At 41.4% G+C, this 576,716-nt stretch overlaps 6 protein-coding genes across 14 annotated transcripts; 2 read left to right on the top strand and 4 right to left on the bottom strand.

The window, feature by feature from the left end:
- Window positions 1–38,896: 38,896 nt before the first annotated feature.
- Window positions 38,897–149,709, bottom strand: BTAF1 (B-TFIID TATA-box binding protein associated factor 1). Of its 2 annotated transcripts, none has more exons than XM_054034838.1 (38): window positions 149,412–149,709; window positions 134,470–134,593; window positions 133,381–133,495; window positions 129,479–129,625; window positions 121,503–121,666; window positions 121,048–121,184; window positions 119,830–119,941; window positions 117,290–117,358; window positions 113,235–113,324; window positions 110,486–110,581; window positions 110,216–110,392; window positions 109,482–109,622; window positions 109,179–109,303; window positions 103,486–103,606; window positions 103,151–103,255; window positions 102,751–102,900; window positions 101,214–101,356; window positions 100,861–101,035; window positions 100,029–100,232; window positions 93,458–93,884; window positions 91,829–92,019; window positions 88,485–88,638; window positions 88,289–88,398; window positions 86,853–87,054; window positions 81,199–81,347; window positions 68,618–68,770; window positions 60,022–60,143; window positions 59,767–59,934; window positions 59,472–59,549; window positions 59,260–59,389; window positions 58,361–58,502; window positions 58,052–58,182; window positions 57,456–57,581; window positions 56,297–56,449; window positions 54,661–54,872; window positions 51,491–51,650; window positions 41,743–41,913; window positions 38,897–41,387 (listed from the first exon to the last, which is right to left on the bottom strand). In XM_054034838.1, exons 1-38 carry the CDS (start codon window positions 149,423–149,425, stop codon window positions 41,247–41,249), a joined length of 5,529 nt encoding a protein of 1,842 aa, XP_053890813.1. In that variant the 5' UTR covers window positions 149,426–149,709; the 3' UTR covers window positions 38,897–41,246. The 2 variants fall into 2 exon arrangements, with proteins under 2 accessions (XP_053890813.1, XP_053890812.1); XM_054034837.1 differs by having other exon boundaries at window positions 121,461–121,666.
- A 16,998-nt stretch (window positions 149,710–166,707) lies between these two features.
- On the bottom strand, window positions 166,708–197,188 carry LOC128840587 (uncharacterized). The gene is made up of 12 exons (XM_054034779.1): window positions 197,103–197,188; window positions 196,165–196,241; window positions 180,321–180,396; window positions 178,550–178,681; window positions 177,494–177,617; window positions 175,387–175,447; window positions 175,236–175,282; window positions 174,696–174,771; window positions 173,370–173,471; window positions 170,857–171,777; window positions 169,781–169,891; window positions 166,708–167,462 (listed from the first exon to the last, which is right to left on the bottom strand). Exons 2-12 carry the CDS (start codon window positions 196,191–196,193, stop codon window positions 167,147–167,149), a joined length of 1,995 nt encoding a protein of 664 aa, XP_053890754.1. The 5' UTR covers window positions 196,194–196,241; window positions 197,103–197,188; the 3' UTR covers window positions 166,708–167,146.
- Window positions 197,189–197,662: 474 nt separating this feature from the next.
- CC2D2B (coiled-coil and C2 domain containing 2B) lies at window positions 197,663–304,507 on the top strand. Its single transcript, XM_054033473.1, has 37 exons — window positions 197,663–197,707; window positions 199,147–199,217; window positions 202,739–202,787; window positions 205,310–205,379; window positions 210,845–210,914; window positions 213,606–213,685; window positions 213,958–214,035; window positions 215,933–216,025; window positions 219,104–219,290; window positions 221,641–221,777; window positions 221,907–222,032; window positions 230,625–230,834; window positions 233,030–233,127; window positions 239,685–239,825; window positions 241,423–241,558; window positions 241,898–242,019; window positions 242,554–242,731; window positions 244,471–244,621; window positions 250,772–250,919; window positions 251,252–251,390; window positions 254,099–254,302; window positions 256,221–256,313; window positions 257,686–257,780; window positions 263,496–263,666; window positions 269,087–269,189; window positions 274,413–274,522; window positions 278,042–278,138; window positions 283,488–283,586; window positions 285,735–285,917; window positions 286,070–286,273; window positions 286,550–286,639; window positions 287,131–287,244; window positions 288,158–288,292; window positions 292,998–293,120; window positions 293,991–294,049; window positions 296,047–296,224; window positions 303,505–304,507. Exons 3-37 carry the CDS (start codon window positions 202,744–202,746, stop codon window positions 303,691–303,693), a joined length of 4,455 nt encoding a protein of 1,484 aa, XP_053889448.1. The 5' UTR covers window positions 197,663–197,707; window positions 199,147–199,217; window positions 202,739–202,743; the 3' UTR covers window positions 303,694–304,507.
- Window positions 304,508–317,324: 12,817 nt separating this feature from the next.
- CCNJ (cyclin J) lies at window positions 317,325–327,058 on the bottom strand. The gene is made up of 6 exons (XM_054034814.1): window positions 326,942–327,058; window positions 326,198–326,336; window positions 323,795–324,005; window positions 321,796–322,095; window positions 321,549–321,708; window positions 317,325–320,396 (listed from the first exon to the last, which is right to left on the bottom strand). Exons 2-6 carry the CDS (start codon window positions 326,264–326,266, stop codon window positions 319,985–319,987), a joined length of 1,152 nt encoding a protein of 383 aa, XP_053890789.1. The 5' UTR covers window positions 326,267–326,336; window positions 326,942–327,058; the 3' UTR covers window positions 317,325–319,984.
- Window positions 327,059–399,788: 72,730 nt separating this feature from the next.
- Window positions 399,789–410,567, top strand: ZNF518A (zinc finger protein 518A). The gene is made up of 3 exons (XM_054036073.1): window positions 399,789–399,866; window positions 402,333–402,461; window positions 404,907–410,567. Exon 3 carries the CDS (start codon window positions 405,032–405,034, stop codon window positions 409,700–409,702), a length of 4,671 nt encoding a protein of 1,556 aa, XP_053892048.1. The 5' UTR covers window positions 399,789–399,866; window positions 402,333–402,461; window positions 404,907–405,031; the 3' UTR covers window positions 409,703–410,567.
- A 2,443-nt stretch (window positions 410,568–413,010) lies between these two features.
- BLNK (B cell linker) lies at window positions 413,011–552,030 on the bottom strand. Of its 8 annotated transcripts, XM_054035450.1 has the most exons (27): window positions 550,274–550,289; window positions 541,578–541,640; window positions 533,850–534,006; window positions 506,253–506,299; window positions 480,311–480,480; window positions 457,630–457,695; window positions 451,724–451,780; window positions 449,455–449,504; window positions 448,184–448,224; window positions 446,564–446,720; window positions 444,750–444,901; window positions 444,139–444,217; window positions 441,709–441,798; window positions 438,662–438,687; window positions 438,003–438,028; window positions 437,604–437,702; window positions 436,465–436,507; window positions 433,772–433,805; window positions 432,676–432,748; window positions 432,022–432,052; window positions 430,396–430,438; window positions 429,718–429,796; window positions 429,389–429,420; window positions 428,493–428,572; window positions 422,271–422,354; window positions 421,071–421,226; window positions 413,011–417,389 (listed from the first exon to the last, which is right to left on the bottom strand). In XM_054035450.1, exons 5-27 carry the CDS (start codon window positions 480,355–480,357, stop codon window positions 417,270–417,272), a joined length of 1,665 nt encoding a protein of 554 aa, XP_053891425.1. In that variant the 5' UTR covers window positions 480,358–480,480; window positions 506,253–506,299; window positions 533,850–534,006; window positions 541,578–541,640; window positions 550,274–550,289; the 3' UTR covers window positions 413,011–417,269. The 8 variants fall into 8 exon arrangements, with proteins under 8 accessions (XP_053891425.1, XP_053891423.1, XP_053891422.1 ...); XM_054035448.1 differs by lacking the exons at window positions 480,311–480,480; window positions 533,850–534,006 and adding an exon at window positions 551,912–552,030 and having other exon boundaries at window positions 550,274–550,421; XM_054035447.1 differs by lacking the exons at window positions 480,311–480,480; window positions 533,850–534,006 and adding an exon at window positions 551,912–552,030 and having other exon boundaries at window positions 550,274–550,424.
- Between the last annotated feature and the right edge of the window lie 24,686 nt (window positions 552,031–576,716).

The following is a 576,716-nucleotide window of genomic DNA, read 5'->3' on the forward strand; positions in this document are numbered from 1 at the left end:
TTTAAATTTTTGTTTGTTCTCTGCTTCTGTGTTGATATTATAGGTCTTCTGGCTGTTGGCCTGAGAACAAGCATAGACATTTTAGGTGTAACCGCCCTATTCCCATTTCTTTGTGCAAACAAAAGCCTCTAGTCATTGCCTTTTCAGTTTCTGCTCTGCTTACTTTATGTCCATAGTAAACAGCCAGCTGGCAGGGACTGGGCAGGTAGGCACAAGGAGGGACTACTGTTATCTTTTTGTATCTTGTTTAGGTTTTAAATGGAAATGCCACTCATGTCGCACGTTGAAACTAAGCACATAGCCAGTCTGAAACCATCCCTTCCTGCCACGGACTGTTCTGCTTGTCACCCATGAACAGCTTGCATCTTTTCTCAAATGACTGTCTCTTACCCAGCATTGCCGACACTAAAAGTTCAAAAATCGGCAGACTAGTCCCAAAAAGTCATGAGATTTTTGAAGAGTATAGTGTTTGTCTTTGAAATCTGAACTTTTCCTGCCCCTCCTCCACAGTGTGAAAGACAATTAATGTTGCCAACTCTCCCAATTTAATAAAGAAATGGGATTCTAGCCCCTAGCTGCAGAAGCTCTTGCTGACTGCCAGATGGTACAAAGCTTCCAGCTTTTGCCAAAAATTCTAATTCACTCTTCCCATCACTCCCACATTTGCCCTTCAGCACACCACTGCTCCCTCTGCAGTCCCAGGGATTCTTTACAATCCCAAGTGTGGGGACAGCTTCAGGGGGGGTTCTCTTCTTCCCTTTCCCAAGTGTTGGAGTCAGCTCTAGGGGTTCACCTCTTCTTCTCTCCACCCGCCACCTACTGCCTCCCATTTTTCCCCAGCCTGCTACCAACAGTCCCAGGCACATGCCCATCTTCTTGTCCTGATCTACTCCACTTGCCCTGCTTCTGTCCTCTCTGTATTTGTATCAGGCAGCTTCCTCCTCCAGACTGCCTGGGCCCAGCAGGAGTGGGTCACAGAGAGCACAAGAGAGAGCGCCTCCCTCCTCTGTTCTGGTGCCAGGACCTCAGATGGCCTGGGGCTGTCCAGAGCTACAACTGCAGGTAAAGTCCTGCTCAACCCTGGGCTGCAGCATGCACAGTGTGGACAAGAGCTTCAGAGATTTTAGCTTGTAAAGGTTTAGCAAGTCACTGGAAAACTGCAATTTGCGATTGCCCAGTAAGGTAATTCAGCCAAATACAGCCAAGAACTCATAGCTAAGGTACAAACCCATAATCTCACCTTTCCTCCAGGATCTTTGTTTTACGGTTTTATGAAGTTATGGGAAGTCCTTTATTTAATTCTATCAAATAACAGAAAGGTATATGAATGATCTGACTCCAAGCAAAAACATTTAGGAAATTCTAAGGCGGCTAAAACTGGGTTTAGAAACTAACTAATCCTTCCTATTGTGCAGTACATATTGCAGCAAACAGGGTGTATACCTAAAAGAAAATAGTTACCTAAATTTCAGGCTAAAAATAGGGTTGAATTTGGGGTATTAGTGAGCAAACAATGACACTGTGTGCTAGGGAGTCTTCTACAGCAATTATTTGAAATGGAAAATCTGAAGTTAATTCGAGATGCAATTTACTCCTGAAGATGACTTAATGGGCAATGTTTTGACAATTTAATCTTCGTTGTATTTTTAAAGACACTATCAAAATGGTGTGTCTTAATTTTAGAATTTTTTTTAAATCTCTACTACTCAATCCTTTGGTAGCTCAAAACTGAACAATTTTACTGTCAAACTTGTCTGTTTGTACCACTTAATTTTGTTGCTTGCTGTGCTAAATTTTCTTCTGAGGTTATGTGCACAAACAAAGGAAATCCAAAGTATTTAATCCCTTATGAAATAAGACTGTAGAGCAGCTATAGATTATTAATATATGGCCAAAGATGCAAGTAAGTTCCTCTGGACAACATACAGTAGAAATATCCATATGTAAAATCCCCATATACATGGTACACATGTAGGGCGGCCAGGTGCCTGGTTTTTGACTGGAAAGTCTGGTCAAAAAGGGTACCAGTGTCCAGTCAGATCTACTGACCGGACACTCAATGTCCAGTTACTGAGGGTGGGGGAGGTGGGGAGGCACCGGGTCATCACCCATGCCAGCCCCTACTCAGCTGGGGCTGCCTCCTACCTGTGTCAGGTGGCTACAGTTCCCATCTCTGGCTCTGCTGGCAAGTCCCTCCTGACCCAGGGCATGGGGGTGAGGGGAAAAGAAGCAAGCAACAGAGGGGAGGAGGGAAGAGGAGTGGACAGGGGCTGGGGAAGAGGGAAGAGCAGTGGACAGGGGCGGGGCTTTGGGGGAAGAGGTGGAGCAGAGATTGGGGCCTCAGGGTAAAGAGGCAGGGCAAGAGAGGCTCCTGGTGGAGTGTCCAGTTTTTAAATATTACCAAGTTGACAACCTATACACATGGCATGTAAGATCACTTACTAGTTAGAAATATGTGTAATACTTAAGCACAAAACAATGACTAAAGGATGGAGATACTCCATTTAAATCAATGACAAAATTCCAATTGACTACAACAGGGCCAGCATTTCACCTGGAACGTCAGCCCAGCTTTTCACTCTAGTAACTGACTTCCCTGTTGCTTTAGATTTAGTCAGACTTTTAAGCCTACTTTGGTTACTTTTATTTACACAGCCATAAAACAGTTTATCTAAATTCATTCTATTTAGGAGCTGCCTAACCCACTGCTCTCTGATCAATGACCTACTTTGTTTAACTGTGTTTAAGACTTTCACAAATTAACAATTACAGTACCGAAGGGAAAAGTGTGCGCAACTGCTTGGACGCTAGGGACTTCACAACATGATTCAGTTACTTGTGGGACTCCTCCTGCCTCACTAACCTCCCCAGATAAGAGAATTAAGAGCACTTTATACATATTGTAAAAGAAACAAACAAGGTGGTTTAAAAATAAAAAGATTGGGAGGGGAGCAATAAAAGTTGGAGGGAATTTTTGTGTGTGGGAGAGAGCGAGAATTGTACAGAGGGTCCATTCTTACATTTTTTTTCTGTCCTCTGTAAATCCTGGCTGGAGCCGGAACAAGCTAGGAATCAGAGAATCCCGGATGTCTTAAAGGGCCAAAAGCAAATTAAGATCTTTGCTTTTTCTAGATTTTTGCTGTGCAGAAGGGAACTATATGCCTTGGAACCTATTTAAACCCTTTGGAATTAATGGGATTAATGTGGCCTATTGTCTTTTTCATAGCTTTTATAATTAGCTGCTTATGCTGCTGCAGTAAGCAAATGCAGTGATACTTGACTACATTAGAAGTAGGAATACATACTAGTGATTTGCTGGAGAAAGCCCTGTCGGAGACCGGAAACCACAGCAGGGACTTGAAGTGCAGAAGAAAGTATGCACTGTATGAGGTAATGTATTTAGGAAATAATAATACAAACAAACTGCAGAAAATCTATAAAAAGGAGAAAAATACATCAGTGCATAGCTGAGGTGTTCTAGAACATTTAGAGCCAGGAATGAGCATTGAGGAAGGAATTTTCCAGACCTCTCTGCTGAATAATGAAAGCACTGCACCACCACTCATAAGTAAGGCTGCATGTCTGTCACGGAAGTCACAGATTCTGTAACTTTCTGTGACCTCCATGACTTTTGCAGTGGCTACTGCAGCTGGCTCGGGGGCTGCCTGAACACTCGGGCAGCCCCTGGGCCAGCAGCAGCAGTTTGGGTATGGGAGGGGTCTCAGGGCTGGGTCAGGGAGTGGGGGTTTGAGGCGATGCTTAACTCGGGGAGGGGGATTCCCTGGAAGCAGCCGGCATGTCCCTGCATCTCCTAAGCAGAGGAGTCAGGGGGCTCTGTGTGCTGCACCCGCTTGCAGGCACCGCCCCTGCAGCTCCTACTGGCTGCAGTTCCCGGCCAAATAAACCACTTTTTGCTAGTTAAAGTGAGGCGCTATAAACTGATTTTGCTGAATAGGTAAATCTATATGCACATTATATAACTCAGTAAATGTGTGTCTAATTCATTGTCGCATTAAAGGTTGCAGAAAACTAATCCCTAGTGAAGTTAAACTGTCTTGAAAAACCAGAAGGAAAAGGAAATGCTTGGATATGTTGAATCCTATAAATCTGTCAGACCACTTGTCTGTGATGTGACAAAAATGCCTCACACCCTATCCCCATCCTATTAGGCTGGGATCCAAGGTATAGTGTATAGCATGATGGACTGTGTCAAAAGTGGGGGGAAATCGCTCCTGTAGTTAAGCCTTTTGCTAATAGTTTTCTGAGCCATCATAAAGGACTGGTTTCACCTTTTTAAATGATGCATGAGATTAGATGGGTCACCATGGTCTTTCCACTGAGAACAAAAGGAACAATTGGAGCAGGACAAGACTGTAACACTTTTTCTTTGATCTTTTAAATGCTCCTATTCAATCCCCAAGCTCTTGTATCCTCATTTTGGCTAGAATTTAGAGGTGTAGTTACAGTAGCTTTCCATCTAGCTCCTGAAACTGCCTTTGCTTGCATAAGTGAGCTCTAATAATTAAGTTGCATATTATAAGCTGTAGCTACTGCCGTTGAGCAATCCTGAGAAGCCTACCTCCTTCTTTAAGCAGATGCAGCTGTGTATTCCACTTACATATAGGTGCGCCAGCTCACCAGGGCCAAAGTTTTTTGCCTAGCAGTACCCATAGAGGGCAGTCCCCTGGCTATGAGGCAGCGCCAATCTCCTCTCAGTTCCTTCTTACTGCCCATGGCTGGAGTTGGAGCTCTGTGTGGTTCTTAACCTCACAATTCCTCTCATTCTTCGAGTTAGTGTTAATTAGCTTAGTTAATTTTTTCTCTGGTGAGGGCATCACCAGGGTTCAAACATTGTCCATCATGACAGGGATCCCCAACAATGCTCCCCACATGAGGTACTTGCTTTGGTTGGGTGAGGCTCATGTCAAAGAACAGTGTTCAATTTGTAAATTGTTCACAAAATGGACTAAGATCGCTAGAGACACTCACCTGGAGCAGGCCAGGAGGTCTGTTTCGGCACCAAGGCCTGTGTCAGATTTGAAGTCACCCTCAGGCTCCGTGAGTGGTACCATCTCATGCTCTCCCGAAAAGCCGCTCTCCATTGAGTGCACCAAAATAAGGTCTCAAGTCCAATCAAGACCACTCCAGGCCTTGTGGAGACTTCTTCCTCCACTAGGAAGGATGGATCGGCAGAGCACTACTGCTGGCACATGGGATGGGGAAGGTCCTTCCAATCGCTCTCTGGTACCGTGTAGGGATACGAGACCCTGTAGTGCTGACTCCAGTTCCGGCCCTGAGGTGTCTGTTGAGGCCAGAATAGACAACAATGATGCCAGCACCAACTGTTTCCACACCAGTAGCATATTGAGCGGTGGTGAGCATCCTCCATCTTTCTGTCCTGAGCGCTCGCTTGCTCCAAGACTTTGCCAGGACTATGGCAGCCACAACTTGCTGGCACTGTCTGCTGAACCTTTGGGTCTGTTGGCACTGTATCTCGATATTCCCCTGCCACACACTGCAGGAGTGAAGCTGGTGCCTGGCTCAGCACAGGGGACCTCCTCGGCACTAGTGAACTTCACGCAACTGATATTGCCTTGGAGACATTCCCCACCCTCTACTTTGGCTGCATTGGCACTGTTGCTGACTTCAGTACCGTTTTCACCTTCGGCATCTCCTCCCCCCGGACAACAGATGAGTTGGACTGGTTGCTTGCATCCTGGGTCTGGCACCTCCTTTATCCCCAGAGACCCAAGACTCCATAGCATCCAGATCGGGATCCTCCTGCTCTCCATCAACTGGCCCACATCAGGTGCTGTTCATGGAGCAGCACGGGTACTGAGATTGGCACTCTTCACACAGGTCAGATGGGCCCCTAGCCTGACACCCACTGGCCAACAATGTCCTACCCTTATGCTCAGTGGCCCCCATGTAATCCGTCAATGCTCCTCCATGGCGGAGGTCATTTCTCCTTATCTTACTCCAACCAAGGTGAGATCATCAGGCATGTTGGTGGGTGAGGCTGTCAATGCACGGCAAATTCTGCAACCAGTTGACCTTCCCCTTGCGGAGCGTCTGGAATTGAACAGTCCAGGTGCCACCAGTATGGTTGCGGTGACTGCATACCCTGCACGATTCAGCGGTGCCTGGCTCTTCCTCCCCCTCAGTGCCTGAGGACTTCAAGGGCTAGCAGGACCTTTTGCAGCACGTGGCTGCTTCCCTGGGCATCCAAATGGAGTTCCTGCAGGAAAATACCCACCAGTTGCTAGACGTTCTGTAGCTGTCTGCGCCAGGGAGAGTGGCCCTCCCCATTAATGATGCACTCCTGCAGCCTGCAAAGATTCTTTGGAGAATGCCAGCTTTGGTGTTGCCTACTGCGAAGCATTTAGAGAAACGCTACTTGTATCAATGTAGGGATTTGAGGATTTTTACTCCCTCCTTGCTCCTAATTCCCTTGTTGTAACTGCAGTGAACAAGAGAGCTCAGCAGGGCAGATTTAAGTCCACTCCTAAGGACAAATCTCTAAGAGGAAGACTTGCAAATGTGGATTGCAAACCAGCAGGTGCTGCTGTCCAAATATGATTTGTGACTTGGATGGCTATGAAAACCAGGTGCCTGAAACCTCCAGGGAGGAATTCCAGGCATTTACTACTGAAGGCTTCTTGGTGGCCAAGACATTGCTACAGTCTGTGCTAGACATGACAGACACGTTGGCCAGAGTGATGGCATCAGCGGTGACTATGAGAAGGGTATCCTGGCTGCATTCAGGCATTGCTCCCGACATGCAGCAGGGAGCAGGCTATAGAGGAAATGCCCTTTGATGATAAAGTGCTCTTTTCAGACAAAACTTTGCACTCCTTTAAGGATTCTAGGGCTACCTTAGAATCCTTGGGGAGGTATATGCTGGTAGTGCAAAGGCACCATTATGGCAGTCAGCATGTGCAGCAGTAGTAGTAGCTCCCACACCACCTCTTTGGGTAGTATTTCCCTCTCCTGAAGTAGCGGGACAACCCCAGAAAGGGGCATGGGTCCCAAAGGCAGAGGTGATCAGGTTCTGGGTTCAGCCACTGCCCCCGAAGTGCCCATTTTGACTTGTTTGTTCAGAGCAGCATTCCACTTGTGACGTCTATCACCCCGTCTCCTCTGTTCGGGGACAGGTTGGCTCCCTTTCACAATGTTTGGGGCTCCCCTACAGCCGGTTCGTAAGCACTGTCAAAGTGGGCTATGCTATCCAGTTCCGCTCCACCCACCCTCATCCCTCTTCAGGGACCCCTCTCACGAGATATTGCTCATGTCTGTCTGTACAAGCTTTGGGAGCAGTGGAAGAGGTTCCTCCAGAGCACTGAAAGTCAAGGTTTTTATTCCTGGTACTTTCTGATTCCCAAATCCAAAGGGGGGTGAGACCTATTCTTGATCTCCACAGGTTTTCTGGCTCCGGTGCGCTGGGCCTGCACACACCTAAGTGGAATGCACATCCTCATCACATCTCAAAGAACCACAGTTACAGTAAATAACCATTTCTTTTGACCCAATTTCCTAATTATGTATTGACCTCGCCACTTGTCTTCCCTATGAACTCTTCACACTTGACAGGATCAGTTGTGTTAGTCCTTTTCAAAGGGGAATTAAGCTGCAATTAAAATGCTGCAGGAGCTGATGTGGAGCTAGTAAACGGTTGCTGGTCTCCTGTCAGTACAGCACAACTAAAGAGGGAAGCACCAGATATAGCATTAGCAATGAGTGAATAGTTCATATCAAATACACAGGCTGAATCTTTGCCCAAATCCTGACCCAAGCCCAAATGACTTCTCAGGTTAAATTTCTGTTTTGCTATGTTTTTTGTTCTTGTATTATGGTCCTTACAAAAACTAAGAATGTATTAACATTTGCCCCGGAGATTTTACAGGATTCCGTGGCTGCGGGAAGGAAAGGATAATCGTGAGCTATACTTCCTGGACTTCAAAAAATCACTGAGCTAAATGTTCCCTTTTATTCTATGCTGTAGAGGAGGGCAAAGGAGACACTTGAGAGAAATTGAAGACACAAAGGGGATCTCCTGTGATGCTCTCCCCTTCCTCCTGCCAGCCCCTCTATGGAGATTTTTTTGGCAGGAAAGCCACCTGCTACTACTGACAGCACCATTAATGTCTGGGCTATGGCTTCTGCTGCTTCCTGAAGGGGGAACAGGAGCTAGTGGTGTGGAGCCCTGGAGAAGAGGTTCAACTTCAGTATCACAATAGAACTGGCCGTGGAAGTAGCAGGAAGGGTACCTTGGGCAATGAGCAGAGGGGTAAGTATTGCTGGAAGCCTGAGATTGACCACATTTGAGCTAAAATTGCCTTTAGCTTCTTTGGCTCCATGAGAATGCAAGGCCCTGCCGATTCTGGATGAGCACAGGAACTGCCTTACTGGATTAGAGCCATGGTGCATCTAGTCCACTGTCCTGTCTCAGACAGGCACCATCTGCTTCAGAAGAAGGTGGAAGAAATTCCATAGCTGACAATTATGCAATAACCTGCCATAGGGGAAGTTTCCTTCTAAGTCCCGAAGATGAGTGCTGCTCCATGTGATTGCTTCTCCCTCCACACAAGGGAAGTATGTGTCAGGAACTTCAATGAAGGGGACACTAAGGGTTTGATGTAGTTTTTCTTTTCCAGTGAGTTAATACTAAGTGACAGATTTAGCCCATAGTTTGGAAAAGCCTCTCTGCATCTGTGTGAATTAGGCATCTCAGGGAATCCTGGTAAAGGGCAGCCTTGTGTCCTAACACTCGAACAGGCAGAGCCAACTGTGAAAACAGGAAGGAGTTAATGTATTTTAACAAACAGGAGCTGGCTATGATTTGATCCACTTCCCTTGTAAATAATGCAAATCATGGCCTTGCATTACTGCCCTGAGCACTTTTGCTCCTTGGTCTGGCAAAAGCTGGGAGCTGTGGCTGCAGTAACCTTTAATTTTCAAGGGTGGATGGCAGGTGGTTATCAGCACAGAGTGGATGAGAAAGGGGAATACTGCAGGCTTGGTCCCCCTCATATCTATAAGTTAGTTCAGCTACTGTGAGGGAGGAGGAGGAGGCCTATGCAGGGACATATCCCAACATAGTGATAGGTGAGTAATAAAGTCCAACAATCTCTGCTTGGAAAATGTGAGAGACTCCCTTATTCAGCTAATCTGGGGTGCAGAAAAGGGGAAATCCATTTTTAGAAGGCCGGGGCCTTCTAAAAGAAAGACAGAAATAATAGTGAATAGATTTAAGTTAACACTCCAGTATTCAATATAATTAATGACAATCAACATTGGTTTATGTAAAATCCTGTCAAACTAACTGGATTTGTTTTTTATGAAATTACAAGTTTGGTTGATAAAGGTAATACTGTTGAGGTAATATACTTAGAGTTCTATAGAGTGTTTGAGTTGGTACTGCACAACATTTTGATACAAAAACTAGAATGATACAAAATTAACATATGTTGTATGCAGTGTTGTGGTAGCTGTGTCGTTCCTTGGATATTCGAGAGAGAAGGTGAGTGAGGTAAAATTAACATGGCACACATTCATTGGATTAAAAACTGGCTAATTTATAGGTCTCAAAATATAATTGTAAATGGGGAATAATCATCTTGGGTGTTTTCTAGTTAGAGCAAACAAGGATCAGTTCTAAGCCTTACACTATTTAATATTTTTATCAGTGAGGGGAAAGAAAACATAAAATCAACTCTTCTAAAGTTTGCACATGACACACAAATTGGGGGAGTGGTAAATAATGAAGAGGACAGGTCACTGATGCAGAGTGATCCGGACTGCTTAGTAACCTGGCACAAGGAGACAATATGAATTTGAATAGGGCTAAACGTAAATGTAGGAAGAAAGAATGTAGGACTCTATACTGGGAAGCATTAACTCTGAAAAAGATGTGGGGGTCATGATGGATAATCAGCTGAACATTAGCTGTCACTGCGATGCTATGGCCAAAAGGGTTAATAAGATCTTTGGATGCACAAATGGGGGAGTCCAGAGAAGAGAAGAGCCATAAAAATGATTAAAGGGTTTGAAAACATATCTTATAGTGATCTATTTAGCTTACCAAAGAGAAAGTTTAGGGGTGACTTAGAATCATAGGACTGGAAGGGACTTTGAGAGGTCATCTAGCCCAGTCCCCTGCACTCATGGCAAGACTAAGTATTATCTAGACCATCCCTGATAGGTGTTTGTCTAACCTGCACTTAAAAATCTCCAACGATGGAGATTCCACAACCTCCCTAGGCAGTTTATTCCAGTACTTAACCACTCTGACAGTTAGGAAGTTTTTCCTAATGTCCAACCTAAACCTCCCTTGCTGCAATCAGGGGCAGCTCTATGTACTTTGCCACCCCAAGCACGGCAGTCAGGCGACTTTCGGCGGTGCGCCTGCAGGAGGTCCGTTGGTAACGCGGATTCGGCGGCATGCCTGTGGGAGGTCTGCCAGTCCTGTGGCTTCGGCGTACCTGCTGCTGAATTGCCGCCAAAACCGCGGGACCAGTGGACCTCCCGCAGGCATGCTGCCGAAGGCTGCCTGACTGCCGCCCTCACAGCGACCGGCAGGCCGCCCCTGGCGACTTGCTGCCCCAGGCATGCGCTTGGTGCGCTGGAACCTGGAGCTGCCCCTGGCTGCAATTTAAGCCCATTGCTTCTTGTCCTATCCTCAGAGGTTAAGAACAATTTTTCTCCCTCCTCCTTGTAACAACCTTTTATGTCCTTGAAAACTGTTATGTCCCACCCCAGTCTTCTCTTTTCCAGACTAAACAACCCCTTTTTTTTTTTTTCTTCAATCTTCCCTCATAGGTCATGTTTTCTAGACCTTTAATACTTTTTGTTGCTCTTCTCTGGACTTTCTCTAATTTGTCCATATCATTCCTGAAATGTGGCGCCCAGAACTGGACACGATACTCCAGTTGAGGCCTAATCAGCGCAGAGTAGAGCAGAAGAATTACTTTTTGTGTCTTGCTCACAGCACTCCTGCTAATATGTCCCAGAATGATGTTTGCTTTTTTTGCAACAGTGTTACATTGTTGACTCGTATTTAGCTTGTGGACCACTATGACCCCCAGATCCCTTTCCACAGTACTCCTTCCTAGGCAGTCATTTCCCATTTTGTATGTGTGCAACTGAATGTTCCTTCCTAAATGGAGTACTTTGCATTTGTCCTTATTGAATTTCATGCTATTTACTTCAGACCATTTCTCCAGTTTGTCCAGCTCATTTTGAATTATAATCCTATCCTATCCTCCAAAGCACTTGCAACTCCTTCCAGCTTGGTATCGTCCACAAACTTTATAAGTGTACTCTCTATGCCATTATCTAAATCATTGATGAAGATCTTGAACAGAGCCAGACCCAGAACTGATTCCTGTGGGACCCCACTCGTTATGCCTGTCCAGCATGACTGTGAACCACTGATAACTACTCTCTGGGAATGGTTTTCCAACCAGTTATGCACCCACCTTATAGTAGCTCCAACTAGGTTGCATTTCCCTAGTTTGTTTATGAGAAGGTCATGCGAGACAATATCAAAAGATTTACTAAAGTCAAAATCACAGACTATAAATACGTACATTGGGAACAAATATTGACAATGGGCTCTCCAATATATCAGACAAAGCTATAACAAGATTCAATGTCTGGAAGTTAAAGCTAGACAATAAGGCATAATTAAGGAAATAAAGTGTCAATTTTTAAAAGTGAGGGTGGTTAACCAATGAAACAATTTACCATGGGTTGTGGTAGATTCTCCATCACTGGCAATTTTAAAATCAAGTTTGGATTGTTTTTAAAACATATGCTCTGGTTCAAAAGGAATTATTTTGGGGAAGTTCTATGGCTAGTGTTACACTGAAGGTCAGACTAGATGATCAGAGTGGTCCTTTCTGCCCTTGGAATATATTAACCTCCCTTTATTGTTCACCCTTTATTACTGCACACATGTCTGCAATCAATTGCACATAGTTGTTTAAATGATCTAAGATCTTTTTTCCTGTCCTTCATTATATACTCCCCCCACCTTATGCTCTGCAAACTATTTGAGATGACTCTTCAATTTAGCAGACACCTTTTAATAAACTTGGCCTTTGTTGTTTTACTAGACTCATTTATTTGCTGTATGTGACATTTTGTCATAGACACCATTTTTCTACGTCTGTTCATTTCTGATCTCCTCTTTTATGGAAAAATGGTAATATAAGGATTCAAAAAATTGTTATTCAGTTTCTGAATATAGCAGTATGGAACTTGTTCACTTCCCTTTTCTGTTCAGAAGGGGGGGTGCAAATCCACCCAATAAGTGCTGCAAGTGTATTTGCTGTATTGCTCTGGTAGAGTGAAGCAATCTGAAGTTGTTTTAGGTTTCATCAATATTATAAAAGTGTGATGCAGTTACACTGTACTCTAGTGTATGGCACACTGGTAAAACTGTCAAGAACTCTCCCAGCATAGGTGATGGACATTACTGAGCTTCCACTTTGTGACAGGCTTTTTCGGGTAAATAGAGGGGACAGAACACCCGCATGGCAAAGACAATCCAACAGCTAATCTCAAGGCACCGTGCTTGCACCCACTCTGTTCAATCTGTTCAAATGACCTGCCACTGACTCAGTCATGCAAGTTTATCTATGCTGATTATATCTGCTGTGGTATCCAGTCATGTTCTTTCACTGAATTGGAGAACATCTGGAACGCTGATCTAGCCAAGATGGCAGCCAACTGTAGCAGTTGGTGCCTCCAACCAAGTATGACTAAGACAGTTTTGAGCATTGTTCACCTTCACAATGCAAGTGCTTAAACGTGAGTTAGATGTCTTCCTCAATGGAAAACTGAAACATGAGGCAAAACCGGTCTACCTTGGTGTCACACTGGACTGCTCGTTGATTTTCCACGACTATCTAAAAAAGACTGCTGCCAAAGTTAGGACCAGGAATAATCTAATCAGCAAATTAGCCTGTTCGACATGGGGCACAGGTGCACAGACACTTTGCACATCAGATCTGGTGCTTTGCTATTCCACAGCAGAATAGTGTGCCCCTGCATAGTGTCATTCGCCTCGCACTAAATTGGTTGTCATTGAATTGAACTTCACTCTGTGTATCATCACAGGCATCTTGTGTCCCACTCCTAGCCCATGGCAACCAGTTCTGAGCAAAATAGCCCCTACATACATTCGTCACAGACAGTCTACAGACAGACTGGTGGAAAAACTACATGCCAGTCCAGGTGTCCCTCTGTACATGGAGATTTTCAGTCCCCCCAGAGCAGGACTTACATTGAAGTGTCCACTGTGGTTTCAACTGCCAGATTGGAATCTTTCAGCACCAATCCTATAGTGCAATGAGTGGTCGGCTAAAGATGTTTGAAATGGTTTTCTTGTCGCTGATCCGACCATTTGACAACCTAGATTTGACCTGCCATGTCACCTTTGTACTCTGCTGAACAGGTTCCGAACTGGCCAAGCAATATGCACAGCCAACCTCTACACATGGGGTCTGTGCAAAGACCCACTTTGTCATTGCAGCCTCCATCAGTCAATGACGCATGTTGTTGATGAGTGTCAACTGACTAGATTTCATGGTGGCCTTAGGACCCTTTGTTGTGCTGATAAAACTGCTGTTGGGTGGCTCCACAAGTGCTGCAAATGCTAGAAGAAGAAACTGTACTGTTTATTGACTATGGAGAGAAAAAACATTCAGAACCTAAACCCTGAACAATTAAAGGAGCTGAAACCAATTAAGACCCAATTCAGCAAAGTACTTAAATCCAGGCCTATCCAGATGGGATTATTCCCAGGTTTAAAGGTAGGGATGAACTTAAGTAACATGTTGAATTGGGGCTTTACTGTTCATTTGTGGCAATATGAACAGATGATGGTGTTTTGTTGTATTTAAAAATTTGTTCAGTGATCAATTATAAACTCATGAGATGCACCTTTCATTTTCCGTAGTTAGAGAGAGCAGCATTTAAAACAATCTTACTCCAATTCATTATACTACAAATAGTGTAAAATAGGGCACTCACTCTAATCATGTAATGACAATCCACAGTATCTATTTAAATTCAATTTCAAATTGCAGGGCCACCTGGGGGGAGGGAGGGGGACAATTTGCCCCGGGCCCCACAGGGGCCCCCACGAGAATATAGTATTCTATAGTATTGCAACTTTTTTTTATGGAAGGGACCCCCTAAATTGCTTTGCCCTAGGCCCCCTGAATCCTCTGGGTGGCCCTGTCAAATTGTGATATTCTGCTAACACACAGCAGTCAGTGTCTTCAAATAAAACGGTTACCTACCTTTCTGTAACTGTTGTTCTTCGAGATGTGTTGCACATGTCCATTCCGATTTAGGTGTGCGAGTGCCCAGAGCACAGCTGTTGAAGATTTTTCCCCGAGTGGGCATCTGTTGGCTCGGCTCTGGCGCTCCCTGGTGCCGCGCTCTCATAGTGTTGATATAAAGGGCCTCCGCCGAGCCCGCGCTCCTCAGTTTCTTCTTACCAACCTCTCAGAGAGAAGGGCCAGTGGGCGGGTCTTGGAATGGACTTGTGCAATACATCTCAATGAACAACAGTTACAGAAAGTTAGGTAACTGCTTTTTCTTCTTTGAGTGCTTGCACATGTCTATTCCAGTTTAGGTGACTAGCAAGCAGATTTGGAGGTCGACTCGAAGATTAAGGATAAGCCAACTGTAGAACTGCTCACCCAAAGTGGGCGTTGGCTCTAGCCTGTTGCGTGATAGCATAGTGTGTCGAAAAAGTGTGTACCCCAAGGACCAGGTCGCTGATCTGCATATATCCTGGCTTGGGACCAGCGCTAGGAAGGCCGCCGAGGAGGCTTGAGACCTCGTGGAGTGGACCGTTAAGGTTGATGGAGGGGGAATGCCCGCGAGGTCATAGCACATCTGTATGGAGGATGTGAGCCAAGACGAGATCTCCTGGGCAGAGACCAAAAGCCCTTTCCTCCTGTCAGCAATCGCCATGAAGTTTTGTGGTGACCTACGAAACAGTTTGGTCCTTTCAATATAAAAAGCCAGAGCACGTCTGACATCCAAGGAATGCAGGCATTGTTCCTCCCTATTTGCATGAGGCTTAGGTTAAAAGACTAGCAGACAGATAGGTTAGTTGTAATGGAATTGGGACACAACCTTCGGAAGGTACTTTGGGTGCGGCTGAAGCTGTAGTTTGTACTTAAAGAAAACTGTATAGATGGGGCTCTGCCGTGAATCTCCGAAACCCTCCTGGCCGAAGTAATTGCCACCAAGAAGGCTGTCTTACACAAAGGGTGCAGCAGAGAGCACGTCATCAGCGGCTCAAAGGGTGCCCCTGTCAGTTTCAAGAGGACAAGGTTCAAGTCCCATGGCGTGAGGGGTTCTCTTATCTGTGGAAATGCTCTCTCCAGACCTTTGAGAAAATGAATTACCATTTCATGTGAAAATACCTACTTAGTGTCAACCTTTGGGTGGAATGCTGAAATGGCCCCTAGGTGGACCTTTAGAGAGGAAAGGGCTAGGCCTTGCTCTTTCAGTGATAAGAGATAGTCCAAAATAAGTTGGATCAGAGCTTGCATCGGCAGAACTCCCTGAGCTGAAGACTTGGGCAATGACAGTCAGTTGCATAGGGCACATGATTGGTCCTGAGTTCACATGAGTATCATAGAATCATAGAAGATTAGGGTTGGAAGAGACCTCAGGAGGTCATCTAGTCCAACCCCCTGCTCACAGATAGTTTTGTTATGCTGGACGGTTGGGTGAAACTTCATTGAAGCTGGTGAGCCTAACTGTCTTCCTTCATTTAGGATCATTGTGAGAAACAGTTAAGCTCCTTTATGGAACCAGACAGCTGAAATAATAGGAACACCACCCAAAACAAAGTCACATGGCATGGCTTTAGTAGAAGCTGAGCCAATGGGCTCCCGTTGAGACTGACATAGCAAAGGCAGGGGTTGAGGCATCCACTGGTGGAGCTGCGTGCCTCAGTGTGTGTGAGAGAGAACAAAGCAGCAGAAACACACAGAAGGACATGGAGAAGGAGCAAAAAAGCCAGAGAAGCCTTGGTAGAGGAACACTTAGGAAAAAGAAGCTCGACAGACCTTTAGGGTAAAGTGCAGGCTGAAAAAAACTTGGGAGGGTGAGCAAAAAACCCGGTCTCTTGCTGTTTGATTCCTACTGTGTTCATTTTGTGAACAAACAGGATTGCATCAAAGAAACGTCTGATTCCATCCTCAGTTCCCAACCTCCCACCCCCACCTCCCAATGTAAACAACCCACTAGACCCCTGAAATTGGTTAACACTATTTACAGTCCATGACTCAGTTATATAAACAGAGAGTAGCCTTGGTGTTTGACCCTCTGGCTTTGGCATACTGCTTTAGATGGACCCGTGGTAGGATGCAGATTACATCCTTTTTTACTCCAGAGAAAAAAGCTGGACTTCTAAGACCTGGCAAAGTTTTATTATGTCTCCCCCTGACCAGCTGTTTTTTGTTTTATTTGAAAATTATAACTTTGTTTCAGGCTTCCAAAAAAGACTTTCAAATAGTCATGAATTGACCAAAACTCTCCCCAAAAGATATCCACTGATCTGAGCTCTTCTCTTTTGGGTTATATGTCACAGAATCCCTCAGTGCATTTATTTTCTTGTAAATGTTCTCATTCTCTCGTTAGCCCCTGTGGATAGCCAGAGCTTTACCTAGCCAGCACGCACATAGTAGTGCTATACAGAATGTACAGAACTGGTCATATTACCAGAATTATTCTCACTGCTCACGTGAGGTTGAAGGCCATAATTTACAACAGCATATGCCTCAAACTAGTTACCGCTCCTCCCCTTTCTATTTCTCTAGAAGTTTGAGTCAATTTTCAATTCAGTCAATGCTGTAATTGTTGCTGGCATTTGCAGGCTGTGCTAGTGAAGCATTGTGCTGAATTAATGTCTCACAGGTAGCTTGTCCTTGAAAAGAAATTGAAAATAGGATTGGGCAATGAGAAGACAGGCATCATACAAGGGTTGCTGGTGGTATTTTCAAAAGATAAAGTGGTGCTAGTGTGTTTAATGCCCTATGAATAGTAGATGCCCATTCACTGAAGTGCCACTGGCATAGTCTTACGGCCACATGGTGGACATCTGCACTTTACACTCAGGTTACACATGGCACAACTTTTACAGTGGAAAACCTTGTCGCTTTGTGTTAATTATGTATCTAAGTTATTTAATAACTGTATTTCATATGGATGGATGATACAGGTAAGTGAACAGTAAAGCAATATGGAGCAGTAGGGATCCCACTGAACTGGTACAAAAACTTAATTTGCTGATTCGTTTTAATCACTGGGGCACATGCAAATGAACTTGAAGGGGAGAATGATTAGTGGTGTTAGCAGTATTCCACTCTACCAAGAGCTGTCACTAGCATAGCAGGACACAGTGCTACAAAGGAGGGGGATGGGTGAGAAAAGTACTGAAAGGGAGGAATGGGGAAAAGGTAGAGCAGCAACAAAGATCAAAATGGGAAAGGATGACTCCAAACTCCAGTAGTAAGTGGAATTTGGAAGGGGAGCAGGGGAGTTGGAACCAGAAAGAAGAGCAGGATGGATTGTGCATGTCATGGGACAAGCTGCCAGCTCCATGGGTATGGTATACTTAATACTTTAAATGGGCAAAGCACTGTGAAAACATTAATTAATTCTCTATTTCAATCACCTGATAAAGAATTTGGCAATATTACCCAAAAAATGAATTGAGGAGACTGATTCCATAAACCAAGAAAAAATATGAAAAACCATTGATGCAGGCCTCTCTGCTCCACAGGGAATTTCACTGACAACAGAATGATCCATGCATGACTGAAACATAAACTTACAGAAAAATGTCTAAGTGAAGCCAGCAAATTAGTTAGAAATAAACACCCAGGACTTGATCCTAAGCCCACTGAAGTAAATGTAAATGTTCTGTTTGACTTCAACAAGCTTTGGAACTGCTCCCTGAAAATCAGTAAAAACAGAAACCAGAGTCTGGACTTCCTCTACATAGTGTAGATGGTCCCCCATTTAAGTGGAGGGGATACTGGGCTCCCACACCAATCCTGGCTGGGATATTTGGGCAGATCCATAATGCAAATATTTACTCCTGCAACTAGCGAGGTGATGATTCTTTGGGACAGCCACAATCAAGTAGCATGGAAGATGGCTATTCAGAACCTTAGATTTACCTCTGTAGATGACCTAGGCATGGATCCTAAAAGGTATTTAAGCACCTAATTCCCACTGAAACTCCCATAGTACAAAGAATATAGATGAAGCAAACTGTAGCCTTCCATCCTGTCTCTAAACACCTCTCTACAGCAAACAATGGGCACATCAGTCACAAGAGTTAGTTAAACCAATTTTGCTGTTGGTTCCTTTAACTTTCTCCAGAAACTGAAAGGCCAAATTGGTCTCCCAAAATAAATGTGCCCTTGTAGGTATCCTCAATCATAGACTGGTACTGAACTATTGGGAAGGAAATTCTGCTTGTACTCAGGTTTCTCCCTTTTGCCAAAGGAGGCAGGGCTGACATTAAAGCAGGGAAGGGGAAATTTTTATTACCCTTTAAAGTAAAGCCTATTTTGATTTGATCTTTACAATCTGAGCATGATCATACCATCTCTTCCAGGACAGTTGTCTTATATTCTATCACTCTGGAGATAGTTTTACCTAGTACTAAACCGAACGCTATTCAGTGCAGCCATTGTTTCTTTCTCTGATTTCAGAAAGTGCCTAAGATGTAAATAAGTATTAATAAAGCTAATATTTTGGGTTAAATGCAGATATAAGACTCTCAACCAAGCTACTTCAAGGTCAGCAGGGGTCCCCCTATGCAAAATATTTCAAGCCTTCATACTATTTACCTCAATCTCCAGTATTTTCTCTCTGACTTAATATTTTGCAGCAGATATGGGAAAATGCCTTTAAAGAAACTCTCTCAGGCCTTGTCCTGGCTTCCATTTCAGAGTCAGTATCACCACATTTTTGCTGCTCAATATTATTATTTGTGTTACAGGAGTGTCTAGAGGCCCCATTATGCCAGACACTGCATGTATATAAGACCGTCACTGCCCTGAAGAGCTTACAATCCAAACAGACCAGACAGAGTTTTTTAAGGGAAGCAAATGGACAGAGCGGTGAAGTGATTTGCCCAGGATCATACAGGATATCAGGGTAGAGGCAGGAATAGAACCGCAGGTCTCCACAGGAGCACAGTACCTCTGACCTACTTATCAGCAAAGCCATCTCATTTTTTTTAAATGGCCAGTATGGTCTTTGTCTCTGCCTTCGCTGCAGGTAAGATTTATTTGTTTTGACACACCCCAATTCGGTCACTACTTGGACACGTTTCATGAATGGTGCTTCCTGTGAGTGAGACAAACTGATAGACTGTGATATAGTCCCTCTGTTTTGAGGGTAGAGGGGAAATAATGACTAGATTTGTTATTTGTGCATTTTTGGGATTGTGGCTTAACTTTTGTTACTAGATTAAATTCCAAGATGCCTCGCTTGCAGATCATCATCACAACTTCCTCCATCTAAATAAGCTCGTCATACCAACGTCTGTATTAGGAGAACTTTCCACTGGAGAAAAATTAGACATGATCTGTGGTGCAGTACTTTACTCTTACCTTGCTCTCTCTTTACACAATCAGCACTGGGATTTTATAAGGTCAATTCTTCCAAAGCCTTCACTACAATGTTTGCTACACATTAAATAGCAACATTTAAACAAAACCCCATACGCTTAGGCCCCTGCTTAGACACAGCCAAACACTTGCCATCTATAACATAATTGTTTTCAAATGAGAGTAAGATTTGGGTTGGACCATATCTATTCAATATATATGTGCTACGTAAACCCTCTTAGATTGCAAATTGTATAGGTTTAGACAGAAGGAATGATTCAGAGAGTTGGGCTAACTCAGACAAGAGGAACCATTCACGCGTCCAAGCTCACAATAATTCTCAATGCATTACTCGGTCTGGTACAATTTCCAGAGGTGAGATTACTCAGAAGAAATGTTTAATTTTTAAAGTATGAAAAATACAATCCCTTTTGTCTTCCTCGTGTACAACATGTCACTCAGAACTGTACTAACTGATCTGGATTACTGGTGAGATACAGAAAGAGAACTTTTGGCCTCTTGCCTGAAAGGCATGGTGGGGAGAACCTTGATCCAAAAATGCATTATGATGTTGCAGCAGGCTCTCCAACTAGTTATCACTCATTATTATCTTGCCAAATTCTGGGGTCAATATGATGCAGTCATAGCTCGACTGTTCTCACACACAAAATTTCTCTGGTCCAAGCACTCTATTTAAAGGGTGAGTGATAACAAAATGTTCCATTGTTATGAGCATGTTCTGATGAATTACGTTCTAAAGGGTGCCACTATGACCCCCGGACTGCTTTTTTTGTGTGTGCTTTATTCTTATAAGAACAGCTGCCAAGCCTGGTTTGCTTCAGTCTTACTGAAGGCTAAGCAACTCTAATGAAGTCTTCTGTCATTTCTTTGGCCCACTAGACAGAGCGCTGTCATCTTTTTGAAACAATAGGGGTAGTCATGACTTATCCTGAAAAAAAAGCTTGATAGAAATTCAAATGATGTAATTTTGGGGAACAATTTCACTGTGTTGATCTTGTTTCAACTCCCATAGGAGAGCCATGAAGAGGAGATTTTCAAAGGCACTATGGGCAGTTAGGTGCCCAATTCCTATTGTCTTTCAATGGGAGTTAGCTGACTAAGTACTCTCTGTGCATCTCCGTCATAGTCTTCTGAGCCAAATGATCCTGGACTGCCTGAAGAGTAAGGCGTGACTACCTTGGACCAATTCTTCTGCTCTTTAGCCATAGTGTAGAATTTTTGTTATGCTCCCTCTTTCCTGCTGTTGAATATAATCATTCCTGACTTTAGCTGTCCCTTCTTGATCTTACTTTGAGCCTTGCTGGAGTTTGGAATTAGAAATAGAGCATCACTGTTCAAATATTAATTCCCTATTACCAGGGAAGTCCCACTAAAAAAAAGAATGTTGTTAAATATAATGTTGTGACCAGCAAACAGCAATGGGTGCTGAGGTATTGTGGAATGTGCCGGGCCTGCCTGTGTAATCAGCTGCCTGAGTTGATACTTTAGTTCACTGGGAAGAGGCCTACATTTTTGGAACTGCAGGTTAAGCATTCTGCTCTCCATGTTGTTTGAATGCAGTTTTAGATGATGGCTGTGGTGTCTGTGTTTGCAAATGGCCAAATCTCATCATTACACCTCTTTCTGGAAGATTGTGGTTTGGACTTTCTGGCTTCCAAAGTTTTACTCTAGCAGCATCAGCATTTAGTCCAACTTATTTTTGTTTCTGTTCCAGAAACTCAGATTCCCAGAAAAATGCAGAATGCCACCAGCTGCATCACAGCAAACACCGACTACTTTAGAAAATGTAATTATTGGTTGGAGTTTTCAATATGTCTTTCAAAAACAATTTCTTTCAGTTTGTGCCAGTCTTTACTGACATCTACCAATGCATAGAAAAAGTCACTGAAATGACTCTTTAAGTTCCTGTTGATTAACACCTGCCATACAAGATGTAAATTCCCTAGTAGCTGTGTCATTAGTGTAAATCTTTCCAAGTTTCAAACCATCAGCTTTTTGCAGTTTGATGAGGAAAGTAAAATTAGGAAAAGGTGGGGGAGTTTTCTTACACTTTTCCCATTTCACAGACATGACTTTTTTGTGTGTGTTGGTTTTTAGAATCAGGCTTTTTAGCTTTCACTGTTGATAGGACAAATCTCTTCCAGAGTCTCTTTAGAGAACTCTCCTTTCTTGCATTACCATGTACTGTATCAAAGTTATACACCAGTAACTGCAAACTCTGTACCACACACTACAGCATGGGTCCTAAACTGTAATCCATGGAACATTTGCTTGTGCTCTGCAGAGAGCTGACTGATCACATAGTACTGATATTGCCCCCTAATTTCCAATTATTAAACTACCTTAAAAAAAACAAAAACTAAAAATACTTTAAATCATTTCTCAATATTACTTCTCTATGGAAGCAATTGCTGTAGTTGCCACAAGGATATTATACAAACATCCTTTTCATGATTAGTTTTTAATAGTAAACTCAATACTAAAAGCCACTAGCCTATTGGACTCACCTTCCTAGTTAAATACATATAATCCAAATTGGGTGTTAGCTGCCAACTAGTTTTCTCTGGATGAGAGATTTCTATTCATGCTCCAGGTTTTTTCAGATATGGATGATTGATGATGGAGTTTGTTACACCCCATGCTACTGAATAGCTGCTACCTGTCCTATCCATTGAGTTTGTACCAGCTGATAACTGTCTGAAAAACAAAATGAAGGGAGAAAAAAAAAAAAAAAAAAAAACCCTTCTTTGTGTGGTGCTAAAACCAGACTACATCTAGAGCCTTAATCATTTTTAGAGATTAATTAAGATATAATGTTTGCTGCCGAGAAGTATATGACGCAATAAACAGCTTCTGCAGATGATTAAATGCCAAAGCGAAGCTGATCAAGGCATCTGATAACTGCAAAAGCTATTTATTGCCTTGAATATCCCTCTGCCATTAACATTAATCTTGTACAATAGGACAAATCACAAGCTACAGAAATAAAAAGTTTTGCCTCTGGAGAATCTAAGAGTTGAGATAAGCTTCATCCAAATAAATGAATGCAAATACTTCCACGGTTTGGGGAAAATTCCACTCTGGATCCAATCCGAGCCTTACAGCTCCAGTTTATCTCTGTGTGAATGTATAATGTTGCTGCTGTTTACTAGAACTGGCCAAGGATGCTCCTTTGTGTTTGAGACTTTGGTGAATAACTGGGGGAAGCAATGCTTAAGGTGGGGCATGGCCAGTGTAGAAATGGAGAGAGATATCTGGATATGTATATACATAGCACTTAGGCCTAGCTTCACCAAAGCACCTAGGGCTCAGAGTCGCAAAGTTATTTAGGTGCCTAAGTGCTGGGTTTAGGTACTTAAGTCCCAGTTTTGTTTCCACTGTGCTCTACAAATAGGGTGACCAGACAGCAAGTGTGAAAAATCGGGACGGGTGGGTAATAGGAATATATATAAAACAATGCCCCAAAAAATAGGGACTGTCACTATAAAATCGGGACATCTGGTCACCCTATCTATACAACTTCCGCTGAACCGTGTAAGTGTCTAAACTCATTTGACGTCTAAATTTTCAGGGTAAAAGTTCCCTAGGTGCCTACGTTTCTGCCTATGGGCATTCACACTGCTGCCTCTCTGTAGGCGTCTATCTTCTGGCTAAGCCCCAGAGTGATTCACAAACTGGTGGAAGATAGGAGTTTGTCCACCTAAGTCACATACGGGGCCCAATTGAGTAGGCACACTCAGAGATCACTTACTAGACCATGTCTCAGCCAGAGGAGGAGGAGGAATTAGTGGTAGCGGGTTTTGTCACAATGCTTAACTCCTTTTGTGCATCCAAGCCTCATGCCATCAGCAGCGTAAGTATAGAATGTATCCTACTGGATCCATAATGATTTCATTGCCTTTAGTGGGAGCACCCTCCACCCCCGGAAATCTTGTTAGTGTGTGTTTCCTCTCCCTTCCTGGCACTGAATAATGGTGAGTGTAGAGCAGCTATTGCTGCTATGTAATGAGGTGGGATGTGTCTGTGGAGACTGAAAGTCATCCTTTTTGGAAGGCAGGGGTCTGGACTGCAGGGCATAGCATATAGACTATGGCTGGCTGAAGTTTACAGCAAGTTCTCATTGATGTTTAAATTAAAATCTTTTAAGTGTTAAATACAAGCTCTTTAAGCCTTACAGAGAAAAACATCACAGCACCAGAAGTGGGTGATTAGAGAGCAAGCTGAAAGAATAGATGGCTTGGAACCACCACCAGAATGAAGGTTTGGAGTAATGTGGAGGAAGCATAGAAGTGTTTCAAACAGTGGTTGTGATGCTAACTCTTTCATTTGGTGCTGGCACAAGCGATTGCCACATTGGGCATCTGAGTTTGGGACATAAGCTCAGACCCAGAACTACTGAGCTAGAAGGGATGCAAGGCAGCACGTTCTGTTCCTGAAGACAGGAGGCTCACATCTCTCCAGACAGGGAAAGGGGCAAGAGTGGAAAAAAAGAACAATGGGATGATTCCAGAGTGCATTTCCTCATCCCCACCCTCCAAAAAATCTTGAAGAAACACAAACTGTAATAGGTTAATTTACTTTTCTTTCAGGCATGTTCAGAGCCCTTCTTCAGGCTATAAATAAAAGTAGTCATAGCCAACCAGTGATGTAGTCACAAGAACACAGAGTACAGTATAATTTTATATACAATTAATTACTGCTGAATCTGAGCCAGCCATGAGAAGCCTGAAATCCTGAGTCTCACAGCTTTTACAAGGGCAACAAAGGTAGCAGAGGTATCAACTTTGAGTTCCATCTCTTTTTCTTCTCCCTCTTGCTACTACACAAAGTTTTATTTAATTTGTACTGTGCCCAAACTAGTGAGCCTTAAATTAAGCCTGAGACGAGAGCAGCTTTGGGGGACAGGCAGGCTTACTTTGGTTGGTGTGTATAATGCTAATCCATACATCATTTTGTAAAGGTAGCTATTCTTAAAGGACTCTGAAATAGGGCACAGGCTGAGTTTTGCTAGGCAGGAGTGAATTTCACCCACTTCATGGTTATACTTTGAAAAATAACTGAAATATGGGCATTGTGAGGCTATAAGTTTAGGGTGTCACAATGTTTTCTGCTCAGTTTACAAGTTTCAACATCACCCATGATGGTTCTCCTTGATAACTGCGTAACACTTGTTCAATGCCACTGAAGACAGCAGGATTACACAGATGTAACGGAAGCAGAATATTACCACAATTTGAAGTTAGTCATTTTGTTAACAATGTGGGAGTATGTGCTAGAATATAATCCAGCTCTTTCTCATACCTCTGTTGCTCTGCAGCGCTAGTAAGTAGCAAAAAGTTACTTTTGTCCCTAAATTAAGCAGCTATGACTCTAAATATGACATGGATCAGAATCTTTAAGTAGGTGCTATTTTTGAACAGACCAGTTACATTTCACCTGGTTTTCATGCCACATTTACTAATTAGCAAAGTTTAAATAGAACCATTGTTTCTTCTCCCAGGCGGTCATAATGCTCGATTTGATATTTCATTAATTTCTAGGCCACCAGGTTGTGATGCCTAAACCACCACAAATTTAGGCTGAGTAACTTGCCATAGGATCAAACAGAAGTAAATGATTTATCAGGAAGGGAAATTCTCATAGAGAAATAAAATAGCTGAAACAACAGTAATGAGTACATCATGACCGACAAGCCACTTTACCTGCATTTAATATATTTAGTCTTTCCTCAGACTTGCTCTGTTGCATGGAACTGTCTAACCCTGAGCAGTCAGGTTTACAAAAGCCATAAGATCGAATTTCCCCAACATGTGGGAAATCCCTGGGAGGCACGGATTTGGCATAACTAGCACAGCAGCCCCTGGAACAAAGAATGTAGTAGGGGCTTTGCTGGGGTGTTCCTACAACCCACTGTTATAGGCTGGCCGTAATGTCCCACAGTCTAACATGCCCTGTAGGCTGAACCAGACACTTGTCAGGACCTAGCATATGGTAAGTGCAAAGGCTCCAAGAACACACAGTCCCTGCATTGAACTCAGCTCTGGTGCAGAGGATAAAAATCAACCTATAGACTTGCGATTAATATTTTTCTTTTTCTTTTTATTGATTCCAGGGGGAAAACAACCTTAACAATGTTAATTTTAGCAGCTTACTTACTAAAGAATCCTACCATCAAAAATGACACAACTCAACAGCATAAAAAAGCATGTGGCTGCTGATTACTAGTTAAATAAGTGGAATGTGTTTAAGCATTAGATGTTTAGCTCCCAGGATATTACTGCCCTATGGAACTAGCACACAGTCCAAGCTTTGTTTTGCTGGTTTCTCTTATTTTAATGTGGAGAAATATGATGGTATGTAAACTCAAAACACTGTGGGAGCTGTTAGAAAATTTGGACTCTTTAATGGCAATGGATTTGCATTTAGACAAATGAAGTAGTATTAAGGATTGTTTTTGAGATTTTTAGGAAACCAAGACAGTTAATACGCTTTTTGCAACAAAGACAGTAATAAATTGGCTTTTCCCTCCCATCATATATTTAACACTACTTCTAATTTATTATAGATTTTATTCACCTAGACAAATTCACATATGCACTGAAGGTTAGAGCTTGATAGCAGGTAGAAAACAACTGTTGTTCGAGCTAGCTGGCTGTCTTCTATTCCCTTATACGTTAGAGAGTGATCCTATTGTACCTTTTAAGCATAAAAAAAGTATTTAACTGTAGAGAATGACTGTGTCTTGATAATGTTGCCATAGTCTATAATTTAATGTCCTAGTGCTGAATCCCATTTCCTCTAATTGAATTAAAGCTGCGATAGCTGCTGATGATGCCAATATACTAGTTTTTCCTGGCCTCTTTTCCTGTCAGATATAACTTTCAGGCCATTTTCCCGATGCTGGTCTTCTAATTAACACCCTTCCCCAAGTCCATAAGTGATATGCTACCTTGACCAGGTTCTGTCTGTACAAAAAATTATCATATACACAAGCTGTTGCTCATAATGAACTTGAGGGGGCTGATGATTCACAGCATTAGTCAAGGGGCTCATGCTCTTGCATGCTTTATGGCATATAGTATTTGGCCTTCAATAAAGCACATATATGGCCCCATGAAATATGATTTGTGAACAGAGGTCTTCTAAACGGGCATCTATTTGACAGATTGATGAGGGGAGAAGGGCACTGAGAGAAGGATCAGCCTGGGGTATCTCCAGAAGGGCCCTCTAAATTAGTGGTTCTCAACCAGGGGTACATGTACCCCTGGGGGGGGGGTATGCAGAGATCTTCCAGGGGTACATCAACTCATCTAGATATTGGCCTAGTTTTACAACAGACTACATTAAAAAGCACTAGCAAAGTCAGTAAAAACATTCCTACAGACAATGACTTGTTTATACTGCGCTATATACTATACGCTGAAATGTAAGTACAGTAAAAGTTTTATTATCCGTCATATTGGGGGAATGGTGGTTAATCAAAAATGGGAGGTGGTGGTTAATCAAAAATTCTGGTTAACTAAGCATTATATGGAGGGAGGAAGTTTGGGTGCAGAAGGTGGCTCAGGGCTGGGACGTGGGAGGGGGTGCGGGCTCTGGGAGGGAGTTTGAGTGCAGGAGGGGACTCGGGGTGCCGGATCCGGGTAGCATTCACCTCTGGCGCTCCCCACAAGCGGCGACATGTCCCTGCTGCTCCTAAGCGGAGGCGTGGCAAGGTGGCTCTGTGCACTGTCTCTGCCTGCAGGTGGCGCCCCCACAGCTCCCATTGGCTGAGAACTGCGGCCAATGGGAGCTGAGGAGACAGCAATCAGGGCAGGGCGGAGGCAGCGCACAGAGCCCCCATGGCCGTTCCTCCGCCTAGGAGCAGTAGGGATATGTCTCCACTTCCAGGGAGCCCTGCAGAGCTAGGTAGGGAGCCTGCCAGCCCACACCAACCGGAATTTTAATGGATATCAAAAATGTTGGTATTGAGAGCTTTCTGGTTGGTAAAGTGCCAGATAACACAGCCTTTACTGTACAATATTTATATTCCAATTGATTTATTTTATAATTATATGGGGTAAAAATGAGAATAGTGTTCTGCGACACTCTTGTATTTTTAGGTCTCATTTTGTAAGCAATTTGTTTTTAAGTGAGGTGAAACATGGGAGTACACAAGACTACTGTACCCCTTTCAGGAGTCTGATTTGTCTGGAAAGGTTGAGAGCCACTGCTCTAAATTATTTGTTGCTGAGCAAGAGTGCTATTATTGAGGAGCAAAAGTTTGAGTAGAAATACCCCAAAATGTTTGCCCATGATAATCTCCCCAAATTTGGGATTCTTTCTCCAGGGCGACAGGCTCTAATCATTGCTATTTTAAATAATTTAGACCTAGGAATGGGAGAGGAAGGATTAGTGCAACATGTAAGTCTTCCTAAACTACTGCTGAGCACCTGAGGGTTTTATTTATTTGCAGAAGCTGATTTATCTTAACTGTTGGTAATATTGCTGTATGTTCTCTAATCAAGCTAAATGAAATGTACTAGGACTGATTTCCCCACTTCCTAACTTGATGATACTATCAATGTGTTCGTTTTGCCTGTCCCTCCTTCCCCATGAGTAAGCCCTAGGCCCACACTAATCAACTCTGATTTTGTGATTCAGCTGTGCAATAATAGCCCAAAATATACCATTCCATTTCATCTAGCAAGTGGCACACTCAGTATTTTCTCTTCTTACGCTCTTAGCTCTGGTCTACACTTAGTCCGGACTTCGGACTAAGGTACGCAAATTCAGCTACGTTAATAACATAGCTGAATTCGAAGTACCTTACTCCGGACTTACCGCGGTCCAGACGCGGCCGGAAGTCTCCCCCCGTCGACGCCGCGTACTCCTCTCGGCGAGCTGGAGTACCGGCGTCAATTGTGAGCACTTCCGGGATCGATCCGGGATCGATTTATTGTGTCTTAACCAGACGCGATAAATCGATCCCAGAACATCAATGGCATGCCTCCGGACCAGCCGGTAAGTGAAGACTAGGCCTTAGACTATGACTTCATGGCACCTTTAACCTTGGTTTGAGCCCAAACCTGCTACCATCCACACAGACAAATCTTTGAGCTGGGTATGGAAACCCTTTAAGCCTACTTGGCCTAGCCTACGTGGATGGGGAACCTGCCCACTTTACACTGAAGATGCAGGCTTAATCACTCAAGTGCTGATAGTCCTCCAGTGTCTTCCCACAATTTCCCCAGAAATACAGATGTTCTTCTACAACTTACAGGGAAAGAACTGGACGGTGATTCAGGATATCTCGGTTTAGCCCTGGCTCCACCACTTGCCTAATGGGTGACACTGGCTAAGTAATTTCAACTCTCTGTGCATCAGGTCCCTTCCAGGTCCTTGTCCAATCTGTTTCTCTCTCCCACCCCTAGCTTTCAGTCACTCCACTCCTAACAATGTTTCCCCTCCCCACTGGCTCCCAGGCTCATTTTGCCAACCTACTCCTCTCTCCCCAACCCCCTCTCCTGGTATGGCTCGTGCCCCCTGGCTGTGTGAATCAGGTAGATTCCTTCTCTAGGATGTCTATGCCCATTGGGGGAAGGATGGGACATTGAATGCACAGGAGAGATAGTCTCCATGCTTTCTGTTCTGGAGCCCAGAGCTACAACTGAAGGAAAAGTCCTGTTCAGCCCTGAACTAGAGTATGCCCAGTGTAGGTGGAATGTTTGAGGGATTCAGTTGCTAAAATCTAAGGAGTCTTTACTCAGCATGTGAGAACTGCAATTTTTCAAAGGCTCATAACTTGGCCAAATTTGGGCAGATTCTCATGGGGATGACAAAAGGTTCATCCCTGACCCAAAGGCCAAATTTCAAAGCATGATGGCACTAAAGCTCCTCAAAAAAAAAAAAAATGTTACCATAATTTTTTAACATGGGCAAAACAATGTATTTTTCACAAGTTTTGATATCAGAAATGGGTAGACTTTTGGCTGAAAAAAAATTTTTTTTTTTTTTAAATACCAGCTTCACCTCTAATATCATGCTCTCCTGAAATGAAGTCCTGCACCAATGGGGAGGGTACTGGGTCTGTCACCCCCAAACAATTTTACTAGAGGCAGAAAATCCATTTTTACTCCTGCTCAAAGTGTGCATAGTTTCCGGGGTGCATAGCAGATGCTGTAACTCTAAACCTGTATTTCCCCTGCTCCAAGAAAGCATTGATTGTAGCCATGTTTAAAGCTTGTATGTGAGCAAAATAAGCTTAGACGCAAGCTGCGGCTTTGGCAGAAGTCAGTGAAGTTCTTAACCCCGTGGCCATGATTCCCATGACATCAAAGCCCACAAATAAAATGTATAATCTTACTAAGAGTGTTCTCCTCTACTCCCACAATTTCATCCCAGCTACAAAATTTCTCTATCCCTTCAGCCACAGGGAGTATCTAGCTGAAAAGATATTCCTGAGAGTAGTCACATCACTGAAACCACTACTGCAACAGTTTTAATGGGTTATGCATTCTGAGCGTAGAGAAATCCTGTTGAAGCCTGGGGAAACACACACACAGTTGGAATGAAAATAATATCCTGCCAACAGGAAACACACATAAAAATAGCAATATGGGAACCTGAAAAGGTTTAGAGTTCTGTTCAAACAGGGAACCAGGCCACTAATGTCCTGGCAGCCTTCATTTCCTCCCAATCACCTTCTCAAGTATTGTCTTGGTTGGAGGTCTGGTGGATGACAGGTTGTCTTCTACTGTTCTGCCTATTGGGGGCATCGCTCTTCCATCCCTCCTACTAAGGCCTGAGCACACATGTCAAAATGCCTTGTGCTGGCCCTCCTGAATTCATAGAATAGGTTCAGCTGATCAGAAATCCTGAAGAAATATATGTCAACCCCTAATCGACCAGGTTAAAAAATAAAAGTGCACCATAAACAGCTGCTCCATGACAAAAAGCTGCACTTACACTGTCATACAGATACTGTAAAATCATCATCTCAATTTTGCCAATACTTTTGCTGACATGAAAAATTTCATGGGGCCCTGGCATATTCCTGAAAGCTCCTCAAACTGTGATTAAAAATATTTTGTGCAGCTCTACAGGTAAGTGAAGGAATCGATTTTAGCAGGGTTTCAAAATGGATTTGTAATTTGTAAGTTTGTGTATAATGAACTCTCATGTCTAATTGTTTTGTACAGATGCACCATCACATTCATGCATAACACAATTTTAGGATAGCTTGTAGTATAAGACACAAATTTTCAACTTCACTATAAAAGAAAAAAAGTGTAATGTGTCTACAAGATGGGGCCAGAAACTGGCTTGAATTTAAATGAAGTCAAGTTTTTGTATTTGTTTCAAAATAGATTAAAAACCAAGATTGTAGTGGTTTTAGCAGCTTTAATAGGAAAGGCAATAGGAAACAGCCAGCAAGAATACAGCTGAGTTTAAGCAGAAATAATAAAAAAAACAGATGGAAAAGAGACATATCATCCATTTCCCCCTCCTGCTAATGTAGAATTCTCCCCTACAGTTCGCAAAAAGAACAGGAGTACTTGTGGCACCTTAGAGACTAACAAATTTATTAGAGCATAAGCTTTCATGGACTACAGCCCACTTCTTCGGATGCATAGTCTTCTAGTGTTTTGCCCAATCAATTTTAAAAACTCAAGATTCAATCACTTCTCTTAAGAAACTATTTCAAAACCCAGTACACATCCCAACAGCAGGGAGTTTTCCCTAACGTTCAGTTTATAATTTTCCTCTGTTAATTTGACTCCAGAACTTCTAGTTTTATCCATTTATACTACGCCAAATAATCCATCTCCCACCTAAGGCTGATGTAAGTCAATTATCTGTAGATACTCATTGCTTAGCCAAATTATACCTATTTAGCTCTTTAATCTTTCCACAAAAGTCACTCTTTTCCTCCTCGATTGCTTTTGTTCCTCTTTGAATGCCCTGCAATTTGGGGGTCACTCTCTGTACATCTAACACAAAAAACCATAATACATGGACAATCCATTTTGAGGTTTTGGTGGTCTTGGTTTATTTCCCCCACAATTATGCCTATAGGCAATTTCAGCGTATGCAGTTATGGCCTTCAAACTACAATGAGCTCAACGTGGATGGATTCCGTGCCGCTCCAGAGGTCATTTCAAGATCAGGAGCTACAGCTTTTTGACATGTAACCACTTGATTTGCAGTTGCAACCAGACAGAAATGCTGTCACTCCTATGTCTGTATTGATCGTGCAGAGAAAAGTAAGATAAAGATTAAAAATTTGGCCCTATGTGCAACATACAGAAACCCTCATGTTTGTGATACACTGTGCTTTAAATGTAAAATAACGAAAACTGTGTAAAGCAACTTTGACTGTGCTAAAGTTTTTCATAGTGGTCACAAAAATCTCTGAAGCATTTATCCATTTCCACTTCATTCCTTGTTGTACACCATCAACAAGCATAAGCAAACCAGGGACGGAGCTGCTAACAGGTTAGTTCAAATTACAAATACACAGGCTTCAATAACTCACCTAATTAGGCATTTCAGCAGTTTACTCAAATCAAGTAATTAGTGGGGAAAAAAGTGATATGTTTCACTCCAGATTACAAAAGTTCTGTTAGGTATGTGAAAAGATAGTGCTACAGCAAGAGTGGGTATTGGGATCCTCAAACCATACACTCTTTACTTTCTAAATATCCTATGATGGTATTTCATAATCCTAGACATTGTGTTTTCTTAATGAGTATAGTGCTGGGGAAAGGTAATGAACTGCCAGCAGACTAAAGTCCTCTATCTACAGGAAAAATAAGGCATTAGCAGTGGCAGGGCCAAGTTTCCCTATACTGCCCCATCACTTTACTTGACTCCTGACATGCAGCAACAATCTCTAAAAGTGAGAAAATAAGGCAGAGATCCAGCCAATTCAGACACTGGCCTCAGAAACTGCCAACAAGGGTGGCTGTTTTCTGATGTGCACTCCTGGGACCCTGTTCAGCAAAGAACTTAAGAAGGTGCTGAACTGAGGTTGTTAGTTTGGTCTCACTCCCATTCCTATACATTTTATACTGTAATAGCCATCAGACGTTAACTAACTATGGAGCTGGCCAAGATTTAAACTGATTTGGTTGTACCAGATGCTGCCCTGCCCAAAAAATCCAAGTCAACCAAGGCCCAGATTCTCCTATGTGTCTGAGCTCTAATGGTCATATGGGGATGGGGAAAAGGGAGTGAAAGAAAGTGTGTTTATTTTTATTGATTTCCCAGTCTGCATCAGCCCCAGCATCACTAAGTTAGAGCACTGTAGGGGTTGCTCTAATAATTTGCTCCTAATCTTTATTGGTTTATATATCACTGACTTAAAAAAACATGGTTGCAGTACCACATGCAAATTCCTCCTGTTTGTGCATCTATTTCAGGCCTCTAATGGGCTTAAAATAAGTATTTCTGGACTACCATACAATAAATGCTTAAGGAAGCCTAATATACATCTTTTTAAACATCTCAGGTGTTTAAACAGTGCATCAAAAAGAAACACAATGAAGCAGCCATTATTACTACTTACATGTTTTGTTACTCAAATTACAACAAGCAACTAAATGATGCCTTGATATATTTTGGTGTGTGCCTCTGACCTGCATTCAGTGTCTTCACCTTTTAATTTATCTAATTTAAATTGAAATCTCTGAATTGTTGCACGAGTCAAAGTTCACTTTGCTTCCTTTTTACAAAATTTAAATGAAGAAAAAACAAAACAATTTGAATAACTCTTGGAGAAAACAAAAAAAAGTGCATCAGTGAAAAGTCGTGTACATCAAAAGGCGGGGGAAGGGTCAGAGGGTGAGGGGCTCTGATGGGGTGGGGGTGAGAGCAGGTGGCTCTGGTGTCAGAGGGGCTCTGGTGGGGGGATATCAGAGAGTGGGGTGCTGGTTTGTTGGGGGGTGTCAGGGCAGGGAATGCTTTAAGGATGTGGGGGAGCTCTGGCTTGTTGAGGGTGTCAGAGCAAGCGAGGCTCTAGTGAGCAGGTGTGGAAGGACTGCTTTGTTGCAGTGTCAGGGTGGGGGGGGGGGGCCTCTGGTGAGAGGCCCAGGACAGGGAAGGCTCTGGTAAAGGAATGGGGGGGGGGCTCTGGTTTGTTTGGGGTGTTGGGGCAGGGGAGCTCTGATGAGAGAGTGTGGGGGGGCTCCGGTGAAGGGGTGTCAGGGCAGGGGTGCTCTGGTGACGGAGGGCTCTGGTTTGGAGGGGTCAGGACGGGGAGGCTTTGATAAACCAGAGCCCCACACCTCCTTGTTGGGGTGTCAGGGCGAGGGAGGCTCTGGTTGGTTAGGAGTGTCAGGGCGAGGGAGGCTCTGGTAAGCGGGGGTTGGGGGCTCTGGTTTCTTGGAGGTGTCGGGGCAGGGCACTTGGCTGGAAGTGGGGCTTTACCTGGGCATCAGTCCACTCCTGCTCCAGGGGGCCTCCCTTGCGCCTCAGGAATTCTGGAATCTGGCCCCTCCCAAGAAGGGCAGAGCCTGTGATGCTGCTCGGGCGCCTCCTGCTGGGAGGAGGCTCAGGTTGCCGGGGGCGGGTGGCTCTCCATACCCCGGACCAAGATCCCAACTGCCGTCCTTTGACTGCGTCTGGTGAATCTGTTTGCAAAGCCCAGACCCAGCCCTTAGAGGGGCAGGAGAATCCCGCTCTCGTGTTGTTTAGAAGCAGCACGCGGCCAGCAGGGTTGCAGGAAACTTGGGCTTAGCAATACCTGTCCCTCAGCAACTTTCCTGCAGAGACAGGTGGGAATTCCCCATGTGGCCCAGCCTCCCAGCATTCCCCAGCCGGAGGGAAACCTCTGCAGGGTAGGGAGCACATAAGCTGTGCAGTCTTGCAGAACTGGCCCTACACACCTGCCTCTTGTCTGTGGATGAGAGCAGCTGTGAACTTCACTAGTTGGCTTCCATCTCTTGAGCTGTGCGGCCTATTGCAAGCTGACGGCTAAGCCCAGCAGAAATGCAGCTGCCTGTGACCAGCTGATAGTACAGCATCCCTCTGCACAGCCCGGCCAGCACACCCCACTACATAAAACTACGATGCTCACAGCACTGGTGAGCATTATTTACCCTGATGACTAAAGGCGGCTAGAAGGGAGTATTTTGCTTCTCCAGCATTTTGTAGCACGCTGTTGGCTCCATCTGAAAAACTGCTTTTGGTACTCTACTTCCAGCAACCATACTGAGCACCAGGGGTGCACATACCAGTTTGGGAACTATTGCTTTAGTTTATGCCACTGGTGTATAATCCTTAAGGGACCAGTTGCCAACAGTGGACTGGCGTAGTTTAGCCACCTTCACTCCCCATCTCTCATCTAGGTGTTGGAGGGGACAGGTAGCAGCTGGCCCAGAAGCCAGCTCTACACCAATAGAAAGATTGCCTTTGCCAGCTACAACCGTTAGTGGCACCTGAACAGTAACCTAAGTCTAGCCCCAATTATTGAATAGGCTTAACACATATTGGTCAGCTAGCTAAGAATTTATTGCTGGTGCTGCTAGAGCATCAGAGTGGCAACTGGGAGTGCGGTTAAGTAAATGCGTTCATCTGCCTCTGGTTCCACTGCAGAGGGAGAGAACTTTGATTTAAAGGAGATGGGGAGCTATTACCAGGTAAGGAGCTAAACAAGAGTTTCCAGTTAATTAAGTTTCAGAAATCAGAAGCTCAAAAGTCATTTATCAATAAAGACATTTTACAGGAGCAGAATTCAGATGAGTCATCTATGTGACTATCATTCAGAGAAGTTTCCTTGGTTGAACTGATCTAAAATTAAATCAACTTTAAATCACATTTAACTATTTCATGCTCTGTTTGTGGTATTTAAAAAACAAACAAGTATCTTGAACTGACAGTTACAAAATGGAGCCTGCCACTACCCATAATCGCTAAACCCAAGATCCTAAAAGAAGGCAGTATATGTTCCTTGCAGTAAGAGTATGTTTGACAGACAGAAACTTCCAGAATGTAAATATTTTTATAAATAGTTACACAGTCTTAATCCAGGGCAACAAGGTAGGTGAGGCAATATCTTTTATTGGATCAACTTCTGTTGGTGAAAGAGACAAGCTTTTGAGTTACACAGAGCTCTTCTTCAGGTAGTTATATTTAATCAAGAAAAATGTATAGTTCAAAGATGTGTACAGTTAAACACAGACCTCTCAGCATTCAATGTTGAGGTTTTTCAAGTAATTTGCTTAAACAGGAAGTCATACTTCCCAACAAATAGAATTTGTCATTTTAATTCTTTGATTGCACCATGGCTAATATAATTGGTTCCTAAGTTTTGAACTTTGACTAGTAGATGGCAATAAAAACAAAATCATCAGACACTGCTGATCCCCAGTCTGGGAGTAGAACTACTAATCCATCCTCGGCAGAAGATTTATTCTAATTATAGAAAGATTACTCTGGCCCATTTCAAGAGAATAATACAGTGTAAAATTATATGTGAATGGCTCTCCAAGTGGCAGCTTCACACACATAATATCATGGAAAATTGCAATGCGCAATGACTATGCATTTTGTAATGGACATTATGCAAGTATACCCTGCAAGACACTTTGGACCTCAGTGAGTTCTCAGTTCCTTATGGTCATGACTCTCACCTAGCTTAACAAAACTGGATACATAGTCTAATAAATTTAGAGAGATTCTGGATGGAGACAGACACCCAGGGTGTATTAAAAACCACAAATAGCTTAGAGCGGTTATGAAAATAATTTGTCCCATCTAAGTAATTTAAATCTAGTATAAAGGTAAATTATGACACTCTGGAAATATTTTAAATGGAAGATCAGCCATCAGTGCCTGAAGTTTTAGCTATGAGAAACTCTTCAGAGACATTGGCTCACAGGGAGACTATCAGTCTTGTCAGGACTTTACTCAGATCCAAGGTCTGTGGTGGTTCCCAAACTAGAGAAAATGCAAGTCATTTAAGAAAACTTGTTACGCTCAGACACTAAGTCCACATTTGTACTCACTTTCCTGAACTCTGCTCAGCAGTCTTTGGTTGCAGCCAAGGATTTGGGTGTCTATGTCCAAATCCTAAAAGTATTTCACACACTAAGATGCCAAATGGAGTGACCTCAGGTCTAGATGGAAGACCTGGCAATGGTTTGAGGTAACAGATCTGAAACTGATGGCAACAGGTTTTGATGTTCAGTGACAGGGCTAGAAGAATGTCAAAATTGACAAGATTAAGTTAGAACTGTAAGAATAACTTGGGCTCTGTCTTCCTGATTTCATGGTGGGAGAAATGGAAGAATAAGACCCAAACTAATCCTGAGAAAGTAAAAAAGAGCACAGAAAGAAACAAGATACTTGAAACAAGTATCTCAGAAGATCTGGATTTGCAAAAGTCAAACAGGTGTGAGAATACTGTTTTTGTTGTTTTTTTGAACTGAGAAAGCAAGAGCCATTCTCTTCAATACTCTTGAGGTACAATTTGTGTTACCCCCAAATTGCAGAACTGGCAAATTCCTGTTAAAGCAGAGGCCCCAGGAGACGGATCCATGAAAAGGGATAGAGAGGAGGAGAGAGAGTGGAGGAGTAGAAAGAAGTGTTGGGAGATGGCATGGAAATGCATCATTAAACTTTCCTGGAAGATTTCTAAAACAGAGCAAAGTGAACTAATTACACTTCATGTGGCATGGGAAAATGATTGTCCCCAATACAACAAGAGAAGGCATCTCTCCTTATCAGCTGTGGATACTGGCTGTGGACTCTTTGGGTAGTTGTCATATTTGCTGCCTGAGGTTGCAAATGGAGAAACTAAACTTTTCAATAAGATATTTAGCATGCAGATGTAGTGTACATGCACAGAAACTTCACTAATACTAGACTGGAAATATTCATTTGGAAAAATTATGTTATTTCAAAAACTAGTTTAAAAGCACCATACACATCCATATAGTTTGCTTCTAAAATGGTACTTTCTGCCCTAAAGTGTTTTATAGTCTATGTTTTTTAATACTATGTACTTTAAAGGATCTCATATATACATTGGCTCAGATTAGAATGTCAGTCTGAGCAGTTACCTTAATAAAAATTGTAATCCCAGATCAGTATCTTTTCGGACCTTGGTTCCCCTCAAACTTGAAGTCTGTTCCCTTTTCTATTTAATTCCAGTAATTCAGAATACTTTAGACAGCTACCATCTGCATCTGTTTCTGAACAGATTAATATTCATTGCACATCTTTTTATTCACTAAAATGTATAGGGTCTTTTTTCTTTGATTCCATTCATTGTTTTCTTAGTCCTGAAACTTGACTGAGTTTAACGTCATTCAATCTCAAAATTTAGTCAGATTGTTTAGTTTGACCTTATATAAAAATGTTTTGAACCAGTCCCTACTGGTGTTTCATGTCTTCTTCCTGCTCTGAACATTTTCATTTAAGGATTATAATTTGTACATGCAATCCTCATAGTTACACTAACATTAAATTATTCCAGACTCCCCAGCTCTTGGCCAGAGGCAAGATCCATCTTGATGTCACATCCAAAAAAGGCCACTGCCATAAGGAGGATTAGGGTTTCATAGCAACAAAAATGTGACACTGAGCAGCCAATTTAAAGCCATCGCATGGGAGTGTTGCTAGGGAGTATCTTTCCCTCCTTATGGTGGTAATCAATGTAATGCAGTGCGCAGGTGACCATATGGCAATGAGCAGGAGTAGAGCTTTGCAGTGCTCAAGCAAATTCCCAGCATCATAAGTAGAATGGAATGCTTGTTCCTCCAGAGTTCCCCAAATTAGTTTTAAATTAATGCAATGTTCTATGGTTAGATAAAAACACTTCTTTACTGAAAATAAAGAAAAAAACATTTATCTTTTTCATCACTGATGTCTTGGAGCCACTGCAAGATTAATGCATAAAAGAGTTGTCAATATTATCTCCGAATGCCTACAAAATTCATGCATGGTAATTCTTTGGCTACAACAATAGGAAATCGAATTTTAGCACAGAAGGACACCAAAGCTTATTGTTTTGAGATATTAGTCACACACTGTTCATATTCTCTTGAACATGCAGTAGAAAAAACCTAGGCAACGTACATGAAAATACTTTAATTTTTGCAGTGAATATTAACCAAATCAGGATCATCCCTGCACCAAAATATTCACCACTAATGACCCAAGTGTACTTCTCCAAAGGATTGTTCACTATGCATAAAACTGGTCTTTCTTTTACACACACACACACACACACACACACACACACACACACACACACACTATACAACATACATAGAGTTACGTATTCCCAATTTTGTTTTTATTATTCTTTTCATGGAATGCTAGTTTAATATTACAATATGGCAGTTCGTAATTATTGAAATATGACAAGTTCATTTCCAAATGCAGCAGAACGGTCTTACTTTATAGGATAAGCAGGAGTTGTTTTTGGGGGGGGGGAGAAGGGGGTTGTTTTAACAAAGCAATCTGTTATTTTACATAGTTGAGGTCTCTGATGGTTTTTAGTCTCTGATGCTTAAGTGCACAACAAGCTACAAACTGTAGATTTTGATATCTATACATATATCCTATATATGTATTCATTCAGACACCTTTGTAAATTTATCTATAATTTAATATATTTATAAAATTGTGTACATACTGGTACATACATGCACATCTATAAACATACATATCACCTTTACTATAGACTCCCTTTTATAAAAAGCTGCTTAATATACAGCTACTGTATACTCACTCCCAGCTATTTAAAGCCCTTTAGAACAGGGGTGGGCAAACTTTTTGGCTCAAGGGCCACATCTGGGTATGGAAATTGTATGGTGGGCCATGAATGCTCATGAATTTGGGGGTTGGGGTGTGGGAGGGGTGAGGGCTCCGGCTGGGTGTGCGGGCTCTGAGTGGGACCAGAAACAGGGAGTTCAGGGTGTGGGAGGGAACTCCAGGCCGGGGGGGCTCAGGCTGGGGGTGCAAGCTCTGGGGTGGGGCTCGGGATGACAGATTGGGGGAGCAGGAGGGTGCTCTGGGCTGCGACGGAGGGGTTTGGAGATTGGACGGGGGTCAAGGATGCAGGCTCCGAGTAGCGCTTACTTCAAGCGGCTACTGGAAGCAGCGACATGGCCCCCTCCGGCTCCTATGTGGCGGAACGACCAGGTACTTCTACGCGCTACCCATTCTGCAAGCACCGCCCCTGCAGCTCCCATTGGCCAGGTTCCTGGCCACTGGGAGCTGCGGGGGCGTGCTTGGGACGGGGGCAGCATGTGGAACCCCCTGGCTCTCCTACGTGTAGGAACTGGAGGGGGGACATGCCTCTGCTTCTGGGAGCCATGCGGAGGCACGGCACGCGTGGAGTGGGGCAAGCCCCCGACCCCACTCCCTGGCAGAAGTGCCAGAGTGGGGCAAGCCCCGGATCCCGCTCTCCAGCAAGAGCTCAAGGCTGGATTAAAACATCTGAAGGGCCGGATGCGGCCCCCGGGCTGTAGTTTGCCCACCCCTGCTTTAGAATCTTTGTTACATGATTAACTCAAATACTCCATTCCCTCAGATTGAGTGGAGGTATTTCTATGATGATATGTATGTATATCTATATCCCTAAAGAAAATATTTTCCCGTCTTCTGTTTAAGAGGTTTTAATTCATGCACTAGTACAGTAAACAGTCTCTTCAGCATGGATTTTAGAATTCTAAACAGTGCAAAATCTACTTCTGGAAAAGTTCTATTTGTATATTTGTTCTTTTAGTTACAAAAAATATATAGGATTGAAACCTATTGAATACATAGGTCTCTGAATGGGGCTATATTCTAGCCTGATAGATAAATTAAAAAAGCACACCCTCTTAATGGGATGCATAGATGGCCTTAAACAGACCATTTACCTGTATTTAGTATAACATTAGATTAAAAAGTTGAAATCAACTGCTCTCAAAGTGATGTCAAAAGATTGAAGAGCATTATATATTTATATTCAATATACAGAGGTGGGCACACACAAACCTAGTTCCATTTAGTTTCCCAACACTCTTTCTAGCTTCTAGGGTTTGCCATTGGTGATGTACAGCTTGAAATGATCTGAATGAAAGATCATTATAACTTGTTAAGTTGAAAAAAAAAAAATCTTACTTTTTAATAAATCATAAAAGCAAGTTATGTTTAAAATAAAAAAAAATGTACACAAACAAACAACCTGAAGTACTCACTGAAACAGATCTGTACAAAACTATAGATACAGCAAGGAACAATGGTGGACTTATTTCAAAAGGAAGTAACACTTGTTAGCATATGTAAAACCTCGCTGCATTTTATTCCCTCTACCAAATAAGAATTTGCATCTGTTTAGCAAGTAAAATTCAAACCACCTCACGATATGTTTACATTTAAATTTTTATACAGTGCAAATACTTAAGACAGAATAACTCCCCCAGTGAAACATATGACACTATTCAGTGTCAGTCTTTTGCTGATTCTTCTTTCAAGAAGTCTATTTACATATTGAGCTATCGGTTCACTATATATGCTTTGAAATTTGCTGAATATCAGCAGAAAAATACGTGAACTAGCAGCAATTGAATCAAGAATATAAGATGGTTACTTGAGTGAATGCATAAAGCTTTCTAGACTGTATTCAGAATCATACTGTTCTGGATCCCAAAGTTCTCCCAGATTTTCAAGAACTGATTTCATAGAGGCTTTCCCAGATGAAGTATCTGCTTTTTCACTTTTCCCATCCTTAAAAGAAAAAAAAAAAAAAAAAAAATGGACACATTTAAACGAAGTTAAAAAAAACAAAAAAGTGTTCTATAATATTTATTTAATTACAAGCATCTTATTTATTCCTAGTTTCCCTTTACACATATCAACACAGGAACATCTCTGAAGGATTGATATTGGTGCTTTTGGGAGCATTGTGGAATCCATTCCAAGAGGATGAGGGTAACAGCTACTTGGGGAACATCTTGGTGTTCATTATTCTATTTCAAATGCTTGTCTGACCAGTAATCATAGGATTCACATCACAGCATTTTTTATGTTTGCAGCTCTAAATGCTTATTTTTAGTAGATAATTTTGCAAATGATTCTTTACCTTGTCAAGAGTGAATAGGTCAAGAAGTTGATCTGTTCCCATGCTTTGTAGGCTAGCATTCTCTTGGCTAATCACTGTATTTGCAATATTCATTTTGAACTTCTGCAGACCCATAATTTTCTCTTCCAAAGTTCCTCTCGTTATCAAGCGATACACATTGACAACACGTTTCTGAAAGGAAAAATTCTCATTATACAAATATTAAAACATGTCTAGACATGGTTTTAAAATGTTAATTACGAACCAGGGCATGGGATAGAGAGGATTTGGGAAGGAGGCAGCCTTCAGTGAGTGGAGCCATACAGGTAAAGGCAAAAAAACAGTCCCAAAAACGAAGTCCCAACCTGCTCACATAGTGCTCTCTACTGCCTTATAGTGACTGGAGTTAGATTTCCTAGTCTCTTGTTCTCCCCAGCTCACAAGACATGGGCCAGGCACATAATGTCCTTGAGGGGAAAGGGAGAGTCTTGTTTTCAGCAGCAATATTTCTACTCATTCAGGGCATGACCCTGAACACACAACTCCCACTGAAGTCAATAGGTATTGTGGATGCTTGATATCTCTCAGAATAAGGCCTTTACGCCCCACTTCAGCAAAACACTTAAGGACATGCTTAAATGCTTTTCTGAATTAGTGTCTTTACAAGCAGTACTTCTAGAGATAGTCAATTTCAGGCGTTTGTTGATAGTGGATGCACCAAGAGATGTTAAGTCAAGATGAGAACAGTATATCCCAACAAGAATGCAGACCAGGGGAAAAATAATTTCACCGGAGGCTCTCAAAAGTGCTTTACAAGACGAATTAAACCTCAAACTCTGTGAGATACTTTACAAATGGAGACCTAAAGCACAGGACGTTTAAGTAACTTGACTAAGATCACAGTTAGTCACTGGCAGAGCCGAAAGGAAAATCTAGAGCTATCTCCTAATCCTACATGCTAGCCAATGTAAAATGTTCCTTTCCTCATTCAGGTGTTTGATCAAACCTAATTGTACTTGAAAAAATAATATGAAAACCATGTATTAAAAAGAGCAAGCTCCAGTGTTTTCTGTTATGCAGACTTATACCAATTCATCAAGTGACAGAATGGAAAATTTCTTACGGATAATTTTCCTTTCTGCTAGCAGCATCTCCCACAATTCTTGACTTTTGGGCTGCTCTCCTCTCTCTGCAGTTAATAGAGGCAGAGCAGAGTTTTCAACCACATGGTATGGCCATGCCCCCCCCCCCAGTTCCTGCCTCCTTTCAGAGCAGTTATTCCAAAGCTGTAAAACTTGCATATCACCATGAATAAATATTACAGAGGTAAATAAATAACTATACACATTAGACCAAGGAAGACAGTCATATGGTAACGATTCCACTGATCTGTGACTTATGAGACATCTCGGGTGAATCATCAGTAAGAATTTTTTCATTCTACAGCCCAGCATCTTCCACAATTCTTGATGTCTGGGAAGCAGCAAGCAGTAAATAGATGTAGGGAGGGTTATAGAAAAGGTCAGAAATGGTCTCCCAATCTAGAATATTTTTTAAAAAGGCAAAATCATTTTCAGGCCACCACCTGCAGAACCTCCCTGCCAAAGGATGCCTTTGCAGAGGACAAGAAGTCTCTTTGTACTGGATAAAGAAGTGGTAGCATTTGACTAGGTGGCAGTCAAATTCTGGATTAGATAGCGTTTCACAGGGTCATTTGAGATGGAGGACTAGATGAAAAACAGATGGGATGGAGCCCATAACTCAAGGGAGTATCCCTGACTCACTAGTTTGTGGTTAAAGCAACTTGTTCATCCAGGAAGTGGGACAACCTGCCCCTAAGCTTCAGCTCCTGGCAAAGACCTATGCGGTCTTTGTCATAAAGAGGTTTCGGGAATGGCAGGGTTCCCTCAAGGCTTTCCTCCTGTATCATAGTTCTATGGCTTTTCTCAGGAGAACATGCGCTCTCTTTGCTGGTGTTCTGTGAGGACAAAGACCAAAAGGAACACCTCTGTCTGAAAGTCGGTCTGTATTCTTTTAAAGGCACCATGTGGCATTGGGACTGTTAAGATTTTACTGTATCTGCTTTGAGTGGCTATGCACCTTCAAGGGATGGAGCCATAGGTGGTGGGTGCTTGGTCACTGGTGTCATGGCTTTGGCTGAGAATCTTATTGCATCCACTGAGGTGTCAGCAACTATTTACACAGTCTCCAGGGAAACTTTCTTTAAAATACACAAAGTCAGGGTGGCTCTGTATCCTTGAGAGCTCTGAGATCTTCCAGCCAGGACACAGATGCCCTCGCAAAAGGAAGCAGCTGCTAGGAACAGGAAGGCTGAAGAGGCCTCTATGTTTGTTTGTTTTGGAGAGTGGTCTCCATTTTTCTATCTATGGGGTTCTTAGGGTAGAACTCACCTTCTGAGAGGGTAATAGAATATCTTTAGTCGGGAACACTACAGCATCAACCTTAAGTTCTGTACGATCCAGAGATCAAAAATCCCAATTACTAAGATACCAAAGAATTTCTGTTAATGTGGTTCTCCTTGTCTGGCTTATCCCATTCATCCCTGATTACTTCCTTGACGGAAGAATGTAGAGTAACTGTGGTCACAGAGAAGGATTTTGAGAGGAGAAACTTGCTCAGAGGCTTACTCTCAGGGTTTTGTTCAGGCTGAATCTAAATAATCCATTTCTTGGGGGAGGGAGGGTAACCTTTGCTGAAGTCTTTCCCCAGATCTGATCTGAGTCAGAGCCCAACAATTTATCAATCTCTATGGAGGAGGAAGAGGAATCAGAAGATTCACACCACCTAGTTCTTTTATGCTTTTTCTTCCCTGTTTTTGCTTTCTTTGATTTTTTTTTAAAAGCTTTTTTAGCTTGCTTAGAATGTGTACAAGCTCTGTTGCTGCTTTGGTGAAGCTTTTTGTGGCTAAGTCTTGCTGAGAGCCTGAAGTCCTCTCTTGATTTGAGTTCAGTAACCCAGCCAGAGATTATGGGTCTGCCAGAGGTTACAGGAGTGGGTGAGCAAGGGGCTGCACCGTGGCTTGCACTTGCAGGAGGTCAGACTAGATGGTTATGATGGTCCCTTCTGTCCTTGAAGTCTGCAGAGGACAGCAAACTTGACCAGCTGACTGCATTACCCATTTCTGCTGTGGGTTCATTAGCTTTTTCAGCCCATGAGGTCACCAGGGATCATGTAGTGTGCGCTCTGATCCCTTCTGGAACCAGAATCTCCAATGCCTTGTACGCTGCCACAATGCATCATCTAATCCACTGAGCAATAGAGGACATGGAAGCTCTGAGTCCTTGGCTGGAAGGCTACAAATATGGCACCTGCTCTCCTGGGGGGACTCTATACTTGGAGGTAAATTTTCAGAGACATGTAAAGCAGAGGTTCCCAAACTTGGTTCACTGCTTGTTCAGGGTAAGCCCCTGGCGGGCCGTGAGACGCTTTGTTTACCTGAGCGTCTGCATGTATGGCTGCTCGCAGCTTCCAGTGGCTGCGGTTCGCCATTCCCAGCCAATGGAAGCTGCGGGAAGTGGCACAGGCTGGGCTACCGCTTCCCACAGCTCCCACTGGCCAGAAACGGCAAACCTAAGCCACTGGGAGCTGCGAGTGGCCGTACCTGTGGACACTCAGGTAAACAAAGTGTCTCGTGGCCCGCCAGGGGCTTACCCTGAACAAGCCGCGAACCAAGTTTAGGAACCCCTGATCTAAAGTGTGCCCTCTCTCCTCAGGAGGCTATGGCCTTGGACAGAATGAATGTAGAACCACCTCTTGGGAATCATGGAAAGAGTTCACCTTTGGGATAAACGATTCTGGAGTTCTGAGCACCATCCTGTCCTGATGAAATATGCAGTAAAGTTCCTGCATTGAGAGCACCACCAACTCAGCCATCATGTCCACCAGGCAAGTGTCAATCAGAAGCCAAGTTTTGATGGACAAATAAAAACAGACATCAATGCTTTGAAAGGATGTTTGTCAGGGCTCTCAGTACAAGTGGTGTGCCACTTGGGAAAAAGAGGTCTACTATCTGGCTTGACTAACTGAACTGCCATAAGGAATCTGGCTACCCGGAGGTTCTTTGTCAGAGAACCCACGGATCCTGCGAATATCATGCTACTAAAAGGCAGACACCTGATGTGTAATGGTGCTGAGTTAGAGACCTTTGTTGAAGCCTTCTTGAGGAAAATCCAAGATAGCTGGAATTCCTGGATTTCTAGGATTGGCTTCATGTTCCCGTCACCAACCACAAAACATAGTCCAAATACAAGAGTATGCTTCCAAGGACAATCTTCTTCCAAAAGAAAAGTGTTCTGATGACTTTGGAGGGCAGACTCAATGATAACAGTGCTTCCCTTTCAATAGTCAGGCTGTTTGTTAGAGCCATTTCAGGTCTGGATAAAGCAGAGGACCTTGTGAGAAGAACTGATGTCCTGTCTCTTTGGGAGCTGTACCGGTGGTCTCCATTTCCATTATCAGGTCCAAAAAGTAGGATCTCGTTGGTCAATGTGGGGTTACCAATATTACTGTCACGCGTTCTCATTTTATTTTCTGAACCACCTTCCCATAATAATGAGAAGGGTGGAAACGCATACAGGAGGCCCTGCAGCCATTTGTACGATAGGACATCTCTCCCAATGAATCTGGGGTCCACTTCTCTGGTGAAGTACTTTGGTCTCTTCACATTCATGTGGTTCATTAATATTTCAGTTAATGGAAGGCAGGGGGGCATGGCTCAGCATTCACATCATGCTCCTTGTCAGTACCCAGCCCAAGCTGGGAAATTAATGATCCAACCAGCAGACCAAATTTGGTGTTGAATCCTGGAAGTGTGCCACCTGAGGCACATTGCACATACATGAAGAAGAATGGCAGGCTGAACAATTGGATGATTAACTTGAAGACTTCTGGATACATACACTACCAGGAGTTATTCACTTTGTGCTTGCTGAGCCAGTCTGCCTTCTGGTTCAAGTCTCCCTTTATGTGAGCTGCCTTAAGAGAAGAGAGAATGCTCCACTCACTGCACAATTTCTGTTGCTTTGACATGTAGTGCTGGGCTTGGTTCCCCCTTGGTTGTTCACATATACAACCATGGTCATGTTGTCTAACTGAGCAGGATGTGGTTCCTCTCTAGGCTGGACTGGAACCTTCATAGCACCAGCTTGACCATCCTTAGCTCTAGGAGGTTTCTGCTTTGGGTCCTTTCCTTCAGGTTCCATATGCCTTGAGCTATTTGGAACCCAGGTGTGGTCTCCAGCCCTTCAGGTTGGTGGAAGCTGTGAGGATCAAGACAGCTGGAAGTGCATGGGCATGCCCTTGCAAACATTTAAAGGACTTAATTACCTGTTCCAAAACCCTGACGTGATCTTCCATGCATTCTGGGGAGTAGACACACACACACACACACACACACACACACACACACACAAGATAGAGAGAGAGAGAGAGAGAGAGATACCTATCTCATAGAACTGGAAGGGACCCTAAAAGGTCATCGAGTCCAGCCCCCTGTCTTCACTAGCAGGACCAAGTACTGATTTTTGCCCCAGATCCCTAAGCGGCCCCCTCAAGGATTGAACTTGAGGTTTAGCAGGCCAATGCTTAAACCACTGAGCTATCCCTCCCCCATTTTAAGATGAAGCCTTAAAAGGGGTCTGATGTATGATGCAGTAATCTCTATGCATGATACTAAGACACCTAGCAGTTGAAGGCTCAATGCAAAAGTGGGTCTCTTGCAGTTCCAAAGCAATGGGAGGACGTCTTGAATCTTCTGGAACATCTCTATAGATGATATTACCCTTGCTACTGAGGTGTCCATGTCTGCTCTCAAGTGAGTTATTTGGGTGAACAGAATGGTTTATTATCATCAAGAAAAACTCCTTCAATGTGCCTGTAGGAAATTCAAGGTCAGGGACATAGTTCTGCATGTTGTTGGTGGGGATGGAGCTATGATTAAAATGTCATCTCTAGGAAGGGGTACAGGTGGATCCCTTGTGACCTGAGTCTGGCTATGATTACCACCACCATCTTTGTAAAGACTCAGGTGGGCTGAGGACAAGCCGAATGGAGCATCATATTGAGCATGCCTTCTATCATAAGTAAACCTTAGGAACCTGTGATGGCACAGTCTGATTGGGTTGTCAAGGTATGCATTTTCCAGATCCACTAAGTCAGAAAGTCTCCCTGTGACAGGGATGACATTGTAGCGGTTAATATCTCCTTCCAGAACTTTATTGTCTTCATCCACTTGTTGAGCCTTTTGAAATCTAGAACGGCTTGGTTTCCTCCTGTATGCTTCTCAGTGATAAAGAAGATTGAGTAGAACCCTAAGCATCTTTCTTCTGAGGGATCACTATTACTCCCATATTCAGGAGGTCAGAATCACAGAAGAGTAGGACCAGAAGGGATCTCAATAGGTCATCTAGTCTAGTCCCCTGCACTCAAGGCAGGATTAGAGTAATAACTAGACCATTCCTGACAGATATTTGTCTAACCTGTTCTTAAAAAAATCTCTAATATGACTTAGATTCCACAACTTTCGTGAGCAATTTGTTCCAATCCTTAACTACAAACAGTTAGGAAGTTTTTCCTAATGTCCAACCTAAACCTCCTTTGCTGTAATTTAAGCCCATTGCTTCTTGTACTATCCTCGGAGGTTAAGGAAAACAATTTTTAAGAAGTCTGAGATCTTAAGACTCCTCACCTGCTGGATCCTACTCCGCCAGGGAGTGGGGGAAGGGAAACACTTCCAGAGCCCCCCTGGCCAAATTGGGAAGGAGGAGGGTGCTTATGAGCCCTGCTTTTATCAAGGTGCTCAGGACCCATTTTAGGACTTTGAGGGAGCATTTGTAACCCCACAATTCTGTTCCCTCTATTCTCCAGGGGCCCCTTGAGTCAGCTGATTGCGGTCCTCCTCATCCTTGGAGCTTCTTTCTGCTCTGCCCATAGACTCCTAGTCCTTCCCCTCCCCCTCCCCCACATGTTGGAGTCACAGCTGCTCCAGTGGGTAGAATCATAGACTTTAAGGTTAGAAGGGACCATTATGATCATCTAGTCTGACCTCCCGCACAACGCAGACCACAGAATCTCACCCACCCCTCCTGTATCAAACCCTTGACCTATGTCTGAGCTACTGAAGTCTTCAAATTGTGGTTTAAAGACTTCAAGGTGCAGAGAATCCTCCAGCAAGTGACCCATGCCCCACACTGCCAAGGAAGGCAAAAAATCCCCAGGGCCTCTGCCAATCTGCCCTGGAGGAAAATTCCTTCCCAACCCCAAATATGGCAATCAGCTAAACCCTGAGCATGTGGGCAAGACTCACCAGCCAGACACCCAGGAAAGAATTCTCTGTAGTAACTCAAATCCCACCCCATCTAACATCCCATCACAGGCCATTGGGCATATTTACCGCTAATAGTCAAAGATCAATTAATAGCCTAATTTTGGCAATCCTATTATACCATCCCCTCCATAAACTTATCAAGCCTAGTCTTGAAGCTAGATACGTCTTTTATCCCCACTGCTCCCCTTGGAAGGCTGTTCCAGAACTTCACTCCTCTGATGGTTAGAGACCTTAGTCTAATTTCAAGTCTAAACTTCCTGATGGCCAGTTTATATCCATTTGTTCTTGTGTCCACATTGGTACTGAGCTTAAATCATTCCTCTCTCTCCCTGGTATTTATTCCTCCGATATATTTATAGAGAGCAATCATATCTCCCCTCAGCCTTCTTTTGGTTAGGCTAAACAAGCTGAGCTCTGAGTCTCTTTTCATAAGACAGGTTTTCCATTCCTCAGATCATCTTAGTAGCCCTTCTCTTTACCTGTTCCAGTTTGAATTCATCCTTCTTAAACACGGGAGACCCAGAACTGCACACAGTATTCCAGATGAGGTTTCACCAGTGCCTTGTATAACGGTACTAACACCTCCTTATCTCTACTGGAAATACCTCGCCAAGACCACATCAGCTTTTTTCACGGCCATATCACATTGGCGGTTCATAGTTATCCTGTGATCAACCAATACTCCAAGGTCCTTCTCCTCCTTTGTTACTTTCAACTGATGCGTTCCCAGCTTATAACAAAAATTCTTGTTATTAATCTCTAAATGCATGACCCTGCACTTTTCACTATTAAATTGCATCCTATTACTATTACTCCAGTTTACAAGGTCATCCAGATCTTCCTGTATGACATCCCGGTCCTTCTCGGTAATGGCAATACCTCCCAGCTTTATGTCATCCGCAAACTTTATTAGCACATTCCCACTGTTTGTGCCAAGGTCCGTAATAAAAAGATTAAATAAGATTGGTCCCAAAACTGATCCCTGAGGAACTCCACTAGTAACCTGCCTCCAGCCTGACAGTTCACCTTTCAGTATGATCCGTTGTAGTCTCCCCTTTAACCAGTTCCTTATCCATCTTTCAATTTTCATATTGATCCCCATTTTTTCCAATTTAGCTAATAATTCTCCATGTGGAACCATATCAAATGCCTTATTGAAATTGAGGTAAATTTGATCAACCGCGTTTCCTTTGTCTAAAAAAATCTGTTACCTTCTCAAAGAAGGAGATCAGGCTGGTTTGGCACGATCTATCTTTTGTAAAACCATGTTGTATTTTGTCCCAATTACCATTGACCTCAATGTCTTTAACTACTTTCTCCTTCAAATTTTTTCCCAAAACCTTGCATACCACAGATGTCAAACTAACAGGCCTGTAGTTACCTGGATCACCTTTTTTCCCTTTCTTAAATAGGAACTATATTAACAATTCTCCAATCATACGGTACAACCCTCGAGTTTACAGATTCATTAAAAATTCTTGCTAATGGGCTTGCAATTTCATGTGCCAGTTCCTTTAATATTCTTGGATGAAGATCATCTGGGCCCCCTGATTTAGTCCCATTAAACTGTTCGAGTTTCACGTCTACCTCGGATGTGGTAATATCTACTTTCATATCCTCATTCCCATTTGTCATTTTACCATTATCCCTAAGCTTCTCATTAAAGACTGAGGCAAAAGTATTTGTTTAGATATTGGGCCATGCCTAGATTATCCTTAACCTCCACTCTATCCTCAGTGTTTAGTGGTCCCACTTTTCTTTGTTTTCTTCTTATTGTGTGATCATGGGAGACTTTAACTTCCCAGATATAGACTGGAGGACAAGTGCTAGTAATAACAATAAGGTTCAGATTTTCCTGGATGCGATAGCTGATGGATTCCTTCACCAAGTAGTTGCTGAACCCATGATCTTCATGCCGGATTTTAACATTGAGAGGGAAGAAAATGAAATAAGAAAGGATACAGCCGTGGGTAGATGGAGCACCGTTTGGTGCTTTTCAGGCTGCTCTGCTGTACTTCTGCACCTTCCAGGTACAGCAGAGCAGTCAGCAGGGAGGCACTGTACCTAAGGCTCTGTGGGTTTCCAACACCTGGCTAAAAACTGGCCTGGGGAGAGGAGGGAGATCATTGCTCACCACTGCCCCAAATTTTGAAGGGGGGAAAAAAAAAAAGCCCCCCATGCCATATGTGAAGGCAGGAATTGTAAAAACCACTATCCACATGCTGCCACGAAAGCAGAGAAACTGAAATCAAGCAGGAGCTGAGAAGGTGTGGCCAGACTATGCAACTCCAAAACTCTTGTCTGTCCATGAGCTGCAGAGAGAGGACAGCAACACAAACACCAAAAATTGTGGGAGACCCTGGGCTGCGGGAACAAAAAAGGTGTTTCTGATAACTCATGAAAGATTAACAATTGGTATTTTACCTGCCCAATACGATGCGCTCGATCCATTGCTTGCAGATCTCTCATTGGGTTCCAGTCATGTTCCACAAACACTACTGTGTCAGCTCCTGTTAAGTTAAGTCCCAGTCCGCCAACATGAGTGGTAAGCAAAAGAACATCTATGGATGGGTCATTATTAAACCTATATATACACAAAAAAATTAAAATCAAGTATTTAGCAATTCATAAGAGTGACTGCAGAAATGAAACAAAATGACAAGTAATTAAATTAATAATTAATATTGTATATAATCACTTTTGACATCATATTTTTCACTGCTTGTTGTAAAGCTTTTTTTTTTTTGGTCACCTGAAAGAGGTTAATTTACACAGGCAGAGATTGTAGCTCACCAGAAGAGGAAATAATTCAGTAAAAACTACTTTATATTATTTACAAAATAACTCACATCCCAAAACAAAAACTAGTTAAGGTAAAAGCTAATGTGAATTAAGATATTTGTTTCCTTAAAATGATTCTCAAATCTAAAAATCAGAACACTGCTACAATGCCAATAAGGCTGCACCAATTCACTTTTGTTAATGTAGAAAAAGTTGCCAGTAGTTGGGGCACAATGGTATAAACCACCTGCAACCTCCATTCTGCTTGGGAATTCAGAACCAACTGGTACAAGCTCTTAATGCAGGTGGGGTTGGCCAGGGCATGTTGATTCAGTACATTGACTAGGCATAGCTCCTTAGGGATCACTGGCTGGAACTTAAAGCTGCCTTGCCTGGTTGAATTCCCAGGGGGATGGTAGCAGTACTGCTGCCTGCCCTCTCCATGGGAACTCTTTGTCTTTGGATACAGCTGTCGCCATGGATTGACAAATTGCTTCTGTCTATCTGGCCTATAGTCACCAGAGACAGCAGTACTGTAGGTGAATAGTGGAGAGTACACTAGTCTAAACAGGCTTTACAGAGCCTTACAATAGGGTCACACTGCTAGAATACTGAAAAGAAAAAAAGAAAAAGAAAAAGAGAAAGAGAAAGAGAAAAAAGAACTATGCCATTGACATGGACTGGTGTCAGGCTATTTAGAATTCTAATGGGTCTAAAAAAGGAAGTCTATATAATATTGCCATGTATTATTTTTTGAAGTACAAATATGGGAACTAGTATACTATTCTAGTGACATTTTGTTACAGGTAAGAGAATGTTCTTTTCACCAATCCTCCTGCTTGAACCTCCTGATTGTTGGGATCAGAAGTCCAAAGAGGAACAAAGGTGGGAAAATTGGTCACTGTCACTTCACTGTTCTCTAAGCCTCCTGGGCTGCTAGTAATGCTGCTCACGCTTGTGTATGATTTACTCTATTCCACCTCCCACAGGAACGACTATGCATAGTTTCCCAAAAGCAGCAGCAGATTGAAAGTTAGTTTCATTGCTGTCCTCAGTGTTCTGATAAACAGCAATGAAACTAACAATAGCAGTCTTGATTCCCATGTTCAGATTCTATGAAAGCTATGAGCAGCAGCACAGTCTTGAGGCAAACAGCTCCACACCCTCAAGTTTAGCCACTGCAGTGCTGGCTTCCTTAGTTCAGAGCCATAAGAGCCAGAAAACTTAATAAAAATAAAATAAAAGTTAAATCTGCAGACACTCTACTCATTAGGGAAAACACTTTCCTAATTGTCATTGGCAAGTGGGCTACTGAATTTACAAGCCTCTGTTTAAATCTAGGATGAACTGGGTTTTGAGTATTATCTTGTGAAGTTATTGGCTGGTGCTTTCAAAGGCCATGTTAATTGTAACATGCTGATGGGAATACCCAGAGCTGGGGGCCACTGTGTTACTTCTCTGCCTCTGCAAACGTGAGCGTTACTAGATATAAGACTGTCAGCTCCCTGCCACATCAATTGGTCTTCCTCACCTGCAAACTTTTCTAGGCTCCCCCAGCCCAAATCATGCCTAGCAAGTAACAATAAGTAATGAACTCCAGGTTCTCAGAGATGTTTCTTTGCACTGTATAGCACCCATCACTATATAGTCACAGTCAATATTGAAGTTAGAGAAGGCACATGACAATTTATTAAAATAATGGGTAAAAACACCCTTCCCTTCGAAACACAATACTGTATAATAAAAGCAAAACAAGTTTTTAAAGAAAAAAAAGCATGGATTAAGTTATAGTAAGTAAAAGAGATAAAGGTAGAGATGTTTACAAACAAAAGTGAAAATATGCATCTAAAAGTCAAACAATCTAGGAAGATGCAGTCTTTGTTCAAGATGGTTTCTCTCACAGCGTGAGGGAGGGGGAATGTCAAGAGTATATGGAAGGCTCCAGTCCTTTTCTTGAGGAGCACCATACAATTTTGAACAGAAAGCCAAATGACCTGTGGATATAAGGCTCTGCCAGAGTGACAAAGTACAATAGTAATATTGTAAGTGTTCAAAATAATCATGAAAGTTTGGTTATTTTTATTTGCTTTCTGGTTGAGTATTGCATTTGTTTCACGTTTTCAAGATTTTCTTTGCAACGAGGAATAGAAATTTCATTTTTTATTTTACAGGAAACCTGAGATTCTCCCCTATTCAAGAAAAAACACTCATCACTGCAAGAGTTGGAAACATTGCAATAGATCAAGATTTAGGAATTAGGATTGTATCCAGGTCTCTGCATGATGAACAGTGGACAAGAGGTAACCAAGCCAGCTCACAAGTAAATGTTTTAGGCTTTACAATAAAGACCTGTTTCCATAGTTCAATTGTTGTTATAAGTATATTCACTATATTCTGAGTACATTTGAAATTTTGGAATCTCTTTTGTAGTAATAGCAAACCGAAGAAAGCCTATCATGTGAAGATTTCCTAACAATGTAAGCCTAGTGTCATTCAGAATTTAATTTAATGATTTTTTTTTTAAAGTGTGATGCTTATTTTATGACACATGGTTCCTTGCTAATCAGTTAATATTTGTGAACACATGTTTACACTGGTTCACTTAATCTGATTCAAATTGCAAGATCAGTTATGCAATGATGGTCTGCCAGTATAATCTGATCACACGAGTAGAAATTATAGTACCCTATCTTATTAAAAACTGCAAGAGCTCCCATGAGACAAGAGCCACTTCAATTTTGTATTCAAGTAAGTAATGCCATTCATTGTAGTCTGTCTTAAAACACAAGAGGAAAAAAAAGAGAGGAACTTACCGTGAGACAATGGAATGCCTTTGACCAGCAGGTATGCTGCCATCTAATCGCAAATATGTAACAGAGGGCAAGTGAGGTTTGAGAAGGTCATGTTCTACTATATCCAGCATGCTCTTGAGCTGACAGAAGATAAGTATCCTGTGCTGAGCCACAACAGCTTCTGTGCCACTCTCTGAAGAGCCACCATTTCCCAAACCACAGTCTAGTAGTAGCTTCAAGTAAATTTTAAAATAAAAATTACCACAATGGATTATGTCTCTCTTGTAAATAGTTATATTTACACTGCTGGCAGAAGTGAATAAAATAATTTACACAGACACACTCTTTCTCTCTCTAAATTAACAAATTCCTGCAGGGTATGTAATGAGCTATGAGTCAAATTCTGTAGGAAACAAGGAATATTGACTGTAGATCCTTTCACACTATGAAGGACCTGCAAAATCTGGCAGAAAACATTAAATCTCTTATCTTGTTTCCACAAAAACTGGTTTTAAACAAATAGTTTTCTATCAATATTAGATTAGTAAGAGGATATAGCTTACTTAAAAATACATAAACATGTGTGATTATATAGAAAATTGAGTCAATGTCTTCAATCACCAGAGGTCTCTTCTATAATAAACAAGTCAAACAATATTCTGCTAAGAGTAAAAGGAAGCAGTAAAGCAACAAAGAACAGATAAGCAACTTTCATACTTCAGATACCCTAAAGCACTTGAAAAAAAACAATGACTAAGGCCTGATCCTGTATTGTGATTCATGTGTGCAGACTGCTGTGCCCACACAGATTACAATGCAGGATTGGAGAGATAATTAGATCTCCATGCAATAACTACATAACTTCTGTATTTGTACAAAATCAACACTTCATACATATCCCATCTTTTTAATTATGTATGCCTATTTTCTTAAGAAATATAGTACTATTTTCTAAAAAATTAAATTTTAGCAAATATTTCTAGTGATCATTTCCAAATATATACAGAAAGAGCAGAAATGCCTTGGATTAAAATTTGTACAGACAAGTTATAGCTACTTGCCTGAAAATGGTGGTCCCATGCTAAGAGTGAACACTTGGTTAAAAAATAGTGCAGTACAGTCAATTTTACATGGAAATTGCATTAAAAAACCCCCATCAATTTAAAAATCACTTCTACCTGAAGCTTTTAAACTTGCTATTACTTGTAACATCTTTGCTTAATATAACAAAGATTAGAGGGACAAAATATCTCCCCCTTTTTCCAGATTGTTTGCTGGCACTTTGTTTATGATCAGCTTCACTGTAAAATCAAATAGTCCAGCTCAAATTCAGCATCACACATTGACTGCAAGGGGTCTCAGTTTCTTCTGTTTGTGTGGATTCTTTTGCAAAGCAATGACTGAGAGAAATTATTTAACAGCTTCCTCCTTCCCCACCCACTCCCAAAATAACCAAACACAAAAAACAGGAAAGTGCGACTGTAAAACCAGAAATATGGCAGACACTCAAGGACAGGTTAACTAATTTTTTAAATAAACTAAATTTCTAATTGATATTTTTTTCGAAAACACAAGTTATACAATAATCACAGTAACTCCAGAACAATACATACGTTTATGAACTTTGGGATACATAATAGGTTTTAAGTATACTTACTTGTTTTAAAGCAGACAGTTTAGGCGCATGCTGGATATCCCGAAGGGATGAGTTATGAGCTGCAAGCTGCTCTGTGGTTCTCTTGTATTCTGGATGCTGGGTTGTTAACACTAATGCTGGATGGTTACACAGTTTTCGTAAATATTGCAATGCCTTTTAAATTTTGAGAGAAAAGTGGTGAGATTAGCAGCAACTAAAGATTATGGAAAATAGGGTGAACAAAATTGATATTTAATGTTGTAGCCCACTTGGCCATAATTTCACAAGTTTGACGACAACATAGATTTTTAAAGATGTTTGTATCATACACTTATTTAAATAAAAGTTAATTCCAGCTGAAAACTTGCAGCTGGCTAGTATTAAAACAATCTTAGTTCCTGCTCTGGGGACAGTGCATGAAGCCCTCTCTCATCAGAGCATCATATGACTCTGAAACAACAAGATTGGGACTTGGAAGCTGCGTGAGGCCCTTCAGAGAAGTATTGCCGTACCAATTTATCTTAAGTTATTTTTGGATCCAAATTTATGAAGGATTGTGGTCATGCACCATTTCAGTATGGTGGGGGAAATTCCCTCTCCCCAACCCAAACAAAACATTGCCTGCCTTTCCATTAGAGTGGAAAAATAGATACAATGGGATAATTTATATTTATATATAAAAATTTCACTATTCGAGACTGTTGTAGTGAAACTAACACTGATACAACTAAAATTATTCTTACCTGCACAGTTTTTGATATTTAAATAAATTCACTGATAAAAATAAGAACTTTTAATAATCCATTTCCAATTTAGAATAAAAACTCTAGCAGATGGACATACTTCAATATAGATTAATTCAGCAAAATATATAAAAGAAAACCTATTCTAGTTTAAATATTTTAAACAGGAAGTTTCACTCTAAAATAAGACAGCAACATGTAATTTAATCATCATAGCTCTTCACACTATAATCCAGACAAGTTGATCACAGCTATGGAAATTGCTTCATTTAAACAGTAGGTTCAGGATTTAACCGAATTTATTTTGAACTATATTTCAACATCCAGTGTACAAAATTACTCTTTTCAGTAGGGTAGGATTTAAGTAGGATTTACTAGAATATAATCTACTAGAAATACATTAACAAGAGAGCACAAATTATTGAAGAAATCTGTACCTGAAACACATGTCCTGTAGCTTTAAGCTTTGGCCTTTCAGTCTCCTCATTCAGTGAAGCAGATGAAACAGTTTCATCAACATCACATTTGGCACGAGACTTGGCAAAATCTTCATAAAGCTGAACCTGTAGGGCCCCCCCAGGTGAAAGAAAGGAGTGTGTGTTTAATATAAAACAAGAATGAGAAAATTTAAATTCCAGACTGCCTAATAATGCAACAAATGGAGAAGAAAACTTTTAAAGTTATAATTATCTTATTCAACATAATCTTGATACCACAGTTTGTGTGTAAACTTATTACTTGAAAATTTTACTTTTCAAGTTAATATGCATAAATTTGCAAATTTATTTAAGTAATACATGCTAGGAAATTATTTACTACAATGACCCACATTAGTGATGCCAGAAACACACTCCTTTTAATTTTAAGCCTTAAAAGAAAACATTTTCAAATCTGGGTGGTCTAAAATAGGTCAAGGCTCACACTGAACTGACCCCGGGATCATGGACCTACAACTGGTTCCTTTGTAGTCCCAACTAGTGCAGAGCAGATGCCGAGTACCAGAGAGATTCTACATCTTGCTTTTTAAACTTACCTGTAGAGAACTGAGAGTACAGTAATAATCTTGAATAATTTTGGGTGGAAGATCCTGTAGTACATCCTCTTTCATTCTTCTCAATAGAAATGGCAATACTTGACGGTGCAGTGCTTCCATTGCAAGAACTCCTAGGTGTCAACAGCAGACATAGCAAATAGTTTAAAAACCACAACAAAGAAGCAAATTACTTCAAACATCACAAACAGAAAGACTTTATACTGGGATATTGCAGCATTGGATGTTTTCACTAGCAATTCTGAGCTACAAAGAAACAAGCAAGAAAATAGATTGGAGCTTGTGCCTTACCCGCCTCTTGTTCTCGACTGGAACTCCGAGCATCTCTACTTGCTAATATTGGTTTGCCATAACGAGCTGCAAACTGGCGTTCAGTACCCAAAAATCCTGGCATAAGGAAGTCAAACAGTGACCACAACTCTAAAACGTTATTCTGAAGATAAGAGAAAGATTCGTTAAAACATTTCCAAAACTGAAAACAGTTTCCAATATTATGGAGTATTTCCTTATTTTTTAATTTTTACCCTATAATACAGTGCAATGAAGCTCTCGACACCATTTATGATCCTTTAGCTGTTTTGGGTGTCTGGGAGACTGACAGCTGGGTGAGGATGAAATCGAGGATTAGGTAAGGTGAAGGCCCCAATGGTACCTTCATAGGCCAGAACCAAAGTGACTTCAGAATGTGTACTCCATAATTGATGACTGGATTTCTCCAACACCTCCAGGCATCAATCAAACCATGCCCTCTAGATAGCTACAGAGAGAGAGTGGCAGTACCATAAGGGCATTGGTGACCTCAACTCAATGCGAGGCAGGCATCCCAAGGAGAGAGGTCTTATATAGCACAAGAGGACTCAAAATGTGAGGAACTTCGAGTTGATATGATGATCATGTGCCATGAGTTTTTGGAATGGAACCCCCTAGGTTCCATAAAGATGGAAGACCAACCCACTTTGAAACAGTTTGCAAAAAAATGGAGAGGGAGTACTTCAGAGTCCCCTTTCCATATGTGAAATGGTGAGCACGAGCCTCAGATGTTCAGGAGAGCAATAATGGCTATTTCACAATAATAAGCTATATACTGAACAGGACAGCTAAGATCATGAGGACAGTGAAGTAACAGCAAAAATAATTTTCCTTTGCCTCTTCCACTCCCACCCTCTTGAAATAGTGCGTGTAGCAATTACCTGGATTGGTGTCCCAGAAAGAATTATCCTATAATTGGCAGTCAGCTGCTTTACTGCTTTTGACAATTTTGTTTTTCCATTTTTGATTACATGGCCTTCATCAAGAATACAGTAGTTAAACTTAATATTTCTAGGAAATAAAGGAAGTCTTGTTTAATATTTTAAACATATTAATAAAGCAAGAAAGCAAGAAAGCAAACATTAGTTCTTACCTGAAGAAATCAATATCATTTCGCACAACATCATATGAAGCTACTATGAGATTGTGCCTTTTCACCTGGTGTTGTAATCTTAAAACAGATATGGAAAAACAGTGTTCAGGGGAAATATAAATAAATAGGTCTTCATTTCTACCCACAAAAGTACTTTAAACATTCTACGATTTACTGTCCACATAAAAAGCTAAGTTATTTTTTCAGCAGAATACAAAGAATTTTGAAATTAATCTTAATCAAATAGAGAATATATTTTCAAGTCAAAGTATTTTTTCTGCAATGTAGTGCTTACCTTGCTCTTTCAGTGGGAGGTCCCGTATAGTGCAAAGGATTGAGATACTCTTTGGAGCAAAATTTACTCACTTCATCCACCCAATGACCTGTAAGCGTTGGAGGACAAACCACCAAGGATGGAAGAGGAACACTGTCTACCAATTTAGTTCTTGCATATTCTTGAGCCCTTTAGAGTATCAAACATTAAGAACGTAATGTTACTTTTAGTATCTTAAAGAAAATCCTCAAAGTGCGTGATAGAACAGCAGCTTACCTGAGGCAATGATCTCCTGCAAGAATACAAATGGACTGCAATGTTTTTCCTAAACCCATATCATCACAAAGAATTCCATGAAGTTTGTATTTATTAAGAAATGCCAGCCAATTCACACCATCCTTTAAAAAGGAGAAAGTGCAGGAGACAAAAAGGTGTAAAGAGTCAGGTGTTTTGATTAGAGCAATCAATTCATCTTTCCTTCAAAACGCTTGTGTGATGGATATGCCATGCACTGTCAAACTCCAGCCTGATTTCATCAAACTTTTAAACTACTACTATAGATGTCCATGCATTGCTCTGGGTGCCTATCCCATAATTAACCCCCACACACAGCCCCAAAGGACTGCCCATAGAAGTATCCACTTCAGCCCACCATTTCCTTAACAGCCTTACAAAAAAGAGAAAAAAAATGCTCCTCAGATGCTGGAATATGGATTAGCAGAAACACTTGCAAAGACAAACTCACAAATATCCTAGTCAGTTTCCCTTTGCAGTCTTCATCACTGTGTAATGTACAACTACTTGGTTATTAAAACATGCAGAGGGCAGAAAACTGGAATATGTTATGCTTGAAGGAAAATTATCAAGTAATATCTCCCCAAATCCATGATTGATGCCGCCACCCTTTGTTTGCTTTGATATTCATTATTACCAAGCCCAAGATTAAAAAATCATGAGTCAGAACCCCCCCAAATCGCAGGATTCTTAAGGGGAAAAAAATGAATATATCTTCAGGTTTCTAAACCTCCCCCATCCCATGCATGCCACAGATTGAAAATTCAGCCTTAAATGCTTATAAGTATATGGCACCACAGACATAAACCCCAACTCACTGACTCAGCCTGTCCCCTTTCTTCTCCCCACCACTGGATAAAAGTGTCCCTTGGACAACCGCTATCTGACTCCCTCCTGGACTTTGCAGTCGCTCCACCCTTGCCCCCTTTCTTCAGTCTGCAACTGGGGAGAAGGGGAGCCAGAAAGCTGGCCTGGGCTCTCACTACCATTAACTACCCTTCCTGGATTTGTTGGGGTGGGAGATTTGAGGGTGATACTGCTGCTGCTGCCGCCATCAAGCTTATGGGGATGAGAGAGTCTTTACATATTCATTATAATGTAGTTAACAGCACAATATTAAGGACAAACGGTAAGTTTCAGCATCTCTCTAAACTTTACAGTAAACACCAGACTCTATATAGGATAAACACACTACTAAAAAGTGTCAATTTAAGCAAAATTATATTATACTCATTTATAGCTGGCTAAACAGTTTAGTTACCAATATCTTAATGATGCTAGAATAGTTTAAGATTTTGCTTGTGACTTCTCTAATCAGAATCGGTCTGAAAGATTCACAACTTCTGGTCTGAACTTTTGTTATGATCTTCATGTACTTTTAAAATTGAAGATCTGCACTAACTGAAACATGCTTCTCAACGTCTTTCACATGTTAGCCTGTTTCTTGATTTTGCATGTTTATTTCCAAATATCAACCAGTCTCTTTTCACATGCTGCAGAAGATGGAGGAATCTGAAAGCAGATGAGAAGCAAGAGGAATCCGAGGTTGTGTTGTATAAAGGCCTTGCCACCACACTGTAGGAGTAATATACTTGGTATATTACATATACTCCTGGACCACATATATGAAAAGGTTCTGTAATATGCAACCTTTGAAAGTACTTTCCCAACATCTAGTCCCAAATGTGATGCTTGTTTAGTAATGCAGTCAAATGCGATCATCACTAACATAGAACATTGGATTCAAGAGGTTTGCAGCAGCATGTACTAGTTTGCAGCTAAAATTCTTCCCATCTATGAATACAGTTTTTCACTTCTTCCTGACTTGTGAGTGGAGATTAACTCATAAACAAACAGTTGATTTTTATCTTGGCCATAAGCTGACGGAAGTCTGAAAAAGGGGCTTTGTGAGAGTTAATTACAGTGACTGCAGAAGCAACTGGCAATAAAATCTTCAGAGTTCTGGAGGTGAACCCCAAAGACATCCTCATTAAAGTACAGCACCATACACTTTTAGATCTTCAATTATCACCGTTTCTTGAAGATTTTTTTTTTAAACTGAACTTTCCAAATGACATCACCACACTTCCCAGTCTTATTTTGCTAGAAAGCTTTAGAGCTACCATTATATTCCTACCATGCTTTTCTCCCTGCGTTTTCATGTTTTATATCTTTTTACTCTTTTAAAGATCTCTTCCAGTGTGCCCAACTTCATGTAGTCATTAAGAAGCAGGTTTAGGCCATGGGAAGCACATCCTATTGCAGTAATATGTAGATATTTGTCCATTATGATGTCTCATGCTGCTTTCTTATTACTGGCATTATCACTCAGCAGAGGAGCAAATACTTTCCCTCTTCCAGTCTTCTCTGGTACTTCACATATTTCACTAATATATGCTCTGCTGTATGTCTGTTCTCCTGTTTCAGTGCTCTTGTAAACAAAAACAAACAAACAAACTGGTTGAGATGTTATCATACAGTTGAGGATTTCTTCCCCCCACGTATCCATCCACACATCTGTAAGTACTGCCAGACGAAGTGCTTCCTTGATTCTTTTTCTTGCAGTTTGCATTAAATGTTCATATTCTGACTGTAGAAGAGGCTTGCTCAAAGAATGTCTGCTGGGTGACTGGCATGATGGTCTTAATAGTTTAAAAGGTTCCTGCCAATCACTCTTTTCTGTGACTTATAGTGAGGAACCAGAAACATGTATCACCCTTGAGAGAGTTTGGTCAATTTTTTGTTGCCATTCAAGCATCACCTTGTCTGTAAATGAAGTCATTGTTGAGAGTCTTTTGGATATATCTGGCTGAAATGCTGGTTTTCCTGATAACTGAAGAGCTGAACTTGAGTGTACAACAATTCCAGATGGTGGTGTGTCAGAAGCAGAAGGACTTCTGGATCGAGGATGATTGTTGCGAGTGCAACTACTGTCAGTGTCACCTCTTCTTCTTGACCTTCATTGCCACTCATGAAGGATTTTTTTTTAATGTCTGCAGGACATTTTACATGCAAGGATGTGTTTGGCCATCCTCATAGCATTTGAAAAATGCATATTTCACTTGGCAGTATTTGCAAGATACAGTTCCCTTTTTGTCTGAATGACTTTCAATGTGGAAATGCTTCCATGGTCATATCATTTTTGCTGAGGGAGAAGAAAAAGAGCTCCTCCATGCCAGGTGCATTTGGTTCCTCCTGCAGATCTCTGGGGCAGGAATTGGAGGCAGAATCCATTCCAGGCCCCCAAGATTTTCCTCCAAGGCCCTGGATGCACAGGCCTCTTGCTCTCTAGCCCAGTGACTACGCAGGCAGGCTACAGACTGTTAGGTTCCCTGCACGACAGAGGGTGTCAACCTCCTAGTCCACTGAGGAGATGTCTCTGGGATGAGTGGGCTGCTCATCAGGGCCAGTCAGGAGGACAGCAGCTTCATGGTAGCAGCTGCTGCCCCCTCATGCCCACATTGTTTCCACACCAAACTCCACTTCCAAGACAGAAGTCAGAGACAGGCAGGCAGTAAGCCACAAGGAAGGGCCCCTGTACTCAGTTATTCTTTAGTACAAATGGCAGCTATTTGGGGGGCTATAAGAATATGCCCCAGGGGGTTACAGATATATATTGTATATAGACCTACAGTATACAGTAATTGTAATTACTTAATACTGTAAGTTTTGAAATAAAGCAACTTCATTTGAAATATTTAATTAGAAGAATTCTGAAGGATGGAAGTGCAGCAGTAATAAGACTACTCTAAACACTAACTGTTCATTCTGAAAAAATATTTCGCACAGAATTTTCAATTTTCCCCAGCATTTCCAATTTTTTTTTCGTGCCAGGCGTCAGGAAAAGAAAACGGGGGCGTGGGCAATAAAAAACAAACAGTTCTTTTTTCCCCTGAAAGTTTCAAATTTTTCCAGACCCTCGCATCTCTAGCCATGCCCCTTGTTCCACTCACTAGAAGGGCCTGTCTTCACCTACAGTGGAGGGATAGCTCAGTGGTTTGAGCATTGGCCTGCTAAACCCAGGGTTGTGAGTTCAATCCTTGAGGGGGCCACTTAGGGATCTGGGGCAAAATCAGTACTTGGTCCTGCTAGTGAAGGCAGGGGGCTAGAGTCACCTTTCAATGTCCCTTCCAGTTCTAGGAGATAAGATATCTCCATTAATTAATTAATTTTTACAGTGCTGTAGTACCCATAGCGCTTTCATGAAGATGTTACTACACCAACAGGAGAGCTTTTCCTGTCGGCATAGTTAATCCATCTCCCGAGAAGCAATAAGCTATGTCGAAGGGAAAAGCTCTCCCATTGATATAGCACCATCTACATGAGGTGTTAGGTCAACAGACCTGCGTCGCTCATGGGTGTGGATTTTTCAACCCTCTGAGAAACGTAGTCATATAGTCTGTAGTGTAGACCTGGTTGAAGAGTTTTTCTTAAAATTTTAGAAGACTTTGATGATTTAGTAATAAGTTCTAATACTAAATCAACTTTATAACTATGCACGTATTTCCCTCATACAAAATAAAATCAGATTACCGGATTTCAGAATTATTTGAGTTATGAATCAAATGTCTAATCAGGTAATCTGCTTTCTTCTTTATGTGGGCTGTAGTGATCAATGCAAGGATTCTTCATCCAGAATAGTATCTGTACTACTCTGGAGTGGAATTTTGGGCTTCTTCTATTTCTTCCTCAGTTGTTATAAATCCACCATGAAGGCTTTTCTGATTGTACTAGAAGGAAGTCTCTTTGCAGTGGAAGCCAGGACCTGAGAAGTGCCAGATTCATTACCCTTAAATCCAGCAAATTTATTTCCACTTACTTTCAGAGTTCCTATAACCATAATCATTGGTGGAGGGGAGAGCATTTGTAAAGCATAAGACATTTTGAAGATTTGTCCATTTGAGAGAAAGAGTATTTCTTTGAATGCTTGTCTGCTATCCAGAGTTGTAGCCACTGCTGTGTTCTAAATTCAAGGTCATGACCCTAGCAACAAACCCTATGGAATCCTTAGATAAAAGTCATCTATGAAAGAAACAGAATGCAAGTTTTTCTTTAACACCAACAGGAATTCCTTGGGTTTGCTGGAGTCTACAGCTATCAGATCAGTTAAACATAACAGGAGAGCCCAGGCAAACAGGTGGTAGCAAAGGACTTTGTACGAATGTGGAAGATTTGTAGTCTCTCTTAGGGAAACCTAAATTTTTATCATTTGAATTTGGGGGGGGGGGGGGGGGGAAATCCCCTTCAGACAGGCTCATGTTTGGTAACGTAGGGGCTACTGCCATTGTGACTTTAAGCGAGACTTCTGGTTTTCCTTAGGCTCCTAAAAACTATAAAACATTTTGTGGTCTCTTTTCCACAGGACATTTGCCTTTTTCATGATTTTCCCATGGATAAAAATGGTAAAAGAGTAGGGGGTTCTTTTCAACTTCTATTTTGAACACAGATATTTACCCATGAGGTTTTTTGCGGTCTCCTTTTTTTGGCTGGATTTCAAATGAGAGCCACCATGGTCTTGTGCAGTATGTCTTATATTGTCTAGGGATGGGGCATTCTGTAACAGTTTTATATAGTGGATACACGGACTTATTCCTCAGTTTTGAATGGATGTATCCCAGTTTGAAAAGATTAATTTTATGCTTGCTGAATTCGCGGGACACAGATGCAACTGCATCTTAAGTTCAATGAAGTCAAATGGAATGTCAGCATTCTTCAGATTTTTTTTCATGATGTTAGAGGGGAAACTTTTCCCTTGATAGTGGATGAAAACTGACTTTAGACATGGCATTTCTTCTACTTTAATTGTAAGTAAATATGGGAGAAAGTCAGGATTTTTGCTGAACAACCACTGCCTTGCAATTCCTTCTTGCTCAGCTGACAGTTTCTTTAGTTGGCCAACATGTGCAAAGGACTAATTGTACCTTTTGCTTTGTTTAGTACAAGATCTTCATTTATCAGTAGATCAAATCATATATAGCATGCAACAGCAACTGGTTTAGACTGACTTATTGAGTTCTTTGCTTCTTGGTAAATCCCTTGATTATTAGTTATACTGATCATTTTATCTTCAAGTTCTGCCTGATGATTAGGGCCCTACCAAATACATGACCGTGAAAAACACGTCCTGGACTGTGAAATCTGGTCTCCACCATGAAATCTGTATTTTTGTGTACTTTTACCCTATACTCAAAACTGGGGCGATAGGGGTGGTCAAGACCCAAATGGAGGTTTGCAAGGGGGGCCACCCTTATTTCTGTGCTTCCTTCAGAGCTGGGCAGCAGAAGAGCAGCAGCTGCTAGCCAGGTGCCAAGCGCTGAAGGCTGTGCTGCTGCCAGCAGCAGCGCAGAAGTAAAGGTGGCACGGTATGATATTGCCACCTTTACTTCTGTGCTACTGCTGGTGGTGGCACTGCCTTTAGAGCAGTGTGCCCAGCCAGCAACCGCCGCTCTCCAGCTGTCCAACTCTGAAGGCAGCGCAGAAGTAAGGGTGGCAATACTGCCTACAATAGCCTTGCAACTCCCTTTTGGGTCAGGACCCTTGAGTTTGAGAAATGCTGACTTAAGGGCTTTATATGTTTAGGTTTTTAAATACATATTCATGCCTTGTTACAATACCATGAAATTTACCAAAATGGACTGTGAATTTGGTAGGTCCCTACTCATGATCTCTCACAATCTTGAGATAGTGCAGCAAATTTTTAAACATGTGTTTCCAGGCATGTCATTTGACTGTTTCTTTGAGTGTCACCAGGAATTTGGGTGTTTACATGCCCTTGGCATTCTTTTAACAAGGCTTTAGGCTGATTGTGATTAGGAAAATACTTCTGTAAATCCACAAAATGTTTAATCAACATACTTGGTGCAAGATCTTGTCCAAGTAGATTTAGCCAATGTGACGTACATCCATACGTAACCAAAGTGTCATCATCATCTTGTTCCAAATCACTTCTCACGTATTGCATCTTTTTCTCATTGTCTGCCAGGTAGCTCTTAGCACATAGCCATACAGTTCATTTGCTAATGCCTTGGCTTTTCTTGCTAGTGTAGCACAGTATGTTCCAGGTCTTTTTATTACTTCCAATATCAACCACTGACACACAACCCTCAGGTTTTCCTTATCTGCACACAGTTATCTGTGGGTCATTGTGCACATTACTACAGCCATCCTATATTAATGTGACTGCTTTTCATGTAATTCGTTGCATGCTTCTACCCTGAAGTCAGCAGTAACTATGTCCAACAGCTCACCTGCTTTCAATTGAGTGCTTTGTAGTCTGGCCTTATGCAGCTGATCATTGCTTGAAAAGCTGGATACTCAACAGATAAGGGAATATTACAGCCATAGACTTGAAAATTGCAAAAAAAAAAAAATTATCTTTTGCTTCAGTTCTGGAGTTGTTTTTGTTAAAAACTTCTTTGTTATATCTGGCAAATCTGGAGCTGACTTTCTTTTGATGCACTTAGCAATGGCAATGCAGTACTGTCAGTACCTTCATCCTCAGAGTCGGAGTCTAATACTCGCATCTGTGTAGCCAAAGCCAGTCGTTCTGGTGTTTTTGTTCTTTCCACTGCATTTTGCAAAATATTTCTCATACAATCTGCCTTCCAACTCACTTTGTCCTTGCAATTTCTGAATGCAAGACTCTTTGCCATCTTCATGAACTTTCTCAAAATTAGCCATGAATTGGGGCAAGTGTTTTTCCACCTTTCCTCATGCTGAAATATTTTACTTGAGTCATTGTATTCACTGAGTTCAGTTGCACTCCAACCAGCCAGTTCAAGAGAAAGTACTGGACTGGACAGTTCATTTGGGAGTTTTCCTCAAACAGAAACTGCAGCTTCTGAATCCGGGAATCCCTCTGTTTGCTAAACATATTTTCATTGCTAAACAAAGAAGGGAAATTCCCAGATTCAGAAGTTTCAGTTTTTGTTTCAAGTATCCAAGGCAATAGCATACAGCTTTAAGTTGAGGCTCTTTTTTGTTTTATCGCCTTTAATTAAAAATTAGATCATATTATTGCAAAGCTATCCTCAAGTTGCTATATATTTTTCAGTAATTGTCATTAATTTATTCTAATAGTTATATTCTTCCCAGTTTCCGATTAAAATAGTTTAAAACAGTATTTCCTAATGCCTTGTCCTAAACTAGTTTTTTTCCAGGAAATTACCAACCCTGGAAGTCTGTCAGTTTACTGTCTGAGTTTTAGGCCTGGTCTACAGTAGGGGCGGTTGTCAATGTAAGATACGCAACTTCAGCTACGGGAATACCGTAGCTGAAGCCGACATCTCTTATTCCAATTTACCTCCCGTCCTCACGGCGCGGGATTGATGGCCGCGGCTCCCCCGTCGACTCCGCTACCGCTGCTTGCTCCGGTGGCATTCCGGAGTTGATGGGGAGCGCGTTCGGAGATCGATATATCGCGTCTTAACGAGACATGATCTATCGATCCCCGATAAATTGATCGCTACCCACTGATATGGCAGGTAGTCTGGATGTACCTTTAGTGTACAAAATTTGTTACAATTATGCACTATAGGTCATCATGCTTTTCTTGTAAAGTAAAGGCAGAAGTTTTTACCTGCTGATATTTTCTGAGCTCTGCTTTGATTGGGACAGGAATTTTATAGTTTTCCAATTTTTTTCCATCCAATAGTTGCTCCAGAAAATGGCGCTCTTTGGCTTTCAGTAGGATTAATTCTTCAGACATGTTCGGTGGATCTGGAATGCCAGCCTGAAATGACGATTAAAAAATACAGTAACCTTGTACAAAACCTTATATAGAAAGTGAGCAAATGCAAACTAGAGTCTCACATTCGCCAGAAGAATTTTTAATAAGCATATAGCATTTTCACAAAGTATTTTTTAAATTGCATATTACCAAAGGGTTCTTTTATCACACACTTGAAAAAAAGGTCACTTGCTTGATCCCCTATAGGCTAGCTCATTCAAAGTTGGAGAATTGACAAAAACAGAACATATCCTGAACATTTACCAAAGGAAAACTATAAACTTTTGTACACAAAAGAGGAACATTGGTCCTACCTGTAAAATTACGTGGAAGTTGGATTATTCTGCCTTTACTTAATAAGGTAGCTTCACCAGTCGGCTGATAAAAATCTGACACCTTTTCTTCCTAAGCTACAACCTACCCCCAAAAACTAGTAGATAACTTTCCCAAGAGTACTCAAATTACAAACTATAGCCTAAAACGAGAACTAAGTAGAAAGGTAAGATTTCAATTGTTGGAGGGGTGTGAGAGAGAGTACAACAACAAACCATTATCAGGACCTTTGATAAGACTCAGTTGCTGTTCTTAGGCCAAAAGGCAAAAGCAGAGAATTTAAATAATTGAGAACCTATGGCGAATCAGAGAAATACGTTGAGAGGAGGTTTTAGATTGAAGGTATGAATTCAATGAAGGGATGAAAGCCTCCTGGCTTCATGACAGCTGTGATGGACCAATTGCTTGCAAATTGCAGGCTCTAGATGAGCAGTCCACAATGAATCAAAAGGACTTTGTCAGCCTATGAAATTTACACATAGTCTTAGGAAAGGCAGGTTTTACATCAGATTTCACCTGGATTCGGAGATTAATGCCCTAATAGCTTAGTGAACTGGGAAGCAAACATCAATCTCTGCCTGTGCTTATATGGAGGGGGGAGAGAGAGAGAGACTGACTTTGTTTCTTTGCCTCAGAGAGGATTAGGGTAGATGTCACTGCCTCCACTAAGTGTCTCAGTCTTCTGAAGGAAACAGTCTGGCATACTACTGAGCAGAAGGCTCTGAGTATTGGTTAAACTTCACCCCAGGATAAGGGTCCAAGTCCAGACAACAATTCCCTTCTTCTGAGCTTCCAAGGATGGTGGGTCTACAAAAAGTGATGGTTGGGGCCTCTGCACAAGCTTCAGTGTCACTCACTGATGAGTAACAGGACTAGTAGTGGATAGGGAAAATGTTGAATCAAAGAATATGAATGAAGCCAGTCTCAGACCATAGCTTGGCAGTTTCCTGTCTGCTCCCTCATTTTGTTTTGTATAGGGAAAAAGAGAAGGCAGTGATGACTGCAGCTGCAATGGACAGAATGGAACCCCTCTCTTACTGAGGAGTATGCCAAGCCTACTCATGAAGCCTGACTGCCTGAAGTAGGGAGGAAGACAAGAGATTCCCTTCTGCCTTGGTCTCTTGGAAGTCAGAATGTAAAAGCCACTCAATTTTCAGACTGAGGTGAGGGGGTGCATACTTCCTTCCACGGTTGTCAGTCACCACTTCCCGGATTGATTCAGTGCTGGGTGGGCAGCCCCATAGCACCAAACCTGAGGGCAGAGTGAACTCAGTGGACCTCCCTACTGCCTAGAGGGAGAGTGGTTGTAGATGGCAGGAGAGTCAGGCACCTTAAATATCTTTAAAAATCTGGCCCATAGGGCCTACTCTTGTCAGTGCCATGTCTGTGTAACCTATAAAGTGCTTTGAGATTCCTCTTCTGACTAGCTGCCCCCATCTTTACTTAGCTGATCGGTTGACTCAAGTGTCTGATCTCTGTCAAGGAACAGAAGTGACTGATTAGTGGGAGTGGGGCTGCTAGCTGAAGTGAAAAAGGCTCTGAAGTCTTGTATCAGCCATATGGTAGCATTATCTAATAAAGGAAAGGCACAAGCAACCCAGTTTTCAGATTGTAGTGCTCCAATTAGAAAAGCATGCAACTTCATTTTGATATTTTAAATACATTACCTGTTCAACCACCTTTTCTATTTTAGATTAAAAAAAGAAAAACAAAAACAAATGGAAGTCCTGTGTCAACTTATAGCAAAACCATTTATCATGAATATGTACAAGAGACAGTAACGATAAATTGAATTGTTTACTCTCTATTATCTCTTCCAAGCATAGTTTTCTAGTCTTGTACTTTGATGGCTCTCTGGAATGAATATTTGAAATTAAGTGATCAAGAACTGTGCACACTGAATTATCAACTTCCAAATACAATCTCACAACCACTTTAAAATATAAGTTTCACTGTTCTGGTTGATTCGGAACCAATATACATCAGAAATCCCACGTTTGTTCATAGCTCTTTTACTCATTCAGCAACCGAATAAAGAGCCTCACATTTTGAAATGTTCTAAAAGTCTGAAGACAATGCACAAGAGTCTGTACAATGGATACATTCTCTTATATTATAAAAACCTTAAGTTGTCTGCCAGAGACAAACAAATCTAAACTGAAACCAAACGGTCGTGATAAAACAAGGAGTCCGGTGACACCTTAAAGACTAACAGATGTATTTGGGCATAAGCTTTCGTGGGTAAAAAACACCTCACTTCAGATGCATCAAGTGAGGTTAGTCTTTAAGGTGCCATTGGACTACTTGATGGTTTTGTGGCTACAAACTAACATGGCTACCTCCTGATACGTGATAAAACAAACTCAAATAATTCATTTCCAGCACGAACTCCTGAAAACAAGGGATTTTTCATCTTTGAAACAAAGACTGTTCTAATACCCCATTCACAAACATATACAAACACACAGAAAAAATCACAACACCCCTTGCTAATCACGGTGATGTCCCCTTAATTCCTCCTAAAAAATAAGCTGACAGGTTAGCATTACAGCTGCCTGAAACAGAAGAGGCCTAGAAGCTAGATAGAAGGCACTGCCAATATTTCTGTGCAGTCAGGACAAGTCTGAACTCCAGAAGTGGATTATTTCACAGGCGGAAGGGGCGGGGGGGAGAGAGGAGAAGAGTAGACAGACATCCTACTTTATTTTTAACTTTTGTTTATAATACAAAATGAAAAAGTCTATTACCCAATTTCCCTTTCTACAACCTCACCTCCTAATTGGAGATATTTGGGTTGACCTCATATCCAGAAAAACACTGGAGGCTAGGTTTACACTTGCCCAAGACTTTGATATGCCCCTTTGTCCCTCACGCAAAAGGAGTACTTCCAAAGCTATATTGAAACACTGAAGTGCTATTCATAGATCAATTCAAATGCTTACTCAGCTCAAAGCCTTATTCAATAGCAGTAACTGTATAACTAGAGCTGAGACTAGGCCATCACAGAATCCAAGAATTTAACTCCGATTGGATGCATCGGGAGGAAAAGAAAAGTTGAAGAAAGAAAATAGGTAGCAATCCTGACATTTCCTCCAAACAAACATTTGGGATACTATTTTTTCCTTTCTGCTCACTGGTACTAATGCCTGGACCACTGTCCTGATAAAAGAATACTGCTGCTGAGGATTAAAGGTCCATCTTGTAAGGCATTTACAAAATGTGCTGATGGATTACTAAGTAGCACCTTTGCTTATTTCTTCTGTGGTGGCTGCTGACCCTTCTACCCAACAGGCCACCAGGGAATAAATCTACTGGGCCCTGATCCATTCCGTAATCAGTCGGTCTGCAGCTGCATATGCTTCAATGAGGCAGTAACTGATCCACCTAGTTATGTAGGATTTAGATGCTTTTAAGTACAGACATTTAGAATGGAAGGGGAAAAAAAAAAAAAAAAAAAAAAAGATGTAACCCTGAATTCATCAGTTCTAAGTTAAGATTTAACAGCTTTTTTCCACTTCTGGTATATGTAGCAACTTTTATTTCAGCTGAGGCCCAAACAAAGGAAGAGTAATCTCCTGTAACATATGAAAGAAATGACTAGAGTATGAAGAACAACCTTGCCCTTGTGTGGAAGGCACATTAAGGTGCATCTTCTAAGAGAGATTTCAGAGTCATCTTCTCCAGTGGTTCTCAACCTTTCCAGACTATTGTACCTCTTTCAGGAGTCTGATTTGTCTTACGTACCCCAAGTTTCACCTCACATAAAGACTACTTACTTACAAAATCAGACATAAAAATACAAGAGTGTCACAGCCACTATTATTGAAAATTGCTTACTTTCTCGTATTTACCATATAATTATAAAATAAATCAATTGAAATATAAATCTTGTACTTTATACTTCTCTATATATTGTACACTGAAATGTAAACAAGTCGTCTGAAATTTTAGTTTGTACGGACTTCGCTAGTGCTTTTTATGTAGCCTGTTGTAAAACTAGACACATATCTAAATGTGTTGATGTCCCCCTGGAAGACCATTGTGTACCCATGGGGGTAAATGTACTCCTGGTAAAGAATCACTTTTCTTGCAAATGTAATTGTGAATAGGATGCATGTATTTATTCGGAGGAAATATGGGGAATTACATATCACCAGCATGAGCATATTGGCTGTTACAATGTATAGCCCTGTAGAGGGGTACTAGGTTGAAGAGACAGGCAAAACTGTTCTGTTTGGACAAGCATGCTTGTCCAGACTTCCCCCACCCCAGCTGGATTTCAAATTGACAAGGTAAAGGTCCACAGAGGTGCCAGAGCTCTATTTCTTCAGCTTCTGTGATGGTCTCCTCCCAGATAGATTAAATCATTCCAAAACCCAAGAGGGCTTCTATTTGGTCTGCTCCACCATTACAAGTAAGGAGCGATGCTTTTTTTTTTTAGTTCCTGCTAGAATAAAATTTTCCGTTTGTTCAATTATTTCATGCTGCACCAGTAAGTGTTCACAGATGTTATAATAAATTCAAACTCTTACAATATTTTAGTTAATATTTATTTGAAAAAGGGAATCAAGAAGGATTAAGTGCCGAGATGGGAGTTGCTGGGTTCAAGAATCTATGCCAGCACACTGTCCTTAGTCTCCTTCCTCCACCCCCCCAGTTTATGCATTCTCTTGTCCTACATAAATGATGGCTTGCCATCCAGCCATTAACACAGATATCAGACAAAGCCATCTCAGTTTCCTGGGTTTTATTATATTTAAAACAAATTAAAAATAGAAGTCTTTAAATTCTTTCAGTGGAAAAGATTCAATTCTAGTCTGAATGCATATACCATTCAAAAAAGCTTGTCTTGAATCAAGTTTTAATATAAAAATTTGAAGTGCCTTATAGAAGGGCTAGCTTTTAATTCTAGTTCCACCGCTGAGCACAGTGGTGCTGTGCTAATACCAAGGAATTCGAAACAAACTTGAGCAAAAATAACTAAATAACATAGGCCCAAACTATTTATTAGTTATTAAAACAGCTACCGAGGGTGCTCAAGTTCCTCTATTTTTTAGAATGAAAATGTTGTAGCTTTAGTTTCTTATTACAAGATCTTCCTTTAATTTTTTGGATATTGGCAAATCTCATTCTAAAATATGTTTAATGTTTACATTTAGTCAAATTCAACAGGACACATCTGTAGAATTAAAGCAGTTCAGATAGTTTCTTCAAAAGATTTTTCTAATTGGAATTGATAATTGTCCAAAGGCTCAGATATAATTCCTCATGAATTATCGAGACATTTAATTTATTAATGAAGAATTCTATTTTACTTATTTATAACCTTTACACTGAATATTTAATATGAATACATGCAATTGATACGATTGTCTAACCTTACATCCTTGTACTGTATATTCATTAAATTTCATCCAATGAACAGTTCCCCCAATACCTTTTCTAAGTCAGAGTGGATTATTCCACTAGTGCGAGAGTCCTACTTCAAGGTGAGAGCGGAATGAATTTTGCTCATTTGTATCAATTTGTGACTACTCAATTTCTGTACCTCCTTTCAAAGCTCCAGATAGGCAAATTTTAAAATGAAAAGAAAAAATTAAAAAATAAAAGGTAGTTGATACATCAGCATTAAGGTAACAGTGAATTCTTCTTAGAAGTTCACAGACAAATGGTTCAGAGGAAGAGAAGAAGAGTACCAAGTATAGGGCCCTGGGGAACATTGAAGGGTGGCTGAACCCTAAAGGAAATGCAAATGAATGGATAGGGATACAGAACCACCAAGAAAATACAGTACTCCAGAAGAACAAGGAAGAGGAGATGTGGAGCAAAAAAGAGTGATGGACAGTGTAGTGAAGGGGTTCTCAAACTGGGGGTCAGGACCCCTCAGGGGGTCATGAAGTTATTACATGTTAGCCTCCCCCCAAACCCCGCTTTGCCTCCAGCATTTAGAATGGTGTTAAATATATAAAAAAGTGTTTTTCCATGTATAAAGGGGGAGGGGGTGTCACACTCAGAAGCTTGCTATGTGAAAGGGGTCACCAGTACAAAAGTCTGAGAACCCCTGGTTTATGTCAAAGACAATAAGATAGGAACAGCGGCTGGTGGGGTGGAAGGGGGGGAAGAGGCTGCCAAGAGAAGGTCACTACAAAACTTTAGTGAAGACAGCCTTTGTGGAACAGAAAGCCTAAAAGCCAAGTAGCAAAGGGTTAAAGAATTTTAAAAGGGCAGGACCAGACTACCTCCTGCTCAGGGAATTTAGAGGTGAAGGAAGGGACAGTAGTTAAAGAGAAGTCAAGTGAGAGTTCTCTCAGGGCAGGGGAAACCACATTTGTTGTTTCGATCGACTCCCTCAAGTGATCACACCACTGCTTTCCAACCTCTTTCATAAGCTTTTCCCCAAGCCCAACAGTTTCTTCACCAAAGGGATCCAAATCAAACAAACAGTTTTGAATCTCTCTTATATTGTTGGCTTATTTGTTCTGAAAGCCTACGTACATTTGGTGTCCAACATTCCCTAGGGATGTGCTTTTGGGCAGTCTTCCACATCAGGAGACAAATTCTCTATGGTGCTCATGTGTTGCATTAATATTACAGAGTGATTCATCTAATTCAGAGGGAAAGCCTTCCCAAATCAGAAAAAGTTAAGATATTAAGTATACAAAATCTTGTTGACAATTCTCAAAAGGCTGCAATTCAGTGATTCATACATCACTGGTGAAAATCCAATGTAAGTGAATTTTGAAAACTGGGTTTTATTACCATCTACTGGTAAAAAAATAAGTTTCACACAAACAGCATTTTCTAGACTGCAACACTGGGGAAAACCCTAAAATATACAGAAATTAAAAGTACAAGAGATTTAACGGTGTTAATAATAATTAAAATCAAGATCAGATAAAATGGTTACCTACCTTTTGTAACTTGTCCTTCGAGATGTGTTGCTCATGTCCATTCCATTCTAGGTGTGTGCGCACCCACGTGCACAGCTGTCAGAGACTTTTGCCTTTGCAGTATCTGTAGGGTCGACTACAGCGCCCCCTTGAGTGCTGCACTCATGTGTCAGTATATTAGGCACCGCCGACCCTACATGCTCTCAGTTCCTACTTGCTGGTAACTCCGACAGAGGGGTAGGAGGGCGGGTAATGGAATGGACATGAGCAACACATCTCGAAGAACAACAATTACGAAAGATAGGTAACAGTTTTTTTCTTCGAGTGCTTGCTCATGTCAATTCCATTCTAGGTGACTCACAAGCAGTATCCTCGGACGTGGGCTTGGTGTTCACACTTTAGCGGCTTGTAAAGCTGCTCTACCAAAGCCAGCATCGTCCCAGGCTGCTGGGTAAGTGCACAGTGGGATGATCAGGGGGCTGCCCTATAGATGTCCTGGATAGGCACTTGGGCCAGAAAAGCTGCCGAAGAGGCCTACACACTGGTCGAGTGGGCGACTATGATTGCTGGGGGTGGCACTTTTGCCTGATTGTAGAAGTGGTGAATGCAGGCGGTGATCCAACAAGAAATTCTTTGAGCAGACACTGGGTGACCTTTCATCCAGTTGGCCACTGAGATGAATTGTGTCAACTTACAGAATGGCTTGGTGCTTTCAATGTAGGACAATACCCTCCTGATGTCTAGGGAATGCAGCCTACGCTCCTCCTCCGACTTATGGGGCTTTGGAAAAAAAGGTAAGTAAGTGGCCTGGCCCGTATGAAACAGAGACCACCCTGGCCAGGAAAGCCGGTTGTGGCCTCAGCTGGACCTTGTCTTTGTAAAAGACAGTTTAGAGCAGTTCTGAGGTGAGCGCTCTAATCTCAGAGACCTGAATGGCAGATGTCACTGTAACCAAGAAAGGAGGAGGAGACAGCATGAAGCCAGAGGTTCAAAATGGGGTCTTGTGAGCCGTTACAGCACCAGATTCAGGTGCTGAATGGCAGAATGGAGTCCCTGACTTGCGGGTAGAGGCACTCAAGGCCCTTGAGGAACCTGGCAGTCATGTCCTGGGCAAAAACAGACTCTCCCTCGAGTGGCAGATGGAAGGCCAAGGTAGCCGCCAAGTGGTCCTTGACAGATGAAAGGGACAGGCCTTGAAGACTGAGATGCAGAAGGTAGTCTAGGATTAAGATGCAGTGAGGCTCACTTAGGCTGAACACCTTTGTCCGAGGTCCAGCAGGCGAACCACTTTCATTTGGCCAGTAGGTTGATCTGGTGGAGGGCTTTCTACTGTCCAACAGGTCAGTAGACATCGGCTGAGCTCTGCTGTTCCTGCGCTTCGTTCTGGGATAGCAGGCCCCGCCAGAGTGGTAGCTGCAACGGAATGGCCAGCGAGAGGTTCAGGAATGTGCCGAACCAGTGCGGGTGTGGCCAAGCTGGCACTATGAGGACTACCTTGCCTTGTCCTGCTTGATCTTCAGGAGGACTCTGTGAATTAACGGTACTGGGGAAGAAGGCGTAAAACAGAGCCCCCGACCACGGGAGCAGAAAAACATCTGACAGGGAGCCTCTGTCGATCCCCCGAATTGAACAGAAAAACATGGCATTTCCTGTTCTGTCTGGACGCAAACAGATCCACCTGGGGGAGTTCTCCACTTGTGGAAGATGAAGCTGACGACTTCCAGATGGAGGGACCACTTGTGGCAAGATGAGAAGGTCCTGCTAAGGCCATCTACCAAAGCAATCCTGGGCCTGGGGAAGTGAGTGGCTATGAGATGGAGGTCGTGCTGCAGTCCTGGCAAAGGGCAGATGATCTGGCTCTACCTTGCTTGCTTGCACTGCAGGGTGTAACCTGAGGATATTACTTCTAGCACCCAATGGTCCAAAGTTAGCTAAGACCAAGCCAATTGAAAGGGGCGGAGAGTGTATCCAGTGAAGTAATTAGGGCTTCGTCCTCTGGCGCACCCTCAAAATGACTGCTTCTGGCCCTTGGTTCCTGGGAGAGTCAGACTGAGAAGACTAGTGAGAAGACCATGGGTGTCGCTGCTTAGACCCCTTGTCTCTGTCCTTCCTCCTGCAGGAACCCAACTGGGGACTTCCCCAAGGCCTAGACTGCAGGGGTGGAGGAGGCAGAGGGCGGAACGGCTTCCTGGCCTGCTGAGGAGTGTGAAGGCCCAAGGAGCAGAGGGTAGCCCGGGAGTCTTTAAGGCCGTGGAGCCTTGTGTCTGTGAGCTCGGAGAAGAGCCCTGCCCCCTCAAATAGGAGGCCCTGAATAGTGGCCTGCATCTCCTGGGACAACCTGGATGACTGCAACCAGGAACTGCACCTCATGGTCACCACAGAGGTGACCACCCTGGCCACTGAGTCAGTAGCATTCCAGGCCATTTAGAGGGGCCCCCTTGCCACCGCTGTGCTCTTGTCCACCAAAGCAGCAAACTCCTGGGCTCGATCTTGTGGGAGGGCCTCTTTGAATTTAAGGGAATCTCACAGGTTAAAATTGTATCTGCCTAATAGGGCCTGGTGGTTAGACACCTGAAATTGCAGGCTTGCCGTTGAATAAATCTTTCTGCCAAATAAGTCCAGTCTCTTGGTATCTGTTTTTTGGCATGCCACTGACATGGCCCTGCCTGTCCCTTTCATTAACAGCAGACACAACTAGTGACGCTGCTGGAAAGTATGTATACAGATATTCAAACCCTTCTGCAGGGATGTAATACTTCCGCCAACTTCTAAGGCAGCAGAATGGAAGAGGGAGTTTGCCACAGCGATTTTGCAATTTTAAGGACCCCTGGGTGGATGGGCAGCGCAACCCAGGCCACAGTGGAGGAGGATATAATGTTAAAGAGGTCGCCTGACTCCTCTGAGACCACCTCAATTTATAGGTTTAAATTAGCAGCTACCCTTTTAAGGAGGGCCTGGTGCTCCTTGAAGTTGTCGGGGAGACTGTCCATTTCGGAGGGACCCACCCTCACTTTGTTCGGTGATGAAGACTGCACCGCCTATGGAGGAGCAGGTTCCCCCCTCCCTCTCTGGGTATGGCTCCTTCGGTGCTGGGGTTCAGTGTGCTTTCTCTGCATTGGATTCGGTACCACGTTCCAACGCCGGTGCTGGTGGCGCCGGGGCTGGTTTGTCCGAGGTGGCCCAGGAGGACTGGTGGGAAAATGGGACCGGCATTACTAGCATGCCCCCGTGGGTTCCAGTACAGCCATTGAGTGGGCCACTGTCCCTGTTGCCATGTCGCTGCAGGTCCATGCCAGTCTCATGCATCTGTGATGAATCACCCCTCCTTGGCGAGGGGCTGCTCCCAGTTCGACTTGGACCAATCCTCTTCTGGTGACCAGGGTGGAGCTGTCAAGGCCTGAGTCTGCCAACTGATTCTGGTTGGCGCCCAGCGAGGCGAGGGCGAGGAACGGCACCTGCCCAACAAATGATACCAGGGAGAAAGGGACTGGTGCCATGACAAGGAGCGGCCCCGGCCTGGCGGGGACCAACGTCTGGGAGACCATCTGGGAGAAGGTGACCTGGGCTGCGGCGATCTTTGACAGGAAGCTCGCTGGTACTGGTGGTATGGGAACAGGCACTGCAACTCTGGTATCTCATGTCTTGTAGAGGAAGAGCGCGTTGAGGACTTGGGCCTTCTGGTCAGAGAGCTAGGATACGGTGCCAAGGTCTGAGGCCAAGGAGATGGAGATCTGAGCCTGCGGTCTAGTGACAGAGGGTATTCTACTACCCTATGAGGCGGTACCATGATCAGCTTGCCCTTAGATGTCGGGGTCTTAGACGAGTCTGTCACCTGGTGTGGCATCTGCGGTGCCAGTTGGCCTACTTGTTCTTTAGTCACCGGAGCTGCTTCAGGCAATGAGGGCTCTGGGAGAGACCGAGGTCCCCAGCTGCTCCCTGGAGTCAAATCCCAGGCCTGGCTGGGGGTCCGACCTCTGCGGTATACCCATGAAGCCCCGTGGAGGGCACATGGCCTGCCACTGGTCATTTGCCCAAAGCCCCTTTCCCTTCCAGTGCTGTGGTGTCCAAGTGGGAGGGCTCCAATGCAGGAGGAAGCGCAGCCTCCATGAGGAGGGCCCTCAAGTGGATACCCCACTCCTTTTGGGTTCTAGATTGAAAGCTTTTACAGATTCAACATTTGTCCTTTCTATGGGATTCCAAAACATTTAGAACAGCTGTCCTGGGGATCATCGATAGGCATCAGCCTACTGCATCACAGTTTGAAGCCGAGAGAGCAGGGATGCCCTGTTCCAAGGCGAAGTCCCAGATGGGACTAATTACCAAACTAACCTATCACTTAACGGTTAAGTACCTACAAACTATATACAAAAAAAAGATAAACCAGTGGTTCTCAAACTGTGGGTCAGGACCCCAATGTGGGTTGCGACCCCGGTTTAATGGGGTTGCCAGGGCTGGTGTTAGACTTGCTGGGGCCCAAGGCCAAAGCCCGAGCCCCATCATGCAGGGCCAAAGCCGAAGCCTGAAGGGCTTCAGCTCTGGGCGGCGAGGCTCAGATTACAGGCCCTTTGCCTGGGTGGAAGGGCTCAGGCTTCAGTCCTTCCTCCTGGGGTTGTGCAGTAATTTTTGTCAGAAGGGGATCGCGGTGCAATGAAATTTGAGAACCCCGAGATAAACAAAGGCTGTAAAGAACCGCTAATGCTCTCGCGATTTGCAAGACAAGGTGTTCCAACCAACTGTCACGGGAGGTAAGAAGGAACTGAGGATGTAGGGTCACAGCAGCACCTAATATACATGAACGCGGCACTCAAGGGGACGCTGCAGCCGACCCTATAGATACCATGAAGGCAAAAGTCTCTGACAATTGTTCACGTGAGCACACGAACATCTAGAATGGAATCAACATGAGCATGCACTTGAAGAAAAACTGGTTACTTCTTAAGGTGTATTAAATATATTGCAGATTGTACTTGATCTTCATTTAGATTTTCGGAGAGGTCAGCTATGGATAAAGGACAATGTATACCATTCACCAGAGTTTTGTTTATTTTCATTACTAGTATCTCATTTTTGCCCTTATATACACAGGTGCCCCTCCTAGTGACTTCTATATGAACTGAACCTATGTGAGGGCTGAGTTGGTTCCTTGTGGGCTAGTGAACAATAAGAGGACAAAGAACACAAATGTATTCAAACATAACTCCAACTTACCTCAAGGGGCATTAGTCTAATTAGAGTTGCAAAGCACTGAGTAGCCATGAAACGTACACTGTCCGTCTGATCGCTCATTCGACCCAAAACTGGGACCACTAGAAGGACAATATATGGAACAATACCAACATCAAGTTGTTCCATTACAGCTGTATGTGTTATTAAGGAAATATTTTAACCAGTTCAGTACCTGCTTTATATTAACACCACAAATTGTTTATTTTGTACTTGTGATTAGTAGTCAAGACTTCAATCAGATCCTGTACATCAGCAAAAAATTTGCATCATCATCATCAAGTCAACAGGAGTAGAATTTTATACAAATACATCGGGGAGACAATTTCAGAAATGCGTATATCAACTAGTCATTTAAGGATGACCCTCCTAGAAATGCTGCAATTCTTTGAAAGAGACATTGAAAACAAAACAGAGGCTTCATTTCACCAAAGGAGTTCCAAAATTAAATTAAACCTAAACAGAAATCATGTTGACATTTTAAGAAGTCAAATGTAGATTACATCTCTCCTGGAGGTCTGGGGATGGACTAAAAAAAGTGCTCATACCGCCAACACAATTGTTAGAGCCAGGAAATCGCTTAAGTCCTTGGCCAATCTTTGTAACCCACAACCACAGTTGTGCCTTCCCCTCTTCAACTCTCCTGCATTCACAATTCAAAAAATATGTTTCCACTTCCACACAAAATGTGCAACCTTTGACTCTGACCGCATAGAGGGTTAGAAATTGGATCTTTACTAATTATCTGAAATATTCTGTAGAGTGTTAGCGTGTATGATGTAGATTTTTAGCTGATAATTTTCCTAGATCGTTAATGGACAAAATGTTTTGCTTTTGAAAGTAGAACTAGTATTCATCTTGTGACATAATGGTTTGTAGCATTAATAGTTATTTAGGTGACACTTTATTTTTGCAATATTTGCGTGGTTGGAATGAAGGTTGCACATTTTGTTTTGAGAAGGCATATGAACTATGACTAATGGATTTGAGAGAGGTACGGCGGGGAAAGCTAAATGATAATTGTGAATTGCAAGGTTTAGATGAGGTATAAACCATAAGAGTCAGAAAGTTTCTAGCTGTGTCCATCTATATCCCCAGTTACTACCACGAGCCTGGTCTCCCTCCCATCACTCTGCTTCCCTACATATAGAGATTTTATCAAATTATTATATTTATATATATAAAAATAAAACAATGTTTATATAGGAGGGAGGCATGGCGGGGAATATGGATAGTGGAGTGGAGCAAGTGATGTATGGGAAAAATATGTGGGAGCAAACTGTGGGAAGCAGGGTGGTGTGAGGGCATGGATGCAATGCAAGAAAGAAAAGGGGATGCAGATCAGCAGGGGGCTAGGTCATGTGTGGGCTGTGCAAGAAGGAGATGGGAAAGAAGTGGGGCAGAAGAGAGCTCCAACAAACAGTTACTACATTCTGATGAACCATAACCAATCAGCTCCTCCCGTATCAGCTTAGTCCCCACATACTTTCTCAACCCCCTCAGCTCTCCATGGTATAGCTGCATGGTGCACCAGAAGAGCTGAGGGGGAAAGGTGGTATCAAGTGAGAACTTAAGCTGATGTGAGGGACTGAATGGGGGTCTGCAGCTGTACAGATGTAGCCTAGGTACTTTTGATCAAGGCATCAGCATTTAAAAGCATTCCACCATGCTGCTTTATATCACCAGCACATCAGGCAGCAGCATCCAGGAATCAGAATTTCTACACAGAGGCACTGGTGCATTGGAGGCTCCCCTGGATAGGTGACATGGCTGTTTAGCTAGAGAAATGCAAAGAAATCTGAGGACAATGACAAACTTTCAAAAGTCAGTAAACCTTTCCCTAAAAAAAAACCCGAAGCAGAAAATTCAATTTTGCAACAAGATAGATAATTGGAGACCAAACAAAAATAAGGGATTTTAGCCATCTGAAAATGCAAATTTCAACTTATCCTACACTATAGAGTTGCTTGTGATACCCCCATAATATTTTTTAAAAGTTTAACTGAAGTAACACAAAAAAAATTCTAGGCTGGGCACACAATAGAACTAAATAGGACTAAAACACCAAAAACTACATAATCCAAAGATTTAATGTACCATTACAGTGATAAGCACCAGCCTACTGCTATTGCCAGAAATCTGCCTTGTAGCAGATGCTGCAGACTGTGGGACAGTACATATCATTACTCAGTTTAAGAGCAGAATAACTCAAAATAAGGAAATTACTGCAACCATAAAAGGAGAAAAATTACAAGCAGAAAAATAGGGTGGGTGGGCACAATAACATACTAATTTTGTAAGATTTTGCATTCTGATTGAAACTAGTGAAGTAATAGCTCATTCTACTGGCAACAGGCTAAAGGTTTCCCTTCTGCTTCAGATCCAGAAATCACTGTTGGCTCATTTGCTCTGCTACCTCACATGCAAATAAATCAAGATAATTTGTTTATTTTCAGTCATTTGAAAGTGAAGCTTTCTTTGGTTATGAGAAGTTTCTACCAGTCTTCAAGTTTGTTCATACAAGAATTTCACTCTTTAAAATGAGGACAAAAATAGTTACCTGCCAAAGATGCAGATATTCTCTCTGCTCAGTTAGGAGATCAAGTGCTTTGGTTAGATTAGAATTATTTTCTTAAAAAAGGCTCAGAATAGTTTGGGGTTTTTTTTTTAAACTCTGGTATTACCAACGAAAGAAGAGATTACTTACCTAAACAGTAACTGGAGTTCTTGGAGATGTTTTGTCCCTATGGATGCTCAAATTCATACATGCATGCATGCCCACATGCCTTTGATCAGAGATTTTTAACAGCAGAATCCACGGGTTTGCACCTGCACCCTACATCTCCTTGTGCTCTGGTCTGAAGATATGTAGGGAAGGGCAGACCCGCTGCTGCTCCAGTTCATTCTCTACCATGAAACTTGGAGAGAGACCAGGACTCAAAAGCAGAGAGGAAGGAGAGTAGCGAGTGGAGCACTTATAGGGACAAAGCACCTCAAAGAACTCCAGTTTCTGTATAGGTGAGTAACCTCTCCTTCTTTGAATAGTGGTCCCTATGTGTGAGCCACTTCAGGTGACTCCCTAGCAGTGCCCAGACTACTGAGTTGGGAACTGAGGGGCAGGGTCTAGTACCGATTGGAAGACAGCCATCCCAAAGGCTGCATTTGCTTAGTGCTTGGAAAAAAATCAGGGAGTGGCCTTACAGATATCTAAAACAGGAGCAGTTTTTAAGCAGAGCCATTGAAGGGGACTGTTCCCTAGTACAGTGGGCACTCACCCTAGAAGAAGGGTGCCATCCAGAAGCTTCAAGCATGACAGAGTACAGCCCAAAACCCATTTAGACAGTCTGAGTGGATATATAGAAACAAAGGGCCTAGCGGAGGCTTTGGTACTATGGAGGTAGAAGCCTACAGCTCTTCTAACACCCAGGATGTGAAGATCAGTTTCTTTCCTAGAACTATGAAGCTCAGGGTAGAATAGCAACTAAATATTCTGATTAAATATGGTTGTAGGAAGAGATCTTGGGTAGGAAACGAGGGTATTGATGAAGGCTCACTTTGTCCCAGCAGAAAACTGAGTAAGGTGGATCAGCCATAAAGGCACCCAATTCCTCAACTCTCCTAGCCAAGGTGATTGCTACTAAGCAGGAGGTCTTGAAAGATAAATGAAGGCGAGAGCAGCTCACCATGGGCTTGAAGAACGGTTTCATCAGAGCATCTGGGACAAGGTTGAATCCCAAGATGGTGCAGGTTCTCTGACTAAGAGAAAAGACACCTAAATGGGGTCCCAGACACATTTTGCAGGGATCTTTCCACCAACTGAGGGAAGTGAGAATCTTCTGCAGAATAGACACCATCTTGGCCAAGCTGTGTTTGTTGGGTTTGTAGACTGTCCTGAGCTAGGCTTGGAGATATCTCAAATGCAACCCCAGCCTTTGTGGGACATAATAAATGTAACTTAACAGCTACAGGCAGGTCCGACCTATAGTTTGAGGACTTCTCTGAAGGTCCAAGTTTAGGTTGCTGAATCTATCAGATGACAAGAAAGCTCTGGTGGTTGTGGAATCCAGAGTAACCTCTATAAACTTGATGCACTGGACTGGCATCAAGACAGAAAATTCTGAATTCAGCATTCAGCCTCAGAGAGCAGAACAGGAACAGAGCCTTAAAGCCTGTAGATTGAACCTCTACAAGGGACCAACCCCTGAGAAGCAAGTTGTCAAAGTAGATGGCTGCTGGCAAAACAAAAATGCAGAATCATGTATATTGCCAACCTTACTTCTGCGCTGCTGCTAGTGGTGGCTTTGCCACTTCTCTCCAGCTATCCAGCTCTGAAGGCAGCGCTGCCGCCAGCAGTAGCGCAGAAGTAAGGATAGCAGTACTGCAACTCCCACCCCCTACAATAACCTTGTGACCACCTTCCTTTTTGAATCAGGATCCTTACAATTACAACACCGTTAAATTTCACATTTAAATGGCTGAAATCATGAAATTAATGAGTTTTTAAATCCTATGGCCGTGAAATTGACCAAAATGGACCGTGAATTTGGTAGGGCCCTACCCATGATAGACCCCTGCTGGATCCCCACTAGATATGGCCTCCCCGTTGAACAATGAACCATTGATAACTATGCTTTGAGTATGGTCATTTAACCAGTTCTGGACCCACTTTACAGTAATTTCATCTAACTAAGAAATACCACAAGACTCTGTCTTAGGCTACAGGTCGTTGAAAAGGAACTGAAGCAGCAGCGAGTTTGCCCTTCCCTATAAACTCTCAGATTGAAGCTTGAGGATGTGTAGGGCGCAGGCTTGGACCTGCAAACACTGCCATAAAAAATTTCCAATCAAAGGTGCACGGGCATGCATGCATATGAAGTGAAGCACCCACAGGGAAAAACACTTGAAGAAGAACGCTGCATTTGTTGTTCCAACTTCTGTTATCACTACAAATCCTGCATTTTAGGACAAATAATTTAACACACATTAACTAGATTTCAAAAAGGACAAAAAACACTGAAAGTATCATAACTGTTCATATGTAAGACAGCTCTCGATCCTAAATATCTAAAGATAAACATGAAATAAAAGGGGCATATGAACAACCCTTTGTACATATTCTTTGCAACATGGGAATTGCCACATTGGATCACATCAGTAAGTCAGAGTCTGGAATCCTGCCTCTAACAGGGACAGATGCTTCAGAAGAACCGTAGGCAGTTAGTGGTTGGCTTACGTCCTAAGCAAGAATGTTTCTCACCGTAAGAACTTGCAGAGTTATTATCCACTTAATATGTTTAATTTTTTTGATAGTCCTAATTTAGCTATGGGCCTTGATGGTATTTTGTGGTAGTTTGCCACAGATTCATTACATGATATGCATACAATTTTATCATTTTAAAAAACTTGTTGCCTTTCAGTTCCATTGGAAAGATAATCCTGCAATTCTCTTTCACACTATCTCCACTAAAACCTCAACAGGAGCAAAAAAACTCATCTGATGGGCGATTGAAGTGATCCAAGAGGAAGCCCATCATCCTACACTAGGATGATGAAATTTTAATTTCATTTTCTACTTTTCACAATACAGAAATTGTATTTTTTGCTAATCACATGATTTTAGATAATGCAAGCAAGGATACAAGCAAGTGCTTCAATTGCACCCTCTTGTTTGGTATTGTCATCTATTGCTCCCAGCCATGGAATAACCTTCTCTAACAAAATATTCATTGTTTCCATGGTAGCTATTTTGCTCATGACACCTACACAACGAGCAACCATGTGTCTCACTGCAGTGCTCGGATGTTGAAGGCACATATAAAGATGAGGCAAATGCTGTATCAACTGAAAAGAGAGAAAAAAAAAGTCAGATCTCTATATTGCCTATAAGTATATTTTCTATTTTATCAATTATTGTATCCTAGTCAATATCATAAAGATACCCAGATGAAGTCTTCTGAATGCAGAAATGTCTGAGAAAAAACACTATACTGCCCATACGAACATAATGCAAGACTAGTTTACTTGCACCTGGAACAAGGGATATTCTCCAGCACAGCAAGAAGTCAATTAGCAAAACAGATGTACGAAGTTTTTAAACCAGAATTTAAAAATCTAAGTACTCAACAGATAGGAAAGAAGTTTCAAGCTGCAAAAGCATCATCTGAATCTGTGAGAATTAAGTTCTCAGCACTTTTAGAAGAAAAAAAAAAAAAAAAAAAAAAAAAAAAAAAAAGAACCCCACGTTATTTAAGTGCTTGCATATGGAATTAGGAACCTAACTTGAGGCTCTTTTTTAAAATCTTGGCATTCAAGTTCAGAAGAGTCTTTTCAGTTAATCATTTTCTTCCTTGCTGACTAGACAGGGAAATATTAGACCACCTCCTATCCCAATCATAATTGTATTGGCCACCCTTCTTTCCACTTTAAATTATTTCACATTCCTGAGTCAACTACAGCAACTCCTTATTCAGAAAAGTAGAATTAGGAAAATATTTAATTATATTTGTATCTATACTTTAATGCAGTTTAACAGCAAAGAAGAGACAGGCCCATATGACCAGTCAGCTCCCCACAGACAGTTTGGAAACCTCTGAACCAGAACAAAATACCTTTAAATTCAAGGAGCTTGCTGTTGTCTTTTGACATAACACAATGCAAACTGCACTGCAGCTTGAATTTCAGATATTACCAACAACTACATTTCCAAATGGCTTTTCTCCCTCTTTAGAGAGGATATATGAACAGAGAAGATAATTTAATTTTCTTGACCTATCCTGCACCTTGTAGATAAAAAAATATGGAATTGAACTATATTTAAAAAAAGGCGCATAGAGAAGGGATAGAACAAGCAGCTTTCACATCTAGAAGCTAAAAAAAATAAATGCAGGAAGCGGTCTCTCTTCTTAAGGAGACAAGTATAAGTGATCTGAAAAGAGTACACAAGCAAACTAATAGCAATACAACTATATAAAGAACTGAAATATTGTAAAAAAAAAAAAAAAAGTATATTAAACAATGGCAATGAACGTAAATTGTTTTGTCAGGAAATCGCTTTGAAGTATAACATGCTAATTACCAAAGGGTGAAGCTGAATGTCCATTGAAGCTGCTGTTGTTTCAAACACCTGTAGAGAATTGACCAACTCCTGAGCAGACACATCTCCCTTTTCCAATAAGGACTTCCGATCTGTTAAAACAAACAGATGTCCAGTTTCAGATAACATGTATGCTATAACGAAACAAAAACAAGAATAGAATAAGAAGTGTACATACCAAAACTGTTTAGGTTAGTATTATTTCTTAGTGGACCAACCATAGCATCCCAGAGATGTGGCAATCCTAGTACCATTTCAGCACCGAAATGTTTAGCTATAGTAGATAAGGCAAATTCAGCTCCTCTCCTCTGTACAATATATGGCTTCTGAGCCTAGAATTAAAATATGGTTAAGGGAATAAGTAGATTAAAGGAATTTAAAAATGAAGCAAAGCTTGTTACATTCAAGCAAGGTTTAAATGTTAAACAAATCTGCAAACTGAACAAAACATAAAACAAGAATTTCCTCCCCCTGCTCATACTTAAACAAATTTGATTGTATAGCCAATATTATACACTACTGTTCATCAAGGGGAAGACTCAGGGCTTGTCTACATGGGGAAATGCATGAAGCTACTCTGCATGAACTCCTCATGAGGAGACACTTATTGTGCACTAAGAGTGCCCTTTCCAATTATAAGCTTAATACTCTTTAGAAATGTATTAAGTTAAACCACACAAAGCCATTGTTAATGCACAGAAAGTGTGTTCACACAGGGAGTTCATGAAGAATAGCTGTTGGCTTTAAATTCATACCCTAACTTGATGCTCATTAACTTCCCCACGTAGACAAGCTATCAGAGTCCAATCTGAGCTTGCTGCACCATTGGTGGTAGAACATACTGAAGGACAGTTGGGCAATGCTCCCACTTTTATACCTTTGGAACCCTGTACCAAGAGAAAGGGGAGAGGGAAGGGTGAGTAACTTCTGTGATTACTGCTCTCTGGAAATTCACAGTACAGACACTTACATTCTCTACAAGTGATATTATGCAGGAGACCAAATTGAACTATTTATAATTACTATGCAGCATCCAGTTAGTAGTTTGTGTTTTAGGTCCCAATTTAACAAGGTAGTTAAGCATATGCATAACTCTAAGCAGGCGAGTAGTCCTACTGAAGTCAAGGGGACTACTTACATGCTTAAAGTTATGCATGTGTTTAACTACCTTGCTGAATCAGGGCCATACCTGCTTATGAATTTTGATTTACAATAGAATAGATTCTGTCAGACTTACTCACATTGAGTACTTAATTGTGTGAGTAGTCCTAGTGGAGCAAATGGGGCTCTTTGAAGCATAAGCATGGCAGAAAATATGTCCTACTTTTGCAAATATCCAGTTAAAGTTCATACTTTGGATTTGTCTACAACAGGGGTCTCAAACTCCTGGCCCGCAAGCCATCTGCAGCCCACGAGCCTCCCCACCACGGCCCGTGGGGCTCCAGCAGTTTTGGGGCCGGATCTCTCCCTTGACCCCACCTGCCACCCCCGGGTGCTCCCCCAGGCAACTTACAATGGCCCAGGGTCCCGGCAGCACAGTGGAGCTGAGCGGTGTCTGTCAGCTCGCTCCAGTGGCTGTCGGCCCCTCCCTGCGGTCTGGGGCGGGGCTGTGCCTCTGCCTCCACACTGCCCCCACCCTGAGTGCCCCTGCGGCCAATGGTACGCTGTGGGGGCCGTGTCTGGGGGCAGAAGCAAGTGGAGGCCCCCCAGCCCACCCCGCCTGGGAGTCCCAGGTAAGCGTAGGGTGACCAGATGTCCCGATTTTATAGGGACAGTCCCGATTTTTGGGTCTCTCTCTTATATAGCCTCCTATTACCCCCCACTCCCTGTCCCGATTTTTCATACTTGCTGTCTGGTCATCCTAGGTAAGCGCCACACCCCTGACCCCCTCCCAGGGAGAGTCTGGGAATTCCCTATATCTAAGTTGTCCTGTGCCCAGCCAGAAATAGCCAGACATTCCACTGCTTGCCAGCATGCGAGTCTAAGAGCCTGCACCTCCTTCTGCTCCCCACACCCCCTCCCAGAGCCTGCACCCCCTCCCTACCCAAACTCCCTCCCAGAGCCTTAGGCAGGTGGGGGGGCGGGTTCTGGGTGGCATGAGTGACATGGCCCACTGGGAGGATTTGAGGACTGGCACTGGCCCTAATGTAAATAGAGTAGGAGACCCCTGGTCTACACTAAAGAGTTTTAGAAGAAAAATCTGCACTGATGGGAGCCAAAGTATAGACAAGGCTCTGCCAACATCTGCCATGTATACCTGTAGAACAGGTTTAAAATAAGATTCCCTAGTGTAAATGCATCCCTTGAGTTTCAGAGCCACACAATAAGTTATCTGGCATTATAGAAACTTTGTTTTTTCCTCAGAAAAAACACAGCAAGCATCTCTTCCCCACAAAATACCGTAGAGAACAGTTACCTCTTTTTATTGAGCATACAGAACTAATTTCATGCCATTTCCAGTTTACTGGTTGGAGTTACTTATAAAATATGAATAGATTTTCATGGTTTGTGAACTTTTTCAAGATTATAAGCTTCTGCAGAAGATATCCAGTTCAACTTTTAAAATAGCAAAAAGGAAGCACATTGTAAATTAATTCATTTAATTATTTACACAAAGGCATGAATGTAGAATGTTTGAAAGGAAACAAAGTAATGTGTAATGACAAAGCCATGTTATCATATCTTCCAGATTCAAACTAAAAGTTAGCGATGAGTGAGTAAGATTTTTGTCTTTTAACTGTGATGACCTTACCTTAGAAATGATATTTTTCAAATGAATTTACACTAGTTAGTCTATTGTATGAAACAGATTAGCTCTAAATTTTTTCTTTAATTTGCTAGGTGACCAGTTGTTTGAAGACTAGCTATTATTTCTATAATTACATTTATCAGTCTAACGCTACTTTCTACTGGGTCCCCCAAAGCAATACGAAATACAGATTTACAGAGTAAATTATAATGGCTTAAAATAAAATTGTTTAGAAATAGATTTTAATGAATAATGTATTAATGGGATGCTTTCAGATTCTTTAATTCAACTACCGGTAGTAAATACAACACTTGCAAAAAGTATTTTGACACATTACAAGTGTGAAATTCACAGGTTCTTAAAAAAAAAATCTGGTTCTGTCTCAAATTTCTGTAATACATATTGAGCAGTCTTCTGTCCCTCTCCTCCAACATAGACACCAGGGAAAGGGCACACTTTGAATGTAGTACTTGAGAATTTAACTCTGCATGTCCCATTTACATGAATAGCTGTTTTACTCAGGACTAAATATTTCCCTTTAGAATTAATTTATTTTAAGTTTAATACTACTATAGATATTTAATTCTTCCTATATTTGAACAAATTCTTCATGCTGCTTACAATATAAAAAAGTAAACATGGACTCAGTTTTTAATTAAGAAAAACTATTGCTCCATCATTTGTGTAACTCCATTGACTAAAATACAGCTACATTTAGAAAGAACATGTCTCCTTAAGTATAATGAAAATCAAGATCTAACAAACTTATTTACCTCATCAAGTTCTGTGGCGATGTTTCCACTACTGCCTGTGGGCAGGTCTGCAATTTGGGCTTTTGGAGCCTTTGGTGTAGGACCTCGCCTACTTGTGATGGCAAAAGCAGCTTTCTGATGTCTGTACAGTGTAATTATTCCTCTGTGCTTGGTGACAGTATGGTGCATCCCATCTCTCTCAGAGTTGGGTCCTATTATAGAATAAAGTTGACAATTACTTTAAAATACAGTACCAGAAATAGGTGGCAGTGTTAACAATCACCTACTCTTTGTGCACCTCAACTCGCTTTACAAAGAAGGGTAAATATCATTATGTATCAAGTATGAGAGGGGTAGCCGTGTTAGTCTGGATCTGTAAAAAGCAACAAAGTCCTGTGGCACCTTATAGACTAACAGATGTACTGGAGCATAAGCTTTCATGGGTGAATACCCACTTCATCAGACACGTGGGACATTATGTGGACAATGAAAGAGGTGATTTGACTTGCACTAGATCACACTGTGGGTCAGTGAGAGCCAGGAATAGAAGCCACACCTCCCTAATTAGTGCGTGTCTAGTCCACTGGGTCACTATGTGGGGGGACACCACACATTAATAATGAGCAAGTACTTCATAGTAAAATTGAATGTATACTTACAAAAATTTTAAGGAAAGCAGCATGTCAGACCAAAATTATTGTGATGCACACTCACTCCCCAAACTCTACTTCTGAGTCTCTACAAACGTTTTACCTTGAAATTTAAGATGGGAAATATACTTTGGGCACCCACATATCTAAAGGAAGGATTAATACAGATGTGGTTAACTAGCCTTATTTTTCAGCTACCTTTCAAGTAGTAGGAGTGGTATTAAAAAGGTCAGTTAATTGCATTTTTAGGTTTCATCAGATGTGGGTACCATATGTATAATGTGTTACCTAGAATTTACTTCAGAAGCATTTTACTTCCAATTCTAAACACACACAAAGGACATAAAATGTTAGTCAAGCCTCACAATAGATTTAATATTTCAAAAATTTTGTCTCAAAGTTTAGAATTCAGATTGTTCATCTGAGAGATAGAGATTTACTTTTCAGGCACAAGAATGGAAAAGCATTAATTTTCAAGACTATTTTTGCAGGGTCTGATTTCTTCCATTAACAACCTCATTACATGTATTTGTGAACATTTCATTGTCAGTTGTCCTATGATTAGGCTGCAGAACATGCAACCACATTAGGTTTATTCTACGTAAAATTGTACCAGCAATATTATTCTTCTAACAGAATAGTAACACATCCCTCATTTCCACATAGCATCACACTTCTGCTCCATGAAATATTCCAATTTAAAAACCATCCCAGGAGTCAGTTATTTTGTTGTGTTTTAAGAAGTCTTTCACACAATAACTTCCAGAAAAATCACTAAAACCAATTCTTAAGCTACACTGCTATGTTCAAAGGCATAAATGTACATAGCTACTAATTTTTCAGACATCTCGTACAGTCCTAACAAGAAGTTAAAACAGCTGATTGATTTTAAATACATAACAAGTAGAACACTCATGTAGAGATATCTACTACGTAAAATTACAAATATTGCATGTACACAATTTTTTTTTTTCAAAACGGACAGACTTAGGCAATATACCTTTAGAATTTTCATGGCTGCTTTGAGGTTGCGCAGGACATGCTGCTAAGGGAGTAAGATGTGGGTCCACACAGAGAGAGTTGCAGAGATTTTTTATGATCTTCGAGTTGGGGCATGGAGCTCTTGATATACACTGTTGAAGTAACTTAGCTACACATAAAGCTGCATAGTTTTGTACCAGTGTATTCTCTTCTTTTTTGACAGTTTCCATTAAAGGTTTTATGACCGGATTTAGTTTTTCTGGAAGTCGTTGCAAGCTCACAACAGCACATGCAGCAAAAGTATGGACTCGCAGCTGTAACACTTGCCATTCCTGGTTTGTTTCTGTAACCGTCATTTGGACTTGTTGTCGTTTACTGTCCAATTGTTGTAAAATATTAGGATTTAAATTAAAAACTGATGTAACTTCATTGAAAACAGTAGTAACCTAATGAAAAGAAAACCAGAGTTAAAACAAAATTTGTGCTTATAGCACAACCAGATTTCCTATAAAAAGAGGAGGTGGGGTTTGGGCATGATGAAAGAAATACTGGGTTAAAGACACACAGGAGATCACACTTTCACTTCAACTTTAACACTCAGTGAAATTCTGGCCCCAAGGAAGCCAATGGAAGCTTTGCTTAAAATGTCTGTTTCTTCCCCATTTTTTTCTTGCCCTTTTCTTTTTATTCCCCATTAAAAAAAATAAAAAAGAAGTACTAGCTGGTACCTATAAATTGGGATTCCCACTACACGTATACCATATCAAAATAAATTTTATATCCTGATTGAAGCTCTTTGTAGAATAAATATTTAATGTCAGCCAGGTTTGTGATTTTTTTTTTTTTTTTTTTTTTTTTTTAAAAACCTACACTCAACTTCTATTTTCTTCTGTTTGACAGATTCGCCTCCCCCCACCAGTGTTTTACCTTACATCCCTCCAGTAGATTTTATCTTTCCTTCTCCCTTTCTAAATATCTCCCATCATTAATTTCTTTGTTTCTCCTCACTTTTGTTCGTCATTCTATTTCTCTCCATTCATGCTCACAGCTCCCTTCTCTCCCCCAGCTTACTTGCAGGACCCCTCTCCCATTATTCCTCATCTGGGACACAGATAAATGGTTAGAAGGATACCACATAAGTCCTGACTCCAAAGAATGCTCTTCAGTATCTGCCTAACTCCCACCAGTCAATTTTGCAGCAAGACCCAGATGACTGGCAAAGTGGCAAGTCACTGAATCTTGGGGGAGAGTCTTGGAATTCCCTATATCTCAGTTGTCCTGTGCCCAGCCAGAAATAGCCAGACATTCCACTGCTTGCCAGCATGGGAGTCTAAGAAAAAGACAGGCAAGAGGAGTTGTGCTGTCCAGCATACTAGGGGCAAGACGTGCAATGCTGCAGTCACGTGAAAGTTGAGCGGCTCCTCAGCTGACTTGGTAATAAAAGGATTGCAATGCTCCTGGAACACTCAAGATCTTTGATTTGACATGGGCCTTATGTCTGCTATTTAATCAGAATTTGCTGATCTTACTACCCTGAAACTTGCTCCAGGCACACAGGTGGGTAGAGAGCAAGAGGAAATCTGGTAGGGACAGTGCTGCACCTACTCTGTGGTACAGAGCTCATTACTAGATGAAAATAGTAACATTGTTAATAATGAGAGCACACACAAGTGTTCACTAAATATTTGTGTTGCATTTATAAAGAAGCAGAATGATCTATTCATATAGAGCGGGGTGGCCAGCCTGAGCCTGAGAAGGAGCCAGAATTTACCAATGTACATTGCCAAAGAGCCACAGTAATACGTCAGCAGCCCCCCGCCCCCTCAGCATCTCCCGCCCACCCTGCCGATCAGCGCCTCCCCCTCCCTTCCCACACCTCCCGATGAGCTGTTTCGTGGTGTGCAGGTGGGGTGGATGGGGAGGGAAAAAGAGGAGCAAGGACATGGCAGGCTCAGGGGAGGGGGCAGGAAGGGGTGGAGTGGGGGCAGGGCCTGGGCCAGAGCCAGGGATTGAGTACTGAGATCCTCCCACCCCCCGGGCACATTGGAAAGTTGGCGCCTGTAGCTCCAGCCCTGGAGTCGGTGCCTATACAAGGAGACGCATATTAACTTCTGAAGAGCCGCATGTGGCTCCGGAGGCACAGGTTGGCCACTCCTGTCAGAGAATGATGCAGTACTTTCCTGTCCATTAGTAACCAAGGAGGGTTAGACAACCTCTGCTAGGGATAAGTGTTTTTAAATCATCAGGCCTAGATAACTTGCACCCAAGAGTCCTATAAAAGAGTTGGCTGAGGAAATCTGATTGCTGATGTTAATTTTTAATACATCTTGGAATACCAGAAAAATTTCAGAAGCCTGGAAGAGTGCCAATGTAGTGCCAATATTAAAAAAGGGCAAACAAAAAACAAAAGACTTGGGTAGGTATAGGCCAGTTACCTGGACTTTATCCAGGGCAAAATCATGAAAAAAGTTGATATCAATTGAAAAATTGAAGGATAGAAATATAATTAATACCATTCAACTTTGTTTTATGGAAAAAAGGTCTTGTCAAATGCACCTGATTTCATCCTTTGAGATTACAAGTTTGGTTGATAAAGGTAACAGTGTAGATGTAATATACCTTGATTTAGTATTATACAACATTCTGAATAAGAAGTTAGCACAACGGAATATCACTAAAGACACAGGTTAAATGGATTAAGAACTGGCTGGTAGATCTCAAAAAGTAGTTGTCAATGGGGAATCAATCATTATATAGGCATGTTTCTAATGAGGTTCTTCAGGTATCCGTTTGAGCCTAACATACTTTTAACATTTTTGTTGGTGATCTGGAAGCAAATATAAAATCACTGCTGATAAAATTTGTGGATAATACAATGATTCGTTCAGTGATAAATAATGAGGACAGGTTAATCACACAGAGCAAGCTGGATCACTTGGTAATCTGCATTCTTTCACAGAGAATGCATTTTAATACAGCCAAATGTCAAGTTCTGCATTTCCTTGTTCCTGGATGCATGCCACACCTACAGACTGGCAGACTATCCTGGAAAGCAATAATTCTGAAGAGGACTTAGGAGTCATAGTGGACAAGCAACAATATGAGCTCCCAGCATGACACTGTGGCAAAAAGGGCAAACTTGCTTCTTAGCAATATTAACAGAGGAGCAGTGAGTATGGAGTAAGGAGGTAATTTTACCTCTGTTTATGGCACTGACGAGACTGATACTGGAATACATGTACAATTCAGTTTGAAAAAAAGGAGACAGTTCAGAAAAGAACCAGAGGCCTGGAGAAAATTCCTTAGAGTGAGATTATTAAAGAGCTCAATCTGTTTAATATATCAAAAAGAAGAGAGGTGACTTTATTAGTGTCTAAGCACCTGCATGGGGAAAGAGTACTGCGTACTAAAGGGCTCTAATTTACCACAGAAAGACATAAGAACCTATGGCTGGAAGCTGAAGCCAGAGAGAAATTAAAATTAGAATTAGGCATGATTTTTTGACAATGATTAAGCATTAGAACAATCAAGGGAAGTGGTAGATTCTCCATCTCTTGGAATCTCCAGATCAAGACTGGATGATTTTCTGGAAGACATGCTTTAGTCAAAACACAAGTTATTGGGCTCGACCCAGGAGTAACTGAGTGAAATTTAATTGTCTGTAATATACAGGAGGTCAGACTAGATGATCTAATGGTCTCTTCTGGCCTTATACTCTTTGAAAAAAAAAAATCTTTATATGCAAATCAATAAACATCCATATCTGAGATCAGCTACTAATCGGGCTGTCAAAAAACATACAGTAGCAATCTTAAGGTCATATTGTAAGTGCTAAGGGGAGAAATTTTATGAGGCTTTTAAATTGTGTTACTGCCCAAATATGTAGGATGTTCGCCACAAATGCTTTATGAAAAACCCCTTTCAAGTGAAGTTTCCTTTATCCATGATCATAAAGTCTACCACCGTGTACTGATGTACTAAATTATTGGGGAGAAAGGGGAGGCGCGGAAGGAGAGAGAGAGGAGAATGCAGCCTGGTCTGAGGTTTTTTAATGAAATCCTCAACACAGTAATACGCGAACATCTAACCAAAGCCCTGCATGTTCTTACTGTCCTTGTCCTCTCTTTACCAACCCACTAACAAACCAAAAAACAAGTTACTAGCCTGTTCTGTAACTGTTATACTTCGAGATGCGCTGCATTCTGCTTCAGGTGTATACACGCCCACTGCACCAGAGTCAGATTCCCCCCGCCTGAAATGGTACCTTTTGGGACAGCGCATGAGCCCTCAGCTGCTGAGCAATGGTATAAAGGGCAGAGCCACCACACAGCCCACTCAGTTTCTTCCTACCTGACAGACTGATATAAAGGGGAAAGAGGGTGGGCTGTGGAATGGATATATGAAATCTCAAAACAACAGTTACAAAATAGGTTAGTAACTATTATTCTTCGAATGATTGCACATGTCCCACTTTAGATGACTCACAAGCCGTTCAAATGGGAGGTGGGTTTCAGAGAGGGTTTTGAATAAGGACTGAAGAACTACTCATCCAACCTCTGCATCTTCTCTGGAATGCTGAAATATAGTGTAATGAGTAGTAAAACTAGGCACTGATGGCCAAGTTGCAGCTCTATAAAGGACTGCTATTAGGCATCTAAGCCAAAAATGGTGTGGAAACTTCATGAGATCTTTTACAGTATGCTACCACCCTTCCAGATGGGGGTACGTTGCAATCTCATATCACAGGAGTATGCAGAACAAAAATCCTCTGGCCAGGATGAAAGGCCTTTCATCCTGTCTATAACTAAGATGATGACCTAAAAAAAAAGATCTAGTCCTCTGCAAATACAAAGCCAATACCCTTTTCACATAAAAAAAAATATGGAGTTTCTCTTCATCCTTATGACAATGGGGCTTAGGAAAGAATGTCGCTAAGTATATGGTTTGATTGAGGTGGAATTCCAAAACTACTTTCATCAGGAATTTCAGATGCGGATGTATGTATACTTTTGTCCTCAAACTGTGTAAGAAGGGTCAGCCACCAATACTTTTAATTGTCAGCCTTGTTGTGGAAGTCATAGCTACCAAAAGTGCTATTTTCAAAGAGATGCAGAAAAGAACAGGATGCCACTGGTTCAAAGAGTGGATCCATCAACCTTGTTCGCACCAGATTTTAGTCCGAGGGAGGAATGGTATTCATGATTTAGGGATACGTCCAGAGCTTTTATCAATCTAACTGACATTGGATTAGAATACACTGTGGCCTGCAACCGCAGTATGTAAAGTGGAGACAACTATGAGGGGAACCCTGATTGAACTAATCAATAGACCTTGTTGATTCAGAGGGAACAAGTAGTCCAAAACATGATCGATAGCAGCCAGGACTGACCGATCACCCCTTCTGCTTTGACTATAAGGAGAACTGTTTCCACTTCAACAGGTAAACATATGTAGTAGATAACATTCCTTGAACACTCCACCTCTTAAGTGTTAACCATGGAGCAACCAGGCCATAAGATGGAGAGCAGCCAGGTTGCGATGTACAGACAATGGTACTGGGAGATCAAGTGTGGTTCTGAAGATCGTGTCAAAAGACCTCTATCCAGTAAGCTCAGCAGAATGGATAACCAATGCTGGTGAGGGCACACCAGTGCTAGGAGGATCACATGAGCATAATCCTGCTTGAGCAAAACTCTTGGAAGGAGTGGAATGGGAGGGTAGGCATACAACAGTGTCTTTCCAAGACAGTAGGAAAGTGTGGGTCAGAGATATCCTGGACTGTGATCATGGTATCAAGGGGTGAACAATCTTTGTAAGTTTATAGATGAAGCCTGAAATCAAGCAGTACACCAGCTAGTTTGTCTACTGCACTACTGGATAATCCAGCTCGGAGATACAGAACAGGTCCCATGTGCTGGACAGCCCTCTAGTGTCATCAGTACCAAGATATTTTTTGCATTGAAGGGGTCGGTACTGAAGTGAGAGGCTTGCCTCAATGATCGTTAATGAAAAGAAGAGGTCTGTATTGGGGAGCATCTCTTCCCAGAGGAAGCTTTACTTTGTCCCATCCTCCACCTCATCCTTCCTTTATACCATCATGGACAGGGCACATGTAACACTCTGACAGGTTCTGCTAAGGAAAAAATATCTCTGGCTCTGGGGCCCTGGGTGTGCACACATCTAAGATGGAATGAACATATTCAATCATGAAGAAAAATTACCATTCCTAGGAAACCTTGATTTGCATATTTCCTATCAGCCTCAATTACATTTGACTGCATAAGTGTTTTTAAATGTGTTGACCTAAAAGGATTTTGATAGTGAATCCAGTAGGTGAGCTTAAAATGGTGCCTCTATAATTCTGTAAGATACATATGTTTCAATGGGAAAAATATCATGCTGCTAATCTTTTGATTCATCTTCTGTGCACATATAATGAACATCCATTTCTTATCTTATACCTGAGAAAGCGCCCAATCAAGTCACAATATATGTCTGGACTTCTAAAAACTATTGCAATTCTTCAGCATTATTACACAGCACATTGAAAATTATGACTAGAAGCTACCTCTTCATTCAGATTTACTCACCAGTTCATTAGCTTGATCTATTGTAAACACACTGTAGTTTACTCTGTTCCCAATGTCAATGTGTGCATCAGCTAGTGATGAAATGAGCTGTTTACATTCATTCTGCATTCGTGTAAAAGGAACAGCAATTTCATCATAATAGAGGTGCTCAGAAAGGACTCCAAGTAAGCGTGGCTGCACAGAAAGGGCCACAGCTTTACATTCCTAAAACAGAACAAGGCAATCAATTCAGTTCTTCAAGGTGTTCATACTGGTTATTTTGTTCAATTAAGATTAAGGAACACAATTGAACTCTGCTAATAAATTAGATGTTCCTGAACAAACTTTAAAGCTTTTAACATAGCAAGACGTAAAGCAACAAAAATGAAGATGTGCATACAAACTTCAGTATACCATGAAAACAGTTAATGATCCCAACATTTTACGAAAATTCAGCATCAGTACTGTATTAATGGAAAAGTTTTTCCAAGTAGGTTTTACACCCAATCTTACATGAATGAGGATAACTTACTAAACAAGAATAAAATCACAATAAAAGGAAAAATAGTATGTATTTATGCAGAAAATATGGATACTCAACTGTCTTAATATCAGAGTCCATATTTGTAGAACTCTTAAACACATTCATTGAACCACACAGTTGCCTTTTAGCCAACTTCAAAATAATTCAGAATCATTCTATACCATGGTTTCTCCTCTCAGATTTCATCATTTAACAGTATAAAAATACAGTATTAGCCTTTTCGTTGTACTTCTATTTCAGACAATAACAGGAACTGTTTTGATTAATTTAGTAAACCATATTTCATTTTTGCTGTAAAAAGCATCCTACCTTTTGCAAGGCAGCCCACTCACAGATTACTAACGCGACACTAATCCTCTGCAAGGCAGATTTCGAATTCAAATGGAAAAGCAGTAGCTGAGCTAGTGATTCAGCTGGCTTTATTTCTTGAGGAACGGTATTTACACTTGGATCACAAATACAGCAGCAAAGTGCTCCTAACAACCTTGACCAAAGAGGGAAAAAAGTGTTACAGTAACATTATTCTCATTCCTTGGTTCATACTTTAAAGACAAAGTTAAATGTCTCAGATACAGTTAGATTTTAGCAAAAATTTTACAAATATAACAACTTTTTTAGATTATGTATTGTTTTTCTTTTTTTCATATTTTCTACAAACTGACTTTGCTGCCATCACCCGGGCTCGCATAACAACATAATCCCTGGTTGCCAGATCTTCTGTAACGCTGTCTGCACCAGCAATATACTCCTGTATCACTTCTTTGTTCTGGGTTTGACCTTGACGCAGCTTGCCACCTGCTTTTTCCTATGGAATAAATACAGAAGATGTTTATTAAGTAATAAGAAATCTTGTCTGTTTTGCTTTCCAAAGTTTTCTGTATTTCAGATAAAACAAAAATCATTCACATTTCCATATTAAATTAGAATTGTTCTATGCAACGATGTGACAAATAGCCACACCAGATTTGATTGTACATTAATACAGGATCTCTGAATCACCTTGACAATGACTTCTGAAGGTGCTTCAATCATGGATAGAGGACTATGGGCTTATTGCTGAGGCTCTGCACTGCTAAATGTGTGGCCTGGTTTGAATATTAACTCACTTATCTAAGCCAATATGGTGCTAGACCTCCAGTTTGAATCTGAGGCCAAAACAAGTGGAAAAGAAAAAACACCATATGACAGTTTCTCATGAGTAAAGTAATCCTGAGAAAGCTGACTCAGTTCTGCAAACAGAAGTTGGAGAAATGATACACGTAGGTACTACAGATCAGATATGAAAATATGTTGAAATAATAAGTATCTAGAACCTTATAAAATGGTAGAGGGTTTAACAAGGAGCACAGAGCATAGTTTGATCCATCCACAGATGGGTAAGGGTACACTACAGCAGTGCAGGAGCATAGACACTTCCTACATCGATGTAAGCAACATCAACACAAACACCCCTTTCATCAACTTACAACTCCTGTAACATCAATTCTTCGAGAGGTGGTAGCTAGGTCAACTGAAGACTCCTTCCATCAACCTAACCGCATCTACACCAGGGGTTAGGTTGACTAACTACAGTGCACTGGGTGCAAAATTTTTCACAGCCCTGAGTGACAAGTTTTAGATATAGACCAGGTCTAAGGTGTATTTATTACATGGAGAATTAGAGTATCTGCTAGACAGGCTCCAAGGCATTTTTGAGTGAACTAATGTTTAAATTACTTTTAGTTAAACAGCTTCTATTAATTGCACAATAGGCTTTATTACATACTTTTGTATTTGGCCTTGAAAAATTATTTATATAAAGAAGAAAAATCGTGCCATATCTGTAATAACAGCATCAAAACTTTATAAGAACTTTAAAATGACAAGTTTTTTTGTTATTTTAAAGTTCTTATACAGGGCCAAGTTGTGCCATTTAGGTACTGGCTTGTGTCAGGGTGATGCAAAACTGTATTGGTGCAAGTGGAACTCCAGTTGGGACTGTATTTCCTTGAATGGCCACATACACAAATAGTGGAACTGCCCTGCAGGCTGCTGTGGGGATTCATAGTTCCACCTATATGGTAACAATGCCCACAGAGTCTTGGAGGCAATAGCACTGTCCTTCCTTTCTACACAGGCCAGTCACAGTCTTGCTACAGCACCTCAGTAATCACTGGTTTCCTTGATTTCCCACAAAGGTTTTAAAAATTGTTTTTTTACCTTTGATCTGGCTTTTACTTCTAGCAACATATTTAAATCAATAGGCAAGTGAGAAGGCTGCATCATTAAGCAGAGCCAGGCTCCCATCCATGGGCAAGCCGCTGCTACCACGTATTGTACTGATGCTTTGTTTAACAGTTCCAGCCACACCTTGAGGGAGGGGGGAAAAAAAAGTTGTGTACATTAGAAATACGTATCATGGTATCTATGCAAACGTTTGATCAACATGACATCCAAGATCTAGGAACAGTTTCACAGTGATCATAGTGAAATCAACGTACAGCAGTAGAACACCATGCAATTAGGTAGACTGAAGGTCATGCATCTGACAAAGGGTGGCACATAAAAGAGAGTCAGACTTATGAACAAGAGAAAGCATAGTCATAAGTTAAATAAATACCTTGTGAATAAGGTCCAGAATATCTTGGCTGCTTTCTAAAATACAAAACTGAAAAATGTGCCTCAACATATCTTGCAGAATCGGAGTTAGCCAGGCTGAAGAACTCTGAAGACAGGGATATGATGAGTGAGAATTTTCTCAAACATACAATGTAATTTAAACATATATTATTTTAGGTTCTTGCTATTAAAGTGGCATCTACCTCTACCCAGAGAGGAAGTAGACCACAAATGTTTTCCACATAACTTGTAAGAGTTATCAAGTGACTCAAAGACCATGCACAAACCACTTCTGAATTGTAATTGGTAAGTGATATTATAATTATTAGTTCTTACCTGGTCTTGGGTAGATAACAGCGTAAATAAAGTTTCCAATGCTGCTTTTCGAACAGATGATATAGTATGATGCAAGAATGGCCATACGCGTGGGACCAAAATGGTGAGGGATTGCTGGATACTGGTACATTTTGGAGGGGGGGGGGGGGGAAGGGGTTTAAAAGGAAAGGAAATTAAAAAAAAAAAGTAAGTTCATTCTATTTATATCCAGTTATAATATTTAGTTAAAAAGTAACACTGTGTATTCCCCAGGCCATGTTAAGTGCAGGATCAAGTTATAGGTCAACTACAATGGTCAAAATAAATGGTTTGAGTTGTGTGTGTGTTTTTTTTTTTTTTTTTTTTTTTTATATAAAGTGTGTTTACTTGTTAATGGCAAAATTCAGAAGCTTGTCCAAATTAGTAAGGCCTACTGTAACTATATCCTTAATTACTATGGTTTCTTCCACACTTAAAATAAAGTACGTCCCCCTTTCCTACCTCCACCCCAACCAAGCACATAGAAAATAAGCACATTTCATTTTAAAGGTCAGTCAATTTCTTCACTGTCATGCAGTTAGGCATTAAGGATGAAACTTTTCCTTAGCTAACTCCTCCTTGTGCCTGAGAATTAAAATAGTTATTACATATGAACTCATTGGAGATACCATCTTCCATGCAATGGGGCGAATTACAAAGTTTCTGCCTTAACTAATTTTTCCTGCTTGAGATTTTAACATTGGCACAAACATTATGAGAATATACTGAAATAGTTTTCATAATTTATATAAGAACCTTTGACCAAGGCATCTCATTGATGATTCCTGAAAGATTTAATATCATAATTCTATCTAAAGAAAAGAACTTAAGTGATTTATTGTCTTCACCAAAGCCCCCAGGTGAAATATTTCTTCACTTTATTGTTGTGGAAAAGTTAACTGCTGTAATCCTGACTATTGGATAAGCATAACTAACCTTTTTAAAAGGAAACAAAAATTAGTTACTACAATAAATCTAAACGAATCAAAAGCCTGTACACTCAAAACAAAGAGGCAAATATTTATTAATAAAACCACTGATTAATTCAAAACAAACGTTTTACCAATGCTTTGTCTTTAAAGGGCAGTTATTTACAGCTATTAAAGGGTTATTATTGTCCTACGAATAAACAGCACGTACACATGATTGTGAGATGGTAAGAGAGACAGAAGCAGAAGACAATGGAGGAATTGGGAGAAAAAATTATAAGGAAAGGAAAACAAAACAGGTGGAGGAAGAGGAGATGGAGAAGGGGATTTTATTTTTAGATATTCAATTTACCTCCCAAGATTAAGGATATAGAGTTAAACCCTCCAATAGGAAAAATCTTTTTTCCACAGAAAAGCTCCATTCAAAACAGAGATTCACAATGGGTCTGCATCCTTTGTCAATGTAAAAGCCCCCACTGACTTTTAGTGGTGTGGAGCAACCACTAAATTGCAATATGCACACTACACTACAGTGATTTAAAAAACACTTTGATTGAAGCGGTTTGTTACTGTTGTAAAATCAAACTACTAGAGTTCATCATATGGGTCTTCCCCATAAATTCCACTGAGTTACTGCATACCATGAAAAGCAGATTATACACCCAAGAAGTGGTACAAATTCCAGATTCACACCCTGGTGTAGCCAATCTCCGACTAAAAAGGTATCAAAGGATAGATGGGTCTCCACTTTTAATTCTGGCATTAATGAACTCACTGTTTAAGTGAGGGAGAGGTTGAGTGAAAACATTAGTTTTCTTGGTATTGATTTACACTTTTTCATTTCCTGTTTCTGGCAAAAAACAAACAAACAACAAAAAACCAAAACACACACACACACACACACACACACACACACACACACACACCTCAAACAAAATTGGCCCTCTACTAAAGTTGCCTCCCACACATCAGCAATAATAAAATAATAATAATTAGTGGAGATATCCCATCTCCCAGAACTGGAAGGGACCTTGAAAGGTCATTGAGTCCAGCCCCCTGCCTTCACTAGCAGGACCAAGTACTGATTTTGCCCCAAATCCCCAAGTGGCCCCTCAAGGATTGAACTCACAACCCTGGGTTTAACAGACCAATGCTCAAACCACTGAGCTATCCCTCCCCCCCAGGTGAAAGGGGAATCAGCAGCAGCACATGCTACTTGAAAACAGAAGACTGAGAATGCCACTTAGTTTTATGTTTAGAATATTCCCGAAAGTCTCTTTATGAAGTTATGTAAACTAGATTATACCTATAGAGTCACATATAATACATACAAAATGGAAAAGTAGGTGAACCCAAACCAATACAGAAGAAGTGTTATAATACATGGCAGTAAAGTCACATGTTATGCATTAAATTAATGTTAGTTTAATTTTAACTTGTACAATAAACTGGTTCGTTGTGACTTTTAAAATAGCAAAACTATATTTTTTACCCTTCATGCCGCATCCCAGCTCCCAAAATAGCTAAAATGATTTACTCTTCTAATGGTAATTCAAGTTTCTATATCACAGTGAAATTTCAAAACTTAGGGTTGCTGAAAAGAAAGGAGTTGCAGAATAGCTTGAAAGTCAAATGAAAGATGGATTTTTATTTATTTAATTTTTTAAAGGGGGAGGGACACAAGGATAAGAGCCATATATACACAACAACAAAAACCTCAGACCATCAGCTGGAGGAAAAAAAGGAAAAATCCAAAAGGCTTAGTATTACTTTCAAAGGTCATTATGATGTAACTTGAACCCTTAGATTTAATTCACAGTAGCTTCTCACAGAATCTCTCTACTTTGATTTCCTAAAGTACTTAATTTGTTTCTGCACTGCAAATAATAAACTATAGGCCTCAATGTGAGACTACTGTAAGTAAAAGCAGCAGTGGTCAGAGCACATCAGCTGTCTAGCCATTATCAAGTGTTTTGTAGCCATCACAGCAAAGGAAAATTAAGGAGAGAGATGAATGAGGATACTAAATTGTTACAGGAAACTCCTTTATGCATAAAGGATGGCATAGAAAAAACACATGAAGGTGCTTATGAGAAAAATCTGAACAGCCGCCAAAGAAGATTGGCATTTTTGGTGAAATAGAGGTGAGCCTCAATAGCGGACAAGTAGTGATAGCTAGGGCAGGACTAGGAGATAAAGGAACATAAAGGTGAACCTGAGTAGTGTATTTGATGCAGTGAAAATGGGCCAGTTAGGAGAGGGGTGCTAAGGGTGGATGGTGACATGGCCAGAGCTACAAGTCAAGATAATCTTTGCAGCAGTGTTTTGAATGTATTTTAAAGGGTGCAAGATAACGTTTGGGAAGAACAGAGAGGCAGTGACAAGCCACAATTGGGTATCTGCCCCACACTGGCCCCTAATAAAGCCATAAGGAGGCTGCACAGAAGGCAGTCAATCACAGAAGGGCTTATAGGAGCAGCCAATCAGGGCCGGGCAGGCCCATATAAGAAAAGCTGCAGTACAGAGCAGCTTTAGTCACTCCCTGGAGCTTGAGGAGGGAGGAGGACTGGCTGCCTTGCAGGTGGAGGGCAGCAAGCACCCTGCACATAGTAGTGCTGCAGGCAGTAGGGTGACCAGATGTCCCAATTTTATAGGAACAGTCCAGATTTTTGGGTCTTTTTCTCATATAGGCTCCTATTATCCCCCACCCCCTGTCCCGATTTTTCACACTTGCTGTCTGGTTGCCCTAGCAGGTGGAGACCCAGGGAGCTAAAGGCAGCGCCTGGCAGGCTTCAGGGATTTGCAGGCTAAGGCTGTGAGGCAAGGGAGAAAAAAAAAAAAAAAAAAAAAAAAGAGGGTGCTGGGGTCACAAGGAATATTTGGAGATCTACAGAGAAGTTGGAGGGGATGCAGCAAGTGGCAGCCACCCGGAGTAGTAGGCAGGCCTGGGTCCCCCCGACCTCCACTTGCCACTGAGGAAGTGGCTGGACTGAGGGACACTGATACTGTTGCCCAGAAGGGGGGGGAAACACCAAGTATGGCACAGCTATGTGGTTGTATCATGAAGAGGACACCACAGTCCTGGGAGTGACGTGGGTCCCTGGAGCAGAAGTGACGATGGCAAGACATCACCAAAAGAGGGTGCACTGGTTTACAGCACTAGTGCCCAGGACAGCCTGCAGGAGGCGCCACACAGTGATGGACCGAACCCCATCACACAAGCCCAGACACTAGATGAGAGCCACGTCAAGAGTTTTACTTGTATGAATTGATCATAAAGGCTGGCTCTGAAGGCCTTGTCTACATGAAGGACATTGATCAGCACAGCTATTCCAGAATAATTCCCATGTCCAGACATTATTCTGGAATAAGGTCACTTATTTCAGAATAGTGTGCAGAGAGCAATTCCAAAAATAACTAAATTATGCCTGAAGAGCTACTGCAGAATGGCTATTCCAGAATAGCCGTGCTACTCAATTCCCCAATGTAAACAAGCCCTAAGACTTAGGGCAGGAAGAGACAATATTTAGACATGGTCTAAAGGCAGCAGCCTAGAAATGACCCAGTCAAAGACAACACCCAGATTGAGTGACAGTGAGAATGGTGGTGGTGTTCACAGTGACCAAGAAAGCGATGAGAAGGAAGATTTTGGGGACAAAAACCAAGAGCTTGAAATCACTTTAAATTTTCTTTTTTTTCCTGCTGACAGCATTTTAAAGCCCTCTTTCTCTCCCCCCTCACCCCGCCTGTTAAAAAGGGCCATGACAGTACAACTAAATAAATTTGAGATAGTGGAGACCAAAAAAAAAAACCCAACTATTAAATAATGGATTAGAGTCTTAAAAAATGAATCTCCCTGATGTATGAGTAGGGATGATAAAAATATAGTGAGATGTTCTCATCCTTTACAAAGATACACACTGGTAATATTTAATCAGGTAGACAAGACAATTAGAGGAGACAGATAAAAGAGGGAAAAAAAATATGGAGAAAGAAGAGGAACAAGGGTAAGTTTACTAATGTCTGCCTACGCTTTAAGTGAAAGTTTCAGTATGCATAGTCAGGTGTTTTTTTGTTTTGGTTTGGTGTTTTGGGGGGGGGGGGCGGGGGGGGGGAGAGAAGAGACACAGGAATTCTGTTTACTGAACAGAAGCCAACATGGATTTGTCCAGTTTGTTCTATTTACTTGTTTCCTTGCATCAATGATACAGCCAGTGGTTCTGTGAATAAGATGGACTTATTCCTTTGCCTTTTGCTTGGGGTCTGACCCCAAAGACCTTGGATGTGTGTTGCATCTGTGTAACTCTCCCGTTATAGTCAACAGGGTTTGTGTATATGAAGTCTGCAGGATGGGGCAGTTTAGTGCAGGCTAACAGCTCCCACTTAGCACAACAGAAATAATTAAGGGTCATGCATAAGTAGTGGCTATTGCTTTTTAACTTTTAATTTCTTAACAAAGAGTGGTGTTAAATCTAGTGACCAAGTGTGTTAAATTTTGGTACTAGATTATTAGTGTGTCCTAAAAAAGAAAGTGCACTGCCCTTTAATAGCCTTTGACCAACTTACAAAATTTGTCCTCAAATTTATACCAGCATCCATTTGCTGCAGAAAGATACCTTCCCAACATTATACATTATCTCCTCCATATACAGTGTAATTTGCTATGAATTTAGATTATTCCAATATGAACTGCTTCGGTAACAAATGCTTGGATCGGTCTCTTAAGTAGTAGCTGGAAAGAGGTACCTGCATTTTTGGACCTGAGGATAAGTTAGAAGGGAGGAAAGAAGGATCATGATGCTGTTTGTAGAAGCTGTCAGATCATCCAATTCCAGAAGAGCATCCCACAGTGTATTAAGAATAAAGGGTACCTCGAGGAATAAGCACAAGGGGAGAAGTTATTTATTTTTTCCCTCTCTTTTTGTAAGATAAGTGAGTCTTCTATATAACAGGAATTAAAAATTTGTGTACTGCACTATAAACATTGCTTTCTTGTTCAGACCCAAGATGAACTTTTCGAAGTCAAAATGTAGAAAATAAGCCATTCACCTTTTGTGATTGAAGGTGAACAAGGCTTTCCACTACTGGTACTAAAGATGCTGCAGCAACAGCTCGGACATCGTCATCCAGGTCTTGGAGACCTTCAATTATTGCAGGCAAGACTTTAGGCAATAAAGTATTAATCATATCCTAAAAAACAAGTTTAATTCATAAATTGAATAAGGAAGCATTTATTAAACTGAATATCTTTCCAAAATCTCAGAGTCCTCTTCTTTCTCTTTTGAAAAACCAACAAGTAAAAACAAACAAACAAAAAAAACTACCACCCCTTCCGTCCCCCCCCCAATTTGGTCAGATAAACAGAAATAGCAACCATTCTGAATAGTTAAAAAGTTACCACTCATGAAGGAAAGCTAATCTAGCTTATAAATTAGAGTGACTTTGTCCTAGAAATATGCCTCAATCAGAACCTGCAGTACACTTTTGTTATTCCACTATTAGAACCTCTAATTGAGGGACTTCAGTTGTACCAAGCCACAGTGTTTTACCACGGGGGGGGGGGGGGGGAGTCACCACTGGATATGGTTTAATTTAATATGCCATATATTTTAAACATGTGTTTCTTGAAAACAAATGACAGCATCAAATTCATATACCACCTTCTACTCTCTTCACTCCTGTTTCTGGATTTTTACAATAAGTCTCTGTGAAAACAAAATTTTTCTAGTGTTAGTGACTTTGAATAGAAAAAAAAAAACAAAACAACCACAGAAGGTGATTACCTGACGAACTGCCAAAGCATACTTGATTCCTAGCAGACCGCCATGTCTCACTTCCCATTGATCTTGTGTGAGCAACTTCAGGAGAATATCCACAGTTTTATGAACTCCAGTCTCATTCATATGTTTCAATACTACTCCCAAAGTCTGAGCACAAGTCTCACGTACTGGTGCTACAACCTAGGACATAGTGAATAATGGACACAAATCAAAGCATTTCTACATAAAGTCTGACATGGAAATAGATTAGCAAGTCTAAGAGTCGACACTTACTTCATCTGAAACAAAGTCTCCAAATCTGTCTAATGCAAAGACACAAAGGAGTCTAATAACTAAGTCTTCCAGCCATTCCTGATGCTGCTGAGCCATCTGTTAAAAAAATAAAGGAAATTAAATACTGTTTGCTAAATTCGTTCATAGAAAAATTCTCAAGATTCCTTTGCTTTATCTAAATTCATACTGAGAAGATTGTATCACAGTAATTAAACCTGTGACTAATCGTATATCTGTATTACAAGCAGATCTTCTCCCCCTAGCCCCCCAATCACTTAAGTCTCCAACAGTGACATTAATCCACTGTATGGAGGGGCAGCACAAGGTCACAAGCACCACTTAAGTCTTTTAGGCCTTGGCTACACTTGAGAATTCACAGCACTGCCACGAGTGTAGTCGCGCCGCCAGCGCTGCAAGAGAGCTCTCGCAGCGCTGCAAGTACTCCACCTCACGCTCGCTCGCAGCGCTGATTACACTGGCGCTTTACAGCGCTGTGCTCGGGGGGGGGGGGGGCGTTTTCACACCTCTGAGCGCAAGTTGCAGCGCTGTACAGCGCCAGTGTAGCCAAGGCCACACAGAAGTTGAGCAGCAGGACTACAAGTGGAGCAACTGTGCAAGGGTGCATGTGCACCACTCTGTGCTGAGGAAAGGGTCTCCACATGGGCCCCATATGGGTCACAAAGGCCTCCCAAAGGATAAATGATGAATCACTATGGTTCCGATATCAACAACTGGGCATAGGGCACAGTCTTGGACTCTAGCCCTGGGTTTGGAAAGAGGTTGACTTCATTTCATCAGTACCTCTGTGCTCTACCCATGTGACAGAACACTCAAGCTCTTATGGGGCTGAACCATATATGAAGGGTTAAGTGGTCACATCAAAAAATTATTTTTGGTGGTGGGAGGAGAGCCAAACCAGCATTTAGGAACTTTTTCCTTATCCAAATAAGAAGTGAACTACTTGGAAATTTCTGCCTCATTTTTAGAACTGGAAACATCAGCCAAGATTCATTGATTTTAATCTGAAGAAACAAACTACTTGGGTAATACAAGAACACTGCAAATAATAAACAATCTTTTCCTTCTCTGCATTGGTCAAGGTGAGCAAATTGTGACACTATGCAGATGTTAAAAAAGAACAGCTGTAACAGTTGATATTTTATGTGCTCATCTAGTTACTAGATCCAGTTTTGTTACTATATACCCATCTCTGTATATTCATACTTCTAAATATTATTAAATTTTAGAAAATCTTAAGACTCGCAAACACTAAGTAATGCCCATTCCCTACAACACAAGTCAACTACTGAATCTTGTAATAGTTGTTTGAACACATTTACAAATAAGTCTAAAATAAACCATCAAGTATTGTTTTATTCTAGGAAAAGAGATAGAATGAAAGCAATCAATTTCTGCTAAGCCCTGCGCTAGTTAAGGTTTCCTCCATCTCTATTTAAACAGTAAGTCAAGTTCACTAGACTCTAGAGACTGAACACTATACAAATGCTAAAAGACATTACCAAAACCACCTTCACCCCCCAAGACCCCTCAAATATATCAGCTCTCCACCAATCCCTCCCAAAAGCTATCATTTTAATATTCATGAAATTTATGTAGTTTTATTGCTATACTTGTTATTTACTTTATTCTTCCCAGTTCTGACAATGAATTGCAATCTCCATCGGACAAGTACATTTTCAAACAAGAAAAGAACTAAAGACTATACAATTTAGAATTCCGTCAATGGCTAAATATTTAGGTTCATATTCTCCCATCCTTACTCACAAGAAGTATTCTGCAAAAAGTTCCAATGGGGCAAATTCATCCTTGCATGGATGCAAAAAGGAGAGATGGCAGCTTGTACCTCTCTGTCCACCTCATTCCCCCCTCCCAGAGTAATGGGCTCCCAGCACTGGGTAGGGCAGTCCAACTTGCATTTCCATGGTAATGGCCTCTCTGGGCCACCGCAAAGGTGCAGAATTGCTGGGCTGTAAAAGTATGTCTCTCACATGTGCCCTTACCCCAAGGAAAAAAATAAAAACAAATAAACCCTGAACATCCTCTACAGCACGGGCTCTTATAGACCTGACTACTTTCCAATTGCTCTGCAATTGGGGTGAGGCATTGATGCCTTTCTTACAGTCCCTTTTGCAACAGCCAGCTCAGAGGATTATAGGGCAACTATGTGAAGAAGGGTGGCAGAAGTTAGCAGGTATTTCTAAAAACTTACTAAGGGCTACTAGATCAATAGCCCACTCAAGTGCTTTTTTTAAATAAATGGGGACTGCCTTCTCAATACTTCTTCCTGGTTTAGTAATCCAAAGCAAGCCAATGGAATCAGCTTTCCTATTAAAAAGCATTATACAACTTGCTTTATAATCTAAAAGCCATTTTAGCTAAATTAGGTTTATTAAATTAGCCAAACTATTTTAAACTGTAGAATTTGCCTTGTCACAACTTTGGAACATATTGATTCCAATACTTTCTAATGGCAAAGCTGATTCTTGAAATTCAAGTTTGCACTCAATTGTCAAGGTTGTTGTTTTTTTTTTTTTTTTTTTTTTTTAAAAAGGTGATTTACATTGTCATTAGATTACACCTTTTACAGCCACTCCTAGATTGCCTCTATCATCGGTGTATCCCAATTTTAGTATTTGAAGAGAAAAGTTCTGCAGGTTGCAAAAGAAGCTACACTTAAATATTGATTGGCCTGTATTCCAATAAACTGGTTATCGACTTCTAATTTTACCTCTTCTACAGTACTGTCTCCCATTTTGCCACCACTTTTCCCATGTGCTTTAAGTATTTCCCTCAGCGCAGTGCCTGCACCATGCCGAACCTAAGACATGCAAAAGAGGGGAATAAAAACAGACCAATTATTTATGTATTTATTTATTTTTTACCATCTATAAATGCTCAGTATTAATTGAAGAAGTTGGAAAACATTCAAATATAAATTGCTTTTCATTCCAGTAACATGTTCTGAATGCTACAGATTTGGTGACATTTTATAACATTTACACATACGTATCATAGAATATCAGAGTTGGAAGGGACCTCAAGAGGTCACAGGTCACGTAGGAAGTTACTGGGCAAAGGTGATGGAAATCAGTAATGAGATTTCCCTGATCTTCCCCAGAAGTCTTCAGTGTTTCTCTAAAGTCTGATTATGGAGAAGGATGTCATTTTTATTAGGATTTATTTCTCTGTGTTATGAGTGCCAGATACTTCTCAGAAGAGGTTCGTTCATTCAGAGACATGAAGAGTTATTATACCAAATTATACTCCTTTACTAATGCTGGATGAAGTTTTAGGGCAATCGCACAAAATCTTCCTAACCATATCAAGGGATTGCAATATTTCTTTGTAGATTAAGAGCAGCAAGCATTTCAAGGCAGGTAAAGGGGGGTTACTTATAAGTAATTCTGCTTATCCTAAAATAGCATTATATAGGACTCAGGCTCTTGGATGCCTGCATAATCGTCAAGACAGATCTTCAAAGAAACAGAATTTGAGGTAAACAGTTTTTCCTTCTAAAGAGATATTCCTGCACTTTGAGTGTAAACATTTGAGGGATGTTTCTCAGAGCCAGAAGTCAACAGTCAGAAGGGGACATTCTAAAAGTTTTTTCTGTTAAACAATGAGGCAGAATACAGAGCCACACAAATCATCCCTTACAATAGCAAATTATAGGTGAGAGTTACCAACAATCTGAAATATAGGCACTAGAGATCAAAATCCAGAACCAAAGGATCTTTCATTAAACACTAAACCCAAGTATTAGCACCAATACAGTAGGCTATGTGAGCTTGAAGTGTGATTAGTGGTAGAGACAGAGGCATGAATCTAAAATAAAATAGTAATAATAAATAAATAAATAATAATAGTCCTGATCCCCAGGAAATCAATTCACTGGTGGTGGCTTGCAACAATCAGTCTTCTAGGCTCTGATGGTCTTCATGGTTCTATTAACCAAACCAAGAACCAATGGAGAGGCAAATCCCTCAAAAATGCTCTGGGAACTCAGTATGTGACAATATAAATGATTCACTATGACTCCATCTGTACATGCATATCAGCTTCCATAGCAAAGTTAAGGAGCTATGTCAAACAGCTGTATTAAGGAGCAGAGGTATTAAGATTTACCTTTCAGGTAAATAAGAATAAAATATTCCCTCAGTGGTCTGGGAAGCCATTCAGCCCTAAATTCTCTGAGGTTACATGAAAGGCAGGGGGGAAGATTCACAAAGCTTTCCGTTTCAATCCTAATGTATAGATGCTGAATGCACTAGAGTGCGTAGTCCTATATAGAGCCAAAAGACAAGGTACTGAGGTACAGACTACACTCGCCATTTTTAAATCTGTAGTTTCATTACTGAAAATATTTTGAAAGTTATAACCAAGTAACTATTAGGATGTTTTTGTCTCAAATGCAAGTTATTCTCTCCAGATTGTTATATATATTCTCATGGAGTCAACCTCTGGAAAGATCTGCCCACCTTCAAGAAGATATGGAAGTATCTGACAGCCGGCCGCTTATCTGCTCAGAGACAAATCAACCATTACTGTGGAATGCTATGTGTGCACTCTCCGAAGACTGGTTTACCTCAAAGCGTTCTACATCTGCAAGTGTAGCCATGCCCTAAGTGAAACACCCTGTTTTGAGTTGCTCACTTAAGTACATGCAAGCTTGTTTCTTCTAGTGCAGTCTACCTCAATGGCTATCTTGAACTGAGGGGACAGTAGACACGGAGGGGTTTTTTTATTATTATTACTCTATAGAACAAGAAGAATGTTTGACTTGTAGGAAGTGCTGTCTTTGGTAAGTGCATTTTACCACTTTAATCAATACTTTCTCACTAAAACAAAATATAACAAGATATAGTGATTTTGACTCCAAAAAGGGAGATGCACTCTACTTGAGAGCCCATTAAATGACAAATTTGCAGGCGGGGGGTGTATGTGTGTGTGATAGTCACTGACCTGTTTAGGTGACTACATAAAGAACTGTGACTTCATTCTTATGACAAATTAGAGGATTGGGCCAAAAGAAATCTCCTTGTTGAATCTCATCAGAAGTGCAGAGTCCTGCACTTAGGATGGAAGAATCCCATGCATGCTACAGACTAGGGACCAAATGGGTAGGCAGCAGTTCTGCAGAAAAGGACCTAGGGGTTACAGTGGATGAGAAGCTAGATATGAGTCAACAGTGTGCCTTTGTTGCCAAGAAGGCTAATGGCATTTTTGGCTGTACAAGTAGAGGCATTGCCAGCAGATCGAGGGACGTGATCATTCCCCTGTATTCGACATTGATGAGGCCTCATCTGGAGTAGTGTGTCCAGTTTTGGGCCCAACACTACAAGAAGGATGTGGAAAAATTGGAAAGAGTCATAAGAACATAAGAACGGCCGTACTGGGTCAGACCAAAGGTCCATCTAGCCCAGTATCCGGTCTATCAATAGTGGCCAATGCCAGATGCCCCAGAGGGAATGAACCCAACAGGTAATGATCAAGTGATCTCTCTCTTGCCATCCATCTCCACCCTCTGACAAACAGAGGCTAGGGACACCATTCCTTAGATCTTTTTCCTGATTCGTTGTAGCTAAATTAGCCCCCCCATCATATTGTATGTATAGTTGGGGTTATTTTTCCTCAATGTGCATTACTTTACATTTATCCACATTAAATTTCATTTCCCATTTTGTTGCCCAATCACTTAGTTTTGTGAGATCTTTTTGAAGTTCTTCACAGTCTGCTTTGATCTTAACTATCTTGAACAGTTTAGTATCATCTGCAAACTTTGACACCTCACTTTTTACCCCTTTCTCCAGATCATTTATGAATAAGTTGAAAAGAATTGGTCCTAGGACTGACTCTAGGGGAACACCACTAGTTACTGAGAATTTACCATCTATTCCCTGTCTTTTAACCAGTTCTCAATCCATGAAAGGACCTTCCCTTTTATCCCATGACAACTTACATAAATTAAGTCCAGTGGAGGGCAACAAAAATGGTTGGGGGCTGGAGCACATGACTTATGAGGAGAGGCTGAGGGAACTGGGATTTTTTAGTTTGCAGAAGAGAAGAATATGGGGAGATTTGATAGCTGCTTTCAACTACTGTACCTGAAAGGGGGTTCCAAAGAGGATGGATCTAGACTGTTCTCAGTGGTAGCAGATGACAGAACAAGGAGTAATGGTCTCAAATTGCAGTGGGGGAGGCTTAGGTTGGATATTAGGAAAAAAACTTTCACTAGGAGGGTGGTGAAGCACTGGAATGGGTTACCTAGGGAGGTGGTGGAATCTCCTTCCTTAGAGGTTTTTCAGGTCAGACTTGACAAAGCCCTGGCTGGGATGATTTAGTTGGGGATTGGTCCTGCTTTCAGCAGGGGGTTGGACTAGGATTCTATGAATTAAGACATTACCAAATGCCTCTCTAGAATGCTACCTTGGAGTCTACATTTAGTTATTCTGAATAAAAACAGATGTTATTTAAAGAAACAAATCCTACCTAAAAGATATTTAGGCCATCCCACATCAGGGAAAACTAGTACAGACATCTACACTTGTGCCAAGTCCCATTCACTTCAATGGGACTCCAGGGTCCACTATCAGACCTCTGGGCATCTGTGTTGAGTCCTAGTGGAGTAAATGGAATGCAGCACAAGTGCAGAGAACTGCACTTGCAGTCCCTGATGTAGGATCATGGCATAAACATGAAATGTAAATACAAGTCCCAATTTCTAATGGCATCAATTCCTTATTTGTACAAATTAGATACAAGAAGGCTATGCATAATTCTTACCTCCCAGGATGGGTTAAAAAGATCATTGCATACTTCTTCACAAAAGCTTTCTAAAGGCCATTCATTTGCCTAAAAACAAACAAAAATACCCAATCAACAATAGAGAGACTATCTGAAGTTAACGATTAGGGAAATTTAGAGTTCCATGTTAAACAGACATACAAACACAAGATGCACCACCACCAGTTTATCCAATAAATAAAAAAAAGTTAATTACTTTGACTTTAGTGTTTTCTCCCACTATCGTTTGTCTACACAGCAAGTTAGTTGCACAGCAAGCCAGGCTGTGACCATATAGCACACCAGCTTGCCAGACTTGAACTTGCCACGTAGAAAAGCCTGTAGGAAAAAACACAGTCTTCCCACCAGTAAGCTGTTTTTAATGGAAAGATACATTGAAGGAAATTGTGTCGAGGAATTTAATATACTTTGCCACACCATACTGAATAGAAAAATTCCAGAGAATTGACAGGAATTTCCAAGTTTCTGACAGAATGCCATCTATTATTTTAAATTTCCAGTCTTATTTAATAATAGAGCATAAGCTTTCCCCAACACAAATGCAACATTTAACAGCTTCTAATTTCTTAGGACTCTAGACAACAGAATACAGAACACTAAAAAGTGTTTATGAGGCTGTTTAAATCGGGGGGGGGGGGGGGGAAGACGACTTTCTTTCTGGCACCCTCTTTATGTGGTCTTTTAGAGTTCTTACTCACACACCCACACTTTCATACCATAAAATTAAAGAATAAAAGGCTGGGAAATCTCCCGTTAATAAAAGCAAAATCCAAAAGGAAAAATAAGATACTGGGAGGGGGAGGGGGGAGTTGTGAATTCATCAGCTCTAAATCTTTTGGCCTCTTCTGGCATAGAAGTCAGAACTGTGATGAGAGAACCAGATGGTGGTGTTGATAACACAGCACTTCTCACCTTGGGTACAAGGAGACTGGTTAAAGGCTGGCATAACCTGTTTATTATGCTGGGACTTCCTCCTCCAGAGGTAATCAATCTCAGAGTTCTGGAACATCAGTCTTCTGTCAAGTGTCTCACTGACACAAAAGGTAAGGAAGGGTTCTTGGCCTTACTCTTGATTCTTATGGTATGCAAGCTTGGTCCTAAGACAAAGCAGGTGAGAGTCCTACCTTGGAGCCATGCAACTTAAATCTACACTATGAAGTAGGGATGTGATTCCCAGCTCACATATGCATATTCGCACTACCTCAGTGACAGCTTGCACAAATATAAATAGTAGTGTAGCTGCACAGGCGCTGTAAGGTTCAGACCAGTTAGTACTTGGCAGAATACCACTGCCTATGCCGTACTTGCAGAATACTACTGCCCGTGCTTCCGCAGCTACACTACTGTTTAGCTGGATGATAGCTAGGCAGGTATGAACAGTAGTGGCTGAGAATCATACCGTAGTTTGTAGCGTAAACATAGCAACAGCCCTGTCAGGTTTGAGTTGGGTCATCTTTAGCTAATGCTTAAGCCAGCAATTTTTAGAAGGTATTGGATGTTTTTACACCACGGAGGCAGCATTGTGTGTGACCCCCAAAAATATCAAAGATACAGAACAGAAACCAATTTTGAACCAACTCTGACTTTGTATGGATGAAGAGGTTTTGAGATATCAGTTTACAGTTCAACCCAAAGTCAGATAAAAATAACCAATTTAGAAGACCTTAGCAATCAGCCACTCAACATTCGTCTGTCAGAAAAAGTAAAAATACGATGAACAAATTATGACAATGTCATCACAGTCTTGCAAACAAGACTGTTAGTAAACTTTGTATTGAGGAACTAGACTGTATGTCAAACACCTTATCTTTGAAAGTCATTTTGCTGGAGAAGATATTTCAAATCTTATAATGATAAAGCCCACTTTTTTTTTTTTTTTTTTAAATAATGTGGAGGGTACACAAGGTGTTTTCCCATATGCTACCTCTCACATCTAAATACAGCTGCTCTACAATTTTCCAAGCTTCAGTCTCTTTCCATAATTGTGAATTTCTTCAAAGTGTCTTTGTGATACTATTTAATTCTTCAGTTATAAACTAGAAATTTTAGTCTAAATTAGGCCTGATTAAAAAGGTTCCCTTAATCTTTGTCTCTTATCAGCATTTTCAGAACAAATTATTTATGGGTCACAGTGATCTTTTATTACCTTTTACCTGCTCTAGCCTAGCTTTACAATTTAGCACCCTAAAGGCACCTACATTTAAGACTACAGCCACCAGCAGTGTTAATCTGCCTATTGGATAAGAAGCCAAATGGTTCACAAGTGAAGTTCACTGAAATCACAGATTACCACTCGTCAATTAACAGTGATCGCTCAACCTCACATGCAGTGTCAGAAAAAACACTCTGCTCTTGTAGTTGTAGATGAGTTGCAAGTGAAATTCCCGCCTCTTCTGGTTTTGGTAAATTAATGGTAAAATGAACTGAAGAATTTGGGAGCACAAAGCAGTTTAAAAATAAACAACATTGGCCCACATCACCAAGTTATCAATCCCTTAATAAAAGGGGACATACTGTACCTCTTCTGGTGCATTGTCTACCAAAACTTTTGAGTCAGTGGCAGGCTGGTTGATGACAACATTTGCTACTTTTCTGCGCTTTTCTTCTGGTTCCCCATCAGTGCTATCATTGCTAAAAAGGAAGTTAAAATAGGTCATGTTTGTGAATAGAAACATTATGCATTGTAGCAGGAGTAATCACTTCCCCTCCCGAGAGCATCTTGAAAACATTCCTATCAAATTTTTATTTATGTTCTTTCTTTAGATGACTTCAGTAGAAAATGGAAGTGTCTCTTCTTAACTAACCAATATAAGATGTTAGCTATCAAGTTACATTTAGGTGCTAAATATGTTGGAATGTATTCCTTGTATGTAACAGTTACCATGAGCTTTATTATTCAGTAATCTACCCAATGAAGGACAGGAGACAAGAATACTCAATGCCATCCCACTTTCCAACCTCTCCCAGCTATTTGAACAGGGAAATGCAAGATGAGGAATTTTCAAACAATGTCTACAAGAAACTCATTTTATTTGTTTTTTTTTTTTTAAAAACATAACAGTAGTGGACAATTCATTAGTACAAATCACTGAGAAGAAAACATACTATAAGTATGTTGGAGAAATAAACACAGATTGAGAAAAATTTAGCCATACTGATCTTCATAAATCCATGATTTTAATTCTCAGTACCATCAGGTCCTTAATAACCACCACGGATGTCAAATGTAATATATTACATTATATTGGGAAAGGTTCCCAGCTAAAGGGTTAACTAGAGACCTGGATTCACTGTGGTTTTTAAAGTAAAGCACAAAATAACAAAATTCTTATAACTAATGTTTTACTGTTAGGGCTATTGGCAGAGACCGCTTGAAAGACTGAGTTATGTTTCACTGGAGAAATTCATCACAATTCTAGGATGGTTAGAAAGGAACCTGATGTCTAGCCTGTTTCTCTAAACGACAACTGAATTTGTGATTAAGGTTGCTGTTTATCCTATCCCTGTTGCTATTGTATTCTCACTGAAACTGCCTTCTGAGGACAACAGTACAGCTATATTATGCGGCAATAAAAAAATGGTGTATTAATAGTTTATATATTTACTGGAATTATTGAAAGGTGGAACCAAGCTTCACTGAAGAGTTCTCAGAACCAAGCCAGAATGGGAATTTCTGAGCTGGCCTGATCACTTACTACGTTACCAGAAAACAAACAAGAAAGCAATTGCTACAGTACCTCTTCTCATTAGTCTCATTTGCATCCCTGGATCTTTGCTTTGCAAATAGCTTAGCCATTCTTTTAGCTTTATTCTTTTGTCTACTGCTCATACCAGCTCGAAATTCTGAATCAATCAACTCAGCAGCCTGAAGAGTCTGAAAAATAAGAATCCACTCAATGTCAATCCTGCCTGTACCTAAATTTCACCCCACCCCCCAAGCACAAAAACAAAAACACCCTCTTGTTCTCACTTCCCCATAGCACCCATGTTACTTGAAACCCAGAGCAGTAGTTTGGCACTGTACTAAATGTGACTAATGTGCAACTTATGAAATTGAAGTGTTTGAAAGACAGAGCAAAATTACAAGTCAAGCTTAGTATTTAAAACTTAATGATTTACAATGGCAGAAGCACAAATGAAGCAAACCCACTGTATTATTCCTTGCAGTCAAACAGCCCGAGGTTTTACCTACAGGTTGTTTGTTTACAAGTGAAGCTGAAGTAGGAGTATAGTCCAAATCCTCATCATTGAACAGGTCTTCAGTGTTCATTCCAATTGCAGCTCCCATATCAAGGCCAAGTTTCTTTTGTAACAGTTTCCTTTGTCGTGCTATCCTCTCTTTAGGATCAACTTCACCTAAAAAAAGGTCAGCTTTTATATTTAATTTCAAAACACAAATGTCCAATAGATTTACTGCTGAAGCCTTGATAAAAGTTACAGTAAAACTAAAATATTCTAATTTATGAGAACAAAACAATCAGAGGTCAACTGTACTTTGATTAGATATATTAAATGCCACAGAAGCTTTAAAGCTTTGTAAAATTTCTTTTAACCTAAAATATATTGACCCTTATAAAGATCTGTTTTTATAACCATATAGCTACCCAATTAAAGTGGCATTAGCTTTCACTAGAAAAGTTCTAGAATACTTTTAAACAGCTTCCATGAGACTCACTGAAATGCATTATATGCATGAGATTTTAAAATAACATTTTTCCAGATTTTGTGGAAAAGCACTTTGGAGGAAGGGAACAAGCAGTTACCATATTGCACAGAGGACTCTTCTATCAATAACTGGAGCCTTGCTAAATAAAAATTAAATATTGTTATTTTGCACATGCATCATATTTTTATGGAAAGAGTTTTCCCCAAGAGAAACAAAAAGCCCTGACAAAAATGCAGAGAATGAGACATTTCTAATATCACTCAGAATTTTTTTTATGTTAAGATGACTCAGAGACCCATACATGGTATGTGAACATCTTTACTTCCCTGTTGGAAGCCTGAAAGCCAAGTTTCTCTGAATAGGTCTTTTAAAAAACCAAAAACAAAAAAACCCACGCACAAAAACAAACAAAAGAACCCCCCCCAAACACTGTATCCAAGCCTCTTCTATACTAGTTCCCCCCAAACTAATGTCTCCTGATGAAGAGCTGGATTTGGTAGGAGGGGAAGTATGGTTTTATGGTTGGGTTTAGAACTGGGGTCTGCTCAAAGTCTAGTCCCAGTTTTGCCACAAACTTCATGTGTTAAGTTGTGCAAATCTCATCTGTAAAGTGAAGATTATGGTACTTGCCTACCTCTCAAGAAACTTGCAAAGCTTAATTAAAGCTTGTGAAGGGCTTAGCAACTAGATACCATGACAGTTAGGCACTTCAAGATAACCTACAAATGAAAGGATTTCAATTAATTGAATAAGGCCACTAGCTACATATAAGCCTAGAAATCTAGCTGGTAAACTTTGCACATTCTATTAATTTCTAGATATAGAATAGAGAAACCAATTTGAAGTGGTGTCATCCTTTGGTTTTTGCCACTGCTACCTTCACAACTAGGGATGGACAAGTACTAGCTGAAGATAGCAAGCAGAAAGGAAGCGACTTATCAAGCGGTGAGATCAGACTCTACACACCCTTTCAATGTTCATTTTAACACGGAGTCAAGTGGCTCATATTGCCAGGACCTTTGGGGGGAAACTCAGATGTATGGATTTAGTTATATCCATGCCCATAATCCTGTAAATTCATACATTTAATGTGTGATTACAAAAGCCAACAAAATAAAAAGAGAAAGTCAAACAGCTGCCACTACCTAAAATAGTCCATTTTCCTTGTCCTGGACCATCTTGAAGTCATCTAGTGACTTTGCCAAGACTACAGGGCCATTATTTATGTTTGTCCAACAAGAGCATAATGTTTGATGTACTTTACATACCAATTCACAGAATATTTTCTTTAACGTAGAATCAGAAGCGTAGGACTGGAAGGGGCCGTGAAAATTCATCTAGTCCAGTCCCTTGCACTCAAGGCACGACTATGTATTAGCTAGACCATTTCTGACAGGTGTTTGTCTAACCTGTTCTTAAAAATCTCCAATGATGGAGATTCCACAACCTCCCAAGGAAATTTGTTCCTGTGCTTAACTACCTTCAGTTAGGAAGTTTTTCCCTAATGTCCAACCTAAACCTCCCTTGCTGAAATTTAAGCCCATTGTTTCTGGTCCTATCCTCAGAGGTTAACAAAACAATTTGCCATCCTCCTCCTTGTAACAATCTTTTATATACTTGAAAACGGTCTTCTCTTTTCCTAGACTAAACAGACCCAATTTTTTCAATCTTTCCACATAGGTGATGTTTTCTAGACCTTTAATCTTTTTTGTTGCTCCCCTCCAGGCTCTCTCCAATTTGGTCACATCTTTCCTGAAATGTGGTGCCCAGAAATGGACACAATACTCCAGCTGAGGCCTTATCAGCATGGATCAGAGTGGAAGAATTACTTTTCATGTCTTGCTTACAACACTCCTGCTAGTACATCCAGGAATGAGGTCTGCTTTTTTTTGCAACAGTATTATACTGTTGACTCATTTTGTCTGTGATCCAATCCACTATAACCCCCAGATCTCCTTCTGCAGTACTCCCCCCCGCCCCCCAGGCAGTCGTTTCCTATTTTGCATGTGTGCAACTGATTGTTCCTTTCTAAGTGGAGTACTTTGCATTTGTCCTTATTGAATTTCATCCTATTTACTTCAGACCATTTCTTCAGTTTGTCCAGATCATTTTGAATTGTAATCATATCCTCCAAAGCACTTGCAGCCCCTCCCAACTTGGTATTGGCTGCAAACTTTATAAGTGTACTCTATATGCCATTATCTAAATCATGTATGAAGATATTGAACAGAACCGGACCCAGGACCAATCCTTGGTTTATGTTGTAGATAAGCATAGTAGATAGCGGAGAACCCTATGTAAATTAATCCACTAAATTAAAACAAACAAAAAAACCTTAAGAATCACAGCTACAATTCACTTTTATTTGCAAGAATATTAACATTCACCATATACTGTACATAATTGTCTCATTAGAATGGGTGCTCAATTACTTTAAAACAACTCATTCAGACACCTATATTTTTCTAAATATGGGTACTCTGTAAATACCCACCATCTATTTTTTAGAAATCAGTGTTTAATAGAGGGAATAAAGAAGCATGATATTTTATTAGAAATCCAGATGCTCTATAAATTTCTTACTAGCCTAAGATCAATGAAGATCAGACACACAGAAACAATGAGGAGGCAGCAAAGCTGATGGATAGGGTATTGGCCTAGAAGTGAGGAGTCCTGGGTTCTATTCCCAGCTCAACCACGGTGACCTGCTGTGAGACCAGGACAGGATAGATTTGCACTGTAGGGATGAATCAGGGTTGTATAGTGAATTAGGGTGTTGCCTGTAGGACCCACTCCACCCCATCTCACTTGGAGAAGCTGAAAGGTGTGAAGAGAATGAGGCAAGGGACTGCAAGAAGAGAAGGGATGTTCTTATGCTTGAAGCAGCTGAATGCTACCCTAGAGAACTGGATGTTATGTTTGTCTCTGCCGCAGAGTTTCTATAAAATGCTGGACAAGTCATTGCAGCCAAATGTTTCACAAGTGGATACTAATTGTTTCTTCCTTATTTTGTGAAAGTCCAACCTGAGGCCTGGAGTCTGACTTGCAAAGTATTGAGCACTTGCAACATCAATGAAAGCTATGCTTTAAAGTGCTGTAAAGATGCTCCGTTTTCTGAAAAATTAGGTCCTTGGCATCTCAAGTTGGGCACCCAAAATTACTGGATACTTGACAATTTTGGCCTTAATCTCTGGCCAGCTGTAAAAAGCAGATAATTACTCAGCTGCTAAAGTGATAGGCACCATAAAAGCTATCATGTTAATAATCCTTTATTCAGTGTAGGGTTTGGATGGCACACAGTAAAACAAGGCTGGGGTCACACACTGAAGGAGTATAAAAAGAAACATTGGACAGCTGCTCATTCAGTGAGTACTCTCTCTCCTGTACACTGAATGAAGGCAAGGTCCTGGGGAAAAAGTAGTAAGTGATCATGTAGATAAAAACTTTATAATATTGCATATGCACAAGGGGGTCAAATTAAGTGTGCATAGGCAACTTTAATTCTGGTATTTCATAACTTCTTAGTGCTTGTCTTCTCAGGCTTAATAATGTTCTTTTAACATAGTATTTTATATGTAATGTTCATATAGCTTGAAAAGAAAGAATGCACTTATCATAAAATTGGTTTGTCATTTCAATTTAATATAGCACATGCTGCAAAAAAATGACTTTGAACATAATCTTACCAAGATGAAAGTAGCTATATGTTCTGGCATAACATGCCCTGAATAGCTGAAGAATGGTATTTACACAGGAAAGGAAAGAAACTGTCATCACCCTGCAACTAGGAGAAAGCAGGAGATTTTAAATTTTGAAGAATTCTGTAAAAACCTGCCATGACAAGTTAGGGTGGTCAGATTTCCTTTTCTTATTTTTATATAGAGCTAGCAGTTCACTTTTCAGAAGTAATATTTCCTCTGACACAATCTAATCCGATACTGCCTGCTTAGATATTTAGGGCCCGAATTTCTAAACTCGGAACAATTTTGCAGAAAGTTAGTGCACACATTTACTACTACTGTGCATGCAAATAAGTTTGTGTACACAAATATATACACTTCATTTGTTCATCCAACTGTGGTAACTCTGCATATTTATTGGGCATGCAGGTGCACACACCTGTGTCTCTACAGTTTTGAAACAGTTATACATCCTTACTTACCAAATTAGAAGACTTTATTTCATAAAGGGTATTTTGTTTACTAACAGGAACTCAAGGAGACTAAAAGGTCATTTGCTACTCCAGATAGCAAATTGCAAAAGCAGCAAAAATATTGATTTCACATTCTAATTGATTTCTGGAAGTAAACAAAAGTGCCTTTTGTATAAAGATTTAAGCTTAAGATAGAAGCAATTACTCTGTTGAGTACTACGCTTAATGTATTTAATGTTAATGTAACAAGGACCAACAACATTACGTGACACCCATCATGCAGCACCCATAAAGGAAACTTGACTCTGAGAAAATAAATTGTGTGATTTCTGGTTCTGAGGAACATTAGTATGCAGAATAACTTTTTTTGCAATTTAAATGTATTAGCTAAAGCAGTAAAAGTTTTACAACATACACACTTAAAACCAAAAATATAGATGCTATGTAACTGATAAATTCTGAGAATCTACCTGTTAAGTAGAGACAGGAAGCAATTTACCAGAAGTTTCCAAACTTTGGTGACTAAAGTTAGGCATCTACAATCTACTATGTCATCTAACTTTAGACACCCAAAAGTTTGGAAAGTTTTACCACAATTCCTTTTGCTGGTACTAAATATTACAAGAAAGAATGTTAATAAATAAATAAATGAATCCTTTATAAATCGCCTGCACCCTATTTTCTAATACTTATGTGAAACTGTAGTTAATGTAGAAGGGTCACTGTTACCTTATTGATCAGCATTGGGCATGAACTTCAAAGCCTAATTAATACCACTTAACTAACATCACAAACTATAAAAATTCATTTTTCCTATAGATCTCACCCACATAAGTGCACAGGTTCATTGCCTTTCTACCAATGAGCACTCCACCCTCCTTCCATCTAATCCAGTATCTTTGCCTATCTTCCTAACACCTATTTGTGGATATCCAGTTCTCTCAAATTCACAAAGGCCAAAGCTGAGCTCTTCATGTCCTCTAACATAGTAGTTCTCAATGCCAGCCCACCGCTTGTTCAGGGAAAACCCCTGGCAGGCCAGGCTGGTTTGTTTACCTGCCGCATCTGCAGGTTTGGCCAATCGCGGCTCCCACTGGCTGCAGTTCGCCACTCCAGGCCAATGGGGGCTGCGAGAAGCGGTGCAGGCCGAGGGATGTGCTGGCCGCCCTTCCTGCAGCCCCCATTGGCCTGGAGCGGCGAACCGCGGCCAATGAGAGCCGCGATCGGCCAAACCTGCGGACACGGCAGGTAAACAAATCAGCCTGGCCTGCCAGGGGTTTTCCCTGAACAAGCAGCGGACCAGCTTTGAGAACCACTGCTCTAACACACCCCAACTGTTTCTTTCTTTCACTGTGGACAACACCATGCTCCCAGACATCCAGTGCGATAACCTGCATAAAAATCTTTGACTCAGCCACATCTATAGACCCGAATATTCAGGCCATGTCTAAATGTCATCCCTTCTTCCTATACAATCTCTCTGAAGTCTGACTTTTCCTCTTGTTCCACATAGCTAGTACTCTGTTTAAGCCCTCAACATTTGCATCTTTATTATCTTCTATTCTGTCATTGATTACTAAAACCTTGCTCCTCTCAAGTCAATTCAAAATGCTGCTGCCGCCAATATCACCTTCCTGGCTCATTGCTCTGATGACATTAGTCCTCTTAGGGCATGTCTACACAGCAACTAGACACTTGCAGCTGGCTCATGCCAGCCAATTTGGGCTCATGTGGCTTGGGCTGCAGGGCTGTTTCATTGTTGTGTAGACTTCCGGGCTCAGGTTGGAGCCCAGCCTCTAGGACCCTGCAAGGTCGGAAAGCCTAGGAGTTTACACAGCAATTAAGCAGTCCTGCAAGCCCAACTTTGCTGGCACAGTGCTAACGGTGGGTTTTTCTTTGCTGTGTAGAAATACCCTTAGAGTCCCTCCATTAGTTCTGTCCTTTGTTTTCAAAGGTAAAGAAAAAAGTCTGTTTTAATGGAGAAAGTATTCACAACATTGCCTTTCCCTGCCTAGCTGATCTAGTAATGTATCATGACACCAACTCCCAGCTTCACTCTGTCAACTCCCAGCTTTTTTTGTGCACCAGTCAGCTTCCTTCCTTAAGCATCATGTATGCTTATGCCATCCCTAATACTCAAGAAAAACTCGCTAATATGTGCAGCCACTACCCTATCCTCCTTCAAATCCCTCCTCAAGACTCACTTCTTTTATGATGCCTACCAAACCCAAGATGCAGACCATGGTCAGGCAAGGAATGAGTAGTAACTGGCCTCTTTCCCCTTACTCTTATTAACTTCCCCATTCCTCATCCTACTACTACCTCCAATTTAAAGAAGAACCCCCCAAAAAAGTCACATGAACCTAGCAAAGCAGAACTGTTTCTTCAATGTATTCATTTTCTCAGACGTTAAATCCCTATCTCCTAATTTGTCTGTTTTGTGCCATTTAGACTGAAGCTGTCTGGGGCAAGGATTGTCTCTTATCTGCATAACAACTAGCACAATAGGGCCTCAATCCCAATTGGTGCCTTTGGATACTACCATAACATGTTTACTACCACCACCAGTCTCTGGATCATGAAAGTCCACGGAGAACTTGCTGGACAGCTGGCTAGTCATATGGTGCTGGCTCCTCTCAGTTATTTCCTGCTCCTATTCTTCACTAACAAAACTAAAACAGAGCTTTCCTGATATTGTTTTTCCATGCAATCAAATGCTGTGGTTGTCATAGGAATATTACATGAGAGGTCTGCAAGACCTCATTCACAAGTTCTGTTAAAATGCAGTCAACCCTATGAAAACATTTGAGAACCCCCAAACTATGCTAGCCAACATTAAGGCTGAGCTGTCCAAATCATGATTTTATAAAAAGGCAGGAAAAGCAAGTACTTACAACACATACAGGAAATGCAAAGATATTACAATAGACTTAGGCTAAAAATAGAAAGCCTGTACATGCACAATGTGGCTGAATTATTGTTGCTGTAGAAACCTTAGTTTTTTCTTCTCCTGTCAGTCATCTTCCCTTTGAACTCAACTGCAAAACCTTATTTCATTTTTTCCCCTGCATTTATCATAGCTCTGCTGGGACAATGACTAAAATCAATCCCACTACTTTAGTGCAAAAACTATTTTTCCAAGCAGAGCCGTGTAGTAATAATTCATTCCTCTACCCTACAGAGAGAATTCAAACCGAAAGACAGTTATGATTTAGCAAGTTTCCCACACCTACTTCCTAGCAGTATGGAAGATCCTCAATTGTCACAACCTACAATATGGTGTACACACACACACACGATAACTGGGAAATCCATCTATATACAGATATAAATCAAACAGAACACATACCTGATTTGTCATCTTGGACCTCAAACTCTGCACCAGCAGATCCAAGAAGAGATGCTCCATGTTTTAACAGTCGACAGATATCAAATCTATCAAAACGCAGCCGATCACTGGCACATGAATCGTCCATAGGATTTTCTGAATCAGATTCTAGATAGAAATTAAAAATACAACTTACAGAAACAGTCAATACCAATGCTCTTTCACTTGAGAAGCAGGGGGAAAGAAGGAAGAGTTTCTCAGAAAACTAAGAAATGCATGCATTTTAATTTGCGAGTTTAAAGGCCTCATGGAGGGAAGAATCTACATACCACAATCCATCTGAGTCAATAAAAATATCTGTCTAGATATGTTGCCTTGATGAAGATGCTTATGCTTGATTTTCAGATCTTAGGTAGCTGTGCATTTACATGCCTACTTTGTACACAAACTGATTTGCAGGCTTACGGGACTGATAACACTGCTCTACAGCCAAAATACTTCTGAAATAAATGTAGTCAAACTTTACTAATTCTGGGTCACTGAGAATGAAAATGATGCTTAAAATTGTTGATTGGCTCTAGTTTTCAAGATATGCTATTGGGTCAGTATATACGACCCTTGACTTGGGAACGGTGGAGGATGAGTGAGTTATAAAAGGGAAGGGATCTCAATTTAAACCTAAAGACTAAAGTACATTAAAGACTAAAATACATCTTTGACTGGATCTATGAATAAATCTATGACTGGGTTTGGACAGTACTTGCTTTTTAAGCAAAAAACAATGAATGATGCAATCTGAAGCTGGTATTGCGTCATACATGATATTAATTGCATCATGTTATTCCTAGAAGTCATGGATGATGCAATCATAACGAAGCTTACATCACTCTGCTGAAAAAATTGCCCTATATCAGCTCTAGAAATCATACAGTGTTGTGCTCTCTTATTTGTCAGTGTTTGATTTTGCAAAGGGACACATTTCTGTTTAGCCAAAGTAAGCAGAGATGCCTTGTACTTGTGTGAACAGTGCAGATAACTTCTGCTATGTTTGTGGTGAAGTGACTTTTGCATCACAAAAGCGCAGTATAGGCTCTCTTAACCACAGTGGTTATCACCTTTATTTTGGCTGCAAAATTGGAGATCAGGACAAGAGGTGGGCCCCACACATATGCTGCAACACTTGTGCAACAAATCTTCGCCAGTGGTTGAACAGGAAAAGGAAATCTATGCCTTTTGCAGTGCCAATGATTTGGAGAGAGCCAACAGATCATACCAGCAATTGTTACTTCTGCATGGTGCCTCCAGTTGGGAAAGGTGTGTCAAAGAAGAAAAAGTGGACTGTGCATTATCCAAACATTCCATCAGCTATACGCCCGGTACCCCACAGAGAAGGGCTGCCGGTTCCTGATGCACCAGAATCATTCTCACTTGAGTCAGACGAGGAAGAGGAAGAGGATGAAACTTCTGGTCCTGAACCATCAATGTCACAGGACCCACATTTTCTCCCATCCTCCTCCTCTGAACCACACCTCATAACACAAGGTGAACTGAATGACCTTGTCAGGGATTTGGAACTACCCAAGAGTAAGGCAGAGCTGTTGGGCTCCAGACTACAGCAGTGGAATCTCCTGGCAGGTGATGTTAGGGTTTCCATGTTCCGTGACCGTCAAAAGGATCTTGTCCCATTCTTCTTCATGGAAGGTGATCTTGTAGCCTGCAACAACATCCATGGTGTGATGGCAGCCCTCAACATCGTTCACGATCCAGATGAGTGGAGACTATTCATTGATTCATCGAAGACGAGTCCTAAAGCTGTTTTACTGCATAATGGCAATGTTTTGCCATCAATTCCAGTTGGTCATGCAGTCCATATGAAGGAAACCTATGACAACATGAAACAACTTTTGAGGTGCATTAACTAGGACCAACATCAGTGGCAGCTTTGTGGCGATTTGAAGGTTGTTGCTCTCTTGCTTGGTCTGCACACTGGATACACAAAGTACTGCTGTTTTCTCTGTGAATGGGATAGTTGTGCAAGAGATTTCCACTACATCAAGAAAGATTGGCCACTCCGACAGTCATTGGAGCCTGGGAGGAAAAGTGTTCAGCATCCACCACTTGTTGAATCAAGGAAGATTTTGTTACCACCCTTACACATCAAGCTGGGTCGGATGAAGAACTTTGTCAAGGCCATTGACAAAACACAAGCAGCTTTCAAGTACCTCCGTGGAAAATTTCCAAGGTTAAGTGAAGCTAAGATAAAGGAAGATGTCTTTGTTGGTCCTCAGATTCGTGAACTTCTTCGAGATGATGCATTTGACCATGCACTGCGTGGCAAGGAAAAGATGACATGGAAAGCCTTCCAGTTAGTGGCAATAAATTTTCTCGGAAACAAGGCAGACAACTACAGGTTGTTGGTGGAAAACCTCCTCAAGGCATACAAAAGCCTTGGTTGCAACATGTCACTAAAGAGACATTTTTTGTACTCTCATCTAGATTTTTTTCCACCGAACTGCGGAGCAGTGAGCGACGAGCACGGTGCGCGATTTCACCAGGACATTGCAACAATGGAGAAACGCTATCAGGGCAAATGGAGCCCATCAATGCTTGCAGACTATTGCTGGACAGTGACAAGAGATGCTCCATTTAATGAATACGAGAGACAAGCCAAGAAGCGCCAAGTAGACACTGAATAGGACTAAACTATGTACATAATAGTTTTTTGCCTTTTGTTTCATAATAAATTTTATTTATAACCCCCTTTCGCTGATTTTTAAAGTGTTACATAAACAGGACAGGTGAAATATTATTATGTAAAGCACCCATAAACACATGAAAAGACCTAGGTTTACAATTTATGATTAAAACTCTACTATTTACACAATATACATAGACATAAAATGCAAAAACTTAAAGATCTTAGAAACAGTAGCCAGTTGTTTTAATTGTCATATTTGAATTCAGCACATCAAAATACATAATAAATAGCACATTTTAGCTCTGAAGTAGACGACTTCTCAAAAATTGTAGACCAGTGTAATCTGTGAGCATATCAGGATTTATGTACTTCAAACATAAATGTGGACCTACCCAAGGTCTAAAAAGGTAGACCAATTATTTGCTTCCCTAATTGAAATATACAAAATCTTGCTCTTTACAGCCTAATGTGCTTTATTAGGAAGTTGATGTACCCAAATCAAAATTAGTACAGCCTATTTTCTTCACTTTTACAAAAGCACAAGCGTTTTGTGTGTACATACCTAAAAGACAGAAGGGAGAACTGACTTGTCCAATAATTTTATTTAGCATTCAGGTAACAGAACCAGGATAATACAGCAACATACACTGGGCCACCAAACATCAGTAGGATCAAATGGCTTCACTAACTCCAAAATTAGAGACACAGTACATACAGACCTTGTTCTTAGTAGTTTTAGCCTTACAGGGCTTTTATAGAAAAATAACTGGAGATGTTCAGGAAATATCTGGGCAAAGCAACACAATAATATCACATGACTCCATCTTCTAGTAGGCAGACATGTTCAGTGGTGTAAGAGGGCAAAGTGGGGAGGCAGAGGGGGAAGTGTTTGCAATAGGCTTCAAAACACCCAACTCTGACAGTAAAGCTTTCAGAATTCCATTAATCCTTCTTTTTCACTAAGGTAGGCGCTTTATTATCCCACCTGTTTTATAAAAGAGAAGGGAGGGTGTTTTCTGGGGGTCTAGAAGATTTGGTGGAACCTTATGTTGTATGCTTTGTTAATAAAGCCAAACCCCATTAAGAGGTTGAGTATGGATTCTACCTATGCAGAGTGCGGATTGGGCTTGTAAAGCAGATTGGGAAAGATTGTCTGACAAGTTTTATACTAGATTAAGCGTACATTAGAGTGATTATCAACTGTACATAGTTCACTTAAAAGCACCTTGTTTTGGTCTTGGAGTTGGCTTCCACTCGGGTACATTTTTCACTATTGCTTCAACAGCCTGGCCAGCAGCAATGCGAGTATCCCAATTCGTACTTCTTAAGTATATTAACACCTTTAAAAAAAGATTTGAAAATGAATTGTTATCTAAACCTTTAAATAAATTTTAATTTCATGAGTACAGCAGCCATCCAGTGCTCTGGGTGCTGTACAAGAACATTTTAAATGCAATAGGTCAAAAAGCTCCACTTAAAAGACAGCTGGGACATGGAAGAACCAGTGAGAATACACATTGCTTTATTATCAATAGCATTCATGCTGCTCAACAAGAAACACCATTAATAATCTGATACAACAAACTCAAACACAAAGTTTTGTGTCCTATCATTCTAATTCAACTTACTTCTTTTTAAAATCTAGACTATTTTCTCAGAGCACTCTCTTTTGGTAAAAGTGGCATCATATTCATGACTCTGCCCACTCGGATGATAGCATCAATTGTGGTATAAATACCTATTCAATAAGAACAGAGATGAGATCATTCTGTCGCCACTGCTGTCTGTCAAATATTACTTTTGGTGGTTCTGTTTTGTTTTTAAACTGGATTTGGCCAGATTAAAATCTAGAAGTAATGAAAATCTCAATTTCATTTCCAGTCCTTTAAAATCATCTAGTCACCACCCTGCTACTAATCACTTTTAACCCTGCAACACATAGCTCAACGAAGTTTTGAACTAATGAGGCAACAGCGGGAAACTGAAAAGAGTTAAATTTCTCTTTCCAGATTACAGCGCATGTTGAACAAATTAGGAATTAATCATATCTAGAATACATAGTGAAACCAGTCTTAAGTGACCATCCCAAAGGCTGATAAATTAGCTGCTTAAAGGAAGTGGTCTTCTAATTAAAAGTGAAGCAGAATAGTATTCAATATATTTAGGGGATTCTTTTAGGTGGTCTCCTAAAAATAGGAGACTGCCAAATAAGGCTTCCTTGTAGTATCAAAAAAAAAAAAAAATCTAGTTTTATTCTCATTTCAATTCTCTATTTGCCAAGGCTTTGATGTTACATTAAGAAACAAATGCTTACTTTAGATAAGAGATTATTCAGTTCATGGGGATGGAGTTTCACCACCTCCCCAAGTTGCTGTGCAGCTGCTTTTCTTGTTACAGGTGTGGTACCAGTGTCCAGTAAAATGAAGAGACGATCAAGCCTACACAGATGAAAAAAATGCTGAATGATTATACTTGCAGAATTTGATTGGCTAACACCATTAACATAATCCCATCAAACCTTCCTCCATACCTGACAATTTGTGGGGAGTTGGTTGCTTGGGGACTGACAAGATATAGATCAATAGATCTGCAATTATGGTTTTTAGTAATAAAAGTTTACTCATTCTGAAAGAATTTCTAATTGAGAATAAACCAGAACATTGATCAAATCCAAAATGGAGTAAAAAAATCTTTCATTATAAAAGTTACAGTTTATCCACTTCTTTTTATAAACCTGCAGAGAATTAAAAGGGAATTCACAAAGTTATAATCATGATCAACTAGTTGCTCATCTCAGAACAGAATGGAAATTCTCTGTTTCAGGATAGAAATATCTTTGAACTTCAGTAACACTTTATATCCCAACAGTGATATGGAGAAGTGCTATTACACAAGTGCATTTGGACAAGACTCCAATAGAAATAACCCTAATATTCGACATTAAAATTTTTGCTTGATATGCAGATTTATAATCCATTATGTCAAGTTCTGCCTTTCTTTTGGATGCCAGTTTTGTCATCAATTCTCATTCTTCCCCTAGCTGAGTAGCCAGATGTGTAAGCACCAAACCAATAGAATCTTTGAGGTACTTTTGTCAAACAAAGGACTAACAGCACAACAAGTACTGTAAAACATGAGGTCTTCTGTATAATACTTTACCTCACTATTAGCTGAGGCATCATGATGGCAACATTTAAGGCAAAAAGATTGGACTTTATAAGAATAAGTAGTTTCATAAAGAAACTTTCCTACAGTATTTTTTAAAGAATGGAAGTGTTTGTGATTTACGAATAAAAATTCTTTCTAATTGTGGAGCACATCAATGGCTCTCTTTGCCAAGGGATGTGATAAACACTCCATCACCACTTAGAGTCTTTAAATCAAGATTAGAAGCCTTTCTAAAAAGATATACTTTAGTTCATCTAGACATTGAGTATAATTCAGGAATTACTGGGTGAAAATCAATGGTCTGTACTACAGAGGTGATATGCAGACTAGATAATAAATGGTGTTTTTTGGGGCAGAAGGAACTACTATGAGTAAATCACTAAAAATACTCATCATACGTTACAATAAAATATGAAGCTCGCCTACATTAGCTTGTCAAGATGAGGATCCAAAACAACTCCAATCTTCCACATACTCAAAAAGTCTGTCATTTAACTCAATCTGTCCCTCCAGCTACCAGCCTTTCTCCAAAAACTCAAAGAATGTTTAGCCTGGTCACACTACTTCCTCTTCCAGGAAAAAAAAAACAAGAATGTGTCATATCACCACACAAGAAACCACTATCATGGCCCATCCCCCAAAATTCTAAAGCCCAATTCCAATCCTGACTAGGGAGAGTCTACTGCCTCTATGCAACACCTATACCTATACATCCAGAACTAAACCCCTGAAATCTCACAGCTTCAAAAACACAAGTCTTTCACCGGGAAGATCTAGGACAGGGGTAGGCAACCTGCGGCACACGTGCCAAAGGCGGCCCGCGAGCTGATTTTCAGTGGCACTCACGCTGCCTGGGTCCTGGTCACCAGTCCGGGGGGCTCTGCATTTTAACTTAATTTTAAATGAAGCTTCTAAAACATTTTTAAAACCTTATTTATTTTACATACAACAATAGTTTAGTTATATATTGTAAACTTATAGAAAGAGACCTTCTAAAAACATTAAAATATATTACTGGCATGCGAAACCTTAAATTAGAGTGAATAAATGAAGACTCGGCACACCACTTCTGAAAGGTTGCCGACCCCTGGTCTAAGAGAAAAAGTTTTGCAGCTTGGAGAAAAAAAAAGGGGGAACATTCTCTCTCTTCCTCCTCCAACCCCATTATCCTCCTCCCAATTAAGTCAATGGCAAACCTCTCTCCCCCGCCCCCATCACCCCAATCAATTGACATCAATGGGAGGAAGATTTCAGCTCACCACTCCCGCTGAAATCAGTGGGTATAGGACTGATCCTGAAGCTAGACACCACACTTGTTAATAACTTATTCTGATTACATCTGGCTTTCTACTTTGATAGCACTGAGGCATTACTGAGCTAATGGGCAGACAAAAACTGAGGCCTGGTCTACACTACGACTTTAATTCGGATTTATCAGCTTTAATTCGAATTAACCCTGTAACCGTCCACACTACGACGCCATTTAATTCGATGTAAAGGGCCCTTTAAATAGATTTCTGTACTCCACCCCAACGAGCGGAGTAGCGCCAAAATCGATTTTAGCAATTCGAATTAGGGTTAGTGTGGCCGCAATTCGATGGTATTGGCCTCCGGGAGCTATCCCACAGTGCATCATTGTGACCGCTCTGGACAGCAATCCGAACTCGGATGCACTGGCCAGGTAGACAGGAAAAGCCCCGCGAACATTTGAACTTCATTTCCTGTTTGCCCAGCGTGGAGAGCACAGGTGACCACAGATACCTCATCAGCACAGGTAACCATGCAGGCTGATAATCGAAAAAGAGCACCAGCATGGACCGTGAGGGAGGTACTGGATCTGATCGCTGTATGGGGAGAGGATTCAGTGCTTGCAGAACTTCGTTCTAAAAGACGAAATGCAAAAACTTTTGAAAAAATTTCCAAGGGCATGATGGAGAGAGGCCACAATAGGGACTCTGAGCAGTGCCGCGTGAAGGTCAAGGAGCTCAGACAAGCCTATCAAAAAACAAAGGAGGCAAACGGTCGCTCCGGGTCAGAGCCGCGGACATGCCGCTACTACGCCGAGCTGCATGCAATTCTAGGGGGGGCTGCCACCACTACCCCACCTTTGTTCGTGGATTCTGGGTCGGGGATAGTCTCGACGCCTGAGGATTCTGCCGATGGGGTAGAGGAGGAGGAGGAGGATGAGCTTGCAGAGAGCACACAGCACTCCATTCTCCCCAACAGCCAGGATCTTTTTATCACCCTGACTGAAGTACCCTCCCAAGCCTCCCAAGCCAGTACCCAAGACTCTGACCCCATGGAAGGGACCTCAGGTGAGTTTACCTTTTAAAATATAAAACTTGTTTTAAAAGCAAACGGTTTTTAATGATTACTTTGCCTGACTTTGCATTCGCGGTCAGTTCAGCTACTGGAAAAGTCTGTAGCTACTGGAAAAGTCTGTTAACGTGTATGGGGATGGAGCGGAAATCCTCCAGGGACATCTCCATGAAGCTCTCCTGGAGGTACTCCGAAAGCCTTGCCAGAAGGTTTCTGGGCAGTGCATCCTTATTCCCTCCTCCATGGTAGGACACTTGACCACGCCATGCTTGCAGCAAGTAATCTGGTATCATTGCCTGACAAAGCCTGGCAGCGTATGGTCCCGGTGTTTGCTGGCATTCAAGCAACATCCGTTCTTTATCTTGTTGTGTAATCCTCAGGAGAGTGATATCACTCCTGGTAACCTGGTTGAAATACGGGAACTTAATTAAGGGGACAGAGGTGGCCGTTCCTACTGGGCTGTTTGCCTGTGGCGGAAAATAAATCCTTCCCTGCAGTTAGCCAAGCGCAGATGGGAAATTGGCCCTGAGTTTTTCGCGTTTGGCTAGCAGGGATCTTCCCTGTTACCAGCCACGCGGTGGGGGGAGGGTACCGTGATCATCCCAGAGAATTCATGGCGAGGGGGGGGGGGGGTCGGCGGCGGGGGGGGGGGGGGTAGTTTGGTGCCTGCAGGGATCTTCCCTGATACCAGCCACGCGGTGGGGGGAGGGGTACCGTGATCATCCCAGAGAATTCATGGCGGGGGGGGGGGGGGGTTAGTTTGTTTTCTGGTGCTGCTGAATGTTAACAGAAAAAACGCAGCACTCTACTTGCCTGAAGGGGCCCAGACAAGCCCCCCCCACTGCCCCCCCCCCCCCCAACTGGCTGAGATTGGCCAGGCTTCTGCAGCACTCTACAGGCTATGCTTGGTATGTGGGAAAGGAGGGGGCAGAAGCTGTAAAACAATGGCTTACCATGGCCGCATGCAAGCCGAATTCTGTTGCCCAGACCTGTGATCTCTAGCAGCAAAGCCACAGGCACTCAGCATTAAGAGGCAAAATGCGACCTTGCACAGAAATCACATGTGCTATGTAATGTGAACAGTGTTGGTCACCGTGAAAGAGTATAAGCATTGTTCTGCAAAATGTAGCTTTTAAAACAATTCTCTCTTTTTTCCCCTCCCTACAGCAGCTGCAAATTCCTCAAGCCTCCCTCCTCCATCCCGAAGGTTATCACAGATAAGGCGTCGTAAGAAGACGACGCGGGAGGACATGTTTTCTGAAATTATGCAATCCAGCAGGAGTGACAGAGCTCATCTGAATGAGTGGAAGGAAACAGTTTCAAAGTATAGGAAAGAAGTCAGTGAACGTGAGGAGAGGAGGGACCAACGTGAGGAGAGGAGGGACCAACGTGAGGAGAGATGGCGGCAGGAAGACCAGAGGATGAAGGATGCAACGCTGGGGCTGCTCCGGCGTCTGGTGGAGGTTCAGGAACGGCTGCTGGAAAACAGACTGCCGCTTCAGCCCCTGTTCCACCCTCCCCCCTCCCCATGTTCCGTATCCTCCTCACCCAGACGTGTAAGAACGCGGGGGGGGAGGCTCCGTACACCTTCCCATTCCACCCCAGTAGACAGCCCAAGCAAAAGGCTGTCATTTTTTTAACCTTTTCTTTGTGGCTTTTTCCTTCCCAGCAATCCTCCTCCCAAATACCACCCGGGTTCCCTCCCTCTTTTTCTAATCTATTAATAAAGAATAAATGATTTTTAAATGATAGTGACTTTATTTGGTTTGAAAGAAAGATGGGGGAAGGGGCAGAGTGGGTTCCTTACAGAAAATCAGTCAGTAAAGGGGGAGGGTTTTCATGAAGGAGAAACAAACAGATATTTCACACGGTAGCCTGGCCAGCCATGAAACTGGTTTTCAAAGCTTCTCTGATGCACAGCGCTTCATGGTGTGATCTTCTAATCGCCCTGGTGTCTGGCTGCGCGTAATCAGCAGCCAGGCGATTTGCCTCAGCCTCCCACCCCGCCATAAAGGTCTCCCCCTTACTTTCACAGAGATTGTGGAGCACACAGCAAGCAGAAATAACAATGGGGAGATTTCTTTGGCTGAGGTCAGAGCGAGTCAATAATGATCTCCAGCGACCTTTTAAACGGCCAAATGCACATTCTACCACCATTCTGCACTTGCTTAGCCTGTAGTTAAACAGTTCCTGACTCCTGTCCAGGCTGCCTGTGTATGGCTTCATAAGCCATGGCATTAAGGGGTAGGCTGGGTCCCCAAGAATAACTATGGGCATTTCAACATCCCCAACGGTTATTTTCTGGTCTGGAAAGTAAGTCCCTTGCTGCAGCCCTTTAAACAGAGTAGTGTTCCTGAAGACGCGAGCGTCATGAACCCTTCCCGCCCAGCCCGCGTTGATGTTGGTGAAACGTCCCTTGTGATCCACAAGTGCTTGCAGCACCATTGAAAAGTACCCCTTGCGGTTTATGTACTCGGTGGCTTGGTGCTCCGGTGCCAAGATAGGGATATGGGTTCCGTCTATTGCCCCACCACAGTTAGGGAATCCCATTGCAGCAAAACCATCCACTATAGCCTGCACATTTCCCAGAGTCACTAACTTTCGTAGCAGCACCTGAGTGATTGCTTTGGCTACTTGCATCACAGCAGCCCCCACAGTAGATTTGCCCACTCCAAATTGATTCCCGACTGACCGGTAGCTGTCTGGCGTTGCAAGCTTCCACAGGGCTATCGCCACGCGCTTCTCAACTGTGAGGGCTGCTCTCATCTTGGTATTCTGGCATTTCAGGGCAGGAGACAGCAAGTCACAAAGTTCCATGAAAGTGCCCTTACGCATGCGAAAGTTCCGCAGCCACTGGGAATCGTCCCAGACCTGCAACACTATGCGGTCCCACCAGTCTGTGCTTGTTTCCCTTGCCCAGAATCGGCGTTCCATGGATAGAATCTGCCCCATTAACAACATGATCTCCAAAGCACCGGGGCCTGTGGTTTCACTGAATTCTGTGTCCGTGTCCATGTCCTCATCATGCTTGTCGCTGCGCTGCCGCCGCCGCTGCCTCCTCGCCTCGTTTTTCTGGTCCTGGCTGAGCATAAACTCCACGAGAACGTGCGAGGTGTTTGCAATATTCATGAGTGCTGTCTTGACCTCAGCGGGCTCCATGCTTGCCGTGGTATGGAGTCTGCAGTGTTCACCCACCCAGGAAAAAAGGCGCGAAAATGGCTGTCTGCCGTCCGTTGCTTTCATGCAGGGAGGGAGGGAGTGAGGAAGTGAGGCTGTACCCAGAACCACCTGCGACGATGTTTTTTGTCCCATCAGGCACTGGGATCTTAACCCACAATCCCAATGGGCGCGGGAGACTGCGGGAACTATGGGATAGCTATGGAATTGCTACCCACAGTGCAACGGTGCAGAAATCGACGCTAGCCCCGGTACTTGGACGCACACCACCGAATTACTGTGCTAGTGTGGCCGCACTCATTTCGACTTTATACAACCTGTTTCTCAAATCCGAATTATATAAATTCGGATTAATCCCGTAGTGTAGACATACCCTTAGATGCTACTAAAAATTTAAAATCAGAGTAATCAATGATTTACAATGCAAACCGAAATTTGAAAAGTTCTTTTGAAACTGCAGACATTTTTTTTGCCTTCAGAATAAAGCAGGCAATGGTAAAGCCAAACCAATTTTCCAAGCCAACACTGTAGTGGAACTAGAAATACAGCTTTCTAATGGAATCTGGTTGTAACCTCAGCTACAGAGAGGCAACCTCCTATCTATAACAGCACCATAAATGTACAATAGGACTCTCCCCCAAAACAGCTCACAGTTTAAATGCACAGATACAATGCAGAAACAAGATCACCACTTGTGATTATAGCTGAAATTCTCAACCGAACAGGAGGATATTGTGTTTTTCTCAGAAAAGAAGCCTTGAGTATGTGCAGGCAATAGAGATAAAGGGAGTGCTTGGGAACTAAACTTAAGTGTCACACAGATAGAAATAATAGCAAAGATATTTCTGAACTGCTTTGAAAAAATAGAATATTACATGCTAAAGTGAATTTTATATATATATATATATATATATATATATATATATATATATATATATATATATATATATATATATATATATATATATATATATATATAAAAAAAATAATGGAACTGACCTCCCTCTACAGATATCTTAATTTTAATGTAATCACAGTCCATCTGCCTAATTCACCCACAATTTAATCATTTCCTTCATTTGACATCCCTAAGCAATTGTTTGTGCAACAGTAGTGGCTGCTACCTTCTTCCCCAAAGACATCTGCATTTCAATGGTAGAGTAACAGTCATGATCCCTTTATGTGTTTGCACTTACATTGGTTATATCACAGTAAAGCATTTAACTTTATAAGTCAAGTCCTTGTTCACTTCCCTGAACTTGTCAGGTATCTCCATTTGTTCTGCAACCGCTGATTTAAGGCTTATTTAAAAGTATCAATAAGAAAGGAGGATGTTCAAGTGTTAATAAAATAAAGGTTCCGCACATTCTGCTTTTTTTTTTTTTTTTTTTCCTCCTCCCTATAAATACATTCTGAGGAAAGAAGCCCACAATCTTTAAATCCTTTGTTTTTGGAACTGTATGCGTCCCCTTCTGTGCTTCTTTGTTGCTTTTTGGAGTAGATGGCAACTTAAGAAGCTCCTAAAATGGTATAATTTTAGAGAAATGTGTAGTCACACAAGGGTATCAAGCAAAAACCAAAGGAATCCACAGGCCTCCCGCAAAAAATAAAAAGCAGGATATGTGGCTGAGCACATGTGGCAAGTAATAAATATATTTTAGAGTAAGTGTTTAGCAGTTGCCTTTTAAAAACTTAAAATATTGAGGGACAAATACATCCACTATGCATGCTGCCTAGAAATAACCGATTACAGTGCCTATATTTAATGTTACACGGCTGTTATTCATGTCTTAAAAACACTGCTGAAATTTAGTATGCTTTTTTTCTTCCTCTAAGTTTCACCCAAATAAATTGAGCCATTTTCAAGTATAGAAGGAGTGGGGAGAAAGCATTTTTTTTTTTTTTTTTTTTTTTTTTTAAACGGACTAAAAAGCAGGAAGGGGATAGAAACTTAAGTTTGGCAGGAATACAGTCCTGAGGCCATAAATGTGCCTTTCATGTCCTGGTGAAAATTTGATATGGCCAAGTTAAAGAGTTTTAAGAAGTCCTATTTAACATATGTACATCAGATTATATTAGATGATAAAAACAAATGACGGTCCAATATACCAGTGTCAGCAAAAGAAAGTTCACACAAAATTGATGTCTGCACATTCAATGTAATCCTGAGACATGGACATGAAACTGCTTGGAATTTCATTTTTCATAGGTTGGGAGATTGTGGAATATAAATGACTATTTGTACAGAGAAATAGAAATGTATGGAATAAGGCAAGCCTCCTCACTTCATTGCTTGCACATTGTGTCATAACAGAACATATTCTGTTGCTGTCTATCAAACAGTTTAACACAACTATGTCAGGCACAAAGTCATCAATTTTATGTAATGAAACAGGGATCATGTGTTAAAAAAAGGATAACAATTAAAGACTGCTGTAATGCATAAGCACAGGCAGCCTTACTTTTTACTATTCCGCTGTACAACCTTAACTTTATTTAAAATATTTGTATAACTATAACTTGTATATTGCAGACACGTATATACAAAGTGTATCCCCAAGCTAGCATGATGCTTTGCAATCAAATAAGCAGGCAAGGTCCCTGCCTCAAGAAACTTATTTTAGGACCTGAGCCAGCTCCCATTTAAGTGACTATAATTTGTCCCCTTGCCTGAATGAGAGATGAAACAGGCCCTTACGGTCAAGTCCTGCAAAGACATACTCACAAGAAGTTTTACTGGCCTCTAAAAAGAAGTTATTGTATGGGTAAGAGCTGCAGAATTAAGCCCTAAATTTGAAAGGAAAGAAAGAGACAGACATGAAGAGAGGGACTTTTGGAGGGTGAGAAGAAGTCAAAAGTAAACAGGAAGGAAGTATTACTTCAGATACACATCTCACAATGGAAAGCAGAAGGTATAAAGAGTTTAGTGTATTTCTTGTCCAACACACAAAACCTCTACTGAAGAGAAATGTAAGTTACTTGTTTTAAGGCTTTGTAGTAGTGTTTTGAGGGATATATAAGAAGAGTAGTTGCCTGGCTCATAACTCTGGCAATCTGAAACCTCTTCAGTGTTAATAAGCAATGTCCAGTTCTAAAACAAATAAAGCGATTCCTTTACATGCAAAACACACTCACACACCCCAAAAATGCTACCATCTATTACAATACACAATGTAGCTGACAAAGAAAAACTGATCCTTCTTAGAACTATAAATGCAATGCAAATTTCATCATTTACATACACTTTCTATCTCAGAACACATCTTCAGAACTGAAGCATATATATGACCAATTAAGTTGCAAAAATTACACAGAAAAGCAACAAAATGGCACAATAGTGATTAGACCAGGGCTTCAAAAATGTATTAACACCTAGTAGCCAGATACCGATACAAAAGATATACCAGCAACATCTATGGGCAACACCCTGGTGAGAATCCCAGCTCCAGCTGCTGGAATTCCTACCAGGGTTCTAGCCTTGGATCCTGTTCAAGAGTTTCATCTTTCATATCAGTCTTTGACTATGAGGTGTCTGAGAAGTTTCACATCTCCTTGCTGCTACATTGGGGAAGGGGGGTACTTCCACTGCTCTATCCTTTTACCAACTGCCTGAGGCTAGTGCCATGCAGTAGTGTTCTTCCACAACTTTAGCAGTCTCAGTTAGTAAGATTTTAGTACTAGAGTGCCTGCCTACACTGCTGTTTAACTTTCCCAAGCAGTAGAAGAGTGGAACTGACAAGACTCAGGTCAGTTTCATTGTTATTTTAAAGCTTGGGGTATTGATGAAACTAATAAGAATCACATCAATATAACTTTCACCAATACTCACAGGCTCTTAAATGGCAATCAACCTGACCCTAGTCTGTCAATTCCACTCTACTACTGTTGCTGCTTGGGAAAGTGAAGAGCAGCAGCAATGAAACTACATGCAGACTTGGAAAGTCAGCAGTGCATACATTCACTGTTTGGAAGGTTCTCTGCAACCACATAGGCTAGAATTTTTTTTTTTTTTTAAAGTAAATTTATGTTCTGCCAGAACTGATAATCCCATCAACACAGTGTTTCTACAAGCATATGGATTTTTCAGGCCTTTACTGGAGGTTTTGGGTTACCTTGAGAGGGACAGATAGAGATAGATTGTTAATGATATATTAAGTTTGAAATTTTAGATGTTTATGAGCTCACAACAAGGTTACCTATTCTTAGGAACTCTTATATGACACAGCCTCACACCTCATAAAGGCTTGCCAGGACCAGCATATGAACCATTCTCAGGGACTTTACTATCAGGATCCTTCGTAACTATACAGAATATGGGTCCTGTATTATGGTCCCAATTTGGGGGGGTGCAACTGAAGGAAGCTATACTGAAAACCCAGAAACTGGTGTCTTATTTACTGACCAGGTATAGCACAGACAGCGGCAGCTTATGCTTCTCCACGCTTGCTTATTAAACTGCTTCATATTCTCCCCAGTGAGGTAAGAAAGTATTTCAAATGAACACAACTAGAAATCTAATCAATTTCATGAAGTGAGTTAAAGGTAGGGGCAGGTATTATACCTGTAACAAAGTCATTCTGCTACTTTCTTTGATTTTACTATCACATTTTCCTATTTTAAAAATGTTTCTTCTCCCCTCCCAGTGTAGTGCAGATTTCCCCATTATTCTGGGGGGTAATTGACTGACTAAGCAGAAGAAACAATGATATATAAAGTGTTTTTGAATATACAAAGGAAAATGAAAAATAGGTTCCCTCTAAACTCTTAGTTATAGTGGCTCTTTTGTGGGATTTTTTGTAAAAATAGCTTAATTTAACTTTTTAGTTAAATACCTTAATTAACTTTTTAGCTGGCAGTGTCCCCTTTCAATCTTGATGCCAACACATACTTTAGACATTGCTGAAATCCAGCAACAACTCTGAATAGTGTCCTTTTTGCAGCGATAGTGGTTTGTGACGTGAAAATGTTCACTAGGCAACCTATAATCACGAAGAGCACCAAAACCATCATCACGTCATAATGAGTGTCACTATAACGGGGCCAGATTTGAGTAAATGACTTTAAGGTAAAAGGGTTTGCTGTATCCCATTACTAGTCCCTGTCTTGAGCCACCTAATTCCACAAGTTCATAATTCCTTTCTCAAGCAGGGGTTCCTACCATGCTCACATTTGTGTACAAGCCTAATGAGAGAGAAGAGGAAGAACAAATTTCTTGCTATCGCACTGGTTGTTTCTACCAAGAAACAATTCTATTACCCAGATACATTGCCCTGTACAGCTAATAGGGAAGGAGAAGTTGGGGAGAGAAGAGAATTCCCATCAAATTATCCCTGTTCAAGGCTTATTCTTGGAGATTGGAGAAGGGGGCACTGTAGCAATATGTGTTTGTCTCCTGAGAGGAAGGCTACCCTGCCTAAACACCCATTTGTATTTTTTCTTGGGATGACATCCATTGGGTAGCCCCTACTTGTCTGTGTATTACTGCAGGAGATATGGCACAATCTGTGTTCTACTATCTAGCAAGGCCTTTTGTTATGGGGCTTCTGCTACTTTGTTTTAAATAAATAAATAAACCAAGACAATGAAATAACCAGCAGACTCTAAAAATAAGATTCTGCCACAAGCAAAATTTTTAGAAGACAGTAGAGAGTCTGGTGACACACACCACCCCTCATCCACTAGCATGGACTAATATCCCCAAAGCCGTTTCCTTTATTCCATAAGTGCTAGCCATATTTTAATTTTTAATTTTTTTTTTTTTAAACAAAGCAAATGCATCTTAGCTATAGCAGCATTATAAGACCCTATTCTGGTTTTGACAAAAAATGTTTACAGATTCTCAGATTTTCACCATCTGTCCAGAGTTTAGTTCTGACAAGCCAAGATTTTAGGAAGGTTTTTCCATTCAACCACCATTCAAAGCTAATCTTCTCATATATGGCAAGGTACTTGACAATCTTTTGTTTTTGAGGTATAGGAAAATATAAAAGCAAATCAGCTGCAAACACAGGAATAGGATTTCATTTGTGAAATAAGGTTCTCAGACTAAGTTAGCCAGAAACTTCCCTAAGGCTAATATCGTGTATTATCCTAGTCAGCTAGACTTGTTTCTCCCGCCCCCTCCATTTATAGTTAAAATTGAATATTAATCTTGATTCTTTAATACATATGTTAAAAGTATGTTTTTAACCACAACTATCCACAGGGAGAGTTCAGATCTCCAAGATAAATGAAGCTTGTAAAGACCATAACACTAAGCAACCAAACCTAATTTAATCAACACCAACGATTTATATATTCATGCAAGTTTGAAAGGAAAGCATGCTGAAACTTCTGCGTTCAAAAGTGAGAACTCTTAGAAACATGGTTTTCTATGGTCAGGTTTAATACAGACTGCTACGATGCTCCTGTTCTTATATTTAACTTCAAGGAAAGGTCACTTGTCAGAACAAGAGTTACTGTATATGATCTGTGTTGTGTGATGTTTCTGCTGTATCTATTGTAAGAATGTGCTGAGGCCAAACTTATACAGTATCACTTTTGCATGTAGACTGAAACATTGGAGACAACAGGGACAGCCAAACCGTTACAAGTGTTTCAAAATATGCAGTTCTTTTACACTACTTGGCTCTTGAAGTGATTCCTTACTAACTTTCCTGGGACTATCTCTCACAAATATTCCACTAATTTCTGTGCAATTAATGTCTTTTTACAGCATACACTGGATAAAACTTTGTATGGTATTGTTCAACTAGTCTCAGAGTTTTGGAAATACACCTCTATCCCAATATAACATGACCCGATATACACCGAATTTGGATATAACACAGTTAGTCTTTAAGGTGCCACCAGACTCCTTGTTGTTTTTGTAGATACAGACTAACACGGCTACCCCCTGATACTTAACACAGTAAAGCAGCGCTCAGGGGAGGGGGGCAGTGCTGCGCACTCTGGCGGATCAAAGCAAGTTCGATATAACGCGGTTTCACCTATAACGCAGTAAGATTTTTTGGCTCCCGAGGACAGCATTATATTGGGGTAGAGGTGTAACTGCCTAGCTTTCCATTGGAACAAGTGTGTCTCACAAATGAAACTACATATATACATATATAATCTGTTCTAAGTTAACACTGAAATTACAAAATATGCCTTGTCTACACAGGGAACACATTCGACTAGAAGCATTTGAAGTTTGGAACAGAAGCAAATCTTCATTGTAGAAAAGGCTTTAAAATATGTATCAACTGTTCAGCTAATTCTTAATATTCCAGTGATCTGCAACATTGCAAATAAAGTAATTAGAGAATTTTTGTATAACAGAAGAATTTACAGTGACTGCCCCAAAAATAAAGGGATTATAACATTACTGTGTTGGAAATGGCATGTAGCATCTAATAGCAGAATTTAACTGCAGAAAGGTTGGTTGTTAAAATAATCTCCTAGTGCTTTAAATTCATATGGCCAATTTAGGGCAAAATCCCAATACAAAACCATTGTTTTGAAGGGAACAGTAGAGAACAATCAAAAAAATTGTTATGAGACATTGTCAACCTCAAAGCTTCTCATGTCAAATCAATTGGCCTCACTGCTGTTAGGGGATTTAAAAAACACATCCATATTACAGGCTTGAATTCATGTTTCACAACAGCTTTCAGTGATGAATGAAATTCACATTCTAATAGATCAGATGATGTATTGACAAAGATATGAACCTTGCTACCTACTTAATGTACATCTTTGGATTAGGATCCACTTTTGTTACAGAAGTTTTAAAATGTAGAGGGGTACCACCTATGCAGATTATCCCCAAATCTCATCACCACTGTCACAACATCTAGGTAATGGTTAGATGGGGCAGGGGGGAGCACCCCATTGTGAAGTTTTTCCTGTGTTCAAAGGATGATTGAGATTTATAGTCAATTTCATAATATACAAATATTTTATTAAAAGTTGTATCCTTAAACACTAGCACACCCTGATTCACATATGTTTAAATTGATACCACCTAGAAGCTAGAGAGCCAGGATTCCCTAATCCTTCTATGTGTGGAAGTCTATGATTTTATTATTAGCATACCAGGAGGCAAACAAAGCAAAGTGGTTCCTGTCACCTCCGGAGGCCAGCATCATCGCTGCCAGTACACTGGTGGGCTACTTTGATGTGGCAGGATTCCACCAACCTTCGGCATGAACATTTAAGGGTGGCCTGTACATCGTTTGACAGGGTGTATAAGATGTTGGATGGGGAAAAAACCCTTATCGCAGGAAGGAGAGATCGGGGTTCACACACTCTTTAATGAGCTACGGGCTTCTGTCTGCCCCTGGGGCTGCAGTTACCCCAGCCGATGGGCATGCAGTGGACTGAGCCCACGCTCAGGGCCATGCAGCAGCACCAGGAGCACACACGGGAGGCCGCAAGTGGCGCATGCTGCTGGGCAGGGATAATACCCCGGTGGGGCCTCAAGAGGTTAATGAGGCTATTAGGAAGCGGGAGCGAGTCACCTCTTCAGCCCCACACAGCAGAGGCTGCCTTGGGGGCTCTGGCCCATGGGCTGCCGCCCTCTTCCCCCACCCCCTCCGGGCTTATACCGACCTGGAGACCGCCATAGCCAGAGGGAGCCTGGGCCCGGCTGGATGAGAGCAGCGGGGTGGCAGGTGGGGGCCGCCGTTGCTCTCCCAGGAAGGAGGATGTAGGGGCCTAGCCTAGGCCTCTCAGGCTCCACACTCCGACCTCGGCCCCAGCGGGTAAAGATAGGGAGCGGCTGAGCGCCTTGATGGCCGGCGGAGTCCCACTAGCCCCCGGGGATGGCGGCAGTACGGGTGGTAGCAATGGAGCGGCCTCAAAGCACCGGTTAAAGCTTCTATTCGCCCATCGCTGGGGAGAAGCCCAACGCCTGGTTTTATAGGAGCAGCCATCTTGTATTTATTCCCTTCCTCCATGATAGCCGCTTCCTCATTGGCAAAAGCGCCGAGCCGCAGCCAATGGGAACAGTGCTTCTAAGAGTGGAGAGGGAGGGAGCGTAGAGTTGGGGGATGGGGCTGAGCAGACTATCCTGGAACTTGCCGCGCCTGCCGGGGGGGCAGGGAGGGGGGTCAGGCCGTACCATTTACACAGCTGTAGAGGGAAGCCTCCTCAACGGATCGTACCCGCTGTCGGGGGGGGGGGGGGGAAGAGGAAATCCCCAAAATGTGTCAGGCAGTTTACATCTACCCCATAACTTCAACTGCAGCGTTCTCCGTGGGGCTAGAGGCGGGAGAGAGCACTCCCCCCCCCCTCGCCTGCAGTGGCATCAGCCTTCGTCCCCACAACTTCTGCTTGCAAACCGCTGCCTATAGCGCACGCGGAGCGGCAGGAGCGTGGTAGTTCCACCGGGACTACAGCTCCTAGCATGCACTGCGCCCGCCTGAGCTGGTGGGCTGCGTGCGCACGGCGCCGTCACGGCCCCCTGCTGAGGGAGAGTGGGTGCGTGGCGCCCCTGCTAGGCAGGAGTGTGTGGCCCGGGGTCTCTGGGGTGCGAGCGGGTTCGCTTCTGCCTGCCTGCCCGCCCGCCCTGTAAGGGCGGTTGCTGAGCTAGTGGGCCCTAGCGCTGGGGCATATTTCAGCAACCGCCTCCCACTCGTGTCCTGGCACGAGGACCCCTCCTGTCACTAGCACACTACCTACTGCCCGCCCTTCAGTGGCTGAGTGGGGTCAAGGGAGGTAAAACCTTCCCACCTTCGACATTTAGAGGGTGACTCCAGGAAAATCAAACAGTTTATAGAAATACATCCAGCTAGTAGTAAGACACTGATGTACACTCATCCCACCTCCCACATACAGGTGGGTATTACACTGAAAAATAGAGGCTGGGATACAATAACAAGACCCGGTGGATTTACTTACAATTATTTATTAACCTGCAATAGTTCCCAAAATAGCCAGGCCGCGACTGAGTTTCCATATCTGTAGAGGAATTACCTTCTAAATGCCAGAGATGAAATCAGAGCTGTATTTGATATTCAGCTGAACTAAATTGCATTTTTCTTCTGTGTAACACAGCCTCACACTCTTTCCCCCTTCCCCCCCCCCCAACTTTCTTTTAGCAAATTAAGTAAGGTGTGAAGCAGAACCAGTTTTAAAGGCTACTATGACTCCACCCAACAATCTGTTCCACCAATCATATCTCTTTTTTTTTGCCTGTTATAATTTATTTGTCTTAATATCTGTGGTAGATTACTAAACCTTTCCTCAGGTGCCCACTATCAGCCTCACATAAGGTTTGCTAATTTCCAAGATCACCACCCACAACCTCTTTTCTAAAGAGAGATACAACATTTACTACCTTCAATCCTTTGGTATAGGATATGATTTAAATTAATAGAGTGCATATTCTTCTAGCAGCTCAGTCACTTTGGCCCAGGTCCTCAAAGGTATTTAAGCACCTAACTACAATTGAACTCAATGGGAATTAGGCACATGAATAGCATTGTGGATCATCTGGGCCTTTATTCCTGGATTCCATCAGGACAAGACTGTCAGAATACCATCCAGTCCTGGTGACTTTGTGCTCTCAATTTATCAGTTGTTCTGGCACCTTCTCTATTGATATCACAATTTCTGCTGATACTTTATTAACTGAAAAGACTTGGTCTGAGATAGGTATCTGCAGTGTAGACTGATACAAATAAATCATGTAGCATTTCTGCCATGTCCTGATCCTCCTTAATTGCTCCCTTTACTCTCTTATAGTCCAGCAGGCCAACCCATTTTCTCACAGGCTTTCTATTCTGACATACATAAAGAAATCTTGTTATTCATGTTTATTGTCAGATTGTAAGTTCTTCAATTACCACATAGCATTCCTAATTTTTATTTTATATTTTATTTGCTGTAGGTTATGCTCCCATCTATTACTTCACTAAAGATGGATTTCCATTTTCTGAAGAATATCTGTTTAGTTTAACCTCTAGTTATGGCTATTTAACCAAATGTTTTTCTAGTCTTTTTGCTTTTTGTTTAGAGGTACATTTATCTTCTATCACTCAGCTGGGCTACATGCTGAATCTATAGCCAAGACTACACCAAAAAGTTAAGATGACCCAGCTGTGTTGCTCAGGGGGTGTGAAAGCTGACCTAACCTCCAGTTTAGGTAGTGCTAGGTTGATGGAAGAATTCTGTCGACCTAGCTAGTCCCTCTCAGGGAGATGGAATAACTACAACAACAGGAGAACCCTGGTACTGCTGTAGCATTGTAAGTGTACACATAGCCTAAGAATTTTAATTGCCTCATTTTTTACTTAAGGGACTTTTTGAATAGTTTCATAATTTTTTTGAAATGCCCTTTTAAAAAGTACAGTGTCAAAGTGCTAGTTTCTGGTGCATTCCATCCCTTGAGGATATGGAACTCATATTGTGGTCACTGTCATTTAGTAGCTTATCTATGGTTACTTCTAGAACAGACTTCAATGTGTCTTCTCAGTTACATAGAGGAGTATCTGAGTGGGAGTTAGAGGTGTCACTATATCCAAATATTAAGCCTGGAGTTGAATAACTGAGTGTCTAATGGGCAACCTCTTACAGGGTTAGTGTGATATGGCTTTTGAGTCATTTGTTATTAAAATTCAAGTAAATTGCACATTTTTGTAATATAAAATGGTTACAAATTCATTTCTACAAAATAAATATGTTCTAAACTATTTTCTAACAGTACAGAACAATTTGCAGGCATAGGAATTTATAGTGGAGATTTGTTTTTCCAATATTTTTCTCTACAAATAATAGGTCTCTTTTTATAATTCAAGAGATTCTGTAGGCTGAGCTCATTGCACACACTGGGGATTCCTTGCATCACCCTATGCCCCTCCCACCCCACAAAAGCTCCGAGTGGGCCACCTTCCCATCCACCTCTATTTCAGGAACTCCTTGCAATCTCCTTTACCCCCCTCCCTCATGCCAAGGGCTCTGTGTGTGTCCCATTTCCCCCTCTGGCTCATACCAGGGACTCTGTTTCCCTACTTCCCCCATAGCCTGGTCCCCCCTTCATTCTCCCCTCCTTGCTAGGGACTGCATGCACCCAGTTCCCCTTGTGAGGAACTGTACGTTCCCCACAAGAGGCTCCAGCAATAGAACCCCATTCCTTTCCTCTGCTCCATGCCAGGGCTCTGTGTATCCCCACCATTCCTCCCTCCCCCATACCAGGCTCCCTCCATTCTCCACCCCTGTGTGCCATCCCACCTACCTTTCTCCCTTCAGTCTTATTTATTTTTTTCTGTCTGAGAGATAAGTTATGTAAACTGTATTGGGACCATTGGCAGAGCTGAGATGGGTGATATTGTTATGCTGGAAGATGTTAATGGCTGCCATCAATAGTTTCTTTGATCGAGAGTCAATTATGGAGCAGGTTGAAGCTGCTAGGTCTGCTAACCAGACGCAAGGAGCTCCATGTGTCCCCCATTTTCCCCTTCTGGTTTTTCAATTTTCACCCAAACCCCAAGCTTGTTAGGATTCTGCCTGGAACATTCCCTGAAATGTTGGAATTGATCACATGTAGCATTCAAAAGTTATAATATTACATCCAAACAGACAGAGAATTGCCATCAAATTGAGTATAGGACCTTGTTTCACTCAGCCAATAATTTACATTCCCTATAAACATTAACAGATGAATTAATCTTAGATTAGTTAATTCACTATCATTATATATATATATTTTTTCCAAAGCTAATACTTAAAAAGTATGTGAAAGGGGATCATTACCTATTTCATTTACAAATCGTAGAAAAGTAGGGCTGGAAGGGACCTAGAGAGCTCATCGAGTCTAGCCTCCTGCACATATCTAGACCATCCCTGACAGGTGTTTCTCTAACCTGTTATTAAAAAGCTCCAATGATATGGATCAATTTATTATCAATACCAATATATTAATGTTAGTATTAACATACTTAATAATAATTTATATTTTCCTCTTGCTTTTCCACACTGATGTTGGGCAACTTATTTGAAATAATTCAAATGAATATAGAGATACTAACTAGAAATAACTTTAAAAATTATATGGATGCCTCTGAGAGAATATTGTCTTATCAGCCAGAAACACAACATCATATTTTGTAAGTGTGATCATCATGTCTTCTTCTGTAACACATACAACACAGTTAATTCTAGACAGATCAAGCTGTGATATGTTTTGCCATATGTATCTTGATTTATCTGATTTGAGACTAATAACAAGAACCAAGATTTTCTTGTGATTATTTTGTTCCCTGATACCAGTTATATCTCTTAAAATATTAAAAAACAACAATGACAACTCCCAACTATGTAATCTATGCCTAGTGAGTGGAGTCTGTCCAGACTGGCACATGATAATGTGGCAGAGAAAGTGAAAAAACTGGGGGTGAAATCCTGACCCTACTGAAGTCAGTGGCAAAACTTCTATTGACTATGGTAGGTCCATACTTTCACCCCTAATCCTGATGTCTATACCCAAGTGAAACACCCATTGAAATCACTGGGAGCATGACCACATATATGAGTACAGGATTGACCTCAACCCAGAAGTGCTGAAACTTCATGTTGTGTCCCAAGGTATTAGGGATTCTTAAATCAAAACACAGACTTCATAGTGAGATAAACTGAGGCTATATCTACACTACAGCAGCGACAGTGGCGCAGCTGCACCAATTCAGCTGTGCTGCTATATCACTTCTGGTGAAGATGCTCTAATACCTCCTGCCTCCTCTAGTGGCGGTAGCTATGTCAGCGGGAGAAGCTCTCCCATTGACAGCGCTGTCCACATCAGCGCTTAGGTCGATATAATTTACGTTGCTCAGGGGTATGGATTATTCACATAAATTGTACTGAAGTAATTTGTAGTGTAGACATAGCCTAATCTGCAGTGCACAGGAATTCACTAGAACTGATTGAAACTTTGAACAAAGAGGTATTTTTATTGAAAATTTATCTTTTTTTCAAAATTGGAAATTGTCTTGAAAAACATTTTGGTTTTTTTTGTATTTTTTTAAACTAACCTGGAAAATGAAAGTTGATTTTTTGCTTTATAATTCCCACCTCCCTCTTTTCAGTTGGAACAGGAAAGGGGAAGGAAAAGACAACAAAAAACTGAAACATGAAACATTTCAAAATAAACATTTTTTACTTTTGAAAAATGTTGGTACACATTTTCACAAAAAAAATTTGAGTAATGAAAAAAATCATTCTTGTTTTAAACTTGCAAAAAGAAAATTACTTCACAACATTTCTCACTTTTGACCAGTTGTGGTATTCACACAGCACTAATTTCAGTGGGCTTTGGATCAGGCCCATAAATCCTAAAATCTGGTCCGAACATGCATTAGGTTCAAGGTAAATTATGAGGTGGATTCTCTGGAGTCCTGTTTGGTTTTTGAAATTTGGATCAAGAATCTGGAGGGAATATCTTCAGGATATTGCACTACATGTAGACTAAATTTAAAGATTAAACGGAGGCTATTCTTATTTTTAATCTCCACATGACTTTGTTGTTGTTGGAGGGGTAGAAGTCAGAATTGCTCCTGTATTCTTTTGATAACCATTGTTTGCATCAATATGGTATTTAAATACAAAGCCACAGTCAGGGATTTATGAGGCCCATGACATATTATATTGAGTCTCTGCCTCCAGCCTGTAACCTCTTCTCTCCTTCTACTGTCTTACACATTAACACTCCTTACACACACACACAGCTTTTTCACGCTCTTTGTCTCCTTTCACACATTCTCTCTTTCTACTTTAATTCCCCCCCTCCCTTTTTCTTTATCACTTTCTGTTCATGTTACTTCCTTCCCTTTGTCCCTCCATTTCTGTTTCTCACTTCAGAAGAAAGGGGAAGAGCAAATGTTAAGAACATAAGAACGGCCATACTGGGTCAGACCAAAGGTCCATCTAGCTCAGTATCCTGTCTTCTGACAGTGGCCAGTGCCAGGTGCCCTAGAGGGAATGAACGGAACAGGGAATCATCAAGTGATCCATTCCCTGTCACCCATTCCCAGCTTCTGGAAAACAGGCTAGGGACATTAGCCCATCCTGGCTAATAGCCATTTTTTGAACCCCATTATAGTCTTGGCCTTCACAACATCCTCTGGCAAAGAGGTCCACAGGTTGACTCTGCCTTTGTGTGAAGAAATACTTCCTTTTGTTTATTTTAAACCTGCTGCCTATTAATTTCATTTGACCCCTAGTTCTTGTATTATGAGGAGTAAATAACACTTCCTTATTTACTTTCTCCGCAACAGTCATGATTTTGTAGACCTCTATCATAGCCCCCCTTGGTTGTCTCTTTTCCAATCTGAAAAGTACCTACGTGTATCATAACCAACAGCTCCTCCCCAGCACTACACATAAGTCTCTCTAGATATCTCGAGAGATCTGCAACCTTCGCACCAGGTAGGCACGTCACCATGCGGTTCTCCCAGTCATCGCAAATCTAGCTATTTATGTTTCTAATTCATAGATTCATAGATTCATAGATTATAGGACTGGAAGGGACCTCGAGAGGTCATCGAGTCCAGTCCCCTGCCCGCATGGCAGGACCAAATACTGTCTAGACCATCCCTGATAGACATTTATCTAACCTACTCTTAAATATCTCCAGAGACGGAGATTCCACAACCTCCCTAGGCAATTTGTTCCAGTGTTTAACCACCCTGACAGTTAGGAACTTTTTCCTAATGTCCAACCTAGACCTCCCTTGCTGCAGTTTAAACCCATTGTTTCTGGTTCTATCCTTAGAGGCTAAGGTGAACAAGTTCTCTCCCTCCTCCTTATGACACCCTTTTAGATACCTGAAAACTGCTATCATGTCCCTTCTCAGTCTTCTCTTTTCCAAACTAAACAAACCCAGTTCTTTCAGCCTTCCTTCATAGGTCATGTTCTCAAGACCTTTAATCATTCTTGTTGCTCTTCTTTGGACCCTTTCCAATTTCTCCACATCTTTTTTAAAATGCGGTGCCCAGAACTGGACACAATACTCCAGCTGAGGCCTAACCAGAGCAGAGTAGAGCGGAAGAATGACTTCTCGTGTCTTGCTCACAACACACCTGTTAATGCATCCCAGAATCATGTTTGCTTTTTTTGCAACAGCATCACACTGTTGACTCATATTTAGCTTGTGGTCCACTATAACCCCTAGATCCCTTTCTGCCGTACTCCTTCCTAGACAGTCTTTTCCCATTCTGTATGTGTGAAATTGATTTTTCCTTCCTAAGTGGAGCACTTTGCATTTGTCTTTGTTAAACTTCATCCTGTTTACCTCAGCCCATTTCTCCAATTTGTCCAGATCATTTTGAATTATGACCCTGTCCTCCAAAGTAGTTGCAATCCCTCCCAGTTTGGTATCATCCGCAAACTTAATAAGCGTACTTTCTATGCCAATATCTAAGTCGTTGATGAAGATATTGAACAGAGCCGGTCCCAAAACAGACCCCTGCGGAACCCCACTCGTTACGCCTTTCCAGCAGGATTGGGAACCATTAATAACAACTCTCTGAGTACGGTTATCCAGCCAGTTATGCACCCACCTTATAGTAGCCCCATCTAATTTGTATTTGCCTAGTTTATCGATAAGAATATCATGCGAGACCGTATCAAATGCCTTACTAAAGTCTAGGTATACCACATCCACCGCTTCACCCTTATCCACAAGGCTCGTTATCCTATCAAAGAAAGCTATCAGATTGGTTTGACATGATTTGTTCTTCACAAATCCATGCTGGCTGTTCCCTATCACCTTACCACCTTCCAAGTGTTTGCAGATGATTTCCTTAATTACTTGCTCCATTATCTTCCCTGGCACAGAAGTTAAACTAACTGGTCTGTAGTTACCTGGGTTAGTTTAATGATGGATCACTCCTCTGTTCACTTAGAAGCAGGCTCTTTAAAGCCCTGGTCTTCCTGAGTAGCCCCACCCTTTGGTTAAGGGTTGATGGGTGCTAAAGAACTTAGGGATCAAAGCCTGGTTAAGAAGCTCTCAGCCTTGCCTACCAGGCCACTAGGCTCAGCACAGGGTCCCCCAAACAAACAGACCAGCCGGTATATTTCAGTCAAGCAGCAAGCACACCACACACAATAAACTTACACCAAGGGTCATGTAATCGCTCCTCCTTCACCTGAAGAACTCCCTTGCAAAACTTGGAGCTTGTATCAAGGTGTCCTTCTCCCAAGGTTCTCTTTGTGTCTTGTGGGTCTTCTCTAACAGTCCAGAGGAAGGAGAGGTGGCCTGTAGGTTTGCCTCAGGCTGCCTTGTGCCAGGGTGTCCATGTATTAGCCCTCAGAGCAAGTAGCAGTCTATTTGGACAGGAACCTCTGAGAAGAGGCACACAGTGGGGGCTGGTGCTGCATACAAGAGCTTGTCTGTTAGCCACTGCCTCTGTCTGTATGTACTGCAGGCATCTTAAACAAACTGCTGTTCACTCTGGTGAGAAGTGGTAGGTCCCCCTGATGAACCCAGGCCTGGGACAACATTCCTAGCTGCCCCTATCCCCTTTCCCAGTGATAAAATGACCAATAAAAAATAAAGTCTTAATTTTTAGAAGTGGCTAGTGATTTTTGGTGCTTCAATTTTTTCTTGTCCAACTTGAGACATCTTAAAGGGGCCTGATTTTTCAGAGGCTGGGTGTTCAGCACTTCTGAAAATCAGGCCCCTTTGGGGTGCCTCAAATCACTAATTAGTTTTGAAAATGTATGTTGAATCTTCAATTTGCTAGTAAATTTGTTCTAGTTGCTAATAGGGACAAAAAGGATCCTAATTGGGACTGGGGCTTTTGGGTACAAATCATAAAAAATAATAGAAAGGAAAAGTGCTATGTAACTGCACAGTTTAATAGTTACTGTATTATTTTGGTTGCAAATAAGTTGCCTTAAATAAGAACAGTAAACAGGTCTGCGACTCGTGAAGTTGTAATTCATTTGTATTTTCCTATGAATGTTACATAACTTCTAAAGCAATTAATTGGGCAGGGGGAGAATCTGGTGGTTTTTAATAGAAGTTCAGTTAAAATTATATCGTGTACTCTTGGGAAGATGTATGATCTAGTGGTTGCAGCTGGGACCTGGGAGTCAGGAACGCTGTCACTAATTTGCTGTGAGATCTTGAGGAAATACATTTAATTTCTCATTCTCTATTTGCAAAATGGGTATAAATATTACTTTTCTACCTCCCAGAGATGCTGCAAGGCTTAATTAAATAATGTTAGTAAAGCAGTGTGAGGCCTGTGACGCTGTATGGAATCTGGGGGATGCTTTAGGATATTATGAATACCAATATTGTAAAATGGCAATGAGTTATGCCAGATATGCCATGTAAGGTATCTGCAAAAATGTTATAATTTTCCAGGTATGATAATCTCGTTTAAGTGTTTGTATCACCTTTTTACTACAGTAATTCCTCGCTTAATATTGTAGCTATGTTCCTGAAAAATGCTACTTTAAGCAAAACAATGTTGAGCAAATCCAATTTCCCACAAGAATTAATGTAAATAGGGGGAGTTGGTGGAGCCAGAGGGTGGGATATTTCCCAGGGAATGTCTTACTGCTAAATGATGAACTAGCACTTGGCTGAGCCCTCAAGGGTTAACACATTGTTGTTAATGTAGCCTCACACTCTATAAGGTAGCACGAATGGAGGGAGGAGACGCAGCATGGCAGAGCGAGACAGAGACACACACCCGGTGCATGAGAGAGAGACATGGGCATTGCCCTTTTAAGTACACTGATCCCACTCTAAGTACATTGCCTTTTTAAGTAGATCAGCAAGTTGAGACAGCAGCTGCTGCCAGCAAGCTCCCTCCATCCTGAGCCTTGTCTTGTCCCCCGCCACCCCCTGCTCTGTGGAGATGGGGTACAGGAGTTGGGGGGGCAGGAGCGGGGGGAGGGGGACACCCTGACATTAGCACCCCTTTTCCCCGCCCCCCCTCTGCACAGCAAGCAGGAGGCTCCAGGGAGCAACTCCAAGGCAGAGGGCAGGAGCAGCACAAGGCAGTGGGGGGAGGGACAGCTGAACTGCCCGGCAGTTGATAGCCTGCTGGGAGGCTGCCGCACAGGGAACTTAGGGGAGCTGATGGGGGGGCTGCCAGTCCACCCTGGTTCCAAGCCCCCACCAGCTAGCTCCAATGGCCTGCTCTTTCTGCAAGCAGTGGACAAAGCAGGTGGCTGCCAAACAATTTTATAAGGGAGCAATGCGCAACTTTAAAGGAGCACGTTCTCTAATTGATCAGCAACTAAACAATGTTAACTGGGACGACATTAAGTGAGGAGTAACTGAATAAGTTATGTATGGTATGTCTGTAGTTCCAAACTTGTGCTGTGCATCTGGGTGACGCCTCCAGACAGATTGGTATTAGCACTGCCTAGCCTGCTTGACGGCCCATCCAGGGACATCAGCTATACAATTGACCCACTGAGAGAAGGCCAGGGATACCCTTATGATTCATCAAGGCGGAAGTTTCTATTTAATTTCAGAATATTAAAAATGATGCAGAAGAAGTTTATCATAAACTAATCAAAATCTTTGTCATGTTTCTATCATGCAGAAAGGGTCAATAAGATGTTTTTATCAAACTTCACCATGAGAGTAATGGTGACGTATTGAATACACATGAGGAAAAAGAGAACATTCAATATTTTAAAAAATGAACTGAGTCATGAATTAAGTCTCTTTTCTCTTGTGTTAGGTGAAAACAATCCATTCTTACAATAGCAATGCAGGCTATAGCTGTAATCTGTTTTGTAGGATATCCAGCAGGCCTAACATTACAAGGCTACAAAGCAATTTGTGGAAAGCATTTGTTATTAGGAAGTTACATTGTATACTACCAGTGTGATTGTTGAGCAATTATCAAAAATAAATAATCACAATTTAACAGGTTTCCTTTGGAGTAAGACATTTAGGTAGTTTTAAAAAAATCCTTTAAACAAATTTAAATTTTATTTTTACTTAGAGACATTATCTTTCCAGTTAAAAGGGGGTCTTACAGCCAACAGATTGCCCTTGAGTAGAGGAAACCCCAGTTGGTGCAGACCCATCCCTCCTGCACCCGGTGTAGGGAGACTTGCCAGGAGGAATGTCAGCACAATACAAGAGAATTGTGTATGTATGCTCAAAAATATGCACTGGAACAGCCCAGTTGAAGATCAAAGGTCGCAAAGATAGCCAAAAGGAACCTTTGTTTCCCTCCCCTTCCTATCTTGTGCTGAGCACAGTTCAGCCAGTCTGGAGAATCTGGCCCATAGTTAAATATCCAAGGAGAAAACCTGGCCCCACTGAATCAATAGCAAAATTCCTATTGACTTAAATGAGGACAAGATTTCTAGAGCCCTGAATGGATATAAAATTTGGCTCCACATCCATCTGCGATCCACAAAAATCATCTGTGGATATAAAGTAGATCTCCATGGATTTGCAGGGATCTAAAGATTTCACCCTGTTTTGTCCCTTTTGCAAATATTTGCTGCATTTAAATTACTCATAATATTGTTTTTTCACAGCTCCAGCAATTTGTCAGTGTTTGCAACAGCACTGTGAATGACAACAAAGTCAAGCCAGAAAAGTTTGAAGTCATACTTTTATGTGACATATTATACCCCATTAGCAACCTCCAGGATGTCTGCATCACTACATCGTTCCAGGAAATTTCATACTCAGCATACTCAGATTTCAAACCAGTGGTTTTCCCCAAGATGTGTTGCAGTATAATGCAGATATTTCTAGTAGTGTTGAGAATTTGCATGAAATAGGCCAGGACCATGTAACATTTTCAAAAGTTATGGAGGAAATAGGAGAGAACCTGACATTTATTTTGACAGATGCATTGATCTACAGTATGAAGATAAGTATTTTAATTAATTTGATTTCATATGCTACCATCTGGCTAACTTAGAATACTACAGATGCTAATGTGCAGTGATGATTCAGCTGCAGAAACATTTCAAGACAAGTCAATAACTGTTTTAATGAATTGTGTGGGCTTAAGTTTGCATAATTCTATTCTGAATAGGAAATTTTTTAAAGAAACTAAATTCTGGGGAAAAAAATATGAGAACACCCAAGCACATTTCAAAGCCAGTGTGTGGTAAATGCCTTATCTAGTAATTTTGCTTCAACCATAACTGCAAAAGCAAAATATGTTTTGTCAAATTGAAAACAACTGGCTCTTGGAAAACTGTACCTAGAGGACAGTATTGATCTCTAGAGTACTCTACCTTTGAATCTGGGCATAGGGGCTGTATTTCCCTATTCAAATTATGATCTTATTTTGTATCTAATGGTGTACTCCAAAGCACTTCCTCCTCTATGTCCCACAATGTTGCTCTTTACTCCTTTTTTACATATAGCAAGTATCTAAACATTGCAATAACAAAGCTAAGACATTTATATTTGCAATACTAATGCTAGGGCCAGCTCTAGGTTTTTTGCAGCCCCAAGCGAAAAACTTTTTGGTGCCCCCCCACTTTTTTTTGGCTTTTACACATGTTTTTGTTTTGTTTTGACTTATTAAAATAAAAAATAAAATGAAAACAGAGAGTTTGTAGTTAGTGAAATAAAACAATTTCCTTCTAGTGTACTCATTTAATTTTAACAAAATCACAATTAGAAACAATTTGGGTTCAACTATACACTTTACTGAAAAACGTTAGTGTCTTCCATTGCCCCCAGTTTCTCATAAATTAAAAGAATTTATATGAACTGAATTTTTCTGGTTTTTATACTTGCGTGGTCTTTTAATAATTCAGTGAAATCTAAATTTTTTTGCAATGGTACTTTCAATTGAAATTAATGCGAGTCCTGACAAACGATTTTGAGACATGGTGCACCTCAAATAATTTTTTAGTCATTTCAGTTTTGAGAAATTGCACTCACCAGAAGCCACTGATACTGGTAATGTCGACTTTTTAAAAAGTTTTTCTAATTCTTTTTGTCGTTTCTCTCTTTGTTGCCGGTAGGCAGCACCGGAAAGTCGTTTTTGTTTTTGTCCCGGCATTTTAGTGCTATAACCACTCGCACCGACGCGACACGGAAATTGGCGTGAATGGTGCCGATAGGGCAGCACAATACACACAAGTAATTGTGATTCCTGATTTAATTAATCAATAACCATTAATGTTTACACATTTACGCATGTTCATATTATGAGTGACCATGTCACGATGTGACATGATATTTTTCACGTCATGCTCCTATCGCACTACTGGAGATTTTTTTTGATCTTCATGTTTTTTTTTTTAATTTTTTTATATACATTGGTGGATTTTTCCAGGAAAAAAAGGATGGCCAGAATGCCGCCCCTGGAAATGTGCCACCCCTAACGTGTGCTTGCTTTGCTGGTGCCTAGAGCTGGTCCTGACTAATGCCTCTCTCTTCCCTCTCTCTGCTGGAGGATATCAGTAAGTTCTTTAGAAAACTTGAATGTAAGAAACCTGTAGCCTGAGTTGCACCTCTCCCTCATCCCTGATAAAGGGATGTGAATGCTGATGCTTAGACTAAGCCCTTGTTAAAATGATTTAATAGAAAAGAGCACCCAACTGAAGGAAAATTTGCTTCATTAATATGCACACCCTTTCTCAAAATTACTTCATCTTTGAGATACTTGTTACTGAATAAGGCTGTATTATTCTCATTATCACAGATTTAATGGAAAACAAGTTAACTGTTGTAAAATATGAGACATTTCAGCTTTGTACAATAAGCAAAAATTGGCAAATTGAGAGATAATCCTGACAGAGGGGAATGTTATTGACCAATCACTATCATTGAGGTGGAGAGTGCAGGAGAAAAGTGGAATTAGGGATGATTTGAAGCCAGCTGCCCTGCTGTTGGGCTCTCTCAGGTAAGTCTGTAAGGGACCTGGGAAGAAGCAGGGAAAAAAACAAGAGGATCTTAGGAAAAAGAAGATATAACTCTTCACCCTTCACTTACTCATGAAGTGTCAGGACCTCTTTCTCCCGAACTTGGTCATTTTCTTTGCATCTCTCTGCTTTCAGTGGTCTAGTGCTTGATTTTCAAAAGAGCTCAACACCCATAATTGGGCCCAGATTTTGAAAAGCAGCTCCCATTCAGAATTTAGATTCTGTGTTGTGCTTTTCCTGGGATATTGTTCTACAAGGCTAGAAACCTGGAAGAAGTCCAGTCCATCTTGAAAGTGATCTTTTACCAACACAGACACATGGAGGATCAGGGCTATTCCAGATTTTCAACATTGGAGAACAATATCCCAACAAAACCACAATTTAGAATCAGTTGGACTGACTGAAAAAAACCCATCATTTGATGTGACAGGCATGTGCAGAACATTTCCCAGATTTGACAGATAATCCAGTTAGTTGTCAGTGTAGAAGTGTTAAAAGTAGAGCTGGTAGGGAATTTTTTCAATTAAACTTTTTTTGGGGGTCAAAAACTGACTGTCAAAATTGAAACAGTTTTGACAAATCTCCGGATTTGAAAAAGCATTGAAAAAAGATGTTGAACAAAAACATTGACATTTTCTCAATGATCATTTTAAACTGCAGAATTGAAATGTACTTTTTGTTTAGAAATATAAGCTAATTAGACTGAAAAAAGTTTAAAAATATTGAAATTGAAACGTTTCAAAATTAATCAAAACTAAATGTTTTGATTGACCCAAAGTGAAATTTTGTTAGGTTTTCCATTTGAGATTTTGACTTTTTGTCCCGATTCAGAATGGGACAAATTTTCAACTCTCAAAAATATTTGAGGGATGGGAAAACCATTTCCCACCCAGCTCTAGTTAAAAAGTCATCGTCAAGCTATGCTACACTGCTACGTCAGAAACACAGGAGCATAAAACCAGAGAATGTTCATCTGCAGCAGAATAATCTCAAGTGCTAAACCATTTTTCTACAGTAGTTCCAGGATGTTTGAGCAGATTTTGCAGAAATCTGTAATGGTTTTGAATTTATACAAAAGTTAGCCTTAGATCAGAGGTGGGCCAACTACAGCCCCCAGGCCACATCTGGCCCATGAGCTCCTGCCTCGGGAGGCTAGCCCCCGTCCCCTCCCCTGCTGTTCCCCCTCCCCCACAGCCTCAGCTCACCCCGCTGCCAGTGCAATGCTCTGGGCGGTGAGGCTGCAAGCTCGTGGGGCAGAGCAGCTGCAGAGCAGGGGCCTGACCTGGTGCTTTGTGCTGTGTGGTGGTGTGGCAGGCTCCAGGCGAGTGGCGCGGCTGTCAGTCCTGGTGCTCTGGGTGGCGCCGCCAGCCACCGATGCTCAAGGCAGGATAAGGGGGAAGGGAGTGGTGGGGTTGGATAAAGGGCAGGGGAGTTCAGGGTGGTGGTCAGGGGGTGGGCGTGTGGATAGAGGTCAGGGCTGTCAGAGGGCGGGGAACAGGGGGGTTGAATGGAGGTAGGGTTCCCTGGGGGCAGTCAGGAAGGAGAGGGGGGTTGGATGGGGCAGCAGGCACGGGTTCCGGGGGCAATCAGGAGACAGGGAGGAAGGGGTCCCGGAGGGGCAGTAAGGAATGAGAGGAGGGGTTGGATGGGGTGGCAGGAGGCAGTCGGGGGGCAAGAAGCAGGAGGGGTCGGATAGGGGGTGGGGGCCAGGCCACGCCTGACTGTTTGGGGAGGCACAGCCTCTCCTAACCGGCCCTCCATACAATTTCAGAAACCCAATGGGGCCCAAAAAGTTTGCCCGTCCCTGCCTTAGATTCTTGGAATTTTCATAATAAAGTTCCAGGTCAGTGGGAGCTGCTAGATGCTTTGCACTTTTGAAAATCTGAACACTTGTTTAGGTACCTCACTATGGATTTAGGAAGCTCTTATTTTTAAAAAATGTTGACCTGGAAGTGCTGGGCAAGAGCACTGCCATTTGAGAACCTTCCTTTGCACTAAACTGCATGGTGTGTATATAAGTGCTGTAGCCGAGGGTTTACAGCTATTCCACCTTTAAAGCACTTTTCTCCCTTAATACTGGCTTTTAATGGCAGGATTATAAGCACTGAATATTTTCTAGAACTGGAAGGGTGATGACAGGAGTTAATCAGTCACTCTCTGCTGCATTACTCTCTGGAGAGCTGCCAGCAGACCAAATAAGATGGTGATCCAGAGTAGGCGGCTCTGGCACACACACATGGATGAACTTAGGATTACATTTACCTGCAGATTCTAGCTACTGCTCTCCTGTGTTGCTGAGGAAAGCCAGTGGAAAGTGTAGTAGAATTGGAGATTGGAGATAGATTGGACTGACATGTAAAAGTGTGCACACACACCTCCACCCCAAGGGACCTGGTCAGCTAGAACAGGGATGCTGGTGATATGCGTGAGATCACTTTGCTACATTGCTGGCAGAAGCTAGTGGAAGATAATGATAATATGCACCTGGCACTGGACTGACAAATGCATCACCTGTGGGAGCAGGAAGGAATGCAGATTAGTACAGGATCCTCAGGCTGCCTAAGAGCAAGTTCAACAAGTTCTTATTACTGAAAATCCAATTAATTTGAAGTTCTCAGCAGTTCGTGAGCGAAAATTCTTTCACGGAAAGCTTTGTGGTGTGCAGAAGAGTGATCCTAGGCCTGCTCTCTTGGATGGACGTACAGAACACTGGAGCTAGAATGCAGAGCTGCAGCAGTACAGCAGAGTAGACTGAATTCAACAGTGGAAGAAAGAGGGGAGGAAAAAGCCCAAACTGCTTTCACTGTGGCCAAATGAACCCATCAGATACAATGATCTGGGCATGATTTATGTATGCCTATGCATGAGAAATGCCTACTAAAATTAATAGGAGATACATGCCACTACTAAAAAAATAGGTTTCTAAAATTATAATTAAAATAATTTGCAAAAGTTTTCATTATGACATTGAGACTCTGTTTTTTGTTAGCAGTTAGCAATAAGAAATCCAAGGTACCACCAAACAATTCAATCAAGTTGACATTACTTTCTGCTTTATTAATTTTCATAGTAGGTTTTCTATAATTTCAAATGCTAGTCTAGTTTATGGTGCAGTTTTTTAGCTTTTATTACAAGTTTTGCATCCTGAAATTATTTGCATTTAAAGAAAGTTAAACAAAAACACAACCACTATCAGTCAGCTGTTTGCTTTAGGATATAGGGTTCCAATTTCACTAGAAACAAGGACTATTTTAATTTCACCTGTGTTGAGGATTTGTCTCCAAATATACTTAACACACACTATTTCATAAATGTAAAGAACCACACATCAGTAGAAACTAGTCTTACAGTAGAGACAAGTTCTCTTAACATTGAAACTTGAATTTTCTAATTCGTAAAAAAAAATTGGTCCACATACAAAGTAAAATGGGTAAATACAGGTTTAATCAGAGCAAATGCTTTCTTTTTATTCAGTTCCAGTTGTAGCGTTCTCTTGGAGGTAAATCATAATGTGTTCTCTCTTCCTCTTCAGGTCTGTAATCTAGTGGCAAACCATAATTGTAATCAACTGTTACAATGGGTAATCTTTTGCCTTGCTCCATATCTCTTGTAAATTCACCTTGAAAAGGTTTCCTTTCATAATCAGTTGAATCATCTTCCTGGTGTATGGATGAGGACAGATGCATTGTGCGTGAAGAATATGGTGCAAATCTGTTTTTTCCCCCTCTGTTAAATTCATCTGAAGGACGTGTTCTCCTATTATCTTCAGGACAGCTGGGCCGATTACTATAATAAAACCAAATATTAACTATACAATTCTTAGATATACAATATTTCATTAATGATAATTGGCTCGCATTAAACTCTAAAATGGTGTACCTTCAAAAAGAAATTATAGGTAAGTAATTTACCCTTTAGTATACTGGAAATGGAAAAGGTCATCCAGCTCCAAATTCTTTCCTTTTTAGCTTCATCTTAATACTACATTGCAACTTCATTACTCTCCTCAATACCCTTCTTCGTTCTTAGAGACAAATTTACCTAGATATTGCTAATTTATTTGTATTTGTAATATTTCCCTTCTTTTGAATTAAGTTGACTACCCTTTCTGTAAGGTAGTTCTACCAGAAGTTCCCTATTTATTAATAATTTCTTCACTTTTGGATCATGTTTCTAGTTTTAAGACCCTAAATAATGTGAAAAAAAAATCAACATCAACGTTATCTTTCCTTTGGAATACATAATAGTAGCACTCTACTGCATGTTCTCTATTGCAATAATATTGTTCCTATGATATGGTGACTTAGAATGTAATAAGTACCATATATGCCATATGGTAAAGGGTGTACACACACACACCCACACCCTTACCATATATACACACAATTGTTTTGTATTCCATCTCTCTGGTCACAAAAAATTTGTAATGGTGAGAATGATTAACCACTGGAACAATTTACCAACGGGTGTGATGGATTTTCTATCACTGACAACTTTTAAATCAAGATTGGATGTTTTTCTAATAGATATGGTCTAGGAATTATTTTGGGGGAGTTCTATTGCCTGTAAGGGCATCAGACTAGATGATCACAATGCTTCCTTTTGGCTTTAAAATCAATGAATTTAGCATATATACCATATCTTGGCTCTTTGCTCCCAGCGTAAGTTATAGTATTTCATATTTACCTTCTTTGTACTGCATTTGTCACCTGCTGATCCAATTACCTACATCAGAGGTTCTCAAACTGTGTCATAGCATGGACTACATTTTTAAACAGAGAAACTGCCTTGTGAAACACCTCCCTCATATTCACATAGAACACAGCCCTCTCCGTCCTATTTATGATTACATCATCCCAAGTGTTCACATACAAAAGCAATAGCCAAAATGAATTCAGTGTAACTTTTGCAGTATTTAATGCAATGTAGCAGCTAGAAACAAAGAGGATGACCAGCACGCCAACAACCACATTTAGGAACCACTGATCTAACGAATCCAAGTATTTTTGTATCTGGTTTCACTGTCCCTCATGATTTGCTCATTTTCAGGATCAATATCACCTGCAGATTTTGAGAATTCTGGTTCTAATCCTGTAAAATACTTATGCAAGTGAGTAATTCCATCAACTGGTGTTAACGTTAGTTAGAGGATTAGAACTCAGCAAAATATGAGGGAATATGAAACCAGATTCACAAGATTTGGATTATTTAGGTCAGTCATGTCCTAACTGTGGTCCTTGGAATGCAGGTGTTCTCTGATTCTAACTAGCTAGTTTGCAGGTTTGGGACTTTGGTGTCAATATTACACATTTAAATCACGTACACAAATTAAAAAGGGTCTTCTATCAGAATCTAAATAACTTTCATGGTCTGATCCAACTCCCAGAATGTCAATGGAAAGACTCCTACTGATTTTTCTGGTGTTTGGATTGGACCCTCAGTGCCGATGATTTGAGCTGTGCGCTACATGACAGCAGGATGGAAGAACTTCAAAGAAGAATATATCCCAAGTTTTTATTTTGCTTTAAGAATGAGTTCACCATGTAGGGACTGTTAAATAATTTCTAGTTAAAAATATGATTGCATTAATGAGCATCAGTGTTATGAAACAAATATAATTTGCTGCACATTAAACTCAGGATTTTGTTTTTTGCCAATTAATTTGATGCCTGTAATAAAAAAAACAAACCAGACATCTGGCATAAGACATATATATATATATATATATATATTTTGTTCCTTTACAATGGAATGATTTGTGAAAACCATGCTACCAGGAATAAGGATTTTCCAGTGATAGTCAGAATACGTACTTCAAAATCCTGATTTTCAGACCCATGTGCAACTTTATTGTCTCTGGTATCTAAAATTCTGCTAACAAATACCACGTATTATAATGTCTCATCCATTATCAGATATAATTATACACATGCATGAATTTCATAATACATTTCCATTATAAATTGCTTATATTGCAGTATAGCGAGAACAAATATCTAGTTTGACAACTGCACATCCAATTTAAATTTCTATGGTCATAGTGGCAGAGGGATGGTAATGTGTAGAGGGGTACGTAGATTGATATATGAACGCTGGATATTTACCTGTAATTTCTACTGAAATCATCATTATCAGATCCGTAATCTCTGTGACGTGAAGGAGAAGAAGAAAAGTGAGGTTCTGGTAAATTTTCATGGGAGGAAAATGACCGATTTCTGAAAGAAACAAAAGAATTACACACTAGTCTTTCTTAACATGTAAAATAATTCACTAATTCTAGTGAAAGTTCTTTTAGATTTTTTTAAAAAAAGTAACCAAAACTAGTTAGCATGGAAGGAATGTCTTAGTTATATAAGTGAGTATAATTATTATTTTAGTAATATCAAAATTATAAAGTCTCAGAAGAATGATCTAATATCCCTAATTGTTTAAATTGTGTAAATCAAAAGTGAAGGATAGAAATAAGTCTTTAAAATTTATTTAAGTATTTGGGAGTGCTATAATTTAATAGTGTAAAGAATATTACTGCAAATTTTATGTCAAAGGTGTTACTTTTGAACCCAGTGGTCCGGAAGGGGGCCCAGGGCCCAGCTTCCCCCTCCCTCTCGTCGGCCCTGTTTAGCCGGTCCGCCCTTGCTGGGGGGCCCGAAAATTTTTTTTCACCGGGGCCCGAACCCGCTCTCGCGGCCCTATTAACAAGGTATTTGTTTTAGAGAGTCATCAAGGATTTACAGTTCTTAAATGAGACGTTTGCTAGCAGACATTACTTATGAAATAAGCAACTGAAATCCAACACTTCCTCACTGCTTTGCTGATTACCTCAACTTGGTTAAAGGGATTAACATAATATCATATTACCTTCAATCCTGAGGACTGATTTTCAGATGCAAACCTCTTCACTATAAAATGAAGTGAGATGAAGCATTTTGTCTCAAGTTGATTCTGAGCAGTTACTGGAAATGTGCTTTAATTCAGCTCTCTAATTTAAGAAAGTACAGAAATACTCTGGAGATGACAGTTTCCCAACCTTAGGGCCTGATTCTGCAAACCCTTACATGAGTAAAAGGAGGGAAAAAATCTAACTAATTGCTCATTATCCTAAAAATGTCATATAATAATATGCTGAGGAACAACACTTGCTACTCCCTAAATCTGCTGTAACAGCAAAACAATACTTCACCTGTCTGAACACCATTCACGTGGCAAGTCGTCATGGTCATGAAAAGGTTGCAGTCTTTGTCCATGCCCCTTATTAACAAAATCAAAATCTTTCAACTGTGTCTGTTCCTGTAAGTCATCATAAGCTTGATTGTCATGAAAAGGTCTACGCCTTTGTCCAGGACCCCTATTATCAAAATCTTTCAATTGCATCTCTGTTTGTAAATCATTGTGAGGCTGATGGTCATGAAAAGGTCTCAGCCTATGCCCACGGCCCCTATTAACAAATTCAAAATCTCCCAACTGCATCTGGGGTTGTAAGTCATCATGCGTTTGGTAGTCGTGAAAAGGTCTCAGCCTTTGCCCGGGCCCCTTGTTAATGAAATCTAAATCCTTTAACTGCATCTGTGCCTGAAATTCATCATGAGACTGGTGGTCATGGAAAAGCCTTCGCCTCTGCCCACGGCCTCTGTTAACAAAGTCAAAATCTTCCAGCTGCATGTCATCCTGTAAGTCACTGTGAGATGGGTGATCAGGAAAGGGTCTCTGCCTTTGTCCACGGCCTCTATTAACATACTCAAAGTCTCTTGACTGCATGTCTCCCTGTAAGTCATCATGAAACTGGTGGCCATGAAAAGGTCTCAGTCTTTGTCCAGGCCCTTTGTTACTGAAATCTAGATCTTTCAGCTGCATGTCTTCTTGATAGTCATCATAAAACTGGTGGTCAGGAAAAGGTCTTCGCCTTTGTCCGGGTCCCCTGTTGTAGTCCCAATCTCTCATTTGCATTGGCGCTTGTAAATCATCCTGAGATTGGTGGTCATGAAATGGTCTTCGTCTTTGTCCAGGTCCCTTGTTAATGAAATCAAAATCTCTCAACTGTATCTGTCCTTGTAAATCATTGTGAGAGTGGTCATCATCATAAATTCTTAATCTTTTCCCCGGCCTGTGAAGAAAATTAATATTTTTAAACTGCTTATTGGCTTTTATGTTATAAATATTTCAAGTTAGCCATCCAAACAAAGTAGCATTTTTTAAACTACTCAGGATTGAGAATGAAGGACATTATCATTCAAATATATAAAGGTACTAATATATTAACAGTCTAAACTGTCTAACTATAGTACATATTATATGTATTCTATAACCGTGTCCAGTGGCGTAGCCAGGTTCTAAGTGCAGGGGGAGCAAACATAAAAAAGGCGCCCCCCCTTGGCTCCTCCTCTGGCCACACCACCCCTTGGCTCCTCCTCCGGCCACTCCGCACCCCCCACCTTGGCTTGCTCCTCTGGCCACTCCGCGCCCCCACCCCCCTTTGCTGGCTCCTCCAGCCGTGCCGCTCCCCCCGCCCCCGGCTCCTCTGGCCACGCTACGCCCCCCCTTGGAGGGGCTCGGTCAGGGGGGGGGGTGGGCACGGGGAAGGGGTGGTGGGCAGGCGCTGCTTGCTTCTCCTGGGGGCTGGGGGGAGCGGAGCAGTGGGGCGGGCAGCAGCTGGCGAGATCCCCTCTCCCTGGCAGCTTCCTGCTTCCCTCGGCCCGGGCAGCCCAGCATTTTTTTCAAAAGCGGCGCCTGCCCGCCAGCTGCGGAGCGCCCGGCCGCCAAGTCCTGATGTTGGGGCCACGCTGAGCATGGGGCACGATGGCCGAGGAGCCGGCCCCTTCACTCCTCCAGCCGCGCCCACCGCCCCCCCGATGGCTCCTCCGGAGTCTGGCCATGCTGCCCGCCTCCGTCTTGCTTGCAGGAGCCCAGCGCCGGCCCGGCAGGTGCCGCTTTTGAAAAATGTGTTGAGGGGAAGCAGCTGCTTCCCCTGAACCCCCCTAGCTACGCTCCCGACCGTGTCTCTTTCACCAACAGAAGTTGATCCAATAAAAGATATTACTTCACCTCAACCACCTTGTCTTTCTCATAATAGTATAAAACATATTATATTGTCAAGACCAGGGGTTCTCAAACTAGGGGTCATGACCGTGAGGTTATTACATGGGAGGTCACAAGCTGCCAGCCTCCACCCCCCCAAACCCTGTTTCACCTCCAGCATTTATAATAGTGTTAAATGTAAAAAAGTGTTTTTAATTTATAAGGGGGGGTCGCACTCAGAGGCTTGCTGTGTGAAAGGGGTCACCAATACAAAAGTTTGAGAACTACTGGTCAAGACTGTGAAAACCACTATAATTCCATATCACCTTTTTAAGAGACAAGCAAACCCAAAATAACCCCACAGAAAACTAACACCACAAACTACTGTACTAAAATGTTATCAAGGAACGGGAGATACAATACATGTCTCTTCCAAAACCAAAGGATAAAAACTTTTACCGCATAAAAATTGCCCCAGTGAATCCAAAGTACTTGTAACGGAAGACATCCTGTCCTAATATTCCCTTGCTTCATCTTTTTATCACAACCTTAATTTAATTTAATTTAAAATAGGTATACTGAATTATTAGTACTGAAAATAGAACAGAATACCAATGTAACTATTCCAATAGTTATCTTTCACATTACATTTTTTAAAAATGTCATATTTTTGCCAATTACCCAGGAAAATCTTCATTTGGGAACCTATCTACAGGTCCTTCCATCACATTTGGTGGGGGTATAATATCTTCATCAGGATCCCATACATCCATTCCAAGATTACTAGGGAAAATAAAAGCATTTAATACAAAATTTCCTTTATTAAAAATACTGTTGAAAGAAAGTATGTACATTTTTTTCCAGTTGTGGAAATAAATTGGCATTATGGGAGTGCTGGAAAGCTAGGGAATCATAGAAGTGTAGGACTGGAAGGGACCTCAGGACAGGACCTCAAGTCTAGTCCCCTGTGCTCAAGACAGGACTATGTGTACATTTGGGAGAATTTCAGTTTATTTTTTTCTGAAGAGGCTGATAGAAAAAGGCAAAGAAAATACTTCACTGACATATGACTCGTTGACAGTTGGGGTGAAGCCCCATGGTTATTTGCAAAATTGTCCCTCAACTACTTCACCCCTTCCCATATGAAAGTATACATGATAGTGATTAGTACAGAAAAGTTTCCCTATTTACATTCTCATAATACAGGAACAAGGGACATTTAGTGAAACTGAAAGGCCAAAAAATTTTAATTAAAAAAACAACAGAGCTTACAACTTCACTGCTACAATGATATCATAAAGGCAAAAGAGTTTTGTAGAATAGATGGATTAGAATGACATCTACAGTTACATTAGATTGGATTTTTTTTAAAAATAAGGAATATAAACCCTCATGCTTCAAGACATAAGTCTGCTACTGACAGACAGGGGCTAGGAAGAATCTTCCCTTCTGGGCCCAGTCTGCTACAGGGTCTGTTGCATCTTCCTCTGAAATATCTGGTAGTGGCCACTGATAGAAACAAGACAACAGGCTAGATAGACCACAGGTCTGATCTGGAATGGCAATCCCCTATGCAGCATATCTGGAAAGGTTAATAGATCCAGACTCTGGCAGGCTAAGAGGAGAGAGCGAATTCCAGAGTTAAGGGGCCCTCACTAATAATTTTTTGCCAGCTGCTCCCTACCATTCATAACTCTGCTGAACGCACCTAAGGAAGTAGGACACAACAACAGAAGAATTTAATTAAAAAAATCAACTTTAAAAGAAAACCCTTTCCATGATGTACATTTATAAAGACTTTATAATATAAAACCTAAGGGGAAAATTACACTTCATACCATTCATAACAGAAGTCTTCAAAGATAAGCACTCTTTGTGTAAAGTGTAATAAGAGAGGTCAATATGTGCTTAACAGTACAAGAGACATTTTAAATATGACTCAAGCATTGAAAATGCAAAGAACTGCACTTGACAACTTCAATTATGTAATTAAAAGCCTTTGCCTACCTTCTCATTGGTTGAGTTCTGAGATCTGTTAGATATACAAGACCATCCATACGATGACCTCTAGCATCACCAAAAGCTGAAGAAAATTGTAAAAAGATTAGTGTGTGCAGTTAAACATGCTTGGAACACAGCTGCATATAATGTGGTCAATCGGGGCGCCATGTAAACCGTGGCATAATAAAACCGTGGCATGTAAAACTTGAAATAAGTTCACTATTGATTCCTGTGATTCAATTTTAAATTGCAGCAGACTGCACAAACATTTTTGCAGCAAACTGTTTTCCAACTGTAACTATTGCAGTTGCTACTTATGATTGCACCAATACACAGAAATCTTCAAAACCAATAATGGGGTTGGAGGGAGGGAACTGTCCTCTTGATGTGGTTCTGATCTGATGGTGCCCAAATACTGCTAGGCATGGAAGCAGCAGCAGGAAGGATTTATCTGTGGGAACCTGTGCAGGAGTTAAGTATGAGGTAGCTGTCACAGAACCACTGTAGACACAGAGCCCCATGTTTTGTTCAAGTTCTAGGAAATACCTTGAATTGCTGTCTCTGGATCCCAACCTTCAACATCAATAAGGTATCTGACAAAAAACGTGGCTGAATTATTATAAAGGTATAGATTATGACTGATATAAACATACTATTCTAATGAAAAAAATTATCTGAATTTTCATGTAATACTTGCCTACATATAAGGTAGCCAGTTCTATTAATTCCATTGGTACAATGAACGCCAATGAGTTTATCTATTACAAAGGAAAAAAATGTGAAAAAACAAAAATACCATAAAATAATTAGTGCAAAACAAAAAGAAGCCATTTATTGTTTACACTAAAGCAGTTTCAGTGAGCACGTTTGCTGTTTGCAAAATTATTATTATTAAGCCTGTACACACCAGGATATACGTCCAGAATTTATGTTCTTCCTGCTGGATTTGTAGCAGCAGTTAACTCAATGCTTCCCACTTCCCAACCTCTTGGAACCTAAACTAGTCCAGGCAGGGCACAGAAAAAAGGAGGGGGAAACTGGTGATAAGAAAAGCTGCCTGACTAGATAACCATCAACCACACTGTGATAAGGAAACTGAATCAAGTAACTGGAACAAAACATGACTGACTTTGAGGGCAAATTCAAACCAAACTTACTTTCACAAGTTCACTTACAGATTCTTCTGAACCCTTCCACAAGCAAAAACACTGAAGTCAGCCTGGCAGCCTACTGGTAATGAAATGCACTACTAGAGGGATCCAAGCACAGGCATCTAAATTTGGTCCATTACTCCTGGGATGGCAGATGCCTGAGGCATTGTGGAGGCAGTGCATTTAGCTTCTTGCTTTGTATTGCCATCTCCAGTCAACTCAGGAGTGGCACTTACAGACTTTGGAGACAGCTGTGTCTCTTCATCCAGTTGCAAACTAGGAAGTTGGGGTTCTGACCAACATTCAGAACAAAACATTCCGACCCAAAGGGTCCCTGAAGGAATGCCTTTGTCACATCCAAATCATTAGATTATGCAGGAAGGAAACTCCCTACACTTCAGCTCATAAGCCAAAAACAGCAACCAAGGAGCCAGAACATTAACTACTGGGATAAGAAAGAACCATCTCATAATACCGTTCTTCTTTTCCAACACTTCAAATTTGGGCCCTGGTTTCTGAGATTTACGTCCACCTGCAAACTGGCTATCCACAACAGAACCATACATCTTATCTGAGGTAGAGCAGTGCAACTTTGGCAATGGAAATTTTCTGACACAAACCATTACAGAGCTATCACAGTAAGAAACCAGGACTTCGTCAACAGAGCAGTCTCCTGAATCAGGCACACAGCTGAATGACTCTCAGCTGCCAGTAAAGATTTGTTCCAGAAGATGCTGAACTGAGATGTGCAAGAGCCTCCAATACTAAGGGAAAGATAAAAAGAGATACACATGTAGGTTGTAGCAGGATGTGTGCAACGAGTTCTTCCGTGCATAGAGCTGTCACACCAGCCTGGGGAGAACTGTGTAACAGCTCTACACAAACACTATGTAAACTCCCAACCACCTCTATAACTGTATCATTCTCTTAAAGAATTAGTATCTTCATGAGAGCAAAGGAGTATCCAGCTGCCATCAAAATATCTTGACATGATGCCCCTGTAGCTATTGAACTTTATAACCGATTAACTAAATGACATCTTCATGCTCTTGAGCTATCTCCTTGACTTCTAATTCAGAGAACTGAAGGTCACACTAGTAAGTGGTTCTGCTATGAAGTAGAGGGTGGAGATCAGACAGGAGGCTATCACATTACATGCCTTCAACAGGGTAAGGCTACCTCACGGATCACAATGAAAGAAGAAAAAGTATGATCAGAAAATCCCTGATTGTGTCCAATTACAAAAACACAGAAAGCGTTATGAAAAGTATTACTTATTATACACAGAACTATGCCAGTGGCTCCCAAGCTGTGGTCTGTGAACCAGCAGTGATCCATGAAGTGTCTGCTGGTCACATGGGCTAGCTCTCCTTGTTCTCAGCTGGCACATCACATTAAATACAGCTAAAAATATGACACTATTAGGAAGGCAGTCCATGTAATAAATGCTGTAGCTGACATGAGCATTTTGGAGTGGCAAAAGGGATAGGAGATGGTCCACGAGATTATGAAGTTACAAAACTGGATCACACTATGAAAAAGTTTGAGAAACCTGACCTGTAGAAGTGAACATCTATTGTGATTAATAAATCATACATTTAAGATTTAAGTAACATTTTGGTCTTTTATAGCATTAAAGATGCTGTTAATTACCATTTCCTGCATTTTCCCAAAGGAACTTTCTGACCCATTTTTTGAATTGTAGAATAGTAGCATTATCGGGGACTTCAAGTCCAACAGTATACAGTTTCTTATACTGCACACTTTTAGGTAAATCCTAGCAACAAGGAGAAAAAAATAGCAACAATCATTAGTCACTAAAATCTTGTACCACCATAAAACTTACAAACAATATATAAAAAACCCCAGATGTAAGTCACTGATTCAAATCTGTATCGGTAGTGATTGAAAATGATCATTTTGTAGTTATATTAGAAAAGCTATACTCACAAAAACTGCCATAGCAAATAGCCCTTTTGTTGGGAAGAGTCAATCTCAAGCAAAGAGATCTAGGTTTGCAATGGAGACGGAACTACCCCTTTCAATACCTCCTGGTCACAGTAGATGCACACTGGTTGGACTGATGAGGGAAGCTTGTACTGCCATTCAAATCCTCTTCATGAAGAGTATCAAGCTTCACCTCCTCTCCCTTACTTATTTTATCCCATTATAGTGTATATTCAAGGGTCTACATTTAGTAACACATGCTTCTATTTACTCTTGCACAGAGCACATTAAATGGATACTCCCAATTACAATGTAATGAATTTTTTTTTTTTAATCGGTGTAGAGTTAACCTGTGGAATCTATTCATACAGCATAATAGTGAAAGAAATATTATATTTTAAAAAAGATTTAGATATAGCATCTGTCTTCAGGGCAGGGGCCATGTCTGCCTGTGTGTTTGTGCAATGCCTAGCATAGTAGTCTTGATCAGAGAATCTGGGAACTACAGTACTATATATAAATATAATGATCAAATGCTAGTAAAGTTCCTGAATCAAGCCATAAGTGAATGCTAGCTGAGATTAAGATGATATTTCCTTCATGATACAGTTCTGCATAAATTTCTGCTGGAAACAGGATACCAGATTAGATGGTTCACTTGTCTGTTCCAACATGACAATTTCTAGACTGGGATTAAGTAACACAAGATAAAAGGTAGCAGTAATTGTGCATTTAATTCTGCTATTACTTATTTACTATTACCTTAACTTCATAATACCGTGTGGTGTATGTTAAATCAATAATTAATCCAAGTTCCACATTTACGGCTTTCATTGCAGCAATCAGGTCTTTGGGTGTAAATTTCTGGGTTGGAGTAAGTCTCTGGTTAATTGCCTGTGATGAAAAAGGAAAATGAAGATTGCGTTTTACAAATTCCAATAAAAATAGAAACATCTGCCTCATAAAATGAATCAGGAACAAGAGGAAACATAGGCATTCAATGTATTGTGTGGATTCAAAAACTACATTGAGATGGAACTGATGACCTAAAATAAGTTCATGATTTTATTGTATGATATTATGACAAGAGATGAGACTGTGGCAGAAGCTCCAGCGCAATAAGCACCAATTTCATATCAAGAAAAAAGTCCTGCACAATGAAGAATGAATATAACAATTTAAAGTAATTCCTTGAACACAGACAAATCTAACATTGATGTCAATAAGCAAAACAAAATATAAAAATCTTACCCACTGCAAAAAATCCCAAACAACCAGTCTATTCTACATAAAAACTAGGGAGCTCTGATAGAACAGCTTACTGACTCACCTCTCTTCCCACAAATGATGGGGATACTTATTTTTCCCTGCCAGTTTGTTTTCTTCTCTGTCACTCATGCTACTGGATGCTACATACATTTATAATTTAGCATTAAGATAATTTTTTCCCTGTATATTTGAAACAAAGTCTTATCAGGATTGAAGTGAGTGTAAGAAGAATGTAGACAGCAGCAAAAAATTCTCTAATGAGCATCAGCGCCAGGCAAAGTATCAGGGAGCCTAAACAGCTCCATGACGGCTTCCAGTCTCTGCTTTGACCAACATAAACTCAGCAAAACAGAGAATCTGGCCAACCATGTGAAACAGATTAAGATGGAACTTCCATATAAGATGGTGCCTACATACCATTAAAGAGCATTTGAGCAAAACATTTCTTTAAAATACACTTCTTTTGTCCATTTCTATGCAATTTACAGGAACAGGATACGGAGACATACATTTATAGCCACCATTTCAAAAGTGGTCCAGTGACCACTACCCTTTAATGGGTGATCATCATGTATGTGAAATTAATTTCTGGTTTATGTCAAGTGGACAGTTATCCACATCACAAAAATCACCACCACAAGCAGGACTCTTGTTACAGCAGTTTCAGAAGATGCAAAAGCCAGGGCTCAAACCTGAACCAACACACTCCAGAAGCACTAAATTCTGTAATTTTAAACGAATGGTGCAGATTAGCTGGTGAGAAAGTCATGATGTGTAAGAGCGGGGCCGGCTTCAGGCACCAGCTGAGCAAGCAGGTGCTTGGGGCGGCCAAGGGGAAGGGGCGGCACGTCAGGCTCTTCGGCGGCAGGTCCCTCGGTCCCTCTCGGAGGGAAGGACCTGCCGCCGAAGTGCTGCCGAAGAAGAAAGCGGCGCGATGGAGCTACAGCCGATCGCGGCTCTCCCGCCCCCCGCTCCCCATCGCTTGGGGCGGCAAAAAACCTGGAGCTGGCCCTGTATAAGAGATAAGTAAACATACTCAGTAACACCAAGTACCAGTCTATACTTAGAAAAGCGAACATCTTTAGTTTATGGAAAGCTCATTGGAAAAGGACTGAATGTGCTAAATACTAATTTTAATAGAAAAATAATTTGTAATTTTTCACATTGAATCTGTTCTGCAGTTTGCATGAATGTGAATGCTATTTTCCATAAGTCTTCACACAGCAATTAGTACAGACTGACTGTAACAGCATTTTATACATACCCCTTTTAAAGGCACTTTGAAAGCAATGAATCTCGTTCCTGGTATAGGCTGTCCAACTGGTGTCAAAGTCCGCCATCTTTTATAAAAAAAAAATATTTGTATATTTTTCTGAATACTTAAAGGATAAAATACTTTTCAAACTATACTAATTTGATACAAGATACCTGAAGTTTCATATAAAACAGCTACTTCTGTAATAAAGTTTCTTCTTCTTCGGAGTAAGCTTTCCTCAACAAATGCACAAAAAAATACTGCTCTTTTTGGTCTCGAGATAAATTTCAAGCTACATTAAATGTCTTATAAAGATCAGACTCTGCTGCTCCCATATCATTCCAAACAGAAAGATGTAAATAGCATCCTGGTCTCCCTGATGGATCATACAGCTTGACATGTCAAGGGCCAGATTTCCAAAAAAAAAAATTCAGAACCTAGTCCTAGTTGGGCATCTAAGTGAAGTGGTCACGTTTTCTAAGTGCTTAGCTGGCTACTTTATTAAGGTGCCGAAACAGAAACTGAACTCTTTGAAAATCTGCCTTATTTCACCAGAAGGAGATATTTCGATTTAAATAAATCCAAAATAAATACTATTGTCTAGCCTGAGTACTGAAACATTTCTTTTGTTTTGTTTCAATATTACACATTTGAAATAACATTAATAAATTACTATTGGGAGTGGATGGGGGGAATTCATAGATTCCACAGCCAGAGGGGACCACTGTCATCATCTAGTCCAGCAGTTCTCAAACTGTGGGTTATGACCCAAAGTGGGTCGTGACCCAATTTTAATGGGGTCACCAGGGCCAGCATTAGACTTACTGGGATCCAGGGCTGAGGCTGAAGACTGAGCTCCACCCCCACCTGGGGCAATGGGGCTTGAGCTGCAGCCCCCTCTCCGCCCACCTGGGGTGGCAGGGCGTGGCCTGAGGCCCTTTCCCTCCACCCCTCCCCCAAACAGGGCGGCAGGGCTTGGGCTCCGACACCCCCCGTTTCCCCCTCATTCATGTAGTAATTTTATTGTCAGAAGGAGGGTCCCGGTGCAATGAACTTTGAGAACCCCCTGGTCTAGTCTGATCTCCTGTATAACACAGGACACACAACTTCCCCAATTTAATTCCTAGACTATATCTTTTAGAAAAACATCCAATCTTGATGTAAAAGTTGCCGATGACAAAGAATCCACCATGACCCTTCGTAATAGGGAAAGGTGCCTACGATGCTGGAAGAACATAAGTAGAGTATTATTTAGGTGAGTCAGAATATAGAATTAGCATTTTTCAGAGCACAAAGATTCTTCCATTATTGAGCACAGCTACACAAATTATATGGAGAGACTGCTGGCCCTCCATAACTAAGTCTGCAGGTTTCCATTATAAGACCAATCTTCACCTATCTTCTAACAAAGCACAAGAAAAATATTTTCTAGTGATAGTTTTTGTGATCACTGTTTAGTATAGAATGGGGTTTTGTCCATAAATTTCAAGTAATTAAATGAAATGGTTCTGAAGTTACAAGTTAAAAATTAGTCCTTTGCACATTAAAAAAAAAATCTTCAAAATGGAATGGTTACAGTTAAAAATTTGTATATAGCTGTAAAACCACACTTGTACTGAGATGAGCTGATTTAGGACGATGAAATTTGGGAGGGAAAGAGCCTGTAGGTGGAAGGGATATCTAATAGTGTTTTGGTGAAAATAGTTTAATTTGGGTGAGTTATAAGCCTTTGAAAATCAACCATTGTGCATGCACTGTTAGCATGTTGCCAAAATGCTAACTGTGTGCTGCATATGCACCTGGGTCTCAGTGATTTATAAATTTAACTGTATCCCCTGAACCCATCAAGGAGTAATTCTAAATGATTCTAATATGGAAGCTCATGATAGGTTACATGTTTGTTAAAACTTACACAGGAAGTTTGGGGCAGGAAACAGAATATATTTATCTAAGGTAGCAAATCTAGTAAACCACAGATCTCTGTATCTGATGCTTACTGATCTGTAGAATAGGGCCACTCACATTTATCTAGCTTTGTCAAGTGTTTTAAAATCTACAGAGGAAAAGTCAGATATAAGTGTAGTCTGTTTTACAGAAAGGTAAATAGGCACAAAATTCTGTGGGATGGAATTTGGGCCAGCAGAGGAAAGAAAAAGCTTGTCCTCTTTAAGGATTGTTGCACTGTGCCCCCCGGGCTTGAGGACAGGAGATAGAGGGGCTCTGTGGCTAACTGTTTGGGCAGCAGCATATAAGTTTACTGGCTCCCATATACTCAAGGGAAGATTTATAAGCCCTTCCCCATGCCCAAAGGTGACATTATACACTAGGAAAAAAAACTGAGTGATTTGCCTGAATGGCACTGTAGTGGGATTGGCTAGGCCGTTGCCTGTAAGCCTGGATCTATTGTGTGAAATCAGGCAAGTGAGTTATTTTTCTCTCACAATCTGTAACATGATATGCTCTCTGCAAGGAGCTTTGTGAGCTACAGATGAAAATACACTATATAACTGCAAAGCATTTTTATTAGACATTTTTCATGTTCAGGGCATAGGGAAGTTCAAGGACCGGGCTGGAAGGCAAGGTTCATCTAATGCAATATACATGGGCCTAGCAATTAGACACAGATGACAAACCTGGTTCTAATATTAATTTTCCATGTGACCTTGATCAATGGAGAGCTTGTCTCAATTAAGGAAACTTGCTAATTATACTGGTGTAAACTTCCCTTATCTAGACAAATCCTTAATCTTTCTGAGCAATAATTTTACAATCTGTAAAATGGGTGTAGTAATAGTTACCTACTTCCTAAAAGTGTTACAAAGCTCACTTAAATGTGTGTAAAGTACTAAGAGTAAAGTATTAAAGATATACTGTCACTTTATTCTTATTATTTAACATTTACATTGCAGTAGCACTTAAAAGAGGTTGGGGCTCCATTGTGCTACTTAAAAATGTGGTCAGTCTAAAATGCAATCAGTTTCAAAATGAGTTAAGTTTCAGTTACAAAACATGACCCTGGGTATTCCCTGCTAATTTTTACTGGTCTAATATTATTTTCCTATTTCAAAAAATGTTTTTCTCCCCCTGTTGCTGTACTGAATATCCACACAAACAAAAGAAGAAAAACTATCCACAATGTGCATTTGACAGCACTATCTCAAAGCCCAAAATAAGTCGTTACTTTTTATTGTAGTTTTTAAGTTGATGGTGTCTGCTAAAGTTTTGTAGTGGCAGAGCTGAGAACAGAACGAAGGAGATCAGCCTTGCAACACTGTATTCATTACTTTAATTCATGCGATCTCCAGGGCGTCACAACCACCCTGGAAACTTCGGAAAGAAATTGTAAGGTTTAAACTTTTAAAGTCCAGGAAATTACTCTAAAGTGCTTCACAGTGCTTCCAATATTCAAAGCCAGTAGAGATGGAGCAGAAAAAAGGCCAAACTCTACTGTTCACGTACACCCTAATGTCCTAGATAACAGATCGAGCACAGAAACTTAAAACATAGTTTTTGTGTGTGAAAATGCTTTCAATTATCACGATTTCAAAACTACTGAACCAATTTCCTTCAAACTCAGTTTGTTCCTTATATCTCATTAACAGCCACAAAACAAAGCAATCTTGAAGGAAATTGATCCAGGCTCTAAGTATGTGCAAAACCTCTGCTCAGAACATACAGGGAAAGTATATAATTTACACATAAAGAACTAATAAATATCTCAATGAATTCTACTGAAACTTTTCAAAACACGCCCTTCTTGGTAAAGATCAAGTACAGAAAAATTTCCAGTCCCCAATTAATTGGTTTGAGTAAGTTATAAGCAACTTAAGTAGGGGGTTTAAAGAAAGTTGCATTTCAACCTTAAATATAGTCATTGCTACCATAATAAAATGCCCCCTCCCCCCAAAAAAATCACCTAGATTCCACCTAACAGTTCTAATAAATGTGCCTTATATGATGCAATAAAAAGTTGGTAAGTATCTGGCTAGTATAATTTATTTTGGAAAAGGAGGAGAAAAAAAGACAGACACCAAAATTCAAATTATGCCAAGTAAGTGCTCACAGAAGTCACAAAAATCTGGTTGTCATCATAAATTTGGAAACAAGAGACAATATCCTTTGTAGGCAGTCACAGGAGTAGTGCTTTTTTTTTTTTTAAACTTTGAGTACAGTAAGCATTTCAGAGGTAAAGACTAGTAAACAACAAAACATTTGTAGGGAGTTAAAATGTGATTTGTATTTCTTTTCACATTTTAACGTAACCAACACTGACCTCAGCATTAGAAAAATTGGATTTCTTCGTCTACGAATTTTCATTTTGTTTATAAAGGCCATTGTTTATCTGAACAACAGGAATGAGCTGGCTAAAGCTATTTATATAGTGCAAATAAGGATGCTGAAAAAAAGAGGGGACTTGTACGTTAAAAGAGTATATTGATTAGTGTTCTGAAAGGCCAAAATATATTTTTAAATAGTTTGAAGATTGGAGAGTTTGTTTGTGGAACTGGACACACAAAAGTTGTTAGATGCGCAACAGTATTTATTTTTAACTGGACTAATTGCCTAACCTACAGCAATTATTTTCATAGAAGCATTCTACTACATGCTCACCTATGCACTTATTGAAAATTTTAACCTCAGCTTTCTGCTGCACTGAATTTACCAGTTAGTTACAGAAATCTGTTTATGGACAATTAGGGTGACCAGATAGAAAGTGTGAAAAATTGGGACAGGAGATGGGGGGGCAGTAACAGGAACCTACATAAGAAAAAACCCCAAATATCGGGACTGTCCCTATAAAATCGGGACATCTGGTCACCTTATTGACAACAGTAGATTTAATCTGTATTTTTAATTAATCAAGAGCAAATATTGGACTGTTGCATCACTAAATGGATCAGACAGGAACTGCTGTCTGACTACAAGGGAGAATGTTATTTACACATAAATATATTAAGTAAATTTAAAAAGGTAGTTTAATGAAATTTTGGTCACTGATGTTCAAAAACTTGCTGCTGGACTCCCCTGTACATGATAGTGTCCTATTTATTGCTACCTCTGCACACATTTCTGAAGCACCCAAAGTAATAACCAAGAAGGGCTGAATATGAGCACTTCTGTGGTCACCTATGTGAAAAAGGGGACAACGAGGTAGTTCATTAAACTACCTTTTTAAATTTACTTAATATATTTATACTTTACCCTACCTATTCATGCTGAGATGGCATTAGAGTGGAAAAATTAAAAACAAACAATAAAATCCCCAGATCCCTCTGTCTACTGAAAATGGGGTGAACATGGGAAAGAAAAACTATGAAAACCCCAGATTCAGGCTCCTAGACACTACAGTAATATAAACAGTACTAATAAATAGAATGACAAGGCAATTTCTCTGAGACACCCAGTACTGACATATAGTTCATATACAGCAGTTTATTATAAGGTTCAAAACAGCTTCAGCTTCCTCCAAGTCCACATTTGTCAAGTAATCCTTCTTTCAATTATTTTGGAAAACCAAACTATACTAAACAAGTTACATATGTAATATATAACTATTATATAAGTTCACTGGCACAATAGGTCAGTTGTGGTCTATCAACCTAACAACCATCCCTTAAGCATTTTCATCATTAAAAACTGTTGTTGCAGTATAAGCAGTGGGCTCTAACCTGAAATGGTCCAAACCCACATTTTGTATTTTTGAAGTTATTTATATAGATATACATAAGGGCTTACACCTTCAACATTAGATGTGTGTGTGTGTGCAGATTCACTGAAATCCAGTTTTGCTAGATAACAGCACCTAAACCATGCCGTGAAAGTAATCCAGTTGCATTTACTATTTCCACAGCATTCCAAAGAGCTTAAGTAGTGCATGACATGCAACATGATTCCATACCAGAACAGATGCAGAGTGGTAACCTTTTTAGTGTGTTTGTGAAAAATGTGTTTAGAATAAAAATAAAGTTATCTTACAGTCCAAGCTTTTAGAAGGTAATACACTGTTTATCCTTATAGTTCAATATATTCTCATAAGGGATTCAAATGCATTTTAAAAGCTTTAACTTTTAAATCTCTGTGTAACGGGGCACACATTTTTAAGGGTAGGACGAAAAGAAAATACCATTGCCAAACAGCCATTGTTTCCATTCTTCTTACCCAGCTTGCAAAACTGTGGCAAAATTCAACAACAAAGGTAGAAAAATCTATTCAGCTGCTCTATTGCAATATGACTGATGAAAATGAAAAGTTTGATATTTTACTTCCAAGTTAAAAAAATGTAAAAAATTACTTGCTTTGGGCAAACGGAATTTTGGAAAATTGTTTAGTTTGCAGTTAAATTATTCTTACTCAAAGCATTCTTTACTGAATCTACTTCTGGCACCTTCAAAACAGTAAGGGGTTAATCTACAAAAATATGTTTTAGCCTTGTGCAGATGTGTTACAATATTGAAAAGTTTTGCAAAACAGGCACAGAAAAGGTGTGCGCCAATTTAATACAGGTACTGTGGAAAAGCTCAGTGTCTCTGAATCCAGATTTTCCCATTAAAAAAAACTGTAAAAGCTATGTTGGTAAAGCAAATTGCATAGAATTCTGGGGATTTAAAATTGAAAAATGTCAAGTGTTTATTTGGAGGGGTGAACAAGTCAATTAACAGCACTGAATCTGACCCCAGGGTGGTACCAAAAAGGTAATATATTGAAGGTAAGGCTTCTAGTTCTTAAGCCACCTGCGGACAGAGTATCTTCCACACCACAAGATGTAGCTCTATGACATGACAGCTAGTTGGATTCTTTGAGGCTTTCAGTCAGTATCTCAACTGTTTAGATTCTTTAAGCCCATGATTTTCTGAGTTAAAGTTTAAATGAATCTTCCTCCTTGAAGGGAAAAACCTACTGCTAGCAGAGGATTTTTCCTGCTTTGCACAGAAGAATGGTTTAAATAAATACATCGGAACAGATTTGGTGTGCCCTGTTTTAAAAACAGGTTGTCCACTATTTCCTAATTCACCCTCTCATGAATGAAGCAATGGAGTGTGAGTAGGGGCATTTCTCAATGAAAACCACTTAACTTCACCCTCATTTTATCATTTATTTTACAATGTATGACTGACACTTCACAAGAAGTAGAACACATTAGCTGGCCTCAGGAGCTCATCTTCTAAGTTAGAGGTAACATAACAAGAGTTATTACAACAGATGATGGGGACAGGAAGGACAATAATTCAAAACAGGCATGTTATGTAGGTCTCATTAGCGCCAAGGATTTTCTCCTTAGATTTGTTATTTTATCATCATTTGGGAGAATAAGATCAAGAGTACATGGAAGTAGAGCAAGGGTAGTCCTAACAGGAAAAAGTTTTGAGATAGAAATTCAAGGAGGTTAAAAATACTGGGACTGATCAGCTTAGAAAAGAGAAAACTAAGGGGGGATATGAAAAAGGTCAGTAAAATCATGATTGGTGTGCAGAAAGTGAATAGGGAAGTATTATTTTCCCCTTCACATAACACAGAAACTACAGTAGAACTTCAAAGATACAAACACCAGAGTTACTGGTCAACTGGACACCACCTGAAACCGGAAGTAATCAGGCAGCAGTGGAGACCAAAACCAAACAAACCAGGAAATACTGTACTGTGCCTGTATTGCATCTTAAAGGTAGGCACATCTGGGCTGCCTGTCCCCACCCCCAAATCGCCACACAGGACGCAGCTGACAGGAGCAGCTCTGGGGTTTGCGCTGCTTTCCTGTAAGCCATGGACGAAGCCATCCCCTGCCCTCCCAGAGGGACAAGCTTGCATGCTCAGTCTGAGCCTAGGAAAGAAACTTACTGAGCTCCTGCTGGAACCTGCCTGGGAGTGTTTGTTGCTGGAGCCCAAGCTCAAGCTCCCGCTTGCACACTGTGCTCTGGAGGAGCAGCTCATTTTTAAAAGGCCACAGCCTGCACCCCGTACCCACAGTTCCACAGTGTGCCTCACTCATCACCCTTGCAGCCAGGGGGCTAGAACCAGCTGCCTGTCCCCACCCCATTGCACGGGCTAGCCCCTTTAAAGGTAGGAAGTGAAGAACCTGAAGTTTGCAGGCTCAGATGTGAACCCCCGCTCTGAGCAGTCCGCCCTGAGGAGCATCCATAATGTTTTGTTCAGAGTTACGATCAACCTCCATTTCCGAGGTGTCCATTACTCGGAGGTTCTACTGTATGAAATTAATAGGCAGCGGGTTTAAAACAAATGTAAAAAAAAAAAAATCTTTACACAACGCATGGTCAACCTGTGGAACTCGTCGCCATGGGATATCATGAATACCATGGGATAAAAAACGAACTAGATATGTTCACGGAGAATAGGTCCATCAATGGCTATTAGCCAAGATGGTCAGAGATGTAACCAGATGCATCGGTAAAATCTCTGACTGCCAGAAGCTGTGACTGGATGGCAGAGGATGGATTACTAGATAATTGCCCTTTTCTGTTCTTTCCCTCTGAAGCATCTGGCATTGGCGACTGTTCGAAGACAGGACACTGGGCTAGATGGACCATGGCAAGTTTTCTACACCCCCTTCTCTCAATTAAGCATGTGAAAAACTCTCCATTCTAGTTCTCAGGTCTCCCAAGAAAACTCACCAAAACCAATGTTTCAATATTCTGAAATTTCTAAAAAGGTATAAAATAAGCAGAAGGAAGACAACAAACTTTCAGATACTCTTTATCTATCAGAAGAAACAAAGGGTACAATTCTCCCTTTACAGGTTACCTTTACGAGTAGTGTATAGGGCACACTGAAGAAGGAAAAGATAAAAGATCCGTAGAGACCAACAGAGGGTTAGGATGAAATAAAGCATAGGATGGTGCAAAGCTATGAAGGAAAGAAATCTAAACTTGTTCTGGAATACAAGAAGAATCCAGTGAAGCAACAGGGGATGGAGGAGGAGGAAAAGAAGATGTGGTTAGAGCTATCAAAGAGGAAGCTTTTAATAGTAGAGTTTTGGATAAATGGGCAGAGTTACACAGAGAAATGGTAGTTACAATAGTGGAGAATAAATATTTTAATAATAGGGTGGAGGGAAAATTGCCTCAGCAGAAGTCTGTGAGCCTAGATGTAGGGCAGAAAGTGTTAGAAGTCAAAGATGACATCAAGACTAGAGACAGGGTGACAGGAAAATGGTGGTTTTGTCAACAATAATGGAAACAAAGGCTTGAGTGAAAAAGCTAATTTTTGGAGAAACTGAGCTGGAAACAGCTGACAATCCAAGAGGAGTTATCAGAAAAATGCAGCAATGCTTGACTGGAGAAATAATGAAAGGTTAGGGGCACAGAAGTATATCTAGAAATCATCAGCATAGAAGTGACAGCTGAATCTATGTGATTGATTGAGAACATGCAGAAAGAAGCTATGGAGGCAGATGATAAAAGAATCAAGGAATGGAACCACAGGGCGTCAAAGGAATACTGGAGAAGTCCCGAAGTAATACTCAGGAGATAAGAGGAAGAATCAAAAGTGTTAAGGAAATTCAGGAACAAGTGTGAAAGGAGCAGCTGACTATCGAATAGGAGATAGTCCATGTACAATTAATTAAAATACAGTCTCAAAGCACATGTAATTTTCCAATCTCTGGAAGGAAGAGCATATATACTGATCTGCTGTCAGCATCTTAAAAAGATGTGTGTGTGAGGAGTACAAGTCAAATCTCACCTTTAAATTTGCATCAGAATGGCTACACAGCTTTGAAAGCCTCTCATGGCCCCACTGTCTAAATTCAAATTTCCTGGGTTTTATAGTGCCCACAAGTTTATTGTTCTAACAAGAAAGCATTTAAGATTATACACTTGTGCACACCTAAATCAATAAGTGACATATTGCGCATACACAGTACTTTTTCAGTCATTATCTTTATTTCTCTAATTTTTCAGACTTGCAAACATTCCATATGACTATATACATAAAGATTTGAGGTCTTAAAAATAAAGCCATTTGAGTTATGCAAATATTTAAATAGAAGTCAAACCTTTTTCTACGCGTGGAAATGTTTTGTGCCCATCCCCTCCCCCAAATGCACTACCACCTCAAAGCACATAGAATTTTACCTGCTTTTCTAAACAAAAGGGAAGCGTCTCACTTTTGAGATGAGAAAAAGCATAAAAACGTCAAGCTCAGACTAATTTTTTCCAAAAAAGTTATTTGGGCCTGAAAACAGGGGCTTCAAATAAAAATAGCTTCTTAACTACATTATTGTTATAATAGTACTCTAACTAGCTACTTTAGAAAAGGTATATGAATAGTATTCTTGTCTGGTTTATGTGAAAACCTATCCCCCTTTCATTCTTTTAAAATTAATGTTTGTATATTTAAAGAGTTTCAGAGATCTGCCACAACAGATGGAAACTCTCTTAAAAACGAAGTAAGAAAGCTCCCATCACATTTAGTTATGTATATCCTGGTAACAAGTATAAGGAAACAAGGCTGACCTGGGGTCAAATGACTATGTATTTAATAGTGAACCAATGGCAGTGGTCCCTTGTACCAGGATGGCGAAAAGGAAACTTAGGGAAGAACTCTTGTTTGAGCAATCACATGTCACTGATCTTCAATCAGTCAGAAGTTCTAAATGTAAGAGTCTAATCTAATGTGGGTACCTGAGGGAGCAATTCTAGAAAGAGATGGATACAGAAAGATGAGTTTACCCTATGTTAATAAGGTGACGATGAATAAATTATGTTACTGATCCTGAACATTTTCAGTTAGGCTCTGAGACAGATGTTTGACAGCAAGGAAATTACTTCAACAAACCATGTTACGAATGTTGTTTTGGACAGAAGACTTGCAGACCACTCTTATAAATACAAGTTATATTTGACAAGAATGGCTTACTGCTTTGATTTTTAACAGACTGGATATTTTTATATTAAGAGACTAGATATCCTTAAAGTAGAACCACTAACTATCATCCACCTGAATGGTCATAAAATAGAGGTCAAACAGAGGTGCAAATATTAGCAATATTTGTAGTTATGTCTGTTCAATGCAACATTGGTAACACCAAAACAGTAAATCATTTTAATAATAAAGGTAGCAGTTGTTTTCACCTATGTGAAGAGTCAATCTAAATGATAACATAAAAAATACATGTTGGGAATCACTGTTATCCAGTGAATGAATTCAGTTTTTTGGCTGCTGCAGTAGATCCCACTATCAGTTCTTGGGAAAACCTTAGTTGTATCTTCTCAAGAAGAAAGATAAATTATATTAGAACAAGTTGCAGATAAAATATGCAATTAGTTATCTTCATTGTACTTATTTTGTATATTTCACACTCGATTTAGACATACACTTCTGTTTTTATTTTCAAGCACAAGATTTACTTGCCCACCTTTTCCATAGGTAACTGGGGAAGTAGAATGTTAGGTGACTAATTTACAGGAGTAAAATGACAGAACTGTTGAATTGTACAATTGGATTTCTCAGTATCAGAAGCAATTTGAAAGCATAAAGCCTTTGGTCTTTGGCTTGGCAGTCTTCACTGGCATTATTAAGCAATAACACATAGGATAATTGATAGCTCAATGGGCTATTTCCAAGATTGTTTGTGATACAGCAGTGACAACAGATTTAGAGCACAGCAGGAATGAACTATGGTATGCCTGCACTGCCTCTATCTGTTCTATACATAAATAGAACATTCCCATTTCCAATACTATTATTCTGGTATCTTTAATGGACACTAGACTTATTTCTTAAATTAAAAAAGCAACAAATTTCTCTACTACAGTACTTTCCAGAATATAATAGCTCAGAAAACTCCAGTGTTGAAGTACATCAGGAATCCAGATTCAGCAAAGAAATTAAAATATTGTCTGTTGGGAAAGGTTTTTGACTAACAGCGGAAACCTGGTAAAGACAGACGTACATCTTTTAAAAGTTACACTGGAGAGAAAAGTAACTTGAAAGATGACTATCTGAAGCTAAATGTAACAATTCAGAGGTTTCCAAAACTTGCAGTCCTTTATGAATATGCATGATTAGAGGGTGATTTCCAGAGTTTAGTACTTACCTTAGACCCCCCTTCCCCCCCAAAAAACAGAATTCCAAACCAGATACTATACACATGCCAAATAACTAAATGTATAGAAACAGAGACTGAAATACTGCAAATTGCATAAGTTAATCTCCAGAACAGTATACTTGAGCTATGTGCTGCAGCTCAGGATCTGGGCCTAAGTGCTTTACAGAAATGTACAATTCTCACACAGATACCATAGATTTCTAACAGAGATCTCATGCGACTTGGTTTGCCCTATTTCCCCCTGTGTTTGAAGTGTGATTCTGCTCTGAGGGCAGACTTCAAAAGGCTTTCTGGGGTCACACATTTTCTCACTGACTTCCAGAGCAAATTTGTAACTTGAACTCCCTCTGCTGGTTGGTTCAGCAAAACACTGCATACACGCCTTACATAAGGGGATTTTAAAAAATGTATCTGCAAGTCTTTAAAAAAAAAAAAAAAGTTCAACCACCAAGTTTTAAATAATTAAGGTTGATCAAACATGGTTATATGTGGCAGTATTCTTTTAAACAGCCACCAATAAGAGAAGAATTTTATTCCCTAATAAAATAATAATACCAAAGACGTGGTCCTCTAATTTTGTCACCGCATTTCTAATACATCACTGAATTACAAAGCTTTATAAACAACTTTTTACTTTTTAAAATGTCTAATTAAACAATACTGTTTCATTTATTGAAATCAGGTACTGATGGATTAATAATAATATAAATACCTCTTAAAGCAATCAGCCATTCAGGTTAAATGTAATTTCAGAAAAATCTAAAAATAAGGGCTTGTTTACACTTACAACGCTGCACCAGTGCAGCTGCGCCATTGAAGCACTTAGTGAAGACACTACCTACGCCAAGTACTACACCTCCCTGAGAGGCTATAGCTATGCTGATGGGATAAGCCCTCCTGTCAACATACAGCTGTCTACATTGGGAGTTACGTCAGTATAACTACATCGCTCAAGGGTGTTGATCGCTCTGGGGTGCGGAATTTCCACACCCCTGAGCGACATAGTTATACCAACATAAATTAGTAATGTAGACCAAGCCTAAGATGCTGCTACCCCTCAATATAGTAGGTTCTTCAGGTGACTTTGTATAAGAAATAAAATACAATTAGTTAAGTTACAGATATGTTGACAGAACACTCTAGAATCTGATCTTAAAGGGACAGTATCAAATTAAAAATATATAACAAACTTCTATCTAAATTTTTTTAAAGCTATTATTGTTGCAATTAAAACTGAATATTAAAAATGAAAAATTACGAGGGAAAAACTGGGAGAAAAAGTGGTGCTCTTGACAGCACTATGTATGCAAGGCCTGGACTACCCAGTTTTTGTGCCGGTATAATTATTTCAGTTTAAGGGTACGATTTTTTAAATCAAAATAGTTATACAAGTACAACCCCATATTTGCATCTGAAGAAATGAGGTTCTTACCCACGAAAGCTTATGCTCCCAATACTTCTGTTAATCTTAAAGGTGCCACAGGACCCTCTGTTGCTTTTTACAGATTCAGACTAACATGGCTTCCCCTCTGATACTTAACCCCATATTGTGAATGTAGTTTTACCAGTATAAAGGTGCCTTATATCCATATAGATGGTATTGCTTTGAGTTGCATAGTTCCTAACCTGCTTGAACTTGTCCTGTTTCAAATTTTCTGGTCATAAACTGAGTAAAGAAACTGAATGCTGAATGGTTCAGAGCAATTTGCCCAGAAAGTTTTCAGCGATTTAGTTAACATATTTTATTTTCACACAAGCAATTTCTTACCAGAAAAAAAATAACCAGAAAATTCATATTAAGAATGCGCACAAAAAGAAATAGAAATCATCAACATATTATGTAGACCAGACACATTTTTAAACAATTAGATAAGTGAAAAAGGAACTGATTTTTATCTGCAGGAGAAACTGTTAGCAATGCCACTAAAACCCAAATGTACCAGGGAACTGCATTCCTTACACTTCTTTATATTACCGATTCTATCAACCATACCAAGAAAATAAGTACCTCAATTTTGATTTTGGCAGGTCAAAAGCCTTTTGGGCCATGTTTCAAATATTACTTCTAATTTTAAGTAAACATATATATACTGTTAAAGGCTGTTTCACTAGAAATATATTTAAATGTTTACATAAGATTAAAAATAAGGTTAAGAACTTGTAATGTCTTCATCATTGACAAAAACCATGAAATTGAAAGAGAAAATCTTTAAAAACACAGCTGCATAGTTTAGAAAAGTACAAAAATTGAGGAATTAGATTAAATTTTTAAACTTAATCTCCTAAATTTTATTAGCTGATGACTCTCCTACAGGATAGAGTTTATTTCTCAATTTGGGAATGTACACAGGTGTTAGTTTCTACTTATAAGTAGAAACTAGGATAACTTTCATAATTAAAAAAGGAATGCCTGTAGCCTGTGTGTCTAGGTCAGAGCTGCTTCACTTCCTTCAAATTCAGGGGATGAAGGAAGGAACAATTCGTTACTGAACACGTTTTCAGTTCTGTAATATTAATAACCTAAGCCATGAAGAAAACGAACAAGACACTAATTCTTTTAACGGCACCTTAAAGACTAACAGATTTATTTGGGCATAAGCTTTCGTGGGTAAAAAACCCACTTCTTCCGATGCATTCTTTTAAGTTTCCTTCCTTTCTGTTTGATAAAACCTAAGACCTTTTAAATAAAAATAAGTAAAACTTTTAATCTAACTTCATTTAAAACTTTGGTTATAGTATGAAGGGAAGTGGAAGAACGAATTAAGTTAAAACTATTAAATACTTTATAAATAATAAAAAGCTACTGATATTTTAACAAGTTTTAATTCCTGACCACAGCCTGCTATGACCAAACTCACCTAAAATTCTTTGAAGTTACTTAAAAAAAATTATATTTATTTTTGTCGCCCTGGATTGGTTTTATAATATCAACATAGATCTTTTTAGCAGGGAACGGAAATCAGGACTCCTATGTACTGTTTTTGACTTTTTCATTCATTCAAAGGCTTTGGTAAAGCTACTTAACCCTCAATGTAAAATGGGGATAATAATACCCACCTTTCTAAAACACTCTGAGATCTTCTGATGAAAAGCATAAGTCTCACTGACCATCCATATTACTAGCCCTTAAGTTTGTGTGCACCCAGCTAAGTCTGTTGGTGAACTGCCAGTAGCACAAAGGCTACATTTGTTATAAAAAAATGGAGCAGATCGCAGCCACTGTCATTTTTAATATGAAGCACAGCCAGTGGTCCCAGCATGCCAGATCACTAGGATGCAGATAGAATGCTGCATCCTGGGACTTATTGTCTGAGACATCACCAGTAAACATTCTGATCGTTCACTTGAAAAGTACAAGTAGGAAAAAAAAATGGGCTTTTGCACTTGCATCTGAGAATGTCCCTTGTGCACATGCATGCAAGCATCTGCCCGCCCCTCCCCCCGCCCCATCTCCTCCCCAGCTCTTGGTGGTACTGTAAACATCTGAGAAGTTGAAAGGATGGACTACTGTCCCTTCCCTCCCCCCCAGTTGTGAGGACGCAATTCAGGGGGAAGGAGGCTAGGAAGAGGAGCTTGATGAAGGAGAAGCTTCACAGACAGGCTGGGGTATTATACTCACCTGGGGGATGGTGGGCTGTGTCTTCCCTGTCTTGGAGCAGATACCTACCTTAACTGGCTGTAGGTGGCAGAGAGGAGATGCTGTAGCGAGAGAGTGCATGGGGCAGTCAGAGCCCCCTCCCTGCAGGCGGGGCTGGGCCCGCTCCTGCCTCTCTCAGTGTGAGGGATACTTACCCATCGGGGATAGTATTCTTCTTTACCATGCTGAAAGCGGGAGCAGGCAGAGCAGGAGGCAACGGTGAAAGTGGGCACTGCAGCAAAGGAGAGAGAACCGCGCAGTTAACACGGTGCCAATCTCTTTCTCCATTACGATGGTCCATCTCACAGGGCTGACCCTAAATGCAAGCACAGCAAGCAGCCACTTCGGCTCCACATTTGATGCCATCAAGTTCTGCAGCTTGCAGGCTGGCCCATTTTCCTCTGCTGCAGTAGGACAGAAGGGAGAAGACAGCAGGTCACCCTCCGCCCCCCATATCCCCCAAAATCTGAACCAGAGAGAAGAGGCAACAGATTTCTCCCTCAATTCGGCTCTAGCAGCAGGGCTGAAGGGGTCAGAAAGATCTTACTGGCAGATCTTTCCTCCTCCTGTAGCAGATCTGCCCTCTCCTCGCACTCTCTGGGCCTCATTTCTGCTCCCAACGAGGGAAGGGAAGATCAGCCCCGCAGCAAGGGAAGAAGATTCACCTGCCCAGCGCTAACCAAGCTGGGCCCGATCCTGCCAGGTGCTCAGCACGCCTCAGCTCCCGCTGACCTAGCGACCCCAAAGACAGCCCGGGGCCGCCGCTCCAAAGAAGACGCTTTTAGCTGGCGCGAGGCCCCAACCCCAAAGACGGCGCCCATTATCCCCTCTGGCCCCGGGAGCCCCAGCCCCGCGGCCGGCTCCCAGAGAAGGGAGAAGACGAGGCGAGCTGCGCCCAGATTCCGGGGGCTGCCGGATGCCGGCGAGGCAGAAGGAACAGGGATGGGGCCGGAGCTCGGAGGGAAGCGCGGGGACAGGCCGGGCCTGCGGTCAGGTCTCCTTAGCGAGAGCGGCAGGGCTGGGACCGTGAAGGGGGTGCGGTTGGGTCCCGGCGAGGCAGGGTGGGGGGGCTGGGGCTGCAGGTCGCCCGTACCCTGAACGGATTTTCCTTGAAGAGAAAAGCTGTAGTAGCGAAACAGACGACACAGAACCTTCCCGAAAGGCTCCGCACTACGCAGGCTCAGCAACCGGCCAGCTACTGTTTCACACTGCGCGTGCTCATCAGTTGCCGATCGGGTCACGAATAGCCTAGTGCGCATGCTCAACAACTCAAGGGCTAGTGAGGCACAGAGTTATCAGAGCGCATGGCCAGCAAATAACTGGGGAAGCGGAAAGGTGTCAGTGCGCATGCTTAGAACCAGGATTGTCGGGAGGGCAATGTATGTATCAATGCGCATGCTCAGTATCAGCTGGCCTAATTAACTTCATTTGGTGTAAGCCGGGATCCTCTGTCTTGGGGGCGCAGCTCCCTCAGACGGTCCTTATCTTCCCCATGGCCCGCCCCTTATCTTTCCCTCAGGAGGACTACAGTTCCCGGCATGCAGTGCGGCATCTGCGTCTGATAGGCCTCGTCCCTCTCTGGCCGCGGGCGGGGCAGGGTGCAGCGGACCTTTAGGTCTGGGGCAGGAGCTTAGTTGTGCTCCCCCGCGCCGAGGCGTGGGTACCGGGGGTGGAGGACTGCAGTTGCTGCGCCATGAGGTGGGGGGTTGTGCAAGGCCACAGTGTGCTCTGTGTGTACTAGGGGATGCCCTTAGTCTCACCGCTGGGAGCCTTTTACCCCCGCGTTTCTCTAACTTCATTGCACCACGATCCTCCTCTGACAACAAAAATTACTACATGACCCCAGGAGGAGGGACTGAGCTCGCCCAAGGCCTGCTGCCTCAGGCTGGAAAGCCTGAGTCCGAGCCTGAGCCCCAGGCAGTTGGGAGGGGCAAAGCTGAAACCAAAGGGCTTCATCCCCAGATAGGGGGCCTGTAACCTGAGCCGTGCTGCCCAGGACTGAAGCCCTTGGTCTTGGGCAGTTGGGCTCAGGCTTCAGCTTTGGCCCTTGGCAGTGGGGCTTAGGCCCCAGCAAGTCTAAGCCAGCCCTATTGACCCCAATAAAACTGGATCGTGACCCACTTTGTGGTCCTGATCCACAGTTTGAGAACTGAGGTTGCACATGGAAGTGTGAAGGTGCTTGCAGTTTTCCCACAGCCTGGTGCTAAGTTGCTGACAAGGGTCCCTCAGTGTTGGTGGTGTTTGTTTAAAAACATTGCAGTTACCATTATATGAGCAAAGTTGCCAGTATCAGAAGAAAGTGGTCAGGGATAGTTTTCCGAAGAAATTAGCGTCTGACGGTGATAAGAAAGCGGTGTGAATTCTAGGGGACTTTCTTAATGTGCTGAGAGAGAAAAGGGAGAAAAATAATCTAAAATCTGCATAAGGCACATAACTCCTTTAGCAGCCCTTACGTTCTCTGCATATGTGAAAAAGTGTGGCGCCTTCTATTCCCCACCCCCCCACTGACACTTTTGTACAATTTCTGCCTTTCAAAGCTTCCCTCTTCTCTCCTGCCTTCTTCTCCATGTATCTCAACTCCTATCACATGCAGGCTCCTCTTCTGCTCCCTGTCAGCTGTGTCTCCTCTTTCAGGAGCACTTGGTTCCAGCTCCTTCCCTTGTTGTAGATAGCTGAAAGTGGGTGAGGATTGGGTCTTCCTGCTGATGAGAAAGGAGACGCAGGCATGAGGTGGCAGGGACAGGACAGCTTAGCTATAGGAGAAAAGTAGCTCAGAGAAAAATGGCTGCCTAATGCGATCACATATTCCTGGCTGGTGTGATTAGTGGCTGGGATACCAGTATTCCTTGATGATGTTTGAAAACCCTGATCTATTGACAGCTAGGGCCTGGACGAATCAAGGGTGTTGGCCACAAATGCTGAAGTCTGTGTAAAGTGCCACTTTTGTTCAATTTTGACATTATACTTCGCATTAATCAGCTTGTTTTAATTTTACATGTTTTTTGTTTGAGAATCATCTCTTTTAACTCTTTAAGAATTAGTTTTTCATCGCATAAATATAGACGCAGCATACTTAGTCCTATCCCTCTTTCTCTGCACAAGCCACATTACACTTTTAATTATGTTCCTTTCACCAGGGCTACAAATTAAGAGCCATATGCTACAGGGGATCTTCCAATGGTAACAAAAGAAGGTTTGCACAAAAATTGTGAGTAGTATATGGCCACTAAACTTTAAATTAGTAAAATTATTCTTACAGTAAGTGTCATTTGGCTGAGAAAAATGATGCAGGATGCTTTTAGGATCATTACTATTTCTGTCCTTTGATTATTTGTTTATGCAATTAGCCAGTTTGTGTGTACAGTTGCAGTACTTGTACATGCATATTAGGCAGACACTTGTACATCTGTATTTGAAAATTATTAGCCTTCATTAGGCTAAAAAATAAGCATTTCATGGGGGCAGTTCACACCTCTTTTACACCTGCTCTCTCAGCATTCTATTGCTTCAGATTTTATTTATCTATGCAATCGTAAAGACTAGAAGCATCAGTGCTGTCTTCTTTCTTTGTTTCCATTCTGCAGGATCTGGATGTGTATTGAAGTAAGGGGTGTGCATAGCTGCACTTAGCTAATGATATTTGACTCTTATTGTAGTAACACCCAGTTGGGAGAGGATTGAACCAACAATATAATAGTAGTAGAAGTACCTGGAACTCTTGCTTCCTGATCATGTTGTCTGGTGAACTAAAAATACATAGATTTCTGCTTCTCCTGGTCTCAGAGCTCAGTTTTGTTGACTTTTGTACACCAAGCCAATTTCCAGATTATGGTTATATGTCTCGAATGGCATATGTGCAAGTGTTTGGTGTAGAAGAAAGAACATAAGAATGGCCATACTGGGTCAGACCAATGGTCCATCTAGCCCAGTGTCCTGTCTTCCGGCAGTGGCCAATGTTAGGTGCTTCAGAAGGAATGAACAGAACAGGCAATCATCAACTGATCATCTGCTGTCGTCCACTCCCAACTTCTGGCAGAAAAAACAAAACAAAAAAGTTGTGATAGGGTAAAATAAATGTCAAAACATACCATTCAGATAGTTTCCCATTCTTTGACTAGTATAATAATTTTGCTTCTGAAAAATCTATTTTTCCATAGTATACATTTTGATTGCAAATTCTACGTAATAGAAGTTGCTGTTCTCCCCAGTGTGTCTCACTGTAGTCTAAGAGAAATTAATTAGAAATTAAAAGATTATGTTCTAAGCTTATTTTGGTTGATTGGGTCCATGGGGAGGAGAGAGGGTTTGTTTATATAGGATAGATGCAGTTAAAACAACAAGAGAGTGGAGAAATAACAATAAGAAGAAGAATGGGAAAAATAAACAAGTTATCAAAAACTATAACAATAGACTCTGGATGGGACATGTAAGATTATTTATATTATATTAATTCAGAAGTGAACTAAATAACTTTATTTAAATGATAAAATGCATTTTTATGCTGTTGAAAGAGAGGAATTGTTCGATACTGTATAAAATAATAAAACCATATATGGGTCTCATGTCTAAAACACTACATTACCATTACAGCCATATTAGGGGATCCAGTTATTATGCAGCTCCATTTTGTGGTATAAATAGGACTTAACAAGCCATATTCTTAGATCTTGGTTTCTTTTGATCTGTCAATGAAGATGAGAGCACAAGTACTGATATATGTATGTTTTATACTTATGTAAATAGCTACGCAAATTAGATACATCTCTCAGGCTCTTGGCAAGTTGCCAAACATGACTGTTGGGAAGTGTGGAGGGAGAGAGGGGGTCCTGAAGTTTTGTATCCATTTGGTTTAGCACATATTCTGGCATGTTAATTTGTTATAATTTTCAGGTTAGTAACCTGATTATTTGGAAACTCATGTCATAGAGTTTAAGACTAAAAGAGACTACTAGATCATCTAGTCTGACCTCCTGTATAGCGACCTGTATATCACAAGCCATGTAAACCAGTTGTTGCAAAATCCACACAGTGATGAAATACTGGATATGCAGCCTCGTTGACTGATGTGGAAATGCGGCCATCTGCACAACAATCAGATTGTTATTCCATATTGTTCACTGTTGACTACAGTAACTCCTCACTTAAAGTCATCCCTGTTAACGTTGTTTCATTGTTACATTGCTGATCAATTAGGGAACATGCTCGTTTAAAGTTGTGCACTGCTCCCTTCTAACATCATTTGGCAGCCACCTGCTTTGTCCACTGCTTGCAGGAAGAGCAGCCCATTGCAGCTAGCTGGTGGGGGTTTGTAACAAGGGTGGACCGGCAGCCTTCTATCAGCTCCCCGCTTCCCTAAGTTCTGTGTTCTGCAGCCGCCCATCAGGCTATCAATTGCTGGGCAGTTCAGCCGTCCCTCCCCCCACTGCCATGTGCTGCTCCTGCCCTCTGCCTTGGAACTGCTCCCGGAGATTCCTGCTTGCTCTGCAGGGGGACAAAGGGGGGGGGCTAATGTCAGGGTGTCCCCCTCCCCCCTGCTCCTGCACCTTGCTTACCCCTTCTCCATATAGAGCAGGGAGGGGGCACGGATGGAGAGAGACAGAGATGGCTTGGGGCAGCAGCTGCTGTCTCAACTTCCTGATCCACTTAAAAAGACAATGCACTTAAGAGTGGGTCAGCTCACTTAAAGGGGCAGTGTGTATCTCCCACACACAAGGTGTGTGTCTGTCTCTCTCTGCTATGCTGTCTCCCCTCCCTCATGTTCGTGCTGCCTTGTGTGAGAGGCTACATTAACAATGTGTTAACCCTTGAGGGCTCAGGCGAGTGCTAGTTCATCATTTAGCAGCAAGGCATTCCCTGGGAAATATCCCTCCCTCTTCCACCCTCTAACTTCACCACCTCAACCACGCTTCACAATCATCATAGTTGTGAACAGTATTAAATTGTTTGTTTAAAACGTATACTGTGTGTATATCTATATAATCTATAGTTTTTTTGTCTGGTGAAAAAAATTTCCCTGGAATCTAAACCCCCCCCCCCCATTTACATTAATTTTTATGGGGAAATTGGATTTGCTTAACATCATTTCGCTTAAAGTCGCATTTTTCAGGAACATAACTACAACGTTAAGTGAGGAGTTACTGAATTTTAACTCAGGCTTTAAACATAGATTTTAGTTGTTCATTTATATATTATAGTAGGATATAATACAAATGTTAAATATCAAAATAGAAGTACTCTATATTATTTCAATAAAATGCTTGCTACAAAATTATGGAACCAGAATTTTATCTGAATTTATTGTGGTGTCTAGCACTAGAAAAACACGAAATACAATGTACTGTGATTGTAAAGTAGAGGATAGCTAACTTTAAAATATGTAAGAATTTGGTGCATCATGTCTGTCGATGAACGTTCTTTAAAAAAAAATTAATCATTGGAAAGTATAGTCGGTTTTTTTCTTTCTGTATTTCTGTCTCTGCATTTTAAAGAATTTAAAATGTTTTCTCTTGGTTTCATCTTATTCCTTCATGTTATATAATTAAACTGATTTTAAATAGCTGTATAAACATTGCTTTCCTGGACCCACTGGATTGAAGAGAAGTTAAATATTTTTATTTTGGGCAATGAAACTTGTAATTGTCTGATAGTTGATAGTATTAGTATCAAACACTGATATGACAGTTTGTGTTTTTCAGTTTACTTACTATCTTGTTTGTTTAAACACTTCAGAATAAATGGACCCTGTTCAAAAAGAAGAAGAAGAAATGTCATCAGATAAAACAACTAAGGGAAGTTGTGTTAGTTGAAAAGTAAATGTTTTATATTCCTTTCCAGACAAAATACAGATGACTGGATTCAGCATTCTTAATTCATGCTGGTATAAGCTAACTACTGATGTTAATCATAATAATCAATAGTAGAAATCTGTGTATAGAAGACCCAGAGGATACGTGGATTTTCTGTTTTGCACAGAGTCCTATTATTTTTTTGTGGGGGAAGAGGGGAATATGTACAAGACATTGTGTTGAGAACCAGTAACAACAGGAGTGGGAGTTAAATAAATAGTAGTCATTAATAGTGGGTGTCATTAAATAGTAAAGCTCTGTAGTTTAGAGTTGATATTTTTAGCTGCTAACAAAGGAAGTCTTCGATGTAAAGAACCAATAATGTCTAGAGGCTATCAAAAATAATTTAGTTAGAGGCTTGATCAGCTTAACCAATAACAAGCAATTCAGTCTATGTTCACACAGCAGATTTTCTCCTTTCACAACCATGTTTGTGAATCTGCTCCTATGTGGTATCTAACCATGTTTATACAGAACATTCTGAGAAAATCTGGGCAATTTATTCCATAGTGTTTCATCAGGGGATATGGTGCCCACGAGATGTGCATAAAAGGAAACATCAACATCATATGATCCAATGTGCTATGGGATGCCCTTTGCAATAAGGAGTTGGGAGAAAGGAGGACTGATCAAACAAGTACAGTTAGGGGGTCATATCTATACTGTATGCACACAAACAAACATGCAGTGCTGAACTGGCTGTTAGATGAGCCTCTGGTAAAGGTGAAATGCTATTATTGTTATTAATAGACTTTTAACCATGTGATGTGTGAACACAAATCATGTTTGAGCTAGCCATGCCAGTAACTGGCTACTAATCTACTTAATTTTTTTTCCTTTTTGTCCTTTTTCTCCCATTCTGTTTGATATTTATTGCCCACTGTTTGTTGCTTCTGTCTTCTCCCCAATAGTTGCCTCTCACTTCTTGCCTCCTTGATGGTTGCCTCTCCCTGGTTATCTTACTTTCCTTACGTTGATTGCTTTTCTTCCTTGCCCTGCTTTCTCTTCCCTCTCCTAGTTGCTTCTGTTATGTGTTCCCATTGGCTTCCTCTCCTCAGCAATTTAATCCCCACTTTCTTCCCCATATTCTGCCTCTTTCTTCTTATTATTATCAGGATCATGCCCCATTATGTAGGTGCAGTACAAACAGAGAGAGACATAGCCCATCACAAAGAATTTACAATAGGACTTAAAACAAAATGCATCAAGTGGATGTAACAAATGGAGGTAATGGGGAATGGAGGTTAAGGCCTGATACCTGATAATGTGTGGTTTCATAGGTTGGCTATGTGTAGACTGATGGTTTCAAGTGTCTAAAAATTGAAGGATAGAAACAAAAATGATAAATGTCAGCGGTTCCTATTGGATACTTCGCTCAGTTTCCCTCTCTGCTTATTTTTGTTGCTGTGCTGTCTTTGCCAGCAGTATATGGTACAAGGAGTGGTGGCAGCAGAAGACCTCTGGCTGTTACCCCTTGAGTATCCGACCCTTAAGGTAACATAAGAAGGCTCTCTTTGTGGTATCCTTGTGCTGTGTATAACTATTTTAAGGCTGCAGAATGGTAGAACCCAGATTAGAACTTGGATTCTTTACAGGTTTGTAAAAGTGAGCATTAGGAAAGGTAATGCTGAGTCTGCGGGGTATATTATGGGCCTTGTCACTTCAGAGCAATACATGCAATAAAGAACTTGGCTGCAGTAATTTTTTTTAAGTGATATTCTATCCTCTTCAGTTACAGAGGATAGAGAGAAAAAATCCAAGGGGATTTCAGGAAAAAAATAATAATTAAAATTTAATCCTAAATTCTTCTACTAGATGGAACTTTAGGGACCAGGGGCATTGTACCTTTCAACTGGTCAGAGAGATTGCTGTAGAGTCATGTGAGATATTTTTATTTCCCAAGGATGATCAGTTTTTTTGCAGATCTCCTAGCACCTTGACTGTGAGGAAGAAGAGAATTTGGATTTCCTACATGGTAGTATAAAGCACTGATACTAGGCCTGTCTTTGGACCAGACCTTGAGAGAGTCTTGAATTATGGAAATTCTAACTCTCTATTCTCCATTGTCCTTATATTGCAGATCAAGACCAGCTGAGACATAGATTAGGTACCAAGGGAAAAAATGTGAGATTGACAGACCAGGTGCAGGAGCTGCATATCAAATTCAACATCCAGATGCTGCCACATCAAATTAGAGAAACCAGTACTGGCAGTCAAAACAAAAACCTGTCACTACTACAGAAAAGCCCCCCTACTGTCAAAGCAATGTGCCAAAGCAATTAACTGATTTTTGGGTCTTTTGAGGTATGCTCTTGTGCACAGTGACAGCTTGACAAATTGTTTGGAGCATTGGCCTTTAGTGTTCTTTTAGTACTGAGATGTATTTTACTCCAAAGACATGTATCCTATAGATGATGATAATAATGTAAGCTTTAAGATTCTGTTTTCTAATTCTCCAGAAAAAGGATGCTCAAGAAACAATTCTAAAGAAGAACGCTCTGAGAAGAGAAAGTGCTAGAAAAAAGGTGAATTTGTTAATGCTACTTTTAATCGTCTATCTCTTTATTAGAACAGATGTTAGAAAATACTTTAGCTTGTAGAATCCAAGTATTTTGATGCCTTGAGCTCTGTATGTAATGGTACATATATAATTAATTGTGACCACTAGCTGTTGAATAGTAGTACTGAAAAATATCTGTACTTTAGATAAAAATCAGAGGGGTAGCCATGTTAGTCTGAATCTGTAAAAAGCAACAGAGAGTAGTGGGCATTCACCCACGAAAGCTTATGCTCCAATACATCTGTTAGTCTTAAAGGTGCCACAGGAGTCTCTGTTGCTCTTTAGATAAGAGTATCTTATACTAACAATATCTTGTTTTATTTAGCCCAAATACATTCTTTAGCACTAAAATGCCCACTTTAAAATTGGCTGTGAACGTAATTTTCTCACAAGCATTTGACTTAATTTATCTACATGGCAATGTATTTAACTTCCCAACAGAGCTTATGTGCACAGGTATTCCAAAGTCCAGACTTCATACTGATAGCAGAGTTGTCCTCTCAAGAGATAGGTTATGTCATATTTAAAAAGAAATCCCTGCATGTGTTAATAAAACCTTAGATTGTTAAAAGTGAAAATGGTGAAAATCTAAATTTCTTTTCACCAGTTATGCTGCTTCTAGACAGGTCAGCTTAATTTTCCAGTTCTCATGGATTTGTGTGATGCTGTTGTGCCTGGTTTGCAAAGTTTGTAGGGGGAATGTTTAAATCAAAACTAAACACAAGGTGTTTGAAATTATTTAGAAATATAACTTTATAAACAAAATACTAATTTTGGCCTACATTTTTGGACAGTGCCTCTTTAACTCTGCTATCCCTTTGGCTAGGAGGAATAGATACGAAACAGTTAAATTGTTTGTGATTCTCTGTTTCATAGATTGTTAGTGTTTAAGGCCAGAAGGGATCATTAGATTTTTTAATCTGATCTCCAGTATATCTCAAACTATTAAATTTCACCCAGTTACCCCTGTACTGGGCACAATAGGTTGTTTTGCTAAAGCATATCTTCCAGAAAAGCATCCGGTCTTGGCTTGAAGACATCGAGATGGACATTTTACCACATCCGTAGGTAGTTTGTTCCAGTGGTTGATCATCCTTGCTGTTAAAAATTTATGTCCAATTTCTCAGTTGATTTTGTCTGGCTTCAGCTTCCAGCCATTAGTTGTTGTTACGCCTTTCTCTGCTAGATTAAGGAGCCCATTAGTACCCACTATTTTTTCACCATTATCAAGTCACTTTTGAATCTTTTGATAAGCTAAACAGATTGAGCTTTTTAAGTCCCACTGTACGGCACTCGCCAGACCTTGAATCGTTTGTGATTCTTTTCCTGAACCCTCTCCAATTTTTCCACATTCTTTTAAAAATGTGTCCTCCAGAACAGGAGATGGTATTCTAATAGTCTCGCCAATGTTGTATGTAGAGGTAAAGTCACCTCCCTTCTCTCTGCTCTCCTGTTTAGCTCTTTTTGGCACAGCATCGCACTGGGAGCTCTTGTGTTGCTTGTCTACTTTGAGCCTAAATGCTTTAGAATCACTGCTTACCAGGATACTGTCCCCCATTCTGTAGGTATTGCCTTCATTCCATGTTCCTAGATGCATAACTTTACATTTGGTAGTATTAAAATGAGTTTTGTTTGAATGGGCCCACATTACCAAGCAATCCAGATTGCTCTGTATGGCTACTCTGTCCTCATTATTTATCAGTCCTTTTAGATTTATCAATCTTCTGAGGCTTTTCTCCCTAATTAGCTATATTGCCTTTCAAAAGGACATGGTGATTCAGATCAACCCACATTTTTTTTCTAAATATAGACTTAAGACTGTACTATAACCAATCAATTTCATTTTCCATTTTTGAATCTAGAATCTTTTCTTAGACATCAGTAGTGTCTTAAATTACACTCGTAATTAAACTAATGTTTTCCTGAAATCTTTTGTGCTATTTGTTCTTTACAGACCCAGGTCTATAGGTGCTCCAGTTTTTAAGCAGAGGAGAGCCTCAGATATAAATGGGAGTTTAAAAGTGTGAAATGCGCTTCGTAAGCCAGATTTTGCTCAGTTATGATGGTGTAAATCTGTAATAATTCAACTTTCTTCAGATGAGCTATTCTGGATTTACACCAGTGTAACTGAAAACAGAACCAAGTCATTTTCTGTAAAAAGAAGTACAATTTGCATCCAGAGGTCTGAAGGAAGGTAGTACAGTTTTCAGCCTTACTTGGATTTTCCAGAAAGGAGGTGTTTCAGCTTGTGGATGGTTTTAAAGAGTTCTTTGTATATAGCTAACTAATGGGTTGCTAGATATATTGTTAGATTAAAGCAAGTTAAAATATTAATTGTTGGGACATGCTGTTAAACCAATGAAGTTTAATAGGCAACTGGAGAACATTTGGAACAAGAACAAGTTGAAAGCAGCCTTCAGAGGAACAGCTGTGTTATCTTTTATTTATGGTACAGTGTGATACTGTCTAACATTCCTGCCTGCTTTTAACATTGGGAAAAAAGAAGTTGATATGAATATGGTATTCTTTTACAGCAGCTTATTGGTTATTAATCTTTTTCCTTTCCTGTATTTCAATGTTATTTCTATAAACTTAGAAGTTTAAATTTTGACACATGAATGTATTCATGATTTTACTGATTTATAGTATGTCTATTATTATGAAATCTGGAACCATTAAAGATTAGCACAATCATCAGTTTATAAATGCAACTTTAAAGTAGCAGCAGCAGCAAAGATGGTGCTTTAGTATAGAACTATTTGGAAATAAACTTAACTCAAAAGATGGACTTTGCACCATTCTCTGACAGTTTAAGTGGGGCTTTGACAAACCACCAGAGGGAGCATATTCTATAATCAGGAACTCTGCACCAAGAATTATTCTGCCTCTAGTCCTCAAGAGTGCACAGCTATGGACTGTCAACAAAGCCAACCCAGTTAAAATTAACCAACTTGCTGTTGCTTGGGGAGAATCAGTCCCAAAGTAGCCAGGTGCAAAATATATAGGGCTTTATAGATTAAATCCCTCACCTATAAATTACATTCGGAAGCAGGTAGAAAGGTAGTTCGGGACACAGAGTACAAATGCAATGTGCCAATTAGGTCCCACTGCACTAATAATAATATTTGGTGCTTTGGCAGCATTTCTTACTGAGTGAAGGCACTTTACAAAGGTTAGTAAATTCTATCATCATTTTATATATAGGGAAAAAAACACTGAGAGGTTCTTTCCTCTTAACCTCTGAGAGGACACTGATTCTAACCAAGCCAGAGGACTGCTGCATGTTTCATTAGCCCACTCCAGGCCCTCCACACAAATAGACTTATGTCATCAAACTTTAGAGGAGGGAAATGGAATAGTGTTTGTTAGAATGTTGGAAAGGTAGCTGGTACCCATCCTGTTAAGAGCTTTAAATGTTAAAACCAAAACCTTGAATTCAATGCGCATACCAATAAGCACCCAATGGAGACAGTACATTCTCTTGCATACTCCAAATGACTGCCCTCCTGCATCAGCTTTAGACAGCGTGTCAGTTATTTAGGTGAAGTTGCTCAATATAATATTCATTGCAATGCTTAACTTCATGGTTACAATGGCATGCACTACCTGATGAACGTACAAAAGGAAGGGATGCAGGCTGGCAACATTTGTGGAGGCTCTAATAACAGCTGATTTTAAAAAAAAAATATTTTAATTGTTTAAGTATTTCATAAAAATAAAAGAAATCTACTAACAGTAAAGTACGTTTAAATATAGTTTGATAAAAACTAATTACAAAACTAATCAGATTTAGCTCCAGTATTTCTTGTGCTAAATTTTACTCTGTCAGTAGTATTATAATGGATTTTTAGCCGTGTAAGTAAGAGCAGAATTTGGCCCAATATCTTTTTAATTTACCGTATCCTTTAAGGACAGATACATTGTATTTGTGAAATTAAATATTTAATCGATTAGACCAGTGGTTTTCAACCTTTTTTCATTTGTGGACCCCTAAAAAAATTCAAATTCAAATGGCAGACCTTTTTGGAAATCTTAGACATACTCTGCAGACCGCCAGGGATCTGCAGTTCACAGGTTGAAAACCACTGTTCTATGCTAACAACAACCTTTTGCAGACCCCTTAGACATATTCTGCTGACCCCCAGGGGTCCATGTACCACAGGTTGAAAACCACTATGTGGCATACTCCCGGAGCACAACCTGGAACTGTGGGACTTCTGAGTCCCCTTAAACTCTCCTCCCTGAGCTGTCTATCACAATGCTATCCTAGTGACAAGGAGCCAACCCGTCCAGGTGCTGTGATCACTCCATCAACATGTGGAGTTGCTGAGTTGCATGAATGCTTTCTAAGGCACTCATGAATTATACACAGGGAAACTCCAGCCAATCACCATAGCCCTCAGCCTTGCATCCCAGAAATGTACCGTCTTACACTGTCCAAGACTACTTGAATAGTGCAAGCTCATTAATTAGTTTACCACTTTGTCAAAGGAAAGTGAATATGCACCAGCCTTTGTAATTTGAGCAGATTCCCCAAGCACTTTAGACAAACTGACTGGTAAGGACAAAACATTAAAATAAGTTTAGTAACTACAGAAAGATAGATTTTAAGTGATTATAAGTGTTAGGCACAGAGTACATAGTTGGTTGCATAAGAAATAAAAATAGAATCGCGGCCTTAATTCCAACTTTAACAGACTAACACTGGATGTTCCATGCATTTTACAGTTCTTAATACACAGGCTGACGTCCCTTCTCATCCTGGGGCAAGTCTCCACAGTTCGTTGTCTTCTAAACAATCTTCTCGGTGTTGAGATTGGGGAGAAGAAAAGTCCAGTGATGATGTCATCAACCCTCATTTATAGTTTCTTTCCACATCCTAGAAAGATCTTTGCTGTGAGGTGGGGGTCAGGTAGCTCCAATTGTATATGTGCCATCTCTGAGGAGTCTCTGGGAGAGTGGATGCTTGATTAAACATCAACACCTGTCTGGCTAATCTAGATGTAAATCTGTCTTGTCAGTGTTAGTTTCTCCTTTGTGGCCACTGAAAGGCTAGCTGTGGGCATTTCCCTTTTACCATATATTACAGCAACAAATACATAGCATTATTTCATAACTTCACATACAATGATAGTACATACAATTCAACAGGATATTAATGTTCAAAAAATCAAGACTTCTTAAATGATACCTCCACAAGCCATGCATTGTATAAAACATATAATCATATCACAGCAGTGAATATGGGGGTTCCAGAGTGCTTGAGGTACAGTGTCATATACTGTATTAGACACTTACTGATAGCAAGTACTATAAAATATTACACAATCAATGCAATATGCAATTTTAGAAAATATTAACTGTGGGATCTGCAGTTTAATTTTAAAACGTTTACTTTAAATCTTTCCTCTGGTAATTTGTTTTTCATAGTTGACTGAAGACAGCGAACATGTTATTAGGCATCAAACAGAAGAATTTGTAGATCAGAATTTCCAGGAAGGTAGCTCAATAAAAATACTTGTCTTTGCTCTTGATTGATATTGTTTGATGAAGATGCACTTATTGCCTGAGCTGGAACTATAGTACACGTTTATTGGTCCAGATTGATACCCACACTCACATTGAATAATACCATATTCAATCGGACTTCTCATGGTGTAAGGAAGCAGTTCTCAAACTGTGGGTTGGGACCCCAAAGTGGTTTGCGACCTAAGTTCCCTCTAAGGTCCTCGGCCACATGGCCGCACAGCAGTCTATTAAGCGCTGAGCAGGCACTCTGCGCTGCAGCACAGAGAGATGCCTCTTCCCCAGCCCTGGACCTGCTGCGGCCAGGGGAGAGGCACTAGCCCAGCCCCGGACCTGCCGTGGCTGAGGGAGAGGCACCTATTCCACGGCCCCAACCCCGGAACTGCTGCGGTGGGGAGAGTCCCCTCTCCCCCCAGCCCAGGTGCTGCTGAGGGGAGAAAGAGCTGGTGGGGAGTTCTCTCTTCCTGCTGTATCCCCACTGAGCCCCAAATCCCTCATTCCTGCCCCCATCCCAGAGCCTGCACCCCAGCCAGAGCCCTCATCCCCCTGCATCCAAACTCTCTGACCCAGCCCTGAGCCCTTCATCCCTAGCCCCATCCCAGAGCCCGCACCCCAGCCAGAGCCCTCACGCCCCTGCACCCCAGCCAGAGCCCTCACGCCCCTGCACCCCAACCCTCTGGCCCAGCTCTGAACCCCGCATCCCCAGCCCCTCCACAGAGCCTGCACCCCCAGCTGGAGCCCTCACCCTCCCACACTCTGAACCACTCCGCCACATGAATTTCAAGGGACACGATCATAGGACCTAACCACATCAGCCACACCATCAGAGGCTCGTTCACCTGCACATCTACCAATGTGATATATGTCATCATGTGCCAGCAATGCCCCTCTGCCATGTACATTGGCCAAACTGGACAGTCTCTACGCAAAAGAATAAATGGACACAAATCTGACATCAATAATTATAACATTCAAAAAACCAGTAGGAGAACACTTCAATCTCCTACTTTGGTCACTCAATAATAGACTTAAAAGTGGCAGTTCTTCAACAAAAAACCTTCAAAAACAGACTCCAATGAGAAACTGCAGAACTGGAATTAATTTGCAAACTGGACACCATCAAATTAGGCCTGAATAGAGACTGGGAGTAGATGAGTTAGTCTTGAAGGTGCCACAAGTACTCATTGTTTTTTACAAAAACAAATTTCCCCTGCTAAATACTCATACCTTGTCAACTGTTTCAAATGGGCCACCTTGTTTACATTGGCCTCATTAACACTACAAAAGTGATTTGTGCTCCTTCTTGTCAACTGTTGAGAATTGCCTACTTCCAACTTAAATTGAATTGGCTCATTAGCACTGACCCCCACTTGGCAAGGCAACTCCCATCTTTTCATATGCTGTGTATTTATACCTCCCTACTGTATGTTCCACTCCATGCATCTGATGGAAGTGGGTTTTAGCCCACAAAAGCTTACGCCCAAATAAATTTGTTAGTCTCTAAAGTGTCGCAAGGACTCCTCGTTGAATTTTGTTATGTATCACCTCCAATTCATTCCATACATGCGTGGGAAAAATTAGAGTGTACACTGGTCACGACCCAATTTTAATGGGGTTGCCAGGGCCAGCATTAGTCTTGCTGGGACCCAGAGTTGAAACTGAAGCTCTACTTTCACCTGGGGCAGTAGGGCTAAGGCTCCGGGCCCCTCTCCTCCCACCCGGAGCAGTGGGGCTTGGGCTCCACCTCCGTGTAGTAATTTTGTTGTTAGATGGGTTGCAGTGCAATGAAATTTGAGAACCCCTGGAAGGTATTATTCACCATGAGTAAGGGTATAACAATTGGGCCCTTTGTGAATACATACTTTTCTATATTTTCAGGGTTGTCAAACTAACAGTTAATGAAGGTGATTGCAAAATGTTGAGTTTGATGTTTGATCACTTGATGATTACCTGTTCTGTTCATTCCCTCTGGGGCACCTGGCACTGGCCACTGTTGGAAGACAGGGCTATAAGGACCTTTGGTCTGACCCAGTATGGCCATTCTTATGAGTGAGATTTTTAACAAAATGTGAAATACATTGCAAATATTTTCATAATAAGAGATACAGCCTCCCCTCCACAACTGACTTAAATTTAATTCAAAATTAAGATGGGGCTACATTTTTAAAATTAGCATAGCATTCAAATAGTGAATGCTACAAAATGGTTTCAATTATTTACTTTTATTACATATTTATTTTGATTAATAAAATAAATCTGAGAGTCTGTCTCAGACTCCAGGCCAAATTATTAAAACAATTATATTTTATTAGAAATTAACCCTTTTGTGTTCACATACAACTTTTAAAAAAAATCACATTTAAGATGAAACTTTTCTTTCCAAAGTTGAATTTATTTAGAAAGTTTGATCCCAGTTTCTCTAATTGTTTGATGTTGGCAAGGATAAAAAATACGCTTGACCCATAACAATATTAACCACATTTTGTTTGACAAGTCGGTGTCAAAAAAGCTGAATTTCAAAACTTAAAACTATGTAAATAATTGTCACCTCTCGGAGGAGTAGGGCCTTTGTTAGGTTTGAAAAAGGTTAGTTTTGCTATATCGAAGTGTTGCCTATTTGAAAATGGTGTGTTAAAAATGTTGTGCTATGCTGGCTTTACACTAGATGTGGCTGATGTAGAAAAACGAAGGAGTGTAACTGAAGCATTACGAGGTAGAGTAAGAGAGAAACTGAAAACATACAAGGTAACTTATTTTTCTTGTACTTGTAATTTATTGTTCAAGTGAAACATGCAACAAGCTACCTTTTTTTGTGTGTGTGAAAGGCTGAAAGTTCAGTCAATTTAGAAAACTTTTCTGCTGTGCCACACTGTTTGGAATACCTCCAAAAGTCAAGTATAAGATCTGTAAAAGTTGTAAGTGAATTAAGTTTTTGACTTTCTGCGTGCTTTTCAGAACAATGGTTGTGTTGGTTGTTTCTGTAGAAAATAAGTATAATACTATACCTCTTGTTTTAGGTTGTACAAGAAAAGTCCACAGACAAAAGCCTCTCTGATACTAAAATATACCAGAAAAACCTTGAAGTGAGGACTGAGGTAATAAATTTTACAAATATTGCAGATAGTAAACAAAATAAGTAAGCTATATACATTATATTCAGTTCAGTGCAAAAAATGCATGAGTTAAATTTCCAATAGTATCTTTAACTATGATGCATGACATGCATCTACTCACATTTTGTTACTCATTTGTTGGTTAATATATTGCTGTTTGTTATTGAATGTATATATAAATATTCCAGATATCCATTGCAGCCAAATTAACATTACTGTTGAAATGTTAACTGTTGAATTTTTGAATTTTTATGAGCTTAACTATATAACCTGAATGCTGCATTTGCATTTTCTGACTTTTTTGTGATTCATAAGGTTTGATCCTGCACAAGAGAGGTGCAGAATGTTGTGCATAATGGCCAGACTTGGCAGAATTTTATTTTATTTTATTTTTTATAAATGTGATAGATAATAGCGTTTATTTTTAAGCATTTGCCCCATTTTTATTGACTTACATTTTCACAATTGCAGGAAATTATGGGGGTCAGACAACAGGGGGTGAGCAATAATTATTTAATTACAGTAGGTGTTGACATTCAAAAAGTCAAAGCTTTATAACTGTTAAAACGCAAATTTTCAATATCATATGTCAAAACTTAGAAAGTAAATACCCTTAAGTCAAACTCATAAGTTCTCAAGCAGCATTTTTCTTACTTTGTCTATCTGTAAATTTTGATAATTGTTGATGGAATTATTTTTGGTCAGTTTGTGTGTGTATAATGGTATCAATGTCTCTCAACATTCCTGATTGCCATCACCTCGGCAAGAAGGATAGGGGAGATAGCGGCTCTGGCGAATCCCTCCTTCACAGTGTTCTTCCCTCACAAAGTCACGTTTAGACCACATCCGAAGTTCACTCCCAAGGTGACCTTTGCATTTCATGTGAACCAACTGATTCACCTTCCAACCTTTTATCCCAAGCCTCATCAGGAGGATAGGGAAACCATGCTCCATATGCCCAACGTTAGGAGAGCCTTAGCCTATTTGGCAGGAGAAGAGTTTTTAGAAAATCTCCAATAATCTTCCTCTCCATTGCGGATAGGTTGAAAGGCCCAGCGATTTCAGCTCAAAGACTCTCCAAATGGGTCTTGAACTATATCAAACTCTGTTACCAGATTCACAGTTTAGCACCCCCATCCACAGTACACTCTATGAGATCAGTCTCTTGTCTGTTGCCTTTGCCTGGGGTATCCCTATATCAGAAATCTGCAAAGCCGCTACCTGAGCATCTGCACACACTTATGTCATATTGGGGGACTCTCCTGCAGATGCCTGAGTCGGCACCACAGTTCTGTCATCCATGACAGACTCGACTCTGAAGCCCCATCCTTCAGTGGGAGGTCCTGCTTGGGACTCACCCACAGTGGAGCACCCATAGGGACACTACTTGAAGAAGAAGAAGTTACTCACCTTGTGCAGTAACAATGGTTCTTTGAGATGTGTGTCCCTATGTGTGCTCCACGACCCACCCACCTCCCCTCTGCCTCAGAGTTCTTGGCAATAACTCTTCAGTAGAGAAGGAATTGAGGAGGATTTGCCTTTGGCAGAGCATGAGGTAGAGGGCAGCACATGCATGGGCTGAATGGACACTGCTACAAAAGTTCTCCAATCAGCAGTGCAGCAACGCAGATATACCTAGAATGAAGCACCCATAGGGACACACATCTCAAAGAACGATCATTACTGCACAAGGTAAGTAACTTCTTCTTGTGACCATCTCTGATAAGTTACTGAAAATCAAAACAATTTTAGACTCCTAAATCTGAAAAAGATTTTTTTTCTGGTTACATACAAGATTTTTACATTGCTACATAATAATAATGATTGCTGAAGATTAGTGTTTTTGCTTGGGGTTTGTTTGTTTGTTTTTCATCCTTAGACAGAAATCTTATCAGATGACGGCTTTACATTTTTTATTATGACTGGTGAAGAAGGCTCAGAATTAAAAGATTTGGACAAAAATACATACCAGGTATAGTATTTTTTTCTTCATGAAAGTCATCTAAATTCCTTAAAAAAATCTCATATTTATCTAATCGTCCTTGTGTATTCTTAATTTAACTAATGCCACTCTCCTTCAAGCATCTATCAACTATTGTAAAGCACCCATCACTGTAGATCTAGGCACATTTTCTCTTTCCCCAGGTAATTCTGTGCCTCCTTTCATGTCTCCCCAAAAAACTTCCTCTCCTATGAATCCCGCCTCAAAACTTGTTTCAGTTAGCTGGCTTTCAATCATTGATCGCTGTTAAAGTGCTTCTATTGCCAGTCTTGCTCCTGAGCACAAAAGAGTTATTTATATAAAAGAAAAAAAAGGTTCACTTTACAACTCAAATATTTGCTACCCATAATTTATGCCTATAAAATAAAACACAATCAAAATGCCCTTCTGAGAACTGTGTCCTCTCTTGTTTTGTTTCATTAATTCTCCTAAAACATTGTTGATCATGTCTTTACTCTTCAACACTTGGTTATAAGCTTATCAAGATAGGGACCTTGTCTTACTTTTTGTATAAATTATAATGCACATCACTGGTATTATTAAATAATATGCAACATTTGGATTGTATAAAGGATAAACAACTATGCATCATAGGATTATAAAAACATTGGAGATTTAAAGTGACATCATAAACTATTGGTAAGGCAGAACAAAATAATAGTAAGATAAATCCATCAGTAGTCTATCTTTTTCTACAACTAGAGCTCAATATCTTTTGTGTGTGTAGTGTGTAGAGTTTAAAATAAACTAAGGCCCCAATACTGCAAATACTTTTTATGTTGCCACAGTCCTGGTGAAGCTTCCCATGTTAGACATTCACCAGACTGCTGCATTTGAATCGCCAAATGCTAGACCAGGGTGGGCAAACTATGGCCCACGGGCCGAATCCAGCCTCTCAGGGCTTTGGATCCGGCCTGCGGGATTGTCCCCCGTGGCTCCGCGGGCCCCGCGCCGCTCTGCAGAAGCGGCTGGTACCACTTCCCTGCGGCCCCCAGGCGGGGGAGCAGAGGACTCCGTGTGTTGCCCTTCCCTCCAGGCACCGCCTCCCACAGTTCCCATTGGCTGGAAACCGCTGGAGGTTCTGGAGGCGCGGCAAGGGCAGCGCATGCGGAGCCCTCCGCCCCTCCCTTCCCCAGGGGCTGCAGTGCTTCCTGGAGCGGCGTGGGGACAGGGCAGGCATGCATGGAGCCTGCCTTGGCCCTGGTGCGCGCTGCTGCCACCCCGGAGCCGCTTTAGGTAAGTGGTGCCGTGCCGGAGCCCTAACCCCTCCTGCACCCTGCCCCCCAACTCCCTGCCCTAAGCCCCCTGCCTGCACCTCGCACCCCTCCTGCACCCCAACCCCTTGCCCCGGCTCTGCATACAATTTCCCCACCCAGATGTGGCCCTCGGCCCAAAAAGTTTGCCCACCCCTGTGCTAGACCCATGTGCTTTAAGCTTCCCTGGGTTTGAGTAGACTCCAGCACTGTATTTTTCTTTAGCCTCTTTGGCACACTTATGGGAAGAGACTTTGTTACTCGTTCATGGAAGTGAGACCTCATGGTTCAGCTGCTGTAAGCCTCAAGGACCAGTGCTGACTCCTCCAAGACACCAGTTGCTTAAGCAGAGCTCCAGCCTTGTGGGTACATTTACCTCTCCATGGATATGTGATAGTTGAAGCACATAACCACCAGGCTTTGCAAAGGTTTCTAACAAAATTACTCTTTACTTTAGATAGTACAAGAAATGGAGGGATCTGGATAGAATAATAAAAATCCTGTACACATTTCTCTGCTTCAGTTTCCTCACCACATTTGAGTATTCTTTGGGGTCAGGTCAGAGTTTTTTAAGGAGTCTAGGATCCATCCATCCTTCCTCTCCTCCTTCCCTCTTGCACATGGCTTCTCTTTCAGAACATGGAGTCCCTCTCATTCCCGCAGCCTACTTCTGGTCTTTTTTCCCTCTTTCTCCAAAATGGCTGGTGAGAGACCCTTTCTTTTATAACCTCCTTTGTAGTACGCTGATCAGTCTCATCAGGTATTCAGTCTTCCACCAGTGATCCATTGCTTAGTTATCTCCCTCTACCCTCATACCAAATTCAAACTTGAAAAACTGGTTTGTCCAGGGTGGTAGCCAGTTCCTTGTCCAAGGGGTATACATGTATATAAAGGACCATAAAAAGTGTAACGACCCTCCATTGTTGGCCCTATGTCACTACTTCTTGGAATTTCAGTCCAGCAAAGACAGCAGAGAAATCAGATGAGCCCCCCTGCTCCAAAAAAGTGCAGTTTGCAGTCTGACATACATACATATAGAAAGTTACCAATTTCAAACAGAATTCATAAGCTGTACATAGATTCCCCAAACTGTCACTTGTGGTTAAATTAGAAACGAGAATAGCCCCATTGAACGTAGATTCCTTAGACTGTGAGCTTCTTAGAACACAGAATGTGTTTCATGAATGTTTGGAAAGACCTAATGCACAGTAGGTGCTACTGTAGTTAAATAATAAATGTTGTTTGTTTTTCAGAATAAAATGGTCATACATTAGTTTGAATCTGTTTCCTTTCTGAAATATAAAAAATGTCACACAAAATAGTAAAATATATAAACTTTCAAGTATTACAGGTCTATATTTTATTCTGGTTTCTCTAGGATATGAAGGAAGCTCATTTTCTCCTAATCAGAGAGCCAGCTTTTTTTTTTAACTTTCTGTGCAAAATGTTTTGCTCTCTTGGAGATAAGAAAAAAAAAGAATTCTGGATGATGGGTTACTCTGAGTTATGTCACTCAAAGTTCAGGGATTTTCTGTCTCTTCTATCATGGAAGGTACAACTAGGTTTGAAGGCTATTTCATTGTTCAGCACTTAGATACTATAGTGATATGCATTATAGAAATAATATAGATAGGCAAGGGAAACAAAACAGAAAATTTGCTTTTCCTGAGGATTACTGTGTCCATTTAGATTAATTTATCGAGCAATCCTTTTATGCTAATGTGGATATTTATCATATATATCACATCATTCTGTTAATTTGTGTGTATATGGAATTGATTTTTTTGATGAACAGCAGAAATTAATACATGACAGTCATCGAGATCTTGATGTCTTGAATGATGAAAGTAGTCCTCTGCTTGACAGTGTGGAAGAAGTTTTATTGCCAGATGTGCTTGAAGTGAAAGCTGCTGAATATGAATGCAATGAACTGCAGATTAACAAGCAATGGGAACATCTTTTTGTGCCAAGCAGTTCTCCAGGTATTGTGCCTTTCATATAAAATTAGGAAAATTATTAAGTGTATGATGAATGGCATTACTATTGTTAGCATTATGGCATGTGCAGTTCTCAGGGTGAATTAAGTGAAGATAAAGAATAAAGTAAACTTTCAGAGCCAATATTGAATCCAGTCTGCAGATACAAATGCAGATAGATCTGTATCTGTGCTCTAGTCTAGTAGCTCTAGCATTTGAACTAAGCTCAATTTTACAAAAAGCAAAAATTACATGACAAAAATGTGTAATTATTTCATAAATTGTGCAAATAAAGGAGGGTATGTGATTCAGATCCTTAATTGCAACCATCTACCGTCTTATCTCTCAGCTCATATCATCTAATCATCTTAACCATCTGCCACTAGCCACATACCTTTTTATCTACATTAACCCATACCAACTTATCTATTGCCTTAACTTAACTGCAGCTTCAGTACATATCTCATGGCTGGACAGAAATTGCCACCATAGCAGTTGACAAAATGGACTAGAAGAAGATGGGGAGAATTTTAGGAAATTGTAGTGATCAGCTAAAACGTTAAATCAGTGTTCTTGCCAGAAAAAAAAGTAATTATTATTTATACACTACCAAATGTGTCATATTTTAGGTATTTTAAAGACAAATAAGAGTTAAAAAAACAGTCCCCAAAATGTTACAAATTATACAATACTAATCTAAATTACTAAATTTACTAATCTAAACTACATATATTTAATAATGAGAATTTTTTTTAACTTTGAGGGATTTTTTTTAGGGCTGTCAAGCCGTTAAAAAAATGAATCGCAGATAAAAGAAACGTAGGGGGGAAATCTTAATTTGATTTTTTTTTTTAAATATTTTTATTGGAAGTATAGAGTACAATAAAATTAAGGAGCCTAACCTTGCTCCCTATGAAGTCAATAACAAAGCTTCCATTAACTCCAGAGGGAGACGGCGTACTGATATGTCCAAGATTGTATAGAATTTAAGAATAATACACAGAGCCAGATGATGATAAAGATTTTAGAGTGGTAGCTGTGTTAGTCTGTATCAGCAAAAAGAATGTGGCACCTTAGAGACTAACGAATTTATTTGAGCATAAGCTTTCATGGGCTAAAACCCACTTCATCAGATGCATGCCCACGAAAGCTTATGCTCAAATAAATTCATTAGTCTCTAAGGTGCCACAAGTACTCCTTGTTCTTTTTAATGATAAAGGTTTCTTTTAATAAATCATCTGATCTCACTTAGGGCCTAGATAACCAATTAATCTTTACTTGCTAGAGGAGGAGAGTAGTCGTGGACATAGTGAGGAACTGTGAGGTGTGTGCTCTGTCAAGAATAGGGTTATGGTCATCTTGCAGCTGATTTAACAAGGGAACTACAGTACAGAGGAAATAAGGCAATTTTAATGTAAGTCAATGAAAGCTCTAAGTGTTCCCACCTGGAACAGTTGTAACAAGTTTCTAGTTGTTTTGATTCCAGTTTTGAGAGTCATTGGTTACTACGTTCTTGTATTTTTATGTTGTTCCACTTAGAAGCCTGGGAGGTGATGTTAGGAGATAATTGGAATAAATTAGGTGTTCAAAACCAGATCCTCATATTTTAGGTCAGATTTAGGTTGGAGAGATACCCTGATTCTGGAAAGATCATCCTGTATATGGGCCATCTCCTCCTCCAAAAGCATCCAAGCATCTACTCCTAATACTGCCACCAACTCATCATCCAAAGCCTATCAACATCAGTAGAAAAACTTCCATTGACATCAGTTCAGAACCTTTGTGGTCTTGGGCTAGTCACTAAACTTGTCTGTGCCTCAGTTTCCTCATCTGTAAAATAAGGATAATAATGCTCATCCTTGTGTATTTTTTATATGCTCAGATGAAATGTGCTATATAAATGCAAAGTATTTATATATTAGTAGTAATAGTAGTAATATTAATTCATAGATGTGGTTCAGCACAGGTAACAACAGCAGTCCTCACACCGCACTGCCAAATCTTTCTTAACCCTCACCTGAAGGAGTCACCCCTTAGGTTAAGAGGGTTGTTCAGTCACTGTGCCACCTGACTCCTTGGTAGCCTTCTTTTCCAGCAGTAAGAAAGCTGACAGGATTGGGAACAGTCTGATTTTATCAGAATTACTTATATGACTTATGTTCTTGTGTTAGAAATAGTTATGGAATATTACTTACAGTAGCATCAAGAACAATCCTTTTGATCACTCTTTCGCTTTATGCTTGCAAGTAAAAATAATTAGACCAGTACAAATACTTTTTTTTTTTAATTTTAGTTTAACATTTTATTTGCATCACTTTTAGCTGAAAATTTACATGCAGTAATTGTTGTTCTCAAGTGGTTCATAGCTTTAAACTACCAAGAGGCATGATGCCACGCATCCTAGAAGATGAAGGATTGTATATTCCAAGAAAACCAGAAATTTGTAGGAGAAGTTATAACAAAATGGAAAATCGTCTTCTGAAGCAAGAAGGGGTAAATATATTGTTCTATTAAAAGCTAAAAATGTTGTAAGTAAAATTTAAAATAAAATCAGTAAATGAAATGTATAGAATTTTTTAACATGTCATACATATATTGAACTTCTGAAATATTTCTAACAAGGGCAAAAACTGGTTTGAAGAAAGTGGGGAAATAATTTCATTACCTTCTCCAATCAAACAATCACGGAACTTCAGAAAAAGTTTTCCTCTTAAGACTGGTCCAGGATTAAAGACAATATACAAGAAGGTCAGCTATTACTACTTTTTACAGCTATAGTTATTCAGGGGACTTTATCTAGACAATGTAACAAAAATTAATAGCTTGTATTTTTTTCATGGCAAAATATTTCATTAGGCAGTATTCAAAGTCCCTTTCGTGGAGTGTCAGTCCCAAGAATGGGTCGGGAAGGGGTGATAATATTGTTTAGATGGAACCATTTGGTATTGCACAGACTGTTCATCACTTAATTAAAAAAATCAGAAAAGTCTGTGCACTGAGGATTCTACTGCATTGTTACCTTTTGACCTGAGCAGGTAGCCAAAATCTGGTTGTAGCAGGTTGTTTCCATTAAGAGGAGAAGTTGATGATAGAGTGAGGTATTTCTTCGATGCAATCCTATTTATTTACCAAATATGTACATAAAGATCTGTTTCCGTGAACACAGATGGAATCAAGCAGCAGGAGGCAGTAGTTTCTTTGCTCACTCTTCCAAGCCCCTTTCCAGCTAACACATAGCCTGAAAGTGCTCTCTCAGCTTTTCCTCGAGCTCGCACACTACCAGTTCTTGCGTGGCAATGTCCTCAGCTTTCAGCTGCCTTCTTTCTCAGCTTCTCTGGTGTTGCTGCTGCTGCTTCTCACTCACACACAGGCATATACAGTTCCACCAGTTAATGCCTTAGCCCTTGCATTTGCTTTATCAGTCGCCAGGGAAACCTCTTGGGTCACATGGTTACTCAAGCCTTGTTATGTATCCATATTCTGAGTGATACTTCTATTGTTTCAGCTATCTGGTTGCATAAAGTAGCTCAATTGTATTTTATACTTAACCTGAATGAAAGATGGTTGTTATACTAATCAATTTCAGTGAGGCTTAATGCAACCCATAAGAGTATATAGTTTAGTCTGAAATGAATGTATTTTAATATCTTCCATTTTTTCTTGAATATTTATAAATCCAATTCTTTTAAGAGTAATTTAATCCAGGCATACAAAACCGACCTGCCACTCTAGTTAAGGCACACATTTGGCCTCTTTGAGCCTGTGGCATTCCCATCCAGCATCAGATAAAGTGTAAATACTTTGTATTAGGTCAGATTTACCCTTTTTCTTGGATTTGGCTTTTGGTAACACAAATAACAGAACATAAACCTCATTTTAAGCTTTCTCCCCAAGCCTGACTGTTTCTAGAGTTCTTCTTCGAGTGCTTGCTCATATCCATTCCATTAGGTGTGTGCGCGCTGCGTGCACGATCGTCGGAAGATTTTCTACCCTAGCAACACCGGCGGGTCGGCTGTGGAGCCCCCTAGAGTGGCGCCTTCATGGCGCTGAATATATACCCCAGCCGACCCGGCGCCCCCTCAGTTCCTTCTTACCGCCCCTGACGGTCGTTGGAACTGTGGAGCGCGGCATAGCTGTTCTCCACTCTCCCTAGCTTAGTTAGTTATTCGCAGTTGTAGTTATAGTTATAGTTCTAGTGTTTGTAGTTTAATAGTTAAATAGTTTTTAAAGTTGTTAGATTTGTTATAATAGTCCAGGGGACTAAGGGGGTCGTCGCCCCCTTTCTCCCCCGGCCACGGGCCTGGGCTCATGCCCAGAGCTCCCGGCTTCAAGCAGTGCGCCTCCTGCGCTAAACCTATGCCCACGAGCGACCCGCACGACTCCTGTCTGAAGTGCCTGGGAGAGTCCCACCAAACAGATAAGTGCAAGATCTGTAAGGCCTTCAGACCAAGGACCAAGAAAGAGCGGGACTTTCGGCTCCGGCAACTCCTGATGGAGCCGGCACTTAGCCCGGACACTCCTTCTACGAGCCAGGCCCCGGCACCTAGCGCCTCGGTGCGCAGTGCCCCAGCAGCACCGGCAATGCCGACAACGCGGGCGGTGTCGGACAAACCTCCCCGGCACCGGACCTCGTCGGCACCGCAGCAGGCACCTCAACGCCGGTCATTATCCCCGGGGCATAAAAAAGCCCATAAGACGGGGACCTCTGTGCCGAAGACGCCGGCTCCCCCAGTGCCGGGGGTAGAGCCGAGTGCGCCGGTGGAGCACCGGAAACAGGTGCCTCCAGCACTGTCGACTCCGGCACCGAGGCCGTTGAGTCCGGTGCAGATAGCGTCTCCACCGAGACCGGCGGTAATACAACTCCCGTCGACTCCGGAGACCTTCGTGGCGGCGAGAGACTTGATAGCTCTCACGGAGCCGGCACCGCCTCAACCACTGGCACCGACGGCACCGTTGACCCGCCCGGTCCAGTCAAGGGGGAAACCTGCCTTGATGCGCCCTCCATCACAAGGGCTGGAACCTCGGCACCGGTCCAGGTCCAGAAGCAGGTCCCCACGCCGCTCGCAGTCCCGGCACCGAATATCACCTCGGCACCGGTCGTACTCGCGGCCAAGATCTTCGTCGCGGCACCGTTCTACGTCTCGGCACCGCTATGATCGTCGGCACCGATCAACGTCGAGACGTAGTTCTCGGCACCGCTACGGTCGACGCTCGACGTCGAGAGGCCGCCCCCGGCACCGGGCATACTCCAGGTCCTCGTCGAGGTCCAGATCCGGCTCCCGGCACCGACGAGGTCATCGGCACCGATCGCGGTCCCGGCACCGTTCGCCGGCACCGCGCAGAGATAGATCATCTCCGGACCGGTACCGTGCGGCACCGCAGCCCACGGGGATCGTTTCATCTCTCTCGGCACCGCCATGGCTGTCAAGATCGGTGTCTCGCTCCTCGGAGGACCTGTCGAGATCGGCATACCCCCCTCAAGGGCAAGCCGAGGAACGGAACTTGGGCCATTGGCAGGAGATGGCAGAGGACCACTCTCATGGACCATCTCACTGGTCATTTTGGACCCCGTGGGCGTACCACCAGGAGCAAGGGGCTCCAATACCATCGACCTCTTGCTCGGGTCACTCGGTTAGAAGGGCCCCAGAATCCACCATCTCTCGGCCTCCGCCAGGGGGCATGGAGGCTTCCGTGTCCACGCCACCTGACACCATAGACCCAAGTACAGGTGATGCTCCGGCCCAAGAGCAGGGGGATCAGGACCCCCCCTTGGATCCAGTACCACCGGAGGCATCTTCCTCCTCCTCTCCGGATGAGGCAGTGGCGGGCACTTCATGTACGGGTCCCCCTCCGATAGATCTTCGGGCTCACCAGGATCTCCTGCGTAGGATGGCCCGTAATATGGACCTGCAGGCGGAGGAGATAGTGGAAGTACAGGACCCTATCGTGAACATCCTCGGAGCGGATGCCCCATCGAGGGTGGCGCTACCCCTGATCCGCACGATACAAACCAATGCGGATACGATATGGCAAACTCCTGCCTCTATCCCACCCACAGCGAGAGGGGTGGAAAGGAAGTACTTTGTCCCGTCTAAGGACTACGGGTACTTGTATACCCACCCCCAACCGTGTTCACTGGTGGTGGCATCAGTGAACGCATGAGAGCGCCACGGCCAGCAGGCTGCAGCGCCTAAATCAAAAGAGGCTAAGCGGCTCGATTTGTTTGGCCGTAAGGTTTACTCAGCCGGAGGGCTGCAACTAAGAGCGGCGAACCAACAGGCGCTACTGAGCCGTTACAATTTTAACTCCTGGAACTCTATGGGGAAGTTTAAGGAGTTGATTCCCCAAGAGTCCAGGGAAGAGTTTGGAGCCATGGTAGAGGAGGGTAAGAAGGTGGCTCGGACCTCCTTGCAGGCCTCCTTGGACATAGCAGACTCAGCTGCGAGGACCCTGGCTTCGGGTATCGCTATGCGGAGGATCTCCTGGCTTCAAGTTTCGGGTTTGCCTCCGGAGCTGCAGCAAACCCTACAGGATCTGCCCTTTGAGGGACATGGATTGTTCTCGGACAAGACGGACTCTCGCCTGCAGAGCCTCAAGGACTCGAGAACAATCATGCGCTCCCTGGGGATGCATGTTGTGGGCCCTCAGCGCAGACCATTTAGGCCGCAGCCTCAGCGCTTCTACCCCCCCCCGCCTCGTCAGAGACAGGACTCGACCCGGAGGCGAGGGCGAGGTGGTAGAAGAAGGTGGGCCGGCCCTCAACCCGGCCAGAACCAGGGGCCACCTAGACCACCTTCAGGCCCCAGGCAGAACTTTTGAAGGTGCAGTCGAGGACGGCGCCCCAGTCATCCCCCAGGATCCAGCCCCCTCCTTTCGGGATCGTCTCTCCCACTTCCACCGTGCTTGGTCCCTTATAACTTCAGACCGTTGGGTCCTCCGCACGGTGGAGAGGGGATACACTATCCAGTTTTCTTCTATCCCCCCCTCCCACCCCGCTTCCCCGTCCCTCTTCAGGGACCCTTCTCACGAGCAACTTCTTATACAGGAGGTTTCCACGCTCCTTGCTATGGGGGCCATAGAGGAGGTTCCAGTAGAGTTAAGGGGCAGGGGATTTTATTCCCGTTACTTCCTGATCCCCAAGTCCAAAGGAGGGCTGTGGCCCATCTTGGACTTGCGCGGACTCAACAAATTCGTAGTAAAGTTGAAGTTCCGCATGGTCTCTTTGGGGGCCATTATCCCTTCCCTCGATCCTGGAGACTGGTTCGCCGCCCTCGACATGAAAGACGCATACTTTCACATCTCAATTTACCCACCTCACAGACGCTTCCTGCGATTCGTGGTAAACACGGTGCACTACCAATTTGCAGTCCTTCCCTTCGGCCTATCCTCGGCCCCAAGGGTGTTCACGAAATGTATGGCTGTCGTGGCAGCGTACCTTCGTCGGCAAGGGATACAGGTGTTCCCGTACCTAGACGACTGGCTGGTGCGCGGTCGCTCCAAGGAGCAAGTTCAAGCTCACGTCCACATAATAGTGCACACATTCAACGAGTTGGGCATCCTACTCAACAAGGACAAATCCACTCTAGAACCTACCCAGAGAATAGATTTCATAGGCGCAGTTCTAGATTCCAGACGTGCACAAGCCATCCTGCCAGACAACCGATTTGGCACCATCACGAGCCTCATCCAAGGGCTACAGGTCTTCCCAACTACCACGGTGAGGTCGTGCCTTACCCTGCTGGGTCACATGGCTTCCTGCACGTACGTAACCAGGCATGCCAGACTTCGGCTTCGCCCACTTCAAACCTGGGTGTCATCAATATACCGCCCACATCGGGACAGCCTGAACATGGTGGTCACGGTCCCGAACTCGGTCCTGGCCTCCCTCACCTGGTGGCTAGATCACAGTGTGGTCTGCGAGGGGATGCCATTTCACACCCCACAACCGTCTCTGCACCTGGTCACAGACGCTTCATCTCTGGGTTGGGGCGCCCATCTCAACGAACACCATACCCCGGGTCTGTGGACCGCACCCCAGTTAGCCCTGCATATCAATGTTCGGGAACTGATGGCGGTACGCCTGGCGTGCCAAGCATTCCTCAATCTCCTACATGGCCGTTGTGTGTTAGTTTTCATCGACAACACCACGGCCATGTTTTACATCAACAAGCAAGGAGGAGCACGTTCGTCAATTCTATGCCAAGAGGCCATTCGCCTGTGGGACTTCTGCATCGCCCACTCAATCCACCTCACGGCATCGTTCCTCCCTGGAGTCCAGAACACTCTAGCGGACCGACTCAGCAGGTCCTTCCAGACGCACGAGTGGTCTATCCGTCCGGACATCATACATTCCATCTTCAAGAAGTGGGGGTTTCCCCAGATAGACCTGTTTGCATCTCGAGACAACAGGAAGTGCCACGTGTTCTGCTCCCTACAAGGTCGAGCTCCGGGCTCCCTCTCGGATGCGTTTCTCCTTCCCTGGAAAGACCACCTGTTTTATGCCTTCCCTCCGTTTCCTCTGGTCCACAAGGTACTGCTAAAATTGCGCAGAGACCAGGCACAGGTAATTCTGATCGCTCCAGCGTGGCCGAGACAACATTGGTACACCACACTGTTGGAACTCTCGGTTCAAACACCAATCCCGCTTCCATTATGTCCGGATCTCATTTCTCAGGACCACGGTCGGCTGCGTCACCCCGACCTGCAATCACTCCACCTCACAGCGTGGCTGCTCCATGGTTCACCCAGGCAGAGCGGCAATGCTCGCACTCTGTCCAACAGATTCTGCTGAGCAGTAGGAAGCCCTCAACACGGACCACGTACCTGGCCAAGTGGAAACGGTTCTCATGTTGGTGCGAACAACGAGCCACGCCCCCGTTGCAGGCACCTATTCCTCTCATTTTGGAATATCTCCTCTCCCTAAAACAGCAAGGGTTGGCGATATCTTCAGTCAAAGTTCACCTGGCTGCTATATCAGCCTTTCACCCAGGGGAATTCGCGTCCTCGGTATTCTCTAACCCGATGGTCGTTAGATTCCTCAAGGGCTTAGACCGGACGTACCCACAACAGCGTCAGCCCGTCCCGACGTGGGACCTTAATCTGGTTCTCTCCAGACTCACAGGTCCTCCATTTGAACCACTAGCCACCTGTTCACTTTTGTATCTATCCTGGAAGACAGCCTTCCTCGTAGCCATTACCTCAGCAAGGCGCGTTTCTGAACTCAGGGCGCTTACATCCGAGCCCCCTTATACAGTTTTCCATAAGGATAAAGTGCAGCTTCGTCCACATCCTGCCTTTCTCCCTAAGGTGGTTTCTCCATTTCATATCAACCAGGACATATTTCTCCCGGTCTTTTATCCCAAACCACATGCCACTCGCCAGGATCAACGTTTGCATTCCCTGGACGTACGAAGGGCCCTGGCCTTCTATATTGACCGCACAAAGCACTTTAGAAAGACGACGCAACTCTTCGTTGCAGTGGCCGACCGAATGAAAGGCTCACCGGTCTCCTCACAACGCCTATCCTCCTGGATTACGTCTTGCATCCGGACTTGCTATGACCTGGCAGGCGTCTCAGCACCGCACCTCACCGCTCACTCCACGAGGGCCCAAGCCTCCTCGACTGCTTTCCTGGCACATGTTCCGATACAGGACATTTGTAGAGCGGCGGTTTGGTCATCAGTCCACACGTTTACAGCTCACTATGCACTAGTGCAGCAGTCCAGAGACGATGCTGCATTCGGGTCAGCGGTTTTGCACACAGCAATGTCTCACTCCGACCCCACCACCTAAGTTGGGCTTGGGAGTCACCTAATGGAATGGATATGAGCAAGCACTCGAAGAAGAAAAGACGGTTACTCACCGTTGTAACTGTTGTTCTTCGAGATGTGTTGCTCATATCCATTCCAAACCCGTCCCCCGTCCCCACTGTCGGAGTAGCCGGCAAGAAGGAACTGAGGGGGCGCCGGGTCGGCTGGGGTATATATTCAGCGCCATGAAGGCGCCACTCTAGGGGGCTCCACAGCCGACCCGCTGGTGTTGCTAGGGTAGAAAATCTTCCGACGATCGTGCACGCGGCGCGCACACACCTAATGGAATGGATATGAGCAACACATCTCGAAGAACAACAGTTACAACGGTGAGTAACCGTCTTTTCCTTGCAAGACATCCCTATCTTTGCCGCTCATTGTTTCTGACCACATCGTCATGCCCACTTCATATCTCGCCACGAGTCAATAGAATTTACTTAGCTGCTTTAAGCGTGGTTCTGATCACTTGCTAACAAAAAGTTCTGTGTTCCTCTTTGGGACTGTAGATCTTGCTATCTGTTATACCTTGAGTGGTGGGTGGAGCAGGTTATCGAGTAGAGCAGCCATTCAGGGAAATCTTGAACATCTTTGAGTGGGGGATTGGGAGTGGGCTCTTCAACAGCCCAAAAAGGATGGCATAGAAGGTGGTGCTGGGCATGGCCCATGTTGTGGGCTACTGACTACAATTATGCAGATCCAGTGGTCCTAATATACCACTCAGTTACTGCAAGGAGAGGGGCAGGAGTTATTCCAACTCATAAACTAGACTGATAGCTGTAGAGTTGCTGCAGTGTACCCTGACCTGCTGGTACAAAGGAGATTTAAATTTTGCCCCATAACCTCTGTGTACTTCACTGGCATAAAGTCCAATTAGTTGGGCTTTTTTTTAGGTGAAGTGAATAGCACTATGGAACTTCCTGCTTCTTCGGCTGAGGCACTGCCTATAAATATATTCAGGGCTTGTAAATCATCTGGCTCAAATAGCACAGTTGGCAGATTATAAAGTGCTTAATTTTAGGATAATTGGTTTTAGCATATTATCATGGATACAGAACATAGAACTAAGTTTTATTCCTGGCTCTGTCACTGACTTACTATGTGATCTTGAACAAGTCACTTAACTGCCCTGTGGCTCCACCTTTTTAAAAAAAATGGGATCAGTGAATTGCTTACCCATTTTTTATAAAGTGCTTTGATACTTGGGGGATAGTGTCATATTAGTGCAAATTCTATTATTACATCAGTACATGATTGTCTCCTTTCACATTTATTGTCTGTATAAGGGGGAATCTGTTGTTTGTCTGAGGCTGGCTTTAGTCAGAAAGTACTGCAGTTTAAGGTTACTACCATTTTGTTGAGTACCACAGACTGAAATCACTCTGTATTTTGAAACAAGAGTTTTGGATTTTGAAAGAAGAAAACTCTTACAGATACAGTTACTGGTAAGTAACACTGCCTTTCAACGTGATATTTATAAAGATATGTGAAATAAAGACATTATTTTATTTTATTTTATTTTATTTTAAAACAGGCAATGCAACCTGAATTGGAAAGCTGCATCATAACTAAATCAGGGGGTCAAGGAGAACTTTATCAGCTAGATCTCAATATATCAAGTTTATTGTTCAGCCACCATCCTCTTTTCAGCCAAGAACATGTGTTGGCTGCTAGGTTGCTCCAACTTTATGAATGCTTTCAGAACAGACAACAGCATAATATAGCTCTCTTGCTATCTGAAAAGGTAAGAAAATGCTTCATGTTTTTAATGTGGACAATTTCAAAATTAAAAGATGCACAGTTCAGGAGGGGATGGAAATGTGTATGTATATGTACGTATGAATTGTAGGTGGAGCTGTCAGCAAAGGCTATTCTTAAATTTGCCTAAAATTTTCCATTATAAGACCCCGTTTTCAGTTCCTTAGAACTTTGCCAAATTTAAACTCTTTGAGCTAAAATATTCTATGCTGGGTGTCTACCTCAGGTCAATTTTTTTTGTGGGGGTAGGGATAAAATTTCAGAAAAATGGATCAACCATTTCTGAGAACAAAACTAGTGAAAAATATTTTTTCTAATGTTAAAATGTTCTTATAACTGTTTCAATGAGAAACTAGCATGCCCAAACTTTGGAGAAGGGTAGCGGTCACCCTGGTTTCAGAAAGGTGCCTTTTGCTGTCCATGTGAAAATCCACCTCAATTTAGCCAAATGTATAAGTCTCTGTAAATCACTGTGTGTATATGTTCAGTAGAGTTTCGTTGGAGGCTGGCCCCTAAATTCTCAGATTATATCTGCACGGAATGTACTCTGGCCCAGGGATACAGGGGCTGACCAGGATTCTTCCTGCAATTGCTTTTCCCAGGCTAGGTCTACACTACCCGCCTGAATTGGCGGGTAGAAATCGACCTCTCGGGGATCGATTTATCGCGTCCCGACAATCGATCCCCGAATCGGCGCTCTTACTCCACCAGCGGAGGTGGGAGTAAGCGCCGCCGACAGAAAGCCGCAGAAGTCGATTTTGCCGCCGTCCTCACAGCAGGGTAAGTCGGCTGCGATACGTCGAATTCAGCTACGCTATTCACGTAGCTGAATTTGCGTATCTTAAATCGACTCCCCCCTGTAGTGTAGATGTACCCCCAGTCACTGGGGACCACTGTGATGTAGAGCTTGAGAGCTGGAAGATTGTCTCTTCTGTGCTCTCAGTTCTCCCCTTGCTGGCACCCAGGCAGTACAAAAGAGAAGGGAAGAATCAGAAGGGTGAGGTATGATGTGGTGACAGAGCAGGCTAAGGGGTAAAGGCTGGGAGGTATAAGAGAAGACAGGGGAGAGTTACAGTCTATGGAAGACATGCATAATTGGCTGGCAACATTTTTGTGTTCATGGGAATAACTGAGACACTCCCCAATGTGGCTATACCTGTAGTTAGCAGCTCATTTTGCCAGCTGGTGAAACTAAATCTTTGCACTATAAAACATTTTTTCAAACTAATTCAGATGTGTTGGGTTATTGGCTTATGTGACACTGAACATTTCATAATTAAATAAGAAAAGATAATATAGATCTTTGCCCTAAAAGTTCATTTAAGAAAAATAGGGGTATATTCTCTGTTTGACTCACAAGGATTTATTAATGCGGTTAATATTTAATTACTATTAATAGAAGCCTTGTATGAAAATGTTCACTGATCAAGATGATGAAAAAATACCTCTTAATTTGGTTGCAAAGGTTCAGTCTCCCAATATGCTAGAAAGTCAAGTCTCTCTAAGTAAATATCCTCTGATTCAGATGCATATTTGATGTTGTTTACTTCGAGCCAGATTGTGAGCCCCTTAATATTGACTTCCGTAAAACTATACTGCTCAACAATGTGGCTAAGGGACTGACAATCTGGCCCTTTACCTTTACTAACAAAAGTACCAGGCTGTAACCACACTACACTCATGTGGAAAACCTTCAAAGTGCTAGAAATTCAAATTTCCACTCATGTAGTTGCTTCTCAATCATACCAGGATAAGAATGGTGTTTACTACTCCTAAACCTTTTGATCTCCCTGTTAATATTTTTTTTTAAAACAAAGTTGCCAAAATACACATCTTTGAGAAAGACCTGAATATGACATTTTGGGTTCTCTGATAAATAATCTACATTTTATAGTTTTCGGTAGCACTGAAAATCGAATACAAAAACTGATCAAAAGGGTCTGAATTAACAGTACAAAAATCAGAAAAAGTAAAGGTAAAGCTGCCATTTCATCTGTAATGGATTTCTTTGTACCTTTTAGGTATGATTATGTTTGGTATTTCATCAGCATAATACATTAATATTTTTATTAGTTTTGCCGAATGCAGTAGGAACTTTTGCCGAATGCAGTAGGAACTTATCACTAATCAGCAGAAAAGTTTTTAACTTTTTCAAAACAATGTATGGGATTTTTATTACAGCTTAAAGCATTAATAAATGCTACCAAAATAATAGAAAGTAGTTTGGAAGCAAGCCAACTGAGCAGGAAAACTTTAGATGACTACCAATGGCAAATAAGGTAATGTAATTGAAAAGAACCAAGCATATTACAACTACACTATGCAACTGTCAGTTCTGAGTTTTCTTTTGACAACTTATATCTCTATTCAATCTACTCCTTAGAATTCCTTAATAAACATCCATTTTATAATGCATAACTATTGTAATACTGCACTATTTTCTAAACATACAACTACTACATTTGTTATGAGAACTGTACATAAGCTTCTGGATTTGTTTTTAAATATTAATGATAAAAGGCTGCTGAAATAGATTTTGGAGTTGCTTATATTTGGTTTAATTTTAAATTTAAAAAAATAAAATTCTTCATACAGTTCCTGACCTTAACTTGAAACGTCCACATTTCCAGTATTTTCCATTATTCCCATTCCCAGCATCTATCATGACCAATTTAACTTCTTTTCCCACAGAGAGACAGAATTAAAACTACATTATGTGACTTTTCTGCAGGAGCTGATGCACAGTAGCAGTTATAGTGGTGAAAGTCTCATGGCATAGTATATTTAATTTTTTTTTATTATTTGGTGATAACAGCATGCTCAGCACTGTACAAAGCCTAGAGAAATACACAGTCCTTATTTCAAGAATCTTATATTTTAGACAAACAGTACATTTCAAACACAGACCATAAAGCACCAGATGACTTGTCTTTGGAACGACGTTGTGCTGTAGAACAGCCTCTTTCAAGTAACTGGAAAGTGTTCACTTATTGGAAACAAGAAAGTTGTATGATATGCAAATTATAATATAAAATTTTTGTTATGGTGAATGTGGAAATTGGATATAACAGAGTTGTTTGATATATTTAACAATATATTTAGCTATATCATGCTACAGAAATTCTATTTATATATTAGATATTCTCTTTCCTTATGCAAGTAATCCTATTGAAGTCTGTGGAACTACTTGCATGGGTAAGGGCAACAGGTGTCACTGTTCAAGGCTTAACTGTACCTGTGATGCTTCTCTGGGCTGTCTAAGGGTATGTCTACACTACGGGATTAATCCGAATTTAGATAATTCGGATTTGAGAAACAGGTTGTATAAAGTCGAAATGAGTGCGGCCACACTAGCACAGTAATTCGGTGGTGTGCGTCCAAGTACCGGGGCTAGCGTCGATTTCTGCACCGTTGCACTGTGGGTAGCAATTCCATAGCTATCCCATAGTTCCCGCAGTCTCCTGCGCCCATTGGGATTGTGGGTTAAGATCCCAGTGCCTGATGGGACAAAAAACATCGTCGCAGGTGGTTCTGGGTACAGCCTCACTTCCTCCCTCCCTCCCTCCCTGCATGAAAGCAACGGACGGCAGACAACCATTTTCGCGCCTTTTTTCCTGGGTGGGTGAACACTGCAGACTCCATACCACGGCAAGCATGGAGCCCGCTGAGGTCAAGACAGCACTCATGAATATTGCAAACACCTCGCGCGTTCTCGTGGAGTTTATGCTCAGCCAGGACCAGAAAAACGAGGCGAGGAGGCAGCGGCGGCGGCAGCGCAGCGACAAGCATGATGAGGACATGGACACGGACACGGACACAGAATTCAGTGAAACCACAGGCCCCGGTGCTTTGGAGATCATGTTGTTAATGGGGCAGATTCTATCCATGGAACGCCGATTCTGGGCAAGGGAAACAAGCACAGACTGGTGGGACCGCATAGTGTTGCAGGTCTGGGACGATTCCCAGTGGCTGCGGAACTTTCGCATGCGTAAGGGCACTTTCATGGAACTTTGTGACTTGCTGTCTCCTGCCCTGAAACGCCAGAATACCAAGATGAGAGCAGCCCTCACAGTTGAGAAGCGCGTGGCGATAGCCCTGTGGAAGCTTGCAACGCCAGACAGCTACCGGTCAGTCGGGAATCAATTTGGAGTGGGCAAATCTACGGTGGGGGCTGCTGTGATGCAAGTAGCCAAAGCAATCACTCAGGTGCTGCTACGAAAGTTAGTGACTCTGGGAAATGTGCAGGCTATAGTGGATGGTTTTGCTGCAATGGGATTCCCTAACTGTGGTGGGGCAATAGACGGAACCCATATCCCTATCTTGGCACCGGAGCACCAAGCCACCGAGTACATAAACCGCAAGGGGTACTTTTCAATGGTGCTGCAAGCACTTGTGGATCACAAGGGACGTTTCACCAACATCAACGCGGGCTGGGCGAGAAGGGTTCATGACGCTCGCGTCTTCAGGAACACTACTCTGTTTAAAGGGCTGCAGCAAGGGACTTACTTTCCGGACCAGAAAATAACCGTTGGGGATGTTGAAATGCCCATAGTTATTCTTGGGGACCCAGCCTACCCCTTAATGCCATGGCTTATGAAGCCATACACAGGCAGCCTGGACAGGAGTCAGGAGCTGTTTAACTACAGGCTAAGCAAGTGCAGAATGGTGGTAGAATGTGCATTTGGCCGTTTAAAAGGTCGCTGGCGTTCATTATTGACTCGCTCTGACCTCAGCCAAAGAAATCTCCCCATTGTTATTTCTGCTTGCTGTGTGCTCCACAATCTCTGTGAAAGTAAGGGGGAGACCTTTATGGCGGGGTGGGAGGCTGAGGCAAATCGCCTGGCTGCTGATTACGCGCAGCCAGACACCAGGGCGATTAGAAGATCACACCATGAAGCGCTGTGCATCAGAGAAGCTTTGAAAACCAGTTTCATGGCTGGCCAGGCTACCGTGTGAAATATCTGTTTGTTTCTCCTTCATGAAAACCCTCCCCCTTTACTGACTGATTTTCTGTAAGGAACCCACCCTGCCCCTTCCCCCAGCTTTCTTTCAAACCAAATAAAGTCACTATCATTTAAAAATCATTTATTCTTTATTAATAGATTAGAAAAAGAGGGAGGGAACCCGGGTGGTATTTGGGAGGAGGATTGCTGGGAAGGAAAAAGCCACAAAGAAAAGGTTAAAAAAATGACAGCCTTTTGCTTGGGCTGTCTACTGGGGTGGAATGGGAAGGTGTACGGAGCCTCCCCCCCCCCCCGCGTTCTTACACGTCTGGGTGAGGAGGATACGGAACATGGGGAGGGGGGAGGGTGGAACAGGGGCTGAAGCGGCAGTCTGTTTTCCAGCAGCCGTTCCTGAACCTCCACCAGACGCCGGAGCAGCCCCAGCGTTGCATCCTTCATCCTCTGGTCTTCCTGCCGCCATCTCTCATCTCGATCGTCTCTCCTCTCCTCACGTTGGTCCCTCCTCTCCTCACGTTGGTCCCTCCTCTCCTCACGTTCACTGACTTCTTTCCTATACTTTGAAACTGTTTCCTTCCACTCATTCAGATGAGCTCTGTCACTCCTGCTGGATTGCATAATTTCAGAAAACATGTCCTCCCGCGTCTTCTTCTTACGACGCCTTATCTGTGATAACCTTCGGGATGGAGGAGGGAGGCTTGAGGAATTTGCAGCTGCTGTAGGGAGGGGAAAAAAGAGAGAATTGTTTTAAAAGCTACATTTTGCAGAACAATGCTTATACTCTTTCACGGTGACCAACACTGTTCACATTACATAGCACATGTGATTTCTGTGCAAGGTCGCATTTTGCCTCTTAATGCTGAGTGCTTGTGGCTTTGCTGCTAGAGATCACAGGTCTGGGCAACAGAATTCGGCTTGCATGCGGCCATGGTAAGCCATTGTTTTACAGCTTCTGCACCCTCCTTTCCCACATACCAAGCATAGCCTGTAGAGTGCTGCAGAAGCCTGGCCAATCTCAGCCAGTTGGGGGGGAGGCAGTGTGGGGGGGCTTGTCTGGGCCCCTTCAGGCAAGTAGAGTGCTGCGTTTTTTCTGTTAACATTCAGCAGCACCAGAAAACAAACTAACCCCCCCCCGCCATGAATTCTCTGGGATGATCACGGTACCCCTCCCCCCACCGCATGGCTGGTATCAGGGAAGATCCCTGCAGGCACCAAACTACCCCCCCCCCGCCGCCGACCCCCCCCCTCGCCATGAATTCTCTGGGATGATCACGGTACCCTCCCCCCACCGCGTGGCTGGTAACAGGGAAGATCCCTGCTAGCCAAACGCGGAAAACTTCAGGGCCAATTTCCCATCTGCGCTTGGCTAACTGCAGGGAAGGATTTATTTTCCGCCACAGGCAAACAGCCCAGTAGGAACGGCCACCTCTGTCCCCTTAATTAAGTTCCCGTATTTCAACCAGGTTACCAGGAGTGATATCACTCTCCTGAGGATTACACAACAAGATAAAGAACGGATGTTGCTTGAATGCCAGCAAACACCGGGACCATACGCTGCCAGGCTTTGTCAGGCAATGATACCAGATTACTTGCTGCAAGCATGGCGTGGTCAAGTGTCCTACCATGGAGGAGGGAATAAGGATGCACTGCCCAGAAACCTTCTGGCAAGGCTTTCGGAGTACCCCCAGGAGAGCTTCATGGAGATGTCCCTGGAGGATTTCCGCTCCATCCCCAGACACGTTAACAGACTTTTCCAGTAGCTGAACTGACCGCGAATGCAAAGTCAGGCAAAGTAATCATTAAAAACCGTTTGCTTTTAAAACAAGTTTTATATTTTAAAAGGTAAACTCACCTGAGGTCCCTTCCATGGGGTCAGAGTCTTGGGTACTGGCTTGGGAGGCTTGGGAGGGTACTTCAGTCAGGGTGATAAAAAGATCCTGGCTGTTGGGGAGAATGGAGTGCTGTGTGCTCTCTGCAAGCTCATCCTCCTCCTCCTCCTCCTCTACCCCATCGGCAGAATCCTCAGGCGTCGAGACTATCCCCGACCCAGAATCCACGAACAAAGGTGGGGTAGTGGTGGCAGCCCCCCCTAGAATTGCATGCAGCTCGGCGTAGTAGCGGCATGTCCGCGGCTCTGACCCGGGGCGACCGTTTGCCTCCTTTGTTTTTTGATAGGCTTGTCTGAGCTCCTTGACCTTCACGCGGCACTGCTCAGAGTCCCTATTGTGGCTTCTCTCCATCATGCCCTTGGAAATTTTTTCAAAAGTTTTTGCATTTCGTCTTTTAGAACGAAGTTCTGCAAGCACTGAATCCTCTCCCCATACAGCGATCAGATCCAGTACCTCCCTCACGGTCCATGCTGGTGCTCTTTTTCGATTATCAGCCTGCATGGTTACCTGTGCTGATGAGGTATCTGTGGTCACCTGTGCTCTCCACGCTGGGCAAACAGGAAATGAAGTTCAAATGTTCGCGGGGCTTTTCCTGTCTACCTGGCCAGTGCATCCGAGTTCGGATTGCTGTCCAGAGCGGTCACAATGATGCACTGTGGGATAGCTCCCGGAGGCCAATACCATCGAATTGCGGCCACACTAACCCTAATTCGAATTGCTAAAATCGATTTTGGCGCTACTCCGCTCGTTGGGGTGGAGTACAGAAATCGATTTAAAGGGCCCTTTACATCGAATTAAATGGCGTCGTTGTGTGGACGGTTACAGGGTTAATTCGAATTAAAGCTGATAAATCCGAATTAAAGTTGTAGTGTAGACCAGGGCTAAGTGTACCCACAGAGGTGCCAGGCCTGGTGCTTCACTTCTCTTGGTGGAATTCTACAATTCTCCTACTCTTAGAGCAGGCCCAGGGCTGTATACCAACTTGGGTATGTCTACACTGCAATTAGACACCCGCAGCTGGCCTGTGCCAGCTGATTCAGGCTCATAGGTGTTTGGGCTGAGGCTCTAGTCTGAGCTCTGGGATCCTCCCACCTTATAGGGTCCTAGAGTCTGGGCTCCAGTCTAAGTAACAAGACTCCAGAGGAGTCTTTATTGTTTGCATCTAATAATACAGGAATTTAGTTTCTTTTTAGATATTTTTCTACAGTTTGTGTAGTGAAAAGAGGCTTACATGCCCACCAAATCATGAGAAGTAGAAAGAAGTATGGGCCTGACCTGCAAAGTACTTGGATCCATATCAGAACCTCCCCAGAATTTATGGGCCATTTGGTTCTAGAGTTTTGGTTTGAGGCCATCTCTAAACAAAAATAGTTGATATTTATACAGAGGCTATTAGGCAGAAAGTAATACCACAACAAAGCAATATTATTCTTTTAATCTCCTATGTAACACCCAAGATACTAAGCAGGGAAGTCTGACAGTTTAACAAATTTCTGCCTGAATATCTACAAACCAGAATCTCAGGTTACCTTTGTTCAGTCCTCACCTCAGTAATTATGGCTCACTGACAGAATTTTAAGGAACAAATGTAGAGAATAAGATATGGTTTCTCATTTTATTCCCATATTAATTAGTCACCATGCCAGACTTTTTTTTCCCCAGATTTGTACAGTAAATCTTTTTGTATTCCAGAAACCTGCATACTGTTCTTGCATATTTTTCTTCCCTTTCCCACTTAATGCAGGCAAAGGACCAAATTCACATTGCTGTGTGCTGTATCTGAAAAAAATCTGCTAGTGTATGTGGAAAGAATCGATGGAAAATGAATATGCAGATTTTAATAAACTAAGTCTGTGCCTGTGAAATAAAGTATTTTAAATATAAGTGTTCTATTTAAAACTTGAAGTTTGGCAGTATAATTATAGAGTCTCTGATTTTTGTTATCAGAGAATTAGATTATCTTTTTGTTATATATTTTTATTGCAGAGATACCAAGAAATTGTATGACCTAGAACAGCAAAAAGATATTTCTTTAATACATAGTATGTTAAAAGTCTGGAAACAAATAAAATCTGTACGTAGACAGCAAGAATATACAAGTACACCTGTAAAATTACAGTTTCAAAAGTAAGTTGATATGATATCCTTTCAGAGTGTCTTTGAAATGTCTTTAACTCTGTGTAAAGGAGTTATATTGAAATTGCCAATTAAAGATAACCTACATCTGTAGCACATATTACAGAGAGTATATTTTGTATACTGTAAGAATACAAATAATTTTTCAAAAATATATACTTATAAGTATTAACATTGGTGATAATGAAAAGAAAGGAAAAGTTTAGATATTAAGTACCAAATTTGGGTAATGGAATAAGCTATTCAGTCAACTGATACTCTCTCTGCTTTCTGGGTGCTGGTCTGATCTGTTCCAGATATAAGAGGAGAGTCTCCTCCCAGTCAAGATGTAAAATTAGGAACTGTAAATTCTCAATACAGTTTTTCAAAGATACTTTATAAAAATGTAGCTGGATGCAATATCTCAAACACCATTAGAGGTGCTATATACACCATTCCAGTTCTTAGGCTGGAATAGCTGTTGCAGATAGCTGTGTTGGAGCCTATTGACTTTTCTGTGTTGGTTTGATATTAGGCTAGTTCTCATGCTGTCATTTGTACAGCACAAAGGCCTCCAAATTTATCACGGGCCTCCATGATATTCTGTTCTGAGCCAAATCTGGCATATGAAGGGGTAGGACGCTTGTGGAGGACAGATATCAGTTGTCACTGTCCAGTGATTGTGTTTTAGGACTTCCGGGGGATGGGGGGAGGTGTCTTTTCCTGCTTTCATTGGGTCAAAGTCAAAAATGATTCTCATAGTGAAGTTGATAGGCATTCGGAGCAGATGGTCTATCACCTTAGAGAGGGTTGCGTGCATTGGAGAGAGTGGGACCTATTTAGTTAGAATCCAGATTTCTTGGGTCTGAGGGGAAGACTCTAACCCTAAGTTCCGGTTCCCTAGGAGGGAATTCCCACACAGTCTGATTGTACTGCTGTTGTGCTGGGTAGATGGCCCTTCACTCTAGATGCCCTTATCTAGTGCAACTAATACTATATTTTCTGTGTTCTGACATTTCATTATTTGAAATGGACTTTCTATTAGTATATTTAGAAAGCTGCAGTCAATCAAAACTGCATGTGTTTCATAACCAGTTTTATATGGAATACAGTTTTGGAAAAGGACATTTATTTGGTGAATGTAGTGTACTTATAGTGTTGTTGTTAGATCCATATTTTCCTAGCTCTCTTATAAATTAGGGTTGTGGTTAGTTAAGGTATTGCCTGAAATTTTGATTGATAATTCTCTATCAGTCCTTATAAATTTCCTATTGTAAATTTTGTAATTCTATAATTATTTTATGGTAATGAAAAGTATTGAGCATCAGTATCTTGAAAGGAGATAAACAAAACAAAAAGCATGGGTTTTGCCCTTGATGTAGACATCTCCCTTCCCCAAACATTCTAACTAAAGCAAATAATTACAAAAAGTGGCTGTTTTTAATTTATAATCCTGTTGATATCTTCCACGAGTTTCAAACTCTGGTGTACTGTGAGGTAACACTTTGAAGTATTTGTTCTACATTGGAAGATTATAGTGTGTGATCTAACAACTATAGCTACATTTTTCTAATTATAATATTTAAATGTTTTGTATCCATGTTTGAAGAAGGCTGACAAAGAAAAATAATGAGGATGAATATAAGGCAGGATTAGCACAAGATGCTGAAAAAGACAGATGGCTGGAGGGAGAAGATAATATTGATAACCCTGACAATATTTCAGAGACCTGGGGAAAACAGAAGGTACTTAAATTATGAGACAGGTTTTAAAATAATAAATATTGTGTGCCTGATCCGTCTCACATTGTAGCTAATGAGAGTTTTGTCACTCGCTTTTATGACAGCAGTATAGTGCTCCTTGATTTGCTAGAGAAAGCAACTGCTTTAGAATTGTGGAAATCATGGTGATGCTGTTAATGTCCCAGGTCCAGTGAAAATTTAGGCGGAGGTTTTCAAAGGGGCCAAAGGATCTTAATTGTATTTTATAGATATCTTATGATAACCAGTTTGAATGTAGGAAATTAATGCTTGTGCTAAAAAAGGTATGTTACAAACAGTTAAAATACTGATACTGATTTCTAGGGATGTTTGGATTCAGCTCCTCCATTGGTGAGTTCAACACAACTTTCAGAGATAAAGGAATCCTTTTTCATACCACTTCTCACTTTGACTGCAGAAATAACAGCAGTGTCCAAGTGTCCCATGTAAGTTGTAATTAGTAAATTGCAACATATTTATTTCTCTGCTAAGGTAGAATAATGATGATATGTATGTTTTAATTTCACATATCCTTAGAAATTAGTGTATTATCATTTGAAAGTAAATAGCTTCAAAATAATTCATTTAAATTAAAAATTTAGATGTTCGATTGTTTTTTTAAAAAAGTAAATCTTATATTAAAATAAAATTTAACATATTAATGCCATCATCCTTTAAGGAATTATGCACATGCTTAATCTTATGCAATGTGAAGTCAATGGGACTGCTCACAGTGTGTAAAGTTGAGCAGAGGCATGGGTCTTTTTATAAATGTAGGCTAAATATCTCTTTATTATGTACTCAGTATTAATCTTTGATAGCAAACATGCATGATTTGTATTCCCTTTAAATTAACCAATTTGCTAAGCTTTTGTGTTTTTGTGATGCTACGGTAACTGTTGCACTTAGTCACCAGTTTGTTACTCTGAGTTTGATTATCTAGAATTAATTAAATCTGTATTCTATTTGGTAATTTATAGGTATGAACAGAAGAGAAGAGCCAAAGTTCAGAGGCAACAGTATTTTATTAAAATATTTTACAATGAAAAACAAGTCTCTTGCACTTCAGTAGCTCCCCTACAGCTGGATTTTAGAGTAATGTTTCAGCAAATTTTTAGTATTCAGTTATTAAATTGGCCTGAATCTCTTCGATTGGAGGTATAGTAATGTAATTACTTTTGTACTTCATTTCTGTGCAATGTTTTAGGTCTGATCCCCAACTTGCATTAAAATCCACGGGAAGACTCATATTGATGGGTAGCTATAAGTCAGTTAGCCTGATACCAGTCCTAGGCAAAATAATGGCAAAGCTGATAGCAGGATTCAGTCACTAAAGAATTAAAGGATGGGAATATAATTAATGTCAGTCATAGTTTTATGGGAAATAGGTCTTGACAAACAAACCTAATATTTTTTGATGAGATTGCAACTTTGATTGATTAAAAGTAGCAGTGTAGATGTATAATGCTTTGCAAAAGTCTGAGAGCATTCCGCAATATCAATAAGGCTCATGTTAAATAGATTCAGAACTGGCTAACTGACAGATTTCAGAAAGGGCTAATATGATTCTTGGTGATATAAACAGAGGAGTAGTGAGTAGGAGGAACGAGATGATGTTACCTCTGTATACTGCATTAGTGAGACTTATCCTGGAATATTGCATCCAGTTCTGGTGTCTACTTTTTTGAAAGAATGTTGAAAAATTGGAAACGGTTCAGAAAAGAGCCACAAAAATGATTTTAGGGCTGGAAAAAATGCCTTACAGAGAGATTCTTGAAGAGCTCATGTCTAAGTACCTTCACAGGGAGAAAATACTGTATACTGAAGAACTCTAATCTAAGCTGAGAAAGGCATGACAAGAACCAATAGCTGGAAGCTGAAGCCAAATGGAAATTCAAAATAGATATAAGCCACACATTTTTAACAGATATTGATTAACCACTGGAACAAATTATCAAGGGAATTGGGAGATATTCCATGTCTTGATGTCTTCATATCAAGACTGGATGCCTTTCTGGAGCATATGCTTTAGTCAAACACAAGTTATTGGATCAATGCAGAGGTAGCTATATGAAATCATATGGCATGTGATATACAGGAGAGGGGACTAAATGATCTAATGGTCCTTTCTGGCATTAAAAATCCATGACTGTAATGGAAATTGGATTGGCCCCTTAATGTTTGTGTTTTCTGTCATGTTATAGTTTATCTTTATAAAATTAGCATACAAAATATTGAACCAAATTTTCAAAAACAGCTGTACAAGTTACAATTGCAGAATATATGCAGTGGTGAGCTGGAGCCGGTTCCCACCGGTTCGCAGGAACTGGATGTTAAATTTAGAAGCCCTTTTAGAACCGGTTGTCCCGGGGGGAGAGGGAGGGGCACAACCCCCTCGTGGGGTGAAGAGGAGGGAACCGTTGTTAATATTTTGGCAGTTCATCACTCAATATATGTATGCCTATACAAACAGGCTATTGTTTGACAGGCACATTGGCTCAGTGGTTAGGATGCTAGGGATTTGTGAGATTCAGGTTCAGTTCGCTCTATTGCCATAGACTTACTGTGTGACTTTAGGCACGAGACACTTAGTCTCTCTGTGCCTGAGTTCTTACAAATGGGTATAATAGTACCTCATGGGATGTTAAGAGAATTTTTTTTAAAGACTGAGGTGCTCAGATACTATGGAAATTAGGACCATATAAGTAGTTAAGAAAGATTGTGCAAACAGAACCACTTTTCCATTACAAGTACATATTCTGTCTGTCTAAAATTATATTAATCCTCCTTTTGGGGGTTTCTTCCCCCTCCCCCAGCTTCTTTCAGAATCTCTTTGCTGGAATTTGTTCTTTTTTGACACATCATCTTAACTACAGCACAAATTGTTTTATTTTTAGATTTGTGAATCATCTAAAAGGACAAATATGTTGGCCAAAATATATTTACCTATTCCTGACAATACTGTACTGCAAAGCAAAGGTGTATTGGAACAGGCGGAATTTAGCTGTGACCAGCAAGTTAAACCCACAAATGGAGAAGTGGGAAGCAGTAAGTTACTTATATGTGAAAAAGATTTGAGCCTGGCTTAGTGGTTTGTTGGCAGAATAGTGCACTGCGAGACCGAGTCTTAAATCTAAATTCTTTGACTGATGCTTGAAGAAGAGTTGATAGTCTCCTCGGGGAGTAGTGTTTGGCCTCCTTCCTCCTGACCTCTTACACCAAACCTATGGTAGTATTTAGTATTTTTCAGAGCTATGTCAGAGTGAAAGCACTTTGCATTACTCTAACACTGAGACCTTCCTTTGAAATGCCTTTCCTGTAGCTCACTCTGTGATGACACAGACACTTGGTAGTTCCTCCTCATTGGCAAAATGATGACCATTCACCATCCAGGATTTTCCTGCTGTTCGGAGCTTCCTTCTCTGCTTATCCAGTTCGATTAATACCTCACTGAGAGAAACACATAAGAAGTTTGACTTCTTTGAGTAGTGTCTCTATGATTGCTTCACTTCAGGTGCACATGCATCTCTCGAGTCCTTGATCGGAGATTTTCTGTTAGCAGCATCTGTTCAACCTGCACATGCATTCTATGAATCCTTGTGCCATTCACCGAGGTGAAATAGGGCTGCCCGGTGAACCATTCTAAGTTCCTAATCAACCATCTCAGCCTGAGGCGGAGCTTTAGTATGTCTGTCTTGAGCATGCCTCGTCTATCTCATTCAGTTTCTTATGGTTGGTTGTTCAGGATTAGCTTAGTGTAGTTAATTGTTAGTAGATAGTTTATAGTTAGTTAGTTAGATATAAGTAGTGAGAAGATTTATTTGTTTCCTTTCCCTCCCTTTGGAGAGTCTTATTCTCCTGATATGGCCCCAGTCCTCAGCTAGATCCACAGTCTTGGAAGCCTCAACCTCTCGGCTCAGTACCATAGAGGCAAAAGACTCCTCCTGTACTAGCGGGGCTGGAAAGTCCTGGAGAAACACATCTCTGATAGGGTCCTGGTACCGTCTACGAGGGACAAGGTGGTCATGAATAATCCCTCCAGACAGTTACCTTCTGGCACAACCCCACCATCAGTACCTACCCACTCAGCACCCTTGGTACCAGGCAAACCACAGTGTCGGTATATTCTCAGTCAGTGATACCGCCTTCTTCAGCTACCAAGTTGGTACCAAGCCCCTACTTAGTACCACAAGAATTAAGGACTTGTTTGTGACGGATGAACCAGAGTTCCCATTGCTCATGTGTACCAAATGCCTCTGGGTACTGAGACACTGATCTCCAGATTACCATTGTTTTCCGGTTCCACGGGACTCTCAACCCTTTTTCATTGGTGTCTCCCAGTTAGAGGATACTGAGGAGGATGAAGATGACTTCCAGTTAGTCTTTTCTATTTCTGTACATGGTGCTTCTACATATCCCAGAGCTGCTTATCATTAGCGATTCACTAGATCACCAGCACTATTACATAGGGAGGCTGGAGTTGGACAGTCCTCTGCCCCATTCAAAACTGAGTGATAGGCATGTATTGGCCAGAGAGGGGGTGCTTGCCAGAGTCGGGTACGAACTCTATTATATTATGGTATTGGGGTGAGGATCTTCAGACCGACCCTGATCCACAAGGGCCGTGAAGAGGCAGTAAAACAACTGAGGCTGAGGCAGCCACGGAAACAACAGGCAAGATTTTAAGTGTTTTATTGTGTAAAGCCAGAGGCAGAGGCCGAAAGAGAGCCACAGGCAAAGGCAGTAGCACAACAAAACCAGTGTCAGAGGCAGAGGCAAAGGAGAGCCAGAGGCAGAGGTGTACTGAAAGGCCTCTTGAATGCTCTATGGGTAAGAGAGACCTGGGAGAAAAGACCCTGACTGACAGGGGCAAGGAAAAGAATATGCCCTGACTGAAGCGGGGGCAGAAAAGGACTGAGGGAAGAACCACTGCCCCAATCCTGTCTGAGAGGGGAGGTGTATGATGGGCTGGACTAGGTCCTGAGGCCCCCTGCTGGAGGCCTCATAGCCCTGCCTCACCCCGCCCCAGAAAAGAACAGAGAAGTCCTCCTGGCAGCCTAGAGTGAATGCAGAGGAAGCAGCCAACCAGAGGGGCTGCTGGAGCAACCAATCAGGGGCCAGAAGTGCCATGTAAAAGGAAGCAGCAGAGGCAGAGCAGTCCGTTGTTGCCTGGAGCTTGAAGAGGGACGACTGGGTGCCTGGCTGGCTGGAAGAGCAGCTGGACTGGGGACAGGTCAATGCAAGGAGGCTGAGCCCAGGGGACTGAGTCCAGAACCTAGCCAGACCAGGTGAGGGGCTGAGGGGCTGAGGGGCCTGAGGGGCATGAGGGGCCCTGCTGGTCTGGTTGAAGACTGAGCCCAGGCGAGGGCTGCCAAAAGGACACCAACCTAGGGTACCAAGATGGGCCCTTGTTGGGCTGTTAAAGAAGGCAGTGCCTCCGGGAAGGAAGCCTTGGTGCTATCTCCCTATACCAGGGCCGTGAGCAAGAACTATAGACTATATACCCTGGAAGGGGCGATAGTGGTCTGCTGAGTCACTGAAGACCGGCCAAAAGAACCATCAGCCAGGGGTGGGGGCACTCGCGAGAGGCAGGTGCCACCCCATCATAAGAACAGGAAGAAGCAGGCTCACATCTGACCAGAAGGGGGTTCCCGCAAGAGGAGGGTGCCGCCCCATTCAAAACAGAGTGATTGCAGGCATATATCGGCCAGAAAGGGACACTCGCAAGAGGCAGGTGCTAATGCCATTACAGCCTCATAGAGGTTATAACATCAAGCTATACCATCCACTTTATGTCCCTCCCTCCCTTTCACGCCTTTCCCTGTCCCTCTTCAGGGACCTCTCTCACAAGCTTTTATTGAAACAAGAAGTGGACTCTCTCCTTCAGCGAGGAGCAATAGAGCTAGTCTCACCTCCTCACAAAGGGAAAGGGTGTTACTCAAAGTATTTCCTTGTGCCAAAGGAGGATGGAGAACAATTTTGGATCTAAAACTACTAAACAAATTTTTAAAGCCTCCAAAGTTCAAGATGGTGACTCTGGCAACTATAATTCCTTCACTAGAGGAAGTAAATTTTGTTTTTGACCCTTGACCTACAGGATGCCTATTTTGATATAGTGTTACACCCATCACACATTAAATACCTATGTTTTACTATAGGCCAGAATCATTTTCAATAGTGAATTCTTCCATCCAGCTTTTCTTTGGCCCCAAGGGTATTTTCAAAGGTCCTGGCAATAGTGGCTGCTTACCTCTGATGAAAAGCAATTCTAGTCTTCGTGTACCTCAATGTCTAGCTACTCAAAACCAGTCCTACAAGGCAGTGCTGTCTTCACGCAGACAGCTCTTTTTCCATGGTGGTTCATCCATGCAGCCCTATATAGCATCAGTGTGTGGCATGAGGATGCATAAGACGCACGCATGGGCCAATGAACGATGCTAACAGAAAATCTCTGATCAAGGACTCAAGAGGTGCGTGGGCACCTGAAGTGGAGAACCCATGGGGGGACACATCTTGAAGAACCACAGTTACTACACAAAATGAGTAACCTCTTCTTACAAGGTTGCATCTGGACATCATTTGCCTCTCTAGGGAAAGAGAGAAAATAAGATCCATCCCAACTGTGTCTTTCTTACATAGGCTTTAAGTATATTTTGGTTTTTCTGTTCACAGAGAGAGAAACGTCCACTATTTCAGTGCAGTGAAGCAGCAGCTGAAGTGATTTCTGGAGCTGTGACAGGAAAAAATAGCCTGCTCAATTTTTCTAATTGAGGAGGGAAACTCACCTGTGAAGCCAGAGGCTCTCCTTGAAGCAGCAGCAAAATGAGGCAGCTTCTGAGGTGGTCTCTGGAGCAGGAAAAGAAAAACCTAGCACTCCCATTTCACATGTGGGGAAGAGACAGTTCCGGAACTAGCTTCAGTCTCTGAGAGCTTATCTACATGGATACTTAGTTCATGGAAAACCAGGAGATGAATCTAGAGCTCACTATCTTGCCACACCCTAACTGATAGTGTGGACCTGCTACCAGGCACTAAAAGTTCCATAATCGCTTTGATATACTGATGTTTGCAGTACATCAGAGTGTACTACAAAACTTTTGGTGCACAAGTAGCAGGGTCCACACAGACAGTTAGTGTGCTGCAAGCTAGTGGGCGGTAGAGTCACATTTTAGTTTGCTGCATGCTAAATTTCTGTGTAAACAAGCCCTGAGGAAGAGGTGCCTCAAGACTTCCACAGAGTGAGGATCTCAATGAGCCTTCTTCATGCTATTTTCTCTGGCATATAGTATCTGAGTGGACCAGTGAGTGCTTCCTGTTTTGCTAAATTTTGCCAGTAGATTTTAACCTCTCCTCTAAGAAGTTTCCTACAAAGCCTTTTTAAGGATTGCTGGGAGTTTTACTGTGTTTCTGAAGAGTTATTTGAAATCTGTAAGTCAGTGTGTGACACAGAGGCCCAATGGTGGTTCAGTAACCTGTGAGCAACTCTTGTAAGGCTTGACAAACTCACTACACCTAACACATTGCTGCCACAGTATTTATCTGTACAGAGCATCTTGTAAGATATTGACTGACAGCCAGTGGCACATTAGTCATTAATATAATTATGAATGTGTGTGTGTATATATATATATATATATGTATGTATATGTATATATATATGAGTACTTACCGATATTATGCTTTAAAATCTGTAACCAAACAAAGGGAAAAACAGGTTTTCTTCCAGACAGGAATGAGGATAGTTATTTCCTTGTCTCTAATGTAATGAGCATTGTGGAGCTGAATACAATGGGAGTTGCATTTGTATGTCAACAGGAAAAGGCAGGGGGATGGCAGGATGTGAAATCAGTATGGGAAGACACCAGATACTAGAGCCATGGGCCGGGGTGGTGGTGGGGAGAGGGTTGTCTTGTCTTTGGGGTCAAAACAGTGAGTTGGGGGGCGGGGAGGAATATAAAGAAAAGCAAAAGGGACATTTTTGATTTATTTCACTGAAGAACACTCCTGGTGGAGGTGAGTAATTAATGAAAAATTTGGATCTTGATTTGACTGAAAATCAGCAAACTCTGCAAAAGGACTTTGAGGGTGAGAAAACTATTTTAGCCAAAGGATTGTAGCTTGCTAAAGTTAGGTTTAGTCTCTTAGAAATGTGTTATACTTTTGTTTCAGTTGTAACCATATCTGTTTCTACTACCCTTACTCAGTATCACTTGAATATCTATCTTTGTTAATAGCTTCTCTTTGTTTTATCATAAGTAGATCTCAGTGCTGTAATATTAAGTAAAGTGTGAATTCTTGGTTGAATCAAATAAGTTGGTGTGTATACTGTCTCTTTGGAGATAGTGGACTTGTTAATTACTGAGAGTGCCTAGTGACTGGTGCTGGATATCACAGGGGAATGCTCTTAAAGGGGCTCATGGACTTGTGTGCTGCAAGTGTTAACTTCAAAGCAAAGAAGGGACTGGCAGAGTCCTGAGAAGTTTGACTGGGATGGCTAACAGACTGGGGTGACAGGAATCTGTGACTCAGTTTAGCACCAACAAATCTCTCTCTTGCTGAGGCAGGGGGTGGTAACAAGGTAAACCACAGTCCTGGGCACACCGAGAAAGTATAACACAATGGTTCTGCCATTTTCATATCAAGTTTTTGTGACTGGCCTAGTGAGCCAGTGGTTCTGAGGAAGGAGATATCCTCTAATTCAGAATCTGGATGCCAAGTCCAAGAACCAATAAAGAAGGTCTCAAAAGGATTGGGAATAGACATGTTTTTTCAGAATTCCCTCCCAGTCAATTCCTCACTCCAGCAGATCACAAACTGCCTATTGATGCCTGTCGGAAATTTTTGCTAGATCTGCTAAGGAACTGTACATATTCCCGAAGATCTGGGGTTTGAATGGCTCTCCTCCTTTAGGCCCCAGATCAAGAAAGCATCCTGATTCAGGAAAGCACTTAAGTACGTGCTTATATCCTAAAGAAGTCTTGGGATGTGGGTGTGAAAGACTAGTCACTGGGGTGTGGAAGATGTATAAATTAAGATGGGTAGACCTTTAACAACAAATGGCAGGGTTGAAGGATCAGTGTACTTGGGTTCATTTTTCTGAAGATATCAGCTTTCAAAAGCTGGGGGAAAGCTGAACGAGAGAGAACTTTAAATTTAATTATACTGATTTATTTTCTTCCAACAACTTTTAATTTACAGATGTACCTTTTCTTCTGGATGAAAATGAAACTGAAAAGGTGTGTCTTTTGACATCAGGAAAACTAATGTATTCCTTATCCTGGGCGGTCGATGAGGAAGGAATTCCGTTAGCCCCTGTATCTCAGAAAATAATCTCTGCTTGTTACAGGTAATAATAAATCTTATATTTCTATAAGATTGTCACAGGTTTCACTAAATAGCATCTCATGTTTAATACTATGGGAAAAGTTATGCTAAATTATCATTTGCTTTATGGCAAGGTGTTCTGTATAATGCTAATTTACTGTAGACCACAGTTAACCTATTTTCTACAGATTTCTTGGGTGTTTCCATCTTTATTTTTCTTGTAGTCATGACTTAGAATAAGACTGAACCTGATGATGTCTGTGAGAATTGGAAATGTTTGCTAAACCATTCTGTATAAAGTATATAGGAGCTAATGTATGACAAAATAAGTGAAAGTCTTGCATTTCTTTTTAGTGTGCCAAGAAACATAAATGCAGAAATAGCTACTGGACTCTTGTGGTTCACTGACAGACAGAAGCTTACTGAATGGGCCAAAGAAGTCAAGATTGATCCTAATGACCCTGAGTATTCAGATTTGATAGAATTCATTATGGTAATGTTTAGCAGAGTTCAGTATTAGGAATTTGTAATAATAATTTATAATTGATTCTAGAAGAAACTATGTATTGAGTCTAACATGACAGGAGTTAGGGAATTTCTAGATATTGACTACTAAAGCATTTTTTACAGGAGATCTTTGGCTCCAAGGTTATAAATAATATGGGCCTGAACTGTGAGACTACTTCTGTTCAAGATTTCTGGAGATGCCAAAAGAAGTAGGAGCAAAGCTAAATAATTTATGTATATACTTGGAGCAACAAGATGAAAGTGTTGCTCCCTAATTATAAGTGTGCCTATTTTTATTTTAGATTCTACTTGAATCAGATAGTTACCCTGTCAAGGCTGCTTCCCCACTCTGAATTTTAGGGTACAAATGCGGGGGCCTGCATGAAACTTCTAAGCTTAACTACCAGCTTAGGTCTGGTCCGCTGCCACCATTCCCAAGTGAATTCCCTTCCCTGGGAAGCCTTGAGAAACCTTTCACCAATTCCCTGGTGAATACAGATCCAAACCTCTTGGATCTTAAGACAAGGAGAAATTAACCATCCCCCCTCCTTTCTCCCTCCAACTCCTGGTGAATACAGTTCCAACCCCCCTGGGATCTTAAAACAAGGAGAAATTAACCATCCCCCCTCCTTCCTTTCACCAACTCCTGGTGAATACAGATCCAACCCCCTTGGATCTAAAAACAAGGAAAAATCAATCAGGTTCTTAAAAAGAAGGCTTTTAATTAAAGAAAAAGGTAAAAATCATCTCTGTAAAATCAGGATGGAAACTAACTTTACAGGGTAATCAAACTTAAAGAGCTCAGAGGACCTCCCTCTAGCCTCAGGTTCAAAGTATAGCAAACAAAGATAAACACTCTAGTAAAAGGTACATTTACAAGTTGAGAAAACAAAGTAAAACTAACACGCCTTGCCTGGCTATTTACTTACAAGTTTGAAATAGGAGAGACTTGTTTAGAAAGATGTGGAGAACCTGGATTGATGTCTGGTCCCTCTCAGTCCCAAGAGCAAACAACAACCAAAACAAAGAGCACAAACAAAAGCCTTTCCCCCCCACCCCCAGATTTGAAAGTATCTTGTCCCCTTATTGGTCCTTTGGGTCAGGTGTCAGCCAGGTTACCCGAGCTTCTTAACCCTTTGCAGGTAAAAGGATTTTGGAGTCTCTGGCCAGGAGGGATTTTATGGCACTGTACACAGGAGAGCTGTTACCCTTCCCTTTATAGTTATGACATACCCCCTCTCCTATTCTACCTCTCATATCCTTTTCCCTTTCCCTAACTTTGGTCATTTGCTCTGAACTCTTTCTGGTCATTCTTCCTTCTGGTGTCATACTCCACTATGACTCTTACCCCATTGTTTAGATGAACCATAGCAGACTTAGATCATCAATCTATGGATTCTATTAAAACAAATGATGGTGAAGCTCGGGAGAGCAAATGAATAGAACAATTTGCAGCCATCTTGTGTGATGAATTTTATTCTTTGTTTCTGTTTCAAGTCTTGTCATTTCAGTACATCATTTAGAGATAGGAAGCACAAAATCTGTGGGAAGGATCAGGGGTGAGGAAAACACACTGATGGGGAGCCTCATAGGGTTTTCCCTACTTCATTCACTCTGTGGATCTCAGGGATTCAGAAGGAAGTTAACTTTATGCATGGAAACAGGAGCCATCCTACCAGAGACACAGTGCTGTCAGTTAGGTGATCCTATAGCTGCTCAGTAGTAGCTGCAGAGATTAACCAGGTGGTGGTCAAATGTGATGCAATGGTAATAATTGAAAATTTCTGGGGCTCTGTGGACTTATTCGAGAGTCCATGTAATGACTTCTGATCACTGCCTGAACAGCTGACTTCACTATGCAATTTGGGGAATTTTTCAAAAGCGAGAAGAGGCTTCACTGCTACAAAATCTAGTTTAATTTTCATTTTGAAGTTTTTGAAAGACTAAGGGTTGTCTCCTTTGATCCCTTTGTAGATACTGAGTAAGCTGCTTCAAAGGTAGTAGTTTTAGACTCTGTTTCTCTTTGTAATATTTTACACCTGGATCACCTGGATCGATCTGTCTTCAGCTGTCATTAAGACTGCGCCAGTCACAACACGTCCACCATTCTTCTCTCATTCTTGCCTTTCTTCTCCACATTCGTCTGAAATTTTTAACAATGTCATCTTCCCATCTTCTTGGAGGCCAACCAGGTTGTCTTTTTTGTTCTCGCGGGTACCACTCAGTAATGATTGTGGTCCACCTATTGTCCGTGAACCGTGCTATTTTAAGAAACATCTTCATTAGAATTTCCTAGGCCAATGGATGTATACAGAGATAGTACGGATTAGTCAGTCATTTAATTTCTGTGACATAGAAAAATACTAGGTGGATTTTAAAAAAAAAAGAACAAATAAAAATGCCATACAAACTCAAATGTCTGTTTCTCCTTAAAGTTAATACCAATAGAAAAAATGTGGGCCTTTGTTCACATAATAAAATCTATGTTGAAGAGAAGCCCCAAATAATAGCAATGGTATTGCAGGTCATATTGAGATGTATTGTTAGAAGTATGAGACGTTTACTTAGAACCTGTTGGTTCTTTGCTTGGCTCAAGCCAGTAGTTTCACTTTATAAAAACAAATAGCAAAATTTATTAATCATCACCCAAAAAGTTTTAAGATATTTGAACCTTGCTTTTACTTTCTCTAACAGTATGCAAGATCCAAGGAACAAACTGTGTCAAAATATTTTCGTCTTGAACAGCTGCAAGAAGAATTTAACTTTGTTACTGAAGAAGAGATTAAAAAGTGTAAACGTTTCCAGCTGTTGCAGCTTAGGAATTCAGAGCAATTAGATTTCTGCCATTTTCGGCAAATACCACTGTATGATAGAGAGATACCAGATGCAGTCATTCAGGTATTTGTTTCATGTTATATATGACAATCTGAGTTTAATATTAATCTTTCATTTTTCACAGTAGTTGAATTCAACTTTCCTCTTCCTATTTGATTTCTATATGCAGCAAGGACATGTGTAATCTTTTACAGTATCATGATATAATGCTTAAGAGCCAGATTCCAATGTCCTTATTCATGTTGACTAGCACTTCATTACTCAAGTAGTCCTTGTTGAGTTCAATGATGTAAAGTGCTAGTCAGAGTAACATGATCCTGAAATTTTAACACAATAAATTGGACAACATTGCTTTCAGTATCTAGGAAATAATTGCTTTTTGTGACCTTAACCCAAGCATAGATTCTTCTAGTGCTGCTAAGAAAAAATTAGGGCAAACATAGACAGTTCTTGGGATCCTGTTATATTAGCTATTTCTGAATGCTCCTGATGACATTTTTTTAAATAAAAATATTCAGGGATGTCTTTTGCTTAGTCTTTTGTCCCCTCTAGCTCTTTCTGATACCAAACGAGTTCTAGGCAGTGTTGGTAATTCTCCTTTAATACAACTGCCCTGGCTGGGATGATTTAGGTGGGGTTGGTCCTGCTTTGAGCAGGGGTTTGGACCTCCCGAGGTCTCTTCCAACCATAATCTTCTATGATTCTATGAACTGCCTGTTTTGTCCTGTGGTCCTTCTTTGATCATCAGTATTCTCTCTAGGATGCATGGGTAAGTATGCATAACATAGATAGAATGCAACATGTAGTAAAGACAGTGGCCACAGAATGGGAACTTTGGAATAGCATTTCCAGTGCTCCCACAAGTATGGTTAATATCAGGAAGTGCTGGCATTGTTTGCTGATGATATTCAGCTGTTTATATGTTTTGACATCTTTAACGACTTCTCTGTGTTTAGCCTCTCTGCATGCTTTCACAAAGTAATCTTGTGGCTTCATCTTCCTTTTCTTCAGCTAAATATCTCAGGAAATACAGCCAGAGGAAAATCCTGCAGCACCACTCCATCTCCTCTGTCTTCCTTCTTGACTCAGACATTCCATTTGCCTCCTTTTCTCTTATTCTGTCATCATCCCTGACTCTAAACTCTTCTCCTTCTCCTAGGGTGGCAGTTTTATCCAGCACACACTCTACAACATGGACTATGTGTGCCACCATCACTATTGCAGATTCACCTTGGCTGAAACTCCTCCATGCTTTCATCTTCTCTCATCTTGATTGGCTATGGCCTCCCCAAGTTCCAGTTCTCCAAACTGCAAAATACTTTGGCTCATTTTCTCACACATACAGAGAATCATGTTTTCCTCTCAAATTTCCCCACTGGCTCCCTAGTTCATTGCAGTATTCATTTCAGAAATGCTCTACTTATTTTTGAAACCTTCCATAGACTGTCTCCAACTACCACCAGCTTTTTCTTTGTCTTTTCACACAACCTCACAACTGGTGGTTCAATCACTTTTTCTTTTCCTACTTCTCTTCCTTTGCCCTCTGCTCAGTTGGCATCAGTTTTTTGCTTGGTGTTGTCACACAGTCTCACTACTTTCAGTTCCAACACATTTTCCCCTGTCGTTTCTGTTTTCATAAAACTGCTTTTCTGTATTTCTGCACTTCTTTGACTCTCCTTTTGTTTTCAGCTCATGTATGGGGAAACACATATTTCTCCTCTTGCCTATATATTTTAAGTTCCCTTTCCCACTGTTGTTATTAGTTACAGTTTTGTAAATGTTTAACTTTGTGAAGTGTTTAGGGATACACTTTGAGAGAATCCAGCAAAGATGTCATATTCTGGAACTTCTGTTAATTTCATCATAGTTTTTAAAAAGTGGAACATAATATAGGTTGTTTAAATGCCTCTCTTCGTTTTCTTTAAAAAGTTTTGTAAAGATCAGTGTATGATCCAGGAAAATTACCTAATTCTATATTCAGGAATATGAAAGCCAGTTAGAGAAGGATATATCAATGACAGATATGGATCCTATTACTGCTCAAAGGATTAGGTCTGCCAACTTTATAAGGAAGGTATGACAAATATTGACATGACTGTATTGGCTATGAGAAAAATGACTTTTTCTTTTCAGAATCTGTAATGTGAAAGTAATACTTATTACAATGTTGGATTGAAATGTACTAGAAAATGAATAGCAGTAGAATGTGCAGCAGCAGTCCAAACTTCTTCACTAATGAACCTAAAACCTTTTCTGAAGAGATGACTTCTGGAGCTGAGTCTCTGTACCCAGACAATCCTTGGCTTCCAGACTTTAAATAAGGGAGTCATTTGTGATTGTGTTTTTGGTGAGCTGGACACCTGTCCTCAATTGGACTGAGATCACCAATTAATTTTGTATAGAATACTGAATAGCTATCAGATGGTGATGGCTTCTGGTTCCTACCAGCCAGCACTGGAATTCAGCTGATGATCTAGAGGTGAGGGGCACCATGTTCCATTACCAATGTCTGTCACTGCACTGTATGCATTAGCAGAGTGACAATGACTAGGGCCCAGACCAAGGGCTCACATCTGTAAGATGCTGAGTAATTCCTGTGGCGTGTTGAGTCCTCTTAACTCTTATTGAAGTAATAGCACCTCAGCATCTTCAGAAGCAGAATTTAAGAAATTGATATTTTAGTAAATTACTCCGTTGCTGCCATACACAAAGTCCAGTAGTGGTGAACAAATGTAAGTAATGGAGGCAGGGATACACTAGAGAAGGTGGAGGGGGCTTTGAATCTTTTTTCTTCTGAGCTGGTTGTAACGGGAGTTTGTTTCATGACACTCTTGACTAAGAAGATTAGGGTCAAGGATTTCTCCTCGGTTGCCCCCAGGGGACTTTATCAGTGTGCAGCCAAATTACTCAACCTGAGTGTGGGGAGAAGTTTTCTGCCCATTAGAATCATCATGTACGTTAATTCGGTGGGTGAAATTTTGTGCTGCAGATCTAAGAGGTACAGCACAAATCTCTCAACACAGGTTGTGGGAGGAAAGTGGCTTAATGCCATCTTTGCAGATTCCAGTCTGCTGCAGGGGCCAAAATGATCGCCAGCATAACTAAGGCAGCCTGGGGAAGTTGTCTAAGTTGTCGTGACCTCTTCAGGCTGCCACATGGTTTGCAGCATAAGGCAGAACAGTAATAGAGGTATCTGTGATGTCTACACTACCTCACTTTCCCTTCCATCTAATCTGCGACCTATTTGCTGTGGCTTGCAGTAGTGGACTTGCAAAGCAGTGTAAGCTGCTTTGAAGAATTCTGAACTCGGGGATCCTCCCCTGGCCAGATCCAGGGCACTGTAGCATGAAAGTGCCATAGTGGAGAATTCCTGCCTATATATTTACAAATGTGAATTTTCATTTTAGAGATGTTAAATTCATTAAAAACTCAATTATTTTTTGCAGATGAGAAAACTAATTTTAAAGCGACTTGTCAAAGTTAAGCACAAATTTAATTTAATGGATATTGTGAGCGATTATGAAGAAATTATATCTATGAGGTATAATTAAAAACTAAACTTTGAATTAATGAATGTATCAAAAGATTATGAATGTATGCAAATGCATTACTTTATTAATGTAATATTTTACTTGGCACCTTTGTAATACTATATATTTTCAAATTGGTATATGAGAATTTAGCCACATGACTCTCACTGAGTTTAATGGATGTGAGTTGGCTAAAAGCTAAAAAGAACATTTTAGGTGATAGTCATTTTAAAAGTGATTCTTTAACACTTCGCAGTATGAACTTTTGGAGGGAATAGGTAGAAAAATAGAAAGAATGTTTTAATTGATAATTTTTTAAATGTATGGTTCTATTCTGAAAATGTTCTAGTTTTAGTATTGCATAAACTTGCTAATCTTGCTTCTGTGCAGGACTTGCTTGGGGAATATCAGGTTACCAGGTTTCATTTTTGGTCTCTATATCCTTTTTGGTATATATCCTCAGGAGTTACTGTGTTAGGAATCAGAGTAACAGCCGTGTTAGTCTGTATCCACAAAAAGAAGAACAGGAGTACTTGTGGCACCTTAGAGACTAACAAATTTATTAGAGCATAAGCTTTCGTGGACTACAGCCCACTTCTTCGGATGCATATAGAATGGAACATATAATGAGGAGATATATATACACACATACAGAGAGCATAAACAGGTGGGAGTTGTCTTACCAACTCTGAGAGGCCAATTAATTAAGAGAAAAAAAAAAACTTTTGAAGTGATAATCAAGCTAGCCGAGTACAGACAGTGTGATAAGAAGTGTGAGAGTACTTACAAGGGGAGATAGAGTCAACGTTTGTAATGGCTCAGCCATTCCCAGTCCTTATTCAAACCGGAGTTGATTGTGTCTAGTTTGCATATCAATTCTAGCTCTGCAGTCTCTCTTTGGAGTCTGTTTTTGAAGTTTTTCTGTTGTAATATAGCCACCCGCAGGTCTGTCACTGAATGACCAGACAGGTTAAAGTGTTCTCCCACTGGTTTTTGAGTATTTTGATTCCTGATGTCAGATTTGTGTCCATTAATTCTTTTGCGTAGAGACTGTCTGGTTTGGCCAATGTACATGGCAGAGGGGCATTGCTGGCACATGATGGCATATATCACATTGGTAGATGTGCAGGTGAACGAGCCCCTGATGGTATGGCTGATGTGATTAGGTCCTATGATGATGTCACTTGAATAGATATGTGGACAGAGTTGGCATCGGGGTTTGTTACAAGGATAGGTTCCTGGGTTAGTGGTTTTGTTCAGGGATGTGTGGTTGCTGGTGAGTATTTGCTTTAGGTTGGGGGGTTGTCTGTAAGCGAGGACAGGTCTGTCTCCCAAGATCTGTGAGAGTAAAGGATCATCTTTCAGGATAGGTTGTAGATCTCTGATGATGCGCTGGAGAGGTTTTAGTTGGGGGCTGAAGGTGACAGCTAGTGGTGTTCTGTTATTTTCTTTGTTGGGCCTGTCTTGTAGGAGGTGACTTCTGGGTACTCGTCTGGCTCTGTCAATCTGTTTTTTCACTTCAGCAGGTGGATATTGTAGTTTTAAGAATGCTTGATAGAGATCTTGTAGGTGCTTGTCTCTATCCGAGGGATTGGAGCAAATGCGGTTATATCTTAGAGCTTGGCTGTAGACAATGGATCGTGTGGTGTGTCCTGGATGGAAGCTGGAGGCATGTAGGTAAGTGTAGCGGTCAGTAGGTTTCCGGTATAGGGTGGTATTGATGTGACCATCGCTTATTAGCACAGTAGTGTCCAGGAAATGGACCGCTTGTGTGGATTGATCTAGGCTGAGGTTGATGGTGGGATGGAAATTATTGAAATCATGGTGAAATTCCTCAAGGGCTTCTTTTCCATGGGTCCAGATGATGAAGATGTCATCAATGTAGCGCAAGTAGAGTAGGGGCGTTAGGGGACGAGAGCTAAGGAAGCGTTGTTCTAAGTCAGCCATAAAAATGTTGGCATATTGTGGGGCCATGCGGGTACCCATAGCAGTGCCGCTGACTTGAAGGTATATATTGTCCCCAAATGTGAAATAGTTGTGGGTGAGGACAAAATCACAAAGTTCAGCCACCAGGTTAGCTGTGACATTATCAGGGATACTGTTCCTGATAGCTTGTAGTCCATCTTTGTGTGGAATATTGGTGTAGAGGGCTTCTACGTCCATAGTGGCCAGGATGGTGTTTTCTGGAAGATCACCGATGGATTGTAGTTTCCTCAGGAAGTCAGTGGTGTCTCGAAGATAGCTGGGAGTGCTGGTAGCGTAGGGTCTTAAGACAGAGTCTACATAACCAGACAAGCCTGATGTTAGGGTGCCAATGCCAGAGATGATGGGGCGTCCAGGATATCCAGGTTTATGGATCTTGGGTAGCAAATAGAATACCCCTGGTCGGGGTTCTAGGCATGTGTCTGTACGGATTTGTTCCTGTGCTTTGTCAGGGAGTTTTTTTAGCAGATGGTGTAGTTTCTTTAGGTAATCCTCAGTGGGATCAGAGGATAATGGCCTGTAGAATGTGGTGTTAGAGAGCTGTCTAGCAGCCTCCTGGTCATATTCCAATTTATTCATGATGACGACAGCACCTCCTTTGTCAGCCTTTTTGATTATGATGTCAGGGTTGTTTCTGAGGCTGTAGATGGCGTTGTGTTCAGCATGGCTGAGGTTATGTGGCAAGTGATGTTGCTTTTCCACAATTTCAGCCTTTGCACGTCGACGGAAGCAATCTATGTAGAAATCCAGTCTGTTGTTTTGACCGTCCGGAGGAGTCCATGCAGAATCCTTTTTTTTGTAGTGCTGGTAGGGAGGATTCTGTGGGTTAGTATGCTGTTCAGAGGTATGTTGGAAATATTCTTTGAGTCGGAGACGTCGAAAGTAGGATTCTAGGTCACCGCAGAACTGTATCATATTCATGGATCTGGAGGGACAAAAGGAGAGGCCCCGAGATAGGACAGACTCTTCTGCTGGGCTAAGAGTATAGCTGGAAAGATTAACAATATTGCTGGGTGGGTTAAGGGAACTACTGTTGTGGCTGCTTGTGGCATGTAGCAGTTTAGATAGTTTAGTGTCCTTTTTCCTTTGTAGAGAGGCAAAGTTTGTCTATATGCATCCGAAGAAGTGGGCTGTAGTCCACGAAAGCTTATGCTCTAATAAATTTGTTAGTCTCTAAGGTGCCACAAGTACTCCTGTTCTTCTTTTTGTGTTAGGAATGCAGAATTGGTTCTCAAATGGAACCTAAACTTCAGAAAGTTTGCTTCTTTTGGAAAAAACAGGAATCCGTAACCAGGAATCCATCATATTTTTCAGGAATAGTTCCTATCATCTTTATCTTCTAAATTACATTTACATGAAAAGTGTCAAAAAGAATACTATATAAATTGTAAATATTAAAAGTGGAAATCAAATTTAAAAAGCAAAACAAAACTTGATGAGATTAAATGAATTCTCTTTGCAGTTCCTTATTCATGAATCTATCAAGCAACATTTCAGAAGGGAGTCAGAATTATCAGCATGGGAAATTATCTTGATTCTGACCTCTTCTCTCAGTCTAAGACATTTTAGCTGCTGCTCTCTTCCTGAAAATACCAGAGGCAGTTCAGACTTGTGCTCAAGACCCTGGGACTTGGCATACCCCTTCTACTCTTTTGTTAGATTCTCTGCCTGTGGCGGTACAAACAGCAGCTGTTCAGTGCTCCCACATTATCCACTGCAATCTTAGCATTTAAAGTAGATTTTGCAGCAACAGTGAGTCAGGCCCTCCCCATTTTCTCCATTTCTTTAGGCTGAAATTTTAGAGGCTTTATTCTCCAAATGAGACCACCTGCTGAGCTCTTCTCAGTTTCTCACTCCTTGCATAATGACAGTGTGGGCCAAACAAGGAAAACCAGAGGCCAAGAGATGCTCTGTCTGTTATGAGACCCGTCAGGAGCAATAGAAGCAGGACTCTAGTATGATTGTTCACAACTAGCAGGTCTCGCTCTGCCAAGAAAAGAGCTCAGAGTTTGCATCATTAGTTGGGGCCTTTGCTTCCCACCATACCTAGGGGCAATGGGAAGGGAAGGTCAGTACTTTTCAGCTCCGAAGGTTCAGCAAACTGGATCATTCTCATCAATCAAGGACTCTTGGTGTGAAAAACTAGAACACTCCCAAGCCCAGTCCATCTCTGAGGGGGGAGAGCTCCAGGGTCCTGTTCTAGGTTATTCTATAGTGGATCCTAGAACACAAAACTCAAGTCTAAATGCAGAAGTAATGCAGATTATTTTCTATGCAAGGAAGATCACCTAAACTGTATCAGGGTTACCCATGCAACAGTGAAAACGAACAGATAAGTGGACTGGCTAAGCTGTCCGTGGATAGAATTTGGAACACTTCCCTGAACTAGGAATTGTTTGGGTGATATCAAGAGAGGTGTACCTAACTGCATTAAGATTAAACCAAAGGCAAGACTCTTCTAGACTTGGGAAGCGGATCAAAGATCACTGGAAATACACCTGGCTCACAGATATCAAAACTTGCTTCTCTATGCTTTCCTTTCTCTGCTGGCATGAAGTTAGAGTAATTCAGAAGATAATGGAAGGAAAACTTGTTATTTTTTATAACCAAAGACCATAGTATTTTGACTTAATGGAGATATTTCAGAAGTCTCCACTCCATTTTCCCAGGTGGCATAATCTCCTATGACAAAGCCTACCCTTGCATCCCAATCCAGACTACCTAAGCATGACAGTTTGGCTGTTGAGTAACAAGTCTTAAATAAGATGGGGATACTTCTCCAAAGTTAATCTCCCATAGCTATTCTATCCCCTTGACTTATGCAAGGTTTTGGACAGAATTCTTATATTACTTTCAATATAGAAATGTGAGCACTAGGAAATCAGATGGTGCAGCTCTTCTGGATTTCTTACAGAATGACCTACGGATAGGCCTGACATCCACTGTGACATACCAGGTCTTTCAGTGTTAAGCAGTGTCGTGAACATAAGTGTATCCAAATCTCTGGTAGATCATCCAATGGTATCCAGGTTCTTTAACACAGCATTTCTACACAAACCAACACTGGCACCTATCTTCCTTATCTGGGATATGCTTATAGCGGTAGAAGCTTTCATAAATGATTCATTCATACTGATAGGTTCTAACTCTGGAAAACATAATCTTAATTCATTTTCTTCCACCCTATGCATCAGAATTTGAAAGCTTGCAAATCTCTGTAGTTAGGTGGATTGAGTTTTGTATCACTGAAACATACTTAGCCTTGATTGCAAAAGAGAACAGAATCTACTCAACACTTTCCACTGTAGCATTCTGGGTAGAAAGGGCATCAGGTACTTTAAAGGAAATCTGTAAAGCTGTCAGCTGCTCATCAATCAACACTTTTTTTAAAGCACTACAAGCTTTACCTTCATTCTGTTGCAGAAATCTCCTTTTGGCAGGAGGATGTTCCAAACAGTGGTCCCAAAATGGATCAATATTACTGATTTTAGGGAAGGGTGAAAATTCTTCCTTTGTCCTACATATCTGACTATAGGGGGCTTGTATTGCACATTTCACTGTAGTTTCTAAATGTTTCCCAGGTGAATTAGATTTGCATGGTAAGGTCTGTAGTGGACTTTGTGGAGCCTTCGGGTTGAGGACAATCATAGAAAGGTAACAAATTTTCCATTTTCTTAAATCATGTATAATAAAGGAAGATGTTTACATATAAAGCTGATTAAAACATTTTCAACTCTATCTAGCCATTTGAGGAATGCAGTTTTTAAGATAGGTGAACGTAGAAGACATTTAAAGCCGCAAAGAAAAGAAAGAAAAAAAGTTCCAGCGCAGACAGTTTCTGATGGAGATGTTAAGATTCTTATCAGAGTATTGAGAGCTTATAACATTCCTACAAGAAATCCATCAGTTACTAGGTAGGAAACCATAGAAACAGAAGTTAGGGATGGTAAAAACCTATTAGGTAATTTGGTACATCCTCCACGTAGTTCAGGATTGTTCCCTAATTAATCTTTTCTAGAGTTTTGTCTAATTTAGTTTCTACCATTTCCCTTCTAAGAGTATTCGCATAGTTTTATAGATCTCACTTAAAAGAATAAAAAGTGTAACTGACCAAAAGTGCAGATTATAGGAGTTTGTTAGTTATTCAACTCCAATGAAATCTGTATTTTATCTGTAAGGAACAGTATGCTGTAGATAGTTCTGTTATGTGTTAAATGCTGCTTATATTGACATGGAATTGTTTCAGCTAACCAGAATACAGCGCTACTGTATAGTTATTGCTGCATAAATTTACAGATTTTTTCCCCAGAAATGCAATTTTCTGCACTATGATCAGGAACATAGGAATTGACATAGCAGGTCAGACCATATGCTTTGGTAGATGTGTAAAACCACCTTAGGATCAGCAATAACTTGCCCAGAAAAGTTCTCCAGGATTGGGTCAGAATACTGTGGCATTTGCATGGCAGTCTCCCAAGTCCTGCTCCCAACCCATGTATAGATGTCCAATCCGGCAGAGGACTTTATGCAAGGAAGAATTCCACAAAGCAGCACTCTTTCCTTTTGCACTCCCAGATGGTGATCTGGTGGAGTGCTCTACCTTCTACTCACAGGATGGAAAGTATGATGAGACTTCTTGTAACTGATTGATTGGTATTTGATATGTTCAGCTCTTTTCTGGATACTGCTTAGCTGGGATTGAACTAACCGTCTGCATCAAAGTATGATCTATCAGATATAGTACAGAAAGGAAAAAAAGGAAGTTAACTAGGCTGGGACATCGTATGGTATCTGACAGAAAATGTTATTAATTAGAGACTATAATTTGTTAGCCAGTTTTACTGATTAAGTTGCTCATAATGTAACTTTTGACCCATATGCACTTTCTGGTAGTAATAGTTTGTTTAATATTTTGCCTCTAAAATGAAGATCAATTTGTAAGTCTCATAGAATTTAGTATTTTTTCATGACTGCAACTGAATGACTGCATCAGCTATTTTTTTTACAAGTATAGACTATGTTGTCTTCCCCCACTTAATATTTTCCTTTACTGTTTTATGTAATTACTCATTTAAGTTTTAGAAATATTCTTCTAGTAAGACTGGAAAATTAAGTGAAGCTTGCACTGAAAAGGATAGTATTTGCAAGTTGGAACTAAATTTAAAAACATCATATACGTTTTATAATACAGCAAACAAAAACAGTTGCTATTTACATTGGATGAGCACAATTTTCTTTCTAGCTACCACAAATATTAATCTAAATAGACATATTTTAACACACCAAGCCTGGTTTAAGAGCTACTGCATCATGAGAAACATTTTCATTAAGGCTAACATACTGTGAAGGCATAAAGTAGGAAATGAAAGTATTTACAGAAAAATGTATTCAAAGTGATACATTACATGTCATTGGCATAGTTTTGACAAACATTCTATCATTTAAAAACTTGTTTAAAATATTAGTACTTTATTATTTGGATAAAGTAGGAGAAGCTCATGACTTTCAATACTTGTACTGTAGACTCAATTCATGAAGACATTGACTCTTTATTATACTTTATGGCTGAGCAAAGCAAGGTCTAACATTCCATGTGATGGCATTTCTGTTTGTATCTCTAAGGCATAAAGAAAAGAAATTAGAAGGTGGATGGAATGTGGGGGATACAAAGCCCTGGGCCTGAGGGGGGAAATGGGGGACAATGGTATGGGGGCCATCGGAGCCAGACAGGTTGCTGGCATGAGGGGGGACACAAAGCCCCTGCCATGGTAAAGAAGGGGAAAATATGGGGAAGGAGAAATGAAGCAGTAGAGTGAAACCCTGGCATTTTGGAGATGGGGAGAATGGGGTCATACAGAACACCTGGCAGGGGGAAGAATGGGGACCCTGAAGGGGAGAATGGTGTTGAGAGGAAAGATGAGGGAGCACACAGACCCCCTGGCATGGGGAGAGAACAAGGGGCAAAGGTGGGAGGGGGGAAATGGGATGCTGGGAGCATACAGAGACCCTTGAATGTGGGGAAAATGGGGGCACACAGAATGTCTGGCAGGGGGAAGAATGGGAACCCTGATTTGGGGGGAAGGCAAGAATTGGGTGGAGAGGGGAAAATGAAGGGAGCACACAGCCCCTGGCATGGGGAGAGAATGAGGGACAATGGGGGACAGTGGGGCCACATACAGGCCCTAGAATGTGGCAGAGAGAGGGAGAGGAGGACACACTGAGCCCCTGGCAGAGAAGGAAGAACAGGGGACCCTTGTATGGGAACATGGGCACACTGAGCCTTTGGTATGTGGGGGAGGAGGGAATTGGGGGGCACAATGAGCCCCTAGCATGTAGCAGTGAGGGGATATGTAGAGACTGGGGCATGAGGAAGGAGAGTGTTGGAGGCAGGTTGCATGGAGTCCTTGAAATAGGGATGGGAAGGTGGCTCACAGGGAACTTGTTGGAGCTGCGAGGGAAATGGAGGAATGAAAGGAGGCCCTGGTGTGTGCAATGTGCTCGGCCTACAAAAGTAACAAAGTGTGCAATCCTTTCATTTATTTGGAGTTCAGCTGCATAGTGAAAGACTAATTCAGTGTATAAACATGTAGGAACGGTTTGTGAGAGTACAGATGTCTAGCATAATGGTTGCCAAATCCAATCAAATTCTTGTGCAGTTCTGAGCTCTTGTTTATCTGAAACAAAGAAAAAGTAAATGCCTCGAGAGAGTATGCATCTAAGAATGTGTGCCTCATTCCAAACTTGCTATGCAAATAATTAGCATTACAAAACAACAGTCTATAACTTTCATGCAATTGGACATTGTTTGCAATAATGGATAGGCTGATTCCTTCACAGAATGCAAATCATATTTAGCAACAATAATTAACTTAGAGATGGTTTATTCATTATTGCATCCATGATATATTACAATACCCCAAATGTAAAGAAAAAATTCACTGTGGTTCTGAGATTGGTGTGAAAATAAAACAAAACTACAACATGAAAGAGACTCAGCAATAGTTTAACGCGCCCAAATATAATTTATGAAAATTTCAGTCAAAGAGAAGTGAGAGTCCATCTAGGAGCTAAAATGTGGAAATTGTGTCCCTGAGAGAGACAGCCTCACCAGGTGCTCATAAATGCAGAATCAAAAGCTGGCAAGTGTTGGGAGGGGACATTCAGATTGGGCCTTTGGGCTGAAGTTTATTTTGCCTAAAAACTGCATGAAGTTTAACATGTTATCAAAGGACTTTATAATTAATAGAAATGGAATATCATAGTCTTAGGGATAACTATGTTTCTGTGGAAGCTGAGCTGGCTGGAGAAGCAGACCAACAGGGGTGCCATTTAAGGAGGGTGGAGAGGCACTCTTCCCTCCCCCCGAGTTTCAAACCACATTATAATTTTACCAACAGGCATGGTGCTGGGGGTGCTTGTGGAAACTATAGCCACCCAAAAATTGCCTTTGCTCTCCTGTATCCACCTCTCCCAGAACTGGGTCCCCAGCCCACAGCAGCTGCTCTCTGGCAGCCCAGCTTCCACCACCCTTCCCACACTCCCCCAACAGACACTCTGCCTCTCTCTCACACTCACTCTCTCTCTCATACTTCCCAAAGAAGTCTCCCCTTCTTTGGGATGCTGATCCACGGCTGGTGCGGCATGGGGGGACCTCGCCTGATGCAAGAGGTGGCTCTGCCCTAATGGGTCTCTGCTGGGGTTGGGGGACAGGTAGCCTGTCTATGCTGATGCCTCTGGCTCAGGAGGGGAAGCTGTGGCTGCTGCTGTACTGAACAAGCTCATCTTAGAGACAGGCGCAGACATACTCAGGCACACACACAGTCTCTTCCTTTCTCTCACTCACACACATACACACACACACACACACACAGTCCCCCAGAACACACACACACACACAGTCCCCCAGAACACACACACACACAGTCTCCCCCCACACACTCTCTCTAACACACAATATTATTATTCTTGTTGTTACTTCTTGCTACTTCCTGTCAAAATGTGCAGTGCACATATATTCTCTGTAATTTTATTCTTTCAAAGTTTAAGGATTGTAGTACTGTTATTTTAGTTTTTTTGTCTGGGGTCTGTGCATTTAATAATTTTATTTCTCTCTTATGCTTAAAATTAATTGTTTGAGTAGTGAGTTCTAAAATGCCTAATCTGTCCTGGCTGGAGTAATTATCATTATTACTTTTATTACCATATTGTACTTAGTCAGTATTTATTTAAAGTGGTACAATCAAATAATAGTATCCTTCTAGAATGTAAATTTAGTTTGTACTCACCTTAGCAGTGCCCATTTAAAATCAATTAGCTAAACACATAACTATAGACACCATGCAGATGGTCACTTATTTTCAAATTGTATTTTTAATTATATCTGTAAAATAACTTAAAATTTGTACAAAAACAAATGTGGTTCCAAGTCTGATTCTAATAGTAATGATAGAGTCAGATGTTAGTGAGTCATGTCCATGATTGTGATTGGTAAACATAAATGCCAAAAGAATTAGAAAAATTAAATCCCATTCTTAATAAAAGAGAAAAAATTGCGTATGTTAAAATTAAGTAAATGTGGTTTTAGAATGAAAAACTAGAGACTAAAATGGAATAGATAATGGCAGTAACAGAGTGTGTCTGTTAGAGAAAGTAAGCAGATTTTATTTATTTTTATTTATCTCTAAAGATAGTGTATCAAAGTATCAAACTTGTGTTTCTTGTATCTGTGTTAAGGCTCCAAAATTGATACCGCAAGGCTTGGGATTGTGAATACCTTGCTGTATTATCTCCTGGTTGTCCTAAATTTACATATAAATGTAAAATATGGCTTTAATTGGTGTTGTATATATATTTTTCTTTTTTAAAATAGGAAGTAGATACAGTGCTCCTGTAAGCTAATTTCTAAGTTATTTGCAAAAAAAACCCTAGAATTTTCAGGTGTCTAAGTAGCCCCTGGAATCATGGTTAAAGTTACCCTTCTGCCCCCAAAAGCTGAAATGGCATTCCTGCAGACCAGGCACACCAGTACCATGGCAGCGCCGGGAGGCATAATGTGTCCAAATTGAAATGACTTCAGTGAGATTTGGACTGGAACAATGGAGTGGCTGCATGATCAGGCCCATAAAGCTTTAGACATTTCTTCATTTTAGGGATTTATGTTTTGATTTGTATTATTGATTTTGTTAGATGTTCTTTATAAGTATGTATAGAATCTGTAAATAGTAACTAATTATCTGAGCATCTGTAAATAATGAACTAATACAAACAATTGCCATGTAGATTAAAAAGAAAAGCTGGTTGAAATGTATATGTCATTCATGTTTTATATCTAAAGACCAACAGGTGTTCATTTGCCAGCATATGCAATTAATCAGCTGTCCCGGAGTAGACATCTACTATCAGGCAACTCATCACACACATCTGATCCTCTAAGTGAGGTAAATAACTTAAATTACTCAAACAAACAACCTTCCCCCCCAAAAAAGAGTGAATCATTTTGTATTGTTTAAAAGTAGGGCTGTCGATTAATCGCAGTTAACTCACGTGATTAACTCAAAAAATTAATTGCGTTTAAAAAAATTAATTGCGATTAATTACACTGTTAAACAGTAGAATATCAATTGAAATGTATTAAATATTTTGGATGTTCCTCTACTTTTTCAAATATATTAATTTCTATTGCTACACAGAATACTAACTGTACAGTGCTCCCTCTGTATTATTATTTTTTATTACAAATATTTGCACTGTAAAAATGATAAACAAAAGAAATTGTATTTTTCAATTAACCTCATACAAGTACTTTAGTGCAATCTCTTTATCATGAAAGTGTAACTAACAAATGTAGATTTTTTGTTACATAACTGCACTCAAAACCAAAACAATGTAAAACTTTAGAACCTACAAGTCCGCTCAGTCCTACTTCTTGTTCAGCCAATTGCTAAGACAAACAAGTTTGTTTACATTTATGGGAGATACTGCTGCCTGCTTCTTATATACAATGTCACCTGAAAGTCAGAATAGGTGTTTGCATAGGACTTTTGTAGCTGGCATTGCAAGATATCTACGTGCCAGATATGCTAAACATTCGTATGTCCCTTCATGCTTCGGCCGCCATTCCAGACAATATGCTTCCATGCTGAGGATGCTCATTAAAAAATAATGCATTAATTAAATTTGTGACTGAACTCCTTGGGGGAGAATTGTATATCTCCTGTCCTGTTTTACCCACATTCTGCCATATGTTTCATGTTATAACAGTCTCAGATGATGACCCAGCACATGTTTGTTTTAAGAACACTTTCACAGCAGATTCGACAAAACGCAAAGAAGGTACCAATGTGAGATTTCTAAAGATAGCTACAGCACTCAACCTAAGATTTAAGAATCTGAAGTGCTGTCCAAAATCTTAGAGGAACAAGGTGTAGAGGATGCTTTCAGAAGTTTTAAAAGAGCAACACTCAGATTTGGAAACTACAGAACACGAACCACCAAAAAAAGAAAATGAACCTTCTGCTGGTGGCATCTGACTCAGAGGATGAAAATGAACATGCGTCGGTCGGCTCTGCTTTGGATCGTTATCGAGCAGATATCTTGCACCGCCAGCTACAACAGTGCCATGCGAATACCTGTTCTCACTTTCAGGTGACATTGTAAACCAGAACCAGACAGCATTATCTTCTGCAAATTGTAACCAACTTGTTTGTCTGAGCAATTGGCTGAAGTAGGACTGAGTGGACTTGTAGGCTCTAAAGTTTTACATTTTATTTTTGAATGCAGTTATTTTTTTGTACATAATTCTAAATTTGTAAATTCAACTTTTACAACTTTGAAAGAGATTGAATTACAGTACTTGTATTAGGTAAACTGAAAAATACTATTTTTTGTTTTTTTACAGTGCAAATATTTGTAATCACAAATAAATATAAAGTGAGCACTGTACACTTTGTATTCTGTATTGTAATTGAAATCAATATATTTGAAAATGTAGAAAACATCCAAAAATATTTAAAGAAATGGTATTCTGTTATTGTTTAACAGCGCTATTAATCTCAATTAATTTTTTTAATCATTTGACAGCCCTATTTAAAAGGAATGACAAAGGCTTCAAACAATATTTTGACAATGGATAAGAGGGCAAAGTTTTACTTTCTTTTTTGTAACCGTATCTGCTGTGTCAATACTTATTTAAATGGTCCCTCACCAATATATTGATTTGGGACAAAATTCCCCCTGACATTTAAGAATTTGTTCTTATTCGTTAAAAAGATCTCCAATCCTTTGTTCTGTTACAGCCTGTTTTTGCTTCAGCACCTCTGGTATTTTGAGGGATTTCAGTTTCATTATTATAGTTAAATATGTATTTTTATGGTAACTTCTCAAAATGCGTATTTTCTGATTTTGGACAGCAGTGGTTTCCAACCTTTTCAGCCTGAGAACTGAATATTATTTCAAAAAGGTCAAGGGCCACAATCAACATTTTTGGGCTCTCTGTTCTGTTCCGCTCAGTCTAAAGGGAGCCAGAACCACCTGCAGGTCCCATGCTGGGGATTTCCCCAACAAGGGGTTAGTCCAGGGATCGGCAATCCTCGGCCATGCGGCTTCCTGCAGCCCCTATTGGCCTGGAACAGCGAACCACAGCCAGTGGGCGCTGCAATCGGCCGAACCTGCAGATGCTGCAGGTAAACAAACCATCCCAGCCCACGTGGATTTCCCTGATGGGCCATGAGCCAAAGGTTGCCGATCCCTGGGTTAGTCCCAGTGGGCATAGAGAAATCATAGATGGCTTCTGTGTCTCCTTTCCCACAGGAGCATTTCAAGGTTAGGAAGGAGTATGCTGGGGTTGGGAGGAAGAGTGATCAGAGTGCACTGTGGTCTGGTTATTGCTTGGGAGGGCCTGTTGGTACCATAATTACCTGATCTGCTCTAATCAATGCTGAGACAAAGCAAAGAATTAGAATGTGATAACTGGTTGCTGGTTCTCAAATTCTCTTTCTTTCCTTTTTTTCTGGGCTGCCCTTGACGGCTGTGTATGGAAAGGAGAGCCATCCTTTACTAAGTGCTCCCCTAGTCTCAGGCAGTGCCAGTTGAATTCCTATCCTGCCCTCCCTGGGGCTCCGATAGTCCAGTAGGAAAGCAGGCAAATGGCATAGCCAGAATTACTCTTTCTTCCTCCTATGATGCAGCAGGTGGCCACCAGGGGAACTATTATGCAACTGCCCCAGGGAAGGGATAGTGCTCCAAGTGCCCCTTACTGTCGCCCTATTGTAATGGGGTCAATTCAAACACTGCAGTTTAAAAGTTTTAAGACACAGCTCAGAGAACACATTTCCTATTAAGAATGAAATACTTATTTTCTTCTTAACACTCACCATTCAGGGCCACAGTCTAGAGCCTCCAGGGCCACAGACTGGACTCCACTGATGTATAATGATGACTCTAAATTTAAATTGATATTAATAAAAAACTAATTTTCAGAAATCTTAGAAGACAATGAAAATTAAACTGTATTTGGGAGACTTTCAGTCTTGTAGAACCTAATAACCTGTAAGTGTTAATATATCATAAGAGTTGGAATCATATCTTAATATAAATTCTAGAGATAAGGATCATCTTTGATGAGGGTATTGTTATATGTACTGAGCAACTGTTATCTAAATATAAATAGTTTTGACCGGATGTATCATTTATCAGTCACAAATGTACTGAGTAAATAAGTTGGTTAATTTCCATGTGTTATTCACCAGGGAGCTGGACTTTAATGAATAAAATTTTCTTAGTTGCTACTTGCTTGCAGGTAGGGCAGGGGCGGGGAAACTTTTTGGCCGGAGGGCCGCATTGGGTTTTGGAAATGGTATGGCGGGCCGGTTAGGGGAGGCTGTGCCTACCTAAACAGCCAGGCGTGGCCCGGCCCCTACCCCCTATCCTCCCCCCCCCCCGCTGGCCCCGCTCTGGGACTCCTGACCCATCCACCCCCGCTCCCTGTCCCCTGACCGCCCCCGGTACCACCACCCCTGAATGCCTCCCGCCTCCCCATCCAACTCCCCCTTTTTCCCGACTGCCCCCGGGGCCCCTGCACCCATTTAACCCCCTGTTCCCTGCCCTCTAACCGCCCTGATCTCTATCCACACCCCCGACCCCTGACTACCATCCTGAACTCCCCTGCCCTCTATCCAACCCCCCTGCTCCCTGCCCCCTTACCGAGCTGCCTGGAGCACCGGTGGCTGCTGGCGCTACAGCCGCGCCGTCCGGCTAGAGCCAGCCACTCCACAGCGCACAAATTGAATATGGGTCACAAATTGAATATGAGCGAACAATGTGATGGAATTGTGAAAAAGGCTAATATTGCTCTGGGATGTATTAACAGAAGTATTGTATGTAAGACACGGGAGGTAATTGTCTGTCTACTTGGCCCTGGTGAGCCCTCAACTGGAGTGCTGTGTCCAGTTCTGGGTGCCACACTTTATGAAAGATTGCATGAATTGGAGAGAATCCAGAGAGCAACAAAAATGATCAAATTCTCCTGGGGAAATTCTGCATCAAAATATTAAAAATTCTACAAAATTCTGCACATTTTATTTATCAAAATAACATTATATAATCACACCAGTTTCAATTATTTTGGTAATTTATTTCAAAATACCTGTCAGTAAGTTTGTTTGTAACAATACAGACAAACAACAAATTCCCCCAGGAGTAGAGAGTTAAAGAAATTCCTATGACAACCCAGTTCCTGCTTCTCTGTTGTTGTTCCCCCGCCAAACCCAGCCATGCCCACCCCCATGCCCAGACACTCACTCCCCCCTCCCCTCCCCAAGCCCAGCTTCAGGACCCCCCCACCCCTCTCCGGCCCAGACACTGTCAAACCCTACTCTCCTAGAGCCCAGGGATCCAGAGGGAGAAACAGCCTGATGCTGGGTCGCGGGCTTACCGGAGTTTCCTCCATGCCGCTGCGTCCTTCCTTCAGGGTGTGCAGGGAACTGCACCTTCTGGGAACCCTCCAGTTTTCTTCCCCTTCCCGCAGCCTTGTCTTCCATTTGTGAGCTGGGCTCTGCTGGGTCCAGCGGCCCCTAATGGGAGCCAACATTTCTACAGGCCATTTATGTAGGGAAAAAAGGAAATTCTGTGTGCACAACATTAATTTCTGCAAAATTCTGAATTGCGCAGTGGCACAGAATTCCCCCAGGAGTATAAAAGGTGTAGAAAACCTGACCTTTAACAAAACTGGGCATGCTTAGTCTTGAGAAAAGAAGAGTCAGGGGGGATCTGATAACAGTCTGCAAATATGTTCAGAGCTGTTACAAAGAGGATGGTGATTAATTGTTCTTCATGTCCACTGAAGGTAGGACAAGAAGTAATCGTCTTAATCTGCAGCAAGGAAGATTTAGGTTAGATATTAGGGAAAACTTTATAAGAGTAGTTAAGCTCTGGAATAGGTTGCCAAGGGAGGTTGTAGAATCCCTGTCATTGGAGGTTTTTAAGAACAGGTTAGACAAACATCTGTCAGGGATAGTCTAGGGGTTTACTTGGTCCTGCCTCAGCACGGGGGGCTGGACTTGATGACCTCTTGAGGTCCCTACATTTTTATTATTCTATAAGATGATGTGGAAATAAAACAAAGCAGTGCAAATCTAATAAAGTATATGATTTTTGTGTTTTAGGTGACTGTGCATCCTTTTGTAGAAGTTTCTTTCCAGCACACAGTTTATCAAACTAGCACTGCAGATGGATCTCATCCATGCTGGAATGAAGAACTTCAAGTGGATTTTATGTAAGTTGGCCAAATACTTCTCCATGAAAAATGTACAAGAAAATAAAAGTATTTGAATGCTCTAGTGAAGGAGTCAAAGTTTCCCATGGTTAGGTGGTTATATTTTGTTTCAAAAGTATTTTAAAGTTTTTCATTTAGCCTGCTGAACTCATCTGCCTTTCTGTATCTGTGTATAAGAATTGGAGATGAAGTAGGAGGATTGAATGATTTAGGGCAATGGTTTTCAACCTTATTTCATTTGCGGCCCCTTAAAAAATGTAGAATGGAGGTGTGGACCCCTTTGGAAATCTTAGAAATAGTCTGCAGACCTCCAGGGGTACCCAGTCCACAGATTGAAAACTACTGGTTTAGGGTAATGGTTCTCAATCTTTTCCATACCATGACCCTGTATTTCAACAGAAAAAAGTTTCAGGACTTCCCTTCCATGTAGTCATAAAGAAAAGGAGGTTGGCTGTAACCCTCTTGCACATATTCATGACCCTGAGGCTAAGAACTGATGGTTTAAGACATTAGGAATGGGATACATTGTTTTTTTCATCTCTGGGCCATGTTTTTAAACCAGCCAAGTCAGTAGTGACTAAAAGTTATAACTATCCAATAGCCACTTGTAGTCCGTTTGTTCATTGGCATCTTCACTGACTATAACGGACTACAAAAATGCACAAACCAAGTAAAAGAAGTAACGAAGAAGATAGGTTTGAGATACAATGCAAAGAAATGTCAGGCTGGCGGGAGGTTACTAGTGGAGTTCCTCAGGGATCAGTTTTGGGACCAATCTTATTTAATCTTTTTATTACTGACCTTGGCACAAAAAGTGGGAGTGTGCTAATAAAGTTTGTGGATGACACAAAGCTGGAAGGTATTGCCAATACAGAGAAGGACCGGGATATGATACAGGAAGATCTGGATGACCTTGTAAACTGGAGTAATAGTAATAGGATGAAATTTAATAGTGAAAAGTGCAAGGTCATGCATTTAGGGAATAATAACAAGAATTTTTGTTATAAGCTGGGGACTCATCAGTTAGAAGTAACATAGGAGGAGAAAGACCTTGGAGTATTGGTTGATCACAGGATGACTATGAGCCACCGATGTGATATGGCCGTGAAAAAAGTGAATGCATCTTGGGATGCATTAGGCAAGGTATTTCCAGTAGAGATAAGGAGGTGTTAGTACCATTATACAAGGCACTGGTGAGACCACTCATGTGTGCAGTTATGGTTTCCCATGTTTAAGAAGGATGAATTAAAACTGGAACAGGTACAGAGAAGGGCTACAAATGTACATTTGTAGCCCTTCTCTGTACCTGTTCCAGTTTGTACCTGTCAAAGATGATCCGATGAATGGAAAACCTGTCTTATGAAAGGGGACTCAAAGAGCTCGGCTTGTTTAGCCTAACCAAAAGAAGGCTGAGGGGAGATATGATTGCTCTATATAAATATATCAGAGGGAGGGAGAGGAATGATTTGAGTTCAGTACCAATGTGGACACAAGAACAAATGGATATAAACTGGCCATCAGGAAGTTTAGACTTGAAATTAGACGAAGGTTTCTAACCATCAGAGGAGTGAAGTTCTAGAACAGTCTTCCAAGGGGAGCAGTGGAGGCAAAAGGCATATCTGGCTTCAAGACTAAGCTTGATAAGTTTATGGAAGGGATGGTATGATAGGATAGCCTAATTTTGGCAATTAATTGGTCTTTGACTATTAGTGGTAAATATGCCCAATGGCCTGTGATGGGAAGTTAGATGGGGTGGGATCTGAGTTACTACAGAGAATTCTTTACTGGGTGTCTGGCTAGTGAGTCTTGCCCACATGCTCAGGGTTTAGCTGATTGCCATATTTGGGGCTGGGAAGGAATTTTCCTCCAGGGCAGATTGGTAGAGGCCCTGGGGGGTTTTCGCCTTCTTCTGCAGTGTGGGGCACGGGTCACTTGCTGGACGATTCTTTGCACCTTGAAGTCTTTAAACCATGATTTGAGGACTTCAATGGCTCAGACATAGGTTAGGGGTTTGTTGCGGGAGTGGGTGGGTGAGATTCCGCGGCCTGTGTTGTGCAGGAGGTCAGATTAGATGATCATAATGGTCCCTTCTGACCTTAGTCTATGACTGTATGACTCTATGGCTAAATGTAAAGTTGTGTTAATGGGGACTATAGGGACAGAAATCAAAATTGAAGAAGAAAAACTGGAGAAGGTGGACAATCTTAAGTATCTTGGAAGTACCATCAGCCAAGATGTTACTAATTCCGAGAAAATAAGAATCGGGAAGGCAAATGCTGCATTTGGAAGACTCAAAAACATCTGGCAACTCAAAAACATCTCCCTCAAGACAAAACTGAATGTGTAACAAGCAATTGTTATTGCTATCACAACATATAGCAGTGAGACATGGCAACTTACCAAGAAAGATGGATGCATTTCATCACAAATGTCTGAGATGAATATTGGGAATAACATATAGAGATAGGAAGACAAATGAAGAAGTCAGAAAAATTACTGGACAAGGTACCCTCTCACAAATAATCTACAAAAGAAGACATCAGTGGCTGGGACATGTGCTGAGAATGGAAAAAGAATGCTTACCAAATACCGCCCTTGAATGGAAGCCAGAAAACACAAGAAGAAAGAGAGGAAGACTGCGAATAACATGGAAACGAACAGTTCTGAACTACATCAATCACCTCAACTTGAAATGGGAAGATTTGGAGAGAAGGGCAGTTAACAGGCAAGGATAGCAAATGTGGGTAGCCCAATGTGCAGCAAAGCGCGGGATGGACTGAGGTCTAAGTGGCCACTTAGTCTGTTTGAATTGAGTTGGAATAATAGCTCTCAAACCTCCCCTTCTCCTCCCAATTTAGGGCATATGTCAGGGGTAGGGTATGGGATGGAGTGGACCCAATATGAGGAATGTGGCTGGTATGATGTAGTTGCTCTGTATTGTGCCAGTGTAACAACCATAAAGACTGTTATAATCTGGCACCATTTTTAGAGCAACCCGGGAGCTGAGAACCAGAATTAGGAAGGTGTGCAAAGGCAGTTTAAAACCACCTGTTTCCCACTTGGAAGAATGGAGAATCTGCCTTTGTTCCTTTATATGAGCTTTCATTCAGTTGGTGCTCTGAAATATGTGAAAGAGTAGAAAATTTACAAAACATAGTTTAGTAAATATGAGATAGAAGTCAGTGGAAATACATCAGTTTACACCAAAATGAGGATCTGGCACAATTTATGTGACTAAACACCTATTGACACAGTAATTAGAGAAACAAAATATATTGGGTCAAATTCATCCTGGTGGGTAACTCCTTTAAAGTCAGTGGAGTTAAACTGGAGTGAAATTTGTCCTTTGTTTTTTAATGGCAAACATACCAATTTAGTTTTCCTTCTTTAAAAATGTTTATGGTTTTGTAATATTTGAAGTAAATTACTGCCAAAAGTGATTGTGGTTTTTTTTAAATGATAAAGCTCTCCGATATACAATATCTGATTAAAACTAAAAGATTCTGTTCTTAATTACAGATCACCAGGACATGATTATAGCTTTTCAGGACTGTCTAAAATAAAAGACAATATATATGTCAACATTTTTGATGAAGTTAGGGTGGAAAAACATGAGGTAAATTGTATAAAACACAATAACTGATTTTTTATTACATTTTTTTGAAGTTTGAAAACTATAACCATGTACATACCTCAACTTCTTCTTTTCTTAACGAAAGAAGCTATATGTACTATTGTTTTCTAATTTTGAATAAATTCAGTTTTTACTTTAATTAAAAGAATACTAGAAATGTCACAGCCAACCACTGTTGCCATTTGGGCCAAATCCTGTGAGGCATTGTAGCGGGGTGGTTACCCGCTCCAGCCCTGACAGGGTTAAGGCCAGCCCTGGGAGAGGGCTGGGGCTGTAAGGAAAAGCCCAGGTTGCTTAGGAAAGCAGGCACAGCTGAGGCCACACCCCAAACAGAGCACAGCAGGTCCTTATAAAAGGCTGCTAGCTTGGAGCTATAGTAGCTCTCTCCGGTCTTGGAGGGAGCAGGGCCTGGCTGTTGGTAGCAAAGGTACTGGGAGTGAAGTAGGGCTGGGGAAAGGCCAGAGGAGCAGGGGAGCTCCAGCCTGGTGACTCCCTAGGCTGCAGGGCCTGGTCCTACGCCCACCCCTGAGGTACTGGGTGGTAGAGGAAGGCAGCAGGTCCTACCCCCTTGCCTGTGATGACTGGCTCTTATACTGCAGTCTGCTCCAGGGAGCGGGGGCTCATGCTGACTAGCAGTAGCCACCAGCTGAGGCAAGGTGGGATTAGGGGGTTGGGGATCCCTGGGGAGGGGAGACCCTGAGAGTGAGGGGTTACTGCCAGGGGGCAGCACCCCAGATAGCGAGGCACCGGAGTCTGGGAGGGACATGGGGGCCAAGCGGTAGCGGGACACCGGCCTGCAGAGGGCGCTCCAATGGCTGGAAAGCTAATTCCCTGAGACGACAAGCAGGAGGCACTGCAGGGGTGAGTCCGCTTGCTTACAGGCATTTGTAAAGGCCTGTGGAATCTTGTTAATAGATTTTAAGGACAAGAGTCCATAATGATCATCTAAACTATAGCAAGTGTGGAAAATGTTTTTATTTTCTGGAAAGAAAGAAAGAAACATTTTGATGAAGCGTTGAAAACTGAACATTTTGATTCAGAAATGCCACTGTGATGCCTCATTGGGTTTGTAGTTCCGGTGCCTCAGCCCACCATTCTCTTTTATGGGCTGGCTCCTTGGCCAGACTACATCTCCCACAACTCATTGTGGAGCCCCTTGTTGAACTTTCATAGTGCATCATGGGAATCTCCATCTGTAATGCCTCATGGGAGATGTAGTCTGGCTGAAGAACCCAACCCTTAGAGGAGAATGGAGGCATGAAGCAGTTGAACTACAACTTTTATGAGGTACTATATCAATGTTTCTAAATTAATTTTTTTCTCTTTTGGCAGAAATTTTTCTGTTTCTGGGTGTTTGGTTATTCAACAAAAAGTCAAAAATTTCCATGGAAAGCAGATGCTTGTGAGAAAAAAATTGTTTAGTTGACAATAGTTTTTGATGAAATTTTTTTTGACTAGCCTTACTCTACGCTGACTACTTGCATAACAAAAACTATAACTTCTGTTTGAGCTAGAGTATATATTTTAGAAAGACATAACATTTTGTTTTAGTCATCAAGTGAAGGGGAATATCCCTCGTCCATTGGTAAGTTGTTCCAATGGTTAATTACTTCCACTGTTACATTTTTGCACCTTATTTCTGGAATTATAAGTGGAATTTCTCTGGCTTCATCTTCTAACCATTGGCTCTTGTTATACTTCTGTCTGCTAGCTTAAAGAGCCCACTAGTATCTTCTCTCTGTTTAGATCAGGGGTAGGCAACCTATGGCACACGTGCCGAAGTTGGCATGCATGCCATAGGTTGCCGATTTTCAGTGGCACTCACACTACCGAGATCCTGGCCACCGGTCAGGGGGAGTCTGCATTTTAATTTAATTTTAAATGAAGCTTCTTAAACATTTTAAAAACCTTATTTATTTTACATACTACAATAGTTTAGTTATATATTATAGACTTATAGAAAGAGACCTTCTAAAAATGTTAAAATGTATGACTGGCACGCGAAACCTTAAATTAGAGTGAATAAATGAAGACTCGGCACACCACTTCTGAAAGGTTGCCGACCCCTGGTTTATATACTTACAGGGTGTGATCAACTCATGATAAGGGTAAAGACAGGTAAATGGAGTTTACCACTTCTCATTTGGGTAATATGGAGTTTAGCTTGTTAGTTTATCCACTTCTTTTATTACATTACACCACTGAATCATGTCTTAACTTTCTCTGTAATAAGCTAAATAAATTGAACTTCTTAAGTCTCTCACTAGAAGGCATGTTTTTCTGACTTTGAATTATTCTTGTGGCTCTTTTCTGAACCTTCTCCAATTCTCCTATATTACAAAATTATTTTTATGCAACACATACATTTTTCCATCAACAGCTTAATGGTTATCACATATTGTTTTATTAAGACAAGACACATGCCGAAATTTATGATTCAATGACTACTATTTAAACTTTTACTCTAATGCAGTGGTCTCCAAAGTGGGGTGCGCAAGACGATCCCTTGGGGGGGCGGGAGGAGGAGCATCACCGGAGTGGGGGGAGGGCGGCCGGAGGAGAGAGAGAGGGAGGAAGAGAGCGAGCGGGGAAGCTGCCCCCACCCTGGCAGGCAGGGCCACGCAGAATGCAGGAGCTTTAGGGGCTGTAGGGCCCTGGGCTAAGGGAGCCCCAGGACCCTGGCCTGCAGCTCTAAAGCCCCTATCAGAATGCGGCCCTGAGTCCTCCGGCCCGTGGAGGAGCAGGGGCAGCCATGCAGCCAGCGGCCGGAGAGAAGCGCCGCTTTCCCCTTCAAAGCCGGTTGGAGAGAAGCGGCGCTTTGAAGGGGAAAGTGGCACTTCTCTCCGGCCGCTGGTTGCACAGCTGCCCCTGCTCCTCCACGGGCTGGAGGACTCAGGGCCACATTCTGAAAGGGGCTTTAGAGCTGCAGGCCAGGGTCCTGGGGCTCCCTTAGCCCAGGGCCCTACAGCCCCTAAAGCCCCTGCATTCCGGGTGGCCCTAGGGGGGTGCGTGGGAGAAAGCTCCCAGAATTGTGGCCATGGGGGCGGTGCCACGCTACGCAGAGCCACTTGCACACCCCCTGCACCAAAGAGGAGCTGCCCCAGGTAAGTGCTCTGCACCTCCTGCCTGCCCCAGCCCTAAGCCTCCTCCCACACCCACACCCTGAGCGCCCTTCTGCACCCTAACTCCCTCTCAGACCCCGCCCCCTGCCCTGAGCGCCCTCCTGCACCCTAACTCCCTCCCAGACCCCACCCCCCACCCTGAGCACCCTCCCACACCCTAACTCCCTCCCAGACCCCACACCCCACCCTGAGCCCCCTCCCACACCCTAACCCTAATCCAGACCTTTGAATCACTGTATCACAAAGTATTAAACCAAGATTTTCAGAAATAACGAAGCATATTCAATCACATTGCTCTCACTAAAAAATATTATTAATAATAATTTTTTTTGTGAGAGCAAAAAGGTTTTTTGTACCGTTAAATAAAATACAATAAAAAATTATTTAAAAAATATTGTTTATTTCATCTTTATCTCATCCTTTTTTAATTTCTATTTTTGTATGTTTTATAATGTACATAATATATTATTATAGTACATGTATATAATTTATACATAAATAAATATATATATATTGGGGGTGCATGCTCAAAAATTTTTTACTGATAGGCGATCAAAAAAGTTTGGAGACCGCTGCTCTAATGGACAGTGAATATACCTTACACATTATGGCTCATTTCATATGGAGATTTTCTATAGAACTTCCTGCTCCTGTAAAATTTTCTTTGTATTGTTGCCTTTGAAGGCAATAACATTTGGGTGGATTCTTGAGAAATGCAACATAGTTTAGAAAATAGGACCTCTGGTATAAACAGTTGGTTTATATATTCTTGATAATAAGATGTATCTGGTTTTTGAGCAGTTAGCAATATTTTTTTATCACAGTGAAATTCTTTAAGCCATTTCCTGTAACGTGACCCAGTTCAGTGCTCCAGATGTTATCATAGACAGTTTTGTCATCGGGAATGGAATTGCTAACAAGAAAATGTTTAACTGTCAGATGTACTGTATATAAGAACAAATAGGCACACTGCTAACTTTCTGATTACTTCCTTGTTAGCTCATCTACAGGCCCCATTCCTGTAAGTAGTTGTGCTAGTGTGGCCCCCTGTATCAGCATGTATACTGCTGACTTTGGTGGCACAGAGGCAGTGCAATATTTGCTTGCATGCTAGAGTCTCAGTGAGCTATAGATTTGTAAAACTGTAATAACTTAAGAAAATTATACCCACTTTTTCTGGGACACGTACAAGAAACTAGCTGACTAAGTCATTTACTTATCTATTTAATATATTTATCTTCTGAATTAACTGCTGGAGGGAGAGCGTTGAATGCTGGGAGGAAGAGGCATAAAGACATTGGAAATGAAGCATCCCGCAAGCTGAGCATCATTTTCATCTCTCTCCTTTCCCTTCACCCTATTTCCAGGCTGTGTCAAAATCCTATCACTTCTTCCTTCATAGCATTTCTAAGATCTGATCTTTTTGTTCTGTCTTGCTCAGCTGAAACTCTTGTCAAAGTCCTCATCATTTTCAGTCTTGATGATGGCAACCACCTCCTCCACACCCGCATCACTATTCACCAGTCTATTCAAATGGCAACTGACAATGGGGAATCCTTACATGGTGTAGTGCCAATATAGGCAGCTGCACACTGCCTGTTCCCCTGCTTTCTGGATGGGGTCGGGGAAGAAATACTCCAGCATGGAAAGGGGTGGAGTTGGGCAGACCACAAAGCATTCTTTCTGATCCACATCTGGTACAGTAGTCTCTTTGGGACTGTTACTGCCAGCATAATTAAGAGCAGTCCTTAGGGTGCTCTAAGTTATGTCAGTGGTCATTTTGGTGCAGCATTGGGGAAATAGAGCTTTCTTCCCTGCTTTCCTTAGCTGTGCTGACTGTAAATTGGGCATAGTTGTGGACTGAGCCCATGAGTCTTCTAGCTTCACAGATAATGGGAAAGTTTAAAAAAACCCTCTGGATTTTATTGTGAAAGCATTTCACTTTGAGAAAATTATGGATTTATTTGTTGATCAGATTCATTTTTTTATGAGCAGCTTATTGGTTCTATGAACACCTTGTTCAGTCTATTCAGCTTGGTATTGATTGCCTTTTGTTGCCACAGCCACAATTGAAAACATGTATAGAGATAGATATAGATGTGTGAGTATATATGCTAGTAAGTTTCCAAAGGTTATGGAATCAGTGTCAGCTAAGACACACACACACACACACACTCTTAACTACAGCTAACTCTATGTATTTCAATAGGATACTTGTCTTAAGGGTTGCAGTGGCCACTCGTATATAAGAAAGAACTGGTTTGGATCAGTTACTTTTCCTTTCTCTGCTCTTCTGGAACAATCAAAGGTAATTATAATAAAAACATTTTAAAAACTTCTGTTGTATCAGCACAAACCCTTAAGAGCTTTTTCTTTTGGTGAAAGCAAGATTTTAAAATGTTTACATTGTCGATAGCAGTGATCTGCATACATTAGAAAATGATAAAAAATTTATTTTATGTAACTCCTGTGGACTTTACTATTTGTTTGTGAACACAACTAATCTTTCCCTGCATAGTCAAGGGAGATCAAAAATGCAATCTAATTTGCAATAGCAATTCCAAGACACAAACTTCTTCCAAAATATTTTAACGAGAGCGCTGGTTTTGACTCCATTTGCCACAGCAGTGAAAGTCTATCTGTTCAGAAACACCTTTTCCATGGGGTGAGGGGAAGTAAAAGGCTGAGGGGAAACTGCACTGAAGTTTGCAAGAGCCAAATAGGAAGTTCCAAGGAGAATGGAGGATTCAGCTAGAGCACTCGGCTAATCTTGGTTAAGGTGTAGACTCTTTTGCTGACCCAAGGAAAAGAAGGCCTTGTTATTGCTTGAGAGGACTATGGGAAAATGCCATAGTAGTGACCTAGACAGGAGAGACAGAGTGACCACCTGATCCTACCTATTTTAGAAGCACCTGAGTTCCTACCCACCAGCCAAGAAAGATATAAACTGTGAATAGATCTGGGAAGCCCGCTGCTATGGTTTAGAGTACACCACACAATCTCGCTCTGATCCAGAGACTCAGTAATGTTGGGATTCCCTCAGAGACCTTTCCACTCAGCTTATCCAGAACAGAAGAGGGATAGCTCAGTGGTTTGCGCGTTGGCTTGCTAAACCCAGGGTTGTGAGTTCAATCCTCAAGGCGGGCCACTTAGAGATCTGGAGCAAAATCAGTACTTGGTCCTGCTAGTGAAGGCAGGGGGCTGGACTTGATGACCTTTCAAGGTCCCTTCCAGTTCTAGGAGATAGGATATCTCCATTAATTTAAAACATTTCATCTAGTTCTCTGGGATCCAAAAACTTAAACGCCAGCTCGTCACTCAGTTTACTTTAATTAGGCAGGTAGCAGCTCTCTGATGATGCCCAGATGCAGCAGGTTTAGATACAGGGTGATACCACAATTCCAATTCATGTCATGCAGCACACAGTTTATAGACATCTTTCCTAGCTAATAACATCTATACTTCTTGCATATAAAGGCCAATTGCTTTGCAGATAGCATAAGGCAAGCTTATCAGTTCAGGTTGTTTCTACTTACTTTGTTTACTAAAAACATACCCACAATAGTTAGTCTAGTTAGTCTGTCTCCTTTTTTATTCACAATAGTTAGTTGTTTCAGAATTACTTGTTGGGACTTGTTCAGCAGTTACTTGTTCAAGCATGTCATGTCTTAACTCGGGCCTATTCAGGTCAGCTAAGTCAGCCCTACAGTTGGCTCCTAGATCTTCATCCTTTTGCTGTTTTGTTTACCCTTCATCCTACTCCATCACTGGTGTGCCTTACCTGTTGAAACAGGTCCCACTGCCTATGAGCAGCCCAACGTTTTATAGGCTTAAGACTGAGTTTTTTGTAATTAACTAGTCAGTAGTCCTAACTAATATATGTCATGTATTGAAAGTTGGTTTTGCATAGGGTTTTGTGGGGAAAGATTGGGCTAAGGTGTGCTATATTATAATTGTATTTGCAATAAAGTTGTTTAACCAGCCATTTTTACAATCTTCTGTTATTTAAACTATTTAAAATGAACTGCACAACTTCTGTATGATTTTTTTCACCCACGCTTTATGTTCCCCTAGCTCCTTAGATTTTAAGCATTGCTGCTATTAGGTTAAGTGTGTTGTTCTAAATTTCCCTGTATATTTTCCTGGGACTGAAGTCTGCACTCATGGTGTAAGACTTTCCTCAGGTAGAGGCACCATGTGTTCTTTAACTTGACACAGGGTATGACTTCCTTTAGAACCCTACAAAAGGTTCTCCTGTTTAAAATTTGAGGATTGTTGCCCTTGCCCAGAATCTAGTGAGTGGAATCTCTGTGAAAAAAGCATAAAAATTACATTTATTTCCCTTTATTGCACATGATATAATTTGAATCATTATGACCTTTATATTTTGTTATAACATCTCTTGCACTGTAGTTTGTTTGTTTTACCTCATATAATAATCTAAATATGTTCACAGATCTGTGGTACATTTCAAGTAAATACGCCACCAGTTTTGCTTGGCTACACTTGGAGCAAGCCCTGTGCATCTCATAAAGAAGAGCACTGTGGACAGAATTTAAAAGAATATACCTTTTTAACCATCTTTGCTACGATTGAACCTCAGCTATCTTCTGTTGAAAATGATTTAGAATCAGATAAGGTTGGCATTTATACTTAATATGCATCAATGAAGACTTTCAGAGTAGGGTAAATTTGTTTCTTAAAGCAAATGGTAATTCTTTTGGGGTATTTTATATTTTAAAGTCAGTCTTTGAAATTATATTAACATTGTAACTGTAATTATGATTCTAGTTTGCAGATCATGAAGATGAAACACTTTCGCAAAGAGCATGCATTTTAAAAAAAAATTGCAAGGCAAAATTTCCAAAAAGAAGAATAATAACCTCTGTTTTTGACAATGAAGGACGAAATATTTTAGTTACAAAATATATTAGGGCACTAAATCCACCACAGCTGCTACTAGATATGTATCTTGACGATCCTAATGCAACTTTTGTAAGTATTAGTTTATTTTCTATCATACAGTAAGAAATTCAGAACTGCTGAAATTAGTCTTTGACATTCCTGAATTACTATTATAATTTACATTTTTTTCTCTGTAGCTAGTATAGAAGTTCATATTTATTACATTAGTAATTCGTGGTAGCATGACAAGAAACTTAGATTAACTGTAGTTTTATATTTTTGAATAATCCAGAATTGAGATCTGTTCAGTAGATATTTATGACATGTGCGCCCTGGTATTTACGTATATTCCTATTTCATTTATAGGATCTTATTTCTCAATTTGTGTCTTTAATTCCTTGTGTATCAGATACATTGGATGAAAATGCTGATGTTGATGTTTGGATGACATCAGAGGTAATAATCCTATATTAAATAATAGACGTAGATGAGTTAATAGATTGTTGAAGTAATCTGTTTTACGTGCATTAAAATTCTGCATGAAAAATATTTTGGTTTACAGAGCAAAAAGCCAAATCTTGACTGCTTGTCAACGACAGATTAAGCCTCATGTCATCTCTTAGCCCAGTCAAATCCATAAAAAGGGGAATGAGCTCTCAGGAAACTTCACAAGCTGAATCATGTGGATTTTGTGAGAAATCCTCCCTCAGTGAGTAGGGTGGGAGTAGGGGGGGTTTACATAGGAGGCAAGGCTGTCTCCAAAACCTTCAGATTCCAGATATACCCATGTTATCTCTGTGTCCCTTTTCCACCAAAAGACAGCTTTCTGAGGAGTGTGCTGTCATTGGCAATCTCCTTGGCTTCCGCTCTGCATTTTATGACTAGATGGGGAGATGACAGCATAGAATTTCTAGTAAATAGCTTATTCTTTACCATTTTGCTTTTAGCATTGCATCAATTTGGCTATTGGAAATAAAGGAGAGCATGCAGTGCTTCTGTGTAACTACCTTCTGTATTTTGGGAAAAAAGCATGGGTGCTGTTGGGAACATCAGTGTTAGAAGTAAGTGCCATAATTTAAAAAATGTTTAAATCTTCATTGGTTTCATCCCCCATGACAGCATAAACAGTGTAATGTGCTAAAGAGAATAAAATATGTAGTCAATAACATACCAAGACAAATATATTGGAAAATCAGGATTGCCATGCCATATCAGACCAATGGTGCATCTAGTCCAACATCCTGTCTTCCACAGTGGCCAGTACCACTTGCTAAGAGGAAGGTGCATTAAACCCCATTGTGGACAATTATGGAGTAGTTTTCCTTAATGGACATTTCTTCCTACCTCCCCATTAGTTAGAGATTGATTTGCAGCCTGGATGATTTCATCATCTAAGTAAATGTTTAATATTCTGAGAATCCTACTAGGCTCTTGGCTTCAATGACATCGGTGAAAATGAGTTCCACAGCTTAATTATGTGTTATGTAAAAGTATTTATTTAATCAGTTTTAAATTTGTTGCTTTTCATTTTCACTGAATGTCCCCATATTCTTATGATTAGAAGAATTAAATATGACACCACCTAGTTTGTCTTCTCTGTTACATTTGCTGTTTTACATATCTCTAGTGTCTCCTCTTATTCATCTTCTCTTTAAACAGCCCCAATTTTTTCAGTCTCTCCTAATCTGGTCACAGCTTTCATATTTGAAATCAAAGTGAATATCTATGTGAGTGAGGCTTGTAAGATTAGGCCCTATTTTCAAAAGATAGAGAAATATTCATGAGGCAGCATCGGGTAAACTTGCCCTTGCTGCACTTTCCATCTGTTGTGATGTCAGTCTGGCACCTTCCACTAAAAAAAAATAAACTATTTGTAAAAGGCTGAGGAAAACTAAATATTGGAAGCTCATTTTACTTTCTTCATTGGAATTGCGTATATATATAAAATTGATGACATCTACTTTTTGTTGATAGGGGAAAGTGGCATATGTATTAACTCATGAAAATGAAGAATATTTCCTTTGGAATCCCTTGAATGGACAGTGTTATAAACAGTTTGATACATTTTGTCCCCTACAAAGTGTTGACTGCTTAATCAATAGGGAAAATGTAAGTATGTAAAATTAAACCAAATGAGACAAGGAATAGTGTCATGTTAGTTATAGACAAAGTATTAGGCCATATTTTAAAGGATCAAATAAAGTAATGTAGAATTTACAAAGAATAGGATTCAGAATATTTATATCATTTTAGAGACAGCAAAACTTTGCTGCTTTGCTAGCTAACTAGTATTCAGTATGTTACTACTGTATAGAAACTAATAAGGTTCTACTCAGGTCTTTAGATGCTGTCTAGTATTTTAGTATGACTGAATCTGTGAGATCCCCAACATTTTGTTATGATTCTGCATCATATGTTTCATCTGCACCACCTTCCACAATGGTGGTGGTGAATAGGATATTTTAATTATGTGTCATCTCTTTAAATTTTCAATAATTAAATAGAGAGGAAGAAATATTACTACCATGATAAACCATGGGATAAGAACAACTTCAGATACTGTACATAGTAGTTTATAAAGCAGTTTGCAGACTACTACATGAAAATGTATTGTTTCTTTAAGAGCATTATTTTTATTTTATTTTGGAATATGCTAAACACTTCAGATCTGTACTGCAGATCTTTAAAGTATGGGTCTGATCTTGCAGTGTTCTTAATGCCCTCAAATCTTGACTTCAGCGAGAGTCAAGAGCACTTAGCATCTCAAGTAATACCCGTTGCAGGAATGGGTTCTTCAGTAGTTCCTCTGCACCATAAAGACAGCAATGTTTTTGGTCCATAGGTTAGGACTACAGCTGAACATGAGGAAATCCATTCTGAGATTGGTGTGAAGTATAGAGTTCACAGAGGCCTCCCTAGATGCAGTATCAGCCAGAGCTTTTTACCTTCCCATGGACAGGTTCATGACATTAACAAACCTTGTATCAAAAATTCAAATCAGTCCACAGACATCAACAAAAAATTGCCTTCAGTTAGTCGGACACATGGCAACTTGTACCTTTGTGACTCAACATGTCATGTTATGCCTTGGTGCTTCCCTGGCTCAGAACAGTTCATATCTCAAACAAACAGCCTGAAAAAGCTGGTGTCAGTCCCTCATCAAGTAGAAGACTCTCTCAATTGGTGGAAAGACCCGGACAACGTCTACACAGATGTGCCATTCATCCAACCTTCCCCTTCCATCAGCATAATGACAGATGCATCTCTGGTGGCCAAATTTAGGGATCCACACCATTCAGGGCAAATGATCTACCCACGAGACACAGTTACTCCTCAACCTCCTGGAGCTGAGGGCAGTTAGGAATGCCAGTAACCATTTCCTGCCTTTAATCAGGAACCGATCCATAAAAATCATGACAGACAATGTAGCCTGCATGTTTTATATCAACTGACAACTTGTGTGTGTGGAGAGAGATCCCCTTCTCTTTTTGCCAAAGCAATAAAGCTATGGAGCTGATGTGTAGCCAGCTGCATCCTAATCTTGGCAGCTTACTTACTGGGTATACAAAATACTATGGGTGATGACCTCAGCAGGCAGTTCTCCCAGAATTACAAATGGGAGTTGGATTCTCAGACTCTCAAGCACATTTTTCTGAAGTGAATCTCTTTGCCATCGTTACCAACAGAAATTGCAAACAGTTTTGCTTCGGGGGTGGGTTATAGGTCCTCCCTTACTGGGGGAGGTGCTTTTCTTGTTCTGTGGACAAGAGGCCTTCTCTGTGTACTTCCTCCAATGCCTTTGATTTTGAAAGTGGTAAATAAGATCAAGCAAGACAAAGTCAAGATAATGTTGTTAAATCCAATATTCCCACACAGGGCTGGTACCCTTTGCCTTGCCGTTTGTCTGGCGATGAGCCTTCCATCCGTTCCCAGCCTTCTCTCTCTTGATGCTGGGCAGACTCTCCATCCTAACCTGGGAATTCTTTGCCTCAAGGCTTCGTTACTCAGTGGTTCACAGGAGTACAGACCTCCTGTTCTGCAGAGGTACAGAAGATGTTCTTAAATAGGAGGAAAAGGTCTACATGAAATACTTACTTGTAAAAGTGGAAAAGGTTTCCCCACGGGTATATTCAGCGACATCTTTGGTCTGTTTCTTCTTCATTCTCTGCTGTCCTTGACTGTCTACTGGAATCCAAAAAGTCCAGGATTATATGAGTTCCCTGAGGGTCCACCTGCTATCTATAACAGCCTTTCATTCCTTGGTTGAGGGATTCTCAGTGTTTGCTCAGCCCACCACTGCAAGATTCATTAAATGATTAAGAAATCTTTTCATTCACATTAGAGAACCTATCCTTGTATGTGATTTAAACTTTAAACTTTTTACTCCGATGTCTTATGAAACTCCCTTTAAAAGCGATGGCTACTTATTCCCTCCTTCATCTATCCATGAAAACAACCTTGTTGGGGACTATCACTTCTGCTAAAACAATTGAGGAACTGGGAGTTTTAATGGCAGACCCTCGCATTACAATGTTTTTCAAGTACAAAGTTTCATGTCCACTTCCAAAATTTTTACCTGTTATCATCTGAATTTCATATCATTTAGGTTATACATTTCCCAATTTTCTTCCCAAAACCACACCAGACCAGGGAAGATGCTGCCTTCCATATCTTAGATGTCAGGAGGGAGCTAGCCTTTTATTTGGACAGAACCAGATCATTCAGAAAATCTCCAAGACTGTGTCAATTGCTGACAGATCCAAAGGGTCCACAATTTCCACCCAGAGGCTCTCTAGGTGGATTTTTGAATGTATTATTTCTTGCTATGAATCTGACGATTTACAACCTCCCTCTATGGTATTGGCCAACACCATGAGATTACTTTCTACTTTTATGGCATTACTCAAAAATGTTCCCATTTTTGAGATCTGCAAAGCTGCAAATTGGTTTTTAGTACATATATTCTCCAAGCACTATATGTTGGTTCATTCTTCTAGATCAGATGCTCCTCTTGGGAACACAGTTTTGTTTTTAGTATTAGACTCAGCTCTGAAGCTCACTTCTTCTGTGGAGGATACTGCTCGGAAGGCACCTGAAGTCAAGGATGCATTACTCAAAGAAGAAGGAAGGTTACTCAGCTTGTGCAGTAACTGGAGTTCTTTGAGATGTGTGTTCTGTGGGTGCTCCACTACCCCCTCTCTTTCCCTTCTGCTTTGGAGTTTCCTCTGAGGGACTTAGTGGTGGAGAAGGAACTGAAGATGGCTCTCCCACACAGTCCTACATATCCTCTGTGCAAGGCACAAGGACATGTAGGGCACATGGGTGGGGTGAATGGGGACTACTAGCAAAAATCTCCAGTCAAAGGCTCTTGGGGTGAAGGCATAACTGAAGTGGAGCACCCACAAGGACACACATCTTGAAGAATTCCAGTTACTGCATAGCATAAGTAGCCTTTCCTTTTTCACACTTTCCTCTCATACCTTGAGTCCTGAGGAATCATAGAATCATAGACTTTAAGGTCAGAAGGGACCATTATGATCATCTAATCTGACCTCCTGCACAACACAGGCCACAAAATCTCACCCACCCACTCCTGTATCAAACCTATGTCTGAGCCATTGAAGTCCTCAAATCATGGTTTAAAGACTTCAAGGTGCAGAGAATCTTCCAGCAAGTGACCCGTGCCCCACACTGCAGAGGAAGGCGAAAAACCCCCAGGGCCTCTGCCAATCTGCCCTGGAGGAAAATTCCTTCCCAACCCCAGATATGGCGATCAGCTAAACCCTGAGCATGTGGGCAAGACTCACCAGCCAGACACCCAGTAAAGAATTCTCTGTAGTAACTCAGATCCCACCCCATCTAACATCCCATCACAGGCCATTGGGCATATTTACCGCTAATAGTCAAAGACCAATTTATTGCCAAAATTAGGCTATCCCATCATACCATCCCCTCCATAAACTTATCAAGCTTAGTCTTGAAGCCAGATAAGTCTTTTGCCCCCACTGCTCCTCTTGGAAGGCTGTTCCAGAACTTCACTCCTCTTAGAAACCTTCATCTAATTTCAAGTCTAAACCTCCTGATGGCCAGTTTATATCCATTTGTTCTTGTGTCCACATTGGTACTGAACTTAAATCATTCCTCTCCCTCCCTGGTATTTATTCCTCTGATATATTTATAGAGAGCAATCGTATCTCCCCTCAACCTTCTTTTGGTTAGGCTAAACAAGCCGAGCTCTTTGAGTCTCCTTTCATAAGACAGGTTTTCCATTCCTCGGATCATCCAAGTAGCCCTAAGGTGATTTGTAGTAGAGAAGGAGCTGGAGAGGCAGTTGGTCCGCACTGCCCCTTGTGCCCTCAGTTCAGAGCACAGGATGCAGTTGCAGACCAATAGACACTGCTAGTGAAAAAAGCTTCTGGTCTCAGGCTCATGGAGTGCATGCGCACGCACACACAGTGGAATACCAATAGGAACCACATGTCTCAAAGAACTCCAGTTACTGTAAGATTAGTAATCTTCCTTTTTCCATTTGACTTCTTTGGGAGTTCCCCATAGGGATGACTTGCAGGTTCAGGCCCTATGTTTGTATTAGTGAAATGTTAGCCAAAACTACAGGTGGTTAAGCCTGATCCTCTTCAGTTGGCAGTACAAGTGCAATTGCTTCCCTCCATCATACTATATAATGGCATTCCTCTGACTTCTTATATACTTGTATTGGTATTAAAGGAAAACATTTAAAAGTATGTTTCACATCTTTTAATTTAAAACAATTTTTGTAGATTGATTGCCACATTTTATACTACTGTTTTGACAGGTCTGGTTCAATACACAGCAAAACAGTTCACCAATGTGCGTAAGTTTTGAAATTTCAAAGGAAGGTTTTTGGAGGCAATTTCTACCATACAATTTTCAATGCATAAAAACACAAACTGTACAGGTAACTCCTCCAATTTTCAAAGTTTATCTGTCTGATATGAATTATAGTAATTATCATTTGTTATGTTTGTTTCAAAAGATCATCATTGTTAATAAGTTTCTGTAAAAAGCGAGCAGTAATTGCTTGAATAGCCCACTATTGTAAGCAGCTGTAAATCCTGCTGGGAAAAGGTTAAGTGGGTTGGCTATGCTGATTTAGAGGCAGGTGGCTAGTTCCTGAATATAATGGATTTGTGAGTGACTCTATGAGGAAAGATGTGTGTGGAGCAGTCTTGAAGGAGCAGTCAAGCCTGCAGAGAAGGTTTGAACTGAACCATATCACCTTATTGTTATAAGAGCTAAACAAAGTAGGTTGGGAAAGGTGCCAACTCTATTTTCATTAAGATAGTAAAAGTTAATGGGTAGATCGTTGACTACTGCTGAGGGGATTACACAGTGCAAATTAGATGTTGTGGAAGGCCTATATGTGTGTGTGCCAAGATGACATAAAGATCATCTTTGCACTGCCCTGATTATGGGGCTGTTATGTGCAAGAACAATCTTCACGCATAAATTAGAGCAACCAGAGAATTGGTCTAATTGACGTGGTTGTTAACAGCCCCAATGGGGCCAAAATCACAGCTCGGGATTGAAGCAGTATGTGCGTGTCCCTATCATGGCTCCTTCCCTCCACCCGCACCCTCTGTGTGTGCAGCTGGGTAGCATAGGAACCTCTGGGACACTGGGATGATCCTCAGAGGGCCAATTGTGTTTACTCTATGTACATATTCCACTGACAATGTGTGCAAAGTAGCTGCACTTCATTTGAGGATCTGGCCAAATGTCTTGTTATATCTTAACTTCCTATCAAGTATACATCTATCTCTTTCAGCCAAAAGAAATACTTTACACCCCTACTAATGGAAGCATGGTAGAAGAACTACGGAACAGGTAGGGATCTTTTTGAATACTAAAAGCATGTGACCATAGTGGAAGTTGGGGATGCTCAGCTTCTTGGGAAACCAGGTCAACAGTCCATTACTTGTCTACCACAAATTTATCTTTTCAGACTGGCCTGCTAGTGGAATTGCTGAAGTATATTAATTCTATGTATACTAGCCATGTTTATCGAAAAGAAGCGTTAAAGTTTTAGGTCCAGATCATGAAAAATAAATGCTTTAAAAGGTCACAGGGAATTTTGTTAATCATGTTTCATTACTTAAATTTATTTATAAATAGGGCTGTCAGTTAACTCACGCGATAAACTCAAAAAAGTTAATCACGGTTAAAAAATTAATCACGATTAATCGCACTGTTAAACAATAGAATCCCAATTGAAATTTATTAAATATTTTTGGATGGTTTTTCTACATTTTCAAATATATTGACTTCAGTTACAACACAGAATACGAAGTGTACAGTGCTCACTTTATATTTTTTTATTACAAATATTTGCACTGTAAAAATGATAAACAAAAGAAACAGTATTTTTCAGTTCACCTCAAACAAGTCCTGTAGTGCAATCTCTTTATCGTGAAAGTGCAACTTACAAATGTAGATTTTTTTTGTTACATAACTGCACTCAAAAACAAAACAGTGTAAAACTTTAGAGCCTACAAGTCTGCTCAGTCCTACTTCTCATTCAGCTAATCGCTAAGACAAACAAGTTTATTTACATTTACAGGAGATCATGCTGCCTGCTTCTTGTTTACAGTGTCACCTGAAAGTGAGAATATTTGCATGGCACTTTTGAAACTAGCATTGCAAGGTATTTACATGCCAGATATGCTAAACATTTGTATGTCGCTTCATGCTTTGGCCACCATTCCAGAGGACATGCTTCCATGCTGATAATGCTTGTTAAAAAAAATGCTTTAATTAAATTTGTGACTGAATTCCTTGAGGGAGAATTGTATGCCTCCTGCTCTGTTTTATGCACATTCTGCCACATATTGCATGTTATAGCAGTCTCGGATGATGATCCAGAACATGTTGTTTGTTTTAAGAGCACTTTCACCTCAGATTTGACAAAATGCGAAGAAGGTACCAATGTGAGATTTCTAAGGATAGATACAGCACTCGACCCAAGGTTTATGAATCTGAAGTGCCTTCCAGAATCTGAGAGGGACGAGTTGTGGAGCACGCTATCAGATGTCTTAAAAGAGCAACACTCTCATGCGGAAACTACAGAACCTGAACCACCAAACAAGAAAAATCAACCTTCTGCTGGTAGCATCTGACTCATGATATGAAAATGAACATGCATTTGTCCACACTGCTTTGGATTGTTATCGAGCAGAACCAGTCATCGGCATGGACGCATGTCCTCTGGAATGGTGGCCAAAGCATGGAGGGACATATGAATCTTTAGCGCATCTGGCACGTAAATATCTTGCGATGCCAGTGCCATGCGAACACCTGTTTTCACGTTCAGGTGACATTGTAAACAGGAAGCGGGCAGCATTATCTCCCGCAAATATAAACAAATTTGTTTGTCTGAGCGATTTGCTGAACAAGAAGTAGGACTGAGTGGACTAGTAGGTTCTAAAGTTTTACATTGTTTTATTTCTGAATGCAGGTTTTTTGTACATAATTCTACATTTGTAAGTTCAACTTTCATGATAAAGAATTTCCACTATAGTACTTCTAATGGGGGAATTGAAAAATACTATTTCTTTTGTTTGTTTACAGTGCAAATATTTGTAATCAAAAATAAATATAAAGTGAGCACAGTATATTTTGTATTTTGTGTTGTAATAAAAATTAATATATTTGAAAATGTAGAAAACATCCAAAAATATTTAAATAAATTGTATTCTATTATTGTTTAACAGTGCGATTAATTGCACGATTAACCGCAATTAATTTTTTTTTATCACGTGATTAATCACAATTTTTTTAATTGCTTGACAGCCCTATTTATAAAGATTTTGTAACTTTTATCACAGGATCGAAAAGACCTTAAAAAGTAAAATAATGGAATGGCGATTTCAGCAACCAACTCGGTGGCATCGACAGTGTACTGCTCTTCTACGACAAATTCTTCCCAAGCTAGAATTAAGAAATAGGATCTTTGTTACAGACAAAGAAGAAAATGAATTGGAAAGTTTACTGGAACATTATTGGGTTAGTATTTACATTATAAACAATTAAATTTTATAATTTAAATTATAAACAATATTAAGAGATTAATTTAAAACTGAGTATGTGTAGTATAAAGAAGGTAATGTGTATAAATAGCTGCAGCACTGAATACAGAAGCTCACTCATGATCAAACATATTTTAATACTGCTTTATTTTGATATAAGTAAGGAAATAACGACTAGCTATATAAAAAAGGAACAAAAATAACTTTAAAATGCTCAAAATAAGAACCACAGACATACATTTCTGTAAGTTGACATAGAATATGTAAAACAGTTTTTGCCAGAATGCATCTTATAATAAATCTCACATTTTGGAAATTATTTCCTGATATTTCTTTTCATAATGTCACCCTTTTGGTTTCATGTTTTAGAACAACAAATACAATTTTTTTCCATCTTTGCTGTTTACATCTTTCAGATATGTTAAGATGGTTATTTAGTTTCCCACTCATTAGTTATCATTTAGACGGATTGTACGTGTTATTCTTCTTCAAGTGATGATGGTCCCTATCTGTATTCGACACATGGGTGCACTTGCATGCCATGTGCCTGAGTCCGGAAGTGTTCTTAGCAGTGTCCGTTGACCTGCAAGTGCATAGTGCATCTCCTTGAGCTTCCAGCTTAAGAGTATAAGAGGTAGTGCAGGTCGACAGCTCTTCAGTTCTCTTTTACTGCTGCATGGCCTGAGTTGGAACCCCGTTCCTTCGCACTTTTAGTTTGCTAAAAGAGTGACTTACTTTGTAAATAGTTTGTCTTAGTGATAGTTAGCTAAGTTAAGTTTTAGTGTAAACGGAAGCCGGACCAGGGCAAGGCCTTCAAGGTGACATGCATGTGGGACGCCAGCAACCATTTCCTCCCCGGGGACAGCTTCACCCAATTTGCCAACTGTAGGTTCATCCACTGGGCCCGGCTCAACTGCGTCCCGCTGAACGGAGCCGTCCGCCATGGGAATCGGGACAAGTGATGCAGGAAGTGCGCCTATGCCAACGAGACACTACCCCACATCTTGTGTAGCTGCAAGCCCCATTCCAGAGCCTGGCAACTGCGACACAACGCCATCCAAGATCGCCTAGTCAGAGCCATCCACCTGTGGGGAAGGTAGCCGTGAACTCCGCCATCCCCGGAACTGACAGCCAACTGTGACCGGACATCGTCATCACCAACAAGGACTGGAAGAAGATCATCATGGTGGATGTTACAGTGCCCTTCGAAAACAAGACCCTGGCTTTCCACGATGCCTGATCTCGAAAGCTGGAGAAATACGCCCCTCTGGCCGACATCCTGAGAGCTAAGGGCTACGAGATCCAAACTCATGAGCAGATCATCGGAGTCCTGGGCGTATGGTACCCCGGTAACGAGCGAGTGCTGAGAGAATGTGGAGTCGGTCAACAGTACGCTTGGCTGATGCAGCAACACATGGTGTTGGATGCCATCAGGTGGTCGAGGGACATCTACATAGAACACATCACTGGACATCGGCAATATCAGGAGGAATGAGCTGGAGTGCCAATGAGAAGTGCAGTCGGGAAAGTAACTCAAATACTTTCCTGATGGACAGTTTTTATCTAAATGGACAACCTATCCTAAATTCTCAATTACTGAGGGACAATCTTCACTCATTGATATATTTTGCTTTCTGCCACCAACTCTCTGTATAACTTTTTTCATGAGTAATGTACCTGAATACATGGATGCTAAATATCTAAACTGTATTCTTCAATTCATTCACCTAAATTTGGGTTATTGCTAATTATGCACTATATGTATCTTATGACTTTATCCACAAATACAAAGTTTGTTTTTAATCTAAGCACTATACCCAGATGTACAGACACTCTTTTCTCAACCTATGTATTAAACGTTTTTTAACATTAGCTTTAATAAAAAATTTTATTCTTGAGTTTGAGTTCAGAAATGTTTCTTAGCAGTGTCCATTGACCCACACGTATGTAGTGCATCTCCTCGTGCTCTCAGCCAAGGGTATAAGAGGTAGTGCGGGTCGATGCCTCTGCAGTTTCCCTCTTACCATTATGGAATCCAGTCCAAAGCAGAGGGGATGGAGGGCAGGGACCACACATCACTAAGAACCTCCAGTTACAGGTAAGTAACGTTCTCTTCTTCCTGGAGTGATGGTCCCTATGTGTATTCCACACGTGGGTGACTCATGAGTAAGGCTAAGATTTCGTCATGGATATTTTTTTAGTAAAAGTCACGGACAGGTCACGGGGAATAAAGAAAATCTCAAGGACCCCTGACCTGTCCCTGACTTTTACTAAAAATATCCATGACAGAATGGTAAGGGACTGGTCAGCTGGGGGTGGCTGGGAGCTCTGGGTTTTCCCTTGCCAGCAGCGGTGGGGAGCTGCAGGAATCCCCCTGCCACCGCGGCAGTGGGGAGCTGCGGGGGGTCCCCCTGCCGCCACGGGGCAGGCCAGGGCCTGTGGGGGCCCCCTGTCCCCGCGCCATGGTGACTGGGGAGCTGCAGGGGTCAGAACAAAAAAAACCCACCACTTCCTAAAAATGTTCAGTCTGCTGATTATTGAGGGCATACATAAAAACAACGCAGGCTTCTTCCCATACTCAGTCTGTGAGAAATTCACCCGTATTGTTACATGCAAAATGAGGCTTAGACGCCACTTAAGACCTCAAAATATGTCTGAAATAGGACTTAAGTGATTCTGGGTGAACTTCGTCCTCCATAAAAAGAAGAACAGGAGTACTTGTGGCACCTTAGAGACTAACAAATTTATTAGAGCATAAGCTTTCGTGGACTACATTTTGCGGATACAGACTAACACGGCTGTTACTCTGAAATTCATCCTCCATGAATATGAGAGGATCAAAACAGCTTAATGTGGCCACAAGACGCCCGTTCTAGGAAACAGACGGTGTATTTGTTTGGAGGCAGCCTTTGTTGTTGTTGTTTTAAACAACTATCATTACTTCAGAACATGTTTAATTCTGTCAATAAAATACCACAATTGTAAATCAGCTTTTGTATAGTGTGTAGGAATGAGGAAGGTGTAATTTCATAGCCATACAGTAGGATAGATTTTGATTTCAGTTACTCCAGTGTATATTTGGAATAGCTCCACTGACTCAGTGGAATCCCTCTTTGCTATCTTAACCAAGTGAGACACAAACAAAAAACATGCAAAATTTTCACAGATGCACTGAAAATCTTCAGTACACTAGATATCATACAACTTCTGCCACAAACAATAAAATGGAATTTAGATTGAAAGCTTAAAAGCCTTTTTTCTGAAATGTATTTTCTCAAAGTTTCTGTCCTGTAACTTCACTTTAAATCACAGTACTTGGGATATTCCATTTTCTTGAAGGAAAATATTTCTACAATGATTTTATTTATCATGGTCATATTCCATAGATTCTCCTGAAAGATCCATTCATTAGATAGAAAAATGGAGCTGGCTGGGGAAGCAACAGAGCACTAACCCTAGTTATAACAACATTATGAAACAAAAGCAGAATTGTGTTCCAGTTATTAATCATCCCTTGTGTGATATTGTTTTCCCTTTATACTGTGCATCTGCTCATAACACAAGTATAAATGTTACTGTACATAAAAATTATTTTAAAATTCTTCATAATGATTTATTATAAGATACCCTCTTTGGGTGAGATTCTGTGCTGTGCCTCTAGAGGTATTATCTACACTTCAAGCTGGAGGTATAAATTCCAGTTTGAGGAGATATACCTGTACTAGCTCTGATTAAGATAGTGTGCTAAAAATAAAATTGTAGCTGTAGCAGCAGCAGGGGCTAGCTGTCCTGAGTACCTATTACTGTCTTGGATGTACTTGGAGCATGAACTTAGTGTCTTAGTGTAATTGGGACAATTAGTCTCTCCCATAGCTTGTGCTGCCGTGGCTACACTCTTTTTAGCACTTTAGCTTGATCAGAGCTAGTGTGGTTGTCTCCTCAAGCTGGAAATTACACCTCCTAGCTCCAAGGTAGACATACTCTCAGAGGCACAAGCATAGAATTCACAGCAGAAGTAGAAATGGGGGCTAAAGTGGCTTTAAGATGTCTCTGTGCCTCTCCAATGCTGGGCTGTTCCAGGGGCTGGAGAAGCTCTTGACATAACGTAGAGACAGCTTCCCTGGGCTGCCCTATGGAATGTAGTGCTGCATGCTGTTCGCCTGGCCTAAAATGCCCCTCCTACCTCTGTGCTAGGGCTTGCAAGAGGGTCCTCCGAAGAGCACCTTATGGCTGTCTCCACAAAACCTGCACAGAGGGAATCCTCTTGTAATGATGCTGGTTCTGGCGGGACCCAACTGAGAGTGCCAATTCAGGACAAATTGCTAAAACAGGGCAGTTACAGCCCAAGGCTGTGGTTTTTCCACCTCTAAGGCAAACCAAACCAGCCAAACAGTGAAGACTTTGGTCTCACCCCACTGGCTAACACAAGTCACACAAGCAATTCCCTTAGACACTCCAGTTTCCCAGTATCACCACCAGTGCCACTCGTTATGGGGACAAATGGTTATGAAGACCAATACCCCAGTAAAAGAAAAAAGGTTCTCTCGATCCCAAAGGACCAAGCCCCAGACCCAGGTCAATATACAAATTAGATCTTACCCACAAATCAGACTGTTGCCAAGCCTTTAGAATCTAAAATCTAAAGGTTTATTCATAAAAGGAAAAAGATATAGATGAGAGCTAGAATTGGTTAAATGGAATCAATTATATACAGTAATGGCAAAGTTCTTGGTTCAAGCTTGTAGCAGTGATGAAATAAACTGCAGGTTCAATATCAAGTCTCTGGAGTACATCCACAGCTGGGATGGGTCATTCAGTCCTTTGTGTAGAGCTTCCATTTGTAGCAAAGTCCCTCCAGAGGTAAGAAGCAGGATTGAAGACAAGATGGAAATGAGGCATCAGCCTTTTATAGTCTTTTTCCAGGTGTAAGAACACCTCTTTGTTCTTACTGTGGAAAATTAGAGCAAAATGGAGACTGGAGTCACATGGGCCAGTTCCTACATACTTTGCTGAGTTACAAGCAGGCGTGAGCTGGAGCCGGTTCGCACCGGTTCACACAAACCGGTTGTTAAATTTTGAAGCAGTTTTAGAACTGCTTGTTAACTGGCTTCCCTGCGAGGGAAGCTTTGATGGGCTCTGGTCGGGAAGCATGTAATTCCTCCTCCCGGCCATCGGGGGGCGCTGCAGGAGCCATGTGGGCTGCCTCCTGGCCCTGTTGCTGTTGCTGCTCCTTGGACCTCTGGCCCTGGGGCTCCCACTGCTGCCTGGTGGGTCCCCAGCTGTTCTGCTGGGCCTGGGCTACGTCCTGCTGCTCGGGCTGCTCCGAGCCGTTACTCTAAATTACATTTTATATGGAGGACCTTCAACTCTGTAAAGATGAATTTCCATCTATGATTAAAAATACTGACCTGTAATTGGAGGTTCTTCAAGATGTGTGGACCCTATCTGTATTCCACTACCCGCTCTCCTTCCCTTCTGCTTCAGTTCTTCTCTGATTCATGGTATAGAAAGAACTAGAGAGATGGTCAGTCCACCCTACTCAACGGACACTACTTTCAAATTCTCTGGCTCCGAGCATACCTATGAATTAGAAGCAGAGGGGAAAAGGAAACCCCACATGAACTGTCAGGGGACCTGCGGAGACTTTATGTTCCTGACATATCGGATACCACCAAACACATTCCAGGATAGACTGGCAATGGACCCAATTTATAGATGCTGAACTGGACTTGGACTTGCTCTCCAAACTTTGGCTAGCCAGGTCAAAAAGGGGCAACAGGCTCATAGTCATCAGGTGATCGAATAATATGCTCAGGTCTTTCTTCTCCTGTGTTGTTTCCAGCTGGAGACCCCTTCCTCCCAGTGTACATCAGAAATCCTTCTTCTCAACTGCACTACCTTGCACTGTGTATTATTAAATTGCATCCAATTTCTATTACCACAGTCCTCAATGTCATCCATTTCCTCCTGTATAAAATTCAAGTCCTCCCCTGTAATGATGATGCCTCTGAACTTCGTGTCATCAGCAAATTTCACTAGCACATTCCTATTTTTGTGCAAATTAAAATATTAAATAAAATCAGTCCCAAGACCAGCCCTTGAAGTACTCCACTAATAACTCCCTCCAGTCTGATAGTTCTCCTTTCAGCACAATCTGTTCTTCTTTGAGTGCATACACATGTCCATTCCACTTTAGGTGTATGTGCACCAGTGCCAGCTACAAAAATGCTATGCAAATGCCTGTTCTCACTTTCAGGTGACATTGTAAATAATAAGTAGGTAACATTATGTCCTGTGTAAACAAACTTGTTTGTCTTCGCAATTGGCTGAACAAGAAGTAGGACTGAGAGGTTTTGTAGGCTTTAAAGTTTTACATTGTTTTATTTTTGAGTGCAGTTATGTAACAAAAAAAATCTACATTTGTAAATTGCACTTTCATGATAAAGAGATTGCACTACAGTACTTGTATGAGGTGAATTGAAAAATACAATTTCTTTTGTTTATCATTTTTAGAGTGTAAATATTAGTAATCAAAAATAATAATATAAGTGTACACTTTGTATTCTGTGTTGTAATTGAAATCAATATATTTGAAAATATAGGAAAACATCCAAAAATATTTAATAAATTTCACTTAGTATTCTATTGCTTAACAGTGTGATTAAAACTGTGATCAATTGGGATTAACTTTTTTGAGTTAATCGCATAAGTTAATTGTGATTAATCAACAGCCCTAATGAATTGCTTACTTTTCATGTATACTGACAAAACTTTTAATTTGGATATTCTGCATGAAATCTTGGCCACGTTGAAGTCAATGGCAAAACTCCCATTGGCTTCAGTGGAGCCAGAATTTCATTCTCTCAACTTATCATGGTTAATAAGTACAAAGAAAGAACAATTTTTATTTTTCTGAAAGTTTCTTAATGCAGTGCAGTAACTTTTTACAGTATGTTTTATTGTATGATACAAGAATATACAATATAATCTTTACATTGAATCAGTAGCTCAGAGCTAAAATACATTTCTGATAAATGAGAGGTTGGTTACTTAATAATTAGACAACTTGATGGAACTCATAAGAGAATTATCAAATGCTTCATTTCAAATTCAGACAAATGCATATGCCATATACTGTTTTTGATATGTGAACATTTTTTAACCATAAAACTATTATGAATAAAAGTATAGCATTTAGTTTTTCATAAAATAATCCTTTCAAACTGTACTTATAGTTTCAATCCTATGTTTTTCTAGGTGACAGGATACCCTATCCAGATGCCATACACAGATTTACCATCAATAAGCGAGGCTGTGTATCAAACTGGCATTCATTCTTCAGAAATCCCAAACACAGAATTTGCTCTTGCTGTGTATATTCATCCATACCCAAACAACATCTTATCTGTATGGATCTACTTAGTTTCTTTGGTCCGTCATCAGTAAACAGTGCTGAATTCAATTATAATTAAACTAAGTTACTACATGTTACCTCTCATAGTTTAAGATGGTTATTTAGGCATGAGAGCTGGGACATGAGAAGGTAATTTTATACCACAAGAGATAAGCCAGTACTATTTATTGTACATTAATAGAATTTTGTTAATGTAGAGAGATTGTAGTTTTTAAAAATTCTAATTAGATCCAGTAGATCTATTATAAATTGACTTTATCATTTTTGCTAATTTCCCAATAATCTGAGACCAGCATTAAACTCCTGTAAATCATTAGAATTATATTTAGTGTCCAGAGAAGTTGTTTAAATGATTTCTTGGAAAGTAGAGAGTAAACCCTTTGAGGAAAGATCTTAATGGGTTGTTTTATAAAAGAATTAGAATTTAGGGTCTTGCTGCCTCAACACAGTGAATTTCAAACATTTCAAGAGTAACACATAGTTGATACTATTAGTTAAATAAGGTGCTGTAGAATATTGTGGAATGCATATTAATGTTTGACTGGTAAAGACATAGTAGATTACAATGGTGAATGTGAAAGTTGTGTAATAAAATACAAGTTTGTAACTTTAATATCCAGAAGGCTTCCCTAAATCTTAAGGCATTGTCCTACTCCTTTGAAATCATTGGGGGCAGGAACAGATCCTTAGTGTCATTGCTAACTTGTGAAGTTCACTTTGTGTGTTATGTTTTATATTCTTTTAATTTTCAGTTCTACGTTTTTTTGGAATGATTAATGGCAAATATTTTGTTCAAGTAGTGTTATGAAAATCCTTACTTTCCTTTAGCAGAATGTTTATGTTGTTTAATTTTTTAAAACTGAACGAGTTTAACTTTAGCATACAACAGTTAATTGTAAACAATAGGATTGCATACAATATACTTTATTATAGGGAAACATTCAAAAGCATAAAGCAAAGCTGTCAAATATATAAATGTTTTTATTATAAACTTTTAAAATAATTATAATATTGATAAGTAAAAAACTAGTGGTTTATTAATATTATTTTATATAGAATTTTAAAATATAAAGTATAAAATAAACCATAAGGAATATTAAATTAATATTCCTTGTGTATATTAAAATATTTTATCAACACGTTAGAAAATGCCATTGCTGATGCCACTTGGGACAATTTGGAAATAAAACAGCACACTGATAACTGGGTTTTGAAGTTTGATTATTGTCAGATTAGGATGCTTACTTTGCATCCTCTGTGTGTTCAGGGTCATATCTATGGCTGGCAGAGCTAATACATCACTGGAAGAGCTAGAGTCTTTTCTGGCTTGTACATAATCAACAGAATTGTTGGCTAGGTTCCATTTGCAGATTGTTGGTGATGTGTCAGCCAGCAAGAAACCAGTTTAACCTTTAACTTCCAGGCTGAATTTGCAGCACCGGCAGCCAGGAAAACCTAATCATTGCACTTACAAACAGCAGAATTGATTTGGACGTTTGGAGGTCATTGGAGACAATAAACAGGAAACTCCACTTTGCTATTTTTACATAACTAGAGTTGAACTGCAATTTAAAGGGAGAGGCTGAAACTTTGGATGAAATAATTCAAACTGCAGTGTTACCTTGCAACCAATTGTCTCAGACCCTCCGTGGTCCTAAATAATCACAAGGCTTGATGAAACCTTGTGCCCTTGAGACCAAGGGTATGTCTACACTGTGAAATTAGGTCAATTTAGTAGAAGTCGATTTTTTAGAAATCGATTTGATACAATCGATTGTGTTTGTCCCCACTAAGCGCATTAAGTCGGCGGTGTGCGTCCACAGTACCGAGGCTAGCGTCAACTTTCGGAGTGTTGCACTGTGGTAGCTATCCACAGTTCCCGCAGTCTCTGCCACCCATTGGAATTCTGAGTTGAGCTCCCAATGCCTGATGGGGCAAAAACATTGTCGTGGGTCGTTCTGGGTACATGTCATCAGGCCCCCTTCCCTCCCTCCGTGAAAGCAACGGCAAAAAATCATTTCTCGTCTTTTTTCCTGGGTTACCCATGCAGACGACATACCACGGCAAGCATGGAGCCTGCTCAGCTCACTGTCACTGTATGTCTCCTGGGTGCTGCTGGCAGACGCGGTACTGCAGTGCTACACAGCAGCATCCCCTTGGCCTTGCCTTGCAGACAGCAGATGATACAATACGACTGCTACTGTTGTCGTCGTCCCGTGGGTGCTCCTGGCCAACCTTGGTTAGGTTGTTTGGGGGTGCCTGGGCAGACAGGGGTGCTCCTGGCCGGCCTTGGTGAGGTCGGTCGGGGAGCACCTAGACAAAAATGGGAATGACTCTAGGTCATTCTCTTCCTTAAGTTTCGTCTAATGGAGATTCAGTCCTGCCTGAATATCATGCCAACTGGAGGGTTCTGCCTCAGGCTGCTCTCCCAGTCAGCAGCACCGCGCGGTCGCATCTACCCCAGCCTATCCCTTGCTCCCATGGCTCATGAAGCCTGGACAGTAGTAAGGAGCAGTTCAACAATAGGCTGAGCAAGTGCATAATGGTGGTAGAATGTGCCTTTGGACATATAAAAGCACGCTGGCGCAGTTTACTGACTCGGTTAGACCTCAGCGAAACCAGTATTTCCATCGTTATTACTGCTTGCTGTGTGCTCCACAATATCTGTGAGAGTAAGGGGGAAACGTTTATGGTGGGGTGGGAGGTTGAGGCAAATCGCCTGGCTGCTGATTACATGCAGCCAGACACCAGGGCGGTTAGAAGAGCACAGCAGGGTGCACTGCGCATCAGAGAAGCTTTGAAAACCAGTTTCATGACTGGCCAGGCTACGGTGTGAAAGTTCTTTTTGTTCCTCCTTGATGAAAACCCACCCCCTTGGTTCACTCTACTTCCCTGTAAGCCAACCGCCCTCCCCTCCCCCCTTTGATCTCGGCTTGCAGAGGCAATAAAGTCGTTGTTTCAAATTCATGCATTCTTCATACAAATGGGGGGATAACTGCCAAGGTAGCCCGGGAGGGGTGGGGGAGGTGGGAAGCACATGGGTCGGGTAGTTGTAGGGGGCACCCCCTAGAATGACATGCAGCTCATCATAGAAGCAGCATGTCTGGGGCTCTGACCCGGAGCGGCCGTTTGCCTCTCTGGTTCTTTGGTAGGCTTAACGCAGCACTGCTGCGGGTCCCTGTTATAACCTCTGTCCTTCATGCCCTTGGAGATTTTTTCAAATATTCCAGCATTTCGTCTTTTGGAACGGAGTTTGGATACAACATATTCGTCTCCCCATACAGCGATCAGATGCAGTACCTCCCGTTCAGTCCATGCTGGAGCTTTTTTGCGATTCTGGGACTCCATGGTCACCTGTGCTGATGACCTCTGCATGGTCACCTGTGCTGATCAGCACGCTACACTGGCCAAACAGGAAATGAAATTCAAAAGTTTGCAGGGCTTTTCCTGTCTACCTGGCCACTGCATCTGAGCTGAGAGTGCTGTCCAGAGCGGTCACAATGGAGTACTCTGGGATAGCTTCCGGAGGCCAATACCGTTGAATTGCGTCCACACTACCCCAAATTCGACCCAGCAGGGTCGATTTCAGCACTAATCCCCTCATGGGGGAGGAGTACAGAAATCAAGCCCTTTAACTCGACAAAAATGGCTTTGTCATGTGGATGGGTGCAGGGTTAAATCGATCTAACACTCGACCTAATTCGACCTAAACTTGTAGTGTAGACCAGGGCCAAGATGCAGTTCCCAGTCCCTAACTATTCCAATATCAATTGAGAAGCATGTCCAAAAAATTGAGTATTCTAAGAAATAGGTGAAATTCATATTTAGTAATGGTATTTGAAGGTCAAGGGATTCAGGTACATTATTTGTCCGTGATTTTAATGACCCATCCTTTGTGTGGTCTTTTATGTACCTCTAATTCCACATTATATTGCACATGCTAGACCTATCACAAAACTAACATAATACCGTGATGATGGGTACCTTATAAATGTAAGTAATCAAATAATAATGATTTTGATTTTAAGGCATTTTTCTGATTATTATGCAAGAACTACATTTCACTCACTGCTTTATTTTTCTGTGCACATGTAATACAATAATTCAGTTTTCAGAACTCACCTATCTGCTTTTCATTGTCAGCACAGGTACACAGGCATCTGCAAGAGTTTCTTTAAGACAGTGGAAGAAATTAGAAAAGAGCTGAGAACTAGTTTAATGAAGAAGATGGAATTAATGTGGCCACGGGCTTTTCTTGCGGCCACAGCCTCCTGGGCTGTGATTGTGGGGGAAGGAAGAGAGGAGTGGGGAAGCAGCGCTCCCTTGCCCTCCCTGTTGCTCCTGGATGCACCGCCTTGGTGTTGGCTGCTAGGGCTGCAAGCAGGGGTTGGGCCGTGCCCCCTCTGGAGACAGCTGGGGCACACCACCAGAGCAGGCACCTGATGAGTTCCCCACCTTCCCAGAGACGGAGGAGCTCAGGTTTTGGGCTTCAGCCCTAGGGTTGTGGGGAAGCAGGCTCTGGCTACAGGGCTTCAGGTCTGGCCCCCGATATCTCCCCCAGCACCACCACCCCCCAATTGCCCCTGGCCCCTGCTTAATTTGTCCCCAGGTTTGCTGGGGCTGAGTTAAGTACATTGTCAAAAGTGATATTTGTGTGTTTGTTAATACCACTTTTAACAGCAGATTTACTAGCTGGCAATAAATAAATTACAATGATTTGGACGTGTATATGTGCATATTTATTTGTTTTTCCTAAAGGTAATTAAGTATTTTAGGAAAAAGTGTGAGGCCTCCAAAAAAATTGTCCTGAGAACCCCTGGAATAGAAGGTATATCAATGGGCTTTGTGTGTCAGTCATATTGGATTCCATATCAAAGGAATTTTAATTTTATAGGATAAACTACAGCACAATAACTAGCTGAGTTTGAGGTTTGAGGAAAAAGTTCAGTGCCTAATGAACCAGTTGAATTTTCTGTGTATAATCACATTCTTAAAGAAATAGTTTTGCTGGTATTTTGCAGAGTCTAGGATAAAGGCAAAAATGTGTGTGTGTTTTTTAAAAGACCAGTTGAATACCAAAATAATATCTAAAGGACTGGATGGCAAGCGTAGAGAAGCCTTGCTGAAATGATAGATGCTGCAAAGTTCAAAATAAACGCTGCTTTTAAGGGAGGTAATTTTCTTTGGTTTATTGAGAGGTGGTATCTACCCCTCTTATGGTATATAATTGTGTTCTGTTAAGGACATCATGTAAAAATTTCCTCTGAAAAATAGAGAAGGTAACGGTAATACAAGCAAAAGTTGAGACTGGGAGCATTCAGCAAAGTCAAGTGTAAGAAGGCGGCACAGTTTTGCTTACAGTATATTTACAGTCTACATGCAATTACTTTTTCCCAGTCAGAAATGTACAAAGAAACCTTAATAATGCTATTTTATTTCAAGCGACAAAGAGTCCTGTGGCACCTTATAGACTAACAGAGCATAAGCTTTCGTGGGTGAATACCCACTTCGTCAGATGAATGTAGTGGAAATTTCCAGAGGCAGGTATAAATATGCAGGCAAGAATCAGTCTAGAGATAACGAGGTGAGTTCAGTCAGGGAGGATGAGGCCCTCTTCTAGCAGTTGAGGTGTGAACACCAAGGGAGGAGAAACTGTTTTTGTAGTTGGCTAGCCATTCACAGTCTTTGTTTAATCCTGAGCTAATGGTATCAAATTTCCAAATGAACTGAAGCTCAGCAGTTTCTCTTTGAAGTCTGGTCCTGAAGTTTTTTTGCTGTAAGATGGCTACCTTTAAATCTGCAATTGTGTGTCCAGGGAGGTTGAAGTGTTCTCCTACAGGTTTTTGTATATTGCCATTCAGAATATCTGACTTGTGTTCAATTATCCTTTTACATGGGGACTGTCCAGTTTGTACATAGCAGAGGGGCATTGCTGGCTTATGATGGCGCATATTACATTGCTGGAAGTGCAAGTGAATGAACCGGTAATGTTGTGGCTGATCTGGTTGGGTCCTGTGGTGGTGTCGCTGGTGTAGCTATGTGTGGCTTCGAGGTTTGTTGCATGGATTGGTTCCTGAGTTAGAGTTACTCTGGAGTGGTGTGTGGTTGCTGGTGAGAATATGCTTAAGGTTGGCGGGTTGTCTGTGAGCGAGGACTGGCCTGCCCCCCCAAGGCCTGTGAAAGCCAGGGATCATTGTCCAGGATGGGTTGTAGATCACTGACGATGCGTTGGAGAGGTTTTAGCTGAGGACTGTAGGTGATGGCCAGTGGAGTTCTGTTGGTTTCTTTCTCAGGCTTGTCTTGCAGCAGGAGGCTTCTGGGTACACTTCTGTCTCTGTTGGTTTGTTTCCTTATTTCTTCGTGCGGGTATCGTAGTTTTGAGAATGCTTGGTGAAGATCTTGTAGGTGTTGGTCTCTGTCTGAGGGGTTGGAGCAAATGCGGTTGTACCTCAGCTCTTGGCTGTAGATGATGGATCGTGTGGTGTGTCCGAGATGGAAGCTGGAGGCATGAAGGTAGGCATAGCAGTCAGTGGGTTTTCGGTATAGGGTGGTGTTAAAGTGACCATCGCTTATTTGTACCGTGGTGTATAGGAAGTGGACCTCCCATTTAGATTGGTCCAGGCTGAGGTTAATGGTGGGGTGGAAGCTGTTGAAATTGTGGTGGAATTCTTCCACAGTCTCCTTCCCATGGGTCCAGATGATGAAGATGTCATCAATGTAGTGTAGGTAGAGAAGGGGTGTGAATGGACGAGAGCTGAGGAAGCGTTGTTTCAGGTCAGCCATAAAAATGTTGGCATATTGTGGAGCCATGTGAGAACTGTTTCATTCAAGCCAAAATAAAATGTTTAATTTCAATTTCAAAAATTTAAAGAAACATAAAATTAAAGGAAATTTTGAAACACAATTGTGCCGTTGCAGTCTATATGATTTTATAAAAATATGCTAATGAGTGAATATAATGTAACTGGAATATGCTTCATGCAAAAGGTCTCTTGTAAGGTATCATTACAAAGCTTATAATCTACTGAGTGTGTTCATTCTATTTCTATAAATGTATCACTCTTGTATTTAAAACTAGAAATATGAAATATAACTCTGAGGGCCTATTGTAAGTATGCAAAGTGTGGGCAACTAATGGTGGTTTGGAATCTTGATGGCTCCCATTAACCAGGACAATTGACTGTGGATGGCTCTGTTTGCAGGTAGGCCTTTCTGTGAGTCAGGCTGGGAGGAATGAAGGCTTGGGGTCTTACAGTGACGTGATCATGTCACCTGAACTGGAATCCATCTTTAACCTGGTGCTTTTCCAGTGAGGAGAGGTGGGAACCCAGAGGGACAAAGGATTCCTGCCTTATGCAAAAGATATATAAGTGGGTGGAACAGAACAAACAGGGAGCCATCATGAGGAATCCCCTAGCTACCACCTAAGCTGGAACAAGGGCTGTACCAGGGGACAGGATTGTGCCCAGACTAGGAAGATATCCAGTCTGAGAAAAGCAACAAAGAGTCCTGTGGCACCTTATAGACTGACAGATGTATTGGAGCATAAGCTTTCGTGGGTGAATACTCACTTTGTCAGATGCATGTAGTGGAAATTTCCAGAGGCAGGTATAAATATGCAGGCATATGACTGATTCTTACCTGCATATTTATACCTGCCTCTGGAAATTTCCACTACATGCATCTGACGAAGTGAGTATTCACCCACGAAAGCTTATGCTCCAGTACGTCTGTTAGTCTATAAGGTGCCACAGGACTCTGTCGCTTTTTACAGATCCAGACTAACACGGCTACCCCTCTGAGTCTGAGAAAAGAAACTTATTGAAACATCTCTAAGGGTGAGATTTTACCTGTATTCAGCTGTATTAGGTTTAGATTTGTGTTTTATTTTATTTTATTTTATTTTACTCGGTAATTTACTTTGTTCTGTCCGTTACTACTTGAAACCACTTAAATCCTACTTTCTGTATTTAATAAAATCACTTTTTACTTATTAATTAACCCAGAGTATGTATTAATACTTGGAAGGGCAAACAGTTGTGCATATCTATCAGTGTTATAGAGGGCGAACAATTTTTGAGTTTACCCTGTATAAACTTTATACAGGGTAAAACGGATTTATTCAGGGTTTGGACCCCATTGAGAGTTGGGCATCTGAGTGTTAAAGACAGGAACACTTCTGCAAGCTGCCTTCAGTTAAGTCTGCAGCTTTGGGGCAAGTAATTCAGATCCTGCGTCTTTGTTGGAGCAGACGGATGTGTCTGGCTCAGCAAGACAGGGTGCTGGGGTCCCAAGCTGGCAGGGAGAGCAGGGGCAGAAGTAGTCTTGGCACATCAGGTGGCAGCTCCCAAGGGGGGTTCTGTGATCTAACTCGTCACAACAATCATTTCTAAACAAAAAATAAAAACATTTCATTTCAAAATGTGTCAAAACAAAATGTTTGTTTTTCAGAAGCTTTTAGTTTTTTTCTAAAAAAAGCAAAATCAACATAAATTTGCAAAACGTTTTGGTGTTGATGAACCTACATTTTTCACTGAAAAAAGTTTGTTGAAAAATTTTGCCCAGCCCTTGTTTTGGGACTACTCGAGTAGAATAGAACAACTGTTTTAAAGGCATTTTGTTCAGTTTGAAGGCGGTACTGTGGGAGTAGCTGGAGAATGTCAGATCATTCTATTTATTGTACTAGAAGCTAGACCACAGTTGGTAAGTGACTCATTTAAATGACGTGCAGAACCATTTTCAGTTTTTTTAAGAGCAGACTTTTAGTACAAAGATTTAGACTGTCCTGAAACTAATTCTTCAAATTTGACTTCAGTAAATTTACAGCAGTGAAATATGAGGGGAAACAACATGTAATTTAAAAATAGTACAAGGCATGTAATGCTTGTGAGAGTTGCCTGCTTGACAGCACTGTAGACTGAAGTGCTGTTTATCCTCATAACAGAAGAGTAAAGCCACCTCCTCAAGCTACCCCATGTCTCCACCTTGTAGGAATTATGGAGAACTGCGATTACTGAGCAAACCAATCATCCATCTAGTTTGATATCCTGGGTCAAAGCTGGATGCTTTACAGTATCAAGTAAAATCCCCACAAGTCCTTGAAATTCAGTTATAGTTAAAATAACAGCAAATAGTGTTTTTATTCAGGTAGGCATCTAATTGTTTTTTTTTTTATTTGACTACTACTAACAAGTACCCAGTGGCACTGAGTTCCAGAGGTTAACAATACATTATGTGAAAAGGTATTTTCTTTAAATTTGTTTGCTTTTAATCTCATCAAACAAATAGAAAAATGTAAATAGGGACATCTGGCTAGATTTCTCTGTACCACTCAACACATTTAATCCTAGTATGTTACAGAAATTGATTACTCTTTTCCCTCTCCCACAATCACTTGTGTCAGGATATGTCCCTGCTTGGTTACAAAGTAAATAAAACAGTAAACCAAAGGGATAAAACTACCCCTAACATTGATAAGTAATTATTTTAATACTTAAAAAGAATGTCCATCCCAAGTCCGGACTCTGCAGCACAGCTCCAACTGTAACAGCACTACTGTCTAGCACTAGTGACCCTGTATCACTATCTATAGCTCTGACCCTTCAAAGAATCTAAGATGGAAGAGCAATTCTGCTCAGTCTTCTAGTGTCACAATTCAGGGCAACTGTACCTGTATTCCCTCTCTATGGCCCAGCAAGGGCACACCAGCTTATAGGCTTCGAGCTCCTCAGCAGTCATCTCTCTCCCTCCTGACCCGACTTTTTACAGGATGCTCAGTTAACACCCTACACTGCGTTATTCAAAGCAAGTTAAACTGCCTAATCAGGCCATCATCTGCACTTTGCTTACTCTTTGAAGGCTATGAATAATGAAATTGCCCACAGTTAAGTCACCACACAGTTCTTTCTAAGCAAGCACATTTATTCTCAAGGTGAAAACATTAGAGAGAAAACATAAAAACATATGCACATGCTCATAAGCTTACTAGAGATTACCCCTCCAACACCAGCAGGGACTCTGCTAGGAGTCAATCCTTCAAACTCCAGCAAGAGTTTTTGCTGTGGTTACAAGTTCATAATAGCCTCAGTGCAGAACAAGCACATTTACCACACATCAGCCTGTTTCTTTATACATCTTGGCCCTTTGAACTTTAGCCTTTGGAAACAGGTAATCAGCAGACAATGGTTCTCTTAGGGTGTAGGGTCAAGAGGTTGGGTTTTCTGAATAATTTGCGGAAGGCCTTTGCATTCACTTCCCCCCATATGTTTCCCAGGAATTCTACTTCACACATATTGTCCCAAAAGATCATTTTTGTCTGTTGCAGTACTCAATATAGTCCTTTGATCATCCAACCCTACAATTATACATAACCTTTGCATTTAACACAATTGACTCCATAGATACGTAATCTTAATTCAGTAAGGTTTTTCAATGATATTGCAGGAAATTGACATATCTGTCACAAGTAGGAATCTACATGAACACAGAAGTCCACTTTTGTCCCAACACAGATCATGGAATTCATTGGAGCTACACTGGACTCTATCAGGGCCAGAGCTTATCTCCCTCAAGACAGATTCCAGTTGATGAACAATTCAATCAGTCAGTTCAGAAAGAGCTTACAAAAGTTGGTTCATTCATGTCTCATCTTCCTGGTCGACATGGTGTCCTGTTCTTGTGACAGCTTCTTTAATACTCCAGCGCCACTGTCTACAAGCTTGGCTTTGGCTAATACACCTGCCAAGCAGTCACACTATGGACAAGTTAGTCACGCTTCCCCCGTGCCCCCTCCTCCCGCCCCCAGGGTGAAGGATGCTCTCCAGTGCATGGGAGTCCCCTTCTCACTGTCTCCACCCCAGAAGACATTGATCACATATGCCTTCCCAGTAGGGTGTGGCACCCATCTGAATGGGCATACAGCACAAGGAACATGGACTCCACGGGAGTCCAGGATGCACATAAAACTCCTGAAACTGAGAGCTGTCTTAGAAGCCTGCAAACAATTCTTACTGGTCATACACTCCTAGCACATCCAGGTAACATCAGACAACATGACGACATTGTTCTACATCAACAAGCAAGGGGTAACATGATTTACCTCTTTTTGCATAAAGGCAGTCAATCTGTGGAACTAGTGTATTCGACACCAGATCACCCTATCAGCAGTACACCTCCCAGCAATACACAACACACTAGCACCAGCCTCAGCAGGCCTTTCTCCCTTGACCACTAACGAGAACTACATGATTCTGTGGTGAAGAGCATATTCAGATAATAGGGATCTTCCTCCTGGGATCTGTTTGCATCACAAGAAAACAGGAAATGCAAGATATACTACTCTGGGGTGGGGGTGGGGGTGGGGGGGAGGTTTCTCAAATTCAGGACTCCAGAGGAGATGCTCTCTTATTCATACAATATGCTTTCCCCTCCTTCCCACTGCCCCACCCATCAGCAAGAATTACCTTGACCTCTCAGGAAGATCCAGCAGGACAGGGCAGTGATCATCTTCATTGCTCCCAGCTGGCACAGATAATTTTGGTTCCCCAGCCTTCTCCAGCTGTCAGCCGCTTCACCTATCAGCATCCAACCTTCCCATGCCTCTTGACACAGAACACACGCAAGATCAGACATTTCAACCTGGACTTCCTCTGCCTCACAGCTTGGTATTTGGAGCTGAACCTAGAGCAGACATGTTCAGTAGCTATTCAAACCATCCTTAACAACAGGAGGAAGAAATGTACCAGAAAACGTTACCTAGCTAAATTCAAGAGATTTTCTATTTGGGTTCAACATCACCAAATGTCCCCAGAAGAATCAGACAGTCCCACCATTTTAGACTATCTGCCCTTCTTGAAGACCTCAGGTATTTTCCTTTAGCTCTCTGTGGGTACACTTGGCAGTGATGCACCTGTCACCCTTCAATTGACAACCACTGAATTTTCACCCATTCAGTGACTGTATTTTCTAAAGGGTCTAGGCAAAACCATCCCTCCCATGAGGAAATCTGCCAAGCCATGGGACCTTAATTTTGCAGTTCCTGACTCAGAACATCTTTATTGTCAGACTACATTTAAAAGGTACAATGTCTGCTTAGTTGTATGCTATCAAACATTACATACCTTTACTACAAGCAATGTGATTATTACTGGAAATGACAGGTTTCAGAGTAGCAGCCGTGTTCTTTTTACTGGAAATGTAGAGAAAAGAATGCTCTATATAGTTTACTTTGTGTATTTGATGGCATTGTGCTTAGTCAGTCATTTACTCAGCTTCTTTACTTTCACCTGTACAAAACTGGAAAATGTGATGGTATATATAAAAAAAAAAAAAAAAAATTGGCAGGGAAACATCAGTAAAGATATTACATGAATCTACCTTCAACTCCCTTGCAACTGACTTCATTAAGTGGACGTTGCCTTTTCAAAGCAAACATATATCATTGCATATTCACTTATGGACACAAAAAAATTTATGTGTGATGAAAAAAAAATGAAGCCAAACTTCCAGTGTATTATAAACACCACATTGTACAACAGTGCAGGAATTGAAGGTGGACACTCACATGTGATCCTTTGAGCCAGGAGAGAGGTAGCATTCCATATGGTGTTGCCGTGACTCTGACTGCCGCTATTTGTTTTAGTTACGTTAATTATTCAAGGGTTTCTGTCAGCAAGATTATATTTTATTGTAGCTGGAAGCGCAAGTCCTTTTAAATTTACACAACTGAAGAATAGAATGATTCAGTGATCAAAAGCCAAGAATCTTTCCAGTGTGATAGTTTGTCAGTAATTGGTTTCCAAACTGTATTATACTAAAGGCCATTTGTATTTATACAATGAAAGGCCTTCTCTTGCAAGCACTTATGCCTGAGCATAACTTTAATCAGCTGAGTAGTCCTGTTGGCCTCAGAATATTCATGTGAGTAAAGTTAGTTACAGCTGTACATAGGTATCAACAGGAAAGAACACTGGAGTGAAGCATGGCCTGTACTGTATGACCTGAGACACTCAGATTCTGCTAGATTGGCTTAATATTTGGAGCCCAGTGACTAATGGGGTCTCATTTTAAATAGGTCCACATATGTACCCATTCTTGATGGGAGAATGAGAGAATTGCTGTTACAGAAAGAATAAGAAATTTCAAACATCACTTGTTCTTGTGCTGCCTGCCCCACAGGTAAGCTCAGGCAGAAAGACTTACTACAGTTAAGGATCCCAAATTCTGGATTTCTCAGGGTTCTGTTCACCAAAATCTATGCTGTTCCTCTTCCCATTCAATTCTGACTTTTTCCATACAGTTCTACTGTAGGCAGAATGACTTGCCAGTAAAACTCGTTAAAAAAAAAAAATCCTACTATAGCTGGTAAGCTATTTCAGAACCACTTTTTGTATTTCTTTCTCAGATGTAGCTATACACTGGATACAATATTGTTGAAGTGTACAATATTCTGGCTTATGTTATGGATTTTTTTTTTTTTAAAAAACCCTCCCTGCACAATTTCCTTCCTGTTTTGTTTTTATAAATAGATTCCTGCCACAGGAGAGCAGTGGAGAGAAGCTTCAAGTTCAAGAGCTGTGGTAGGAATGAAGTTACACATCCGTTATTTCAGGCATTTAAATAAAACAAAACAAACCAGACACAGACAGCAGATGATTTACTCAAAACTAGTTTTATTTTTTAAAAAAATCCAAGTGCATAGCACTCATCCAGATTCCATTGTTGTGGATGTTTTGCATTTATGATCATTTTTAATTATGCCATTAAATGCACATTCTGGTTTGCTCAGTAAGAACTTGAAGTAGTGTATTTAATGGACACTGGTAAAGCCCTTTTTCAATAACACATTGGAATTGTTCACAGTGCACGCTTTCTCTATTTTCATTGATACTGTAATGTCAGACACAAACTAAATAATAAATAAAAAAACAAAAAAAGCATGTAGTGGATTCTTTTAAAGTTAAGCCTAATGCCTTAAAACACAATCAAAATACCCTACTATATGTAGACTTTGCAGTATTAACTAACTGAATAATCACCCCTATAATTCCAGTGTTAATTACCTAATTTTATATATAAAATACTTGAGATAGCTTTACTAATATTTCAAAAGAATCTATACTGCTCCATCACAATTAAAGATGACATTTAGCCAAGATATGCATTTTACAGACAAATTGCTACAGGCATCTGCTGTTATTTCAAGTCATGGTCCATCAGAACACTGTACATTCACATAAACGAGGTAGTTAGAGCACTGAAAACTTGGACCTAGCATTGCAGTAAACTGAAATCTGAAGATGGAAGACAGTTTCCCTTTTGGTTCTATTCCCCTTCTCTCCAAACTTAAATGAAAAACAGTTCAGGCATTTTAGGAGGTAGGAAACTTGCTTGCCCTATCCCACCAAAACAGAAATAATTTTGGGGGAGTGATGGAGGGAAAAAGAAAAGTGGCTCTTTGAGGAGGTAAAAATAGTTGATATTGTGCTCACCTGAAAGTTTATTCTCTAGCATGAAGTAGAGAGGCTTAATTTCCCCTTACACATTCTCCCAATCCTCCACTCCACCTCTCTCCCCATGAGAAAAGGACAATTTGAAACATGATGAGTGTTAAAATAACTATAGACACAGAGGATTTCTTCTCCTCCGTAATAAAGGATGGGTTATTGCAACATATGGTTCAGCTCCAGGAAGAGCCATCAGAACAAGCAGAAGTATCTTCATCAACTACTGAATATTTTGAGATGGCTCCCTCTCCCAAGTTAATCGTCCATATTAATATTGATGTCAAACACCCCTTCTTTCCCACTCCTAATATTCTTTGCAACATACAGTGTGCGTGAACTTCCACTGATCATATAGTAATAGAAGGTCTGGCCTCATGTCTGCCATTTAACCATGCTTTTAAGTGCTGCCATTAGAAATTAAACAAAAAACAAACATACATTTAAACCAGTAGGGCTCTCTCCATCAATTCCCTCTCCCGTACCAGATCAGGGGGAGTCAACTGCCTGATTTTGTAAACAAGGAACTTCTCCATTAATATACTATCCTCAACACCACCTTCATCCTCTGGGGCTGGAGGAATGAAACTTCCTACTCTCAGGCCATCTGATTTGTGGGTGATATTGAAGCTCAGACAGCTAATGAGCATCCTGCCTCTGACCTAGCAATACACTTTTGTTCCAACAGTGAGAATGCCGATCTTGCTCTTCAATGTGAGACTTCTGTGAAGCAGAAGAAGGAGCTGCCACAGCATTACCTGAGAACTTATTTCCCTCCCACCCTGCACCAAGCCTGACATACGAAATACTGACTTTTTGTAAGCATTTAACGGTGCCTTTTCTGTGTAGAGAATGTATAGACTGAAAAACTGGAGGATATTTTGTATTGGTTGTGTTAATAAAATATTTAAAAAAAATCACAACCATGAGTTCTGGTACAGTATTAGTTCAGCTTAAACTTAAGAAACTACTACTACTCTGTAATCACTTGATAACAAGATTGTTGGGTGGCAGGGAGTAATTAGGACTACACTTCTACTTTATACACTTACAAATCCCTTTGGTACTCTGCACTGTAGATGCCCTGAAAGAAATACCACCCTGGATTACACCCAGTTAAGTGTACACACAAGCAGCACAGAGTCATTCTGAATAGATAATTCCCTGAGTTAGTGAGAAAGTGTTATTCTAAACATCTAAATCAAAAGGAAAATATGTAACATCTGTCCTGTGAGGCACAAGATTTAAAAACAAACAAACCAAAAAAAGTCAGTTACCTCAAGTGCCTTAAATTGGACATACATTTTACATTATAAGAGCATGAGCAAAAAAAATGACAAGTGATTGCATTACTGATTTAGTCAGTGAAAGTTTCTCTCTACATGGCCCCAGTGTTTCTGGGGAAGCCCATCATTGCTTAGTGGATTCTTAAGTTTCAATTTACCGAAAGTAAATCTTATTCAGTACTATATGGAAGTATTGCATAAATATGACCTCTTCAAAGTAATACTGTATATCTCCTTCATTAAAAGATATGTCTCTAGCCAGTCCACAGCCATTTTTCTTTTGACCTGAATTTCAAAAGTGGCTGTTAAGAGCACACAGTGCACTGGAGTGTCAAAAGTATTAGCACATGACTGCCATCCACACATTCCCTTTAGAAAACATACTACATGCTCGTTCTTTGCAGAATCTGTACTTGAGCTAATCGGATGCCAATCCAGCTGTTTTCCTTCTGGAAAGAGTGCTACTTTTATTTAGATTGTTGCCCTCAAACTTATTTGAGGTTTGACAAAAATTAGGGTATCTAAATTTGTATTCATCACCTCTCAAAGCAGGGAGTAATACAAGGATACCGTCCATTGATCTGGTAACTCCGGTTGTACGAGACACTTATACATGGCTTCACTTCTATTGGAACTGCTAGTGACATACTAGCACCAGTCTGTATGTGACCTCGAGCCTGAACACTGGATTGTAAGCCAGCAGGGCAAGTCTGCAGTGGGTAAGAGGACGTGTGACTAGTTGACACCATCTGCTGACAGTTTTGCTGTTGTGAGGTTTGATGGTGATACTGTAATGGAGCTTGATGCGCCTGGAGATACTGTGATACATGTTGTTGAACATGAGCCTGCTGTGGAGTTGGAGTCTGGGTAGGAAACGCGCTCTGTTGTGCAGGCTGGGCATGTTGTCCTTTTTGCTTGTTTGCTTCTTTTACGTCATTATCATGAGCACTATAATACAAAGAGAAAATAAGACCATTTTAGTCAACTTTATGTATAGTTTTAAGTGTATCCTAACTGTAAAACTGCAACAACCTTTAAATATCAAAAACTATTTTTAAAAGGCCATTTAAGAAGCAATTCATATTCTTTAAAGATGTACACTAGGAAGTTTAAATGATTTTAAAGGTTAGGCCCAAGAACTTTCAAAAAGGCTACAATGTTAATAGAAGTATTTGAATTTAAGAGTTAACGAAAGTAGTCTGCTTGGATATAAAGAAGTCAGAGCAGTAACATTTGCTAGTACAACATTACAGTGACAGTGTATGAGAATCTGAAAGTGACATTTTTGGTGGCTAATCTGCTCCTAACAATGAATGATTGTATTGTGACCATCTCAACTTCTCTGAGTCATTGATACTACTGATCATGAGGGACTACTGACTTGCTCGTGGTGCCTTGTTGGAGTGACCCTGCAGTCGCTCTTCCCCTTCCTCTTAGGCCTGCCAGAGAGGTGTTGAGTACTTTCTTTCCCACCCCAATGGCATTCTTGGTATCCTTATTCTGCCACAAGGTTTGATACTGTAATGCCTCGTGATTACTGTGTACAGTATGCAAGGCCATCAAGGGAGATAGTTATGGGCTAGAGTGCCACCTGCATGGAGAAGACAGTTTCTCTTCAAGTCTGGATTCAGATTTTTCTGTTCTTTATGTGCTAACCAAAGTTTGGACGTCATTGGAGATCTGTTACAGCACCCCAAAGGCACTCAGGTGAAAGTCCTCCCCTTGCTTCCCCATACTCCAATCTTTTGAACTTGCTACTTGACTGCCTACCGCAGCCCAAGTTTGGTGATGTTCAGATCATGCTGCATGTCTTTTTTCTTCTGTCGTGCTTTTGTCTGAGTATTTTATTTGCTGGGAGGAGGAGGGATGAAGGAGTTAGGTCAGGTGAGGTTTTTTGAAAAGCAGAGAGGGACTGACTTTAGGTTGGCTTAATAAATATTGTATAGTACCTGGGTACTTTTGCCATAGATGCTGCACAAACTCACTACTAAATAAACTACTGTTTTTGTAAATATTGTTTTTTAGTGTAAGTGTCCTTTAAATATACCATGCTGTTACAGAGACAAAGCCTTTACAAATGAGAAGCCAGCATAAACTTACATTAACAGTCGTTCAATACACGGAACCAGGAAGTCCCAGGAGTATGCAGTAAGACGATGCAGTCGAGTTGGCCATGTTGGAGAGAGACGCAGGATAATCCTTGAAGAAGCCACACATGCAGTAGCCACTAACGAAGGAGCATAATTTAAAAATGCATGATCTGGATAGACACAAAAATTGTTTAGATGAGTCAGACACAAATATTATTTAAGAAATAAGGTTGCATTAACTAAACCATGCAACACACCTTGCAGAGATACTTCCAGAAAGTAATCAGCATATTTTGCCATGTATAACTTCGTCTTCTCTAAGGAAACCATTGGCCAGCCATCGTGGAGATCTGTCTCATGGACGGCAATTGAAAGGTAATATTCAATGAAGTGAGCAGCAGTTGGGAGGCACAAGTTCCACTGAAATGTTTCTAGCAACAACAGCTCCATGTGTAGCAAGTTCTGTTTTGTTAATACCAGATTCATGTTAGTCATACAACCCAAGCTGTTCAATTGTTCGAGCTTAGGGACACTGTCTTCCTTTTCTTCAAATTTACCTTGGGGTGGGGGAAGAGGAAGAAAAATATAATTAGAAACATGAGTACAACATACACCAAACTGCATTTGCTGCTATCTTTAACATTAGGGTACTTTTCAATGTAAACACTTGCTATACAATTATTTTGCCATGTCAAATAGGCTCCTGCATGCAAAACTCAATGGGACGGTTCTGCTGAGGAGAGGAGAGGCATACTGTCAAGGGTTAAGCTTCAGCAGATAGTTGCTATGCAACCTATAGGATATTACAGCAGTGTCACACTTCCTGTTGTCTCTTCATAGCTTCTCTCACACAAACAAGAGCCAGTTGCAGAGAGAGAGAATACTGATGATGGTATGGTGTAGCCTGACGGTAATTCATAAATGACTTCTTGTTATTCATTAAGTTATCCTAAAACCTATCCCGGTAACTGCTTAAGTACCATTGAGACTAGCCTTAATAAATAAATAAAATAGTGCAAGAGTCCGCCTTTAGTTTTTAGCTTAAAAAAAAAAAAAAAAAAAAAAAGTCTTTCCCTGTTCAAAGTGCAGTAGGAAGAATCAACTTGGTATAGAGGCTCTAATGATTTCAGTGTTTACAGGTACATTTAAATTCAATAACTGACTTAAACAGAAATTGAGCCCTTCGGTCTAAATCAAGTGAGTTTCAGTAATCTGTATTGTCATTTGCATATTGTCATTTATGTAGACTTCCACAATTGTCCCTCCTTTTAAGTTCGTCAGTACTTAGATTGTAAGTCCCAGAAGACAGGGACCATCTTTTTGTTCTGTGTTTGTACAGCACCTAGCACAATGGGATCCTGCTCCACACTAGAACATCTAGGTGCTGCAGTAATATAAATAATAGTAGTAGCTCCACCCCGTCCTGGACTTTGCCTTATCATACGTGTATGTTTTAGTCTAACATGAAGTTATACATGTAAAAGCCCAGCAATAATGGATGCAAGTGCCACATTTCTATGGAACTCGCCACTGTTTTGCTACCCCAGTTTCACCCCACTTTTCACCTTCTGTAGAAAGAGTGTAAGAAAGGAGGAGTTATGTTCTTTTAGTAAATAAGGACTCTTCAGTAGCAGTGGCACTCAGTCCACCGAATTAATTCCCTTGGTTCTTCCAATTGTGGAAGGTACCTGTTTACTGTAACCATTTTGTTCATATTTTAGTTCTCACAAGAGGATATAAATCCAAAAGTGACATTCAAAATGTCTTCAGCACCTACAACAGATGAGACTTTTCTCCTTTTTCTGTGTATAATTTGGCAACTTGGGAGGTGGCAGGTGATTGCCTTTAAAAAGAGGGCTCGTTTTCTTGTAACTCCTTCTTAAATTTTATTTTAAAAGCTTTAGTCAATTTATTTGTGATGTAGCTTTTAGTGTTCTTTCCCCCCACCTTCACCAAATACCAACACAATTTGAAAGTCTTGAGAGAGGCCCGCATATTGGACCAAATTCAGCTGTGCTAATCTTTTATACATTATTTTCCTTCTAAATCTGCTTGATCACCTCAGAATGATCCTTTAGTTGGTACAAGAACCTAAGTCAGTTAAGTTAGTGCCAAGTATCATGGGGTAGCCGTGTTAGTCTGGATCTGTAAAAAGCGACAAAGAGTCCTGTGGCACCTTATAGACTAACAGACGTATTGGAGCATGAGCTTTCGTGGGTGAATACCCACTTTGTCAGATTAGTGCATAATACTTACTTGCTAAAAGTAAACAGGAAAGAGCAACCACATGTAGCTGCTGAATGGATATATCATAGCGGTCCATGAAGAGGTCCAGTAGATAGACAGCAAGATGTCGCGCAGCAGGACAGAGTCTGAAACGATTGCTCACAATGGCAATCAGGTCTGCAAAATATCTTCTCAGATTTAACTGGGGAGACTGGCCTTTGTAGGAGGGAAGCTTCAGCTCCTAGACAGAGAGCAGCATCTAGTTGCACTACAACCACTATTACTTTTATGCAAATACACTTGCCAAAAATACATAAGAAAATTGACTGGATTAATACATAAAGGAATGTTCAAAGCAGTTTTTAGGAGGCACCGTCATGATTTTGCTGTTTATTTTCACATAGTGGAACTGTTCTCTTGCTGAGGATGCCTATTTATTATCTTATGACACCTATACAAGGAGTATCTAGATTCTACAGAACAATTATTTAAAATAGAATGCTCTTATAAAGCTCACTTGGCCCAAAACTTAGAAACAAACAAGCCAAATATGGTTTTACTGAACATAATGACAGACTGACAAAGAAAAACCCTTGTGGCATGGTCCGACTATAAAAAAAAATAAAAAATCAGACTCTGAAGGGACTGTTCCAAGGACAAGAGCCTTAACTGCTAGGACAGTGTTCTTCACTGTGGAAGGCGGAATTCCAGGCAACTGCAACCAAAACAACACAGCTGATCTCCACTATCACAAATGAACAGAGAGAAAGAGCTACACTCTGGAACTCCAAGATTTGATATGGTTTGGGATCATAATGCTTATTGTAATAACATTTCCCAGCAGGGGGCCTATTTTGAGACACCAGGTAGAGTTGAGATAACTGGAAAGTTTACAGATCCATAGACATTCAGGCAAGAAGGGACCATCACGATCCTTTAGTCTAATCTCCTGCACATCACGAGTGTAAGGTAAATTCTAGAGTTTTAAAATCATATGATTATCTTTAAAATAACCAGCCCTTTAAATAGTTTCAAACCATAAGATTATTAAAGTTGTCAGACGTTATTTACTTTCCTTTGCAATTAGAATCTATTGTACTTGTTGTTTCTTGTACATGGGCCCAGTAATGTGCATTGCTTAAGTGATCTGACCATCAAGGAAGTTAATGCAATCACCAAAACTGCTTAGCCACATTTTTACTAGGTTAAATCATTGGTAACCTATTTACAACTGTTTGGGGATAAGGTAAGCCTTATTATCAAGAAACAATATCCACAAACACTGACATGAGTCAGCTCAGAGCTAAGAGGGGTTTCAAAACAGGATTGCCCTAACATTTATTATTGTTACTGCACCCATTTATAGAGCACTCTTCTACATAGTAGCTCTTTTTTTTTTAAACATAGTTTAAACTTGGATTTATTAATACTTCTAGAAAAGGGCCAAATGCACCAAGACCAAAGGGCAGAGATAGGGGAATATCTGTGTAAATACTCAGGATTCAGTACAGATAATCAGGACAGTATATACTTAGTGATGTTACATATCTCAGCAGTTCAGTTACCACATGTTCTGCTGGAGCCAAGTCTTTTTCCATGCAGTTTTCAATTAACTTGACTTTAAACTAGCATGTTTATTTTCCTTTTATATAGCAGATTTGGAAATAATGACTGTTATACATTTACGACAAAATTTAGCACTGACATAGTAATTGTGCTAGAGGTTACCACACTTTTTATTTTGCAGTCTGCCTCCAGGGCGGGTACCAGAAAATTAGGGTCCAGCATTCTTAACAAGGTGGGGAACTTTCTTCCAAGACCTGTAGCACTGGCCTCCGCTCTAATAGCCTTTTAACAACTCCTCCTCCTCCCCCTTTGCCTGCAAGGAGCCAACCAGCTTCACTGTCACATGTTAATCAATGCCTTTATGTACTGAGAGGGCTGAAACGCAGTGCAAGCAAGTGCTGCAGTTCAAGTGTCAATTTACTTTATCTAACTTTAATGACACTGGGAACATATGCAAACCCTTGCACCTGAGGAGCCCAAAGCATCGTGCAAAAACCCAGTGAATGAATCCGTCCTCCCAACCCCCATAGGAGGATCTTTGCACGTTATGCAGATGGAGAAGCTAGTTTTAAGATTTCAGTACACGTGGACTTAAAATGCCCAGACACAGGATCCCCCGTGGCTAAATCCTCTGAGAGCCTAACGATAAAGGCTTGAGACAAAAGGAACAGTCAGTCGCCCTGCCCTTTGACCTGTCCGGGCACTGCCTCCCTCGCTCCCTTTTAGGGACTGTCTGAGACCGTCCTCCTCTCCTGCCACTCAGGAAGGGAAGAGCTGAGCCTCCTGCCCTGCTCAGTCCCCTGCCAGCCGAGTAAGGGGTCCGGCTCCCTCTGCCGCAAAGTCACCGAAGAGCCCTGGTCAAGGTACCTTGTAGCGAAGCGCTTGGTGGATGTCGGCAGCCAGCTGTCCTTTCCACCACTGCCCCTCCAGCTCCATGGGACGGGACAGGACAGGACAAGGCGGCAGAGAGTCACAGCGGCACACGGCGAAAGGCAGCAGCCGAAGCCTGCGCAAAAGGGGAAGAAGCGGCGCCCGCTCAGTCCAGCCGCGAAGCCCAGTTTAATTCTCGCCCACCTCCCCCCCCTTAGTCCCTCTTCATTTGCACCCAATTAAAAGCAGCCAGTTACTCCTCTGCCCCCAGCGCACGCTCGGCTCTCTCGCCCTTCCCCCGGGGAGGCACCAGCAGCCCCGCTCCCCCGCCACAGCTGATAGTCGTGCACGTTTCGGGGCGGGGGGAGCTGAGTGCAGAGACCCCAGGGGCACTTCTTGCTAAGGCGCAGCATCGTGTCTCCCCCCCGGGATCCCGGCTGGGCTCCGCGCCAGCCTCGCACTGGAGCTGGCCCTTTTTTCTATCAGCGCCGGCTGTAGGGGCACAGACTCCGCCGGGCGGGTGCCCGGCTCCGGGGCAGCCTCATCCCCCGGCACTGCCCAGAGAAAACCCAGCAGAGGAGGCGCTGAGCGGTTTGCTGGTGCAGCGGGGGGCGCAGAGGAGCAGGGGTCCCGGCAGCAGCAGCCTCCCTGGCTCCCGACACAACAAAGGGCTTGGCATGCAACCTCCGCTGCTGCTCCGCCAGTAACTTCCCCACAACTCCCAGTGCAGCCTCCTCTTACCCCGAGCAACGGCCCCGCTCACAGCCCCGGCGGCAGGAGAGCCACAGGCATGTCCCCGGGCATCTCACCGCAGCGCTTCCCTGGAGCTCAGCTCTGCCATGGGGCTGAGCAGCTCCCCTCGCCCATTGTTAAAGGGCTAAGCAGGCAAGTGTGTATACAAAGCCAGGGAGCAGGCACATGCCGCTGGGCCTCTGCCAATCTACTTTCGTTTTACATCGTGGTCTGGCCCAAGAGCTCCAATCACGGCCCAGCATTCACGGGCGCACAAGCTCTCCACTCTACTGCCACATGCAAGGAGCCTTTGGACCCATTGGGCTGCCGTAGCCGCCCAGACTGAAAGATTTTGGGGGGGCGTGGGAAGAGGAGAACCATGGGACGCGGCTTTGCACAGCCTGCTTTTCCTTCACGTTTCCAGCCGCTTAGGGGCTGCTAGCGCCTCTCTCTCCGTGTACACGCCGCCTTTGTGCTACATATAAGTAATGAATGTCTGTATATAAGTACACACATGAGTGTCCATAGCGTCAGGAAGGGTTGCAAAGGGAAGGCAAAGAAGGAGAAAAAACGATAAGCGCGTGTTTTTCTTTCTTGGCATGAGAGTAATCTGCAGATTGCGTGGTGCGGGTCTCTGCATGCAGTATGGTGCAAAAGAGAAGGTAGGATCAGGTTTCAGGGAGAAGTTCCCTGAGGACCTTGCACTTTAAACTGGAGGAGTTCTGAGTTGGCTGGAAAATGCTGGGTTTCAGCTTCAGAAACACTGCAGTTCCAACTCCTGAAAACACGTTTTTGTTTAATTGTTGCTTATATTTTATCATTTCAGTCTTCATAATTTCATTAAATTATAGTATCACTGGAAGATAGATACCATAATTCACATTAACTGTTTATGGATGAAATATTAATTCCTAGTAAGTACTGCACAGAATTAGGTGCCTATTTAAATATAAAGAAAGGGACAAGCTCTTTCTGTGTAATTTTAGTGGCTAGAGTTTTGATCCAATGTAATTCACCTTAAAATTAGAAGCTTTTCCAAATTCTTCAATTTCCTGAGTTAATTTTAACAGACACTTATTGGTTAGATAACATTAATAAACACTGTTCAGAAGCAAAGCCAATTTATAGTAAGAATTTTATGTAGTAACAAAATGCATAGTCCTGCAAAACCCTGTTGTAGAATATAGAAGCACCCTGGATTTAGAAGTAGACAAGATACTCTTATTACAAAACTCTAGGAAGTTCACTACTTTTTGTCTATTTCAGTGTGATATTTGGTGTTTTTCTTGAAGTCCCAGCTGGCGGTGTCAGGAGATTGCATGAGAATCTCAGCTTTCATTTAAAATAAAAAAGCAATTTTTTAGCTAATGGTTTAAGAGAAAACATGAAGTAAGTGCACCCTAAAAGTTCAGAAACCAAGAGGCAAAGAAAAAGATCCCAAATTTCATTATTGTTTAAAAAAAACCTCATGATTTTAAGCAAATCTCATTATTTTGGGGGTCCTGATTCATGTACACTTGGGGTTGACAATACCGGAGAAGCATCACCCCCAGCCCACATTCTCACATATTAGCTCCTCACCCTATGATAAGAGGATAGGAGCACCCAACCCTTGGGTTGCAAAAAGGCAACAGGAAAAAACGACTCCGCTCTTAGAACTACTTTACTTGTCAGTTCTTGTATGCTGTGAAATATATAAAGACCAGGCAGAAAGTTTGTAATAGTAATTTACACACTAAAGGCTTGTCTACACTGGCATGCTAAATTGGCGCTGTTGTGTTTGATGCAGCGGCATTGATTTAGCTGGTCTGGTGAAGACGCCATAGGTCAATGGCAGACCACTCTCCCGTCGACTTCAGTACTCCACCTCCCCGAGAGGCAGAAGGTAAGTCAGCAGAAGAGCGTCTCCCACCGACATAGCGTGGTGTAGACACCGTGTTGGTCAATGTAAGCTACGTCACTCAGAGGGGTGATTTTTTCACATCCCCCGAGCAACGTAACTTACATCGCTTTAAGTGGCAGTATAATTCAGGCCAATAGCCTACAGACCTGCAGATTGAATGAATTGACTTCTGTCATGTGTAAAAGGTTATTATGTAACAAGTATTTGTGTTTCTGATTTAGCAATAGGCATTCTGCACCTGTGTGATACTTAGGCTATCTTTTCCTAGACATTTTTTCCATCAGCAATTTGTTGTCAGTACTTAGTACTTGCTACAGAAATCATCTACCAGATACTCCTGAGGGAATTCTGTGGCACTGCTCATGCACAGTATTTATGTCCCCCGCAGATTTCTTTGTTTCCCCACAGAAAAATGACTTTCTGATGGGGAAGCAAAGGGAAACCACAAGAGCGGTCATGCAACCCTTACCAGTAGTATGTTTCGGGTGCCCAGGGCAGCCGAGAGAGAGGTAAATCACTGTGGGGCAGAAGGCATAACTGGGAAAGACCCGGCTGGTGGCTCCTACCCTGCACTGGGCTCAGCTGCTAGTCCCAGCTGGGCTGGGGAGAACGGGACTTCCTCTTCCCCTGCATGGCATCCAGGGCTGGGTCAGACCCACTCCCAGATTTCTCCCCCAGCTGCAGGAAGCTCTGCAAACTCCTCCACCATCAAACCCCGCTTCCTGCACCCATCTCTCCACAGCTGCAGAGGGAGGGATTCCTGTACAGGGAGCTGGTCCCCTATCCACCCAACCCTTGTGCATCCAGACCCTCTTGCCGAGCCTTACCCTCCACACAGAACCCCCTTGGCTGAGCCCCGCTCCCCCTGCACCTGGACCACCCCGACAAACCATCTGCACCCAGATCCCTATCCCACCGAGCCTCAACCAGCTGCACCTGGATCCCCACCGCACTGAGCCCCACTCCCCCAGTACCTGGACCCCCCCACTATAGCCCCCCCGCTGATCTCTATCTCCCCCAATCCAGACCCCACCCACTCTGAGCCCCAACCATGTTCACCTAGACTCCCCTGCAGAGTCCCATTACTGTGGCACCCAGAACCCTGCAACAAGCCCCTGTGCATCAAGATCCCCCCACACTCAGATCCCCCACTGAGCCACCTGCACCCAGATTTCCCCACACAGAACCCTTTCAACCCACACCTGGATCCCCCCACGCTAAGCCACTCTACACTTGGATCCTGCCTTGCTGAGCCTACCTGCCCACACCTGGTGCACCTGGCACAGAGAGGCAGGGCCCTGGGATGTTTCTGGGGCAGGCCTGGTCCTTGTGCTGTGTCAGGGTTGGGTGCAGCCTCACTGCTGAGTCCATGTCCCAGGGGAAGCTGCACAGTGATCTCCCACTTCTGTGCAGCCAGTGGCCTGTGCTTCCCAATGCCAGGCTGAAGCCTCCACATTTATTTGACAAAATTTGCAGAATTTTAAAATATTGTGCATAGAATTTTTAATTTTTTTGGTGCAGAATTTTTATTTTTTTTGGTGCAGAATGCCCTCAGGAGTAACCAGAAATAATACTTAGCACTTTATAATGCTTTACCTCTTCAAATAACTGGTCAAAATTCAATTAGTTACTGAGAATGCAAAATCTAGAATGACATATGGTGAAAAGCCATGAAGAAGAAGTGATGTGGATACAGCTTACTTTAAAAGGAGCATACTGTAATTCATCATCTTAATACCTGCTCAGGCATGATTTACTCTTTAAAAATGAAACCATGTTTGGGTGTGGGTTTTTTTTTTTTTTTTTTTTTTTTGCATAACCAGTGTGATGACTCCTTGGCTAGGCCTGTAAAGGCCTGATCCTGGAAACACTTAGGGCTTATCTACACCTGCAAGTTTTGTGCCCCAAAACTGCCTTTTGGCGACAAAACAGCAAGAGTGTACACACTACAATGGGACTTTTGTCGTGAAAAACACCCAGTTTTTGTGACAAAAAACTTCCACCCCTATGAGAGACTTTTGTCTTTTCCCCTCCCTTTATTGTCGAAAAAGAGCCAGTGTAGACACTGCTGATTGTTTTGTAGATGGAACTGGCAGAGCTGATTGCTCTGCTCAGTGTTTTGATCTCTGCTGCCCTGCAGGCATGCGCCCCTCCCCTTTCAAATCTCCAAGAAGTATCTGTGTGCTGCTCCATGTGGGTAATCATTGGAATGTTCCTGTTCTGCCCGGCACTAAGAATGCAGCAGCAGGCAGACTGCTGCTGCAGGGCGAGGGGGACAGACTGCTGTGCTGCTTTGCCATTCCTCAGCACGGAGAGCTCACAGAGCTACTCATGACGCTGCTCTCGGCAGCTGAGGGGTCTGTGGGAGAGCACGGAGAGAATCCCAAGATGCGCAGCGATCAGCTCTTCCTACCCACAACACTGCACTGTGGGATACATACCCACCCTGTCGATAATGATGTCCCCAATGTGGACATGATCTATCGACAGAGGGGAGCAAGTGTGAACACCCTTTGGCGATTTTTGTTTTGTTGACTTTTGGTTGTCAACATAAGTTTTGTCAACAAAACTTGGTAGTGTAGACAAGTCCCTATACATGAGTGACTTTACGCAGGTAAGAAGTTCCATTGACTTCAGTAAATGATTCCATGTGCATAAGTGTTTGCAGAATGGGGTCCTAAGAGAGTTTCTACTATAAACATGATTTTTTAAAATGTTGCCTCTAAGTTTCTGGGGAAAACACAAAATCTTTTTTCTGTCTGAAATGTTCTGCTTGTGCATAATCTCTGCACAGATAAGTATATTTCAGGGAACTTTTAGAATAGTTGAATTAAACATTTTAGATGTATAGGACTTTGAAAAAGCAGCGTTTTTCAATTTTCGAATAACTTTTTATCCAGCTTCTACACATTGCTTGATGGGCAAATACTGTAGCTCCTAAAAATATTTTAAAACTTTTTTTTAAAGGTTGAGCTATTTACACCAGCCTCACTTTTTAAGATAGTGAAAGAATTTGTTATCTCTAAAGAAAGAAATAATTTAAATCACAAGGAATAGCCGTTGCATTCCAAAGGCTAATCATACTGTTAAAAAGTCCAGTAAACAGGATCCTAACAGGAACGTTTTCTTTGACAATGTTTTTACAACCTGCAAGAAATGTGCATACTTGAAGCAGAGGAAGTTAATGAACACCCCAGTGCTAACAACATGCTGCTGTGGATCCAAATAGAGAAGTGACACTCTCACTCTTACATACTGGGAGAAATTACTATCATTAGCACCACATGCTCCTGCATTGGAGGAAGTGACAATGTCCATTTTGGATGTTCATAAACACCAGGTGGATCATTCAGTTGCTGAATAGTTAGTGAAAAAAAAAGAAAAGAAAAGAAAAAAAGAATAGATAGTGTGTGGCTTATGTGGCAAATGCACTCTTCCTTTGATGATATGGGAGACTGTTAGCTGATAAAGATTACATGGACAGAAGGGACATCTGAGGGCTAATTTATCTTTATGATTATTTATATGTTATAGTTGCGGGGGAAATATTGATTCAAAACCATCTGCTTGGATGTGCATATACTACATATAGATGTGTACTACTGGCTTCCTGTCATTGTTACCTTCCTCCTTCTCTCCCCATTCCTTCAGATGGTTACACCCACTTACACCTGTATAACTTTTCTACCTTGAGTAGTTTCATTGATTTAAATTAAGAATGTGCATACAAGTTTGCAGAATAGGGGCCCATATGTGTAACTGTTTGCAATGTGAGTAGTCCCACTGAAGTCAAGGAAATACTGGTCATCAAGTAAAGGACTAATCGTGGATATTTACAAGGTCCTGATGCTAATGGATATGAAAGGAAAAAATATGAATGAGTAGGAAAGGGATGGGAAGAGAGATACAACAAGAAGAGCAGATCCAAATCTGAAACGGGGACTACACTCCTACCTACATAGTAATATAATATAGCAGAATACTACTTTTAAAGATGTATATTTGTTCTATCAGGTTAATCAAAACAATAGGATCGTCAATAATTTATACCAGAGAGAAAACAGGGAGCTTTCTTATCTGAATGGTATGCCCTTGTAATTACACATTTGAGTAATATCTACTTCTGAAACTTCTGAATGATCCACTTGACTTACCTTGGGGTTTGCCTGTAGTGGTTAGTTTAATATCACTACTTGTATGCTTTTTAATACCACAATATATAAAACCCATGTCCAGTGTGGCTACAACACACTACTTTTTAAACTGGTACAAAGTTTACTAACACTAGGTGTGTATGGATATAGACCAGGGTTTGGCAACCTTTCAGAAGTAGTGTGCCAAGTCTTCATTTATTCACTCTAATTTAAGGTTTCACGTGCCAGTAATACATTTGAACATTTTTAGAAAGTCTCTTTCTATAAGTCTATAATATATAACTAAACTATTGTTGTATGTAAAGTAAATAAGGTTTTTAAAACGTTTAAGAAGCTTCATTTAAAATTAAATTAAAATGCAGAGCCCCCTGGACCAGTGGCCAGGACTCGGGCAGTGTGAGTGCCACTGAAAATCAGCTCGCGTGCCACCTTTGGCACACGTGCCATAGGTTGCCAACCACTGATATAGACAATACTCTATTGTGGTTCAGCAACCTTGCTCAGTACATGTAAATCAGAATAAAATCAAACTCAGTAAATGCTCAGAATAAACAGTAGGCATGTTAATATTACATTTAATGGTATCAGCTAGGTTTATATTAGTAAGAAACTTTAAATAGACACTTTGAGCTACCAGCCCCCTAAAAACCTGGGACATTTCAGTGAGAGAAAATATGTACACAATAGGCATGAGGGGGAAAGAGAAGAGAAATATTTTGAAATGTAGGGTCTGATCTTGTGCACAGCTTGAATCACTTATGCATAATTGTGCCTCTCAAGGGCTATGAAAACTGTTCATTGTGCACTGGGGAGCTCTGGGAAGCACAGTCCCTCTTGGAGTTCCTCTTGGGATGGTGCAACTCAATGCTGTCTCCACTGGAGTTTGTAATTTGTGAAATCTGTCCCTAAATTCTTCCTATCTGTTTGTGGAATCATCAAAATGCACAGTGTTGAAGTCTCTAGGATTTATGGCTCTGTAATTCACAGGATTATAGTCTTAACACAGTTTCAAACACGCTGAGTGTTCTGACCAGCCCTTTAGGACTAGAATCCTGCAGTTACTTTGGACACTTGATTTTTATGTTTCTAGATTTGAATCTTGGTTTTTTACTCCTCCTGTTTGTTTGGTTGAGTTACTGCTTTCCCAAATTTTTGTTTTTTGTGTCTTGTAGAAAAAGAGAAAATGTAACTTTTAAAAATATAAATGAAAATTTTGCATGATATTGCAGAATGTAGCAAATATTTCACAAAAAGAACAGGAGTACTTGTGGCACCTTTTTGCAGATACAGACTAAGGTAGAGAAAGCGCTGCAGTCTGTCCACACTGACAGCTGCCCAGCGCACTATCGTGGCCATATTTGCGGCAATTGCAGCGCTATTGGGAGCAGTGCATTATGGGCAGCTATCCCACAGAGCACCTCTTCCCATTCTGGCGCCGTGGGTTGTGGGAAGGGGCATGGGTGCGGGGCATTCTGGGTCCTGTCCCAATGCCCCGTGATGCATCGCTTCGCATCCCAGAAATCCCTTTGTTTCTGTCCACCTTTGGTGCCATCTTCCAACGGTTTCTGTGCAGCGCGATCTGTCTGCGGGAAATGGAGCCCGAACTGCTGAGGCGTATGCTGACTTATCTCGCCAGCACGTCACATTTGGCTGTCAAACTATTCCTTAAGATCCAAAGTGACAGTGAGAGTGAGGAGTCCGATTATGCTATCGAGCTGCGTAACGCGTACGACATGAAATTGCTTGTGACATTCACGGACATGCTCAGCACCGTGGAACGCCGCTTTTGGGCTCGGGAAACAAGCACCGAGTGGTGGGATCACATCGTCATGGAAGTCTGGGATGACGAGCAGTGGCTGCAGAACTTTCGGATGAGAAAAGCCACTTTCATGGGACTGTGTGAGGAGCTTGTCCCCACTCTGCGGCGCAAGGACAAGAGATTGAGAGCTGCCCTGCCAGTGGAGAAGCGGGTGGCTATTGCAATCTGGAAGCTGGCAACTCCAGACAGCTACCGGTCGGTCGCAAACCAGTTTGGAGTGGGAAAGTCGACCGTTGGAATCATGTTGATGCAAGTTTGCAAGGCCATTAATTACATCCCACTCAGAAGAACCGTGACCCTGGGTAACGTGCAGGAAATAGTGGATGGCTTTGCACAAATGGGGTTCCCTAACTGTGGAGGGGCGATAGATGGGACGCACGTTCCTATTCTGGCACCACTCCACCTAGGATCCGAGTACGTTAATCCGAAGGGGTATTTCTCTATGGTTCTCCAGGTGCTTGTGGATCACCGTGGGCGTGTCATTGACATTAACACAGACTGGTCCGGAAAGGTGCATGACGCACGCATCTTTCGGAACACTTGGCTGTTCAGGAAGATGCAGGCCGGGACTTTTTTCCCCAGAGCGGAAGATCACTGGAGGGGAAGTTGAAATGCCCATTGTGATCCTTGGAGATCCCGCTTACCCGTTAATGCCGTGGCTCATGAAACCCTACACAGGGGGCCTTGACAGCAGCAAGGAACGGTTCAACTACAGGCTGAGCCAGTGCCAAATGACTGTGGAGTATGCCTTTGGCCGTTTAAAGGCCCGCTGACGATCTCTGTATGGGAAGCTGGACTTGGCCGAAAACAGCATCCCCACGGTTATATCCGCATGCTGTGCCCTCCATAATATTTGTGAAGGGAAAGGTGAAAGCTTCACTCAGGCATGGACCTCCGAGGTTGAACACCTGGAGGTTGAATTTGCACAGCCAGAGAGCAGGGCTATTACAGGGGCCCAACGCAGGGTTGCAAGGATTAGGGATGCCTTGAGGGAGCAATTTGAGGCTGAAAACCAGCAGTGATATCTGGTGTCCTGCATGGGAGTGAAGTGCAGTAGTTCCAGTCTTTAGGAATCAGTGTTTGCTAAGCTGACAAGCAGACTTGCAGTGCCTGTTTATTTCCTGGGATAAGGAGTCTTTTACTTTATGCAATAATAAAGAATGTTTTCAAAGCCAAAAAATCCATTTATTGAAAAGAAAAAAACATTATTTATTGAAAAGAAACAAGGAGGTGGAATGGGGAACGGTACAATCACAGATTCGCGTATGTCCTGTCTGGTGTGCTGTGCAGTGAGTGCTGCACTTCAGGATAGCTATACTGCATGGTGATGGGGGTTGAGTGCAGAGGGTAAGGGTCATGGTTTTCAGGGCTGGGTGGTGAAGATACTGGTGTTGGAGGCAGCGGGTGGCGTGAAGAACACGGAAGTTGGGGAAAGTGGGTTGGAGGTGACAGTGGGGCACAATGGAAAGAGTTTTGGGACAAGGGCTGTAGGGGGGGTGGCGTTTGCGTTTGCGGTACTGCTCCTCTTGCTGCATGGCTACGAGCTCCTGGATAGCGTCTGCTTGGCGCTCCAGGATTCTTATGAGCCGATCCGTGCTTTGCTGCCGTTGCTCCATGCTTTGCCGCCGGTGCGCTGCGTTTTCCTGGCGGATCCTGCTTTCTCTCTCCGTCCAGTTCTGTGCTTTCTCATTCTCTTTAATAGATTGCCGCATCTATTCTTCTTGCAGCATGTCTTCTTTGCTTTTTCGCGGTCTCTTCCTGAGTCTTTGCAGTCTCTGAGCAGGCGATAAGAGGGATGGCTGAGGGCTCAAGGTTGATGCTGCTGTATAGGCAAAATGCAACATTTAACAGAGGCAGCATTGTTTATACCAGACAGAGTAATGATTTCCCCATACTTAAGGAGTAGAAAACACACAGGGTCTACACAATTGCATAATTTTCCCGTCTGAAACAGAGCACACATATCCCACGGGAGCCTCAAAATGGTGAGTAAGGGGGACTGATTGTTTCAGGGCTGCACTGTCCTCTGGGTTTCTGTGCCTTGGGGAGAGCCAACAGCTTCAGGGGGCACCTACACTGAACACTGTCCCAACATTTTCCACAGGAGTTCGTCCTGGATGATATCTCGCTGCTGAGGGTGACCTGGGAAGCAAGGGAGGGTCTTCTACTGCAATGTGGCTTCCGCCCTGGCCCATATGCAGCTTGCCTGTGTGCAGCAATGTTCCCCATGGCACTCGCGGCACAGTGGCACGGACACGTTAGCCTGTCTGGGACAAGGACCACGGTGGCTCTCCCAATAAACCTGCGCAAGCACATTGCACACGTTCTAGATGAGACATTCGAGGAGATTACTGAGGCTGATTACCGTGATGTGATAAACCACATCAATGCACTATTACGCATCTAGGCATGCATGCCTAACCCTCCTCTCCCAAAGAGCCCGCACCGAAAAAATTCCTTCCCGAAAAAAAAACCCGCTTACCGGGAACCTGCTCTTCTGTTTGTCCTCCACCAAGTACCGACCGCTGCGACTGGCTACCTTCCTCCTGGCTCGAGAAGAGCTCCTGGCTGCATGGCTCCAGGGATTCCGGGGTGTCTCCATCCGGCCCACCACCATCACTCCCGTTTTCCTCCTCCTCCTCCTCTTCTTCCCCCCCCCCCCCACCGGCTCTGAAGTGTTCATGGTGGTGCTCAGAGTGGAGGTGGGGTTAACCCCAAGTATCGCATCCAGCTCTTTGTAGAATCAGCAGGTCGCGGTGGGAGCACCTGAGCGGCCGTTTGCATCGCGGGCTTTGCGGTAGGCACTCCGCAGCTCCTTCACTTTAATCCTGCACTGCAGGGCGTCCCGGTCATGGCCCCTTTCCATCATGTCCTTTGATACCTTCCCGAAGGTATCGTAATTCCTACAGCTGGAGCGCAGCTGGGACTGTACAGCTTCCTCCCCCCAAACACTGATGAGGTCCAGCAACTCGCCATTGCTCCATGCTGGGGCTCGCTTGGCGCGTGGAGGCATGGTCACCTGGAAAGATTCGCTGATAGCACTCACCGCCATGCCGGGCTGAGCAAATAGGAAGGGGATTTTTAAAATTCCCGGGGAATGTAAAGGATGGGTCACATGGTTGGTTACCTGAGGCCAGGGCAGTAGAGTTTGAACTGATGACCAGAGTGGCTAGAACAGGCATTGTGGGATACTGCCGAATAATTCTGGAGGCCATTCACAGAGCATCGGGCGGCCACACTGGCGTCACAGCACTGCAGCGGCAGCGCAATACTCGCTATTTCTCTCGGGGAAGTGGAGTACATGCAGCGCTGCAACCACAGAGATACAGCGCTGCAAATGCCTTGCCAGTGTGGACGGGGAGCGAGTTACAGCGCTGGGGGCAGTTTTACAGCGCTGTAACTCGCAAGTGTAGCCAAGGCCTAACATGGCTGCTACTCTGAAACCTGCAAATATTTCAGAGTCTCTTGAGCTCCACCATTTTTCCACATCAGTGAGTTTCCCCTATTTTTAATATAAAGGCAGTGTTGGTTTTTGTGTTTTGTTTTAAATAACAGAGGTACAGTAACTATAGAGTACAACAGTTCTTAAAGCTCAATATATTTATATAGCAGTTGCACTCTGTGTGGCGGCTGAGGCACCTTTAAGATCTGAAGCACTGTAGACGGGCAAAGTTAAAAAGCCTTCTCAAGTGAATCATTCACACTGTGTGTTATTTGCCATGCAGTTAATGTAATGATGGGGAGTTAGAATAGTTAAGTGTATACTGATTCTTAGGAACACATTCTTCCACCACATTTCAGTGAGCTGGAGGTTGAGGACGTTAACAGGAGGAAGCTGTGGCAGAGGGGGGCGACTGCCTCCTCTTAGTGTCACTTCACATCTCTCACCCCTGCCAAGCCCTGTCCAGCTTGCTCTTCCAACTCTAGGGTTACCATACATCCGGATTTTCCCGGACATGTCCGGCTTTTGGGGGTTCAAATCCCCGTCCGGGGGGAAATCCCCCAAAACCGGGCATGTCCGGGAAAATCGGGAGGGAGGGAGGGAGGGCTCAGCCGGGGCCTCTTTGGCCGGGGCCGGTGCGGGGCCGGGCCGGGGTCGCGGGGCCGGGGGCATGGTGCTGGGCAGGGAGCCGGGCCGGGCGCGCGGTGCCGGGCCGGGGTCCAGGGGCGCAGTGCCGGGCCGGGCTGGGCGCGGGGCCGGGCGGGGAGCCGGGGGCGCGGGGCGGGGAGCCGGGGGCCGGGCCGGGAGCCGGGCCGGGGTCGCGGGGCCGGGGCCGGGGGGCCGGGCCCGCGGGGCCAGGAGCCGGGCCGGTGTCGCGGGGCCGGGGTTGCCGGTCCGGGGTCGCGGGGGGGTGCGCCGGGCCGCCGGGGGCAGGCAGTGCTGGGCGGGCCAGGGGTGGTCGGCTGGGGGCCGGGGCCGGCACCCCAGGGCCCGAGCCGACCCAGGCTGGTGCCGCCGGGGGGCCAGCCTGGGCCGCGCCTCCTCCCCCCACACTCCCCCCACACTCCCCCTTACCTGCTTCAGGCTTCCCGCGAATCAAATGTTCGCGGGAAGCAGGGGAGGGGGCGGAGACTCTGGGGAGGGGGCGGAGTTGCGGCGTGGGCGTGGGCGGGGCCGGGGCCCCGTGGAGTGTCCTCTATTTGGAGGCACAAAATATGGTAACCCTATCCAACTCATTGCCCCTCTCACCCTAGTTCCTCAGGCCCATCTGCCACCTGCTTCTGTGTAATGCAGCGGATAGGCTGCTGCTTCACTCCACATCTGCCTCTTCTGCAAGGGACCTGAATAGACACCCTGCATGATAAATACCGCCTTGCTCTGGTGAGAAACATCACCCATGGATAGGATGACCAGACGTCCCGATTTTATCGGGACTGTCCCGATATTTGCTTCTTTGTCCCGCGTCCCGACCAATGTTTGGTCGGGACACTAGACAAAGAAGAAATTTTCCCTTCCGCTCCGGCGCTCGGGCCCCCCCGCCCCGGCTCCGCCCTCTCCTTCCCCCATTGGCTCTCTCCCCAAATCCCCGCCCTGGCCCCGCCTCTTCCCCAGCATTCCTCCTCCCTCCCAGGCTTGCAGCATGGCGGTGCAAGCCTGGAGGGAGGAGGTGGCGGCGGTGGTGCCTGGATCCTGGAGCTGGTGAGTCAGCTCCAGCACCCGGGCACCGGGCGGGCAAAGGGGGGCGGGTAAGGGAGGGAGACAGGGGGGCTCAGCTGTGAGCCCCCCCGCCGCGCCAGAGGGCTTCTGCCCGGGCTGCTGCACCTGGGGCTGGGAGCGCAGTCTGAAGGCTGCTCCAGCCCTGCAGCCCGCGGGGCAGCGCGGTGGGTCCGGTCGGGGGGCAGCGTGGAGCGGGCAGGGGCCAGGTGGGCGGCGCGGGGGCCTGGGCCGAATCCCTGCTGCTGCCGGGGAGCCCCGTGCTTCTCCGTCCCGCTCGCGGCTGCGGCTCCTTCCCGGCGGGACGCGCCCCCCGGCCTGCCCCACTCACATGCGGCGCGCGTCCAGCTGCTCCTTCCCGGCGGGAGGGAGACTAGGCGCGGGGGACACGCGCCGCATGTGCCCGGGGCAGCGGGAGGCGCGTCCCGCTGGGAAGGAGCCACAGCCGCGAGCGGGAGGGAGAGGCTCGGGGCTCCCTGGCAGCAGCGGGGATTCGGCCCCTGCCGCACCCCCGGGCTCCTGCCCGTTCCGCGCTGCCCCCGCCCAGACCCACTGCGCCCCGCATATGCCCGTGGTAGGCCAGGGGGCGGGAGGCTCCGCGGGGACTCGGGGAGGGCAGTGTGCGGGGCCTGCTAATGCCCCAGGCCCCTTAAAACTTTTTTTTTGCTCTGTCCCCACCCCCTTTTTTGCCCTGCCCCCTTTTGGCTCCGCCCCCGTCCCGATATTTTATAGTGGTAATCTGGTCACCCTACCCATGGAGCTGCAGAAAAGTTGGCGGCTATAGATTAAGCATTACATAGCAGAGCACAAAGTAACCAAACCAGAATTTAAAGAATTTAAGATTCTAACAACTTTTTGGACAAATTCTTCTCAAGGAATTTGACCCTCTCAGCTTAGTGCTTGGGTGTTCCTTTCTCAAGCTATATGGGCAAATATATCTTCCATCCCAGCTTTCTAATGGGGATTATCCTGTTGTATTACTCAGTATATAATTACCTAGTTGCACCACATCCAGTTGAGACATGTTTTTAACAGATGAGTCAGTACTCAATATTCTCACTTAACCTCAGACTCAGTTCAGTGACTCATTATGTATGCTGTATTATTACAGTGTATAAATGAATGTCCCCTTGGATGACATTAAAAGCACTATGATAACAGATGAGTGATCCATTTGAAACAAAACCAAGAATTGAGGGGGGAAATATGAGCCAAACAGGGGCACTTGGCTTGCAAACACACAGTCACATGTGCTCCCCGAGATGGTGTGGAATATATGTGTATGAAACTGTTAGCCAATTTTATATTATAACCTCTTTTTTTATTAGGTTCTCCATTTGGTAATGTGTACTGAACACATTTTTAACTTTGCCCAAGGCAGGGCTACTGAATTGCATTTCAGATAGTTGCCCTTCCCAGGAAAGGTGTTTGACACCTCATTGAAGGACCATCACCGAGAAGCCATCACAGAGCAATCTGGAGCCATTTACTTTGATTTTCTCTCAACTGCTGGCCTGCCCCGGGGGGGAAAATGGATTTTCTACATTTGGTGCTAACAAGGCTGATGGATCTGCTGCTGGTCAGCCTGGGCACATAGAAAAAGGAGATAGACTTATTTAAGAAGGGGTGCTGCTCTGAGGAGTGGGCATAACATTGCCACATGTAAATCTGACATGCAAGAGAGAGAGAGACAGAGAGAGAGAGAGGGCAGGAGGGTGGTGGTCTCTGCCCCCCGCCTGAAACACTGACAAGCCATGCATTACCAGAAGGGGTGAGCTCAGGCAGGGTGAATCTCAGGGCTGTTTATTGTTTTCAAAGATCTGTAACTCTTGAGTACTTTAAGAGTAAAAGTGGTTGTGGTTAAGAAATTCCGTGGCTAAGGCTGTGTGCCTTGCTTTCCTGCCATGTTGTCCCTGAAGGGGTTAAATTAGAAGCTCGGGTTGCCCACAGCCTAAGGGAAACTCTGGGAGAACATGTATTAGTGACTGGGAGAATCAGAGTGGGGAGTCTGAGGCACTGGTTTCAGAGGGTAGGCTGGGCTGTGATATCCCATGTCCCAAGGAAGGGTGTCAGTCTAGAGATCTAAGCTTGGGGGTATACCCTATAGACCCAGAGCTAGAAACAGTGACTATACTCCCTGTTGACTTGGAAGCATCTGGGACCCAGTGATTGGGTCCACTTATGTTAGACTGATGACTGGACAGAGTCGTACGAGGCCAGATTGTAAACTGGACATCCAAAGTGGTATGTGGCACAGACATAGGCCTTAGGAATTTTGCAGCCTAGGAGTGAAAACATCCTCAGGTGTTGGTCTCAGTGATCTTAGGAAAGGGGCAACCTGGGGCTGTGGCAAACCTGAAGTATGAATGGCACAGTGGCTCCACTCTGAGCCCCAGAAAGCCCATTTCAGGTTTATGAAAATTCTGCATGGCATGATGGCTGCAACACAGATCACTGTCTGGCCCCAAGCTTGGGACTAATCACAGAACTCCAGTCAGACATAAAACCCTTTTAAGAGCTAAATATTCAAAATAGACATGTAGGCAGTCTATGATTATTCTTTATTAGTTAAGAGCCAGTTATGCGCTTAGCCCTGTGGAAGATACAAATATACAGACAGCTCCAGGTACCTGTGTCCCTCCATTAGATCCAGAAGAAGGTATAAAAATAGACTTACTTTTTAAAAGATGTCGGTCTCTTCATCTCGTGCATAATGTTGGGATAGAGGAGTTTGATTAAGGTTAGTGTTGGCCTGGCCAAAGAATTTAGTCTTTAGGAGGGAATTGAATTAAAAGAAAGAGGAGGTCTAATGAAGAGGCTGCATTTATGTTGCCACCTACTTACCATGAGAGGTTTCAGGAGCACTACCCTAGTTCCTAGTAGATAAAGAGTTAACTCCAGCTTTAGTTTTCCTGACTCTTTAACAAGTGCTTAGGGGATGAACTATAAGAAGCATCTTTTGTGTTGTTTACAAAATTAGATCCAATTCACTTAACATTATGCATGAAACTACATAGAAAGCATCTTATTTATTTAATATCAATCTGAAATAAGAGATGGCAATATAGAAACTAAACCCAACAGTGTCAAGGAAACACTCAAGCATTACAGTAATATTTTATATTTGTTCAAGATTATCTTTGGCAAGAAAAGTGAAATAAGACTTTAAAACATGGCAAATATAATTTTTGTAGTTGAGTCATAACTTTAAATATGAGGCTGTAGTTAGAACAGAGATAATAATTTGCAAGAAAAAATATTTGATGAATATTGCCAATTTTTTTGTTCCCCAAAATATTACATTTTCTAATTTATTCATTAAAATTAATTATCCTTGGTCACAGATCTCACTGTGTGTTAATGATTTACAAAAGTCATGTGGTATTGTTTTGGTTTCCTGACTCAATGACTTTTGTAAATAATTGAATTTCAAATTGAGAATTTTATAATCACATATGCAACTCAAAATTTACTTTTGGGCCTCAATCCAGTAAAACATTTATGCATGAGATTAACTTTAAGCATGTACCTAGTCCCACTGACTTCAAATTATCCCCATGACTTGAGTGAGAGTTAAGTTAAGCTCTTTTTGCAAATAGTTGTGCTACTATAGTGAAGATTAAATTCTTGGACATAAATACAAAAGTCAAAAGTCACAAATACAATTTAATCACGTATTTGAATTTGAAAAATATACACACCTCCCTCCTCCCCCCACCGCACTAGTCGCTCCGCTCTAATTGGTGCCTCAGCTATTTTTTTCAATTACAGAAACACAAAAATATATTTAAGAAAGTTCGAGATTTTTTATTCATACACTTTAAGGGGACAACATCAACTTCACAATCACACTTTTATTTCAAAATTATCCTGTGTGTTGAAATCTACTATCTTTACAGGTAAGACCTAGTGTGAAAGACACTAGAGAGAGTGCTTAGTTTTAATGAGCGCTAATTATTACAACATTGACTTATTTTTCAAAATAGGCAAAGCTGTTATTTCAAAATGAGGCTGTAGGTATGAAGAGAACAACTTTCAGGGCCCAATCCTGATCCTGGTCTTAAAGGAGAATATTGAGTATGCATTGGCAAAAGCTTCCTAGAATTAGGATATGAAGTATATTTTCACTTTCAAACAGAATATAATAGTTTAATGTAAGTCAAAAATTTAGGCTGACTACCGACCATACATATTGGCTACCGACCATACAGAGTTAACCATCATTAATCTGCACTTCACAAATCTACATGCTGCTCAATCCACACATAATATTGGTGGTCTCTCCACAGCTCTAAGCAAACACTTAATGAGTGAATGCTATAGTGAAATCTCCGTTTACTGAAATTGTGCTTTTTATGCAATCTGTTACCACACATTTACTAGTATGTTGTGAAATCTTAGAAGTAATTAATATGAAACTGTCATTTTCAAAATACATTAACAAAGGCATGGCAGGATGCATTTCCTTTGCCTATTTTATTGCATTAGTTCACTGAGGAGAAAACCCTGCCCCCACCCCTATGGGTGTGCAGGGCCTCCTGATAGCAGAAACAATGCGGTTCTGCTACCCAAAGGGGCAGGGGGCAGGATTTGGTGGCTGTGCAGTGATGTGACACAGATTAACAGCAGCTCCCTGGGTGAAGTGTGCAAAGGATGTCTGGTGACAGGGCAGGACTGGACTGAGGGTAGGGTCCAGAGGATTGTGTGAATCTTCCAGTCCCACCATCCTACTCAGGGAATGTTGTCTGACTAGGGAGACTATTCTAGCAATTCTGCTGGAGTGGCTCTGTGGATTGGTTCTGCTTCAGCTCCATTGTCCTGGGAGAGGATTCAGCATTAACTTAGATGAGGAATCCCCATAGATTTGGTGCAGAAACAATGCCATAGACATAGAGAGAGTCCCACCATCTCTCACAATATGAAACTCTCACCCCACAGTACCCCTTTGTCTTCCAGATAGGCTTCTTGAGGGGCAAGGCTCTCCCCTTCTGCCACAATTGTTTTTGTTCCTCATACCTATGCAGACAGAGGACATAATTCAGCCTCTAATATTTTATGGTTATGTTAAAGCCTTTCATCCCAAAGGATTTCAAATGACAACCATACAACACCATTAAAATGTAGCTACCTTTTGGGTGGAGGATGCTGCCAACCAGTGCTCAGCCTGCATGAGTGATGAGGAGGAAGGGGAAAGACACAATAGCAAAGTCCTGCTCTTATAAAAAGTATCAGGATAATTTTATTGTCCACATACGGTCTTGGTTTTTCTGATCTCATGTGAAAGACCAACATATAGTAAGCAACATGGTTAACTATGTTTGACAGGATTTTAACCTGTGGCTCTAGGGAGTTCAGATATTTCAAATCTGCCGGTGTGATAGATAATTAAGATAGCCATTCATACATATGTCTTTAAAAATTGAGGGATCTGAAGGAGGTAGCAATAGAAGCAAATTCAGAGAAAATGGACGTTGGATATGCAAATGATTTTGGACCCAGAAGTCTTGTTGTATTTAGGATCATAGGATTATAGTTATTAGAGCTGGAAAAGACCCATCAGTTTAGAGTCCAGAACCTTTAAAACAGGTACATAATTAGATTTTCCTGCAGGAACTGATATATTTACTAAGGAATATTGCGGATAAATATATTCATGGCAAAGACCAGTAGATGAAATGAAAAAGTACACATTACACGATTTAAATAATTTATTTTACTAGAGAGATCAGAATGATGAGTTTATAGATGTAGTTGGGAAGGGAACCAGCTCTGCTTATATGAATAATGCAGGAACTAACTTAGATAAAATTGTTAGACATTTATTAGTATAAACCAAATCAACATAACTAATCATTTGCAGCCTATTACATTTTTATCACCAGTGTTTTCCAGCCCCACCTTTTAGTTCTGTAAAGAAACCAGCTTAGATCCAAATTTCTGAATGACAGTAAAGGCTCAATTTGACCACTGCATTCAAACAACTCTGCAAACCTTATTCATTCAAGCACTTCCACTGAAATCATTGGGAAAACGTGTGAGTAATGACTACTTCGTAAGTAGGAGTTACGGGATTTGGCTCACATACACTGTAAGTAAGATGGCCCTACTTTTACTATTATTGTTACATACAACAGACAACAACAACTTTAATTTTCATAGTCAAGGGAAAATACAGAAAGCAGTCATTACATTAAAACAAATGAATAAGCTTGTTCTTAATTCAATCTTCTTGAACCGTAAAGCGGACTGATTGAATTCTGAGGAAATGCAGGGGTGAATCAGTGAATTAATCCACTGCTATTTCACCCTCTGGAGATCTGAGCTCAGATTAGGTCACAATGAAAATGATTTTGATGGCCTTTATCTAGACTTTAGTGGGCATTCATCCACATTACAAAGCCAAAATATGCAGCTGTGGGCAATTACACCTCTGCCCTTAGAAGAGGGTGCCCAGCAGACAGCTGCGGAGCAGGCTAGAGGTGCATTGTAAAGCTTTCCAGGAAGGGGTTCTCAAACTTTTTCCTAGTGTGGACCATGTCTTAATAGAAATATTTGTCTCAGTGACCTCTTACGCTTCATTTGGGATCATAAATCAGCCCCAAGGCAACTACAGCCGATGTAAAATGTAATGTATGTTTAACTTCTTTTAATGAATTTTAGCAGGAGGGAAAAATGAGGAGAGCCAGCAACATATGACTAGCCAAGTCTCCATGGATCACCTGTGGCCATGGATCCCAATCAGGTGTAGCAAAACACATTCACTGTGCATGGCTCCAGCCAGGATTTTCAGCCTTGGCTTATCTAAAAATTAGATAAATAGAAGAGCAATTAATTGAATTCTATATTGGTAGAGAAGAAACACTTGTATACTAAATAGCATCAGCAGCAAAATGAGCTGAAAAATACTGCCAGTGGTTACAGGGTTTGTCCCTCCCTACTGTCCTTAGGGAATGTCTACACTAGCAGAGCTACATTGCCGCTCCGAGAGCACTGAAGGGAAACCGCTATTGTGTGTTCACACTGTCAGCTGCCAGTGCAATAGCATGTTCACACTTGCGGCACTTGCATCAGTATTCGGAGCGGTGCACTCTGGGCAGCCATCCCACAGAACATCTCTTCTTCTTCTGCCACTAAGAGTTGTGGGAAGGCGTAGGAGGTCGCGGGACATCCTGGATTCTGTCCCAATGCCCTGTGATATATTGCTTCAAATCCCAGCAATCCCTGTGCTTACGTCCACATTTGGTGCCAACTTTCAACAGTTTGTGTACTGCATGCTCTGCCTCTTCAGTCTGCAGGAATGGATCCCACGCTGTTGAACATTGTGCTGCTCACCCTCACTAATACGTCCTGAGTGGCAGTGAAGTTATTCCTTAAACTACAAAGGCAAGAGGAGTTCGACATTGATCTTGCCACGCGTAGTAGCTACGACACGAGATTGTTTGTTGCATTCACAGAGGTACATGCTTGGGCTCGGGAAACAAGCACTGAATGGTGAGATCACATCGTCATGCACGTCTGGGATGACAAGCAGTGGCTGCAGAACTTTCGGATGAGGAAAGCCACATTCATGGGACTGTGTGATGAGCTTGCCCCAGCCCTGCAGCACAAGGACACAAGAATGAGAATTGCTCTGTCGTTGGAGAAGCGCGTGGCAATTGCACTGTGGAAGCTGGCTACTTCAGACTGCTACCAATCAGTCGCTAACCAGTTCAGAGTGGGAAAGCCGACCATTGGATTCATGTTGACAGAAGTGTGCAGGGCCATTAATCGCATCCTGCTCCGAAAGACCGTGACTCTGGGCAACGTGCGTGACATTGTGGATGGCTTTGCATAAATGGGCTTCCCTAACTGCAGAGGGGCAATAGATGGCATGCATATTCCAATTCTGGCACCGGACCACCTAGCCACTGAGTACATTAATCGGAAGGTGTATTTCTCAATGGTTCTCCAGATGCTTGTGGATCACCGTAGGCGTTTCACGGACCTTAACGCAGGCTGGTCTGGAAAGGTGCGTGATGCATGCATCTTTCAGAACACTGGCCTGTTCAGGAAGCTACAAGCCGGGACTTTCTTCCTGGACCAGAAGATCACCGTAGAGGAAGTTGAAATGCCCATTGTGATCCTGGGAGACCCTGGCTATCCCTTAATGCCATGGTTCATGAAGCCATCCACGGGGAACCTTGACAGCAGCAAGGAGCAGTTCAACAACAGGCCGAGCAAGGGCAGAATGACCGTGGAGTGTGCTTTTGGCCATTTAAAGGCCCACTGGCGCTGCCTATATGGGAGGCTGAACCTGGCCGATGACAATATTCCTATGCTTATAGCCGCATGCTGTACGCTCCATAATATCTGTGAAGGGAAGGGTGAAAGCTTCACTCAGGGCTGGACTGCTGAGGCTCAGCACCTGGAGGCTGAATTTGAACAGCCAGAGACCCGGGCTATCAGAGGGGTGCAGTGTGGGGCCATAAGGATCAGGGATGCCTTGAGGCAGCAATTTGAAGCTGAAAGCCACTAATATTTGTTGCTATGCTCGGGAGTGCAGTGCTTGTAATGTTAGGAGATGATTGTGATTGGTGCAGACGATGCACTGTGAAGGTTTAAGAAAATTGCCTGTTGCTTTGCAGGGTTCTGTTTGCTTTCAATTAATAGAATAAAGATTGCTTTCAAACCAAAACAAATTATTTTATTAAAAAACAACAACCGGAGGAGAGAGACGAACAAAAAAACACATCAGCACTGTGGGGGATATGGAAAGGGAGGGTCCAGGAGGAGGTGGGGTCCTGGGACGGTTAAAGATTTGTGTATGTCCAGGTATCATATGCAGACTTGTCCTTTGGAGTACAGTGCAGCAGGTACTGTACTTCAGCAGGGCTAACCTGCAGAGGGACAGGTGTTGAGTGCAGTGGGTACTGGGAGTCTGCAGGGATGGACTGTGATGGGCAGGAGTGGAATGCAGCAGGTACAGACTGGAGCCAGGAGGTTGATAAGAGTGTGTTGACGGTGTCTGGGCGGCACATGGGAAAGAGTTTTGCTACAGCGGCTGCAGGGGAGGGCGGGCGCGGAGCTGCTCAGTTTGCAGTGCTAGTATCGCCTGGAGTGTGACTGCTTGGCACGCCATAACGCTTAAGAGCCGCTCCATGGCTTCGTTCTGGCGCACCATGTTCTCCTTTCGGTCCGTCTTCTCACTGTCCTACCACTCCTTCAATTCTTGTTTTTCAGCCGCAGAATGCATCATGACATCACGCAGAAAGTCGTCTTTAGTTCTTCGTGGCACTTTCTAATTCTGTGCAGCCGTTCAGCCAGCAATAACAAAGAGGGAGGCTGGGCTCCCAAGGTCATATCTGTGAAGCCAAAAGGCAACATTTTACAGAAGTGGTTTAGCTCAGTGGTTTGAGTATTGGCCTCCTAAATCCAGGGTTGCAAGTTCAATCCTTGAGGGGGCCACTTAGGGATCTGGGGAAAAATCAGTACTTGGTCCTGCTAGTTAAGGCAGGGGGCTGGACTTGATGACCTTTCAGGGTCCCTTCCAGTTTTATGAGATAGGTGTATCTCCATATATTTATTTTTTAATATTAACACAGAGACCACTGATTCAGTGATTTAAAACACAGCCACTCTTCATATACCTGTCACTAACTGGCTGACCCCAGGCAAGCACACATGAGCCACAAGACCTAACAAAATAGTGAGAACTCAGTTTTTCTCCGACAGGTGAGTACCCGCAGGGGCAGGGGAAATTAGTGTTCCAGGACCCTACTGTACACTGGGCATGTGGCTCTTGGGGAGAGGCAGCACTGTAGGGGGACTTATAATCATTACTGTCCCCACATTTTCCACAGGCTGTGTTCATTATGGAAGATGTCTTGCTGCTGAGGGTGAGCAGGGAATTAAGGGAGGGTCTTCTCCAAGACTGCGGCTTCCGCCCTGGCCCTTACCTGGCTTGCTTGTGTGCAACAATGGTCCTCCCCAGGTGATGGCAGAGTGGCGTGGGAAAGTTACCCTTAATGGGGCAAGAAACAAAGCAGCTCTGCCAAAGAACCTGCGGCAGCAGATTGCCCAGTATCTCCATGAGAGATCTCGTGGAGATCTCTCAGGCAGATTCCCGTGAAATGAGGGAGTCAATCAACACCCTGTTCCGCGCTCAGACTAGACATGTGGTGGTACGCGCATCATACAGACACAAGCCTGCTTTCTGCAGCCCTCCTGCCCCCAACAACTAGCTTCAGCGATTCCCAAAATCAAAGCCACTTACCAGGGGCCTCCTCTCCTGGTTGCACTTTGCCAAGCTCCGATAGCTGTGACTGGCTAGCCTCCTCCAGGGTAGAGAAGAGCTCCTGGCTGCATGCATCTCTGACCTCCATGTCATCCTCTGCCTCTGGGTCCCCCTCCCACTCCCCCTCCTCATCTAAGATTTCCTCCTCCTGGCTCGGTCCACTCTTGAATGGCAGGCGAGCCACCGAAGTATCCACAGTGGTCTTCGCCGTGGAGATGAGGTAGCCGCTGAGTATCATGTCCAGCTCTTTGTAGAACCAGCAGCTCGTGGGCGCAGCCCTGGAGTGGTGGTTTGCCTCCCACACCTTGTGGTAGGCAGTTCCTTCACTTTGACCCTGCACTGCAGTGTGTCCTGGTCATGGCCACTTTCTGTCATGCATTGTAAAATCTGTCCATAGGTATCATAATTCCTACGGCTGGAACGCAGTTGGGACTGGACAGTCTCCTCGCCCCAAATGCTGATGAGGTCCAGCATCTCGGTATTGCTCCAAGCGGGGGATCGCCTGATGCGTGGAGGAGGCATCGTCACCTGGAAAGATGCGCTGAGACCACTGCACGCATCACTGAGCAAACAGGAAGGGAACTTTCAAAATTCCCAAGGAATTTAAGGGGTGGGGCTCACAGTTGGTCACTTGAGGGCAGGGCAGGAGAGTTAAAACCGATGACCAGACAGGCGAGAACAGGCATTGTGGGACACCTCCCGGAGGCCAATTGCAGCGCTGTAATTGACCAGGGCAGGGTATCTATACTGGCACCGCAGCGCTGTAGCCCCGGCGCAGAAAGCTGTACGCCTCTCGTCGGGGTGGTATTTTTACAGTACTGCAACTGCGCAGTTTCTGCACAATAAGTGGCTTGGCAATGTGTACACCTTGGGAGTTACAGTGCTGAAAGCTGCTTTACTGCACGGAAACTAACCAGTGTAGACAAGGCCTTAGCCCCTTTCTGAAGGGGGGAATAAATACAGTATCATAATTCTGAATTACATCTAAATTATGCTGGTGAACACACTAATAGCCTGATAGACAAAAAATATTAGTTTGGGCAATACTTTGCAGTATGGGTTATCTGTCAAGTAGATTGGAAAGATTAGTCAGAAGCAGGCGTGTGTGAGAATTAGTCTTGTCTGTCACAGACCCACCCTGAAGAGTTGCATAACTTCAACCTGCTTCCAACATGCTGGAAAACTGCCACATTGTTGGGTGAAGTTAACACAGAATTCAAAGGCTATATTAGCATATCAGTGCCATGCTTTAAAAGTGTCATAAGCATACCATCATCAAGATTTAATTTACTACTACCAATAACCCACCTTTTAAAAACCAAACCCTAATTACTGTAATGGCCAAGTTCTGTTCCTATTGAAGTCAACAGGAGTTTTGGTGTCAACTGGAGGAGAAAGTTTATGGTTCCTTTGCTAGAATAGCATCTGTACAACATCTGTACAACTGAAGAATTTATTAACCTTACTGCCAAATACATCAGAAACAGCATCAGTTTAGTATTAATCCAGTTCCCAGCAGAGAGAGCTTCTAAGTCCCAATGAACAGATGTCTACAGTCTACATCACAAAATTCATCACTATTTGACCCTAATTGGTACGTTTGATGGCAATCTCATCAGAAGCCAAAAACTGAGTGGTAATGAAACTAAATTATGAAAGGTGATCCCTTTGATCAGGACTGAAGGAGGTTGGTGGGGCGCTGATAGGAAATGGGTACTGCTGCTATACATGCTGCAACCATTTCTCAGATAAATGGAGGACTTCAGTTCCTAGGACTTCAGTCTGGCTCTTTTCACCTGGTAGCACCTATACATTCTTATATATATCAAAAAGCTCTGTTGTCCAAGTTTGCATTACTTAAGCATGGCCTGAAAAGGAAGTTGTAAAAACTGGGCTTGTCTCTTTTATCCATCATAAAGAACCAAAAAAGAAACCTTGAAATTTCCCCCCCCCCCCTCAGTGGTCTTTCACTTTAAAATATTAGGAATTTTCTTCCCTCTGCCTTGTCTACACACAGTCTTATACTAGTTTAACTAACATTGTGTATTTGAACCGATTTAGTTAAAGTGGTGCAAGTTTGTGTGTAGACTCTTATTTTAATTCAGTTTAATCCTGTAGAAAAAAACGGATTAAGCTAAACTGAAATAATCCAACACATACATATAAACCAAATGAATTTTGCTGGAGAACCTCAGGGAAGTTTTAAGGATGTCCATTGTGAACTTTCTATAATCTCAATAGAAGGGATGAGAATGCTTAAGGCTTCCTTTATCCAAAATATTAATTAGTCATTTAAATTAAATAAGAGTTAATAAAATCAAACTAAAATCCAAAGAATTTTAAACGAAAATCCCTTTCCTGCTTAACAGACCTGCCCTCAACTTTTACTATCTTGCCTCTTGTGATGTCACTCTTTCACTATTCTTTGGTCAACATACAATTTCCCAGTCTGAATAGAAGAAAAAAATTTATTTTGAAAAAATCTTCTAGGCTATCTTTATCCATCATAAAAAAAACAAAGAAAGGACATGTTAACTGCCCCCCTTTTTTTTGTCTTTTGCAGGTATTACAGTATAGATGCAGGAGGCAAGGTATTGTGCTACTTTGTAACTAAAAGGGGGACACTAACTAACATTTTGCTAAGTGAAACTAATTAATGGGTCACATCTTGAAATCTGTTATCGATTTTTACTAGTAAGACCCTCACTAAAGGAAAACCAGGATAATGGCTTGAGGAGATGGAGGGGACTCAGCAGTTCTCTTGGGCTTTCCCCCCAAATTGTTCTGCTGGGAAGAGGGTGGGTTCAGGAACAGGATTTGCCCTCCTACAGAATGAATAGGGGTTCTCTATCTCTTCCCAGACCATTGGGGAATTGACTAGGAGAAAAGGGCCATCTGCATGGACTCCGAATTACCGTCTCCAGCTCCTCCTCCAACTCCCTGGCAGTTGTGCTCCCAGGATCCATTTTTAAAAAATGGTTTCCTCAGCGTAGAGGTGGCTTCACCCACAGGTAGGGGATAAAGCTGCAAATCCCACCACCATGTGGCCAGGGGCATACCCTCACCAAGAAAGCCCCTCTCCTGCCGTCCTGGTGCATAATCTATTATAGGGTCATGATCTGTCCCTTAATAAAGACTTCAGGATTTGACCCAATCTATGTAACAATTTTCTGTCCAAGCATTTTGCCATTTTCCACACATTTAAAAGATAATATTGGGCTATTCTTAATAGAAATCTGAGAGCTTTAAACTAATTTCTCCATTGTGTGTGTGTGTGACATTTTCAATAAATAAATTTTAAAAAAAAGTCTAGACAGAAAAGTCTCCAGAGGGACTCTCAGTTATCAGAACAATGCAAACCAAGAGATAAATCTCTACTAAGTAGCTACACAGAATGACAGAAGAAAAATCAGCTAGGGTTTTTGTTTTTTTTAAGCAAGACATTACAGTTGTTTGGTACTAAATAAATGCCTGATTGTTCTGTCTGCAGATTTCCCACTGAAGTCTGTGGGAGTTTTGAGTGTCATTTTGAATAACAGACTGAGCTACAGGGTATTGTAGGTCATTTTGTTTTGTATTAATTTCTTTAACACATGCATTAATCATCTGTCTTCTTGACACTCTTGTCAGCCAGTGGTGAAACTATATTTCAGGCTGTACATACCCCTTAGTACTTGGTAGCTAGCAGCATCATACCGCAATTAAGGGTACTTTGTGCAATTCATCAAGCTTGTTTTTGAGGGCAAGTTTATCATGGATTTTCTTCAGAGCAAATTAAAGCAAGACAAGACCGCACATCCATTACTGATGTTATATCTAAGAACTGTCAGCACACTTAGAACACTCTTCATCTTCATTGCACTTTGAAAACATTAACTAATCTGTCTTCTTCAAAATGTTGATCAAATTAATTAATACTCCAATTTGCAGATAGGGAAACTGAGGCAGAAAGGTTAGGAGATTTGCCCAAGGCCTCAGACGGAGTTGGTATCAGAGCCAGGATAGGAATTTAGGAGCTCGTGGTTCCCATTCCTGTGTACACCTCTTTCTCACCATCCCAGATCTAAGAGCCCAATCCTGTTCTCACTGAACTGAGTGGCAACCTCACCTTTGATTTCAGTGAAAGCGGGATTGGGTGCTAAGTGTGTAGTCTATCCTGCTTCCGAACTGCAAAGACACAGAAGCAGGTTATTGAGAGGTTCCATAGCCTTTCTGGTGAGCAGAAAACGAATGTATTTTTTGTTGTTGTTACAGTGAGCAGTAGATGCTGCTAATCAATGAGAGAGAGATCAAGCAAAAAGTGTTGGATACTATCCCGTTTATCTTCATTCTACAGTGATCAGTATGGAAAGATTTAGGTAAAGAACTTGACTGGGAGACACAGCACTCATTGGAAATCACTACAGAATCCAGCAATGTGCTTGGCAGTGAGTGAAAGTTATAGCCAGTTAAGTAGCATGATTTGAAAAAAAGACTAATCAATAAACATTGATATTGTCAAGTTGTTTATCCAGATGACAGAGCTACCGTAACTGCCTTGACTTTTTTGACCCTGTGCCTGAAAATGAAAACAAAAATATTGTGGAGGAAAGACACCTTTTTATTTATTTTTATATTGTATTTATTATATTTTATATTTATTTATATATTCTTGAAAATATATAAAAATCCTTGGACTAAAATGCTCAGAGCGTCAGGATTAAGTGACAGGGCTAGTTTGGGGGCTAGCTGCTAGCCTAAGTTAGTAATGACCAGTGACTATAACTATTTGATGCTTGTTCAGTGGCCTGTGGGTAAATAAGTTGGTGGTCTCTATGCAGTTCCTGCAGGACATGTGTCCACATCACATAATCCATCCTCCTACCTGGAATTAATTAGCAGAGAAGCCAAAGACTGAATAGGTTTGGAGACTGAAATATTTTCTTACCTCTAGAGGGACCACCAGGATCAGAGATGAGGCTGGGGTATGGAAACTTGCACTGTTACAGCTTCCTCTTTATCTGCTCTGTGAGCAGGTAGGGGACAACAGTCTGCTGGGCTCACAAGATCACTAACTTCACTTAAAATCAATTAAGTATTGAGATAAAATACTAAAGTGAGGGGGAAACTCTCAGCAGCATCTTGAATAGAGTTGTGTATACAGTACACTACAGGCAAACCCTGCTCCCTCTGCTCAGCTTGAGTAAATGTGCTGTGTACAGGGATGAGTCAGGTTTCAGAGTAGCAGCCGTGTTAGTCTGTACCCGCACAAAGAACAGGATTGTGGCACCTTAGAGAGTAACGAATTTATTTGAGCATAAGCTTTTGTGGGCTACATTCAGAAATCCTTCCCCAGGATGCTCTTTGGGGACTGTTGCTCCTGTAATCCATTATGAAATGGGGTTAGCTGGTGGAGTCACATAGTTGCAGATCATAGTCATCATTCCCTGGTCTGCCTCCCTCCCACCTGAAATTCTTCCACCCCCCCAACCCGAGTCAAGTCAGAAGGAGCCCTTGTGGAATGTGCAGGACATCGACACCCGCTTTGTGGTCCCTACATCTATGCTCCTGCACTGAGCAGTGGAACTGCAGTTACTCTGTTGCCTTTAGGATCTTCCAGTGCCATAGTTGGACAAGAGGATTTAGCTCTTTCACTGGAGAAATAAGTGACTTGCTTCATATTCAGCATAAATCAAAGTCTTCAAGTCTCCTTTATTTCTTATCTCCAAACTAGTCTGAACTTGTTCTTCAGCGACACCACACTCCTTCCACTCAAAGTAAAGTCTGCATAGTTTCCTCCTACTCATAGCCAAATGTATCTTCTTTAACTTCCTGATTTTTTTTTTTAATACTCTGTAAATCTATGCTAGGGTTATTTAACTTTTTGTTACAATTTTCAAGTCAGTTTTAACAAGAAAAAACAAACTCAAACCAAGTGAAATGTGGCTACATTTTCAGCTTCCTCTCTAATCTCAAATATTCCAATGGAAAAAATGCAAAGCTAGAAGAATGGTTCAGCTGTGTAAAGTGATGATAGATGTATAACAACAGCCATATAAAATATTGTGTATTCATTTAGATGGTCAAGTTAAACAAGACACATGCCGGGCTAACTTAGTCCCTGCTTCTCAGCTGAGACCTGTAGATGAACCCCTTGATCGGTATGAAATTCCCCCATTTGTGTATTCTTTAATCTGACTCTTTAAGCAGCTAATAGCTACAAAAACAACAGTCTTGTTAGAAAGCTATCACAAAAGCTTTAGATGGCTGAACTGCTCCTTTTATTTCTATTAGAGTTACATGTGAAATGCTCTGGTTAGATATATCCATTCTCCTTTAGTTTGTGCTAAAATGTATACCTGCAAGTTCTCATACGAGTCTTCCTCTCCCACAGTGTCTCTATTATGGATTAATATGCCTTGTGGTGGAGAGAGGCCTCTTCGGGCCTAGATGCACAGACTCCCTACCACTGCAGCTCCGTGGCTTTCAGGGATGGCCTACTGAAAGACTGCAGAGGAGAGATGGTCTTCTGGTTAAGGCATTGGTCTGGTACTCAGGTGATCTGGGTGCAAATCTAGCCTCTGCCACAGGACAAGTCATTTATTCTCTCTGTTCCCCATCTATACAACAGAGACAATAATACTACTACTTTTCTATCCTATCTGTTTAGACTTTATGGTTTGGGGGGAGGCATTGTCTCTTTCTATCTATGCATATGTACAGAGCCAAGCACAATTTAGGCTAGGATTTTTTGGGGCTCATTGGTGGGATCCATCCCATTTAGAGTGCCCTCACTGCAATGTCTAGTGCGAAGGGGTGACTGGCATATTTTTAATCTTCTCCTATTCTGTGGCTGGGTAAAGAGGGATGATGCTCACACTAAATTTGTGCAGGAACAACTCAATGCATCAGAGTAGGCTGCTGGCTTTTAGGGGCCTGGCATCACCTGCTGATTGGCAGTTGGGGGCAGGGGGTCAGAACAGAAGCCCAGCAACCTCAAATTATCCAAGGCCCATCATAAATTTGGGGAACCCATAGCCACAGGTTTTGTGAACTCTATAAATCAGCTCTAATCCCAGCTTCTCCAACATGTTTGGTCCTGTTGTAGAACTGATGAATGAAATAGTTTTTAATTGTTCACTTTATTAATGTAACTTCATAAGTAAAGTTTTATGAATGAAACAATATTCATTCATAAAACCGGTTACCCCAATAACTGGCTAATTAACAATTAAGATGCTTGTTAAGAGCCATAGCTGTTCAGTCAGCTGCCTTTGTAAGTTTCACTATCAATCCAATTCCTGCTTTAATCACTGAGACTTGCACTGTTTCAGTATTGTAATTTCTGTTCACCATTTATTACACTTGCCTACAGTGTAACTTCTGTTCACTGTTTGCCATCCATTATACTTGTCTATATTGTAACTTCTGTTCACTGTTTGCCATATTGTAATTCAAACCCCATTTTAAAACGCTTACTCCATTTTGTAAGGGCTTGCTGCAACCTTCATTTTTGCAAACCCTGCTGTAATCTTATTAGTGTGTGAATGAGGTATGTATGGATGATGGAATCAGCCTCCAGCCCCAGCCTGTCCTGATTAAATAGAGTAGATGCAGACAAGAGCCCTAACAAAGTAAGAAGAATCCACCCTAAAAAGAAAAGGTACAATAGAAGGAAGATCAAAGCCCGGTCCCAGGCTGAAAGTCATGTCTGCAATTGACAGGTGATCAATCACCAAACCCAGAGGCAGGGTGACACAGCAAGACCTATAGACTCTGAATTCAAACTAAAGCCTACAAAAAGGATGGGTGAGATGGAAAACTTTGGAGGAGGGTAATATTCTGCTGCCAACATGGAAGGACATCGGTGCATGCCCAACAGAGACCCAGCTCGTCCTTGTGCCCGGCTTTCCTGGCCAGTTAGCCGCCACAAGCTACGAACCCAAGCTGCAAACTCAAGCCACAGACTCAAGCAGGACTGGTAACTATGCAGCAGCTGCAGAACATCTGATGGATGTGTGTGTGTATAGGTATTATGTGTGTGTATAAGGATTAAGATATTAGTTATTGGTCATAAATCAAATTGTTATCATAATAAATGTGGCATCTTTATCTTGTCCCCTTTAATAAGATCCTGCTAGTTTTTATTGGTATAACACTGTATAGACAATGCTAACTAATGCTCTCTCTCTAACATGGCTCAATCTGATTTTTAGAGGTACTGAGCAACTACAATTGCCCCTGAAATTCATGGGCACTGTAGTTACTCAGCACCTCTGATAATCAAGCCTACTATTTAATTCTTATACTTGGTAAACGCTCTGGCTGAACAGCCATTTTGCATCTCCATAGTCCTATTCCAGTAGTAACACAATGCAGCTATTATAAGTTGCCTTTCCATTTCCCCCTCATTAGTTTTGCAAAAGATGCTAAGTGCACAAGCAATCCATACTGCCTAATGACAGATATTGAAGGTTGAAAACACCATTCACTGATTATTTGGTGATGACAGGAGGAATTGACTTGATCCTCCAAGAACAAAAATAAGTTTTAACCTGGAAAAGCAATGCTAACAACAGTGCATGTATTAAACATTTGAACCTTACAGTTTTTTATCATGAAGATTTTATTAACGGATGCCACAAGTTTGCAAAGATAATGGAAGTAACAGTTCTGCTTCATAACAATAAATAGTGGTAGTCTCAAAACAAGAAGTCAGTCACAGTTAATAGGAATAATTCAGCATAATTTATTGTATTCATGTTTTTATTGCTCTTTACAACAAAGAATATTTGTTCCCACATTTTTTCTGCATTTCAAAAGAACCTTGCATTGTGCCATTTTTTGAATGAACAATTTGACAAATTGTTTTTCTTTTTAAACTATATTTGTAGCTTATTTTTTTTTACTATTAAATTAATGTCTTGTACATTAAACTTCTTTGACTTCTTTGGCCATTTATCTTACACTTATACCAAACCTATTTTTCACATTGGGATATATAAACAATATGCCTTTGTACATGTACACATTACAAATAATATACTGTTGTGCATTTTGGCCTGAGCAGTTAGCTGATTTTTGGGTTTTACAGGTTGTTTCCATTAGGGTGAGAAAATGATACATGTATTTCTTTGATGAAGTCTTGTTTATTTACAAAGAATGTACATAAAGTCTTGTTTCCCCAAGCACAGTAGTAATTAAACAGTAGGAGACAGTTTCTTTGCTCTCAGTTTCAAGCCTCTTTCCAGCCAGCATTCTATCCAAAAACTCTCTAATAGTTTTTATTCAGGGTCACCCTAGAAGTGCCTCCCAGTCTATTCTGGAGCTTCCTAATATTACTGGTTCTGGGTAGAGCCATTGTCATAACTATAAAGGGAAGGGTAACAGCCCTCCTGTGTTCCATACTATAAAATCCCTCCTGGCCAGAGACTCCAAAATCCTTTTACCTGTAAAGGGTTAAGAAGCTCAGGTAACCTGGCTGACACCTGACCCAAAGGACCAATAAGGGGACAAGATACTTTCAAATCTTGGTGGGGGGGGGGAAGGCTTTTGTTTGTGCTCTTTGTTTTGGTGGTTGTTCACTCTTGGGACTGAGAGGGACCAGACATCAATCCAGGCTCTCCAAATCTTTCTGAACAAGTCTCTCATATTTCAAACTTGTAAGTAAACAGCCAGGCAAGGCGTGTTAGTTTTTATCTTTGTTTTCTCAACTTGTAAATGTACCTTTTTGCTAGAGTGTTTATCTCTGTTTGCTGTAACTTTGAACCTAAGGCTAGAGGGGATTCCTCTGGGCTCTTTAAGTTTGATTACCCTGTAAAGTTAGTTTCCATCCTGATTTTACAGAGATGATTTTTACCTTTTTCTTTAATTAAAAGCCTTCTTTTTAAGAACCTGATTGATTTTTCCTTGTTGTTAGATTCAAGGGGGTTGGATCTTGATCCACCAGGAGTTGGTGGGAGAAAGGAGGGGGGATCATTAATTTCTCCTTGTTTTAAGATCCAAGGGGGTTTGGATCTGTATTCACCAGGGAATTGGTGAAGAGTCTCTCAAGGCTACCCAGGGAAGGGAATTAGCGCTTTGGGAGTGGTGGCAGCGAACCAGATCTAAGCTGGTAGTTAAGCTTAGAAGTTTCATGCAGGCCCCCACATTTGTACTCTAAAGTTCAGAGTGGGGAAGCAGCCTTGACAGCCATTTACACAGGGAGCGTGCCAGTGTGTAGTGGCCCAATGGTTGTGGGTTCTCCCTCCTCTGTTTGTGTCCAGAAATGAGCTTTGTGAAGAAAGGCTTGTAGACCTCATGGGCAGTGATGGGGGGGAGGGGGAGGAGCTAAGCACCTTTTCTCCTGGGGTCGCCCAGAGGGGTTGGGCCCTGCCCTCCTCTGGAAGCACAAATAGGAGCAGACAGCTGATGTGAGTTCCCCACCTTCTCAGTGGCGGAGGAGCTCAGGCTTCCAGCTTCAGCACTGGGGTGGCAGGAGGCAGGCTCCGGCCATGCAGTAGCGGGCTCTGGACGTGGGCTCTGGCTACGTGGTGGCAGGTTCCAGCTGCAAGCTCCATCCCCTAGCCTCAGGGCCTGGCAGGCTCCATCCCACAGTCCCTCACCCATCCACCCTATCACCCCTGGCCCCCACTGCCTCCCTACCCACCTCCCCATCCAACCAAGGCTTAATTTGTCCCCTGGCTTGCCAGGCCTGAGTAAATCTTCTGTGAAAAGTGATATTTGTATGTTTGTTAATATCACTTTTCACTGCCTCCCAGCTAGCTAGCAAGTCTGCTGCTGTGAAAAGTGAAATTAACAAACATACAAATATCACTTTTCACAGCAGACTTACTAGCTAGCAAGTCTTAAAAAAAAGAAAAAGAAAAAAAGAAACAACAACAAAAGTCAAGAACATGAAAAGCACCTTATTTGTGTTTCTATTCTGTTTAGGTCCAGTAAAGAATAGACACAACTGTCCATTATTTTTATTATTGAATCTGCAAAAAGCCCCTACATAAATAAATTACTATCATTTGGACACATGTATGTCCATATTTATGTTTTTCCTAAAGTTAAGTATTTTAGAAAGAATTGTCATAGTGGCCACCAGCAAAACTTGGTGACCGCACTCTGAGGGCAACCTAGGGCAGGGGTTCTCACAACAAATCACTGCCCATGAGGCTGTGTCAGCATTTCTCAAATGTGGCCCTAGAGGGAGTTCCCCTGGAGGCAGCTGGGAAGTCTTGGTAGTATGATACTGATGTGGCAAACCTGGGGAACATTAAGAAAGATTGTCCATTGATGGGATACAAGTATGTGAGGTGCTATTTCAGCCAAGCAGGGAGGCTGGGATCCCCTCCTATGTTTGTCCTCTAAGTGAGATGTAAAGCATGTTAGATCACCATGGAGAAACGACTACTCTGAGGTGTGCTTTGGATGTGGGACAAGTATTAAATTCGTGTCCTTTTGATGAATGGGAATTCGGGGAAATGGTGATGGCCCTGAGAAATGTGGGCCCTGCATATAACAAGAGAGTCAAAGTGGGTGAGACGTTTATAGTCTTTAATGGAACTGAATGAACCCCAGGCACCTGAAGTGAGGACACCAGGAACAGCTGGCCGAGACTGGCAAGAGGGCAGAAGTCTTTGCCCAACCTAAGAGCACATGGCAGAGAAGCATGAGAATCGGACAACCTGGAGGTTGAGAAGACTACCTGAAAAAGGAAAAGACTGTGCCTTGATGAGGATATAGACTGTAGAATTTGTCCTGAGGCCAGGTAAGATTCGGGGTTGGGGGAAGGAAAGGGATGAAAGGTGTGTAACAGAGTGACCTGCCCCTTTAAGTACCAGGTGCCAGTCAGGTGATACTTTTAAAGGGCTGACAGAACTGAGCTGAAGGAGAGCTGCAGGAGTAAGGTTGGCTCCTGTGACTGGTCCTGGGAAAGGCTCAGAGTGAAAGGCTTCTGGGCCCCTGCAGCCTGTGTTGGTCAAGTGAATAGCTTTGTTTGTGTTGCTTCGTGAGGATTTCCTAATTTGAATAAATAAGCCATGCCTTGAGGGAAGGATCCAAAAGATTTTCATTTAGTGTTAATCTTTCCTGGGCTGGGGTGACAGGGCAGCAGCAGTACACTCCCGTAGCAGTGTACTATATCCCGGAAGGGGGAAACATGAATTGTGATCTAGCTGAAGGGCCAAGTCACAAAAGAGAGTGTGCTGAGTCCCAGAGAGCGAGAACAGAAGAGAATGACAGACCTGAAAAGATCTAATCCCCAGAGCAACTAGGAGGAGATGCCCTAGTGGTGAGTGGACCCCATGATAGAGCTCCTAAGGAATGCCCACTTTCTGTGAAAATTGCTGTTTGAGACAGACCCTCATTTATTCTAATGGGGAACTGTTTACTGTTATAACTTTTCTAGCCTCAGTTTCTACAGCTACGTTCTCAGGTTCTGGGGGCAGCCATGCTACAATTCTGTCCCCCTGATACCATCTCAGGTGGTCCTTATGCATAATTTTGGGTTTAGTTCTGGGACCCAAATGTATCCTCTATGCCATTTCATTTATTTGTGTCACTACTGTGTAAGGTCACTCCCAAGTTTTATCCAGCTTATGGCTCCTAGGATTGTGGCACCATATCAGATCCCTTCTTTTACATTTTTGTGCAGTTTTTTCATTTTATCAGAGGCTATCAAATATTCCCTGGCAAAAGGGTGAGCTTTTATAAGTTTGAATTGTCAAGTTTCTACATAGTTCAAATCCCTTTGTTCCGCTTCACAAACATCATACAAGAGGTTGACTGGAATGCTCTTCACACTCCCATCACAAACTGGGGTGAGCTCCTTTTTAAAACCCAGGTGCCCTGATTAGCCTGCCTTAATTGATTCTAGAAGCTTCTTCTTAATTGGCTACAGGTGTCCTAATTAGCCTGCCTGCCTTAACTGGGTTCTAGCAGGTTCCTGATTACTCTAGTACAGCTCCTGCTCTGGTCACTCAGGGAACAGAAAACTACTCATCCAGTGACCAGTATATTTGCCCTCTACCAGACTCCTGTACTGTACTGGTCTGGGTCTGTCACATAGTATAATAGTTTCTCTCTAGAGAGCTTAGACTTTTAGTCTCATGTCTTTTGTGTTCCTTTGTCAATGTTGCACCCAAACTGTAAGCATTAGCCTCTGTATCCAGTATGAAAAGGTTTTGAAACAAGAAAGGAACTGTCACGAGAGCCTTTTCCAACTCTAAAAATGCTAACTTACACTCTGAGTAGTGAAAATATTTCCCTTTCTCTCAAAACCTATGCACTGTTAATGTATGCATGCTTGGTAATAATGTGAAAGGACTCCATGCTTGTAAAACTAAACTGTCTCTTTATTAAGAGAACAGATACGTTGCAACTGCAGCTAGCATTCTAGCCATGTGCATACAGCACAGACTGAAATCCTGGTGCCTCCTCCAGACTCTTCCCTTCTGCAGCTTGTGCTTCTCCCTCCAAGTTCCATGCAGGTTGCTACATCTGTCATTTTAACCTTTTTTTATTTTGTGCATTTGCTGACCTCCTGGGGCCAGAGATTACTAGTACATAGCCCACTCTAGGGACATGGTCTTTATTACCATCCCATTGTGTCTTGTTAGGGCCTCATAGTCTTCAAGCATACTAGTCTTCAAACCAGTTTCCCACTTCTTCATTGCTTTATTGCTGTTGGTGGGGCATTGCTGCCTTCATTCTATTGGGTGGTGTCCTGTTGGTATTCTGTATTCCTCGTTTCTTCTGACTCTCCTACATCAGGCCAAGTCCTTTCTAAGTCCGCCTAGTCCTAGCCTTGGACCTGTCTGTCCGGGTGTGCTATCTGTCTGCTGCTACTCCACAATTGTCTTTGGTATTGTCTCTACCGCTGTCCTGAGCCACCTCATAGCTGTAACTACCTCACATAATCCATGTCCCACTGCAGCTTGGACTGTTGCCTTTTGTGATTGCTTTGTGTGGTTATTTAATGGGGTTGACCCCAGACCTGCCACCCGTGCATAGTGGCCCTAGGTCCTCAACTCTTTTGTATTAGCAGGCTGCCTGCTTAGCCTGGCATTCTCTTAAATGTTTCTATGTACTGTCCCTTGTTCCTCTGCTGGGCTGCAGCAGACTACACCTCATCCAGTTCCTGATCAGTGCTTTCCTCAGTGCCCTCCAAAGAGTCCACACCTCAGAAATTGGAGTAGTAATCTACTGTGACCACGTAGTTCCTGTCATTTAAAAATTAACTAATCTGTTCTGCCCTTTTCCAGAGTCAGGATGGGATTTCATGACACTGTGGGGTCTCCTTCTGTTGTCAATCACTATTCTCTTTGCACACCTCACACTGTTCCACATATACTTCATGCCAAATGCTAGACACACTCCCTGGTTCATTTGAGGCCTGCCTCTATCTCTGTGAAGTGTATATCCATCTTTTGTTGTCAGCTCAGGTTTGCTGGAATTACTGCTTGGTCCCCTTTAAACAAATCCCATTTTATACACACAAGTCATCCCTCAGCTAGTAGTAGGTGTTACCTCCTGGGGCACATGCTCCTCCCAGTCTGGCCAACCCTGGAATATGAACTGTTTTACATCCTGCTTAGTGCTGCAGGCAGGAGTGTTTTGTTGGATTGCTTAGAGCCTCTCATCAGGGATGTGACAGTATAGTTGAATGTTGATAGACTCTATCTCCTGCTTCTACAGAGCTATTGGTGTTTGTGCTCTGGAAGGCATGCCCTGCTCAATGTGTCTGCCACCAGTAGAGACATCCCTTATTTTCATCTCACAGTGATGCAGTCTGAATAACATTCATCATAGTTGTTGGGTGCACACTGTAATGGCTTCTTCATGATGTTTCCTAATGGCTTGTGATCAGACTGCTTTTCCACCTGTGCGCAAAAGTGAACCAATGGATAAGGATTGGGACTGCAGGTTACCATTTATCCTGATGGCCATTAGGTCTACTGTCGGAGCACACAGGTACACACCACACGAGGTAATAACCAGAAGACCTATGAGAATTCCAGAGCTCTGGTGGGTGCAAAGAGGGGTGCCACTGGACCAATACAGGCCCAAAGTCAATGTGGACCAGTACATCAAAGAGGATGCTAGAAACCATCAGCGAGGTCCAGAAGCAAGTAGCAGTCAACCTCAAGTGCAATATCCAACAAGTTAGCCATTGTCTTAACAGCAACTTGCACTTTGTTGAATGGGACATAGGGAACAGGGTACTGTACCATTTCTATTTGGAAAAGCTCCATCCCCTTAGCCCACAATGGGTAGGACCAGTACCCATAATCAATAAAGCGAGCCCAACAACAGATCAAGCTGAGATCAGGTTTGGCAAAAGAAAGCTCCTAAAATGGTTTCACTCTACCTAACTGAAAGCCTGGAAGGGTAAAAGTAAAATAGATGACACTAAACCACCTTAAAAAGTATGCTACTAATTGTGTTTGTCTTCCCTCTTTTGTAGAAGGAGAAAGATGGCTTCTAATCTGGTCTACTTGTACATAGTTTTACTGCACTGTTTACTGATTTGCAGCATTTGCACTTTTGTGATACAGGAAAATGAACGTTGGTATTGTCGGGTGAATGATTCCCTGCTATACAAATGGAAACAACCCACGGTAACCTATGACAATGAGGACATCCCTGGCTCAGTTTATGGATCAAAAATGGAAATAAAAATGCCAAAACAATCTGGTGACAAGCTTCAGTTACCTGACAGTGCTGAAGGGTATAATTTCAGTGCATGCTTATGTCTAGGAAGGATATTATGTGGTGTGGAAGGAAGAGAAGGGAAATGCGTCCCTTCTGGCTTTAACCAAAAACAACAACTGCACCCACAACCTTATCATAAATAAATATGAGCAAATGAGGTTTATACAGAAAAAAGCAAGGAAAGCGTGCCTGGCTTTTTGACAATGGCTTTCTTGTTGGATGTTCAAGAGACATTGAGGATTGGGGACCAGCTAAGTGTATTTACTTTCAAGAACAAGTTCCATCTATGTTAATGCCTATGAAGTTCACAACTGCACTAACCCTAGGGATTCAGCAGTTTAACATCTCACAGACTAAGCTTTGGGAGTATACCCCATCAAATCAGTATTCAGTCACTTTAACCTGCAAAAGTTGCACACACCAATGTTCTGCTCCTAAAAGCACTGCTAAATTGAAGTTCTGTATTTTTGTTGTTAACGCACATGTTTTTCCTCTTATATGTTCTGGAGATGTTACTACTGATGTTTCATCTAAGGATTCAGGTACATGGTACGTTACAGGGCCATATGGTATCAGAAAAACCTTTGAGGTCCTAGTATCAGAGGGGTAGCCGTGTTAGTCTGGATCTGTAAAAAGCAACAGAGAGTCCTGTGGCACCTTTAAGACTAACAGATGTATTGGAGCATAAGCTTTTGTGGGTGAATACCCACTTCGTCAGATGCATGAGGTCCTAGTGGTCCCTGAGCCATACACCAGCAAAATAGGCCCATTTGTAATAAAGAGGGATATTTCAAGGACAATCATGATCAGCCCTGAGTACTCACTTAAGAAGGTGATCATGTCAATACAGTTATCGGTGTCCCCAATTAGTTGGCAATGCTTAAGCTACATTACACCATTACTAATAGGTTGGGAAGTGTAGACCAGAGAAGTAATTCCCCAGAATGCGCCCAAAAGAACTTCCAGAGACCTTACAATTAAGCTGTTGGGGGTGTAGAAACTGGGCTGGGAGTACTTAATACAATTGACCAGCAGCAAGTACTTAATACAATTTACCAGCAGCAACTGGCTAACCGCATAGGTGGTCTGGGTCATGATGTGGCCTCTTTATCCAGTCCACTCACCTCCTCCCTCATGCAAATTGGCACTTTAAAATACAACTTGCAAACACACTGCCTGATTGGTTACAAATCCAGAAAAAAGATCACCTTAGACTAATAGGTGCTCTGGTTATTCTCCAGTCTAATATTTTGCAGGCCTTAGCATGTGTGCAAGCCCAGCAATGGCTTCTAGATGTTGCAAAATCCATTATAAGGGACGGGGCTTAATGGCATTGTACCCATTGAAATAAGGCATCTAATTTGAAAAAATGCCACAAAGTTTGAAAAACAGAACCAAGAATGGTGGCAAATGGTCAATTTCACTTACCTTCACAAAAATAGGACCATTATAGCTTACATACTCATCTTAAAGAATGCACAGAAGGAGCTCATCTATCCTCTGGAAAGTTCGTAAATACCTCTGCTCTTCTCCCTATGGAGATTAGTAAGTGGGTACATTTGAAAAATAAAAAGTACTATATCGTCAACGTTCAATCATGTATGAAACAACAAGGCTTAGGGTACACTTGCAATGAGGGTGTTAGAGAGGAGACCCATGTATGTATTAACGCACTGAAAGATAGGCGCCACTACCAAATGTTTCCCTCTCATGTCAACCATTCTGTTGTGGTTATGGTAAATAAGCACTTAATTTGCTTAAGAAGCCCATGTACTGAATTCTGTGTTAATAAGTTTCATACTGTAAAGTATGATCCCTTCATTAATTTGTATATGTGTGCAATGTTTTCAATTGTAGGGTGTGATATCAATCTACTTTATAAACATATAGAGCCTATTCATCTGGGTGCAGACCTGAATGCATTAAAAAAGCTAATGCATGCAAAAACATGATATATCACCTCAAACGCATTCCAAAGGGTAGTCAAGGAGAGGATATGTAGGGTGGAGTTTCCTATATATGTTTGTTTATGCTTACTTATGCTCGTTTCACTGTTCACATTTGAATTTATTGTATTTGCATTAAAATAATTAGTTATAAGGCATTTTGGACAATAGAATCCATCTTTTAAAATGGAGTCCAGTTTTGGTTGTTCACAACTCACTTTCGCACCTTTTCGTTTGGTGGGAAACAGGGTTTGCCGCAGAAACTGCCTCTGAGAAGACTGGATCAAACCGGTCTGGACTAAAACTTTCGCGACACAGAAGGCATAAAAGGATTGCACACCCTCTCAGCATGGTTGTCCGTCTGAGATGCAGCCAGTGATTGTCACGTTTGCGCAGGCATCGAGGACTTCCTTCACCATCTTACCTGATCTATCCCACCAATTGGGGTATCTTCCACCAGAATCCACTTACCTTGTTCCTTGTTCCAATGATTGCCAACACCAGTGGTCTCCTGGTTCTTGGTTCCAAAACAGTGAAGGTGCTGAGCTCCTCCTGTCCCTGGTAACCACTGGGTGCACAGTTGCAGGTCCAGGTCCCTACGAACCCAAGCGACGGAGAGACTGTCACTAGCACCCGCAGCTGATCCCACTTGAGATCCATCCTTTGAGATACAGTACAGTTCTGGGGTACCTTGGTTTAGTTTGTTTTGTTAGAAGTGTAAATTGTCAATGGTTGTGTTGGGGACTGGGCTTCAGGCCTATCTTTGGGCAACCACATTGCTGTTTTATGGTTTTAATCTGTTTTTATTCTCTCCCTCCCCCCCCCCCCCGCCATGACATTGTTAGTAAACCTTTTAATAAATTTCCTGTTTTGTTTTCAAAATTTTTCCCTCTCTACTCTTCTGTTACCTACCTGGTGGGTGGTGGAAAGATTTTAGTTAACTTACCCCCCAGTGATTAGGTACTGGTATTGCCAGTCAAAGAACCTGGCCCTGTTGCCTGAGACCATGTAACAGGAATTTTCACAGATTGAATTTGTAGGACAACTTTTCTGCCATTTTATTTACACATTTTATTAGCCATAAGGAAATCCAAACTGGCTATTAGCTGGCTGGCTATCTCAGCTACCCAAACATCTTGTTTGAATTCCAGAGGTCCAGTTTTCAAAACCAGTTTTCCCATTTTTGAACAGGTTCACATTCCCCAATCATGGTCTCCAATTGAGACCAATTTTGGATTCCCTATATTCTCCAGCTTTTTTAGCATGTCTGGTCTAACACCAGTTTTGTTAGAACCAGTTACTACTATTTCCCTGAAGAAAAGGCTTTAACAGATTTTGGGTGTGGTTTTTAATTAATAACACCTAACTCTTATATAGCATTTTTATCTACTCTCAAAATGCTTCACAAAGGAGGTATCATTATTCCCATTTTACAGATGAGGCAATCAAGGCACAGAGAGGTGAAGGGACTTGCCCAAGGTCACCCAGCAGGTCAATAGTAGAGCCAGGAATAGATCCCAGGTCTCTGAGTCTCAGTCCAGTGCTCTCACCTTGCTTCTTCAATTGGGGGAACAGGCCAGCAGCCTACAGGCATTTACTTCTTCCCTTATTTACCTTGAATGGAAGGTGCCTGTCACACCCAAGGGCTTCAGTGATGGTGCTGTGCTTGCCCATCCCCCTGGATAACAATACAGTAAGTATGTCTCAAGTGTATAAACCACCAATGGGTTTAAAGGATCTGCTGTGTTCCCTAAGAGGACTGAAATCTCTCAGTTACAATACATGGGTTTTGCTACCTGCACTGCAGAACAGCAATGCTTGCAAACCTTTGCTCCTGTGAGTGAGGACTAGTATTACTCACTTTCAGGGTTCACAGCTCTTAAGCAGGCTACATTATTTACAGACAAAGAAATATGCTTTATTGCCACTGCCAAAGAATAATATCCCAGTCTTTTACAGATGTTTTGAATTTTATTAGCTAGAACATCTAGTTTTATAAGATCACTACTCTGGTAATCCTTCAGACAACATGGAACAGACATCTCTTTATTTTATTCACTTTCCACAATTTCTGTAACTGGTTCAGGAATGCTGGGAGGCTTCACAATGTTAGGAGGGTAGGAGGCAGTATCAACAACTGAAATGCAGATAAAATGTTGGTGTTGAGGAATTTTGATTCCAGCCTGCAACTCCCAAACTCTTACTCTGTCTCACTCTGATTTATTCTCTGTACTAACACCCACCAACTCCTTATGTGAGTGAAAAACATCAAGGACACTTATGTAAGAATGGTGAGAAGACAAAGTCAGAAAAAGACTATTTAAATGTGTCTCTTAAGGTAAAGCTGTTCAAACCACCACAAGGCGGGTAACTTTTTTCCTTTCTAGTTCTCAGGGATCCAAACCTGTGATCTAAGTGATGTTTGTTTACTTCGGCTTCCACCTCCAGCAATTTTGACAAACCTGTTTGGGTGCACAGAAGTCTCTAGCGGAGGTAGGGAATTCCTAATCTATGACTGACTTCTCAGTAGTGGTTACTGCCTTTTTCTCCTTCCTCCATGCTTGACTTGACTTCCCTGCTTGATAAAGTATTTGCTGCAGTTAGAGTACAGGCTGGTCCTGCAAACATCCCTCCTTCTCCTAAGATAAGACCTGTTACTGCGGCAAAGAAGGCCTCCATTGTTATACCGCTGCTCAAGGTCAGACCTGCGTCTATAACTCATGCTGCTTCTGATAAGGCCAGTCATAACCTTTTGGATAAGGTGATGAACCAGTTGTCATCCAGGAGGGTTTATTTGCCAGACCCTTGCTTTCTTTTCCCCTCTTCTTAAGTGGTCCCTGCTCCCCACACCTTACTATTGACTACCACATTGATATGTCTGTCTGAGATGAATAATCTGATTCCTCTCATCATTTACTGAGCTTGACTTTTTTGTGCAGGCATATCACTAAATTGTAAAACTCACTCCCCTCAGCTGTTAGTCTGGGCAGCTCCTACTGAGAGCAGTAGCAAGAAGAGCTGAAAACCCTATATACATTCACCAATCAGATAATGCTCTCCTTAACAATGTGGTTGGCCCCAGATATTGTTTGCCATTCCTTCCTGCTAAATACCACAAGCTTCCTGCTGATAAACTAAAACTATGGCCCCAAGCTATCAAAGGTAGATGCTGATATAGCCTCCTGTTCCAATCAAACTTTCCTTCCCCTAGAAGATGGCACCATTTGGAGGCATCCCTTAGAGAGCAAAGAACCAAAAATGGGGATCTGAAAAGATGCTGTGGCCTCTTTAAAAGAAAGACAGCATAATCCAGTAGGCTGGAAGTAATGAAAGCGGAGTTCTGTTCCTGGGTTTGTCACTGGGATACCTTGGGCACATCATGTAGGACAAAATTTTCAGACTTGGCAACTTAAAGTTTGGGACCTGAAGCTATATTTAAGCATCTAAATAGACTTGAGAATGGTAATGGTACTTCACTCTCCTTTGTGAAATCCTGGGAGATCTAGGGATGGAAAATGCAGTGGATATTTATGATTTTGCTATTGGTTTCACTGTGCAACTGGTGGGCAGTCTTTGGAGATGTCATGCTGGGCTTGTCCTGTTCCCTGTATTGTCTGGAGCCTAACTTTCTGGGGCTACCTGCATGGTGGCATGCAAATGATGGGTGGAGCAGTGCAGGGGTGAGTTGATGTGTGTTTGGGGGAGAAGGGGATTGTGAATTCAAGGATCAATCACTGTATAGTTACTCTGCTCATCCACAGCAGGGGTTCCTGTGGGACACATGTAGGGCTGAGCTACCCTTGATGGAGTAGCTCCACACCTGCTCTGTGGATTGTGTGGAGCATTCCTGTCTCTTCACTTTCCCACTGTGGAACTGCTTAGTGCCCTGCCCAGCTATACAGGCAAGGCATTACAGTGGCAGTTTGGCCCTTCCCTTTATGCACTTTGTAGCTTAGTTCAGTGGTTAGGAACACCTATCTTCTACCAAAGAGATCAACTATAGATCATCCCATAGGCTGACTATGCGCTGTGGCTACTGTCTTCACATGTAACTCCCTAAAGATTTCTCTCTAGGTATTTATATGGCCCCCATCATCTTCATAGCTGAGTGCCTCCCAAACATTATCCCAGCACTACTGAACTGAGGTACACTGAGACTAAGTGCCTTGCCCAAGATCACAAAGGAAACCTGTGGCAGAGCTAGATTCAACCAGGGCCTTAACCACAAGTCCATCCTCCTTCCTATAGTATAGGTAGCCTACAGAACTATCTGGATACTGTACTGGACCAGTGGTGAACTTTCTAGTATATTTAGATGTCTGGCTTTCCTAAATCTGAGGGTAATCTGTTTAAGACTCTCTGAACCAAATTCATCGCTGTAACCCTTATGTAACTTAAATGAGGTGAATTTGTTTTCCTGGGCCTGACTTTACATTGCTTTGTGCAGTCATCAACAGATGGGTGCAAAATGTTACCCAATCAAAATTCTCCACTCATTTACACCAGTAAGAGCATTTTACCCCATTTTGTATTCAGTACATTTGTATCACAGATGTAGTTGGTCCAGCATGTCTAGTGTCCTTCTATATCATATTTATATTTTTTAGTAAGATGAGCACTTGGGATTAGTAATAGTTTAGTAAAACATGTCAAATTTCACTTAAGTCTGTTTTAACTAATCCACTGTGGCCTACATTTTATATTCTTCCTTTCTCTTAATTCCCGTTGTACGATAAATCCCAGTCAGGAAATGAAATTTTTTAACCCAGAAAAGAACTCCTCCTGTTCTTAGAAATAATCCTTTCTACACATGTATTTTATTTTTGATCATGTGTTCAAAGTTGTTGCTCCTTGAAAGAATAATTGCAAAACATTTGTCTCTAGGTCAGAAATGCCTTGTTTAAGACCACCTCCTGTTGTTTGTATTTGTTTTACTGAAACACTTCCATTAGATTCAGATTTTCAGTCTGTGTGCTTTTCACATTCACTTCCCCTTCAATGTGTCAGTGTAGACTGGGGAGAAATCCTGTCACTCCTGAAGTCAATGGCAAAACTCCCATGGACTTCCACTGGATCACGGTTTCATCCTGATTTTTCAAAGGAGCTTAAGGAAGTTAAGCATCCAACTTCTACTGAAGCTCTATTGGAGTTGAACGCCCAACTTCCTTAGACTCTCTTGACAATTCGAGGCATAAACTTTGACTCTTTTCTGAAACATATAAGCACTTTTTGAGGAAATGCCATTGCTTTGTTAATAGTTCATTGAAAGCCCTCTAAGAGATAGGAGTGCACGAGCCATGTGTAATAAGAAATCAATGTCCAAGGTGTTGAAAGAAAGAGGATTGACAACCTCGACTTCACACATGACCAACATTCTGCTGTACTCCTGAAGAAATCCAAGTCCAAAAGGAGCTGGGAATAGGAGTCGGAGAGTTGCTCGAAACAAACAAGAACTCTGCCATGCTTCATACCTGAAACATCTTATGGTTTCAGACTTTGGATAAATATTTCAAAAGAGCCTGAGTGACTTAGGCTCCTAAGGTGCTATGTCCCACTGAAAAATCAGAGTCCTAAGTGACCAAGTCACTTTGGAAAATGAATCTTAAACTCTTTAGTCATTTTGGAGCTTTTGAAAATGTTATCCTCCATTTCAATTTAGGTTTCAGAGAGGCCCTATCTTGTTTTATTTGTATTGTGGTAGCACCTAGGATCTCATGTCTTGCACCAGGACTTCATTGTGCTGTGCGAAAACAGAACAAAAAGGCAGTCTCTACCCCAAAGAGCTTACAGTCTATGTAACCTTCTCTTCCTGTTGCCATTGCTGAAAGCACAATCTCTGATTCCGATTATATTTTTAGTTGATTAAATATGTGGAAGCAATATCTGCAGGGGAAAGGGAGAGCAACTCTCCAGACTCCAGACTTGTTTATCCCTCCTCCTACCCAAAGCTGAAATAGTCAAAGCAAATATATTTTCCACAGAGGAAACCACATTTTTTGATGCTTCCTGCTGGCCCTGCAACTGCTATTGTTCACAGTGTTCTTGAGCCTGTTTATTTTCCAAGTGCTCCCTGCAAGTTCCCCATAGAATATAGAAGTGTAGGGCTGGAAGGTACCTCAAGAGGTCATCTAGTCCACCCCACTGCTCTGAGGCTGGACCATATACATCCAGGCCGTCTCTGACAGGTGTTTGTCTAACCTGATCTTAAAAGCCTTCAGTGATGGGGATGCCACAACATCCCTTGGAAGCCTATTCAAGAGCTTAACTATCCTTATGGTTAGAAAGTTCCTAATATCTAACCTAAATCTCCCTTGCTGCATGTTAAGCCCATTATTTCTTGTCCTGCCTTCAGTGGACATGGAGAACAACTGATCACTATCCTCTTTATAACAGCCCTGGACATATTTGAAGACTATCAGATCCCTCCTCAGTCTTTTATTTCAAGAATAAACATGCCCAGTTTTTTTAACCTTCCCTCATAGATAGTTTTCTAAACTTTTTATCATTTTGGTTGCTCTCCTCTGGACTCTCTCCAATTTGTCCATGTCTGGACATGGTAATCCTGCTGAAGCCTCACCTGGGCTGAACAGAGTGGGGCGACTATCTCTCATGTTTGACATATGACAATGCTGTTAATTATATATACTAGCCTTTTACACAACTGCATCAAATTTGATTTATATTCAATTTGTGATACATTGTAATCCGCAGAATTTTTTCAACAGTACTACCACCTCGCTAGTTATTCCCCATTTTGTAATTGTGTATTTGATGTTTGTTCTTCCTAAAGGTAGTATTTTGCACTTGTCTTTATTCATCTTGTTGATTCAGACCAAATCTCCAATTTGAAAAGATAATTTTGAAATTTAATCCTGCCCTCCAAAGTGCTAACAACCCCTCCATGGTTGGAGTCATGCGTAAATTTTATAAGCACACCCTCCATGCCATTGCCCAAGTCATTAATGAAAACATTGACTACTACTGGACCCAAGACAGATCCCTGGAGGATAGATCCCTGGAGGATCCCTCTACATATGTGCACGCAGTTTGACAGCGAACCATTGCTAACTATTCTTTGATTGAGGTCTTTCAACCAGTTGTGCACCTACCTTGTAGTAATTTAATCTAGACTACAACTCCTTAGTTTACTTATGAGAATATCCTGAGTGACTGTGTGAAAAGCATTAAAAATCAAGATATATCCATGTCTGCAGCTTCCCCCATCTGCTCAACCCCGTAACCCTGTCAAAGAAGGAAATTAAGTTGGTTTGACATGATTTATTCTTGACACATCCATGCTGGCTATTATTCTCTAGGTGCTTACAAATTGATTAATAATTTGTCCAGCATCTTTCCAGGTATCGAAGTTAGGCTGAATGGTCCATAATTCCCCGGGTCCTCTTTGTTCTTTTTTAAAAGATAAGTACTACGTGTGCCCTTCTCCAGTTCTCTGGGACCTCATCCATCGTCCATGAGTTTTCAAAGATAATTGCTGAAGGTTCTGAGATGCTTCATCTAGTTCCTTAAGTACTTTATGGTGCATTTCATCAGGCTCTGCTGACTTGAATACGTCTCACTTATCAAAATATTTTTAACCCGTTCTTTTCCTATTTCGTCTTATGTTCCTTCCCCCCGTCTAGTTAATTCTCTGGAGTATTTGGTCACTATTAACCTTTTTAGTGAAGACTAAAGCAAAATAAGCAAAATAACACTTCAGCCTTCTTGATGTCATCTCTTATTAGCTGTCCTTCCCTGCTCAGCAGAGGATTTATGCCTTCCTTCATCCTTTTCTTGCTCCTAATGTATTTATAGAATTTCTTATTGCCTTTTATGCTCCTTGCTAGGTATAATTTATTTGGTGCCTTAGCCTTTCCGTCTTTGTCCCTGCATGCTTGTGCTAGTCTTTTGTACTCCTTAGAAATTTGTCCATGTTTCCAGTTTCTTGTAGGATTCTTTTTTGATTTTCAGGTCACTAAAGAACTTCTGTTGGAGCCATATTGTCCTCTTCTTATTCTTCCTATCTTTCTTCCGCATTGGGAGAGTTTGCTGTTGTGCCTTTTCATATTGTTGCCCCTTTTGACCTGAGCAGTTAAGCGACGTTTGGGGACCCGGGGATGTTCCAGGTAGAAATTGGTCATAATCAGGTATTTCTTAGATGCAGTTTTGTTTAGTTACAAAGAATGTACAAAGTGATGCATCTCTGAATGTGAATGCAGAAGGAACCAAGAACGAAGGAGCAATTTATTAGCTTTTTCTAGGCTAACACTGTGCTTACAGACTCCTGCCCTACTTGACTTTTCTTGCCTCTTTGCCTCTGCCTGCCTCTTTCCCTGTGGTTGTCAGTGCCCTCAGTATCTGTGTGTTCTCTCACAGGCCCACCCACACCTACTCAAAACAATATTCAGTCACATACTCTTTTGTCTTAGATAGGGCTTATGTTTACCATAACAAGGTTTCACCCATCCAGGTCATAACAATATTGTCTCTTTGAGAAAATGCAAGTTCTCCTAAACTCCTTTTTCCCGTAGATTTTCTTCTCATGGGACCTTACTTACCAGTTCTCTGAGTTTAAGTCTGCCTTTTATGAAGTCCATTGTCCTTATTCTGCTTCTATCATTCCTTTCTTTCCTTGGAATCATGAAACATATCATTGCATGATCACTTTCACACACATTGCCTTCACCTCTCAGATTCATAACCTCCCTGTTAGAGTCAAGTCTAAAATGGCTGTCAGAAACAAGATAGATAAACAGAGAGAGACTGATGGAGAAGAAAAAAATTAAACAAAACACAGAAAATTAAGATCCAGAATAAAAAAAAAATTGAGAAGAAGGGAAAAATCCCTGAGAACAATACATATACAGGAACAAATGGGGGAAAATGCAACAAGTTGCAAAAAGGATGTTGTGAGCTTTAAGTTGAGGAAAGGGAGATGTGGGAGCGAAACAAAAGTGAAAGAGAAATGTTTAAAATGGGGAGTAACAAATGAAAGGCCTGACCCTGAACTTCTTAATCAGCAAATTTACCAACGTTCCTTCAGTGGAGTAAGGTCCTGACCCTGACCCCTTTCTGCAGAGAAAATTTATGAACATCACTTAAAATCAACCCCTTCTGTGGTGGAGTGCAAATGGGAGACAAACGTGGTAAATCTTTGGGGGAAATGCTTACTTAAATTAGCAGGTGTGTGTGTGTGATGTATAATTGCACACACACAACTGCATTAAAAGAACATTAAGTTTACAAAGTCAAGCACTCAAAAGTTTAAAAAATGCCAGAATTAAGGTTGCCTCTGCAGCTTTAATTCAGCTCTTTTGTGCATACGTATTATGATACAATTTTAACTACATGATCACATTCTTTTCTTTTCACAAGTCCCCAGAGTCATTCAGTGCACAGAATAGATGATGCTCACTCAATATTTTGTTTTCTCCTCATTGTTCAATGTGTGGCCCCAGGCCTTATTTATGGCACAATATTCAAACCCTACTCTGAAGACAGAATTATTAATTTCCTCATCACCTTTTCTATAACACTTATCACTAGAGTATCTGAGCACTCTACAAAAATTAATACATTTATTTTCAGACCCCTCAGAGGGGATGGGGTGGTATTATCCCCATTTCACAGATAGGGAACTGAGGCCGAGAGAGTTTAATGTCACAAGTTTCCACTAATTTTGGGAGTCCAATTTGGGATGCCTAGGACGTGACTTTTAGAGTACTTTGTATTATATAGCACTTCATATGTTCAAGCACAGCTCCCACTGACTTCAGGTGCAGCTGTGAGTGCTCAGCACTTTTGTAAATCAGACCCCAGGACCTCAAATTGAGGACTCAGAAAATGAAGCGCTCACAATTAGTGACCCCCTGAGAAACTCTGTGGGAGAGGCAGGGATAGAATCCAGGGCATGAGACCATCCGTTCTCTTCCTGCAATGCTCTACCTCATTCACTGTACATCTTCCAACTTCTGAAACAAATGAATCAGGCATCCTATGGACAATACCCTCTTTCACTTCACAACCCTGATTCTCCCCAGATCAGGCCCTATCCTGGTGCACTGAAGGAGGCAAAGGTCCTGTGGAAAGAGTAGTATGTGATCATGTAATTAAAGACTGTATCATAATGCATGCACCAGGAGGCTGAATTAAGGATGCACTGACATTAGCCCATAGTCCTCATGTAATTTCTATCTCACCTCCTTTCTGGCTCCTTGTCCCAATCTCTTTGCCCAGCCAGTCCCAGTTCTCCCCCCATACTACAGCTCCTAGTCAGATCGGTCTCCCCTCTCCACCCCTTCCCCTCTGGTCCTGTTTCCCCCATCCCCACTGGTTCCTACTCCCAGTCTCCTAGGCCAACCAAGCCCAGTCACCCCTCTTCCCCCAACTTTCACCAATGTTTCTCCACCCAGCCAACTGACTCACAGTCCTCCACATTCCCACACCAGTTCCCAGGCTTAAGTCTCCTTGTCCAACCAGTTCCAGCCTCTCCTCCCTTCCCCCCGCAACCTCCCACACTTAGGGTATGTCTGCACTACGAAATTAGGTCGAATTTATAGAAGCCAGTTTTATAGAAATCAGTTTTATACAGTCAATTGTGTGTCCCCACATAGAATGCTTTAAGTGAATTAAGTCGGTGGACCACGTCCACAGTACCGAGGCTAGCATCGACTTCTGGAGCGTTGCACTGTGGGTAGCTATCCCACAGTTCCCGCAGTCTCCGCCGCCCATTGGAATTCTGGGTTGAGATCCCAATGCCTGATGATGCAAAAACAGTGTGGCGGGGGGTTCTGGGTACATGTCGTCAGGCCCCTCCCCCTCCATCAGAGCAACGGCAGACAATTGATTTGCGCCTTTTTACCTGGATTACCTGGGTTACCTGTGCAGACAACATACCACAGCAAGCATGGAGCCCGCTCAGCTCAGCTCAGCTCACTGTCACCATATGTCATCTGGGTGCTGGCAGACGTGGTACTGCATTGCTACACAGCAGCAGCTAATTGCCTTTTGGCAGTAGACGGTGCAGTATGACTGGTAGCCGTCATCGGCTATCTGGGTGCTGGCAGACATGGGGCTGCATTGCTACACAGCAGCAGCTCCTTGCCTTTTGGCAGTGGATGGTGTATTATGATTGATATCCGTCATCGTCATATTCCTCAGTGAGTTCAATCAGAGGCACCTAGGCAGACATGTTTTGTCTCTTGGAGACTCAGTCCTGCCGGCATTCCTATTGAACTGTCTTGACGATGATGGCTAGCAGTCGTAATACAGCATTTTCTGCCAAGCACCCAGAAGATGCCGATGGCTATCAGTCATGCTGCACCATCTGCTGCCAGTTTAAGATGTAAAAAATAGATGGACCAGATTTGTTCTGTATTCATTTGCTTCCCCCTCCCTCCGTGAAATCAACGGCCTGCTAAACCCAGGTCAGTCGGGAATCAATTTGGAGTGGGCAAATCTACTGTGGGGGCTGCTGTGATCCAGGTAGCCAATGCAATCAAAGACCTGCTGATATCAAGGGTAGTGACTCTGGGAAACGTGCAGGTCATAGTGGATGGCTTTGCTGCAATGGGATTCCCAAACTGTGGTGGGGCGATAGACGGAACCCATATCCCTAGCTTGTCACCGGAGCACCAAGCCACCGAGTACATTACCCGCGAGGGGTACTTTTCAATGCTGCTGCAAGCCCTGGTGGATCACAAGGGACATTTCATTAAAATCAACGTGGGATGGCCGGGAAAGGTACATGATGCTCGCGTCTTCAGGAACTCTGGTCTGTTTCAAAAGCTGGAGGAAGGGACTTTCTTCCCGGACCAGAAAATAACCGTTTGGGGATGTTGAAATGCCTATAGTTATCCTTGGGGACCCAGCCTACCCCTTAATGCCATGGCTCATGAAGCCGTACACAGGCAACCTGGACAGGAGTCAGGACCTGTTCAACTATAGGCTGAGCAAGTGTCGAATGGTGGTGGAATGTGCATTTGGACATTTAAAAGCGTGCTGGCGCAGTTTACTGACTCAGATAGACCTTAGCGAAGCCAATATTCCAATTGTTATTGCTGCTTGCTGTGCGCTCCATAATATCTGTGAGAGTAAGGGGGAGACATTTATGGCGGGGTGGGAGGTTGAGGCAAATCGCCTGGCCACTGATTAAAATTTTATAACTTTAACTCTTATTGAAGGCCAGCCTTCTGATGCTTGGGCAATCATCTGGGGTGGAGTGGCTGGGTGGCCGGAGGCCCCCCCCATCGCGTTCTTGGGCGTCTGGGTGAGGAGGCTATGGAACTTGGGGAGGAGGGCTGTTGGTTACACAGGGGCTGTAGCGGCGGTCTCTGCTCCTGCTGCCTTTCCTGCAGCTCAACCATACGCTGGAGCATATAATTTGATGTTCCAGCAGCCGGAGCATCGACTCTTGCCTTCTGTCAGCAAGCTGACGCCACCTATCATCTTCGGCCCGCCACTTGCTCTCTTCAGCCCGCGATTCAGCCCGCCACCTCTCCTCTCGTTCATACTGTGCTTTTCTGTAGTCTGACATTGACTGCCTCCACGCATTCTGCTGTGCTCTGTCAGCGTGGGAGGACATCTGGAACTCCGAGAACATATCATTCCGAGTCCGCCGTTTTCTCCTTCTAATCTTCCCTAGCCTCGGTGAAGGAGAAACATTTGCTGCTGGTGGAGGAGAAGGGAGAGGTGGTTAAAAAAGACACATTTTAGAGAACAATGGGTACACTCTTTCACGTTAAATTTTGCAGTTCACATTACACAGCACATGTGCTTTTGTTACAAGGTCGCATTTTTCCTCTTATATTGAGGGCCTGCCGGTTTGGTGTGAGAGATCACTCACGCAGTGCCAGGCAACAGATTTCGGCTTGCAGGCAGCCATGGTAAGCCACAGTCTTTTGGCTTTTTTAACCTTCTTAACATGTAGGAATGGTTTTAAACAGTAGCGCCCTCATTTCCCATACCAAGCACCCGTTGGGTTGGCCATTTAAAATGGGTTTGCAATGTAAAAGGAGGGGCTGCGGTTTCTGGGTTAACATGCAGCACAAACCCAACTACCCACCCCCACACACACCCAATTCTCTGGGATGATCACTTCACCCCTCCCCTGCATGGCGTGGCTAACAGCGGGGAACATTTCTGTTCAGCCAAGCAGGAACGGGCACCTCTGAATGTCCCCTTAATAAAATCACCCCATTTCAACCAGGTGACCATGAATGATATCACTCTCCTGAGGATAACAAAGGGAGATAAGGAATGGATGTTGGTCTGCATGCCAGCAAACACCGGGACCATACGCTGCCATGCTTTGTTATGCAATGATTACAGACTACATGTTACTGGCCTGGCGTGGTAAAGTGTCCTACCATGGTGGACGGAATAAGGCAGCCCTCCCCAGAAACCTTTTGCAAAGGCTTTGGGAGTACATGAAGGAGAGCTTTCTGGAGATGTCCCTGGAGGATTTCTGCTCCATCCCCATACACATTAACAGACTTTTCCAGTAGCTGTACTGGCCGCGATTGCCAGGGCAAATTAATCATTAGTCATTAAACACGCTTGCTTTTAAACCATGTGTAATATTTACAAAGGTACACTCACCAGAGGTCCCTTGTGTGCCCTCAGGGTCTGGGAGCATGCCTTGGGTGAGTTCGGGGGTTACTGGTTCCAGGTCCAGGGTGATAAACATATCCTGGCTGTTGGGGAAACCGGTTTCTCCGCTTCCTTGCTGTGAGCTATCTTCATTGTCTTCATCATCATCATACCCCGAACTCGCTTCCCTATTGCGTGATTCTCCATTGATGGAGTCAAACCACACGGTTGGGGTAGTAGTGGCTGCACCCCCTAGCATGGCATGCAGCTCCGCGTAGAAGCGGCATGTTTGCAGCTCTGCCCCGGACCTTCCGTTTGCCTCTCTGGCTTTGTGGTAGGCTTGCCTTAGCGCCTTAATTTTCACGCGGCACTGCTGTGCGTCCCTGTTATGGCCTCTGTCCTTCATGGCCTTTGAGACTTTTTCTAATATTTTGCCATTTCGTTTACTGCTAAGGAGTTCAGCTAGCACTGATTCATCTCCCCATATGGCGAGCAGATCCCGTACCTCCCGTTCTGTCCATGCGGGAGCGCTTTTGCGATCCTGGGACTCCATCAAGGTTACCTGTGCTGATGAGCTCTGCGTGGTCACCTATGCTTTCCATGCTGGGCAAACAGGAAATGAAATTCAAAAGTTCGCGGGGCTTTTCCTGTCTACCTGGTCAGTGCATCTGAGTTGAGAGTGCTGTCCAGAGCGGTCACAATGAAGCACTGTGGGATAGCTCCCGGAGGCCAATAACGTTAAATTCCGTCCACACTACCCCAAATCCGACTTGCAAAGGCCAATTTTAGTGCTAATCCCCTCGTCGGAGGTGGAGTAAAGAAATCCGTTTAAAGGGCCCTTTAAGTTGAAAAAAAGGGCTTCGTCGTGTGGACATGTCCAGGCTTAATTCGATTTAATGCTGCTAAATTCGACCTAAACTCGTAGTGTAGACCAGGCCTTACTCTCTTTGCCCAGCCAGTTAGAATCAGTTTCTCTTCCCCATCTCCAGTCCCAATCTACTTCTTTCCCTTCTCTCAGTCTGCCTTTTATCCCCTCTAGAGCTTCCATGCTGCTTGGGTGCCAGCAGCAGGGTCTTTGACAGCACAGGAGAGAGGCTTCCAGCTCTCAGTTCCAGAGCCCTGCCCCTACTGTGCTTGGAGCAACTGGGAGCAGCGATTACAAGGAAAGTCTAATTTCAACCCTGTAGCCCTGGCCTGGAGTTTGCTTGGTGGGGATGGTGCTTGTGATGTGGGAGCATTTTTAGGGAGGATGGAATTGAATCTTCAGAGATTTTAGCTGTTACGTTCTAGCAAGTCTCTACTGAGCATATGTGAGTTACAATTTTCAAAGGCTTATAACTTGGCAAAATTTAGGCAGATTTTCAAAAGCCACACATCCCTGACACAAAGGCCATCCCCCTGTCAAATTTCACATCACAATTCCCAAACCTGAGGTGCTAGAGATTTTTAAAGAAAAGGTCATTATTCTTTTTTTAAATGGAAAGAACAATGTATTTTTTACTGGGTCTCATTCTTGGATATGGCTAAACCATTTTGGCTGAAATTAAAAAACACCACACCTAAGTCTGACTCCAAGCATGGGAAAATTTCAGCCCAGTTAAAGTTATAAACAACTAAAACAGGGTATTATAATGGGAAGTATTGGGTAACCTTAAAAATAGTTGGTGCTACCAGTTCAACCAACTTTAATATATACGATAAAATTTATTAAAACTATTTAGTGTCCTAGCGAATAACTTGATGGGATACTTTCTAGTCCTGTACATTGTTTTCTTTGTACTATGGGTGAAATTGTGTCCCATTAAAGGCAACAGCAAAACTCCCATTTTCTTTAATGGAGTCAGGATTTCATCCTTTATATGTTTTATTTTTCCTGCTTTATTGCCCAAGATTCAGATTCTTCCAGCTTTAATCAGGGATATTTATTATAAACAAGGCTCAGGATCTTTCTGAGATTCTCTCACCCAGATGTAGAGTCAGGTGGGAAAGTACCCATCTAAAAGGAGAAAAAGGGAGGTTCTTTGAAACAGAGTTACAACTGCTTTGCTTCCATTTGGCTAAAACCAGAAGTATTGTGTTAAAACTGCAGTTAACATTAGTTCTGACTTTCTATATGTTTTAACATGTCTGATTATTTGATCTATACAATACACAAGGTTACTATTAGCACTTGTATGCCATATTTATATACCTCCATATGTACTGCCATTAGTCCACAAGGAAACTAAAGTGCTTTCCACTATACATTATAATGTCTGCTTGGTAGCAAATACTGTGCAGTAGCTGAGGTTGTAAAACAGTTTCAGTTATACCCCCTTCTTTCATTTATTCAGAATTTTCTAAAATAATTCTCCTTTTGGACTAAATTTTTCATCCTTCGTCTTTGCTCAAAGATGACTGTTATAAGAAAGTTTGTGGGGAAAGCTATCTAGCCAGTACTGAGTTCTGTGTGGCTGAAAAACATACACCTTCACACCATAATAAATTATTGTCACACCTTTTCTGACAGTACAGTAATGGCTGAACTTTGAAATATGCTATTGGCTAGATTGTACCACTTGGCACAACCCTGAAGAAAGACTGATGCATAAGCTATACCACCATAGCATTAGCCCTGTGAGACAATCTGCCGCAGAGAGTCCCAGGCATAATTCCATCCCTGCTTCCCCCTTGCTCTGGGGAGGTGGTGGTTGTTGTGGCAACTGGCCTATACCAGTGTCAAACTATGACACCATCCAAGCTGGCTCAGCTGTGCTGGTCAACATATGGGATATGGGGAGGTGGGAGTGCCAAGACTCCGCACACTCATCACTGAGGTGTACATCAATGAGTAAGTTGAAAAATAAATTGGTTGGAAAATGCTAAAGTTATTAACTGAAAAATCACGTCTGAGCACGCCCAGGAGTTACCTGCTAAGATTCTTTCTTTCCTAGAATCATAAAACCATAAGATTAGAAGGGACTGAAAGGTTCATCTAGTCTAACTCCTGCCAGGATTTCTTTCTTTGTTTCTTTCTTTGTTTCCTTCTTTTCCCTTTTCCTTACTTTCGAGCTCGAAGAAACCTGACACCTTTGAACATGGGCTGCTGCTTTCGGGGCATGTCAGGGAAATTTTGCATGAAAGATATTATGTTTCCCACTTCAAACCATGGCATGATCCTGTGCCTTCCCATCGGGTACAGAATAGAAACTGGGCCATGAAAATATTGTGGAGTCTATGATTTATAGCGCCTCCACAATTTGTGCATTCTGCAATATTCTGCACTATATTGAGAATGCAGATATTTCTAAATTCACTTCTATAGAGAAATAAGTAAGGCTACATTTGAAAATATCAACTTTGTATCTTTGTCAGTTGTCAGGATACAGCCATGATAATGTTATCAGATGTCTTATTTAATGCGTTCAACCCAGCCTTGCATGAAACTGTCTCCAGACAAAACACAGCTGTAGTAAATGAGTGAACTCATTTTCCCCTCTACTGTATTCACCTCAATGAAGTATGAGCTTCAAAAACTAGTTGGGCTCATATATTTTTCTTGCTAACATTATTAAGCATTGATAATTTATCCCTTCTCTCTCCACTTTTTCTAATAAAGAACACCAGGGAATCTATATAGAAAATACTTCAAGAAAATTTAGGCCTTGACTGAACAAAGCACTCTGGTAACACAAAGGGGATAGAAAGCCGTCAGATCTCCCTAGCTGAGGATTCCCCTGGTTTAGGGGAGTTGTGGGTGTAGTGCTGCTGAAATATGAGCTCCTAGTTAGGACGAATGTCATGCATGTTCAGGGGCAGGAGTGGAAGTGGCTGGAGTGCTTCTTCAGTCTAGTGATCCTCAGCTGCCAGACTGTCCCTTGAAAGCAGCAGAACTAGCCCCAGAATCAGAGATCTGCAACCAGCTTCCTTGTAGCTTCCCCCCTCAGTAATTTACATGGGATGCAACTGAAAATCTGGCTACATAAATCCAATCTCTCGAATATGATAAACTGATGAATGCTGGAATACAAAGCTGGAATGTGTCTCATATTTAGTTACCCCTATGTGCCGCTATTTTCTCCTACAGCAAGATAGTCATATTTTTTTAGAGACAAGGTGGGTGAGGTAATATCTTTTATTGGCCCAACTTCTGTTGGTGAGAGAGACAAGCTTTCAAGTTTCCACAGAGGTCTTTTTCAGGGCTGAGAAATGTACTCTATATAAGCTTGAAAGCTTGCCTCTCTCACCAACAGACATTGGGCCAATAAAAAATACCACACCTTACCCACCTTGTCTCTCTAATATCCCGGGGCCAACTTGGCTACAACAACAGTACGTACAACATTTTTTTTGTTAGTTTATTTACTTTGGGGATATACAGTCCATCTATTAGCATCAGTTAAGCCCTGCCATTAAAATAAGAGATTTCTCTTATACTTTTATTTGATTATTGTGCATATCACTGTACATATAAACCATTATTTTATTGTAATTTATTAATTCAGAGAAGCTCAGGAGAAGCATCTGATATTCTCTGAGGTGCAGTTTGGATCCAGTTTCTGAGTTTACTGAGTAACAACAGGTAGGTCAAGTGACTTCCCCAAGGTTATATTGTAAATTACTCAGGTGGGATTAGAACCCCAGATTCTCCTTGCTCCTAATCCTTTGCTCCTCCTACACATACATAACAAGTTCATATTTGTAAAATCAAAACACATTATCATGGGTCAAATCCATCTTGACTCTTGCATAGATGTTCCACAAGGAGTGTTGTGAAATGGAAATAGGAAAGCTGAATTGTAGCTGAAGGCAAAAACAATTAGTTTTAAGATAATGTGGAGTCTGTCATATTTAATGACAATGTGGTGCCTCACCCAGTGGTCTGGGGTATCAACTCTTATATTTTCTTAGTATTATGTACATCTTTGTAATCCCGCACATGCTGTTGTGCCAGAAGCTTGATATTTCCTGAACTATTTTTCTTCATGAATTTATTCTTTCAAGGGAATTGGCTGGTTATACATAGATGAATCTTAACAAGGTTGCTGTCATCTGGCAATTAATTGTCTATATGTAAAAATCTCTTTGATATAACTCCAACAGTGCTGCTTGTGATTGTTACTATGTAGTAGTTTTTACTGATCTCTTTTACGTGATTGGGTATTTCATATTTAAGAGGAAAATCAGTTGCAGAGTTTTTAGTTAAAAGAAGAAATCCATCAGTTCTCTCTTGCTCCATATCTTTCAAATGGAAAACTACGCTCAGTATCACTGAGTACATGGCAGTGTATACTACCAGTTGATTTCACTTATAGGATTATTTTCCCCCACACAAATGTACTTCACTAAAAAACAACAAACAAGCCAATATTCTATTCAACTAAGTTTTTTTTTAAACAGGAACTGATACAATATGCATGTCTGGAATATTGCATAGGAAGCCTCCTAGGGCACAGAATTAAAATAATAGCTTATATATCTCAGATTAATTAAAGAGCTTGCAAAACAAAAATGTCATTATTCAGTCTGTTTTCAAATGAAGTAAACACAGAGTAACTGATCTGCTGTCATTAGGCAGTGAATTCTAAAGCCTAGGGGCACAATTAACAGGCAACTTGGCACCTGATATCTCAGATGTATCTTTTGAAATGACTAGTAGGGGGACTATGAGTCTCATCAAGGGATTGGTAATGGGATATAGAGGTTTTTCCCCCTCTAGGTTCCTAGATCAAATTTAGCCCAGATTGATAGTGACTGGAAATTGTTATCAACTGATGGCTATATGAAAAGAGTTTAAGCTCAGTCTAGTTCCTTGAGGACAAAATGTCCCTATCATCACAAAAAACACCATCACGATTGATATTAGAGATGCCAAGCAGTGAATGGACATGGAAATGGCCATTGCCTTGGTGAATGGTTACTCTAAATCAAGGACAAAGGTAAATTGCAGGATGGCATGGGGAAGCTCAAAATGTGCTGCTGCCTCTGCCAAACTTGTTCTGTGGAGAGGATTTAGTTAAATACTTGGCTGGTCTGAAGGTAGTGGGTTATCTCAATTGATTGTTCACAGTCAGTTACAGATTGATCTCCTTGTTACAATCAGCTCAGGATTGAATAAGGACTGGGAATGGCTGAGCCATTACAAACATTGACTCTATCTCCCCTTGTAAGTATTCTCACACTCCTTATCAAACTGTCTGTACTGGGTTAGCTTGATTATCACTTCAAAAAAATTTTTTTTCTCTTACTTAATTGGCCTCTCAGAGTTGGTAAGACAACTCCCACCTGTTCATGCTCTCTGTATGTGTGTATATATATCCCCTCAATATATGTTCCACTCTATATGCATCCGAAGAAGTGGGCAGTAGCCCACGAAAGCTTATGCTCTAATAAATTTGTTAGTCTCGAAGGTGCCACAAGTACTCCTGTTCTTTTTGCGGATACAGACTAACACGGCTGCTAGTCTGAATACTAAACCAAAGACTCAAGGTGTGAGATGACAAAAAAGGGTGAGAAAGATCATATGACTGTGTCAGAGTAATAGACTATTAAATGTTCTTGTAGACTGAGAATATCACTTTAAAAATCCATTTGAAATCTTATTAGGAAGCAGTGCAATAAATAACAAATGGCTGAAATAAGAAGGCAAAGTTTTGTGTTGATTAATACCTTTGGTATGATGAACAATCTAGAGGTTTTTTCAGGGCATGTTGTGGGAGATTTAACTAAAATTCAGTATGTGGTAATGTAACAAAAGTCTGGAGAAGCATAATGGTATGTGAGGGGAAAGAAAGTGTATTAGTCAATCTGCATTCTCCTGGTAGTGAAAATACATTTTCAATATTAGATTTAAGTGTCATTCAAAGAATGTTACGGGAACCAAGGTTACTATGAGCAGTGACCAGAATATAGGTGATTGATGTTAAAAAGGCAGAAAATAGAAGACAGAGGAAACAAGTAGTGCCAAATTCTGCACACAGATATGCACACCCAGTTTCCACTGAGGTCAACAGGAATTGTTCATTCATTCCTGAAAGCAAAAATGTATCTATGATATCCACTACCTACTGGATTTTCTATCCTTCTAACCAGAGTCATCTACTTGGTTTGCAAAGTTGTATGTGTGTATCCGAGGGTAAAATGTGGTCACTTATGTCAAATACTCACATGGATATCAGTCTTTCGGTCTGTATGCAGTGCAAGATAAAGAAATACTTTAAGTGCATACAGTGCCTTTCATTGACGGATCTCAAAGTACTTTACAGCTAGTAAAGTCTTACAACACCTCTGTGAAGTGTAAGTGCATTAGGTTTTACAGATGGGTAAACTGAAGCACAGAGAGGTTCAACAACTTGCCCAAAACTAGGCTGGCGTCTTCATTATTCAAATGAACACTTGGATGGCAATGACTTATGACAGTACTCAAAAGATGCCTATTCGAGTTGGTACAGCAGAGAGTTGTTACAGAAGGGGAAGCTAGAATGCAGCCATTAGCTAAACCAGAAACAGTGTCAGCAGGCTCAAATTATACATTCTGCAGTGACAAAAGCTGTATGCAGTTTTGTAATTTCATCAGTTATGATTTAAAATAACCTGCTGATTTTAGTTTTTCCTATTTGTACGTCTGTAATTCTACACCGTTAAATTTTAGTGGGGAGAATTAATGCCAGCCTTGCTAAAGAAAATAAGACCAGTACTCAGGATGTATTTTGAAATGTTGCATCAGGAAGACATTTGTCAATTGTGTGTGGTTTCTTGTTCTTTAGTTTACTAAGGATAAAATTCTCCTCTTAGGATTGCAGATCGTCCCATAGTTTAAGGATCGCTGTGCGCAAGCAGACCTGTGGAACTCATTTCAAACCTTCTCTGGTTGCCCCTGAAATCTGGGTTTTAAAGACTATTCTCTTTATTATTTATAGCATTTGTAGGATACCCATCACTGTAGGCAGATCTGTTGGGGGTGGAAAAGTTTGGAGACCAAGATTTGACCTGTAGATAGTCAGTATTTAAATGAAATTGGTTCTCCCTGGCTGGCACAAGCACATGGAATTGGCATGCACATCCTTCTGCTGAATATACTGTATAAAGAATATCATTGTTGGACAAACACATTGTGAAACACTCATTTGTATGGGCCAGGCATACATGGGACTCCACAAAGTTAGGCTTCTCAGTTGGCCCCATTGATATCAATGTGATTTTGGGCATTGATTTAAATGGGGCCAGGATTTCATCTTAGGAAATAGTTACAAATCCCCATTTGACACGTAGAAGCATTTGAAGAAGGGACATTTCTGCCATAGATCTCATGGAAAATTTTGCTTGAAGCTTCTCTATACTTCTGACAACATATACACTGCAATTTGCTAGTAAACACCTACACTAATTCTTTATAAATGCAGTGTAGTATCTGGGAGGTTGTTAGATAATAAGGTGATGAAGGCTGTATACAGAGCATTTGATGGGTGTGTCCAAAATGCCTGAGAAGCTTCCAATACATAAGGACATGGAAGATACAGTATATAGCACACATACGTGAAATATGTGAACATATTTTCACTGAGCCATATTTGGTTCTCAGTTATAGCCATTCAACCCATTAGCTTTCAGGAGGTTGCACAGGTGTAAATGAAAACAGAATGTGGTTCAGTAGCTTCAGTGAAAAGGGGCTTGTATTTAGCTGTGACACTTTTGAGTATGTTTCCTAGACCTGAAGAAGAGCTCTGTGTAAGCTCAAAACTTGTCTGTCTCACCAGTAGAAGTTGGTCAAATAAAAGATATTATCTCACCTACCTTGTCTCTTTAGTATAATCAAAACAGCTCAAGGGAGCATTTTTATTTCCAGAAGGAGACAGTCTGGGTGCTCTTTTATATATATATACATACACCTCTACCCCGATATAAAGCGACCTGATAAAACATGAATTTGGATATAACGCGGTAAAGCAGAGCTCCAGGGAGGTGGGGCTGCGCATTCCGGCGGATCAAAGCAAGTTCGATATAACGAGGTTTCACATACAATGCGGTAAGATTTTTTGGCTCCTGAGGACAGCGTTATATCAGGGTAGAGGTGTATCTATAAATAGAGAGAGAGCGAGAGAGAGAGAGTTGAGTTATGTTATGTTATGTTTTATGTTACGCTGTAAAATGGCTAATAGAAAATTCCATTGTTGGGGTAGAAAGAGTTTCAACAATAATTTTATCTAAAAGGTTTAACCAGAGTATATGTATTTAAAAAGATGGCTCCAAAACATTCAAAGGTGATTTATGTAGAACATGGAATCTGTACCAAGTAGTCAGATTGTTAGATGGCTGGTTTCAATTGTTTTAAAATTACTTTTTTAAATAAAGAGTGTAACATTATAGGTATACAATGCAATGTAACTGCAGAGTTCAAAGGAAACACACATTTGTGTCATCATTCTACTCTATGTAGTCACCTTACAAGGTCATACCTTACAAGATGCTCACTGTCTTCCTCATAATAAACAGTCCTAACAGTACTCAGTCTGCTGAGTACTTATCCATTAATTTCACATTTGTTTTTTTTTCAGATAGTCCCAATTTATGCTAATAATTAAAACAAACTAATAAGATGAACCAGTCAGAGATCAGTTTCTTTATGAAGTACAGTGTACATTTTTAACTACTGCACTTTGTGGATGAGCTGCGATTATTAGGAACACCCGATAAATAATTTCTCTAAGACAAACAGAATCCAGGAGACCAAAATCGTGTAGTGAAGAAACTCAGGTTATTCATAAAAGTAAAAAAACTGCCTCTTGATGAATAAACTGTTTTTGATTGGCTGAAGTAGCCTGTTTGTTGACTCAGCCAATCAGAACGCACAATGATACAGTGAACAACCGTCACCGATATAAAAATTAACATCTTGCTTTGGCCTCATATTTATTTATGATAAATGCCTCAACAGTTAAAATAGCGGGAGACCATAATCAAATGGCAATGCTGTTCTACCCCACTGATTTGTTATCTCTTAAATATACCAGTATTAATGCCTACACCCAAGGATATCTTTGTTAATATCAGGATGTCATTGCATTCTCAGAGTGGTCTTGCCCACATTGCTCATGCAATGACACTGTAATAGAAAAGTGGTTGATATTTTAACCTTCTTTGTAGTTTTCATGGTGCCAGTCAGCATTAGACCCATCTAAGCCAACTCCTTTAATGTTGCAGGAGTGTGGGTAATAGGTTTGAAGCACTACAGAAGAAAACCACAATATCGTCATAGTTTATAGAAAGTAAGTTTGACTTAAAATTATGTTAGACTCAACACAAACTGGATGTTCAACCAAGTCTAAGAACAGAAGTGGATCCAAAGAGTATTTGTGACCCATTTGTTTGGGCCTGATCCTGGACATACTTACACATGGGAGTACCTTTTTACTCATGTAAGTAGTCCCTTTTACTTCTCCATGTCAATGATAATAATCACATCAGTAGTTATTTATATGTATATTTATAGATTGGGTTCTTTAAAAAATCTAAAATCCCCCACCATTTCAAATCTCAGTGTTGAATCTAGTCTCAGCTAACACGATACCATAAATCAACTCCAGATAAACGGTGTCCATGAAGAAATACAACATGCCCCAAACTATCTAGAAGGTTAGCTATGGGATGAAAGCACAGCAGAAGACGTGAAATAACGCTATCAGTTTTAGCCAGACATATTCACTTATTAATTCAAGTACAGAGCACACTATCAATAACAACAATGCATTTCTTCTAAGATTCCTCAAAAAGAAGCTGTTTCAGAATTAGGCAAGTGTATGTCCGGCAGACTCACAGGCAGTGTCATTAATGGGGATAAGTGGCTTTCTTATGAAAATGTGGAGTTCTCCAACATGATTTGTGTTGACCTCTTACCCCAAAATTGACCTTATAATTCAATGTTCTCGTTTCAGAGTTTCTGAGGAAATCCTTAAATAAGTCATTGACTCTTAGCTGTAGACCTCATTTTGCATTATCTGAAAACAGGGACAGTCTGGATCACAGATAATTTATTAATCTAATATCATAATATAATAAAATGTTTTATTTACATAGTACCTTTATTCTAAATCACTGTACAAGGAATAAATGCTCCACACCACATAAATGTAGCCACTTCTGCAGAAGAAGGTGTCAACCTGCCAGCCCGCAGAACACTGTACAACACTGGAAGAAGGGAAATATTGGCCCAGGGGACTAGAGCAAATTTTTTCTTATAAAAAGTGCTATGGGGTCTTTCATGCCTACATAGAGCACTTTGGATTTTAATATCTTATCTGAAATATCCCACACCGTAAAGTGGATCAAATTCAACTTATCTGCTAAAGAAGAATAAAGAACTGAGTTGGCTCTGCTTGGATTTAACCTGAGATTCCTAGGAATCTAGGCATTTTTAGTGTGATATTTAAATCTCTAGATCCTCCAGCTGTATTATATGTGTTGTCACTCTTGGGTAGGAGAACACTAAGAGGCTCTGGTTAAGAAGCAGCATTTGCCAAACCCTAAACAAAACAATATGGTGTTGATACCACATTAGAACAATCACAGCGTGATGTTAACATCAATATATACAGTATTAGGAAAATGTATTATTTCTGTCTCTGCATTCAGCTGGATACACTCTGAATATTGGTTGGTGAAAAGGTTTTAGTGAGACATTGGACTCATCTGTAGTCCTTAAATTTCCTTGATCCCTTTCAGTTTAGTTTCAGATCTGGTCGCATTGGTTGATGATCTCCTAGTGATGGGCAGTGATCAAGTGTCTATTCTGATTCAATTAGTTTTTAGTCAGCCTTTGAAACCATTGTCTCTGAGGTGTTTTTGACACCTTTGCAGACGTGGAGGGAGTGGATGGTATCACTTGGTAAATCTCAGAGAGTACTTTTGGGTAATGACTGAAATATCCTAAGGACTCTAAGGTATGTCTACACAGCAAAGAAAAATCTGTGGCTGGCCTGGCCAGCCAACTCGGGCTCATGGGTGTCGGGCTGTTTCATTGCTGTGTAGACTTCCAGGCTTAGGCTGGAACCCAGCCTCTAGAACCCTGCCAGGTCAGAGGATACCAGAGCTTGGGTTCCAGCCAAGCCCAGAAGTCTACACAGCAATGAAATAGCCCTCCAGCCTGAGCCCCGCGAGCCCAAGTCATCTGGCACAGGCCAGCCGCAGGCTTTTCTTTGGTGTATAGATATACTCTTATATAATTATTTTTTGGTAAGAACAGTTATAAAATAATTACAACTTTTAAAATAGGAACCTTAATATTAAATGTAACAAAATATCTTTCTTTATACATACGTTCTTATGTGAATCTTGACTTCACTGTAAAGTCACTGTTATTAGTATACTCCTGTGTCATATGTATCAGTTATGTTCCTGGTTTTTCTTTGCCATTATATTGAATCTCCAGCATATCTATCTATCTATCTAATCTCATCTTGATCGATAGGTCCTTCAGCCCTCATAGATATATAAAACTCAAATGTTAATATTTTGTAGAATCTGCATGGGAACATATTTGACAAAGCAATTTATATTTTCATGCCCCCCGCCCCAAAAAAGTATAAACATGAATGTGACATAGTACTATAGATGTGAACTGCATTCTGATATGCATAGATAATTCTTTCATGATGATTTTTCTGACAAGTATTCACACTGAGGAAGCAAACAAAACAATGTATAGACATCCTGGGGCGTTGTTTGTTTTTTTTGTTTTCAAAGTACAGACAGTTTTCTGACCCAAAAAACAGCAGTTGCAATTCAAACATTGATAATCCCTGACCACTTATGAAAATTTAGCTCCTCTTAGAGCAGTTTGTTTAGCTTGTCATAGAGTCCTCATTTGGCTGTCTTCAGATTTACACAATGAATATTTTACCTTTTTTTCTTCTCCACTTTATATTCTGATATAGAATGATATCTCCTACTATTCTCTTGGGTTTTGTGAATATTATGCTATCTTTTATTAATAAAGACTAATGTCTCCTAGTCACAGCTAATGAGTTTGTTTTAGAGTTGTAGTGAACTATTTCTTGACCAGAACAACTTGCATACAAAATGTTGGATATACCTCTGTTCATTAGTGGGCTAGTACCTACCTCACTTTTCACTTTGTACTTAGTTTTTCTAATTGTTTTATCTGGCTGTGACAGAGAGCCCCTTCAAACAACTCTCCAACCCCTCCAACCCCTCTCTCTTTGTATGCACACCATACAACATAAACACTAACCCAGGAACCTATCCTTGCAACAAAGCCCAATGCCAAATCTGTCCACATATCTATTCAAGTGACACCATCATAGGACCTAATCACATCAGCCACGCCATCAGGGGCTCGTTCACCTGCACATCTACCAACGTGATATATGCCATCATGTGCCAGCAATGCCACTCTGCCATGTATATTGGCCAAACCAGTCAATCTCTACGCAAAAAAATAAATGGACACAAATCTGACATGAGGAATCATAACATTCAAAAACCAGTGGGAGAACTCTTCAATATCTCTAACCACTCAGTAACAGACCTGAAGGTGGCAATTTTGCAACAAAAAAACAGAGTCCAAAGAGAGACTACTGAACTTGAATTAATATGCAAATTAGATACAAGTAACTTAGGTTTAAACAGAGACTGGGAATGGTTGGGTCATTACACTAATTGAATCTATTTCCCCATGTTAAGTTATCCTCACACCCTCTATGGGTCATCTCGATTATCACTTCAAAAAATTTTTTTCCTCCTGCTGATGATAGCTCATCTCAATTGATTGGCCTCTTACAGTTGGCATGGCTACTTCCACCTTTTCATGTTCTCTGTATGTATAAATATCTTCTTTCTGTGTGTTCCATTCTATGCATCCAATGAAGTAGGCTGTAGCCCACGAAAGCTTATGCTCAAATAAATTTGTTAGTCTCTAAGGTGCCACAAGTACTCCTGTTCTTTTTGTGGATACAGACTAACATGGCTGCTACTCTGAAACCTTTTCACAAAGTGATCACTCTATATCTGAGTCCTCCCCTCAAAGGAAACCTGCACAACACTTTCAAAAGATAAGCCCAGGAGCTTAAATTTATAATGTTGCTTCGCACGAAAAATCATGACACTGAGTTTATGGTTTATTACAACAATCTCTAGCCCACTAGCCCCCCTTACAGGGGTGTTAACGGACCACTTCACCTTGAATGGTCTCTTAAAATATGTGGTAACTGCTTATGATAAACTATTTGATCTTAAGAACATAAGAACCACCATACTGGGTCAGACCAAAGGTCTATCTAGCCCAGTATCCTGTTTTCCGACAGTGACCAATGCCAGGTGCCCCAGAGGGAATGAACAGAACAGGTAATCATCAAGTGATCCATCCCCTGTCGCCCATTCCCAGCTTGTACTTAGCTATGACTCTCTGAATACATTTCCCAGACCTGAAGAAGAGCTCTGTGTAGCTCGAAAGCTTGACTCTCTCACCAACAGAAGCTGGTCCAATAAAAGATGGACTCTAGAGACACAGATGGCATTCTTTTATTACTGAGGGCTCTGCTCTGGTCCCACTCTGAAGCAGTCAATTAAGCAATGCAGAGGAGCAACAGTATACCACAAAAGACTGCTAGTTACTATTAATGAAACAAAAAGTCAGTGAGAATTTAGGTTGAATAAGGACTGTAGTATTGAACTTTAAATATTTTGTAAACCATGTCTGAAAAAATGATATATAGTAGGAATCAGTAGGCTCTCCTTCACACCATAAGTCTACAAAATACTTCATATATTCTAATGGTTTGCAATTGTAAAGCACCATCCATCTGAGAATCTTAAAGCATTTCACAAGCTTTAATAATGTAAGGCTCATAACATGTATTTGAGGTATGGAAGTACAGCATCATTATCACCGTTCTACAAATGGGGAAGCTGAAGTTCAATTTTTATGCCCTCCTAAATTTGGATTTGTGCATGAAAATTGAATAATGTGCAAATGCAAAACTGAGTGCATATGTGTTTGTGTGTGCACGTGTGTGTATACCGTATATACTTGTTCATAAGCCGAATATTTTTGGTAAAAAAGTGATGCATCAAAGAGCGGGAGTCAGCTTATAAACGGGTCTACACCAAAATTTGATGATTTTCAACTCTATGGAATCATTGAATTGAATATCTAATACATTGTCATTTTGTTTACCTGGAGCATCTGCATGCATGGAGACCCTCAGCTCCCGCTACTTCCCACAGCTCCCATTGGCTGGGAACGGTGCACTCCGGCCACAGAGAGCTGAGGGGCTCCATGTCTGCAGATGCTCCAAGTAAACAAAATGTCCTGACCTGTCAGTGGCTTACCCTAATGGCCGGGAGCCAAAGTTTGCCAACCCCTGAAATATAGGGTCGACTTATGAAAGGGTCATACAGTTTTTGCTATTTTTACCTAACCATCTTGGAAGGTTGGCTTATAAACTAACAGGCTAATGAACGAATATATATGGTAAATACTATCCCTAAAAGTTAAAGCCCTAGTCTTTCACAAAAGGAAAATAGCAAACATAGATCTTCCAATATAAAATGAAAGAAAATCTCCATTTTTGGATTCTGACCGATTGTGTATTCTGATGCACATTTTTGTGGAAATTCATGGTTGTAACATTTTAACTGCATAATGCTTATTTGAAGTTCCACATTTATCACAGGCAGAAAAACACATAAAAGTGAATAAGAACATGATGGCAGTAAAATATTCCAGAGATAAATGGACTTGCTTTTGGCGTTACACAACTACATTTAATATAGCATATATGAAAGATTTTTCATCGGAGGGTTTGTAAGAATATGCACCCTTTGACATGTTAAATTGGCACACCACAAACTTGACATGGCTTCCTCTCATTCTCATTTCAAAATCAGAAATGCAGGGGCAATATCTCAAGCTGTGATGACAATCTGAATGAGGGAAATATAAAAAAAATATGGAAATTTGTTATGGCTCCTTTTAACACATGAACCACACACAATATAATCCTTCATCTCCAAAGGGAGAAACTTTAAACATTGACTTAAATTCAATCCTCAGAGGAAGTCTTCCACCTTTCAATTAGTGAGACTTAATAACAGGTATGGAGAACTTAGGCCTGGTCTACACTTAAAAATTAGATTGACCTAGCTACATCGCTCAGAGCTGTGAAAATTTTTGCTCTCTCAGAAGGGTAGATTACCTCCAACAGATGTTCTCAAACTGTGGTCTGTGGACCACCAGTGGTCCGCGAGCTCCATTCAGGTGGTCCGCGGATAGTTCTCTCTAAGGTGCATGCCTGGGCAGCCGCACACGAGAGAACAAAGGGCTATCCACCTAATTAGTGAAGCCGTGCAGGAGAAGATGCACATGTAAGGTGAGGGGGTGGCTTTAGGGGGAATAGGAGATAGGTGGGAAGGGGGAGTGAGGTCAGAAGTGGGGGTGGAGGGAATTTAGGATGTGCAGGGCTGTGGTGGCCAGAGAAAGAGGCAACTTTCTCCAGCACCAGGGCTGTGGCTGCCAGGGAGAGACGGCCCTCCTTCCCAGCCTCAGCTCTGTGGCTGCTGCAGCAGGGGAGAGAAGGCACATCCATTGCATTAGAAAGGTAAGTCTACTGATATTAAAATATGAGTTGTGTGCTTTTATTTGTAGAACAAAAAAACATTAATTATTATTAAGGTTTTATTTTATATAGTGCTTTTATCCAAAGCGCTTTACAATAGTTAGCTAACAGTACAAACAACATTTGGAAAGATCATTAGCAATTTTCAAGTGGTCCGCGAAAAAAAAGTTTGAGAACCACTGACCTACATAGATGGAAAAACACCTTCCATCAATGCAGAAAGCATCTAGACTACAAAAGCTGTGCCACTGTACCGGTTCTAGTGTAGGCATATTCTTAATTGAACTGCTCCCTTTGGGTGCAATTCTGTTCTCACCGAAGGCAACTGGAAACACCATCAGCCCTTTTTACTCCTTCCTCTTGCCTTTTCACTCTCTTTCATCGCCTCCTCTATGTTTGGAACAGCATTCCTTTTCCCATGCCCTTTCTTCCTTCAAATTTCACTTCTGCCGCTAATCTTTCCTATACTGATCTTGTCATTGATCACACCTCTTCGCCTTCTTGCATTTGAATTTATTGTATTGTATGTGTCTGAGATTGCAAATTCTTCAGACAGGGACCTTGCCTTTTTATATGTCTTGTAAAGCACCACAAACACAACACTCTACTAACAATAATTGTTATAAAAATGGCAACTGTAGTTTAACCCTTATACATGGAAAAGTCTCCCTCTTCTAGTGAAGTAAACAACTTCTCTCTGAAGAAACATTTCTTCCACAGAACTTTTCAGCTTTAGTTGCTACATTACCTTGAGTGTGTAAAAATATCTTATCTATGCCAGGTATTTCTAATGTGCTAATGCGTGTGAGCGGCAAAGTCTCTATCTGCACTGTACTCCTTGAAGCAGCAACCATATCTTCATCTATGTCTATATGATGATGAGTACCCCGTCATTGTTCAATGAATCTGAATGAAATGGGGTGCATGTGTGTTTGTGCGAAGGTATTATAAACTTGCTAAATAAATAGCAATATTTGCTGAGAAAAATAGAGATGCAACTTTTTACTCCATTGAAGTACACTGGCCACAGAAAAGGTTCATTTTGGGGAATGGCAAACTGTTGCTAAAAAACAGAGTTGGTTGGCGTGTATTGTGGGGAGGGGAGGATAAGGGTGATGGGTAGGTGAGGGGTTAGTGAGCATATAATCCATCAGGGTTAGGGCCCCATTTCAAAAGATTGAGGTCTGAGGCTCTGAAGGGGTTGTGTGTGTAGGGTGAGGGGTATGTACTTGGCTGGCAGAGGAGGAAGTGTGGGAGGTTGGTGCCCTGCAACTGGGGGTTATGTGTTATGCTCCTATGCCATGCCCCCTCCCCCCCAATCTCAGCCCCTCCAGTCATAGACAAGGATAATAGGGTGACCAGACATTCCAATATTAGGTGCTTTGTCTTATATATGCAACTATACCCCCCTCCAAAAAGTACCTTGATTTTTCACACTTGCTATCTGTCACCCTAAGAGGAGGAGGAGGGAGGGTATATGGGGCTGTCAAGGCTGCTGCCTCATATATAGCAGGATCTCAGCCTTACAGCTGCTGCAGTCAACATAGAGCAGCCAGCACGGGGGGCATCCAGGGGGCCTGGCACTCCCCCCAACTGGGGGCTTGGAGGGTCATCAGAACGCACTCCCCTCCTTGGGCCTCCTCGGCCTCCGTCCGTCTGTCCCAGGTGGGGCGCGTATCCCTCCGCCGCCGCCACCACCCCCACCCCCCATTGCTGGGTTGGGCTCAGCTCGGCAGCACCACAGTCCCCGGATGGAAACTGTTATGGCCGCCAATTGTGACTCGCAGGGCTATGGAGACGGGCAAGGTAAGTGGGCGCAGGGCACGGTCCCCAGCGGGCGGATGGGCCCTTGTGCGGCCCCCAGGGAGGGGGCTGCGGCCCCGTGCACGGGAGGGGGTTGAGGAAAGCAGGGGGCGACTCCCTGTCGGGGCAGGAAGCCGTCCTGCTGTAGGGCTGAGCCATCAAATAGTTCCGTGCGCCTCCCGCCATGAAAGTTTGTGGGGTGGCCCCAGGCTCCGGGTGGGAGGCGGGAGGCGAGGGGGGAGCAAGAGGGAAGGCGGCTGAGCCCCCTTCCGCGGGCACTAAGCGTCTCCTTTCGCCGCATGGCAGGGGTCCCATGGTCTGTGCCCGTGTATCCTTCCGCCTGGCTGAGGGGCCAGTAGAGTCCCCGCCTGGCAACTCTGCCATCTCCGTGGGCAGCAGCAAGAGTTCAGCGTCCCGGGGAACCCCCCGCTGCCTGGGGCCCTGAAGCGGGGCAGCTAGGTGTGGGGGGCTGCCCAGCACTGCCTAGGCTGATGGGGATCAGGCTGGGTGGCTGCGGGGGGAGACCACTCACTGCCCATCAGGTGCCCTGTGTCTCACCAGAGCCTTTATCCCTAGAGTTGTCTGAAAAGCTTGAGTTAGTCTACAAGGCGGGATTCTCGTCTCAGTGCCTCAGAAAAGGGGGTCCCCCCAGCCCCACTTTTGCTTAGAGTGTCTTGTAGTAATGCCTTGTAATAGTTTAAAATGTACTACTTCAGAAGTGTTCATAAAGGTAGCTAAACACCTTGGGGTTTGTATTTCAGCCCTGTTTGTCTACCATATATGTGTATGCACTCACACACATTACATTTTTTCCCCTGAGAGCTTATACCCTAGACTAGAAAACCCTTCACAATGGTTTTATATCTTACCATGAGTAGAGTAGTCAGCTGGTAGCCTTTAGAAAGAGCTACTTAATTGTGGTGCTTAGAGTGTCTAAAAGGTGTACACTGTGCTGCGCTAATAGTATATTTAATGAAGCTTTTTATAGACTATTACAAAAATGTAGCTCAAGAAAGTAATTGTAGGTATGTTTATGATGATTGCATAGCACTGTATTTCTAACATAAGATGCTTTTGTAAACAATAAACCTTTCTCAGTTGATGTCCATCTTAATTTAGTCTCAGATTTTTGTTCAAATTTAACAGGTTTCACTTTGTTTTCATAAAATAAAGATATGAGAGCTCAAATATACTTTAACATCAGACCCTATTTCTGTAAGCCCTTAAACATGTGCATATTCCCATTGAAGTCAAAGATCTGCTTAAATGAATGAAAGTTTGCAGATTTGACCAAAAATGTGAAAGTTATTTTTAAACTAGAAAATTTAAGATAGTGGAAACAAAATTTATGCAAGACTTTGACAATATTAATTGGCTGTAACCTTATTATATTTCAAATTTAATTTTTCCCTTACTATTTGATGAAAATTTACATAATGTATAATAGTTGACATGGTTAAATTTGTGTACAAAGGACAATAGTTTAAATTTGTGTACAAAGGAATAATGTTGGTTGTTTTTTATGTTAAAAATAAGAATACTTAATTATTATCATCAGATTAAACTGGGTCATTTCTTCTTTGTATTCAATGGCTTGCTTTTGTTTTCACCTACATCATGTTTTAACAACATATTGACAAACTGGAAGTCCTTCAAAACAAGATTGGGGCCTAGAAAAATCTAGAAACTGCTTACTTATCTGAGTAAAGTTAAGCATATGCGTAATGTTTTCAAGATTGGGTCCTTACTCATGATATCAAATATAAGAAATGTAAATCCAGTTTTATTTTCAAATGGTGGTGAGTAGACTAGTTCTCTTTCCTTTCATGTCCCCCCTTTTCTTTTTAAAAAGCATTTTTTCAAAATCCTCCGGAAATAGTTGTATGGCTTCGCCAAAGTTAAACTTTGTGTTGTTGTTGATTCAGAAATCAATGGACTGAGCCCTGGTCTACACGACAAACTTACGTTGGTGTAACAGCGCAGTTATACTGACTGAACTCCTAGTGTAGAGATTGCTAGGTCGATGGGAGGGCTTCTCCCTTCTTGGGAAGGTGGAAGCTCTCCTGTTGGCCTAGGTAGCATCTTCACAAAGTGCTGCATCTGCATCGTTGTAAATGTAGACAAGCCCAGTGGTTACAAATAATGTTCTCTTTCTGTGGTTTGTTGACAACTATCATGTCTGGCTACTTGGTTACCAAAGTTATAGGCACATTAGAAGTACCCAAGAAATCGATGGGAGGGTACATTTTTGTTTTTTGATTGCCAACTCTGTTAATTCCACTCATAGATTTATAGATCATATCACAAATTACTCCATTCTTCTTGACAAAACCATATTTGTCATATAAGAGTTTGTCCCATCCTTCATTTGGCTAAAAACACACAAAATGTTAGATTGTGAAGAATTTATGCTTGTTTTTGAAATTCTTATATTTACAGCTTTTTAAATCTCTGTCCTTTTATTTCCAGATCCTTCTCTTAAGTATTTCTCCTGACTGCGGCCTTTTCTGATCATTGTATTTTTATGCCTTTCATTCTTGTGGAAGAAAAATGTTGAAAAGGCAAACGAAGAATTGAAATCTAATCTTTCCCTACTGAGTAAGTTCAATGTATGCCTAGCTAAAAGACAAAAATTTCACTGGTCTTCTATTTTGTAAGTTTACTAGGTAAGAATTTTGTTTGTTGTGTGGGGAGCTACACTTAGAAAAAATTTCCTATTATACAGTGAGGCAGTTTTATATTAGCATATGAGTGTTAACTTGTAACTTGTGTGCTTAATTAGTTTAAGTAGAATTTAACTTGGTTGGATATATCTGGCAAACACTTTGCCAAGAGCATCTGTGTTTTATCCAGTTAATGAAAGGTTGCCCAACTCAGGACCACACTGGTACCATAATAGGAACCTGAAGTTCACCTTTGCATAAAATACAGCAGACTGCCTTCATTTTTAATGCAAAGTGCAGTCTGTAGTTATTACTGGTCTCAGTATTCAGTATAATGCTCCATCGTCATCTGAGCAGCTGGCTACTAGCATCAGGATGGAGCATGGCATGCTGGGACATATAATTTGAATGGGTTGCATCTTGTCTATTAATAATATCCAGCTACAGTGAAGAATTCTGAGCCATACTTTGTCACCCATGCTTTATTTGGGAGCTAGATTATTTTCTCTACTTATATACCAGTACATCAGTGGATCTTATTGTTGACAAGAGGAAACATTAGTATATTTTTCTTTTAGTGACAATGAAGTGTATATGCAGTGCCTCTGTGATGGCACAAAATAGAGTAATCTCACACTTGTGAATATAAACAGGAAATGTACAGTAGCTTATCTAAAAATAAAATTCCTCTTTTCTGTATGCCAGGTCATTGGTCTTAGTTACCAAAGACCCAACACACACACTTAGAAGTATTTTTATTTGTTTTAAGAACACCAAATGTGTAATTTAAAATTCTGTGATTCACTTAACTGAGGAACACTGTTAGTTGAATTTTAATTCAGTCTAAAATATTGCTATTACTGTACTATAATAATAACATATATTGCAATTGAAAAGATGTATAAAATACTGGAAAATGTTTTGCTCTTTATAATTTGGAAGACTTGTTTAGGAATCCTAATAATAATAATTTTTAAAGGTGTGCAATAAAGAATATGTGTAAAAAAATGTTTTTTGCCTTTCTTGCTCCTCTGATGTGTAAATAGAGCCTTGGAATTTTTTTCAGCTTCTATTTTGCTGCTTGATTTCAACGTGTTTAATGTTGGGTCTTCTCTTGCTAGAGGACTATGATAAAATATTTAGAGAACCTCAGTTGTGCTGTTGTCAGAGCCTGTTACCTATACTGTAGCTTTTGCATACTCCTAACCAAGAGGGGATGAAAAAACTCATTCTTACAGTTGGAATGTTAACCAATAAAATGATCTATGATTCAGTATCCCCATCACCTTGTGTAGGTGTGCATGTGTGTGTGGAGGCTGCTGCTCAGGTTACAGTATCTTGTGACTCTGCTAGTCAAGCAACATCTCCAAAAATTTTGCTAAAGCACTCCAGAAAAGAGGGATGCGAAGATATCATTTTTTCTAACAAAAAACAAAACAAAACACCCACCTAAACAGGTTTTTTTTGTTTTGTTTTGCAGTTTACCTTTAAGGAGTGAAAATGATTTTCTGTGACAATCCATTGCACCTGATACTATGTTGCCATGTGGGAACCTTGTTTTCAAACATGGACTTGAGCTTCCAGACCTTATGCCAGTGAAGCCTCTTGTGCTGCTTTGTATTGGAATAGATTTTTTGTCCACATCATTTGTAAAGTAAAACTTAAATCTGCCTATTCCCCAAGATTAGATGATAGTGGTTTCTATTGCATAACATTTAGCTACTAGTCTGAGTAGTGAAAACTTAGCAAAAGTAGGGGCATTTTCATATTTTTATTAATGAAGTCAAATTTCACTGCATACTTTAGGAATTCATTCATAATACATTAGGTGCCATTTCGTGACTCATGTCATAGTAAAGTTAATTATTTTTCTATGGATTGAATCCAAGGTTTATCTGTACCTGAGTGAATAATAAAGTCTGACTTAATAAAAAAGACACTCAGAAGTTCTGATGCTTACACAATATGAAGATATATTTAAGACTTCTGTTTACAAAAAGCTATGTTGTGAGGAAAGCAAAAAACATAAAGCTGTAGCCATGAACTGTTAAAGTGTATTTTTCTCTTTTGTCAATAGGTATAGCACATACAATTTTAAAAATATTTTTATATATTTTTTAAATTATAATGCCCAAATGATCCAAAAAAGTTTAATAGAAATAAAGTTAATATAATTGTTGGAGGGAGACATTTTGTTTTTTGGATTGGTGCTGTTTCTCCTGGGCGCCACAGCAATACAAATATATAAAAGTAATAAACAGTTAAAAATATATTTAAAATGTTGGCTCATAAACTATACTTTAAATAATTTCGTAAGGAGTATGTTACAATTGAATCAGCTTTTAAAAAGTAGCATTCACTGTGCTGTTTTTAATTTCAGGGAAATTAAAATGGAGAAAGTCCTGGAACTCTGAAGATATTTCTGCATAACAGGCTTGTCTGCTGCAAAAATTACAAAAACTCACAAGATCTCCCTAAAACAAAATAAGGAATATTTTTAAAACCATGCCATCTGAAAAGGAACACATTTTTTGTGATAAAAAGCCGACTACTTTATTACAAGATAATGCTACAAAGAAACATTATGTTTGTATTCCAGATAATGCTGTGGAAAAAGCATTGGTGAATGATACTAGAAGTGTAATGCCTCCACCACTGATTTTAGATGTCAGTCTTTCTTATGGACTGAAAAATGTGAAAATTGATTTGCCCAAAGTGAACATTCCAAATGAAGTGGTATTGAAACATGAAGTTGATAGATTCAGAAAATTATTTCAGTGTAAACAGCAAACTGCAAGAAAATCTTTAAGTCAAGAGAAAGTAAATGGAAGTCATCTAAATTGTTCAGAAAGCTGCAATTTGCAAAGTAAACCAGAAGTGCAGTTTGAAGAAGAGGGTTTGAAAACTTCAGCAAAGATACTGAATTTCACCTGTACAAAATGTAGAGACAATATTAGATATAGCCCAAATGATCTACAGAAACACTTTCAACTGTTACACTATGGAGAGTTGCCTTCATATCCTTGTGAAATGTGCAATTTTTCAGCCAATGACTTCCAGTTGTTTAAACAACATCGCCGCATCCATCGCAGCACTTTAGTAAAATGTGAGATTTGTAATGATGAGCATATATATACCCTGTTGGACTTGACAAAACACTTCACATCAAAGCATTGTATAAATGGTCATTTTCAATGTGAAAAGTGTGGGTTTTCTACCCGAGATGTGGGCACATTTGTTCAGCACATTCATAGACATAACGAAATCCAGTATAAATGTGGTAAATGCCATCATGTCAGCTTTACAAAAGGGGAGTTTCAGGAGCATCTTCTTGTTCACACTGGTGCATTTCCTTTCAGTTGTCAGTATTGCAGCTATAGTGCACCACGGAAGGATTACCTTTTAAAGCATGTAATAGCTTTGCATAGAGATCACTTGTATGCAAAAGATAAACTGGAGAAGGATAAATGTGAAAAAAGAATAGTAAAGACTCCAGCAGGGCTCAAGCTTATTTTGAGAAGGTACAAAACAGGAGCATCGAGGAAAGCGCTTTGGAGACGGAAAAAAATTAACAATGGAAATGACAAAACTGAAGAGCAAAATGCACAAGTACTTAGGAATTTGAATAAAATTCAACCCAAATCTGAAGAGCTAAACCAGTCTGTAAAGGAGCTGCATTTGAATGAAGAAAAAGATCAAATTATACATAATGAAAAGCATAATCTCCAAGGTGGAACATTGTCGCCTACCACCATGCAATACAATAAAGCAGAAGATGGATCAAGTTTTGGTTTGGGATTATTGAAAAATGCTGTTCATGGACCTACAGTTCTGATGGTGAAAAATAATAAAATATCTGTTCCAGCAAACTACAGTGCTAAATTTATGGGATTTAAGATGGTGGATGGAAAACAGCATATTGTAATAAAATTATTGCCTACAAATAAACAGAATGTGTATTTATCGGGACAAAAATCTGATGGTGTTAAAGATGCCTCAGCTGATTCTTTGCTACAAACGGCTGATACTTTCGGCTTATCTTCAAGTGCTGCATCACATGTAACTAATCAGCAAACTCCGAAGAATAATTCTCTTCACTCATTAACCTCCACTCCATTTTCATTTTCTACTCCTTGTTCAGGAAAAGCAAAAGCAGAAAAACAAAATAATGCTTTATCACATGGTAAGACTATTTCTCAGACTGTAGAATCTCCCACTGTAGTTATAGGAAAGAATGCAACTCATTTGCCAATGAAGCCTGGATCAACTGCACCTCCATGTGACTTGGTGACAAAGGTTGGAACTAGGGGTAATGTTCTCTCATGGGAAAGTTGTATTGCTCACAGTCGTCCTCAGGTATTATCTCCCACAGTTACAAATACACTTCATTATGACCCCATGAAAATGCCCTTCCCTACTGAGTTTAAAATACAAAATGGTGGAGTGAGCAATAACAGTGGACCTAATCATCTCTACTATCCATCAGTTGATTCATCTAACCAGGGACTACTGCCTTTTCATAATTACTCTAAAATAGACTCTTCAGATAATCCATGTAGCATTTGGATGCCAACAGATGACAAACCTAAAGACTTTATGTCCAGCAAAATGTTTCTTCTTCAAAACAGCTTGAGAAGTGACTCTACAGCCTCATTTTCACAGTCAGTGAGAGGTTTTAACCCCGAAAAATGTGTGTCATCCCAGTTAAATATTAATTCAGTTTATGGACATGTAAACACTAAGAATAATTCTGTGTCTTCAAGAAACCAATCTAAATGTGTTATTGACAGACAGTGTTTTACGGAAAAATGGCATGGTGGTAGCAAACAGTATTTGGACACTAATATAAACCAAGTGTTTGAAAATGTAGCTGAGAAATCTAAACCAGAAAATATTTCAGATTGTGCTAATTCATCCCTTATGCCTAAAATCACATCAGTTTTCTCATTACATAGTAAACAGGCATCCAATTATTTGTCACCTGAAATAAACCAATTACTTCAAGATGTGCTAAAAGTAAAATCAAATACTCCGCAAGAATCTCACAATAAGTTAAATACATGCGTAAAACTTCATTGTGATCCGTCATTTTCATGTAATCAGACAGACAGTAAAACTTTTACACACTTAAAAGACTCCACTGCATGTGGTTTAGCCAGTTCTTCTAATGTAGGTGTTCATATGTCTAAGAGAGAGTTGAACATGAAATGTAGCACAATAAATGAAGGTATATGTTTTGGGAAAGAAAGACAGGCACCAATGACATCACTTGATGCAGAAGAAATGGATAAGATATCTAGAACTGCGGGTGTTGGTACATTGCTTAAAACTCATACAGATGCAATCATAACACAGCAGTTGGTAAAAGATAGGATGCGATCTACAACCCAGAATCCTAGTGGCTTCTCACCAGTTCTTCCAGAACAGAAGAAAACACTTTTAGTTCAGACACCTCCACCAGGATTTCTTGTACCTTTGCATCTTGCTAACCAACCGAGCTTACAAGTTGTTTCAGGAAAACCTCTCCCATCAGCGAGTTCATCAGAGGTTCATTTGACTAAAAACACACCTGCATCCTTCCTTTTAAATAAAGGACCTGGAATGATATTGACATTTAGTAATGGGACACTTGGCACAGTTGCAAATGTCACTGGTGATAGCTCTCAGATTTTAGGGAGAGTTGCATCTCAAGAGTATGGTAAAATAACAGTACCAACTTCAAAGACCGAATTGAAAAATGACAGTGTTAGAAGTGTAAATAATTCCTCTGGTGTTAGCACTGCATCTGATGGGGCAGTAAGTGATTTGTCAAATAGCGTGCCATTCAAAGCGCCTCTTATAATTCCAAATTCAGCTGATTCTTCTATGAAAGGAATTTCTTCTGAAAAAAATTTACCAGAACATCATGGCACTGTGTTTGGTTCCCTGGAGTCAGTAAAACAGGAGATTCCACAGAAGCAGCCTGTTTATGCGCTTTTGCCTGATGGACGACAGGCAGTTTTTCTGAAATGTATGACGCCAAACAAGCCTGTGGCACAGAAACATAATGTTGTTCAAGATAATGCTTATAATCAAAATTGTCAACCAAAGAAAACTGGAGCCATGCAACAAAAGCTTTTGCTGAAAATTAAGACCTCTACTTCTGATGCAACTACTGATCTAAAACAATCAGTTAGCAACTCAGTGCCCTCACTACAATTGGATAAAATGCAGTCCTTTAAAAGTTCTGCACTAGGGCAGAAACAGACTATTCTTACTTCTAGTGATGCCTTATTCTTACCAGGTAGATTGATGCCAGCAAATCCCTCTTTAGCAAGCTCTAATCGTGTACTTTCTGTAGAACCTGTATGTTCCACCACGCCTACAGGGACATGGTCGCAAAAGTGTTCAATTAATTCTACACAAGCAGTAATCCCTAACAAAGGGAATAGTTATGGTAGCCAAAAGTCCACGTGGAACACCAGAAACAAACTTTCAAAAGTCAAACCTCGCTTAAAACAAACTGGTCATAAAAGTTCTGAAGCTGTGGTTTCACAAAGAAACAAGAATTCCAAACGAAAAACTAAGGATGATTTCCAAGAACCTCCTAGAAAGAAAATAATGTTGCACAGGAAGTGCAAAGAAAAGAATCAAACTGAAGTTGTTAGCAAATCAAGTGGCCCTTACAGACCAAGGGCATCAAAGGAAACTGTGAGGACTTTGAAACTACTTCCTTTTAATTCTAAACAACTTGTAAAATGTCCTCGGAGAAATCAGCCAGTTGTAGTACTAAACCATCCTGATGCAGATGTTCCAGAAGTTGTAAATGTAATGAAAACTATTACTAAATTTAAAGGACATGTTCTTAAGGTCTCATTGTCAAAAAGAACTATTGATGCTCTTCTGGAACCAGCATACTGCAATACTTTGGACATTGCTACTGAGGATCTCTCTCGAAGGAGGTACAGGATGATAAAACCTGTTAGTCCTGTAAAAGAAAGATTTGTGTTAAAATTAACACTGAAAAAGACAAGCAAAAACAATTATCAGATTGTGAAAACTACCTCTGATGATACCCTGAAAGCTAACTTTAGTTGCTGGTTTTGTGGTAGGATATTTGACAATCAAGATAATTGGGTAGGGCATGGACAGAGACATTTGATGGAAGCTACCCGAGACTGGAATTCATTAGAATAATCTTGATTAGTGACAAAAGCAAAAATAAATACCTTACAGTACTCATTTAGAAAGAACCAAGTTGAATTATGATACAGGTTATTTAGGTATGGTATATAAATACAAAACAATTTTAAAAATAATGCAAAATGATAGCATCAAATGTTGAGATACAACAAAGAACTTTGTGGGTTAGATATTGTATAACTAATTGCAATTACAGTACCATAAACTGCATATATTTTTCATTACTATCATGTCCTATATTTTTATTATTCTATAGAATGAGTTCCTAGGATTTTTGTTCTGTACATATTTAAAAACCTAAACATGTAAATATTTTTGTACTGCTCAGTTACTTGCTATAAATCTTGCACAGAATTTTTTCCCCTTTTCAGTTCTGTGCATGCACTACTAAAACTGATTTAAAGGTTTTTCAACTACACACAGCTATTATCCATGGGTTTTTTGTTGTTTTCAATTTGAATTGTTTTTGATTTTGCTTTTTCAGGGATTGAACACTATTGTTAGCAAGTGCCTAAAAGATGTGAAACAGTTTACATTATGTCAACTGTATAACCATAGGTCCAAATAGGACCATTTCCCCAATAGTTTCATTTAAACAAAGCCATATGTGAATGCTTTAAGCTGTATTGCTATGCACATGACACTTGTACTATTTCTGTGCAGTTTGTCTACTTTCTTAGTGAAGTATTTTTCATATAAATTAATAAAACATGTTACAATTGTGGTTAATACATTGAGCCTGAGAATGGAATCAGTTGGAAATATACAGTATATATTCATAATGTATATGGTGTTTAAGAATGGTGAACATTCCTAATCTGTATTGATTCTCATCAATATTAAATTTGCTATAACTGTGTTTACAGAATGATTGTGAGAGTTTATAGAAATTTGTTTTCTAGCTCCAGTATATAGTACCCCCCTGTCACAAATCCCAAGTAAGTGGCAGCATGTAGTTGTACTGCCCTAGGACCAGAAATTGGATTATACTTTGCTCCAGGGAAAACAAACAGTTCCTATAGCTAGTGCAGATTACTTTCCCTCTCTGCTTCCTCAACTGCACTGTCTGGTATTTGGGGAGGCCTAAACTTTGCCCACTCCCCACCCGTCTGTATGGGGAGTAACAGCTTTGCAGAGGCTGCTCTACCTCCTATTGCAGCTGGTAAATAGGAGTGGCTCATGCAAGGGAATAAGAGAGTTTATGCTCCCTTACTTTCCTGTCTGGACACACAGCCAGGATCACAATCTGACCCACAGAGATTACTATATTAAGGGCTGTATCCTGCAATCCTTAGGGAGTCACTGGGAGTCTTGCATAAGGACTGCAGTATTGTACTCTAAATATCTGACTCACTTTTGAAATGTTGCTGGAAATCTTAAATGGGTGAAATTCAGCTCTGCGCTCAACAAAGGTTCTGCACATTTAAAACATTGTGAGGTCTTAAATTGAACATAGGTTCTCTGGGCTGTTTCTCTGTAGAAGGGTGAATGTCACTCTGACATGAATATGGAGCCTGATCCTGTGTCCAGTGAACATAGTTGTAAACCTCTCATTGATGCCAATGGGAGCAAAATTAGACTAATGATTAAACTTCTGTTTCATAAGGTGTAATAAGTGTTAGTATATCTTCTGTTTTAAAATGTCTCAAATTGTTTTAATGTTTAAATAGGGATTGGTACTTTATATCAGGAAAAGTATGTGCTTTCAACATTTAAACACTGTTAGAAATTTCCTCCTAAACTCTCTCTGCAAAAAAGTTTAGCATCGACAGATTACTAGATGCAAATAGTTTTATAACTGTCTTAACTTATATTTTCTTTGGCCAAGATTTTTCAAAAATGGGTGCCTAAAGTTAGGCTCCAAACTTATATTTAGGTCCCAAAATAAACGTCCTTTTTTCTTTGTTTTTTGTTTTTCCTCCAAAAAGTGCTGAGCACATAGTGGCTCCTAGTGACTGCTAAAACTTTTGTTCATTGTGACTTTTTGGCTTGTTTGTTTGTGTACAGTGTAGGTGTGTTTTGCTGCATGAATAATGCTGACACCTATATTGGTGGTGTCTTGGTATGTGTTTTGAAGGTGCTTAAGAGTGTGTGTTGCTTTGTTGTGTACAAGCAAAGCAGCAGTCTTTACTGGAAATGAAAATAAGCAATTTGGTGGTAGAAAACTTTGTAATTAATGACTTACGTCATTCATGAGGTGTTTTTACTTCAGCTCTGTAATAAGTGGGGTATATAAGTGGATTTAGATTGAAACATGTATATTTGCATTCACATATGGAGCAGCATTCCAGATCAAATATTCCATTGTGTGAAATATTTTCTTTTCATGATGAGATTTAAGCCTCAGAATGAATTTGTCATACAATTTGTTAATTTTGCAAAGCTTTTAATATAGTGGGGAGAAAAGAAATGTTCTGAGGCTCTTGCCTGGCTTTTTAACACTAATTTATGAAGAATCTACTACTTGGGCTTCTTCTGTGTGGCTTGTGCTGCCGTGCAGCTAAGTGAGAGCCTACATTGTAATGGTGATTTTAGCCCCCTGCTTTAGCAAAGCAACTCTTAAGCAGACTGAGGGGGTATATGGATGTTTGTTGTAAATCTAAAATTCTGTCGCTTTTGAAATTAATTCCTGTAATATCGACATTAAATTTTGATCCTTTATAAAACTCAGTATGATTTATCAATTTTATATCTCTAACTACTAATAAGCCAGATACAAAAGACTCTTGAGGATTTAATTGTACCTTGACACATTCTTCTGCACCATCCAGAATAATACGGATTCAGTGATTGACTGTTGTAATATGGTGTCAGTCTTAATTTTTTGGGGAACTATATATATATATATATATACTGTATATACACACTGTCCATATACATTTTTTATTTTATATATATATATATATACTATATATATATATATATATAATATAAAATAAAAAATGTATATGGACAGTGTGTATGTGTGTGTGTGTGTATGTATATATATGTATATAAAAAAAATATACGCACACACACTGTCCATGTACATTTTTCATAAGTATTGTGTGGCTGATAGTCTGGAAAATATCAGCTTCTTCAGAATTAAAGCATTCAGTGTGCATCTTTGTGTTACAGCTGAAGGATCCTGTTAAGAGGTATTTCACTGGTACATAAAATGCATTTATAAATATCTTTCTGAAAACAACTGGCAAGGGTTGCAGCCACAGTAACCAAATTTCATTGATTTTAAAAAAATGTTGGTTTATATGGAAACACTTTTTAGAATTGGTTATTGCTAATATCAAAGTAAAGATCATATAAATAGAACACACCAGAATCTTTTTATTAACATTTTATATTATAGATGCAGTTGGTAGTGCTGCCTGCTGTTAAGGTTGCGTGACATTTCCCGTTGTAAGACCTTGTCTTTAGTTGCTTATTATTTTGCCAAACTTTTAACTGTTTGGGATGAAATTTTGCATGCTGGGTTTCTACTTCAGGTTGTTCTTGAAAGTTCCAGCAAAAATGGTTCAGCCATTTCCAAGAACAACATTTGGGGGAAATATTTAGTTGTGCTCTAGTGCCTCTATACGTGGGAACAGGGGTTTGAAATTTGGCAGAGGCATGGCACGATATTTGTGTCAGATTTGTGCCCTTTTCTCTTGTGAAAAACCACCCAAATTTGGCCAAATTTTAAGCCTTTGAAAGATCTTTTGTTCGTTCACATTGCATAGATACTTGAAGTTGAGCAGTCCAGGGACTGAGCAGGAGTTTCCATGCAGGTTGCTGTGGGCAGTTGTACTAGGCACAGGAACCGAGAGTTGGAAGATTCCACCCAGCCCAGTATCCTGTCTTCAGACAATGGTCGGTGCCCAATGCTTCAGAGGGAATAAACAGAAGAGCAGAATTTATCAAGTAATTCATCCCGTTGTCCAGTCCCGGCATTTCTGCTGGTGCCTAGGCAATGTGAAAGAGCAATAGCCTGATTTGATTGCAGTGGGGACAAGAACCAGGCTGACAGCAACTGTGGGAGTAGAATGGGACAAGGAGCATGGGAAGGAGAAATGGGGACAATGGAAAATGAGAACAAGTGGAGGAGCAAGACTGAGGTTGGATGAGAGGCCTGGAGTCTGGGACTGGCTGCACAAGGAAATGGGTGGGGATACTGGGACTGTGAGCTGTGTTGGAAGGAAAATTGGTACTTAAGGAGTATGTTGGAGAAGAATGGGATTAGGATGAGGAGGCTGGCTGGGGAGAGATGGGACTGGGACAGGAGCAGAAGGGATCAATGTATTTTTTTTGGGGTGGAGGAGGAAGGAACAGGGGCTGAATGGTTTGTGTCTACTAGAGCACACTTCCTTCCAGAACCTGGAATTGAACTCAAGATTTCAATCATTCCTCTGCTGTCAGCACAAATCTGTGGAAACGCACCGGCAAAGTGGCTGGTCCATATTGAGGATGACAACCTACTGCTGCTATCAGTTACTCTGTTAACTCAAAGTTAGAGTTCTGTGCTGTGGCTCCATGTAGGTGCCAATATGATGCCACATGATAGAATTCTTTTTTCTAATTTGCATTCAAGCACTTAAAAGTTGGAAAATGCCAGAAGTAATGTTACCTGTGCAACCTTAATTCTCCTCTCCCATGCATGCATATGTATTATGATAAGTCTTTAATTACATGACCACATACTATTTCCGCCCCATCCCGGGACCCCTTTTTCATTCAGTTGGTTAGAGGTACGGTACTCTAGGGATAATCAGTGTTGTGTAGTAAAGTGGGCTGTTGTTTGTAGGACCCGTTTCATTTGTTGCAGAAGTTGGAAGTTGTGTAGTGAATGAGGTAGAAGATTGCAAGAAGAGAAAAGATGGTCTCATGGTTAAGACAGTTGAGAATCCTGGAGAACTGGAGTCTGTCTCTGCCTCTGTCACAGAGTTCCTCTGTGATGCTGGGCAAGTCACTTAAACCAAAATTTCACAGGTGGTTACTAATTGTGTGTTCACTGTTTTCTGAGTGTCTGATTTGATAACCTGGAGTCTGAGTTACAGAAGTGCTGAGCACTTACAGTGGGAACTATAATTGGGGGAGCTGTGCTTTGAACATATGAAGTGCTATATAATAAAAAATTTAAAAAGTAAGGTCCTAAGAGTTGCACATTGGGCACCAAAAATTATAAAGAGGCTTTTGACCTTAACCTCTTTGTCTCTGTTCCCCATCTGTAAAATGGGGAGGATACCACTGCTCACTTTGTGAATGTTTCTCATGTATTCATTTATTTTCACAACAATCAGATACTATAGTGATGAGCATCATAGAAAAGCCCATGAGGAAATAATTCTCTTTTCAGAGTAGGTTTGAATATTATGCAATAAATAAGGTATGGGGCCATATATAGAAAACAAAATATTGAATAGCTACTCAAGTGAGCACACACCATCCTATAATGTACTGAATGAAGCGGTGGTTGCGTGGAAAAATAGTAGTTGATCATGTAATTAAAGAATATATCATAATGCATGTACACAAGTATGCCAAATTAAGGCTGCACAGACCGCCTAATGTTGACATTTCCTAATGTCTGAGTGCTTAGTAACTTTAACATTCTTTTAATGTAATTTGTATATAGTGTGTATATGTATATAAAGAGACAGACATTAAAATCTTAGCACACTTGGGAGTGGATGGTAACTGCTTACAGGTATGGGGCTAGAATTTCTCCTGTTAGGAAAATCTGGAGAATAACTAAATGCTTTGGGCTAAAATCTTAACAGCAGTGTGCTCCTGCCATTCCAGATGTGCAAAGTGACCTTAGTGGGCCTAGAATTTGGCCCATTGTGTATTCTTTGTTACAATAGCAATACACAAAGTATAACAACTTCTCTAAAAAGTTTTTTAGTATCTGTTTGTTCCAGAGCTATTGTGACATCAGCATCCAGTTTTTCTGTTTTTTTACAACTTGCCTACTAGGGGTGGTTTTAGAGAGAAAGGAATGTAGTTTTGTCTCAGCTTTTGAATTTTGAGAATGTGAGCTCCCATGTCTTTCAAAGAACAGTACTGGCAGGAATAAATTACACTATTTGGTCATTCTGCTGCAATTTTAGTATCAGACAGACATCAAGTACTCTAATTCTTGCATGTTAATATGAATAAGTAAGTGAGATGGTTCCACATCCTCCCTGAGCTCTGGAACTAAAAGCAGGTTGAGTACTGCATTTGTCTTCCTTAAAATTAAGCCTTACTTTTAGCCCTAAAATTATTGTTCACTGATTCAACATTTATCTATGCATTAATTATTCTTAAAGTCAACTGGAGTACTTTTTTTGTATTGCATTGTAATATGGAAGATATCTGAAAAGATAATTACTATGTCCTCAGATGTCAGACTAAAAACAACTTAAAATATATTTAGAACCCACTAGACTTGGTATCTGATGAAAACAGCTGATGTCATGACTGGGAGCTTCAACTCGTAACTTGGCTAGATTCAAAAAATCATGGACTCAACAGAGATACTTATTTTACTCATGACAACAGTCTGTAACCCACTAACCCTCCTTTGTCCTATGACTGCAGAGGTGTTAATTGCCCACTTCATCTTAAAGGATCTCCTGCAACAGCTGTTTATCCCTTAAACTAAAAAAATCTGTCCCACCTTGTTTCTAGCTGGGACGCTGATTATCTTTTCCAGACCTGAAGAAGAGCTCGGTGTAGCTTGGAAGCTTGTACCTTTCACCTAAAGAAGTTGGTCCAATAAACGATATTACCTCACCCATCTTGTCTCTTGTATCTACTAGTGGCAGATGCTGGAATTGTACAGGTGGTGATCCTGGAACATGCCAGCCTGCAGCATGGCACTGTAGTAATCCTGCTTCAGTTTCCCTCTTGATTGCCCAAGAATGTAGTGTTTAAGTAATATTTAGCAACGAAGGAATCTGGTGTTCCTACAGTAAGCTCTGAATCCTACAGGTAACAATTTGCAGACAGGCATTTGAGAAAACTGTCTAGCTAAAAATATACATGGGGAAAAAAATACAGGCATATGAGCAAACTGTACATTGATATTTGTTGTAACAATAGAATGTATGAAGCAGTTCATGCAAAGATATTTACACTAAAATAAACACAAGCTATACTAAAGTATTCTGACAGCAGTTAGAAGTACAACAGTAAATATCAACCAGTAATATTACTGTACATTATTCATTTTATAGTATTGTTACATTTTATTTGCACATTAAAAATACAACCAAAAACCTCATGAATCAGACAGTCGGAGTAGAGCTCCGGGCAGTGCTAATCCATTCACATCTTGAAATCCCAAACATGGTGCAACATACTATCCTTGTCTGGTTGCATACAGTGGTCCATTTCTTAGTTATAGTCATTCTACTTTCAAGAGCTCTGGATTTTGCAAATGAATTGCTTTATTGAAAACAGTGAGCTGTGGTAGATGTAGTTCTTTGAACGTATTGAATTTAAAAAAATTTTTTTTTTTGTTGTTTAAAATACTTGATCCAGAAACTTTGGGAAGTTGGAAAAATACATATAAAAATCTTGATCTTCTTACAGTTCAGTGTAATTATGAAACTCTAACAATATGTTTCAGTTTGGTGGAATCTTTTGTGTTGTTGTGGCTGTCGATTAAAACCAGGGGTGTATGCTGATGATTCTCTATTATTTCAGCAACACTTGTGAAGCGCTGGATTGAGAAAACAGAAATCAGTTAGAAGTCTCGTCGATGACTTGGCTAACACAATGAAATTCACAAGAATCGCTACCTCATCTTCTTTCTCTCTGTCACGGTCATCTTTGGAACTACAGGATCTTCTGAAATCATGTTATCAAATAGGTGTGTCTCCCTTCCCCTGTGAGTAAGTATATTGCCTCCACTCTGTACTTTGTATCCTCTAACAGTAGAAGGAGGCAGTAGAATAGAGAAAATTGAACAAATATGCGGTAATGATATTTATGTTTCGGGGAGAGATTTGCACCAATCATGCAATAGCTTGATTCTCCTATTGCTCATTCTAGGAAGAAGGTTTTGGGACAGGCCACTAAGGCTGAGCTCTTCAAAGGTGATGATCTGGAAGCTGGTGGCAGGAGCCAACTCACTAGCCAGGGTGTCAAATAAAGCTCCACACAGGAGTAAAATTTCATTCCCTTTACTTGAGGGTTGGTTTATTTCTCAAAATCAACACTCCACCATCAATCAAACACATCAACAAGGTGTTGCTGGTCGTCCCCTTTTCCCTGACTTAGAATATCAGGGTTGGAAGGGACCTTAAGAGGTTATCTAGTCCAATCCCCAGACAGATTTTTGCCCCAGCTCACTAAATGGCCCCCTCAAGGATTGAACTCACAACCCTGGGTTTAATAAGCCAATGCACAAACCACTGAGCTATCCCTCCCATAGGTCTCCCTGACCTTCTTGCCGGCCTTTTATCTGAAGAAGAGGTGGTATTCAGGCTATTACCTGATCTCTGGCCTGAAACTCAGCCCCTGGGAGGCAGATAATGAAGCTCAGGTGGGGCTAAGCCTAATTCCCTCAAAGGGCCTCCTACCATGTGATGATGGTATTTGAACCTCCAAATCTCCATACTGCTTTAGAAATAGCCTGATTATCAATGTAGCATAACATTGATACAGTGGGGTACCGCAGGGATCAGTTCTGGGTCTGGTTCTGTTCAATATCTTCATCAATGATTTAGATAGTGGCATACAGAGTATACTTATAAAGTTTGCAGATGATACCAAGCTGGGAGGGGTTGCAAGTGCTAGAGGGTAGGATTAAAATTCAAAATGATTTGGATAAACTGGAGAAATGGTCTGAAGTAAATAGGATGAAATTCAAAAGGACAAATACAAAGTACTCCATTTAGAAAGGAACAATCAGTTGCACAAACACAAAATGGGAAATGACTGCCCAGGAAGGAGTACTGTGGAAAGGGATTTGGGGTCATAGTGGACCACAAGCTAAATATCAGTCAACAGTGTAATGCTGTTGCAAAAAAAGCGAACATCATTCTGGTATGTATTAGCACATGGGTGGGCAAACTATGGCCTGCAGGCTGCATCCAGCCTGCCAGCTGTTTTAATCCGACCCTCGAGCTCCTGCTGATGAGTGAGGTCTGGGGCTTGCCCCGCTCTGGCTGGGGAGCAGGGTCGGGGCTGCTCCACGCGGCTTCCAGAAGCAGCAGCATGTCCCCCCTGTGGCTCCTACGCGTAGGGCCAGCCAGGGGGCTCCACTCTGCATGCTGCCCCCACCCCAAGTACTGCCCCTGCAGCTCCCATGGGTTGGGAACCACAGCCAATGGGAGCTGCAGGGATGGCATCTGCAGACAGGGCAGCGCGCAGCAGAGCTGCCTGGCTGCACCTCAGCATAGGAGCCAGAGAGGGGACATGCTGCTGCTTCCAGGAGCCACTTGAGGTAAGTGCTACCCTGATCCTGCACTCCTTAGCCACCCCCTGGCGCCCTAAACCCCTGCCTCAGCCCTGATCCCCCTCCTGCCCTCCGAACCCCTCGGTCCCAGCCCAGAACACCCTCCACCACAAACCCCTCATCCCCAGCCCCACCCCAGAGCCTGCACTCCTAGCCGGAGCCCTTGCCACCCCCCATACCCCAAGCCCCTGCCCCAGCCCTGATCCCCCTCCGATCCTCTGAACCCCTCAGTCCTAGCCTGGAGCACTTTCTTATGCCCCTTATCCCCAGCCCTACCCCAGAGCCCACACCCCCCAGCCTGGAGCCTCTTCCTGCACCCGAACTCCTCATTTCTGGCCCCACCCCAGAGCCTTCACTCCCTCCCAGACCGCAACCCCAATTTCGTGAGCGTTCATGGCCTGCCATACAATTTCTATACCCAGATGTGGCCCTTGGGCAAAAAGTTTTAGCAGGGGTGTTGTAAGCAAGACATGAGAAGTAATTCTTTCACTCTACTCCATGCTGATTAGGCCTCAACTGGAGAATTGTGTTCAGTTGTGGGCTCCACATTTCAGGAAAGATGTGGGCAAATTGGAGAGAGACCAGAGAAAAGCAACATAAATGATTAAAGGTCTAGAAAACATGACCTATGAGGGAAGATTGAAAAAATGGGGTTTAGTCTGGAAAAGAGAAGACTGGGCGGGGACACGATAACAGTTTTCAAGTATGTAAAAGGAGGAGGAAGAAAAATTATTTTTCTTAATTTCTCAGGATAGGACAAGAAGCAATGGGCTTAAAATTGCAGTAAGGGAGGTTTAGGTTGGACATTAGGAAAAACTTCCTAACTGTCAGGTTGGTTAAGCACTGGAATAAATTGCCTACGGAGGTTGTGGAGTCTCTGTTATGGGAGATTTTTAAGAGCAGGTTAGACAAACTCCTGTCAGGAATGGTCTAGGTAATTAGTCCTGCCACGAGTGCAGGGGACTGGACTAGATGATCTCTTGAGGTCCCTTCCAGTTCGATGATTTTATGATTATACTCCAGAAGAGTTTTAACAGTTATGCAAATGCAACCCAAGATATCAACTCTCTCTTTTTGGTAAGTGATGGGGAGACAGCGGGAGCAGTTCTGACTAATTTTCTCCCTAAGTATTTAAATGTAACTTCTTTTTCAAAGATCCCATTGAGTTCAATGGGAGCTGTTGCATGAAGGATGGTTAGAAGATTGGTTTTCAAGAAAGGATGGAGAATTTACACTTAGTAACTGAAGTTCTGATCCTGATGATTGTCCAAAATGATAAAATATATTTGTATATTTTAAACTAATCTGTGACTTTGAAGTCCCAATTTGCAGTAACCTAAGTTACCTTCTGAGGTGGATTTAAAGCAGTGGTTCTCAATCAGGGTACATAGAGGTCTTCCAAGGAATACTTCAGCTCATCTAGATATTTGCCTACTTTTACAACAGGATACATAAAAAGCACTAGTGAAGTCAGTACAAACTAAAATTTCCTACAGACAATGACTTGTTTATACTGCTCTATATACTATACACTGAAATGTACCCTATGTTCTAGTTGATTTATTTTATAATTATATGGTATAAATGAGAAAGTAAGCAATTTTTTCAGTAATAGTGTGCTGTGACACTTTTTTGAATTTGTATGTCATCTGATTTTGTAAGCAAGTAGTTTTTAAGTGAGGTGAAACTTGGGGGGTACACAGGACAAATCAGACTCCTGAAAGGGGTATGGTAGTCTGAAAAGGTTGAGAGCCACTGATTTAAAGTACCTTATTTTATATTTGTTTCATTGGATTTTTCAGTCTGAAGGATAAATCAATTATTTGATGAGGTATATTTTTATCTTGGTGAATGAAGATTTACATCCTAACAATGTAATTAAAAAAAATCCTTTATTTTTACTTATTAGGGCATAAATCTGGAAAAGGAAAAATCACTCACCTCCTCGCCAGTTTTTTCTCTGCCCAGTGCATATCGTTTAGTTGTTTCAATAAATCGTACAGGGATATTATACACTTTTTTGTTGTAAAACACAACTAGTGTGTATGGCTGCTTTGAATCCTGACCAGAACTCTTCCTTATCAGAAAAGATCCATCCTATATTAAGGAAAGGAAATGCAATAATATTTTATTAGTTTATTTTGTTGCTATCATTGAGGATGTATCAAAATTCACTGGGAGAAATGGGGGAGCTTCCCCCCAATATTAGCTTATACAGGAGTCATTTAGTAGCATTCTCTGCTGTCCCAAGTCCCAATGGCTGCTGCTGCATGTTCCCTCTCAGCTAGAGAAATGAGCAGGTAATAACCGCTTCCTGGGGATCACAGGACATTAGGAAGTGAAGACTGTATAAGCTACCACCAGTGGCAGTAGGTAGGCAAGGAAGGAGAGAGAACCTGAGCAGATGAAATGCTCTCAACAGCTTTACACAAGCAGCAAACAAACCACTGTTTGGGTTATCTAATGCTTCCTAGCCAGCGATATCCTATCCTAAAGATTACCCTACTATTCTGTCCCTCTATCCCACATGGTGGAGCCATAAAAAAAACAAAAAAAAGTTTGTTGGGGGAAAGAAAGGCCTCTGAAAGACTGGGCCTTTGCCGGCACATAGGGTGCTGCCCTAAATGTGATGCTCCCTGTGGCATTAGAGCTTTGTGCAGACTGATCTAGTCTCAGTCAGGAAGTTCAGACAAAGTGTAAAGCCCAGGTCAGAGGGCTCCGTAGTGTGTCTGTGTTGTTAAGTTATCATTTTGAAATAAAGTGGTAGGACCAATTTTACCAGCATTTGAGTATGAGACAGTGGGCAGTGATGGAGCTTGTTTAGTATCTATGGCCTGTTTCTTGCCTTGTAAGGGATGTATCTGACTTAATAGATCTTTTCCATCTCTAGCTGCTATAATACTATTGTCTCCAGTGGGCCAAAAATCTGTGCTGAGTTACACAGGTGCAAGTTTAATTGACTTTAGAGATCACCATTTCAACCAAATCTAAACCGTGTAGACACACTTCAGCCAACACTACTCTAAACTGTTCAGGGTGGGGCCCAAACTGTCTGGGAACAATTCAAGTTTTATTCCCCATTCCACATGTCTAAAATTTTCTTAAAAGAGGCATATTGCAAATGTTAACTCCCCGCTTTACCTTATTTGATTTGTATAATGCATCTTCTGCAGTTTTTCTATCACAATAAGCTGCATACCACGCTTTATCATGAACACCAGCATCCTGTGAGAGATGTGGAGATCTTTGTCAATGCCGTGGAAAAGCCTGGTTTTCTTCTATAACTTACAGCAAAATATAATGATAGTTTCTTCATTGGATATTATGTACTACACAGCTATAAGATAGGGGTAATAAAATATGAACACATACTGTAGTGTATCCATTGCCAAATGATGATTATAAAGAACCATAAGTGTGCAGAGCATTTTAGAAAACACATAGTTAAGACAGGCTTCTGTCAAGAGCTCACGGTCTTAACTGGACAGATGCAGTTCAAATGAAGAATAAGTTGAAACCAATCAGTGAATGCTAAGAGAGGAGATCTTAAGGAGAGGTATCCATGTGGAGATGGAGGAAGTTGGCATTTGTATAGCAGAAAACTGTTCCAGTGGAAAGAGGAGGGACTAAGAGAGAGACCTGTGAATCATTTTCACTATTAATAATTAAATATCATTTTCTGCTGATATTTACATACTGATTTAGCATATACTTTTGTGTGTTGCAGTGGGTGTTGGCCACAGGATGCCAGGTTTCTTTTACACCCTCCAAATCAAGCAAGATGTATAACGTGGTGACTCTGCCCTACCTAAGGTTGTTCTCAGTTCTGAATATATCGTTGTGGGTTGGGTTAAACCCCATTTAAACTGTAGTGATTTTCACCCCCTCATTTAAGATAGATGAGTGAGACAGCTAAGCAGCCCCACATGATGTCTGGTCTACACTGCAGAGTTAGGGCAATGCAAGGCAGCTTACATCGACCTAACTATGTAAGTGTCTACACTAAATTTTCACTCCCACTGACGTAACTGCTCTGCTACGCTGACTTAATAACTTGACACCACCTCCAGGAGAGGCATAGAATCAATGTCGATGTAATTAGGTTGAGGCAGTATCAGTGTAGCCACTGCATTGCTTACATTAACTGTCACTGGCTTTCAGAAGCTATCCGACAATGCCTCATGCTGACAGTACAAGTGCTCCTGGTGAGGATGCGCACTGCTGACACAAGAAGCAAAGTGTAGACACACACAAGTGATGTAATTAGTGCGGCGCCTATATGCCAACGTAAGTTAGGTCAACTTAATTTTGTAGTATAGACATGCGCTAAGACCAAGGGTATATGAACCTACCCAGTCATTTTGACCATGTGGGTAGAAGGCTCCATAGGTTATTGTCTTTGGGTATGGGTGTGTGTGTGTATGTGTGTGTAAGGCTATGTCTCACTATGAACTAGGGGTGTGAATCCCAGCTCATGTAATATACTCACTAGCTCAATGAGACTGAGCACAAGTATAAATAGTAATGTAGCTGCGGTAACACGGGCTGCAGCAGCGGCACAGCTTAGCCAAGTACATACCCGTGGGGTTCGGATAGGTTTGTACTTGACGTGCTATTGCAGATCCACTACCATTTATACATGTGCTAGCTTGATGATAGCTTCTGAGAGTATGTGTATGCAAGCTGGGAATCACGCCCCTCGCTCGTAGTGTAGACGTAACCAGAGTGAGACAGAGACAGCCTGAACAAGCACCTGGGAGCATTACCCTGCAGAAAGGCTAGAGAGAAAGTTTTTAGTGCTGCGAGTGAGGATGCTGTCTCCTGTTATGGGGTTCCTCCCATGTTTGGGGAAATAGATTTTTTTTTGTTTGTTGTAAATAAGATTGCATTAAAGGTACCAGACTCCAGCTTCCGTTTCTCCTCCCAGCTGAAACAATCTGCAGGGACCCATATTTTCACTAGATGCTCAGTCAAAAAGAGGTAACAGTAACTTTAGCTTGTATGGGTGGAAACTTCACTCTCATCTGCTTTGCTCAATCAATTTCCCATGCTCCTCAAAGCAGCAGCCATTAATTCTATTCATACCACATTCTCCTCCAAACTGACAGTGTTTTCAAAATTGGTTATAAAAGCATCCTGCAAACTACACTCTCCCCATTTCTTTTCTTCCACTCCAGTTGGATTCTGTCATCCAGTGGATACTCCTAGATGCTAGGAGTGATGACTGCTTTTATACCTCCAAACATTTCTCACACAGCAGGACTGTGTATTGAACCAGCCACCCTCCCCAGTGAGTACTGATAGCTTTTGATTATTTATTGAAAGGATCCTTCCACAGGAATCCCAGTTCCTGGGGTCAGGCCCTGGATCTGCCATTGACTTGGCCATATAATCTTAGGCAAGTCACTAAACCTCTCTGCGTTAGTTCTCCCAGATATAAATGGGTACAATACTTTTCTAATTCTTGGAGTGTTGTAAGGCTTATTTAATTAATATCTGTGAAATGTTTTGAAACCTCAGTTTATAAGGGCAGAGTGTTGTCATTAAAAGTTGGGATCTTCTGTATAGAAAAACAGTAAGGATAAAAATGTCAAAATCACCTAATTTCCATTTTCCAAAATTACTTGGTCCTTTAGGCTCCTAAGTCACTCAGGTGTTTTAGAAAAAATTACCGTAATTGCCTATCTGGAAGCACATATTTTTGCTCAGATTTATTTTCCTGTAATTCAGAGGGGAGATTACATTTTTTTTTCTTGCAGTTAGGGAACAGTTGTACTTACTGTACAGGAAGGGGAATTATTGTAATGTTTTAAAAATGTGCTTTATTTTATTCTATGATATGATGATATGCTGTACATAACATACACACAGATGGACTGGGATGCAAGGGTCCACCAGACCCGCTGACCCTTCACTAGAAACATGCATTTTATTAAACAAAGGAGTACTGTCCTAAGGGAAGAGTCATGAGTAGAGGAAATAACCAGGACTTCAGGAACCCCACACTGTATGGGTCAATACCATTGGCATTAAAGTGGTTTCAATCATTTAATTAAAACCAGATATAAAGTAAAACAAACTAAAACTAGGACCTCTGAAAAGATCTGAAACCTTCAAGGCAGCCTCTGTCTGTAAAGGACTGGATTAGGGTACTAAGGTGTAGCAGCAAAGACAACAGGATAAAACAGGGCCTCTTCATATATGTGAGAGCTTATGATCAAACTATGGTTGAAGTGAGCTAAAGTTTGTTATAGAGCTAGTACATAGGCTGAAAGAGAGAGCTCAGCACATCCTTGACTCTCAGCACTTCTCTGCTATCTTTGACCTTCCCCCACATGTCCCTGGAAGAAAAGAAAGAAAGAGGGCTGGCCTAAATACTACAGTCAAAATACTTTCTCCCTAACTGCTCCAGATTTTGGGGAAGTGAATCTTTATTCTCTCTATCTTTTTTTTTTAATTTTTATTTTTTTACTTTTAAAAGGAGAGATTGTTACTCAATTCTTTGTGGTAGGGAGTTTCCAGAGTGAAGCTTCCTTTTGATAATGAGTTATTATTTTTAAGGGTTGCTTGTGCTAACTGTTGGTTGGGAATTTCTGCCTCCAAATATGTCTAAAATAGTCATTTATCTCTCCCTCTGGAAGTAACAATTATTCTTGACTGCCTTTCATTCTCTATAGATGATAGTTCTAATCCATCTACCTTTTTATAATGCATCCATCATTTTGATATAAATGCTATTACCATGGGCCCTGTGTGTTAAAAGCCTCTCACATTTCCCTATAAAAGCAGTTAATGTAGGAGTGCAAGTATATTTGCAAGACATCAGTTGTATTTGTATGTGTGAGCAGAATCAAAAGTGAAATATGGGATCCAGTAAGTCATTTGGATATAAGTTTGTAATGACTTACTGGATTCCAGATTGCCACTGGCTCTGAAAGCATTCAATGGTTAGGCATATGGAGTTGTTCAGAATGAAGTAAGGGAAGGTGCAGGTAAGCTTAGCAAATCTTAATGTTTTCACTATACTTCCTGTAGCTCTCCCATCACACAATCCCAAGAGGGTTTTTTTATTCCTTCCTATTGGATTTTCATAAAAAAAATAAAGTGGGAGAAAGGTCTGGGGCTTTTTTCCCCTTTAAGGGTGTGTATGCAGACTTGTGAGTTTATAGTTTGTATGTCAAGTGGCTGCTAAGTTAGCAATTATTACTGTGAATAGCTGGAATGGTCATAGTAAATGATGTATAGTAAATGCTGTTCTGCAGGTGTCAATGCATGCAACCTCCTCATAAGACTATTAATATCTTTATAGAATTTGCTAGAATATACCCTGTCTCCATTTTAAATTTAACCTTCATCATTTCTGAGTTCCATGAGTGTACATACGATGTCACCTTTTCTTGAGGGGAGGAATATGTCATTTTATTTTCATACATCATCTTAATTGCATTACAATAAAGTTGTTGCTTTCACAGAAAGTTTTAACAACAACCCACCCCTCTCCTCTTTATAGTGCAAGGGGTCCAAGAGTGCTTCAAGCATAATACAGAGTGACTGGAACTGTTATGTTAACTGTCATGGAGCAGGGGTAGCAATGGCAAATCTGGAATGCACTCATACTGTGGTGATTAGCGCTGTATAAGAACCTATATAGAATAGACAAAACAGCTTCTCCCTGAAACCTTCTGTCTTCCTGTCACATAAACTGCTGGGAATAACCTAGCTGAACAGAGAGCTCATGCCAGCTGTGCAGTGAAAGTCAACCACTTAATGAAGGTGTTGTCTTCATGAACCAAACAAATCAAAGAGCACCTATGCGGTACAGTTTGCTGCAGCAAATGATAATACCAGCGTACATTATAATTTTTGGGAAAATATCATTGATTTCATCAGCAATGTTTTCACTTTCTCTGGTTAAATGGATCTTTTAGTCAGTCAATCTTCTGGTTTTGCCCATAGCTGCTATATTAAAAGCTCCAAATACAATTGTTACAAGCTGTTTGCTTTTGTTATCTGCTGGATTATTTTTATGAAAAAAGATTTTTCATAATATCCACTATGACCGACTGTTAAAATTGTTCCACAATTGCAAGTTCTTTGTGTTCCGCTTGCTGCTGTATTATCTTTGTCATATCAGCCTTTAGAACATTTAGTGTTACTAGTTCTGCAATAATAGAGCCTTTTGTTCAACAGAATTATTTCTACTTCGTTTGTGATTACTAGACAGGACCGATTCCTGCATTTTGTCTTCTGCCATCTTCCGAAGGGAGACCAAAGGGGACATATTGAAATAAAAGTAGCCATATTTTCTTAGATTTTTTTCAAACCCGTTATGTTGAAATACAAGATAGAAAAAGTTTTCCAGTTATTCACAAAGATAACTTGGCACTAATTCCAAAAGGGGTTTATAGTGAAAGGAAAACTGTTTTAGGGAGCAGCAGGGCGCAAGGCTGATAGGGAGGGACTAAGATTATTTGTCAGGTGGAAGGATCGTAGTTTTCACAGAGGAGGGTGTGAGCAACCAGTGGCCTCTCACTTAGTCTCTTAGATCCTATGTCTGCTGATGAACCAAACTGCATTAAACAGGGCAATGTTTTTAAATATGACTCTGTCTTGTGCATTCCTGTGCTGTACTATCTCTGGCAGACTCATGCTCCAACAAGGTTGGAGCATATCTCTACCTAGCATGGTTCACAAGTGTATGCGTGTGTGTTCCTACTAGTGTATTCTTGGATCTCTCATTATTTATCCACTGACAACAACTGCAGACAGTTTGCACGGCTTTGGACTAAACATGTGGATACATACTTTCAGAAAGGCTAGTGAGTAGTTGAGTTCAGCTATGAAATACAAAAAGGAAAAGGGCAATTAAGTGCACTCTATATCTATCTGCATCCAGGACTGGGCTAAATATACCAATAAAGCATTTTCTGTTTGCATCAAACAATCCCATAGCGAGTAAAGTGAAGACCTGAAACAGAAGTTTGACTAAGCTGCTTTTCAGTTCCTGTTTACATTGCGCAAGAAAACTTTTCCTGCCTATGTTTTGTATAACTATATCTAATCATAATTCTACAGTTTAGCATGGCTTTAACACCCTGTGTGTTCCACCTATTTTGGGCTAGAACTGGGCAAATAGATGACTTATACCCTGACAAAAGATTTCACTGTAGATAGGTCCAAAGTTGTTATCATAAGGAAGGAAATGGACCACAAGCACAGGATTATGCTTTCTTGGAGAGTAGGTGGTGTGAAGAAGCATAGGATCAGAGAGCCAGGGGTCTCTCTGTAAGACTCCTCTTACAACAGAGCCTGATGGCACATGCTTTCTCATGTGTATCTTTTAACCCTTAGCTAATTTCATACCTGGTCTGTAGTATCCAAACTAGCTGAAATACTGCTGCGTGGAAGAGTGCCCATTGTGCGGTTTGCAGTGTCTAGCGATTCTGGGAAGAACAAGGTGTAACACGTGTAAGTGTCCAATGTAACTATTCGTATTATTTTGTTGGGGGCAGAGGTAGGAGGAAACAATAATTCAGTAGATTGTCACAACTCTGTCGGCTAAAGGAATAAGGAGAACAATCCATCCTACTTTAAGAGAGTGACCAATATCTTCATAAAAGTAAATTCTGCGGCCTATTAAAATTCTCTGGATAATTTATAATCATATAATGGAAATGCTGAAATCTTTCTAGTATATATTATCATTTGATCTAATTTACATTTCTATCTGTGTAAAAATAACGAACTGCATATAAGAAATCTTGCCCTGAATCTGAAACTGTAAATTGAAATATTTCCAACTGCCTCTTAAAAGTATTATTTACAGCAGAACTTAAGCATTAGTCATAATGAAAGTATTCCATTTTTTTCTGTAGTGCAAGAACAAATGAGCTGGATTCAATAAAAACGTCATCTGGCTTCCAAGTTGCAGACTGAACCAGCCCAGAAAAATGTTATATTTGGGGTCTTGTGTGGTGTGGAAGCCAGATGGAATTTTATAGAATTCGGCCCAAACTGGCTTAGGTTTTGACTTTCAGAGGTACAAAGGGGAATTAAGAGCCCAACTCCCATTGACTTTCCCAGTAAGTTCCACTGGTCTTGCTTAATTGTACTAATTAAGCTAATACCATACAACCAGCTGGGTATTTTAATCTCATTCTTGTATGTGTTACAGAGACCAACATATTCAGAATCCAATGAATATATATGTGGCAACTGAAATAAACCCAGACTTACTATAAAAGATAAATTGTGCTTACTTGGTAGGGCTGGTGGCTTTTGAAGTAATGGCCTGAAATAAATATTCAGAGATTACCGAAAGGTCTGAGGATGTCTACCTAACACCTGTGTTTGAATAACTGAGCATGTGTATGGAAGAAAGCAATAACAGAGTGTGTGTGGTGATGTATATGTTCCCTCATGAGGTTGAGGACTGAAGTAAAAGTCTCAAGAAATAGAACTTTAAAAGAGAAGTAAAAGCTGCAGAGAGAAGAATGCTTTCCTCTGAATCTCTCACATAATTTTGTTCAAACTTAGTAGTGAGTCTTGTGTCTATAGCTATAAGAAAGGAAATGAAACTAGCTTTTACTTTTGGGCTGTTGTTGGTAGGGGTGGAAGTGGGAGCTCTTGGTTGGGACCTCGTCGCCGTTCAGCGGCTGTAGGTTTCTCTGTAATATGGAAAAAATTGTAAATGCAGGATTAGCTTTAAAAATAATCACTCCAAATGGGAGATAACAGCTTTAATTCATTTTTTAATTTGTAGAATAAACATGGTTTTTACTGTGCCTTTTCCCTAACTCACACACTAAGTGAAATGCTCACGCACACTGGGCTATATTGTACCACAGATTTTTCAGGCAGTGCTCCCTATTGATTTAAATGGGGACTATTTACAAATGAGTGGTGTGATATTGCCCCTTAATGCTAGTGAATTAAAGCACAGAACGTTTAACTAATAACAAGAGCAAATGAAAAACTGAAACAAGGAGGGCCAGCTTCTTCCACCCTTACTCACTTTCGGTGGCGTTCTCCTCTGCCCCGGGGGCCCACTTACGTCCTCCAAATGGCTCTCTTGTGGTGTGAATTTTACCCTTTGAGTAGTCTATTACTCTGCCTACAGCCCCACTGATTTCAATGGGACTGTTTGCAGAGAAAAATGCTACTCAGTGCAAGTAACGGGGGCTGATTCATGTTCTAAATCACTAAGAAGCAAAAGTTCAATTCTTGTGAACGTGAACTTTTTTTCAGTGTAACAGAAATAATTTACCTTCAGTAACACTTAAATTCTCTTTGTGTGGTAAACTTGGTTTCTACAATAAAACAAATGTCAATCAAAACATTTGTATACTTAAATGACATCCAGTTAATATTTTGTAAAATAGACATTGCTATAGAGGATCTTTGTTTTAGTATTATACAAAACTCCCCAATACCCGTAGTGGAGAACAATTACATGTATATTGTACAGCTCAAAACATGCACGAACCCCTAAACAATCATTATAAAATAATAGCATACAAAAGTTAGATTAAGAGGTTATTGGTTTTCTGTTTGCATCTTAAACATGCTACACAATGTAGACTTAGTTCTCTACCACATTAAAAGGATGCTATCCACTTAAATTCGGATCAAAATTTAGATTTTTAAGAGGGTTTTCCAAAAGCTTAAGCCCTATAAAAATGTTTCCATAACATATTTTTATTATAAAAATAGTGTTCACATTTTTAAACCAATGCTCCTGTGTAATATTTGCAAGCTAAATTTTGCAACGTTCACTGTCCAAGCTGGAAGAAATACAAGAAGTAAGTGCAGAATAAAAAGAGTTGGAAATGAACTTGTTTTTAATTTTTTTCCCAGTTTTAATAATCCAAGTTTTTGGTAGGTATAGGAACTTGTTTAAAATATGATTAAGTTAACAGTATTCCAGTTAATGCAACATTGCAACAGTAAATGGTCATGCAAAGCAATATGACATGTTGGCAAAAGGGTGTGTGTGTTTACTTTGAAGAAATTTTTTTTCCACTTGTTATTTATACTTGAAATTGACAGGGATGTTGTGGTTGGGGAGATGAGGGCATTACCTTCTCATACAAGGAATTCAGATGGATGATTGTGTAAATATGATCAAATAGATTTTGCAACATAAATTTGGAAAGACTCCGATCCTGTTTATGTGAGCAAGAGAGACCAAGGTAAAAGCCCATTTTTACCTTGAGATATGACTCTTGTTCTAGGTTGATATTTTATTCTCATTCCCTAGGGGGAGACTCCTACACACATCAGTGGGAATTTTTGGACACAATCTGAGGGCAGAACATGGTTCCAAATAATTCTCATTTGTTTTCTTGAATCCCACTAATGTGGATTCTACCACTATCTCCTAAGAAAGAGAATTAATATGCTGATAACTCTCTGGAGGAAAAAGACTACCCCAGGTGTGTTTAATCTAAATTAGTTTCCAGCAATGCCCATGTGTTTTTCCCTTTGCTGCTGAGTTAATATACATTCCATAGCCAAGTCCTTGTGACTCCCTTTAATTGCATATATGCTATTATGAATTATTTTCACCCTTCTTGCCGCCACACATTTTATATATTAAAGCCTTCATGATGGCCCCAAAACATTTTTCAATGGTTAGAATAATCTCTGTGGTAGGCTAGAGGATTTTCTGCCATTCTTGTGCTAACAGACTCTGGAGTATATCTTCCTCTCTCCAATTCTGTATGTAACTTCTATTAATGTTAATTAATCAAGGGGCAAAAATACCCTTAATTCTTTCCTTACTTCCCATTAAGGAAACTGTATTTATGACCAAGTTCAGTTTTACACGCATATTAAGAATCACAGGTGGGATACTATACAGTATCATTATAAAAAAACAAAGTCCACTTACTGGTGGTTTTACTGGATTAGGTGTCTTCTTTCTGAGGATTGAAAAAGTAAGTGATTATTTAAAAGACATGCAGTGCATTGAACAATCAAGCATATAGTTAACTGTTACTCATAATATTATTGGCAGAGGTGGGATTTTGGATTGAATCCTGCCCTTCCTTGGGCTGATGTAATAGAGAAAAAAGGGGAGAGGCTGTGTTGCATTTAATATATAGGTTTCAAAGATAGTGGTGGGAATCATACCAAGGTGTATGAGAAAGATATGTCTTTCAAAGAACCAGGTCATGGCTAGTAGGAGGGTGGTTTGTAAGAAAAGGAGCATGGCTTTATACATGCACAGGTATTGCTGAAAATCTCATCACTGCAGCATTTGATTGCCTCAAGCAGGCCAGCAAGTTTTCTGTCAGCAGCAGCATATAGTAATTGGAAACAATTCCAGCATGCAAACCGGTCCGGCTTGGAGAAATAGTAGAGTGGCCTGCAAATAGCAATCCCACCTTGTTCTTGCCAGGGCAGGATGCCTCTTGCTCTGGACTCATGGTTCATGAACAGACAATTCTTGCTTCGATGGCTGCCTCCAGTAAGAGCAGGATTTAGTTATTAATAAATCTAGCAATTAACAATGAAAGAGAAGCAGTGATATTTTGTTACTCACATTGCCCTTGGTAATGGTGATGGAATTGCAACAGAGGGAAATTTGGATTCCTGAGCTCCACTGCTGCTGTGATCTAAATACCCACACAACATAATTAGTATATAATATTTAACATATCTGAGCATTGGTTTTTTTAATAATCATACTGAAATGTGCTTAGGTGGCACTTGTAGTTCCTGAAGAAAAGATTATGCATCACTCTATTTTCATACTCTGAGTGGAGAGATACTCCGTCAGCTCCTTCTTGGTGGGGCGAGTGCTTCCACTACATTGCTGCCATCAAGGACTGTGGTAAGGGGACACTGAGGGGAATTCATGATTAAGAGCTTTCTAGATCTGGGAAACTTGCATTGGTGTAACTACATCAGTGCAAACTCTTAATGCAATGCAGTACAGTATGTCTTATTTCTGTAACTCTCCAGGGTAAAAGCCATTGGTGAAAGCCCTACTTCTACCAGTACAGAGCATCTCTGTATATAGTCTACACCAGTGGTTCTTAACCAGGGGCCATGGGGGACCCCTAGAGTCCCTAGGGGGCGGTGAGCAGGTTTCAGAGGGTCTGCAAAGCAGGGCCAACATTAGACTTGCTGGGCCCCAGAGCAGAAAGCCAAAGCCCCCCCACATGAAGCTGAAGCCCGGAGCCCTGAGCCTCGCCACCCGGGGCTGAAGCCAAAACTTGATCAGTGTAGCTTTGCGGGGGCCCCTGTGGCATGAAGTCCCAGGCAATTGCCCTGCTTGCTACCCCTTAATGCCAGCTCTGGTTTTTATATGCAGAAAACCAGTTATTGTGGCACAGGTGGGTTATGGACTTTTTATAGCATGTTGGGCGGCGGCGGGGGGGACGGGACACACACAAAGGTTGAGAACTCCTGGTCTACACTGAATGCAAAAACAACAACTCAAGCCTAAAGCAAGTTGTTTACTGACTTGTCTTTACACTGACTAAGCTCTTTAGCTGTTCATTAAACTCCCTTTCTTAACACTGATGGTTGCAGTTTAAACTTAAAGGAACATACTACTGCATTTGAGGTCGTCAATAATATATTGACCAAAAATCTTTCTAGCAATCACCATGTCTTCAGTGCAAAATACTTACTTTCATCATTATGTTCTTCATTCCTATCGTGCTCCTGAAATTGAAATACACAGTATTTGGCAGCTCACACTTACAATGCAACAATTGTAAAAAATGATGAATATGTAAGTAGAATCTATGGGGAAGGGATTAAGATGTTCTGGTATGGATCATATAGAATTGCACCAATGTCTAAAATGTTTGTATAGAGTGTATATTATATTAAGCCTCTCTAGTACATGTCATCCAGCTATTTGAAATCACTTAACAAACAATACCTTAACTCTTAACACCCCAGCATGGTAGATGTTACTGAACCTCAGGTTCCAAATACTCCATAGTAAACTGGAGCTAAATTCAGCAGTAAGATCCCCTGGTTCACATAGCATGCCAGACCAAGGAACAAAAAATTCACTAATACAATCAGTAGAGCATCAACTGTGTTTTTTATTCTGTCCCCAGATTTTCTGTGTGCTATAGTTATTTTTTTCATTGAAAACACTACATTTTAGAAGCAGTTAGAGGCTTTGACATCTGGAGAACCATTGGGGCACTTGACAACAAGGAAATGTATTGGGTTTCTGTCTTCCAAAACACAGTTGAGGACTTTGGCAGTGGGAAGGAGATTCATTTAATCTTCTTGTAAACAGAGGTGACTTTTAGGGGTCTTGAACACTTAGTTCCCTCCTCCACAGCAACTCTTGTGAGCAACCAACTCCAAGATGTGCCATGCATGAAAGTTATGTTTTTTTTTTTTTTCTAATAACTCAGAAATGCTGACAGGATCATGTTCATACTTTTCCAAAAAAATCATCATCAAGCATGAAAAGGTTAAACTCCAAAGAAGAATGTCTCTCAGATGTGAGCATATGAGAAATTAGGGTTATAATCAAGGTCCCAACTTAATTTTAGTTATGGCTTTTGCTATCATAAGAGTCATTATGTGTGTCTGGCATAATGATTAGAGTAGATTTTGAGGAGTCAGATCTGTTCAGTTCCCACCTCTGCTACTGATTCTGTGCCTCAGAAATGATAATATAAAACCTACAGCTGGCTGAAAAATTTTCAGTGGAACACTTTTCCTCCATCAGAAAATGCTGTTTCTTCAAAATCAAGAAGTTTAATGGGAATTTGTTGATTTTGATAAATTTGACCAACATTTTATAAAGATTCAAAATGGAAATAAAAGTACTTTGTTCTGACTATTGTTTTAACTTTTAATTTTTTAAAAACTTATTTAGCTCCTAATTAATTGTCTTGTTATTAAATATAACAATTATTTATAGGTCTGTCAAACGATTAAAAAATAATCACAATTAATTGTAAGATTTAAAAAAGTGATTAATTGCAGTTTTAATCACACTGTTAAATAACAGAATACCAATTTAAATATATTATAAATATTTTTGGATGTTTTTTCTAAATTTTCAAATATATTTATTTCAATTACAACACAGAATACAAAAACAACGAGGAATCCTTGTGGTACCTTAGAGACTAACAAAGTTATTTGGGCATAAGCTTTCATGGGCTATAACTCACTTCATCAGATCGATACATCTGATGAAGTGGATTATAGCCCATGAAAACTTATGCCCAAATAAATTTGCTAGTCTCTAAGGTGCCACAAGGACTCCTTGTTGTTTTTGCTGATACAGACTAACACGGCTACCCCTCTGAAACAGAATACAAAGTGTTCAGTGCTCATTTTATGTTTATTACAAATATTTGCACTGTAAAAAAAATAAAAGAAATAGTATTTTTCCATTCACCTCATATAAGTACTGAAGTGCAATTTATAAATAGATTTTTTTCTCCACATAACTGCACTCAAAAACAAAACAATGTAAAACTTTAGGGCCTACAAGTCCATTTAGTCCTACTTCTTCTTTAGCCAATTGCTAAGGCAAACCAAGTTTGTTTACATATGGGAGATAATGCTGCCCGCTTCTTAATTACACTGTCACCTGAAAGTGAGAACTGGCATTCACATGGCACTGTTGTAACTGGTGATGCAAGGTATTCACATGCCAGATATACTAAACATTCATATGCCCCTTCATGCTTCAACTTGTAGATTTTTATCGTTTTTATAATAATATAAAGTGAGCACCTCAAAAGAGGCCTGATTTTCAGAAAGCATTAAACATCCACCCTCTGAAAATCAGGATCCTTGAAGGTACTTCAAGTTGGCCACCAAAATCACTAGTCACTTTTGAAAATCAAGGTCATGGGTGCGGGCACTGGAATTTTTTCATTGAAAAGGCTTTATTTGTAGACTGGGGATTTAATGGAGATTATGAATGTATTCTCCATCGATGCATGGGAGATATTAGACCCCAAAGGGTGGAAAAGACAGAAATACATCTACTCAGTTCAACAGGGATACACAGGGCTTACTCATGGTTGTAAGAGCATCAGCATCTTGGTTGTATATGTCAGCTATTCCTTTCATACCATCAGGACTTGTAAGAAATCATGTTAATATATTGAACACGAAGGATACATTTGGAGTTTTAATTCCACAATTATAACATTATGACATGAGTCTGCAGCTCTTTGATGCTTTGGATCTGTTTACATTCCAGAGTAATCTACGATTCTATACACTGTCTCTAATACAGATAATAACAAATAGCAGTATATAATGCAGATACCAGCACTGCCCTTCACCATTTAAATGCATTCTTTTCTAATGGTGTTTAGCTACTCACTGCTTTTTGCTGAGGATGGTTTCTGGGAAGAGGAAGAATATTTCTGGAAAACACACAAAATGATTTAAATGGTAAATATTTTTCTGATTTCATTTAAAATTGCTGAGTCTAAAGGTGTAAGTTCTCTTCAGTTTCAAGATACATAGTGTTCCTTAGTAAATATGTTGTTAGTTATAACTATGTTCTGCTGCAATTTACTTCGGGTAAGGTTGTGCCTTAACACACAGCCCTGAGTTGGAGGCTGGGTGGAGCTGTGCTATCCCGGGGGAGGCCCGGTGCAGCTCTGCAATATCACTCCCCAGGCTCCCTCTTATGCATGGGGTGGAGGCAGCCTGCTTTTTCCCAGTGAACCTGGCTTACTCTGTAGGGCAATGTGTGGGGATGAGCCCCTGTCTCCTTCCAGCCCCTCCACACTCCCTTACGGGCACTGTATGTTCCTGGAGACACATGGAAGGAAGAGATTATAGGCAAGAGCTAGCTTTGCTCCTATGCACCTGATCCATGGGTGGGGGTCATGTAGTCATGGGTCCACCAGCCCTGCCCTACCCCTCAATCAGCACCCAACCTAAAAACTCCATATTTGCTTGGGCACAGAGACCCCTTGTGGAGTTTGGCTCTGGTATGCAGGGGGTTCTCACTTACATCATTGGGTCCCAGAATTGTGTCCCCACTCCACTGGGTGGAATTCCATTTGTTCCACCATTGTCCTGAACCTCCATGCCTTAGTAAGGGGAAGGACAGGGCTGCCCCCTATCTTGCTCTAACACTTCTTTTCAAAATGGGTATGTGGGGTTGGTTTTGATAATAAGCGTCGTAATCTCGCCTACTCTTCAAATCATTTGTGTTGTCAGGGATCAGCTACTGCAATCTCCTGCTTCATGTTACGTTAAACAGCAAAAAATACATTAAGGAAGTATTACACCTCTGGCAAATCCATTAAAACCAGGATACTGAGAGTTAATTGAGAAAGTTCATTCTTAACTCACCCCCTCTTGCCTTGGTAGTTCGTACATATGGCCTAAAAATCATTCATTGTCTGAAGACCATGCAATAGCTAGGCAATCTGAGGTGAGGTGAAGAATCTGCTTCCTCCAGTGTTTGCTCCACGCGTGAGGAGACGTAAGCTGCTTTTAACTAACCTGGAAGTGTCTGGTTTAGAGGATTCTTTGGCTGAGCTGAGCATGTGGGAACGTCCTCCTGTACTCTGAACAGGCTTGGGAGGAAGAGGTTTAGTGTTCCTAATAAGACAATACAAGCGAAGTTAGAAACATTATACAAAAAATACTGAATTAAAAATGCAAAAGTCTCTGTAATCCCAGACAACACAATGTATTTGAGTACATGTGTTGTGTGTTCTCATTCTCAAAGTTTATCAAGAAATATTACAATATTTTATTAATTTGGTACCTCTTCTATGGAGATACATAGGTATTAAATATATAGATATTTAGACAATGCTCACATGTTATCAAAGTATATTTCTTGACGAGGTCTAAGAAACTTTTAATAATGTACAGAATTTCATGGTAATGCATTACCTGCTTGTTGGTGGTGACGGTTTTTCCTTTAAGAAAAAATGCACGGTTAATAACTTGGTCATATCTCTATTTAATAAAATGCATTTGTGCTAATATAGGATTTTAAGTTGCCTTTGTGATATCTCATTGATTGGAGCATGTATCTCCAGCAAAACACTGCCTATTGGGAATATGCGTAAAGATGGGGTAGCCAGAAAATGACCATTGCTATATCAGTGTAGCCCCAAGCATGCTACTAAGTTATGTGTCATGTCAGTACTGGGAGGTGGGAAGGAAATTATCATGTCAAAACAGTTCATATTTCCTTTGCTGGGGAATCACTTCTAGAAAATGCTCCTGTAGGCCTGTGCTTCTAAGGCTGGATCACATTAAGCAGAGCTGGAAGCCTTACCCCACCTAACAGCTTGTAGTAGGTAGAACAAGTTTTCACTGTCATTTGGTGGAGGGAGATGGAGTTATGAAGTTACCAGGGGTATGGGGCACCATTCTCAGTGGCAAAGGTTTGTTCCAATTTCCTCTATATTAAAGAGTTGATACAACGGTTTACTCTCACATTTATTCTGAATGATTTTGCACCACAGGATACAGTGCTTTCAAGTTGCAGCATGTATGTATATAGTGCAGGAAGTATGACCCATAAAATGTAGGTAAAGGCTTACCTCTTCTTCAGGAACCTCATAGACGTCTGAAGAAAAAAGAATATTCTGTAGTTACAAAAGAGGATCACAGGTTTCTTTTGACAGAAATACAGTCTGGAGTTTACATCAAAGTTCTGCTTTTAAAGAGAAAATAAGATTCTTCTGGGGAAAAGGTAATTTTAGGAGATGTGATTGTTCTTGCTTAGGGACTGATTCTTCTTGTCTTATTCATAATAAACTGTGCCTTACTCCTTTTTAACTGTAAACATGATGAAAAGGACAAAAATCCATATTCACAGTCAACAATACAGGAATTACATTGCACCCAAATAACCTTAATTTTTGTACCATTCTTAGTGCAAAAGGCAAGAAAAGAGCCTGAACTTGGAACAGTTTTTAACGTTATCACATTTGGATGACCTTTGAACCTTCCTCTAACCTTGTTGAAGAAGGGACCTAATGAATCATAAACCCTGAACTTCCAGTGAGAATCCACTGGTCTGAGTCCTTTGTATCACCACACTGTTAGCCCTGAGCTCCTGCTCACTATTTCAGGGTTTTTCCTTGCTCACAAAAATCCCAACAGATTGTAAATCATGAATATTAAAAAACAAACATTAAAATAATTAATGCCATCATCTAAATCCAGCTTCACAGAGTGTAGTGACGCTAGGCTGTATTATATTTTAACTTTAGCAAAGTAAGAACTGTAATCTGGCAAGTGCTCTAATACCCACTAGAGGGAGCTGTTTTATCTGTTTAAAATCCACCAAGATAATTGTTGCTTAGAAACTGTGATCACAACACTGAAAAAGGTGTTTAAAGATGTCTGCAAAGTTATGAGATAAAACTGCAAATCACAGAGAACTTTTGTAACTATGGCTTGGAAGTTAAACAAATTCCTAATGAAAATGAACATGCGTAATGCTTGGTAAGAATTGTGTAACTAGTTTGTAAAGAGCAACAGAGGGTCCTGTGGCACCTTTGAGACTAACAGTTAGTCTCAAACTGTTAGTCTCAAAGGTGCCACAGGACCCTCTGTTGCTTTTTACAGATTCAGACTAACACGGCTACCCCTTTGATAGTTTGTAAAGGTTACATTCTGGGCAATTAATGCCATGACCAGAAAGCAATACAGCATAGAATTGGCACTACTCAGCTAAAGAGGATTAAACACATGTTTGCAATTACAGAAGAAAATATCCCACCCTTTTATTTGCTTTTGCCTTTATTTTCTCTTTCCAAATAAACTTCTTTTTACAGTACATGACAACAAGAGAAGCATATGCAAAGCGATCAGAATCCACATAATCTCAGTAAGATTGAGTCTTGATTCAGTATTTTAAAAACTCATCTTGGTATCCTATGCTGAAATGAGATAATTGATCAATGATTTATTGGTTCCGGTAAGTGTTTTTAGCTTATGTTGATCCATTTGGAGTCTGACTTTTACTAAAGCAAAATAATAAAAAGCAGAAATGAATTCAAGACAAGTAGCTCATTCCAGTTTTATTCATTCTTAAAACAGATTTATAGTGCAGGGATCTATTTCAAACACAACATAGGCAAAATGGCTGTTATAAACTAGAAATACCTGAAGGGGAACTTGCTTTTATTTTACAGACATGTGTGATAGGTTTATGTTTTGAACACATCAAGTGTAACTTAATATCTTGCAATAGAAGAGATGAGCAGATGGATCTTTGAAATAAAACACCCAGTAAATTGCTTTGGGCTAATGCTAGTTTTTAATAGAACTTGGAGAATACAGAAAAACGTTTATAGAATAGTACTTTTATTTGTAGCAATGAGACAGTCACAAGAGGGTTAGGTCAGAATTGTCAGGTTCAGTGTGGAGAGAGAGGGAGGCAGCAGGGGAGATGGAGAGGGGGAGTGAGAGAGAGAGTGTGTGTGTGTTTATACAAGTAACCTGAAGTTCTTCAAGTCCCTTGCCAGCTTTGTGATCTATCCTCACTACATAATTACCTTGCTGTCAAAAGAGCTGTTTCTCCCTACATGTGCTCATTATCTCTTGTGATAGGTCTCCTTTCTTTTCATCATCAAGTCCTATTCAGCATTCTCTTCCTGATCAAGTGTTGTGCTAACTCACCATCAAGTGGGTTATTGGGCAACCTCTTCAACAGCTCTGGAGCAACATGGCCCAGCAAGCCCTACATTGGGATGAGTTGATCTCCTTGCTTTAAACTTAAAAACAAACAAAAAAACCATCCGTGCAAACACTCTGGAATTTATGCACCAGAATGCCCCCTAGTATTGAAAAACCTCCAAGTATATAGATGGGTGGTGCTTGTGGGAATGCAGGGAAGGATCTTGAATGCTCCAGAATTTCCTTTTAAATTACCAAGCAACAAGATCAGTGGGAATACTCAGTTAGGAAGGATTGCTGGCTCTCATTCCAGATAAGCAGAATGCTATCTATGGGTATGTCTACACTGCCCATGTTACAACACGGCCAGGGCAGCGTTGTGATGTGGGCAGTGTAGTCATGCTTTATCGTCGGGGAAGAGCTCTCCCGGAAATTAAAAAATAACCACCCCGAACGAGCGGTGGTAGCTTTATCGCCGGAAGCATGGCTGGCTATACTGGTGCTTTTCGGTGCTAAAACTTTTGTCGCTCGGGGAGGGGTGTTTTTTCACACCCCTCAATGACTAAAGTTTTAGCGCTGAAAGTGGCAGTGTAGACACAGCCTATATGTTCACTGAAGATGAAAGTGAGGCATGAGGATGAACCTGCGGTGCATGGGCCACACTCCAAAGAATACCTGCCACTGGAGGGAGTAGCCGGCTTTCAGACTTCCTACTTTTATAGACAGGGAGCAAGATTATCCACCTGCCCCTCCACCAAGTGCCATTGGAGGAAATAAATGGCAAATAGTTGGCTGTTTCCAGGGATGAGCAAAGGTCTGAGCTGGTTCAGCCATCCCTAATTATGTGCAACATATTAATACCTTTTCCATCCAGAAATCATACTATTGCATTTCCAAACCTCTTTGTCAAAACAGGGTGTCTGCAAGATGATCCTCTTACACCAATATAAACTTTGCATACCTTGCACGAAAGGAGACGCAGGAGCAGGAGAGGACTTGGCAGAGCTAGGAAGAACTGGCTTTGTTGGCTTGACAGATCTGTTTATAGGAGCTTAAAACAAAAAAAGAGACAAACATACCAATGTCACGTCTATGAAATGAGAACAAATACAAAGAAGGTCTGAGGGCTAGTCAAGAGACCTTGAGAAATTCATTTGTGGCAGAAAAAGAGCCTCTGACTCATGTGAGTAACCTTATTCTCAGTGCTTCCACCTTGCCATAAATATCCAAGCTTGTCAACCATGTGAAAGTGCAGAGTTACATACTGTTCAATTGACTTTTCACTTTAGCATTGTAAGTTTAATTCCCAGCTAAGTAAATCCCAAGTGCAACTGAAGTAAAAAATGAAGCCCCACATCTCTTTGTTAAAAATCTGCCTGGACACCCCAGCATATGGAGAATTTTAATGAAGCAGTACTCTTGGATGAGAGGAGAGGAATGGCAAACCAAGCCAGGATTCTCAGTTGTAGGAGTGTAGGACTGTGAAAGGTCAGGAAAAGAGAGGTTGGAGCCAAACATGGCAGTTGGGAAAGACAACCCTAACTTTTGCCTTGGGACTGTCCTAGCTACGGGACCCTCACTGCCCCTCACTTGACTGCAGTCTCTTTAGAACTTTCCCCTCTTCTTTATGAACTAGGGCTGTTGATTAATCACAGTTAATTAATGCAATTAATTCAAAAAAATAAATTGGAATTAAAAAAAATTAATCGTGATTAATCAGTTTTAATCGCACTGTTAAGAGAATACCAATTGAAATGTATTAAATATTTTTGGATGTTTTTCTAAATTTTCAAATATATCAATTTCAATTACAACACAGAATACAAAGTATACAGTGATCACTTTATATTATTATTTTTTATTACAAATATTTGCACTGTAAAAATGATAAACAAAAGAAATAGTATTTTTCAATTCACCTCATACAAGTACTGTAGTGCAATCTCTTTATTATGAAAGTACAACTTACAAATGTAGATTTTTGTTGCATAACTGCACTCAAAACCAAAAAAATGTAAAACTTTAGAGCCTACAAGTCCACTCAGTCCTACTTCTTGTTCAGCTAATTGCTAAGAGAAACAAGTTTGTTTACATTTATGAGAGATAATGCTGCCCGCTTCTTAATTAAAAGTGAGAACAGGCATTCACATGGCATTTTTGTAGCCAGCATTGCAAGATATTTACGTGCCAGATATGTTGAACATACATATACCTCTTTATGCTTTGGCCACCATTCCAGAGAACATGATTCCATGCTGATGACACTCATTAAAAAAATAATGCATTAATTACATTTGTGACTGAACTCCTCGAGGCAGAATTGTATGTCTCCTGCTTTGTTTTACCCGCCTTCTGCCATATATTTCATGTTATAGCAGTCTCGGATGATGACCCAGCACGTTGTTCATTTTAAGAACACTTTCACTGTAGATTTGACAAAATTCAAAGAAGGTACCAATGTGAAATTTCTAAAGATAGCTACAGCACTCAACCCAAGGGTTAAGAATCTGAAGTGCCTTCCAAAATCTGAGAGGGATGAGGTGTGGAGCTTGCCTTCAGAAGTCTTAAAAGAGCAACACTGTGATGTGGAAACTACAGAACCTGAACCACCAAAAATAAATAAATAAATAAATTAAATAATCTTCTGCTGGTGGCATCTGACTCAGATGATGAAAATGATCATGTGATGGTCCTCACTGCTTTGGATCATTATCAAGCAGAACCCGTCATCAGCAGGGACACGTCCTCTGGAATGGTGGTTAAAGCATGAAGGGACATATGAATCTTTAGCGCATCTGGCACATAAATATGTTGTGCTGCCAGCTACAACTGTGCCATGCAAACGCCTGTTCTCACTTTCAGGTGACATTGTAAACAAGAAGTGGGCAGCGTTATCTCCTGCAAATGTAAACAAACTTGTTTGTCTTAGCAATTGTCTGAGCAAGAAGTAGGACTGAGTGGACTTGTAGGCTCTAAAGTTTTACATTTTTTTTGTTTTTGAGTGGAGTTATTTTTTGTACATAATTCTACATTTGTAAATTCAACGTTCATGATAGAGATTGCACTACAGTACTTGTAATGGGGGAATTGAAAAATACCATTTCTTCTGTTTCTTTTTTACAGTGTAAACATTTGTAATAAAAAATAAATATAAAGTGAGCATTGTACACTTTGTATTCTGTGTTGTAATTGAAATCAATAGATTTGAAAATGTGGAAAACATCTTAAAACTTTTAAATAAATGGTATTCTATTATTAACAGTGCGATTAATCACAATTAATTTTTTTTAATAGCTTGACAGCCCTACTATGAACCCTAGCAACAGACATCCAGTGGCACTGTGTTTACCCTAGAGTAAAATTATCATGTGCTTAAAAAATTAAAACTCACGTTTTGTAGATTGTGAAGTACTGCCTTCCGTAGGTTCAATGTAGTTATCTTCATCATCTACAGGCACGATATAATCATCCTGAGAAAAATGCAGAGAAAAGCTACAAGCTAAGCATGCATTATGTCAAATACACCACACGGCACAAGCCTGTCTTGGCAGGGATGGACAAGATGCACTAACGCCAATGGTTGTCTCAGGCATCTAAACTCCCTCTGTGGCTGGATAAGGCTGGGCTTTTCCATGGACTTTCCCCCTTCACCAAACAGCTCCAATTGTGGCACAGCTGATCGATCACTTACTGTCAGAGTACTCTGCAGCCCTGCCCTGGTGTTCAATATTTCTGTTCCTTCCCCACCTGTCAGCAATCTGGCTCTGGTGAACAGGGAATGCTAAGTGGGCTGAATGGCTCCACAGATTTACGATGTGGGTAAATGTCCACTAGAAACTAGTGTGAGACTGCATTTATTTTTAATGACCTACGTAATGATTTGAACCACAGCAGTCAGATGTGAAAGACTAGCATATAAAACAAGTGCAGCATATACTTCATGATACTTATGGGGCCATAATCCATCTGTACGGTAAAGACTTATGTATCTGTGAACATTACCTCATCCTCATGGAACTCTTTGGTCTTGGGTGGCACTTTTGGTTTCAGAGTGGCAGATGATGATGGCAGAGATGGTTTAGATGGTTTCTTCGGTTTAATTAAAGACTGACTTGGCCTGCTTGGCAGTGGCTCCTGGTGGGTAGTGCGATTGTCTTTAAATGAGGGGGGAAATGAGAAGTTTAGTACATAATTACTCACTAACTGCAAACAGTTGTTTTAATATCTATGCAAACTGAGCATCTTTACTATGCCTATAGTATAAGTCATATAGAATGTTCTGTGACTGGAAGTGATGAGAATCTATTATGTTCTATAGTCCTTAAGTACTGTAGCATATAAGTTCCCATGCAGCAAGGTGGGTGAGACTGAAATAGATGATATGGCCAGCTTCTTTGGGGTACCACCAAAATACCTCCAAGGAATTGGGTAATACAATTCCTCATTATTTGAAGTGTGCAAATAATGTGTTTATTACCTATCCAGCCACTTGTCTGGCACTGTAGTAGTTGAGTGCCTTATATATATCCAGTACCTGAGCCTCATATAATAAAACTGAAAGAGACGGGGGAAGAGGTGTGCAGGGAGGGGATGGTTATGTTGATATTCCTTTTCCTAATGTCCCAAATCTTGGTCCATCTGAAGTCAATATAAAAACTTCCATTGACTTCAATGGGAACAGTAGTTAGCTCAGAATATAATGTTGAAGGGAAGAGAAGGGTCTGTTTGTTGGAGCAATATAAGCAGAGTCATCTCCTTCCAGTTCTGTTTTTAAGGCTACGTGCTTCCTACTCCCAATTGTTAAGGGCAGTATAGGCTTAGATCTTTGGGACTGTTATGCAGAGGCGCTGACTCTGTGGGTGGTCTGGGGCTGCAGCACTCATGGGGAAAAATTAGTGGGTGCTCTGCATCCACTGGCAGCCAAGCTCCCCTCCTCCCCTGCCCCACCTCCTCCTCTCCCTGAGTGCACCATGTCCCCACTCCTCTGCCTATCTCCCAGCGCTTCCTGCCTGGCCGCCGCTGCCAAACAGCTGTTTGGCAGCGTTAGCATGATCTGGGAAGTGGGGGGAGGAGTGGGAACGTGGCACGTTCAGGGGAGGAGGCGGGGCCGGGGCAGGGATTTGGGGAAAGAGTTGGAATAGGGGCAGGGACGGGGGTGGAGTTGGGGTGGGGACTTTGGGAAAGGGGTTGGAATGGGGGCAGGGCCTCATGGAAGGAGTGGGGTTGGGGCTGGGGCAGAGGGAAGGTCGAGCACCCAGGGGAAAGAGGGGAAGTCGGCACCTATGCTGTTATGGCCCCTGTTTTGCACTTGCTTGGCTAACAAGTTAGGGTATAAACAAGATAGAAAACAGGGGTCCTTTAATGTTTTGTCCTTCCGGCTTGACCTTAAATCAGCTAGGGAAGAACCAATTCCCAGATTAGGCTAACTGGGTGATTTCTGGGGCATGCTCAGTGAAATTTCTCCCCAATGTTCCCATGCATATTGTTTTATTACTCGGTTTATAACTGCTCATCACAAAGCCTGTAGGCCTTCTACAAAATATACTAACAAAAACTTGGAAGACAGCGGCTATGCTGAGGGGGTGTCTCACCTGCCAACAAATCCATGAATCCTTCCAGTAGGCACCCTGATAATTGGGGTTGGGAACAAACAGCCCCCCCCTCTTTTTGAGGCTAACTCCTGAGAAAAGGACGGGCTTTACACCACATTGACACCATCTGAAATTCTTTTCTTGTTTTTCAATTTGTTAATGGTGCCGCTGGTATAAATAGCTGAGGGACTGACAGGCTTGTGTAACCAAAGATTTCATAGGTACCTGCGTATTCTCCCCTTGAAAATGAAAATGATGAAGGAATCTTCTTTTTCTCTTGCTCAGTTGGAGGGGGCTCATAACTGTCATCACAGTTCTCTTCACTTGGGACCACATACATCTCTGAATCAGAGTGGGCATCTGGATTTTCATAATCGCTGTCCTAGAAATACACAGCTTCCCATTTCTTACTTTGTAAAACATTTGTGGGTTCATTTGTGGAAGTAATACTCAAACATCCCACCAGTTGCATTATTTGCTAACCTACAAAAACACTTGCTTGTCGTGACAGTTATGAACATGGTCAACTTCATTAGTGTTACTCTATTTCATCATAAAACATATTTAAAATATTTTTGCTCTGGAGAGAAAGGATTTAACGAAGTGCTAACACCCTGATTTTCAGTACCTCATGCCTTCCTCTCATCACCACTGGAACACCACAGACCTCTCACTTCCTATTTCTGCCTTCTCCCTTCTGTCGCCAGAGGCCCTCTGCTAAGCTGTGAGTGCATTCCCCCACATCTGTGAGTCAACAGCCTTATGCTTCTCCACAAGTCCACTATCATGGGAACCAGTTCCTTCCCAGTCTCAACCTCAGCTGCTGATGTGACCTCTATCTGCCCCTTTCTGGTTTCTGGTCTTCAGGGAGAGGTCAGGAACTAGCACCAGGAGGAAACAGCTGGCTTTAGGGAAGCAAGTTGTAGAATAAAGAGTGTTCTTTGCCCTGTGGCAGGATGGGTCATGATTTGCTTCACTCTAAAGTCCTGAGGAGACCTTACCATCCTCTACCCTACCTGATGGGGCTTCGCCACTAAAGCCCAAGAAGATAGCCATTCACCAGGTGACAACTACCTGGGAATTAGCTAGTTTTCTATGGGCTAATGAATAATCACATACTTTATGCAAGGAAAATCTGGGCATCTCAAACATAAAACAATTAGAGATTGTCCTGAGCTACAAAGTTTGGATCTGAACTTTCCTCAAATTTAGGCAAATTTAGGGGTGTTTAGACCAGGGATTCTGTAAAGGGTCCACCTCAAGTAGCATGGAATAAAGAAAATGGATAAACATTAAATATATTTGAAATGTCAGAAAATGGAGACCAAATCTTATAACAGAGGACAGTGAATTTATATAGATTGTATGGTCTCTGGGGGCAGGAACTGTAGGTGAAATCCTGGACTTATTGAAATCAATGGGACTTTTGCCATTGTCTTCAATGGGGCAAGATTTCACCCTGTGTTTTTTCTAGTGTTTGGAAAATGCCTAACACGTTGTGGGTGCTACCACTGTCTAAATAAGTGATGCCAAGAATAAGTCACTAACCACAAATTTGACAACACTGATGAATAAGTGAAATCTAAAACTATCTGTAAATCTTCTAAATAAGAATAGGCCAATGTTGGGCCCAAGTATTTCTAAGCTGGGTACCCAAAAATCGAGGCACTTAAATCAGTGGCTACTTTTGAAAATTTTCAATCTCGTGAATATAGTAGGATTTTAATAGTGGAAATGTAGATTTGACTGAAAGTATCTGATTCAGAACTAAACTTTCATTATTATCTCATGTGTAGACCTAATTGAAAGAGTAACTGCTTTATGACCCCAGGAAAATATACTTACAAAATCATCAGACCATTGTTCATCTTCATCCTCTGCATGTTCTAAATCAAACATTTGAGTTATTTAAGGGAATGGAATAGTGATCACAAACATTCATCTTAGCCCCTAATTGAATGGCTCTATTGCATTCCTCTCTCTCTCTCTCTCTCTCACACACACACACACAATTCCTGAAAGTTTGTGCCAAACACACTTGTTTTTGGCTGAATAGTGTTGGTAATTAGAATTCTGCTTCTGTTGCTTATTTGGTTTTAGAAATTAATTGGGCGTGCTCATGAAAGAGTCCCAGACTGATGTGCTGGACAATGCAGTCCTCTACTTATCCCCAGTCTGAATAGTAGCGATGCAAGCTTCCCCACACTGCCATGCCCGTGAATCCCTTTTTTAAAGGAAACAAAGACAGAGGAAGAGCTCATTCAGCCCTCTTGACAATTCAGTTCCAAACTGGATGCCAGTTAACTATGATAGTTTTAGGGATGTGGAAGCTTGTCCACTTGGAACTGGTGATAGAAGTCACTGAACGATTATTAGATTGAGAACTTCAAAACAAAGGTAAAACAAAATTGCAGGCAATGAAGGTGTAAAATAAGCAAATATAGCTCTGTTCACACACTTGAAGATAATGTTTGATGCCATCATTATATTAGCACCATCATTATATTAGCACCAACATCAGATTCCATTATTGTGGGAAGGAGACCTATTTGCCCATATTTCTTTCTTTACTTTCACTTCACAAGCATCATAAGCCCTGAACTGGGCTGGCACTCCATCCGGCATGGCTGGATATGGAGCCTTCTCCCCTTTGAAAATGGCCTAGAGATGGATCCCATAGAGTAGGTGAAGCTGCTTCTGAGAGTCAGCTAGCAGGGGCACTTGAAAATATGGAGAAATACCGATCTCATAGAGCTGGAAGGGACCTCAAAAGGTCATCAAGTCCAGCCCCCTGCCTTCTCTAGGCAGGACCAAGTACTGATTTTCACCTCAGATCTCTAAGTGGCCCACTCAAGGATTGAACTCACAACCCTAGGTTTAGTAGGCCAATGCTCAAACCACTGAACTGGCCATCAACTACTTCTTGCTATTTGTTCTTCCCATTGGGGTAGCTCTCCACAGTTTGCTGTCCATAGTTTTACCAGAGAGCATTGCATTATAAGTTATTGGTAATGGTTTAGGATTCACCTCACCTAGAAGATGAATGTGAGCAAATATGCAGTTGTAACAGTCTTAGAAAAAATATACAGTTTAAAGTTCCATTAAGCCATCCTTACCTGAAGCATAATCCCTTTGTGGTACACTTGGTGGGGGTTTATTTTTTAGCCTGTAAACAATAATTATTACATTTATGATCCAATAAGTAATAGTTGCAGGAAGGCAAGCATTAGCCAGACACATAAAAAAAGCTGATGACAAAAGATATCTGCAACTGAAGACACAGGTCATTGTCACAGATATTCAGCCAATTGCTGCAGGCAAATGCTCTGAAAAGAGAGTACTTTTTGGAAACAGCCAAGAATATAGAATGCAATCTGAGTTTTTTTTGTTAAGAACTTTTTTTTTTAAAGAAACAAACATATAGAGGAGCAGAAGCTACAGGCAGCATTATACATTATAGATATGTGCACATCTGTTTAAAGAAGTAAAGCTGATTGAGGTTCATAAAAATCCTAGTAAGAGGTTTATATGTAAGGTGATAAAAGAGTACAGTGCTCTCTGGTTCTAATTTACAACTTTAGATTTGCATGCTCTTTAAATTCCAATTGAGGCTTAAAAGTTTTCCCAGGCTGTCTCTCAGCCAGATTCTGATCTCACTTACAATGATACATGTATAGCTCCTGCAGTCAATGGAGTTACTGATTTACATTGGTATCAGATCAGATCTGGGCTCTCAACCTTTGCACTTGTCACATGTATGAGGTACTGCATGTTTGGTACAATAATGGAAGTACTAACAGAAAGTCTCACACCAATTATTTTTCATCAGGGAATTCAATTTGAATAGCTTTGGTTCTGTAGTATTGAGTGAACCAAAAGATTATTTATAGAAAGATTGAAACATTCTTTATAGGCTTCTCTTCATTTGCAACTGTGCTATGCTTACCTAGAATTTAAAATCATGCAGGTTCCTGTTTGTTTAATTGTAAGCCCTGGGCGAGCACCCCCAGGAGCTTAGTGTAGTGATCTATTTATTATTCCATTAATGATCTGACATTACCTCATAAGAAGAGAGACACATTTCTGTGAAGTTATTCAAGTCAGATCCAATGCTGCATCTGGGCTATTACATGCTTGAGCGGAAGTATCTGAAGCTACTAATGTTTTGCTTTTTGTATTAATAGAAAACATTAATACCATTTGCATTAAAATGTCCTTTTATAATAATTCTTAATATATAATCCAACAATTTTCCTTAGCACTGATGAGACCACACCCTGGATTTGAGCCAATGCCCAAGTCAATAGAGAGACTCCCATTGACTCCAATGGGCTTTCAATCAGGTCCCAAAAGAAGTGCTTCTTGTGATGTTGTTTGTTTGCGGAGCTGAGTGTATAATTCACCAGGAATAATGTCCACAGTGACTGTAACTTTTTCTTGTGCTCTTGAAGGTTTCTGAGCCATTGTGATTTCCTTCAATTTTTTCTCTCATTTTTTTTCCAGTTTTGTTTTTCTTAACAGTTTGCTGCAATAATTCGATACTCAATATTCAAGACTTGGGCATAATGCTTACTTGTGACTGTTCAGCTAAGACCCACAGCTAAATGTTGTTTCTGTTCCCTGATTGGGTAAGTGCATCTAACTGAATACCCAGATGTGCAAATTTTAAGATTTGGTTTCTGTGCATGATTTTTTCCACAGTTCGTGCTAGTGAAACTATACTGCTCATATAGTTGTAAAAAGTGAACATACATGTATGCATTGTGCAGGCATGGCCAAAATAAATTCATTACCAAGCTCAAGAAAATATCCATGGAATATTTTTCACAGAGTTTGCCCAGCTCTCTTGATTAGTGGTGTCAGAAAAAAAGTATAGGTAGTTCTTCCTTGCTGAATGGTTACTAGTACCTGACAACATGAGTATAACTTATCCTGCAGGCAGTATGTTATTAAGCATTCTTAACAGCATATCTCATCCATATCTCATCCAGGTTAGCACAGGCATGTTAAAATGAAGAAACCAGGGCCACTGCCAGGGGAAATGGCCAGGTCTAGGTTTGATGGAGAAGGTGGCCCCAAATTCAGCAGGCTGCTCTGTGCTGGATTTGTGCTGAGGTGCACAAGGACATCAGAGACAAAGGAAAAGGGTGGAGAGGAAGCCAATAAGGACCCTTCTGAGGGAGAGGGATGTGTGGCCTGGCCCATATTGTAGGTGTTCGGACAATAAATTGGGAGGGCTCGCTTCAGTATTTTGACTGACACTATAAATCCTGGCTGTGGCCCTGGCAGAATATGTAAATATGTTACAACAAAAGCATGTGAAGCACAGAAGAGCTCTGTATCTGAGCCATCTATCATGCCTTGTGTGGTTCTGAAATAGCATACCGATCCCAAGTATTTTTCCCAGTTTTGCAAATTAAGGCCACTTGTTCATTTTGGAACCTAAATAGCAATAGAAAAGAAATTATGTTTCTGTCACAGAAATGAAACAATTTATGGCCACATCTGTATTTGTTAGTCTCATCAAATATGTTAGTTATTCTAAAATTCAAACACAAACCCACAGAAAAGTTACTGAACTGTATTAATATTATTTAGTGAGTGTCAACACTGTGGAATCCTGGTCCCATTGATGTCAGTGGGAATTTTGACATTGACTGAACTGGGGCCATGATTTCACCCACTATTTTTGCAATATGCAAACATGAATGACATGGTCCCTGTTCCCAGGAGCTTACTGTCTAGTTACCATACATTTATAATACTTGTACATTTATAATACTTTTACACTTTAGGACTTCTTTTTGTAAGCAATGGCAATGGGCATCATACTGCTCCTGTTGAAGTTACCAGCAAAACTCCAAATGACTTCAGTAGAAGAGGATCAAGTCCTATCTAAGTGCATGTTGTTCAAGGGAGAGATTATAGTTGTTCTTTAGCATATCTTTTATCTGCAAAATAGGCAATTACATCAGAAGTGATTCCAAAAGAAATCACAGTGGTAAACAATTTTACCCACTTTGAAAGTGCCCTAAATATACTCTGTTCTGTATTTAAGTTACATTTGATAGACTTGTGAGTTAATCCTTCTGGAAAAGTCCCATAGACCTGAATAGGGATTTACAGAAATTACTCAACTCTGAAATATACAGGCTGAAATCCTGACCTCCCTGAAGTCAGTGGCAAAGCTCCCATTGACTTCAGTGGGGCCAGGTTTTCACCCATAAGTTTATTAGAGAATGACTTTTTCTTTTGTGGAGGTTTGTGAAACATCCTACAGAATTCCACAGCCAAGATAGAATTTTCAATTCTATAAGACTCATCCAAAAGAAAAATAAATCCAAACAGGTTTTTGAGAATGTTTACAGCTGTTTAAAAAATAACATATCACATCTTTCTGCATCATTAGTTTCAATAAGTAATCAGCTGGTATTTGAGGCATTTCATTTAATATGAGACCAGCATTGCTTTAGTAGCTTTGCACACCATACACTAGATAGCAGCTAGCAGGCAGTTAAGTGAATGAATGACTTCAATTTTAAAAAGTACCATGGTCTGAATCTTCCTCTCTGCAATGTGCTGAGCACTCTGAGGCTGATGCAGCAAAGCCCTTTGGCATGTCCTGAACTTTAAGCATAGGAATACTCCCACTGAAGTCAGAGGTACTACTCAGTTACTTGACATTGAAGAGTGCTTTGCGGACAGGGTGTAGGTGTAAGTGCTTTGCAGACACGGTGTTTAATGAACTGCAGGACTGAACCCTGAGCCTTGTCCTAACATTGTGTTCCTAGAATACTTGTTTTTAGAGATTCCACCACTTGTGCTAGAGACTGGCACTTGCTCCACTCTACCCTGCATTTCAGCCCATCTCTCCCAGCTTTTAAGAAATAGCTGAAAAAATTTTGTTTTCAAAAATGTTCTTTAATTTTACTGTTGTTGGCCCTTACTATTGATGTGTCCTTTTCTTCTGGTCCATTTTTGTTTACAGGGTGATTTTTTTTATGATATTGCTTTCTTTAGTTGATGTTATGTTTTTACTGTATTTATTGTTGTGCAGTGCCCTGGGTGCACTACATAATTACAACTATTATTAACAAATAAATTCATTGAACCTGTCAAAACTTTGTCAAAACTCTGAACTAGTGCTGTTAAACTGATTGAAAACAAACTGAACCCAAACGGAATCTCATGATAGAGTGGAATGTTTCGTTGCTGCTTTGGAAGTGTCTGGTGATAAAGAAACTCTTTAAAATATTTATGAAGCTGCCCATGAGTGTTATTAATGTTCTTAGTATGGTTTTACATATTTTCTTTGCACAAAACAGTGGTACTGTAAAGTTTATGGCTACATGATATAATACTTTTGACTTTAATGGATTGTCCCATTTATTAACAAAAGGTCTTGAGCCTCAATAATAAGAAATCTGAAACACATTACATTGGTACATAAAGGGAAACACAAGTTTCCTATTGGTTCAGCTAAAATACATGTATGATTATACTGTTTCTGTTTTGTTACCTCTTTCTCCAAGTACTTCAATTTGTTTTCCTGACTAGTTTGCAATATTATATACTCAGTGCATAGTGTGTAAAATACCACAGTTCCAGCTGCCATCTGCAGGATTGTATGAAAACAGGGGGCACAGTAAGTGCTACAGATTTATGGAGCAGGAGAGATCTGAAGTTTGTGAGTGTTTTGCTTGTGTAAGGCATGCAGGATCTCAGGTGTTGTGTCATCTCAGTAGCTGACTATGTGGGCACAAACGTCATCTCAAGGAATGGACAGATTCTGGTTATTGGCAGCCTCTTTATTTCACTTTCTGCTGCTGGCTTTGTCAATGAAGTGTCACTGATGTCCCCAGGAAATTTTGGAAAATCTTTTTTTATATAGAGACAGTTCATCAGATATTTCATCTAAGGCTTGATCTGCAATGTGCTGAGTGTCCTGAGCTCCCACACCCTGCCTCAGCAAGCTACTTAAGCATGTGCAAATCTTTAAGGGTGAAATCTTGACTCTGTTGAAGTCAATGGGAGTTTTGCTATTGAATCCCATGGGGCCAGGATTTACCCAATAGTACACAACTAGTCCCTTGCTGAATCAGGGCCAATTGAATACAATGGAAGTTGATGGCACTCAGAACCCTGTGGCATAAAGCCCATAACTTCTGTTTTTTATTTCCCTGTTTTGCAATATGAGGGACATGGACATGGAAACAGGCTCTCTGTTGCCTAAAAATCCTACTGTAGCCATTACTTGTTCTATAATTGAGTTTATAATCCTCTCTGAAATCATGATCTCCACAGGACCTAAGGCTCCAAGCCTATAACCAGTTATGCACATGATTAAAGGTAAACATGGGCATGTTAGCAAGATACGGGGCCAAATTTTTGGTTTCACAGATAGGAAGGTTGTGACCTAGGTTGGGGAATAAACAAGAAGAGCAGATGAGCTTTTAAGAAACAAAGAGTCTGGTCCCCGATTCTCTTCTCTGTAGTTATTTATATTCATACAACTGTCAAAAGGACTTACAAACACACACACAAGGAACAATCAAATATATTCTGATTTCCTCTCAACAAATAATTTTAAGTAGCCTAGAATGTGAGCTCTCTGAGGCTGGAACTGTTCAATTGTTTACTTATCTATAAAGCACCTATCCCAATGGGACCCCAATTGTGACTGGGGTCAGTAGACACTGTTTTAATACAAATTAATAATAAACAGAATGTATTCCAGGAGCGCTTAATCAGTCTTTAAGGCTTGCAATATAAATGTTCTATGAATAATATATAGGATGAATTCAGACCTGGCGTAAGCACGTGCACTTATACTGACGTCAGTGAAGTTGGATCCCACTTATACTTGACCTGCATTTGAGCCAACATATTTTGCATTTCTCATTGTAAAGACAGATGTCCGCGGAAAACATATGCTATAGAAAACAAATTCAGTTTTTGTCCTATCATGTATCCATATCTTTGAAACCTTGTCTTTCCACGAAATCTTGACATTTCTAGAAGCTATAAAGTAGCTGAGATGGTCTTGTGTCACCTTTATGCAGAGAAAGCAGCCACAGTCCACAAAAAGAATCATAGGGTTGGAAGGAACTGCAAGGATATAGTCTAAAAACATAATGAGACATTAACTCTTTTCCACCAGGTTCTGTCTCTGAACCTTGGAATCTTCTATTCCTACTATTATTACAACTCCTGCAATTTTATTATCTAATGATATTTGGTGTTTTTCTTGAGGCCCTAGCTCCACGCGAATATGAGAATCTCAGCTTTAAAAAAACCCAAAACGTTTCTAGCCCTGAGGGTTTCGGAGAAAAGCATGAAAATGCGACCCCAGTGCACCTCAAAGGCAAATAAGAAAGCAATTTTAAAATATATTATTTTAAACCAATCACATGATTGTTGGAAGCTAGACTTGTGATTTTGAATACTTGTTTCTGGCAATACTTCCCTACTCCCTGAGGAAGCTGCTTATTTCATAGTTTCCTGGTTACTACTGAGCTCTATGCTGGGTTCACCATTTAATAGAACGCTTCTCCAGCCTGCTCTTTTGGTAACTGGTTCTTTAAATCTGGGAGCATTGAGCAGCTGCAGCCCAAGAATGGCCATTTTGTATCTGACTGATGCAGGCTGCACGTCCCACCCTTTCTGTATGTAAGTACATTTAGATTCTTTTATTTCCCCCTTCTTCTTAAAGAAGGGGCACATCCTCAAAGCTATACATCTCCAGGTGAAAGCAACCATGGTAAAATGATTTGTCTCTGTAAATTATAACTCTGAGATACTTCTCTCATTTTTGTTATGTGCTTTCATCTTTGAGACATTTGCTGCTGATGCACTGTGATGTTATTAAGTCTAACTGCTCTAAAGCTGTTACTGTGATATTATTCTTTATAAAAGCTCGGGTATTGATTCTACTCCATGAGGGCAGCCTCCTCGTTATATCAAGGCCCAGAGCTCTGCAGTTTGTACATACACCATGTTAAAACCCCCTGCAAAGGCAAAGTATGTTTGAGTTACTGAAGGCTCTACCAAACTGACAAAAGAAGTGCCAGTCAAAGGTAAGACTGATGTTTAGCCCTTCACTTGTGTTGTTGTGCCCACGTGTAGGCAATGAATCGGTATAGATCCTATGTAACATCGGAATATGAGATTTTCTGCAAACTGCAGCAATACTTAATTACAACAGGGTGAATGAAGGAAAAAGTGTAATGGTTAGCTTTGAATTTCCCTGCTTCATTCTCAAGTGTATCACCAGGTCACAGTGAGGGAGAGCTCCATCACACAACTGAGTCTATTTCCCCCACAAAGAGAAGACACTCCCTACTTAGCAGATACTAAAATAATACTTTCCAATCTCGAATTTATCCATCGTGGTTGCTGTTACTTAAGCACAGTGTTCTGTGTGCTTCTATGTTTCCATTGGGTATGAGAGCTGCATCGATAGACTATATTGAGTTATTCTGTGTGGTGTTGTCCTATCATTGCAAATGCTTCCTGAAAACCTGGTAAATAACATTTTTTTAAAGTTCATTAATATATCTTGTGTACATCTTTCTTACACCTATAGTAAATGATCCATGGATTATCAATGAGAATGTCACATACATATGTTAATCCCATGTGAAAGATATGTTGTATTAAAAATTAGTGTGCAAGCTTAATAGTTATTGTGCTAAAAGATGAGTCTGACTTTGGAAATAAAGGATGTCTTATTCATATAACCACGCATGAAGAAACACCAGGCTTTATCGACACGTATATTGTGATTATTTAATTATAATAAGTCTGCAATTTACTGCTGGACTAAGAATATTAGGTTAGGGTTTTAGTGTTATGGGTTTCTTTTAAAACTTCTTATTATGTATGGTATGTTCAGGATTGAGTTTTGAATATTATGGCTGATTAGTTGCATGAAGGTAGGAGTTCAAATGAAAATTAAATAGTAGGGGGTAGCCTGAACATAGGCCTAAAGAGAAAGGAGACACACAAACATGCCTGGGAGAATCAACCTCAATGAATACATTATATGTAGATATTGTTTAAACTGATCCATCAGCAGCTTACACTCTAGAATAATTTTGGGCCTGATTCTGCAGCCGCTTCCATTGATATTAATGACAATCCTGCATGTGGAACAGCTCTGGAATAAAGCTGTTATTAGTTAGTATATGTCTATCCAGACACACACACTCCTACCCTCAAAGTGGTAATACAACTTGCTAGATATTCTGAGCTTTAAACAAGGTACAATTATATCAACATCTATAACTTACTTTTTGAATTTGCTCATTATTCCAGTTTCATTTTTCTTGATATCATGTACCATCTTTTGAAGCTGCCTGTAAGATATTAGACAAAACATCATGAAAATCATATAGTGTGGCTGATAAGGCTATTTTTTTTAAAGTATTACGATTATTTTCCTTTCAGTGTAATTGACACATCAAAAAGAGTTTGTTCACTATTAAGTATTTCACTTGCTACAATCACTTGTACATATGCAATATTTTTCCACCTTTCAACAGAACCCTTTGGCAAGCTCTGCATTTGGGGAAAGAAAGATTATCTTTCTAGAGCAGAGGTGGGCAATCTACGGCCCGTGGGCCACATCTGGCCCGCGGGACCATCCTGCCCGGCCCCTGAGCTCCTGGCCTGGGAAGCTACCCCCGGCTGCTCCCCTGCTGTTCCCCCTCCCCCGCAGCCTCAGCTCGCTTGCTCCGCCACCTGCGCAATGCTCTGGGTGGCACAGCTGCAGAGCCTGGCCTGACCTGGTGCTCCAGGCAGCACGGTAAGGGGGCAGGGAGCAGGGGGAGGGGGTTGGATAGAGGGCAGGGGAGTTCGGGGTGGTGGTCAGGAGGCAGAGGTGTGGATAGGGGTCGGGGTGGTCAGGGGAAGAACAGGGGGTTGAATGGGGGCAGGGGTCCTGGGGGGAGCAGTCAGGAAGGAGGTGCAGCAGGGGGCAGTCAGGAATAGGGGTTCTGAGGGCAGTCAGGGGAGAGGGAGAAGATGTGGTTGGATGGGGCAGTGGAGGTCCGGGGGTGATCAGGGGACAGGGAGCGGGTGTGTGTGGATGGAGCAGGGGTCCCAGAGGGGCCATCGGGGAACAGGGGGGGTTAGATGGGGCAGGAGTCCCAGGGGGGCAGATAGGAGGTGGGGCCGGGCCATGACCCCCTCCCCTAACCAGCCCTCCATACAATTTATGAAACCCGATGTGGCCCTCAGGCCAAAAAGTTTTCCCACCCCTGTTCTAGAGCCCAAAGATTGGTGAAGTTTAAACAGCATTCTAAGTCCAAGCAAACGGCTGAAGCAGCAAAGCAATCAAGATGCATCACTGCCTAGATTAAAGTGAAAAACTTGAATCTGTTATGCAATGTTTTCAGAAAATGGATTGACAGTTTTCTATACGTGTGGTGGGAATGCTCTCTGGTTTCTAATCTATATGAATCATTTAGATCAGTGCTTCTCAATCTCCTCCATACCACGCTCCCCATGTTACAACAGAAAAACAATTTTTTTCCAACCCTGCCTTCTATCTCATCTAACAGTTGCCTTGTGTAGTCATGACTAGAGCTGGGCAAATAATTGATTTTTTTTCTGTTTGCAAGCAGTCTCTCCTCCCCACCCCATTATTTTTATGTGACCCAAACTGAATCAGAAAATTCCTGACAAATGTAGGCAAATCAAAAAAGTCCAATTCAAGTTAAAAAAAATGGTTCAACCTCAGAACATTTTGTTTCTGAGCATTTTGAAAGGGCTAGAATCATAAAATGGGTGGAGGAGTAGGTGGGGGTCCCCCTTATTTAGCCCAGTGGTTAGGGCACTCATTCAGGATGTGGGACGCCCAGTTTCAATTCCACCCCCTCTGTCTGATATGGAGCAATTGGGTCTTCCACCTCCAAACAGAGTACCCTAACCACAGGGCTAGAGAGTATTCTAAGCCAGGTCTCTCTTCTTTTAATAATAATAATAATAATAATAATTAATAATATATGGAGATATACCTATCTCATAGAACTGGAAGGGACCTTGAAAGGTCATCAAGTCCAGCCCCCTGCCTTTGAAGCTGTTCCATTTTGTATAAAATACTTGAATAGTCTTTGCAGCAGGGACTTTAACTGGGTGACCCCCACCCAGAAGAGTGCGATAACCACCAGGCTACAGAGCCATTTTCACTCTCTCTCTCTCTCTGCTGCTCTGTCAGGCAGAGGGGGAATCTGGACCTGAATCCCCCACATGCTGGTTGAATGTCCAACTACTAGCTAAAAGATATAAATGGGGACCACCATCCCCTCTTTCTCCTCCAGCTATTTTGTGAATGGTGCCAAAGTCAAGAAAAAAATTGCCAAAGCTATTTGTGAAATTCATGTCAAATGTTTCAGCTTGACCAAAACTGCATTTTTTGAGAATAAAAGATTTGTTCAAAAATCTTCACCCTACTCTAGTCATGACTGTTAGGCTGAGAACCCATGATCTAGACTATGGTTACATGATCTGATATTTAGGGCTAAAGCCAATTTATCTGAATGTCAGTTAGTGCCATTGGCTTCAGGAGGAATACTCCTGTGAGTAAGGTAATTTGAGTATCACTTAAATGAAATAAAGCTGAGTTCTTAACAAACAAACAAAAAAAATGATTTAGGTACCCAAGGTGACTCCAATGACACAAAGTAACCTCTTTGTAAACATACTCGTTTTATAAGGAAAAATGAGTTAAAATTTTAATACGGAGAGCACAGCCTAATACAAACTTCTACAGAGAGATCATTTTATTTAGTTTTCTTTGTTTTCTCCTCAGGATACTCTAAGAGAAAAACTGAACTATACTAGATGAAATCTTCACATCAAATCATGACTAACAGGAAGAATAAATGTGATTTTAAAAAATGGTCTTTTTGAAAGCCTGCCTACAATCATTAGAAGTTATCTCATTCCATATTTTATTTTCACTTTGTTATATTTCCAAAGGAGGAGAAGTCCATTAGGAAGTTGTTGGAGGGTTTGCCTACATAGACCAGTAAAATCCTCAAGCTACTGTATGTTTTTAGAATCTTAATAATCTGAAAGTCTTAATGCACAGAAGTATTGAAGGGGCAGAATGATAGGTGAGACTTGCCAAAACAAAACGTAACTTCCAGCTTCACTATCCTCAGTAATTTTGGGTGTCTCTTTAAACTAATTAAAATGATTTTCAAAGGAAATTGGAATTATTTGAGAATCAATAAAACCAAATTGGAAAATAATGTAATTTGCCTAGCAGGTGTATAATTATGTATGTATGGGCCTGAAATTAATAGCTCAGGCCCTGAGTTTATGTGTGTAATTAGCATGTGCATTGTGTAGTGGTTAGAGCACAGGACTTAGATTTATTGAGTTTTCTACCAAGCTCTGCCACTGATTAGAAGTGACTCTCAAATGAGTGACAGCCAATTTTTCTGTGCTTTAATTTCCTTATCTGTGAAACGAGAATACTCCTACTTATGGTACTTGTTTAACAGGAATGTTCAGAGGCTTAATTGAATAATATTGTTTAAACACTTTGGGATTTTTGGGTGGAAAACACTATAAAAGAGCAAGTTTTATTTGTATATTAAGGCTCTCTTGATAACTAAACAGAGACCCTAAACTTCTTTCCACTGAAGACAATAGGAACTGTTAGCTTAATTTCCAAAGTGCTCAACACCTATGTGTTTAAGTACTTTAAATATGGCTGTAGGTGGCTAATACATCAGGGAGGGTGAAGAGTTATTTAAACTAAAGCACAATGTTGGTGCCTGAACAAATAAACTGGCCAGGAACAAATTCAGGCTGGAAATTAGAAGATTTCTAACCATCAGAGGAGTGAGGTTCTGAAACAATTTCCCAATAGGAGGTGTGGGGGCAAACAACGTAATTAGTTTTAGGAAAGAGCTGGACAAACTTATGAGTGCAACTTTTGATGATAGGGGGTAAGGCTCAGCAGCCCTCGGTCTCACTTCTGGTTTATGTTTTATGTTCCTATAAGCTCATGCTTGAGGGCTTCAGCTGGTCACCTGGTAGGGTCAGAAAGGGATTTTTTTTCTCTCCCCTCTCCCCCGTGTATTCCGATGTGATGTGAGCATGTGTGTATGTATTTGTGTGTTTTGTCTCCTTCTTTTGACATATCAGAGATGTCTATGACTGGAGATGGGAGACTGGACAGAGTGCTCTGAGGTGTCACTGAGCATTGTCACTGACCCCCCCGGCCCCGCGGCCCAGCGCACCCCCCCGGCGGCCCGGCTCCCGGCCCGACCCCCTGGCTCCCGGCCCCGCGGACCCCCCCGGCCCCGCGGCCCAGCGCACCCCCCCGGCGGCCCGGCCCCGCGGCCCCGGCCCGGCTCCCGGCCCGGCCCCGCGCACCCCCCCGGCGGCCCGGCTCCCGGCCCGACCCCCCGGCTCCCGGCCCCGCGGCCCAGCGCACCCCCTCGGCGGCCCGACCCCACGGCCCCGGCCCGGCTCCCGGCCCGGCACCGCGCGCCCGGCACCGCGACCCCGGCCCAGCCCTCCCTCCCGATTTTCCCGGACATGCCCGGCTTTTGGGGATTTTGTTTAATATCTTTATTAATGATCTGGAGGATGGTGTGGACTGCACTCTCAGCAAGTTTGCAGATGACACTAAACTAGGAGGCGTGGTAGATACACTAGAGGGTAGGGATCGGATACAGAGGGACCTAGACAAATTAGAGGATTGGGCAGAAAAAAACCTGATGAGGTTCAACAAGGACAAGTGCAGAGTCCTGCACTTAGGACGGAAGAATCCCATGCACTGCTACAGACTAGGGACCGAATGGCTAGGTAGCAGTTCTGCTGAAAAGGACCTAGGGGTCACAGTGGATATGAAGCTGGATATGAGTCAACAGTGTGCTCTTGTTGCCAAGAAGGCTAACGGCATTTTGGGCTGTATAAGTAGGGGCATTGCCAGCAGATCGAGGAACGTGATCGTTCCCCTTTATTCGACATTGGTGAGGCCTCATCTGGAATACTGTGTCCAGTTTTGGTCCCCACACTACAAGAAGGATGTGGAAAAATTGGAAAGAGTCCAGCGGAGGGCAACAAAAATGATTAGGGGTCTGGAGCACATGACTTATGAGGAGAGGCTGAGAGAACTGGGATTGTTTAGTCTCCAGAAGAGAAGAATGAGGGGGGATTTGATAGCAGCCTTCAACTACCTGAAGGGGGGTTCCAAAGAGGATGGAGCTCGGCTGTTCTCAGTGGTGGCAGATGACAGAACAAGGAGCAATGGTCTCAAGTTGCAGTGGGGGAGGTCCAGGTTGGATATCAGGAAAAACTATTTCACTAGGAGGGTGGTGAAACACTGGAATGCGTTACCTAGGGAGGTGGTGGAGTCTCCTTCCTTGGAGGTTTTTAAGGCCCGGCTTGACAAAGCCCTGGCTGGGATGATTTAGCTGGGAATTGGTCCTGCTTTGAGCAGGGGGTTGGACTAGATGACCTCTTGAGGTCCCTTCCAACTCTGATATTCTATGATTCTATGATTCTATGATTTCCCCCCGGACGGGGATTTGAGCCCCCAAAAGCCGGACATGTCCGGGAAAATCCGGACGTATGGTAACCCTACCTTCATTCCCCCTTGGTGTATTGTGACAGGATGTGCAGAGGAGGCCTCTTATATGCTCCCTCAGCTCTCCATAAGAGCGCACCACAATCTTGTGTTCTGTGATAGCAAATGCTTCCTCTGATAGTGGGCTCAGTGGGAACTTTGAATAAGAAGGGATATTTAATAAATTCAAGTTGGGAATTACAGCTTGACACTGTCATAGCTATAAAGGTACTATAGAAAATGTTATATGGAAAACAGAAAAAAAGGGAAAATATAAAGGAAGCAGAAGGGGAAAAAACGTATGTCACAGGAACATTTTAAAGAAATCAAACAGACAACTGTACTGTAGCCATGGAAACTTAAATACAGAGACTGAAATGAGAAATGATGCAAAAGAAAACACACATCCAGCCCTCTCTGTTATTGTTAATCATGGTGACACTCTCTCTCATACACACACACACATTCCAAAATAGTCTCCCCCACCTGGTATTTATCTGTTTATTTTGATTGGTTTCTCTATTAGCTTTGTAATTTTATAAACAGGTCTGCAAGCAAGAAGTTAAGGAAGAGGTTTATTGTTTCTGGACAAAGGTGCGGAGCAAGTAGGGTGACCAGACAGCAAATGTGAAAAGTCGGGACAGGGGGTGGGGGGTAATAGGAGCCTATATAAGAAAAAGACCCAAAAATCGGGACTGTCCCTATAAAATCAGGACATCTGGTCACCCTAGGAGCAAGGCTCGCCATGAATAAAGCTTGCAAGCTCTGAAGAGGGTTTGTAAATGTGCTGCCTGAGGCTTAGAAAAGTTTAAAAATCTCTCCTCTCTCCACCTTCAGAAACTTAAATAATGGAATAATGATTTACCATCTTTGTCTGAGTATGTGCAGTTTAAAATAGTTGTCAGGAGCAGCGCTCTCTAGAAGTGCTCTGTTTTTAGTGTAATATTTCTGAGTATTATCTTCATCTATCTTTCTTTCAAAAAAGGATGCAAAGTCCTTATTACTTGCCTGTTTTCAGTTTCTAAAGCAATCCCATTTTAAAAGGATAGAAGTGTGTAAATTAATCATCAAACACCATCTCCCCCCTCCCACCCCATTCCTGCAATTCAATATTAGCCAAGGCCTTAGTTACACTGGTGCTGTACAGCGCTGCAACTTGCTGCGCTCAGGGGTGTGAAAACACCCCCTCCCCCCCCCGAGCGCAGCGAGTGCAGTGCTGTAAAGCACCAGTGTAATCAGAGGCTGCAGCGCTGCACGCTCGCTCGCAGCGCTGCAAGCTGTTCCCCTCGGAGAGGTGGAGTACTTGCAGCGCTGCAAGAGAGCTCTCGCAGCGCTGGCGGCGCGACTACACTCATGCTTCACAGCGCTGCCGTGGCAGCGCTGGGAAGTCCTGAGTGTAGCCAAGGCCCAAGTTAAACTTTCCATATATATCTGACACCAGTTTCTCTCTGCTTTACTTCAAGTGCACCAAGTCTCCCCATGAATGGAATTTTTTGGAAGTTACAAGCCTCTGAATATCTCTTCCTCCAATTTTGATACAATAGTGTACCTACTTTAACATATCCAGAACAGGAAACGTGGACTGTCGTTTGCCTCATTTTGGATTCAGGTTGCTGTTATCCCACTATTCCATTGTGATCCCAGTGTGTGACTTTCAAAGATTGCCAGAATGTTGGCATATATATCAACTGGTTTCATATTTTATAAGACCTATGTTATCCCTTTGAAGATATCTGAAAGCTGTGAATAAATAAAATAGAGTTTTGATTGACTTATAGGGAGAAATCAATTCCAAGCACCTAGCACGTTTTCAACCTTTAAGACAGGGCAGGCAGAACTAACCATATTTCTTTCCTCCACTTCTCTAAAGGGATAAGCCAAAGGAAGTGGAAGAATATCCTTTTTTCCTCAATCTGATTTTTGAAAAAATTTTAATCCATGATGTTTTATTTTGCTGATTTTTCAATAATTACTCCATCTGAAGACTAAAAGCAGAATTAGATTTAGAGCAGGTGTTTGTTTACATAGTACACAGTGGTCCAGAAATAATAAATATTTAACCTATTTTCCATCTCTGTGTGTCCTCTAGGTACTCTTGACAACAAAGATGTCATTCTTTCCTTTCTGTAAGGGAAGATTTACTTTGCATAGGCAGAGTGCATTAAAATCTGTGGCAGAGTCAAAGGCGGTATAAATTACACCTTTGCTGTAAATTAGTCCAAAAATGGAATTAAGTGTTGAGTGGAAATTAACTAGTGGTGTGATATGGAATTCAACAGTGGGAATGGTGCAAATTGAGACAACCACCTTTCTTGGGTTTAATAGACCAATATAAATATGTACAAACAGTATATTATATCTGTAATAAATTTGTGTTTATATTTTATGCTGTGACGGGTTGGAGCACAGAATCCCCCTTGGGATCTGCCACCTGATGTACCAAGACTACCCCTGCTCCTGTTTTCCCTGACAGTTCAGGACTCTAGCACCCTGTCTTACTGAGCCAGACACTCCCGTCTGCTCCAACACAGACCCAGGGTCTGAATAACTTGCCCCAAAGCTGCAGGTTTACCTGAAAACAGCTCACAGAAGTGTGCTTGTCTTTGGCTCTCAGATGCCCAACACCCAAAGGGGTCTAAACCCAAATAAATCCATTTTACCCTGTATAAAGCTTATACGGGGTAAACTCATAGATTGTTCGCCCTCTATAACGCTGATAGAGAGATATGCACAGTTGTTTGCTCCCCCAGGTATTAATACATACTCTGAGTTAATTACTAAGTAGAAAGTGATTTTATTAAATACAGAAAGTAGGATTTAAGTGGTTCCAAGTAGTGACAGACAGAACAAAGTAAGTCACCAAGCAAAATAAAATAAAATGTGCAAATCTATGTCTAATCAAACTGAATACGGATAATCTCACCCTCAGAGATGCTTCAGTACGATTTTTCTCAGACTGGACACCTTCCAGGCCGGGACACAATTCTTTCCCCTGGTACAGCTCTTGTTCCAGCTCAGGTGACAGCTAGGGGATTCTTCATGATGGCTTCTTCCCCTCCTTGTTCTCTTCCACCCCTTTATATATCTTTTGCATAAGGTGGGAACCCTTTGTCCCTCTGGGTTTCCACCCCCCCCCCCACTGGAAAAGCACCAGGTTAAGGATGGATTCCAGGTCAGGTGACATGATCACATGTCACTGCAAGACTTCATTGCCCACTTGCCAGCACACACATATACAGGAAGACTCACAGGTAAACACAGCCATCTGCAGACAATGGTCCTGGTTAATGGGAGTCATCAAGATTCCAAACCACTATTAATGGCTCACACTTTGCATAATTACAATAGGCCCTCAGAGTTGTATTTCATATTCCTAGTTTTAGATACAAGAGTGGTACATTTATACAAATAGGATGATCACACTCAATAGATTATAAGGTTTGTAATGACATCTTACAAGAGACCTTTTGCATGAAGCATATTCCAGTTACATTATATGCACTTCTTATTATGTTTTTATAAAACCATATAGACTGCACAACGTCACATATGCAATAGAACGTTTCTGTCTCTCCGGTCTCGATGGGGGTGATAGCTATGCTTTCTCTTATCTGTGTTTACAGTCTTGGGGTCCTCTGGTGGGTCTTCTGGATGCCCAAAGAGACAGATGACCAAGCAACCTTTCTGATCCTTTTGCTTGGCAAGCAGTATACAACCTTTACTTTTAGATTTGGACCCTTCACTCAGCCTGTTCTCATCCTGCCATATAAGGAGCCTGAAATGAACTGGCATTCATAAAATTTGGACATACAGCCTGGATTCAGAACTGCATGGATTCTGCTACCAGTGGACCTCCTGCAATCATGGAGGAAAGGGATTCATTTCAATGTTCGTTTCATAAGTTGATAGATTCCAGAGGAATTTCACCACTTGATTCCTGCATCAAGCCTGATAACTTGCAGCTGAGCTGTTTTTGATTATAGTGTTCACTGCTACATTGTAAAGCATGCTGATAGGTGAGAAAGGTGATATATAGCGGTCAGTAATAATAGATGGGGAGGTTTTTGTTTTGTATATTTTGAAAATTTGGGCTCTAGTTTCAGCATGATGACAAGTTAAGAGGTAATGCCAATACCATCAAATATGGTCAACAGCTAATGGTGTCTTGCTGCTAACGTGACACTGAAACTTCATTTTCAAACAGGAAAACATTGGTTTCTTGTGCCAGTGCTATATTACAGTGCCATGAATAAGAGCTAGTTATTATTTTCATTTTTATTATGTACACCAAGTAACTGATGCAGTTGTAATCATTTCATCTGTGGATGTAACAATTTGAGATACTTGTTGTCCTGATCCTGGTTTTCTATGTTTTGATTGATTGATTTGGCAGACAGACCTTTTCTATGCATCAGTCAGTCAGTAAACAGCTGATCCATAACTGCAGTTTTTTTTTTTATGACGCCTATTGTATTCTTCTGAATAGTTTTTCATTCGGATGCTTTGAAGCCAATGGCATTAACAGTCACCTTAAAACAAATATTATACACATCCAAACTCACTGAGCTCTAGGCCTATACAAATTACAAACCCACTACAATCCTGAAGGGGATGTCAGAGAAGGGATAATGGGTTCCAAAGAGTTTTTATTGCTCTTCAAAGGGAAGTATGAAATCACTGGAGGGAAACCAATAAAGAAAATGCATAGTGTGGCACCAGGGAATTATAACCCATTGAGTCTGACATCACTATTAATCAAGATCCTAGAGGAATTTTTGAAAGATGAGATAACATTCCTACAGGCACATGGGCTGAAACCACTATCTTTCTCCATTAAAGATGATGCAAAGAGCAAACTAACTGATGGAAATAATCTGTATTTTGTATATTTTATGTGTCAGTTGTGTACAGAAGAATGAAGGACTAGTAACATAGGTTTGAGATTAGCATACAGTGGACAGTTACATGGCAAGTCCCCTTGTATAGATTTTCCACTGCACCTCAGATCCGACTTGTTTTTCTATTCCCTGGACATCTGTTGAGCAGCAACTAAAAATCTATCCTGAATTGTCTGATGGTCTTGGCCCTGATTCAGCAAGAGCCTTATATATCTAAGAAACAAATACTTAGCCCTGGTCTACACTAGGGGGAGGGATCGAGCTAAGTTACGCATCTTCAGCTACGTGAATAATGTAGCTGAAGTCGACATACTTAGATCTACTTACCGCGGTCTCTTCACTGCAGTAAGTCGACAGCTGATGCTCTCCCATCGATTCCGCCTGCGCCTCTCGCCGAGCTGGAGTACAGGAGTCAATGGGAGAGTGCTCGGGGGTTGATTTATCACGTCTAGACTAGACACGATAAATCAATCCCTGCTGGATCGATTGCTGCCTGCCGATCTGGCGGGTAGTGTAGACATACCCTTAGATGAAGTTTAGGTATTGTTTTGTCTTTTATGGTCTGCTCCCTCTCAGTCTCTCAGATGGATTCTCCATCTTATTCTTCAAAGCAACACTTTCCTGTCACACTGCTTTGAACTGGGAGTAGATTAGCATTTTCTTTGGTCTTTCACCCTTTAGCAACGGAAGTGTCGCAACTAACTGCCTTTGCATACATGTTGCACAGTAAGATCATGCTAGATAAGATCTATCTATACCAGTACTGTGACCTATTGCAGACAATAGTCCTGAACCCCAGGTATGTGAACTCGTTCACCACTTCATGTTCATGGTTGTTGATCTTGATGGAGGGTGCTTCCTCAACTACTTGGCACATTATGTTCATCTTTTTTTAATCTTATAGTAAGCCCGAAGTCTTGGAAGGCTTTGGAAAAACTGTCCATAAGGCTTTAAAGATGAGCTTCTGTGTGGACTGTCACTGCTGTGTTATCAGCAAAGAGGAGGTGTTGGATAAGGCCCTCCTGAGTATTGGTTTTAGAGCTGTCTTGCAAGATTGAACAGCTTTTGTCATAAATATAAAGGGAAGGGTAACAACCTTTATGTATGCAGTAACATAAAATCCCTCCTGGCCAGAAGTATAGAATCACTTACCTGTAAGGGGTTAATCAGTTCAATTAACCTAGTTGGCACTGAAAGAAGATAATTTCAAATCTCGGGGGCTGGAGGAGGGAGTTTTGTTTGTGCTCTTTTTGTTGGTTCCCTCTTGGGACAAAGAGAGAGAACAAGCAGGTAAACTAGCTCCTAAAAAGATCCTGAAATGATACATCTAAAATTACAGAAATTGTAAGTAATAGCAAGGAAATGTGTTAGATTATCTTTTGTTTTAGCTTGTGAATTTTCCCTATGCTAAGAGGTAGTTTTATTCCTGTTTTTGTAACTGTAAAGTTGAGTCCAGAGGGGAGTCCTCTGTGTTTTAAATCTTTTATTACCCTTTAAAGTTACCTTCCATCCTGATTTTGCAAGTGTCCTGCATTTACTGTTTTCTTTATAATAAAGTTCTTCTTTTAAGAATCTGATTGATTTTTAGTGTCCTAGAAAAAAAGGGTCTGGTCTGTACTTTTATTAAAGGCAATTGGTTGGTATATTATTCTCAAGCCTCCCCAGGAAAGAGGATGAAGGAGCTTGGGGGAATATTTTGGAGAAATAGGGACTCCAAGTGGTCTTTTTCCTAAATCTTTGCTTAAATCACTTGATGGTGGCAGCAATAGCGTCCAAGGAGAAGGAAAGGATTTGTGCCTTGGGGAAGTTTTTAACCTAAGCTGGTACTTATAAGCTTTCATGTGGGTCCCCACATCTGTACCTCAGAGTTCCAAGTGGGGAAGGAACCCTGACAGCTTTCCATCAGATCTTGTGTGAAAGTAGATTCCCTCAGTTGTGGAACTAAAAGCTTGTTTCAGCAGCAGAGAGAAGATGATCCGAAACAGAGTTTGGGCAAATACACAACCTTGCTTAACTCCACTACGAATATGGAAAGCTTCAGAGACTCAGTTGTCATATTGGACTGTGTTGTACATGTTTTCATGTAAGGATTGAATCACGCTTAAGAGCTTGGGGGGACATCCAGTCTTTTCTAGAAGTGTGAATAGTCCACTTCTACTGACAAAGTCAAAAGCCTTTGTGAGATCAATGAAGGTTATGTAGAGGGGCTTTTTTTGTTCTCTGCATTTCTCTTGTAATTGTCTCAGCAAGAAGATCATGTTGATAGTAAACATTTCAGCTCTGAAGCCACACTGTAATTCAGGATAGATTCTGTCTGCAAGGGTCTGAAGTCTGTTCAGGACAACTTGGGCAAAGGCTTTTCCCATAATACTAAGAAGGGAAATGCCATGATAGTTGTTGCAGTTGCTCCTGTTGCCCTTGTTTTTATAGAGAATGAGGATGTTGGCCTCTTTCATTTCTTCTGGTACTTCGCCTCCTTTCCAGCACAGATAGAGCAACTTGTGAAGATGTTGCAGTCGAATAGGTTTTCCGCATTTTGTGACCTCAGATGGTATGCAGTCTTTTCCGGGGGCCTTTCCATCAGGGAGGCCATCTATGGGAAGGCTAAGCTCCTCAACAGTTGGTTTATCGTCAAGTTGGTTCATAACAAGAAGGCCTTTGATGGCACTGATGGCTGCAGCCCTAATAATATTTTTCACGAGAGTAAAGCTCAGAGTAGTGTTCTACCCAGAGATTCATCTGCTTGGTGCGGTCATTGATTGTTTCCCCTGTTGTTGATTTCAATGGGGCTGTCTTCTTTAAGTTGGACCCAAGGCTTTCTTGATCCTATCGTACATGTTTCTAATGTTGCCTGCATCAGCTCCTACCTGGATGCTTTCACATAAGTGCAGCCAATAGTTATTGGCACAGCATAGAGCAGTTTGTTGTACCTTGGTTCTTGTCACTCTCAATGCTTGTAAGTTTTTTTTCATTTGGGTCTCTCTTGTAGTTGGTTTGGGCTATGCGTTTGGCCTCTATGACTGGCGTCAACACAATGGAATATGCGTCAAACCAGTCATTGGTCTTGTTTTCCTTCTTCCCAAAGACTGATAGAACTGCATCCTAGATTGTGTTCTTCAGTTGCTCTCACTTCAGCTGGGTGCTTGTGGCACAATAATTGGTGTCAAGGGCTTGTTATAGTATGTTCTTGTACTGCTGTGACTTTTTTTGGTCTGCTATGGCACTGATGTTAATACGAGGACATCCTTTTACTTTAGATCTATGTATTTTCTTTGGTTTAAGTCAGACCTTGCTGCATACCACAGAGTGGTCTGTGTCGCATTCAGCACTTCGATAACTATGGGTAATGAGGACGATGTTAAGATTGGTATGCCTTGCGATGATAAGATCCAGCTGGTGCAGGTGGCCAGATCTGGGATGTTTCCAAGATACTGTGTGTTGTGGCTTTGTCTGGAAGAGTGAGTTTGTTACACAAAGGTCATAATAGGAACAAAATTCTAGCAGTCTCTGTTTCCATTTATCGTACTAGTTTCTGTTTTGATCAAGACAGTTGGTCCATACTTTATGAACAGTTCCCACCCTTGCATTGAAGTCCCCTAGCAGAAAAACATATTCGTGTTTTGGAATCTTGCTGATGGTCATGTTCAACTGGTCATAGAACTGACCCTTGAAGATGAGGAGAGTGTTGGGGCATACACACTCACAAGATTGACTGGGCCCTCAGTTGTAAATGAGCATAGTGCAAAAATTCTCTTGGATCCATTTGTAGGCGGCTCAATCATCCCCAGAAGTGAGTTCTTGATAGCAAATTCCACTCCGTGCTCTCGCATTTCTTCTGTGCTTTTCCACTGCCAGAAAAATGTGTAGTCATTTTTTCCTTTGAGCGATCCTCTTGATGCTAGCTGTGTTTGTTGGAGGGATGCGATATTGAGCAGTTTCAGCTCGTCATTGATCATGGTAGTTTTGCGTGCATCATTGATCTGTTGAAGGTCCTCAGATAATCCAGTTGTCATGGTGTGAATTTCCAGCACCCTATCTTTAAGGATGTTCTCTTTCTTTTACTTGATTTGCCTGGTGTGTTGGTTACAGTCCACTTGTCAAGTTATAATCTCTAAGCTCCAAGCACCCATTGAAGTAGGCAGACTGTGGCGGGACAACACCCTATTGTCAGGAGCTGCCCAATTTTATGGTGGGCGGTGGTTGTCCAGTGAGATACCGTACGATGATCTCTCCCACTGTCGGAGACAGCCCCTGGCGCTCAACTCTATGCCAGTCGAGTAACAGCTTAGAACTGGTGACTGTTGCCTCCCGTGTTGTGTCGACACTCGAAGTGAAGCTGGAGTACCTCCCCAGGGTGCAAGCCTGGGCAGATGATATGGAGGCCCCGAGTTGCCCATGCATCAGGACCTCCCTCTTGGCATCACCAATTAAATCCAGAGGAGAGGAAGAACCAATATATCTGGTACCCAATCCGCTGCAGGCGTTGCCAGAAAGATACTAAAATGTTAGTACCTGATTGCCTTTGGGGCTTCACTCCAGATTTTTGGTCTGAGTTTACCCTCATAGCCTTACATTCTCCCAAACTCACCCACAAGGCAGTGAGGCTCTTCTGTCAGGGGTTGCTCCCTTAGCTTTACGCCCTCCTGGGCTACTCAGAAAGCAGTGGGTTGATGAGCCGCAGGTAGTACCATCTACTCTCACTACAATAGCAGGCACAGCCTGACCTGACAGATTCCTCACTTCATGCTGAAATTACTGAGAGCTGAAATCACTAAGAGCTGGGCTGAGAGGTGGAATCTCAGAATGTAACGTCATGGGAGCAGCAAGTGGTGTCTGCAGAGAAATTGTGGTCAGTAGTGGCAGAGTTGCAGTTGCAGAAGTGGGCGCGGAGGCATTGCTCAACCTCCCGCCTCTTTACCTCGGGGTGGGAGGTGAACCCTGTGAATGCACCTCTAAACTCCAAGTATTCCCTAACCAAGGACAGCCAGTTGTGAGTCGGGTGAAGTGGAGGGAGAGGGGAATGATGTGTTTAAAGGGACCTTCATTCATTGGACTTTCCCACTGCATGATGGGATACTGAGGCAAAAGACACTGCCCAATAGGCTGCAGGATTGGGTTTGGCTATGGTCACATGCTTTTGAATGTGATTGGGGTGGTTCCCTTTCCCTAAAAATTCTCTTTTGTTATACTCAGACTCAGTGCCTGGGTGTGGGAAGTATGCCTCTTAGAGGCTCCTCGGAGTGGTGTTAGATTTTCCCAGACTACTGGATGGGGGCTTGAACCGGTTCTGTTTTGTATTTTTAAGAGGAATCCCTAGATATTGAACCTGCCCCTTGGTGCTGCCAACTCCACCTGGCAGAAGAGTTACATATGAAAGTCACCCAGTTCTTGCCCTTGGAGAGAAAAGTGATTTTTACAACACTATTTTATAGAGGCTGAAGTGGGGTGAGATAAGATGCATGGAGGCCAAATAGGAGGAAGTTTCAGTTGCTGTTTAGAAAAATTACAAAGAACTGCAGGAAACAGAAGTTAAATAATCAGAGTTCTGTCTACTCTGTGGCAAACTGAGCCTACATCCGGTGGACAACACCTCTAGTGAGGCAGCCTAAGAATTATTCATGAGCTTTGGGTGGATTTAAAAAAAAGATTTCTATGCTGTCCCTATGTGATTTATTATAATATTAGAGTCAGTTTATATTATGCTGCACACAAGGCCATCCCTAGGGAGGTCCGGAGCCCAGGACATGGGTGCCAAGTTTCTGTCTGCAGGGCATGCTCCCGCCCCCCAGCTCTGCACAGGCCCCGCCCCCACTCCACCCCTTCCCTCAAGGCCCCACCCCACCTCGCCTCTTCCTGCCCCACTCCCGCCCAGTTCTGTCCCCTCCCCCAAGTGCGCTGAGCCCTCACTTCTCTCCTCTCCCCCCCCAGTGCCTCCAGATGCCATGAAACAGCTGATCGGCAGTAGGTTCTGGGAGGAAAGCGGAGGTGCTTTGGGCAGGAGGTGCTGAGGGGAAGGGGGAGGTTAGTGGGGGAAGCTCCTCCTCACACCCCCCACCTGCCTCCTGCATCACCTCCCCGCCCCCTCCTCACAAAGTGTGGGTCCCTCCAAAGCGCAGGGCCTAGGGTGGTCGCCTCCATTCACTGTACCCTAGGGATGGCTCTGGCTGCACTACAATTTTCAACAGGCCACAGCTTTTTTTTGTATTGACAACATGTCAATGTCTGGTGGAAACAGCCCGGGGAAAGCAGGAATGGGAGTGGGTGCTGGGGCTTTTGGCACCCAGGAAGGCATAGAGATGGTTTGGGAACTCAGGAGGCGTTTGAGGCTTTTGGCAATGGAGGAGGTGAGATGGGTGGTAGGGAAATTAATCTCTTTTTCTCCCTTCATCATGGTGGTAAGGGTCAGAAGAGACTTGAGACCTTTTTGTGGGTGGCGTGGGGGTGGAGAGAGGTTGAACTAGTTTCCCCATCCCAGCAACCCTGGATAGCAACTAGCTCAGTGGTTCTCAAACTTTTGTACTGGTGACCCCTTTCACATAGCAAGCCTCAGAGTGCGCCCCCCCCTATAAATTAAAAACACTTTTTAATATATTTAACACCATTATAAATGCTGGAGGCAAAGCGGGGTTTGGGGTGGAGGCTGACAGCTTGTAATAAACTTGCAACCCCCTGAGGGGTCCCGACCCCCAGTTTGAGAACCCCTGAACTAGCTGCATCACTCCTTTAATATCAGCTGATGCATGTGACAACAGTAGATAAGCACAATTGCTGGGTGTTTCCCCTAAAATGATCAGCAATGAAATAGTTAATGCTGACAAAGCAAGCCTTAGGTTTCAGAGTTATTACACATTTCAGATGGATGATGCAATCCATGCTTCTTTTAGAGCTGATGTTTTATGCTATCTGCAGACTCGGGCAACAAGCACTGATTACATTTGGAAGGTTGTCTTTGCAACCATAATGGCTAGAAATGAGATGAGTGGAGGCTTAGAACCTGCTGCTGAAATCTCTGGTGGTGTATATTTTGTAGCACATTCTGAATCTGTGGACTACATAGGACCATGTACATAATAAGCAGCTTGGCAGATCAACAGTTCTATCCCTGTTTGCAACCTTTCCAGGTATTTTTTTCTAAATATGAAATGTTGTGTGTCAAAGTTTGATTACAAAACTTGATTAAATGACTATTATTAATACTAACAAGAACTTAACTAGTGAAATTTCCATCACTTTCTCAAACTGTGCTGCTGTAAGCTCAAATGTAGCCACCCTAAGATGAAGGGAGAGAGCTCTCCCATTAACTTAACTACTCCAGCCTCTGTGAGAGGTGCAAGAAGCTGTCCCATTAACATAGTGCTGTCCACACTGGCACTTATGTCGGTGTAACTTATGTTGGTCGGGGGGGGGTAGTCATACCCCTGAGCGACATAAAGCTGTAGTGCACTACAGCCGACATAAGCTGTAGTGTAGACATATCCTAATATTCCCAACTGATTTTTTCCCAAAAAGAAAACTGCTTCCTGTAATAAAGAATCCTGTACAGGATAACATAGTAGGTGCCGATTTACAATAAAATGTCACTTCATTCCCAAATGAATTCATTTTCTAGTCTGCATGTTCAAGAGGAATAACTTAGTGAAGCAGAAGAGGGAAAATTATAAAACTAATACTTTATTGAAATACTCGAATCTAAGCCACTTCCAAGGCTTCAAGGTCAGTAAAAAACTGGTGAGGACTACAAATACTTTTAAACTTAATGGGCCATTAACAGCACTTAGGTGAGCACTCAAGCTCTTAGGTGACCTCCCACTGACTTCAATAAGGTCAGAATTTCATCCAATGTATTTAAGTGGGAATGCTAAATCCAATAAGGTTATCTTTTGTATTGCAAAGCAACTGTAAACCCAACCCCAGAACAAAGTGAAATACTTTTCATGGTGGTTTCAAATAATACCTGGGAGCAGTGGTTGGAAGTGGTGATTTTAAGTTACATTGCAAGGCATTTGGAGGAGCAAAAAAGAGGGTAAAGATGAAGACCTCATGGGGCTGAGGGTATATCTACACTAGAGTGGCACAGTTATGGCACTGCAGCAGTGCCATTGTAGTTTAGACGCTTCCTATACTGATGGAAGGTTTTTTCTGTTGATGTAGGTAATCTACCTCTCTGAGTAGCTAGCTCTGCATCTACAGTGGTGGTTAGGTCAACCTAACTACATTGCACAGGGTGCAAAATTGTTCACAACCCTGTGTGACATAACCAGGTCGATCTAATTGTTACATTTAAACCTGGCCTAAATGTCAAGGTGCCGTTCTTAAGTTTTGTGCTCGGAATATATATGACCGAGTTAGCACACAGTCATACAGCAGATGGAAACCGTTTGTAGGAGCAGAAGTTTCAGGATCACCGTCTCTCTAAAGAACTTGAACCAAAAAGCTATTGCTGGGGATCTGAAAGTTTGGTGCTACCTCTTTGAGTTGCTAACTGCACTTAAGCTTTACTGACTGTTCCCCGTTTTTATCAGTATATCTGCTTATGGACCAATTTGATTATGCAGCAGCAATCCCTTAACTTTTGAAAGCTGAGTCCAGATGCACTACCCACCAAATTAGCAGGGCAGCATGCGGTCACTTGCACTGATACTGTTCCATGTCCCTCCAGCTGGTCTTTGGTGCTCCACACTTTGGGAAACACTGCTGTAAAAAATATTGGATCCTTTGTCTATGCCACATAATTAATTCCTCTCCTGACAAAAACTCACTCTCTCTGGAGTCCAAGGTTTCCTAGCAACTCAGACAATGACAATACATACAGACAGTTTATCAAAGTATAATCCCATCATGCATGGTATATGATATAATCCCATGCATGCACAATACATTTTATAAAAATAATAAAGGTAGAATTCTACAAGGTGTCTGCATTCAGACCCAAGTGATATTAAACAGATGACAAAGTGAATGACTCTCACAATTGCAAGCACCATGTCCAAGTCCACAACATGCCGGGTGAAGAGACATGTGGTGACTCTCCCTTCGTTCCCATCTTATCCAGTAAGTGAAGGAGATGAGTAAGCTAAAAATACAGACCCAGAGATGCTGATGTAATGATGTTAACACAGAGATACATCAGATATAATAAAAAATACACCACTGGAGAGAAGCTGATAAATATCAACATGAGAAGAACAGGAGTACTTGTGGCACCTTAGAGACTAACAAATTTATTTGAGCATAAGCTTTTGTGGGCTACAGCCCACTTCTTCAGATGCCCACGAAAGCTTATGTTCAAATAAATTTGTTAGTCTCTAAGGTGCCACAAGTACTCCTGTTCTTTTTGCGGATACAGACTAACACGGCTATCTATCAACATGAGGTTATCAAACCCAGTTCACAAAATCAAACCTTTCAGACTTGCATTGATAAGCTTGAAGCTTTAGGCACAAACAAATGCTGATACAGCACTAAAGCCACTTTGATTCTTGCAGCTATTGAATGAACTCTTAAGAAAACTGCCTTAGAAAATGGACTATAATTACACAAGTGGTACTTTGTTTCAGTAGGATTTTTTTGTCTCTGCAACCATTGGCCCATTAAGAAAGTTAGACTTCAAATGCAAATATCTCCCCAATGTAGGGTGACCAGATAGCAAGGGTTAAAAATCGGGACAGGGGGTGGGGGTAATAGACATCTATATAAGAAAAAAACCCAAATATCAGGACTGTCCCTATAAAATCGGGACATCTGGTCACCCTACCCCAATGTAACATTCAGTGCAAACACTGGGGCAAATATTTTTTGTAAAGGAGAAACAAAGAGAGATCCTACTATATAATCAACTGCATTGCCAACATACCAGGGACAGTACCATGTAGTATGAGCTGGGGACAAACAGGGCCGGCTCTAGGATTTTTGCCGCCCAAAGCAAAAACAATTTTGGCCGCCCCCCCCCCGTTCTTTAATTATCCCACCCCCGGCCCCGCCTCAACTCCGTCCCTTCCCCAAATCCCCAGCCCTGCCTCCTCCCCCCAGGCTCTCAAACCTAGGAGGGAGGGAGGGAGGGGGAGAAGCGGCGCCCGTGCCGCGGCCACTCGGAGTCTCCCCCTCCGCCCCTCCCTCACAGGCTCTCAAGTCTGGGAGGGAGGGGGAGCAGCGGCGTGCGAAACGGCCACTCGGGATCTCCCCCTCCCTCCCAGGTTTGAGAGCCTGGGAGGGAGGGGGAGACCCCGAGCCGCCACCGTGCGCGAAACAGCTGATTCGCGCGCCATGGCAGCAGCAGCGGAGGTGAGCTAGGGCGGCGGGGGCACATTTTTAGGGGCGGCATTCTGGCGCCGGCCGTGCCGCCCCTAAAAATGTGCCGCCCCAAGCACCAGCTTGTTTTGCTGGTGCCTAGAGCCGGCCCTGGTGACAAAATAGGTAAATGGGTGATTATGTCAAAGGGTGAGGCCAGAGTAGGATGACCAGATGTTCCGATTTTATAGAGACAGTCCTGATATTTGGAGCTTTTTCTTATATAGGCACTTATTAACCTACATCCCATCCCAATTTTTCTCATTTGCTATCTGGTCACCGTAGGCCAGAGGTTGTCAATAGGTGAACTCCAGGACACATCTGGACCACCAAATGCTTTTGTATGCATCGCAAAATCTTTTTATTTACTTATTATTATCATTATTGTTACTGTGGTGTGAAAAATATTTCTCTGAAGTCTGGACCCTGACCAAGAAATTTTGACCCTGACAAAAAATAATTGACTACTCCTGGGTGGCAATGATGCAGCTCCGTTATGTTCATCCTTTGTTGTGCTTGTGCATCCCTCTTAAATCTGGGCAGGTTTCTCTTTCTAAGCAGACAATGCAATTATAGCAACCATTGCTAAAAAATCAGCAAAGCCTGAGGTTTTATTAAAACCATATGGTCAAATATCTGGACCAATATCCAACAAGACATTTGTGCATTTAGAATGGGACTACTCACATGCTTAAAGGTAGATATATACTGAAGTTCCTTGAGTTAGGATTTTGGTCAGACATATACTGGCCATAAGGAGGAGGAGGGGAAAAGAAGCAGCCTTAATACTGTGAGGTATCAGAAGGGAGCAGAGTCTCCTTCCACTATCTATGCTAGGACATCACTAGAACTAGACATGCTGAAGAGGGAGAACCAGGACCTGAGCCAGCCTGGCTGAAGCTACAATAGGGAGGAAATGGCATCTCTGACTGACATAATGGGCTTTGAATAGATACATAAATAATTAACTTGCCATCATGCCCAGGTTAGCATGGCAGCTGGCTCCTCCTCCTAGTGCTTGAAGGAAATTCCACTTTAATCTTATGTAATGGTGTGTGTGGGAACCTCTATGACTATGTCTTTGCTGCAAAAAATTGTTTTTTACATTGAGATAGCTAATTTGCTGTGAAATTCTTATGGCGACACGGCACAGCTAATTTTAATTCATTGGGTCAGAGAGAGGCTAACTCTAACTTGGTGCTAGTGCGCTCCCCTGGGATGTTGGAGACATAGGGACTTAAACCTGACTCCCCCACATGAGTAAAAGGTGAGTGCCCTAGCAACCAGGGTCTCTTATTTTCTCTTCCCCAGACTAGGAAAATGTTTTGAAATTTCAAAAATGTTCATAAGATGGGAAAACTATTTCCCGCCTGTCTCTAGACGCCGTTTCCAGTGTACAAATCCTGAGCTATTCAGTCACCCTAAAAATACTACCTTGTAATAGTCTAGTCCTACTTCTTCCCCAACACCCTGTATTTAAAAGTGTGCTATTTTCAGAATGTTTTATGCTTCCTGTTTATCTATATGACACTGTCCCATTTGAAGATTTGGAGATACCAAAGAAGTTAAACCGGGGAGTCCTCTTAATACAAAATCTACTGTGCATAAACAGACTCCTGATCAAATGTTACTAATGTGCCTAAGGCTCATGGTGAATTAATGATTTGTTTAAACAAAACCTTTAAAACAAAAATATATCAAGCAGTTTGCTTTTTCACAGAGAATAAAAGTAGCATGGACAGAGTCTGCTGTGCAAGCAGTTGCATTGTATCTGAGTGTTATTCACATGATTGTTTTGTGTTTATTTTATTGACTCTTTTTGCAGCTATGTATACAGATAATGATCCTCTTTTATACTCAATATTCTGTTTAACTTCTTGTGCCTGCAGAATGCTGAAATAGATTTTAATTTTACAGAAGAAGAAAATGCTCTTGTATTATATCTAAACTTCCCTTCATACACTACACTTTATCGGTTGTACTCGTTTTCAGTTGCTAGCATTTTAGCCCCAGTGATGGCAGGTGCATTCGACACAACTGGTACTTTTGGAATTGCATAGTTCTTGTATTAACAGAGTCTATAACAGCGTTCATTTCCCATTTCCAAACCCAGTCTGTCCTCTGACGTGGCACAGCACTAAAGGAACACAGAAAGTCATAACGAACACAATGTAAAAGGGAAAAAAAAAATCATACCTTAGCTTCTGACCAGCTGGCTCAGTGATCTTATTGAACTTGTCCATGTTCCGTGTTGATAGTATCAGGTAAACTAGTGACCATTTAATGAAAACATGTGCTGTTTCCTATGATCGTAAGGAGTGCTATACCGAGCAGATAGAATCCCACGGGTTATCTCTGCCTGGTTTCTACGTTGTGAGAAGGAGAATACTCATTTATTATGAGACCTGAAAACTTGCCTGAGCGCATATTTGAGTTTCATGTTTCTAGTTCATCATGTGACACACACAGCCAGCCAGGCGGCTTGCTTTGACTCCTGAATGCTATGCAAACTTGATGACCGACACCTATTGGGCGGACAAATTCCCCTGAAATTGAATGTGTCTCAAGTCTCTCTATTACTTCCTCTTTGTGTCTTACATGCAGCTGGTGTTTTAATCAGATGGCATGACTGGAAAATATAACACTTACACCACAGACGCCTGTTCTCTAGCTACTTCCTGGTAGCAGAAAAGTGCAGGAGAGCTATCGGAAGGAATGATCCTGTTCAGTGTCCTGAGAAATTATCTATGTGCTGCTGCTTCGGTTTGGCATCATTGTAGCTTCCTTTCATGACTCTACTCTAAACAGCCTAGAGATATGTCTGGAACTATTTCCCCCCTTTCAGGAGAAGGTGGTGATGTTTCCAGAGTAGCCTGCAGCTGCTAACTGCTAAACTGGTGTTTCACAACTCCATTCCATTCCAAAACAATGCTAAGTGTCAACATCACCACAGACAAACAATGGAATTCAGAGTTGGGGCTGCCCTGTGAAGACTGATTGCAGCAACATGGTTAAAAGCTCAGAGAAGTGGGGAGGATCTTACTAGGGGGTATAATGGGAAGGAAAGTGTTGTCTACCCTGGAAGACTCCTAAGTGACTGGAGGACTAGAGGCAAGAGACTGGAAATTAAACAGTTACCTTTGGGAAAGGGAATTTTAGGGTATGTCTACATTACAAGCGCTACAGTGGCACGGCTGTGGCGCTGCAGCGGAGACACTTGCTACAGCGACAAAGGGGTTATTCCTTTACTGTAGTAAATCCACCCCCTTGACAGGTGGTAGCTAGGTCAATGGAAGAATTCTTCCATTAACCTAGCAGCGTCTACATCAAGGGTTTGGTCAGTTTAACTACGTCTCTCAGGGGTAGGGTGGCCATATGTCCCATTTTGGCCAGGACAGTCCCATTTTTAAGCCCTATTCTGGACATAGGGTGACCAGATGTCCCGATTTTATAGGGACATTCCTGATATTTGGGGCTTTTTCTTATATAGGCTCCTATTACCCTGCAGCCCCATCCCGATTTTTTCACACTTGCTGTCTGGTCATCCTACCCGGACATCCCAACTTTTTTTTGACAGAACTGGGCATTTGTCCCATTTTCTCTTGCCAACTGATGATCAGCTGGCAAAACCAAACAGGACAAACGCCCAGTTTTGCCAAAAAAAAGTGAGGCATGCCCCCTAGTGGGGTGCAGGGGAACGTTCAAGGGGGTGAGCAGCAATACCAGTCTTCTCAGGGAGAGGTGGAGGGGGGCTGGGACAAGTGGCTTGAGCCAGCCTCATGTGGGCTTGGTCAAGCAGCTCAGGCCAGCCCCATCCAGGGAGCTGGGAGGGGAGATGCTCGGCACTGCCAGCTTTGTGCAAAGGGGGGGCTTGGGCAAGCAGCAATGCCAGCCCTGCATGGGGTGGGGGGTGGAGAGACTTGGGCTATCCCTGTGCGCTGTCCCATTTTCACTTAGGTGGACTTAAGTTTTAGGTGCTGACCTGAGTCAAACTGTTTAAAACACCATTTCAGTACATAATGATTGTTTGGAGGAAAAGGTGACCTCGCGTGGGAGAAGTTGTGACTATTTAACTAGAGGTGGGATGTTACAATGATTTAATTAAACTGAGGAAACTCTGATTTAGCACTCTTAAACCAGATGGGGCAGGATAAACCTCTGTAAACCAGAGTTAGCCTGTTTGAGGCTTGAGCTATACTGAAAAATTATATTGGCATAGCTACACAGGTAAGGGCTGTGAAAAAAACACCTCCTTGATCGACATAGCTATGCTGACAAAAGCCCTGGTGCAGATGCAGCTATGTTGAGGCGGTTTTTCTACACTGACAGAAAAATTCCTTCCGTCGCTGTAAGCTGTGTCTACACTATAAGGGCTATGCTGAATATAGTCTCCGAGGGTAGATATATCTGTAGTGGTCATACAGAAAGTTGCACTGGATTAATTGAATTGATGCAACATCACACCTTTAATTAAATCACCACTACTTCTGTAGACTAGCCTATTGCCTTTTAAATTATTTTTATTATTTGTATGACCACAGGTCGGAGCTCTAGTCATGCACGGGGACTCCATTGTGCTAGGTGCTGTACAAACACAGAACAAAGAGAGACCATCTCTGCCCCAAAGAGCTTATAATATGTATTAAAGATCCAGCCTCCCCATCCCTTTTATGGAGGTGAGAGAGATCTTAACAAATATCTCTGAGGATGCCCTTCACCCTCCCAAAAGCTTCTCTAACAAAACCAAGGAAGGTTCAACTTGATATTCCTGATATTTCTAGGTAAACAACAAACAAACAAAACCTCTTGCTTCTTTATGATGCATAAACAGGGTTACTCCAATGCTAGACCCAGGCTGGTCTATCCTAGTGTGGCTTTGGTATGTCTGTGAGAGTGTGACTTTTTGCATAGCCTTGGACACAATAATTGGTTTGCCTATTTATATGATTCATAGATTCCAAGCCAAGAAGGGATTATCTAGTCATATCTCTTGAGTAGAACAGGCCATAGAACTTCCCCAAAATAATTCCTAGAGCAAATCTTTTACAAAAACATTCAGTCTTGATTTAAAAATGATGTCAGTGATGGAGACTCCACCATGGCACTTGGTAAATTGTTCCAATGGTTAATTAGTCTCAACGTTAAAAATGTATGCCGTATTAGGATTTGTCTGGCTTCAACTTCCATCCATTGGGTGATGTTATACCTTTTTCTGTTAGATTGAAGAGCCCATTATTAAATATTTATTCCCCATGTAGCTACTTACAGACTGTAATCAATTCACCTCTTAATCTTCTCTATTTTAAATTAAATTGAGCTTTTTGAGTCTATCTCCATAAGGGATATTTTCTAATCCTTTAATTGTTTTCTTGGCTCTTTGCTGAACCCTCTCCAATTTATCAACATCCTTCTTGAATTGTGGGCACCAGCACTAGACTCAGTATTCCAGCAGCAGCTGCCAAATAAAGAGGTAAAATAACCTCTCTCCTTCTACCTGAGATTCCCCTGTTTATGCATCCCAGGATCCCATTAGCCCTTTTGGCAACAGCGTTGCACTGGGAGCTCGTGTTCAGATTTTCCACCACGACCCCCAAATCCCTTTTAGAATCACTGCTTCTGAGGGTAGAATCCCCCATCCTGTAAGTATGGCCTACATTCTTTGTTCCTAGATTTATACACTTACATTTAGCCATATTACAACACATAGAGGTTGCTTTCACCCAGTTTACCAAGCGATCTAAATCACTCTGAATCAGTGACCTGTCCTCATCATTATTTACCATTCTCCCAATTTTGCATAATTTGTAAACTTCATCAGTGATGATTATATGTTTTTCTTCAAGGTCCTTGATAAAAATGTTAAGTAGTGCACAATGCCTATGGGTCTCTACTGGAAACATGCCCACTTGATGATGATGATTCCCTGTTTACAATCACATTTTGAGACCTAACAGTTAGCCAGCTCTTAATCCATTTAATGTGTGCCATGTTAATTTTATGTCATTCTAGATTTTGAATCAAAATGTCATCCATTACCAAGTCAAACACTATACAGAGGTCTAAGTATATTATATCTATACTATTATTTACCAAACTTGTAATCTCATAAAAAAATCAAGATAGACAGGATCTATTTTCCATAAACCCATTTGATTTGTATTAATTACATTACCCTCCTTTAATTCTTTATTAATCAAGTCCTGTATCAGCCACTCCATTATCTTGCCTGGAATCGATTTCAGGCTGACAGGCCTATAATTACCCTGGTCATACTTTTTACCCTTTTAAAAAATTGGCATAACATTAGTGTTCTTCCAGTCTTCTGGAACTTCCCCAGTGTTTCAAGACTTATTGAAAATCAACATTAATGGATTAAAGCCCTGGCTCCTGGAGTAATATTATAAGGTGAGAGTCTCAGTTTTCACTGGAAAATGTGAACCAAGCCATACCCTAAAAGTTTAGAAACTAGAAGATAAATAAAAAGAGCTCCCAATTTATTACTTTGAAAAATCTCATGATTTTTAAGCCAGTATTGTGATTTCTGAATGCTTGGGGTTGACAGTACTGCCACAGGGAATACCAAGGAATCATGCACTGCTCTGTTTCAGGAAGAAACTAATTTACACATTGCATTAATGCTCTTATTTACATTCTAGTGTTACTTTACAGCTTCAATATAGTTTTAACTAAGAATCTTGGTTAGGAATAGGTGATTAGAATATGATTCAGGTTTCAATTATATTCATAATTGGAACCTGGCATTCTCCTTCTTCACCATGCTAGAAACCCCCCTTTTAAAATTGATTTCAGTTAGTGCCGTTTTATCCCCAACATGAACAAAGCATATTGTGGCTAAAATGGTTTACAGAAATATTCAAGAATCAGTTTTTGCCTACTTGTGAAAATGATTTTCAAAAAATGTGTTAGCCACACTATGCCCTGCCCACACTAAAGGTGTAACTGTGCTACCAGAGAGAGTTTTAAAATTGATTTAATGCACAATCTGTTTTGTGGTATATTTTGCTTATTAGTGAACTTGCCCACTCCTGTGCCAAAACAGATGATGATGAAGATTTTAGTTTTAAGGAATGCTTCATGATTTTGTTTGCTTGGCAAGTAATTTTTGTTTGGCTTCTTCTCTAGGAAACGTTGACTGGAGCGCAACAAAGCTCTTCCAGCCAACACCCAAAAGAATTGTATATAGGTCACATGACTCAGTCTGAGTTGATTAGCATGTTTCCTGAGAGACATCACTATTTCCTGCAGTGAGGCTTAGACTTTTACTGCGCTGTAGCAGTGTCCACATGGCAAGTTAGTATGCAGCAAGCTGGTGTGCTGTAGATTCACACCCTGGCTTCCCACACACTAACTCACCATGTATACCAGGGGTCTCAAACATGCGGCCATGCCCCCCCGTTACTTCCTGTTGCTGCCAAACTCCCCTCACCCCAGCCCCCCCGAGTTATTTTCTGTCCTGTTAAGCTCCCCGTGAGCTGCTCCCCAATGTTTGGGGCACCTGCCACCCCCACGCACCCCCCCCCAGAGTGTCTCCCGGCACCCACTTGCTGCCTCCTCACTGCTCCAGAGCCTGGAGCCTGGTGACTCAGGAGCCTGCAGCACCCATTGAATCCGCTCCGCTCTGCAGGCTGCCAGCTTCCGGCAGGTCCTAGTGTCCCTCTTCACTAGGGCCAGGGCAGGCTGCCCTTCCCCTGCCCTTCTGCCCTAGTCCTGAGCCTGTCTCTTCAGTGAGGTGCTGCCACCCTGGAGTTGCGCTAGGTAAGCGGCGCCAGGCCGGAGCCCGCACCCCGCACCCCAACCCCCTGTCCAGAGCCCCCTGCCACATCCCACACCCTCCTGCACCCCAACTCCCTGTCCTGAGCCCCCTGCCACACCCTGCACCCCAACCCCCTGCTGCACCTCTCACCTCTCCTGCACCCCAACTCCCTGCCCTGAGCCCCCTGCTGCACCCTGCACCTTGACCCCTGGCTGCACCCCACACCCCTCCTGCACCCCACACCCCAATTCCCTGCCCTGAACCCCCATCACACCCCACACCCCTCCTGCACCCTAATGTCCTGTCTGGAGCCCCTGCCACATCCCACACCCTCCCACACCCCAACTCCCTGCTGCATCCCTCACCCCTCCTGCACCCCACACTCCAATTCCCTGCCCTGAGCCCCCATCACACCCCACACCCCTCCTGCACCGCCTGGGGGCAGACTTGGGCTGAGGACTTCAGGGAAGGGGTTGGAATGGGGGCAGGGAAGTGGTGGGGCAGGGGCGGGGCCTCATGGAAGGGGTGGAGTGGGGGCAGGGCCGGGGGCAGCAAGGGGTGGGTGTCAGTGATGCGGCCCTCGGGCCAATGCACTAGTCCTCATGCGGCCCTTGTGGTCATTTGAGTTTGAGACCCCTGATGTATACAAACCCTAAGTGGCATGTTTTAAACTGGAAAACACTAACTTCTAGCACAGAAAGAAGTATAAGTTAAAAGTACAGTGACTTCTCAATCACCAGCCCTAGAGAAGATAGGCCTTTTTCATTTACATCACATCTTTCTGTGCCAAATACATTAAATGAATGCTTGGTTAAGTGTGTTCTTTTTCATACAATGCATCTCATCGCTGTGGGTCAAATTGCTCTATGCCACAGTACTGCAACCCTGTGTTAACTTTGGAAGAAACTTGGAAACTAGCATTAGTTGTCATAAAAGCCTAAATTGGTTACCACTTTGCATGGTGAATAGCTCACTCAAAGTGTGGTAAGTAGCAGGCAAATAGCAAGACTAGGAAAAGGTGGATCTATTTTTAGTATCTAAAATAAAATCTGATATGAATTGGGGTACATCTCTAGCTTCAGTACAGACAGAACAAGAGTTCTGTATTTAGACAGTATCATTACAACACTATGCAGTTTGAGTTTCTCATACTGGAACAACCTCATTTTAACACCTGCACAGGCAAAGTGTTTTATTTCCCCTGAGAACACAACCATTGTCTACAGTTATACTTCTGCTTTTTAGTTTTACTATCATCAGTTCTTCACAATAAAAAGGAAAGTTTGACTAAAATGTTGCTGTATGTTCAAATGCTGAACTTTAAATGTTTGGGGCCATACGGGTCCATGTGGGGGCCACGTGGAACCACTCCTCCCAGAGGGAGACTTTAGGTGTGATTGTGCCAACGAGAGGCACCCACTCGCCTGGAGCACAATTGAGAAGACTAGTGTCTGAGTGCTGCTCCTCTCTCTGCATCAAGGCAGCATTACTTGGGCCCTGCCTCCTCCCTGCCCCCTTCTAAGTAGTTAGTGCACCATGGGAGACTTGGCCAAGTGCAGGGAGAATGATTGTGAGTGATCGTAGTGCAGAACATAGAGAGTGGGGTTTGGATGAGGAAGGCTCCATAGAATCTTCCTTCTCTTGAGTGCCCACCCAAGAGCCAGTCACAGTTCAGCCCTAAACCTTTTCATTATTTGAATAGGTGTGTAACAATGCTGACATAGCCAGAAAAAGGAGTCAAACAAAGACATTAGTTCTGCAGGTTTCAGAAAGGAAGGGGTGTCCTAAGATATGAAATATTTTGCATGGTCGGATGTTGTTTACATACATAATGGGCCAGATACTGCTCTCTCTTCTTTATGAGTCAAGCAGGGCAAAGCAGGTGGAAAGCCAATGATTCCTACACTCCCTTCTCTGTGCCCTAGTTTCTGGTTTCATCTGCATGGAGACTTAGGCTATGTCTATACTGGAGCTAGAGGTGTAATTTACAGCTTGAATCAATATATCTCACTAGCTCTGATTGAGCTAGTGTGCTAAAAACAGAAGTGTCGCTGTGGCAGCACAAGCAACGGGGGAGGGGCTAGTTGTCCAAAGTACGATCCTGTCTGAGACTGTAAGTATGACCTCAGGCAGCTGGCTCATCCTGTGCTCGTGCCACTGTGCCTACACTTTTGTATTTTTAGCACACTAGCTTGGTCAGAACTAGCATCAGTATGTCTACTCAAGCTGGAAGTTAAACCTTCCAGCCCCAGTGTAGATACACCTTTTGTGCACAGAAAGCTAGGGTGCAAATCTACAGTGTACTAGCCTACTGCACACTAACTGGCCATGTGAACCCTGCTACCATGCTCTCAGGTCCATAGTGCACTTTGATGTACTGCAAACAGCAGTACGTCAAAGTGCACTATAGACTTTTTGTGCGTGGTAGCATGGCCCACTCAGTGACTTAGTTACAGCAGGCTAGAACACTGTAGATTTACACCCCGGCTTGCCGTGCTCTATGTCTCTGTGTGGACAAGCCCTCTGGTATGGGTAGAGAAAGCATGTGTGGCTGGAATGTTGCGTTGTCCTGGTATATGCCTTGATAATCCCCAGCTGCTGCAATGGCCCCTGGAGGCCATTGGCAGTCTAGGCAAAGTAGCACAGCCCAGACCATCTCAGTGTTTAGGAATAGAAAATTACTAGTCTGAAGCCTGTTTCATTTCCTATTTTTTGCTTTCTCATCCTGCTCCTTTCCTGCTCCTCAGTTACATTCAGTGGCCTAACCATGTCATTTAGTAGCAGCATTAGGGAGTGGCAAGGAAAGGCTTCTTTGGTGGAATGGGTGATGGCTGTGAAATAGCCAGATGGGTGTTGTAGGGATAGTAAAGAAGGTACTAACAGTGATTCCCCCAAGTGACAGTGACCCCCCAATAATTTGTCCCCCACACTTTAAAATCCAACAGTTTCATCAAGTACAAAAATCTCTTGGGTCTTCTGTTAAAACTTGTAAGCTACTGTCCGTAGAAACCATTGATTGTATCTATCCTGTGAAAGATACTTTATTACTATGTAAAACTTACAAACAAGTTAATTGACTTTGTTCTTGAAGTAATTGATACAATGTAAACAAACACTAGAAGCTGTTAAGTGACTTTCACTTCATTGTAACAGCAATGGCTCCTAGACCCCCACCCTCTGTAATTAAAGGGCCGGGAGTCTGAAATGAATTAGCACACACCCTGAAAGTGATGGAGACAGTAAATTAAAATATGGTTAAGATATGGAATGTATGTTGATGAATGGTTGATGTATGTATGTTGATGAATGGTTGATGTACATGAATGGTTAGGGAGGTGCCAGCCTAGAAAGGAAGTATCCATCGGCCGAAGAATGTGTAAAGTGGATGACCAGACAGTCCCTGGAGGGTAAACTGGGATCCACCCCATCACCTGGAAGGATGAGAAACACAAACTTTGAACAGTTTGGAGCCACCAGGAATGTGCCCAGGAATGTGCCTTCTGCTGATTGAGCCAGCAATAGCAGAATGAAACAGTCCCATAGACTAACATAGGAATTCATTCCTATAAGAATGGACTCTCAAGACTAAGGATTTGGAGTCTCTGGTTCTGCTGCCAGCCTCCAGGAGCATCAGGTGCACCTGGCACAGACTCGGCTCCATCCTCATGACCAAGATACCTGGCCAGTAACTTGGCATGAGCAACTTCTAGGCTGGTAACTATAACACCTATACAGTACTTGAATGAATGATTGTGTGAATGAATCTATCTATCTATCTATCTATCTATCTATCTATCTATCTATCTATCTATCTATCTATCTATCTATCTATCTATATGTGTGTGTATAAGGAATAAGTAGTGATAGGAATAAGTAGTCAAAACAACCTTGTTTACTTTTATCTTTTGCTTTATCATTATATTTACAATAAATGCGGCATCTTTGCCTTATCCCTCTTAGTAAGATCCTGCTGGTTTTTATTCTATTGGTATAACAGTGTGTTAGAAGAGGAGGGGTTCTAGGAAAAGAAAACTCATATCAAGTGTTAGTGTACCAAAGCAATAGACAAAGTAAAAACCATAGGCAATGATATAAGTGAAGATGCTTCATCAACTTGGCTATGACTTAGATATGATGCAAGATAATTAGCCTACCATAAGACATTCATCTCTGGAGAACAACAGCTCAGAATTGTAACTACAGCCATGACATTTGTCTGTTATCTAAGATTGCAGATTTTGTGAATTTTGCAGATATTATGTATGTTTACACAATTGTTTTAACTCAAAGTTACCTCCAAAACCATAGCTATTTAATAGTACATCACTATATTAGAGTTGGTTATTATTTTTTATGTTTCCTCCTGTGCAGCATTTATTGTTGAAGTACAGCATTTGAAACTGTTATTTGGTATGTTTGAGGACATAAAAGTGTGTAACTTTATACTAGGGGGACAGTAGGAAAAGAACAAATTTACATTTAATAGTAAAGACTTTTTTTTAAAATAGCAGTTTGTTCCCCCACCCCATTGATTTAAAATAAAAAGGCAGCCCAGTGTGAGTAGGGGTGGGGTTGAGGAAGAAGCAGTTTATGAAAGTCTATATTTTAAAGGAACACTATCCAGATTTGACAGGTTCCCAAACATTATTAAACTGAAAAAATTGAGAATAAATTTTATTATTTATTGACTGAATATTTCTATTATATTGCCTTTGGATCTAGGAGCCGCACTGGACCTGGACTCCATTATCCTAAGCACCACGAAAAACAATGGAGCAAAGAGTTTTGCCCAAAGAATTTAGAATCTAAGTAAGTAGTACAGCTAAGGAGAGTTTCTGGATTGACAGCCTTAGTGATTACTGTCTGTCTATATATTTCTAAAATGGCTGTCATAGTAGTATCTGGGCAGCATCTGATTTATTCACAGACTGCTACTGCATTGACACTGGCAATTAAAATTTCCTCCTATTATTTCATGTTGTGGGGATCTGATAGGAATTTTAGTATGTAATAATTTTTAAGCTACCCTATTTCTTACTGACACAATATTAACAATAGAGTGGGTTCTGTTGCCTGGCAGAAGTTGTGTACTGAAAACAATATTCCAGTAACGATTGTACTACTAATATTAACTGTAGAACATTTGTGTATTTCTGGTATAACGTCTGTGAGTTCTAAAATGTTCACATTATTTAACAAGTAATGGGAGTAGTTTTAGAGAACACACTAAAGGAAACTTAGTTTTTAAAGTGCTTTTTCCCCAGGGTTGCTGTGGGCTCCAAAACATTTCCGTCCAGCTTTAGCCTCAAACTTTGTGTGCCAGTTAACTTTCAGTACTGAATTCACAGGTATATTTCCCTTTTTACGCTTTAAAAGAAACTCACAACATCATTAGCTTCTGAAGAAATGTTGGTCTGCAGAAACTCTTTGTCCTAAATATAGGCCCATAGCAACAAATCTTTCCCATGAATCTTTGTTTGAAGTGAAAATGAAATCACTTCAGAGTGTCCAGCAGGGCATGGCATACCAGCTCAGATAGGGAGTGTTTACTTTCTGCAAATATTTATGTAGATGAACTTGTTGGCAGGAAAGTTCCTTGAATTGCAAATGAATGTTGTTGAATGTTCTGGTGGCACTGAATGTCAGATTCATAACTGATTCTAAGACAGATGCCTGTCCAGCTAAGAGACAGAATTATACCATTTGATCTATGTGTTTAAATGCTCTTCAGGATTGCTCATGAAGGGTAACATCATAAATCTATTCAAAGATGGGATTACCTGCTCGGTAAGCAGCGATTCTGTATGGAACACATGACAGCTCTATAGGATACCTAGTAGAGTCTGGATAGATTTTTGAGGGGTTGTTTTTGACCTGAAGAGGTCTAAATGGCCTGGAACCAGCCTATTTGAAAGACCATCTGTTTCCTACTATTCACTGCCATGCTTGTGATTAGCTGAGGCACTGATGTTACATCCTTGGCCTGGATATAATAGACATGAGGTTGCCGACAGGACATTCTCAGTAAGGGTCCTGGAGCTCTGGAATGCTCTCTTGCCCCTGGTCTGAAACAGGCTGGATTTGTTGATGTTCAGGGCATGAGGTAGGGCCAATTTATTTCACCAGACCCCTGAGGAGAATTAGGAGAGAGTGAAGCACTGGCTAATGTATTGGTGCATACTCATATGAACTTAGAGCTCCTGTTTAGTAGAATGGGTGAGCGGATTGACATTTCAATTTGATCTGTAATTTTTAAATAATTGGCAAGGGCACTCAAGAGTTTATGTGTTTGTACTTTTTTATACTTCTAAATTGAGAAAATAAATATATAGAGAGCAATATTTAGTTGCAGAAGTTATTCAGAAACTAATTTCAAATAATGAATGCATTTGAGAAAACTGCAATCTGTTTGTGGGCAACATGTAAACTGAAAAAGAGGTGATATTCAATTAAGAAATATTTTAAAAGCAACTTACATAATCATTAATGTGGCTATTTCAGGAAATACAAATAATCCTGGTAGTTCTATGGTCCTGAAGAGCATTATCTATTCACTAAAGCAAGTTTATGGATATGCCAGACATCCTAATATTTCCCCAGATATAACTGTTGAAATCAGATGGGTCAGGGATGGATGAGAATAATTGTTAAATTTGGCTAATTATATATGATAAATCTGGAAACTAGATAATGATCTGATTGATATCAAAGCTAGATTGAGATGTTAATGTGAGAAGATATTTTTAGACCATTGCCAGTGTTCTGAGTCAACTTACAGAAATAACAAAAAGCTATGAAAGTGGACCTTAAGGAACTAAATAGGAGAAATTATAGAGGCTGTGGTAACAGCTGCCTTGAAGAAATGAGACATTAGAAACATAAAGGAAAAACTAAGAATTAAAATTCCACTGAGAATAATATAGGAAACTGATATAGAAGACTGACAAGGGCTTGGCAAAAATAAAAGAACAGGGCGAATAGAAAATAGTAATAATGTCAGGGAGGCCTGTAAAAATACATTAAATCTTACCCCCAGAATTTTTTACTAATGGAAACAGAAAAAAGTTAGCAGGGCTAACTTTAGACTTGAGGGGTTTTATAACTAAAAGTTCCAATTTTTTCAAACCAGCTTCGAGCAAAGCTCTTCAATTTGCACTTCTAATGACAGCTTCAACAAAGACCAAGGATTGAACTAGCAGAGAGAATGAATTGCCTTTTCACTCTGACAGTTGGGTCCACCAGGTTCAATTTGTATCATACTGTGGGGAAGCTTGTACTGCTGCTGCATTAGCCATATCTAGTCTATTGAAAATATTCAGGAGTTTAAAACCAACACTTATTCTAAGCACAACATTTATTTTAAAAAAGTGATTTAAAATAAAAATAGGATCATGTTCTGGCATTACAATATTGTAACATTTCAAGAGTTCTCAACATATAAGAATCTTTTACATTAAAAAAAAAAAACATAAAAAGAATGTTAAGGTTGCAAAGTCAAACACTCAAAAGTTAGGAAATGTCTGTGCAACCTTAATCCAGCTGCCTTATGCATTATGATACCGTCTGTATTTACATAATCACATAGTATTTTTCCCCACAGGACCTCCAGAGATAGGACTCTGAATCAAACGTATAACACCCTACATGTACAGGTACCATGATACCAACACAAGTGCTGGTATCCTTGTGGTTTCTTGTCTCTTCACATTTGAGTTGCTCCTGGAAAGGAAGAATTATGAATTGGTGCTGTGGTGCTGCGTACTGGGACAGTGCTATTAGAGTGGTGCTCATTTGCATGGGGTGTTGTGAATTCTATCCCTAGCTGGGATAAAACTCCTATATATATAATGATTTTATGGGTTGCTGACTTGTGGATGTTTGGTCTGTTCAGTTTTAGCTCTCTAATTCTAATGTGTCATTAAAATGGCATGTCAGGGACAAGTGGGCATGTCAGAGGACTGCACAGCAGCTCTCTGACTTCCCTGCAGTATGTGCAGGGCCAGCTGTCCTGAGTCCATTCTGCTGCTACTCCCCCAGGTGACTGAATGTTCCATGTAGCTGCTGTCTGTTGGCAGCTGTTACTAGCTCCTTCCCCAGTCACTTTGCTGCTTCTCTTCTAGAAGCATGCCTCACTTCCAGCACCTCTCATGCACTGCTCATCCCTCCAGCTTCACCCACAACTACTCCATTTCTTTCATGCCCTCGATATTTCTCACTCTCCCCCCAGATACTTCATCACCCAGCATTATTTGTGTCCAGGTGTTGTTGTTGTTGTCTTCCTCTCATTCCTGAGCTTAAAAAGTCAGAAATGAAGAGGGACAGTACTTGGTCCTGCTAGTGAAGGCAGGGGGCTGGACTCGATGACCTTTCAAGGTCCCTTCCAGTTCTAGGAGATAGGTATATGTCCATATATTTATTTATTTAAGAGGTTAATATAGACCCCCCCCTACCACCACAGCACAAACATCTAATATTGTACATTAACTATTGTACTGTTACACAAAAGCCGAAGAGGATTGCTATTTTTACTGTTTATCATAGTGGTCAGCCTAAAGAAGAGAAGGATGGAATACTCTCCTGCATAGTGGATAAGTATGTGATGATAACATATTGTAAATAAATACTGTATTTTTTTTAAATGGGGAGACTCAAGATCTCAGGCTTGGAGAGAAATGAGCTAAGACATCTGTTCTGTTTCCTGTGCTGTGTGCGCTTGAGCCGTTGCACATGTGGAAATCAGCTCAAATGAGATTATAAATTAACAATTCTTCACACTTCAATGCTCGAGTGAACCAGAAGTTATTTTCTTCTGAGTTGTGAGTGCCAGGTGCAGTGCTTTCTGGTTTACCAAATATAACTTTTTAAAAGGGAAGAAAGACCATTGATTTGAAACTACAACATCCTGTTTTCTGTTGTCTAAATGCCCTCTTACAATAGAGGAAAGCAAAGCAAAGCAAATCAATTGATGGGGTGGGGAAAGATCCCGTGGAGGCACAGGACTTTGGGGGAAGCTGTGAGTCAGGAAATTTAGGTACTATTCCTGCTTCTGCTGCAGACTCACTGTGTGAACACGAGCACGTCATATGGGCCTACACTTTCAAAAATGGCCTCTAATTTTGTTTATCTCAGTTTTTGAGAGCCTAGTTTGAGTCATCTTGGGCCTGATTTTTCAGAGGTGATGAGCATCTGTAAGTGCAAATGAAGTGAATGAGAAATGTGAGTGCTCAGTACCTCTAAAATCAGGCCCAAAGCATCTCAATTTGGGCAAATCTGGCCTTCATCTCTTGTGCTTCAGTTTCTCCCAGCTATGAAATGGGGGTAGTAATGTTCAACCATCTCATAGGGGTATTTGTAGGGCAGTATTCACTAATGTTTGCAAAAAGCTTCAAAATCCTTGGCTAGAAGATACCATCTAAGTTCAAATTATTATTATTAACAGATGGAGACAATCCTCATTAAAATAAGGGAAAGGTGCCTCCCCTTGCATATTGGGATTGGATAGAACAACATGCACAGTTTCACTATTTGGGATGGTACAGAGTGCTAAAGAAAACACTGGCTCCCTGCAGCAGGCCTGGGCCCGGGCGCCAGAGCCACAGCCGCTGAGCGCCATGTGCTTGGCTGCTTCCTCCCCCCACGGCAGTGGGAGCTGCAGCAGCGGCTGCTCCCGAGTCCCACTGCCCAGGGGGGGAGAACAGCCACCGCCTGGCCCCGCAGGCCGCCCCCCTCCTCTCTCTACCGCGCGACTGAGTCCTGCCTGCTCGGGGCCAGGCCGGACTCTCACTCACCCCGGCCCCGCGCTTCCCCTGCGTCTCCCGGGGCCTCCCTCCAGTGCTTGTGGAGGGAGGAGGAAGGGCGAGCCTGGGGAAGAGGTGGGGATTCAGGGAGGGAGCCAATCGGGGGAGGAGGGGGCGGAGTCAGGGCGGGGGGGGGGGCGGGGCGCGAGCACTTCTGGGCTCTGGAGCATTTCCTTGTTTGTCCAATGTCCCGACCGCACAGCGGGACGAACAAGGAAATATCGGGACAGTCCCGATAAAATCGTGATGTCTGGTCACCCTACTGGGAGGAAGAACTGCAGCCAAGCTGGATGGCGGTGTGAGGATCCAGCAGAACTGCAGGGCTATATGACACAGTTGCCAAATGTCATGCAAAATGCTAGATCCTGGGCAGCCCTGGAGAGGTAAAAGATATTGAGAGCTCATTTCTTTGAGATCTCTGCTAGACTCTTGTGATTCAGGAGGCCATGCAGCTACAGGCTGAGAGAGAGCATGCAAACAAGCACGCATGCACAAGACTTTTTTGTTTAAGTCCTCTGATACCCCCTCAATTCTTTCTGGTAGCTCCAATTAAGTCAGGCGATATCAGTCAGGATTCCCCAATAGTTTAGTTTAATTTAATTGGCTGAAAAATGACAGTTGGTTTCAGAGAAAAATTTGGAAGGCAATTGAACAATTTTTGTCTAATTGGACATTTTTCACAGAATTTCTCATCAAATTGAGAAATTTTAACTTGATTTCATACCATTTTTTCCCCTCCTTTGCCCCCACTGGAAAAGTTGACTGTCAAATATATCTCGACTAGTACAGCATTCCCTAGTACTGCAATGGTGGCAACCCCGACACAATACTATGCATGCAGCAAGGTCCTTGTATGGGACTTGAAGTCCTGCCCTTCTGGCCTAGAGGTAAGGGTGTGCTCAACTAAACAATGAGAAGGCATGCAATGAAAATACTACCCATATAATAATGCATTTCTACTTTGAGCCCCTGCTGTAACAGTCACTGAATCTCATAACTGGCTATAATATTTTTGTTTGCTTGCATTGGTAATGTGAAAAGTAGTAGCTCTGTAACTAAGGGTTCAGTCACAGAGACTTGGACAGAAAATACAGACTTTACATGTGTCTTCTCAGCTTTTAGAAAGAGAACTGCCTCACACCTAACAATTCACATTTCTTAAAAACCTGACTGCTAAGTCATTTACAAACAAAGCTTGTACAATTATGTGCAATAGCCGCCCCTGGTGACCCCTAACAATTAGTATCCTTTGTTAGCTATTTTTCCTCTGCACGCTCTTCCAACTATAATAGTTATAGGCTAGCATCTTTATTTTTGTTGAGAAAGAAACACAAATACATGGTTGTTTCCACAGTTGTTTCATGTCCACTTTATTTAGTGTGTCTACACATTTGTAGATTACATTAATATGTAGCCATCTTAAAGAAAGCATATTTGTGAGAGTTTGTCAGACTTTTTGAAAGGCTCAGGGTACCGTTCAATAATACTTAAAAATGGCCTAAGAAGTTAAAACTATTTTTTTTAAAGGAACAGGAAACTATTCTGAATTATTTCTTATGAACAGGCAATGACTGCACTTATTAATATTCTGCCCTGTGATTGGTGGATGAGACTCTTCTGTCAAAGACTTAAATTCTGCTCCGCCTTGCCAAAAATGAATGAATAAATACTTTAAAAGTGTTTTTTTCAAGTTTAATGTGATTAAAGCCTTTTCTGTGGAGTATTTATACTGCTGCACATTTCAACCTGGCAACTGAGAAGGTGCCCTGTGAAATATTTACATAATACTAAGGTGGTGGGGGACAGAAGCCTTTTTCAGTCCATGTTTAGGTATCATTTTTACTGTTTGGGAGGGTATTGTATTAAGAGAGAAAAATCTAAACCTTCAATACAATTCATCATGCTAGTGTTCATTTTCAGCCTAGAAATAAAGATTTAAAAGTGATCATTTAAAGCACACCAGGAAACTAAGAAAAAGCAAGAGAACAAAATCTCAGAATATTTAAAGCCGCATGCCTGAGTCAGTACTGGGTGGCAGGAGACAAGAAGGTAATTTAATATTTTCTTTGCCAGAAGCTGGGAATGGGCGATAGGGGATGGATCACTTGATGATTACCTGTTCTGTTCATTCCCTCTGGGGCACCTGGCATTGGTCACTGTCAGAAGACAGGATACTGGGCTAGACGGATCTTTGGTTTGACCCAGTATGCATGTTCTTATCCATAACAACATTCACACTAATGAGAAGGGCAAACTTTGCCTAGTTTCTAATAATCAGGATAGAAAGCACCACCTACAGTACGTTTTTCAGCTTCATTAGGGGTGAAAGTGCAAAGGAAGAAAGTCACAAGACTGTGGCTTCTCATTTAAAGAGGCAGTAATCAGAAGTTCAGACATTTAAAACAAATTTTCAACCTACATTATTTGGTAAGGGCTTGAGTCCCTGTGCCCATTGAAGTCTATGTTAAAAATTCTGTTGATTTCAGTAGTGCAGTACCAATCTTCAACCCTAATATTAAGATAAAATTAAGCTACAGCAATCAAGTACATAATCAAGAATTCTAAAAGGCAAGTTTCCTAGTTCAGCCTTAATTGAATCATGTTGCACATGCTGTGTACTTTGATATAAAGAAAACAGGATTAGAAAATGCGATCTATGTACAAATTGGCAGAAATAACACTCTGCTGGAAACAGAATGTTTTATATTTCCTGACTTTTCCATTCTAGATTCCCCAACCTTAGTGTTTCATTAATGTGTTTGAATTAAATTTCCATGATTTTTTAAAAGAAGACAAAAATAACCTACAAAAACAAATGTATCCTTGACTGCAAATGTTCAATATTTTAAATTATTCTAGGTAAAAGCGCAGTGTCACAGGGTGTCATGGTTCAGGGGTGCAAATCCAGACCAGACCACTGAGGGGTTGTGTCACCATTTGCCCTGTAACCTTAGATGCCTTAAAATTCTTTGCTGTTGTAGCTCCCAACCTAACAGCATGCAGGTCACACCCTGAATGTCTATGTGCAAGGCAGCCCTGTGGGACCTTCTCTGGCCTCATATGGAGCAGGTGCCTCATCCTGCCTCATAACATATGAATGCAGCATGGTCACTAGCTTGGACTTCTAATCAGCTGCTGACAGATCTCATGGTGCACACAGCTCTTCTAACTGCTTCTTGGTGAGCTCAGTATCTGCTTCTTTGCTCCTCCTGACTTTTCTGCTTCTTACTCATGGTTACACTTTCATTTCTTCTATTTCCCTTGCTTGAAATAAACAGAAAATAATAAAACTGTAACCTTTCTTTGACTGTTTCCAGCCTCGTGAAGTGGTGCTGGGAAGGCAGCCTTGGGGCTCGTGTCCGCAGTGCCTGTGCAAAGAGAACCTTGCTGTGGCCAGATACAGGCTTTTAGAGCCCCTGGACACTACTCCAGCCCTTTTTCCCAGCATAAAGGAACTGGAGAAAGTGTGAATTAAGCTCCATGGGCACGATAAAAAAATGCTGAAAAGAAATTTTTGGATTGTTTTGCCTTTCCTGAAGAGTAATTAAAAGTGGTGAGGGAGGGGAGAGAAGCAGCCAAATCTTAGGGTTACCATCCGTCCGGGTTTTCCCGGAAATGTCCGGCTTTTTCAGCTTTAAATGTCCATCCGGGGGCGATTTCTAATAAAGTAGAAATGTCCGGGATTTCCCCCTTCCCCTCATGCAGAGTGTGGCACGGCTGATTGGACGGCTGGGCCTGATTAAAAGCCGCTCGCAGCCACTGGGGCCTCTAGCAGCCAGAGTCCCTCCCCCGCTCCCTCCTCCCCCGCAGAGCAGCACGGCACAGTGTTTGGCTCCACGTGGAGCCCGCAGCTCTCCCTCTGCCGGGTGAGTGGGGGAGCAGGGCAGGTGGGGGGGTGCAGAGGCTGCAAGGTGAGGAGGAGCAAGGCAGGCAGGGGCATAGAGGCTGCAGGGGCAGGGCAGGCAGGGGGCGCAGAGGCTGCAGGGGCAGGGGGGGTGCAGGGGCTGCAGGGTGAGTGGGGAGCAGGGGGCACAGAGGCTGCAGGGGCGGCTGGGGTGCAGGGGCTGCAGGACGAGGAGGAGCAGGGCAAGCAGGGGCATAGAGGCTGCAGGGGCATTGAGGCTGCAGGGGCAGGGGGGTGCAGGGGCTGCAGGGCAAGTGGGGAGCAGGGAAGCACTTAGCAACCCCCAACCAAGATCAGAGCGGGAGGGAGGAGGGGGAATGCGGGGTGCTCAGAGGAGGGGGCAGAGTTGGGGCAGGTACTTTGGGGAAGGGGTTGGAATGGGGGTGGGGAAGGGATGGGGTTGGGGCGGGGAAGGGGCAGAGTTGGGGCGGGGCAGGGGTGGGGCCGGGGCCCCGTGGAGTGTCCTCTTTTTTAAATGTTTGAATATGGTAACCCTACCAAATCTAAAGGTTCTGTCGCTAACAATTTGAGTTATACAAGTGCAAACATGTCAGCTGGAATATATGGGGAAAATACCTTTTTGTTAATGCAGATATAACTCTCTCTAATACCTCAACCAATTTTGCTCTTAAGTTCCCAAAGTGTAGGGAGCCTCCTTTCTTTGGAGACCAGCTATGGAAAATATCAGCCCAATTTTCCCCCACAAAAAAACTGAAAAAGACGTTAGAAAAGAATCCAGAGATCAGTCTCAACTATTGAATCTGTGCTTCATGAATACCATAGTATTCCTGGTTATAGTGTAAACTGACAACTGCCATATAGAACCACAGTGAAAAGTGGTAGATTTCAAAACAAGGAATCCAGTTCCTGCCCACATGATGATTATAAAAGGCCTGTAATTATAGGCTGGTCATCACGGTTCACCTACTGCACAGCATCTTAGGTATTTGCAGTGCTACCATATATAAATAAGATAGGCCCAAGCCACTGACAGTTCAAATCAGCTTTGGAGGAGTCTGTTACTTACATAACAACGTGGCATGTGCAAATTCAGGGACAGGGAGTGGTGGTGCCTGTTTTGCCTATTACAGAGATATGTTCCCTAAATATATGTCCCGGTTTTGAAAACCCCACCCTAGTGTTTGGGACTGGGGAGTTCATGTCATTTCATGTTCTGGTCTGGGACTTATCTCTAATCATGTTTAGGGAGGCCTTTTAATTTCATTGTCCCTAACATGAGTGAACAGAGTATTCTGAAATCCTGTCTGTGTAAACACCTAACTTTAGAAATCTTGAATTATACACCTAAGAGACTAAGCTATAATTATGTCTCTCTCTCTATATTTATTTCTAAATTATGGATATGTACCATTCAATTATATCTAAAACTTGTATGTCAATTTTGCAGCATACTCAGTTGCAAATTTCACACTCAGCCTTACACGTTCCATTAAAGACATAAGTGAGCATCTTTGGAAAGACTATTTCAGAACACTGGTACTTGTGTGTGAGGCTTTTTGATGAGTTTCCCAAGGAAATTGACGTGACTTAGACAACATTCTTGAAAGCAATGTACTATTCTGGATATCCTTTTTTCTGCAATGAATTTCAACCCTGAATAAGGCTGCTTCTGACCACAACAGCTGGGAATGCTACCTCTCATCAGCTCTTCAGAGTGCTGTCAAATACCTGAGAATTTCAGGAGGACTCCAGGGTATCGAAGTGACAGTGTCTGACCTATAGTCTGATTTGCAGAGCAAAAAATAGAAATGTCCCACTGTCTGAAAACATATTTCACCAGACTCCCAGAAGAGTGGACTCTGCAGAACTCCTTCCAGAGAATTTAAACCTGTAGCCAGATCTGACCGGAATGAATAACTGGAGAGCAAATCAAGGTGCTACCTCAGGAGCCTCAACCCAGGGGATGAGTATATGCCCCTTAGGACTGCTTCTGCAGTGCTCAGAGGGCTGCATCTCCATTAGACTTTTTTTTTGTGGGCGAGTGGGGTGCGATGGTTCTCAGGGCACCCACCACTGAGAGTCACCTTGTTACCCTCTGCTTCTGGAGTGAGGGAGTTTTCCCTGTGTCTGCCTACCTGGGTGTTAGGTCCCTAACATCACCAGCCTTTCAGCCACTCAAGCACTGTCTTTGTCTTGCAGGTTACCAAGAAGAACACTCCGGTTCTTGAATCCCTGACACTGGCTACTCACAGAAATATCAAATCCCCGTCCCCGCACTGAGGCAAGAGTTGTTTGCAAAGAACAAGGGAGCCTTTGCCAAGGAGCCTCTGTGTCATTGGGGATATTTCTCATTATTGCATAACCACTGGTCGGAGTGTTAGTGTACATAGGTAATTGGTGGTTTTACTACTGTATCCACTAACTGTGCTTAGGTCTAGATGACATGATTGTAAGTCTTGGTGAACACAGCTCTACGCCATCACGGCCAATGTTGTCAATGCTAGTAGAGCTCTACTAGTGGAATACACACTGGGAGATTTCCCAGAGAAGTCTAATGTAGACAAGGTCTGTTTCAGAGAGTCAGCTAGAAGCAGACTGGTACAACCAATCTTTCCCACAGCATAAAGTTTGTAATTTTTGCTTTACCTTTTCCTATTGGGGTGTATGTTCAGTACTAATTGGGAGGGAAGGAGAGTCTTCTACTGAATCATCAACACCACTTACTGCAGCACCCAAGTGATTATTTGGACTCCCACCTATACACTGATGCAGCCTGCCCTTGGTTAATTTGTGAGATCTTGCAGTATCGCATAGTAAAATGTAGAATGAATGCAAGTTTTAGCCCTCAGACTGCTCTTAACTTTCTAGCCTCAGCATCTTTCCAGTTTTATGGTTATCTAGAGCAGGGGTTCTCAACCTTTTCCTTTCTGAGGCCCCCCCAAACATGCTATAAAAACTCCACAGCCCACCTGTGCCACAACAACTGGTTTTCTGCATATAAAAGCCAGGGCCTGCGTTAAGGGATAGCAAGCAGGTCAATTGCCCAGGGCCCCACACCACAGGGGGCACCGTGAAGCTAAGTTGTTCAGGCTTCTGTTTCAGCCCCAGGTAGTGGGCTCAGGGCCCAGGCTTCAGCCCCATGCAGTGAGACTTTGGCTTTCTGCCCTGGGCCCCAGCAAGTCTAACACTGGTCCTGCTTGGTGGACCCCCTGAAACCTGCTTGGGGCCCCCTCCCCCAGGGTCCGGGACCCCTGATTGAGAACCACTGATCTAGAGGTTTCGGAGTAGCAGCCGTGTTAGTCTGTATCGCAAAAAGAACAGGAGTACTTGTGGCACCTTAGAGACTAACAAATTTATTTGAGCATAAGCTTTTGTGGGTTCATCGGATGCATGCAGTGGAAAATACAGTAGGAAGATATATATATACACACAGAGAACATGAAACAGTGGGTGTTACCATACACACTATAACAAGAGTGATCAGTTAAGGTGAGCTATTACCAGCAGGAGAGAAAAAAAAAACTTTTTGTAGTGGTAATCAAAATGGCCCATTTCTAGCATTTGACAATTTGATTACCACTATAAAAAGTTTTTTTTCTGTCCTGCTGGTAATAGCTCACCTTAACTGATCTCTCTCATTATAGTGTGTATGGTAACACCCACAGTTTCATGTTCTCTGTGTGTATGTGTGTGTATATATATAAATCTTCCTACTGTATTTTCCACTGCATGCATCGGATGAAGTGGGTTTTAGCCCACAAGAGCTTATGCTCAAATAAATTTGTTAGTCTCTAAGGTGCCACAAGTACTCCTGTTCTTTTTACTGATCTAGAGTTACATCTAGAGTTATAGTAAAAAGGATTTAAAAAACACACAAAGTAAAGGCCAAGAGTTTGGAAGGGTTGCCTGTGTGTATGGGAGTCCAAGGCCATAAATCAACCTCTAACTAATGGAGGTTAAGAAGAAACTTTTCCTATGGGTAGGTTATTTTATAGCTGTCTGATGCAGGGTTTCTTGCACCTTCTACTGAGTCATCTGGTATTGGCCAGACAGAGAATATACGGCTAGCTGGACTACTGGTCTGATATTGTATGGCAGTTTGTGTTCCTATATTCTACTATTAGGAATAAATCAGTTGCAGAACACCTGCTGTGACTACAGACTTAATTAGAAAAGCTCATATGGGCTTTGGGGTTAGGTGAGCCAGTTTAGGCCTTGGACATTCAAGAATGCAGTACTATATGAGTACTGAAAACTGAGATTCCAGTAATGGAATGGGGCCACTATGGTTCTCCCCATCTTTGAACCACTGCCTGGAGTATTGTTCACCAAGCATTAGATTGTTACGTTACCTTCATTAAAATTGCACATTTTTGGCCAACATTTTATGTAAAAAAATCACTTGTTCTCTTTTGCTTCTCCCCTCAGCAAATTTCAAGGGGTGTCTCCCTTTCATTTTAAACCGCTAAAAAGCAAATAACATTTTGGTTTAAATATCTCATACTTAAAAGCAAATATTCTTCATGCATTTGATGTGTTTTTAAAGAAGCCATTTTATATTAAAAAAACAGAAAATGCTACAAACAAACAAACTCTTACATATCTTCCACCATTCATTTTCTTTGCTTTTTTTGCATGTGAAACTTTTGCATAGAAAATTGGGTCAACTTTTTGAGTTTGTGCTTTAGATTTGCCAACAGTGTTCATATTACAGAAGAGCATGTGCTTACTCCTATTAAGTTTAATACACAGGGCCTGAGAAAATGCCTATGTCTATGGAAGTCCAATGTCTGATCCCAAATCAATGGGATTTTATTGACATCAGGTGCATCTTGGATCAGGCCCAAAAGTATCACAGAAACAAAGGTTGCAGCTTCAGTCAACTTATTATTAATGTTCTCTGATTTTCCTATTGAAATGACATCCCATTAGATTTTAATTACTTTGCATGAAGGTCCTCCTGACATTTCCTTATTCATTTAGTTAATTATTAAAACAAATCCAGGGAAATATTAACTTTCTTAGTCTTTAAAGTCTTATCAATAGGAAGGCAGGTATGATGGGGGAAAACAAGCTTTTTATTGACAGGGAGAGAGACATTGGACAGCTCTGTTCTTAAAGCAGAAATAGTGTTTTATCAGAGATAGGAGAAAGATATAACACAGGATAGTATCAGGAGGTAGCCATGTTAGTCTGTAAACAACAAAAACAACAAGGAGTTCGGTGGCACCTTAAAGACTAACAGATTTATTTGGGCATAAGCTTTCGTGAGTAAAAAACCTCATTTCTTCAGATACGTGGATTGAACATTTTTCACTCCATGCATCTGAAGAAGTGAGGTTTTTTACCCACAAAAGCTTATGCCCAAATAAATCTGTTAGTCGTTAAGGTAACACAGGATAAAAAACCAGGAGGTAAAATATATGCTTCATCATAGCTGACAGTGTATGTTTTATCAGCTAATATACACGTCTTCCTGCTTTCGTTTCACAGAGAAAACACACTGATATTTCTATGTGTCCAAAGGCATCCAACAGAAAGAATATCCCAAAATATTAAAAATATATCACTATAAACAGATTCGACTGGCCACAAATTGTGTGTGTAAGCGTTTCATAACCTTAGAATCAAAATTTCTTCTTTCATAATTTTACAATACTACTGGTATTCTAAAGGATATTTAAATATAAAATGTTACCATAGGGCGTTGCCTATAAATGTTGTACCAAATGATATATGTTTGCCATTCATTCATTAGGAGCTGTATGGAGATCACCCACACATTTGCTTCAAATAGGCTGTTGAATAGTAATAACTTCTGGTCATTTGCAGCCTGTGTTAGATATGATTGTGTGACCTCGCCCTTCTAAGCTCATTACTAGTCCTCTGAGCCATCTCGTACCAAAGGAAGGTAGATTTAAAATTGACTGCAAAATAGAGATTGCCGAAAAGAAAACTTGAATGGCTTGGATTTGGACCTGATTTTGGATAAATTGTTCTTGTTTGGGCTCTGTTCTGTATAATATACAGCAATAGACAATGTGGTTTCCATGCTATCACCATTACCTCATTGAACCGATTCTTTATCTGCAGTCTACACACATTGTGGATTATCATAGCAATGTTGCTCTTGCAGAGTTCATATGCTTTTCAGAAGATCTCAACCCAGATTTTCAAAAGAACTCTGCTCCTATTCACGTACTTAAATAAGGGACACATTTTCCAAAGGGCTCCTCACATAGCAGCAACCAGTGATGCGCAAGATTTTCCAAATATCATGTTATTTGCAGAGTTCCACTGAAAACCTGGCCACTTACTAAGGTGCCTATCTGGGAGATAAGCTCAACTGAAAATCAGTGCAAAATGAAACCTGCTTGGTGTACCTGAAAAGCTGAAAGTTAAAGTTGAACTTTGTACTTTTTCTCCTGTTGTGGTTCTTCCTGATAGCATTCTGTTGCACAAGAATAACTGCTGCTGCAACTGAAGAGACTATTTTGTCAGCTGATCTGGGTCAGTATTCTTGCAAATATTTTATCACCTTTCTTTTGGGAAAATTCAACCCAAATGACTTAAAGTCTTTACTATGCAGTGAACAGGAGCTTACAATTCTCAGTGTCAACCTATTTACCAACAAAAAGAGTGACAATATGCAAAGAAACAATGGCTATTTAATGGAGAAGCAGAAAGGAACAAGAGACTTACGGCTGGTGCATTATATTGAATTTGTTCAACTCATAGTCTGATATATTCTGAAAAGAGAGAAAAAAAGAGGATTTATCAATAAAATATATTTTTAAAAACAAATTAAAGGGTCAATCTAGATTGAGACCAGTGTATTGTCTGAAGTTCTGAATTAAGCAATTATTTTTTTAAATTTGCCCTTTGTTTATGAAGTCACATGGCTATCTAGCCTGAGTTAAAGCTTAACTTTTTATGACTAGCATTTGGGAACATTTCTGGAAGGTAGCTCACACATACCATGCAGTTATGAATTTAACCTGGAATGTCACAGATTAACAAGCACAGGCTAATGGATTATTTAAAAAAAAAAACAAGTGATAAGCCATCTTGCATGGTATATCTCATAGACTTTCCAGCTATATTCTCCTCTCTTCAGGAGCTTTTATTGAAATCAGGGAGGTTTGGGTAAAAATTGGTGGGAGGTACTAACACATGTCAGAGTTTGGTCTGTTACTTGACTAGGTTTTGTATCACTCTTCATCTGCAATTTTAGGAAATGATCAGCACAATACAAGTCAAACTTTCAGCCTGGTTTTAAATAGGATTCTGGTTTTTGTTATAGATTTTTTTTAAAGTTTTTTTTTGAGTGCAAAGTTGCATGCATAATCTTTGCACTTGCTGTTATTTGCATCTAGATTTACCCATGTAAGTGAACTAAAGGGCAAGTGAAAAATGACACCCACAGTTACAGTATATGTACTTGCAACAGTGGAAGCCACTCGATGGAAAATCAAGCTATATACGTGATGCATGACCTGGAAGAAGGAAGCTAAAAGATAGTTTATATATTTTTTAGAAATTGCCTTTTGAAAAACAGTTAAAGTATTCATCTATGTACAGGAGAGAATTAAACTCAATATACATGCACTCTGAAATGTATTTTGAAAATTGATAGTTGCTAATGATATTTCTGAGCCCAGTGTTGGATGTGGCCACATTGTGGTGAAAATCATCATTTGTGGTAATGACAACTGCACTCTACCTTTGAACTCTTGAGGCGTGGGAGGGAGGTGCTTCCCCCACTGATTTCAACAGAAGCACCAGGCCCAAAGTGTGACCCTTATAATGGAAGGGACTGTAGCCCAATTTCTATTTACAAATTGCACGGAGTGGATTGGTTTCTTGTTTGTTGCTTGAGGTTCCCTAAGCACAGGACTGATGGATGTGAAGTCTTTGAAGTTCAGGCTTTGGTGTAAGCTGGTGTTCTCCAGTGACTTCAGCAATACTGACTTCATTGTAACACAATTGACTTGCGTACATCAATTCTCAATGTGCCCATTTGACTTTTAAAAAAACAAGCTGTCCCATTTGTTTTCCTCACTCGCTTTTCCCTTGGTATCACAGACAAGTTGATGCCAAACTCATAAAATTAAAATGAGAAATTAGAGCAACAACAATCAGATGAATTGAACACATTAAGTGATGCACATGGAAGATCTGAGTCAAAGCATCTTTCTTCAGCCTATATTTAAATTCAAGTGTATCTCTGCATTTCATTGTTATTTGATATTTGTTGGAAAATATGTCATTTCAGACACTAGAAAACCCTCCATATTTAATACTTATCCTATAATTATACTGTAACACAAAGCAGCTGCTGAACTGCACATACTGTGTACAATAATTAGTGGATGATTTGCAACATCTGGAAATCAGCAAATTCCTTTGGAGCTTTTAAAAGTATATCTAGCTGTCTTATTGACATATGGCACATTTGTGTGTTTAAGTACAGTCAGCAACTAACAAGCAGCCAAATCCCCATTGTAGAAAAGTGACCAGTTATATTAATGTCATTATCTTCTATCATTAAATCATTTTAGTCCTGAGGAGACAGAACCCCACACATGTTATTAGATGCCTTTAGTTTTTGATCACTCCCCTTTCACCATAAAACTAACAGCTCATTTTCATTTCTTTACCAGCAGTTTTGGTCAACCTCTCACTTAAGTTCAATGAAATGAATATTAAGATTCTTAAGGCAAAACCGCTCTGTGAATTGCAACTAATATTCTGCTTTTTTCTACTGCAACAGTCTCCAGAGGGATTATTTAATTTGGAATCATATTAGTGCCCCAAAAGGCTGCATGAAACCACCAGGATGGAATCTAACCCTGTCTACACTGATGCCAGTTGGTTAGTACAATTAAAGTACTCTGGCTCTAAAGCTCTCTGTTTCATGTGCGTACCGCGCGCACACACACACACAATTAATAGACATTTTCCTAGCAATATTAGGTTCACATTTGGATCCCTTTTCCCTACACTGGGGAATGTTTGGATTCAGAGTTCTAGTTTTGGCTCCTTTATTAGAGCCAGCCCTGAGCTGTGAAGATCATATCTGAACTTGCCAAAGTTTGAGGGGATTGGAATCCATGGCTTTAGGTGAGGCCCATCTCTTCTCATCTTGTTTAACATATTCACTTTTGCAGCAAATTGTATCCTTGATCATAGCCGTGTGGCAAGAAAAATCATGACTTAAAACAGAGTACAAAGATATCATGCAAAATCAGTATTCAGGAAATTACATGATGGCTTGTGGGAGGTGACTCATTCTCTTACATTTTCATTATTCACTACCTCTATTGTTGCCCATTTTAGAGGTTATAATATGTACTGCATGTGACTCATACTGCAAGACTTGGAATATGTGGCATATGAATGTAAACGACAAAGACGTTAAAATTGTTTCTTCCCTGGAGGGAATTCAGCTAGACAACACATAATGAGCAACTAATGGGGCAGATGAGAGACTTTCTGTTGTCTAGGGCTTCCTGTGTTAAACTGAAAGAGAACCTAATAGGTATGTACTGTATATTAAAGATATACACATGCCATATTGTCCTTTAAATCTACTTTAAAAGATGTTGAAATAAATAGGAACTGATGAGATTGGTGTCCAGTTTTTAAATGTTCACAACAGGACCTCACTAATTTTTGTTTTGTGCCAGAGCTAGAGCAATGTTATGTTTAGCAACTTTGGTACTGTAGGAACAATCCACTGTAATGTTCAGCAAATTAGTCACCACAATATGCTTTTCCCTTTCCTTACATGATGGCTTCTTTACATCTCTGGTGTATCTCCCTCTCAAAGTAATTAACCAGCCACAGTGGCTGTGGAGAAATTCTTAATAATTCTGTTTTAGCTAACAACTGACAACTACTTTCCTATCTGCTCCTTGCTTCTTCAATCCCCTGACCTCTAGTTTTCCACCAGTGAGGTAGCAGGGAAGGTTACAATAACACATTTAATTGACTAAAACAAAAACAAAGACATCTAAGGAGCACAAGCTCCCTCTATCCACTTGGAGCAGCAACACATTTTTTCTCCTGGTAGAAGGTTCAAAAGTTCCCTGTACTGGGATCTGGCATGTTTTAGCAGAAACTCTGAACCAAATGTTTAGGGTAAGTGTTCAGGAATTCCTAGCTGAGGTTGTGTTAATGGGAGTTGATAGAAGAGCCTCCCAGATGTCCCTGAAGAAGGATAGTTTTGGTATTGATTCCTCTCATGGTTATGAGTCATTTTTTCCATTATGGTTTAAAGTGGGTGGCTATGAATAAAGCTAATATTTTGTCATAGATAGTTTTAGTAAAAGTCACGGACAGATCATGGATGAGAAAGAAAAGTGACCTGTCCATGACTTTTACTAAAAATATCCATCACAAAATGGGGAGCTCAGCTGCGTGGTCCCCACACCGCCTGCAGTGGCTAGGAAGATGCAGCTTCGGGAGGCCCATGTTGCCTGTGGCCAGGTACCCCAATGAACCCTGCAGCTCCCGGCCACCACTGGCTGAAGTCACGCAGGTTGCTGGAAGTCACCTCCCAAATATGCCTCCCAGCACCCACATCCCCTCCAGCACCACCCCAAATACCCCCTCCCAGTACCCAAAACCCTTCCAGCACCTCCTAAATACCCACTCCCAGTACACACACACCACCAGCATCACCCAAGTAGCCCCGCCAACTCTCCTAAATACCCTCTTCCAGTACACACACACACACACACACACACACACACACACCCCACTCCAACATCCCCCTCTAGCACTCCCAAATACTCCTCCGAGTACACATAAACACTCTTCCAGCACCCCCAAATACCCCTTCCCAGTACACACACACCACTCCAACATCCCCCTCCAGTACCCCCAAATACTCCTCCCAGTACACATACACTCTTCCAGCACCCCCAAATACCCACTCCCAGTACACACACCACTCCAGCATCCCTCTCTAGTACCCTCCAAATTCCCCTCCCAGTACAAAAACATCCCTCCAGTACCCCTCAAATGCCCGCTCCAGCACCATCCCCAAATACTTCTCCCAGTACATACCCTCTCTAGCACTCCCAAATTCCCCTCCCTTCACACACACCTCTCTAGAACCCCCAAAATACTCCTCCCCATATGTACACACCCTGCAGCATCCACAAAATACACCCTCCCAGTACATACACACACCCCTCCAGCACCCCCCAAATTCTCCTCCCAGTACATACCCATCTAGCACCCTCAAATACCTTTTACCAGTGTACACATCCTTCCAGCACCCCCAAATTACCCCTCCAATACTCCCAATAAACACCCCCCCCTCCAGCACCATCCAAGTGCCCCTCCCAGCACACACACCCCTCCAGTACCTCCAATACACCTCCCAGTACACACACACACCCTTCAGCACCCCCAAAATGTCCCCTCCAGCACCCGCTCTCCCACACCCTCCTCTTGGCAGTGTCCTTTATTTGGGAACTTGAAATATGATAACTATTGAAGACCACTGGAAATCTGTAAAGGGTCAGACTTTAGCTCAAATAGAGATAGTGGAGATTGTCTGGATTGTTTGCTTTGCAAACATGCCATATTACTTGATAAGGTTCTCTGTATGTGATCACAAAATGATGTATTTATACTGCTGACCTTGTCATCATCTGATAATACTGGGGATTTTCTGGACTTTTCGCTTTGCACATATACCATATTGCTTGTTAAGATTCTCAGTATCTGACCAGAAAGTGATGTATTTATATTGCTGACCTTGTCATCACCTGACAATAGAATCGTAGAACTGGAAGGGACCTCGAGAGGTGATCTAGTCCAGTCCCCTGCACACATGGCAGGACTAAGTATTATCTAGACCATCCCTGACAGGTGTTTGTCTAACCTGCTCTTAAAAATCTCCAATGATGGAGATTCTACAACCTCCCTAGGCAATTTATTCCAGTGCTTAACCACCCTGACAGTTAGGAAATTTTTCCTAATGTCCAATACTGAGAGTTATTTTCTGTTCTATTTCTAGATGACAATCATAGGCCTAAGGCTTCATTGATTTGGTGAGTCCAGATATAGGGAAGCAAACTATGGGGTTTAGTGGGATGCCTGACATAACTGGACAGCTCCACATCAAAGTTTCATGGGACCACGTAAGACCTTTGGACTATCTGCCTCCAAAAATGCATGCACTATGCTGATGGAATCAAAAGGGACTCCCAAATGTTGAGAGAGAAAGCCAGTCATGTGGTGGTCTTCCCTGGCGTAAACTGTGCACCAGAAAATTATACTGGTTCAAATGGTCAGCTCAACATAATATTCTCAAGGGCTAGTGTTCAAAAGGATTGATAAGACTTGATAGATTTGAAAGTAAATTGTCTACTCTGCATATGTAGATGTGCTGTTTTTCAGGTGTCCATATATCTGTATCAGTCTCTAATTCGCTGACAGAATATTGCTGCTTAGGAGATGTCAAGACTCCAGATCGCAAAGCACCTGATCTCTGTACTTGTTCTACAGTAGAAGCTGTAGCTGATGCATGGTTCACCTGTGATGCTGGGAAGGAAGCATGGTCAATACCAGAAGAGATGTAAAAGCATTTTTTTGAGGGAGTGGATCAATCTTCACACTGGATATCTAGATCCAAGCCACTTCATACAGCTATAGTGCCCACAGTGAAATGGTGGTACCTACCAGGATAAAAAGGAGGTAAGAGGTCACCATGTCTATGAATGATGGGTTCTCAGAGGAATGGTGGGCCAATTGGTAGAGCATTAGACTGGGACTCTGGTGACTTGGTTCAAGTCCCTGTTCTACCATAGACTTTCTGTAGGACCATGACAGCATGCAGTTCTTCACTCCTGTCTTCTTGTATAAATGGCTCTGACACCTACATGGTATATTTTGTTTGTGTTTCACTAACACCACCCTCATGTGGTCCCATGCAGCAATTCCTATTTATAATGTTGTACAATCATAAGTGGGGGAAGAGATATGACCAGGCAGAGATCTCCCTTTATTCTGGCTCAGCTCTGCAGTCCTGTCCTCTCCTTCCTTCCCTCCTTTCCTCCTCCTGCACTTCCTTCCTGTGCTCTTTTAAAAGGATCATTGTCTCTCCTCAGCCCAGGCAGAACTAATATTTAGCCATTTCTTCTTTCAATCAGGCATCTCGAGGAGACATCAGCTACATTTTCCCTGTGTTGCACCATTTTACCTTTACAGTGACCTGAGTGCTGGTTCAGCTGCTGGTTCTCAGCACGCTGTCACAAGGACCTTGGGCAAGTCACTTAGTCTCTTTGTGCTTCAATCTCCCATCTGTAAAATGGGGGTAAGAGGACTTCCCTAATTCACAGGGGTGTTGTGAGGATGGAAGATTGTGAGGTGTTCAGATATCATAACAGGACCATATACAAATATCTTTGATACAAAATGTTGAGTGGTAGACTGTGTTATGAGAAGAATGAGGATTCTCTGAACATTAGATTCTAGAAACCAGTTATTCTGAGGCTGATAAACTCAACTCATTTCTCTGATTTAGCATGTGTACATCTTCAGCTTAGAGCTGGGTGGCAAATTCTGTGAAATAGTGTTTGTGAAGAGTCTTTCTGATTCTGAACAACTTCAGCCACATTCCCTTTTGACTTGCTATTCACAAACATTCAGACACACAAATTTCTGTTGACACAAATGCTTGGGGAATGGGCTATCCTTTGTATGAATACCTGCATTTGCATGCAAACAAGGATGATTGTGCGTGAACAAGAGCAGTTCTCAAAGAACCTATTGGCTGTAATTTGTTTCCATAAAGGAATAATTGAACAATTATGAACAATAATACAAGCAAACAGAAAAATGATTCACAATGAAAAATATGACAAGTTCCAGTTCAGGATATTTTAGTGATGAAGGTGTTGCAGGATGTGGTATAAATGTTGGCTGATATACTGAGGAAGTGAGAAGTCTTCATAACCAAAATGCCACATGCACACCAAGGGCTTGTCTTCACATACAGTGTTATACCAGCACTTTATTTCTGTCTTTCCTGAACAGCACACCCTTCAATACCCATATTTCAGTCATGGCTACTATTCCACCATGTTTCTGTTATCCCTATAATATCTGGTTTCACTCCCTGATCAATAGTTCTAGTTCCTCCATTTTGTTACCCAGACTCCTTGCATTGGTTTTGCCCAGATTCCTCACCTGATTGGGCATAATTATTCTATTGCCAGTATCGCCTACCTGACTGTTAGTGCTGATACCAATGAAACTATCTTTCCTCTTAATGTCCATGCTCCTAACCACTGCTGTTTCTTTCTCCATTGCCTTATCCTTTCTTTCTTTGTTTTTCCTTCCACTCAGTGTTAGAATCAGGTGTGGAGATTACATGAGCATCTCCCAACCATCTCCCCCAAGTTCCTAGTTTAAAGCTTTTTTAATCAGTTGTGCCAACCTCCATCCCAGAAGTCTATTTTCCTCCCTACTCAAGTGGAGTCCATCCCATGAGAACAGTCCTTTGTCCATGAATACCTCCCAGAGGTCAAACATCCCAAAGCTCTCCTTATAGTACCACTGCCTGAGCCATCTGTTAATTATCATAATCTTGTTTTATCTCCATTTCCTTAAGCATCTTCCCCAGCCTGGCTTAGTCTCTCTTGATAGGTTCCAGCAAGAATCTAGCTGTATCATTTGTTCCCATGTGAAGGACAATCTGTGGATTTTTTCCTGCTCCTATTAGGATCTTATTCAGCCACAGGTCCACATCCCGTATCTTAGCTTGGTAGACAGCACACCCTTCTGTTCTTTGGATTAGCTCTGGTGACAGGCCTGTCTGTTCTTCTTAGTAAGGAGTCACCATTTACGTAGATCTGCCTTTTTTCCTGGTGATAGTGTGATTCTTTGGCCTTCCTTCTTTTTGGCTCTTCACCTCTTTTTATAGGATCAGCCACTCTTCACTTCTTCCTTGCCCTTCCACCTTCAGTTACTGCCTGCTATGCCCCTTCTTGATTATCCAACTCAGCAAACCTCTTCCTGAGCTCTATTTCTTCTTCACTATCCAGACTTTTCCTCTGCCTGGTTCTTGTAGTCACATGTTTCCACTGGGCACTTTCCTCATCCAGGAATCTCCCCTCAGAGTTCTTCAGTTCAGTTTGCATCTGCGAGTCTTGACTTTTCCCTTCAGCCTCCTCTTTCCTTCCCTCCATCATCTGTGCAAATTCCCTTTGAAACTCAACTATAGTTTCCATCTGCATCTCCAAACCTCAGATCTTCTCTTCCCTTAGCTCTATCAATCACCACTTCATACAAACAAAGCTCTTTTCAGGTACCTGCTCCAGGATCATGTACATCCCGCAGCTTCCACATCTGGAACATAATTGTGTGTTGGACTCTGTCAGGGGAGACATGGCCTTTAGTCAAAAATGGCATATCATTCAGTGTTCTTATTGAGTGAGATCTCAGTATTCTCCACATAAATGCAAGGCAATAGTGATTTGGCAATGGTTTGTGGTGAATGATGTCAATGTATTTTATACTGGCTGATTCATGGAATAAAATTTGGAGAGGGAACTTCTTGGTATCTTCCTCAGGTAAAGGTAAAATGGTGCAACACAGGGAAAATGGCAGAGCAGAGGAAGGAAAATAAAAACCTGGCAACCCTGGAATTAAGACCTAGGCATTATAGTTTATATTCAAGTGCTCAAATTCTTTTGCCAGCAAAGATGGGAGATCAAAGAAATGTATTTGTGTTGTAAAAGTGTGAGTATTTTTTTAATGTAATCATCCACTTTAAAATATATAAAAATATGACATCTAGTGGTGGTAATAGGAAATGTACTTGAAAGGCAGCTCTGTTGCAATCCCAGGTTGCAAAGCAGATTTATCAGCTGTTACTGTACTACAGGAGATTATAACTGCAGTCTGGCCCCGTTAAGACTGTAATATCACATATGGACTAAGGAAACCCCATCTACTTGTATTACAGTCTTTTACTGTCAGTTCAGCAAATTAAATCTAGGCCCATTTATCAATATGTGACCTATGTGAAATGAGTCGTGGTGTCAGTTGGAGTCTAGTGAGCAGATGTTCATATCACAAAGCTACTGTCACCCTTATTGGCAGATTCATTAGAAAGGAAAAGGACAGAATGAACAGGAAGAGAACAATACTCTCACCCCAAGAGGTGATCCCCCCAACCCCCATACGTCAGGGTAAGGAACATCAGCAGGATAGCTTACAGGAGCAATGCAGCTGCTTTGTGAATAAACGGAGGAATCCAGTCTCCATACAAAATGTGTAAGAATCCTTAGGAGGGGAAAGATAGCCTTGTGGTTAAGGGCTGGACTAGCACTCAGGAGATTAGGATCTGCCACAGACTTCCTGTGCAAATTTAGACAAGGCATTCAAACAAAACATTTAAGCATGTGCTCAAGTAAAGTTAAGCACTTGATTCTAGTTGGGGCCTCTAGGTGCTACCACAATACAAATAACACTTTAATAATAACACTGGTCTACAATTTTTGAGAAGTCGTCTGCTTCAGAGACAAAATATACTATTTATTATGTATTTTGATGTGCTGAATTCAAATATGACAATTAAAACAACTGATTGGCTACTGTTTCTAAGATATTTAAGTTTTTACATTTTATGTCTATGTATACTGTGTAGATAGTAGAGTTTTAATCATAAATTGTAAACCTAGGTCTTTTCATGTGTTTATGGTTGCTTTACATGATAATATTTCACCTGTCTTGTTTATGTAACACTTTAAAAATCAGCAAAAGGGTTATATAAATAAAATTTATTTGAAACAAAAGGCAAAAAACTATTATGTACATAGTTTAGTCCTATTCAGTGTCTACTCGGCGCTTCTTGGCTTGTCTCTTGTATTTATTAAATGGAGCATCTCTTGTCACTGTCCAGCAATAGTCTGCAAGTATTGATGGGCTCCATTTGCACTGATAGCGTTTCTCCATTGTTGCAATGTCCTGGTGAAATCGCTCGCCGTGCTCGTCGCTCACTGCTCCGCAGTTCGGTGGAAAAAAATCTAGATGAGAGTGCAAAAAATGTATCTTTAGTGACATGTTGCAACCAAGGCTTTTGTATGCCTTGAGGAGGTTTTCCACCAACAACCTGTAGTTGTCTGCCTTGTTGTTTCCGAGAAAATTTATTGCCACTAACTGGAAGGCTTTCCATGCCATCTTCTCCTTGCCACGCAGTGCATGGTCAAATGCATCATCTCGAAGAAGTTCACGAATCTGAGGACCAACAAAGACAACTTCCTTTATCTTAGCTTCATTTAACCTTGGAAATTTTCCACGGAGGTACTTGAAAGCTGCTTGTGTTTTGTCAATGGCCTTGACAAAGTTCTTCATCAGACCCAGCTTGATGTGTAAGGGTGGTAACAAAATCTTCCTTGATTCAACAAGTGGTGGATGCTGAACACTTTTCCTCCCAGGCTCCAATGACTGTTGGAGTGGCCAATCTTTCTTGATGTAGTGGGAATCTCTTGCACGACTATCCCATTTGCTGAGAAAACAGCAGTACTTTGTGTATCCAGTCTGCAGACCAAGCAAGAGAGCAACAACCTTCAAATTGCCACAAAGCTGCCACTGATGGTGGTCATAGTTTATGCACCTCAAAAATTGTTTCATGTTGTCATAGGTTTCCTTCATATGGACTGCATAACCAACTGGAATTGATGGCAAAACGTTGCCATTATGCAGTAAAACAGCTTTAAGACTTGTCTTCGATGAATCAATGAACAGTCTCCACTCATCTGGATCGTGAACGATGTTGAGGGCTGCCATCACACCATGGATGTTGTTGCAGGCTACAAGATCACCTTCCATGAAGAAGAATGGGACAAGATCCTTTTGACAGTCATGGAACATGGAAACCCTAACATCCCCTGCCAGAAGATTCCACTGCTGTAGTCTGGAGCCCAACAGCTCTGCCTTACTCTTGGGTAGTTCCAAATCCCTGACAAGGTCATTCAGTTCACCTTGTGTTATGAGGTGTGGTTCAGAGGAGGAGGATGGGAGAAAATGTGGGTCCTGTGACATTGATGGTTCAGGACCAGAAGTTTCATCCTCTTCCTCGTCTGACTCAAGTGAGAATGATTCTGGTGCCTTCTCCGTGGGGTACTGGGCGTATAGCGGATGGAATGTTTGGATAATGCACAGTCCACTTTTTCTTCTTTGACACACCTTTCCCAACTGGAGGCACCATGCAGAAGTAACAATTGCTGGTATGATCTGCTGGCTCTCTCCAAATCATTGGCACTGCAAAAGGCATAGATTTCCTTTTCCTGTTCAACCACTGGCGAAGATTTGTTGCACAAGTGTTGCAGCATATGTGTGGGGCCCACCTCTTGTCCTGATCTCCAATTTTGCAGCCAAAATAAAGGTGACAGGCTTTCTTAACCGTAGTGGTTATACTGCGCTTTTGTGATGCAAAAGTAACTTCACCACAAACATAGCAGAAGTTATCTGCACTGTTCACACAAGTACGAGGCGTCTCTGCTCATTTTGGCTAAACAGAAATGTGTCCCTTTGCAAAATCAAACGCTGACAAATAAGAGAGCACGACACTGTATATTTTCTAGAGCTGATATAGGGCAATTTGTTCAGCAGAATGATGTAAGCTTCATTATGATTGCATCATCCATGACTTCTAGGAATAACATGATGCAATTCATCTCATGTATGACGCAATACCAGCTTCACATTGCATCATTCATTGTTTTGCCTAAAAAGCAAGTACTGTCCAAACCCAGTCATAGATTTATTCATAGATCCAGTCAAAGATGTATTTTAGTCATTTCTGGTTTAAATTGCGATCCCTTCCTTTATAACTCACTTATCCTCCGCCATTCCCAAGTCAAGGGTTGTATATACTGACCCAATAGCATATCTTGAAAACTAGAGACAATCAACAATTTTAAGCATCATTTTCATTCTCAGTGACCCAGAATTAGTAAAGTTTGACTATATTTATTTCAGAAGCATTTTGGCTGTAGAGCAGTGTAATCAATGGCAAATGAAATATTAATAGATAATTAAGCTTAGAGATACAATATTTACTTGTAAAGGATGTACAACATACAACTAATGGAAGGGAAGTTGTTGAAAAACACTTAATATCTGAATGACAGGTTTCAGAGTAGCAGCCGGGTTAGTCTGTGCTGTAGCCCACGAAAGCTTGTGCTCAAATAAATTTGTTAGTCTCTAAGGTGCCACAAGTACTCCTGTTCTTAATATCTGAGCCTAAGTTGTAGGACACCAGCAATAGAAGGCTGGGTGAAAGAAGTGATGAATAAAAGAGGAAGAAAAGGAAAATTACTTCCTTGGAGATGTAGTTGGAAGTGGGCAGTATCAGCAAAGCTGAATTTCATAGTTTTAGTTTCAAGATTGGAACTTCATTGCAAAAAGCATTAAAATGTATTTATTGGGATTTATATTTTGAAAACTTTATTGAACAGGTCCATTCAACTCATTCAGTTTGTAACAGTGATTTTTGAAAGTGGCATATTTTCAAAGGAAACAAAAAATTGGTGGCATAGTTGTGGTTAAATACTTCAATTCCGTGTAGCTTCTGGTCATTTTGAAGGATGACATGAGACTGAGTTGTTAAGTATGTATTAGTGCTTGTGTAACTCTAGCTACTGCTTGATCATATAACTACTTGCCAACAACAATCCTGTTGCAGAATTTCTCTGTCTAGTATGGACAGGATTATATTGTTAACAAAACTCTGCCATAGGCTCACTCTATTCTCTCATACCATAGTGATCTAGCACTGTTTCCTCAGTTTTAAACATTTCAAGTTTGGACACAAAACATGTTCCACTGGTATGAGGCCTGTAGCCATATTTAAGAATTATTCCAAACATGATCATCAACCATACTAGCCATGTCCGCAGCTGTTCAGTGTAGACTGAACTCCCACACTTGGACGTGCACAAGTCCATGGGGCTGGATGCGCTGCATCCGAGGGTGCTAAAGGAGTTGGCGGATGATATTGCAGAGCCATTAGCCATTATTTTTGAAAACTCATGGCGACTGGGGGAGGTCCCGGATGACTGGAAAAAGGTTAATGTAGTGCCCATCTTTAAAAAAGGGAAAAAGGAGGATCAGGGGAACTACAGGCCAGTCAGCCTCACCTCAGTCCCTGGAAAAATCATGGAGCAGGTCCTCAAGGAATCAATTATGAAACACTTAGAGGAGAGGAAAGTGATCAGGAACAGTCAGCATGGATTCACCAAGGGCAAGTCATGCCTGATTAACCTAATTGCCTTCTATGATGAGATAACTGGCTCTGTGGATGAAGGGAAAGCAGTGGATGTGTTATTCCTTGACTTTAGCAAAGCTTTTGATACGGTCTCCCACAGTATTCTTGCCACCAAGTTAAAGTATGGGCTGGATGAATGGACTGTAAGGTGGATAGAAAGCTGGCTAGATCATCGGGCTCAATAGGTAGTGATCAATGGCTCCATGTCTAGTTGGCAGCCGGTTTTGAGTGCCCCAATGGTCGGTCTTGGGGCTGGTTTTGTTTAATATCTTTATTAATGATCTGGAGGATGGTGTGGACTGGGACTGCACTCTCAGCAAGTTTGCAGATGACACTAAACTGGGAGGCATGGTAGATACACTAGAGGGTAGGGATCGGATACAGAGGGACCTAGACAAATTAGAGGACTGGGTCAAAAAAAACCTGATGAGGTTCAACAAGGACAAGTGCAGAGTCCTGCACTTAGGACGGAAGAATCCGATGCACTGCTACAGACTAGGGACCAAATGGCTGGGTAGCAGTTCTGCAGAAAAGGACCTAGGGGTCACAGTGGACGAGAAGCTGGATATGAATCAACAGTGTGCTCTTGTTGCCAAGAAGGCTAACGGCATTTTGGGCTGTATAAGTAGGGGCATTGCCAGCAGATCGAGGAACGTGATCGTTCCCCTTTATTCGACATTGGTGAGGCCTCATCTGGAATACTGTGTCCAGTTTTGGGCCCCACACTACAAGAAGGATGTGGAAAAATTGGAAAGAGTCCAGTGGAGGGCAACAAAAATGATTAGGGGTCTGGAGCACATGACTTATGAGGAGAGGCTGAGGGAACTGGGATTGTTTAGTCTCCAGAAGAGAAGAATGAGGGGGGATTTGATAGCTGCTTTCAACTACCTGAAGGGGGGTTCCAAAGAGGATGGAGCTCAGCTGTTCTCAGTGGTGGCAGATGACAGAACAAGGAGTAATGGTCTCAAGTTGCAGTGGGGGAGGTCTAGGTTGGATATTAGGAAAAACTTTTTCACTAGGAGGGTGGTGAAGCACTGGAATGCGTTACCTAGGGAGGTGGTGGAGTCTCCTTCTTTGGAAGTTTTTAAGGTCCGACTTGACAAAGCCCTGGCTGGGATGATTTAGTTGGGAATTGGTCCTGCTTTGAGCAGGGGGTTGGACTAGATGACCTCCTGAGGTCCCTTCCAACCCTGATATTCTGTGATTCTATGAATGTATCACTTGGACTTTGAGTGAGCTCCTCGAGATAGCAAACCTAGCAGCAAAACAAAGATTGAACTAATTTAAGACCAGTCCTCTTCTTTCATATGCCACTGGCACTGTTGGGTGTTGGGCAGTGATTTATTCATTTATGAGCAGATATGCAAGAGCCAGGTTCCACTTTCCTGTATCACAGAAGCTGTCAGCACACACTCAGCTATCCTAGACTCTTTCTTTTGTTTTTACTGTCCAACCCTACAAACTACAGCTCATTGCTCCTCCACGTTGGGCAGCAAGAACAAACCTGGCCTAAAAGGAGACAGAAGATTAATCTGCTGCATAAATCTGTCTCTTGAGTGTGTGAAATGGGGAAGGGCTCATACTTTAATCCTGGGACATATGGTGCCTCTGTTAGTCTTTTAGCTGCACTCCAGATACAGGAGTAAGAAAGGAATTCCAAGGATGCTTCAAGCCCATGTTATTTTCACACCTGACAATGTGATGTTTTGTGGGCTGGTGCCTGTTTGCATGCTCTTACTGGAAGGATGCTGCTTTTGGAAAAAGTGTTGTACCACAAAACTCAGAAAAGGAAGTTCCCGACTGTTTATACCAACATACTACTGTACCTCTAAGCAAACTGAAACATTTTTGGTATTTGAAAAAGGAAACAAGTAATCAAGTACAGGAATAGCAACTGTGACCAACGGAATTAAAACATCACCAAAAGATCAGCACAGCCTGCTGCTGTGGAGAGAACCATTACACAGGCTTTTCAAAAAACAGAGAAGCTAGTGGAGTTGGTTGCAAATATTCTGACAGAACCCTTTTCTATCTGAAACAGCTGATGCAACAAAATAAAAACATTTTGAGAGAATGTATTTATTTTGTTGAAGTTTTTGACAGAAGATTACCAAAATGCTCTGTTTCAACAAGGTTGAAGTACTCATTTTTCATCATTATATTAGTATGTAATATAATATAAAAATCTCAAAGTAATCTTCTGATAAGCTCTTTCAATCCTTTCAGAATGAATTTTTAAAAAAACTTTTCATTTTGGGGGGATGGTGCGAAGGGGTGGAAATGTCAACTTTTTGTTCCAATGTAGGACAACAGGAAATTTCTTCATGTTGGAATTTCCTCTAGAACTTAAATTCTAAGTTTCAACCAGCTCTAGAACTTAGCAATTGGGAGAAATGTTGTTGTTTTGTTGATTCACAGTCTGCAGCCATGAACACCTGGAGCTATGATCACCTCAGATAAGCAGCATTTGGCTCCCTTAGTACTTGACTAAAAGAAACCTTGGGTTCTGCAGGAATTGGTGGTGGCATCGGGGGCACTCATCTGCTTAAAGTATTGCACCCAAATTAGAGATACCTAACATGATGTATATTCTGTTAGAGCCTCTTACACAGACTCTATAAAAGGACCTTACTGGATTGGTGTCAGACTCAGCCATTACCTCAGTTTCCCTTTCTTGGTCTTCCCAATAACTGCACCCAGACTCTTGGTCTGTTGTATTAAAACTACTTCACAGGTAAAATGTCAACTTAAAATCAAAACAAGTCTTTCCCTGACTTCACAGTTTCTTCAGCCCCTGCTGGGCTCAACAGCTCTTTCCCAAAATCCAGGTTTTGCTACCTGGCATTTCCTCAAACATCTTCATCTTAAACTGTCTGCTCCTGCCCCTCACTGCAAGTAGCTCCAGCCAGGTTCTTCTATATAGTGTGGCCAGAAAGCAGACATGCCAAACCCATGAAAAAAACACAGAAATTGGGCTTGGTTTTGGCTTAATTGGTTTGTGAGTTGCTTGCTGGCTAGTTTTTGGCTTCTTGCTTGTTTGGCTTGTAGCTTCCTTTTTAAGGGTTACCATATGTCCGGATTTTCCCGGACATGTCCGGCTTTTTGGGCTCCAAATCCCTGTCCAGGGGGAAATCCCAAAAAGCCGGACATGTCCGGGAAAATCGGGACATGCAGGGCCTGCGGTGCTGGGCTGGGGGCCGGGCCGGCGGTGCCGAGCTGGGGCCGGGGGCCAGTGCCAGGGGCCGGGCCGGTGGTGCCGAGCTGGGGGCCGGCGGCCGGGGCTGAGCCGGGGGCTGGCGGTGCCGAGCAGGGGGCCGGGCTGGCAGTGCCGAGCCGGGGGCCGGCGGTGCTGAGCCGGGGGCCGGGGGCCGGGCCGGCAGTGCCAAGCCAGGTGCCAGGGGCCGGGCCGGTGGTGCCGAGCCGGGGGCCGGGGCTGGGGACCGGCAGTGCTGGGCAGGCCGGGGGTGCTCGGCCAGGGGCTGGCCCGGGGCCGGCACCCCAGGGCCCGAGCCGACCCAGGCTGGAGACGCCGGGGGGGGCCAGACTGGGCCGCGCCTCCTCCCCCTACCCCCTCCTTACCTGCTTCAGGCTTCCCGTGAATCAAATGTTCGCGGGAAGCAGGGGAGGGGGCAGAGTTGGGGCGGGTGCGTGGGCGGGGCTGGGGGCGGGACCCCGTGGAGTGTCCTCCTTTTGGACACTCAAAATATGGTAACCCTACCTTTTTTTATCACCTCCCAGCAAGCAGGGGCAATGGGGGGGGCAAGCAGGGGAGAGAGTCAGGGGTGCACAGCAAGCCCACCACAGTCCCGGACTGCACGCCGGGGGATCTAGTCACATAGAGTGTTGGGGTTCTTAGGGATTAGCTTGTTTTGGCCTTGTTTTGAAATGGGATTAGCTTGATTTTTGGCTTATTGTGAAAGTCGGGGTGCTTATTTATTGTGTGAAAGTTGGCAACTGAGCTAGAAAGGTTTTGCTTCAGTCCTCTCTGACCCTGCATGGCTACAAGAGTCTCCCGGTGACACCAACATCCCTCACCCCCGAGGGAGCTGAGCAGGTTCTCTTTTATCTGCTTCTAAACCAATCACCTGGGCAGGCAACTGAGAAGGCACAAGTAGACTCCCAACTCCCTTAAAGGGTCAGCCCACCCTGAGACACTCTCCTATACCACCAACACTTGCTGTAGCCATGTATACATGGGTGGTGGAACTGCGGGTGCTACGGATGCTGCTGCACCCCCTGACTTGAACTGGTTTCCATCATATACAGGGTTTACAGTTTGGTTCAATGGCTTTCAGCCCTCCCACTACACAAATTGTTCCAGCAACCCTGCATGTGTAGTAAAGGGTGATGGGGCACTGATGTTGAAATGGTTAATGTGGGCCTGAGCGGCTAATTGACCCATCTGTTTGCACCCAGAGGATGGGCCAGGCCCAATTAATGATGAGTTCCAGCTGGGGGAAGAACTAGGTGGTTTCTATGAAGGGAGGAAACTGAGGGTAGAAGGAGGCTGCAGGGTGAGAAGGAAAAGAGTCTTTCTAGTCTTTTATTGGATAATAGCAAAGGAACTTAGGGAGGGAGTTTATATCCTAGTTCTGATTTAAGATGGTAGCAGAAAATTCCTGAAGTGGGCCTGAGGGAAGGCTGACAGGCAGACTGTAGTTGTGAGGATCCAGACTAGGAGCAAGTCTCCTGAGAGGTAATTTCTGAGAGTTAGTGTTATTCAGTAGAATGGAGAGACAGGGAGGACTCAGGGTAGACTAAAAGCTTAAGCCTGAGGAAGGGGTCATAGACACATTTGCTTTTAAATTTGGTTAAATGACTCCAGAAAGAATCTCTAGGGTCACTATTCTGACAGGAGGGTAGAACAGAAAAGGAGCTCTGGAGGGGCAGAAGATGTCAGTGTCAAGTGGGGTACTGTCTGAGTGGGAAGCTGTTACCCTTAAAGGGGAAAGACTTTAAAGCGATCTGACTGGAGGTTTGAGTCACATGAAGAGAGACCACCACAGGTCTGGAGCTGCTATCATCAGGGGGCACTGATGAGGAAAGAAATGCTATGCCATGCCCAACTGTGAAGGGGTTTGCTTTAGGTGAGTGCACTCGCATTGAATCTAAATTGGTTTAACTTGCATGCTGAGGTGCCAGAGGAAAACAAAAGTGGGGATTATAGATAACAGCTGCTCCTGCTTCCACTGACTCTGAGAGCACCATTGTGAACTGCAGTGTCTCATTTTAAGAAGCCATGTGCACCACTCTGCAGTCAAGTGCTCCTCTGTATTCCTTGAGCACTAATGTTTTGCATTTTGCTCTCATGTGGGAGGCTGAAATGAAAACAGGATATAGCACAGTATGAATCAATTCTTGTCAATGATTGATGAGACAGACTGACTCTAGTACTTGCGGGGAAACTATGTCAAGGTCCTCCTCAAACACTGCTACATAAGGCAAACCATTTAATACAGAGGTTCTGCAATGATCCCAGTCCAGTAAGAGCAGTCCGATCAACCTCATAACATCCTAGAAAATGAGGATTTGAGTCACCCCTTAACACAGTGAGTGAGCCCTTGCTGGCCAAGGGCCTGGGAACTGTACAAAAGTACTCCCTGCTGACGCTACTTGCAAAAACAGCTGCTTTGTGCTATCCTGTATCTGGACGAAAATAATAAGAAATCCATGCTGGGAAATAGCTAAGCAGGAAAAAAATTGTGTATATGGGTGTGAGAACTGTCTCATTTCCCAAACCGAATATGCCATAAATCATTAGAAATACAACAAAAGTCTTAAATCCAAAATCCATGTATTACAATGCACTTAATCTTTATGGCTCCAGTTCTGCAAATTTCTTAAGCATATGCATAGTTACATAATATGAGTAATCCCAGCTTTAAGCAATGGGACTACAAGTGCTTAAAGTTAAGCATGTGCTTCAGTGCTCTTGCTGAATCAGGGCTTAAAATGGTGGATCTTTAGGTACCTGATCATGCCAGTCATTCTAATGGTTGGTCTTTTTTGTTGTGAGCTGCTCGCAATCCTTAATTAGACTAACAACTTTATTTGCACAACTCCCCTCAAATCCACTCAGTTATTTAAGTTTGAAAAGCACAGTTGCTGTTTGTGAGATAAAATTGTCATGCCTCCTTAATGTAATATTCATATGTTACAGATACATTACTGTATCTGTATCACTTAATTTTAGTAATACTAAGTTATAATAATTGGTTATGGTGAAATATTCCTCACATCCACCCCAATCTTTCACCAGTGCTGTCCACAAAGTCATCTTAAGTAACATCATCATAAAAATGCTGTGTGTGTGTCTCTAGGCTTATTTCAAAAGCACAGTTCCTTTCCTTGGGCCACATTGAATTTGCCAAATAGTATGCAACATGGCACAGTGTTTGATGATCACTGTGACCCTATTACCCAGACAGAGGTCTTCTGGGTGCTCACAAGCTCAGCAGGATCAGGTCTCATTAGTACTGTAGTTGGATGAGAGATGATGACCAAGGTAAAAGTAGATTGTTACCAAATTTATTGAAACTTTGACTCCTATCTAAGTCAGTGCTGAACCAACACCTAAGCCTCATTTTAGGATGCGATAAGAGAGACTGTTTTGTCCAGCTGAAGATCTGCCTCCCTCCAAATACTCCCAAAGTCTTTTATATGTTTTAGTTTGGGTAACTGCACTATATTTACTTAAATTCCATCTGCACTAACAATTGATTAGAATAGTATTCTTCTCTTCATCCCTAGACTGTTGTTAAGCATAACAATGCAATGTTAAAAAGGCTCTGCATTCTGGCCATCTAGTATTATTACTATTTAACACTATCTTGTGGTAGCCCCTGGAGGCCAACCAGGCCAGCATCCTAGAGGCTGCATGTCAATGGGGGAAGCAATTCCTGCAAATAGGTAGGTTTTAAAAATACTTTTGAATTCTTCCAAATGGAAGGAGCTATACATGGAAGCAGCTGTGTTTATTATGTTGAAGTGTAATGAAGAGCCTATTGTAAAGCATACATGCAAGAAACAAATTGCTGTGGGACCCTGAACTTAGCCTCTTAGTTACACAAGAATCGAATTGGCCATTGTGTGCATGCAGTACTATTTTTGGTTTCATTACAAATATAAAAGCATCAATGTTTTAGGTACATGTGGCTTCCTCCAGTTTACAGTTACACAAGTGTGACTGGTAAACAGCCATTCTGTTCTAGATGATTATTGTCCACCATGTAATGGTTGTTTGGTCTAAATTTCCCCTTTTCTGTCCCCTTTTTCCTTACATTAAAAACAGTCTGTGAATAGTGCATTTGTTGTTTTTGCCATTTTTGAATATTATTGGATTTCCTTTCATGCTTAAAGCTTTAATTAAAATCACCGCTAGACCAGTATGTCCAATGTGATAACTGATCTGTCATGTCAGTATTACATGTCTGAGGCTGCTGATGATGGATGACAGAATGTTATAGAAAAAACTGCAGAGGAAAAAAGTTCATTTGGGTGGCTAGGTTTCTCTTTGCTTTAGTTACAGTGAAATAAAAGGCAATGCCAGTTAGACAGAAAGAAGAGAAAAGAGTAAGATGCCTTGGAAGATTTGAACCTACCTCTCTTTCAGCTGCGAACAGTCTAACCATTTGTCAGTTCTATGTAGAGTTATTTATTGTATGCATTGTGGTACTGCCTAGGGGTAGGCCAATACTGTACACTAAGTCCAGGTTCTGACTCAGGTTTGAGTTCAAGCCCGCTTCTGTCCTCCTATAAATCAGTCTGACTTGGTCAGCAAGCATCCAGGACTCAGGTCCTAGGCCACTGCGAAGGAGGTGGGTCAGAGCCCATACTCCTGCTGTAATTTGGGTCCAAGCCCTGTCATTTTGCAGTGTGGACACAGCTCAAGCCACAGACCTGAATCAGAAGGTTTGTGTAGTGCAGAGTGGACATGTTAGCATGGCTGTGAGACCTGGCTCTAGCAATTGTAAACCAGATTTACAATGCAGTGTGGATGCTCAGACATGGGCTTGAAAAAAACAACTCTACAACCTGGTACCACAGACCCAGGTATACAATGCAGGGTAGACATACCTTAGGAGTCATGGACTAGGACCTCGCTGTACTAGGCACTGTATAAACCCAGAACAAAGGGGGATTCCACTATATAAGTGTATATTTGTTTTTTGAAACATTAATAAGTTATAATATCTATATTTTCTTTCTCTCTGTCCCTATAGGTGTACACAGACACACTCTTATTTGGATTTTAGTCTAAAAGAAATGCCAAAGCAAAAAGCAGCTATCTAAAGCTCTAAGATACCCTCAACTTATATTTAAAATCACCACTACTATAGGAGTCCGCAAAATGCAAACACATGCATTTATGTTAGATGTGGGTCCAAGCAACAAAGTTCAGATCTAGAACTGTATTGTCCAGAGTGCTGAGGTGTTGAGACCTGCATTTTGGTTTGAACATGTCTCTGGTACAGTATATTCAGCATCTATGCATATAGGATGTGCAGGTGGAGGCTTTTGTTAGCACTTGTTTGAGACAATCTATATTATTTGCAGGTAGCATAGCTATGAGTGAGTTGTATAGGTTATCCCAAGTTCCAATGAAACTTCAGTACCACCATGCATCAATTTGTATCACCCTATTTTAGGGCAGTTACTTCTCACAATTTTTGTTTTTTTTTTAATATCCTTCGGCCTTTGTGATCAGATTGTATCAATTACCAAGTACAGACTGTAGAGTGAAAGAAATAGTAGAATACAATTTTAAATGATCTAAAACCGTGGTTCTCAACCAGGAGAACATGTACCCATGGGGGTACTCGGAGGTCTTCCAGGGGGTACATCAACTCATCTAGATATTTGCTTAGTTTTACAACAGGCTACATAAAAACTACTAGTGAAGTCAGTATGAACTAAAATTTCATACAGACAATGAGTTGCTTATACTGGCCTATATACTATACACTGAAATGTAAGTACAATATTTATATTCCAGTTGATTTATTTTATAATTAAATGGTAAAAATGAGAAAGTAAGCCATTTTTCAGTAATAGTGTGCTGTGACACTTTTTTGTATTATGTTTGATTTCTTAAGCAAGTAATTTTTAAGTGAGGTGAAACTTGGGGTACACAAGGAAAATCAGACTCCTGAAAGATGTACAGTAGTCTGGAAAGGTTGAGAGCCACTGATCTAAAATAACTTTCTATATATCAGTTATAAGGTCTGATATCTTGCCAAACATCAGGGCTAGCAACTAACATTATATAAGGAACCTCATCTCTCCAGTGAGATACAGCTTCAGATTTCTAGCCCGGGCAATTCATGGGGTATTGAAAATTAAATCTCTTAGTTGTTCTGGACTGAACAGTGTCCGCTGCAGACTTTGGAACAGTATAATTGTAAATCTGTTTTTATATTTGTTTGGCAGGGGTGGAGGTCGTGGGGAAGGCATGTTCTTTTCATGGCTCTTGCTCACTGTTGAAAAGCTGGTTAAGATTTTGGAATGTTACAAGATAATCCAGCTGAGATGAATTAATGAGCAAAGTGCAACAGAAGAGGTCAAAGCTGCATAAGCAAATGTTCCACACACAGTAGTTTTGGGGAATTCACATAGTTGCAAATGTAAAGAAACATTTTCCATGGGCACAATGCACATGTGTGATAAGATCTATTCTGTTTATACTGTGCTCATCACCATGGTATCTGAATGCCTGTAAATAAATTTATTTTAGCACAAAAGAGGATATTTGCATGTTTGTCTTAAATTATTTTCTCAGCTGATTTTGTGCTTGGGGGTAATGCTACTTCACTTTTCTAGGACAAATAATCAACATTTTGGTTATTTTCAGAACAGCGACTACTGTGCAATATAATGCATAGTGAATATCTAAAGTTCTGTTAAGTATACAGTGGGTGCTATTAGAATCCTAATATTTTTCAGGCAATTAAAAGTACAGTGTGAATGCCACAGTAGCATTATCTACTTCCAAAGGCAAAGTAAAGATTTTAATGATGACCACTGTATACTAATATAAAATATACACTCCTTGTTCCAAATGATTTGGTGTATTCAATACAACAAATAGGCAATAATAGAAAATTAGATTGTATTCTATGTAATATTCATCCTGAAAGACTGGATAAACATATTTATAAAACAGAGAGGCTAGAAAGGTAATCATGTTATAGACCTAGATAAGGGTGAGCTAATCAAATGTTGATAAATATTGACCATGTGTGTATGTTATGTTAAGTCTAGGTAAGAATTTTCATACGCAGCCATGCCTATCAACATGAACGCAATCTTCTCTAAGCAATCACAAGGAAAAAAATGTTATTTGGAGGATTCCACTCAATTTTAATTAGAGCCATTCCCTTACTGAATTAGATAATAGATTATTAAATATTACTAAGTACATACACCTACATTTCCTCCCTCATTAGTGGCTTCTAGCCACTAGCAATGATCTCATCACTTTACCTATAGCGTTTCACTCCTTCAGAGCTTAGCTATAAATGTCAGCTTTTCTTGTGTTACTGCTCTGAAGAGCAATAAAAAGATGTTTATCTTCCACTATCCAGATTAGGAATTAAACCAATCTCTTAAATGAGCTGTGTTGATGACAATAGAAATAAACACTAATTGTTAAGTTACATGTTTTTTAAATATTTTTTTCCTAAAGAAAAAGTTACAGCCATTTCACTCCTACATACAGAGTTGGTTAAACAAAATATATTTGCAAACTCCTCCTTATAAATGACTGAAAGAACCTATAGTGGCGTGGTCATGGCATATAAAGCTAAACAAATCAAATAAGACTCTACTTAAAAGAACACATAGAATCACAGAATTGTAGGACTGAAAGGGGACCACGAGAGGTCTTCTAGTCCCTTCCCTGCACTCTTGGCAGGACTGAGTATTATCTGTCATCCCGACAGGTGTTTGTCTAACTTGCTCTTAAAAATCTCCAATGATGGAGATTCCACAACCTCCCTAGGCAATTTATTCCAGTGCTTAATCACCCTTTTTCCTAATGTCCAACCTAAACTGCCCTTGCTGCAATTTAAGCCCGTTGCTTCTTGTCCTATCCTCAGAGGTTAAAGAGAACAATTTTTCTCCCTCTTCTTTGTAACAACCTTTTATGTACTTGAAAACTGTTATCAGGTCCCCTCTCAGGCTTCTCTTCTCCAGACTAAACAAACCCATTTTTTTCCCCACCTTCCCCCATAGGTCATGTTTTCTAGACTTTTAATAATTTTTGTTGCTCTTCTCTGGACTTTCTCCAATTTGTCCACATCTTTCCTGAAATGTGATTCATGAGAGGCTCCAGGAGCATTTATGCAATTTAGCTGGGTGTGGGGCTCCACATTCTAATGGCTGAGGGATCATAGTACCTGGAGAGGTTTTGCTGCTTGCCACTGACATAACATTGTGTCAGACAGCCCGGACTGGAGAGTTAAGGGAGCACAGCAGTCCCACAGATCCCGGGGATCCCATCACACACACTTTCCCTTTTTACCTAGAGAGGGAGCTAGAGAGTTTCTATACTTAGCATGTCTCCTAGTCCTGCGTGTACATCAACTTTTTCCTCAGATAATGTAAAGCAGATAGAACTAGTTGTTGGCTAAAGATTTTTTTAATCTACCATCTGTACTTCTTTATTTAGATTTGTTTCTGAATTTGTATACACACATTCTCTGTAGATTGCACAGTGGTTACTTCCATTATTGTGATCAGACCCTGTTTTTGTATAAGGGGCTTTTAAGTAAGCAGTGTTGGAATGTTAAGGGTTTATTTTAGCAGTAGGACAGTGCTAACATCACCCCAGAGCAGTTGCAAGATTTTTTTTTTTTTTTTTTAAATATAGCCATGGGTCCTGTACTTTTGAAAATACCATTGTTGCTCCTATTGGAAAAAGGATGTGGATTATGAACTATTACACACACAGATGGGACTTGTGTCCCCCTTTGGAAGTGTGCTCAAGTGTGGTGTGTTTTTTTTTTTTTTTTTTTTTTTTTTTAATGTCAAGACAAAATAACTGATAGGTTTCTCAAGCTTTTCCTGGGGTTCTATTTAAAGGCCCCTCCATGCAACTCCCATACAGATTAATAAATGGATACCTCTCTCAAATGTCTTTAGTGGAAGTTTTGTGGCTACTGAATTTAACATGCAAATCCAGACACTACAGGTTGTTATCTACACAAAGTTCATGTTTCCTACACGTAGAAGCCACAGAAATGGGAATTTTGCACAGCTCTTGCAAGAGGCCTAAAATGAATGAAATGTTTCAAATTCTTATTCTTCTAAGCACTGGTTTTGAATTCTTTCCAGCATGCCTCTTTCCAAACTTTGCTAATGTGGTTTATTAGCAATGCAACTAGAACTTGAAGCCAGATGCCTTAACATTAAATTTTGACTGTACGAACAGGACAGGCAATTGGAAAAGTCATTAATGACATATCTTGGTGGCAGTTTTTGTATGTGGTTACAATTATAATGTGGGCAAACGCCATAGGTCTATACATATGAAATACTGATAAATATTTTAATAAACTCCTCGCAGCCAATTTGCAAGATTGTTGGTGTTCTGCACAGTTTGACAACTGATTACAAAAGTCATTCTTTTTCCCCCACATTGAAACTAATCAGTTACTAAGCTTATACTGATCTCTTACAGGTTCCTGTTTTGTATGTGTCTTTCTAGCTTCATGCTTATTTAGAGCAGATGGTGTCATTTAGGAGAAAACAGGATGGCTTCATTTTACTAGGGGAAAATACCTATTGCTTAGTAACTTAGTATTTATCAATCTTTGATTATTACTTTTTTTGTAAAATTTGTATTGCAGACTTTGTGGATTTTTCATTTCAGCCATGCTAAACTTTAAGATAAACAGAAAGGTCTGATTAGCATAGAATATCAGGGTTGGAAGGGACCTCAGGAGGTCATCTAGTCCTGCTCAAAGCTAGACCAATCCCTAGAGAAACTTTTGCCTATGATCCCTAAATGGCCCTCCTCAAGGACTGAACTCAAAACCCTGGGTTTAGCAGGCCAATGCTCAAACCACTGAGCTATCCCTCCCCCGATGAGTGATGTGTATGCTCAGGTAACTGTGGTCCACATTCAAATCTTAGGCTATGGGTTGGTCCCCATAGGGAAATTAACTGGCTTTATTATGTTGATATAATTATACTACTATAGTTATACTGGTCAGACTCCCCATCTGGACACTCTTATTCAGAACAACAGTGGCCTTTTTTGGCTAAGTTTCTATTACTTTGTAGTTTGTAACTTTGTAATTAAAATCTACTCAGAAACTCTGTGGCTGTTCCCACAACAAATATTTTATCTCTGACCACAGGTTCTTTCTGGGAAACCTTTAGATGTTGCCTTAATTCCTTCTGAGAATCACCAACTCTTGTTTTAGGCCTTATTTTAATTATTTTTGGCCATCTTTGAGTTCTGTGAGCATCTCCATTATTTGTTTCATCATGGTCCAACATAAATGCCAGTTCATAATATATCTCATTGGAAACTCTATCCTACTGTTTACATCATTACCCTGTGATATGGTGTACAAACCCCACACTTGTTAACCAGGGGTTAACGGGAGTCTGAGACCAATTAGGCCACTGAGTTATATTTGGAGGGATTGTAGGCATAATTTTGTGATTAAAAACAGCTAACAAGGATCTGAACATTCATAAAGGAAGGAACAAGGCAGGGAGCAGACCCAGGAAAGTCTGGGACTTCTCTCGTGAGCTAAAAGCCAAGCGAAACATGGTCCAAAGGAATGTTTGGGACTGAAGTTTGAGGGGAAGCTCCTGCAGGAACTATGGGAAGCAGGTTAGGTGCTCCTGGGAGGTGTCACCGTGTCTCAGTAGGTCACATCTGAGGATGCCAATTCAGGACAAACTGCTGAGAAATAGGGCAAACTCACCACAAACTGGTGGTTATTCTATCAGATTACTTTTGTTACTGGTTTGGTGTAAACTTCTCTCACCACACTGGTTAATAAGAAGCCAAAGATGCAGTCTCCTTAGGCATTCCAGCCGTTGTCTCACCACCCTCTGCCATGCAGCACTGGCTTGTTGAGAGCTGTCTGAGTCTTCCAGAAGACAGTCCTGCATATTACACTGCAGTGGTCTCTACAGGTCCATCTGCAAGACAGTTACACTAATGATACCTGCACTGTTTCTGGGAGCTCTGCTAAGTATTTGATTAGACTGGGGATTCTTGGCTTGGGATATACCACTTCATTCTCTCAATTTATTCTAATGCCATGTAACCACAATATTACTTTTTCTGGATGCCTAAACTAGTACCTTGTCAGCTAAATATGTATGTCTTTTATGCTCACATTGCTATCTTACAAGCCATGTTAATTACATCTTTTGACTCCCCCCTTTGGGTTCTCAAAATGTGCCATCTAGTGGAAACTCAGTCTCTTTAAAGGGACACTGTCAACTTAATTTTTTGACTCCTTTTAAAAAGATAGATTTCCCGAAAGAACAACTTCATATTAAACAATAATGTTAAGGCACTTTCTGCTTTCCTGTTGAGAAGTATTTTCTGTGTGGGCCTGAGAGGAACAAAACCAAGTATGCTCAGGCCCCGTCCCGTTCTTTCTGTGCACACTCCTATTTGCTACTGGTTCATTTTTAGCTTCTGTCTCCGCTCTGCTGCTGCAGGAACTGGTATGCAGAGCCTACAGAAGGGTGTACACTGCCAACGAAATGGGACACCTGACTTCTACTAAGTGCTATGAAATATACAAAGTAAACAAACTGAGAAGATTTCTTTTAGTTAGTCATTTTGTGGTTACTTGAGAAAATACTGGGTACAACATTTTAAAATGAAAATGTAATTTTGATCGAATCACTTACATTTAATTCTGTTGTCACACATCCACCTATAAAAACCCCATACTGGTCCTGCAATTTGATAATTTCCTAATGCAAACATACCATTGTTACCTAGAAGTTGGAGGGTGTTCTACAAGGTAACGGATTTCCTGTCAAAATAAATTGGGATCTGGATTCCTGAGCATTTGCTTTATCCGCTCATCCAGCAGATGGGTGGCATAGCCATTTCGTAACTGTCCTCATCCAAACGTAAATATTTAGCAAATTCTTCCACATCATTCCAGTTTTTCTTCATTAGTCAAAAAGCATGAAATGTAACTTCCTTAAATGCTTCTGAAAAAATCACCATTAGCTGCCCAGACAGGCTACTACATTCTGGCTGCTTTATGTCTCTTGTGATGAAAATGAACCATAAACCTGGCTTAACTGCCCATTTTAGCTGAATTTGTGTTGCCAGAACAGCACAAAGCAACCAGCATGTACCAGGTAATCTCACCCACTATTCCTCATAGGAAAGAAAGTGATTGGCAGAAAAGAGAAGCTGTCTTTCTCAAACTGCCCTATGGTTGGGTGAGAATTTTGTGGAATATTATTTGCTGACCTCCCAAAGAAGTTGCCCAATGGGACTGAAAACTTCCACATCAGTTCCTCAAATAACCTATCAGACAACATAACTCACTGTGACATGCCCTTGCTTTCCATCATTTGTTATTTAAGATACCAAATATTGCATAGACAATAATCAAAATAAATGGAAAATGAAAAAATATCTTTAGTCTCTGAAAAGACTTGCCTTATTGGTTTCCTGTATTCCTCTGCCTCTTCAAGCACAAAGAAAAACCAGACAATTAGAAATATATAGCCTTGTATTGGAAGAAGCTTAGATTGATATAGAATGTCTGAAATGATATTATAGGAACTCACAGGGAAGATTTCTGAAATGGGTAGAAGCTGGGGTGTGACCATAGAATAGTGATGAAAGTTTCTGGCTGAGATTTCAAAAGTGACTAGTGATTTTGAACAATTCCGTTTTTGGGTGCCCAACCTGAGACATTTTAATGTAGCCTGATTTTCAGAAAGGGATGAGCATCCAAGTGCCAAAAATAGAGGTGCCCCAAATCAAAAGTCACTCTTAGCATCTTCCTTTAATAGGTTCTGAGTTGGTGCATTCATATGACTAATGTTTTGTACTGTTAACCAGGCAAGAATGTCTGGGTAAAGCAATAAGCAGGAGTCAGTTCAAAACTGGAAATACTGAGAATGTGTGGGACTTTTCCACTGTGGAGTTCAGTTCTCAGAAAGTTAAAGTTGGAATCTGTGACAACATGACCTTTAAAATTCCCGCCACTCCTCACAGTCCCTTGCACATTCCCTGTAAATTTGACACCTCTATAAAACTTGAAGGACTTTTTAAAATATTTTAATTTCCAACATGATCTAAAAAAGTATCTGTTAGCTTTAAGAACAAAGGATTCAGCTTCAAAGAATATTTCTTTAATCCATATTTAATGTAATTATGAATGATTTGACAGTTAGAATTTGCTTGGATTATTTTGTGTCAGATTTCAAGGACTGGAATGCAGGCAAGCACGTCCCATAATTCACAGCCACCGCATAAGAATAAACAAAGTTAATGTTTAAACAATTTCTGGTAGCAATATTTAGAATAATAGCAGAAGTTTGTTGCTGTCACAGTAAAAATTAAGGTCCCAGTCCTTCAATGGATATTTCAGCATTGTCTCAGGATTTGTTGTTACTGGATGGCATTGCAAGATTAGGGCATTAGACAATGCACTAAATAGCTACTTGGTTAATTTTCTGCCATCAGTTTATTACTGTATTCTTGAATGGCACAGTTAAATGGTATGTAAGTTGATGATATTGTAGATTTCAGCACGTAACCTATCTTTTGTTTCTGCCTTTTGGAGAAGAAGAAAGATAAATATGCAGTTTACTCTTGTACACATTCCTTATGCTTTGTTGAAATATGAATATGTATTGCCCTTTCTCCCTCTTATTTAATTGAAGATGATTGATGGTAGCAAATGCATTCAGCTATAAAATGTTTTCCTTTTAACCCAGGCCTTAAAATCACTTTAAAAATCATTCTCCATGCTTCAGTTACAGTATAGTACAACAACATGTTTCCTTTTTTTCCTGATTAGGTTTCCCCAGTTGTTTCCCTCTTTCTGAACTGATCATGAGAGTGCATGTTACTGCTTTCAGAGCTGGGTTCATGTTTGGCTGGAAACAGTAAAAATCTCACTTAATGGATAATGATATTCCAAGGTGACCTGAAAAACCTTTAAAATAGATAAACAAAGAGGCCAATCCTCAACGGAATATAGGTGTAGATTTAAACACTTCGCCATTTACATCCTTAGCCAGTATAAATCTGTGTAGCGCCACTGAGGATCGGGATCATAATTTCCTCTACCGCCAACATTTGCCATGCTGATAGTCCAGAGAGCTATGCTACAGTTGTCCTTAGTATCTCCTACTGAACATCAGGAATGCAGCATCTGCTCTGTTAGGTATTACTCATGTTGGCCATTGCTACAGAAGAAACACTGACTTTGCAGCCTGACAGATTTAATAAACCATTCAGTTAATGGCTAACAATTGTGCAAGATTGTCATGTCTTATTTTCCACTTATGTTGTCTATTTTTAACCAACCCTTTCCCTTTGTCTTTACTCTGACAACTAATGTGCAAGGGTAAGTTAAAGAATCTATTAAAAAGGTTAAAATTTGAAACAAGTTACCCTCAAAGACTGGAACCACCAATGGGATAAGCCACCATCAGGAGAGTCATGCACGGTGGTTGTGGTTGTGGTGGGGAGTGAAGAGAAGGCAATGACTGGGCAGCATGCCCAAGGGAAAAAGAGCACCGAGTGGCTGAGCAGCATTTCCAGAGATGCACGTGTAAGTTGGAGGAGGCAGAGAGAGGACCAAGCCATGGGGAAGCATGTGCAGAGAGGGGTTCTAGGTGGCAGTGAAATGTGCATGGGAGCCGCAGATGTAAAGATGCAGTGCAATGAACAGACTTTCTTCCAGCGGAATGTCATCCATCACATTATGAAGCAAAAGATAAATAAATGCTTTTTTAATGATATTTTTCCATGTGCGCAATTGCTGCAGTTGCCACTGGGAAACTGTGCAATTGCAAAAGGGAGGACAGATGAGTCCATCAGACAATCTCTATTAAGATATGATCAATGTTATAGGAAAAGCCTGAATACCCCTGAAATGTAGCAAAGAAGATTTTTTTGAGATTACCTTATGCACTATAACCTTTTGATCAAGAAAAGCACTAGTAAATAATATGGGCTGAAAAATGTGGTTTGCAACATTGTAAGTACTTGACAAGGTAGTCTGAGAAAACAGTTCACTAGTAAAAACTGGAGATAGTGTGATAACTGTGGGCTATTGTGACCTGTTAGTTATCTTTAGCCCTTCTTTGCTGGCTTCTGGTGCAGCCTTCATTCAGTGGTAAAATTGATACATGGTGGTATTTGATACATGGGGGAGCACTGGGAGAGTTTTTGTCTAATGTATCAGGGGTATTCAGTCACAGCTGAGTGGTTAACATGCCTCTTGTTCTTTTGTTAAGATAGTACCCTCCCTATAATTGTTTTCTCAAGCTCAGGTGGGGCACTCAGGATCTAGATTCTATTTCCAGTACTGAACACTCAGAACTAAATGTTCAGGTCCAGCTGAACTGTGCTTGACATGTAAGCTGGGAGTGTGGGTATGTTTCTCAACTCCATAGCCCTGCCCCAAGTTATAGCCGCCTCAGGGCCACAGTAATTTACATCCCAGCTGTCGATGGCTCCAAAACCATTCTAACAGCTGGGGATCACTGAGGAACGCACTCTATTGGGAACTGGGAGGAGGGGGCAGGATGTAAAGCAAGAATGGTTCTATGCCACCTTGAGATTCCACTTACGCAAAGGGAATCATCAGAGCTGAACTCACCAGCTTTCCAGCTGCTCTGTCCTGCCAGAGAAGCACAAAGGAGCCATAATGGGGCCAAGGATCTATCCTTTAAGATTTACTTTTCAAAAAGTAAATGCAGGTGTATAATTAAAGTAGTCAATAGCCCAAACAATTTAAGTTCTAAATATCCCATCCAAAACCGCCTTGAAAAAGAAACATGTGATAATATTTAATGTGAAACATGTCCAGAATCAATACAACCTCTTTGTTAGTTTCAGATTTTCCAGCCTATCTCTAGTATATATCTACTTTATTGTGACAATAGTAGCACCTTAAATCAACTTACTTTAGAATGCAGTTATTAAACTCAACTCACAATTCTGAGATCCCTACTTCTTTATCAACCCCTCCCTTGAAAATCAACATTACATTAGAAAACAGCACCAGGCTGAACTGAAAAGCAGAGCATAATGCAGCAAATACTGAGCCATTAAATACCAATGGGAGAGAAAATATAATACACCCTGTGCAATTCAGCTGTTGCTAAATGCTGGTCTGCACATTAGCACCAAATTAGTATCATTTGGATGTGACATGCATGTGGAATAACAATAACAAATATAATGCCAGTGGTAATAAAGAAAAGTAAACTGCACAGTATTCTTTCATTCTAATATACCATATGTTGTGGTATTACAATTTCACAGAAGTGTAAGGGCAGAGTTATATCTAAATTTCTTAAAAATCCATTTAATATTGTTTCCTATAAAGTGCAGTCTGAAATATAGTATGTGTTTGTAGAATAGAAATGAGTATAAAAATGATTCTTATTACTACTTAAAACCAAGATGGGTGAAAAATGTTCAAAGAAGTAAACATATCTGCTGAATCTGAATGTCAATTATACTACTAAAGTCCCTGTCTGAAACCAGAAAAATTTGATTTAAGGGTTTGTGGCCACTTTATAGCATGTGTGACAGACCCAGACCAGTGGGGTAAAGGAGTCTGGTAGAGGGCAAATATACTGGTCATTGGATGAGTAGTTTTCTGTTCCCTGAGTGACCAGAGCAGGGGCTGCCCTAGAGTAATCAGGAACCTGCTAGAACCAGTTAAGGCAGGCAGGCTAATTAGGACACATGGAGCCAATTAAGAAGAAGCTCCTAGAATCAATTAAGGCAGGCTGAGGAGCTTGAAGTAGTTTAAACATTCATTAAGGCTTCACAATCCCGCGTGTGTGGTAGGTAATATCCCTATTTTACAGACTGATAAATTGAGACTCAAAGGTTAAGGGACTTGCCAAAGCTCACAAAGGAACACGGTGACAGATCCAGGATGTAAGAATTCTGATTACTCGTCACATGTACTAACCACTAGATCAATAGCTGTTGTCACTATTAACAAGCTATTGTAAGCTATTGTACTTCAGTTTTTACAGTATTGGCATAATTCATTCTGTTTCAAGCATAATTTATTATGGGTTTCCTGTCATGTTGACAGTGCTGTGGAACAATTCAATTAAAGAGCACATGAAAGCACTAAGAATCTTCTGTCAGGTGTGAGATCTGCCACTCTTTTGTTGTATAACAACATTAGAAATGCATGTTGCTAGTGGCACTCCACAGGACATTTCACATATTGCCATGTTTTCTACAATGCAGAATAAGGTAATCTTAAAACAAGGCAACTATTAAAAGATTTAAAGAAAATACATAATGTGCATTGCATACTAGCAGATGTTCACTTTCACTCATTTCACTTTTGTTTTACTTTCGCTCATGGATGATCTTATAGAACTCACCCATGGTTCCTTTTTCTTTTTGTCACTTGTCCTATTAATTTACCATTAAGTTCTGAAAAGATTTCTCATGTCCCGTTCCACCAACACTATGCAATGTGCATGTTTCTTTTTCTTGCTATGGATAAAATTCATTCAGCTGCAAAGACCCAACACAAGGCTTATGCGTCACTTAGATTCCACCCAACACTGTCACTCATCAAGCAACAAAGACTGCAAACAGAACTCCTTTTACAATTTTGCTGATAATGCATGAGCTGGCCAAGACTCAGTCTCCCTTTCCCATAGCTGTATTAGCTCTGCAGTGCTAATAGAAACTGGTAATAACTTCTTGATCTTGCAGGGAGATCTTTTATGTCCAGATGGAGTTAGTTCCAATCCCATTGGAGTCAGTTGCACTCTACAGGGAGCAGGGTCCACTTACGCAGATAACATTACAGGATCAGAGCCTTAGCAGGAGAGTGAGCAGCTATCACACCTAAGATACTGAGGAACAGGTTTCTAAGATAGGGCCTTATAGACACAGTTTCTTTGCAGAGTAGAAATATATTTTAAATATATATTTTCAGCAGCTTTCTCCCCATTTTCCACAAAAGGGCCTCATTTCTGTGTTTCAAGGAGCCAGCATGGGGTTTGGAGGCCTCTACCTCAATAACTGCTGGGATGGAAGGAGCAGTACCTCTAGTGCTTCTCCTCCCCTCCTGCTTACCTTCTTTCAGAGGTCTGACCACACCCTGATGGGAAAATAGTTCATCAGAGGTAAAACCAGCCCCTAGAATTCTGTAGCGGGGGATAAGTTTGCATTAATTCTATCAGATGTTTAAAAATCCTTATAGAGAATGTCTTACAGAATTTAAAGGAAAGTGATTCTTTCCATAAGTGGCCTCTCTTCCAACAGCCAGATGCTTGGATGGATATCTAGGAATTTGTTGCACCTATGCTAGGACGTGTAGCAGGGCTGAGTTTTGCTTGTTCACAGTAGCAAGCCTTGAAAATGTCTCAAAGGTCAGGATCAGAACAAATGACTAACATGCCATTAGTCATGAAATAGACCCTGCAGTTGTGAATACAAGTTTCACATAGAAAATCTTTCACAAGATATGTCTAACAGAGAAAATATTTTAATTACTTACCAAAAATTTAGCTCCATTAATGTCCAATTTTTCCACTACTGCTGCAGATTCAGGCATTCGAATCTGGGGATGGGGGGAGAGAGGATTACAAAAAGAAATTGAAAACTATACATGATAGTCTAAATCATAGATAAGTTTATAGATAGAAATATTTTATGTTGAAATTGAACTGCATGTGGTAGTTGCAGGAGTCTGTGTATATTTCATTTGAAGTGGATAACGAGGTAAATAATATTGCAGGGTGTGACTGACAGGCATTCCTAGAGAATGGGGCTCAGAAAACATCAACTTTCAAAATCACACTTAGAGAACAGATAGATATATTAAGAATAATATAAGTAAGTGGATCAGTTGTAAAGGAAAATGAAACAAACCTATTCTTTAATCCCACTTCCACTATTATGGCAGAGGTCCTGCAAGGCTGGTGAGACTCAGTCCCGCTGCAGGGCTTTACACTAGTCCTGTGCAGGGTTCTAACCTGCCACTCCCAAGAAGCTCTGTTCCTTGACAAAAGGAAGTTAAGTGTTTGCTCAGGCTGGAGAGTTAAGGGAGCACAGCAGTCCCACAGTTCCAGGTTGTACTTGGGGATCCCATCACAGAGACTCAATAGGTTTTCAATACAAAGGGTGGCAAGGAATAGACCTGGTTTGGTAAACGCCCTAAGAGTATTTCTGGCTGAGGAGCTTTGGCATGGCTTTTTAAAAGAACTGTCTTGTTGTGTACACAACCGAGGGCGTAGGAACTTCAGGAGAAAAACTGCAGAACCCTTTTTTTCCATTAAAAATATACAGCACTTTAAGTGAATTCAAGTAGTTTAGTTTAACCATCAAATCTGTCTGAAGCTCCATTAACAGTGTGAATTTAAAATGAGGGTCACATAAATTCATTTCATTTGCTTAGAGGTGAGCCATTGAACTCAGGAAAATTACATGTTTAACAGTCTCAATGTTCAGAAAAGACAAATTTTGGCTTCCAGTAGATGTCAGAACTGCCTGCAGTTATAGAGTCAATGGGAATTGAAGGCACACAGCAGTCTGCAGTATGTGCTCGGCACATTCCAGGCTAGCACCCTTAATGGTTTAAGCATTTGACAGTGCTAAGAAGATAAACTTGAAATTTGAAAAACATATTTGTATGGCAGGGATTGTAAAATCTAGGGTACATTTGTCAAGTGTTTATTCACTGTTTGCTGATTGTTCTTTACAGTGCAGCTGTAACCATTTTGTTTGAAAGATTAACCGGAAAAAAAAGTGTAGTACAGAAACAAAGCTGTAAAATGATACTGGATTTTCTGGGCTGATGCTTTTTTTTCTATAGTACTTTTCTCTTCAGTCTAAGTAAACTATATTTTTCTTTGTTTCTTTTCTTAAAGCATTTATGTTGGAAAACCTTGATGAAGAAAGGAAATACAAATCTGGTTGTTTTTTAATGTTAGGGTTGCTGACCCATTTAGCCAGATCAGTGTCTAAACCAGTATTTCTAATGAGATTTAGTAAACTGCTCTCATGTTCTAAATAATTAGTTCTTTCCAAAACAGAACAAGATTGTGACTTCACAAGCTCCTGGAATAAAGGACAGTGTGTAGCACTCTGTTGCTGGAGTATGCCAGGAACCTCCATCTTTCCAAGGTGAAATAGTTTGCCATTGATATAGCTGTGGTGGGACGAAGAGAGTGTGTGTGGAGTGAAGGTACCACCTACTCTGCCTCCCTCCCTGCCTAAGAGCATAAGAACAGCTGTACTGGGTCAGACCAATGGTCCAACTAGATCAGTATCCTTTCGACAGTGGCCAATGCCAGGTGCTTCAGAGAGAATGAACAGAACAGGTAATCACGTGATCCATCCCTATTGTCCATTCCCAGCTTCTGGCACACAGAGGCTAGGGACACTCAGATGATGATGTTGCATCCCTGCCCATCCTGGCTAATAGCCATTGATGGACCTAGTCTCCATGAACTTATCTAGTTCTTTTTTGTTATATCTGTTATAGTTCTGGCTTTCACAACATCTTCTGGAAAAGAGTCCACAGATTGACTGTGCATTGTGTGAAAAAGTACTTCCTTTTGTTTTAAACCTGCTGCCTATTAATTTCATTTGGTGACCCCTAGTTCTTGTGCTACGTGAAGGAGTAAATAACATCTCCTCATTCACTTTCTCCACACCAGTCAAGATTGTATAGACCTTTATCATATGCGCCCTTCGTTGTCTCTTTTCCAAGCTGAAAAATCCCAGCCTTTTTACTCTCTCCTCATACAGAAGCTGTTCCATACCCGTGATCATTTTTGTTGCTCTTCTCTGTACCTTTTCCAATTCCAGTATATCTTTTTTGAGATGGGGCAACCAGATCTGCACTCAGTATTCAAGATGTGGACGTATCATGGATTTATATGGAGGCATTATATTTTTTCTCTTATCTATCCCTTTCCTAATGTTTCCTAACATTGTTAATTTTTTTGACTACTATACTGTCTACTCCCCACCCATCTGAGTAGGAGTACTGACCCTGCAGGCTCTTCCCTCCTCTTTCCCTCCCCCATGCTGTGAATCATGGGGTCTGTGGCCAGTAATGGGGAATAACTGGGGGTTCTCCTGTGCCCTCTTACTTTTCTGTGAAGTGTGTAAGGCAAGCAGCCATCTTGCCCTTTGTGTTATATGATGAACACCAAACCTTTCACTACATTTCCAGTATAATAATACCACCACTTAAAATTGAGGAAGGATATGTGGACTCATTTGTAAATGGCAAGGAAAGGAGGAGGGAAGAAAAACTTGAGCAGAGGAATGTAACATTTCTGCGTTGTCTAAATATACAGTACATGCAAGAGAATAGGAGAACTATTACATGCACATAGACTTTTTACTTTATGGGCTTCACTCAGTCATGGGGGAGAAAGCAAAATCAATAGGGCTAATTATTTTTATTACAATATTGGTTTTAATGCCTTACAACATTCTGCACAATGACAAACTAATAGCCTCTGCACATATCACACACAAAGTCTATATTAAAAGAACATTACTAAGGTAGAAGGGTTGAGCACCAAAATGTTAGGAAATACCAGAATTAAGGTTGCCAATGCCAACCTTATGTGTATGCATTATAATGCAGTCTTTATTGCGTGATCACATACCATTTTTTTCCATAGGACCCCTGCCTCATTCGGTCCACAAGATGGATAGTTCTCACTTAATAAGCAGATATTCAATATTCTCTTTTCTCCTCATTGATCAATTTCTGGCCCTAGGTCTTCTAATACAGAATTCAAACGCTACCCTGAAGACAGAATTATTAATATCCTCATGGGCTTTTCTATGATGCTCACTACTATGAGTGCTTCACAAGCATTAATGAATTTATTTTCACAACACCCCTGTGAGGGGATGGAGTGTTGGTATTTCTATTTTGCATAGCGGGGGACTGAGGCACAAAAAGGTTAATCTCAAAAGTGTCCACTAATTCTGGATGCCCAAACTGAGCATCCAATGGAGCCTAGGGATCTGATTTCTTTCAGAAAATTTAGCATTAGATAGCACTTCATATTCAAAAAGCACAGCTCCCATTGACTGCAATTGCAGCTGTGAGTGCTTGGCACTTCTGTAAATCAGACCCCAGGATTTCAAGTCAGGCACCCAGACAATATGGAATACACTAGTGAAAAGATGGTTTAAGTGAGTTACCCAGCATCACAGAGTGACTCCAGCAAATTCTCCAGGGCAGCATTAAACTGCTTTAACCATGAGACCTTTCTCTTCCTAAACTTGCCAACTTCTGCAATAAATGAAGCAGGAGTTTTATAGTTTTTTACTACACAACCTGGATTCATCCCCAAAGCACCAGAGCAGGTCCGTTCTGTTAATTGAATGAGGCAGCGGTCCTGTGGGAAAATAGTATGTGGTCATGTACTTCCTGTATGCACAAGAATCTGAATTAAGGTGCCACTGGCAACGGGAAGTGCTTGACTTTGCAACCATAAAAATGTTCTTTTAACATAGTTTTTGTGTGTAACTGCCTAGACCTTAAAAAAGCAAACTGAAACAACAAAACTTCGATCATGTATTATCATATTGACACCCACATCAGCAGGGTTGGAACCAGATCCACCACACAGCTAATGTAAAGTATTTTACAACCAAACTAAGGAGGATCTGTATGTGTCAAGAGAATATATTGGAAATACTTTATCAGAGACAGAAAGGAGAAATCCCTCTGACTGAATTAAAAATAGTAGATTACTTCTTTTAAATCTTTTAGCTAATTAAAATGGAGTTGTGCAAATCGATTTAGATTACAGGAAGGCTTTGATATAGCACCACACAGGATATCTAGAAATCAATGGGAAGTGATCAGGAGTTGAGCTACTTATCATATTGGAATGTTGGGCACTGGGCAGTGACTAGTAGAATGCCAAAAAATGAGCATTAGAACTACTTTTGCTTAGTTTATATGTCAACTTGCAACTATATAAAGTCATGATGTGAACATTGCCATTCAGCACCTTGATTGGAGCAACAAGGCACCAGCCAGCTTTTGAATAAAAGAAGGATCATGCTCCACTGCCCAATGGTCCATTGGCCAGCCAGAGAGGTGTGAATCAGTTGGCTCTTGCATCCCAAGTATAGGGATTGTGGTTTTTAGGTTGCTTTGGGTTTGATCTGTTTTAAGGGTCAGGAAGAAATTTTTCCCCTTTGGGGCAGTGTTCCCTCTAATTTTCCCCACACATGTGCAGAATTAACTTGTTATGTGCACCAATCTGGAGGTGATGTGTGACACTGTTGTGGCCTGCTGCTTAAAATCCATCCCTTTGTCTGTCGTCATTGGCTTACATGTCCTGATCAATAAAGTGTGTATGTAAGTGTGTGCAAATTGGTTAGCCCTACTTTCCTGGTCTTTCAGGCCCTGCAAACTAGGGCTGTCGATTAATTGCAGTTAGCTCACATGATTAACTCAAAAAAATTAATCCTGATTAAAAAATTAATTGCGATTAATTGCAGTTTTAATTGCACTGTTAAACAATAGAATACTATTGAAATTTATTAAATATTTTGGATGTTTTTCTACATTTTCAAATATATTGATTTCAATTACAATACAGAATACAAAGTATACACTGCTCACTTCATATTATTTTTATTGCAAATATTTGCACTGTAAAATGATAAACAAAAAAAACCCAGTATTTTTCAGTTCACTTCATGCAAGTACTGTAGTGCAATCTCTTTATCGTGAAAGTGCAATTTACAAATGTAGATTATTTTTGTTACATAACTGCACTCAAAAACAAAACAACGCAAAGCTTACAAGGCCATTCAGTCCTACTTCTCATTCTGCCAATTGCTAAGACAAACAAGTTTGTTCACATTTATGGGAGATAATGCTGCCCTCTTCTTATTTGCAATGTCACCAGAAAGTGAGAACAGGCATTCACATGGGACTTTTGTAGCCGACATTGCCAGATATGCTAAACATTCATATGCCCCTTCATGCTTCAGCCATCATTCCAGAGGACGTGCTTCCATGCTGATGACGCTCGTTTAAAAAAAATGCGTTAATTAAATTTGTGACTGAACTCCTAGTGGAGAATTGTATGTCTTGGCTCTATTTTACGTGCATTCTGCCATATATTTCATGTTATAGTAGTCTCAGATGATGACTTAGCACATGTTCATTATAAGAACACTTTCACTGCAGATTTTACAAAACGCAAAGAAGGTACCAATGTGAGATTTTTAAAAATTATCTACAGCAATCGACCCTGAATCTGAAGTGCCTCCCAAAGTCTGAGAGGGATGAGGTGTCGAGCATGCTTTCAGAAATCTTAATAGAGCAACACTCTGATGTTAGGAATCATTAAAAAGGGGATAGCGAATAAGACAGAGAATATATTATTGCCCTTATATAAATTGATGGTACATCCACATCTCGAATACTGCGTACAGATGTGGTCTTCTCATCTCAAAAAAGATATACTGGCACTAGAAAAGGTTCAGAAAAGGGCAACTAAAATGATTAGGGGTTTGGAACGGGTCCCATACGAGGAGAGATTAAAGAGGCTTGGACTCTTCAGCTTGGAAAAGAGGAGACTAAGGGGAGATATGATAGAGGTATATAAAATCATGAGTGATATGGAGAAAGTGGATAAGGAAAAGTTATTTACTTATTCCCATAATACAAGAACTAGGGGTCACCAAATGAAATTAATAGGCAGCAGGTTTAAAACAAATAAAAGGAAGTTCTTCTTCACGCAGCGCACAGTCAACTTGTGGAACGCCTTACCTGAGGAGGTTGTGAAGGCTAGGACTATAACAGCATTTAAAAGAGAACTGGATAAATTCATGGTGGTTAAGTCCATTAATGGCTATTAGCCAGGATGGGTAAGGAATGGTGTCCCTAGCCTCTGTTTGTCAGAGGATGGAGATGGATGGCAGGAGAGAGATCACTTGATCATTGCCTGTTAGATCCACTCCCTCTGGGGCACCTGGCATTGGCCACTGTTGGTAGACAGGATACTGGGCTAGATGGTCCTTTGGTCTGACCCGGTACGGCTGTTCTTATGTTCTTATGTGGAAACTACAGAACCCGAACCACCAAAAAAAGAAAATCAAGCTTCTGCTGGTGGAATCTGACTCAGATGATAAAAATGAACATGCTTCGGTCCATACTGCTTTGGATTGTTATCGAGCAGAACGCATCATCAGCATGGACATGTCCTCTGGAATGGTGGATGAAGCATGAAGGGATATATGAATCTTTAGCACATATGGCATGTAAATATCTTGTGACGCCAGCTACAACAGTGATATGAGAACGCCTGTTTTCACTTTCAGGGGCATTGTGAACAAGAAGCGGGCAGTGTTGTCTCCTACAAATGTAAACAAACTTATTTGTCTGAGCAATTGGCTGAACAAGAAATAGGACTGGGTGGACTTGTAGGCACTACATTTTTACATTGTTTGTTTATTTTTGAATGGAGTTTTCTTGTACATAATTCTGCATTTGTAAGTTCAACTTTCATGATAGAGATTGCACTACAGTACTTATATTTGATGAATTGAAAAAAACTATTGTTTTTCACAATGCAAATATTTGTAATCAAAAATAAATATAAAGTGAGCACTGTTCACTTTGTATTCTGTTAGAATTGAAATCAATATATTTGAAAATGTAGAAAATATTTAAATAAATGGAATTCTATTATTGTTTTGCAGTGTGATTAATCACAATTCATTTTTTTAATTGCTTGACAGCCCTAATACAAACCCAAATGCAAACATCTTGCCTATCTAAATTTCCCTGTAGTTTCTGTGTGATTTTGGTGCTGCTATTAATGCCCTGTCCTAAATTCTTGTGTAGGGTTAGTGAATATTGTTAAATAGGTGGTGTATGTCATACCAGTGTTGGGGAAAGTAATCTCTATTCATAGTATGTGTGTTTATTTTTAAAGCACTCTGATATCAATTAAGAGAGAGACTTTATGGCCCAGGTTTTGAATTCCTTACTCACATGAGTAAGGGCCCACCAATGGGAGTAAAGGATTCATAACCTGACCCTATCTGAAAAATTATTGCTGAAGTGTTTGTTAATATCAGGACAGGTAACTATAGAAATGTAGAGCTGGAAGGGAACTCAAGAGTCTAGTCCAGTACAGTAATTCTCACAATTAAGACAAATCCAGGAGAGTAATCAATGAAGGGAGATGGTGACTCTCGCCATAATATTTAGAATTTGGATAGGTTATAAGCACAGGGCAGATGAGGGCCATATGTAGAACAACAAAGAATTACACATTTGGGAAACAAAGAGGATATACTTCAATATAGTCAAATTCTGTGAAACAGTGGGCTCAAATGCCTAGATGAATGGCAGGTAAAACCCTAAAGCATGAGCCACAATATTCAACAGTTGCAAGGGAAAAAAGTCTGGCATGTGTAAAAAGAAGCACTTGAATATATCTTAGCGGAAACTATTCAGCTAGGGATTACTGAGGACAAGTTCAGAATACTGTGTGCACTTCAGGTTACATTATAATAAAAAGGATATTACAGAAATAGGAAAGGTGCAACAGAATGATAAAAGAACTCAAGGATTTAACTTTAAGGGAGCATTTAGAAACTATAGTAAGTCTATAGTCATTGAAAAGAAAAGGTGATGAGCAAATTCATATTGAAATCCTGCAAATCTTAATAGTGATCTCTTTCTCTAAAATAATACACACATACTTCCAATAAAATTGTTATTTAGTGCCAGAAGGAAATAAAAGGTGGCATGATTTTTGTGTGTAAATATTTCTCAATATAGCCCTGTGTGCACACATTATTGTGATTCTTTGTCTTGTGCAGGATACTTTTATCTTAACAAGCAACTTCTGTCATGGACTGAATTTCAATAAAAACTGAGAGAACACAGAGAATCTTACAGAACATCAATACACATAAGTCCTTGGTAGTCACAATTGCTGACTAAACAGCTTTAAACACATTTTAGAATCTATGTTTATATCCAGGAGGGAGTAATCATACATATTATAAAGAGTAGATATAGTGGGTGAGGTAATATATTGTGTCTCTAATATCCCGGGACCAACACAGCTGCAACACTGCACACAAAGAGTAGATAAGTCCAGCAACCTATTTTGCTAGCTGAACTGAAATGAGTATGATATACTGTACTGTCTTCAGTCTGAGCTCTAGGTTCAGTACCTGTCTTAGGAGATCTGCAACTTGAAGAGTTGTCCAATTCTCACATTCCTCTCGAAGGGGTAGTTTTGTGGCCATTTTGCTATCCGGTGAGGAAGATTTGATCTGTTTCTGGTGACAGTAAATGCTTTGCTTCACTGACATTCACCATCTGCTGTGGAAATTGAAAGAGGAAGTCCCTTTTGCAACTTTTTCCTGCTTGATTGCTTAAAGTACACGCCTTTTCAAGTAATTTGGAAACTACTGATACACTCTCATTTCAGGACAATGATTTTGAATATAAGCAGGTATTCAGTAATAGGGTCATGTCATATCATATCATCCTTATACAGGCAGAAATATCCATTGAAGTGAGTTGAGATAAGGATACTTGTGCTTGATAATTAATGACACTGTGGCCACGTTTAAAGGCATTTTAGTGCCATCTGCTTCGTTTTTCACATGGTGTAAAATAAGTTAGTGTTAGTGACAACTGCCTTTTGCACACCTTTAACTCCTTTTCATAGTCACTCTGATCAGCTCTTAGATTGTGTTTGACACACTTCTATGTTTTGACACACTCTGATGCTGTGAATATATATAGAGAGAAAGCAGAGCTCAGATATAGGATTTGTATTTCCAGATTGTCAAATTATTTAACCCGACTCTTTGTTTAAGGAGTCGGCACAATACTCTCAGGGTAAAATAAATCATTTAATTAAATACTGTATGCATAATGAGCATTTGAAAGAAAAATATTAGCTTCAAATTCTTAATGCTATTAAAGAACAAATCATCTACAAATATTCATATATTTATTCTATAAAATTAACTTAAACATAAGACTAATAGATAAGTACATCATCTACATCAGGAAATAAAATTGCAAAGATGCACTTCCAATAAAACCAGTTTATTGTGCATTGCAGCTATGAGGCACTGTAACAGAAGTAATGTGAAGTCTTCCATAAAAGGCTGGAGAGCAAGGAATGTTCTGCTTTCTAGTTGCTCTTCCTGTTTTATTTCCGAGTGCAAACAGTTTTGGGACACATTTTCAAGGATTGGAACTAATTCTAACTAAGTTTAAAATGTTTTGTCTGTTACCCTTTTTCAAATTCTGCTATATGTTGTGGCTGTTGCAAAGTGATTGACAGATTTCCTAACAACCAGCATATTATTGAAAACCTGATGACTGTAAAACTTTAGCAATTTACTCCATACAAGTATATATACAGCATTTTGAAAGTGCCAACTGCATTTTTATGTGGTATAATTCTTTGGAGTTCCATTTAGTAAACATTCAATTTTCAATTTATTAGAAGTCATTGCATTAGGCAGAGCAAATTTATCTTGGGAATGTCATAATCTTTCTTGCTAAAATACTTACTAATACAAACACTAGTACTTACGTTCTATCATGTATGTAATCATTTAACATATAAAATTTATTGCAAACTTTAAATCAAACTCAGCTTTACAAAAAGCAGCAACTACATCAACTTCTGTTTCTTTGACTAATATTAATAGTGAAACATCATTTTAATAATCTAAATGCTAACATCTTAGATCTTTAAGGCACTTTAATACAAAATAATATAAACACTTAGCACTGATGATTTTGTGTCCAGTAGATACAAAAACAGTAAAAAGAACATGGCTTACCAAACACAGATAATTTTTTCTCCAGACATGCATATTAGAGCCGATTCCAAGTAAACTAAAGTAAGAGCCGTTTCTTGTATCTGCTATCCTGCTGCAAACACTCCCTTGTGGTTACTGTTGTTGGAATGATTGACAGGCTTGCCATCTCTGGTGAGAGAGAGAAAAGGATCCTTAAAGTCATAACCTAGTGATTTTGTATTTAGTATAAAGAAATAGACAGAAATGAAAAAGGAAAGGGAGCATACAATTCTTTCTAAAAGTTTGATGAAACTTTGCTAGTTCACTCTTCAGCCGCTAACAGTGTCTAAAAATACTTAAGAGGTGAAGTTACATTTTTTTTGGAGCACTAGATTCACCAAGACAATCTATCACTGATATTTTTATATCCATGTGGACTTTCTTCTGAAGATGCTCTTGGTAGAACTGCTACAAAGCAGTTGGGCTAAGATTTGAAATCTAGTTAACAAACCTTTGCACATTCTCTCCAACTGTTAGACTAAGGTGGGTTTGACGTGAACAAGGAGACAATGGAAAACAAAGCAGTAACACATGGCTGTATCTTTGTTCTCTTTCAAAATGATTTTTTAATATTTTATAACATCTTTTATGGACAAAGAAAACATGGGCATCAGTACAAAAAGAGGAACCAAATACATTGTGAATCAAGAATTCAGCTTTAAAGACAATACCTCAGTGGAAAATAACACAAATGAGTAAATTTCAGTTTTGTTCGAGGATGGTGAGGAAAAGCAGGAAAGGGATATTTCATGTCAATAGGATAGCCTGAAAATAGAAAGTGCTATTAAAGTCAGATGGAGAACGGTCTGTGGAACAGCTCATGTGTATGGGCTTGCTCTAAAGGCCATTGAAATCACTGGAAAGTTTTCTAAAGACTTCAATGGGCTTGGGATCAGGCTGTAATCGAGGGGAATGACAGGCTCCAGAAAGTAGCCATGGGTGAGTGAGTTTCACACAAGTTTGTTTTTGCAAAAACATCATTGCATAACTGCAATAGATAAGTTTCAATCACACTTTGCAAATTTTGATTTGCCTTCATTTTCCAGGCACTTGGTGTTTTTTGCAAAACCTTGCTAATTTCTAGTATTTATTCAGTAAGATTAAAACTGCTTCACTTGCATAAGAAGAATACATGCCATACGGCACTGCTTAAAAGTGACTTCTGTTCTTCTTAGTATAATTTTTTTTGCCAATTTCACTTGTGCTAAGAAAACTTCTGAAGTGCTTTAGTAGCTAATGACTCAAAGCTGTGGCAGGGGGACAGCAAGACCATTTTGGGTTTGTGCAAATAGTAGGAATTAGACAGTAACATGTATTGTAATGGTAATGTGTATTGTGGGATTTTGAGATGTGTTCTTGCATATTTCCTGTTGTCATGATAAAAAGATGGTCTTGCTAGCCATTGGATTGCAAATCAACAGATCTGGGTTCTATTCCTGACTCTGTCAGACTTCCTGTGTGATTTAGGAATGGAAAATTTCTTACCAATAATGTTTTTTCTGCTTGCAATGTCTCCCACAATTCTGGACATCTGAGCTACTCTCCTCTCTCTCAAGCTTGTGGTGGCAGATGTGTGTTTTGGAGCTGCATGGTCTGGCTATGCCCCCTCTGCTCCAGTTTGCTGCCAGATAAATTATTCCCAAGATGTGAAACTTGCATCTCATCATTAACAAATATTCCAGCTATAACGAAATAACTGTGCACATGAGACTAAGGAAGATGGTCATATGGTAATGATTCCACTTAATATCTGACCTCGACTCATGAGCCCTGCAGGGTGGATAGAATCGTGGGATATGCTACTAGCAGAAAGGAAATTATTACTAAGAATATTTTCCATTCTGCAGCCCAGCATGTCCCACAATTCTGGACGTCTGGGAAATAGCAAGCTGTGAACAGATGTAAGAAGGTTATGAAACAAAAGTTTGGTAAGAAAGAAACAGCCACCTTTTCCCGAGCTCGCTCAAAAGTTTGTATTATTTCTAGGCCATTGCCTGCAACACCTTCCTGCCAAAGGAGGCCTTTGCAGAAGATAGAAAGTCCTGTCTGTAGTGATTAATGAGGGTTTTAACTGTAGACTGCTTTGCAAATTTGTGAAGTGGAGACACTTGCTCATTTCATGAGGTTACTAAGGATCTCTTGGAGTGTATCTCCATCCCCTTTTGGGACAGGAGTCTCTGATGATTTGTAGTTTTCCACAATGATAGTCTAATCCAACTAGTGATGGAGGACTTGAAAGCTCTGAGTCCCTGGCATTTTGGGTGGAAAGACATGAATAGGGATCTTGATCTTCTTATGGAGTCTGTATGCTTGAGATAGATTTTCAGACCTCTAAGATGTATAAAAGGGGAATGCTCATCACCAGTGCCACCTAGGGGGTTGCAGAGGTGCAGGAGGTGATTACCCCTTTTCTGTTAGTCCTGTTTTTCAGCTTCCCCAAAGGCTTCAGGGCTTTTACTTTAGTATGGGGACTTTGGGGGGCTCAGAACTTGAACAATCAGGGTCTTCCCCGCTAGTCTCTCTACTGAGGTAAAGGCTTCTGTTGATATTCCATCTTTTGAGAGTGGATAGGGGAGTTTGGGACCGCGCTCTCCACTGGGCTTTGATCCAGGGTGTGTGTCTCTCTCCCTCCCTCCCTCTCTCTCTCTCTCTCTCTCTCTCACACACACACACTCACTCACTCACCTCCCAGCACATACCTGTAGAGTTCCTGTTGTTGTTACTTCTTGATACTTCCTGCAATGCACATATATTCTCTGTAATTTTATTCATTCAAAGTACTGTTATTTGAGTTTGACTGGTCTATGCATTTCACAATTTTTATTTCTGTTTTATGCTTAAATTTAATTCTTTGAGTAGTGAGTTCTAAAATGCCTAACCTGTCCAGGCTGGGGTAATTATCCCTATGGTAAGTTTTTAAAAATATATATTATATCTAGGTTTTTTGTTTCTATGGTGGTGCACAGCCATACATCACCTTTATAATTTGGTGCACATAACAAAATTAATTCCTCACATGGATGGAAAAAATTAGAGGGAACATTGCCCACCACTTAACACAGCTCTCAGTGATTGTAGCTGTTAGTGGGGGAGCCTCACTACTAGTGCAGACTGGGCAGTCTCTTCTTTCACCGGAGACCTAGTGTCAGCACAGGTCTAACACTTAGGCTTGGTTATCAATGATTTCAGCTCTAGTGATCCACAAGAAGCCTCTCAGTGGAGAGGGAAAGGATCAAATGGTGTTTACAACCCTTAGGCAGGGTCCACACCACCAGGCAGAAACACCAGTCCCCATCCCCTCTCTCATTTCCACTGGGCTTCGGCACTCCTACCTCATTGCTCAGCAAGTGCAGTTCAGTTGAGGGTGAACCCCTCAATCAGGGCATGCAAGCACAGTTTTGCTCCCCTTGATTCACATAGTGATAATACTTTATTACCCCTGCACCCAATAACAAAGTGACTTGGAATCCAACACCCATCAAAAGTGATCCTTTGGGCAAAGCAGCTCCATCATGCTGTGCACCTAGGCAGAGTGGGTGTGTCTATGCAAACAAGGTTAGTTCCTGAAGTCCTCTTCCCTAGCTCATCACTGGATGTCAGAGGAAAGCTCATTCTGACCCTGCTTACAGAGACTTTCTTCAAAGTGGAGCCAAAGTCAGCTGATCTCTATCCTTAAGGGATTTGAGATCTTCCAGCCAGGAAAGAAATGCTCCCACAAAGCAGGTAGCTGTGAGGGATGCTCAGAGGGTTGTGGAGGAGGCTTCAAAGCCCTTTTTGAGAGTGGCCTCCATCTTTCCATCTGTGGGTTTCTTAGGGTAGAACTCCCCTTCTGAGGGAATGATCATATCCTTGATGAGGGACGCTACAGCGGCATCAACCTTTGGTGTCTCAGCAATAGAGCTCTTTGGTTCTTGAATGCTGTAGAGCCCGAGGTTGCTCTTGTTAAGGGCAAACGTATCACCAGGCTTAAGCAGGCCATTTGTCTGGTTTTAAGCCAGACAGTCCTTTTTTTTTTCTGTTTTTGTCCTCTGTCTGGCACTTTGAAAAAAAAATAGATGTGGTTTTGTCTAGTATTGTGGACTGGGGATGCCATTTTGAAAAGTGCCCTTCCCCCACTGGCATAACCTTGCATGCACCCAGGGTTGCCAATTTTGGTTGGACATATTCCTGGAGGTTTTATCACATGACATAATCTTTAGTTAAAAGTCTTAAATTCCTGGAGACTCCAGGACTATCTTGGATGTGCAAGGGCATGTGAGGTCCTGCTGGTGGGGACAGCCCCATACCATTCCTGAAATACTAGAATGTCTGGTATTCAGGGGATACATCAATGCTCACCCTAGGCTTGTTCCATACATCCCTAATCGCTTCTTCTGAGAAGAAGTGAAGCAGGTATTGCAATCTCATGGGAGAATTTGAGGGGATAAAATTTACTCTGATGCTTACTTATAGGCGCCTGCTCAGGTTTGAAAGCCAGACAGCTCAGCTTCCTCACGGAAGGAAGGGGAGTAGTCAGAGGACTCATATCTCCTTGATTTTTTGGTGCTTTTTCTTTCCATTTTTGGTATTTTTAGATTTAAAAAAACAAAACCTTTGTTTGAGTGCTTTTGGGAGCATAGAAGATCTGCAGCCACTTTGTGAGGACTTCTGCAGCTTGGCTTCCTTAGGGTCTGGAGCCCTCTTGAGTGGTCTATCTCAGAATCCTCTCCTGATGGGTCCCATTCCTTCTAGGATGAGATAGGGGACTTGTCAGAACCCTCCTGGTTGGCTTGGGAGAGAGAAGGCTGACTAGGAGCACGGCTAGGATGTTCAGGACCCATTTTAAGATTGGGGTGTGTGTGGAATTGTGGCCCTTCCATCTCTGTTTTGTTATAGGAGTTGCTTGGGACTTACCCCCCAAGTCGAGTAATCAGAGTCCTCCTAACTTTTGGAGCTTCTCCCTGCTCTGCACTAAGGTTCCTGATCCATTCCCCTCTTTGGAGTCATGGCTGCCTCAGTGGGTAGGGGACTCCACCTGTCTGTCCAACTCGCAGTCCCAGGACCTAGTGGAGTTGGAGACAGAAGGCAGGATGCATCTGTGCACAACTTGACATTTGCCAAGCCTGGGAAGGCTGCCTCACATATGCAGCACTGCTTCCATTTGATCTGGTGCTTTCTTGGCTGCTCTACCATGCCTGTGAGGGGCAGAGGAGCCAGCAAGCAGATGCTGCCACAGATGCTCAGGGAGAATTAAGCCTCTGAGGGGTTAATAGACCCAGGAAGAGGAGGAAATGCAGAGGAGGGAGAACACTACTCCCCATTGCCCCAAAAAATGGGCAAAAAAAAGTTAAAGTAGAAAGAGTCAGGGCAGGAGCAAAAAAAACCACCTTGGTCTGCTGCTGTGGAGGCAGAGGAAAACTGGCAGCAAGCAGGAGCAGAGGGGCTCCAAAACACTGTCCGCCTGGAGAGAGAACAGCCCACACGTCCAGAACCGTGGGAGACACTGGGCTGCAGCAATTCAGTTAGGGGAGATTTTCAAAGGGACAATGGGAGCTGGGTGCCGAACAGTCCTTGTGCCTTTGAAAATCTTCTCTTAATCATAGAATTATAGAATCATAGACTATCAGGATTGGAAGAGACCTCAAGAGGTCATCTAGTCCAACCCCTTGCTCAAAGCAGGACCAATCCCCAACTAAATCATTCCAGCCAGGGCTTTGTCAAGCCTGAACTTAAAAACCTCTAAGGAAGGAGATTCCACCACCTCCCTAGGTAACCCATTCCAGTGCTTCACCGCCCTCCGTGTGAAAAAGTTTTTCCTAATATCAAACCTAAACCTCCCCCACTGCAACTTGAGACCATTACTCCTTTGTTCTGTCATCTGGTACCACTGAGAACAGTCTAGATCCATCCTCTTTGGAACTCCCTTTCAGGTAGTTGAAAGCAGCTATCAAATCCCCCCTCATTCTTCTCTTCTGCAGACTAAACAATCCCAGTTCCCTCACCCTCGCCTTATAAGTCATGTGCTCCAGCCCCCTAATTATTTTTGTTGCCCTCCACTGGACTCTTTCCAATTTTTCCACATCCTTCTTGTAGTGTAGGGCCCAAAACTGGACACAGTACTCCAGATGATGCCTCACCAATGTCGAATAGAGAGGAATGATCATGTCCCTCAAACTGCTGGCAATGCCCCTACTTATACAGCCCAAAATGCCATTAGCCTTCTTGGCAACAAGGGCACACTGTTGACTCATATCCAGCTTCTCATCCACTGTAACCCCTAGATCCTTTTCTGCAGAACTGCTGCCTAGCCATTCGGTCCCTAGTTTGTAGCAGTGCATGGGATTCTTCTGTCCTAAGTACAGGACTCTGCACTTGTCCTTGTTGAACCTAGTCAGATTTCTTTTGGTCCAATCCTCTAATTTGTCTAGGTCTCTCTGTATCCTATCCCTACCCTACAGCGTATCTACCACTCCTCCCAGTTTAGTGTTATCTGCATGTCTATGCCTCAGTTTCCCATTTGTAAATGATGGAATGATAACACTTTCCTCCATCACAGTGGTGTGGTGAATGGATCTATCCTTGTATATGTAAGAGGCTCAGATACTGTGGTAAGGAGACCCATAGGTAAGTTTATAAATAAATAGGTAACTTCCTAGGGCCATTTTCTGATAAAGGTCCACATTGTGACAGATAGGTGTGCTAAATATCCAGTTTCCTTGTAATCAGAATAGGCAAAAAATAAAACCCTTTAAGGGTGTGTCTAACCTGGTTGCCATGTTTAAATATGTATAATAAAGTGGTGCAGTAGATGACTAGAGGAAGGGAACACTGAGCTAACACAAGATATGCATGTATAGTGGATGTTACTACAGTAAATTTTTGTTCTTATGTTTGTGGTTATGGTCACTGAGAACATGAAGTGATTGATAGAGTGTGAGATATTACAGGAATGTTGGATATATTTATCTGTTCATGTAAAGCTAAATTATGAGGAAGCTTTTTGTGATGGAAAAGTTAACTGGAATTGTTTAAGCACTCTATTAATTACCTGAGTACTCAGTTCATTCTAAGTAGTAATAAAGAGCCATTCCATAGTCCTTATTCGGCAAATCTCTCTGTGACATTATTGGAAAATTTCTGTAAGGACTTTGACTCTCAGTTCATAATTGCAAAAATAAGTTTAGCTATTGATTTTAAAAACTGAAAAAAATCTGTTTTATGCTGTTTAATTGGTAAATTCAATTTAACTGAACAGTCAACCTGCTTTGCTCCAAATATAACTCCAAAATGTTTCCCTCAGAAAAAGTAATGACATTACATCCACCATTGCGTAAGGATGTTTTAATTACATGAAATCTCCCCTTAATAATTTCATAAGTGGACTCCTCCTCCCCGCCAAACACATAGTTTGCATCTGCAGTGACCCAACCAAGGGCTGAAATCCTGGCTCTGTTGAAGTCAATGGTGAAACTCCTGTTGATTTCAATAGGGCCAGGATTTCACTTTTCTCAGTGCACATATACCTACAAAGCAACAGGACATGTTTTACCCCCTAATATGGACCCTGAGTCCAACTGTAGGAAAACTAGAGCTGGCCACTTTTTTTGATACTTTTACTTTTTTCAATCAGCTCGAAGTGCAACCTCAAGTCTGAAGAGTGGAACAACGGCAAAAGTTCCCAGCTGAGAAAGGTCTGAGCCGCAAAGTTCAGATTTGTATCTGAACTTCCACAGAGTTTGGTTCTGGAGCATTGGCTCAGCCTCATCTCTTGCTTTTTGTGGCAAAGGTAAAGAACATTTCCTAGTCTTCTATCCAGTCATAAGTGCAGACCATCCTTTTCTTTCATCATGTCTAGATCATTTCTATTTTAGCTGCTTCCTGCTTTACTGCCTTCAACGTATCCTTTATTTTCTTTGTCTCCCTTGTTCTCCTCTATGTTCTCATGGAAATGTACACCTTCCTATTCTTCACTTTTCAGTTAAATTTTAATCTGTCCCTTGGCTCATTGCTTGTTTTTCTGTACTATATGCCACAGTGAGTTGATACAAAGTCTCAAAAGGACTTATTCTTAATATTATAGTTCAACCTTCCAAAGTCTCCTCTATCTCTTCATCATAGTTGCCTTCATCTTATCTTCCTGGTGGGCAATAGATGTAATCAATTGTCCTAAGGAGACATCTCAGAGGCTTTTAATGCTTTCTAACCCTCTCTTTAATTTTTCCTTTTTTTGCACTGAAAATGACTTTGCTCTCCTGCAATCTACATTAAGTACTTAGTTTTCTTCATCCTGTCAGAAATTCTTGTTCTTAACTGGTACAGTAAAGAAGATTAAAAAATACCTGCCACACTTGTGACAACCATTCGCCTGAAATTCTCTTTGATCTTTGAAGGCTACAATTGATGATGAAATGCTTGGTTGTGGTATCTTTTTTGTGTGTGTTCCAACGTTCTTTGGAATTTAATTGAGCCACTTTTTTGAATTATATTTGTTTGAACAGCTTGGCAGAGCTTGCAATCAGAGCTATTGAGCTGCAATTATACATTAGGCTTTACAGTCTGAGTTGGCACATATTGTGTATGCTATTTCTTTGTAGAAAAACATAACCACTCAAAATGCACGTTCAAACTCTCAGTTAAAATATAAGAAACTGATTTGCCAACTTGGAACTCTATACAATTGCTTTAAAATTTTACTTTTTATGTATAAAAATCTGCATGGGTTATTCAAAACATACATGAACAATATTATCTACTTTTTCATATGATATATAGAATTATATCCTTATAATCAAATTATTTCTCTTGCTTTATCATTTAAATAAAATTCCTGTGTTGCTGAAATTTGAAAATCAGCTCTGTGGCTCATTAATTCCTTTTAAATAAAGGTTTTGTTTATGTGCACATAATTTTTGTTGACAGACTTGGTTAAACCCTATTGATTTGAGCATTAATATTTACATAAAGTTTCTCAATTCACATGACACCCAATTTGTTATAATTGGAAGAACAACATAAAATTACTACCCAAAAGTCTCAGCGACTGTAACAACACATTAGTGCATAGTATTCTGCAGCTTGACATTTTAAGTGTTCAGGGCCATTCTGATATTAGTGCAAGAACTGCAATGGGTCACTTATGTTGCATCAAGACAGAATTCCTGGATATAAATACTGAGTCACTGCGACTAATTGGCCAACTCCTGAAGCCTGTAGTCAGGCAAAGTTTTTATTCTCAGGGATGTTTGCTCAGCTATGGACTGCAATGTTTGGCATATTACTAATAATAGGTGTAGATGAAAGAAGCTCAGGGGTTTAGTTTAGTTAAAGATGTTGCCAAGGCTGATTGCCCATTCTGGCACTTCGAGTGCAGAAGGTGGGGGCCCACAAGGATTCTAAAAATTAATACTGGCCACTCCAGGCTGGTATTAAACTCCCAGGGTTACAGCTTTTCTCTGACCTTGGCTTGGTAAATGTTGCCACCACCCAAGTGAAAAACTGCCTCTTGCAAATCCTGGAAAAACTCACTTGGGAAGTTTTCCGTGGGATCCCTCGGCTTTTCCACCCTTTCATCGCGGAAGCCAAGAAAGAAAACAACAAAAGGGAAACCCAGCTGTTGCCACCAGCTAATTGAAAAACATATGCACAGATCTTTCAAGACACAAAACCAATCAGGTTCTTAAAAAAGGTAAATTTTATTTAAAAACAAAAAGAAAGAAAATATACCTGGAACTTAGGCTTTTGCTAGATTTTAAAAGAGCAATTCCAAAAATTAAGCACCCAAAATAGCTTTCTAGGGGGTTCAGCTTAAGGGTTACAAGCAAACAAAATCATCTGAGGTTGGCACAGAGGAATCCACAAGCCTTACAGAAAATAAAAGAAATAAACCTAATTGCGTCTATCTAAACATTCCCTGTGCCAATGAATTCTTCTAGGCCTGGATGATGAATTTTCATACCTGATCCAAACTTTACGCAGCATTTCAGCTGCCCCATTTTTTCAGCCCAGAGAGAACAACAGAGAGATAAAGGGAAAGCTTTTTTCCCATTTTAAAAGTTCTAGCCTTCCCATTGGCTCTTTTGATCAGGTGCCCACTCCCTTTTCTTTTCTTCTGCAGACTTTTTAACCCTTTACAGGTAAAGCAAGCAGCCACCAAGAGGAACTTTATAGCTAACTGGCTGGTTAGGTGTCCATAAAAGGGAGCTACCTTCTCTTCATTTATCACAGATGTAAAAGCATGAATGTCTGTTTAGAGTTTATCCAAAAGTATCCTAATATCTTTGAGTAGGGAAACTGAGCTGGGATCTCACAAGCACAAGAATTCTTAAGTGATATTCCTTACTTCCTTGTTTTATCCTGTAGTAGTTGAAAGTACCAAGGGTACTGGTGTAAATTGTCATAGCTCTATTGGCTATCCTGACTTAGAGCAGCTGAATATTTGGCCCTAACATTTTTGGTGATATTTCAGTATTTCTACATCTAGTCTTAAATGAAGCCAGCAAGTGCAATGGATAGTGAAAATTATATACAAACAGAACTGAATTTTTGAATTTCCCACAAAAATTTGTGTTTTCTGGAAGTGATATTAAATAGTGAATATAAATATATTTATGGAAGTGGGGAGAAACTGTGACAGGAATAGCTGGGGGAAAGTGAGTCACCCAGAGATGACGGGTAGTGGATTCTGATTGAGTAATGAGCCCAAATTCAACAAGGGGATTAGAAGGGCTATGGCCAGGGGTGTCTTCATTTGCTCTGGGATTCCTGCTGAGAAAATCTGTCTTGTTTAGTGCTGGCCCTACAGGGGAGCTGACTTTGTCTGGCCCTGACAGAGGTGGAGTTGATTTAATTTGACTGGGTCAAGCAGCAGCCAAGCTAGTGGAGCTGACTTTGTGGGACTGAACTGTGAAAACACAGCTCAGAGTTGGAACTGATGGTGTGGCCTTCAGCAGTGGACAGGCTGAGGAGAACCACTTGCAGAGTCACTCTAATTGGATTAGTGAGTGAGGTTTTTGGTGGTTGGGCATTGTTTGGTGAGTAAGAGTTCTGGGCCTCAACAATTAATATCTGGGTTTGTGGAGTCAGCTGTACCTCCCATACAACACTGGGGGTTTTGCTCATTCGCTTTTATGTATATTTGTGGTTTATTGTTTTTCCCCCAAATAAAAGATATCTGTGGTTTCATAGTCCTGAGGATTCCTGTCTGTGCCTATGAGGGGGAAGAAGCATCTGTAGAGGTGACTAAGATATTTAAATGTTAAGTTCCTTAAACCTGGGAGAGGATAAGGTTTTAAGTGAGAGCTCGAGCCAGTCATTTTATTTATTTTAAATGGGACTCCTAGGTGTCATTGAATCTAAACCTTCGTACCACAAATGATACCTAGCAGAAGGTTTACAGTAAGGTTGCATTACTTTATTTTTATTTTTAAAAATTCTAATATCAAAAGTATTCCTCTAAGGATTAGTACCGATTCTAAGTAGAAATTAAATGGGTCACCAGAAGATGGGTCTTATTTTGAAGCATGAACGTGTAAAACAAGTTTCTTTTGAGTTGCTGATTCTTTTGAGCTGCATCTGTTTGCTTATTCCTATTTTGCATAAAAATAAACTTTAAGATGTGTGTGTGTGTACACACAAAATAAAGAGAGTACCTGACAGTTCACTTATGAAAGCAGAAGTGATTCAAATACAAGTTGGAGCCAGTACATCAGAGATAACGAAAGAAGAGACGAGCAGAGGCTGCAGCTTGGGTAGAGCAACAAAACCACATCTCAGTGTTTTGTGACAGTTGTACTTGTAGGAGTGAGTCATTGGGAATTGCATGAAGAATGTGCCCCTTGAGTTTTACATGTGTAAGCAGGCAGGTAAAAATCAGACTATGACAATAAACCAATACTGCACTTAAAAAATAATGTGTGGATTTTTTTTGAGGGGGGGAGGTTATTTTATTTCATTTTCATATTGCAAACAAAGGAGAAACATTTGCATGACCTTAACAAGAAAGTTAAAAGATCAGGTGGAAACTATAACTGATTTCTTTTCAGATATGTATCTTTTCTTGTTTATTACATGTGGCGAGAATGGGTGCATGAACCTGCCAGCTAGGAACCTCAGAGAGGGAAGCATCAAAATAATACTGCACAGCAGTGATTGTCTGGTGTTATCTCATTTTCTGTGCTTCTGATAAGGTTTTTCATTCTAAAATGTATTAGCAAGGGGCTGCAGTGATGCCAGTAGGTCACAACATTATCTCATACACATATTTAGAACTGAGAAAAACATTAAGGGAGAACTGGGAGGGGAAAAGAAGGGGTGAAATCGGAGAGTTTATGCAGCCTCTCTGTAAGCAAAGAACTGGGATAGAGGAGGGAAGAAATTGAGGAGGGTGTTTGTAGCATGTGTAGAGCACTTTATACCAATATTCCACATGAGGATGGACTACGAGCTGTCAGGAACAGTATCCCTGATGAGGCCACAGCAAGCCTGGTGGCTGAGCTTTGTGACTTTGTCCTCACCCACAACCACTTCAGATTTGGGGAGAACTTATACCTTCAAGTCAGTGGCACTGCTATGGGTACTCGCATGGCCCCACAGTATGCCAACATTTTTATGGCTGACTTAGAACAACGCTTCCTCAGCTCTCGTCCCCTAGTGCCCCTCCTCTACTTGCGCTATATTGATGACATCTTCATCATATGGACCCACGGAAAGGAGGCCCTTGAAGAATTCCACCTGGACTTCAACAATTTCCACCCCACCATCAACCTCAGCCTGGACCAGTCCACACAAGAGATCCACTTCCTGGACACTACAGTACAAATAATTGATGGTCACATAAACACCACCCTATACCGGAAACCTACTGACCGCTATACATACCTACATGCCTCCAGCTTCCATCCAAGACACATCACACGATCCATTGTCTACAGCCAAGCCCTAAGATACAACCAAATTTGCTCCAACCCCTCAGACAGAGACAAACACCTACAAGATCTTTATCAAGCATTCGTAAAACTACAATACCCACCTGGGGAAGTGAGGAAACAGATTGACAGAGCAAGACGGGTACCCAGAAATCACCTACTGCAGGACAGGCCCAACAAGGACAAGAACAGAACACCACTGACCATCACATACAGCCCCCAGCTAAAACCTCTCCAGCGCATTATCCATGATCTACAACCTATCCTGGAAAATGATCCCTCACTCTCACAGACCTTGGGAGGCAGGCCAGTCCTCGCTTACAGACAACCCCCCAACCTGAAGCAAATACTCACCAGCAACTACACACCACACCACAGAAACACCAACCCAGGAACCTATCCCTGTAGCAAACCTCGTTGCCTACTCTGTCCCCATATCTACTCTGGCGACACCATCAGAGGACCCAACCACATCAGCCACACCATCAGGGGCTCATTCACCTGCACATCCACTAATGTCATATATGCCATCATGTGCCAGCAATGCCCCTCTGCCATGTACATTGGCCAAACGGGACAGTCCCTCCTCAAAAGAATAAATGGACACAAATCGGACATCAGGAATGGTAACATACATAAGCCAGTAAGTGAACACTTCAATCTCCCTGGTCATTCTATTACAGATTTAAAAGTCACTATCATTGAACAAAAAAACTTCAGAAACAGACTTCAAAGAGAAACAGCAGAACTAAAATTCATTTGCAAATTCAACACCATTAATCTGGGCTTGAATAGGGACTGGGAGTGGCTGGCTCACTACAGAAGCAGCTTTTCCTCTCCTGGAATTGACACCTCCTCATCTATTATTGGGAGTGGACTACATCCACCCTGATTGAATTGGCCCTGTCAACACTGGTTCTCCACTTGTGAAGTAACTCCCTGCTCTCCATGTGTCAGTATATAATGCCTGCATCTGTAACTTTCACTCTATGCATCCGAAGAAGTGAGGTTTTTACTCACGAAAGCTTATGCCCTAATAAATCTGTTAGTCTTTAAGGTGCCACCAGACTCCTTGTTGTTTTTGTAGATACAGACTAACACGGCTACCCCCTGATACTTGTAGCATGTGTGTTAATGGATGGCGTGATGTGATGCTCCATAATCTTTATAGAAATATGCTTATGATATAAATATGGTATAACTAGGATATATTTTGTGCAAGTTGGTTCATGTAAGATATCATTGGAAAGGGTATGATTTACTGAATGTATGCATGTCTCATACATTTGTATGCATGTATCATTTCTGTATCTGATGTTAGGAATATTGACTATGTAACAATTACAACTGTGGTTATACTTGGAGACACCCACCAGACAGTAAGTAATCAGCCTTGATGGGCCATTAGGAAAAGACGGTGAGTCTTTAAAGATGTGGATCTCCCATCTTCCTGGAGCTCCTTCTTGTGGACATTGCAAATAAATCTGATTTCATGGTTGCTGTGACGCTGCAAGGTCAGGTGATAATGTCATCTGGTACAAAGTACCACCTTGGACATTGCTGGTACTTTCCTACTGGAAATAAAAGCTTTTTGCCTTATGTAAATTCTATTTAAGGCTGGGGAATAAGGCAAACAGGACTCTTCTCCATTGCCTTCCTGCCCAAGAAGAAAGACTCCTGAAAGTACCTGAAGAGACAAAGGAACTGAGCTGAGGGAAAGGCAAGGGTTGAGTCCAAACTAAGACAGGAGTCTAGTCTGTAAAGAGAAATAACTGGAACTCTAAGCTACAGAAACTCTGCCACTTGACTAAAACAACATTTAGGGTGAGAAATTACATTTTGTAACCTGTTTCTTTAGCGTATTAAGCTTAGTTTGCATGTTTTGTTTCACTTGCTCAGTAATCTGCTTTATTCTGTTTGCTATCCCTTATAATCACTTAAAATTTACCTTTTTTAGTTAATAAACGTAATTCTTATTTATAACATAACCCAGTTTGTGCAATTCGTATCGGGGGCGGGGAGGGGGGCAAGAAGCTGTGCATATCTCTCCCGACATTGAGGGAGAGGGCGATTTTTATGGGCTTGCACTATGCAGATTTTTCGATACAGCACAAGACAATATTATTTTGAGTTTACTCCCCAAAGGGGGTGTGCATGTGAGTGCTGGGTGAACCTCCGAGCTGAATCCTCTCACACAGAGCTGATCTCAGTCTGTGTCTGCAGCTGGGTGTGGCCTTACCTGTGTATGTGTGCTAGAGAAGTCTTGAGGGCCTGGCATAGCATACACAGGGTGATCAGCAGGGGGCTTGCTTGCTAAGCCTTTCTCCCATAGCCTTAACTGTCCCGTGTGAATTTCAGGCTGCTCTCTCTCTGCTTTCTTCCACACTTGTTTTCTGAAGGCTCTTTTAAAGAGGAAGTCTAGGAATTTGGTTCTAGAAGCTTTGAGTAATTTTGGAAGACCTTTTCCTTAACCCACATCCATAGGCTCAGTTGACAAAGTCAACAAAATGATAAAATCTCAATGAATAAATTACCACTACAACTTCTCTCGGTCCCCTCTACACAAACTGTAGAAAGAAGAACAGGAGTACTTGTGGCACCTTAGAGACTAACAAATTTATTAGAGCATAAGCTTTCGTGGACTACAGCCCACTTCTTCGGATGCATATAGAATGGAACATATATTGAGGAGATATATATACACACATACAGAGAGCATAAGCAGGTGGGAGTTGTCTTACCAACTCTGAGAGGCCAATTAATTAAGAGAAAAAAAACTTTTGAAGTGATAATCAAGCTAGCCCAGTACAGACAGTTTGATAAGAAACTGTGATAAGTTTTTTTTCTCTTAATTAATTGGCCTCTCAGAGTTGGTAAGACAACTCCCACCTGCTTATGCTCTCTGTATGTGTGTATATATATCTCCTCAATATATGTTCCATTCTATATGCATCCGAAGAAGTGGGCTGTAGTCCACGAAAGCTTATGCTCTAATAAATTTGTTAGTCTCTAAGGTGCCACAAGTACTCCTGTTCTTCTTTTTGCGGATACAGACTAACACGGCTGCTACTCTGAAACCTGACAAACTGTAGAGGTTCAACTAAAGGTCAATTCAAGAAGCATTATGTTTCTAATATGCTTTCTATTGCTCTTATTACGTTCCAAATCATGGAGGATATATCCAGAAAAAGATGTGACCTAGTGTATTGTGCTTGCTGAATCTCAGCCTGAGAAGAATAATGATGCCTTTGAATAGCACCACCAGCCAAATAACTACAATAATTTGCTACCCCTTTCTTCTCACTCCTCTTTATTAACACATTGTTATTATGTAACATTTTGATAGCGACTACAGGCCTCAACCAGAGTGGTCCTAAATAAAAATGGTCTCTGGCCCAAGGATTTTAAAATTAACATGAAAGAATAGAAAGGACAAATATAGTCTATAATGATCACAGTCAGAATCAGAGAAGCATGTCTATAATGCTCTTAGTCCCTCTGGGGACTAAGTTCAATCAGAGGTACCTGGGCAGACATGCTTTGTCTTCTGGAGACTCAGTCCTGCTGGCAGTCCTATTGAACCGTCTTGACGATGATGGCTAGCAATTGTAGTACAGTATCTTCTGCCAAGCACTCAGAAGATGCCGAGGGCTATCAGTCATGTTGCACCGTCTGCTGCCAGCTTAAGATGAAAAAATAGATGTATTCATTTGCTTCCCCCTCCCTCTGTGAAATCAACGGCCTGCTAAACCCAGGGTTTTGAGTTCAATCTTTTTTTGGGGGAGGCATTCTGTGTGACAGTTGTTTGTGTTTCTCCCTGATGCACAGCCAACTTTGTTGATTTTAATTCCCTGTACCTGTATGCCATGTCGTCAGTCGCCCCTCCTTCCCTCCGTCAGTTTCGCACCTTTTTTCAGACCAGATGCCATAGTACTGGGATCATGGAGCCCGCTCAGATCACCGCGGCAATTATGAGCACTATGAACACCATGCGCATTGTCCTGGAGTATATGCAGAGCCAGGACACGCCAAAGCAAAACCAGGACCAGCCGATGAGGCGATTGCAGCGCAGCGACGAGAGTGATAAGGAAATTGACATGGACACAGCCCTCACACAAGGTACGGGCCCCAGCAATGTGCAAGTCATGGTATTACTGGGGCAGGTTCATGCCGTGGAACGCCGATTCTGGGCCCGGAAAACAAGCACAGACTGGTGGGACCGCATCGTGTTGCAGGTCTGGGACGAATCCCAGTGGCTGCGAAACTTACGCATGCGTAAGGGCACTTTCATGGAACTTTGTGACTTGCTTTCCCCTGCCCTGAAGCACCAGAATACCAGGATGAGAGCAGCCCTCACAGTTAAGAAGCGAGTGGCGATAGCCCTGTGGAAGCTTGCAACTTCAGACAGCTACCGGTCAGTCGGGAATCAATTTGGAGTGAGCAAATCTATTGTGGGGGCTGCTGTGATCCAAGTTGCCAGGGCAATGAAAGACCTGGTGATATCAAGGGTAGTGACTCTGGGAAACATGCAGGCCATAGTGGATGGCTTTGCTGCAATGGGATTCCCAAACTGTGGTGGGGCGATAGACGGAACCCATATCCCTATCTTGGCACTGGAGCACCAAGCCACCGAGTACATAAACCGCAAGGAGGATGTTAAACAGCAACTACTAACGTTAGACATTTTAAAATCAGCAGATCCAGATAACTTGCCACCCAAGAGTTGTAAAAGAATTTTCTGAGGTACTCGCTGCACCATTAACGTTGATCTTCAATAACTCTTGGAATACTGAAGAAGTTCTAGAAGTCTGGAAGAAAGCTATTGTATCAATATTTTAAAAAGATAAATGGGATGATCTGAGTAGTTATAGGCCTGTTAATCTGACATTGATCCCAGGGAAGACAATGTAGCGGCTGATACAGAACTCGATTAATAAAGAATGAAAGGAGGGTAATATAATGAATTCCAATCAACATGGGTTTATGGAAGACAGATCATATCAAACTATCGTTTTTTAAATGTGATTATAAATTTGGTTGATAAAGATAATAGTGTTGGTGTAATATTCTAGGATTTCTGTAAGGTGTATGACTTGGTACTGCATGACATTTCAATGATAAAACTAGAATAGTATGAAATTAATGGATTGAAAATGCCTGATTGATAGGTCTCAAACTGTAATTGTAAATGAGGAATCTCCAACTGGGGATGTTTCTAGTGGGGTCCTGAAGTGATTGATTCTTGGCTCAAACCCAACATTTCTTTTCAATGCTTTGGAAGAAAACATAAAATCATCACTGATGAAGTTTGCTAATGGCACTAAAATTGGGGGAGTGACAAGTAATGAAGAGGACAGGTCACTGATACAGAGCATCTGGATTGCTTGGTAAAATGGGGGCAAGCAAACAATATGAATTCTAAATGAAGCTAAATGTAACTGTATACCTCTGGGGACAAAGAATGAAGGCCATACTTAAAGGATGGGGACTCTATCCTGGGAATCACTGATTCTGAAAAAGACTTAGTGGTCATGACAGATAATGAGCTGAACACGAGCTCCCAGTGTGACACTGTGGCCAAAAGGGCTAATGCAATCCTTGGGCTAGATGGACCTTTGGATGTTTGTATATTCTTATGCCTTGTAGGGAGAGACTCAAGGAGCTCAATCTATTTAGCTTAACAAAAAGAAGGTTAAGGGGTGACTTGATTACAGTCTATAATCACCTACATGGAGAACAAATATTTGATGGGGCTCTTCAGTCTAGCAGAGAAAGGTATAATGTGACCTTTATATATGGAAGTTGAAGATAGACAAATTCAGACTAGAAATAAGGCAGGGTAATTAACCATTGGAACAATTTACCAAGCATTGTGGTAGATTCTCCATCTCTGATAATTTTTAAATTATTTTTTTCCTAAAAGATCTGCTCTGGGAATTATTTGGGGGAAGTTTTATGGTACGTGTTACACAGGAGGTCAGACTAGATGATCACAGTGATCCCTTCAGGTCTTGAATCTATTAATCTATTTGCTACATGATGAACAGGTTTGTGGTAGGTATTATCTCCCAACCTAAACCAGAAAATTACAGTAGCAGCTTGTATTCTCTGTTGTAAATATGCAACCACTTAAGAATCTGGGGTTGACTTTTACGTAAATTAAATTAATCCAGTAATTTTTTTTAATGATGTGTGCATATTGGTCAATATGCATGCATACACATGCTATTATAATATTAATAACTAACTGAACATTTTCTCACTTGGACTATGGTTAAATGATTCTTTTGCCAGTCTGTTATACTGTGATGTTTTGTGTTCCCTTGGTCCATCATACAAAGCAGTACAGAATGGTGATGAAATTTTGGCTGGAGTAGTAACATGGGAACTAAACACACAGGCTAATTTTCATCTACAACGAAACTTTTTATTGCAAAATGCACAATCAATGTAAGTAATCCCAGTGTAAGTAATCTTATACTGTTTGTCAGACAGTATATAGAAAGGTAAACTGATAAAGGTGAGTACTGATAGAACTGTGTTTTCATGAGTATCTCAAGTACAATTCTAGCCCAATTTTTCCTCCATTGATGATCTCAATTGTTGTGTACAACACTACATAACTGGACTTTGCAAAACATTAAACTAAGTAGCAATGAAAACAGAGTAGCTTCTTGTTTTGGTTCAGAAGCAGCTGTTTCATTTCTCTAACACTGGTATAGAAGTTCTAGATAAGTTTGGAGCATATAGTGTCACAAAGAAAGGAAATATATTATGTGAACATTTTACAGTCTGGCGGTATTTTTTTCAAATAGTTCCACATTTTCAAAAACGTCTTAAAAGCAGCTCCAGATAATTATAAGTCTGTGTCTGTCTTTAAAAGTTGAATGGATGTGTGATGTGAATGAGACTTTGATAATGTCATTTACATTACTAATAAATCAAAGTATACCTGTGTACGACTCTTTTGATCCAAGTATGTTTTGAAAAGTCATTGGAAATTGTGTATGCATATCCTTCCTGTCCGCAGCCCTTTGTTATTGGGGGGAGGGGGAAAGACATCTTAGAAAATAAAAATTCCTTTTTCACAATAAATGTCAAGCTGATCAAGACCTCACATTGACCTTAAGAACTAATGGTGAGATTTGGCTCAGATGGCTATCTGCTGAGGTGAAAAGTTGTTAGGCCTAAAGCCACAACTGCTTCATATGATCATGTGACCTGTGCAATTTATATAGCACCCCATGACACACACATGCACTCTGATCCAACATTTTGAGCATCATTCGCTATTCATCGTCTGCAGACACACATCGCTCCAGGATCAGTGGACTACAGCACCTATTTAATCTCTACCAACCCTCTCTTTTTTGTAAATTGTGTTCCAGATCTAGATACTGGCATACCATTTGACCAGTTTATAACCCCAGTACTTTATAAACTCCATGCAGTTTATAACCCCAGCACACATGAAAAGCAAAGGCTGCTGGAGCATGCGCCAACCCTGACTTGCTTATATAAGCAGGACGAAATGGAGTCAGACATAGCCTATTGATTGCAGAGTTTTTATTCTCATTTAAAAATAATGGAATTACCATCCTAATACTTTAGAGTTTTCAATCTACTGTGGTGGCTGGAATCAGTTATTTAAGGGCATGACATTTGTTACCTCACATTGACTAGCACTGCATAGAAGGGGTTTGGTGGTTTTATAGAATGATATGTTGTTATCTAGTTACTCTTTGAGACACCCCAACTAATGTCACTTATCTCTCTAGACCAGTTTGAAGACTTGCAGCTGAAAGTTTGCAGAACTTCTCACGATATGTGGCGGAGAGTAATATCTTTCTCATTTTTAGCAAAAACCATGTAGAAAGAAATGAAAACGTGCATAATGGCTCAATGGACTACAGTTTGCAGACAAGACAGTCACCAACACGGTCATCGAATAACTTCCTTGTCTCACTTCCTCACCAGAACTTTTCTCCAGATGACATCTTGTAAAGAAAAAGTTGAGTAAGCATGATAAATAAATGGAGGCAAAAGCAATGTTCAAATTGGGGATTTTGGAAGGCTCAGATCTCTAAAATGCTCTGCGTAGCAGATGAATTCACTGTGGTTACATGAAGGTGAACTATGATCAGAGAGTGATGATAGTGTGCTTTTTCTCAGCTTCCACTATCCTTTCCCCAATCTTTCCACTCACATCCTTTTTTTTAACTAACAGAAGTGAGATTTTTAAAATGTCTTCATTTAAGTCCCTCCTAAAGGCCTATTGCTACTATGCCACTTATAGAAAATCTCAATAACCCGCATTTAAAATGATTTGTTGAATCTAGGTAATCTGTATAACAATTTGCTGTTTGATTCCTCTCTTCTACTCTGTCAACTTGTCTCACTGTCCTTAAATTGTAAGTTTTTTGGGGGAGGGAGAGTGAATGTCAAGAATGCACCTAATACATCAAACAAACTAATAATAACACTAATGAGCAGAGGAGGTATGGCAAAGCTGCCTCTCTCTGTTTGCCCACCCCATTTGGAACAATGAGACAACAATCAGCATTTATCAGTTTCTGGTTTTCTGCAGGCCATTAGAACATGCATCTTCTGGCTGAGGGGAATCTTCAGTGAAAAGGGGGAGTTTAACTGATGTGATTAGAAAGATGGCTTAAGATGATTGCTATGAACATTTTAGTATTGAACTAAGTAAATCAAATTCAATGAGCTTTACAGTATACTTTGTTTTTTATTTGCAGTTTGAGGGTTGTACGCTACTGTTCACCAAAGAAGAAAGTAATGTTGGTGGAAATCTTTGATTTATATCAGTTCTTTTTTCCTTGAAGATGAATGTACTTGCATCTTTAGATGACTCAGGCACATAAACGCATTCAGGCATACACTATATGTGATATAATCTCGTGAGATAAGAGCAGCAGAATAATCAAGAATCAGAGTAAAATATACTGAGCATATGTTTCTGGATGTGTTTGCCTACAGATCATAGGTTTGGAGCAGATGTTGACCCATCTGACTGGGATGCAAATTTTAGAGAGAATAAGCAGGTGCCAAGAGTGATGTCCATAGATGTAATATTGCAAAATTCGGAGAAACGTCTTGCCCATCCCAAAAATGCTAGTGTCACTTCATACCCTGTGCGGACACTGTAATGTTGCCACGTCTCATGATCTTCTGCCAGGTATTGTTAGTAGCAACAAAGACTTTGTTCAACTAGCCTGAGTCATCCATTTCACTGCACTCTTGCTTACAGGAATTGACTAAATCAAATTTGGAATAATTCGTCTCAGTTGTGAAGTTCTTATTAATTTCATGAAGGGCTGAAAACAAACAAACAAAAAAAGGCCCAACCAACCCTCTTTAATTATTTTAATCTATTATTTTTCTATATATGTGTATATATACAATATTAATAAGAGACTAATATTAATATCTTATTACAACATATATTTGTTGCCTTGCATATAATTGGTATTTGAGCACTGCAGAAAATTACATCAAAAATAAATAATAACACTGCTCTACAGCCAAAATGCTTCTGAAATAAATGTAGTCAAACTTTACTAATTCTGGGTCACTGAGAATGAAAATGATGCTTAAAATTGTTGATTGGCTCTAGTTTTCAAGATATGCTATTAGGTCAGTATATACGACCCTTGACTTGGGAATGGTGGAGGATAAGTGAGTTATAAAGGGAAGGGATCTCAATTTAAACCAGAAATGACTAAAATACATCTTTGACTGGATCTATGAATAAATCTATGACTGGGTTTGGACAGTACTTGCTTTTTAGGCAAAACAATGAATGATGCAATCTGAAGCTGGTATTGCGTCATACATGATATGAATTGCATCATGTTATTCCTAGAAGTCATGGATGATGCAATCTTAACGAAGCTTACATCACTCTGCTGAACAAATTGCCCTATATCAGCTCTAGAAATCATACAGTGTCGTACTCTCTTATTTGTCAGTGTTTGATTTTGCAAAGGGACACATTTCTGTTTAGCCAAAGTGAGCAGAGATGCCTCATACTTGTGTGAACAGTGCAGATCACTTCACCACAAACATAGCAGAAGTGCCTTTTGCATCACAAAAGTGCAGTATAATCACTATGGTTAAGAAAGCCTATCACCTTTATTTTGGCTGCAAAATTGGAGATCAGGACAAGAGGTGGGCCCCACACATATGCTGCAACACTTGTGCAACAAATCTTCGCCAGTGGTTGAACAGGAAAAGGAAATCTATGCCTTTTGCAGTGCCAATGATTTGGAGAGGGCCAACAGATCATACCACCAATTGTTACTTCTGCCTCCAGTTGGGAAAGGTGTGTCAATGAAGAAAAAGTGGACTGTGCATTATCCAAACATTCCATCCGCTATACGCCCAGTACCCCATGGAGAAGGACTGCCGGTTCCTGATGCACCAGAATCATTCTCACTTGAGTCAGATGAAGAGGAAGAGGATGAAACTTCTGGTCCTGAACCATCAATGTCACAGGACCCACATTTTCTCCCATCCTCCTCCTCTGAACCACACCTCATAACAGAAAGTGAACTGAATGACCTTGTCAGGGATTTGGAACTACCCCAGAGTAAGGCAGAGCAGTTGGGCTCCAGACTACAGCAGTGGAATCTCCTGGCAGGTGATGTTAGGGTTTCCATGTTCCGTGACCGTCAAAAGGATCTTGTCCCATTCTTCTTCATAGAAGGTGATCTTGTAGCCTGCAACAACATCGATGGTGTAATGGCAGCCCTCAACATTGTTCACGATCCAGATGAGTGGAGACTGTTCATTGATTCATCGAAGACTAGTCTTAAAGCCGTTTTACTACATAATGGCAATGTTTTGCCATCAATTCCAGTTGGTCATGCAGTCCATATGAAGGAAACCGATGACAACATGAAACAACTTTTGAGGTGCATAAACTATGACCAACATCAGTGGCAGCTTTGTGGTGATTTGAAGGTTGTTGCTCTCTTGCTTGGTCTGCAGACTGGATACACAAAGTACTGCTGTTTTCTCTGCAAATGGGATAGTCGTGCAAGAGATTCCCACTACATCAAGAAAGATTGGCCACTCCGACAGTCATTGGAGCCTGGGAGGAAAAGTGTTCAGCATCCACCACTTGTTGAATCAAGGAAGATTTTGTTACCACCCTTACACATCGAGCTGGGTCTGATGAAGAACTTTGTCAAGGCCATTGACAAAACACAAGCAGCTTTCAAGTACCTCCGTGGAAAATTTCCAAGGTTAAGTGAAGTTGTCTTTGTTGGTCCTCAGATTTGTGAACTTCTTCGAGATGATGCATTTGACCATGCGCTGCGTGGCAAGGAAAAGACGGCATGGAAAGCCTTCCAGTTTGTGACAATAAATTTTCTCGGAAACAACAAGGCAGACAACTACAGGTTGTTGGTGGAAAACCTCCTCAAGGCATACAAAAGCCTTGGTTGCAACGTGTCACTAAAGATCCATTTTTTGCACTCTCATCTAGATTTTTTTCCACCGAACTGCGGAGCAGTGAGCGACGAGCACGGCGAGTGATTTCACCAGGACATTGCAACAATGGAGAAACACTATCAGGGCAAATGGAGCCCATCAATGCTTGCAGACTATTGCTGGACAGTGACAAGAGATGCTCCATTTAATGAATACAAGAGAGAAGCCAAGAAGCACCGAGTAGACACTGAATAGGACTAAACTATGTACATAATAGTTTTTTGCCTTTTGTTTCATAATAAATTTTATTTATATAACCCTTTTGCTGATTTTTAAAGTGTTACATAAACAGGACAGGTGAAATATTGTGTAAAGCAACCATAAACACATGAAAAGACCTAGGTTTACAATTTATGATTAAAACTCTACTA

The sequence above is a fragment of the Malaclemys terrapin genome, chromosome 7 (genome assembly GCF_027887155.1).
Source record: "Malaclemys terrapin pileata isolate rMalTer1 chromosome 7, rMalTer1.hap1, whole genome shotgun sequence".
NCBI lineage: Eukaryota > Metazoa > Chordata > Testudines > Emydidae > Malaclemys > Malaclemys terrapin.

Bases quoted from the DNA above. Each gene is read 5' to 3' on its own strand.
- BLNK (XM_054035448.1), bottom strand. From the start codon at position 550,414: ATGTCAGTGAAGCAAAGCATTTACTGTCACCAGAAACAGATCAAATCT. The intron at 444,902-446,563 runs GTACCTATGAAA...CCTCATTTAAAG, and splicing joins TTCAAGGGGAGAATACGCAG to ACAATCGCACTACCCACCAG. The intron at 417,390-421,070 runs GTGAGTGATTTT...TTCTCAATCCAG, and splicing joins GAGAAAAAACTGGCGAGGAG to CGCTTCACAAGTGTTGCTGA.
- BTAF1 (XM_054034837.1), bottom strand. The intron at 88,399-88,484 runs GTATGTACACTT...TTGTTTTAACAG, and splicing joins TACTAACCTAAACAGTTTTG to ATCGGAAGTCCTTATTGGAA. The intron at 60,144-68,617 runs GTAAAAACTTCT...TCCTTTTTAAAG, and splicing joins AGCTCAGAAAATATCAGCAG to GATGGTGTGAATTGGCTGGC.
- LOC128840587 (XM_054034779.1), bottom strand. From the start codon at position 196,193: ATGGTAAAGAAGAATACTATCCCCGATGG. The intron at 180,397-196,164 runs GTAAGTATCCCT...TTTTTATAAAAG, and splicing joins AAGAATACTATCCCCGATGG to ATGGCGGACTTTGACACCAG. The intron at 173,472-174,695 runs GTAGGCAAAGGC...TATTTTCCCTAG, and splicing joins AGAACTCAACCAATGAGAAG to TAATCTTGGAATGGATGTAT.
- CC2D2B (XM_054033473.1), top strand. From the start codon at position 202,744: ATGGACCCTGTTCAAAAAGAAGAAGAAGAAATGTCATCAGATAA. The intron at 221,778-221,906 runs GTAAATATATTG...ATTTCTAACAAG, and splicing joins GTCTTCTGAAGCAAGAAGGG to GGCAAAAACTGGTTTGAAGA. The intron at 263,667-269,086 runs GTAGGAAACCAT...TTATATCTAAAG, and splicing joins AGAAATCCATCAGTTACTAG to ACCAACAGGTGTTCATTTGC.
- CCNJ (XM_054034814.1), bottom strand. From the start codon at position 326,266: ATGGAGCTGGAGGGGCAGTGGTGGAAAGGACAGCTGGCTGCCGACATC. The intron at 322,096-323,794 runs GTAAGTATTATG...CCCCACCCCAAG, and splicing joins TTCCTGTTTACTTTTAGCAA to GTAAATTTGAAGAAAAGGAA. The intron at 320,397-321,548 runs GTAAGTTTATGC...TTTGTATTATAG, and splicing joins TGTATTGAACGACTGTTAAT to TGCTCATGATAATGACGTAA.
- ZNF518A (XM_054036073.1), top strand. From the start codon at position 405,032: ATGCCATCTGAAAAGGAACACATTTTTTGTGATAAAAAGCCGACTACT.